The sequence below is a fragment of the Mustela nivalis genome, assembly GCF_964662115.1.
Source record: "Mustela nivalis genome assembly, chromosome: 1".
NCBI lineage: Eukaryota > Metazoa > Chordata > Mammalia > Carnivora > Mustelidae > Mustela > Mustela nivalis.
Window position 1 is genome coordinate 117,648,535 of NC_139020.1, and position 516,602 is coordinate 118,165,136.

The 516,602-nt window shown below is 43.6% G+C and overlaps 3 protein-coding genes and 2 long non-coding RNA genes across 19 annotated transcripts in view; 3 read left to right on the plus strand and 2 right to left on the minus strand.

Annotated features, from left to right (window-relative positions):
• Positions 1-42,388, plus strand: part of CCDC14 (coiled-coil domain containing 14) — a 43,152-nt gene extending 764 nt beyond the window's left edge. Inside the window, exons 1-13 of one of the 3 annotated variants that reach the window (XM_082744113.1) lie at positions 5,124-5,301; positions 5,433-5,488; positions 5,813-5,885; positions 6,125-6,194; positions 6,286-6,405; positions 7,645-7,881; positions 7,992-8,086; positions 9,567-10,065; positions 12,687-12,828; positions 24,119-24,201; positions 34,465-34,683; positions 34,759-34,891; positions 41,309-42,388. In XM_082744113.1, the coding sequence (XP_082600239.1) occupies positions 5,299-5,301; positions 5,433-5,488; positions 5,813-5,885; positions 6,125-6,194; positions 6,286-6,405; positions 7,645-7,881; positions 7,992-8,086; positions 9,567-10,065; positions 12,687-12,828; positions 24,119-24,201; positions 34,465-34,683; positions 34,759-34,891; positions 41,309-42,245 (2,667 nt within the window). In that variant the 5' untranslated portion in view covers positions 5,124-5,298 and the 3' untranslated portion in view covers positions 42,246-42,388. Of the gene's footprint in view, positions 1-5,123; positions 5,302-5,432; positions 5,489-5,812; positions 5,886-6,124; positions 6,195-6,285; positions 6,406-7,644; positions 7,882-7,991; positions 8,087-9,566; positions 10,066-12,686; positions 12,829-24,118; positions 24,202-34,464; positions 34,684-34,758; positions 34,892-41,308 lie in introns of those variants that run through there. The other 2 variants (XM_082744112.1, XM_082744114.1) reach the window with 2 other exon arrangements.
• A 28,398-nt stretch (positions 42,389-70,786) lies between these two features.
• On the plus strand, positions 70,787-336,035 carry MYLK (myosin light chain kinase). 11 transcript variants are annotated; one of them, XM_082744141.1, is made up of 33 exons: positions 70,787-71,042; positions 133,291-133,455; positions 160,481-160,648; positions 203,293-203,500; positions 217,565-217,613; positions 218,522-218,687; positions 219,664-219,829; positions 221,563-221,581; positions 222,596-223,131; positions 223,693-223,899; positions 228,593-228,727; positions 232,186-232,338; positions 244,060-244,197; positions 245,976-246,173; positions 247,152-247,401; positions 252,994-253,065; positions 253,510-254,639; positions 261,757-261,873; positions 271,542-271,628; positions 285,492-285,542; positions 286,532-286,659; positions 288,421-288,574; positions 293,305-293,607; positions 302,162-302,194; positions 302,297-302,390; positions 303,643-303,846; positions 309,798-310,015; positions 312,158-312,281; positions 321,014-321,166; positions 323,663-323,786; positions 329,379-329,508; positions 331,130-331,261; positions 334,000-336,035. In XM_082744141.1, exons 3-33 carry the CDS (start codon positions 160,484-160,486, stop codon positions 334,242-334,244), a joined length of 5,889 nt encoding a protein of 1,962 aa, XP_082600267.1. In that variant the 5' UTR covers positions 70,787-71,042; positions 133,291-133,455; positions 160,481-160,483; the 3' UTR covers positions 334,245-336,035. The 11 variants fall into 11 exon arrangements, with proteins under 11 accessions (XP_082600267.1, XP_082600266.1, XP_082600265.1 ...); XM_082744140.1 differs by lacking the exon at positions 133,291-133,455 and having other exon boundaries at positions 71,024-71,042; XM_082744139.1 differs by lacking the exons at positions 70,787-71,042; positions 133,291-133,455 and adding an exon at positions 155,820-155,941.
• A 1,698-nt stretch (positions 336,036-337,733) lies between these two features.
• LOC309871315 lies at positions 337,734-362,198 on the minus strand. 2 transcript variants are annotated; one of them, XR_014315206.1, is made up of 3 exons: positions 362,102-362,198; positions 340,832-340,882; positions 337,734-339,468 (listed from the first exon to the last, which is right to left on the minus strand). It is a non-coding gene; the product is annotated as an uncharacterized lncRNA (long non-coding RNA). The 2 variants fall into 2 exon arrangements; XR_014315207.1 differs by lacking the exon at positions 362,102-362,198 and adding an exon at positions 361,451-361,654.
• Positions 362,199-362,239: 41 nt separating this feature from the next.
• HACD2 (3-hydroxyacyl-CoA dehydratase 2) lies at positions 362,240-483,237 on the plus strand. Its single transcript, XM_082744270.1, has 7 exons — positions 362,240-362,472; positions 365,333-365,450; positions 395,631-395,649; positions 447,301-447,389; positions 471,883-472,004; positions 474,008-474,186; positions 480,166-483,237. The coding sequence occupies exons 1-7, from the start codon at positions 362,318-362,320 to the stop codon at positions 480,246-480,248; spliced, it is 765 nt and encodes a 254-aa protein (XP_082600396.1). The 5' UTR covers positions 362,240-362,317; the 3' UTR covers positions 480,249-483,237.
• Positions 449,470-471,876, minus strand: LOC309871340. 2 transcript variants are annotated; one of them, XR_014315219.1, is made up of 4 exons: positions 466,472-471,876; positions 462,820-462,985; positions 460,675-460,875; positions 449,470-456,583 (listed from the first exon to the last, which is right to left on the minus strand). It is a non-coding gene; the product is annotated as an uncharacterized lncRNA (long non-coding RNA). The 2 variants fall into 2 exon arrangements; XR_014315220.1 differs by having other exon boundaries at positions 462,820-471,876.
• Positions 483,238-516,602: the final 33,365 nt, after the last annotated feature.

Consider the following 516,602-nt stretch of genomic DNA (forward strand, 5'->3'; position numbering starts at 1 on the left):
CACTTCGGTTTCGAGGTAGAAAGATATGTTCTTCGACCTGTCAGCATAGCCGTTTTTTGATCCCGCCAGTGCATTCCTTACCAGACCCCGCCTCCATCCCCAAAGTATCCAGCACTGATCACCTGTTTGTTCTGCGACGTCCTGGATGCCCCGCGCTCCCTTATGCTTCCATGCCTTTGCACTTTCTTTTCTGTCCTGTCTCGAATGCCCTTCTGTTCCTGGTACTTCCACTCTCCATCTCCTCCTCAGTTCAAAGGCCGCTTATAGAAGGCTTGCCTAGCACTCGCAAATCCCCGTTGTTTGGGTTCTCGTTGCCGTCCCTTTCGTGCTTGGTGCTAACCATAATCAAACTGCTTTTCAGGCTAGTCCGCCTCCCTTGCTACACAATTGACCTCTATATCCTTAAGGCTTAGGACAGCACCTGACACATAGTAGATTTTCAGGTAATGAATCAACTATTTCTCACAGAGACTCACTCCCTAGAGTGATCTTACTCCTCTTTAAATATTATCCACCTCTCTGTTTTTTTTTTTAAATCTCCTTTCATTTATCAACTCGCCTATAATGCTGTCTTCCCCATTATGTGAATCTTAAACGCTTTTTTTCAAGACCTGACTCAAGACTTTCTTGAGGATCACCTTTATAGATCTTTCTCTTATACTGAGTGAACTCAGAGTATGGGAAGTCAGAAAGGGGGAGAAAACATGGTTTTTATAATCATGGTCACCTACAGATTTCAAGTTCCAATTCTGCCACTACTGTGGTAGTGATATTAAGCAAAGTACTTTTTACTTCTCTAAGCCTCCTTTCCTTTAGCTATAAAATAGGTGTAAATAGGTATCATTCTGTCTCAAAGAATTTGGGAGATTAAATGAGAGAAACTTGTAAAAGCATCTGTTTCACTCTTGGGACAAAATTTGGTCCCCTTAAAACATTTTGCAACCATATTAACAATAAAAATAGCTTACATTTAGGTAGCACTTGTGTGACAGATGCTACTGTTAAGTATTTTTACATAATACACATAATTCATAGTTCACAAAATTAATATTTGTAATAGCTTTATGAGGTAGATACTATCATCATCTCCACTTTATAGATGAGGAAATTGAGGGATGAAGAGTTAAAATAATTTTCCTACAGTTACAAAACTCTTTAGCTGTGCAGCAGGATTCAGACCCACAAAGCTGGTGTCAGAGTCCATTCTTTTATATATTACACTATATTTAATCAGATGTATGACTTTAAACAAGCCTCCTTTCTGAAATTTAGGTTCCTACTTCACAGAAATAATAAGTCATGAAAGACTTAGGGATATTCTAAATTATTCCACAAATGTAATTTTATCTTGTACTTATTGTAGGAGATACAACTTCTAAGAAATGCTTATATTTTTCTCAAATAGCAGAGACGAATAGCTTAATGATAATACCCAGTGGAATTAAATGTGAGATAAAGCAAAATGATTGTCTCATGCATTGTGATTTGGGGTACTCCTTTTGGAGAATATTTTTGTAATTTTTATCAAGGGCTATTAAATGAATAGTGGCCTTTCATCAAATAAATAAGCTTTTAATCCTGACTATGAAAAGGCTTTTTTTCTGTATATTTGAAGGTTTATCTCAGGCTTGTTTTCCAGCTGTGAAATTGTGAAAAATATGAAGCAAACCAAGGACATGTTATGTTACTTCCACTCAAGGAAATACTTGGTGCTTGGTGCTAACCATAATCAAACTGCTTTTCAGGTTAGAGGTGTTGCCAATCTGTCTACCCCCTTTACTACACAATTTATATCCTCAAGGCTTAGGACAGCCTTAAAAATTTTGAAGGGCTAATATGGAAACATTTAAAAATAAAACCATAAGATTTACTTTTTTGTAACTACCTAGTCATGACTAAGTTAATCATACATCATGAAAAAAGATTGGAAGTCCCAGGAGGAATACCTACTGCCTAGATCTTGGTTTCTAAATATCATCGTCCACTAAAGAACCACAACTTCATGGAGGAATGGTCAATTCCACAGCTGAAGCAGGAAAATTAAAAAGATGAGCCTGGATACATCATAATAAAAAGCATCTGCAGAGTAAAGGAAACAACAGAGTGAAAGGGCAACTTACATGGAGTGGGGAAAAAAGATTTGTAAACCCTCTGTCTACTAAAGGTTTAATATCCAATCTTTTTTTTTTTAATATTTTATTTATTTATTTGATAGAGATCACAAGTAGGCAGAGAGGCAGGCAGAGAGAGAGAGGGAAGCAGGCTCCCTGCTGAGCAGAGAGCCCGATGCGGGGCTCGATCCCAGGACCCTGAGATCATGACCTGAGCTGAAGGCAGCGGCTTAACCCACTGAGCCACCCAGGCGCCCCTAATATCCAATCTATATCAGGAACTCCTGCAACTCAGTAACAAAAAGCCAGATAACCTGATTAAAAAATGAGCAAAAGACTCAAATAGACTTTTCTCCAAAGAAGAAGTATAAAAGGCCAATAAGCACATGAAGAGATTTCAGCATTACTAGTCATTAGGAAAATGCAAATCAAAACCATAATGAGGTATCACTTCACACCTTTTAGGATGGCAGTTCTCATTGGCAACGATGTAGAGAAATTGGAACCCTTATAAACTGTTGATGAAAATATAAAATGGTGCAGCTGCTATAAAAAATAGCATGACGGTTCCTCAACAAGTTAAAAATACACCTCAAATGATCCAGAAATTCTACTCCAGGGTTTTTATACAAAAGAATATGATCTTAAAGAGATATTTGCACTTCTTTGTTCATTGCAGCATTATTCACAGTAGCCAAGATGTGAAGGCAACCTAAATGTCTATTGATGGATAAATGGATGAAAAAAATGTGCTATATACCTACAATGGAATATTATTCAGCATTAAAAAGAAAAATCCTGGGACGCCTGGGTGGCTCAGTTGGTTAAGCAGCTGCCTTTGGCTCAGGTCATGATCCCAGCGTCCTGGGATCGAGTCCCACATCGGGCTCCTTGCTCTGCAGGGAGCCTGCTTCTCCCTCTGCCTTGCCTTCCACTCTGTCTGCCTGTGCTCGCTCTCACTCTCTCTCTCTGACAAATAAATAAATAAAATCTTTAAAAAAATAAAAAAATAAAAAGAAAAATCCTGCCATATGCAAAATGGGTGAACCTTGAGGATATTATACTAAGTGAAATAAGCTGATCAAAAGGATAGATACTGCATTATTCCATTTATATAAGGGATCTAAGATAGTCATAATCATAGATGCAGAGAGCAGAATGGTAGATGCCAGAGGCTGGAGATGGGGGGAATTGGGGAGTTGCTATTCAACAGGTATAAAGTTTCAGTTATGCAAGCAAGATAAATAAGTTCTAGAGATCTGCTCTACAACATCATGCCTATAGTTAACTGTATGGTATCGTGCACTTAAAAATTTGTGAAGAAAATAGAGCTCATGTTAAGTGTTCTTACGACAGTGGAAAAAACAAAAAATCAAAGGATGAACCCAGAACACCTTGTTGCAGAAAATAAGGAATTACTCAAAAAATAATGGGAACATGTTAAAATGATAGAAGAGCCAGTTTGAAAAGACTACCACTGATGGAATCTGGGACAATTGGAACATCAAAATATTTTATTTTTTAAAGATTTTATTTATTTGACAGAGAGAGAGAGAGAGATCACAAGTAGGCAGAGAGGCAGGCAGAGAGAGAGGAGGAAGCAGGCTCCCTGCTGAGCAGAGAGCCCGATGTGGGACTCGATCCCAGGACTCTGAGATCATGACCTGAGCCGAAGGCAGCGGCTTAACCCACTGAGCCACCCAGGCGCCCCTCTATTCACCCAATTTTTAAAATGTGTTCTCAGTTGCATATAACTACAGATAGTTTAGTAGTTACTACTCAAAGCTTTCTTGGAATGAAATATTAAACATGTCAGGAAAAACCATAAATGTAACTGCCAACAGTAACTACTTTTGAAGGGTGAAATGAGGGAGTGAGTAGAGAATTTAACTCACCTTTTAAAAATTATATTTATGGACCCCTGGGTGGCTCAGTTGGTCAAGCGTCTGCCTTTGGCTCAGGTCATGATCCCGTTGAGTCCCACATTGTGCTCCTTGCTCAGCAGGGAGCCTGTGCTCCCCCTGCTTGTGCTCTCTCTCTCTCTCTCTCTCTGGCAAATAAATAAATAAAGTCTTTTGAAAATTATATTTTAAATAGAGACTATAGTTACCATGGAAAGTTTTCTTTCTTGCGCTGTCCCCTAGATTCTGTTTCCCTCCCCAGAGGCAGACACCATGAACTTTTACTTGCCTAACTTTCAAGAAATTGGATGCATGTTAAAGCAAGGGCATTTTTTTTCTTTCTCATACACAAAGGTAGCCCATTTATTTTACTTTTAATTATAATAATGATTTAAAATTATTAATATTTAAAAATAATAAAATTGTTTTTAAAAATACTATTATATGAGTTTGAAAAGAAAGTAACAGAATGAGTTGTAGATAAAGAGTTTTCATGGGCTGGTCTTGTCAGGAATTCTAAATAATGTGGATAAATAGAATCAGAGTTATGAACTCTGTGATACATGTTGAATTAACTTTATATTTTGAAGACTGGGGAATGTAGAACATGTTCAGAGATTGAGTATCGTCCAAACTTAGAGTAGTAGATACTTCTGGTTAAGATAATACCTCAGCTTCATTTTCAGCTTACACAGACTTGAGGAACAAATATATGTGCTGTTCTCTTGGCAAACAATTTATTACTCAATTTGTTAATAAGAGTTCAATTGTAATGGATTTATAGGATATAGTACATTTATAAAATTAATAACATACTATATACATGTGGAATATTGTTCAGTCTTAGAAAGAAAGGAAATTTTGACACTTGCTCTAAGACACTAGGTGAAGTGAAATAAGCTAGTCACAAAAGGAAAAATACTGTATGATTCCACTTATTTAAACTTCCTAGAGTAGTCAGATTCATAGAGACAGCAATTAGAAGAGTGGTTCTATGGGCCTAGGGGCAGGATGGAGTGTAATGTTGGTTGTACAGTGTGAATGTATTTAATGCCATGGAACTGTACATTAAAAAATGGCTACAATGGTAATTTTTTTTTTTTTTTTTTAGATTTTATTTATTTGGGAGAGAGAGTGAGAGAGAGGATGAGAGGGGAGAAGGTCAGAGGGAAAAGCAGACTCCATGGAGCTGGGAGCCCAGTGCAGGACTCGATCCTGGGACTCCAGGATCATGACCTGAGCTGAAGGCAGTTGCTTAACCAACTGAGCCACCCAGGCGCCCTATAATGGTAAATTTTATGTCACGTTTTTACCACAAAAAGAAAGGAAACAACATTTCAGGTTTTGTCAAGACAGTCTACTAAGAATATATTAGAACAATATTTGTATATTTACTATAATATAATGCATTATATCATAGGTGTTGTCTTCAGGAAAACACACTGGACCTGCTAAATTAACAAATGGAAAGAAAGGGTAAGTACTTAAAGAAGATTACAACTCCAGAAAATCTCAAGAAACTTTTCAGTCTTTGGACTGCACTAAATTTTGCCTATCCCAGAAAAATAGATGGGTCTCTACCATCACAAACTCTGGGGAGGAACCTTCCATATTTCTACTCATGTTGCTCATTTTAGTTAAACAATTCTTATAATCATTATAAAATCCTATATAAATCCATTTTATTTATATAGGATTTTATATCCAACTTTTGCTGGGAAGAAAATATACTACTTATTAATATATTTTGGAAAAAATTTTTGTAGTATTCGTGAAAATATTAATGAACTTATCTTCTAGGACCAATTTAAGAAAGATATCACGTTTTAATGCAGATTCTGGCTATGCTATCCATTCTGATTCAGAAAGTCAGGTAAGATTAAACTGAATAGATACAATATACATTATTTTAATTAATCTTCAGATAAAAGCTAAGAAGTGGGAATAAAAATTCAGAGGTAAATTATTGAAGGTTTTTTGCTTTAAAATATGTTTTCTGCCAATAATAAGTTGAATCTGAAAAAAGAAATTTTAAAACTACACGATTTGTTGTTTTTTTCCTCCTGTACTAAAATTTCATCTGTGCTTTTCTAAATGACTTTCTCCTTACAGACTGAAACTGTACAAGGGCTTGATGGTTGTGCTTCTTTGCTGCGGGACATTTTGAGAAATGAAGATTCAGGTTTTTAAATTTTTTAAATACCTATTTGCTAATCACTTTTTCTCAAATAATTCTCTTAATGCAAATGAATTTTTGTTTTAATTATTAATAGGTTCAGAAACAGCATGTTCAGAAAATAGATTTAATCCCAGATCCTTAGAAGGCAAAAGATTTGGAGCTAAAAAGAAAGGACATGAAAAACATATTCCTTCAGGAGTCCGGAAGGAAATTTGTAAGTATTTTTTCTCTTTTTTGTTTAAATATGATCTCTGGGGCTCCTGGCTGACTCAGTCAGTGGAGCGTGTGACTCTTGATCTTGGAGTCATGAATTTGAGCCTCATGTTGGGTATAGAGATTACTTTAAAAATAAACAAAATCTTAAAAATACATATGATCTTTAATTCTGAGGGTTTTGATAAATTATTGAGAGTATGCATTTGGTCTTTCATTTTAATAATATGTGGTTATTCAGGTTAGTATGTGTGTGTTATGCTTGTCTATCTCTAGTCCACTTCTTTTTTTTTTTTTTTTCCTTAAGATTTTATTTATTTATTTGACAGACAGAGATCACAAGTAGGCAGAGAGGCAGGCAAAGAGAGAGTAGGAAGCAGGCTCCCTGCTAAGCAGAGAGGCCGATGCGGGGCTTGATCCCAGGACCCTGGGATCCTGACCTGAGCCAAAGGCAGAGACTTTAACCCACTGAGCCACCCAGGCACCCCTCTAGTCCACTTCTAACTGCATACTTTGTTTACCATCACTTTCCCAAGAAGAAAAGTGGAAAAAGTGATTGACCGCGTTTTGTAGAATAAAGGGTTCAAACTCAGAATGACATTTAGAAGGTATATATAGAGTTATCTTTGTTTTCCTTGCCACTTAATTTGATAATTAATCACAAATTTGTTGTTTTGTGCATACTTAGAGATACTAATTGTTCTAAAGTCATTTTATGTGTATATATTGTAAGTAGTTTTATTACTCTACTTTAAATGCCAGGTTAAGATGTTGTCTGAGGGCCCAATGTGTAGATTAAGTACACTTTTATTCTTGCTCCCAAAGCTCTGCTTTTTGTTTAATGGTCCAAGTATCAAAATCATTACAGAGTATCCTGTCTCTCTTATTCTTTTTTCCCCTAAGAGCATGGTGAGAGGAGCAAGGTGAGTTTTATTGGATTGTAGAAATAACATCCTTAACGAGGGGTCTTGTAACTGAAGGAGAGATTTTACAAATACGATTTAATAGAGATTTTAAAGCCATGGTATAGATAATTTTTGACTGGAGAACATACACAATTCATTAACTACTTTTAAAAGAGAATTTGAGGTAATTTTCTTTAGGGGCTGAGAGCGGTAAAGCCCTTCTATAAAGTATACAATAAATTGAGCTACTTCTCAGAGTCTTTTCTTTCCTTAATAAGGTAAAAGTTTTTGAAGAATCATGTTTCAAGGATTTGTTTTCTCTTCTTCCATATTAGTATCTTCAAATAGTAAGAAACATATACCTAATGAAGCTTCTGCTGGAAGTGAGAAAGGCTCATCAGATATACCACAAAATTGGTCTTTGCAAGATCATTATAGAATGTATTCACCGATAATATACCAAGCCCTGTGTGAGCATGTGCAAACTCAAATGTCACTGATGAATAACTTGGCTTCAAAGAACAACCCTAATGGAATTCCTGCTGTACCTTGCCACACCATGTCTGATTCTGGTTAGTATGAATGATATTTTTAAAAGCATGAATATGAACTCTAATAAGTTGCCTACTTATTGTTAAAGTAGTATGAGATGTGATAACTTTTTCTCCCTCTTACTTTTTAGAGTCTCAGGCAACTCTACATTCTAGTTATGGCTTATCTACCTCCACCCCAGTCCAGTTACTTCAGCATCCATCCTGCCCTCCAGTGGTTCATTCTGTGGGTACAGTTTATGCATTATGCAAGTAATTATTTGCTTTAAGAAATCATCACCTTAAGAGAGAAAATTGAATTTATTGATTGGATCATAATGCATTATTTTTTCAATCTTTTTTATTTGAAGATTTTATTTATTTATTTGACAGACAGAGATCACAAGTAGGCAGAGAGGCAGGCGGGGAGGTAGGGGAGAGCAGGTTGCCTCCTGAGCAAAGAGCCCGATGTACCCTGGGATCATGACCTGAGCTGAAGGCAGAGGCTTAACCCACTGAGCCACTCAGGCGCCCCTCAAATCATTTTTTACCAGAAAAAATTTTACCCATTTATGAAGGATCATGGTAAGGGTGGGAAAGGGAGAAAGATCAGCAGGAAAAAGAAATCACGCATACTTACCACTTAAGCATATTTGCTGTTAACAAATTGATAGAGCACTTGCCAATCATTTAATTCTCTGGTTTTGTTTTCTTGTTTTTATTTAAGGTTTTTTTTTTTTTTAAGATTTTATTTATTTATTTGAGAGAGAGATCACAAGTAGGCAGAGAGGCAGGCAGAGAAAGAGGGGAAGCCAGGATCAGGATTCCTGCCAAGCAAAGAGCCTGATGCGGGGGGCTGATCCCAGGACTCTGAGACCATGACCTGAGCCAAAGGCAGAGGGTCAACCCACTGAGCCACCCAGGTGCCCCTAAGTTTGCTTTCTTTTAAAAATACAGTCATAAGGACACCTGGGTGGCTTAGTTGGTTAAGCGTCTGAGTTGGTTAAGTGTCCATGATCCCAGGGTCCTGGGGTTGTGCCCCATGTTGGGCTTCCTGCTCAATGGGGAGCCTGCTTCTCCCTCTCCCTCTGCAACTCCCCCTACTTGTACTCTATCTCTCTGTCAAATAAATAAATAAAATCTTTAAAAATGGTATATAGTCATAATTAAATTATACTGTTTCATGTGCTACCTTTTTTCCTTACATTTTATTGTAAACATGTTTCTCAATTAATATATACCTTTTGTAAATTTTTAATATGTTAATAGTCTAGTGGATATACTATAGTCCATGTAACTACTCCCCTATGGTAGGATGTTTAAGTAACAGTTTTTTACTACCATAACATTTCTGTAAACATGTTTGTGCAAAAGCTTTTTGTATGTTTGAACCTATTTTCTTGCAGTGCAATTTCCCAAAGTGGAAGTTTCTTTTAGTCCCAAGGTATTGATTTTTGATGTCTTTAAAACATGTGTGATATTTGCAAATAGTTTATTTTAGTCATGGCTTTATAATATTCTCGTATTGCAGAGTGAACTAGTTAACAAGCTTTAAAAAACTAGAATATTGTGTTCAGGGGAAATCCAGCTTACTCACTGGTAAGCTGTAACTCCCATCTTGCAAAAGTCATTTTCTAATATTTCTGGTTTGGGTTTATTGTAGTTAATGCCTACAAGTCGGTGCTCACCTATTTTGAAGGCTTGCCTTGTGTTTTTTCTGTCTGTAGGAGGTTCAGACTGATGGTGACAACCAGTTTGCATCACAAAGTAAAACATTTTCTGTGAACTGTACTGATGTCCTACCGAATTCCTTCAGTACTGGTCTTGAAGTTCCATGTAGCCTGCCCAAAACGGACAAACCAACTATTCCACCATTTCAGCAGCTGGGTCTTATTAATGGAATTCTGCCACAGCAAGGAGTTTCTAAGGAACCAGATCTACTGAAGTGCTTTCAAACATGCATGAATCTGTTGCATTCTCATTCAGACAGTCAGACTTGCTGTAGCTCCACTCTGTTGCCATCAACTTTCCTGTCCAATAATGAAGACAGATGTGCCAAAGAACAAATTGGAGAAGTCACAGGTGAAGGAAAGGATTTAAACATACACATGCGAGATTCAAGAATAAAGGATGTGCAGAAGTCAAAAAATGTGAACCAGAGTGCTGAAAAAGCCAGAACTATAAAGTATCTGTTGGGAGAACTCAAGGCCCTGCTTGCAGAGCAAGGTATGTGAGCACTTTTATTTTTTATTTATTTATTTTTTTTTTAGAAGATTTTATTTATTTGACAGGCAGAGATCACAAGTAGGCAGAGAGGCAGGCAGAGAGAGAGAGGGGAGGAAGCAGGCTCCCCTCTGAGCAGAGAGCCCGATGTGGGGCTCCATCCCAGGACCATGACATTATGACCCGAGTCGAAGGCAGAGGTTTTAACCACTGAGCCACCCAGGCGCCCCTGTGAACACTTTTAAAATAATTTTCTGTTGTGTGGTGTTAATGCTAAATAGCAGTGTCATATTATTTTGCCATCATTTGTATTTAGAATAGTCGACATGGAGTTTGTGGTATTTTCCATAGAAGTATTTCTTGAGCTAATAAGGAGTTGAGTTCTGCCGATTTTGTTGTTTTTTTCTAGGTTTTAATCCATCTTGTTTCCTATGGTTTTGAGATGTACAAGAGAGTTTCAAACAGTCTTTTACTTGCAAGTGTGTATTCGTTCTACTTGAGTCAAAAGGACCTTGAAAAGATTCAACCAAAGAGAATTTGTAGCCATTAATTTTTAGGGGTTAGAAGAGCCCTAAAAACAATTAACTCCCTAGAATAGACTGGTCATTTTTCCTATTCTAAACAGATGAAGGGATTTTCTTCCCTTCATTTCTTTAATAACCAGCTATTATACAGTTTAACAAATCTGACTTTGAGAAGTAATCCAAACCTTTTAATGCCATTTTCAGTTTACTTTTCTAAAATTTTATTTATTTTTTTTAAGGGTTTTTTTTTTTAAGATTTCATTTATTTGACAGAGAGACACACAGAGAGAGAGGGAACACAAGCAAGGGGAGTGGGAGAGGGAGAAGTAGACTCCCCGCTGAGCAGAGAGCCCAATGCAGGGCTTGATCCCAGGACCCTGGGGTCATGACCCAAGCTGAAGGCAGACGCTTAATGACTAAGCCACCCAGGCGCCCCTACTTTTTTTTTTTTTAATTAAATCAAGAACAATGTCTTAGGTAGAGTTATGAGATATTTGAGCCAAGTCATATTGATTTGTTTTCATTATGTGTATATGCTAAATAATAGCTTTCACTCGGAGTGAGTTACAGATTTGTCATCTTAGAAACCAAGGTAATTGATTGTGGAAGCACTGACTGATTACCTAATATTTGCAGACTGACAAAAAGAAATTTAAAATCTTAAAATGTGTTCTAGGAACATAGCACTATTAATCTGAAGATTTAATGTATTAAAAATCTCTGTGTTTTCAGATCTTCAATTTATTGCTATTCTCTTAAGCAAATACTTAATCATAATAATAATAACACTAACAATATTAAGTGTCATTTAGTGAGTATTTATCATGTGCCTGGCACTGTGTTGTTTTATGTGCATTATCTCATTTAATCCTTGCAACAATCCTGTGAGTTATTGTTATCTCCTTTTAATTATTTTTTTTAAAGATTTTATTTATTTATTTGACAGAGAGAGATCACAGTAGGAGAGAGGAAGGGAAGAGATCACAGAGAGAGAGGAAGGGAAGCAGGCCCCCTGCCGAGCAGAGAGCCCGATGTGGGACTCGATCCTAGGACCCTGAGATCATGACCTGAGCCGAAGGCAGCGGCTTAACCCATTGAGCCACCCAGGCGCCCCTCTCCTTTTAATTATTGAGAAATCTTGGCTTCAGGAAGTTAAGTAATTTGACTCAAGTTCCATTGCTAGAAAATGGTGGAGCCCAGATCTCTGCCTCCAATGCTTATGAGCTAAACTACTCTACAAAGGATTGATAGGGAACTTCTCAGTAGTTGGTCATAGATGTTTACTATATAAATAAAGATGTACTTTATTTACATCAGGGTGTTAAAATACCCATGGGATTGAGTAAAGTTTTATAATTTAGAATAAACTTTCTACCTCTTTTGGTTATAAGAGAGTGAATACTATAATTATTAAATGTTTTCAGTCCACAGAAAATTTGAATGGAATTGAAGGGCAATTACAAAAGGACAAAAGATTGCAAATCCACCTTCTCCCTGTGTCTGTTTACCACCTCCCAAACCATCCATTCCCTGCAATTAATAGCAGAAATGGCACTGCTTTGATGTGGCAACCAAATGAGGTGTGGCTGGTTGTTTTAAGTCTACGTTATAAAATTAAATAATAAAACCTTAACAGAGTAGATCCTTCTTTAATATTTTGTCAAATTGAATCACCTAAAGTGAATTATATGCTTATGCCAGGATCAAAGGTTGTGTTGTAAATGTTATTACTATAATCAGTTATAGGAAACCCTTCAGCAGTGATAGGAGTCTAATATTCCTTTGGGAATATGAGCCAGGAAACATGTCAGCTATCTTCCTACTATACTCTTAAACTGAAAAAAATCACTACTAGTCCTATGATAGAAGATTAATCTTTAGTTTATTGAATTAATTTCTTTAGAATTCTTTTGAATAAGCAAATGCAAGCAGCAGGAAAGAGGAAAATAGGATTTCTTTATCACATTTATAAGTAATTAAGTTGTCTTTTTATAGCAAATATGTACATATCTGCAGAATTTTCTTTTTTAGTAACACACATGAATAATCTTATCCCAAAACAATTTACAGTATTGTTATTATTTCTTCTCCCTTTTATAGAGGATTCAGAAATTCAGAGGTTGATTACAGAATTGGAGACGTGTATATCTCTGCTTCCCGCGCTAAGTGGAAACACAAATATTCAAGTTGAAATAGCACTGGCCATGCAGCCACTAAGAAGTGAGAATGCTCAGTTACGCAGGTATGAATCATTCTCTGAATATTTTTGTCATATGCAAAGATGTCCTATGGCCAGAACAAAGGTGCCAAATGAGCTCTCTAGGACTCTATAAGAAAAACAGATTTGCTGTTTTACTGTATTTCTACTTTCACTTCTCCATTTCTGAACATTGCCAGTGTTCTCTAACTTCTCTTCCATTACTTCTGTTTGCTAGTATTTTCTCCCACTTTGCTTCCACTGTCCCTTGGTAGGTTGGGCGTAGAGAGAAAAATGAAGTTCCTTGGGGCATTTGTCAGACTAGTCTGGGCTGTGCCACAGTAGCACTCCAGAATCTCAGTGGCATAGCATGGCCAAAGTTTCTTTCGCCCTCATGTCAAGACCAATGTGGGTTGTCAAAAGACCCTCTTTCATCCTATAACTCAGGGTTTAAGTTCCCTCCATCTCATGCGGCCACTGTCTCATAAGACATGTTTTTTAGGGAAAAGAGAACATGAATCTGGCACATCAACTCTACACACCCCAGCCCAGAAGCGATAGTCTTGCTTCTACTTCTGTTTTGTAGGCTAAAAAGAGGCATATGGCCCTGCCTAATGGAAAGATTTGGGGCATAAAATTTTCCTGTACTGCCCATGCAGTCCAGGAGGAAAGGAGAACCTGATAGGGATGAGCACCAGTAGCCCCACCACACTCAGACATAGGAAAAAACTCATTTAAATTCTTAGATATTTTTTCTTTTGGCTATTTTTGACTTATGTAGGAGATCATTTACCCATTATTCGCAAAATCCTAACTTTGAGTATTTTAGTGATGGCCACCAAGGCCATGACTCTAAGGTCTATACTTCGCAGAGAATTAGAATACAGTGTCTGTGCTTCTGCGGCCCTGCAGTGTGCATGCGCCCTGAGTGGGGATTATAGTTGTATGACCTGTAGATGTCATACCAGATAGGAACTGCAAGGACCTACCCAAACATTTTCAAGAAATTAGAAAACAATAAGATAGGATTCCAAGTTGGAGAGGAGCTCAAATTTATGGATCTGGCGATTGCAAAGGCATGACACCCAGTGAGATTTACTTGCTTAGGATTATTTCTCTAAAGGTCATTAGTCTCCAAGATCCTACAATATAAGATGGGATTGCTGGGTTTAAATTCTAATAATACCGTCTTCAGTTCTGACTTACAATAGCATTAGTTTTTCAACTAAAGAACAAGCATAAATATCTAATAGTAATGGTAATAGCTAATACTACCTCTAACATTTACTGAATGTTTCTAATGTGCCAGCCTATGTCCTTTATATATGTCATCTCTTTAAATTGTCAGAATGGCTTTATAAGGTAGGTAATATGTTACTCTCATTTATAGATGAGGATACCAAGGCACAGAGAGGTTATGTAACTTGTCCAAAGTCACATACATAACAAGATTCAAAACTGGGTCGTTTGATTTTAGAGAACAAATTATCTTAATTTCTACATTCTGCATTGCTTCTGCTAGGAAGTAGAATCCGACTTATTTATACTTCAATATTTAAGTGTAATTGTGGAATAACAGACTGTATACTGTATACTGTAAGCTATTTGAAAGAAGCATGTTTTTAAAGGTATGACTGTCAACTAATTGGTTTCTTTAAATAAGCATACCAGAACTTAGTCTCAGAATATTATCTGTTTTAACATGTGCCCATGGGAAGTATCAGTGGTTCTTGTTTATTTCCCTTCTTTAAAATATTTTAGAATTGTTTTGAGAGCTAATTTATAAGCTACTCAAGAAAATGAGACTTACTACTTTATTGGTCCACTGCTTGTTTTAATTTTTTAAAAAGGTATTAGTTTGACAATGATGCCTGGGTGGCTCAGTTGGTTGCACCACTGCCTTCGGCTCAGGTCGTCATCCCGGAGTCCCGGGATCAAGTCCTGCATCAGGCTCCCAGCTTTGCAGGGAGTCTGCTTCTCCCTCTGACCTTCTCCCCTCTCATCTCTCTCTCACTGTATCAAATAAATAAATGAAATCTTTAAAAAAAAAAAAAGTATTAGTTTGATGTTTAACCTTATTCTTCAGACTTGGCACCAGATCCTTTTGGCTCTATGACTATAGAGGACTCTATGTCCGTAGAAGAACATGCTATTCCCACTGTTTACTTGACCTTCTAAAACTGAAAAGTCTGAAAAACAAAGGATTTGTCAGTTTGTCTTTTTAGTAGAATGAATGAGCTTTCCAGCAGAGAGGTAGGAATTTTTGTACCTCTTTGATAATTTATAAAGAATCATCCATAATTTCCATTACAAATGGAAGTTGGAATACATAGGTTCATTCAAAAGTGTTTTTCAGTGTTTCCAATCAAAAAAAACATTTTTTCTTGTTTGGACATTTAGAAACTATGTGTTTCTATTTAGCCAGAAAAGTGATCTTTCAGGACTTCTTAGAGTTTATTGCCATCTTGTGGCTTTAAAAAAAAGCCAGGTGCAATGTTTCTAAGGCATTTGGGCATTTTTGGCGTTTGGGCTGCACAGTTTTTATTTGGGACTTCTGAGAAAAAGCTTAACATTTAGCCTTCCTGGTCTCTACCCCTGAAATGTCTCTAGTGCCCTATTCATTGTGCCCACCGAAAGCCCTGACACATTCCCAAATTCCCTGCATGACGGTTGGGAGGGGACTACTTCCAGTTGAGAACCACTGAGGTAGAGAGTTCCTTAATATTTATAGGGCAAGACAGAATTCACGACCACTTCCTGACTGTAGATTCCAATATGAGACCATTGTGACCTCACACAGAACAAAAAAATGAAATAGGAGTGAGAGGGAGGAGCCAGGGGAGGCATTCAGTCTTTTGGCTTGAACATTTGACAGATGGTAACATAATTCTCCCAGATGGAAGCTACTAAAGGAAGAATATATTGTTTATTTGTTTTTTTTTAATGTTATTTTTGAGATAGAAGATATAGGAGAGCCAGTGAGTTAAGATTTAGATATGCCAAATTTATCATTTAGACCATCTGGAGATAAATATGGTGTAAGTGGAACACAGAACAAGATCCAGGATAGAAATTCACTAAACACATTTTTATTGAGCTTTTACTATAGATTTGGCACTGTTGTAGGCACTGGAGACAATGGTGATTGAAAGCAAGTGATGTATTACCAGCGTTTAAGTGGTAAATTCAACAGGAAGGCATAGAGTATGCCGCAACCAAAGGTGAAGTACTGGGGAATAACAGTTTTTTAAGGAAAGAACACAGGAACAGGAAGCTCTGAGAGAAACCCAAAGAGGAGCAAGTCGGGAAGTGGCAGGAAAACCAGGAGAGAGGTCACAAAAGCCATGGGAAGAAAGAATTTATATGAGAGATCTTTGCATAGCATTCAGAATAAACAAACTGACAAAAGAGATAAAAAGGGGTCGAGAATAAACATCACCAGATGACTTTCTCAAAGAAAACCCAAGAAAACTTGAAAACAGAATTCCATAGTTTCCTTATGTTAAAGATAATACAATCCTTCTTAGAGGCAGGAAAAGAGAATGCTTAAAGGAAAAAAAGACTACAAAGGAGAAGGAAAGTGAATTAGATGAGCTCAGGAAAATAGAAGCAAAACATCTTACAAAAATGAAAACAAACATGAAGTCAGGGTTTTTATATTCCATTAGAACCTAAACAATATGAATGGTGAGTTTGCTGTTTGGGGGGTTTTGCTCCCCCCACCCCCCTCCCAATTTTTCTGTTCCATTTGCCACTAAATTCGTAGTTCAATGTTTCCTACCGACTTTAACTTATTCCTCTTACCAAACCCTTTTAAAAAAATTTTTCTTGATTTATTTTGTGATAAAATATAATGCACATATTTACCTTTTTAACCATTTTGTAAGTATACATTTGAGGGGCATTAAATACTCTTACAATGTTGAATTCCCATAACCACTATCTATTTCCCCAAACTTTTTCATTCCAGCATAAACTCTGTACCCTTTAAACAGTAATTCCCTCTCTTCCTTCCCCTTAGCTTCTGGGAACATTTGTTCTCTTTTCTGTCTATGTGAATTAGAGAAGGCTGAATTTTTGCCTCTTTTGTTTGCTGCTGTTATTTCCAGTGCTGAGAATTGGCCCTAACACTCACTCTGATAAATGTTTGTTAAATGACTGAAGGCATGGTGGGTAAAGTTGAAGAAAAAAAGCAAAACAAAATAGAAAGAGAATAATTAAAAATTATTGTAAAGAAGATACATATAGAAGAGAAACAAGGGATGCAAAATTTGACATAATGAGTGTTCATGGATCAAAGACAATGTTAAAAGATATGTAAATAAAGGGAAATTTACTAAAAATCTGTGTTAGCAGATCAATAGGACATTCAGGATCCCAGGAAAACTATTAAAATGATCAACACCAAGACATAAGCTAATAAAGTCACCACATCAAGCTAATAAAGTCAGCACATCCTAAGGACAAAATAAAATTAACTTTTATAGACATTCAGAATAAAAGCAAATAATGTGTAAAGAGAAAAATACCTCAGCCTTTTCACAGGAATATTCATTGCCCAAAGATCATAGAACATTATTTACAAGAATCTAAGGGAAAGAAAGTATGCCCCAAGGATCTCCTATGTGGCCCAGCAATCATTTTGGTGTAAAGACATACTCTCAAGTGTGCAAGAACTTAGAAAATACAGCACTCTTGGATTCCTTTAAAAACAACGAAAAAAATTGTTGAATGGCAAATTCTAATCAACCAAGAGAAGAATTCAAATAAAGAGATAAACATTGAATCTATACATAGAACTAAGACAACTGTGGGAATTAAGGTACAGAATAGAATTTGTTATCTTGAAAATAAAAATTCCAAAATTAATGTTTTTATATCCTATTTCCTTTATTTAAGGTTATTTAGGAATACTATTTTATGAAGTAGAGAAATATTTGTCTAAAGCTCATGAGTTCTGATTTCAGTTATTACTTTTCATTCAGATAAAATCACATAATCCTAAATTCCATACCTAATATTGTAAAGTGGCATTTGTAATAGTATAAAAAATAGTGCTTATAAAAATATTTATGATATTATAAAATAGTATTTGTAATAGTATTTGTAAATTTGTAATAATCAGTTTGGCTTATTTTTTTCTCTCTGTATAGGCTTAAAAAATGTCTGATTGATATTCAGCAAGTAGTGATTATTACTTATATTTAGTATTGTGCTGCAGGTTCTACCAGTGCAATAAAGCAAGGAAAGGGAATAAAGCCTTTTTAAATATAGGCTGTCTTATTCACAAATGATACGATAAGCTTTGTAGAAAATCCTACAGAATCTACAAAAAAGCAACTAGGATTAATAAATGAGCTTAGCCAGGTTGCAGGATATGAGATCAATATACAAAAAAGACAATTGTATTTCTATATATTGGAAATGAACAATTTGAAGTGAAGTTTAAAAACAATACTATTAATAGTAGCATCAAAGAATATGATCAATTTAGGGATAAATTTGATTTTAAATGTGTAAGACCTGTCTACTGAAAACTATAAAACATTGCTGAGAGAAATTAAAGGAGACCTGTATAAATGAGAATAAACTAGACACATAGATTATAAGACTTATTATTGTTAACATGTTAGTTCTCCCCAAATTGAGCTATAGATTCTGTGTAATTTTGGAGAAAACCCAGCATATTTTTTTTAGAAAGATGATTCTAAAATTTATATGGAAATTCAAAGAATCTAAAATAGCCAAACCAAAACAACTTTGGGAAAGGAGAACAAAATTGGTACTATTCTTTTTCAAGACATAAAGTTATAGTAATCAAGACAATGTGGCATTGGTGTAAAGATAGATAGATATATACTTGAAACAGAATAGAGTCCAGAAGTAAACTCACATGTAAAGGTAGTTGATTTTTTAGGAGGGTCTGTGTGACTCAGTAGTTTAAGCATCTGCCTTCAACTTGGGTCATAATCTCAGGGGTCCTGTGTCTGCAGGGAGCCTGCTTTTCCCTCTTCCTTGGCCTCACTCTCTCTCTAATAAAATCTTTAAGAAGCAATAATAATAAAATAAAGGTAACTGATTTTTTACAAAGATGCTAAGGAAATTCAATGGGGGAAAGAAGGATCTTTTCACTAAATAGTGCTGGAACAATTGGAGAGCCATACACAAAAAAGGAAAAAAGTAAAAGGAAGGAAGGGAGAGAGGGAAAGAACAACTACTTCAACCTTTATGCCACACCATATATAAAAATTAACTTGAATCACAAATCTTAATATATAAGTTAAATAAGTTAATATCTATGTTAAATATCTATTAAGTTAAAACTTAATAAATAAGTTAAATAGAACTTAGAGAAAACATGAGAAAAAAATCTTAGGGATCCTGGGTTGGGGAAGATTTCTTAAATATAACAAAAAACATAAGTAAAAAGAATTTTTAAGTTGGACTTCATCAAAATTTAAAATTGGCTCTTCAAAAGACACTATTACTAAAGATGAAGAGGCAAACAACAGAGAAAATATTTGCAGTACATGTATTTGATGGACTTGTACATACAGAATGTATAAGGAACTGTTACAACTCAAAAAACAAAGTGCTTTAATAGATGCTACATCAAAGAAGATAGATGGGTATCAAATAAGCATATGAAAATCTGCTCATCACTGCTAGTCATTAGTAAAATACAGACTAAAATCACAATGAAATAATACCACATACCCACTAGAATGACTAAAATTCAAAAGACTCTACCAAATGATGATGTGGAGGAACTGACACTTGCATAATTTACTGGTGGGTATATAAAATGGTACGCCCGCTTTGGAAAATAGTTTGGTAGTTTCTTAGAAATTAAACATAAACCATATGATCCAGTCATTTCACTCCTAGGTATGTACACAGAGAAGTAAAAGCATATGTCCAAACAAAAACTTACTTGTGAATGTTCATCAGAAACAATCCAGATGTCTGTTAACAGGTGAATGGATAAACACATGGTGGTGTATCCTCACAATGGAATATACCACCCAACAGTGGAAACGGAACTATTGATACGTGTAACATCAGAATTAGTGTGCTGAATGAAGGCAGGCAGGCTAAAGAATGCATTGTATGATATATAGTATAAAACTCCAGAAAATGCAAAGTAATCTATAAATCAGTGGTGGTTTGGGAAGAGGATGGTATGAAAATGGAGCATGTGGAAATTTGGAGGCGTGATGAATATCTTAATTATGGTGATGGTTTCATCACATCATATGTTAAAACTTACCAAATTATATACTTTCATTATAAAATGTGCAGTTTATTATATGTTTCATTTCAGTAGAGCCATATTTTAAAACAGTAAAGAAAAAAGATGTATTTGCCTAAATGTCAGCAGTTATTTTCCTTTGTTTAAATCAAGTACATAAAAATATAATACATAATATTTGTTAAAAGTGTGTGTGACTCTATCCATTTTTTTTTTAATTTTATTTATTTATTTGACAGAGAGAGATCACAAGTAGGCAGAGAGGCACGCAGAGAGAGAGGAGGAAGCAGGCTCCCTGCTGAGCAGAGGGCCCGATGTGGGACTCGATCCCAGGACCCTGAGATCATGACCTTAGCCGAAGGCAGCGGCTTAACCCACTGAGCCACCCAGGGGTCCCGACTCTATCCATTTTTAAAAGATTATCTTTTGTTATTTTTTATCATGTATCGTTTTTTAATAGAACAATCATGTTTTTTAAGTCATTTTTAAAAAGATTTTATTTATTATCATGAGAGACACATAGAGAGAGAGGCAGAGGCAGAGCAAGCAGGGATCCTGATACAGGACTCCATCCCAGCACCCTGGGATCATGACCAGCCAAAGGCAGATAGATGCTTAATCATCTGAGCCACCCAGGCACCCAGAACAATCATGTTTTAAAAGCCTGGCCCTGAAAGCTGGGAATGAGAAGGAAGGAGAGTAGCTAATGGTACAGTTTGGTTGGAGGGCATATTTTCCTAAATATGGGAGTGCTTTTATTATACTTTTTGGCTTCGGACATAAACAAGTAAAGAAGAAGCTGCAGGTAGAGAAGATAAAAGAAGTGGAATAGGAGCAGAGTCCTTAAGAGTAGACAGACAGTGGGATCCAGGAAGCTGATGAGGCTCCCTGTCTCTAAGACTAGAAGAAGGAAATGAGATTAGTGTATATGTATATATATGGGTAAATTTGTATGCCCTGGGGCAGAAGGGTAACCGTTTGTCCCCAAGCCATGTTATTTTTAGTGAAAATAGGAAAGTATCCTACTGAGAGGAGGAAGGTAGGAATGAGAGGCTTATAGTAAGGGTTGAAAGTTTAGGGCAGCCATAAAGGGGAAGAGAAGAGAAGAATCTGACTGGGGACATGTGTACAAGATTATTGTCAAGCAAAGCTTCTGTCACATACTTGGTGTGTAAGAGGACCTCAGTACTTTCTGTTTTCCTAGAAAATACCAAAATAAGCATTCCAGTTAGAGTTGTAGATTATCAGTCTATGCTGCCTTTTCTAGATCTGCACTCTTTGTTATAAAGGGGAAACTTTTCAGAAAAGCAGAATTGTTTTTGAAACAAACATGGGATTGTATTATACTGCTTTTTCTTCTGTAGCTTGCTTTTTTTCACTTCACAATGAGTCTTGAAGATGTTTCCTTGTCAGTACACTTAGATGTCTCTTTTTTATTTTTTTTTTAATTTTTCAAAAATTCTTTAATGATTTTATTTATTTATTTGACAGAAAGAGATCACAAGTAGGCAAGAGGCAGGTGGGTGGTGGGGGTAGCAGGCTCCCCGCTGAGCAGGGAGCCTTATGTGGGGCTCGATCCCAGGACCCTGGGATCACGACCCAAGCCAAAGGCAGATGCTTAACCCACTGAGCCACTCAGTTGCCCCAGATGTCTCTTTTTAAAAAACTACTTGTGTTTTTCTCATTATGGATATACCATAATTTATGTAGCACTGTAAGTCATTTCTAACTTATTACTATTAAATAGTGTTATTTTGAACATCTTTGTATATATCTAAAGATTGTAGATGCTTTTGCGCATGTACAACTACAGTTGGCTCTCAAGCAATGCAGGAGTTAGGGGCCCTTACACTCTATGAAGTCAAAAATCTGTGTGTAACTTTTGACTCCTCCAGAACTTAACTACTGAAAACCTACTGTTGACTGGAGCCTTACCAATAACATTGAATGTTTTTATTGATTAACATATATATTATATGGTACATAATACATATATACATGCTATATGTATTATAATTATATGTATTATATTATAATATTGTAATACATATGTTATATGTATTATGTACCGTATTCTTGCAATAAAGTAAGCTAGATAAAAGAAAATATTAAGAAAATCCTAAGGAAGAGAAAAATACATTTATAGTACTATATAGTATTTATCAAATATCTGTGCATAACTGGACCTGCACAGTTCAAACCTGTGTTGTTCAAGGCTCAATTATATTGCTGAGGCTAGATAACTCAGATTATTTTGTCAAAGATAATGAACATTTTACATTTCGTTGGATACTGTCAAGTTGCTGTTCAAATGGTTATATCAGTTGACTCCCACCAATTGAGATAATTCACTTGCCTCACCAAAAAATAGTATTATTTCCTTTTATTTTTGACAATCTTGTGGCCATAAAATATCTCCTGTTTTAACTTTGCATTTCTTCATATTAGTAGAGCCAAGCATTTTTTGTATCCTTATAGGCCATTTCTATTTCTTATGTGAATGATCCATTTTTATTGCCTTTCTAACTGATTTGCAGAGCTCTTTAAGTGTTGTGGATTTTTGGTCTCATATGTGTGGCAGGTATTTGCTTCCAGATTCCTAATTCTAGGACAAGTTTTAAATTTTGATATGTTTAAATCTTTCATTCTTTTCCTTGATGATTGGTGGATTTTGAGTCTTGCTTAGGAATGCCTTCCCCACTTCAAGATGATCTAGATTTCCACCTAAAACTTTTATACTTGGTCTTGTCTATTTTTTATTTCCTTAATCTGTCTGGAATTAATACATGTAAATGATATGAGGAAAGGCATTATCATTTTAAATTTAGTAACAAATAAATAATACAGAATATTTTCAGGTAATTAATTCTGGAAAGATAATAGAGACAACTTTCACTTTGTGAAAGTTATTTAAGCGTCAGCTTCTTAGAAGAAACATTTTTGTAATTCCTTTTGTATGTTCTAGTTTGTAAAGAGGCCACAAATTGTGAAGTTTATTGTAGGGTGAAATTGCTGCTAATTAGCGTTCACTTTTTTAAAATAAGGTCATTAACTTTTCCATCTAATAAAGAAATTATTAGAAGCATAGGTTTGCATTTCCCAATTTTTTCAATGTGTGACGAACCAAGCAGATGCATGTCTGATAGCAGTCAGTCCTTGCAGGTATTCTAGGTCATAATTATGGCAGATCTTTCAAAAAATAAGTTATTTGGGGGCACCTGGGTGGCTCAGTGGGTTAAGGCCTCTGCCTTCAGCTCAGGTCATGACCTCAGGGTCCTGGGATCGAGCCCGGCATCGGGCTGTCTGCTCAGCGGGGAGCCTGCTTCCTCCTCTCTCTCTCTGCCTGCCTCTCTGCCTACTTGCGATCTCTCTTTCTCTCTCTCTAATAAATTTTTTAAAAACCTTAAAAAAATAGACAAAATTTAAAAAAATAAGTTATTTGTACGGTAATGAAAATGCAGAGAAGGGAGACAGAAGGAGAAAATAGCAGGAGGAGATAGGAAATGAAAGAAATTTTTTTAAAAAGACAAGGAAATCATTGAGAGAACAAAAACAGAAAAGGGAAAACTAAGAGAAGTCATCTTTTTTCTTGTGAGAGGACAGTTTATGCTGTCCCAGGCAATCTTTCAAAAATTATCTCGGGCCTTATGAATAAGAGCAGCAATGTGGTTTTGTTGTTTTGTTTATTTTGTTTTTGTCTTTGCTTTGGGGACGAGATGGACTTCTGCAGTTCTGGTGAGTACCATCTTTTGTCTTTTTCATTTTTAATTTTTTAATCTTTTTCATCATGATAAGTGTTCTTTTTAATGCCCATCTCCCTTTTTCCCCATTCCCCCCACTCACCTGAGCAAAATAAGTCGGTCAGACAAATGCCATATGATCTCACTCATACGTGAAATTTAAGAAACAACAGATGAGCAAAGGGAAAAAAGAAAAACAAGTGAAGAAAAAGACTATTAATTATGGAGAACAAACTGATGGTTCCTGGAGAGGAGCTATTATCTTTTTTAATAGGCTATTGGATGTACACTGTTAAATGCATTTGGGTTTCTTGGAATCATGTTTCTTTATTATTTCCTTTAGGGAACTGAGAATTTTGAACCAGCAACTTAGAGAACAAGGAAAAACCCAAAAGGCAACTGGTGCTCTGGAATGCAACCTTGAATGTAGGTAAAAGAACTTTAAGACCTGATAGTAAATTCTTTGTTCTAGAAATACTGGTAAAGAATTGAGCTTTCTTAATTACTTTGTCTTAAGAAGACTTTTAATTTACATTTGAAAAAATAGGAATAATACATATTATTAAAAATTAAAATAGACCAGGAAAAAAAAATAAGAGATCTGTGGTATTAGTTATGTCCACAATAGCCAAAATATGAAAAAAGATGTGGTGTTAAAAAAAAAAAAAAGTGGTACACACACACACACACACACACACACACACACATATTACTCAGCCATCAAAAAGAATAAATCTTGCCATTTGCAATGACATGGATGGACCTAGTGGAAATTTTGCTAAGGAAAATAAGTTAGAGAAAGACAAATACCATATATAAAAAAGAGACAAATATTATATGATTCCACACATATGTGGAATTTAATAAACAAAACAGATGAACATAGGGGAAGAGAAGGAAAAATAAAATAAGATTAAAAACAGAGAGGGAAGGTGCCTGGGTGGCTCAGTCGGTTAAGTGTTTGCCTTTGGCTCTGGTCATAATCCCAGGGTCCTGGGATTGAGCCCAACATCAGGCCCCTTGCTCAGCAGGGAGCATACTTCCTTCTTTCCCTCTTGCTCTATCAAGTAAATTTTTAAAATCTTAAAAAAAAAAAAAACCCAACTAAAAAAGACCAGAGAGGGAGGCAAACCATAAGAGACTCTTATCTCTAGGAAACAAACTGAGGATTGCTGGAGAGGCAGTGAGTGGGGGGATGGGGTAGTTAATTAGGTGATGGGCATTAAGGAAGGCATGTGATATAATGAGCATGGGGTGTTATATGCAACTGATGAATCACTAAATTCTACACCTGAAACTAATAATACACTATAGGTTAACTAAATTGAATTTAAATAAAAGAATTTTTTATAAAGCTCTGTGCTATTATACCCAATAAGACATGTCTCCTGTTCATGTAGAATTGATCTGTTTCACAAATTCTGAGTTCCTACCATGTGCCCAGCACTAAAAGAACTAAAATATGTGTATTTTTTTCTTTTTTAAAAATGAGATTACACTGGATATGGTCTTCTGAAGCTTACATTTATTCATTTAATATGTAGTGGATAGTTTTTTTTTCCAGGTTTTTATTTAAATTCCAGTTAATTAACATGCAGTGTAATATTAGTTTCAAGTGTAGAATTTAGTGATTCATCACTTACATACAACACTCAGTGCTCAAGTGCCCTCCTTAATTCTCATCACCCATTTAACCCATCCCCATCCACCTGCCCTCCAGCAATTCTGTTTGTTCTCTATAGTTAAGATTCTATTTTATGGTTTGCCTCTCTTTTTTTTTTCCCCATGTTCATCTGTTTTGTTTCTTAAATTCCACTTATAAGTGAAATATGGTATTTGTCTTTCTCTGATTGACTTATTTTCACATAATACTCTCTAGCTCCATCCATGTTGTTGCAAATGACAAGATTTCATGCTTTTTGATGGCTGAGTCATATTCTGTGTGTGTGTGTATACACCATATTTTCTTTACCCATCCATGAGTTGATGGGCATTTGGGCTCTTTCCATAATCTGGATATTGATCATGCTGCAGTAAAAATTGGGGTGTATGTATCCCTTTGAATCTATATTTTATGTCCTTTGGGTAAATACCTAGTAGTGCAATTGCTGGGGTATAGGGTTGTTCTATTTTTAACTTTTTGAGGAATCTCCATGCTGTTCTCCAGAGTGGCTGCACTAGCTTGCATTCCCACCAACAGTGTAAGAGTGTCCCCCTTTTCTCTATATCCTCACTAACACCTCTTGTTGCCTGTGTTGTTAATTTTAGCCATTCTGACAAATGTGAGGATACATGTTGTTGTAGTTTTGATTTGGATTTCCCTGATGTTGAGTGATGAGGATTTTTTCATGGGTCTGTTAGCATCTGTATATCTTCATTGGAAAAATGTCTATTCGTGTCTTCTGCCCATTTTAATAAAACTGGATTATTTGCTTTGGGGGTATTCAGTTTGATAAGTTCTTTATGTATTTTGAATACTAACTCTTTATTAGATATGTCATTTGGAAATATCTTCTCCCATTCCAAAGGAAAACCTTTTAGTTTTGTTGATTTCCTTTGCTGTACAAAAGCTTTTACTTTGATAAGGTCCCAATAGTTTATTTTGCTTTCGTTTCCCTTGCCTTAGAAGACCTATCTAGTAAGAAGTTGCTACATCCAATGTCAAAGTGTTTGCTTCCTGTGTTCTTCTCTAGGATTTTGATAGTTTCCTGTCTCACATTTAGGTCTTTCTTCATTTTGAACTTATTTTTGTGTATGGGGTAAGAAGGTGGCCCAGTTTCATTCTTTTACATGTGGCTGTCCAGTTTTCCCAACCCATTTGTTGAAGAAACTGTCTTTTTTCCATTGCACATTCTTTCCTACTTTGTTGAAGACTAGTTGACCATATAGTTTTGGGTTCATTTCTTCATTTTCTGTTCTATTCCACTGATTTATGTGTCTTGTTTTTGTGCCAGTACCATTGTATCTTGATCACTATGGCTCTGTAGTATAACTTGAAGTCTGGGATTGTGATGCCTCTAGCTTTGCTTTTCTTTTTCAAGATTGTTTTGGCTATGCAGGGTCTTTCGTGGTTCTATACAAATTTTAGGATTGTTTTTTCAAGTTCTGTGAAAAATGCTGGTGGTATTAAGATAGGGACTGAATTAAAGGTGCAGATTGCTTTGGGAAGTATAGACAGTTTTTTTGAAGGTTTTATTTATATATTTGAGAGAGAGACAGAGAGAGCATGAGCAGGGCAAGGGGCAGAGGGAGAGGGAGAGAGATAAGCAGACTCCCCACAGAGTATGGAGCCTGACATGAAGCTCAATCCCAGGATGCTGAGATCACGACCTGAGCCTAAGTCAGATGCTCAATCAACTGAGCCACCCAGGTGCCCTGGAGTTTAGACATTTTAACAATAATTGTTTTTCCAGTGTATGAGCATAGAATATTTTCTATTTTTTTGTGTCACTTTTAATTTCTTCTATTAATATTGTATAGTTTTCAGAATACAAATCTTTTACCTCTTTGGTTAGGATTACTCTTAAGTATCTTATGGTTTCTGGTGCAGTTGTAAATGGAATCAATTCCTTGATTTCTCTTTCTGCTGCTTCATTGTTTGTATATAGAAGTGCAACAGATTTCTGTACATTGATTTTGTATCCTGCAACTTTACTGAATTTGTGTATCAGTTCTAGCAATTTTTTGGTGAGTCTTTTGGGTTTTCTAAATACAGTATTATGTCATCTGAAAACAGTGAAAGTTTGACTTTTTCTTTGCCCATTTGGATCAATTTTATTTCTTTGTGTTGTCTGATTCCTGAGGCTAGGACTTAAAATCCTGTGTTAAATAACAGTGGTAGCAGTGGACGTCCCTGTCTTGTTCCTGACTGTAGAAGAAAAGCTCTCGGTTTTTCCTCACTAAGGACTATATTAGCTGTGGGTTTTATAGGGCCTTTGTTATGTTCAGGTATGTTCCATCTAAACCTGCTTTATTGAAGGTTTTTATCATGAAAGGATGTTGTAGTTCTGTGCTTTTTCTGCATTCTATTGAGAGGATCATATGGTTCTTAGCCTTTCTTTTGTTAATGTGGTGTGTCACGTTAATTGATTTCTGAATATTGACCACCCTTGCAGCCCAGGAATAAATCCCACTTAATTGTGGTGAATGATTCTTTTAATATACTATTGGATACAATTTGGTAATATTTTGTTGAGAATTTTTGCATTCGTGTTCATCAGGGATATTAGCCTGCAGTTCTCTTTTTAAGTAGAGTCTTTGTCTGGTTTTGGAATCAGAGTAATGCTGGCTGCATAGGATGAGTTTGGAAGTTTTCCTTCCATTTCTATTTTTTGGAATTGTTTACGAAAAATAGGTATTAACTCTTTTTTAAATGTTTGGTAGAATTCCCCTGTGAAGCCATCTGACCCTGGACTTCTGTTTCTTGGGAGATTTTTGATTATTGCTTCAGTTTCTTTGCTGGTTATTGATATGCTCCAGTTTTCTATTTCTTCCTGTTTCAATTCTGATAGTTTATGTGTTTCCAGGAATTTATCCATTTCTTCCTGGTTGTCAAATTTGTTGGCATATAATTTTTCATTAAAATTCTCTTATAATTATTTGCATTTCTGTGGTGTTGGTTGTTATTTCTCCTCTTTAGTGATTTTATTTATTTTGGTCCTTTCTCTTTTCTTTTTGACAAGTTTGGCTTGGGGGTTATTAATTTTATTATTTTTTTTCAAAGAACCTCTCCTGGTTTCATTGATCTATTCTACTGGTTTATTAGCTTCTATATAATTTATTTTTACTCTAATCTTTATTATTTTCATTCTTCTGCTGGCTTTAGGCTTTGTTCATTGTTGTTTTTCTAGCTCCTTTAGATGTAAGGTTAAGTTGTTTGAGATTTTTCTTGCTTCTTGAGGAAGGCCTCTATTGCTATATACTTTCCTCTTAGGACTGCTTTTGCTACATCCCAAAGGTTTTAGACCATTGTGTTTTCATTTCATGTGTTTCCATGTATTTTTTAATTTCTTCTTTAATTTTCTTGTCGATCCATTCATTCTTTAGTAATATGTTGTTTAACCTCCATGTGTTTGTGGTCTTTCTAAAGTTTTTCATGTGGTTGACTTCAAATTTCATATCTTTCATGGTCAGAAAATAGGCATGGTGTGATCGCAAATCTTTTTCTGCTTTTTGAGGCCTGATTTGTGAACTAGTGTATGATCTGTTCTGGAAGATGTCCCTTGTGCACTCAAAAAGAATGGGTATTCGGGGGCACCTGGGTGGCTCAGTGGGTTAAAACCTCTGCCTTCGGCTCAGGTCATGATCCCAAGGGTCCTGGGATCGAGCCCCGAATCGGGCTCTCTGCTCCGCAGGGAGCCTGCTTCCTCCTCTCTCTCTCTCTCTGCCTGCCTCTCTGCCTACTTGTGATTTCTCTCTGTCAAATAAATAAAATCTTAAAAAAAAAAAAAAAAAGAATGGGTATTCAGCTGCTTTGGGATGAAATGTTCTGAATATATCTGTTAAATCCATCTGGTCCAGCGTGTCATTGAAAGCCATTGTTTCCTTATTGATTTTCTGCTTAGATGATCTGTCCATTGATGCAAGTAGGGTGTTAAAATCCCCCATTATTATATTATTATCAATGAGTTCCTTTATGTTTGTTATTAATTATTTTATGTTTTTGGATGCTCCCAAGTTGGGGGCATAAATATTTACCATTGTTGTATCTTCTTGTTGGATAGTCCCTTTATTATGATATAGTGTCCCTCATCTCTCTCTCTCTTTTTTTTTTTAATTTTATTTATTTATTTGTCAGAGAGGGAGAGCACAAGCAGAGGGAACAGCAGGCAGAGGGAGAGGCAGGCTCCCTGCTGTGCAAGGAGCCCTTTGTGGGATTTGATCCCAGGACCCGGGGATCATGACCTTAGCTGAAAGCAGATGCTTAACCTACTGAGCCACCATGGCTTCCCATCCTTCATCTCTTGTTACAGTCTTTGGTTTAAAGTCTAGTTTGGGGGTGCCTGGGTGGCTCACTTGGTTAAACATCTGACTTCAGCTCAGGTCATGATCTCAGGATCCTGGGATTAAGCCCCAAATGGGGCTCTGCACTCAGCAGGGAGTCTACTTCTTCCTCTCTCTCTGTCCCTCTCGCTACTTATGTGCTCATGTTCTCTCTCAAATAAAATCTTTTAAAAAAGTAAAACAAAAAAAATGCAGTCTAGTTTGTCCAATGTAGGTGTATTACTACTCTGGATTTCTTTTGACATCATTTGCATGATGTTTCTTCTTCCCCTCTCTTTCTTTCCTCTTCTTTTTTTTTTTTTTTTTTTTTTTTTTAAGATTTATTTATTTACCTTAGCATGCAGAAGTCAGGGGAGGGCAGAGGGAGAGAATCCTTAAGCAGACTCCCTGCTGAGTGCAGACCTAGACACAGGGCTTGAACCTGTGACCCATAAGATCATGACCTGAGTTGAAACCAAAAGTGGGATGCTCAACCATCTGAGCCACCCAGGCACCCCTCCATCCCCTCACTTTCTATCTGCAGGTGTCTTTAGGTCTAAATTGAGTCTCATTTTTTTTAATCCATTCTGATGCCCTACATCTTTTGATTGGAGCATTTACTCCATTTACATTTAGAGTAATTATTGACAGATATGTGCTTAGTGCCATTTTATTACTTGTTTTGACATTGTTTCTGGAGATTTTCTCTGTTCCTTGCTAGTCTTTGTCACTTTTGGTCTTTCCTTCTTGCTCAGAGTCCCCATTAATATTTCTTGCAGGGCTGGTTTAGTGTTCATGAACTCCTTTAGTTTTTATTTGTCTGGGAAACTCTTTGTCTTTCCTTCTATTCTGAATGTCTGAATGATACCTTTGCTGGATAGAGTATTGATTGTTGGTTGCAGATTTTTCCCATTCAGCACATTGAATATATCATGCCACTCCCTTTTGGCCTGGCAAGTTTCTGTGGGAGATCTGTAGCTAGTCTTATGGGTCTTCCCTTGTAAGTTAGGGACTTGTTTTTGTCTTGCTGATTTTAGAATCTTTTTCTTCATCACTAGATTTTGTAGATTTAACTAAAAATCTGGTGCTGGCCTGCTTTTGTTGATTTTGGTGAAAGTTCTCTCTGCCTACTGGATGTCTGTTTCCTTCCCCAAATTAGGGGAGTTTTCAGCTTTTATTTCCTTAAATAAATCTTCTGCCTCCTTTTCTCTCTCTTGTTCTGGTATTGCTATGATGCAAATGTTATTACATTTAATGGAGTCACTGAGCTCCCTAAGTCTACTCTTGTGATCCATCATTCTTCTTTCTCTCTTTTGTCTAGCTTCATTATTTTTCATAACTCTATCTTCCATATCAGAAATTCTGTATCAAAATTTATCTAAGAAAGGTAAATTTCTTATTTGTTCCTCTGCCTCTTCCATCTTTGTGGTCATTACATCCAGTTGGTTTCAAATCTCAGATATTGAATTTTTCATTTCTGCCTGATTGTTTTTTCACTCTTTTACCTCTGTGTGAAGACCTCCCTGAAGTCTTCCATGCTTTTCTCAAGTCTAGCAAGTATCCTTATGGCATATTACTTATATAAGTTTCTTTTTTTAATCTGTTTCAATTACATCTCTGGCCATGATCTTTTCTTGCTCTTTCTTTTGGGATGAATTCCTCTATCTTGGCATTTTATCTAGGTCTCTTCTACTGTGTGTTAGGAAAGCTTGTGATGTTTCCTGCTCCTGAGAGTAATCCTTTATGAAGAAGAGGTCATATAATGTTTAGTCCAGGACCTGGTGCTTCAGGGAGCATCTCTGATGTGTGCCACATGCACTCAGGTGCTGTGTTTGGTTGCTCTGTCCCTCAGGTCAGTTGTCTGCAAAGGTTCTCCTTACCTGCCATGAACAGTGCTTGAAAGTTGGCCAGAGTGTGGCGAGTTTTAGTTAGGGACTGCTTGTTAAATGAAACTTGATGCCACTTCCACTAGAACGAAGCCTTACAGAACCCTAAGTTGGTAGACATATACGTGCAGGGGTTTATGCTGATCTTCTGGGAAGATCTGCTGGATCTGATCCTTTAACACACTTGTCCAAGAAAAGCGGTACCAGTAGAGCACAGGAAAGGACTTGGTGTAAGCAGGTTAGGCAGCCAGTGTTGGTGCTGTGCTGTTTATGGAATTGGTTTATGCTGAGAGCTGGGGGAGGGAAATGGTGCTAGCCAGCCCCTTTGTTCTGAGAGAAGGGAGTCAGTGCTTGCTGCTCTCAGGGAGGCCCTCTCAGAAGAGTGAATACTTTCCCCTTATGTGTCCTATGCATTTTTCAGATTGCTGTTTTTACACTCTGGGTTGCTTGCCTGCCTTGCGCTGCTGGAACAGCACAGTGCACTTTGGGCTCTGTTCTAGCCAAGCCTGCTGACTTAAAACTCCAAACTTTGGGGACCTGGTGTGGTAGAGACCTCTGCTGGTCTTTGGGGGAGGGTCTCGGTGCACTGGGACTAATGCAGGTTTGACCCAGAAGGGCTGTTGTGCCAGAGGACAGGGGTGTGGGATTTGGAGCAATCTGGTTAAACAGCCAGTGTCCTGGTTAGCGGCCCTCAGCAGGTGTCCAGCAGGTGTCCAGCAGGTGTCGCTGCACCTTTGCTTAAGGGTGGGTGAGGAAAATGGTGCCTGCTGGCTCTTTTGTCTGTAGAGAGGCAATACCACCTCTCAGATGCACTCCAGAAAGTAAAAACAGCCTTTCCCTGGGCCCCTTAGGTGTTCTTTAGATTGTGCTGTGTGCCCTGGGATTGCTTGCCTGCCTTCTCTCCAGCAGTAGGGCAGCACCCTCAGATCTCTATCCCGGCCAAGCCCAGGGACCTTTAAAACTCCAGTCTTTGAGCCCCACTGGTTGCAAAAACTCATAAAAATCAGCCCCTCTTGTTTTCCCAGCCAATGGCTTTGGGGAACTGGTCTCCTTGTAGGTATCCCTGTGCACTCCAGTTTCCCACACCTTCCTCTGCAACCAGCGCTCCCTTCCCTCTGTAGTACCTGCCACCCTCTTCTCCCCCAAACCATGCCTCTCCACTTCCTCCCTTCCTCCATGTAGCCTCTTCTCTCCCTCTAGTTGCACAGTTTGTTCTATCGGTCCTCAGATAAATTTCTTGGGTGTTCAGAATGATTTGATAATTATATAGCTGTGTTCAAGGGATGAGGCAAGCCTAGGGTCCTCCTGCTATGCCACCGTCTTAGCTCCCTGCCCTAATGCCCTAATTAAACCTATAATGGGTATTTTTCTTTCTGTTTAAGAACTGCTTGGATATTCTGCTTATGTGGTTCCATCCTTCAAATACTCTATTGGTATTTGAAGTTCTCTGATGATCATTATCTAGGGTATCTTCCCAGTGCAAACCATGCTGCAGTAAAAATCTTATACATATGTCTTTGTGCACATTGTGAGCATTTTGTAGATTATAGTTGTAGAATTACTGAGTCAAAGCATATATACAGTTGCAATTTTGACAGATATTGCCAAATTATGTTTATGGATCATCGAGTTTAAAATAATAGAAAAAAGCGGGGGGGAACCTACAGCAGAGGAAAATATGAGAACTGTTTGTTTTTGTATTCTTGGGATCTTTTCCTAAGCCTGACAAAACTCAGTTGCCAGAAAGGAAAAGATGATAAAATTTGTCCTCTGAATTTTTTTTCATTTTTCTGAACAGCAAAATTATAAACGCATTTAAAACACATCAACAAAATGGGGAAAATGTTTTCATAATATATTATATGACAGAGGCTTAATTTTCTTTACATATAAATAGCTCTTGCAAAGTAATAAGAAAAATATGATCACCCAACAGAACACATACTTCATGAAACTGCTCATCTTCACTAGAGTAATTTTGGAAAAAGTCACTCTGGTTCCCCTATGAATAAACAGTGGGGGTGAGGATGGGTGGGAAAGGAGGCTAAGATAGGAAGTGGGGAGATTGGTGATTGCCGTTGTATTCTTTTTAGTCTCTGCTCATTTACCTTATTGTTCCCTTGAGAGCACTTACTGCTATTTATAATTACTTGTTTGTTATCAGCTCTTTGAGAACAGGGACCATGTCTCCTAATCACCACTGTACGTCCAGATTCTAACACCATGCCTCACACATAGGTCTTTATTCATTAAGTGAATTGTGCCATATACTTCTATAGCCATTAAAGAGAATGTGATAGATCTCTGTCCCTGTACATATCAGTCTTACGGGGAGGAAAAAGGCACTGTTAGAAACTATGGGTACAGTATGATTCATCTCTTTTTAAATATGTATATTATATGCATGAGTACTTTTCCAGAAAGATACCAAAGTTAATAGTGATTGCCTTTAGGAGGAGAGCAGAGGTAGGGTAGTGAGGAAGACTGTTCACTGAGAATCACTTGGTATCATTGGTATTTCATCATGTTTGAATTTTTTTTTACTCTGTGCATGTATTATGATTTCATTAATAAAGGTAAAAAAATGTTAATGCCCCAGATATCAACTAGAGAAAAAAGGTATGACTTCTGCATCAAATATTAAAAATATATTCAGTATTTACATAGAATTACTATGTAGTAGTACGTAGAACTACTCCAGCATATAATTCTTAAGCAAAACCAGTAAATTCCAGATCTTTTCTTTTTTAAAAGCAGATCTTTTTCAGGTTTGTGCTTTTTAAATTCAAGCAGCAATTCTTTGATCTGTTTTTTCTTGCAGTGTTTTCCCTTCAGTCATTGAACAAGTCCCTGCAAAACCAATTACAAGAGTCACTGAAGAGCCAGGAATTACTACAGAGTAAAAATGAGGAACTTTTAAAAGTGATTGAAAATCAGAAAGATGAAAACAAAAAATTTGCTGGTATATTTAAAGAGAAAGATCAGACTTTACTTGAAAATAAACAACAATTTGACATTGAGACAACAAGAATAAAAATTGGTATGTATTTGAATTGTAGTTTTGGTCACAGTTTTTAAAAAGAATGAAGAAACTGAAACTTTTTTGTGGTTTCAGAATTGGAGGAAGCCTTAGTCAATGTGAAAAGCTCTCGGTTTAAGTTAGAAGCTGCTGAAAAGGAAAATCAAATTTTGGGAATAACATTACGTCAGCGCAATGCTGAGGTGGCTCGCCTGAGAGAATTAACCAGGTAACGTTGACTTTTTTTGACTAACATACCTCTTGTCAGTTTATTTATAGAATAATCATTTTAGAAATGATTTTAGCCTGCTCTCTTTCCCCCTTTGCTCTTATTTTGTTAGTAATTTCTGATGATGTTTTCTTCGGCTCCAGTTAGATATGGAAATGCCAAACCTGGCTCAGTGCCTTTCTAAACCATGTGATTCCAGGAAAAGGGCTCTTGTAAGGAGCTTCAGCTTTGTAGGTAAGCTGAAGACTAATTTAGCAAATGGTGGGGAGCCCTCTGGCTCTGAAGCCAGAGAGAACTGAATGGAATCCCAATCTCTACCATGTACTGGCTGTGACTGTAAGCAAGTCATTGACCCTCTGTAAACCTCAGCTGTGAAGTGGGGCATGATTAGGGTTGATGGGAACACGAAGAAATCACTCACGTGATGCTCTGAACACAGAAACCCTCAGGCCAGGTGATCTCAGGAAAGTCATTTAGCCTTTTTGGGCCCCAGTCATTTCAACACGAAAGTGAGGGAGTTGGCAGCAACCCCTAAGAGCCCTTGCTTCCTTAATATGTCTTTTCTTTTCTTTCTTTCTTTTTTTTTTTTTTTAAGATTTTATTTATTTATTTGACAGAGAAAGATCACAAGTAGGCAGAGAGGCAGGCAGAGAGAGATAGGGAAGCAGGCTCCCCACTGAGCAGAGAGCCTGATACAGGGCTCAATCTCAGGACCCTGAGATCATGACCTGAGCTGAAGGCAGAAGCTTAACTCACTGAGCCACCCAGGCGCCCATAACACGTCTTTTCTTAAATCAATAAAATCACCCCAATTTTTATAAGATGTGTACTTTAAAAGTTCAGTTTTCTCTTGAGACATTTGTTAAGAATTGGATTTCCAACTACTTATTTAAATACTAGAGGAGAAGTCAGTGATTTTAGGCCTGAATATCATCAGATCTGACCATGCATCTGAATGATCCTGGAGGTTCATAGTTCCAAATACTAAATGATTTTGAATATAAAATGATCCCCTTATATTTCAAATGAGAAGATCTGTTTTGAATTACGAAGTTCTAGGAAAATAGATGAAACAGTGATGTGTATGTATATATATAATATATTAATTTAGTTTTATAAGCATATTTGAAATGATTATATATAAGCTATGTTAATATAGAAATAATGCTTTTTTCCACATTCATATTTCACTCAAACTCTTATTGAACAATGGGGACAAGCAAAAGACACTATATATCCATGTAGTGTTATAATTAATTGGGCTTTGGTCAGAGTTTCTAAAATGTTGACTTATACCACTCTTGTTCAAAGTAAAGTGAGAGAATGTCCCTTCTAATGAAAGCCTTTATAAAGTCACCAAAGGAAAGCATCTCCTCTTTTTGAAACTCTGTTTCAAAATGAAATGAAATGAAAACTCTGTTATTATCAAGTATTTATGGTAAAATAAATTTTATGGTAAAAAGAAGCTAGTCACAAAAGACCACATTTTATGATTCCATTTAATAGGAAATGTTCAGAAGAGGCAAACCCATGGAAACAAAAAATAGATTAGGGGTTGCCAGTGGCTGGGAGAAGAGGGGAAGAAGTGGGGAATGAGTGCTAGTGGGTATAGGGTTTCCTTTTAGGTGGTGAAAATGTTCTGAAATTGGATAGAGGTAACAATTACATAACTCTATGAATATACTAAAAATAACTCAGTCATACACCTTAAAAGGGTGACTTTTATAGGATATAAACTTTTTCTTGAAAATGCATTTGGTATATTGTCTATTTGGAAAAGAAAACTAGAACAGCAAGTCAGCATGGTCAGATTCCATGAGTGGTTGCGTAGGTGTCCCTGGGGGCTTCTCCTTATATAAAGGGCATGGTGTTCAGCTTCTAGCAGAAAATGCAACGGATGATCTAGTTGCCTGAGAATTTACTTTTAGTCTCACAGTCTTTACTTCATACTACTAAATCTAGCTCCTTTGTGAGCATGAAATCAGAAGCTGATGTAATCTTTTATTTATTATGTACTTTGATTTTTTTCCCCAATGTCTTCTCCCTCCCATATCTATTATTTTATTGATCCTCATCTATGATGAAAAGATTGTAATATCTGCATTTTCATGGATGAGAAAACTGGGACCATGTAAGTTCAATGTTGATAGAAAGTTAGTAGCAGAGCTGGGACTGAAACTCACATCTCTTAATCCCTAGTCAGATTTGCTCTCACTCTTGCACGTGACATGTCCTTAGCTAAAATAGTTTATTCCTGGTAACAACTCCATGCCTAATTTAGTCTAAGTGAAACTTAATGCATTTTTTTTTAACCTGAGAGATGGAGGAATAAAAAGGTGGATTAATTTGCTTATTCATTTATTCAACAAACATGTATTGTATATTATACTCCAGATACATACGTGTGAAATACAAAAATATTAAATCATTTTAGTTGCTGAATATCCATGTCATCAAGTTAAAAGCTTATTCTAGCACTTTGAGATGGATATAGGAAGATACATCCTTTTTAAAGAATAAACTTGACTGAATGCTATTTAACATGTGTGGTGCATTTGTGAAGAAAATTAATAATAAAAATGTAAGGGCAGTTTTCATAGTAGTAGTATAATTATTGTAGAAATTAGCATAAATGGAAGCCCAAGGAAATGAGGGGACCTGCCTGACTTTCATAGCTCATTGGTTCCCGAGCTGGTACCTGAGCCAAGATTTTATATTCCCTCTTCAGCCTCGCTCTCTGTTTTATTTTTTAATTTTAAAGATTTTTATTTATTTATTTGATAGAGAGAGATCACAAGTAGGCAGAGAGGCAGGCAGAGAGAATGGGGGGGAAGCAGGCTCCCTGCTGAGCAAAGAGCCCGATGTGGGGCTCGATCCGAGGACCCTGAGATCATGACCTGAGCCGAAGGCAGAGGCTTAACCCACTGAGCCACCCAGGCCCCCCTTGCTTTCTGTTTTAGAAAACATAGCTTCTTTCTGACAGAAGAGGAAGTGTTTTTTAGAGATTCTTCTATCTCTGTAAGAGATACCTTTGTACCTGCTCATTCTTTCAAAATAACAATCTGCCTTTTCTAGTGGTTTTTTTTTTTTTAGGAATGAAAAGGATTCACTTGCAACTAGAGCCTTTTCTTAACATTCACCCTAACATAGAAGCATAGGAAATGAAAAAGGTCGTTACTTCTTGTATATTATCTGCTTTTAGAAGAGACTGTGTCTAAAATATTAGGTGGAAATGTTTTGGTCTCCTTAAGACTCTGGAGATTTTCCTGTCATGTGTTTTCCATTGTTGTAAAGGACCTTTGCTTTTCACACTGGGCATAAATCCAGCACCAGGACTACTAACTCACCCATTAGATTAACTGGCCTCTTGAAATGATTATAGAAACACAGAACGTCTTACAGGGCTTAGTACTACCCTTACATTTTCTGAAGATTTCAGTAACAACTTCAAAATCTAAGTATACCCACAGATGGCAATTTTTGCTTTTGTCAAAACAAAACAGAGAGTTCGTATTTGAGCTAAATTCACCCATGTTGGTGATTTATAGTATGTTTGGTGTTACCCTGTGCAATTTAGTTAATTAGGAGCATCTCCAATACTATAGCTGGGCTACTGTGACCATGTTAACTTTACTTTTGACAGAGGGTAATGCAGCAGTATCTGACAATACAGCTAAATCTTCATGTTCAACTAGCCCATCCTTCTTCCCCATAGTCATATGCCTCGGTAAGATAGGTGTTTGTTTTTTGTATGTGTTTTAGATAGTCTCTTAAAGGTTTCACAGAATTTCTGAGTGCCTTTCTCAGGTTGTTGAGGAGGGATAAAGGGACTAGTAGGTACATATATGAATTCTAAATAAATATCCTAAACCAGTTCTTAAAAAATATCCTCAACCATCTCTCCCTTCTTCAACCTTCAGTAATTTTGAAATACATCCTTATCACTTTTTCAAAATTTTACTACATGTTCTAAAACCATTAAAATGTGAAGGAAAATAAATATATTTTCATTAAACAAGTGGTAAATATTCTTATAGCTTCTAAGAACACTCTTACCAGTGCTGATACTTATTTAAATTAGTATATTTTTATAAATAGCTGAGAAGAAACCTTGAATGTCTTATTATAAAGATGTGTCAGTTTTCTAAGCATTAAAAATCAGCGTGTTTAGGTATATCCCACATAATAGAAACAAATAAATCTACTTTTTAGCTATTCAGGTGTTTATATCTCTTCCTTTAAAATTTTGACGTACTGTCATTTCTTTACTTACGGAGATTTTTCTTTTAGTTTCAGAGACAATGGTCAGTGACGTTTTTGTTTAAATCAGAAGCTTAGTAATTACTGTTAATTTCCAGAGTCAAACTTACTTTTTTTAAAGATTTTATTTATTTATTTGACAGACAGAGATCACAAGTAGGCAGAGAGGCAGGAAGAGGGGAGGCGGCGGGGCGGGGGGGGGGCGGGGGGAGCAGGCTCCCTGATGAGCAGAGAGCCTGATTCAGGGCTCGATCCCAGTACCCTGGGATCATGCTCTGAGCTGAAGACAGAGGCTCTAACCCACTGAGTCACCCAGGCGCCCCGAGATGAAACTTATTAATGTCATGTCCATTTCTTCCCTTTTTTGTCACTGATTTTGTTCACAGCAAAGATAAAATTTTTATTTAATTCTGGAAAGAAACCTCAATATAAGTATTCTTTCTAAAAACAAATAAAATGAAAAGTCCAGTATATAGACAGATAGAATTAATTAGTGGGTGATTATTCACTACAGCATTTTTAAAAGGTTCGTTCATATAACATAGATTTTGTCTTTAATAATAGTTCATTAGCTTCTTGAGAGAGGTATGAGAAAAAGTGGTTAGGAGCCATTGCCATTTGAAGAGCAGTCAGAACTCAAATTATGTTTAAGATGATAGGGTAAGCCAGGTTAAGCCAGGTTGGAAAAAAATTTGTTTTTCCTTTTGTAGGAAAAAAAAAACAAAACCCACTCATTCTCTATACAGAGATATAACCACTGCTGTTTAATATAGAGATTTCCTTTTAGTATTTTGTTTAGATATGTGTGACTATTTTACAAAAATAGTATTCTATCCATATTATTTATTGTCTGCTCTTTTAAGTTTAATCTTATATAATGAACATTTCTCCATCAGTGAATATTCCTTACAACACAACTATAAATGGCTATGGTGTGATTACAGCATAATTCAATCATTCTACTGTATTTGAAGATAAAGATAATCCATCTCTTTTCTATTATAAATTCTGTCTTTGTAAGTATATCTTGGGGTGTAGCCTCCTGCTGTATATATGTAGGATAAATTCCTAGAAGTGCAAATTAATGATCCAAAAATGTGGGATGTAGAAATATTTAAGACTTTGGATGTATTGCCAGTTTGTTCCCTGGAAGGGTTATACCAGTATACACTCCCACTAGTAGTACCTGCCTCTTCAAACTTCTTTGATAGTGGGTATTAATCTCATTTTATCATGTTAATTTGATAATCCAAAAAAAAAAAATCACATTTTAAAAATTTGAACTCCTCCAGTTAGAATTTGAACTTTTAAAACATGCTTACTGGCTAGTTGTAATCTTTTAAAACTACCTGTTGATGTCCTCTGTATCCTTTCAAAATTTGATGTATTTCTTATTGATATATAAGAACTTATATATGATTCAATTCAAAAAGACCAAAAGCTTGGTATAAAATAGCTTTAATAGGACTACTAATAAAAGCTGCTTTCAAATGAACACCCAGAGATCCTGAAGCAGTGCTAAGAAGCACTTTACCCTCATAGTTTATTATTTGATCTTATCTGATTTTCATTGTAATTCTGAAGTAGATATTTTCATTTTGCAGTTAAGGAACTTGAGATTCAGAAAGGTTGAATGACTTGCCCAAGATCACAGCTAGCGATAGGATTAGATTCCATTCCTGTCTGACTTCAGACTCTAAGTGGTTTTTCTTATATCACACTTCTCCTGGTACCTAGCTGTTGCTCATGCCTAATTATATCCTATAACTATCTCTACCGACCCTTTTTCCCCCAGGATTGTTCCAGTGCCCTTTGCATATATATTTTGAATGGAGAAAAATAACTTCATTACTAACAGAATCCATACCATTTTGCAATGTTGCTCAAGAATAAAGCATTTCATACCCTAAGAGAAAAAGTTCCTAAACCTGTATTTTTAAATATCATTATATTCGATTTAATATAGACCAAGATCTTTTAATCATTTGTTATTGTAATTTACTAATTCCAGATGCATTCTGGGATTTTGTGCTTTTTGTTGCTTTTTTCCTTGTTACAAACCAGGTGCTTGCTTCAGATCCTTTCTTTTAAAGATGACTTATAAATAAACAAACAGGTAAAAAAAGAATAATTAGTGTACTAAATTCTTCTTAACAGAACTTTACAGAGCAGTATGGCAAGGCTTCTTTCAGATCTTAGTATGGACAGTGCTCGCTCCAAGTCCGGGAACAATCTTACAAAATCACTTCTGAACATTTATGAAAAACAACCTCAACATGTCCCAATCCCTGCTCATAGTTCCATAATGAGCTACCTAAATAAGTTAGAAACAGATCACACTTTTACACATTCGGAGCCACTTTCTGCCGTCAACGATGAGGAGAACATGGAGCCAAATAGACCTTATGAAAGCGTTCTGCCCTCCAAAGGCCCTCAGCATAGTCACCCAAGGAACGCGGAGGAAGAAGCAGCCCCTGGGATCGGGTCTCCCCTTTCAGAAGAGGATACTGTTGAGGAGAGTGAAATCACAACTCTAATAGACCATGAGTGTACTCTGGATAATACAATTTATATTCCATTTGCTAGAAGCACTTCTAAAAAGAAATCACCGCTATCTACGAGATTATCCCCCCAGCCACAGATCACTGTGGCTTCGCCACAGCTGGTCAGCAACAGCGGACTTGCCTCTGAAAAAGAAAACAAATTGCGTGCACCTAGAGTCTGTTCCTCTTCCAGAAAGGAAGCCGAAGATTCACCTGAGAAACTAAGCGGGACAGCTGATATGGAAGACAAGCAGCTCCTCAAGAAAATAAAGGAAGCCATCTGCAAGATCCCGGCTACCCCTGAGGAGCCGCCAGGGCTGGCTGTGTGTCCCTGCCCCGCCACCGGTCAGAGCAGCAGCTTTCAAGTGAGGGGGAGTGCTGTCTCCGACGGTAGCTTTTTAAATTCGGACTTGACGTCCGACTGGAGCATGTCTTCTTTTTCAACGTTCACTTCTCGCGATGAACAAGATTTCCGGAACGGCCTGGCAGCCCTGGATGCTAATATTGCCAGACTCCAGAAGTCCTTAAGGATGGGTGTCCTGGAGAAATGAACTCAGAAGAAAAAGGGATGGAGTGCTTCTTTTTAAGAATAGACGTTGGCTACATTGAATGTATATTTTAAATTCTGTAGAGAAATGATGTTTTATATTAATTATGTATGATAATTGTATGAATAATAAATTTATTATTGGAATATATTGACATTCTGGAGTTTATATAAACAAGTCATTTAAGAATTGTTAAGAGAGGAGAGTTGTAGATAACTGGGTAAGTATTCTAAGTAATATTTTATTTTAGTACTTTGCTCTTAGAGGTTTTTTCTTACCCTGCTGGACTAAGGATCCAGGTCAGAAGGACTCTCTGGTTGTCCTAACAGATGGTAGGAAGGGAGTCTCTGGGTATAATTTATTATATTCAAACTAGGCTTTCTTTTCTCTTTCAGGATTCCTGTTTGTTTGGGGGTTTGGGGGGGGTTGAAGGTTTTTTTTTTTTTTTTTAAGATTTTATTTATTTATTTGAGAGAGATCACAAGTAGGCAGAGAGGCAGGCAGAGAGAGAGAGAGAGAGAGGAGGAAGCAGGCTCCCTGCTGAGCAGACAGCCCGATGTGGGACTTGATCCCAGGATCCTGAGATCATGACCTGAGCCAAAGGCAGCGGCTTAACCCACTGAGCCACCCAGGCGCCCTCCTGTTTGTTTTTTAATGGCATTGTGTTTTTATACGGGATGCTCTGTGCTGCAGGCTAGTGTTGTTGGTGAGACATAAAAACATTTCTTTTAAGAGAAAAATGCCAGTATCTCCATCTCTTAAAAAACGTTGATTGGTCCAAGAGAATATAGATAACATCCTAAGTTAGCATATGGTTTCTTAAAACGTTGTCATTTTTATTTATTTTTATCCTTCATGGATGTTTAACGCCTATAAAAAGTAAAGTCCAACTGATAAGGAAATGCTAATAGATAAGTCTTAATTTGGGAAATTTGGTTTGTTTTAAATAAATGAGAAATATTTGGTTTTTGTCCTTATTATATTTGAACATAAAGGAGTTTGTACATCTTGCGCTGGTTATAATTCTGCCTTTCCAAACTAATTCCTTTTCAGCCCTTGAGCTGAGAATGTTCTCTGTTTTATGAATAATATGAACTAAGCTAGTCTCTGCTTCTCTCTACTAGCAACTCCTTAACTACTCAGTACCACCTCTGTCCGTGCAAGCAGCACACCGGAGCTGTTAGAAGCCCAAGCCCTGTGCTATCACTAATACTTCCTGGTCTCCGGCACATGTCTTCCCGCACACTGTTTGGGCAGGCCTCATCATTAAAGAGTTCTGCCGGCACCAGGACCACCACCTCCTCCTGGTTTTTAAGTGTTGGTGCTACAACTCTGAAAGACCCATATATAATCTCTTTGACATGTCGAGATTTTATAGGTAGGGATTTATTATGTCTAAAAATATTAAATGAACTTTTAGTTTTTGTCATAGAATTGTCCATTAATATTTTAACGTTTCTTCCAGTATTCATAAATTAATTCATTGGTGTATTCGGAGGTGACAGTCCACAATTCTTTAACAGCATAAGTTACAAAGTACAGCTCGGAAATTTAAAACACAACAAGGAAGAAAACATCGTTCTCCTAAATATTCAGTTGTTACTCATATGCAGAAGTAAATTCTTAAGATTATTATATGATAATACAAGAAGAGTATTGTATTTTGCCCTTAACATAGGACGAGCATGCCTTTGTGCAAAGGAAAGTATTGAATGTTTATGGATTCACTTAATTAGGGGTTAACAATGTGATTGAAAAACAAATGAGGGTGCCCCTGGGTGGCTCAGTCAGATAAGCAGCTGCCTTTAGCTCAAGTCCTGATCCCAGGGGAGTCCCTGGGAGTTGGAGTTGGGAGTCCCTACTCAGTGGGGAGTCTGCTTCTCCCTCTGTCCCTCCCCACCATTTGTGCTTTCTCTTTCTTGCTCTCTCACTCTCTCTCTGTCTGAAATAAATAAAATTTTTTGGGCACCTGGGTGGTTTAGTCAGTTAAGTGTCTGCCTTCAGCTCAGGTCATGATCTCGGGGTCATGGAATGCAGCCCTACTGCAGGCTTCTTGTTCAGTTGGGATCCTGCTTCTCCCTCTCCTTCTGCCCCTCCTCCCCATTCGTGCTCTCTCTCTTTCACTCAAAGTCTTTTAAAAAAAAAAGAAGAAAGAAAAGAAATGAGACTGGAAAAGTCCTCAGGATGCCTTACCAGGAGCTTACTATTTATTTAATATAAGACACACACATGGCATAGAAACATGAAATAATTTGATTAAATCTCAAGGTGAATATGATTCTAGCAAAAAGGATGGGATAGACAATGAGCTTTACAAAAGTTTAGACTAGAAGGAAGCCTACAAATGGTACAGAAAGACCTAGAAGAGAAGAAACTTCATTCTGATGTTTTAAGAACATGTAGGATTTGAATATCCTGCGAATATCCTCACAATATTTACCTGGTAAAGAAAGTATCACCAAAACGTGGGGCTTAAGTAGTATATTAAGAGAATGGTGGGGCGCCTGGGTGGCTCAGTGCATTGGGCCTCTGCCTTTAGCTCGGGTCATGATCTCAGGGTCCTGGGATCGAGCCTCGCATTGGGCTCTCTGCTGGGCAGAGAGCCTGCTTCCTCCCCTCTCTCTCTCTCTGCTTCCCTCTCTGCCTACTTGTGATCTCTCTCTGTGAAGTGAATAAATAAAATCTTTAAAAAAAAAAAAGAATAGTAAGTACACCAACCTGACTAACAGAGGGATCAAGGTTACTACAGTTGACTCTTGAACAACACAGGGGTTAGGGACACCCAACACCCCCTCTACAATCAAAAATCCATGTATAACTTGACTCCTGAGAAACTTAACTACTAATAGCCTGCTGTAATCTAGAATCCTTACTGAATATAAGGACCTATCTAGCAAGAGGCTTCCATTAAGGTTAAACAATAACCTTGTTGTTTAACCCTTAAACTGTCCCTGCTCCCCTTCCCCCAGGGGACTTACTTAAAAACAAGTCCTGGAAACCAAACCTAGGTAACAAAGCTCAAATACAAGGGTGGGTCAGGCCAGGTGGAAACATCCGATCAGTGGGGGGATGCATACTGTCTCCCTAGTTACCAAGGAGTATGGGCCCCTCTCTTTGGACACCTTTTGGGTGCCAATTCTGGCCAAGGTGATAGGCTGGTTCAAATGTCTACTAGGGTAAATTGTAATTCAGTTGGTCACCTAGCATCACTGGGCAGCTTTCTCTGTGTGTTACAATTTCATTGGCTACCTGTGCGTGGCCAGACCTAACCGCATGGCCTTTGCCCTTAAAAGCTAGTCTGGGAAACAGAAAGGTCGCCCTCTCTGTAAGAGGTGTGGCCCTGGCCGGTCAGTTTGATTCTTGATGCTTGCCGTGAAATAAAGCTTTGCTTGACCTTCGCTTTATATCAGTATCACTCCTTTAATCACGGACCCATTTTGGGGGGGCATAATACTGATAACATAAAGTTGATTAACATTTTTATGTTACATGCATTAATATACTGTATTCTTAGACTAAGCTAGAAAAAATGCAAAGAAAATCACATGGACTAGAAAATATATTCACAAAGCGATATTATATTTACCAGAAAATCATGTATAAGTTGATCTGCACAGTTTAAACCTGTATTCAAGGGTCAGCTGTATATGATAATGGCAACAGTAGATGATGAGCACAATTAGAAGAGTTAGGGTCAGACTAGAATGTCCTGAGCTCCAGGCTGAGGAATAATCATTAACCATGAAGTCTTAAGTGTTTGGGTATATTTGGTGGTAGTGGTTTGTTTTTAATTGAGGACCACCAGATAAAACTGGGTGTTCTCAAAGTTGCATAGAGTGATTGTACCTAAAGAGTAGACGTGGGGGAGGCTGGAAACCTCCTGGAAAGCTGTGGCAGTAGACCAGACAAATTGACAAGCCTTTGGCAATAAAGGTGAAAAAGGAGAAACAAACAAAATTTTTCAATAGGCTTGGTGACTTAACAGAAAATGAAAGAGAGAAATCAAAGATGACTCCAAGTTCTTCGATTTGATCAGTTTAAGTCACACTGAGCAACATCTCAAATGAAAAAGTTCGTGGTCAAGTTCCAAGTCTTGATAACAGTACTGATAATGGAAGAGTGGGATAAAAAGGAGAGAAAGTATGCCTGTTCTCAGTAGTCCTCTTTAGATCCTCACACAAGAAGTTAGTGTAGCTGCCTCTTCATAGTCTCAGAAGGGTCAGTCTGGCTCCAAATCCCAGCCCCTTCACAAAGCTGTTTCAGATGTTCCAGAGTGTGAAAAACAGAGTAGTGGAGTATCCCCCAGCCTCTTGACAGAGTGAACTTAGTGTCTCCTTGATAAATATTGGGTGTAAGATGGGAAAGAATTGTCCTCAAGCATTTTGTAACTGTTCTGTCCTCTCTTGGATTGGTGTAGGTAATGTACAGACGTCACAATGGATTTGGTATTTGTGATGAAAATACCGAAGATGAAAGAATCTGGTTCTGTGACCAAGTTTAGAGATCCTAAGGGATAAAGAAACTCAAGAAGTACTTCGTACACATTCTTCCTTTATTGTCCCTTGGAGTTGAGTAAATCTTGCAAAAATCTTTTCATTAATGACATTTATGTCAAGTGCCTTAAAATTCATAAAAGCTGCCTCAACACCTTGGAAAGGAGGGCAGAATTGCAATGCCCAGTTAGATAGAAAGGGCATGTGGCCAAGACACAATTTACCAAGTATGTACTCCTCACATTGTGGGGCGACCTCTTCAGCTAAGATTCCTTCATTCAATGAATAAATGAAATGAAAGCTCTAATATTTGCCAGGTACTGTTCTGGGCTCTGAGAATACAACAGTAAATACGATCTTCTCTGCCCTCAAGGAGCTTACATTATAGTGGGACACAAGAAAAGGAACATGAGTGTTTAATACTGTGAAGGAAAAAAATGGGAAGAAGCCAAAGATGACGGAATTGACTTAAGTGTCCATTATTTAATTAAGAAGCCCCTTCTCAAAAATTATGTTTAGCAATCTAGAATTTAAGCATGTCACCAGATAAAGCTGGATTTGATTTGTGAGCTAACACTCTCTTAATCATGTTTTAGATCTGTTAACTCTCAGTTTCCTTCTGCTCAGAATTGCTTAAATTTGCCTTATATCTTGATGTTGTAGTATACCACTTGTAGAGAACTGGGCACATTTTTTTTTTTTTAAAGCAGCTGGCCTGAACAGGACCTCCCTGAGAATTATCAGAGATGGTAAGAAGTTAGGGACTTCTTTTGCCTTTTTTTTTTTTTTTAATTTATTTACTTATTTGACAGAGATCACAAGTAGGCAGAGAGGCAGGCAGAGAGAGAGAGAGGGAAGCAGGCTCCCCGCTGAGCAGAGAACCCGATGTGGGGCTTGATCCCAGGACCCTGGGATCATGACAGGAGCAGAAGGCAGAGGCTATAACCTATTGAGCCACCCAGGTGCCCTGATGTTAGGTATTTATAAAGGGCTTAAGTTGAGTTTTTGAAGGGACTTTAATAAAAGTCATCTATCTCATTGTACCCAAAGAAGGAATCCATTCTACAGTGATACCTGCAACTGGTAGGATCTCAAGTGCACCGTATGTATTCCTTTTGCCTGGACCACCCTTTCATTCCTCTGGACCTATTACTCATTTTTCATACCCATGGTACTACTACTGTACTTTGTATATGTCTCTGTCGATGCATTTATCTGTTTTCATGTCAACCTCTCCCACCCTGTATGCTACTTGCTTTTTTACTTTTTTTAAGATTTTTATTTATTTGTCAGAGAGACCACACAAGCAGGGAGAGTGTCAGGCAGAGAGAGAAACAGGCTCCCTGCTGAGCAAGGAGCCCGACTCCACACTTGATCCCAGAACCCCGAGACCATGACCTGAGCCGATGGCAGACACTCAACTGACTGAGCCACCCAAACATTTGTTCATACTTGACACCTCTTATGGCATTTGGTGCCTATCATATAGTAGACAGTTCATAACAAGTGTTGGACTTTGCTAAGTCCCTGGCAAATGGTCATCTCGCCTTCACTTGATTTTCCATTGGTGTTGGTAAGTTCACGCAACAGTCTGTAGCTTTATTAGACATACCTAAGCTCCTGGCATTAGCTTCCCTGTATTTTTTTATTCTTTATTCCCATTGTTAACTTCTGAAGCAAAATCCAATTGTTTAGCAAATATCCACACACTACTGATATTGTGAAGAAGCCACAGATTTTTTTAATATTTGTGGGGGGTAGATATAGGGTGAAGCATTTATTTAATTCTGTCACCGTTGCAGGGATCATTTATCCTACCAACCTACCTTACCAGTTTATGGGAGGGATAAATGGAGGCAAAGCACTTTGAAAGCCAGGGCACTACATAATCGGTGACGTACAATACTGAAGGAGCTCTCACCGTCCTGCTTTCCTCGCTTGGTGTCCTCCAGTTTGTCAGTGTCTTAAAACTTAAACCCAGCCATGAGCAGAGGAACTCCAGATGTGATGTTATCAAGCAGAATTGTTATCAAGTTATCAAGCCCCTAGTGAGAGGGACACCTGGGTGGCTCAGTTAGTTAAACATCTGCATTCAGCTCAGGTCATGATCCCAGGGTCCTGGGACTGAGTCCCGCATCTGGCTCCCGGGTCAGCTGATCAGCTGATAGTCTGCTTCTCCCTCTGCCTATTACTGTCCCTGCTTGTGCGCTCTCTCTCTCTCTGACAAAAAAAAAAAAAAAAGATTATAGTTAGATTACCACTTCCTATGATTTTATTAACGTTTTGGCCATTATATTCCATTACAGATCATATTAGGGCTATAGTCCTTTCTAGATGGTATTCGCATTGTCATTCTTGGTGTTGAGTGGCATCATGTTAGGACAGCTCAGGGCAGCCCAGGTCCTTCCAGTCTGGTTAGAAATGAACCGTTCCTCAAAGCTCAGGTTCTGACCAAGCAAGTGGTCTCAGCTGCCCCAGAGGCAAAGTTCACACTTAATCACAAACTCACCTGTGAAGCCAGGTCTGCAAGAGGCTGCAAAGAAAGGTGAAAAGAGGCAGGCGGAACCAAGAGACTTAGGTTTAGGTTCTGCTACTGATTTTCTGTGTGAACCTTATTTTACAGTTATAAAATGTGAGGACTTGACTGAAAGTTCTTTGGTCACCTTATGATTTGACAACCCATTTAATAATTGCAGTCCAGCATTCTGACTAGGCATCTTTCAATTTCGACTACTGCTCAGGGTATTTAGAACTTTATATGAAGTAGACAGGTCATTTTTCCCTGCCAACAGAATGGTCTTGCCAATTCTAGAGAAGATTTATAGAAGGGAGGTCATTATTTGCCATCTATTGATTTTAAAAAGTTGCAATATTACTGGTATTTCTATTAATTCTTTCTCAGGACTAACTTTTGAACATCACCATTTCTATTAATATTCTCTACTCAGAAGTTTGAAGTACTCCTGGTATAGAAAAGATTGTGGATAATTTTTGCTTTATTTTTTACAGGACTTTTACAGGTAAAAGGGACCTTATGATTGATTCTCTAGTCCAATCTCATTTTTAGAATATGGAAACTAAAACCAAAAAATATTAAAAACACTTGCTCAAAACCACACAGCTAATTCTCTGAATAGATATGCTGATTTTTCAGCCTACTTTCTTTACTCTTTTGTCTCCCTGATAGCAGCTAACTCTTATGACCACTTGGGCCCTAGGGGTCCCAAATCTGCCACCAGAATCTAGCTGTGTGCCTTTCTTTCTCTACTAGTATAGTCTAATAAGGAATTTTCCTCTGGAATTTATAATGAGAATTAAATAAGATAAGTAAAAACTGCCTTGTGAATTGTGAACACTAAATAGAAGATAATATCACTATATATATAATTGATCCACATACATGTGTATGTACTGTACTAGATACTCAAGGTTTTACCTTTGCTTTATGTAAGGCACACAATGTTTGGTTTTTATTTAATTTTATTTATTTATTTGTCAGAGAGAGAGAGGAGTGAGAGCGAGCACAGGCAGTCAGAGTGGCAGGCAGAGGCAGAGGGGGAAGCAGGCTCCCTGACGGGCAAGGAGCCGGATGTGGGACTCAATCCCAGGATGCTGGGATCATGACCTGAGCCGAAGGCAGTCGCTTAGCCAACTGAGCCACCCAGGTGTCCCAAGGCACACAATGTTTTTTAAAATCTGTTTAGCATGTGGCATAATACTAGTAAAACAATCCTCCCACCTGTCACTTGGCCAATTCCATCAAAAATCACGATTTAAACCTATGTTTAGGGACACCTGGGTGGCTCAGTCGGTTAATCGTCTTCCTTCAGCTCAGGACATGATCTCAAGTCCCGCTCAGCAGGGACCCTGCTTCTCCCTCTCCCTCTGCCCTCTCCCACCCACTCATGCTCACTTGCTCTCTCACCCACACTTTCTCTCACTCAAATAAATAAAATCTTTAGGAAAAAAAAAAAAGCTTGTGTTTAAAGTAGATGGAGAAAATTCCATGAGTTTTTCTCCTATTGACACTGGCATTCACAGTGAGTTCTGACATTTCCAGGACCCCAGCACTATCATCTGCTCTGCCCAGAGGGTAAAAGTGTTCATTTCTCGATGGGCACTTCAAGAAGATACATAGAGGTATCACAAACTATATCCAGGGGGGACCTTTGGTCCCCTTTGGAGTTGTAGGCTTACACACTTGTTCAGATCTATAACAAGAAAGGTCCACTGCTCAGCAGGGAGCACACAGCCAAGGTACATATTTTTTTATCCTACCATCCTTTCCAGATTATTCTGCACTTGGCTGTGAGCTCTAGGCCCAGAATGGGGTAGGATACAAGAATCAAATATTTTCAAAGTCAGCAGCTCCAAAACAAGCAGAACAGACCCTCTTGGAGGGTAGTAGTTTGTTTGTGGTTTGGAGAGAAGAAAGGAGTAAAGGAAAAATAAGTTTTCAAAACCAGAACCTCAATGAATGGAGAGAAATTTTTTTTTTTTAGGTCAGTACCATCAGACTGGCTGTCTTAGGATAGGGAGATTGGTAGAAGATGAGACACAAACTAGAGCAAGTCAATAAATAAATATTTGAGTTAAGTAGGTCTTCACTATTTACAGCAATGACCTATATGCCACCCCTCCATCCTTCCCCCACCACAAGGCTAATGATCTTTTTTTTTTTTTCACTAGACAACTGAGCCTCTGTCATCACCTCTCCACCCCCATCCCCAATGGATTAAAAATCCATCTGATCAGATTTCTGTAATAATGGATGACTAACATATAAAACAACTCCTTCAACCCCTAAGTTACCCAGAAAGAGTATGAGAATTTAAATTGTAGTTTTGTATCTTTGGCCAAAGTTTGAGAAAAAGTCATGATAGATCATTGATGAGTATAAGACACTGAGGCAATAATATTTAAGTCTGTGGATAGGTTTATTTTAATAACGGTGCATTAGAAGAGCAAGAGCTCTGGATCACAAGTTAGTTGGTCAAGAGACTCTCTTCATATTCTATGGGACCTTCATTTACGATTTATCGTATCTCTGCTGTGTGCTCCACACTGAGCCTGTAAAGGTAAATTAGATAAAGTGTGCCTCTGAAGGACCCAAGGCCCCAGAAACTGCCAAATGTGGAGATATGATCTCAAATTCTCTCCAGCTCAAAATGCTGTTTTCCAAGGAGGAGTTTCCAATAACAAAGGAACTAGACCTGTAGGTCTGACAGACGCTCAAACCATGTTGGCGTCGTACAGAGTTTTAGCTTTGCATTGCTGTTGTTTCTTTCTTCTTTTAGTACTCAGATCTTAGGTGTCCTCCCTGCTTATTTTTCTCCTGGGTGATGTCATTTTCAAAGAGTAAATTTGTGTGCTGCCTGTATGAGGACTTGAATATTTTAATTTCACCCTTTTAAACAATATCTTATCACTTAAACAACAGTTTCCATTGGATGTCAATGTGAAAATGGTAGTGTACAGTTGCTCTTTTCCCTTTTGCAGTAATGAAAATGAACAAGAGGAGTACAGACTCCATCTGTGGGGGAAAGCGGGAGACAACTCTAAATCAAGCCTCAGATTAGGATTGCCAAAGCGGGGTGTTCAGGCAGGGTGCAGATGAGAGGGAAATATAGGGTAGATGCTAGGACTCTAGATACAGGAAGTGCTAGCAAAGCACACACTTTCTCAATGAGGAACAGCTCACCCAACGAGAGAAGTTTTAAATCCTTAGTTTATGATGTGGGAAAAAGATCCATTGGGGGGAAACCCACATATACCTATTACCATGTGGAGAAGAAACACTAAACAAATCAGGGCAGAGAACACTTGAGTATTAAGGAAAATTCCAACCCTTCTTACACACAAGCATTCTGCAGATAGGCAATCCAGGGAAACTTTCCTCATGTGCTTCAAAAACTAAGTCATCAAGAAGGACCAGCAGAGGATCTAAACTAAAATATTTTGAGGGGAAACATGAAAGAAATAGGAAAATGAAACTGTAAATTAAAAACACTTATCAGAAAAATGGTGCCAGAGGGTAAATAAAAGTTGTGGCTAAATATTTGGCCGAGAAAATTTTTTTTAAAGATTTTATTTGTTTATTAGAGATAGAAAGAGTGAGTGAGAGAGAGAGAGTGCACAAGCCAGGGGAGGGACAAAGCAGCAGACTCCCTGCGGAGCAAGGAGCCCCATGTGGGATTTGATCCCAAGACTCTGGTATTAACTAACTGAGCCACCCAGATACTTTTGACCATGAATTTTTAAAAGTGGATTATAAATAGCTGTTTACTCAAATCAACAGCATTGAGCAAAGAAGCAAGAGCTTAGGGACAACATGAGACAATAGGAGATGAAGCAGGAGCTAATAAAGCTTAGGGAAGGAATAAAAGGCAAAAATTAAGCCATCTCAGAAATGAAGGGAAAATCGATCAATTTAAAACATAGTTATGATATAAAACCCTAGCTTCAGGTTTATTTTACTTCAACACTTTGCATATGACACTACACTGTTGTCTTCTGACTCCCAATCTGGCCATCAAGAAGTCTGTCATAGGGTGCCTGGGTGGCTCAGTGGGTTAAACCGCTGCCTTCGGCTGGGCCATGATCTCAGGGTCCTGGGATCGAGTCCCATATCGGGCTCTCTGCTCAGCGGGGAGCCTGCTTCCCTCTCTCTCTCTCTCTGCCTGCCTCTCTACCTACTTGTGATCTCTCTCTGTCAAATAAATAAATAAAATCTTAAAAAAAAAAAAAAAAGAAGCCTGTCATAGAACAGATCCTTACTGCTTCAAGGTTGATATAACTTTTTATCTCTAGAAGCCTTTAGGATTTTCTCTGGCTTTGAGACAGTGTTGTATGTGTGTTTGTATGGTTTTTTAATGTCTCCAGTTAGTGCTCTATGAGCTCTTTAAATCAATAATCTTGCATATTTTTCTAATCCTTGAAAATTCTCAGTCAATATTTCTCCCAGTATTTCCTTGTAATTTGTTTTTCTCTCTCTTTCTGTGATCTCTACTAAGTTTTTACTTCAAACCTTCATGTCTCTTAACTTTTCTTTTATTTCTGCCTTCTCTTTGTCTAAATTTATGAAAAATTTCCCGATCTGGTCTTTCATCTCACTAATCTGTTCTTCACCTATATCTATTTTGCTGACAAATTCTTTTACTGAATTCTTAATGTCATTTGTTATATTAGAGGAACAGTTTGTTCTTCCTTATAATTGCTTATTCCTGTTTCATATTTCTAATACTCTCCCTTATCTTGTTCAATATATTTATTATGTCTCTTTTAAATCTTTGCCTGTCCAATCTATTAATTCTGTTCTCTTTAGCATGGACCATTAAGTATGTGCACCTTGTTTATCATTGCTTCCCCATATAATTTCACATTACCTTGGGAATAAATAGCTACCTAGACAAGGAATGCATACCTGGGAGAAAAGACTGAAATCCATACTCTAATCTAAAACCTCTCGAATTCATACAACGTATATGATGTTGTGAGGTGTCGTGAGGTGGTGGTCATAAGGGCAGGGAATAGTCCTTAAACTGATGACTTGTTTTCAGTCTAGATGTGATCACTCCCTATTTACCTACCCACAAGAATTGGCTTTCCCTGTGTCCTCCCTCAGCACTTTTTCAAGAGTTTCCTCTCTTAGGACTGGGAAAGGAGTAAGGACTGCTTAGGGGTCAAAAACAATGACCTGCACCTGTTGTTAGCCGCTCTCCACTAGCTAGATCCCAGCTCTGCCATAATATTGTTTTTTTTAAGATTTTATTTATTTATTTGACAGACAGAGATCACAAGTAGGCAGAGAGAGAGGAGGAGGAAGCAGTCTCGCCACTGAGCAGAGAGTCCCATGTGGAGCTCAATCCCAGGACAATGGGATCACGACCGGAGCCAAAGGCCAAGGCTTTAACCCACTAAGCCACCCAGGTGCCCCTTATTATTCTTATATCAAGTAGCACTGTGCTGGTGTTACTTCTGCCCCACAGAGGTGTTGAGGGGAGCAGTGACTCACCCAGAACAGTGTGGAGGAAGAAAGAAAGGACAATAAAAGTTTTCTTCTACAACCTGCCTTCTGCCTGACCTTCTTTTATTCTAAGCTACCATTTCCCATATACATATTGGAACAAAACCACTTCCGTTCTTCCTGAACTCTCTTATTCATTAATCCATCCATCACTTCTGTAGCAATTCTAAGGTAAATTCTGGAAAGGAACCAGCAACCTATGTTTGTTTGATCTCTTGTCTTTTGCACTGCTGTGTAACATCATCTGTCCCTCACCAAGCTCTGCAGTATTTGTGGGTCTATTGCTACTCTCTCAAGTCTATTTCATTTAGGCATTATCTGCCTCTGTGCAATTCGATGCTTTTAATTATTGCAGATTTATAACATCTTGATATCTGATAGGGTGATCTTTTCTCTTTATTCATCTTCTAAAGTGTCTTGGATATTTGGGGCCCTTTACTCTTCTGTGTCAATTCAGAGATCAGTTTGCCAAGCTCTGTGAAAATCCTCTTGAGATTTTATTGGAATTGCTTTGAATTTATAGCTTAATTTGGAGAAATGCCATCTTTATTATATTGAGAACTTTAATCCATTAATATTGTTCCTGCTCCATTTATTTGCCCCATAAAGATCTTGTTAAAATTTTGTGGGATTTATTCACAACTACCTTAGCTTTTGCTACTGTGATAAATCACTTTCTTTCTTTCTTTCTTTCTTTTTTTGCCTTTTTTTCCCCACAATGAAAATGCCTTTATTTTTTCAGATCATACAAAAAAAACAAATGAAGGGCACCTGGGTGGTTCAGTTAGTTAAGCTGCTGACTTCAGCTCAGGTGACAATCTCACGATCCTGGGATGGAGCCCTGCATTGGTGCTCCCCACTCAGTGGGGATTCTGCTTCTCCCTCTCCCTCTGCCCCTCCCTCCGCTCATGCTTGCTCTCTCAAATAAATAAGATCTTTAAAAAATTATTATTGTAGAAATTCGATGTAGATGTAGCAAGTAAATTCCACCAAAAATCCCATCAACCTGAGACTAATGTGTTATTCTTTCAAGCATTCATTATGAATATGATATACATACACATAAGTAAACATATATATAGGATCATATCATGCTTGCTATTTTTTTCATCAGCATCTTCCATTTCCACCTCCTCTTCCCATATCAATGCCTCTCCTATTCCCTAACCTGTAGCCTATGTTCATAACCCAGTATTTTCTCCATGCTCATAAAATCCTATATAGATCCTGCTGTCCCTGCTCTTCATAAAGATTTCAGGGAGTTGATCATTGTTTTACAAAAATGGGTCATGTTATACTCATTTTCCTGTATTTTTCCCCCTCACACTTAGAAGAACTTATGAAAATCCCTCTGGATGGCCGGAAAGTCATTAGTATGCATCCAATTTATTCTTTTCAATGGCTGCTTAATATTCCATGATATGGAAAAAAATACAATTTATTCAACAAATTGGTTCATTGTATATTATAAGAACTAGTTATCTTAAGTAGAAAAGGATTTAATGTGGGGAGCTCAGGACTTATAAATAAAAGTATTAGAGGGACCCACGTAGCTGGCTCTCGGCTGGGTCTCCAGGAATATCTCCCACTACAGGCCCACAGAACCTGTCCTCCAGGGGATCAGGTAGCTACTACCTGTGCCATACTGCGCTGGCACCAATGCCATACTGCGCTGGCACCAATGATTGGCGACATTACATCACACTCCAGAACCCTAGCTTGAAAGTAGTCTAGGAAACATGTGTTTAGCTTTCCAGCCTCTGCAAAATAGAAAGACACACAAGAAAAGGGGCACCTAGAAAGGAGAATGGACAAATCTACTAAATCTGCTGTGATTCACTTTGTTTCCAGTCTGGGGTCCCCATGAACACTCCCACAGTAATCATATTGTCATGCAGCCTTATGAGTTTCTACTTCTGTTTCTAAGGCATAGTATCCCTGGAGTAGGATCTCTGGGTCAAAGATGTATACATTTTTTCTAAAGATTTTATTTACTTATTTGACACAGAGAGACAGAGGGATCACAAGTAGGCAGAGATGCAGGCAGAGAGAGAGAGAGAGAGAGAAGGAAGCAGGCTCCCCTCTAACCAGAGAGCCCGATGCGGGGCTTGATCCCAGGACCCTGGGAACATGACCTGAGTCAAAGGCAGAGGCTTTAACCCACTGAGCTACCCAGGGGCCCCAAAGATGTATCCATTTTTAAAAACAGATCCTTCCAGGTATGCCGGGGTGGCTTAGTGGATTGAGCCACTGCCTTCTGCTCAGGTCATGATCCCAGGGTCCTGGGATCAAGGGCTGCATCAGGCTCCTTGCTCAGCGGGAAGCCGGCTTCTCTATCTGCCTCTGCCTGCCACTCTGCTTGCGTTTGCCCACTCTCTCTCTCTGATAAATAAATAAATAAATAAAATCTTAAAAACAGATCTTTCCAAATTGCCTTCTGAAAAGACTGTAGCACTTAACACTTCTGCCTGCAATGTATGAGGATTGCCTTCATACATACTACCAGCAAACTGCAGTAGATATTATGGCATTGTGTGTGTGAGTTTACTTTTTATTATGGGGAATTTCAAATATGCAAAAGAGTAGGCAAATGGCATAATGAATTCTCCTGTTCCCACCAGCCAACCTCAACCACCATCCATCCATGGGCAATCCTATCCCATCCACTTCCCCTGTTTCATAGATTTTAAAGCAAATTCTAGACACCATATTATTCCATCTATAAATATAATTAAAATGTATTTCTAAAAGATAAAATAAGTATGGTATTATCATATTTTAAAAAATTAATAATTTTTTAAAAATATTCAAACAGTATTTACATTTTGAGTAGGAATTCAAGTAAGGTCCACAAATTGCGATGGATTAAGATCTTTTATGACCTTTTTCCCCCAAGCCATGAAATCTTTTAATTTGCTCATGTTTTGTAATTTGCATGGTAAAATAAGAGGTTTTAAATGATAAAATGAGTTTTTAACTTGCTGAGATCACAACCTGAGCTGAAACCAAGAGTCAGACACTTAACTGACTGTACCATCCAGGCACCCCCATCTTACCTAAAAAAAACCACTCTTGGAATTCTAAATGAAACTACACTAAACATATATTAAATTTATTCAAATTAACAGTCTTATATTTTCTTTTTCTTCTAGAAACATAATATAACTTCATTTTATTCAAATCCTGTTTTGTGTGTTTTAAAAGATTCCCCCCAACTTTTCTTTATTATAGATCCTGAGTCTATTGTGTTAACTCTTTGAGTATTTAGAATTGTTGTCACTGTCTTAATTTGAGTGGATTTTATTAGCAGCATTAATGATTACAGAGACATAAGAAAATACTTTTTAGACAGAATCTCCAGTCGCTGGAACTCCTAACAGAATTGAAATCTGCTTCTCAAACTACCAGGAAGGAAAGGTGGATATGCCCTTAAGACCGTTTAGGTATGGTCTTGCTGGTGGTAGGGAGAGCAACTAGATGAGCCCTGAGAGACCAACAAAGAAGACGAATCTGGAATGCTGCTGTTTTACTTAAACTTCTACTGTCACGTTTCTGTTTATGTGAGGGCTCACTTAATTAACAGGGTTTTCCAGTGGGTACATGGACATGTTGGAGATATCATAAAACATGCAAGGGTAATCCTGAACAAAAATTTCACAAAAAAGGATTTCTTCTGTTGTTGTTTTTTCCCCCCTCTTAGAAATTCCATTTTGTTGTTATATATAGTTTGGTTGGCTTATCTTTGCAATGAAAACCTTTAAAAAACTTTTCACAGGTAAGTAATATAGTAAATGTACCCATTCACTCACTTTGTATATTCACAAATAATGGAAAAAACTTCATCTCACCAGAGGCCAGAGTGTTGAATTGAGCATGGCAGGATTGAATATCTAATGGATACTCCATAGAATAACAGTTCCCATCTGTGGAACAATTATTATGTATTAAGCACTCTGCTGGTATGCTTTGCAGAATATGTCTTCTCATTCTACCTTCAAAACAACCCTATAGAGCAGACACGGTTTATTTCACTTGTATCTCATTTTTAACAGTTAGGAGATTAAGGTCCAGAAGAATTTAAATTGTCCAAACAACTGTTTAATGACAAGGCTTCAGTAGAAACCAAGGTGCTGACTCGGATCTTACCACTATATTATATTCCCGCCACACAAAGAATTTGAGGTAGAAACATACAACTTACCCTCTCACCTCCATTTCCCTTGAAGAAATTTTAGTAGATGATATCATCTGGTTGTAAAGTCTCATAATGCAGAAAATTGAGTTTATGGAATTTATAAATCAAGGGACTTACATATAAAATGCCACCAAGTGGCCCCTGGGATCAAGCCCCACCTTGGGCTCCCTGCTCAATGGGGATCCTGCTTCTCCCTCTCCCTCTGCTGCTCCCTCTGTTTGTGCTCTCTCTCTCTGTCAAATAAATAATAAACAAAATCTTATAAACAAACAAACAAATAAATAGAATGCCCCCAAATTTGCTTTACACAGTAGATGGATTTTTCAACTATGATTTTCATGTGCTCATTTTGTCATTAAATGTGGTCTTTGCTGTGCTGGGTTTTTATAGCACTTCCTTCTGTGGTTTCTAAGATAAACCTTTACATTTTGTTTGGGGAGAAGGAGAAAATAGAAAGCCTATAGATTTAGCAGTTGAATATGAGTGAGAATGATAGAAAGTGAAATAATAAAAAGTGATCATTTAAGTCCATATTTGTCTTTATTTAAACTGTTGTTATTCTTTCTGACTATATAAAACAGAGGATTTAAGTGTTCTACAAAGTCATACATGAAAGCTTAGTACATAAAATCAAGAAAAACAGAGCTGCTCTGGACAAGGAGTGCATGGATGCTTGGGGGCCTGGCCTGAGTCCCCATTCCATCCACTCCGAACACCTCTTGGAATTCTGGTGCTTCTGCAGCTTGAAATCATTGATTTGGATTAAATTTTTTTTTTAATTAGTATGTTTCTAGTATACTAATCATAACATCTTGGACTGAATTTCAGAGTTGTTATTACTATAAGAAGTGATCTAAGGAAACAGCCCTTTCCTAAAAGATACCCAAGAAATTCTCAGTAGAGGATACTCAGGTGATTGCAGTGCACAGCTGTGGGCAAGAAGATGACTACCCTTTGCTTTCTACCTACTCTACTGTTCTTTCCTTTATTTCTTTTCCTAGCAATTAGGATTTTGGCTGTTATGGTTAAAAATTAAACATTTTTCTGAAATTAGGAATTATATTTTAATTACTGGCTTTGTATTTTCCCCCCAAAGAGTAACTTTTTCAATTACATAATGGTAATGCATGAAACAATAGGATGTAAAGTATAGTTGACCCTTGAGGCATCTGGGTGGCTCAGTCAGTTGAGCCTCTGACTCTTGGCTTCTGCTCAGGTCATGATTTCAGGGTCCCGAGATTGAACCTTATGTGGCGCTCCCACTCGATGTGGAGTCGGCCTAGGATTCCTTCCCTCCTCCTACCCATCTGACCCTCCCCATCTTGTGTGGCCCACTGTCTCTCTCTAAAATAAATAAGTAAGTAAGTAAATAAATAAATAAATAAAATCTTTTAAAAAACAAATAAAAGTAAAGTGCAGATGACCCTTGAACAATGTGGGGCGTGCTGCAGGTTAGAAGCACCAGCCCACTATACAGTTGAAAATCCATGTATAACTTTTGACTCCCCTCAAAACTTAACTATTAATAGTTGCTGTTGACTGGAAACCTTACCAAGAACATAAACAGTTGACTAACACATGTTTTTTGTGTTATATATACTATATGCTCTACTGTTACAGTAAAGTAGGCTAGGGGAAAGAAAATGATATTAACAAAGAAGAGAAATACATTTGCAGTATTGGACTGTAAAAAAAAATCCATATGTAAGTGGACCCACACAGTTGGAACCTTTTTCATTCAAGAGTAAACTGTGGGGCGCCTGGGTGGCTCAGTGGGTTAAAGCCTCTGCCTTCGGCTCAGGTCATGATCTCGGGGTCCTGGGATCGAGCCCCGCATCGGGCTCTCTGCTCATTGGGGAGCCTGCTTCCTCCTTTCTCTCTGCCTGCCTCTCTGCCTATATGTGATCTCTGTCTGTCAAATAAATAAATAAAATCTTTAAAAAAAAAAAAGAGTAAACTGTACAGAAAATCAATTTATAGATATTTATTACAGGAAAAGTTCACAAACACTTTCTGGAGTTCAGTATTCTATATTTTCATTTGTTAATTCCTCTGGTCAAGACATTGGTCTTTTAAAAATTAGCCTTAAGGATTGAAAAGCAAATAGAAGCACAGCAAGTTGATTTCTAAATTGTTTTTTCTGTTATGGATTTTACCTAAGCTTTAAGTATTTCTCAGCTCTGGTCTCATGTCAGAATTATGGGGAATGATTTAAAAAAAAAAAAAAAATCATTCCGCAGACTGCATCCCAGACCAAGTGAATCAATTTCTGGAGGAGGATACCCAGACATAAATATTTTTAAAAAGCTCTGCAGGTGAATCTAGCATGCAGCCAGACTTGAAAACCAGCAAGTCTTTTTAGCCTGAATCCACCAGTGCTGATGTAGGTGGATTTAATAAGTTGAGTTATTTATTATTCTATACTTGCGAGAGATTAATAAATTGTGACATTTTACCTTCTCTTCTTTCCTTTTCCTTCTCCTTTGGCTTTCCTAAGAAGGACCCAGCAGAGAAGGGGGCCAGGCCAGGGAAGGGATCCAGAGATAGGCAGGAAGTGCAGAGGGTATGCACAGACAGATGGAGACCAGGGCTTGAAGATTAAGCTTCCTGGGAAGGCAGTATAGATAAGCAGACACCCCTTCTCCACCAAGAAAAAGAATATATTCTACAACTAATTTCTTGCTTTGGGACAATGGAGCTAACTTGCATTATTATTTCAGGACATTTAAGGGAACTAAAAACATGTTTCTCTCTGGAGCAGATTTATTTCTTCTTGACAAACCAGGTATATGTACTAGGTTTGTGTGTTTGGGCCACAGCATTTTTCAGACTAAGTGATATATTTCCTAGAACCTTGAGTAAACCCTCTTCATCTTGTCACTAACCAGAGTTTAGGACTGGGGCAGTTTAGTTATCATTAACTCTTGAAAATGACCAGCCAGTTCTCTCTTTCAGGACAAGATGCTTTCTAAGAAGAACTTTTTAGAAGTGGAATAAAGTTGATATAACAGGGCAGGATACAAAATCAACAAACAAAAAAATCATCTGTATTTCTATACAGTAGCAATGAACAATCTGTAAAGAAAATTAAGAAAACACTTCCAGTTTTGATAGCACCAAAAAGAATGAAATGCTTAGGAATATATATAACCAAGAGGGTGAGACTTATATACTGTAAACTACAAAACACTGCTGAAAGAAATTAAAGAAGACCTAAATAAATAGGAAGACATCCCATGTTCATAGGTTGCAAGACAGTATTGTTAAGATAACATTACTACCAAAGCAATCTACGTAATCCCTATCAAAATCCTAACGTCAGTTTTTGTAGAAAAGAAAAAGAAAAAATCCTAAAATTTACATGAAATCTCAAGGAAGCCCCTAATAGTAAAAAACAATCTAAAAAAAAAAGATAACAATGTTGGAAGTCTCGCACATTATGATTTTAAAACTTAATACAAAGCTACAGTAATCAAAACAGCATGATCATGGTATAAGAACAGCCATACAAACCAATGGAATAGAATAGATAGTAGAGATAAACTCTTGCATATTTGGTCAACTGATTTTTGACAAGGGTGTCAAGGCCATTTGATGAAAAAAAAAACAGCCTTTTCAACAAATGGTGCTGAGAAAACCAGATAACCATATGTGAAAGAATGAAGTTGGACTCTTCCTTAATACCATATAAAAACTAACTCGGCATGGATTAAAGACCTAAGTATAAGAGATAAAACTATAAATTTTTTTAGAAGAATATATAGGAGAACATCTTTATGACCTTGGATTTTGCAGTGGTTTAAGTATGACATAAATAGCACAGGCAACAAAAGAGATATAGATGGGACCTCATCAAAATTTAAAATTCTTGTGCATCAAAGGATACAATCAACAGAATGAAAAGGCAACCCATAGAATGGGAGAAAATATTTATAATCACATATTTGACAAAGGAGTAATATCCAAAATATATAAAGAACCACTACAATTCAAAGACAACCCCCCAGCAATCCAATTAAAAAAAGGACAAAAGAATTCAAAGACATGTCTCCAAAGAATTTATGTTAGTGATCAGTAAGCACATGAAAAAATACTCAACATCCTTAGTCATCAGGGAAATGCAAATCAAAACCATAATGGAATATACTTCATACCCACTAAGATGGTCATTATAAAATTTTAAAATCCCAGAGAGTTAATAATGCTGATGAGAAACTTTTGGTTTCTGGTCTGTCATGTAAGAAGGTTGGAAATCATAACAAGTAGAGAGCTGAACAAACAAAAAATAATTCTTCTTAGGTCTGTGAGAGAAGTGATTTCACAGGGCAAACTGCTGTTTCCAATATTGGAGATAGATGAGTGGATACAGAGAATCATAACTTACCATAGCAGAAACCCAGAAGCAAAAGCACTAACCAGTGACAGCATAAGACAAATCAAACTGTAATTGACAAATTGATGGAAGCTCAGTATGGACAAGTCTGAGAATTAAATCCTTCAGAGGAACCCAGACATGGAGAGAGAGGGGTCCACATGTCTGAGCTCCAGTAGTTCAACTTCATTCTCATAGTGAAGATCAAAGTGGGAGGGGAACAAGTAGAAAATATGGTAGCTATTAATCCAACTATATCAATAATTACTTTCAATATCAGTGGTCTAACTGTGTCAAATTAAAACACAGATTTTCATAGTAAGTAAAAAACAAGACCCAACTCCATGTTACTTAGAGCGAGCACACTTTAGATATAAAGACACGCAGAAATTCAAAATAGATGGGTGGAGAAAGATATACTATGTTAACACTAATTTAAAGAGTAGCAGTAGATATATTAATTTCAGGAAGAACAGACTTCAGAACAAAGAACATCATGAGGGATAAAGGAGCATTACATAATGATGAAAGAGTCAATTCTCCAAGAAGACATAATTTTTTTTAAAGATTTTATTTATCTGTTTGACAGAGAGAGAGTGAGAGAGAGTGTGAGAGGGGAGAAGGTCAGAGGGAGAAGCAGACTCCCCGTGGAGCTGGGAGCCTGATGCGGGACTCTATCCTGGGACTCTGGGGTCATGACCTGAGCCAAAGACAGTGGCTTAAGCAACTGAGCCACCCAGGCAGCCATGACATAATAATTTTTAACATGTATGCCCCTAACAATAGAGCAAAAAAACACATGAGGCAAATACTGATAGAACTGCAAAGAGAAATAGATGAATCCATTACTACAGTAGGAGCCTTCATTACCCCTCTATCAGAAATGGGCAAATAGGCAAGCAGAAAATCACTAAGAGCACAGCTGAATTCAACAACACCATCAATCAAATTTGACATCTATAGACTAAAGATTTTTTTATTATTTTTTATTTATTTGACAGAGAGAGAAATCACAAGTAGATGGAGAGGCAGGCAGAGAGAGGGAAGCAGGCTCCCTGCTGAGCAGAGAGCCCAATGTGGGACTCAATCCCAGGACCCTGAGATCATGACCTGAGCCAAAGGCAGCGGCTTAACCCACTGAGCCACCCAGGCGCCCCTATAGACTACTTTAACAACAGAGGAATACACATCCTTCTCAAGCTCACATGGAACATTCACCAAAAGAAAATATTCTAGACCATAAACCACATCTTAACAAATTTAAAAGAATAGAAATCACACATCTGATCTCACACCACAGTGGAATTAAACTAGAAACCAGTAACAGAAAAATAACTGGAAAATTTTAAAATACTTGGAGATTAAACAACATACTTCTATATAACACAAGGGTCAAAAAAGAAATCTTAAAAATATTGGCGAAAATATGGAGAAGTTGAAACCTTTGTGCATTGCTGGTGAGAACGTAAATGGTGTAAACATTATGGAAACAGTTTGGTATTTCCTCTAAAAGTTTACGGTATGGTAATAATAGATTTTACCATATGACCCAGCAATTCCATTGCTAGATATAAACCCAACAGAGTTGAAAAAGGGACTTAAACAGATAACTGTATGCCAATATTCATAATGACATTGTTCACAATAGCCAAAATGTAGAATCAACCCGAGTGTCTATCAGTATGAATGAATGAATAGGTAAAGTGTGGTATGTGGTATATACATACAATGGAACATTATTCAGCCATTAAAAGCAAAGAAATTTTGGTGCATAGTATAACATGGATGGCCCTTGAAATCATTATGTTAAATGAAACACACACACACGACAAATATTGTATGATTCCACCCATATGAAGTGTCTAGAATATGTAAATTGATAGAAACAGAAAGTAGAATAGAGGTTATCAGGGACAGGAGGGTGATGGGGTACGGGGGAGTTGCTGCTTAACATGGATAGAGTTTCTATCGGGATGATGAAAAAGGTCCAGAAATAGTGGCAAGGGTTATCCAACACTGTGAATGTACTAAATACTACAAAATTGTACACTGAAAAATGGTTAAAATGATAGATTTAATGTTATGTATGTTTTCCCACAATAGAAAAGTGGGAAAAAAAATTGATACAATAGAGAAAATTAAAGTGGAAGAAAAAGGGAGGAAAAAGAAGAAAAAAGATTAATATGAGAGAAACAAACCAGGAAATCATAGAAATTTAACCACCATTGTTTTTTGTTGTTACTGTTTTGAGTGAGAGAAAGAGCACCAATGCCCCATGAGGTGGGGCAGAGGGAGAAGGAGAGAGAGAATCTTAAGCAGGCTCCACACCCAGCATGGAGTCTGATGTGGGGCTCAATCCCATGACTCTGAGATCATGACCTGAGCTGAAATCAAGAGTTGGTCACTTAACTGACTGAGCCACGAGGCACCCCACCAATTTTTTTTTTTAAATACTTCACAGAAATGACAAAATGGGGATCTCTGTGAAGTTAGAAAAGCTATCTGGATCAACCCTCCTTCTAAAAGTTCAGGAAAAAAAAATTCATGTCAAAATGAGCAACAGAAAATTATCAGGGTGAACTCTAATGAAAAGTCACTTTAAAAAGGGAGTAAGAAACAGAATAATAACCCCACAATGAAAACATGCCAGAAAGAAAGCTCAAAAACAGATCGAAGCTGTAATGTTCTAAATGTCCTTTCTAAAGGAGCTAAAAGACACTGAGAAAGTGATATAAGAATAACATGCATACACCAAAATTAGAGAAACTAAAAAACTGGATCAGAACTCAAAGAAGAATTAGAATTAAAAAAATTTTTTTTGAGAACTAAAGATCAAACTATAAAGAACAAAAGAACAACTAAACACAAATATAAGCCCTAAAAGAAAGAGAAAGTAAAAAGGGGGGAAAGTTTCCTTTTTTTTTTTTTAAGATTGTATTTATTTATTTGATAGACAGAGATCACAAGTAGGCAGAGGGGCAGGCAGAGAGAGAGGGGGAAGAAGGCCCCCTGCCAACAGGAAGCCTGATGTGGGTCTCCATGTGGGGCTCGATCCTAGGACCCTAGTATCATGACCTGAGCCGAAGGCAGAGGCTTTAACCCACTGAGCCACCCAGGCGCCCTAGGAGGGAAAATTTCAAAATAAGAAAGAAATGAAGAAAGAAATGAAAAGGACTTGAGGGAAGGTGAAAAATATTGAAGACAGGCCAAAGAGGTCCAATATACAGATAACAGAAGTTCCTAGGGAAGCAATCCAAAGCAAGGGAGCCAAGGGAACAGAACAAATATTAAAAACTATAATTAAGGAAAACTTTTCTGAAATTAAATGTATATATTTGAGGCTATATTTTGAAAGAACACACTTACTACCTGGGAAATATCAAACAAGAGTCACAGCAAACATAGTCTTGTAAAATTACTGGGTTTAAAAAAAAAAGATAAAGTTCTTTGGGTATCTATGCAAAAAGAATCTAACTGACAACTGAAAAACAAGTAGACTATATCAGACTTTTTGACAGCAATACTTTATGCCATAAATAAGTTACAAAATATATTTAAATTTTCAAGGAAAAAAATGCAAGCCGAGCATTTCTATCAGCAAAATGGACCTTCAAATGACACAGACAAATTGTAATTAACATGCAAAAACTCAGAGAATACTGTTTCCATAAGTCTTTCCTTTCCTAAGGAATCTACTAGAGAACAAACTTTCACACTATCAAAATGACTAGATAGAAATAGTGTATATTTACCCATAAAACTATGATCAAATGAGTTAAATGAAAAATATGATAGTATGCAATGGCTATAGCAGTTAGTAATTTAGAAAGAGTACAACTATAATAAAATGGATACTATATGCAAAAAACCAACTGTTTTCAAGAATAATGATCAGTGGTGGTAGTATTACTTTGAGATTATTGTATATTTAATGTAAAATAAAGCAAGTTAGTAAACATCAAATTAGTAAATATTCTAATTCCATTATCCTTGAGAACCAGAATTTTCCATGTGAAAGAAGGAAAGGGCAATGTAATACAGAGGACGTTAAGTAAAACCCTGTAGTCCTGAAATTGAATTTGAAATATTAGTAGGAACTCATGAAGTATTCTATCCTAGTTCTATCTTTTGAAGAGGCCTAGAAATAGTTACCAATCTGGTAGTAATGAACACCCCTAGTTCCCATATTATCATCTTAAAATGTCAAGAAAAGAGAATAGAACTTCTTGGAGAAATGGATGATTCCATGTTTAGGGCAAGAAATGTATCTGCTGAGCCTGGGATATCCTGCAGTATCAGGTAGCAAGGAAGCTATCTACCGGCCAAAGATGGGACAGTTTGAGCTTTAATAAGGATTAAAATTGCAATAGATTGAAATCTATCAAATATCTTTAAATCCATGAGTTTTTAATAATATTAAGAAAGAAATTTACAGATTAGTTTCTGGGGATGACAGAATATCTTGCCAGATTATCTTGAAAATGGGTAAATTAAAGAAAGAAAGAAGCAAATATGTATCCATTTCCTATATGAATTTATCTCATGGTAACCAAATACTAAATGAGAGGAAACATCTCCTTGTAAATATATTCAGCTAATTAAAAAGTGAACGGCAAAATTAAAATATCATTTTGTTACCCTCAGATTTCGTGGATGTAAGAATTGACCCTTAACAGCTGCTAACCTTAGAAAAGAGCAAAACCAAACATCATGTGCCTCTTGATCAAAGAACACCCCTACCTATGGTCTCGTAAAAGGGATGAAACCTGTTTGATGAAGCCTCTGGGTCAGCTCCCAATTTCCAGGAAGTGCAAAGGACAGGAATATGCTGAACTGCCCCAGAGAAGTGCAATTCCCAGACTGGGACAGTCCACAGGTCAAAAGGCCTAAATTCTTCAACTGATAATTTTAACAAAGACTTAAAGGCACAGTAAGCTAAGAACAAAAACAAACAAACGGCAAGATGCACTTGGGAGATAATATTGTAAAGAAACTAGCAAAAGTGATTCCATAAAAGCTGGGCTAGTGGTTGCTTTTGGGGAAAAAGGAGATTAGGGGGCATCTTTTTTTTTTTTTTTTTAATTTTATTTATTTATTTGAGAGAGAGAGAGAGCATGAGAGGAGGGAAGGTCAAAGAGAGAAGCAGACTCGATGCTGGGACCCCAGGATCATGACCTGAGCCAAAGGCAATCACTTAACCAACTGAGCCACCCAGAATAGGGGTTCTTATTGGGCTGCGGCAATGGAGAGTCTTCCAGGATGGCTGGCAGAATTCTCTCTGTTGACTTGGGTGGTGACTGCAAAGATATTTACCTCACAATCCAAGTGAACAGATCAGGAAATTCTACAATAGATTTTGTTTCAGGTGCAAACTAAGTATTAGGTGAGCCAAAAAAAAAAAGGGGGGGGGATTAAAAAAATTTTTTTCTAGGTATCCTACAAACTAAAACAGAACAAAGGGAAGCGGTCAGAGGAACCCTGGAGCTAAAGTTTCAGAGAAGATGCCCAGGGTGGGGAAAAAAAAAGTCCCATGGAACCTCCTCATTTCACAGATATAAAAACGGAGGCCCAGAAACAGTAAGGGTCTCTTGCAAGCTCCACAAAGCTAGTACCAGAAGCAAGTCTAACACCCAGGTCTGCCCATCTGGGGCTTTTCCCACCACAACACAGACTTTGCTTCCTTTACACTTCAATTATTTTCTTTCTCCTTTTCTTTTCTTTCTTTCTTTCTTTTTTTTTTTTTTAAGAAGTGGCTAGTTGAACTTTTTATGTTTCTCCAGAACATTCCCAAGAGGATGTTTCAAAGAATGCATTCAAAGTTGGATCTTCTGGGGAGAAAGAAGATGCAGAACTGCCTTCTCAGAGCTGGGGATAGTTAGCCTGACAGTGGAGTTGGGTGGGAAATCCCCGTCTGAACTTTCCAGACTATCTCTAACCTTAGGGGCACTTTCTCTTTGCCTTCTTTAGCTTCTTCCCCCTTCTCTCTCCCTCTTGCCTCTCTTTGATCTGATTGACTCCGGGTTTAGGAGACACGGATCATACTTGCATGTTTAAGCATTTATAGTGACTGGGGGCACCTGGGTGGCTCAGATGCTTAGGCTTCAGCTCTTTTTTTTTTTTTTTTAATGATTTTATTTATTTATTTGACAGAGATCCCATGTAGGCAGAGAGGCAGGCAGAGAGAGTGGAGGAAGCAGGCTCCCTGTTGAGCCTGATGCCTGCTCGATTCCAGGACCCTGGGGTCATTACCTGAGCAGAGGCTTAACCCACTGAGTCACCCAGGCACCCCAGGCTTCAGCTCTTGATTTCAGCTCAGTTCATGATCTCAGGGTCTTGGAGTAGAGCCCCAACTTCGGCTTCTTGCTGAGTGTGGAGTCGGCTTGAGTTTTTCTCTCTTTCCCTCTCCCTCTGCCCCTCCCTCTGCTTGTGCATGTGTTCTCTTTTTCTCTTTCTCTCAAATAAATAAATGAATAAAATCTTTAAAAAGAAGTTAACAGTAACTGTAGTTAGGTACTTTCCTAAGAGCTTTACCCGCTGTATCTGTATTGAAGTCTCACATTCCTGTGAGGCACTTACATTAACCCCATTTTAGAAGTAAGAAAACCAAGTTAACAGATCACTTGCTCAAAGTGGTGGGCAGCTATAAAGTGTAGGGTTCACAGCTCCAGAATCTGCATTTTTAAGAACTCGTTTATCCTAACCAATGCAACTTTTTATTTTTTTTTCTTTCCTTCCTTCCTTCCTTCTCTTTCTTTTCTTTATTCCTTTCCTTTTTCTTTTCTTTCCTTATTCTTTTCTCTTTTTCTTTCTCTCTTTATTTATTTTATTTATTTATTTGACACAGAGAGAGAGAGACCAAGCACAAGCAGGGGGAGCCGCAGAGGGAGAGGGAGAAGTAGGCTCCCCACTGAGCAGGGAGACCCATGCTGGGCCCAATCCCAGGACCCTGGGATCATGAAAGGAGCCCAAGGCAGACACTTAACCACCTGAGCCACCTGGGCACCCCTACAGTTTTGTATTTCTTCAACTATTGAACAAAACTGCACATAACTTGTTCAATTTTAAAAGTGAGCGAGTTAAGTTTTTCACGATACTTTATCCAAAAAACAAAACTGTACCCTTTTGAGGGATCTACTCTATTCATTGTTCTTGATCGCAACATCAGAGAGAAAGGGAATTAATTTTGAAGTCTACGCTGCGTTTTTCCAGTGAGTAGTCCTTTTTTGTCCTGTATCGAGTGATTTTACAGGCGAAAATACAAAACAAATCGAGACAACGCGTTGACCTCAGCCCAGAGAGCTGGGGCGGCGCGCCGTCTGGAGCTGGGTTGGCTGAGCGTACTGGACTCCCGGCTCCGAGGAGCAGCGACGGTGGGCGTGGCGGGAAAGACCTCAGGTCCATTCCCGGAGCGCTATGCAAAAGACATGCAAATCAGCGCGTGTGAGCCGCTGCCGGCCGTCCGAGTCCGACCCCAAGTGCCGCGCTCTCAGTGTCGGCACGCTCGCGCTTTTGCTCCTCGCTGTCGCACTCGCTGTGTCGCCGGCCGCTCACCCCTGTCCCCTCCGGCCCGCCCGGGACGTGCCTCACCGGCTCCCCGCACCGCCCGCTCTGCAGCCCGTGGCGGAGCGAGCCCGGGGCCCGCGCTGCGCGCCTGCGGCAGGGGCGCCCCGGCCGACCGCGGTGCCTTGGCTGCCCGGCCGCCTTCGCCGCGCGGGTGAGTGAGCCCGCCCCGCGCTTTTGTCCCGGCGCGGCCCCTGGGAGTCACTCTCCGAGGGTGGGGGTCGAGGGTAGGGACCCTTGCTCGGAAGCCTGCCCCGGGCTCCCCAGTTGGAGAGGGGCTCCTACGTGCGGCAAGAAGGATTTTTTCGGGGTTGGGGGAGGGTTGGCGTGGGGCGTAAGGGAAAGACCCCAGTGACTCCAGACAGTCAGGAGTTTTCTTTTGGGGAGGTGAGTTGCTGGGAAATGGTGATGCAGTTGTTTCGATAGGCGTTATTTGAAAGGGGGTGCGTTCGATTTGAGGGGTGCTTATCGCGGAAGGCCTCACGGAAGAAAGGTGGGCTCATCTCCCAGTTCCCTAGCTCTTTGCAGGAGGATTCAGGGTGCCACGTGAAGGTTCTCCCAGCCCAAAGTGAGTCTGGGAGGGTAAGGCAGTGGAGGCGGCCGTGGGGTCCCAGGCAAAACCAGGGCGTCGGGCTTTGCAGTCTTGCTCTCACTTACAGCCCCTTACTTAAGCCCCGCCCCTCCCTCTGCCTCCTTAGCTTCTACTGGGGTTCGGTGGCTGAGGGACCCTTGTTCACAGATTATTGTGGTTAGAGAATTTTGGAATAACGAGTTAGCTGTCAGGGGATGAGGCAGAACCCTTCCTTGGAACTTGTGGCTGCTAACACTCTTATAGACGCCAAAGGACTGAATGTTTAGCGGTGGTACTGCATTGGGGAAGGTGGACTGATGGGGAGAGGTTTTCCAGGACATTTTTGGTTAGGGGAAGCACCCTATATTTTATAACCTGAAGGAAAAAGACCCAGGTCTTTGGAGCCTAAAGAGGGTAAAAATAACCACTTGGAATTCCTGGAGCTGGGGTGAGGTGGGGTGGGATGGGGCGAGGGCTATGTCCCCTCCACCAGCTTTTAGGTGCCTGCCCTAGAGCTTAATCTAACTTCTAAGTGGGGCTATATGTTCTTTCCTGATTTAGTGGAATCCTTTATGTCAAAGTAAATAACTCGTCAATAAGTTGTCTTCAAATGGGGGGCTTGAAAGGACCCTCTCGGGAACCCCTGACACTTCAAAGCATCAGGTATCCACAGTGCGAGAGTCTGGGGGAACTGTAGGTGCTTCTGGTAAACTTATTGGGTTCCTAAAGGGCATTTTGAGTTCTAGTAAAATAAAATATTTTGCTTTTATCCTTTTCTTTACCTCTCTTTTCTTTTCCCTTACATGCTTGACTTTTCTTCCCTTCTCTCTTCTGCCAGCCTGTCTTTGTCTCTTCCTCACACTGCAGGGACTATGGTGGGTAATGCTACAGTGCCCTAGACCAGCACGGAATGTTCCCTTCCTGGTGTCCAGAGTGAGATTCCCTCTTTGTCTCCCATCCTCAGTGGGTCAAGGGCCTTGAAGCTGAGCAGCTGGGGGCCTGGGGAGTTGGTTCTAGGTGGGGAGTGACTGGACACTGGATGCTGGATTGGGTAGTGAAGACTTGGGGGGACTTGGCCAAGAACCTTTTCACTAGGGTGTGCATGTCTTTTCCTTTATTTACTGATAATACAAAACAATGCTGGTCCTCACACACCATGAGGCATGAGCCTGGAGAGCCACTCCATGGTGGTGGAGGGTTTGTGCTGGTCATCCTTTCTCATTTTTTTTTTTTTTTTTTTGGTGGGTCTGTTTGGTTTGGGGGGGGGGGGTGTATGTGTGTGCGCGCCACAAAAATGGCTAATCGAGGCGCGCCTGGGTGGCTCAGTGGGTTAAAGCCTCTGCCTTTCGCTCAGGTCATGATCTCAGGGTTCTGGGATCCAGCCCTGCATCAGCCTCTCTGCTCTGCAGGGAGCCTGCTTCCTCCTCTCTCTCTCTGCCTCTCTGCCTACTTGTGATCTCTGTCTGTCAAATAAATAAATAAAAATCTTAAAAAAAAAAAAACAAACAAACAAGAAAACCCGGCTAGCTGAGGAGGGGGCTGGCTGGGGCCTTGTGGTAGTTTTTCTTTGTGTGAGATTTGCAGACGCCCGCAGCAAGAGATAATTTTTCCAGGGGCCAGATCTCAGGGAGTATGTGCCAAGCAGGCTAGACCCTTGGAAAGTTCCTGGTCTAAGTGGTAAGGTCAGGGTCAGGTGGGTGCACCTCCTGCCTGGAGCTTAGCAGACACACAGGTCCATTCACTGCAAGGCAGGGACCCCACACTGGCAGTTGTACAGGAGTCTGCTGGGAAGACTTGTCAGAAAATGAGGCTGATGGCATTGCTGAGAAGAGAAGGGCTCTTGCAGTGCCGGAGATAAGGGAGGAGTCTAGATCCTTCCCCAGGGATCTTTACCAGCTTCAGAGGACTAGAAAGTGAACACTCTGGAGTCTTCGTGTACTCAGGGTCTATAAGAACAACCTCTTGCTGTTTCTCCCCAAAATATGAGTCTGTAGTAAAACTAGTTGTTTTTTTTGGCTCTTTGCCTTTTAAGAGGCTCAGAATGCAGGTAGGGGTCCAGAGTACCCATGAACATGTGGAGTTTTATTTAGTATCTTTCTGGAAACAACACTTCTTGGTATTCTGGAAATATACACCAAGCCCACTTGGAAGCCTAGCTGCCCTTACCCCAGGTCAAACCAACACATGCAGGTTGGAAAGTTGTTCATTCCAGAAGTTTCCTGCCTACCCTTTCTGTAAATGTAGTACAGTTTAGAGAGCAAGCCTTAGAAAGTAACTTCTCCCTGACCCCTGGAAGACATTGTCTTTGCCTATTGACTGCCGTGTTATTTTCCTCTGACTGGCAGAGGGTGCACCCAGAGAACCTTAGAGAGGACCATTGGCATGAGAAATGTACAAGAGGGCACTTGGGTTTCACATGGGCTTGGAATCAAGGAACCATCCAGCACTAATAGCACTAATCCAGAATGAGGACATTGCACATGTCACTGGATGGTTTACCTGCCATGTGACTTCTGCCCCTTTCCCTTCACTCCCCATTCTGTGCCCCACAGGCACAAGAAGGTGACTGTGCTGGGCTGGGGTCTGCTGGGCCAGCCACTCACCTCTCCCACTTGTGCCGTTCTGCAGATGAGCTTTGGCTTCCTATTTTTTTTTTTTTAATTGAGCTTTGACTTCCTATTTTTCTATTCATTTTAAGCCAGAGTATTGAGCAAATGCAATTCTCCTAGTCCAAGGTGGGCAGACCTTGGCATTTGTCACTACGCACCAGCAGGTGCGTCCTTCCTGCTGTGTATGTACCTGGTGTGCCAAGGTTATGGCTCGTGTGAAATGGACAGTGCCAGCCAGCCCAGTGGGGCTGGGGCAGCAAGAGGGCCAGTGAGCCTTGCTCCCTCTTTGCAGCTCATGGGGATAAGGCTGGATTTCCAGATGCTTACACCACCGTATTTTCATTGTCCTCCTTCTCACTGTCCCCCTGGGTGAAGGCTTAGTGGGTACCCCACTAGGGAGCCGTGGGGATTTTTTTTTTTAAAGATTTTTTGTTTGTTTGTTTGTTTGACAGAGATCACAGGTAGGCAGAGAGAGAGAGAGAGAAAAGGAAGCAGGTTCCCTGCTGAGCAGAGAGCCCCATGTGGGGCTCGATCCCAGGACCCTGGGACCATGACCTGAGCCGAAGGCAGAAGCCTTAACCCACTGAGCCACCCAGGCGCCCTGGAGCTGTGGGGATTTTTGTATAGATCCAGCTTCTCGGTTTTTCACACCATTGTCCCCATCCCCCCAGTGTTGGTACTTCCGTCCCCTTCCTCCCCTCTCATCTTCTCTTGGGTCCTTAGAGAGCCCTCTGGAGACAAAAGGAATGAGGAGAGATTTCCCTTTCTTTTTAGATCTGCCTCTTTACCCCTGCCTCTACTCTGGGGCAACAGATCTGATGCTAGTTTGTTAATCTAGGATCTTCTGAGCTATTGCTCATAATCTTTGGGGAACCAATCATCTGCAGTTACGGGTTTTCATAGTTGAGGATGCTTTTTGTAATTTTTGCCATTTGTTTTCGGAGACTGAGATTTCTTTTCTTTTCTTTTCTTTTTTTTTTTTTTTAAAGATTTATTTATTTGACAGCCAGAGATCACAGGTAGGCAGAGAGGCAGGCGGTGGGGGGGGGGGGGAGTTGGGAGCAGACTCCCCGCCAAGCAGAAAGCCCGAGGCAAGGGCTCAATGTGGGGCTTAATCCCGGGACCCTGGGATCATGACCTGAGTGGAAGGCAGAGGCTTAAACCCACTGAGCCACCCAGGCGCCCCTGGGGACTGAGATTTCTATTCAGAGTAGCTCTCCTTCAGATTTCTGGCAGGAGGAAGCAGCATGAGGGTATTGTGTGATCTTTGGTGTTAAACTTGGGTTCAGAGCTATTCACTCACTAGCTCTGGTTCTTGGGCATGGTACTTAACCTCTGTGAGTGACTTTGGTTTTCTTATCTGATGACGGGGGTGATTATGAAAATTAAATGAATATATGAACATAAGAGGCACAGAAGAAGAAATAACTATTACCATACATACTGAGTAGTGTTCTCTTTGTCTCTGGAATGACCTGGACCTCAGCCAACAAACATTAATTACAGACCTGTCCTCCCTCTGGCCCTGTGGAGGTTTATGAAACAAAGGTGGTATGTCCAAGAGACTTTGGGTCCACGTAGGGGGAAAGCTAACATTTATGAAGAAGAAAACAGAGACAAGTTCCAGGTACATACTGAGGGGAGTTTAAGGGCTGCTGGACTTTCAGGGCCAGGGTGGTCAGGGAAGGCCTCAAAGATGAGGGGGACGGAGGGTGGGCGTGAGCAGGACCCTGAAGGGAGACTGGGTACTGAGCGGCAGAGAGGAGGGTGGGAACACTTGGCTCGAGTGTCCAAAAGCTCCAGCTCCTCTTCTGTTGGAACCTGGAACGATACCTTTGACCCTGTGGTGAGCTCTCAAGCATGCAGGCCTGCTTGTTCTGAGATTTATTGGGGGGATGGTTTTCATTCCAGGCTTGTTTTTCCCTCTGCTGCCCAGAATATTCTTGAAAAAGTTTTAATTTTATACTGGATCAAAAATAATGAGAAGCAAATCTACAGCCAACATGAAAGCCCAGACCCATGGAAGACTTTTGGGTTCCCAGAGCTTTATGTCCTTTTCTGGTGCTTCATTTATGGTAGCTTATTTCCCAGTTCTGGAATGGCAGGCTTTAGGGCTGGAGGAGACCAGTCCAGCTGACACCTGCATCCCACTGAGGGGGGAACCCTAGTCTCAGGGGCCAAGCCATTGAGTGGCAGAACTGGAAGCAGCCAGAGTTTCAATCACCCCACCCTGATGGGAGGGGGTGATGGGATGCAAGGGCCTGACCTAGGCCAGAGGTCAGACTCAGTTTGGTTCCATCATCTGCACCTGGTTCTTCAGAGTCTGGAAGGCTGCCTTCTTTAGTCTAGGTCTTGCTAGTGGGGTGAACTGAAATGCTCCACAAAAGATTCTAAGGGATTTCCCATCTGCCGCTCTGTAAGAAGGCACTTCCTACTCATCCACCATCTTTGCAGGGGTTATAACCATTCTAATTTTTCTCCTGAACTTTATGCATTTTTCTAGCTGAGTGCTAAGCCTAGCCCTAGAACGTGCCCATGGTGGACCTCTTCCTACCCTTCCCCTTTTTCCACGTGAAGTTCCCATTCCATGCTTTCATATTAGTGTCCGTGGACTGACCCTTTGCTTAGCCACTTGGTTGCTGAGCTTGTGGAAATGAATGTGTAAATGAAGAGGCAGCAGGTTGTTTCAGAGTGCGGGGGTGGGGGGGGGTGGGGGGGTGGGGAGGTGGTGGAACACAGCCCTTACCCTGTGACTTGTCTGGGTCTGCTCCCAAAAACTTGTCTTCACAGTGGGGCCTCTTGTGGGCACGATGCAGTGAATGCACTTGCTATTGACTTTACCCCATGGCCTTTCAACCAATACTGTTTTAGGGAGTTCTTAGGCCTTTGCTTGTGATTGGACAACCATCTAGGGCTCCTGCTGGTCTTAGATGACCACAGCCCCTCAGTCCCTCCTCCTGGGGACCCTCTGGTTATCCCCTACAGAGAATCCCTTGGTTTTACTATTTTGGTATTGCTATTTTTTCTAACCAGACCTTGGAGTATTAACCAGAGCCTCTCTGTGGCACAGCTTTGTTAATCATTTTTTCTTTTAAAGGTTTTATTTATTTATTTGAGAGAGAGAGAGTGCACAAGAACGAGCTGGGGAGCTGGATCCCAGGACCCCAGGATCATGACCAGAGGTTTAACCAATTGAGCCACCCAGCCACCCCAGCTTTATTAATCTTAAAGCCCAGGCTGACTGCCTCACATCACCTTCAGAAACCTTCAGTGGCTCCCTGCTTCTCACAGGCCAATCTTAACCTGAAGCTCAAGAGCCTCCATAATCTGACCTCCAAACCAGAGAGATTGGTTCACTTATTGTCCTTGAACCCAAAGTACACACTTTCTTCTCTATATTTGACTACGAGTATATCCTCTTTTGGAATATTCTTCACTTGCCTCTTTCACTAACAAGCCCTTCTATCCTTAAATATTTGTTCAGGGAATTCATTAAGTTCCCAATACCTGTCAGGCACTGCCCCAACTCGGAGTCTGTCTCTAACCTCTTCAGCTTCAAATTCTTATCCTTATTCAGACTTCTGTAGCCATTAATCCCTGCAAAACTCTTTCGGTGGTGACAAATCTTTTATTATTATGGAATGTTTTTATCTTTTGTTTCATTTTTTTTTATGGCAAAATTTTAGATCTACAACTACACTGAAAAAACTTCAAAGGAAGGATGTGTCTCACGCCTCTATTTTCTCAGTCTGCCGGTTCCAGAACTAGCTGATAACAAAGTCCCTTTCGGAGCCTTGTTTGCAAAATAATGCATGCCTGCACAGTTGCCAGCCCAGATTACCTGGGTGGGGTCAGGGAATCTCTGTTTTGCCAGAGCTCCCCAGGTGTTTCTTGGGTCAACCAGATTTGGGAATCAATTTTGGTGGCTTTTTCATTATGCAATTATTTCTGTGATTTGTATGTTACGAAGGATTGTTAAAATTAACGAAACCAACTCAGGCTAGCTAATGAGGAAAAGGTAATTGTTGTGTGGTGAAAGGAGATAACACTGCTATTTTCTTGATTCCAAATCACCTTGGGCTATAAGATTCGTATCACTGTAGTTTCTCAGCAATAAAGCACTTCTTTTAATATACACAATTTTAGAACATTTTCTAAATGACAGCATGCCTTTATCCATAAAATTGTATGCCATTTTCCTCATCATTATCACAATCAAAATACAGAGACCCTTCTGAATTGTGTTTGTCTATTACAGTTAACATGTGATTTCAAGGTGAAAGGCTGTTTTTCATAATCTGTGTTCATGAGTTTTCAATGTTCACTCATTTTTTTTTAAGATTTTATTTATTTATTTGACAGACAGAGATCACAAGTAGGCTGAGAGGCAGGCAGAGAGAGAGAAGGGGAACCAGGTTCCCCGCTGAGCAGAGAGCCCGATGCGGGACTCCATCCCAGGACCCTGGGATGAGGACCTGAGCTAAAGGCGGAGGCCTTAACCCACTGAACCACCCAGGCACCCCCAATGTTAACTCCTTCTTGCATTCCTGGGGTAAGTTCTTGGGTAAATGCTTGGTCATGACGTATATGTATAGTTTTTTTTTTTTTTTAAATACCCTGTTGGCTTTGATTTTCTTTCTTTCTTTCTTGCTTTTTTTTTTTTTTAAAGATTTTATTTATTTATTTGACAGACAGAGATCACAAGTAGGCAGAGAGGCAGGCAGAGAGAGAGGGGGAAGCAGGCTCCCTGCTGAGCAGAGAGCCAGATGCGGGACTCGATCCCAGGACTCTGAGATCATGACCTGAGCCGAAGGCAGAGGCTTTAACCCACTGAGCCACGCAGGCGCCCCATGATTTTCTAATATTTTATTAGGTTTATTGCATTTATGGTCATAAGTGAGCCCCATAACTATTGTCTTTGCTGTCCTTAGCCAGTTTTGTATGTGACCATGATTTTGACATCTTTAGCCTTTTGAGGGTTAACAGAATAATTCTCAGGAAAGTTAAATTATACCAGAGCTTTATCTACATTTCCTTTAGGTCAGACTTACAGTTCAGGTTTTTCTAGAAGTAAATCATGTTGCTAAAAGTCAGATATCTTCTGAAAGTCAACTGGGAGCTTTGAAAAAATTATTGTTCAGTACCCAACTGATCATAGGTGGCACATGAGTCAGCAATACCAAATTTTCCTAGCTTTGAAAAAGTCTGTATTCTGGTAAATTGAGCAGGTCTTGCTGCTGTTTGATTCCCTTGCTTGACAAGAGACAGGTGTTGTTTTAGATACACAGTAACTTTTCAGTGCTGCCTCATGATGGAATCGTTTTAGAGACATTTTTTTCCTCAAGATTTTATTTATTTGAAAGAGAGAGAGAGAGAGAGCTCTGAGAGAGAGAGAGAGAGAGAGAGAGAGCGCTCCGAGGGAGAGGGAGAGGGAGAAGCAGACTCCCTGCTGAGCAGGGAGCCCAATGTGGTACTGGATCCCAGGACCCTGGGATCATGACCTGAGCTGAAGGCAGATGCTTAACTGACTGAGCCATCCAGGCGCCCCTTTCTTTCTCATTTTTAAAAACTTGTGGTATAATTTACATGCGATAAAATCCACTCATTTTAGGGCACTGTTCTGAGTTCTGACAGTATATATAGTCTCATAAGCACCATCACAATGGAGATGCAGGGTTGGTTTCCCAGAAGATTGCTTCCTGTGCTTTTGTAGTTAGTCCTTACCCTCCTGGAAGAGGGGCCACTGACCTAGTTTCTGTCCCTTTGGTTCTGTCTTTTCTGGAATGCCATATAATTGGATTCCTATGGTCTACAGCTTTTTTAGTCTGCCTTCTTCTACTTTGCACCCCGTGTTTGAGATTCATCCATTTTGTTGGGTGCTCAGTAGGTTGGCCCCTTTTTGCTGAGTTTTATTTCATTGTGTGGAAGTACCACCAGGTATTTATTCACAAGTGAAGGACATTTGGGTTGTTTCCAGTTTGGGGTGATAATGAATAATTCACTCATATTAGCATACATGTTTTTATGTGAACATAGATTTTCTTTAACCTGGGGTGAATACCTAGGAGTGGTATTACTGGTAGTAAAGTAAGTGTATTACAATAACATGTCAAACTAATTAAGTTTATTCCAAGTGGCTGTCCCTTTATACATTCCCATTAGCAACGTGTAAGGGTATAGTTTCCACATCCTTGTCAGCACTTAGTATTTGACAGATTTAAAAAATTTTAGATATTCTAATACATATAGCTTTATCCTTGGGGTTTTAATTTGGATTTCCTTAATGACACATGATAATGATGTTGAGCATCTTTGTTATTTGGCTTGTTTGCTATCTCTGTATCTTTGGTGAGGTATCTGTTTAAATCTCTTGCCTGGGTTTTAGTGGATTGTTTCCTTATGGTTGGGATTTGAGATATATATAATTCTTTTATATTCTGAGCATGAGTCCTCTATCGGGTACCTTTTAGGCAAATATTTTCTGACTGTCTGTGGCTCGTCTTTTCATTCTCTCAACCATGTTTATTATTGCAGAGCAGAAGATTTTAATTTTAATAAAGTGTGATTTATCAATTTTTAAAAAATGTATTCTTTTGGTGTTGTATCTGAGAACTATTTGCCTAATACAAGGTCATTAAGATTTTCTCCAATATGTTTTTTGATTTTAAGTTTTTATTTTAACTCCAGTTAGTTAATATTCAGTGTTATATTAGTTTCAAGTGTACATTGTAGTGATTCGACAATTCTCTACATCACTGGGTATTCATCATGAGTACCCAGAAGGAGGGACCCTCCTTCATCCCAGTCACCTGTTTCACCCATCCCCCCACCCACCTCCCTTCTGGTAACCATCAGTTTGTTCTCTTTAGTTACAAGCCTGTTTCTTAGTTTGTTTCTCCTTTTTCCTTTGCTTGTTTGTTTTGTTTTTTAAATTGACATATGAGTGAAATCATATGGTATTTGTCTTTCTCTAGTATTCTATTCTCTAGCTCCATCTATGTTGTTGCAAATGGCAAGATTTCATTCTTTTTTATGGCCAATAATATTCCATTATATTTATATACCACATCTTCTGTATCCATTCATCAATCGATTGGCACTTAGGCTGCTTCCATATCTTGACTATTGTAAACAATACTGCTGTAATCTTAGGGGTACATGTATCCCTTTAACTTAGTGTTTTTGTATTCTTTGGGTGAATCCCTAATAGTACAGTTGCTGGATTGTGAGGTAGTTCTATTTTTTGAGGAACCTCCATACTGTTTTCCAGAGTGATTGCACCGGTTTGCAGTCCCACCAGCTGTGCACAGGGGTTCCTTTTTCCTCACATCCTCACCAGTACCTATTGTTTCTTGTGTTGATTTTAGCCATTCTGACAGGTGTGAAGTGATACCTCATTGTAGTTTTGGTTTGCATTTTCCTGATGCCAGTGATGTTGAACATCTTTCCGTGTGTCGGCCATCTGTATGTCTTCTTTGGATAAATGTCTGTTCATGTCTTCTGTCCATTTTTAATCAGATTATATGGTTTCCGGATGTTGAGTTTGATAAATTCTTCACATACTTTGCATAATAACCCTTAGTGGATATGTCATTTGGAAATATCTTCTCCCATTTGGTAGGTTGCCTTTTTGTTTTGTTGATTGCTTCCTTTGCTGCGCGGAAGCTTTTTATTTTGATGTAGTTCCAATAGTTTATTTTTGCCTTTGTTTCCTTTGCCTCAGGAGACCTGTCTAGTAAGAAGTTGCTATGACTGATATCAAAGAGGTTACTGCCTGTATTCTGTTCTAGGATTTTTATGGTTTCAGGTCTAACATTTAGGTCTTTAATCCATTTTGAATTTATTTTTGTGTATGGAGAGAGGAAATGGTTGTTTCTCTCTTTTGCTTGCTGCTGTCCAGTTTCCCCAGTACCATTTGTTGTAGAGACTGTCCCTTTCCCTTTTGCTATTCTTTCCTGCTTTGTTGAAGATTAATTGACCATATAATTGTGGGCTTATTTCTGGGCTTTCTGTTCTGTTTCATTGATATATATGTCTGTTTTGGTGCCAGTAACATACTATTTTGATTACTACAGCTTTGTAATGTAACTTGAAGTTCAGAATTGTGATGCTTCCAGCTTTTTCTTTTTCAAGATTGCTTTGGCGATTCCTAGTCTTTTGTGGTTCCATACAAATTTTGGGTTTGTTTTTCTAGTGCAATGCTGTTGTTTAACAGCATTTTTTAGCAAACTAGAAAAAACAATCCTAAAATTTATATTTTGTATAGGGATTGCATTCAATGTATAGATTGCTTTGGGTAGTATAGACATTTTAACAATATTTGTTTTTCCAATCCATGAGCGTGGAATGTGTTTCCATTACTTTGTGTTGTCTAAAATTTCTTCATCAGTGTTTTATAGTTTTCAGAGTATAAGTCATTCATCTCTTTGATTAAGTTTATTTCTAGATATTTTATTGTTTTTAGTGCAATTGTAAATAGAGTTGTTTTCTTAATTTCTTTCTGCTGCTTCAATATTGGTATATAGAAATGCATCAGATTTCTGTACATTGATTTTGTATCCTGCAACTTTATTGAATTCGTTTATTAGTTCTAGAAATTTTTTGTTGGAGTCTTCAGGGTTTCCTTTTTTTTTTTTAATTATTTATTTATTTGACAGAGAGAAATCACAAGTAGTCGGAGAGGCAGGCAGAGAGAGAGAGAGGGAAGCAGGCTCCCTGCTGAGCAGAGAGCCCGATGCGGGACTCGATCCCAGGACCCTGAGATCATGACCTGAGCCGAAGGCAGCGGCTCAACCCACTGAGCCACCCAGGCGCCCCCAGGGTTTCCTTTTTATAGTATCCTGTCATCTGTAAATAGTGAAAGCTTTACTTCTTCCTTATTGATTTGTCTGTCTTTTATTTTTTTGTGTTATCTGATTGCTGTGGCCAGGTCTTCCAGTACTATGTTGAATAAACGTGGTGAGAGTGGACATCCTTGTCTTGTTCTTGACCTTAGGGGAAAAGCTCTGTTTTTCCCCGTTAAGGATGATGTTAGTTGTGGATTTTTCATATATAGCCTTTATTATGTTGAGGTATGTTCCCTCTAAGTCTACTTGTTGAGGGTTTTTACTGTGAATGGATGTTGTACTTTGTCAAAAACCTTTTCTGTGTCTGTTGAAACGATTGTATGTTTCTTATCTTTCTTTTATTGGTGTGATGTATCACATTGATTGATTTGTGAATATTGAACCACCCTTGTATCCCAGGAATAAATCCCACTTAATTGTGGTGAATGATTTTTTTAATGTATTGTTGAATTCAATTTGCTAGTATTTTGTTGAAAATTTTTGCATCTATGTTCACGAGAGGTATTGGCTTATAGTTCCCTTTTTTGGTGGTGTCTTTATCTGATTTTGATATCAGACTAATGCAGGCTTCATAGAATGAATTTGAAAGTTTTCCTTCCTTTTCTATTTTTTGGAATAGTTTGAGAAGAATAGATATTATTTCTTCTTTAAATGTCTGGTAGAATTCCTGCGTGAAACCATCTGGTCCTAGACTTTTGTTTGTTGGGAATTTTTTGATAACTGATTCAATTTCTTTGCTGGTTATCAGTCTGTTCAAATTTTCTATTTCTTCCTGTTTCAGTTTTGGTGGCTTATATGTTATTAGGAATTTTTCCATTTCTTATAGCTTATCCAATTTGTTGACATATAATTTTTCATAATATTCTCTTATAATTATTTGTATTTCAGTGGTGTTAGATGTTATTTTTCTTCTCTCATGTGTTAGTTTATTTATTTGAGTCCTTTATCTTTTTTTCTTGTTAAGTCTGGTTAGAGGTTTATCAGTTTAATTGTTTTTTTCCAAAGAACCATCTCCTGGTTTCACTGATCTGTTCTCTTGTTTTTGTAGTTTCTGTATCATTGATTTCTTTTCTAATCTTTATTATTTCCTTCCTTCTGCTGGTTTTAGATTTTGTTTGTTCTTCTTTTTCTAGGTCCTTTAGGTGCTAGATTACATTGTTTATTTGAGATTTTTCTTTTTGAGGAAGGCCTGTATTGCTATATACTTCTTTTAGAAACATTTTTGTTATTTCCTAAAAGTTTTGGACCATTGTTTTGGATCATTTCGTTTTCATGGTTTCTACGTACTTTTGAATTTCTTTTTTTATTTCCTGGTTGTCTCATTCATTGTTTAGTAGCTTCTTATTAAACTTCCATGTATTTGTGGTGTTTCCAAATTTTCTCTTGTGATTGACTTTAAGTCTCACAGCATTGTGGTTGGAAAAGATGCATGGTATGACTTCAATCTTCTTGAATTTTTGAGGCTTGTTTTGTGGGCTAATATGGGAGCTCTTCTAGGTAATGTTCTGTGTGCCCTTGAAAAGAATGTGTATTCTGCTGTTTTAGGATGGAATGTTCTGAATATATCTGTTAAATCCTTGTGTTTCAATGTGTCGTTAAATGCCATTGTTTCCTTGTTAATTTTCTCTTTATGTGATGTCCTTTGATGTAAGTAGGTTGTTAAAGTCCCTATTACTGTGTTATTATCAATGAGTTCTTTTATTTTTGTTACTGTTTTGTATATTTGGGTGCTTCCAAGTTGGGGGCATAAATATTTACAATTATTATATCTTCTTGTTAGATTGTTCCCTTTATGATTATACATTGTCCTTGTTTGTCTCTTATTACAGTCTTTGTTTTAAAGTCTGTTTTGTCCCATGTAAGTATTGCTATTCAGCTTTCTTTTGACATCAATTTGCATGATAAATGTTTCTCCGCCCCCACTTTCAATCTGCAGGCATCTTTAGGTCTGAAATTCATCTTTTGTAGGCAGCATATAAATGGGTCTTATTTTTAATCCATTCTGCCACCCTGTGTCTTTTGATTGAAGCATTTAGGTCATTTTACATTCAAAGTAATTATTGTTTTATGTACATACATTTATATATAAAATATATATACATATTCGTGTTATTTTATGATTGTTTCTGAAGATTTTCTTTGATCCTTTTTTGTCTTTCTGTCTTTCATGTCTTACTGATTTTCTTTACTGATATATTTGGATTTCTTTCTCTTTATTCTTTGTATATTTGTTAGTGGTTCTTGGTACCATTAGGTTAGTATAGAACATTTTCTGCATATACAAGTCTGTATAAGTTGATGGTTATTTAAGTTTGAACCCATCCTTAACCTCTTCCCTTCCCGTGTTTTAGGTATATGTTGTATTATTTTATGTCTTTTTATTTTGTGAGTTCTTTGACTGATTTTTTAAAGAAATAACCTTTTTTTTTTTTTTTTTTACTGGTTTTGTGTTTCCTACATTTACACTGTCAATTTTGGTTTCTCCTTTCTATTCAATGAGTGCCCTTTAATATTTCTTGCAGGCTGGTTTAATGGTTATAAACTCCTTTAGTTTTTGTTTGTTTGGAAAACCCTTTGTCTCTCCTTCTATCCTGAATGATAGCCTTTACGGGTGGAATATTTTTGGCTGCAGATTTTTCTTATTTGTCACACCGAATATATCTTGCCACTCCCCTCTGGCTTGCAAAGTTTCTGCTGAAAAATCTCCTACTAGCCTCATGGGTTTTCCCTTGTAAGTTAATATTTTTTGTGTTTTTGCTTAACTTTTTTTCTTTATTACTATATTTTGTCAATTTAATTACAATATGTCATGGTGTGGATCTGGTTTTGTCTATTTGGTGGGAGTTCTCTCTGCCCCCTGGATCTGAATATCTGTTTCCTTCCTGAAATTAGGTAAAATTCCAGCTATTATTTTTTCAAATGAATTTACTGCCTCCTTTCCCCTCTCTTCTTCTGAGACTTCTATAATACAAATGTTACTGTGTTTGGTGGAGTAACTGAGTTCCCCAAATCTACTCTTATTTTGCACAGTTCTTTTCTCTCTTTTTTGTTTGACCTGATTACCTTCCAGTACTCTTTTAGGTCAATAATTTGTTCCTCTGCTTTTTCCATCCCACTGTTCATTCCATCTGGTGTGTTTCTCATTTTATTTGTCAAGCCCTTTATCTCTGATATGTTATTCTTTATCTCTGTGTTAAGAGTCTCATTCCTGTCTGGTACTCTTTTCTCAAGCACATTGAGTATCTTTATGACCATTACTTTAAATTCTCTATCAGACATATTATATATATCTGTTTCCCTTAGATCTTGCCTATGGCCTTGCCCTAGAGTAAATTTCTCTGTCTTCTCATTTTATCTAAGTCTCTGTGCCTGATTCTATAAATTAGGAAAATCAACTATGTCTCAGGTTCCTGAGGGTAAGGCCTTATGAAGAAGAGGTCCTGTAGTGTCCTGCATATGGCATCCCCTGTTCCCCAGGGCCTGGCACTTTTGTCTCTAATGTGTGTGGCATAGGCTGTGCTCTTTTGTCCTTGCTGCTTCATCCTTCAGGCCGGTCATCTGCAGAGGCTCTCTTTGCCTGTTATGGGCAATATTTTAGTCCCTGGTTTGAATGGGTCACATTGAAGGTGTGCTCTGGTCTGTTTGAAATGAGACATGTCTCCACTGCTGCTGGAACCAAGGTTCTATAAAATTCCTGCATCACTTATTTGTGGAGCATAACAAATAGCATGGAGGACATGGGGAGTTAGAGAGGAGAAGGGAGTTGGGGGAAATTGGAAGGGGAGGTGAGCCATGAGAGACTATGGACTCTGAAAAACAATCTGAGGGTTTTGAAGGGGCGGGGGATAGGAGGTTGGGGTACCAGGTGATGGGTATTATAGAGGGCACAGATTGCATGAAGCACTAGGTGTGGTGCAAAAATAATGAATACTGTTATGCTGAAAATAAATAAAAAATAAATTAAAAAAAATAACAACAACAAAAAAATTTCCTGCATCACAAGACAGGTGTGGCAGGTGTTTGGGCAGGTCTTTTGGGGGAAGATGCCCACTCTGCTGGTACTGAGGCAAGAGTGACTGGAGAGGGTGGTTCTGGAGTGCAGGGGAGCAAGATAGGGCTTGGTGTAAGCAAGTTAGGTAGCGGGTGTCAGTGCTGTGCTGGTTCCTGCAGGTGGCTCTGTGTTTTTGCTGAGGAGCAGGGCAGGGAGATGTTGCCAGCCAGTTGCTTTGTTCCTAGAGGGGTCCCTCTGTGAATGCTGCCTCTCTGGGACTGTGCTCTGACATGACCAGATAACTTCCCCATTTTGTGCCCAAGGCTTCTTCAGATCCCAGTTTCCATGTTGTATGTCCTCCGGTTGTTTGCCTGCCTTTTCTCCAAATGCAGAATGCATTTGCCCTCTGGCTCTGTCCTAGCCACACCTGATGACTTCTAAATTCCCAGATTTAAGCCCTGCTGGTTGCAAGAACTCACAAAATTTGCCCCCTCTTACTTTCCAAGCCAACTTCTATGGGGGTTCATTTTCCTGTGTACTCCCTTCTGTGCAGGTCTTTCTCTCACCCTTTTCTGCAATCACAGCTCCCTCCTCACTGCAGTGGATAATCCATTTCTCTTTCAAACCATGTCTCTGCAGGTCTCACCTTTTTCAGTGTGGCCTCTTCTCTATCTTTGGTTGTGGCTTTTGTTCTGCCAGTCTTCAAGTTTTGGAGTATTGAAGTATACTTCAATTTTTGGAGTATTTAGGATTATTTGATAGCTGTCTAGTTGTATTTGTGGGATGAGGTGAGCCTAGGGTCCTCCTCTTCAGTTACCATCTTCCAACCTCTCCCTCCAATACTCTGTTTGCAATGTTTTATAGTTTCAGGTTTTATGTTTAAGTCTGATCCATTTTGAGTTAATTTTTGTGCATGGTGAATAGGTATAGACAGAGATTCTTTTTTACATATAAATGTCTAGCACCGTAGTGAAAAGACTATCTGTCCCCTATTGAGTTGCCTTTGTATTGTTGTTGAAAAATCAGTTGAGAATATAAGTATAGGTCTATTTCTGACAATTTGGTTTATGTGTTTATCCTTTCAGTAATACCACACTGCCTTGATTGCTATTGCTTTATTGTAAATTTTGAAATCATGTAGTATAGGTCCTTTGATTTAGTTCTTTTTCAAAGTTGTTTTGGCTATTCTAGATCTTTGTCTTTCAAATATATTTTGGAATCATCTTACTGGCATCTATATAAAATCCTGCTGGCAGTTTGATTGGTATTGTATTGAATCTACAAATCCGTTCGGGGAGAATTGACATCTTAACAATATTAGGCCTTCTGATACATAAATAAGCTATATCTCTCCCTTTATTTAGGTCTCTTCATCAATGTTTTATTGTTTCTCAAATATCAATATTGAACATATTTTGCTAGCCTTATAGCTGTACATTTTTCATATTTTTGGTGTTCCCTCCTCTTCTATTTTCTGGAAGAGTTTATATAAGATTGTTATTACCTATTCCTTAAATTTTTGGTAGAATTTGCCAGTGAAAGTAGTTGAACTTGGAATTTATTTGTGGGAGAGGTTTTTTTTTTTTTTTTTTTTTAATTTTTAAAAAATGGGGTACCTGGGTGGCTCAGTGGGTTAAAGCCTCTGCCTTCAGCTCAGGTCATGATCTCGGGATCTCAGCAGGGAACCTGCTTCCACCTCTCTCTCTATGCCTGCCTCTCTGCCTGCTTGTGATCTCTGCCTGTCAAATAAATAAGTAAATAAAAATCTTTTTTTAAAAAAAGTATTTATTTATTTGAGAGACACAGGTAGAGAGAGAGGGAGCACAAGCAGGAAGGAGGGGCAGAGGGAGAGGGAGAAGCAGGGAGAAGCAGACCCTCCTTACCAAGCTGAGCAGGGAGCCCGATGCAGGGTTTGATTCCAGGACACTGGGATCATGACCTGAGCTGAGGGCAGATACTTAACCAACGGAGCCACCCAGGCGCCCCTGTGGGAGAGTTGTTAACTACAAATTAAGTTCTTTAACAAATATAGGGGCTATCCAAGTTATCTGTTTCTTCTTGAGTGATTTTTTGATAGATTGTGATTTTGGGGTAGTTTATCTGTTTTATCTAAAATGTAGAATTTATGGGCAGCTATTGTTCATAGTATTTAATTATTGTCCTTTTAATGTCTTTACAGATTATAGTGTTGTCTCCTTTTTCATTCCAGATATTTAGTTTGTATCTTTTTGCTCTCTGTCTAGAGGTTTGTTCAACTTTATTGATTTTTTTTTTCTTCAAAGAACTGGGTTTTGGTTTCACTAATTTTTTTTCCTATTATTTTTTGTTTTCAATTTCATTGACTCCTTATCTTATCTTTATTATTTCTTTCCTCCTTGCTTTGGTTTAGTTGCTCTTCATTACTAGTTTGCTAAGGTGGATGCTTAGATCACTGATTTGAGACCTTTCTTTCTTTCTCTTAAGCCTCCAGCATTCTTCTTTTCTGGGGTGATTGGATTGGGAAAGTGAACGTGGAGGTGTAGAACAAGTTTTTCCACCTCCAAGCATTTAATATGAGATCTTTAGTAAAAGTATGTGCCAGATTCTTACTGAATACCCTGAGGCTTCAGCTTGTGGGTGGGACCAGTGGGAAGGAGGAGCAGAAGTCAGACCTTGGACTACTTCCCTCATGAAGGCAGTGGACCAGCTCTGATAGTCTGGGATCCTAATGCTTGTCTGCCTCCAGACCTGATGTGTATAGCAAGGGGTAGAGGCATTTGGAGTTGCTGCAGTTTTATGGGTGAGAAGGCCTTCTCTCAAGGATTTAGTCAAGGGTGGCAAATGTTCTCTGTAAAGAGCTGGTGATAACTATTTTGAACTCCGTAGGCCATCCCTCCTCCATTGCTAGTATTCAGTCAGGCCGTTGTTGTCACAGGAAAGCAGCCATAGATAATATGTAAATGAGTGGGCATGGCCGTGTTTCAATAAAACTATTTACAAAAATAGACAACAAACTGGATTTGGCCATAGTTTGCCTACCCCTGCCTGCTTTAGCTAATGGTGAATTAGGTGGACTGCTTTTCAGATGTTGAACCAGCCTTGCAACCTCTAGATAAATCCGCTTAGTGTAGCACCATCTGGTCTGTACCTGGTCCAGTCTTTGTTTCTTAGCTTGTGTTGTCACCGAGCTGGGAGCTTCCCAGGAAGAGGGCCTCAATAGTACCACCTCCCATGTCCCGTCAGGCACATACTGGAGGGCTGGATGGAAACAGCCATGCGTGTTCATGGTGCCTCTTCCAAATGCCCTTTATAGTGTCATCAGGGACCCAGAGGAAATGGAGGTGTGGTATGGAGGAGTTGCGCCCAAGCGCTGTCACAGCAGGCAAGGCTCGTCTCTCCTTTCGGAGGCCACTTTGGAAACATGACTTCAGTTTGGTCTGTGGGGCACTGCTTCCTAATTACTCTCCTTTTCCTGAGGGTTGTGGTTGGTAGAGTGGCTACCAGGTCCAGGATGCAGACATCTGGATGCTGGCGCTGTGCTGGTGTTCCAAAAGGGCTTGACTGACCCCTTTCCTGGGCCGTGGTCTCATACAGAAGGGTGTCTCTGTGTGTGTGAGAGGTGGAGCAGGAGGGCCTGGCCCATCTGGCTCCTGAAGGTGAACCCTTCAGACCTTTACGTGTGTCACGGGTCAGCTCTGTGTGGACCGCCTCATGCTGTGGCGGTGGGGTACGGCGGACAGATTTCGGGCCAGCGTATTGCAGAGTCCATCTCGGCTGCATTTCCTCATTGATTAGGAGAGCTGGATGTACGCTGGATGGGAAGGGACTAGGATCTACAACTAACAGACGCAGTTTTGAATCCCAGCTCAACAACTCATTAGATGGCTGACCCTGGGAAATTATTTAGCTACTTGGAACTTCCATTTCCTCACTTCTACTATGGAGATGCTCACAGTCTCCCAATGGTGTGAGGTTTACATGAAGCCTTTCACTCTCTCCCCTGGGCGGGGTAGATGAGGGGGTCCTTTGAAGGATATAAAGCTGGGAATGTGGGCCAGTCTATGGAGAAATGCCCAACAAATTGCAAACACACTGAGAAAGAAGTCCACTAGAAGGCTAGGGTGTGGAGAGCAAGTGTCCATCACTTTCTCTGTCCTCAGTTGTTTCTGAACTGGAGGATGAGTAGGGCTGACTCTTGATTTTGCTCTGGAACAAAGAGGAGCTAACTGCCAGCTCTGGGTGATGCTTTGGATTGCTTGGTCCTCGTGTCTTTATTCAGCCTGACTCACTGGGATGGCGGTGGGGTTGTGGGCCTGTCAGTGGAACCGATGGCATGATTGCATGGGATCTGATGGTGTCAGGTCCCTGGGACCTGGCGACAAAAACAACCCTCCTCTATACACATACAGGCTCTTACTGCTGGCAGAACATGTTCCCACCATCCTTCCGACCACCTAGTGAGGGAAGGGCCAGGAAAGTCCTCTCCAGAGGCCATCAGAACCTTTCCCCTGCCCCCACCTCTTTGGGTGCTCTGGGATCTTTGCCTTCTTCCTTTCTTGCAGAAAGGCAGTGAGTTGAGGAGAATGCTGTTTCCAGGTCAAGTCTGCACACCCTCAGGAGAAACAAGACCAGGACTGTTACTAGAGAGAACTCGTGAAACTTGTTTAGGGTCAGAAATAGATAAGGTTCCAGTTTTGTCACTCTGTGGTAACTTCATATCATTGTACCCTAAAACAGCATTAAAACATAGCTCTGCTTATAACACCTCTGGCTTAAAGCACAATGTTGATTCTCTTCTCTGTAAAAGATAAAACTTCATACTGTTCAGCTTGGCATGCAAAATAAGCCACAGTTTATACTCCTGCCATGTAAGGTATTTGGAGTTATTATTGAATGGCTGTAAGTCCCTTTCATTTGGATAAGGCTTTCAAGTTTATTTAGTGTTTTTGCCCATTTCACACTCAGTCTTTGTCAATCATTTGGTGTTATTCCTGTTCTCATTTTATAGCTGGTGGCCTGAAATTTAGGAAAATTAAAAAGAACTTGCCCAATTTCACATGACCAGCCATAGTCATGACTCTAAGAGGAGGACAAAAGATAGCAGTCCCTTGTCACTTTCTAGCTGTGTGACTCTTGAACATGTTTCTTTATCTCTAAATTGGAGATAATACAGATATGTCATAGTGTTTTTGTGAGGGTTATACCAGATGATCCAAGGGAAGTGCTTGGCACAATGCCTGCTGTATATTCAGGGTTTGGGAAATGTTAGGTGTTATTATAGGTATTCTCTTTTAACTGTTCTGCCATAAACCTTTCCAGTTTTTGTCCCACTATTGTGAGTAACATAGCTATAATTATCTTGTGCAAATGGTTTATTTTTTTCCATTGTGTCATTTCCTTGGACTGTATTCCAAGAAGAGTATTACCAGGTTGAAAGGTATGATCCTCTTTTTTTGTCTTTGGTCCATGTTGCCCAATAGCCTTTTAGTGGGATGGTTCCCATTTAACAGGCCACAATGGAATCCATGAGAGTGACCCATCTCCCATGGGTGGTACTTCCCTGAGACCTTTCAGAGGGCCCATCAGTCAGTCTTTTTTTTTTTTTTTTTTTTTAAGATTTTATTTATTTATTTGTTAGAGAGATAGAGAGAGTACAGGCAGGCAGAAGCAGAAGGAGAAACAGGCTCCCCGTGGAGCAAGAAGCCCGATGTGGGACTTGATCCTAGGATGCTGGGATCGTGACCTGAGCCGAAGGCAGCCGCTTAACCGATTGAGCCACCCAGGCGCCCCCATCAGTCAGTCTTCATGAAGGTTGCAAACAGATTCTAGACTGGTTGGAGCCAAACCCTATAAACTAGATTGCACCTACAGCAAGACCCAGAACCAACTGGTCAGCAAATTGTACTGAAAACACTGGGGATGGTGGCGCCCCTCACTGGCTTTCTCCGGGGCTCTGTGGGAGATCTTTGCATATGCACTGCAGGTAGGTCTGAAGGAGTGGGGGAGGCAGGACCTGCTCCCTAGCTGTGGACCTGGACATGCAGGGAGAAAGTGAGTCCGTGGACCATGGGTGGCTCCAGACTTTTTATATAGGAAGGTGTACTAGTTTGTTAGTGCTGCCATAACAAAAGCACCCCAAACTGGGAGGCTTAAAACAACAGAAAATTATTCTTTCATAGCTATGGAGGCCAGAAGCCTGGACCATGTTCTCTCTTAAAACTCTGGGGAAGAGCACTTCCTTGACTTCCAGCTTCTGACTGTGGGCTAGCAATCCTTGGCATTTCCAAGCATGCTTGGGCTTCTACCTGCATCATCTGATCTCCACCACCATCTTCATATGGCCTTCTCTCTGTGTCTGTGTTCAAATTTCACTCTTCTTGAAAGATACCAGGCATTGAACTAGGACCCACCCTAATCCAGTATGACCTCATCTTGACTTGATTACATCTGCAAAGACCCTAATTCCAAATAAGATCTCTCACAGGTGGGTGGTAGAGTTGAGAGCTCAGTATGACTTTTTGGAGGCTACAATTCAACCCACAACAGAGGAGTTAAGGAGAATACAGAAGATTTCCATTTCCCACATCATATACTGCACTGGGGAAGGGATGCTGCTGGAGACATTAAGGGCAATGGTAGTGCCACTAGTAGGAATGCTGGCGATTGTCCAGGACCAGTGCTGCTTCTGATCTCGGATCCCCCCAGCTCCACCCACCCTGAGCATTGGTTCCAGACTCGTCTAGAACTGCTTTGGAGAATCAGGTGCGTCTGGCAGAGTTGAAGCAGCCAACAGACCAAGAACTTAGTTACCAAGGGAAAGTGGTTTTGAGGAGCCAGTAGAGAGAAGGATGAAGAGCATGGAAATGGGCAGATATGCAGATCTCACATTAAGTCATAGACCAGCTGGAACACCATGGCTTCAGTGTCCCCAATGAAGGATGAGGTGGCTCTGAGGGACCTTCTCCCTTGGCATCACATCATTCTTATTTGAGAGTTGACGTTTTAGAGAAGCCCCACCTCCCTGACCCTAAAGATTATCGTGAGGTCTATCTAGGCACATGGTGTAAGCAGCTGATACAGGGAGGGGACAACAGAAGGGGCCCGGTAATTCCCAGCCCAGGCCTCCGACACGACTTCAGTCAAGTTACCTCCATGCGGTCTTTCCTGGACACTCTAAAATGTTACCCCCACCCCCAATAGTTCATGTTCCCTCTCCTGGTTTTCATTTTTCTCCTTGTAGTTAATCCCTGTCCAGCATGATTTCTATTTTACCTATTTGTCCCACTTATTGGCTCTTTTCTCTACCAGATGGTTAGCTCCTAGAGAGCAGGGATTTTTATGCAATGCTAGTACAGTGACTGTCACATTCCAGGCATTGAGTATGTACTTGTTGAATGTTGACTAAGTGGCGATATTGTCAAACTGATAAGTGGGATGACATTTTAAAAAGGATGTAATCTTGGAGGGGTGTCACTCTTTGTCTCCCTTAAGCCCCCAGCCTATACTGCCCAGGGCCCTGCCATGAGTAATTCCTGCTTTGGAAAGTGTTGTTCCAGTCATCCAAAGCCAGTTACAAAACACCCCGAATCTTAGCAGCATAGGAGAGCATTTGTTTTATTATGCTCAGGAGCTCTGTGGGTCAGGAATTTGAACAGAACGTGGTGGGATGGCTTGGGAAGATGTGAATGGGTCAGGTGCCTCAAATGGGTGGGAGCTGGAATCCTCTGGAAGCATCTTCACTTACATCCTGGATCCTGGCCTCAGTGGGGAGGCATGTAGCTAGAGCGCCCACATGTGGCCTCTCCTTGTGGCTTGGGCTTCCCCCTCCCCTTCCCTCAGTGACTGGGATCACGGAGGGACTGTCCCCAGAAGGAGATTTGGAGAATGAGCATTCCACGAGAGCCAGGTGGAAGCTGTCTGGTCTTTTATGACCTGACCTCAGAAGTCACAGAATGTCCCTCTCACCATACTCTCTTGGTGAAAGCAGTCACAAGCCTGCCCATGTTCTCAGGGGAGGGAACATTGGCTCTCCCTGACTGGATGAGGGGAGTGTCAGAGATTCTGAGGCCGGGTTTTAGAACTGATACAGAGACTGAACGACAGTCTCACCATCCTCAGCCTGGAGAGAACCTGGGGTGAGATTTCTGGTGCTGTCACCTTCAGGCCAGGACCTACCCTGAGTTAGGACTCTTCTTCCATCTCTCTCTTGGACTCACTGTGTTTCTTCAGGGTGGGAAGCTGTCATTTTACCTCTTTTAGAGCCCACAGGAGATTATCTGGCACATTATAAGTACTTAGCAAGTGATTTAGAGAGAGAGTGGATGAAGAAACAAGGGAATAGGTGCTTTCTTGTGCGGCGTAGCCCTGTTGTTGAGTGTCTGCAGGAACCTAGGATCTTGGTTGGATCTTCCAAGGCTGAAAGTTTTTTTTTCTTTTTTTCTTTTTTAAAGATTTGAGTTAAATTCCAGTTAGTGAACCTACAGTGTATTATTAGTTTCAGGTGTACAATTTAGTGATTCAACACTCACATATAACACCTAGTGCTCGCTATGACAAGTGCCTCCATAATCCCCATCACCCATCTCGCCCACCCCTGACCTCCCCTCTGGTAATCCTCAGTTTGTTCTCTATAGTTAAGAGTCTGTTTCTTGGTTTGCCTCTCTCTTTCCTTTCCCCCGTGATCATTTGTTTTGTTTCTTAAATTCTACATATGAGTGAAATCATATGGTGTTTGTCTTTCTCTGGCTGACTTCTTTCACTTAGCATAATACCTTCTAGTTCCATCCACCTCATTGCATTTTTTGATGGCTGAGTAATAATCCATTGTATATGTGTATACCACTTCTCCTTTTCCATTCATCAGTCAATGGACATTTGGGCTCTTTCCATAATTGGCTATTATAAATAATACTGCTATAAACATCAGGATGCAAGTATCTCTTCAAATTAGTATTTTTATATTCTTTGAGTAAATACCCAGTAATGCAATTGCTAGGTCATAGGGTAGCTATTTTTTTAACTTTTAGAAGAATCTCCGTACTGTTTTCCAGAGTGGCTGCCCCAGTTTGCAGTCCCACCAATGGTGTAAGAGGGTTCCCCTTTCTTCAAAGCCTCAGCAGCCCCTGGTGTTTCTTGTGTTGTTGATTTTAGCCATTCTGACAGGCATGAGGTGATAGCTCCTTGTGGTTTTGATTTGTATTTTCCTGATGATGAGTGATGTTGAACATCTTTTCATGTGTCTGTTGAGACCAAAAGTTTTCTGACCAGCTTCTGGTCATATGCAGAATGGTTCAGACCTGTGGCTTGAACTCTAGCCTTCTAGACTTCTGGAGAGGAGAAAAGGGTATGGAGACGAGAGGTCTCTGTTGTGTCTTGGGTTAAGCAAAGCATTTCCATAGGGCCATAATAGAATAAGGCTAGAAAACCAGGGCCTTATGCAGGCTGAGGGTTTAGAGGTTATAGGTTTTCATTTCTCTGGGTAAATAGTTAGCAGGAAAATATCCCTGGGCCATACAGTACGTCTAGGTTTAGTCTTGTAAGAAACTGCTGAAATGGTAATACTGTTTTTGCACTTCCAAAAACAATGTATGAGAATCTTGTTGCCCCAAATCCTCACCAATATTTGGTGTTGTCAGTCTTTCTAATTTTTCTGTTTGTTGGAATGCAGTGTCCCCAAATGGCTGTAATTTACATTTCCCTAATGAGTAATCATATTAATCACTTTCATGTGCTCATTGACAGCCTGTAGATCTTTCTTTATGAAGTATTATTCAGATATTTTGCCCACTTAAAAATCGTGTTGTCTTTTTATTATTGAATTGTAGGAATTCTTTCTTTATTCTGAATACCAGGTCTTTGTCAGATACATGATAAACAAATCTTTTTCCTACTTGTGGCTTCCTAGTTCCTATATCCTATTCATTTTCTTAATGGTGTTTTTGATTAACAGAAGGCATAAATTTTGGTGAAGTCTAATTTATCATTATTTTTGGCTGTTTTTTTTTCATGTCCTCAGAAAATTGGAAACCCTCTCATTATAAAGGGCATCTTCTACAAGCTTTATAGCTTTAGTTTTTAATGCTTAGTCTGTCATCAATCTCCAGTTAATCTTTGTGTGAGATGTGAGGTGGTGGGGAGGGGCTCAAGATTCTTTTCCTCTTATGTATATTCAGTTGTTTCTGCCCCATATGTTGGAAAAATACTTTCCTTTTTGTTCGGTATTGTTTTTTCCTTTCTTCCTTTCTTTTTTTAAAGATTTTATTTATTTATTTGTCAGAGAGAGAGAGTATGTGTCACACAAGCAAAGCAAGGGGAGCAGCAGGCAGAGGGAGAAGCAGACTCCCTACTGAGCAGGGAACCTGATGTGGGACTCGATCCCAGGACCCTGGGATTATGACCTGAACTGAAGGCAGACAATTGGCTGAGCCACCAAGGCGCCCCTATTAAGTACTGTTTTTATCCTCATTTTGCACACAGAGAAACCAAGGTAGAGGTAGATTAAGTAACATGTTCATAGGTCCTACAGTGGATAGAGACAGACTCAGGATTCGAACCCAGAATTTTTCATCACTGTACTCTATGACCTTCCCTCTCCAAAAACTCTGGAGCTTTTGATCTGAGGCAGCCCACTGTAAATCAAGACAGAGAACCAAGAAGAGGAGATTCAGTTTGGGGCTGAGTTGGGGAACCTGTGGGATACCTGACCAGGCACATGAGGGAGAAGGTAAAAAAAGAAGGGAGGCAGCAGCCAATCCAGGAAGGAGAGAGGCAGGTTGTGCTCAAAGGGCACAATATTAAGCCCAGCGTGAACTTCACTGTTCTTGTTAGACATCAGGGTTTGGTACCCTATCACATCCACACTGGTCCAGAAAACTCTTTGAAGCAGGCAAGATCCAGTTAGTCTAGATCCTTTGAATCTAGGTGGTAAGTGTGACTTGAGCAAGAGCCATAAAGCTGGAGAAGAGACAGTAAGTGAGGCAAGGGGAGTCCACAAGCATCTTGATTACAGTGCCTGCGCTGGGCCAGGCAAGGCTGGTCACAGGCCTGATCCCAGCCCTGTAGCCCCCTCACTGTGCGAGCTCAAGGCAGCCGCTGCATTTCTGTGCCTCCTTCTTGGTACCAGGAGTACAGCAGGCCCTCAGGGAATCCTGCTGACTGAACAGATGACCTCCAGAGATACAGAATTCTCTCCAGCTTATATTGCACAATTTGGTAGTTTTAGAACACATGGCCCTAAAGCCAGAGTTAGAAGGAAGGTTTATGACCTGGAGCTGATCTCTCAGTCCTGGTGGCACCAGAGGGAGTCCACATAACAGGCACTGAGTCAACATGGCCTCCAAAACTGCCCTGGGAAGGACACCAACAGAGGGCCCAGATTCTGCATGGGGTGCCCCGGGCTTGGAGCTCTGGTGCAGGCAGAGGGATGCCATGGCTCAGGGCGAGCAGAGAGCTCCCCGACAGTGAGTAAGAGAGCACCCCTGCCTGTGGGAGGGATGGCCCCTTCCTGGTGGTGTTGCCCAGTGAATCACAGGAACCCGTATCTGTCTCTGCTTTTGATGAACATGTCCTGCAGGATCTAGATGCACTTCTAGAGAATTCTGCCTGTTTAGGTGGAGTTTGTATGATCAATATTTTGAGTCCAGTCTGCTTTGCCTATGAACAGGAAGCAGGGTCCACCAAGTGTTCATGGAGTAGGTTGGAACACTGCCTCTGTCTCCAGGAAGGAGCTCATGATCTGCTTCAGGAGAAGACAAGCTCACAGAGAGTTATGTGGTGAATACCAGCTTTATAAATGGCCAAACACGTGGAATGGCCAGAAGACAGCTTGAGCAGAATAGATGAATGAATAAATGCCTCCTCGTGGGGCTGTCAAACAGTGACAGACACGTGGGCCCTTGTGCATTTCCAACCCCACCCCCTCCTTCCTTCCAGTAGTGCTAACTAAAATTTGAGTGCCTGCTGGGAGGGTAGCATGTTAAATGGATGAGCTCATTTGCCCCTGATGATGACCCCATGGGGTGAGCTCTATTGGTAACCCTATTTCAGATGAGGAAACCGAGGGATGGAGACAGCAGGAGACTTATACATGTTTGTGTAGCTGGAAGCGATGGTGCCAGGCTGTGGACCCGGCAGTCTTGCTCCAGAGCCTACCGTGTGAGGCCTGCAGGGCCCAGCTGGCTAGTAGTTTATAGCTTTCTTCTTGCAAATACAGAGCAAGAAAGAGGACACATCTTTCATGATCTTACCATGTAATCACATCACATCCAGCCAGTTTTTAACTAAATATGGCCTCCTGTACATTTTGCCCTGGCCCTTGTTCAGCTAAAATATTCTTCATTTCAGAAGTGGAGGCAGCAAGACCAACCCACTGTGTTTACTGACCAATTTAGACCGTCTCAGGGCACAGCTTTGAGGATCAGAGCATGCTGTGAGTGAATATTTTAACAATCTGTGGCAAGATTACAGCATCTTGGGCTCCGACACAAGAATTATTCTCAGACAGGGCTTTTTTCAGTGCCATAAATTTAACCAGCTGGAGTTCTTTTCCATCCTATTCAACCTCCTGAAGTCAAGAATTTTGCCTTTTATTGTGAAATCTGCATTTCATTGTATAGATAGAACATTATGTCCCTGGCTCAGTGGGTCTCCAAGAGAAGCTGAGTCTCTCTGTTTTATTGTAGGCGCTCGGTGTCCTAAAGGCGCAAATACCAGCAGGTCTGTTTCAAGCATGAGAGGCCAGAGACATAGCAGCGCTCTGATCAAGGAATGTGAGAGGCCCGCCATCTATCCCGGTGCAGACCAAGCCTTGCGCATGAGGCCACAAGTTGAGGAGAGAGTGGGGCTGTTGCTCAGTGTAATGGCTTCCATCAAGCCTCTCTCTGGTCAGGAGTCCTGTGCTGGGCATCCCAGGGGAAGAGTGCCACCATGCCCACTGAGAAGGGACTGTGGAGTTGGATGAGAGTATTTTGTCCCATATGCTGGAAGTCAGAGTCCAAATCACTCATGTCCTTCAAAATCATCCTCTTTGAAGAGCATGTATCGTCACCTCTCACTCCAGTAACGTTGCCATTGTTCAAATGTCTTTGGAAATTTAGTTTTAGAATTGCATTTAAGGCCTAGTGTCCTTCCTTCTGAGGGGGAGTTTTGTTTTTTATTGAGCTGCATCTGAAAATATTGGAAATCCCATGACTTAACTTATGTATGGCTATGAACTTATTGCTTCTCCTACCTACAGGAGGTGACTAGTAACAGTTTGATGCCTATCCTTGTCCAAAGCCCAATGATACCCCTCATTTAAACTTCTGTCAATCAAATGAGTAAGAAATGCTAACTTTAATTTTTACTTACCTCTAGTGAAATTGGGCCTATTTCTGTGATTTTTGGCTACTTGTGAATTGTCTGTTCTTGTCCTTAGCTAATTTTTCTCTCAAGCTATTTTTTTTCTAAGGTATGGAAGCTCTTTATATGATTAGTGATATTTGAATAGTCCTTTTTTTAAAAGGAGGGGAAGTAGTAGGCAGAGGGAGAGGGAGAAGCAGACTCCCTGCTGAGCAAGGAGCTCTATGTGGGACTTGATCCCTGGACCCTGCGATCATGACCTGAGCTGAAGACAGACACTTAACTGACTAAGCCACCCAGGCTCCCTGGGCCATCCTTTTAATGTCTTGCATTATGGCACAGCTTCATCTTTTGAACATGGGTTAGATTTTTGGAAATGGCTGACATGTGATGTGATTGATTCAGGCTGAATTGACTTCAGCGATGTTATTTTAGTAACCATATGTTTGGAAGAATTCAAGCCTGTCGTGGATTTGGAGTCTGCAAAATAATCAGGAATAGACTGTGTTGGAGGCATGTTGAGGATGAGTAATTGATGGACTGTTTGAAACAGCTGACGAAAACTTGAAGCATACATGCTTTAATCATTTTAACTTCAAACATGATATTAAACATGAAGTTGCCAAACTTTCACTGTGGGGTCAGTACCTTTTCTTTTCCAGTGAATCCCCCCAGTGGGAGTCTGTGTTATCTTTCTTGGATGTACCATGTCTATAACACATTATCTATACTTTCCAGTCGTAATTTTTTTAGTGTGGAATGGAACTTAGACACCCCCTTTTTATTTTTTTTGGAACGTAGATACTTTTGTAGCAATTGGAATGCAGAACCTTCTAGATATTTATAATTTTTCTCTCAAAATTTTACAGTTGTTTCATCCAGTTCAATAGTTTTGTTCTGTTTCACTTTGTTTTAGAGAGAGAGTACGTTTGTGCACCCCTTGTGAATGGGGGAGGGGAAGAGGGAGAGAGAGAATCTTAAGCAGGCGTCACACCCAGTGCAGAGCCCAATATGAGGCTCATCTCATGACCCTGAGATCATGATCAGAGCTGAAATCGAGAATCGGACATTTAACTGACTGAAACACCCAGGTATCCCTCAATAGTAGTTTTTTAAGTGGTTCATCTCTATCATTTAATTTTCACAGAAACTTATCTTTTATATTCATATTTTAATTACTTTATATAATACTTAAATTATATATAAATTTGGTTATAACATTTTAGTAATAAGTACAATCAGGACATAGGGTTTTGGGGACAAGCCAGCTCAATCTTGCAAAGAGCTTATCTGGAGAGGGCAGAAATGTGCAGGTAGACTAGAGAATTAGGGAATAGTCTACCAGCCCTGAGCATTCAGCATCATGTGGGCTTGGTTGGTATCTTTTTTTTTTTTTTTTTTAAGATTATTTATTTATTTCAGAGATCACAAGTAGGCAGAGAGAGGAAGGGAAGCAGGCTCCCCTCTGAGCAGAGGGCCAGATGTGGGGCTCGATCACTAGGATCCTGGGATCATGACCTGAGCTGAAGGCAGAGGCTTTAAACCACTCAGCCACCCAGGCGCCCCGGCCTTGGTCAGTATCTTATAGAGAGGAATGAAGAGTGTTGGTGATACAGGTGATTCTAGTTAAGGGCAAGTTATTTAGAAGGGCTTCTACTCTCGCAACCATTTAGTGAGTAACTTCAATGCCCAGTTTGCTAAGTGCTCTGAACTCATTATTTCATTTAATCCTTACAGCTTCCTATAAGGTGCAAATACTGTTATCTCCATTTTATAGATGAAAAAAATATCAAGGAAGAGAGGAGTTTTATAAGGTACACATAGTTATACAGCTAGCAAATGGAAGAGCTAGGATTTGAAACCAAGCAGAGGGTGTCCTCTAAACTACTATAGACCTAGCCTCAGAGTAAAGATCAGGAAAGACAGATATAGAATCTCTGTGCACACACAAATAATTAGTTAGAGGGATTTCAGGGGGTTGTTTTGACTGCTAAAAGGGCTGCGGTCTTTGACCTTTCCATACGTTGTCTTCTAAGAGATGCCTGTTGAACTGGAGGGGACAGTAGAGTTCATGGCACACAGTGGGTGATCATCACATACTGATTTAATCTGATTCTGGACTCTCCAGCCAGAGTTTCCAGTAAATAGGCTGGCAAGCTTCTCAGAAGGAGCTGGATCAGAGGTTGTTTTGGCTTCATCTGAAGACCTGCATCAAACACCTGAAGGTTTGGGAAACGCAAATCCAAAGCTTCATATTAAGGAAGGACACACAAAGGCTGAGGAGCCTAGGCCTCAGCCAGATGTCATTTATTAACCCACTACTGTGTAGTCCAGAGTTTCGTTTGCATTTTGGGGACCCAGATAAGGACAATATACAACCCTCAAGGAACTCCTGGAAGTGGATGAGATATGTAAGAAAGGTTCTATGAGCATTTCCTAAACAAGACAGGTGGAGGGCACTCTGTGAGAACTTACCGTAAGACAGATTCCACAGACAACAGATAAGGATGTTTCTGGAGGTCAGGTGGGAAGAATCCAGTCCAAATGATGGAGCAGCAGGTACAGAGGGGAGGGAATGTGTGAGGATGTGGGTGTGACTAGTGAAACCAAGTTGGGCTAATGTCACGTTACAACATTCTAGAGAATTTGGACTTCACCCTGCAAAACTGTAGAGAACCGTGGAAAGTTCTTACCTGGGGAAGTCCTGTGACCAGATTTGCTTTTCATAAAGATCTCTTGGTTGAAGAGGAAAACGATGGATAGATCTTCATGAGGATAGATGCTGGTGTGCTAGGATTAAGGTAGAGGCCCTAAGTACTTATTTGGGGTAATCCAAGTGAAAAATGAGGCCCCAATCCAAGGCAGTTGTAGAGGTAGGTGTTATGGAGGCTAAGATCAGATCAGAGGAAGGGCAATAAATAATGTCCCAGTTTGAGAAACAAAAAGCACTGGATTTAGGTCAAGAGGACAGAGTTTTTGTTCTGATTCTGCTGCTAATGAGCCAGTATATCAGCCTTTCTGAGTCTTACTATTTGGATGGGACTGATATCCTCTGCCCAGCCCACTTCCTAGGATCCAGTGAGGTCATTGAGAGAAGATTTAAAGGTTGCTTTTGGAAGCCAGCTTGGCTGGAAAAGAGATTTTGGTATGGGCTGGGGAGACGCATTTTGGTGAACTGAGGGCTAGGGCTATCTCAGGCTGTCTGGGGAATTACATAAGAGGCTGAAGGAGTGAGGGATGCCTGGGTGGCTCAGTTGTTAAGCATCTGCCCTCGGCTCGGGTCATGATCCCAGGGTCCTGCTCAGGGCTCCCTGCTCAGCAAGAAGCCTGCTTCTCCCTCTCCCACTCCCCCTGCTTGTGTTCCCTCTCTCACTGTGTCTCTCTGTCAAATAAATAAGATCTTAAAAAAAAAAAAAGGCTGAAGAAGTGAGTGAAAAGTCAGAGCCCATCCACATTTCTGGGGAACCAGCTCCAATTTTCTTTTCCTTAGTACTCTGAGGCCTCTCCTACTCTGGAGACCTCTTAGTTCTTCCAAGTTCCACTCTGCATTTTGCTATTTTGCCATCTTCAGGGCCAAGGCCAATACCACAGGATCTGGGCACCATTGCAAGAGATAAAAATAAGCTTTACAAGCAGATAGAAACCCAGAGCTCCAGCTGCAGCAATAAAACTACCAAGCATCAGGGCACTGACTGAGAAGGGCCCAGAATCCAATACCAGTAGGGACCCAGAAGTTCTTGGTGCCTCTGTCTGCATTCTGCCTATAGCTTAAGAGTTGCCAGGCTAAGGCTCCCCTTGCCCCCTGCCCTACCAAGGGGCACATGACAGACTTGATGTGGGAGGAGGAAACGAATATATACAGGCCAAGGTGGTGGCCCCAGCATAGGCTGTTTTAGCCTGGCCTTGCCTCAGTGTTGAAAACTTGGGGCCATAGCCCACAGCACACAGTTTCTATATACCGAAGGACAGGTATCAGAGGGCAATAACAAAAACAGTATTGGGGTTTTGGAGTCCTATCCAAATTCAAGCTCCAGCCTGTGTGATTTTGAGAAATTATTGACCTTCTCTAAGCCTGTTTCTGTTACTGAAAAATGACAATAACATGGCCTACTTTGCATGATAAACTGCTGGGAAGATTAAATGGGTATTTAAAATGTATTGTCGTGCATATAGAAGGTCCCCATTAAATAGGACCTGTTCTTACCACTCTCAACAGGTGCTATTTGAATGGGTAGTGTAGCTAAATGTAGCCAGGAAAACTGGCTGTGTTAGGGCAGACTAACAAAAGCAAAAGCAGAAACTTCTCACTCAGACAAAGTAAGTTTCTGGTGGTGGTTAGTACTGAGATTGAGTGCATCTTCTCCTACCTGGTGTTCTGGTGGGACTAGGACTGGGAAGATCCTAGTGGATACATAGGTGAGAGGGTCAAAGTCGTAGATGACAGAGGAAAACGTTCCAAATAGAAGCTAAATTTCTCCTTATGTTCTCACAGGCAAAGAAGAGTTCCTTTTTATTTTTTTTATTTTTATTTTTTAAAGATTTTATTTATTTATTTGACAGAGAGAGATCACAGAGGTAGAGAGGCTGGCAGAGAGAGAGAGAGGGAAGCAGGCTCCCTGCTGAGCAGAGAGCCCGATGTGGGACTCGATCCCAGGACTCTGAGATCATGACCTGAGCCGAAGGCAGCGGCTTAACCCACTGAGCCACCCAGGCGCCCCAAGAGTTCCTTTTTAGATCAAAGGGAAGGAAAGCTACTTCAGTGCTGTGAGTTTCTTCATTTATGAGTTCCAGACTAAGTTAAGTTTCTTTGTCTAATAACTGTATAAGAACAACATCACAGATGCTGGAAATTCAGGTGTCCATGCCCCGAAGTACTGAGTTCTGTCCTGAAAAGATGGACTTGTAGTTTGGAGATAGGATACATCACAGTAATTACTATTTCCTCTTCTCATCTGATTTTTCTACCTGAAATTTTTTTACCCTGGAATGAATGGGAAAGATTATATCGGTCTTTTGAGTTCTTGCCAAAGTCCTCCGTTTTCGTTGGTTTGATCTGTGAAAAACTTGATGTCAAAGGAGGAGTTTCCAAATCTCCAGGGTGGGTGGTGGCAGAGAGCAGGGTTGGGTCTGTTTGCCTTCATCATCATGCTTACCTTTCGGACAGAGAGCCTTTAGTGAGGTGATGGTGCTTCTGTAGGTCCAGAGAGAAACGATTGGCATTCATAAATGATCCCCTTCTCCCTTTTGAAAATTTCATTTTGGGGGGATGTGCAACTTTGGGAAGGAGGACCAGATTGGGAATTTACATTTGTTTACATTTTGAAAACCATTTCTACTCTAAATTCATATCTCTTATGGACAAAAGGAAAGCGAAAAAGAAAACTGGATATAAACAGCCTCAGATATGAAGTAATCATCTCTGTGGATCGTAAAAATGAGAATTGCAGAAAAGGTGATCAGGGATGCTTGCTGTGCTCTGAGTTGGAGAGAGGCAGTGGCTCAGAGTTCGGCAACTATGAAATAGAGGGACCAAAAGTGCTCTGGACTTGATTGGAGTTAAGCTTGAAGCCACAGGCTGAAGGAACGCTGACCACGTAATGTAGTGGGAAGGAAGAAAGGACCATCAGCCTGCTGGTTGAGACTACAATAGTCAGACGTAGGCACCTAGAAAAAAACAGATGTTGTTTTGGGCTGAGGAAAGCACGGAACAAGTAAATGGCATTGCTACCAGAAACTGACCCAGCTATTTGTTGGTTCAGTGACTGTGGCTGTCCTATTCCTGTGTAACCCCCAACCTGCTTCTACACTGAGCCCTGCAGGGTCAAGAAGAAGTAGGTGAGGAGCGAGGGGGACAAAAGAACAAAAGGGGAAGAACAAACTCAAAAGGAGCTTTTTTTGCAACTCCAGAATTGCAAATGACAACTCAAGCAATACAGGTCAGAGAATCAACTGTAAGAATAGGAAATTGTCCCAAATGAAATTCATTTTATAGAATAGTCTGAAAACAACTTTGTGGTGAGTAGGTAGAGGATGTACCCCTTCAAGAAAAAGGGCATTATTTAAAAAAGAAAAAGGAATTATGAAAAAAGCATAAATAACACAAGACTGGGTATTTTTAAAGAAAAATTAAAATGTAGAAATGAAAAATGTAGTTATTGAAATAAAGATGTAATAGGCAGTACTGATGCCTAGATACCACTGAAGCGTGAGTTAACAAATTGGAAAACAGTACAGAGATATTTACCCTGGCCACTGAACAGAAATGCAAATATGTAAAAAAAATTATGGAGGCACCTGTGTGGCTCCGTCTGTTGGGTGTCTGCCTTTGGCTGGGGTCATGATCTGAGGGTGCTGGGATCAAGACCTGCGTTGGGGGGGGGTGTCTCTACTTAGCAGGGAGTCTGCCTACCCCTTCCCCTCTGCCCCTCCTCCTGCTCATGCTCTCTCTTGTACTCTCTCTCAAATGAAATCTTTACAAAATATATATAGAAGAACAGTTTGGAGATATGGAAGGTGAACTGATAGGCTTTAATATTTTTCAGTAAAGTTAACGTAGAGAACAGAGGGAATGAAAGAGAAACAACATTAAATAAATGGCTAATAATTTTCCAGAGTCGAGTGACAGTATGAGTTCTTAGATCAAAGAGGCCTCCTTAAACTCTGAATGTTAAATCCAAGTGAATCCACAACTAGACATATTATAGTGAGATTATATCATCAAGGAGAGAAAAGACCAGTGTGTAAGTGTGCTCAGGCTGCCATAACACAACACCATAGACCGGGAGGCCCCAACGACAACACTTTATTTCTCACCCTTCTGGAGGCTGGAACACCCTAGCTCAAAATTGATTTGGTTTCTGGTGAGAGCTCCCTGCAGGTGGTCCTCGTACTGTGTCCTCAACACTAGGATGAGCTCTCTCTGGTCTCTTCCTTTAAGGACACTAATCCTATCTGGCCAGGGCCGGACTCTCATGGCCTCATTTACCTTAATTACTTCCACAAGATCCCTGTCTCCAAATATAGTCACTTTGAGGGTTTGGGCTTCAACATAGGAGTTTCAGAGGTATACAAACATGCTGTCCATAACAACCAATGATAAATCAGAGTTAAAGATGTAAGTTATCTGTAAATAGATGACACACTGCTACATGTTTCAGCAGCAGCAAGAATTATTAAGATATATTTTATTATTTAAAATTTTTTAATTCAAGTTTTTATTTTAATTTCAGTTAATATATACTGTTATATTAGTTTCAAGTATACAATATAGTGATTCCACAATTCCATGCAACACCTGGTGCTCATCACAAGTGCACTCCTTAATCCCCATCACCTATTTTACCTGTTCCCCACCTCACTGCCCTCTGGTAGCCATCAGTTTGTTCTCTATAACTAAAAATCTGTTTCTAGCTCTCTCTCTTTCATTTTTTTCTTTTTGCTGGTTTGCTTTTTCTTAAATGCCACATATAAGTGAAATTATATGGTATTTGTCTTTCCCTGACTTATTTCCCTTAACATTACACTCTCTAGCTCCAGCCATCTCATTGCAAATGGCAAGATTTCATTCTTTTTTCTGGCTGAATAATATTCCATTATCTTCTTTATCTGTTCATCTATCAATGGACAGTTGGCCTGCTTCCATATCTTGGCTATTGTAAATAATGCTGCCACAAACATGGGGGTGAACTTATTCCAAATTAGTGTTTTTGTATTCTTTGGGTAAATTCCAGTAGTGTGATTGCTGGACCATAAGGTAGTTTTATTTTTAACTTTTTGAGGAACCTCCATACTCTATCCGCAGTGACTACACCAGTTTGCGTTCCCACCAACAGTGCATGAGTGTTCCTTTCTCTTCACATCCTCACCAACACCTCTTGTTTCCTGTGTTGGTAATTTTAGCCATGCTGACAGGTGTGAGGTGGTAATCTCATTGTAGTTTTCACTTGCATTTCCCTATTGACAAGGAATGATGAACATCTTTTCATGTGTCTGTTGGTATATGTATGTATTTTTTTGAGAAAAGTCTGTTCATGTCTTCTGCCCATGTTTAAATTGGACCATTTACTTTTTGGGTATTGAGTTTTAGAAATTCTTACATATTTTGGATGCTAACCCTTTATCAGATATGTCATTAGCAAATATCTTCTCCCATTCAGTAGGTTGCCTTTTAGTTTCATTGATTGTTTCCTTTGCTGCGCAGAAGCTTTTTATTTTGATGTAGTTCCAATTGTTTATAAAAGATGTACTTTAGAAAGAAAAAAAATCAACAAAGGAAAAGATATATAATATAAGAAACAATGGTGAACACAGAAATTTATAAAATATATTTACATTTATTTAACAGTTAATGATGAAAAAAATTTCTAAGTGTGTGTGTGGTTTAAAAATGACAATTAAAATGAAAACTAGGGCTGCTTGGGTGGCTCAGTGGGTTAAGCCTCTGCCTTCAGCTCAGGTCATGATCTCAGAGTCCTGGGATCGAGTCCTGTATTGGGCTCTCTGCTAGGCAGGGAGCCTGCTTCCTCCTCTCTCTCTCTGCTTGCCTCTCTGCCTACTTGTGATCTCTCTCTGTCAAATAAATAAAATCTTAAAAAATAATAATAAAATGAAAACTAGTCAATAGTAGCAATACAGGGTTGGCTATTCAGTGGGCAGGAAGAGGGGAAGGGAACATCAAAACCATATTCAGAGTTGGAAAGATGATAATTTGTAGATTTTATAAGAAAAAAATATAGTTGTATCAGTTGACTTTTGCTACAATAAGAAAACACTATAAAACTTAAAAGAAACACCATCGTATTTAGTTCCTGATTATTTGGGTTAGCTTGACAGTTTTAAAAATCTGCACCAACTCAGCTGGATGCAGTGGTACATCTGTGATCAGCAGGTAGCTGGCTAGATTATCTAGGATAGTTTCACTCCCATTTCTGAAAGTTGACTGTCTTCTGGATGCCTTATTAGTTCTTTTTCAAATTGCCTTTCATCTGCTGTATTGTCTTCTGGGGCTGTTCACACAGTAGTCTAGGTTTCCAAATGCAGCCAGAAAGCAAGCCTCACTATGCAAACACTTTTCAAGCTTCTGCTTATGATGAATTTGCTAATGTCCTGTTAACCAAAGGGAGTCACCTGGCCAAGCCCAGATTCAAGGGGTGGAGAAATAGACTCCACTCTTCTGTAAGAGAAAAAGATTTGTGGCTGCTTTTCGAATCTGCTACAGCCTGCTTCTTGGCCACAAATTATTCACATTTCTCCCACATGCAAAATTTGCTAATCTTCATTCCAGGCTTTCTGTCTTATTGTACTTGTAGCATCAGCCTGGAAGCCTTTGACCTCAAGATTTTATCACATCAGGATGTGAATGAGGCTCTTCACCCTAGTTCTTAGGGTAAGGGTTCTCTTTTTTTTAAGATTTTATTTATTTATTTGACAGAGAGAGATCACAAGTAGGCAGAGAAGCAGGCAGAGAGAGAGAGGGAAGCAGGCTCCCTGTAGAGCAGAGAGCTCGATATGGGGCTCCATCCGAGGACCCTGAGATCATGACCTGAGCTGAAGACAGAGGCTTTAACGACTGAGCCACCCAGGGTAAGGCTCCTCTTGATCCAGAGATCTGTGAATTTAATGTGATAAGTCACCTGTGTGCTTCCTACACACCCAACATGCAGTGGTGAAACAGGGACTGGTTAACTGAATAGATAATTCCCTTAAAAAAATGGAGTAACAGGAGATACCTAGCAATCACTGATCTAGAATTCTCCCAGGGCTAACTCTTGCTTAGGGCTCTGTTCTGCTTCCTGGGAGAATTCTCTCAGGCAACTGTTCTCCAAAACTCTTTCTTTTTTTTTTTTTAAATAATTTTATTTTATTTATTTTTTTAAAGATTCTATTTATTGACTTGACAGAGAGAGAGAGAGAGGAAGAGAGAGCACGAGCACAAGTAGGCAGAGGGAGAGGGAGAAGCAGGCTCTCCCCTGAGCCAGGAGCCCGATGTGGGATTTGATCCCAGGACCCTGGGATCATGACCTGAGCTGAAGGCAGTTGCTTCACCGACTGAGCCACCCAGGCGCCCCTGTTCTCCCAAATTCTTGACTCCATTCTCCCTCCCCTTTGTTTCTCCACCCACTCCAGAAGTCTTTCCTTAATTTCTGTAAGAAATGGCCTTGTTCATCGTTCAGTTCAATAACTTTCTGCCTTGACTTCTTGCCCATAGATAGTTGAGAGCCCAAGATCTCTTTGAAGTTCAGTCAACCTGAGTCCCTCTAGTCCAAGCTGATGGTACTTTCACTAGTATAGTTTTCTTTAAAACATTTGGGTTTTCTCTATAACAAATTGTAGTCCACCTCATTCAACAAAAGCCACACCCACAGTTGTTTTTCTCTCTCAATTTATACACTGCAATTTGACATTAGGCTTTTGTCATGTTCTTTAGATTCCTTTTTTGCTAAGAAAGTATACTAGGCATTTCCTTAAATCCATCAGAGGTCTTAACAGATGACCACGTCCTCGATTTGCTCTTTGTCCTAAGGTCTCCTGTTACTTTGAGAACCTTTTACTTGAAGAGTATTTAAATATGAGGAGACTGGAGACAGGAGAGATTTTTATTTTCCAACACAGCAGGTCTTGGGCCTTCTGTATCCATCTAAATTCTGGCTGCAAACTGAACATTTCCTTCTTTAGCTCATCTCTGTCTTGCTATAATTTATCATACGCAGTTAAGAACACCTAACACTTTCCAAATTCTATCTGGAGATATAGTTAGCTGTAACTGAAAGTCCAGTGGGTTCATTTTTCCCCTTCTCAAGTTACTGTAGGCTTCAGTTTTACCAATTGTTCTGTCCCTATGTAACATGAGTCATCATTTCCAACCCTGCTCTCTTTTCTTTCCTTTTTTTTTCAGCCTTTGCACACAATTTCCTTACTGCTTTTCTAGCTACTGTCCTAGACACATTTTTTAGGTTTTGTTATGGCAGCTTCCCACTCTTCACTTCTGTATTAGTTCATTTTTGCTGCATAACAAACCACCCCAAAACTTAGAGACTTAAGCCATGGCGATTTTTATTTATATCAGTATTCTCTAGGTTGGCTAGATGGTCTTTCTGCTCTGGGTCAGCGCAGTTGAGCTCTTAGTTTAGTCCATAAAGGTATTCTTTAATGAAAATTTATGACCTTAAATGAATTTATTCAAAATTTGAAATATGAAAAATAAATCAAGTACTGTATAATTTAAAGTTGTATTGGGCTGTGTATCAAAGAGAAGTAACAAGAAGTTTGGTGTTGGACAGTCCAAGGCAGATGTGGGGGTTCCATAATGCCATCAGGGCCTCGGATCTTTTGACTTCTCATTCATCTCAACTTAGCTTTTATACTCATGCTGCTGCCTCATAGTTGAAAGATGACTGCTTTACTTCCAGCTTTGTATCCACATTCTAAGAATGATGGGGAAAAGGACAGGTTGTAAAAGAGGCATGCATCAGATGGGTGTGCTGTCTTTAATTAAAGAGATTTCTTGGAAGCTCTACCCTGTCACTTCCGCTTATATGTCAGTGGTGAGAACTGTGACATACACCAGTTCCTCGGTGCAGGGGAGTTTGGGAAGCATACTTTGCCTGTTTTATAGGTTGGCATGTTGCCTTCCTAAACTAAATGAGAGTTATGTTAGTAAGAACAAATGGAGAATAGATATTGTGTAGGCAACTATTATTGTCTATACATGTCCATCTCAAGAAGATAGGCAAGGAACAAAATAAACCTTTAGGAAAAGAGAAGGAAGGAAACAAAGGAGGACAAATGAAATGAAATAGAAAACAATTTGGGGGATCAAAAAAGTTATAAAATAGATAAATCCCTAGTAAGATCCCCCCAAATCCACAAATAATATTTTGAATGAAAGAAAAATATAACTACAGATAAGAAATAGACCATAAAAATCAGAAGACAATACTCTGAAGAAATTTATACCAAAATTTGGATTGGGAAAAGACATAGTTTTCTAGGTAAATATAATTTGCCATAACTACTTCAAAAGATATGGAAAATTCCAGTAAAGTAAAAACTGTTAAGGGACATAAACTGAAAATGAAAAAAACTTCCTCTCCACAATATATTAGGTTTAGATGGTTTATATCTCTACTTTATTCAACTTACAAAAAGTAGATTATCCTAATATTGACAAACTAAGAGAATAGAAAATTAAGACAAGCTATTTACTTTTACAATGATCATTTAACCTAAATACCCTAATCAGACAAGAGGAATACAAGAAAGGAAAATTGTAGATCAATCTCATTTATAAACATAGATGCTTATGAAATATTTGCAAATCTATTTCAAATATTTACATTTTGACTAAGAGTTTATGCAAGAAAATAAGGTGATTTAACACAAGAAAATATAGTCATGTAATAAAACATTAATAGGTCAATAATACCTATAAATTATAAAATACAGTAATAGCAGTTATCAGAATTTAGTGCTTATTCATGATGAAAAGAGACTTTTCAGGAAACTAAGAATAGAAGTGCATTTCCTTAATCTGATAAAAAGCAACTATCAAAATATTATAGCAAAAGCTATCCTTAACAATAAGACTATGGCTCCCTTTCAGTAAAGTCATGAAAAAGATAAAGATGCCCTTTCTCACCATTTATAGTCATCATTGTACAGGAAGTTCTAGCCAATGCAGTAAGACAAGAAAAATTATGTGACTATTAGAAAGGCAAAATATTCTTTTTGTATACAATATGATTTTCCTCTTGGTTCTTTTTTTTTTTTTTTTTTAGTTTTTACTTATTTATTTGAGAGAGAGAGAGAGAGAGAAAGCCAGAGAGGGAACACAAGTTCCCTCAGCAGAAACAGGCTTTCTGCTGAGCAGGGAGCCTGAAGCAGGGCTTGGTTCCAGGACCCTGAGATCATGATCTGAGCCAAAGACAGATGCTTAAGGACTGAGCCACCCAGATGTCCCTTCTCCTGTTTTTTGCTTTTTAAGATTTAACTTATTTATTTGACAGAGAGAGAGATCACAAATAGGCAGAGAGGCAGGTATAGAGAGAAGGGGAAATAGGCTCCTTGCTGAGCAGAGAGCTTGAAGCAGGGCTCAATCCCAGGACCCTGAGACCATCACCGAGCTGAAGGCAGAGGCCCAACCCACTGAGCCACCCAGGCACCCCTTTCCTGGGGTTTTTAAGTATAAAATATATAATAAGAGCTTGTCAGTTTCCGTAGCCTCAAAATCAACATATCAAAAATGTATCCATCGGTAATAACCAATTAGAAAAATCAGTAAAGGAGCTCATTTTCAATAGTAATGAAAGCCTCAAGATACTTAGAAGTACTCCTAACTAAAAAAATGTATGAGTTTTTTTGGTAGAAAATTGTAATTACTGAGAGGGGAAAAAAGAACCTTAATTGAAGAAGATGACTGTGTACATAAACTGGAAGACTTGTTAAAAGATGCGAATACTCCCCAGATTAATTTGTAACATGTAACGTGAATGCATTTCCAAGTATGGATGAGGATGTGGAGTTACAGGCTTATTCGCTCATGAAAGGGGTGTAAATCAGTACAACAGCTTTAGGAAACAATTTGGTTACACCTTTTGACCCAGAAATTCCAAACCTAGATGGAGAATCTTTCTTGTGTGCATCAGGAGACATGCATTAAAATGTTTATTACAACAGAAAAATAGGAAACAGACTGAATGTCCATCAGAAGGAGAATAATAGCGGTGTACTCTTAGAATGAAATACCGTACATATTATGCACGGGAGTAAAAGGAGCTATGGCTGTATTTCTTAACAGATTAATCCCAAAAACAATGTTGAATGAAAGAAACAATTATGGAAGGATATGAATAGTATTTATGTAAGTTTTAAAGCCTGGAAAACAATAATATATGGTATTTATGCTTATATTGTCTTTTATGAATCTATAGAAACATGCCTAAGAATGATCCCTGGGGAGGTTATGATGATGGTTATCTCTGGGGAAAAAGGAAAGGCCATGAAATGGGAAGAGAGGTTTGCAAAGAGCTATAAGTGTATCTAATGTTCTTTTTATTAAAGATCTGTTTGTTTCTATGTTAGAAATCTTTCACCATTAAATGATATTTTATCCTAAATGAAATGAGGTATCCTGGATTGGGTCCTGGAACAGAAGAAGAGCATTATTGGAAAAACTGGTGATATCCAAATGGAGTCCAGAGTTTAGTAAATAGTATGTGCCAGTGTTGGTTTTGTAGTTTTGACAGATGTATCATGGTAATGTAAGCTGTTAACATTAAGAATAATTAGTTAAAGGAATTCTGTATCATCTTAGCAACTTTTCTAAAAATCTAGTTGTTTCCAAATAGGTTTTTAAAAGCTCGCTTTCTCAAATATGTAAATAAAAATCTTTAAAAAAAAACATACTCTTAGAAGGCAAGACTAGTCTCTTTGTGAAGTTGGCTTTTTTCCCATTCATCGGGTTGTTTGGTAGTCACCCAAGGTTCAAAGATCTTACAGCCAGAAGGGGCCCTAAATGAGCACCCTATCCGGCCTCTTTCTGAGTAGAGGTAAGGCAGGGGAGTTACTTCAAAAGGAAAACCTGGAGGTCAGCAAGGCTGAGGAAATCAGTGAGCAGAGCTGACTGGAACCCAGAAGATTTTCCCTCCTAGGATGATCTTTGTTTTCAACCTCATTGCCTCTCATAATAAAGACAAAGGAGGTTGAACAGTCTACTTATTTGTTTTGAAAACCAGAGGGAAATTGTTATATATCACCCAGAAATGGTTTAGGTGACTGAAAACACCAAACCCAGAGAGGTCAAGTTCAGGTTGGTACATCTTTTCATCACTTTGCTATGAACTTTCCTTGGATTGGAGACTGCCTGTCCCTGACAGCAGAGCGGGCTGGGGTGGTGAGGAAACTAAGAGTTATAGAATGTCTCTGTGTCCCTTCATACTTTTTTTTTTTTTTTTAAGATTTCATTTATTTGACAGTGAGAGAGAGAGAGAGAGAGAAAATGAGAGCAAGTGAGTGCACAAGTGGGGGTAGTGGGAGGGGGAGAAGTGGGCTCCCGCTGAGCACGGATTCTGATGTGAGGCTTGACCTAGAATCGGCTGGGATCATGATCCAAATCAAACACTTAACTGACTGAGCCACCCAGGCACCCGTGTCCCTCCATCCTTATCACAACCCTCTGGATAGATGTACTTGCCCCCATTTTACAGATGAGGTAAGGCTTAGAAAGGGTATAGGGTTAGAACAGTTAAATGACTCTCCCAAGGTCACCAAACTAATAAGAGGTAGGTCTATTGTGATACTTTGTTGTAATAAATTTGTCCATGGTTCCTGGAAGTAACTTCTAAAAACTTTGTAATTTCTTAAGTGATAAGAGCTATAAGGGCATCTTTTGTTCTCAGCTCCTGAAATAGCTCTAGGCCATAAAGATGAAATGGGTTATGTTCTTGTTATTCACAACAAGCCCTTTTTAATCACACCTGAGACTGTTAATGAAGTGATTTTTGGAAAGCCTCTAGATAACCAGAGGAAGGGGGCTAGTTGCCAAAGGAACCAGCCAGGTGGTTAAGGGGTTAGAACTTGCAGTTCAACCTCCTGACCTCTGGGAATAAGGATTGGAGATAGACTTAAATTACCAGTAGTCTATGATGTAAATGACCAATCACCAATCATACCTAAGTAATGAAAACCCATAAGAGCTTTTATGAAAATTCATAAAAACCCAGAAGGATGGGGCTTGGGAAGTTTCCAGGATGGTGAACATCCGCATGCCAGGAGGGTGATGTATCCCAAACTTAATGGGTACAGAAGCTTCTGGGCTTGGAACCCTTCTAGACCTCACCTTATCTCTTCATCTGGCTATTCGTTCCTGTCTTTTAGTATCTCTTGTAATAAACCATCAATCCAGTAAGTAAACTGTTTTCTTGAGTTCTGTGAGCTTTCCTAGCAGATGATCAAACCCAAGGAGGGAGTTGTGGGGACTTCTGATTTATAGCCACAGTCAGAAGTATGGGTAACAACAACCTGAACTTGCACTTGGCATCTAAAATGGTGGCAGTCTCTGCGACCTGATGCATCTCCAGGTAGATAATGTCAGAATTGAGTTAAATTGTAGGACACCCAGCTAGTACCTGAGAATTGCTTGGTGAGGGAAAAACCTACACACATTTGGTGACCAGCAGTGAAATAGTGTTGTCATAGAGTAGAGAAAAACAAAGGAGAATTCTCTCTTTACACTTCCAGGAAGCCAGGAATGGCTCCAAGAACTCATAATTAAGGAAGACCCCTCTGAAGGCAGGATAAATTCCCCAGAGCTGACTGCCGCATTTGGAACAGCTGGGGCTAGGAATGATGTAGAACATGAGCCAAGGCATTACAGCAGCCCAGAACAGGCTGAGAAGAGCTTGGGGTGGTTGGTGAGAAAAGGAGATGAGCATCAGGCCTGCTGGGGCTGCAAGCCACTGGGAACTCTTCCCTCTGGAAAAGAAGAAGTCACAAGGGTCGGCTCACTCCTCCCACCCCTAATTCCTCCATCCCATCCCAGCTGCGGGGTCCATGTCTGCTGACCTGCCTGGGGAGGCCTCTCTAACACCAAGGGCCTCACTTTGTCTCTGTTTGGTTGCTGTAAAGAGGCTTGGGTGACTGAAGAGGACTCCTCAGGGCTTGATTGAGATGATGTGAGTGAAAGTAAACTATAAATCACTACATAAATGTGGTTGTAGGCTGAACAGAGGGTAAACCTGGGAGGTTTGTGGGGGCAAGGGAGGAAAAGTGCCTCTTGAGAGAGGTCTCCCAGAAGAATATGAGATTAGTTGAGGTTCAGTGGATTCCTTTGTTGCTAACTCAAGAAGCATATTTGAAGGGATAAGCTCCCTCACTTAGAGCAGAGCATCCCAGACTTGTCGCCATAGTGACAGTGCTCAAACAGAGGTTTAAATCCCAGAAAACACCAGGTCATAAGGATTCCTTTGGAGCCATGATTCTCCAGGAGAGGACTCAGCTATTGTGTACTATGGAGGCAAGGGGCAGGGAGTTTGAATAGCTTCCCTTCCTTCCTGTTTCTTACTGCGGGGCCTTTGTTTTGGTCATTCTCTCTGGATTGATGTGGCCTTTGGAAAGGGGTGCATCCCTGCAGATGGAACTGGTCTTCATTAAAACCTATGTCAGAAGCTGGAGGCACTAACAATGAACTATGCAAAAGAGAAATTAAAATCCCATTTACAATAGCATCAAAAAAGAATAAAATACTTAGGAATACATTTAACCAAAGAGGTAAGACTTGTACAATTCTAAGATATTGATGAAAGAAGTGGAAGAGGACACAAATAAATGGAAAGATAGCCTGTGTTCATGGATTGGAAGAATTACTGTTGTTAAAATGTCAGTACTACCCAAAGCAATCTATGGATTCAATGCAATCCCTGTCAAAATTCCAATGGCATTTTTTTCACAGAAATAGAAAAAAGAAAATAATTCTAAAATTTGTATGAAACCACAAAAGACCTCAACTAGCCAAAGCAATCTTGAGAAAGAAAACGAGAGCTGGAAGCATCCCATTTCATGATCTCAAACTGTGTTACAAAGGTATAGTGATCATAACGGTGTTGTTCTGACATAAAAACAGACACATAGACCAATAGAATAGAGGGTCCAGATATATCCCACGCATATATGGACAACTAGTCTTTGACAAGGTGTCCAGGAATACACAATGAGGAGAAGAGAGTCTTTTCAATAAATGGTGTTGGGAAAACTGAATATCCACATGCAAAAGAATGAAATTGGACCTTATCTTATACCTACACAAAAATCAAATCAAAATGGATTAAACACTGGGTGCCTGGGTGTCTCAGTGGGTTAAAGCCTCTGCCTTCAGCTCAGGTCATGGTCTCGGGGTCCTGGGATCGAGCCCCGTATCAGGCTCTCTGCTCAGTTGGAGCCTGCTTCCTCCTCTCTCTCTCTGCCTGCCTCTCTGCCTACTTGTGATCTCTGTCAAATAAATAAATAAATAAATAAATAAATAAATCTTTTTAAAAATGGATTAAACAGTTAAACTTAAGACCTGAAATGATAAAATTCCTAGAAGAAAACAGGAAAAAATCTTTTTGACTTTGGTCTTGGCAATGATTTTTGGATATGACACCCAAAACTCAGGGAAAAAAAGTAAAACAAGTGGAACTACATCAAACTAAAAAAATTTGTGCTGTAAAGGAAGCCATCACAAAATGTAAAGGCAACCTAGGGAATGGGAGAAAATATTTGCAAACCATATATCTAATACAGGATTAATAATCCAAAATGTATTAAGGAACTCATACAACTCAATAGCAAAACCCCTCTAAATAATCCAATTAAAAAATGAGCAAAGAACCTGAGTAGGTATTTTTCCAAAGAAGACATCCAGATGGCCAAGAGGTATATGAAATGGTGCTCAGGATCACTTTAATCATCAGAGAAGTGCAAATCAAAATGGCAGTAAGATAAGGCCTCTTACCTGTCAGGATAGTGATTATTAAAAAGACAAGTAACAGATGCTCGTGAGAACATGGAGGAAAAGGGACTCGTGTGCACTGTTGGAAGGAATGTAATTTGGTACAGCCATTATGGAAAACAGTATGGCAGTGCCTCAAAAAGTTAAACATAGAACGACCACGGGATCCAGCAATCCCGCTTCTGGATATAGATCCAAAGAAAATGGAATCAGTATCTGGAAGGGATACCTGCATTTCTCTGTTTATTACAACAGCATTCACAGCAGCTAAGATATGGGAACAACCAAAGTGTTGGTTGATGGATGAATGGTTAGAGCAAGTGGGACGCACATACACATACATACACCCGTGAATATTACTCCGCCATTAAAAATAAGGAAATCCTGCCATTTGACAACATGGGTCAGACTGGAGGTTATTATTCTAGGTGAAATAAGCCAGACAGAAAAAGACATGTGCTGTATGATCTCACTTATATGTGGAATCTTAAAAAATGAAACTTGTAGAGCCAGAGAGTAGAATGGTGGGTGCCAGTGGCTAGAGGTAGGGCCTAGGTAGGAAATTGGTCAAAGGGTACAAACTTTCAGTTTTGAGAGGAATTAGTTCTGGAGACCTAAAATGCCACCCAATAGATACCATATTGTATACTTGAAATTTGTTAAGAGGGTACATCTGAAGTGTTCTCACCACACATGCGTGTGCACGCACGCACACACACACATACACACACATTAAGTAATAGATGTGTTAGTTGATTTTGTCAATCCTTTCACAATGTATACATATAGCATACCATCACATTATACACTCTAAGGAGGAGGAAGTGAAGTTGGAGGAAGAGAAGGAGGAGGAAGGAAAAGAAGCAGCAGTAGCTAGAGGTAACTCTCTTTATCAGGCCCTTCTTGGGGGTACTGTGAACTTACCATTCTGGAATGGAGCAGAGAGTTCTCTGTAGAGCCAGTCTCCTTGTCCTTTGCCTCTTAGAACATGGATCTATTTGCAGTAAGCCATACATACTCTCCTTTTTGTCCTGCTAGCTCAGAAAGTCCAGCTGTCCTACCTCACAGGGGAAGGATAACAGAGCCTTACAACCAGGCTAACCCGTAGGCTATGGTCATGTGCCACTAGTCAGTGGGCTTGTTTGGCCTCTTTAAGCTATACCCCAATTTGCAAGGATTTATTAAGAGATATGATGTTATCTTTTTCTAATCTGTCTGGTTTCATTTGTCTGGCTGATCGTCCCTTCTAAACTTCATGGCTTTCCCCAACTTTGACATTTATTTGGCCTTCTGCAGCTCTACTTGGGTGATCTGGTTCCTAGACTTGGGTCTGCTTTGACCATGGAACACTGAGACTTAAGTTATTAGCAGTGCCAATATCGGGGTGGTGATGGGTGTCCAGATTCTGCCACTCATCCTGGTCCCAGCTCTCTCCCTGATGAGCCATGTTCCACTCCTACTGCAGTAGCCCAAGACCATATAGTAAGTCCCCAAGCTCTTTGTCTTCAATTGTCAGAGTCTGTACATCCTACCCGGACAGGACCAGCATAGTGTCTGGCCCGACAGCACCCTGGAGCCAGCCAGATCTATACTAGACATGGTCCTATGTCAGGGCAACTGTGGTCTGGTGACTGACTGACTCTAGACTGTAAGCTCCTTAAAGGGGGTGGGGAATATTTATTAGTGCTATTTATTATGCTAAGAACTGTGAAGGGTATTTAAGTGTTTAATAAAGATGTGTCATATAACTGAATGAGTAGATAAAACTTCCACATACAATATCAAAAGACATTGTACAACAATGAATAGGGGAGTTTCAGAGGGATGAGATATTGATAGTGAAAGCCGACAGACAAGTTGATCTTTTCTGTAAATATTGACTTTATGATCCTTAGTGAGACATGTCTTATGGTCTCTTGCAGGTTAATTTATGAAAATATTTCCCATAGGTTTGCAGAGAATAGGCATATCTCCAAGCTATTTCAGGTTTGGTTCCAGACCACTGCAATAAAGCAGGTCAAATGAATTTTTTGTTTTCTCAGTGCCTATAAACATTGTGTTTACACTATATTGTAGCCCATTAAGTGTGCAATAGCATTATGTCTCAAAGAAGCAACATACATACCTTAACTAAAAAACACTCTATTGCTAAAAAATGCTAACCATCATCTGAGCTTTCAGTGGGTTGTAATTCTTTTGCTAGTAGAGGATCTTGCCCCAAAGATGGGTGCTAAGCAGTCAGGGAGGTGGTTGCTGAAGATTGAGGTGGCTGTGGCCATTTCTTAATAGAAGGCAACAGTGAAGTTTGCTGCTTTGACTGACTCTTCTTCACAAATGATTTCCCTGTGGCACGTGATGCTGTTTGACAGCATTTTACCCACTATACAACTTCTTTCGAAATTGGAGTCAGTCTTCTGAAGCCCTGCTGCTGATTTTCAACTAAATATTCTTTAAAAAAAAAAAAAGATTTTATTTATTTATTTGACAGACAGAGATCACAAGTAGGCAGAGAGGCAGGCAGAGAGAGAGGAAGGGAAGCAGGCTCCCCGCTGAGCAGAGAGCCCGATGTGGGGCTCAATCCCAGGACCTGAGCCAAAGGCAGAAGCTTTAACCCACTGAGCCACCCAGGCACCCCTTCAACTAAATATTCTAATTCCTCTGTTGTCATTTCAACAAGAGTTGAAATCTCAAGAAACCACTTTCTTTGCTCAACCACAAGAAGCAATTCCTTATCCGTTAAAGTCTTATCACGAGATCGCAGCCATTCAGCCTCATCTTCAGGGTCCACTTGTAATTCTAGTTCTCTTCCTGTTTCCCCCACATCTGCACTTACTTCCTCCACTGAAGTCTTGAACCCCTCAAAGTAATTCTTGAGGGTTGGAGTCAGTCTCCTGTTAATGTTGCTATTTTGACTTCTTATGACTCACAAGTGTTCTCAATGGCACTTAGAATGGTGAAGGCTTTCCAGAAAGTTTTTAATTTACTTTGTCCAGATCCATCAGAGGAATCACTGTTTATGGCAGCAATAGCCTTATAAAATGTATTTCTTAAATAATAAGTCTTGAAAGTTGAAATTACTTCTTTTTTAAAAAGATTTGAAGATTGTCAACCAGTCTTTTATTTTTAAGTTTTTAAATTTTTTCCATATGCTTTTTACTCACACCATGATAGCTCATAATAGGGCTTAATCTAAAGTTTGGGGTGAATTTTTTTTTTTTTCCCATCATGGTAAAGGTATGCTTTAATTCCCATCACCTGTTTCACCCATCCTCTCCTCACCTCCCTCTGGTAACCATCAGTTTGTTCCCTATAGTTAAGAGTCTGTTTCTTGGTTGGTTTGTCTCTCTCTCTCTCTCTTTTTTTTTTTTTTGTCTTTGCTCCTTTGTTTTGTTTCTTAAATTCCACATATGAGTGAGATCATATGGTATTTATATTTCTCTGACTGATTTATTTCACTAGCATTGTACTCTCTAGCTCTATTTATACCGTTGCAAATGGCAAGATTTTAATAATTTTTTGACTGAATTATATTCCATTGTGTGTGATATATATTTTATATATACACCACATCTTCTTTACCCACTTATCAGTGGACACTTGGGTTGCATTCATTGTTTGTCTATTATGAATAATGCTACAATAAACACAGGGGTACATTTATCCATTTGGTTTTATGTTTTTGTGGGGTTTTTTTGGGCAAATACCCAGTAGTGTCATTAATGGATTGTAGGGTAGTTCTATTTTTAGTTTTTTGAGGAAACTCCATACGGTTTTCCACAGTGGCTTCATCAGTTTGCATTATTCTTGACAGTGCAAAAATTTTCCTTGTTCTCTACATCTTTGCCAACACCCGTTTCTTGTATTTTTTAGGTGTGAGGTGATATTTCATTCGAGTTTTGATTTACCTTCCCTTGATAATGAGTGATGATGAGCATCTTTTCATGTCTGTTGGCCATCTAGATGTCTTCTCTGGAGAAATGTCTTCTGCCCATTTTTTAAATTGTGTTCTTTATTTTTGGGGTGCTGAGATTGTAAGTTCTTTATGTATTTTGGATGCTAACCCTTTATTAGATATGTCATTTGCAAATATCTTCTTCCATTCCATAGGTTGCCTTTTAGTTTTGTTGTTTGTTTTCTTCATTGTGGAGAAATTTTTTATTTTGATATAGTTCCAAAAGTTTGTTTTTGCTTTTATGTCCATGTCTCAGGAGAAATACCTAGAAAAATGTTATAGCTGATGTCACAGAAATTACTGCCTGTGCTCTCTTCAAGGATTTTTATGGTTTCAGTCTCACATTTAGGTCTTTAATCCACTTTGAGTTTATTTTTGTGTATGGTGAAAGAAAGATGTCTGGTTTCACTCTTTTGCATGTAGCTGTCCAGTTGTCCCAACACCATTTGTTGAACTATCTTTTTCCCATTGTGTATTTATTCTTCCTTTGTCAAAGATTAATTGACCATATAATTATGAGTTTATTTCTGGGTTTTCTATTCTATTCCATTGATTTCTGTGTATTTTACAGTACCATACTGTTTTAATTAGAGTCACTTCTTAATATAACTTTAAGTCGGGAATTGTGACTAATTAAATTCCACATGAGTCACAATTCCAGACTTAAAGCTGTATTAAAAAGTGACTTTGTTAAATGGTTTTCCTGCATCTTTTGAAGTAATCATATGGTTTTTTATTCTTTTTCTTATTGATCAGACATATGACATTGATTGATTTGTGAATATTGAGCCACCCTTGCATCCGAGAAATAAATCCCTCCTGATTGTGGGGTGTGATTTTTTTAAATGTATTGTTGAATTGCTAGTATTTTGTTGAGGATTTTAGCATGTATGTTCATGAGAGATATTGGCCTATACCTCTCTTTTTTTGTGGTGTCTTTATTTGGTTTTGGTATCAGGGTGATACTGACTTCACAGAATGAATTTGAAAGCTTTCCTTTCTCTTTTGTTTTTTGGAATAGTTTGAGAAGAATACATATTAATTCCTCTTTAAATGTTTGGTAGAATTTGCCCCATCTGGTCCTGGACTTTGTTGGGAGTTTTTAAACTACTGATTCAATTTCATTGCCTGTAATTGGTCTATTCAAATTTTCTATTTCTTCCTGCTTTAGTTTTGGTAGGATATATGTTTCTAGAAATTTATCCATTTCTTCTAAGTTGTGTAGTTTGTTGGCATATAGGTTTCATAACATTCTGTTATAATTGTTTGTATTTCTGTGGAATTTGTTGTTTGAAAATAACTTCTCGCACCATGGACTACAGAGTGGATGTTGTGTTAGCAGCCATGAAAACAACATTAACCTTATTGTACCTCTTCCATCAGATCTTTTTTTTTCTGAGCAGTAGATCTCAATAGTGGGCTTAAAATATTCAGTAAACCATGTAGTAAACAGATGTGCTGTCATCCAGGCTTTGTTGTTCCATTTTTTGAGCACAGGCAGAGTAGTAGATTTAGCATAATTTTTGAAGGCCCTAGAATTTTCAGAATGGTAAACATTGGCTTCAACTTCAAGTCACTCACTGCATTAGTCCCTATCAACAGAGCATATCCTTTGAGGTTTCAAAGCTGGCATTGACTTTTCCTTTCTAGCTATGACAGTCACAGATGGCATCTTCTTCCACAGAAGGTTGTTTTGTTTATATTGAAAATCTGTTGTTTAGTGTGGACACTGTCATAGATTATGTGAGCTAGATCTTCTGGAGAACTCGCTGCAGCTTCTCCATAAGCGCCTTCTGCATCCCCTTGCACTTTCATGTTACGGAGACGGCTTCCTTCCTTAACCCTCATGAACCCACCTCTGCTAGCTTCTAACATTTCTTCTGCAGCTTCCTCACCTCTCTCAGCCTTCCTAGAATTGAAGAGAGTTAGGGCACTCCTCTGGATTAGGCTTTGGCTTAAGGAAATACTATGGTTGTTTTGATTTTTCCATACCACTCATACTTTCTTCTCATTGGCAATAAGGTTGTTTTACTTTCTTATCATTTGAGTATTCACTGGAATAGCGCTTTAAATTTCCTTCAAGAAGTTTTTCTTTATATTCATAATTTGGCTAACTGCTTGATATAAGAGGCCTAGCTTTTGGCCTGTCTCAGCTTTTGACATGCCTTCCTCATGAAGCTTAATCATTTCTACCTTTTGGTTTAAAGTGAGAGACATTGTGACTGTTCCTTTCACTTGGACACTTAGAGGCCGTAGTTGGATTATCAGCTGACCTCATTTATATTGTGACTCAGGGAATAGGGAGACCTGAAGAGAAGGAAAGAAGCAGGTGAATCGCTGGTCAATGGAACAGTCAGAATATGCACAACATTTATCAATTAAGTTTGCTGTCTTACATGGGTGTGGTTTGTGGCACCTTTTTAAACAATTACAATAGTGACATCAAAGATCACTGACCACAGATCTCTATAACAAATATAATAAGTTTGAAATATTGTGAGTTACCAAATGTGACACAGAGATGTAAGTGAGCAAATGCTGTTGAGAAGACAGTGTCCTCATATTTTCTCAATGCAGAGTGGTTACAAACCTTTAATTTGTAAAAAAGGCAGTATGTGTGAAAAGGCAGTAAAATGAGGTATGCTTGCAATGCACATTTTATAACTATTGGGTATAAAGTTCTACATATGTCTGTTAGATCAAGATTGTTGCTCATGGTAACAAACTTGAGAGCTTTTATGCAAATAATTGAAGGATTGAATTAAATTTTGTAGAATTCTGATTCTGAGCTGCTGTATTTACTGGACCCTTTTCCTAAGGCCAATGGTGGGAATATCTTCTATATTTTTATCTCATTCCTTTTATCATTTTATAGTGATTCTCTTGTCTAATTACATTAAAGTCAATTTTGTCTGACATTAATTTTACTATTCCAGCTCTCTTATGGTTAATTTTTGCCTGACGTATTTTCTTATTTTTTCCATTCATTTCTTTCAACTTCTTTGCGTGTTAGATTCATCTTGTAAAAGCATATAACTGTTACATCAGTGAGTGTATGTATCTTTTAACTAATGAATTTGGTCCAGTTACATTTATTGTTATTTCTGATACAGTTGGAGTTGGAGTGAAATGAGTGCACAGGAAAGGAGAAATTATTGATGGCCATTATGGGACACAATCTGACACCACAGTGTACTGAAGATACCTAATAAATGTCAGCTCTCTTTTCCAACTCCTTCCTTCAATCTTTGCCTAATGGATATTTGGAGCATTATTTTTATTTTTTCTGGGTAGCTCTTTGAGCGCAAATGCTGTGTCTTTCTGATGATACTCTTAGTCCCCCCTAATCCCCAGCATTTTGACCATGCATGTGGTGCATTTAAGAACTGGGGGATTGCAGAGGGTTAAAGAGAGAGTGGGTGGAAAGGAAATTGTGGCAGGAGGTGTTGATGACTCACCGAAAACATTTAAATGGAAAGGAAGTCTAGAAATAGGGTGGTAGCTGGAAAGAGCAGTAGGTCTAATTGTGGGTCTTTTTCAAGAAAGGATGTCTGGAGGCAGAGAGAAGGGAACTGACAGAATGTCAATGGTTGAAGATATTCATGGGCTCAAGACTAATCTATCACTTAGCCTTTTAGAGCAAGTACCAGGGAGAGAGAAATGTATGAAAAGAAATGTTTTTACATGGTGTACTATAGAAATATATATCTCTACTAAATTACTAGCATATAAGCAGAATGATTTTTAAAAAGTAGACTAATCTCATACTACTTTACCTGACTCTTAACGAACAGCAGTTAGGACAACTGGATTTTTCCCCTACTCTGTCTTAGCATTAGAAAGAAGTTTCAGTGTCATTGAGTCCATTTTACCATCTAAGGTAGACTTTACAGCATTCCTGACAGAAAGCTGTCTAGGACATTTGGAACACTTGTGGTTTTAGAATCTCACCATCTCAAATGGGAAGCATCTGCCATTGCCCAGAGGTCTGATGATAATGAAGCTCTTCCTTTATTCAGTAGGTATTTGCATAAATGTAACCAGCTCTTTCTGGAAAAACTATAAGCTAAATGTCATTCCATTACACGTTAAAGACTCTACATATATCTGTCCCTTCACACTCACCTTTTTTTTTTTTTAAGATTTTATTTACTTATTTGACAGAGATCACAAGTAGGCAGAGAGGCAGGCAAAGGGAGGGGGGAAACAGGCTCCCCACTGGGCAGAGAGCCCAATGTGGGGCTCGATCCCAGAACCCTGAGATCATGACCTGAGCTGAAAGCAGAGGCTTAACCCACTGAGCCACCCAGGTGCCCCTGTTACCACTATTTTTAAACAATTACCTTTTTTGAGCAATTCAGAAACATTTTAAATGTCTTTTATTTTTACCCTTATTTTATTTTTTAAAAATAAAATTTTTATTTTGCTTATGCTTACTAAAAGCCAAATAAGTTCATGATATTTCTGTTCCAAAATTTGCTAGGAAAAAAAGGAGAATAATGGTTGACTTTGTCTCATACCTCATGAAGTTTTGGGGAGTAGCCTAAGCATAATGATTAAGAACAAGTAAATTGAATAGATGTAAATAAAATAGGGTTGTAGGTAAACTTTTAAAAAAGTTTTTATTTAAATTTCAGTTAGTTAACATACAGTGTAATGTTAGCTTCAGGTGTACAATATAGTGATTCAACACTTCCATACAGCACCCAGCGCTTATCACAAGTGCACTCCTTAACCCCTACCACCTATTTCACCTATTCCCCCACCTGCCTCCCCTCTGGTAACCATTAGTTTGTTCTCTATAGTTAAGAGTCTGTTTCTTGAAATATCTTTTATATTTACCTTTTTAAAAATCATTTCTAGAGATCTTAGTTTATCTAGATCCTAGTTCAGTTCAGTGTATTCATTCTTCTTTAAGAGTTTCTTTTAATAGTTTTTTTTTTTTTTTGTAGTGCAAGTCTGCTAGTAATGAATTCTCTCAAGCTCATTTATTTTTAAACATTGCAATTTCTCCTTCATCTTTGAGAGATAGTTTCATGGATGTAACATTCTGGGTTGACAGTTTTCTTCTTTCAATACTTTTTTTTTTTAAGAATTTATTTATTTGACTGAGAGACACAGAGAGAGCATAAGCAGGGGGAGGGACAGAGGGCAAAGGAGAAGCAGACCCCACGCTGAGCAGGGAGTCTGATGTGGGGCTCCATCCCAGGACCCTGGGATCATGACCTGAGCCGAAGGCAGATTCTTAACCAACTGAGCCATCAAGGCGTCCCTCTTTCAGTATCTTTAAGATGCTATTTTATTATTTTCTGGTTGCATCATTTCAGATGAGAAATGTGCTTTAATATTAGTCTTTCTTATCCTGCTTGTAGTGTTTCCCCTCTCCGTCTGACTACATTTGAGATTTTCTTTTTGTCTTTGATTTTCAATAATTTGAATATGATGTGTCTAGGTGTATTTTATTGTTTTTGTTTGTTTTGTATTTATACTGATTGGAATCTCTGAGCTTACTGTATCTGTGATATGATATATTTTATTATTTGGGGGGCAATTATTGACCATTGTCTATTTCTTCTCTTACTAGGATACCAATTACACATATGTTAGACCATTTCATAGTATCCTGTGGCTTTTAGATGGTTTGTCTCTCCTCCCCCACCCCACCCCCAACACATACTCTTTTCTTTGTGTACCATTTTGGATCATTTCTGTTGACCTATCTTCAGGATCACTGATTTTGTTTCTTCAGTTGTGTTAAGCCTGCCAATGAGCCTATTGAGTTGTTCTTCATCTGCAGGAACAGAAAGGAGATTGGTTACTACCTAGGGCTTAGGGGATTATGGTTTGATGAAAATGTTCTAAAGTGCACTGAGGTGTGGCTGCACAACCCTGTGACCATACTAAGAAGCCATTGAATTATACACTTTATTTAAAAATTTTTAAAATTTTAAATGATGGAGAGAGAGTGAGAGAACATAAACAGGGGGAGTAGCAGAGGGAGAGGGAGAAGCAGGCTCCCCACTGAGCAGGGAAGCCGATGTGGGGCTCGATCCCACGTCCCTGGGATCATGACCTGAGCCGAAGGAAGATGCTTAACAGCTGAGCCACCCAGGCACCCCAGTATGTGGATTTTTAATAAAAATACACCTAGCATATTTGGAAAAGAATTTGAACTTTATGCATCCTCTCAGGTAAGAGAAGAATTCGGTTCCTATTTGTTTGCTTAACAGTTTAAGTTAGATCTAACCCAAATGTCACTGAATCTTAGACTTGAAGTGGGCGAATTATATGGTATGTGAATTATATCTCAGTAAAGCTGTTCTTAAAAAGAAATCATGTTTATGTTTAAAGGCTACATTGATAAAAATCAGAAGGGAATCAAGAGAAACAAGACATCTTACTGATGGTGAAAGAACAAAAAGTAATTCTGAAGGAAATGTTACCATAACTGGTAGAAGGATAGAGATATTATTTTATTCTGTGTTCTAGATCTCATCCTAAGTGTTAAGAACTGACTCTATAGATTCTTGTCTAGTTCCTATCTTTATCCTTTTATGCATTTTGTTAACTCCTATAGATAAAATGTGATTTATGGTTATTGGTCTTATAGATAAAAATGTTCCAAGTCTTCTTATCACTTTGGGTTCTCTCCAGGGTTCAACTTCCCCTCCACTGTGTACTCTAGGATGCCTAATCCACTAGGTGTTGCTGTTATCTGGCAGTGTCACTCTTGGACTTTAGTGACCTAAGAGTTTGCACATCACCTCCTTCTGTTATAAAACTTGGGGGAAGTTCTCCAAGCTGAGAATTTCAGGACAGTTTCCCTGTGTGTGTGTTGGGGGGCGGGGAGCGGGTTTCACCAAGAAATCCACAAGAATCCCATGATGTCCTAGCAGGTGGTCCTTCTCTGCAGTGAACACATGTGTGCCCAGGGACATTGTATGTTTCCAGGATCTCAGAATTCTCCTCAGTGGTTCTTATTTATCCAAAAAAAAAAAAAAAAAAATTAAATAAAAAAAGCAAAGTCTAGAATAGTGTGTATAATATGCTGTTACTTGTATTTTAAAAAAAAGTAGAGATAAAAATGTGTGTCTATTGGGGCACCTGGTGGCTCAGGTAGTTGAGCATCTGACTCTTGGTTTTGGCTCAGGTCATGATGTCAGGGCTGTGAGGTCCAGCCCAGGATTGTCACAGCCTACTTAAGATTCTCTCTTTCCTATTCCCTCTGCCCCTTCCCGTGACTCTTTCTCTCTCTCTCTCTTTCTCCCTCCATTCCTCCCTCTCAAAAAAAAAAAAAAAAATATATATATATATATATATATATGTGTGTGTGTGTGTGTGTGTGTGTGTGTGCGCGCGCGCGCACGCGCGTGCGCGTTTTCATAACATACCCCTAGAAGATATTGATGGCATTGCTGACTCTGAGCTTGGTACCTAGGAGAAGGGGCAGGTATAAGATTGTTCACTCCATACCTTTTTGTATCTTTTGAGTTTTGAACCATATAATTACATTGGCTCTTCAAGGAGGAATACAAGTTAGAGTAAAAGCAGAATCCTTCTGGGGGTGGTTAATCAAATTGGATACTTGGATTGGCCCTGCATAATTTACTCTTTTCCCTCATTTCTCCTCACTTAGATCTTCCCTCTTCATGCCTTCCATATCTAGTCATTTGCCGGTAACAGACATGTTCCAACATGCCCCTCCTTCTCAGAGTGTCATAGAAATGCTACACAGGGATGAAGTAGCATTTCTAACCTGTCTCTCATGACTGATTGGCATTTTTAGTCCCGAACTTTCTAGACCAGAGGTTCTCAGACTTGAGCCTGCAGCAGATTCACCTGGAGAGCTCACTAAAACATTGCTTCCGGGTCCCACCCTCAGAGTTTTGGACTCACAAGTCGGGGGTGTTTTGTTCCCAGGTGAGTTGAGTTGGAAACACATTTCGAGAACCAGTGCTCTGGACTAAAATAGTTTCTCCTGTGACGTGTTGTCCAATTTTGGTGTCTCTGCTGTGTCCTCATTTAGACGTAGGAAAAAAAAAAACAAACAGGAGAGGTTTGGCTTTTTCCACAGGCATGCCTCTTGCTTACCAGTGTCCAGCTGTCTGTCTAGCCAGTAGTGCCTGTCAGGCTCTAGCCCCTTTGTAGGATGATATGCGGGTCACCACCAGGAGGACTGAGTATCATAAACCTGCATCCCCTTCATCTGGACTCACCAGAGCAGACATCCCTGCTGCCATTGCTGTCAGCCCCCTGTGAAGACTTACTCCGTGTTTAAGAGTGGGTTTTACGGGGCGCCTGGGTGGCTCAGTGGGTTAAGCCGCTGCCTTCGGCTCAGGTCATGATCTCGGGGTCCTGGGATCGAGTCCCACATCGGGCTCTCTGCTCGGAAGGGAGCCTGCTTCCTCCTCTCTCTCTGTCTGCCTCTCTGCCTACTTGTGATCTCTGTCAAATAAATAAATAAAATCTTTAAAAAAAAAAAAAAAGAGTGGGTTTTACAAGAGTCATGCTAATTTCTGATTCACCTCCCAGGGCTTCTCAACAGAGGCATTATTAGCATTTTAGATGAGACCATTCTTTATAATGAGAACTGTTTCATGTGGGATACTCGGCATCTTTCCCCCCTTTCCCTGTCCTTGGTCATTGTGGCAATCAGCAATCCCACCACACATCCCAGTGCCCCCCTCCTGCAGCCGTCCCCTTTCCAGTTTCCCTGCAGAGTGGGATAAGAGCAGCACAGCTTTCCCCTGAAAAACACCATGTCTTGTGTTGTGATCAGACCCCTTACCAAGCCACATTGCCTTAGCAACCTGCGAAAATCCTCAGTCATGTTTTAATAGTTTCCTTGCTTTTATTAAATGTTGATATTAAAAAGTGACTGAATCATGAGTATTTCTTTCTGAAAACCCTATGGGTGGAATTGCCCATCATGATGTTCAGTCCCTTCTCTGTAGAGAAACACACCAGAGGGCCCCTGTTTCCTGATGAAGTGGCTTTGCCTCCTTGTCTGCCAAGGAGAATTCTGTGACCCATTCTGTTTCCTTCTTCTTCTCTCTCTCTCTCTCTTTTTTTTTTTTTTGTTTTTGTCATGAGGGTTAGGCATAGATATAATGCTTGATAGGATTGAAAAATTAGCACAGAAAACCATTTTGCATATATTATCAGTTTTTATACAGTTTTAACTTTTAAATAATCAGCAGCTTAATTTTGCATTTTCTGGTGAGTGACTTCAGTTCCCTTTAGAAGCCGTGCTTGGTACAGGTTGAGCAATGAAGGATTATAGGCGTGAGTGGCCCAGTCAGCCCAGTGAGCATCATACGGTGGAGCAGCTGGGCTCATGGGGACACGGGGCGGGTCGTGGGCCAGAGGCACAGGAGGAGCAGCAGGCGAGGGGGACCTCTCTTGCTGGCAGCAACTGAGAAGATCACTGGGGAGAACCAGGTGCCTGGTGTGCTCAAGCGGGAAGGGGAGTAAGGGTCAGGGAACAAAGAGCCACAGGTATCCCTGAGTGCTCACCAAGGTGGAAGGGTCATTGCAGCAGAGGGATGGAGCTTGCTGGGTCTAGAAAAGTTCTGCCTGGACTGACTGGCTTAGCCCACAAGAGGAGCAGAAACCATTACTTATAGGAACACTGTCCTGATTTGGCTCCCTCTTGGTTCTGTGGCCAGAGAGATCTCCAGGAGCAACTGGGTGCAGACGGGGCTCCACCCCTTCCCACCACTCCTCTGAGGGCCCAGTTATTCCCATTTCGTCTTCGGAGTATGCCTCCAAGTGTCTGGGGACCACCACGCTGGACTGAGGGTGCCCGCCCTCTAGATCTCCTGTGTAAGGAAGGGATGTGTCGGGACTTTTCAGTCTAGAAGTCTCTCTATTGACATTCCATGGTGAGAGGTTGATTCCCTTTGGGTTTACAAAGTATGCTTTACAAATCGGTACACCTTCTGGGAAGGTAGCAAATAATTAGAATAGATTTACCAGTTGAGGTATTTGAGGGGTGCTGCTGGAGGGAAACAGAAGTTTCTGAAGGGAGGAGATGGGGTGAAGTTTAGGAACCTTTGCAGGTTGAGGGGTGGGCCCTGTGGGTTGCCTGAGTGTGGGTTCTGGGGGAGAAGGGTGAGCCCTGGGCGGTATGGGAGAGTCGGAGTCACTCATTTCTGAGAACAGTCCTTTCCCAGGTTTGGGTACTTTCTCCCTCTTCTGTTAGCTCCTCCTTACCCTGGCTCTGTCCCCAGAGCCCAGCCCCTGATTGCCCAGGTGCCAGCTCCCTCTCACCTTCTCACTTTCTCTCTCAAGAGAGCCCAACAGCCATTACCTGCTCTGTGGCCTTGGCTCTCCTCCTTCACCCCTGCCAGGGCCTCTCCCTTGACCCTGTGACCTCACCACAGTCCCACTCTCAGATCTTCGGCATCTGCCCTGTGTGGAGGAAGGAAGCAGCTAGTTCTTGTTCTCCTGGTAACTATTATTCCTGAGCCCTAAACCCACAACCCCCCACACGTAGTAATAAAATCACCTGTGGTCCTTGGGACGTTTCCACCTTCCCACACAGCCTGAGTGATGTGCTCCCGCCAGCCGCTCCTGCTCCCTTGTGCATGTCTGCCCCTGACTTGGCTTTCCTTTCCTCCCTCCCACCAGGCACTGGCCAAGAGGCTCCCAGGCGGCCACCCCTGCTGCAGTCCTGAGCAACCTCAGGAGCTTCCTGGTCAGGGGCTCCCCAAGCCCACAGGGAGGCGCACCTGCAGGACATCCTGCCTTGTGCTCCCAGTCCAGTTGCCACAACAAATAGCAGAGGAGACGTTGGTGAGTAAGCAGGATTAAAACTGTGCTGTCGACCGTTCCTCCTCAGCCCACCCTGAGGAGATGGCGGGAGGGGTGGCCAGGAGAGACCAGTGTCCACAAGGTGAGATGACACCTGGCCAGGTGCCCAAACAGGTGGGAGTGAGATCAGCATGCTTTAGCGTTATCTGTTGACCTTGGCTTCGCTGGTCAAAATTCGAGAACTGGCGAAGGTGGTGGGAACTGTCATTGAGCCAGCTAGGAAATAAGATAAAGTGTCTTGCTGGGTGCCCTGGCCTCTGCCAGAAACTGTTCACCCTGCCAAACTGGTCCTCCATCCTTCCAGGCTGTCCCAGAACTTCTTTCTCCTGCTGCCCTAGGAGGCTGCTCTGGTTAACTGCATTTGGTTTTGGTTTTCCTTTTGAGTCTCTGGTTCCATGCAAGCAGCCATTGCTGGGGTGGGAGCACAGGTCTAATTCTGTGTTAACTGTGAGACCGAGTTATTCCAGGTCCTGGTCAAGAGCCCCCATTGGCCTTCCACAAACGTGATCATCAGCACTCTTGGGTGAGAAATCCCACTGAGAGTAAGCATAGAGTGAGTCTGCATCACAAAGACAGTGCCTTCTGTGGGTGGCTATACAGAGGTCAATATTCTCAATAATATTTCAAAAGTCTGGGTGGTCCTTTGGGATTTCCTGAGTGAAATTTGGGGGTGGGGATCCATTGTTTTCTGTACCTTTCGCTAGTGAGCACGATGGATTTCCTTCTGCTGCCCTCTACCCTCCCCTTAGGATCTCATGCTTATGGCACTGTGGGGGTCCTTGGCCTCCATCAGCCTGGGAGCAGTCTGTCTACTCTCACTGTGAAGGAGGCTGATGGAGCCCCAACTAGTTCAGTGAAGCTGAGAAAGTGAGAAGGAGGAAGGCGAATTGAGGAGGTCGTGCAAAGAAGCATAGCCTATGATCTTACAACACTGATTGTGTCCCCCATGGTTTTAAGGCTGCTTTGAAGCATGGCGCCATCACTAAAGTAGGAGAATACCTTCTTAGCTACTTTAGCAACAAAACTAAGTGCGTGGGTTCTGTCCTTCTGTGGGGGGGGGGGGGAAGATCCTGTAATTTTAAAAGAATTTGTAAAAAGTGACTATCAGTTTGGACTTCAGAGTGGCAGATAAAGGGGAAGGCAGTGTCCTACTACCACCGCCTGAAAGAAGATACAGAACATGTGGCTGGGGTGGGGGGTAATATGTTAGGATTCAGGGGAGTCTGGATCAAAGTGAACCCTGTGTATGCATGAGCCTGGCTCCCTCAAGAGGCAAAGCCTTAAGGCGCTCTGATATGGCGCAGCAGCAGAAGCGGAAGATCAAAGGATGTAAAAATTAATGCAAGTTTCTTTATTTTCAAGGCAGTGTTGCCTTGGCTAAAATCAGGATGAAGGCCAAGCGGCTGGTGCTGAGGAGTGGGCTATGCAAGGAGCCCTTTCGTGGAGTTTCCAATTTTATGCACATGACAGAGAAATTTGCAAGGAGAAAAAGAAGACAGTCCAAGTTGCATTGTAAAAACCTAGAGCAAACAGGACTGCAGGAATCAGCCAGCACGCCCTTCGCTGCACTGATGCGGAAAGGGGGCCTCGAGCAGAGCTGTGGAGACACCCCTGGTCAGTGCAGTGAGGCTGGGGCTCTGTGAGTCCCTGAAAGTCTAGGCTCATGGGCCGCTCATTCCGGCCTCTTTAGCAAGATACAAACGTTACTTGATAGGTTCTCAAAAGGGCAAGTAATCGTTAGTTATGTCCGTACATTTTTTTTTTTTTTCAGAGATATCTGTGGAATTATCTCTTTTCTGAATTCCATGCCCTTAATGAAGATGCTCTTTCTGCTTTTGGCAAAATTACTTTGAACCCTGATGCTGTATCACATCATATTACACATATAGAGGCTACATTGTGACTCTTCTAGCGAAAGCACATGTATTTTAGAAAGTTTTATGGTGCTTGATATATAACTTGTAATTAAATATTGGATTTGATCATATTTCTTTAAAAGTTGGGCATCAGGGAATTGATTCATATTATAACCATCCCTTATACCATTGTTTCTATGAGAAATTTGGTCCTCTTCCCAAGAAAAGTACATAATCCATGTCAATGTGGTGAACACTGATGTAATTAATGTATCAGACATGACATTTGTTCATTTATCAGAGAGTCCTTGGAGTGATAAGGGAGGCAAAGTCATTGTTCTGGGGTAGCTTTCTTTCTAGTGAGAGAGGGAAGACAATAATGTCTGGCATTGATTTTTATTTTTCTAATTTTTAAAAAAGATTTTATTTATTTATTTGAGAGAGAGAGCGGGGAGTGGTTGCGCAGAAGGCGAGGGAGAAGTAGGCTCATTGCTGGCAGGGAGCCCCACGCGGGACTCCGTCTCAGGACTCTAGGATCATGACCTGAGCTGAAGGCAGATGCTTAACCAGCTGAGCCACCCACGCACCCCTCTCTGGAATTGATTTTGAAGTGCAATGAAGAAAAGTAATGCAGGCTAAAGGGATGGAGGGATTAGGGCAGAGGGTTATTTTACATAGGATCACCAAGTAGTCAGGAGGGTCTCTTTGTGGAGGTGAGATGGAGCAGAGGACAGAATGAAGTAAGAGAGTGAATTTCCAGATTTGGAGGAAGAACTCTATTCAGGGCAGAGAAATTGGCCATTGTTAAGGTCTCACAGCAGGTATGGACTTGATGTGGTTGGAGGAACAGCAGGCAGGCCAGCCAGCTCTGGAGAGGAGGGTGAGACACAGCATGACAGCAGGTGAGTTTGGAGCAATAGGCAGGCCTGGGTCAGATAGGGCCTTATAGGCTGTGGTAGGGAGTTTGGATTTTAGTCCGTGGGTAATGGGTGGTCACTGGAGGGCGCTGTGTGGTGGAGTGTCCAGATCTAGCTGCTGAATGGAGAACTGACTATGGGGAAGCAGTGCGGCAATAGGCATGTAGTTGGTCTGCTGTAGGGGTTGAAGGATATGGTGCTGGTGGCTTGGATGGCTGGTGGCACGGGGTGACGAGCCATGATCAGAATGAAGGTAGAACTGGTGGAAGTTGCTGATGGATTGAATGGAGAGAGAGGGAGGGTGTAAGATGGCTCTTGGGCCTGAGGGTTCAGGTGGCTGATGAAGCCTTTGGTCTGGGGTTGGGGGGTATGCTGCAGGAGGAGCACATTTGGCTGGAGAACGTTGAGAGATCTTGTTACATCTTCTAAACCAGTGGGATGTGGAGTAGACATTTGGATATAAAATTCTGAAGGTTGGCAGGGAGGTTAGGATAGGAGATATGTTTGGGAATCTCTGGCCTCTCAAGACATATAAAACCATGGAACTTGAGTTGAACCCTGAGGAATGAGCAGGCCCATCACTTAGAGACCAGGAAGAGAGGGTAGGAGGAAAGAGAAGAGAGCACATCCCCTCTCCCCATCCAGAGAGAAGAGAGTCTCTCCAGATGGAGAGGTGACTGACTGTGCTGGTACAGCTGAGAGCATTAAGTGCATTGTCAGTTTGGAAGTAGTGTCCTCTGGATGACTGCCTGGGTTCTTATGTGCCTGTGAGCCTTTTCTTCTCCCCATTAGACTGGGAACTCACCAAAGCCAGAGGTTAGTTCAATGTTCTCCTACTTGCACTTGGAGCCACTTAAAGCTGTGGCTGAACCATCTAGTGAGGGACATTTCCTTGTAGAAGCTGCTTGTGAAGTTGTCCATCCCTGGGGCAGGCACATGAGCTTTCTGGCTATCAGGAGCCTGGGACATAGCAAAACCAGAGGACCCATAGGATCATAGAAAAGTGTAGGAATAGTTTGTGGTTGGGGCACAGAGCTTTAAAGAGATGGGAGGCCATCTTGAGGAGACGGGCCCAGAAGTTGAGAGCCCTCAACAACATAAAGGAGACCCTGCTTGTGAGTTGAGGGGAGATCCTTGGCCCTGCAGAATTTAAACTGGTAATAAGCCTGCAAGTCAAGGGTCTATCCCCTGGAACTATCCTGGAAACCTAATTACTCAGTTTTTCCAGGCGATCCTGATCATGGGGCCTGATAAAGTCCAAGTGTGCTGCTAAAATTATGTTAAGGTTAAAGCTCCTTTTATTCATTCAGTAGCCATTAAAACCATCACAGATGAATTATTTTTCAAAAGAAAGAAAACTATGCCACAGTTCTGCAACTAACGTATGACCAGATGTGGACATCTTGGGACACCCTGTCATGCTTAAAAATACTGTAAGGAATCTTTAGACAGTAATTTAAAAAGAAGAATAAGGGAAAAGCATTATAATTCAAGAGATTTATTGGTTTATTTTAGAAAAGAATACTAAGTTATACCTTAATATCAGATTCTGAGACCTATGTATACCCAGTTTTGTAGTGGAGAGGGACAATGTAATTACGAAATGCAAGAAAGTACCCAAGGGAGAAACCTGTAAAAATCACCAATAGCTTATGGGGCGCCTAGGTGATACAGTCCATTAAGCATCCGATTCCTGGTTTTGGCTCAAGTCATAATCTCAGGGTTGTGAGATCGAGCCCTACCTTGGGCTCCACACTCAGTACGGAGTCTGCTTGGGATTCTCTCTCCCTCTCCCTACCCCCACTCTCAAGTAAATAAATCTTAAAAAAAAAAAGATCACTGGTCGCTTAGCTGAATAGTGAAAAGCTGTCTACAAGCTAGAAAGCTCATGAATCCTTGATGTGAACAAGTGGTATGGGGAGCAGGGGTCACATCCCATGGTGTATGAGGAAGCTTTGGAACCACTGACAGCTTCCATATCTACCGGCCTTCCACTAAGCTGCCTGGGGTGAGTTGACATGGTATTTCATAATGTTATCCCCAACTGTGTTCTTTTTTGAGTGCCTGAGGTGAGTCTGGAACACACTGACAGTAGTATCTACCCTTCCTTGCCCCGTTCATCCAGCTGCCTGCCTAGACCTCAGCTTGCTCTCATAGCAACTACAGCAGCTCTAGGCCAGATTTCCCAGAATGAGATCAGTGGTGTTCTTAGCTCTTCTTCTGAACTACGCCAGCTGGCATCCTCCTGACCTTCAGCTGTGCCATGGCCCTCAGGCCAAGCATCCCCACCTTTTGTGGGGTGAGGTGGTTACTATGAGAGGCCCACTGAGTGTTCTCAGTGAAGGGTGAGGCAAGAGTGACAAGCATCCCAGGTTGCTTTCTTCAGTGCTTGGGGTCACGCCGGGGGAGTCCTGGTGAAACTAGTGTGTGCCCTGAGGATATCAGAAGGGTTTGGAAACCATACCTGGTTGGAAGGGTGGAAGGATCATGTGTGTCCTTCTGTGGAAGGATAAAGGATAAATGGTGACTGTCTTCAAATATTTGTAGATATGTCTTATAGCAGACTCCAGTTTACTTTGTGTGACCCTCAGGGGCAGAATGGGGTCCAGTTAGGGGGAGGCATGTCACAGCTCAACCCACGATGGAATGGGCTGCTTGCGAGTATGGGAAATTATTCTTGCAGGATTTTCTGGAAGATTGCCTTTTGGGATGCCCTGGCTAGGATCTGTCAGTGGCCCCTGGTAGACACCTCCATTTCTATTCTCGACAGGAGCTAGGTGGTAGAGGAGGAGGTTAATGAGGTGTTCTAGGCCTTTCCTAAGAGAGCAGACCCTCCTGAACACAGTGACCCAAACTCCTTCTCTTGCCATCCCTCCCTGTCCCCTTTCTGAGAATTCTCCACTGTCAGACATGCCCAAAGGGGATTTGTACATGGAAATAGCATGTCCTGACTGGGGAATCTGGTCCACTCTCAGGGACTGAAGGAGTCTGACTCGGCTGCAGGCCTGCTTTGTCTCATGGAGAGACCCGCCCGGATCTTGGCTCAGTCCTGCCTCTAACTCTGCTGGTTTGATTCCATCCATCTCCCAGCCTGTAATCACCAGCCTCCTGGTGTGACTAGGCCCTAGCAAGTGTCCACACCAGGCCTACTGTTGCCCAATTTGGGACAGAACAGTATTCCTATACTGGGTAGTAGGTTGAGTTAGAAGATCTCTGTGGTCTCTTAACTGCATCTGTGGCCCTGTGATTCACTGTTCCCTTGCCAATAGCCTGTGCTTTAAAAAGCAAGTGGGAACAAGTGTTTGGATCCAGTGCTGCTTCGTAAGGAGCTGGGCTCTGATCCCGTGGTCACTCCCTCGTCTTGGGCAGCTCCAATCCTAAGTGGAACAGGTCTGGTCCACATGCAGGTCCAGGGAGGAATTTGGGAAGATGGGGAGGAGTGAGTGGTGGCAAGTAGTTTAATGGCATCTGTTCCACTCAGCCAGAAATGTCTTCGTTTGGAAGCTGAAGACTTCCTCAGTATGGTCTCAATTAGCCTGTGTATGTCTTTAAAATAATTACATTTTCATCAAAGTGTTTTAGAGAGTGATGTTTAGCCCCGTGTAAAGGGCACAATCAGGTCCGATCCTGAAATAATGCCTCTGCTACCCCAGATGTCAGGAGGAACTAAAAATACACTCATAAATTGGAGGAATTCTTGGTTTATTGGACCCATCTCCTGTCTCTCTTATCCTCCCTCCAGAAAGTGAGAGGGCGAAGGAGTGAGCCAGAAATCTTTAATTATCCAGTCTGCTGACATTATTTTATCTGCAGCACTGATATTAAATCTCTACAGCATTCCATCTCAGTCCCAGAGTGAAGAGTAACCTCGGCAAACATGGGCCTTTGGCTTTCTGCTGGTTGTGGCCAACGCTCTGTTTTCTCCCCTAACCCTCCCTCCCTCAGACTTCTTAAATTCCAGAGCTTTCTGTGGCACCGGAAATGATCTGTCTGTGGAATGTCCATACTTTAGGAAAGTCCCTGAACTAGGTATCCGAGCTCTACTTCCCCCAACTCATCTCGGCCACTTGTGGTTAGGTTTTGGCATGCGTCCACCATTGGCGAGACCTGGGTTTGGCAGGAGCCTTTTCTCGTGTTTCTATTATTGACATAAATGAAATTTAATCAGTTCCTATCATTGACATCCATGGGGGAGGAAGAGCAAGTCTGGCTAGTTCTCTCCCCCCATTCTTTGTATATAAATTTAATTTTCTCTGTTATATCCTTAACTTTTCTGGCCAGTGAGGTGCATCTTGGATTTCAGTTTGGTTCTCTGGGCTGTGGCCTTTTCACCTGACTTAATGTCTAGACGATCAGCTGGTTGACTTAACCCCCAAAGGAGGCCACCGTTTCTGCCACAGGTAGGTTGTGTTTCTGCAGGGCTTCTGGTGTGCCCAGTGCTGGCTGGGGCCTTGAGTCCTCACAGCATCTTGAGGCAAGTACCATCACCATCCTCTCTCGATTTCACAAGCGAGGACCCAAAGATGAAAGAATTTGCTGAAGGTCCAGCAGCAGAGCCGGAGTTAGAAGGCTGGCAGCTGGCTGATTTCACACCAGCTCTGGCCTGCCTGTGGGTCCCCTGCTGTGCATGCGCCAGGATCCCCACTCACCCACCAGGAAGTGCTCCTATCTTTCTAAAGCCCTGTCCTCCGCAAATTTTTTGCGAGAACTTACTGTGCAGGAAGGACGCTCTATCATGGAGATACAGAGATACAAATGAGGTCACTCACCTTGGCCCATACTGCTTGTGGCGAGCCCCCACAGAGTTCCCCTGATTAGAGCCAGTGTTGTAGCCAGACCAACCCTCAGCAGCTACCCATCGGAGAACTTAGAAAAGACAAGGTTTGTTACTTATATCTTAGAGGGTACACGGCATGCCTGGGGCCACATAGCAAGGTCATGGGGGAGAGAGAGAGAGCTGGCTTGTGGCTTCCACTCTTCTTGGGGCCAAAGGTGGGGGCTTAAGGCTTCACAGGTTCACTCTTTATTGGTGCCTTTAAAACATAAGAGCAGGAATTCAAGTGTGGGAAGGGAGAAGCAAGCGGTCAAAGGGCCAGTTGTGTAAGTCAACCACAGCTCTCTAAAAAGGGAACCTCGTGGGCAGTGCGACTTGGCTCTTCATCTCATGCTGTAGCTGGCCATGCCTGTAGACATCCATCCGAGATGGATGTCTTTGAGGTGGATGCCTGGGCAATCAGAAGCTTAATGTCAGGCAGTTACTGTAGAGTCAGAAAAGCTGACTGTCCAGGTATTTTCGAGAAGGGTGCCTTCATTGTATTCACTGCCATCTCCAGAGTTAGGACTCACACCAGGCTGGTAGTGAGCTCTCAGAAAAGTATGTGGTGAATGAACGGAACTGCCAATGAAACAAAGCCATGGACATTTTTACAAAGAAGTGAGAGAATATGTTCGTGACCACAAAGTATGAAGGGCATGACCTGAGGATTGAAGGACCATCTCTTAAACTATGCACACTGAGTATGTGAAAAACCACACGCCCTCCTCGGTTTTGTATTTTGTCATAGATTTGTGGGGACTTGGTCCTGGATGGGTGCTCCTGAGCCCGTGTCCTAGGCCCTGCTGGCAAGGCCCCTGAGCAGTGGGGACTCTGAGATTAGAGCAGGATGCAGCTGCATGGGAAAGACTCCCCGTGGTGTTCCAGGGCTGCCCCACTGGCAACATCATGTAGGGGAGGGCAGAAGGCCTGGATGGTTTGCTCGATCACCGCAGTTTTGAACTTCATGACTCCTTGGACTTGGATCCTCTCCTGCCTTGCTCAACACTTGCCTTACTTCCCAAGCCTTGCCTAACTTGGTTGGGTGTCTAAGTGCCCATCCCTCCAAACTGTGCAGGAATCCCTGGGCCCGGCTCCTGCCCGAGCTTTGGCACCAGATCAAGGAGCTCAAGCTCAAACTGGAGCTGAGGAAGCAGAGAAGAATATTTGGGGGGGCCATGAGTCAGCCCAGGGAGCAGACTGACATGAATCAGGAGGATCCAGATTTAAGAGCCATAAAAATCTCATGCACTTTGACTCAGTAATTGAAATTCTTGAAGTCTGTCTTGGGGCAATAATCTCAAATGAAGGAAAAGTTATGTTCATGAAACTGTGACTTGTGATGTCATCTGTTTTAGTGAAATTGGAAGCAACCTAAATGGTAAACAACAGGGGCGTGATTGGGTAAATTATGGTTCATCCACTTGGCAGAGTACTGCACAGTCATTAAAAATGAGCCTCATAAAGAGTGTTCCATAACCAGGAAAAAGTCTGTGGCTTGGCCTGAAGAGAAGCACGAAAATGAAGGCAGTAATAACGCATAAATACGATTGTGTTTTGAAAGGCACCTACATAGGGAGTTCCTGGCTGCCTCAGTCGGTTAAGCATCTGCCTTCAGCTCAGGTTGTGATGCCAGGATCCTGGGATCGAGCCCCACATCGGGCTCTCTCTGCTTCTCCCTCTGCTCCTCCCCACTGTTCATGCTCTCTCTCATTCTCTTGCTCATGCGTCCGCGCTCTCTCTCAAATAAATAAATAAAATCTTCTTAAAAAAAGGTACCTACATAGAAATAGATTGGAAAAATGTTATTTGTGTCAGGAAAAAAGTCATCTGTAACCCTGTGCACGATCAGATCTTCAGCAGATGCTGCTTATGAACAAAGAAAAGCCTGGAATATGGGGCCCAGAGTGAGTTCAAAGTTCATGCAGAGAGTCAGCAATCAAGACCCTGTCTGGGAAGGAGGAAGGAGACCTATGAGAACATGTCCAGACATGACCCAGCATGTGACTAACATAACGGTTTCCTGGACTGAGGGCAGGTGAAGCATGGATAGGGTGAACATGGCCAGGGAAGACATCTGTGAAGACTTGTCTCACAGGTAGACTGGGAGGTCGTAGAAATACGAGAGCCATCCATCCATCCTGGTTCTTCTGGACCATCCCAGCGTATTAATAACATCCCTTGTCATCATCAAAAGAGTCCTGATTTGGCTAATGTGTTATGTGATCACCCTAGGTGTTGAAAAGGAAGAAGTCCATTCTAGGTTGATGATAATTGCTCAGCTAGTCCCCTTGAGCACTGAAGAGCGAGGGAATTAAGATTCCCTGAAGCCTAGGTAGGCCCAGCCTGATGGACATTATGGGATGGGGATGGAAGAGGCACAGGAGCTTCTTTCGGCAGCATGTCACCTCATCGAAGACGGTTTCAGTCCAGAGGCGTTCCTGACAACGGAGGAGCCAGAGGGATGTAGCTCATTTTGTACATGAACAAACAGATAAATGCCTTAGGAATTGCCTCAGTGAGGAGGTGTCTAGACCTTGGTCCTGCTGTTTGGTGGAGGGATACAAGTGGTGAGTGTGGGGACAAGTTCTTTGACTCGGACTTCAGCAAGAAGTTACGGTTTAGCACCTGGATACTTTTCACTCTTCAGGTAAGACATAGGGAAAATGAAAAGCATGGTCTCCCTTAAGAGAGAGAGAGACCTGGCTGTCCGTGCTTGACAGGAGCCTTCAGAGGTCCACCGAGAGAGGACGCCTGAGCAAGCAGGTGCTCATCTCAAAGCCCAGCTTCCCAGAGTGGTCTGGTAGCCTTCTCATGGGGGAGAAAGTACAGTAACACTTTGAAGTCTTAAATGGAAACCAGTACAAACAGAATAGTTCTGGTGTTTTCCATGCCAGTGCGTTTTACCTATGCCCCAGGGAGTAGGCGCCTTCAATAGAGAAGTTCTGCTTTTCACTTGAGCCCAGAAACCAAGAGGGAGGCTACTAGACAAACGGAACCCAGCCCGGCGGAGCAGAGTGGATGGCAAGCGTTCTTCATCGTCATGTCCCGCATCTCCCCGCATCAGACCTGGGGCTCAGGGAAGTCCCAGGATCTGCTTTCTCCAAGAAAAGTGTCATCTTGGGTAATGCTAAAACCCCAAACTAAGAGCCAAAACTGATTTTCTGCATTAAGCATTAGTGGTAAAAGCTCCAGATGACAGCATTTCGTTAAATGTTATAAAACTGTTAGGAATGCAGCTTAGTAATCAGAAGTACATTGTTAACTTAATAGCTGTATTTGGTACAGATAAGCACATGGGGAGCTCTGCTTTGGGCCTAACCAGCCCTGTCGAGCTGGTTGGCTGCTGTGCCCACTGGATAGAAGCTTACCTAAATTGCTCAGAAGAAAGTGTTGCCACAACTAGAATGGCCATTTGCAGTGATGGCAGACAGCTACTTCTCATCAGAGTCCTGTGCGATCTTGTTCCTAGGGAGGAGAGAACGTTTAACACCCAGTAGATGCTGGGGCTGTGTTCCCCTCTACGCTGATGCTGGGAACAAAGTGGTGCTTTTGTGTTGGCTGAGTGTCCCACACTGGGTGGAGAATTGTTGGGTTCGGGAGTCAAAACCATGGAGGGTTTTAGGGCCTGTGAACAGGCCAGTGCTCCACTACCTGTTTTGTTTCCAACCCCCTGTTCCTGGCCTTTGTGGTTCTATCGTTTTTTGCTAATCTGGCCTCTCCAAGAGGATCCCAAGATCCTGGTCCTCGAGCTCTGTGCTCCCGCAGCTAGTCCTTGGCGGTGGCCCACTAATCTTCCTACTGCTTGCACTTCCTCCTTTGGCAGCTGATGGGGCCTCCTGTGGGGAAGGGCTTTTCCCCCTGCATGTGAGTGTCTCATTTCTGAGACAGGGTTGGGAGGGGCACAGGCTCTCTTCCCCCCTTGGAGATCCTGTTGAATTGACACCTCTGAGCAGAGGTTCCTCTCTCCAGAAGGGCAGTGACAGCTGGCTGTGTTCCCGCTGACACACTGCCAGTCCAAACCTGAGACCGAGGTTCAGAGAGGCCAAGGCTAAGCCAACACCAGCTCCAGACCCACAGGATGCCCCATCAACCTGCAGTGCTCAGGGACTGGAGACTGAGCCCTTCACCCAGAGAGTGGCTGCTTCAGTGGGGAAGGAGAGGCAGGGCAGGGGTGGGGAGGGCGTGAGGGAGGGAGATCGTGGGAGCAAATGGAGGCCACTAGCAGAGTGAGGGCAGAAGGAAGGGTGTCTCCTCACTCTTCCTGCAGCATTTCTGTCATCGTATGGGGAGGACATAATGTCTAGAATGCTCTGTTTAACCTCTCACCTTATTTATGCTTGTAATGGCCATCATAGAAACACATAATGGTGGGTATGGAGAGGCTGTGCATTTTGACCCTGTCCTGGGGTTCTTCTCTGCTGGGAGCACGTTTGATTGGCCCAGATGATCAGCATGTGGCCCCGTTAATGTCGAGGTTCTAAGGAGTCAAGAGGGCATTGCATCGTGTCCACGTACTCTCATCCAGTTGTGGAATAGGCTTTGCAGGCAAACATCCGGGGCCTGAGAAGTTGGGATCTGGAAGAAGATTCTTATAGATGTGAACCACAGGAATGAATGAACTTCTGGAATTTCCTTACTTGAGAGGGGTGTGCATGCTTGTGGCTGTGGCTTTTGGCTACTGGGTATACGTTCTGCTGCCTTGTGTACAAGACTTACCTAATGACTAGCAGACTAGCTAATCGCTTCAGAACCCGAAGTGACTGGTGATTTTCACACAAGTTCCCTTCACACATGCATCTTGGTCCCCGAGAAGAGAGGTTAAGGGTAGCTGGCCTGAGCTGCTCTCTGCAGACCAAAGTGGGGGAGGACCCCGCAGGTGCATGGGCTCAGAGAGGGAGATGGGATGTGCACATCAGATTAGAAATTACGGACATCTGTGTAGACAGATAACATACAGCCAAGAGGGATGCTAGAGGTCTTCTAACCCCTGAGAGGTTAGGCTACTTTCCCAAGGGCCACTGTTAGCAGATCCTGTCCCTGAAGTCTGGTGGCTCTAGTCTGAAGCCAGCCCTTCTCTCGGGGCCTTGGTTTTCTTATCTATAGACTGCAAAAGTCAGCAAACGTCCCCTCGTGTCTGTGGCTGTGAGTAATCTAGTGGCAGAGCCAGGGCAAGACACCAGGACCTTGGACTCCAGCCTCCTCCCAGATCCTCCTGTGGCATCTCTCACATCCTGACACTGTTACCAAGGGTCTGAACCTTAGAGCCAGAGAGACCTGGGTTTAAAGCCCACTGATAAGAAGTAGCTGTTAAGTTAGTTAGTTGTTAGTTCTGTGACCTTGAACTTACTGTTCAACTTCTGAGTCTTCTCTTCAAAATGAAAAGAATGCCTGTCTTTAGAGTTGCCTTGGAAATGGAAGTAGGTAAACTCTTCACTACAATAGCTGGCTCCCGGCAAGCATTCAATGGATGAGTTATTTCTGTTTGTAACAATAGATATTGTACCTCACAGTCACCTCATGTGTCTGGACCTGAGGCTCCATTTCTGTGAAACAGGAGGGTCAGTTTGGACCCGTGCTTCTCCCACTTTGCCTTCTGCAAGGGAAGTGGAGAAAGAACACGTGCTCAGGGGTAGGGTCTTGGGGGCGTAGCCTGAAGCAGCTTGTGGAAAGCATAACATTTCTTTGAAGCCCTACGTTTATTTGTAAGTCGACTTATAGTTGTCCTTTTATACCATAATGTGAATACATTGGTTGTTTTTTTTTTTTTTTAAGATTTTATTTATTTGACACAGAGAGACACACAGTAAGAGAAGGAACACAAGCAGGGGGAGTGGGAGAGGGAGAAGCAGGCTTCCAGCCGAGCAGGACCCTGGGATCACGACCTGAGCCAAAGGCAGATGCCTAACGACTGAGCCTTATTTATTTATTTATTTATTTATTTATTTGAGAGAGAGTTGGGCACATGTCACGTGAGGAAGAGCATGGCAGAGGGGAGAGAGGGGCAGACGGGGAGGAGGGAGAGAATCCTAAGCAAACTCCCCACTGAATAAGGAGCCCCAACTGTGGGGCTCGATCCCATGATGCTGAGATCATGACCTGAGTCAAAACCAAGAGTCAGACATTTCACTAACTGAGCTACCCAGGTGCTCCAGAATACATTGGTTTTAATATAAACCCCCAAATCTTTGAGTATAGTTGATGCTCTGGGATAAGATGGCCTCAAGTGTCCCCAAAGGGCACACAGAGGCGCTCCTGTGGGGATGGAGGTGGGATTGCATCGTTTCTAAGATCCCTCCTGGCTCCACCTAGGGTACATGGTACCCAAGAACGTGAAGGACCCTTGGAGGGCAGTCTCCCCTGCGCCCCTGCCCCTAGTTGGAAGGGGGTGTGTTAGGTAGAGGTGGAAGCAGAAGGGAGGGAGAAGATGTAGCCCTTGCAAATGAGGACGAAGAAGGCTGGAGGAGCAGGGCTGTGTCTGAGCCTGACTTTTGGTCTGTGGGCTGATAGACCTGGCTGGTTTGGGTTGGCAGGCCTCCATCACCCCAGGTAAGTTCCAGGAAACACTAAGCCATTGTTTCTCTTCTGCACCTGGAAGCTGTGCTGGGGATGGGCCCTCCTATCACAGGAGGGCGGGTAAGGGCAAGGGGTGAGCTGCATGTGGAGACATGGGACTTGTCACACTGCCAAGGCATCCTTCTAGCAGTTCTGAGGCAGCACCCAAGGCCAAGGTCTGGGGTTGAGCCCAGCCAATGGGAGGAGAGAGGTGGAGATCCTGGAAAAGAGCAACAGGCTTTGCGGGGACAACACAGATTTCTGGCCTGTGAATGGGAAGAGAGAGCATCTGTGTGTGTGGAAGGGGCGGTGGGCGGCAGAGGGGGGAGGCAGATCTGCAGGTGCTGATCCAGGCCCTGCATAGATTTGCTAGAGATTAGCCAGTATGCCTGGACCCTCTCTCAGGCATGAGGGATTGAAATGAAGTCACCATTTGTTTAGGACAAATATAAAAGGGCTTTCCCTGGCCAAGGGATTGCCTACATTAGTCATATTTGTACCCATCAGATAGCATTCTGATAAATCTCAGAGAACATCATCAAAGTTGTTACAATGGCAATTTCCTGTTGGGCATGGTATTCATTATGATAATAAGATTTAACCTATTTTGACGAATTCCTCCTGAGCATGTTCCCACATAGAGCTAGGATTTGGAGTTAAGAAGGATTGGATTCTCCTCCTGTTTTATTAGCTATTTGACCTCAGACACATCACTTGGTCTTAGTCCCAGCAATAAATGGGGTTAGAACATACCTCAGCGTGTGGCGAAGTGGAGGTGGGGTGGGATTGGAAGAGCATTTTGTAAGTCGTCAGTAGCTTAATGTTAATTCTCAACAAAAACCCTTTTGGCAGCATCAGCGAAGAGCATTGCTATCCTCGACACGCCCGCGCAACCGAGTCTCCATCAGTTTAAAGACTGTAACTCTCTAAACTTCTCTTAACTCAAACCATCCTTTGTAACTCAAAAACGGCCCTTTTTCAGATGCATTTCATTGCTTTCAGGCATGCATGATCATCTCATCTCTCTACTTCTGGCACATCTCTATACTGTGGGGCTCAACTGCCCTGCAGGCCCTGGGCCGGGCCACGCAAACCTCGGAGATCCCCGTGCCCGTCTGTGCGGATACCTGTGTGGCCCCAGTTTCTTCATCTGTAAAATAAGAGGAAAGGGGGTTGGACTAGATGATTTAGGTCCCCTTCCAGCCCTCACGTTCGGCGATCAAGAATTTGGGAGGGTGAGAGCAATGCAATTGTCTACAGGGAACTGAAACACACAAGTCAACACTCGGAAACGTAAATTAGTAATCCACTGTTTGCAGCAGGGCAGTACTTACAGCAATATCTAAATGAATTAGAACATTGAAGTGAAATGTGATACCTCTTATTCTTCATAATAATTGACTATCAATTGATAAAGAATGGTTAACTATTTAATAATCATTACCGAGGGAGGGATTGTGTGTGCCTGATATCGTTAGAAGTTTCTTTGTGTGTTACAGTTACCATATATTGGGTATTCCAAGTATTTACTCTGGGTTAGATATTGGAAGTGGCTTCTAATCCCCACAGAGCCCCACAAAACAGATGTACAGACAGGGAAATTGAGGTTTAGAGAGCTTAAGTAAATCACCCAAGGTCATTCAGCTACTAAGTACCAGAGGCAGGTTCAAGTGCAGCCATTTTGGTCTGACTACAGAGCCTGCGATGGGCCCCCTCGCCGATGTCCTTTGGCTGGCTGTCACCCCTAACTTTCTCTTAAATTGCCAATTTGTTGTTATTCTCATCCTAGGACTGGCAATTACCCCAGCTGTGTTTTTTTTTTTTTTTTAAAGATTTTATTTATTTACTTGACAGAGAGAAATCACAAGTAGATGGAGAGGCAGGCAGAGAGAGAGAGAGGGAAGCGGGCTCTCAGCAGAGAGCCCGATGCGGGACTCGATCCCAGGACTCCGAGACCATGACCCGAGCCGAAGGCAGCGGCTTAACCCACCGAGCCACCCAGGCGCCCCCCCAGCTGTGTTTTTGATACAGGACTGGGCCTGACCCCAGAGGGGGAATTGGTCCTTTCTTTCTAGCCGCATCGGCCAGCCTGAAATCTTCACGGGGAAAACCCAGCTGGCTTTAGCACTGTCCCGCCTCCGGCGTGTTGGAGACACCCAGCCTTGGCTCCCTCCTCGTTCTGCCTCTCTCGCACCTGCCCTCTTGTCTCGGTGCTAGTCAAGGGTGGAAGGAACCCTAGAAATCTGTAACAGTTTGCCAGGCCTTTGGCTTCAGCCAGAGGAGACAGATTGTGTTGGTGGGAGTAATTAGAAACCAGCTGCAAACTTGGATTTCACATCGGGGCCCATGGGAGCTGACACATCAGGTTGGCCCGTGCCTCATTTTCCTGTGCTGTGTCACAAGGGAGAGGATTTGCAAGAGGAGCGTCCCCAGGCCTCTCAGTCAGGGAAGTCTGAGCCAAGGACGCACATGCCAGAGGCAGATGGACGACGGCCTTGCCCCCGGGGCCCCAGGAGTTCCTGCAGGGGCTGTGGACCGCTCAAGGCTGGAGAGAGTCTTCAGACTCTGCCTTGGTTCTCGTCAGCCCTCCGCATCTCCACAGCCCCACCTGTCGGTGGGCCTTCCTGCTGCCCTGCTCCTTGGAAGACTCCGTTCCAGCCCGATGCCTGAGGCTCGAGCGTGGAAAGGCAGGATCCCACAAAGGGGTCCTCCTCATTCTGTCTCCTTACATCAGTCTCTCCTCCACTCAGCCTGAAGTTGATCCAGCCACAGAGCTATTTTCCCAGGGGGAATGATTTAGGGGATGCTGGATCCCCGAAACTGTGTGCAGAGTGCAGGGGCCACGTTCAGCAGCCAGGCCTGGGTGAGCTCTGTTCATCCTTCGTGTGCATTCGTGTTTTTAGAACCTAAGTCCTTAGGCCTGTCCCTTTAGCTCATTGCCACACTCCAGCTCCCTGCAGAAAGCAGAGTGGGTAGCATGTGCTTCAGGCAGACGCAGAAAGAAGGGATGGGACATGCCAGTCTGGTGTTAGAGAAGCTGTTCAGAGCCCCCTCTGGGGCTGGGCGTGGTCAGCAGTGTCATGAGGCTCACTTCCTTCCTGGGCCTTCTTTTCCAGAGCTTTCGTAGGCTTCTCTGAAGAGCAGGAGAGGAGGGGCAGGCAGACTCATGGTACAGAGTGGTGACCTTTCCTTTACTCCTTGTACCTCTCCTTTCTAGATCTTCCCTCTTCCCTATGTCGTGAAGTTACTAAATGTCGGCTGGACTGAGGTGGGGGGCGGGGGAAGAATAAAGTAGTAGAAAGAAAAGGAATATGTTCCATTTACTTTATGAATGATACGCCCCCACACTCTGCCCATTAAATTTGCTGTTAATATTTGCCCTTCTAAGGCATTCAGTGAGCTAAGTCACCTTAAGTACGCCAGGAATACTGCTGACGCCTAGTGCACGCTCACTAAATAGTAGCTATTATTGGTTCCCTCTTTTTCCTCCTTATTCCCCTGGGGTTTCCTCTCAGAGTTTTCAGCCCCAGTTTCTCTCTGGACAGACTTCATGGAATCAAAGGCTCAGCTTGGGAGTCGGCCAAAGGCTGCTAAGCTGGAATGATCACTTAGTGCCCACGCTTAGCATTGGCTCTGTCTCTGTCTTCATGGCAGGGGCTGGTGTGCCTTGTTGACAGGTGTGTCTGTCTGATTCGGCCGCCCAGCCTATGAAGCCCCACACGGTGGGCTGGGAACAGAAGTTTCTTTCCTCCTCCCCCTGGTGTCTTGCATCGTGTTCCTGCTCTGGGCTTGGATCGCTCTGCTGAACCTTTCCCATCTGCCCAGATGTCCTATAGAGGCTAGAGACACAGGTGTCCCCAGGCAGGAAGTGTCCACAGAGACCCATCAGGCCCCACAGAAAGAGGACCGTAGAGAGAGAAGGGCAGTGACTTTCTTAAGATAGCATGGCTGGCCAGGACGCAGCCACAGTGAGTACCAGGGTTGCTGACTGTCTCTCTGATGCCATTTTACCCTCCGGTGGCCCCCACTGGGGCCACGGTTGCCTCTATCCTCTGAACTTCTGAGAGAGATCTTAAAACAACAGTGATGTTAAACACAGCAGCTGCTGCAGATTGAGTACTCACTCTTGCCAGAGAATGGGCTGGGCTGCCTTTCATACACATGGCCGACCCTCATGGCAGCCTCGTAGGTAGTGGGGTATTAGCAGGAGCCCCGTTTTACACCTACGTAAACTAAGACTTTCAGAGGTTTTTACGTGGCTCAGGCCACACAGTTTAGTGGGGGAGAATGTAACATCTGACTGTTGAGCGCTCTGTTCCTCTCTCTGAGACATCCTGGGGATGGGAACCCGGAGCATGGTTTCTGTTCCCTGAGGCAATTTTCGGCGCCCCCACAGACTGAAGGTGGTGGGGGCCACCCCTACAGGAGTATCATTCCTGGGGTTTAAAAAACTCGGCTCAGTTGGTGTGATTTAACAGAATGGAGAGAGGAGCCATGGTGTTTGAGAAGGGGATGGTTGTATTAACAGACTGGGGATCCCAGATTTACTTCTGTAGCAATAATTCCTAGTAACAAAATGAATGAACCTTAGGATTATTGCTAATTGTGATGGAAATGTGCTTTTTGCTAATTTAGTTATAATCAGGGTTTCTGGTTCTGGCTTTGATTTTTTTTTTTTTGCATGTGGCTTTTATTGCAAAAAGCTTCTCTCAGCCTGTACTCATTAAATCCCAAATTAAGCAAGAATCCCAACAGGAAGAGAGCAGCTCCAGGAGACCAGGCCTCTCTCATTCACACTGTGTGTGCGGTTGGGTGTGTTGATTTGATTTGATCTCTGTGTGTGTGAGTGTGTGTGTGTGTGCATATATGTCAGTGTCCTCTTTTAAGAAAATTTAAAAATAACTTTCTGCCAAAGCTGTGGGCACTTGGAGTAGGATTGCTGAGCCGGCATCCTCCTCCTGCCCGTGGTCTGCTGTTCTGCTGATGTGGCCGGGCTGACGTGGGCAGCTCATGTGCCTGCAGAAAACCCAGTCCCTCCTTTAATGTGCTTTTTCTAGAGGAAAGGCCCAGGAAGCCCAGGGGACAGCCACCTGGCTTGGGGCTCAGGGCAGAAATCAGCTGGAGGGGACAGAGGGGGCTGTCTTCGAGTGCTTTCACTTGGGAAGCCAGGGACCTGGACCCGAGTCACCTGGAAATGCCAGCAGGAAACTCAGTCCATCCAGGGCACCAAGACTGAAACATCCTCACGCCCATTTCGTACATTGGAAGACTGAGAAGCAGCGTTCAAAGGATGCATGAATCACATGCCTGGTTTATTTTTACTTTTATTTATTTATTTAAAGTGACATTTTATTCTTTTTTTTTTAAAGATTTTATTTATTATTTGACAGAGAGAGACACAGCGAGAGAGGGAGCACACGCAGGGGGAGTGGGAGAGGGAGAAGCAGGGTTCCCGTTGAGCAGGGAGCCCAATGTGGGGCTCGATCCCAGGACCTTGGGATCATGACCTGAGCCGAAGGCAGATGCTTAACGACTGAGCCACCCAGGTGCCCCTATTTTTATTCTGGTTTAAAGCCAGACTGGCACCCATGTGTCTGGAGCCAAATTCCTAGGCTGCAGAGGGGTGGATTTTTTTTTTTATTGGCAGGACCTGTTCACCTGCTTCTTGCCTTACATCCTCTCTCTAATGTTCTCAGAATTCCCGATATGATAAAGTTAAGTGGTGTCCTCATTCGGAAGAGATTTTTTTTCAATACCTTTTTAACCCAACTTTCTACTCATTCATGTATCCCCGCAAGTATTTGTTGAGAACTTATCATGTGTCCATTAGTATTGTCGGCACTGGGGATACAGCAGTTAGTGAAACATGCGGGAGTTTGTGTTCCAGTGGGGGAGACGGATGTTAATCATAGAACCACACAACTCCGTGACTTTCAGCTGTGAGCTGTGGGCCAAAGAGGGATAGGGGATTTGGTGTGTGCTGCTAACATGGAACTAGCCTAATCTTTGTGGGACCAGAGGTCTGTGTGCAGCATTTCCACTCAGCCGTTTTGGATTTGGGTAGATGTGTTGTTTTGTTTTGTTTTAGATTTATTTATGTATTTGAGAGAGAGAGAGGGTGGGGGAGGGAGGGGCAGAGGGAGAGGGTCTCAAGCTGGCTCATAGTGGAGCACAGAGCCTGATGCAAGGCTCCATCTCACATCCCTGAGATCCTGACCTGAGCTGGAACCAAGAGCCCAATGCTTAACTGACTGAGCCACCCAGGCACCCCTGTTTTTGCTCCTGAGCCCAAGTATTCAATTTAAAAATTGTTCTCAAGCTCTGGTCCATATTGCTGACCTTTCAGGGATGTATTTTAACACACTAGCTGTGTTTAGCATGTTAGCTGTTCCTACTTGCTTGGTGTAACCCACAGGTTTGATAGACATGCCTCCCATGTTTTTGATCACATGGTTGTCCTTAGTTCTATCCAATTCAGAAGGACTCTCCAGTCCTGTTCTGCCACCAGAGATCTCCGTCAAGAAGACTTAGATCCGAATTTAACTCCATTCCTCAGTGGTGAATAGAGTTGTTTTTTGGATTTATTTCTTCCTTTCTTAGCCATAAGATTTTCAATTATCTACCACGTCTTCCAGAGGTCTGGGTTTATATTCTGTCTTGGCCAAGGACTTAATTGACTTAAAGTCGTTCTCTTCATCAGTATCTGTTTCAGCTTCGTATCTCTCAGGTACACGTTTGTTTAACCGTTCTCTTTGGAAGAAAAGGTAGAACCAAATTAGATACCGATTCACCCTCCTTCTCACCCATTCCTCAAAGCCATACTCCATTACTCTTATAAAACCACTTTTCGCTTTCTAGTTGTAGATTGTTAGGAGGACAGACATGAGAGCAGATGGTGAAGGGATGAGAGGGGATGGGTTAAAGCAACAGTTCTCAAAGTGTGTCCCCAGGGAATCCTTGGAGTCTCTGAGACTCTTTTAAGAGCCCAGAGGTCCAAATCATCTTTGTAATAAGTTGACATTCACCTTTCTTTCTCCAGTGGAGTTTCCCAGCAGCTGCAAATGCAGTGATAATCACAGTAGACTGAATGTGGAAGCAGATATGAAAATCTAGCTGTCTTCTATTAGCCAGACATTAAAGAAATTTACAAAAGTGTACAATTCTTACTAAGCTTTCTTTTTTGTTTTGGAAAATACATTTTTTCTTTTAAAAGTGTTATTTATGTTAACAAACAATGGCTTATTATTGATGTTTTTGAATGAATTATTGGGTTTAATTTTGAGTACAGTAAATATTGTTAGCAATAACTCATAAACAAAAACTCTTTGATATCCTCACTAGTTTAGAGGAGCATAAAGGGGCTCTGCGACCAGAAATTTGAGAACTTCTAAGCTAGAGAGTAAAGGGTCCCCCAGGTCTTAGAAGAATGAATACCAGTTTCTCAAGGATCAGGCAGAGCCCCGTGGAAAAGCTTAAAGTCAAGTCATTCCTGATTCAGACATGTACAGTTTGTCCCATGGTGTGAGTTGCCACAGCAAGAGAGATCCCTTTGGAACTACAGAAATCCTTTTCTCCCCCGGAGGAGATGGACTGGGCTGGGCGTCACGGTGCTACCATACTTTAGAGGTATGCACCAAGGACCCTTCCTGAAGCTCCCCGGGGGTCAGAAGGAGCCCTTGCTGGGTCCTGTGCGCAACGTGAATGCTTGGAACCTGGTTCAGATCGTAGCCCAGATTCCTTAAGACAGTTGTGGCACGGGAGTTCCCCATCTTCTGCTCTCATCCCTCCCACTGCAGGGATCATAAGCTGGGCTTCTTTAGCTGAAGGAAAAAAGGGCAGGGTCTCAGGAGGCACATATCCCATGAGCCCTGTGTGGTAATCCCATGCCAGATGTGCCAAGGGGTGAGTGACGTTCCAGGCCAGATGTGGAGCTGGGGGTGTGGCCAGCCCCTCCAGGGGTTCAGCTCTCTGCTTGACAGCGTCCTCCCTTTGCTCCACACTGAGATTGGCCTCAGCAACCCCAAACGAGGAAAAACCTGTGAGCTTCCACTCCTGGTCTCGGCAGGACTCCATGGAGAGAGCCTCTACAGCTGGCAGCCAGGGGTTTCAAAGGTCACCCCAGCTGGGCGGATTAGAACAACAGAGCTCCCTGACTGAGTGAAATTGGCTGCCCGGCAGAAGGCAAGTTGCAACATCTGCGAGCAGAGTCAGGCAGACGCCCCTTAACTTTGCAGTCTAGCCCTGGGCTCCACCGCGTCCCTGGCTCTCCTTTGTGGTCTTCCTCCTCTGACGGACGGACGTTGGACAGGATTCTCTGCAGTCCAGTGGTAAAGCGTGGCTGCCCGGGTGTCCCGACTCATGGGAGAGCTGCCCGGGGAAGAGGCCAGGGTAAGGCACATCGGTTCTTGGGTGTATGGTTCTGCCCCACAGCTTGCCCCAGTGGGTCACAGCAAGGCCACCTGGCATAGCCCGCGGCCAAGGAGCTGCTCACTCGGGCAGTAGGCACTGTCAGGGAATGGGTCAGGATCTGAGCGCAGCACAGAGAGAAGATGAAGGTGGGAGAGCAGAGCTGTCATTGCCTGGGGCCCTTGCACCTGGGTGGTTTGCTGCGTCCTCGGCCTGTGGGGAGGTGGGAGGTGGGTTCATGGCTGGCTGCCAGTGGAGAGCCTGCTGGGAGCCCAGCCCTAGCGGGAAGGCGGGTGATTTCCAGGATGCCTTGCTTGCAGGGTCAGGTGCTTAAAGACTACGATCATTTTAAATGAGTGCACTTTGGGAAGGAAAGAGGACAGCTGGTTTCTCTAAACTTGTTCTGCCATCCCTAATTTTTAACATTTCTTTTGAGTCTTTTTGCCTCAGAGTTCACCGTCTTTTGGCCACAGTTGAAAATGTTCTTTTCTGGGTTCAAGAAACAATTTAAAATGCTTTTGATCAAATTAAGGTCAAGTTAACTTAGGGCTGCTTTGGATGATTAACAAATTATGTTACTTGCGAAAACCTTATTTGGAGGTGAGCTTTGGCCCGAGCATTGTCTGTAGGGGGCTGCCTCCAGCTCTCTTGGACCTCCGTCTTCCATTTTTTTCTCCTTTTAATTCTCCGTCCTTTGATCTGCATTTAACTGGTATTGATTGAATGAACCGCCAAGCTGCGTGTGTTTCCAGCCACTGAGCCCGGCTCTGCCAGTCGAGAAATTACGGCGAAAGATACCCAGCCCCTCTCGTGTTCTTGACTGGAATGTGGTCATCAGGCTGGACAAGAGATTAGAAGGGAATAAGGATGGTTTGGTTTGATTTATTGTTACTATTATTATTTTACAGATTTTATTTTTTAGTAATCTCTACACCCAATATGGGGGTTTGAACTCGTAACCCCAGCATCAAGAGTCACACGCTCCACTTACTGAGCCAGTCAGGCACCCCTAATTTATTATTATTTTTTGACAAACATCTCAGTTATGTCAGTAACCATTACTTGCCAGTGTGGATGGATTCTGTTTATGCTGCTGATGGCAGTGGGCGGGGCGATGGGCTGAGCGAAGCTGTTTGGTGTCTCTGGCCAGCCTGGGCCTGGGCTTTGGTCCTGCTTGCCTGATAGTTAACTTACTACCCCCGAAACCACCTTGTGGGGGACTGGATGTCTCCTGGCTGGATTGACTTGCCTGTTCCTTTTCTACCCATGAAGTCAGACCTCCCCTGAGGGTAGATGACTTCTGTCTTTTGTATTCTTGAAGCCAAGAACTTTCCCTTTGATGCTAGCTAGCATCCAGGACCTTTGGGAGATTTAGACAGACCTCAGATGATCTTGGATGGGGGTGGTATGCAGAGAGGGTCCTGAGGCTAATGTCACTACTTCTAGTTTTCGGCTCCCCAGAAAGCAGAGGGGGAAGAGTCTTGTGTCTTTCAAACCCAAGTCTAAGGGCAGAAGCGGAAGCCCATTGCCTCTCCCCCATCCTCTGTGAAACTCCTAAGCCTCCGCCTGTTTTATCTCCCTTGTCTGGGGACAGTAGGAAATGCCTCTAGGAGGCCTACAGGGTAGGGCAGGGGTCAGACTTGGTTTTGGTTTCTACTTCTTAGCTCTGTGACCTTGGACAGGTGTTATCTCTGAGCTTCAGTGTTGTCATTTGTGAGAGGAGCATAGTCAGAAATGCCTTGCAGGACTGTGGGGACTGCTCTCAGTCAGTTGTGCTGCTATGAAGGTGCTGAGGGAGGCTGCTGTGGGCCTCAGGCCTGCCTTCCCTGCCTCCTCACGGAGTTCGGCCATCTGCTTCTCACTGCTGGTCACAGTAATCCCGTTCAGATCCCCTTGCCCTGAAGGTGATGGGGCTGAACTGGGCTCCTTGCTGTCCTCGGTGAAGAGGGCCTGTGTCCTCCTGCAGGGTGGGGAGACCAGCTTCTCTTTGGGAATGGAATGATGACAATGTTGATTGGCTACTACTGATTGAACCCCTTTCACGCTGTGTTGTGTATTTTGTATGGGCTTTCACTCAGATCCTCCCTGCAGCCTTCTGAGGCTGAGGTTATCACCCCCATTTTACAGAAAAGGAAACCGAGGCCAAGAGACTGGAAGTACCTTGTGGCTCATGGCTGGATCTGTGGCAGGGTCTGAGCCTGTGGTGGGCCCTCACTCTGAGCCCACCCCGTGCTGAGTGTCTCTGTGGCACTGGAGGAGGCCAAAGGGAGCAGAGTTCCCTCGAGGGTATGGTCCTGGGCGTTCTGCAGGATTTGAGAACCCCATTCCTTCCCTACTACCAGGCTACCACACTTGCCACACACATATGATTATTCACTGCTGCATCTCAAACATCTAGCCTGGCATATGATCAGTGTTCAAGAAATCTATTTTAATTGAGTGAATGAGTGTATCCTGATTTTTTCCATTAAAATATCATGATGGGGACGCCTGGGTGGCTCTGTTGGTTGGATGACTGCCTTCGGCTCAGGTCACAATCCCGGAGATCGAGTCCCGCATCAGGCTCCCGGCTCCATGGGGAGTCTGCTTCTCCCTCTGACCTTCTCCTCGCTCATGCTCTCTCTGTGTCTCTCTCTCAAATAAATAAAATCTTCAAAAAAAAAAATATCATGATGACTTTAAAATGATTGTGCAAACATACACAAACACATACACATACACCAGTGATCGAAATATGGCAAGATGATAATTGTTGGAGTTGGGCAATGGATACTTGTTTTATCATTCTTTCTGTTTTTCTGTATGTTTGAAATTTTCCATAATAAGATTTATTTTGAATTTAAAATTTCTATATCAATTCCTATCATTATTCTCCTTGTAAACATACACTTGAATAGCTCCACTGTGTTCCACTAGTTCTCACTGTTAGACACTTGTCTGGGCCTTTCTTTCTGTTTCTACTTCCTAGGATTATTTTTCTATTTCTTATGCTATAAATAATGTGATTAGCCTCCTTAGATATAAATTTTATGCTGCACCTCTGATTTCTTCCCTAATAATACATTGCTGGGGCGCCTGGGTGGCTCAGTCAGTTGAGTGTCTGCCTTTGGCTCAGGTCATGATCCCAGGGTCCTGGGATCGAGTCCCACATCAGTCTCCTTGCTCAGCAGGGAGCTTACTTCTCCCTCTCCCTCCATGCTCCCCCCTGCTCATTCTCTTTCTCTTCCTCAAATTAAAAAAAAAAAATGCTAAATGTAGGATTTCTGGGAGGAGAGATGGATTTTTTTTTCCCAGAATCTCTTCCCCAAATTGCTTTCCAGAGAGATCACACCAACTGATATGCACCCAACCCCCAGGCAAGCATGCTACCTTACCACAGTCTTACTGACATTTTATGTTATCTTTTTAAATCAGTGTGGTCAGTTTTTTAAAAAAGATAATGGCTTGTTCTGACTTTGTACTCTTGGATTCTCACGAAGTCCCGGCCATGTCCCTTTGTTTAGAGGCCATTCGTCAGTCTTCAGTGAACTGCTCTAGTCATGGCCTCTGTGCATCTATCTGCGGGGCTGTTTCCTTCTTAGTTGTGAAGTATTCTCGTCCTTTGTTTTTGCTGCAAACGCTTTATCCCATCCATCTTTCAGTGCTGTTGATAGTATGTTTTGACCTGCAGAAAACCTCAGTTTTACATGTAAATGTGCAGGCTCCCTCGCTGGCTCCTCTGCCCTCACAACCCTTTGCCACCGGCCAGCTCTGACTGTTTACAGGAGGCAGGAGGGTCCCTGGTTAGGAATAGGAGCTCTGGCGCTGGCTGCCTGGGTTCAAGTGCCAGTTCTGGCCCCTACTAAATGTCATGACCTTGAGCAAATTTCTTAATCTTGCTGTGACTGATCCATAAAATGGGGATGATGAGATTAACTGTCTCCTAATGTTTATATGAGGAGCAAATGAGCTGTTGTTTACACGTGCTTAGAATAGTTCCTGGGGAATAGGAAGTTCTACAGAAGTTTTGCTTATATTGTTATCTACTGCTGTGAACCTGTGAGTCTTATCACTTGGAAAAGATTTTGCTTGCATGGCTAATACCTTACCAGCTAAAGAGAAATCTGGGTTTGTCAGACAGAGGCATACCCTGTTACAAAACAGACTAATTGCATGCCCCTGACACCACTGTTGCACTGTGAGTAAGACGTGGTCCCTAGTCTTGAGGTGGTCCAGCCTCCCAAGTGGTGGCTGTGGGTGTCCACTGACTGTCTGGGATCTGACCACCCGGCTTCTCTCATCTCTGCCTCTGTTCCCAGCCTTGACCTCCCTATGAGACTCTGGCTTTCATTAGCAGAGAAGGGATTTGTTGGAAAGTTGGGGAAGGAGGAGCTTCCCAAATGCACCGGGAATGCTGGCCATGCACAGGGATGAGGGCGGCACTTTGTCTCGTCTGACCTGGTCTTCCTTCCTGTTTGCAGACCATGGGGGATGTGAAGCTGGCTGCCTCAACACAGGTTTCTAAAGCTTCCATCAGTGTGGATCACTCGAGAGCCGGTTCTGTGCCCCTGACCGAGGCCCCTGCTTTCATTGTGCCCCCTCGGAACCTCTGCATCAGAGAAGGAGCCACCGCCAAGTTCGAAGGGAGGGTAAGAAGCATGGCCGGAGGGGAGGTCTGGAGAGGAGATGGGGCAGGGTCATCTCTGCTTTGGCACCCCTTTCCCTGGTCTTGTGGAAGCCTGGTTTTCTTCAGACCTACACATAGAGGGACTATCTATCAGTTTCCCTGACTTGTTTGGTTTATGGTGACTTTGGTCAGTGTTGGAGAACCTGGGGGTGGAACAGGGCTGTTAACATAGGTCATGTTCTGGGTAAGTGCTGTCTAATTGTAGAAGATGACACGGTCTGGTGGCAGCTTGGGTGGACATATGTGCCCTCCAATCTGGACAGCTGAGAACACACTGTCATTTTTCTTTCACTTCCACCCTCCAAGGAGCATATCATCAACTAGCCCTCTCGTGTATCCCCCTTGGCATATTCAGAGTAGTGCAGTGGGAGGTGGGACCCCTTGTCCACTCAGTCACTCTCTCTAACGAATACTAGTCTTGTGCTCTTACCCAGCCTCCATTTCTTCTTCTGCAAATTGGGCCTGGTGATCCCTTGTCTACCTCATGCTAGAAAGGAGGAGAGGAAGACAGGGACATGGAAGAACAGCTGTAAGAATACTGAGGTTAGGCCCACGTGGAGAGGCTTGTTGCGAGCTGCTGTTCAGGTTACCGGGAAGTCACGTCATCAGCTTGACGTGGAGAGGCACTTGGACGTGAAGGACATTTGCGAGTATTATTTGTCGGGGGGTATACATGGGGGACCTACCCCAGGAAGCACTATAGAGGCTAGGTGGTGTTATGAATCTACAGTTGAAGAGCAGGCCCCTGCCCGAGTACAGAAGCAAGGGCTCAAGCACACCCTCATCCAAGATGGCGCTGGGCCTTGCCTTTGTTGAAGCACCGGGTTTGGCCTTGTGTGGGATGGCCCTCGCCATCAGGAGAGTGCAGGGCCTCACTGTGGTACATGCTCCACATGGTCCTGTAGTGAGGGCTGTTGGCCAGCAGGGCTGACGTAACAGTCCTTGTCACACCTTCCCCCAGAAGAAGATGGTGGGGAATGTTGGTAACGCTGCTGAGGGGTCTCTGTCCTCTTTTAGGGCCCTGCCAGAATGAGGGCTCCTTTCTGTTGCCCTGACTATGGTCCCACATTCCTGCAGCTGGCAGGAAAGGAGCAGCAGAAAAATTCCTGAGGACTTAGAAATGGCTTACACCATGGGAAGGAGTGGCCTAGTGATACAGGCTGTGGTTTGGATGCACACTGAGAAGACTGCTGAGGGAGAGAAGCCAGCCCATAAGGTCACACACTGAATGCCTCCATGGGTATGAGATGTCCAGAGCAGGCAAAGCTATCGTAGATTTGTGGTTGCAGGGCCAGGGAGGAGGCATGGGGCCTGACCACTAATGGCTGGAGGGCTCCCCCTGGGGATGATGGAGATGTTCTGGAATGAGATGGTGACGGTGGCCGGACCACTCTGTGAAGGTGTGTTATACAACACTGACTTTATACTTAAAAGATAAAATATAAAAAATGAACTTGAAAAATGGCTTAGCAAAACTGATCTCATCTCCAGTACCTTCCCTCCTGCCCTACTGTCTTGGGGAGATGAACTCCATCTCGAATTCTGGCAGACATGGGGAGGAATAGAGGACTTAGCTTCCTCTGGTGCTTAGCATGGTGCTGCTTCTGCTTCCTTTGCTGCCTTTGGAGGTCACGAAGGGACCATGCCCTTGAGTTATTTGCTCTGGAATCTTGTAGAATGAGCGTTGGCCCAGGCATCAGCACACTGAGCTCTCTGTAGCTCGGCCACCCTCCCAGTGGCTTCACACCTTCCATGGACCTGGGTTTACTTCTCTGAGAAGACACAACTCATGGCTTCTGTATTTCTGGCCTTTGGGAATGTGAAAAGAATGTGAAAAGGAAGAGGCTGTTCTCGAAAGTGCTCTTAAACGAGCATGCCACAAGTGTGTGTGATCACCATAGCAAAGGGCACAGAAGGTTGTTTTGCATTAGGGAAGAGCCATCTCAGAAGATTCCAGAATGAGGACACTGGTTGTTTTGCTACCAGAGATGCGGTTGAACAGGAAGTGTTCCTGATCTGATGCCCTCAGAGGAGAGAGGAATAAGGTGGTGTTCACCTGGAGGGCTTTGAGTGGAAGTTGCTGTTATAAAAGACTGAGCTTTGAACCGGGTTACCCACTGACTCTAGCCAGCAGTTCTCTGCCTCCGGTGCTTGGTACCCTTCACTGCTGCAACACTTGACCCTGCCTGCAGCAGACCCATCCCTCCAGGTGCGGTCCTGTTCAGATGCTCGTTCTGCACCAAACCAGCCCTGGTTTTCTGTCACAGCCACCTCAGGCTCTCAGCTCTTCATTAACTGGGCTCCTGTAGAATCTCTTTTGAATGATTGGCTGCTTAGGCCCAGGCTGGTGGCCACTACAGTGGGCATAGCCCTCTCTTCTTTGTGGCGACCGCAGGGGCTCTGTCTACTCCCTTCTGTAAAGTTGCCACCACCAGCCCAAGTGCTAACACCTGGTGTGGTGGGTCCTGGGGTGTCCCACCTTCTTCTGAACAGGGCAGAAGGACCTGCCCATCACTACAGAGAAATGCAGTGGCTACCAGGATGTGAGAAAGTTAGAAAGGTTTGTTCCTTGCTGCCTTCTGAAGCCAGTAATCGGAAATGAGTTCAAATTTATGCTTTTTGTTTTTATTCCTAAAAGAGATAAAATGGTTGCTGCCCTGCCCTCACTTACTTATTTTACCTATATTTATAGGGTAAGGACTTAATGAACCTTTTCCTCCAATAAAGCCCCTCTTTCTATCAAGAAGACTTGGGAGACATTAAGGTGGGACCATAGGTCACCCTTGTGGTTCATGTCTTGTTCTGAGAAGCTCCACACTGAGATGTTCAGTCTCAGTACCTCCCATCCATCAGGGCTTTTCCACTTTATGGCAGACCTTTGGACAGCCAACACGTAACCCGTTACCACTTCCCTTTGCCCTTGACCTGTTCTCTAGAAGCCATTGTAGGGCTTCCCTTCCAGCTAGAGGTGGCTCAGTGACACATTCTGGCTGGTTTCCAGGAATGCTCTTACTTTTCTGATTAAAAAAAAAAAAAGAAGAAAAAAATCACTGGTACTCTCATGTTCCACCCCTCCTCTGCTTCTTGCCTCGAATGCAGGTATGATGTCTGGTGCTCAACAGCCATATTAAAACCATGAAGCAAACCAGAGCATTGAGGATTGGCTGGGGTGGGCATGGGTTGTGGGCACAGCAGTAGAGGGAACATAATCACTAGCAACTAAGAGACAAAAAAATCCTAGGACTTAAATACTTTTTTAGATAGGATCTTTGGTTGTGGTTATTCATACAGGAAATTTTACAAAAACGTATTCCTAACTGATAAACTCCCAATGAGATGCCTGTGGAGTTATTGTCTCTTTAATCGATGGAAATAAATAAGGAAGAAGACATAGCACAGAAATGAATGAAAAAACTTTCAGATCAGACAGAGAAAGATAAATCCTGTATGATCTCTCTTATATGTGGAATCTAAGTGAAAGAAAAAGAAACAACCAAACTCATAGATGCAGGGAATCAGATTGGTTGTTGCCAGAGGTAGGGGTGGGGTGTGGGCAAAACGGAGAAAGGCAGAAAGGTACAAACTTCCAGTTATAAAATAAATAAGTCATGGAGATGTCATGTACAACATGGGGACAGTAGTTAACAATACGCTGTTGTATGTTTAAAAGTTGCTAAGAGTAGATCTTAAAAGTTCTTATTACAAGAAAAAAATTTATCACTGTGTTTTGATGGTTGTTAGATTCAATGTAGTGATCATCTCACATCTCACAATATATACATAAATAGAATCATTTTATTATATACCCAAACCTAACATAATGTCATAGGTCAGTTATATTGCAATAAAAAAAGAAAAAGAAAAAAAAACTTCTTTCAGGCCCTTACCAAATCCACCAATAGTGATGAGAGTACCTTTCTCTGAGTTGAAGGTGGCTTGGCCCTTAAAGCATTCTAGAAGAATTCATTCCTCCCTGGCTCTGGCCATCTGGCCTGAACTGACAGAGTCTAGGATCTATGAGAGGAAGTCAACCATATGGGGTTAGGAGGTGAGTTAATATCATGTAACTGTTAATGACATTTTCTATAATGTCATTATAGAAAACCACTATTCAATCAGGGTCTATTGATGTAGCCAAAGCTGCCTACCTTTTAAAAATTTTTTTCTTGGGTCTGTCAACTGGAGATTATATTTTTAAGAACTCATAAAACTTTGGATCTGTATCTCATCAGTACTACCTCTAGACCCAGGCAACCTGAGCCCACATTCTAGAAACCCCTGTTCCTTCATCTGGCTGTATCTTTACCCCACAGCGGGGATCTATCTGCCTAAAGGTTGTGCCCGCTGGAGCCAAACTATCCCCCAGGTTCTGAGCACCTGGGATCCCAGAATTGTCTACCAAATGGCCCTGAACCCACTCCAACACCTGTGTGGGCCTCTTTGCATGAGAAGGCCTGCTAGGCCTGAGCAGGGTGGTCTGGGGGCAGCTGTTTGCTTGGGGGAGCAAGACAGTAGACATAACTCAGATGTGGGGTTCTGTTGTCTGCTCACATGCATAAGGGGACCCCCACAGTGCAGGACACCATGAGGGTGAGAAGAATAGTATGCCAGACTGTGCCACCACAGGTCAGCATTGCTGGGCCCCGGTTCTGGGGCCTCCTTGCGTGATAGCTGGGGCCACACCAATGCCAGGGGCTGATGGAAACTGTTCCACCTTCTGTTGCCTGTAGGGGCGGCTAAAGCACCCACTGGCTGCTTTTTTTTTTTTTAAAGATTTTATTTGTTTATTTGACAGAGAGAGACAGAGAGGTCACAAGTAGGCAGAGAGGCAGGCAGAGAGAGAGAGAGAGGGAGAAGCAGGCTCCCCGCCAAGGAGAGAGCCTGATGTGGGGCTCGATCCCAGGACCCTGGGATCATGACCTGGGCCGAAGGCAGAGGCTTAACCCACTGAGCCACCCAGGCGCCCCCATTGGCCGCTTCTTAAGACATCAAGTGAAATAGGAAAGGAGCAAGATGGTGGGGAAATATATTGACATGACTGGAGATTTCTTCCCCTCCACATTGGAATTCATTCTTACCAGAAAAAGCAAACATAGTGATAGGCCCTAGCTGTGCTATAAGTCAAATGAGCTGATACTTCAGTGTCTCTTGAGAAGTCCGGCCCAAATGGAGCTTCCCTCCAGACCGAGGGGCTTGGTGCCTACTGAAGTGGGCTTCACGATGAAGGGCCGGCCCACCTCCTCAGGGGGTCCCTGTTGAAGCCATGGACGGTGGAGGAAGGGAACGGAGAAGACCTGACCCACGAGAGCATGAGTACTTCCTCAGTTCCCATTTAACCAACAGTAGTATCCCTCCCACACTGACTTCTTCCCAGCTCGCTTCTAACTCGGAAGTGCTCAGCCACTGTGAGAAATTCGAGGGCAGTATCTGCTAACTTCGGTGCTTTCTGTCCTCAGGAATCTTGGTTTAGTTCTGGAGGAAAATGCGTGTATGTAAAACAGTAGGATATGACAGTGTATAATTAGAAGCTTGAAATAGTTGAACAAATTGCTTGTACTATAGGAATTTAGAGGAGATTAAGACAGGGTTTGCGGTGGCTTGGAAACCTGTTTCCTGCTTCCTGACTTCTGTCCTTGCAGTTTGTCCTTTCTGTAGTGCAGGTCTGACTGGGCCGCCCCCTGCTTCATGTCCCCGAGCCTTACACAGGAGTTCTTCAGTGCTGCCTACGAGGCCTTTGCAATCAGCTCCTAGCTGCCCAGCCCTGTCCTGCTCCCCTGCCTTCCTCCCTCTAGCACAGCCAGCCCTAGCCCTGCTCACCCAGCCCGCAGCCCACAAAACGGGGACTTTGTTCTGCTTTCACTTTTGAGGAGAAAGGGAAATAAGAAAAGTATTTTATCTTTCCTCTCCAGCTGGGGGTAGGAATGGGGACAGAGTGTGATAGAAGTAGCCTTTATTAGTGTCCTGTGTGACGTATAACTGTAGTCATTTCATCCTCATGGTAAGGTAGCCTTCTCTCCATTTTTTTTTTTTTAATAGAGGAAGAACTGGGGAGCTCAAAATGATTACAGATCATGTTAAGGTTTTGTCAGTAAGTGATAAAGGCAGTACTTTGGGGTCCAAATCTTGTATTTCTTACACTATAAGTTGCCATCTCTGTCTCATGTCTCATCTGGTTTCTGGAACTCTGTTTGTTACTCATCATTATGCCCTGGGAGTGGCCTGATGCCAGCCGCCTGATGTGTGCTCAGTACATGTTGAGTGCCCCCCAAGAACCAGGTTGGTAGGGTCTAAAGCTCCAGACCTCTTGCCAGTCAAGTTCATAGGGACTTGGTCTTATGCTTCTTATAGGATCTTAGCTCCCCTTATACCATCCAGTCTCTCTCTGGCCCTTCCAGAACCCTCACTGCTTACCCACATGCCTACATCCCTGCCCCCTTCCCTTCCTCAGGCTAGGAAGTTAGCAGATACTGCCCTCGAATTTCTCACAGTGGCTGAGCACTTCCGAGTTAGAAGCGAGCTGGGAAGAAGTCAGTGTGGGAGGGATACTACTGTTGGTTAAATGGGAACTGAGGAAGTACTCATGCTCTCGTGGGTCAGGTCTTCTCCGTTCCCTTCCTCCACCGTCCATGGCTTCAACAGGGACCCCCTTGCCTTTATCAAGAATGCCCTTTCTCCTCCTCTCCACCTCATCCAGCGTAGGGTCCAAATTCAATTCTGCCTCCTTCAGGCTACTCATCCTTAAGGATGCTTTCTTTCTAAAGCATCTTATTAGAGTACAGAAGAGCCATGGTCATAGGATGTGGAATATTTCCAATAATCATATAAGATCATTTGTGAGTAATAACTACAGGAAAGAGTTGTCTACTTTGGCCTTTTAAAAATATATTATTTGTTGATTATCTAAAATAATTTTGTTATAGAGAAAAAATGATTTAAATGTTAAACTATTTGTAAAACAAAAATTCAAACAACGTAAACAAGTTCCTTGCCTTGATCCATACTTCGCTCTCCAGAGGTGACCATTGTCTACACTTGGGGTATCCTTCCAGAAATGTTCACATGCACACAGAAGCATGTATCTGCATTTGCATATATATATATATATATATATATACACGCACACAAACAGGCCCATGTACGTATACTGGTCTGCAACTTGGCCTTTTTGCTTCACATCTTTTGGCATTTATTTTTCATATTGGCACATACATCTATGTCATAGATCTAAAGATTTTATTTATTTATCTGACAGGCAGAGATCACAAGTAGGCAGAGAGGCAAGCAGAGAGGGGGAAGCAGGCTCCCTGCTGAGCAGAGAGCCTGGATCCCAGGACCCTGGGATGCGGGGCTGAATCCCAGGACCCTGGGATCATGATCTGAGCTGAAGGCAGAGGCTTTAACCCACTGAGCCACCCAGGTGCCCCTACGTCACAGATCTAAACAGGAACTTTGTAACACTCTGTGCTTCCCTGCTCTGGATTCTTTTAATACTTCCATGTATGACTCATTTTTACTTTGATCAGATTACAGTTTTATCGGTTGTTGTTGATTGTCTTTTGCTTCTCTGTGAGAATGAGTAACCCAAGGTCAGGAGCTGTATTCTCCAGTAGGAAGGCTGGTAGCTACCCGTAGCTATTTCAGTTTAGGTTAAGATTAATTACAATTAGGGGCGCCTGGGTGGCTCAGTTGGTTGGACGACTGCCTTCGGCTCAGGTCATGATCCTGGAGTCCTAGGATCGAGTCCCACATCAGGCTCCCAGCTCCATGGGAAGTCTGCTTCTCCCTCTGACCTTCTCCTCACTCATGTTCTCTCTCACTGTCTCTCTTTCAAATAAATTAATAAAATCTTAAAAAAAAAAGATTAATTACAATTAAATAAAATTTAAGATTAGTTCTTCAGTCATGCCATCCCATTTTAAGTGTTCCTTATCCACATGGAGCTGGTAACTACCAGGTTGGGCCACACAGATTATTGAACATTTCTGTCATCACAGAAAGTGCTGTTGGACAAGGATGATCAGGACTACTCTTCTATTTAACTCAGTTCCCATAACCCAGAGACCCACAGCCAGAAGATACATTGAAAGTAGCATTCTATTTGCAATAGAAATAAGACATTAAATTCTTTTTTTAATATAAAAATACTTTTAATTCAAATGAAGTTTTACAAATTTATTTAATCCATCTTATAAATAAACACTTATAACACATAAATAAACGTGTAATCTTTCAGAGATATTTTTGTTGCATTAGTTACAAGGACATATTCAATGTCCCTTTTTTTTTTTTACAGCTGACTGATTTTCTTTTGCTTTTTTAATTGAAATCCAATTAATTAATATAAAGTATATTATTCATTTCAGAGGTAGAGGTCAGTGATTCATCAGTCTTATATAATACCCAGTACTCATCACATCATGTGCCCTCCTTAATGCCCATCACCCAGTTATCCCATCCCCCACCAACCTCCCCTCCAGCAACCCTCAGTTTGTTTCCTGTGATTAAGAGTCTCTTACGGTTTGTCTCCCTCTATGATTTCATCTTGTTTTATTTTTCCCTCCCTTCCCCTATGATCCTCTGTTATGTTTCTTAAATTCCACATATGAGTGAAATCATACGGTATTTGTGTTTTCCTGGCTGACTTATTTTGCTTAGCATAAATACTCTATTGTAATGACACATCCACGTCACTGCAAATGGCAAGATTTCATTTTTTTAAAAGATTTTATTTATTTATTTGACAGTCAGAGATCACAAGTAGGCAGAGAGGCAGGCAGAGAGAGAGAGAGAGGGAAGCAGGCTCCCTGCTGAGTAGAGAGCCTGATGCGGGGCTCGATCCCAGGACCCTGGGATCATGACCTGAGCCAAAGGCAGTGGTTTTAACCCACTGAGCCACCCAGGCACCCCAAGATTTCATTTTTGGGTGGCTGAGTATTATTCCATTGTGTGTGTGTGTGTGTGTACATATACCACATCTTCTTTAACCATTCATCAAAACATTAAATTCTTGAGCATTTACTTAGGGTATAAGATTCAATTCAAAGAAAAATGTAATCTCTTGATCAAAGTATCTTTGTCTTCCATTTTTGTTGAAGAGTGGTCATCTTGGTATCTGGGCCAAATTGAAGGGCTCCCAAAGTTTCCCTAGCTGTCCATTCCAGGTAGCTCAGACATTTGCATGGCAAGGAGTCTGGTGGTGGGCTGTAGGGTGTTAGAGAGTTCTGTAGTACTCACCAGGAAAGCAGTAGAATGGAGAATGACAGGACAAGCATTGCAGAAGCTACTACAATTGTTAGCAGGAGGCCACTTCTGGCTCAGGACGTCAGACTCAACAGACTTGCTGACTTATCCTCCCTCCAAGAATGCCACTGATATGCACATATAAGGTTACAAAGAGAATTGATTTAGAGCTGTACTGAGAACAGGGGAGGGGATGCGAATGGACGAGTGATTTTCTCCCAGCCCTGCCTGCCATCACATCTGAGGGGTGAGGCTTCAGCAGAAGCAAGAGCCTCATTTGTGAGGTAAAAGCTTGTGGAGACAAAGAGTGGCCTGTAGGACAGAGGTCAGGGTGGTTAAAGGACGTATACTTACTATCCATAAGGAGAAAACTAAAGCACATGGTATGGATATTCGGATTTCAGAAGAACGTCTTTTTACTTGGCCATCAGGTGAAATGGTTGGCTGTGCTGTCTGCCCAGACATTCTGAGTGAAGCCTGCAGTAGGTGTGTCCCACTCAGGTGCCCTGAGCTTGCATTCGGGTCCCTCATTTGGGGAGACAGGACTATAACCATGGAATGGCAAACTCTCACCCGCTTCCTACATTTGGAAATGAGTTCTTCAGTTACAGATTGTGAACAGTTCACTCACGGCTACCAGAAGTTTGAAGAAAATATTTATACAATATAATATGGCTATCCAGAAAATTGTCCTGTTTTTAAAATCATAGACGAAACTCAAAAGTGTTAGTCATGGTTACAGAACAGGAAGCAAACTCTGTAACCTCTGGAAAACCCAAAGTAAAAGAATGGTGACTGGTAAGGTAGAGGTGGGAAGAGAGAGGAAGAGAAAACTAAGGACGCTAATGTCCTCATCTTACCAGGTATGAGGTGAGGAGAAGCCATCTAAAAGAGATGGACCCAGTAATAAGTCTGAGTCCATGACTTAAAACCATAACGACAGAGGCCAAAAATGGTCAGCCAGACGGCCGTATTCAGCACAGAGATCTTTTGTGTTTGGCCAGCAGTGTTCTTCAAAAATTTGAGCGAAGATGTACAAATGAAAAGCCTACACATGAACACTTCATTTCTGAATGGCTTTGCTCACAAAGTAAGACTTGGTAGTGCTTCCATGTTGGGGACCACCACCTGCGTCTAAGGGAGTCTCTGCCCGCTTGCTATGGTCCTCCCCATTCCTAGTCCTCTCCCAACATACAGCCAAGACTCTGTTGCCAGTTGTGACTGTCTTTTCCCTAGCTATGTTGGTATTAAAAGGGGGAGTGAAAGGTGGGCAGAGAGGACCTCGTGACACTTCTTGTCCCCACCCATTTCTTGTACTTGTGTGTCCTGCCCAGACTCCATAGGCATTTGAATTTGTGATCTGGCCATCAACATCCAATGGAAGATTTAACAATCAAAATAGGACTGGTGGAGGGGTGGGGGGAGGCAGTGTAAGCAAAATTCCTCATCCTTCATAGTGGGAATCTGCTAAATGCTATCTCAATTCCTAAATCAAGAAATAGACACAGTGTTCTATCTAGAATTACAGATAAGAATGATAAGAATAGAAAGATGACTTCAGCAGTTCTATCTGGAGAGTGATACTGTTGCAGGGAGGGGAAAGAAACTTTTTGCCCTCAACTTTCACCTTCTACTTTAGACACATTTTTTTGCTTGAATTTTTAAACAATAGATGGAAATTACTTCTGCAGTTTGTAAAAAGCACAATAAAATTGGCTTGTTATATCTTTTTTTTAAGGTTTTATTTATTTGTCAGAGAGGGAGAGAGAGAGAGAGAGAGCACGAGCAGGGGAGGGCAGAGGGAGTGGGAGAGGGAGAAGAAGGCTCCCCATGGAACAGGGAGCCCAACTCAGGACCTGATCCCAGGACCCTAGGATCCTGACCTGAGCCGAAAGCAGACATTTAACCGACTGAACAACCCAGGTGTCCCTGGCTTGGTGTATCTATCTGAGCTTGTGTCCAGATTCCATCTGATAAATGGTCAAAGGTGAATACACAGTTTACTTGAAAAGAAACATAGTCTGGGTGTCAAAAAGTATATAGCTCTACATCAAAATACACTGCATGGCAGTGCAAGCAATTAAACAATAATGGAAGTTAAAATATGTGTGTGCCTGAAAACCAGCAACGTAAACAACACCGAGAGCTCACTGTTGGCCTAAGAGGAAACAAGTGGGAGCACCATTTGGCTCAGCCTTTCTGGGGCTCAGACTGGCAGAATGTTACAGGGACAACCAAACTATCGATGTTTTGCCAAGAATTCTGCTTTTAACACCATATTCTACCCGTAATGGAGAAGGAAAATTAATTGGTGCAAAGATGTTCAGAGCACTATTTAAACAAAAAAAGAATGGGTTTTTGCTCAAACGAAGATAATTAAATAAACATGTCAATATGGCAGATATCGCATAATCACATACTTGTCTTTTGGGGGAGCAATATCCATCAGTGGGAATGTGTATGAATGATGCAAAGTGGAAAGAGAAGTGGAGCAAAGACACCATGCACAGTCTGATCCTACCACATAAAAGCATCGACGTGCTCACTGCCTAAAACTGGGAGAGTGTTTGGAACCATGTAAATAGACATCTTTTTGTTGTAAGTTCTTTCAGCGTCTGGAGTTTTTATTTTAAAAATTTATTTATTGACTTATTTTTGAAGGTTTATTTATTCGAGGGAGAGAGAGCATGCGTGTGAGCGAGCATGAGCAGGAGAAGCAGAGGGAGAAGGAGAGAGAATCTCAAGTCAATTATGCACGGAACATGGAACCCCATGGGGACTCGATCTCATGACCCTGAGATCACCAATCTGAGCTGAAACCAACAGTTGGACACTTGCTGGACTGTGCCACCTAGGCGCCCCTAAGTGTCTATATTTTTTTAATTTTACAGTCATAGTTTACTTGTCAGGGAGCAAGAGAAAAGTCTGGTGCTGATGGATGCATCTGTCTCCTTCCTAAGAGGCTTCCTATTAGTTTAACATGGTTCCGATTATCTCGACTGTCTGTTTGAAATGGAAACAAAGGTCTGTGGCAAAATGAGCAATGAGAGATGGAGGGACCAGATCAGGCTCTTTTTACTCTGTGTGTCTATGGTAGCCCGAGGGAGGAGGTATGAAGTGAATGCCAGGCTTGGCATTCATCAGACCCGAGTCATGGGAAACATCAGTATGGCCAGGCGGAGACCGTTTCTGCAGGACCTGAGATGTTCACATTCCTTATAATACGCAGCCTCCTTCTAAATTTAATAGTGAAGATGCTGCTTTCTTAAAAATTGACGCACATGAGTCGAGTTCTCTCCGTGTAGCCCAGACACTGGGACTACACAGAAGAATAAAACGGGATCCCCACCAGCAGCAATCTTGCAACTAATGGATTATCAATTTGGTTACAGAAAATTAGACTTTTTCTCTTCTCTGAAGCTTCTTCCAACTCCCTGTGTTTTTTTCCATTGCCACATTCTAGAAGGGTTGTATTCTGCACTCTACAATTTAGAATTTAATTAGATGATTAACATAACATGTTTGGAAAGAACTCTGGACTTGGGTTCTCATTTTTCTGAAGTTGCCTTAAAACTTTAAGCAAACCACTCAGCCTCCCCAAGTCTCAGATTCCTTTGTATCAGATCACAAGTTAGATGTCCACTAAGGCCCTTTGCAGTCTGAAATTCTATGATCCATATACTGTTGGGTGTGTTTCTTACTTCATATGTCAGTTTGTTAAAAACACACTTAAGGGGCGCCTGGGTGGCTCAGTGGGTTAAGCCACTGCTCAGGTCATGATCTCAGGGTCCTGGGATCAAGCCCCGCATCGGGCTCTCTGCTCAGTGGGGAGCCTGCTTCCTCCTCTCTCTCTGCCTGCCTCTCTGCCTGCTTGTCATTTCTCTCTGTCAAATAAATAAATAAAATCTTAAAAAAAAAAAAAAAGAATTCTCATGTTTAAAAAAAAAAAAGAAGAAGAAGAAGAAAAAAATAAAAACACACTTAAGTCCTAGCTCCTGGTGGGTGCCTAGGAAAGAAAGATTATTTGTTCAGTTTATGAATTTTCTCAATTTTAATCTGTTACCTCATTAATGTTCTGCTTTTATTTACGGTAGACTTCAAGTGTTTGAGTTTGATTCATTTAACTCGTGTTTTCTTTTTTTTCCTTTTAACTCATGTTTATTGAGCACTTAACTCTGAGCCAGGCACTTTATCAGTTTAGAACAGGAAGTGTTCAAGGAGGCTAGACTCTCATTTGTGAGGTCTGTAGTATTTGTGATCTACAAATCAGGTTAGGAGTTGGACCAAATCATCTTGACAGTTGTTCCCATCTTTTGTTAATTTTTTTTCTAAAGATTTTATTTTTTTATTTGACAGAGAGAGAGATCACAAGTAGGCAAGAGAGGTAGGCAGAGAGAGAGAGAGAGAGGGAAGCATGCTCCCTACTGAGCAGAGAGCCCAGATTTGGGGCTTGATCCCAAGACCCTGGGATCATGACCGGAGCTGAAGGCAGAGGCTTAATCTACTGAGCCACCCAAGTACCCCACATTTTGTTATTTTATTCAGTTCCAAGATCTTGGTGTTGAAGTTTTCTTTGTAATTTGTTCTGATCATGTCTTATTAAAGATTTGGGTTTTTTTAGAAGTGGGGTGGGGGCAGAAGGAGAGGGAGAGAGAGTCTTAAGTGGATTCCGTGCTGAGAACAAAAGCCAACATGGAGCTCAGTCTCATGACCCTGAGATCAAGACCTGAGCCAAAATTAAGAGTCAGGCTCTTAACCGATTGAGCCACCCAAGTGCCCCATAATCACGTCTTACTTTTTAAGTTGCTATAGAAGGACATATCACATTATAGTAGTTGCAGGTACACATAATGATTCAACATTTAGATATATTATAAAATGATCACTATCATAAGATTAGTTAACATCCATGACCATATGTAGTTACAAGATTCTTTTTCCTTTTTTTTTTAATAAAGATTTCACTTCATTTATTTGACAGATAGAGATCACAAGTAGGCAGAGAGACAGGCAGAGAGAAAGGGAGGAGGAAGCAGGCTCCCTGCTGAGCAGAGAGCCTGATGTGGGGCTTGATCCCAGGACCCTGGGATCATGACCTGAGCCAGAGGCAGAGGCTTTAACCCACTGAGCCACCCAGTCGCCCCAAGATTATTTTTCTTGTGATGAGAACTTTTAAGATCTACTCTCTTAACTTTCAAATAAATAGTGGTATTGTTATTATTATTATTATCTTCAGTAGGATTCTTGCCCAGCGTGGAGCCCAGTGTGGGGCTTGAACTCATGACCCTGAGATCAAGACCTGAGTTGTGATGAAGAGTGGGATGCTTTACTGACTGAGCCATCCAATATGGTATTATTAACTGTGTTACCCTGCTGTACATTAATGTAAGACATTACTGTAAGGCAGACACTTAACTGACTGAGCCATCCAGGCACCCCGACTCTAACTTCTTCCAGGGAACCCTCTTGCTTCTCCTTGCCACTTATGGTCTTCCTTCTGAGTCACCTGAGCCTTTCATGTACATGTCTTATTTATTTTGTAACTGGAAGTTTGCACGTTTTGAATACCTTCACCCACTTCACCCACCTACCACCCCCCGCCTCTGACAACCACCAGTCTGTTTTCTGTATCTATGAGCTTGTTTTTAGATTCTACATATAAATGAGATCCAATGGTATTTGTCTTTCTCTGTCGGACTTACTTCACTTAGCATAATGCCCTCACGGTACACCTGTGTTTTCACAAATGACTGGATTTCCTTCTTTTTCATAGCTGAATAATATTTTCTGATATATTTGGGCCACATTTTCCTTATCCACTCCCCATCAGTGGAACTTCTTAGTTTCCATAATACGTTATACGTTTCTGTAGCATGTTACAGTGCACACTGCCCTTCTGGGTTTCTTAGAGGGTAGAAAGTACTAGTTACTTCAGCTCTCATTTCTAAGCAGCTGGGCAAAGGTAGGCAGAATTAAATGGAGTGACACATATGAACGGAGGCCCAGTGAATCCCAGAGCAGAATGTTCTTAGGGAGACCTACATGGAAGATTTGGCCAAGTTTCTAACTACCTCGCTTGGGTTAAATCAGCCCGTGCACTATTGGGCAGTAGACCTGAAGAATGCTCCTGCCCTCGGGGCTGGGGTCACCTGTCAGGGCTCCCAGGCCCTCCCCACCCAGCCCCTGCCAGACTTCATCGGCTGGGAGGTTCTTCTCTGAGCACTTCTCAGCCCAGAAGCCTCCCATGGGTTTGAGTCTGGACTCTCTTCCTGACATTCATTGTTCTCCACAGTGCGGGGTCTGTCCAGTGCTCTTCGTGACTGCCCTAGAACCTGGGTGCCACCATCCCTGAGCAGGTCCTGGGCGTTCGTTGCCTCTCTGACTTGTCATCTTTCTGCTGTAGTCTGGACCCTGAATCTATAAGAGTGCTCTCCAGACTCTACTCCACTTCTTTAAAAAAAAATTTTTTTTTTGAAGATATTATTTATTTTTTTGAGAGAGAATGAGAAAGAGGACAGTGGGAAAGGGAGGGGCACACTCCCCACTGAGCAGAGTCCATCTTGGGGCTTGATCCCAGGACCCATAGATCATGACCTGAGCTGAAGGCGGACACTTAACTGACTGAGCCATCCAGGCGCCCCGACTCTACTTCTTCCAGGGAACCCTCCTGCTTCTCCTTGCCACTTATGGTCTTCCTTCTGAGTCACCTGAGCCTTTCTTAGACTGTGTATCTTTGGCTTTATGTACTGGTTATTTCTGTGCTTATCACTAGAACGAGAGAGCCCCTTGAGAGTGATTTCTTACTCATGTTTGCATTCTTCACAGCATCTGGGATGGTGCCCTGCCCATGGTAGGTTTTCAGGAACACTTAGATAGATTATAGCTAATAAGGGTGGATTTAAATACACCAGGACACTGCAGTCAGCCTGGTGATGCTCAGATTTCATCCTTTGCAAATGTCTTCTCTTGGCAATTTGCTGGTTGTCATAGGGAACTGGCTTCTCTTAGAGCAAGAGTGATAGTAGGAGGGCTGGACAGTAGGAGGCAAGTGCTGGGGTCTTTGCTTTTAAATCTCTCTGGCCCTGGGCTTTCATTTTCTCATCTATGAACAAGGAGGTTAGACCAGAAGATTCTAAAGCCTCTTTCTGCTGTAAAAATAAAACTTAAATGAGGTTTTAGGGTACGATTCATGGCTTCATGAGTGTGCACCGTGCTCTGTGAAGCTGTGACACTTAGGAAGTCCCACTCCACTGACTGGTTAATTCAGTTGAGGAAACAGGAGTTACAGGTAGGCTGTCTGGTACACCTGGGATGAAAATATGACAGAGAGGACCAAGAGACTGTCCCTACATTCAAGGGATTCACATTCTCAAACAACCGAGGCTGTGCACGCACCCCTTCAAACCCACCCCACACGCCCTTGAACACTGGCGTACTGTCTGGGAAGGTAGGAAGTTAGTTCACCTGTTGCTTGTCACACCTCAGGGCTCCTTCACATTGGATCTGTGTGTCCTGCTGCTGCTAGAGCACTATGGATGGAAAAAGAAGCAGGGGCACAATGACAGGGAATGGACACCTGTGTCCTGACAGAGCTGTCTGAGTGGTGGTAAGGAGGAAACTGGCCCCTGGTGTTCTCTCATCTGCTGGTGCTGAGTCCCTGAGCAACTCCAGAGAGATGCGGGCCCACCCCTCCCCGAAGACTCCAGCAGGGTGTAGGGCAGGCCAGAGGCAGTGGGAGCAGGGTGGGGTGGTGGGGCAGTGTGGGGAGGGGGTGACTATTGAGGGCTGGTGTTTGATATGGCAGGCGCAGGCTTGGGAGGCAGGGTGGCCTGCGTAGTGTGAAGGACTTGGCTCACCCAGCCCCAAACCCTGGCACGCCTGACAGGGGAGTAAAAAAATGAGGCTGGAAGGGTTGGAGCCAGGAAGGCAAGGAAAAGCAAATCAAATCTGGATCCTGATTTAAAAGGCATTAGGCTGAGAGGAGCCAAGCACCTGAACATACTTTCCACAGCCTGTCATGCGGGACATGTGTCATCTGTGAGCAGCAAGGGGAAGTTGAGGCCGTGGGGTTGGTTGCGGCCCCCACAGCCCGGCTACTCCAGGACAGACGACACCGCACAGAACGCCAGAGGGCGGGGTGACCTGCTAAGGTTACGTCCAGGAAGGAGAGCGGAGACCTCGGTTTCTGGGAGGAGTGAGCGTAATGACCTCATGCCGGTCAGCCCCACACACGTCTGAGGAGCTCTGGCACTGGACTGGTGACTCGCCTGGGACAAAGCTCTTTTATAATAAAATCAAGTGAGTCACTGCCCCACTTTGACCTCTTCAGTTTCAGCAATCAGGGTGTGGCTGTTTCAACTGCGGGATGAAATCTGGACACCCAGGTGCTGAGGTCAGTGGACACTCCGTGTAGAATTGTTTCTTTCAAGGGGTCCTTCTGAACCCACTGGAGTAAGACCAAGAAATCTGCATCTGACTATACCCACGTCCTCTACAGGTTATTCTTTAAGCCACCAAGGGAGACCACTGCAATCAAAGGTTATGGCTGCAGGCTTCACGACATGTTGGGGAATACATGAGAATGGCCAGAGTCGTGGACAAGGAGGTAGAGTCTTTGGGAAGATGTATCTGATGATCAGGAAGGTGTTCTCTTCATTGATGGACTGCTCGAGCACATGGTTGACTCATATAGTTCAGTGATCTGCTGACAGAGATTTGCTCTGTGTTTGCTAAGGTGCCTATATGCACATTTAGTGCATAAGCAGATACAGAGCGTATAAGCATAGGGTTGGTGCATAAAAAGATTTTTGTCCCACTTCCCCTCCCTAACCCCAAATTCACCTGCCTGGAGTGATATTATCCCCACAGTAGATTAAGTTTTATGATGGTTAAAATCCTCTAGTGGGACAGGGGTGAGGAATCAGAAAAGAACAAAGGGGAAATATGGGCTAAGAATTACACACAGAAATGAGTGTCGTACATTCTGTATAGTTGCTAAAAATGGGCTGTCAGTTTGACTATAACCTTCCCAAAAATCGTGATCAGGTGCAAGGACCATTATGTCCTTAAAAAGGGAACCAGTTGCTCAGGAGATGGGCATGACAGGACATAAATAGTAGGAACTCTCCAGGTGGTGTGAACCAATGGATATGTACACATTCATCTGTGTGTAAAAAGGGGAGCGATCTAGATTTTAAAGGTGGTGAAAGATGCTATTGGGACAGAAGAGCAGAGGGTCCTGCCTCTGTCATGGTCCTCTGCCCTATGATCTTCTCCACCTCAGAACTCAAACTGGCTTTTCCCAAACTGTCTCAGGCCTTCACCTGTTTTTCTTCACATCTTCTCCTTTGTGGCCCTGAGATCTTTGTTTGATACTTGCTGATGGTCCCTGGACCTCTTAGAGCTCCCAGCCATGTGAGAGGAATGACCTGTCTCAGCTTTAAAGGGTAGAAGCCGGATAAGTAGACAGGACTCCAGTTGTGGCCAAAGATGCATTGGTGCCTCTGGGAGGCCCAGTTCACCTTGACTTCTTCTTCAGGGAGTGATGGATAACCCTGTGCTTATAAACATGAGCTTGCTAGGGCTCCAACGGTCATAAGACGTCCAGGCCTGTTACCAAAAACCTGTGTACAGACCTCTGTGCAGTGGGACTATGGAAGGAGTAGAAAGAACACAGGCTTTGCAGCCAGGAGAGCTGGCTTTGAATTGCTTCTACTAACTTCTCGAAGTTTCATAGATGAGCTGGGCATAGTAAGTCCTAAATCACAGCATGATTGGGAGGGAGGCCTAGCCCCATAGCAGAAGTGTACCAGCACATAGTAGCTGCCTGATAAAATGATAGAAATTATACTAGTCATATGATCAGTATCACTGGTCTGCCATAACACTAAAAGTCTTGCTTGAAGAATGTTTTCAAGAAAAAAATGCAATACACTATTTAAGAAAACTTAGAAAAACAAAAGTAGAAAAAAGATTCAGACTGCATATGGTTCTCCCTTGCTCCACAGTCACTATGGTGATTTTGTCTGATGGTTCTTGTGGTTTCTTTGCTAAGCTGGGGATTTCTTTTGTTGTCAATGTAGGAATAACTGTAGGATTTATGGGGGCAGGGATCAGACTTGAATCCAGGCCCCTCCTGTACTAGCTGTGACCTTGGGTAATTTGCCTAGTTACTTCAAAAGTCCCTGTCCTATCTATAAGATAAGGATACTACTACCCATATTGTGGCATTGTTTGAAGAAAGCATATTTGAGGCGCCTGGGTGGCTTCGTGGGTTAAAGCCTCTGCCTTCAGCTCAGGTCATGATCCCAGGGTCCTGGGATTGAGCCCCGCATCGTGCTCTCTGCTCGGCAAGGAGTCTGCTTCCTTTCCTCTCTCTCTGCCTGCCTCTCTGCCTACTTGTGATCTCTGTCTGTCAAATAAATAAATAAAATAAAATAAAGAAAACGTATTTGTTTCATTATCTTATAAATAAGTGCTTAATAACTTGTAATCACAATTAAAATCATTCATACTGTTTTGTATCCTGCCTTTTTCACCCAACATATCATTTTTCAAATCACTGTTAACATAATTTTAATGGTTAATATTCCATTAAATTTGATATACTACCATGTACTGAGTCATTCCAGCACTGGTGGTCATTTAGATGATTTGTAGTATTTCCTTTTATAAATTAAATAAATTTTAAATAGGAAGCCTTCAGTCTCCTATTTAATATTATTTTCTTGGGTTTGCTTAGTTTATAGTAGGGGTATTACTGGAATAAATAAAGGCTTTGGGTGTTTGTAAGTTCAAGTACTTTCTAAAAGGCTAGTCTTTGGCTCACCCTGCCGTCAATGAAGGATGAGACAGAGGCCCCCAGTTTCATGGTCTATGTGCTCCTGGGTCTGTGACACGCATACCCAGTTTGTCCACACAGCGTGCCCTCCCACCATCATCTTCCCGTCTTAGCTCACTGTCTGGTTCTCCTGAGATCAGCCCAACTGCTTTCAGAGCCAGACTCCTTCCCTGGGCCCTGGTGTGCCACGGTCCTCTGGTGTAAACCTCCTGGTGCTGGCCTCCTGGTCCTTGGGTCAGACTCTGACTAGAGAGGGTTGGCATAGCTGCTGTAGTTTCAAGCTCAGAGATTTCTCTAGCCACCCAGGGTCAAGTCTTGAATTCCAATTTGTTCTTCTTTTTCTCTTTTCTTCTTCACACATCAAATCCTGACCTACATATTCATTAATTTTAATCTTTCCGCTTGAATCACCTCTTTATTCAGAGTATCTGTCACTGTGTCTTCACTGGATCTCAGACAAGGAGCCCTTAGCGGTGGACACTGCCCCCTGCCCATGAGACAGAGTGCTTCCTAAGGGAGGGGCTGCGTCTACTGTGCTGACTCTGACATCGGTGTGCAGCAGGCATGGGCTAGGGCCTGTGGGGCAGGAAACGCTGAAGACTGGACTCTTGGTCTTCGCTTTGAGGCAGCCAGCCTGAGGTGATGCTGTGTGCGCACATGTAACTTTCATGTAAGACTTGCTATGTTGACTCCGTCTTCTCTGTTCCTCCCATAAATGTAGGCACCCTCTGAGTAGTGACTAGTCCTTCATTGTCTCTCTGTCTCCTACAAGTGTGGCACAGTACCTGGGAAGGCTGCTCCATAAGCTTTTGTCAAGTGAGTGAATGAGCAAACATCAGTTAATGAGCAAAACCCTAAGCTCTCTGGTCAGAGTATAAAATCCTATAAAATATGTGACAAAATCTAGAGGCAAGAAGCATTCCCCAGACCTCACAGAGGTGGACTCCATCTTAGGCTGTTTTGGAGGTCACTAATTTATTCAATCACAAAGTAAGATGTCGTGCTTAATTATGCTCTCAAGAGTATTCTCTGGGAGTGAGGGGGCAAAGGTGAAAAATCTTATCAAAAGACTAGGTGGTTTTGGAGTAGCTTTTTGATACCTGGAACTTTCTTGCCTGTGATCCTATTACTCTCGTGTGAAAAGGCATGGGTTTGGAGGACCCTGTACTAATGAATTGTTAACTGGCTTTGACTTTGATTTTTCTTACTTGTAAACTTAGCATAGTGATGCTGACTTTCCAGGGCTACTGGGAAGATCGAACGTAGTGATGTGCACAAATGAGGCTGAGTGTCCATCTCCTTTGTCCCATGTAGCAGGAACAGGAGTGGTTCACTGCCTCTGAAGGCCCCTCCTGTGGTCTCCAGCAACCCCGCAGAAGTATTGTAACCCCAGGGTGATGTGCTGGTAGGTTGCTTAGGAGAGGAGCTGAGAAGTGACAGGAAGAAGGTTTTGTGTGCAGTTCATGAGTTAAGAGAATATCACTTCATTGTGGGCTTGATGGAAAACATTATGTGAGGTTGGTTCAGATCTTTCCAGAGGTCTGCCAGCAACCTCAGAAGTGGAGCCTTATTGAAAACAGCTGGGAGGAGGCTGGCGCCCAGCCTCCCATTGCTTTTCCATGCCCCAGAGCTGTCTCGCTCTGTGGACAGAGCTCAGCCCCAGGACTCTGCCAAGGGCCCTGGCAGCCTCAGCAGGGGACGGGCGGTGGCTCTGCCTAGCTGCAGACTCCAGATCCAAGGTTGAAACCAGTTAAACCAGGGGGTTTGGCCGGGACTGCCTGTCAGTATTTCTTCCAGGACTTGGAGGTAACCGCTGACTCGAGTCCTCGCAGGATGAGTTAACTGTTATGAGGTTCTCTGGGCAGAGGCGCGGGCTGCCGGCCAGCCAAGTGGCAGATGGACTCTGTTGTCCTTTGAAGTCCTCTCAGCCATCCCACTGGGCTCCAGCTAGGGCTCGAGGACATGGTTCGAAGCACCCATGTGGAAGCCTCTCCCGTTCTCTGAGAAGGGCCTTCCGTTTAGCCTGCTGCCTGCTCTCCTATAGCCACAGCCCATTTGGTCTTACTCCAGCTGGTCAGCAGCCATGCCGACTTCAGCTGAATTTTCTTCAAGGATGGCGTGCCATTCTCTCAGCCTTCTTTTCTGAGGGGACTTCGAGGCACAGCGAGTGTCTTTTTTTATTTGTTTTCATGAAAATGTGCTCCTAGCAAATTTGCATAATTCAAACCTCACTAAGTTTTTTGACTGTTTTGGTGCTTTTCAAGAAAGTAAAATATATTCATTGTAAAAATAAAAATTGGAAATACAGAAAACATGGAAATGTTTTTCCCACCACTAGAGATAACAGCTTTTACATTTTTGTAGATTTCCTTCTGATTTTTTCTTTTTTTAAAACAACTTTTTTTTTTAAGATTTTATTTATTTATTTATATGAGAGAGAGTTTGAACAGGGGGAGGGACAGAGGGAGAAGGAGAGGTAGAAACAGACTCTCCACTGAGCCCTAATCCAGGGCTCCATCCCAGGATTTGAGACCATGCCCTTAGCTGAAGGCAGCCACTTAACCAAATGAGCCCCCTAGACTTTCCTCTAGAAAGTATATATCTATTAAATATCATATAATACGTACTAAAAAATTATGGTTTATAAGCTCCCTTTTTATTTATTATTTAATGAACATTTTCTTACCTGACTCAAGATTATAATTTTTAATAATGTTTAGTATTTTATCTTACTATTATATTGTATTTTGAATAGACTGTATTTGGCTTTGGATTTCTAGTTTTTAGTCTTTTAAATAACTTAAACTTATATCCATGATCTGGACATTTTTGATAATTCCTAAGACAGATATCTGACTTCATCAATCTTTTTAAGTCTTTTGATAGCTATTTCCAAATTGTTAAGATAGCCATAAGATCACCATTACTATGCTCATTTTTATAGGTAAGAAAACTGAAGCTCAGATTGTTACCCTCATGTCAGCAACATTTAAGAATTTAATTTTCTGGGGGTGCCCAATGATTCAGTCTGTTAAGTGTCTGCCTTCAGCTCAGGTCATGATCCCAGGGTCCTGGGACTGAACCCCAGAGTCATTCTCTCTGCTCAGAAGGGGTTTGCTTCTTCCTCCCGGTGCCCCTCCTCCCTGCTTGTGTTTTCTTTCTCTCTCTCTCAAATAAATAAATAAAATCTAAAAAAAAAAAAATTATTTTCCCCTACACTCATAAGTGCTAGTAATCACTTTAACTATTAACATACTTTAATGAAAGATATCGCATCTTATTTTACATTTGCTTGTCACTTTTTTTTTTTTAAAGATTTTATCCATTCATTTGACAGACAGAGATCACAAGTAGGCAGAGAGGCAGGCAGAGAGAGAGGAGGAAGCAGGCTCTCCGCTGAGCAGAGAGCCCGATGCGGGGCTCGATTCCAGGACCCTGGGATCATGACCTGAGCCGAAGGCAGAGGCTTTAACCCACTGAGCCACCCAGGTGCCCCTTGCTTGTCACTTTTAAACATTTTTTATGTATTTGTCTGCCTCATGACTTCTTGTTTATATCCTTTGCTTATTCATTTATGTGTTCTTTTTATTTAGTCATATAAACATTTTACATATTAAGAATCTCCATCTTTATATTCTATATATAATTTAGATTTTTTAGTGTGATTAACTTTTAATTTTGATCATAATTTTACTTTTGCACAAAGTTCCACATTTATGAGTTTACATATCTTTATGGCTTCTGCCATTGGTGTCAAGCTTGGAATCTCTAAGATTATATCTGTTTTTCTTTTAGCTTTTTAAAAAAATTTTTAATATTTAATCAAAATGGATGTTTCTGTGTATAGTATGAAGTAGTGATCCTAAATATGATTTTTTCCCAAATGATCCGTACTTAATAATACATTTTCCCCCATTCTTCTGAAGTCACTTTTATCATATACTGAAGTCTCATGTATATAATTTATTTTAGGATATTCTGGACTGTTTTATTAACATACACACACACACACACACACACACACACACACACACACACACTTGTAGCAGACCCAAAATGGTTTTAATTATTATAGCTTTTTAACATTTCTAATAGTATAATACCACTGTATCTAATAGTATATCTAATAGTATAATACCATATCTAATAGTATAATACCACTGATCACTTTTAATCCAGGGGCAGAGTACTTTTCATTATTTTTTCAAAACTTCTCATATGTGGTTTAGAAAGTTTTTAAACTTTCATTACAAGGGAACTTTGCACTTTGTAAGTTTATTCCTGGATGAAGTATGTATGTGTGTATACTTTTTCTTTTTTTTAAATTTTTTTTTTATTTTTTAAAGATTTTATTTATTTATTTGACAGAGTGAGATCACAAGTAGGCAGAGAGGCAGGCAGAGAGAGAGGAAGGGAAGCAGGCTCCCTGCGGGACTTGATCCCAGGACCCTGAGATCATGACCTGAGCCGAAGGCAGTGGCTTAACCCACAGAGCCACCCAGGTGCCCTGTGTATACTTTTTCTAACTGGTAATAGCTACTGGATATGAAAACAGTCTTACCTTTTGAGTGGTTAGTTTATAACAGGCTAAAGCCAATATTAGAGATACATGTGTAGCCTTTAATGCTTTTATTATTGAACAAAAAATACTAGAAATTAATGAACCAACTTTTCAATTCACAAAATCAAAGGATAAAACAAACCAAAGGAAAGCTGAAGTAAGATATTTATGTAAGAGCAGAAATAAGTTCATTACAAAGTAGGAAAATGATCTTAATTAATACATTTAAGGAATAGTTTTGGAAATAGGCAAACCCAACCTGGCCAGGCAAAGAAAAACATAAAATTTAGAAGTGAGACTCTAACCACTGATCTAGAGTTGACAAAAAATGAGATTTTTCATGTTCAACTTTGAGAATACATTTGAAAATCTTGAAAGAAAAAGATTTTTTTCTAAGAAAATAGGAGCTGCAAAAATTGAAAAACACAAAAAGACTAAAGAAGAAATTGGGAATGTGAAAAATTTAGTAGAAGAAACTAGAAAGGTTGAAGAAGTATCTCCTGGGGGCGCCTGGGTGGCTCAGTGGGTTAAGCCGCTGCCTTCGGCTTGGGTCATGATCTCAGGGTCCTAGGATCGAGTCCCGCATCGGTCTCTCTGCTCGGCGGGGAGCCTGCTTCTCTTTCTCTCTCTCTGCCTGCCTCTCCGTCTACTTGTGATTTCTCTCTGTCAAATAAATAAATAAAATCTTTAAAAAAAAAAAAAAAGTATCTCCTGAAAACACAGTAGATCCAGACAGTTTTGTGAGTAAATTTATAAAACTCTCCAAGAAACACATGATTCCAAGCTCAGTATTTGTAGCTCGAAGGTTATTTATAGTGTAAATGGAATATTTCTTTCATGTTCTCTCTCACCTTAATGTGTTCAGTTCTGTTAAATTCTTAGAAAACTGGGCTTGGGTTTGGAAGGTATCCCTTGACGACACCCCATCCAGATGATTCTCTAGCCTCCTTATGGACACTTCTGTGGATGGGGACCTGCCATGTTACACTTGGTCCCTTTCCAGATTATTCAGGCACTGTGATCCTTCCTTGTATGAGCCTAAATCTGCCTCCCTAGATGTTGGAACCATACATCCCTGTTCTGACTTCTGAAGCTTCACAACACAGAGTCTTCTATATAAGAACTCTCCTTGTGCTAAAGACAGATACGCCGTTTTCCTGGTGTGTTTTACGTCAGGCTAAGCAGACCTACTTCTATCCACTAATCTTTATGTTCAGTTCTGTTCTGTAAGGTGTCAGCTGGGCAGTGATCACCTCACAGATCTGTGAGCCCCTTCCTCAGTGTCCTGTTCACGTGTGGCACGTGTACCTAGAAGCATTCTGTCAGTGGTGGTGAGGCTGAACAGGATGGCCTTCTCCTCATCTGGACACTGTACTCTGATAATATGGCTTGGGAGTGAATAATGTTTCTGTAGGACATTCTTGCCCAGCTCTTTTTATATGTGAGCTGCCCGCACCTCAGACTTTGTCCCATTGAGAATTTAGAACCTTCACATGACTTGTCCTCTTTCTGTGTCTTTTTAGTTGGGCTTTTGTTCCTTCAGAATGTTGATTCTGTGAGCTAACACTTTATGCCCCGCGGCTCTAATGCCAACTCCATCAAGTCTCTTGAGCAGACTTGCCATCTTCATTCAAGTCATTAGTAAGAATGTCGAAGCGAAGGTGAAACATGGGGTCCTGGGCCCTCCCAGAGAGACTGTGTCATTAATTTAAAAATACCTGTTGCTCATTTACTGTGTACCATGCAGGGTGCCAAGCTGGTGATTCACTGGTGAGCCAACCCATTATAGTTCTTTCCATAGGCAAATGCTGGCTGGTGCTGAGACAGACAAGAGCAACCACGCATAGAATGAATTCCAAACTGTGAGGAGACTGTGAAGGAAGAAGACAGAGTGCCAGGAGAGGGTAACTCCATGACCTTGTTTGGGAAGCTGAGGAAGGTGTCTCTGAAATGACTATTGGGCCAGCCGTCCACTCCATAGTGGATTTAGTGGCCATGCTGGGCATGGAGGTGTGATATCTAGTTCCCCCTCTCGAATAACTCCAAGTCTCAAAGGGAGTTGTGCCAAACGTGCCTGGAATGGCCAGAAGTGTAGCCCGTGCTAGCAGTGTAGGTGCTGTCATCCCAGATTGTTGTGAGCCGTTCTGACTGAAAATAGTCTCATTTTTTCCAGTAGAGTCATCCAAATATCCTTGGAGTTCCAGTATTTTGATGTTGAAACTTTCAGAACACCAACTCCTTCTTGCACCTGGAGGCTGCCCATAAGTCTCCTGTCAGATAACGTGTCCTGGTTTTATGGAAAATATTGTCCCTGTGCTTGCTGTAGGGCCGAAGGAAATCTGAAGGGTGAGGTAATAGTGATGAGTTGCCCCAGATTTTCTGAGGCAGGCCTGATTTTAAACAGTCTGTATTGTGATCGGTTAAGTGTCTGCTCGTTTTAAAAATGTAGTCACTTTGGATAATAGTTTAAGTACAGGATATTGGGAGGCGGGGGAGATCAGAGGGGTTGGGTAGTTGGAGAGGATTTCTCCAGAGGGAGTGAGCAGTCCTGGGGGAGTGGCAGAGAAGGGGAAAGGATGGAGCGTCTTGGATTTGCATCTCTCTTGGTTCTCCTAGCCATGCTCATTCCTAGGGCATCTATCCTGTTCACCTAACTGTGTCTGGTGAGCATTTTTGAAAGGACAAAACTAGGATGATTAGGCAGTTGTATGACAAATAGAAATAGACAAATACAGGTCTGTCTATTTGTCTGTAGACAAATAGAGATAAAACTACAATCATCTCCTTTGATGAGAGGGAGATAACTGAGAATTGGTAGTATTGGCATTTAGCTCTGACTTTGGGATATTTTCTGGGCTCCTGCTTAGACCTGGAGCTCTGTCCCCAGTATCCAATCTGCAGCTATGTTTAGAGAACTAGGCCCTCTGGTGGCCAGGGGTCAGGAGCAGCAGTGCCTGAGCCCTGAGCCCTGAGTGCTATCAGGGGTCTTCGCCTAAGGACAGGCCTTGGTGAGTCATGCCGGGGTAGGGTTCCCTTTGTTCCATGGGTCTTCGCCTCAGATGACCTGAGAATTCTCTCTGCCATGGCCTGTGTTTGTGGCTTGCACCCCAGTGGCAAACCCTGCCAGGGGCAGCAAAATCAGTTCGAAAGGAGCTAAGGGCCAAAGAATATGGGTTTTTTCCACTTCTCCTTGTCCAGCAAGAGGAAGGAAAAAATACCAACCTTGGAAATGGGACCCTGGCCCTGGACCCAGCTGTGAGGCTCTTGAAACAGAAAGCAGCTCTGGAATAAACACTGCTCTTGCTCTTGCATCCTGCCGCTTGCCTGGGGCCAGGAGCGCTTGGGCCCCAGGCATGCCCGTTCCCTCTGGGCTGCAGCCTGACTTGGCTTCCCTCCTCCGCATCTGGGGCAAGAACCCCCAACTCGTTCAGGCTGTGGTGGGCACCAGGGTCAGCGGAGGGGCCGGGCGTGTTACAGGAATTGCCAGGGTCAGAGGCCTCCCTGAGAAAGTGAGTGGTAGCAGCAGAAAGAGCTAAGTTTTTCTAGGCTAAAGTGGACTTTCTAGGAGGATGACAAGTTTATGGATCCTTCCCAGACCCAACTGAAGATGACCTTTTTAAGCAAACAATGGAAAGTATGAACCAGACCATTGTTCAGGAGCCCCCAGGACCGCTCCCAAGAGCCTGCTTCCCCCAAAAGGATCCCACGGGCACATTCTCCCCTAGAAGTTGCTTCTCTTGCCACTTCCCACCACTCTCCATGGGACCGAGACCACCCATTCTTCCCTCTTCGCCTCAGGCCTGGAGGTGCCTAGAGCTGACGTGCTTCATTCGGTCAAGGCAAAACACTGAGGTGGGGGCAAGTGCTGCTTGGGGTCAAGGCTCCTTGACCCAGATTAGTAACAAGAACTTTTATCCAATGGCGGCCCCTTCATTCCTTCCAGCTCTCTATGACCAGAAAAGGAGAGCAGATGCCCAGGCTTTCTGTGGATGGCCTGTTCACCATCCTCCTTCAATTAGGGACATTCCAGGGGTTGGGGGGGCGGTGGAGGCCTATTTGGGCTGTAGAGCTCCCAGCACAGGAAACCCTTGAGCTTCTCTTATTATAGTTTGGAAGATGGACTGGCTTTGAAACCCCCTGCATCAGCCAGGGGATGGTCAGGCCAAAGCAGGTTCCCCTGAGCTTGTTCACAGGCACTGGGGAGTTGGAGGTACGCTAGCCTTCCAGTGGGAGACTATAGCTGCCATTTGTGGGGCGGGTCTCCTCTGGGGATGAACATGCTCGGCAGCAGCTCAGCTAGGCCCCAGTTCCTAGTGGGTCCCTGAGAATCACATAGTTGAAAGGGACATTGGCTGGGGGGTAGGAGGGGGTAGGGAGGAAAGTTTGAGTTTTGTTTGTACTAAATAATTGGGCAGATTTTCCCTCCATTTTTTCCAGATGCTTCTTCAGAAAAGAAACTTCAATGGCTTGCACTGAGAAGTCTAAATGTGCTTTAAATGTGTATTTTAAACCAGGACTCAAACCCCTTTGGTATTCCCCTGCCCCCCACAAGCCACCAGCAAACATCCAGAGAAGCACCACATGCATGGGCTTGCTCACAAGAGGACCTCATTTGAAAGTCTTGGCAATTGTTTCTCCTCTCTTTCCTGTGTCCCTTTGAGCCCTGCCCTAAAATCCCCGAACAATGGCTTAGGCAAGAACATCACTGCAGAATAGATCAAGTAGAAGTGGCTAAGGAGGGGTGCCCTGGTTACACTGGCACGGTCTGTGGGAAGAGATTCAGAGAATAGAGGGGACCCCAGGGCTCTGGCAGCCTGCACTTGCACCGCCCTGCCTGGCATCCTCCTGGGCTTGGGAGTCACCTCTCCTGGCCCATCCCAGCATGGGGTCCCTGCAGGGCTACCAAAAGGTAGGAGCCATCTTCTTTCTAAGCCTGAATGGCTGCTTCTCAGGAACCCAGCCCTCTCAGTCCCTGGGCTTAGCTCCTTTGGGTCAAAGTGCTGTCCTGGGAGGTGGCCCAGGAGTCCCACTCAGCTGGCAGCAACACAGCCACAGAGCTCCTCCCTCTCTGCCACCTTCCCACAGTCCTCCACGCAAGCCTTACTTGTGGTGCTGATCGTATGCTCTGGCAGAGTGCGTACCCCTGTCATCCAGGCAGCCGGGAGCCACTCCTGGGTGGAGAGCCTGCTACGTTCATCTTACTTTCTGGCCCAGAGAGAAAGCTGATGTGGCAGGAGTGCTGTGCACAGACATAGGCAGGGGTCAGGTCTCCCATGGTCTTGTGAGCCATGGTCATTGGATTGTATTCTTAGTGCAATGAAAAGCCACTGGAAATTTTTTAAATAGAGAAGTGACTTTGGTCTGAATTATATTTTTTCGAACTTTTATTTCTTGATTTTAATACTTAACATAAAGCCATCATGTGATAAGCAATGTAGTATTTGGTAAAGGGAAAAACTTACAGGTATTTGAAACAGAACAGAATTCAGAGATTAATCAGGAAAAAAAATGCATTGATTTCCTTTTTATGTGTAAAATATGTATAGTATAAATTTGACCATGATTCAGTGTCCAGTTCAAGGGCTTCAAGTACCTTCACACCACTGTCCAACCACAACCACCACCCGTTTTCCCAAATTTTTTTCACCTTGTGAAACTGAAACTCTTTACCATGGATAGTGATTCCACACTTCCCTCGACCAAAAGATGACCATTCTGTTTTCTATCTCCATGACTTTGACTACCCTGGGTACCTCCTAAAAAGTGTAATCAAACTGTATTTGTTCTTTTGTGCCTGACTTCCTCCATCCAGCATCATGTCTTCAGCTCATTCACTGTGTCATGGGTCGGGATTTCCTTCCCTTTTAAGGCTGACTCCTATTCCATTTGACGTACGTACTGCACTTCGTTTTCTGCGTTCATCTGCATGGACACTTGACTTGCTTCCCGCCTTTCTCCTGTTCTGAATAGTGCTGCTGTGAACGTGGGTGTCCAAATACCTGTTCCAGGCCTTGTTTTCAGTTCTTTGGGTTTAGAGCTAAACGTGGAATTGCTGGATTATAGGCGAGTTCTATTTTCCATTTTTTGAGAACCCTCCATACTGTTTTCTACAATAGCTGAACCAGTTTGCATTTGTGCCAACAGCAACTGGGGATTCCAGTTTCTCTTTGCCAAGACTTGTTATTTTCTGTTGTTGTTGTTTTTTTTTTCTTTCTAAATAATGATCATCCTTAAAATGTCTTTTTATAAAAAGAAGATGAAAATTATGAAATTATGACAACAGAAATAGCAGTAGATGAGAGATGTCAGGTGAGTGGCCAGTGGAAAGTTAAATAGATGACTGGCGGGCTTGGGTTTCAGCATCTTATGTGGTGCTAGATCTGTGGTTTGAGGAGTGGACAGCAAGAAAAAAAGAAGTCCGCTTGTGCCAGAGAGTTCCTTAATGGCAGACCAAGAGGAGGCATCAAGTACTTTCAAAGGCCTGGGTTGCAGAGTGGAGCTGAAAGCTGGAGGGTTGATTAAAAGTCTAATAAGGAGCCATTAGGCCCCAGGCCCCCTGCTTTGCCCCATGTGCCAGGCCGCTGCTCCTCCCCAACACCCTGTAAGACTGTACGTTTCTATGAAGAAACTGAACCTGACCAACTCTCAACTCCTGGACACAGCGTACAATGAAGGCAAAGGTGAGCAGTTGTAATTGAGAGGGAGAAGGCTAAGGGCAAGTCAGCATAAGAGCCTCATGGCCTCCCCTCACTCTGAACCCTAAATGCTCCTTGACAGATGTAATTACTGTGTTGCCATCACCACCACGAAAAGCAGCAAGCGTCTTCTTTTTGGAAATGGATCATCTCAAGAGAAAACATCCACCAATACTTGTCGCTGAGGGTTTTTACCCAGTCCCTTTGCTGGGAGGTCCCACAAGTTGACAAGGCCCTGCCTGTGTGCATCGAGCTTTTTTAGTTCTTCACATATGAAGAATCAGTGAAGGGTCATCACATGCTCACGGGAAGCCTCTGTTGTGAGAGAGACTAGAAGAATCAGAAAAGGAACAAAGTAGAAATAGAGACCACAGAAAACGGAAAACTTTGAAGAAATTTGATCTTGCCTTAGAGATAAGATGTTACTTCCATTAAACAAGAAGAGGATATTATTCAAAACAGCTTTGAAAAGCCAAAAAAGAGGTTTTTGAAGTTAATGAGAGCCAAAATAATAACTTCGGTAAACTGGAAGATAAAATGAGAGAAGCTCCTGGAGAGAACAAAAATAAGGGAGAGAAGAGTAAGTGAGAAAACAAATGCAGAAGCTCATCTAGTTGGGCTAATAGCCAATTCACAGGAGTTCTTTATAAAGAACATTAAAAAAAGAAAAAGTGGAGAGAAAATTGTCAAAACACACAAACTCCAAGAAATGAAAGACGTGTTACCAATAATGAGAAGACCTATAACCGAAGAGCCAATAAGATAAGGGAACAAAGAAGGCACTTACATGAAGGCAAATCATCATGACATTTTAGACTGTCAGAGAAAAAAGGAAGAGTCTGGAAGTTTAAAACTTACACACACACACACACACGCACGCACGCACGCACACTCAGCACGTGAGAGGTGAGGGATGCATCGGACATTAGATCTCTCAGTAGCAACATGGATCCCAGCAGCGTTGCCTTCAAATGCTATGAAACAATGCCTTTGAAATGCCAAAGGAAAACAGGATTTCTTTAGAATTCCATTCCTAGATGAACTGTATGTTGAGTATAAAGTTAGAATATTGACACTCAGAAATGCCAGGTTTAAAAATTATAATCTTCTATGCATTCATTCTTGAGAAACCACTAGAAAAGGCTGTGTTTATCCAAAATAGTGATAGACACTAGGAAATGCCCCAGATGGTGAAGGACCACTGTGCATCAAGCTGGGAAAGCATCCAGAGTAGACTGCAGGAGGAGGACAGAGTATCCCAGGAAGGATATCTCCAAAGGAGGAAAAAATAAAAGCGAGTGATGAATTAGTTATGGGATGTGTTTGACCATGGCTGAGAAGAAGTTTATAGTTCTCTTAAGATTGAGGTTCTTAAAGAACGAAGAAAAACCAAAGTATGGTAGTTATTAACTCCAGAAAAAAAGGAAAAGTTCAAGAAATTGAATTGTAACATATTTTGCAGTGAGCAAAGTTAAAGTGAAAAAACACTATACGTTGAAATAAAAATTGTGATGTAATGATAATGGCTTGGGAAAGAGCTTATGGAGGGAGAGGGATTGGAGAGCCAAAAGCTCAGGTTCCACACAGAGAAGTTAGGAAATGATGTCTAAAATTAAAAAGAATAAAGTAGTCATTGTGTAATAAGGGCTATTGTTTAGAAACACGGAAGAAAAGAAACACTTTGAGAAATGGCGGCAAGAGTTGAAGATGACATTCTCAAGGAAGTAGAATTTGGGGTGGGAGGGGTAGAGCAGAGGCTTTTTTTTTGTTGTTATGACTTATGGTACCAGTGGACATTTTGACCATGTGCATGTATTGTCTTGGTGAGAATAAAAACAGTTTTTAAAAAGCATGTTAGATTGTGTTTCTCGGCCTGGCAGGCAGTCAGATGCTGACATTGCACAAGAACAGCTGTTGACTCTGCATCTGGCATGATCCTCTCTGCAGATCAGGATGCTTTGGGACAGCTGGAGCCTGGAGACAACATCGTGCCATAAAGTAGCACACTCATATGGTCGCTCTCTGTCTCTTGCGCTAGGCATCATCTGACAGCATCCCAGAGACACTCTCCTGGCTCTGTTGATGCAGGCAGCAGGAAAGATCCCCACATTCCAAACCCCACGTGCTGCACCCCACCCCCTCGCAGCCAGCCAGGTGGGAGAATCCAGGCAGAATGTGTGCTTTGTGTGGTAGTGTGTGTGGGGAGCAGGTGTTGGGTCACAGGATCAGCCTGGAGAGACCAAAACTAAGAAATCAAGCCAAAGGGGCCAAGTCAAGAGATGTTGGGGGTTCAAGACCCTTGGCTCATTGTTGACCACTTCTGCTCTTAAACAGAACCACCTCCCTTTCTCAGAGAGTCCTCATCATATGATCTGTGGCCAGTTTCAGAGTCTCACAGGATCCAGGGTCTGCTGTTTAAGGGGTAAGGAGGCACTGCCAAGTAGCGTGTGTGTTCTTTGGGAAGCCGTCCTCTGCTGCTCCCGTTCTTCATACTGTGAAGTATGTCTGTCTGTCTCTCTCCAGGTCCAACTATGACCGGCGAGAGACTCCAGATGTGTTACCCCAGATTTATTTCCTTTCTGATACTCACCATGCCCTTGAAATTCCAGGGCTGCATTAGTCAGTGAGGCAGAAAGCCGGGGATCGTCTCGGCCTCAAAGGTGCACGTGGTATTACAGGAGGGGATGAATGGGGCAGTCAAAACCACACGCTGCGTGTTTGTTTCAAAATGTGCTTTGTGATGTTACATGATTCAGGGGCGCCTGGGTGGCTCAGTCATTAGGCGTCTGCCTTCGGCTCGGGTCATGATCCCAGGGTCCTGGGATTGAGCCCTGAGGCATCAGGCTCCCTGCTCAGTGGGAAGCCTTCTTCTCGCTCTCCCACTCCCCCCGCTTGTGTTCCCTCTCTTGTTGTGTCTCTCTCTGTCAAATGAAAAATAAAATCTTATAAAAAAAACAAACAGTGATCTCTTTTCAAGAAGGGTTCACCTCTCCAGTAAACATAATGAGCCAATTTGGCTAAAGCAAAGGTGTTCTCAGTTAGTGTCAGGTTTTTATCCAGTGGAGAGTGTAATACCTTGAGGTTGTCTTTAAGGATGTAAATCGTATAGGACGAGGACCGCCAAGGCCAGAAGTTTAAAGGACTAATATTTCTTAGGGCATTTTGGCACTGTTAATAAAGCTGGGAGCTGAGTGGTTTCTGGGGTACCTTATTATGAAGAATTACTTTGAGGAGGAGAGAGAAGCTCTGACCTTTAGTTGTTATTAATGGCTGTCATACCTGCGCTTATTTTATTGGGTCATAAACTTCCCGTGCAAGTGGTGACTGGTAGCATCCCTTCCTTGAGCTGTGTAAACTGAGGGCCAAAGACGTTAAATCACTCGCCCACAGTCAGGCAGCTGGTAACTGGGGCAGACACTATCCATACACAGGTATGTCTGATTCCAGAGGCCAGATTCATCAAGACTCTGGTCTGCAAGTGGCAGAAACCACCTCCAGCTGGGGTAAGCAAAAGTGTTGTGCTATCTTGTACAAAGGATCCTGGGTCCAGCACGGTTCTGGCAGGCAAAGTCTCCATCTCTTTTCTTCACTGTGTCTGTGACGTCTGATTCATCAGATGGCCTCCTCCTCTTGGGAGGGGCAAGAAGATGGGGGGCAGGGAAGGAAGAGGACGGCTCTAGGCAGCTTCAGGCTTTCATCTGCCCAGCTTGGCATCTCTGTGAAAAGAGCCAGCTTTGTTCTCCCTTTATTCTAACTGAAAACTGCAGGGAAGAGCTCTGATCGGCTAGCTCGGACCACATGTCCATTTTTGGGCCCATGCACGTCATCCAGGAAACAGCTGACTTGGCATTCCCACCTGACTCACATGTGGTGGGTAGAGGGGGATGGGTATGCAGCAGGAGACCTTGAGCGAATCAAAACCAAACCAGAGAACTCACTTGGTAAGCCTCTATGATGCCACAGGCCTCCTATTAATATTTGAATATACCTGAGAGCATGTCTCAACTCAGCAGCAGAAAGGGTGAGCTCCCAGGCCAGCCTCACCACTGGAGAGGCCATGTCCTTCAAAGCCATCATGAGAGCTAGTTAAGCCAGAACCCCAGGGCTTTGTGTAGAGAGGCTTCTGGTAAGGCTCGAATAATCCCCAGCCACCCCAGAAGAACTTTGAGTGCAAATAGGAGGATGCTTGTGTTATATGGAAACTATGAATTTGGAGGAACTAGGAAATCATCAGTGTGACAGGTGTCTGATGACACTTAGGACTCTGTTTCTTTGAGGGACGGCTTCCGAGGTTTTTAGGTGCTTGTATCATTAGAAGGGAATCAAATCAAAAAGGTGCATGCATTGATAAGCTTGATCTCAATAAAAGGAAACAGAATTTGCGGGGGAAAGATACGGGAGCACCTGGTGTGATCCAAGACTGCCACGACATCACCTACCTTGTGCTCTCAATGGAAGAAACATGGCGCTCTCAGACTTACAGATACAGGGGTGCGGAGGTGCCTCTGTCTTGGTCCACAGAAAAGAAAGCTTGCTGTAGAAAGTGATCACAGAGGGAGACTTTCAGCATCAGCCCCTGAGGACATGTGGGCGTTACTGAGCCAGTTTGAGGAATGGCTTTTGACATTCTGATTTCATTTCTCATGGCACTACTTGGGCTAGGGGCAGGCGGCATCCAGTAGCCTCAGCCTCTCACTAATTGCTGTTTTTGGCCAGGCTGATCTCTTCCTGATGGATTCTGTGTGTTCAGTTAAGGCCTTTGACTTTTGGCAACAGGATAATTCAAAGTGCCTGCCTGTCTACAGGGCCACGTGCCAGTTGCTGACACAGACTCAGGCCCCTAAGCATGGTCATGCCATGCCCGCGGCTCGCCCTTCAGTCTTCACCCTCATAATATACCCATGACGTCAGTTTTATAGACATTTTTTGTGGTCTGATTTGTTTTGGGTATTGGTGTTTTCATTCTCCTTTCTGGGCATCATATCCATTTATTATCGAGTGAGCTTGGACTTACAGTTGGGGCAGAGACTTCTTCTTCAACTACCTCCATGGCACCACTAGTCTATTTCCTATTCTTTTTTCAGTTTTCAAATCATCAGCCCCGATCTAGTCATCATTGATCATAAGGGAATTTATTTATTATATAGGAAGCTGCCTCAAAATGGGGTAAGAAGTTCAGAGTCATGTGCTGTAGGCAGTCAGAGAATCATAAGCAGGTAGACAGTCGTATGGCAGCATCGACGTTTCCAGCTCTGGGGAGACATCCACCTAACCGGTTTCTGTAATATCCATCTGCTATGCTCAGCCTTTCCCGCCATCAATTCAGGGACTTAACAAGATGCAAACAGATATCCCTTGGCAACACTTCAAGTCTGCTCTTTTCCGCTCTGAGGTTTTTTTCGCTCGTGGCTCACAGCTTCTCTGTGAGAAGCTCTCCAGTGTCCTCCCGGGATGCCTGTTTTCATCCTCGCCCTAGTGCCGGTTTCTCTTCTCCTGGTCTCCCTCCATCTCCAAGGGGGGCAGAGCTTCAGGACCATCTTGTGCCCCACCTGGCTGATTCATTGGCACTGCGGGACGCATACTGGGACAGGCCTGTCCCAAGGACTTGTAGGAGATCATCAAAAACAGCAACATTGGGGCGCCTGGGTGGCTCTGGGTTAAGCCTCTGCCTTCGGCTTAGGTCATGGTCTCAGGGTCCTGGTATCGAGCCCTGCGTTGGGCTCTCCGCTCAGCAGGGAACCTGCTTCCCCCTCTGCCAGCGCTGTGGAGACAGGGAATCTGTCACTGCTCTGGGCTCAGCCTGTGGTAGCCCGTCCCGGGCACCTTGGAGTAGACTGAAAGCCCTTCACACACGTCAGAGAAAAACCAAGAGACTTAGTGCCTTTAAGAATGTCTCACTTTCAGTCAGTAAATCTCAAAACCGCACCAGCTTCTGAAGAAAATGTCTCTCAAATATGACAGGCGGGTGTCATTGCAGCTGAGTCGGCTGCCCACTTTCTCCTCATTATTCAGCACATGCACAATGAGCCTCTGTTCCCTTTAAAGGCCTTTTGAGGACGTAAAGGTTTTTGAGGACATTTTATGGAGCCGGAGCACAGTTTTACTATTTTAAATTATTATAGGGGTTATGGTTACTGGATTTTTATTTTTATGACAAGTTATTGGTTATGCTCTTGATTTATTCGATCCCAGGCTTTTATTCAAGAACACAACCTCCAATTAAATGTGGTTACTGTGGCAAAAATACGATTCTCCTTAGAATGACCCTCTGTGGGGCTGTTTCCAAAAACTCATTATGGTGAGAAGTCAGGGCTGCCTGTTCATGTCCATGAGCATGTCTCCTTGTGGTCACTTGGTTTTCCTGTATGGAGGATTAGAGGGTACGAAGGCTGTGGGCTGGACCCAGAGGAGACTGGAGGGAAAAAGGGGAAGCTAAGTGGGTCACCATTCAGAGGCATGTTACCTCAGTATACTACCCAAGGCCCCCTTAGCTATCGGGAAGCTGTTTTCTCTTCAGTGAAAGAAGGAACTACAACCTGAAGGGGCTAGGAAGCCAAGCCACTCCTAGGACTCCAGCCCAGCCCTCAAGCTTCCCTCTCTTATCACACTGAACATCCCAGGAGTATCTTGGGCACACGTATGGCACTAATCATCTCATCTTAGACTATTCAGGTTGCCATAACAGAAATACCATGGACTGGGGGCTTAAACAACAGAAATTTATTTCTCATAGTTCTAGTGGCTAGGAGTCCAAGTTCAAGGCACCACTAGATTCAGTATCTGGTGAAGGCTTGCTTTCGGGTTCACAGACAGCTGTCTTGTGCTGTATCCTCACATGGTGGAAGAGGTAAGGGAGCTCTTTAGCATAGCTCTTGTAAGACCACTAATCCCATTCATGCAGGCCCCAATTTCACAACCTAATCACCTCCCAAAGGCCCTATCCTAATACCTCCCAATACCATTACCTGGGGAGTTAAATTGCAACTTAGGAATTTTGGAAGGACCCAAGTATTTAGTCTATAGCACTGCCCTATCGTTACTCTGGGGGAACGACCCAAGCCTTGAGTACGGCATGGCCATATCTTCTATGAACCCTTTGGCCTTTTCTCAAAGTGGGGAACAGATATTGCTTTAACCTAGAAGAGATTTAGTGTCACTTAGGGAATGACAATTATCACTGCTTTAGGTTCTCCAGTATTTGCTGCACCAAAAAAATGAATTTACAATGAGGAATAGACAATCAAGTCACTTTGGAGACCAAAACTGTGGTCCCAGATCTCCCCTTAATCTGCCATTTACTGGCTAATCATTGACTTCGTTGGGCCTCTTTCCTCAGCTCTCTGGGTTCAATACTATGATTGACTTCGAGTGCTGTCTCTGACACTGTTGGAGCCCCACCTAGACCCCCTTCACCAGGCCAGTAAACCCATTCCCAGCAACTGTGTTGGCTGAGGATTTGCAGATGGGGTTCACCAAACCCCTAATTCAGGTCCTGCATCAGGATACCCCAACCCAAGATACTTCCCTCATAGAGTTGTAAGAATCAAATAAAATTCTATATGTGAAAGTCCTCTAAAAACTAAATATCAGGGCGCCTGGGTGGCTCAGTGGGTTAGGCCGCTGCCTTCGGCTCGGGTCATGATCTCGGGGTCCTGGGATCGAGTCCCGCATCGGGCTCCCTGCTGAGTGGGGAGCCTGCTTCCCCCTCTCTCTCTCTGCCTGCTTCTCTATCTACTTGTGATTTCTCTCTGTCAAATAAATAAATAAAATCTTAAAAAAAAAAACTAAATATCAGTGGGATTTTCCAAGTACCCTTGGACTAGACCGTAAAAAGGCTCAAAAGGCTCTGCTGTGACTTCTTGGCTGAAGGCCTATAATGAAGGCAGATAACGCTCCCAGGAAATGCAGGGCTGTTGTCTTTCAAGCCATGGGTGTGAGCCCAGGCTTCTTTCTCTTCCCCACCCAGGAGCCCAGGATAGTGGGCAGATAGTAAAAATGGGTTTCTGTGAAGCTGATTGTCTTAGGTAATACTACGTAGTGGTTGAACAAGTTTTTCTCCTATTGGGAAGAGAAAAACTGGAGTTGCAAATCATTTCAGACCTGGGAACCCAAGCAAAGTCACAGAAATCCTTGCCTGTGCTTCAGCTACAAGGTGGTACAAAAGTCCTAGTAGAAACTGCAACTTTCTAAGAGGCACCAGTTTCAGGATCTTTACAAATCTTAAATTTATTTTAATAGGGCATCTCAGAGGTAAATTGGTGGGAGCAAGGGGGGTGGTGTAGAAAGCAAGAGGAAAATTAAAAGGAAGGAGGGAGCCCAGTTCCTGAGGACAGAAACACTTGCCATGTCCCCAGTTAATCATTTATGCCCCCAGGCCTGTGGGCCACCAGAGTCCACCCTGCTGCAGGGGGCCAGAGTACTTGCTAATGGAATGCTAACCATGCCTTTGGTGCAGTTAATGATTTCTTTCCTCCCATTACAATGCTCTACACTCCCTTTCTCTGAAGCTCACAGGAGGCTGTGTAATCATCTTCTGGAGGTTAGGCTGGTTGTGCCTAATGTGGTAGAGGAGAAGATCACAGTGATTCGCAAATTCAGGATAGCACCAGATTTCCGAGGGCTTCCTTTTGTAGGAAAGTATATCTTTCCTTAGTTGTTTTCTAAAAACATGCTTTAATGAAGTAGTTGTTGTCTGATGTTCCTCTCTATATGAACCTTTGCCAAGATAGCATCACAAGATGACATGATTTTATATGGGTACACAATGTTTGTCACCATCAAAGATACACCGTGTTTATTTGTAGAGTGCTTCTATTTCCATTGTGTGGAATGGAAGCCCTTGGGGACCTCAACAAATTAATGAATATGCTGTACATTCATTATACATGCTAATATAAAAGAAATGTGATGCCTCGGTGGCTCAGCTGGTTGGGTATCTGACTCGGTTTTGGCTCAGGTCATGATCTCATGGGTTGTGGGGTGGAGCCCCATCTCCAGCTCCACGCTCAGGGTGGAATCTGCTTGAGACTCTCTCTCCCTCTGCCCCTTCCCCGCCTCTTTCTCTCTCTCCCTCTCCCTCTCTCTCTCAAATAAATAAATCTTAAAAAAAAAAAAGGAAACACGTATCTTCATTTACATTTTTTTTAATTTCACAAAGGCCAGGTATGTTATTTGCAGAAATAACCAGAAGGTAATTGTTCAGTAAAGAAAAAGAGTAGAGACCCAGAGACAACCACCAATAACCCTTTGTTTCATATTGTAACAGATGTCAGAGCTTATCTGTCCAAGTGAAGGGGGACACCTCACCACCACCCACCTCAGAAAGGGTATGAGTGTGTTGGTGACAAACACTGTTGACTGCTTCCAGGGGATAGACTTCAGAATCTCAGCATTCCCTCACAGATACTCAATCTCTGTCATGAATATGGCTTAGATTTTAGTAGGAAAGGGATTTTTTTTTGTTTGTTTCCAGAATTTATAAATAAAATGGACAATATTGATTTGAAGTTTTGAATTTTGTTTTTTGGTTTTTATTTGTTTGTTTGTTCTTTTTTTAAATTGAAGCCAGACTACTAATTAGTGAGGATGGGGAGGCAGGCCTTGTGAGATTTATAAAGTTGTGCTGACGGGTGACTATGGAATAACCAAAGAGGGGATTGTTCACTTTGGGGACTTTCCCTGTGTTTCCTGTCTTCCTTCCCAAGGAAAACATCTGTACCTTGGCTACTGAGAAATGGGTTTGAGGTTGAGCTGGAAGCAGGATGCCTGGGAAGGGAGGCGAGCACAGTCCAACAATGACCCCTGAAATTGTTAGCACAGTTGTTTCTGCACTGGCGTGCTCAGGGAGCTCACTGTGTTTGGATGCCAAGTTTGGATGCTCTCCCCTGTGCTAATATAGCATCATCTTTGCTGACCTTACTGGGGTGGGAGGGGAGTCATTGAAGTCTTTCTTTGTGAATTCTGTTTGGGGTCATCCAGCAAATTTTGGTTTTGTTCCATCCATATTCACCGTCTCTTATCTTACAGTGATACACAGGTAAAAGCTATCGCTACCACCAATTTATAACACAAACAGCTTTTTTCTCTGGAGACTTCTGTGATGTCTGCTGTGCATTGTCCAGTGCTAAAATCTCTTTATTCTGGGTCCCAGGCTGCACATTGATGGGCCAGTCTGAACCCCACTCCTCTAAAGATCTGCCCATTCTCATGGGCCTGTTGAGTTTCAGGGCTTAAAGGAAACTTCTTTGTCTGAAACTCAAGGTGATGCCTTTTCTTGGAATTTATCTCTCTTAATTTTTCCTCATTGGGGAAATATCTTCTCTCCAAACAAGTCACTGTAAGGCTCACCTGTGTCAGGTACTTACAAGAGTGCTTAATACTTAGCACTCAACAGATGTTAGCTGCTGACTAGTATTGGAGACAGAGTGGTCTAAAGCCGCATTGCTCCCAAAAAACATCATGCAAATGCACAGTGTTTTTGTAACTTTTCTAATATCCCATTGAAAAAGTAAAAAAAACAGGTGAAATTAATTTTAACAACATATTCCACTTAACCCAACATGTCAAAAATACGATCTTTCAACAGGTAGTCTATATTTTCAAATTATCAAGAGAATTTTACATTCTTTTTTTCATTAAGTCTTCAAAACCCAGTGTGTCATTTATACTTACCATACAGCTCAGTTAGTGCCAGCCACATTTGGAGGGCTCCACGGCCACGTGTGGCTAGCATGGCTTCCCTCCTGGGCAACTCAAAGGTGAGTTCCGGAGACCAGAAACATCGGCATCGCCCGAGACCTTGTCTGAACTGAAGAATCTCAGGCCCCGCACCAGACCTAGAGAAGCAGAATCTGCATTTTAATAAGTGATTTATTGGCATGTCCGAATGGGAAGCACTGGTCTGGAATGCTCACGCTCAGTCCTCATCCTCGGGGATTCTGATTTAATTGGTCCAAGGTAGGCTCTGAGTGGTGGCATTTTTTTTTAAGCTTCCTCTGGGAATTCCAATATGCAACCAGGCTTGAATCACTTGTGTAGAGGGCTCTGGAGCCAGGATGCCTGGCTCTGCCACTCTCTACCTTGGAGACCTCGGGAATCTACCACAAGACGCTCTGTGCCTCCATTTCTTTATGTCGTGGAAGTCCTATCTGCTTCAAAGAATGTTATGAGTTAATGAGGAGTTAAGACGTGTAAAACACTCAGAACCACACCTGGCACATAGGAACCACTCCTGAAGTGTAAGCTCTTCTTACCCTTTCTTCTTCTTGAAGGTCCGGGGTTACCCAGAGCCCCACGTGACGTGGCACCGAAATGGGCAACCAATCAGCAGTGGGGGCCGCTTCCTGCTGGACTGCAGTATCCGGGGAGCTTTCAGCCTTGTGATTCGTGCTGTCCGGGAGGAGGACAAAGGAAAGTATACCTGTGAAGCCACCAATGATAGTGGTGCCCGCCAAGTGACTGTGGAGTTGACGGTGGAAGGTGAGTTTTAGGAAGCGAGAGCCGTGGTGGGAGATGAGCTATCCACTTGCCCAAGGCCTGCAGCTCCTGCTTCTGCCCTCTCTTGGGCAGAAGAGAAACACACAAGAGAAAGCACGCCCATCCTTGAACTCAGGACCATTTAATCTAATGGGAAAAACATTCCAGGGAATGAGGGAGACACCCTAGAAGTCATGTCAAACTCACGTCACCACACTTTGCTGTTCCAGCCTTCCCATGGCTTCCCCTCACACTGAGGCTGAGACCAGACTGCCCCACCTGGCACTCTAGACCCATCCACCACTCCCGGCCAGGCCCTCTGCCCTTCCTTGAGCTAGCCTCAGAGCCTTCCCCTGCCATTCCTTGTCAAAGCAAGAGCTCCGTCCACAGCCCTCACCTCTTTCCGGTCTCTGCTCACATGTCCCCTCCTTAGCCAACCCTTTCTGGCCTCCTCAACCCTAGGGTTCTCCATCCTCTCACTCTCCCTCAATAGTGTCTTCTAGCTCTCTTCCTGCTTCTCATTTCTTTATTCTCTCCTCCACCCTCACCTCTAACTAGAAACTAGGAGGTGAGGCTCTTGATATTGTTTATGTTGTATCTCTAGCATCTAGAAAACTTACCGGCACAGAATAGATCCTGAGATATTTGGAGAATGAACGAACAGTGTTTCTTATCCTCCTTATAAAGTAATACTTGCCTATTTATACAAATGTTGTAAAACTCAAAAAAATATATAGGAGATAAATATACCAATGTGTTAACACTAATTATTTTGCCCCCCCCCATGTACTGAAGAGATTCTATCAACTTTATTAACTTTAAAACTTCCAGGAAAAATTCTTGACCACCAGTAAAGCTGCTTCTTTTGCCGCTAGTGTAACCCCCACATACTGAAGACCAGCCCTCCACTGGAGGGACCATTTCCAGTTCAGGCCACTGGCTGCTGCTTAAAGGCCTGATGTCCAAAAGGACATGAGGGTTTGTCAGACCCTCAGAGGTATGACAAGGTTCCCTCAACCCTTCTAGGCCTTTCTAAAGGCTAATAAGCCAGAAGTCCTTTCTCACTTTCTTCCCTCTCAGGGGACAGTGTTCCCAGCCTGGTTTTGAGGGACACTGTATGTGAGGATTAAGGTAGCCAGGAAAGTTTCCAGAAGGGGTAAGACACACCTGGGCCAATGTTTTCCCTGCTTCTCTACATCATGGAAAGACAGACAGGCTGTTTCACGGAACAGAATGTACATAGTTTGGATGCTTTCCCCAAATTCTTTAACCGAGTGACTCATTCCTTTCAATGACCTTCAACTGCCTGTGGGCTGGAGCATTCCAGATGGAAAGTGGCCCCTGAGCAGAGTCTCTGAATGGTCTTCACCTAGGACAGTTCCAGTACTGTACTTTCCTCTGTACTTTTCAATATCCAAACTTTGAGTTGAGGCTCACAAAGAAAAATTACTTTCCCCCCTGTATTAATCAACTCAAGCTGTCATAACAAAATACTGTACACTACATGTCTTCAGTAACAGAAACTTATGTTCTCATAGTTCTAGAGGCTGGAAGTCTGAAGTCAAGGTGCAGCTGGGGTCTGGTTTCTGGTGCGAGATCCCTTCCTGGCTTGCAGATGGCCCCTGTGTCCTCAAAATGATACAGAGAGAATACTACAGTGTCTCTTCCACTTTTTACAAGGGTAACAGCTCTGCTAGAGTCGGGACCCACCTTTATGACCTCATTGAACTTTTATCACCTTCTCCCAGGCCCTGTCTCCAAATACAGTTACACTGAGGGTTAGGAATTTGGGTGCTGACACAAAAATTCAGTCTATAATACTTCTTTTCTGGCTTTCTATTTATTGCTGGGGGGATGGGGAATTATGAGTCAGGGGTCCAAGGGACTGGTCCCAACTTTTGCCAATCATATGTGTAACTTTAAACCTCTGGACCTCTGTTTCTGCAAGTCAAGGGTTTAAATTCAGTGGTGACTGTAGACTGTGCTAGCCTTTGTTTTCTGTGATCCGTTTTAAAGGAATGGAAAGGAGCTATATAAACCCCCAAGTAATATGAAATCTTTCTTTCAGTTGCCATTATTGAGGAAGTTAGGGCTGACAACCTACTAAAATTTTTCCTGCTTAGCTGAGGCGTGGGCAACAGGGAGGCAAGAAGGCAGGAGAGCTCTCAAGAAGGCTCCCAACCCTGTGCCCTCTCCTTTGGTTTTCATGTGGGGAGACTCAGGCCCAGACCACTGAAGATGTTGCATGTCTTCTAATCCTAGGACACAGAGAATGGCCTAAAGACTGCAGCATCTTTAAATGTGAGTGGGCTTGTATGCATTCTGCTTCCGTACCAAAGGCCAGTTTCAGCTGGTGTATGGCTTAAGACCACCCCATAGACCACAGGTCTGAAAGGAAGCCTGAATTCATACAAAGGGGCTCTAGCAGCCACCTGCCTGCTCACCAACTCTGTGCTATGCTCCTTGTTCAGAAAGAGCAGAGGCCCTAGAATGAAGAGTATCATTCATATGTGAAGACTTCCGATTCCCTGTGGTTTAGACTGGAAGGCACTATTGTTAAGTGGTCTTGGATTTTAGCTCCACTGATTTCTAACTCTGGGGAACTTTCACCTTTTGGAGCCTTATTTCCTTTTCTGTAAGCGGGAACCACAGCTGCCCCATAGGTTGTGTAAGGATCGGTGCAGCACTGGCAGATAGTAGGTACCTGGTAAATGAGGCCTTATAGTATTTGAACCTGCTCTTAATATCCTGAGAACTACGTCCAGAGGGAAACCTTTGCATGGAGAATAGAGGAATATATTCCTTCGTCTGATTTCCTGTCTGGTATCTGGGGCCAGGAAACATATAACATCCTTCATGAGCATGAGTGCCTCAATGACAGGACTGTTCATCGCCTTAGATGCTGTCGTGCAGCCCTACAGTGAGCCCTGGAAGGGCTCTCTGCGGCCAGTCCTGACACTCACCCGCCTCCAGGGGGCTGCTTGCAGAGATTGGGTATAGACCGAAAAAGAAACATGGCATCTGCCCTTTGGGAGCTTTCCTCTCTAATAGAGGGGCCACAGGCCTGTTCTCCAGCAGAGCACTGTCCATAGAAACACAATGTGAGCAACATACATAATCTTAAATTTTCTAGTAGCCACATTCAAAAGAACAGGTGAAGTCAGTTTTCATAAAATATCTTACTTAAACCGGGGGCACCTGGATGGCTCAGTGGGTTAAGCCTCTGCCTTCAGCTCAGGTCATGATCTCAGGGTCCTGCGATCGAGCCCCGAGTCGGGCTCTCTGCTCAGCAGGGAGCCTGCTTCTCCCCCTCTCTCTCTGCCTCTCTGCCTACTTGTGATCTTTCTCTGTCAAATAAATAAAGAAAATCTTTTTTTTTTTTTTATTTTATTTTTATTTTTTTTTAACTTTTTATTTTTTATAAAAAAGAATTAGACTAATCTCTTTAAAAAAATCTTACTTAACCCAGTATATCCAAGATAGAATCAACATAAAACTATTAAGGTAATATTTTACATTTTTTAGGCTTTGGGAAATATTTTGCACTTACAGCAACATCTCGATTCAGACTAGTCCCATCTTAAGAGCTCAGTGACCACATATGGCTAATGCCTATCGTGTTGGACAGCATAGCTCTAGAAGGTCCCACTGGAATAGGGATTAACAAGACTTACACAGAGAAAAAAGAAAATCCACGTATATGAAGAAGGTGGTGAGTGGTCCTGGGCAGTCACTTCCACAGAGTGAGCCTAGAACTTTAGGTGCAGTGAGGGACAGGGCTGAAGCGACAGGTGTGCCCCAGACTTGATGGTCTGAGTCTCAGAAGACCCTTTGTGTTCCAGGGACCAGGGAGCCACTTACGTCATTTTAAGTAATAGAGGGCTAATTTTAAGACTTGGGCTCAGGAGCCCAGGGTAAGCCAAACTTGCAGGCCCAGAAGAGGTCCAGGCCTCAGGATGGCTCATACTCACCTTACAAGATTGCTGAGTGCAAATGCAGGGACCCACAGATCCCCTGGGAATCTTGTTGAAAATGCAGATTCTGATTCCATGGGTCTGGAGTAGGGCCTGAGGGTCTGCGGTTCTAACCAGTACCAGGTGATGCCCATGCTGCTGGTCCCTGCATCACACTTTGAGAACAAGGAAGGAATCAATGACCCATGTGATATATTTAGCCCAATACAGTGATTATCAAATGTAAGCATATATTGAATCACCTGAGGGGCTTCCGGAACCACACACGCTAGGCCTTGCCCCAGAGTTTCTGATTTAGTAGGTTGGGATGCGCTCAAGAATTTTCATTCCTAACAAGTTTCTTGTTGCTGCTGCCTGTGGGTACCAGTGCTGCAAGAACCATGGGCTAGTACTTATACCGACTGTCAGAGGACTCCAGGAAACAGAATAGATCACACCTATATATGTAGAGAGAAATTCATTACAAGAAGTTGGCTCACACAGTCACGGAGGCTAACAGGTCCCAAGATCTGTAGTCCGGAAGCTGGAGACCCACGGGAGTCAATGGTGTAGTTCTAATCCGAGTCCGAAGGCCCAAGAGCCAAGAGAGTTGATAGGGTTGTTTCAGGGCAAAGACCGGCAAAGACCAGAAGAGCTGATGTTTCAGTTTAAGTCAACTGCAGAGGAAAAACCCATGTCCTGGCTTAGAGGCAGTCACATGGGAGGAATTCCTCACTTTTTCCTTCTATTTGGGTCTTCAACTGATTGGATGAGGCCCACTAACATTAGTGATGTCCATCTGTTTTACTCCATCTACTGATGTCAATGTTAATCTCATCCAAAAACACCCTCATGCAGGGGCTACTGGATGGCTCATTTGGTTAAGTATCTGACTCCTGCTTTCACCTTGCTTTCAGTAATGATCTCAGGGTCGTGGGATCCAGTCCCAGGTCAGTCTCCACACTCAGCGTGGAGTCTGCTTGTCAGTCTCATTCCACCCCTGCCCTCCCTGCTTGCGTGGGCTCTCTCTCTCTCTCTCTCTCAAATAAATAAAACCTTAAAAAAAAAAAACCACACCAAAGCACCCTTATACCAACATCCAAAATAATGTTTGACCAAATATCTAGGCACCTCACAGCTCAGTTAAATTGATGCATAGAATTAACCAGCGCTAAACACTTTATCAGAATATCCCCAAAGTATTTCATGCAATCTGACTGACATATTTCTCCTTTTGTAACTATCCATTTGGAATATCAGCTGAGTAACACAGAGCAGCTCTAAAAGTTAGCAGTGGTATGTGATACGGGCTGGAAAGGCAGAATGGGAACGTGCGCACACAAGTTGCGAGAAAGCAGCTACAAAACCGGAAGAAGATGTGTAGAGAACGGGTATAACACAACCAGAGCTAGCTTGTATCCAGTCCTTCCTCCATGTCACTGGCAAGATTGGGATTGATCATCCTGAGGACAGGTACAACCATGTTCCCATCTGCTCCTGTAAGGGGCATGGCGATGAGCATAAAACGTGATTGCCAGGTGCTTGCCCCTTTTGCAGCCCTGTGGGCATGGCGGGTATCATTAGGGTGACCGTTTATCTGAGTTATGCCTATTCTGCCAATGTCATGATAAACTGAGCCTCCTTTGACTTTCAGAAGGATCCCAATTTAGATAATAACTTACATGGTTATCCTGGCCGTGCTTGACACGTCCAGTGCCCTGAGCAGTGAGGAAGCTATAGGGGTGACGTATTCTAGGGGGAGAGGAGTAGCAAAAGCAATACTTTCAGAGGATGTGGATCAAGGTTATTTTCATCTCTGAAAAATAAATTTCAAGCCATTAACCACTCTGCATTAGAATGCAATGAATAATTTTTTTAAAGTAAAATTTAAAATAATGAATACGTATTCACTGGGGAGTAGATTTAGACAGGAGGTCCTCCTCTTAGGGAGTTTTCTTTGAAATAAATAGGAGGGAGAAAAATCTAGCCCCCCTCCCCCACCACACACACTCCTTTCTGGACCTGGCCTTGGCCATCATCACTCTTTCTTCTCTCTCTGCTACATACTCCAGCCTTCGAGCAGAATCCTCCTTCTCCGCCACTATGGACTTCTTTCCCCAGCTTCCCCCTACCACCGGAGGTGAAGGGTTCTGAGGCTGCCCACTTTTGTCTCTGCCACAAACCAAAGATATGCCCCCTCATCATAGAATGTCTCCAGTGAGTAAAGAGCAGATTCCTGTATCCATCACCCTATTCGTGGCTCTGTTCCTCTCTGGGTCAGGCCCTGGCGAAAGAGAAGAGTGGCTCACACAGGGTCCCTGCCCCCTGAGATCTACTTGCTGCTGAGAAAGAGAGACTATAACCAAGGAACAAGTATAACTTTTTTTTTTTTTAAGATTTTATTTATTTATTTGACAGAGAGAAATCACAAGTAGACAGAGAGGCAGGCAGAGAGAGAGAGAGGGAAGCAGGCTCCCTGCTGAGCAGAGAGCCCGATGCGGGACTCGATCCCAGGACCCTGAGATCATGACCTGAGCTGAAGGCAGCAGCTTAACCCACTGAGCCACCCAGGCACCCCACAAGTATAACTTCTGTAGTAAAATTAAGAGCTCCTTGACTATGCGTGAGAAAGACAGCCGGTAACCGACTGCCTGGAATGTGATAGCAAGAGGAAGGAGGATCTCACATCATGGAATTTAAGGGAGAAGAGTAGCCCTAGGAACTCGGATTTAACTGAAGGGGGGGGGAGTGTTTACCACTCCACCGTCCCAGATCTCCATCTGTCCTCACTTGAGGGCTCCTTCCTGAGACAGGAGCACTCCATCACCCTGGCTTGCCCTCTGGGTGAACTGAGTCTGCTCCTAAGACCAGAAATAAGGGCCCAGACAAAGAGTTATGGGTCTTTATGCAGACATCATTTAGGGTGAGAAATAATGAGAGAGTTAGTGGGGTCAGCAGAATAAGAATAGGTCTGGAGAGGCAGGCAGGGGATAGACGCTGGTAATGGAAAGCCATTGGAGGGGATCAAGGAAGAAAATGTGATGATTTTACTTAGGCAGAATATCTCACTAAAGTGTGTGGGGGGAGGGAGCTGCCATTGGTCTCCTGTCTTTAAGCATCCATTTCCTGGAAATTGACTGAGCAACGGTTGTTTCCTTCTCCTTGTAGAAGGCATGTCCCAGATCCAAACCAGAGGGATCAATGTGTCGTATCTTTTAACAACAGCATATTGGCCAGTGAAACAATAGAAAGCAACTCACCTCCGCCCCCTCACCTCTGCTTCCCTTGTTTTGCTTTTGTTCCTTTATCCCTTTATCCCAGAAAGATAGATTTTCCTCTGTTCCTCCTTTATCCATCACTAGATGGCAAGATCTATAGGTTTTATGCTTTGCCTTTTAGTTGCCCCTGTTCCAAACAAGGCCTGCGCTCCCACTAGGTCGGCCTGGCACTCCTCTTCCAGAAGGTCGGCCTCCTGCACATTGTCCACCTAAGCACACGTCCCCCAGGGCCTCTGTCCTGCAGCATCCACTCTCTACACCCCCATGAAACCCCTGTCCTACAAGCCAGGGCTCCCTGACTGTGTGGGAGAAAAAGGGTCAGCCGGCGAGCCTGGGGAGAGTGACCCCATGTCGTGGAACATAAGGGCTAAGAGTGGCCCTAGGGACCGCTATCCCGGCTATACTAGTGCCCCGGATTTGGGGGATTTGGGATTTGTTCTTGGGGGATTTGGGATTTGTAGGAAACTCTCCTGTGCCACCTTTCCCAGGGACAGATTGCTTAGATCCTTTTTATTTTCACATTGGATTAGATCAATGAGATTCTGGATTTTGAGCCCATGTCTGTTTAAAGTGGCTGAGTCTTCAATTATTGTCTACCTCGGGAAGGTCTGTTGTGATTCTCCATGTACTAGTGTGGGAGAATGGAGGTGTTATTTCTCTTGTAATGTCTTTTTAAAATCTACATTCTCCACTTTCCTACAGACCTGTAATTCTATCACCCATTGATATTTTGTATAAACTCTTCTCAGTTTCTAGCACTCTCCGATGCCCCTTCCTTTTGGTAGGGGCCTGCGCCCTATTAAACAATCCAGTCAGAATTGTAAAATGCTGAGTCATTGTCCTTTTCTGTCTCGTCAAAGTTAATAGTAAAAATGTGTTAGAAATGAACATCGTTCTTTGTGTCCCATGGGTTTCTTGCCCATGAAATATTTGCGTGTCAAGACCATCTCAGCAAAAGTCTCAAGTCTTCCTTGCTCTACAGAAGAGCCCGCTGTGTGTCCCTTGGTCCTGTTCGGCTCCTGGAGGGTGGCTCCCAAAGTCACCATACTCTACCGCATCTTCCAGTGCCCCTGGCCAGGGCCACTCTGATCGTCACTGTGGATGCTATGGCCTTTCACCCCCATTCTCCCTGGTCTCATTTCTTGGCCCCTCCCCTGGCCTTAACTAGTGGCGCCCAGTTCCAGCCTCTCCATTCATCAGAGGGTAGTGACTGTGCTATTTGCTGGGCTTGAAGGGCAGCAAGTGTTGGTTCTTGCCCTCAAGGGACTGACTCTCCTCACCTCACATTTCATTATTATATTGCTGTTAAGATTCAACATCCGGATGTATTTATGAGGTGGTAACTGTGTGGGATGTTGTGTGGGAGACACAGTACTTGGTCGAATCCTTTCTGCAGGAACCTGGTTGGTCAGATGGGACATCAGCGCATGAAAAGCTAAGAGAAAGCGCAACTCCAGCCAAGGGAGTGTGGGCTTGTTGGCCAACAAACCACACATGGGCTTGTAAACTCAGAGGAGAAGGAGACCTCTGGAGGCTGAGATGGTCTGTGATGTCTTCTTGGAGGAAGAACTTGGGCTAGTCCTGGAAGAACGAGTCAGATCTAAACGCGGATCAGGTTTTTGAAGAAAAACCTGAGGAAAGGGGAAAGAGTTAGTGACACCAACCCCATCCCCTCAACACACACACTCCACACGGTCTTCTGTTTTTCGTTTTCTGTATCCCAGTGCTCTATAACTTGTCTTGCTATATTATCTTACTTTAAGGTTATTTTGCACTTTTTTCAAAAATATTTTATTTATTTGAGAGAGAGAGAGAGCACAAGCAGGAGGGACAGGTGGAGGGAGAGGGAGAAGCAGACTCCCTGCTAAGCAGGGAGCCTGACTCGTAGTTCAATCCCAGGACTCTGAGATCAGGACCTGAGCGGAAAGGCAGACACCTAACCTAGTAAGGCACCCAGGTGCCCCTTGTACATTCTTTTTTATATCATATGTCCACTTTGCCATTGATCTTAACACTATCCCTTTTTAGGCTATCTTAATATTTTTCTTCTTTTTAGTTTCTTTCTCTCTTTATTGAGAAATAGTTCTTTTTTCAACTCTTTTTATTTTTAAGTGTCCAGATGAATACCTATCTCCTTTCATTTTCCTGGACTTCTAGTACCTTGCTTGATCACTTGCTTTTAAATCCAGATAATGGTCATGAGTCAGGACAAGTGTCATCATATCTTCTCGCTCACCTGAGCATTTACATCCTGAAACAGTCATGCTTGAACACTTACAGATTGAAATAAGTATTATTATAGTTTGCTTTCCTTTTATTTTTTGTAAATATTTTAGTTAAGGCGTTCATTTATTTTCTTTTTGAGATCATACATGGGTGGTTAGCAGTGAACTCCATGGATAGCACGGGGACATTACTATCTGTTATTTAAAAATGGGCATTTTTTCTGACTAAAACCACTGTTTTAAGAAATCCTTAAAATTCACTTTGAAGTTGGCTGTAAGCAGGGCGACTGCTCCCTGATTTGCCTGGAACAGCCCTGGTTTACTCCTGTTGTCCCTGGAGAATGATTAATTATGTCCCTTCCAGTGTCAAGAGTCCCTATTTGGATGATAAGTTATATCATCACGTATTTTGGAAGCATTCGGTCTCCTACCATCTTGATCCCATTATTCCCCTTGTCGGCAGCATTCTCTGTCCCAACCCAGTGTCTCTGTATGCTTTAACAAAAAGTGCTAGTTTCCCCCACTGTTGAACTTTTCACTCCTAAAACCTGCCAGCACTCTCTTTTACTCGTCCTTGAAAAACCTAAGAGAACTGTTTAAATACTTTCAGTGCCTTGGCCTTTCTTTCCCCCCTCACTAACTCGATCCTGTCTTCACCAATTCTCTTAACTTACTCTTCTATTTTTGGCATTTCCATCCTAATCCCCTTTCCACTTATTTTTCTCCATAGACTTACTGTTCTGCCAGATTTCATAGTTTCACAAAATTAATTTTGCCTTATCTGACAACTTGCAACTTCAAATTTTTGCCTATAAATAGACCTTGTTAGTTATCTTAGCCCAAATTCTCTTTTCGTTTTGATGTCAACTCGCTGGTGTTAACTCACATTAAAATAAGCACCCCATTTCATTGCTAGCTGACTGCTTGCTGTGTTACCTTCGGATCAGTCATAAACTGCTCTCGCCCTGATACAGAAGTACCTTCAAGCAGTGTTCTTTTGCTCTTCTTTTAGGCAATGCCATATTTTCCCTTTTTTTTTAAGGAATAAAAGAATTTTAGCATTTGGATTAAGATGTTCAGCTCCCAAGAATCTTAAAAATGCTTACTCTGTTTTTTATTGTAGTTCAAGCACACATAAATTTACCACTGCAGCCATTTTAAAGTATACAATTCAGTGACATTAAGGACAATTCACCAAGTCGTGTGACCATCCCCACCATCTAGTTCCAGAACTTTTCATCATCCTGAACAGAAGCCCATGCCCACTGAGCAGTCTTCCCCATCTGCCTCCTCCCCCTAGGCCCTGGCAACTACTGATGTACTTTGTCTCTCTCCACTTGCCTCTTCTGAACATTTCGTCAAAATGGAATCAGACGTTTTTCTGAGTCTGGCTTTCCTCACTTAGCAGATTTTCTCAGGGTTCTTGCATGTCGATACATGTGTCAGAATGTTATTCCTCTGTTTGGCTGAATAATATTTCATTGTATATATAGACCACATTTTGTTCATCCCTTCATCAGATGATCAGTCTAATTTTTATCAAATCTTTGCTCCGATGTGAAGTGAGTGATAAGGTAGCATGATAAGGGGTGCCTGGGTGGCTCAGTGGGTTAAAGCCTCTGCCTTTAGCTCAGGTCATGATCCCAGGGTCCTGGGATTGAGCCCACGCATCAGGCTCTCTGCTTGGCAGGGGGCCTGCCTCCCCGCACCGTCTCTCTCTCTGCCTGGCTCTCTGCCTATTTATGATCTCTGCCTGTCAAATGGGTAAAATATTTAAAAAAAAAAAAAAAAAGGTATCTTAAAAAAAAATGCTGTGAACGGTACGTAGATATTTTTCAGAGGGAGCCTCAGTGATTGGGTGTGTGGCTGACAGGTGCAAGAGGCCCTATTCACCTGCCCACCACTCCTTTTTTTTCTTTATTTTTGGTAACTAGACCTCTTGTTTTTGTCTTTACTGTCGTATTTATAGGTTTTAAAAAATACAGCTGAACCGATTCCTCACAGTCCCACCACCCCAAAACAATCACTACTAATAAATTTCGATGAAGGGGGCGCCTGGGTGGCTCAGTGGGTTAAGCCGCTGCCTTCGGCTCAGGTCATGATCTCAAGGTCCTGGGATCGAGTCCCACATCGGGCTCTCTGCTCAATGGGGAGCCTGCTTCCCTCTCTCTCTCTCTGCCTGCCTCTCCATCTACTTGTGATTTCTCTCTGTCAAATAAATAAATAAAATCTTTAAAAAAAAATAAAATAAAATAAATTTCGATGCATTTTCTTCTGGTTGCTTTCCTGTGTTTTGATACTTTATTTTACTTTTTCCTAGTTAAGATCACACTGAATAGATAATGTTGTAACCTGCTCTTCTTTTCATAAAAATCCCTTTATTTCTCAAGGATTTGAGTCCTGTAAGGATTTGGGCACTCTTCTGGATACTTCTGTTGAATGAACAGGAAGTTCTGGTGGGAACATGGTTTGAGAGCCATCAGTTTATAGGTGACATTTAAAGTGATTGGATGATGTAAGACCTCCTGGGGTTGTGTGGGGAGGAGGCAGGAATATGAAGTGCAAAGCAAGGACCCAGGTCTCAGCCCCGGGCACTTCCAAATGCAAAGGCGGAACAGTGAAGGTGATTGAAGAAGACTCGGCACCTGGTGAGAGCAGGAGAGTCTGGAGGAGAAGGCACTTGGGAGTGGAGTGGCCCCACGGCAAACACTGTTGAGCGCCTGAGTGCCGGGGGGACAGGATTGCCCCCTGGGTCTGGCAAGATGGCAGTCAGGACGAGCTCAGGGCAGTACAGAGGCTCACTGGCAAGTGAAACGTGCTGAAGAGAAACACTGTCATATCGTGACCTATTTCTGCCTGTCTCGTGGACTCTTCAACATGATTTGATAGCAGAATAAGATGTTTAATGGTATACCTTCCTGATTATTCTTCCTACTGTGTGATGTTTGCACTGTTTCTAATTTTTACTGTTACCAGCACGACTGAAATGAACAGCTTTGTAAACTTTCTTTTCTATTTTTAGCATCATTCCCTTTGATTTTGAGGCCCAGAAAGGAAGGTGCTGGTCTAAGACCAGAGCCTCTTCAGAGCTTGGGGTTCTCATTTGCTCCAATACTTTCATTTTTTAAAAAAATTTTATTTATTTATTTGACAGAGAGAGAGAGCACAAGTAGGCAGAGAGGCAGGCAGAGAGAGAGGAAGGGAAGCAGGCTCCCCGCTAAGCAGAGAGCTCGATGCAGGGCTCGATCCCAGGACCCTGGAACCATGACCTGAGCCGAAGGCGGAGGCTTTAACCCACTGAGCCACCCAGGTGCCCCAGCTCTAATACTTTCAAAAAGGACTGACTGGATGGTCCTTCCTCCAGCATCTGGAGGGCTGTTGTCTGAGGGGCCCCAGCATCTTGCTGGTGATGGTCAGTTGGGTCCTCCCGGCACAAGTTTCTCTTTTTATCTGCTTAGAAGTCCTTTTAACCTTGAATACACTATTGAGTGACAAGAACCAAACCCACATTATGGAATGAAAACCATACACAACTGGTGACAGAGTGATGTTAAATAGAGATACATGGATAATCATTGTCAGTGGCCTGGAACCCTAGCTTACATGTAATGCTGGTGTTTGCTATTAATCCTTTCTCACTAAGGTTCTTTAATCCTTGAGCCAGATACGCCAAAGGAAACACGCGGCACCCATTCCCATCTTCCTACGCATTCGTACAGATGTGATGGGTTCTGGAATTTAAGGAAGTTTACCCTTTCCAGTAAACACCCTGAAAATTTCCCATTGCAGTTGCCTGCTGATATTCAGGGAATGACTTCCATGCTTTCTGTGTGTGCCTTGGGTGGGGTTTTATAAACATTCCCAGCTTGTGGCAAAAAGAGAACAACTCCCAGGCTGATCACTATCTCAGAAATGTCCTCCTTTCCCCCTGCGCGTTATGGTCACTTCCTGTTCCTGGTCACATTAGGAATGGTCCCTCTCCATGCCCGCGTCTGACTGGGTTTGCTGTTTAGCCACATCCTGTCCGGCATGACAGCCCCTTACCCAGGACCCGCAGTGTCCACAGAGCTGCTGGTGTGGGTTCTGGTGAGCCCAGGACCAGGGGTCTGCTCCATGCCCGCAGGACAGATCTTGCTGTTTGCTGGGCCACACGTGGGAGGATGGAATGGTGATTGTATCCAGCGTGAATAGATCTGGTGAGAGAGATGTATGTGCATCTCCCTCCCTCACTCCGCCAGGGTCCTCTTCTAGAGAGGTTCTGGATCACCACCGATAATTCCCGGAGTAGAAGGTCCATTGGCTCAGCAGAATGGTTGAATGATCTAGAACAGGTGTGCATGGATACTTTTCTGCACTAATACTGGCTCTATGACTCCTTTTTCTCTTCTGTTTAAGAACTAGAAGGACAACTTAGTACCAGCCTTAAGTGATACATGTCAGGTGTCCACCCTGGTGTCCTGCCTGGCCCAGGATGGGCTCAGTCAAGGTGAACTATTTCCCGGCATTATCCTACCCTACTTCTGTGGTTGACTCTTCCTGACCTTCGTTGCTCCAAGTTGGTGGCTCAGACTCGACTCCTCAAGCCTCTCGCTTTCTGTTTCCTCCTCACAGGGGGCTTTATTAAGAAACATGGTCAGCCTGCTGTTTCTAAAACCTTGGGGTAAGTTGTGGGATGTTAAAACCAGGGTAAGGGGGGCATTAGCTTTTTCTGCTAACCTGACAGAACAGGTCTGGGGCATAAGTCTTCCTGGGCATCCTGGGTTGTAATAGCAAAAGCCCCCTGGGATATGATGTGGCTGTCGCACAGTGCCTCCTGGCCTGCTAGCCTGTGGGGATAGCCCCTTTGAGCGGTCTAGCTGCCACATACTGAGGGAGTGTACTGTGTGCCCAGAGTCTGCAGGGATCGCTGACAGTTAAGGCAATAGTCAGATTTAAGTAAGCAGACCTGGAAGAGGCCATTTATATGGGGCACTTCTTAGGGAAAGGAAACCTTTGCTGATAAAGATAAGTAACAGTAGTTGCTGTAACACGTCAGCCCCCAAATGGCAACAGTTTAACACAGGGAAAGTTTATTTCTTGCTCAAGCAGTCAACTTAGGTATTCTAGAACAGTCAGAGAACATTGCCATCATCGTTCAGGGACCGGGGCGCCTTCCCTTTTGCAGTTCCATCATCTCTTGGCCTTGGAGCCTTTCTTGGATCTTCTGCATCCAGCCAGAAGGATGGGCAAGAGAGAGCATGGAGAATCTCACAGGGGCTTTTTATGGGTTTAGCCTGGATGTGGCACACATCACTTTTGCTTATGGCCTGTTGGCCCAAACCCAGGCTTTGAGCCAGAGCTCAGTAGACTTCAGGTATACTTACCACAAAGGAGGCTAGTACATGAAGTTGCACTGCATGATCAGGGGGTAGAGAAAATAGGTTTTAGTCCCACAGACCTTTCCAGAAGGTGCATGAGGCACAGGATTGGGAAGGCTGCCTTTTGCTGGTAGCTGACCCAGCTCAAGTGACGTGGGTGGGGGCAGAGAGATCTGAATTGCAACTGGACTCTCTGCTCATTTCTTTCTAGGGACAGATTCACTGCCCCTGCCGTGGAGACTCGTCCTAGCATCTGGGGAGAGTGCCCACCAAAGTTTGCTACCAAGTTGGGCCGAGCCATAGTCCGAGAAGGACAGATGGGACGGTTTTCGTGCAAGATCACTGGCCGGCCCCAACCACAGGTCACCTGGCTCAAGGTGAGATTTGATCTGCCCCAACTCTGGCCCCGGCCCAGGGACCCTGATTGTAGAGGGCTAGGCCCTTGGACCAACGGGTGTCCATCTGTCTGATCAGTTCCTTCTGCTCAACCGTAGATGGTTCTCCAGGGTTCTCTGTATGCCCGATAGCCATGCTTGTCCCTGCCTCTATTTGCACACTCTGCCTCTGTAACTCAGCCTGCCATGTCCTAGAATCCACACACTCCCCAAACAGCATAACATTTCTGAGTCAGAACAGACCCGACCATCTCCAGAGAGTGGAATTTGAAGTCATGAGACTAGGTTTCAAGCCACAGCTCCCTCGTTTGTAAAACATGTGATGCTGGGCAAATCATTTGGTCTCTTGGAACATTCGTGTCCTTATCTATGAGACCAGAGATGATGCCAGCTCCCTCAAAATACTGTTGGGAGTATTTCATTCAGGGCCTAGTGGTGTGAAGACATAGCAGAAGGGCTGGAGGAGGGGGAGTGGCAGCAGCACGGGGCGTGAGGGGTGGGGTGGATGTTCAGCAGGGCAGGGAGGAACCTTGGGGAAAGCTTGGGGTAGAGGCCTATGAGACTAGCTTTCTCACAGGTGGGAGCCCCTGACCAAAATGAGCAAGGGGACACCTTTTCCCTATTTTGTGATTCTGCTGGACTGAGCCTGGGAAAAGAGTAAAGGAGAGGGTGGCCAAGCAGAGTTAACGTGAGGAATGTAGGCTCCCCACCTTGAACTAGGGCATCTCTAAAACAAGCTCACACACCTGATCTGAGCCGGACCTGATGCCGCCACACCGCACACACAGACCTCGAGTCAGGGCCCATGGATTGTCCAAAGACTGCTCTCTGAGCACACTGACAGAGCCCAGAGTGGAGGATTGTGCTACCCAGGCCTGGTGTCCATCCCAGCCAGGCTTGGAGGGTGCCATGAAGTAAGCAGGTTTCTCTGACCCAGCTGCCCTCTTGCCATCCACAGGGAGAGGTTCCCCTGCAGCCAAGTGCCCATGTGTCTATGTCTGAGAAGAATGGGGTACAAGTTCTGGAAATCCACGAGGTCAGCCGCGATGATGTGGGCGTGTACACATGCCTGGTGGTGAATGGGTCAGGGAAGGCCTCCATGTCGGCCGAACTTTCTATCCAAGGTATCAAGTGGTGGGGGGCTCTTACAGGATGCCCCTGCCTGGTTTCTATACCCTGCTGTTCGTTACAGGAACATGTTCCACTGATCCACCCCGCTCCCCGAGCGTTCCTCCAGGGCCAGGATCTCGAACTCATGTCCCGGCACAGTGCCCCACACCTGTGTCTTCATTGTCTTTTTTCTCACTCACATTCCTTTTTGTACCTCTGATTGCCACCAGAAGAGTGGACATTCCAAATACCTTGCCATGACCCCAAATTTAACCTGCCTAAAATTTAACTTATCATCCTCTCTGTCCTTCCCATCGGGCGTTCCCTCAACTTTAAACTCTTTCTACTGCAGGATTCTGCTTTTCCTCTGCATCTGGACCAGACTTTCAGCATCTCCTTTGACCTTTGCCTCCTCCTTCCTGTAGGCATCCAGCCCTGTCAGTTCTTCCCTGGAAATCTCTTTGAATCTGTCTCCTCTTTACATTCCCCTTGGTTCTGCCAAGTCCAGCCTGTGGAAGCAGCAGTATGGGTAGGGAAGGGGGTTGACATCGCTCTATCGAGCGGGAACCTTGAGCAAGGTGGGGTTTGGAGCAGCAGGGAGGAAAACAACCTTCACTCTCCTCCCCCTTTCTTACCTTTCTTTCTCCCATGATTTTTTTCTTCCACATTCCCTTCTCTTTTCAGAAACTGTTCCTCCTTACTCTCTTTACCACTGTTGCCTGGAGTGCTTTTGTTTTTCATAACCCAAAGCGTTTTGTTCTGTGTTGTGACACAGGCCATATATATGGATATAAACATATTGTTTCCGTTAAAACAGTCCTAAGTTGTACCACACACAGTACCCTGGTATTCTCTGTTTCATTCTACACCACCGAAAGTCCTGGTCTGGACCCAGGAATGAGACTTCACAGCTCACCGTGGGATCGGACCCGCTGTTAGGCATTAAGAAGAATGGTCAAGCCACACCCCTGACTTGCCCTAGCTCTGAATTAAAGAACTTCTCCCTTCCCAAGTACTTAATGACAAAATGATATGCTGCCTGGGATGTGTTTTAAAATAACTCCCAGAAGAAGCTGCTCTGAAATCCAAAACAAAAAGGAATAAAAAAGACAGGCTAAATGGTGCTATTTCCTTAGTCTGAGTGATGGCTTTCAGAGTTGGTTATATCCTCTCTACTATTGTACATTTTGAAATTTTCCATAATAAAATCTTTAAAAATGATGCATCAGGAAAAATATATGTATATAAAGTATTTTTTTTCTTTGAAGAACTGAATCCAATTACACTTTCTCTGTACATTTTTAAAGCAGGTATTTGTCAAAACAGATCGTTTGGGAAGGTTTGTTTTTGAGGGCCACAAGTAACTTAAACTGTTTGGGTTTGAAATTTTCAGATGTTTATTTTGGTTTGTCCCTCAATTGGTTTCCTTCTGTGGCCGGTGAATGGGACACGTCCCATGGCACAAGGGTATGGTCACCGAGACTTCCAGAGAAGGCCCAGGGCAGCCGTGGAGGCCTCGACGGTGTCTTAGAGCTGGAGATCTGACCAGCTCCCAGCTCATCCAGTTAATCCAAGCGGTTCAGCACCAGGGATGCAGAGGGAAGGTGGGAGGAGCGTAGATGGGGGCCAGGCAGAAGCTGGGGAGGTGAGTACTCCCTAAGAAATGAAAACCAGTGCTGTCTTATCATTGTCTCTTCTTGGTACATAAGATAGTCCACTAACAGTCTCTCCTTCTCCCTTCTTCCAGGTTTGGACAATGCCAATAGGTATGCCTAGGCTTTGTCATCACTGTTTCCATCTTGACATGCCCTGCAAGAAAAGAGAGGTTGTAACGGAGAAATGCCCTGAGTTTCTGAGTCCCTGCATAGGAGGGAGGGCTGACAGTCGGGCTCTTGTTGGGCTTGGTTTTGTTCTCCTGCCGTGGTAGGCCACACAGGCTTTGGTGCAGGCTCGCCAGCACAGCGAGACTCGAAGACATAGTTAAGTCCCGGTTAGCTGTCACTAGGGAGGGCGCTGGCTAGACGCCAGGTCCGAGGGGTGGGCAGATGCCTGGCAGAGGGAAAGGGCTTTTGGCAGAGCTGCCCGAAGCCAGAGTTACAAGCTGCGGCAGGTCCAAGGCAGAGGAAGGAGGTTAGAGGGTCGCAGAAACCCTTCCTGATTGCTTGATGTTTGAGTTCAGGCCCTTGCAGGGGAATATTAGCCAGGCGAGGAAAAGCTCAGGGAGGGTGTTCCCAGCAGGACAGTAGCATGTGTGAAAGTGGGGAGATGAGAGCCAGGGGGGCCCCAGAAGAACATCGGTGTGGCAGCAGCCTGGCAGGCCGTGGAGGTAGTCTGGTGAGGTCCTAGAGGCTCACTCAGGGCATCCTTGTGGGCTCCGTTGAGAAGCTCGGTCTTATTCTCACTGCAGCGAAGGTCAGCTGTGCTGCCATGCAGGCCGTGGATCAGCGGGCAGCCGGGACCAGGGTGAGGCGGTTGCATAGTGGAAACTGGGGTGGTGCTCAGGGGTTGGGGGGAGAATAAAGGCAGACTGGAGAAATGCAGATAGAACAGGCTCTGGAGTGAGCTGAGAGCCAAGGAAATGGCAGGAATGGTGGCTTGCCCTTTGCCTTGGGAAGCTGAGAAAGCTGCAGAGAGAGACTTTTGCTCCTGCTGTCTTCATTCATGGGCTTTTATGATCCCTGGAATCCATGCTTGTGATGGGTAATGCTTGTGAGTTACCAGATAACCATTCTCTTTCCCCTTACTCTTTCCCATTGCCCTTCCCAACCACCACCAAACAGGACACTGGTGAGAGGAACAAAGGCATCCAGTTCAGATATCAGGAAGGAAGTGACCAATGGAACCACACAGGGGACGAAAGTGGACAGCCTGGAGTCTGCCGCCGAAAGAAGGAACTGCTCCAGCGCCCAGAGGGGGAGCTCCCTGACCTGGGCCCCAAGTAGCCAGCCTCAGCCCCTGCAGGAGTCCCAGCCAGAGCTGTCCGAGGACTCATCCAGGAAGGCCCTGAGGAGCCCCATCTTACAGAAGACTTCTAGTACCATCACCCTGCAGGCTGCAAAAGTCCAGCCGGAACCCAGAGCACTGATCTCGAGCACCCTCTCGTCTTCTGGAGAAGAGAGGGAGTGGCCAGCTGCACCCCACCAAGCCACTCACCCTACCAGGCAGACTGGTCTGGGAAGCCAGGAGGTGGTGAGCAAGGTTGCTACCAGGAAAATCCCCGTAGAGAGCCAGAGGGACTCCACCTTCCCCAAATTTGAGAGCAAGCCCCAAAGCCAGGAAATCAGTGAAGATCAGACAGTCAAGTTCAGATGTGAGGGTGAGTAGAGCTAAGGAAGGTCAAGGTCCCCCCTTGCCCCACCAGTGTAGCCCCTGGGAGGTCACTCCCTCCATCAGCCTGCAGTGGTATCTGCCCAGCCCCTTGGACTAGAACCCAGCCCACCCAGAAGCCACCTTATAAGAAGGACTCAGTCTAGTAACATACCTTGTTCTGCAGGAACACCGAGCAGTAGCCCACTGTTCATTGTTGGATATGGCATCGGCCCTGTGTCCTAATTCTTAACCACCCTAGAGGGGAAAACTCATCATCACTGTCACCATCAAAAAACAAACCACAGGGGCTCCTGCTCTTTCCTCCCTTCTGCTGACTTTGGCTGATCTGGAGACCTGACTTGTCGCCCTACATCCCTCCTCCCCACAGACCCTGCCTCCTTCTTGAGACGTTTACTCATGCACAGTGCAGGGGGAGGGGTAAGAGAGCCTATTCAGGGGGAGGGCAGCTCACACCAGAATGAGCTTCTCCCTTGGGTCTAGCATCCCACCTACCCCACAAGCCCAGTGCACTCTCAGGGAGCCTCACGTGCTTCACTTCGCTCTGTAGTTTCAGGGACCCCAAAGCCTGAAGTGACCTGGTTCTTGGAAGGTGCCCCCGTGAGGAGACGAGAAGGCATGGTTGAGATGTATGAAGAAGGTGGATGCCATTACCTCTGCCTGCTGAGAGCACGGCCCAGGGACAGTGGGAGCTATAGCTGCACGGCCTCCAATGTCCGGGGCCAGGTGTCCTGTGGTTGGAACCTCCTGGTGAAACGTGAGTACAAGTCTCTAGTCACCCTGGGTTCTCTCTAGGGGGGCCATCCATGCAGGAGTGTCGCCTCTTTCTGCCCCCACACAGGGTGTACAAGCCCATAAAAAAGCATCATCCCCACCCACATGCTAAGCCCAAAGTCCTTGCTCCAGGACAGGTGACTCCTGACAGGGAGTTCACATCAGAGTCACCTCAGAATAAGCATGCGCAGCCCTGGCGACAGCTTCCTGTTCTGGGCCCTTCAGCTGTCCAGGGAGAGCCATGACTCACTTTTCTAACCACAGAGAATCAAACATTCACTAAATATACGCGTTGAGAGTCATATGAGATGATGTGGGATCCCGCATCTTTTATGTTTATTGTAATAGCTGTTTATGAAAGTTGTGCTGTTCCTTGTGGGGATTTAAACACAACACAGTTTTATGACTCAGAAATAAATGATGTTTTCATGTTTTTAAAACAAAATCGACATTGTGCTGTTTGTATACTGCTTTCTGTTCTACCTTGCTCATGTTACATGAGCATTGTTCTATAGATTTCTTTCTAGATCATTTAATATTATTCAAAAACATGATTTTCATGGCCATATAATGTTTCCTAAAATAGTGTATCTGATGCAGCCATCAAAAGAAATTAAATCTTGCCATTTGCGATGACGTGGATGGAACTGGAGGGTATCATGCTTAGCGAAATAAGTCAAGCGGAGAAAGACAACTATCATATGATCTCCCTGATATGAGGAAGTGGAGATGCAACATGGGGGGTTAAGGGGGTAGGAGAAGAATAAATGAAACAAGATGGGATTGGGAGGGAGACAAACCATAAGTGACACTTAATCTCACAAAACAAACTGAGGGTTGCTGGGGGGGTGCTGGGAGAAGGGGGGTGGGGTTATGGACATTGGGGAGGTATGTGCTATGGTGAGTGCTGTGAAGTGTGTAAACCTGGCGATTCACAGACCTGTACCCCTGGGGATAAAAATATATTATATGTTTATAAAAAAAAATTAAAAGATAATTTTAAAAAAAGAAAAAAGAAAAAAAAAAGAATATTGTATCTGATTACACTTGCTCTTACTACTAAAGATTTTGATTGTTTCCATTTTTTCACTATTGTAACAAAATTGTGATAAATATCTTTGTACCCATCTATCTCTCTACAAAATTTCCTTCTTATTTTAAATGCCATTCAGGGACCCTTGACCCATCGAGGAACATATTAAACTACAAGGAGAGAGTCAGCAAATTTCAGGCTTTTAGAAGTTCAACGGATAAATAACCCGTTGCCTGTTTTTTTAAACAAATAAATTGCAAGAAAAAGAGAAAAGGAGGGACAACCAACAGGAAACTTAGGTGAAAAGATACGTAAAAGATATCAGTAATCACAATCCATGGACTTTGTGTGGCTCCTGATAGAGACACTTTTTAAAACTTTGTTTAATGAGAACACCAGGAAAATTTGAGCATTCACAAGGTATTTGATAGAATGGAATTAGTGCCATTTTTAAGATAAGATTGCAGTCTTTTGTTTTTTTTTTTTAATGCCTGTGTATTTTAGAGATATAAAATGAGTTACTTACTAGTGGAAATGATAGATGATATTTGCTTCCAAAATAATCCGTGTGTAGTGGGAGCTGGTGGGAGTACAAATGAAATGAGAGGGGCCATGAGTTGATAATCATTACATTTGAGAAACAAGTATATGGTAATCCACAGTACTGCTGTCTTTCCTAGTGTATATATTTGAAATTTGCAATAATAGACTTTTCCGAAAAAAGGAAGGAGAAGAACTTAGTGGTTCATCCCTACAGTGGGATTCCATGCAGCCAGTAAAACGAATATTGCTGACCTACGGACTCTGATGGCGAAACATGTCCAAGATGCTAGGAAGGGAGAAGAGCCAAGCGCAGAGCTGTAGGTGTCATATGTATTTGCATAAAAGGAAGAGAATCTGTGTAGATATGTGCAAAGAGATGCCTATGCATACATTAAACATTTCTGGAAGGGTCCACATGTTGCCTCAAGGAAAGGAAACTGGGGATGCTTAGGAAGAGGTGGGGAGTAGTCTTACTTCTCACCACATGGGTATTGTTGATTTACTTCTTTTTTTTTTTTTTAAGATTTTATTTATTTATTTGACAGAGATCACAAATAGGCAGAGAGGCAGGCAGAGAGAGAGAGAGAGAGGAAGGGAAACAGGCTCCCTACTGAGCAGAGAACCTGATGTGGGGCTTGATCCATCGAGGTCTGGGATCACGACCTGAGCCGAAGGCAGAGGTTTTAACCCACTGAGCCACCCAGGTGCCCCGTTGATTTACTTCTTAATTGGCATTTTCATTCTGTCCATGAATTTCTTCTTAAGAAAGAGTCTCCATTCCATTTGGAGGTGGGAATGCCTGTAGGGTTCACAAGTCCAAGAGCCTGAGCCTCCTCAGCTGAGGCTCTGTGCAGGGGATGGACCTGTGGCATCATGTCCAGCAAAGGCTAAAAACCCACATGTTGGAGTGGCCGCTATGATTACGAAATGGAAGCTGTGCATTGAGACTATACTTGCAGCAAGTTTAGGGTGAAAGAGAATGTGGTCTTCAAAGCTCCCACAGAACCTGGGACGAACAGGGAGGGAATTACGCATGCCGCCAAGCCAGCTCTTCTTACCAACAGTCAGCTGTTGGTTTTTGAATGCATGCCCTTCAGAATGTTGTGAGCCTTTGGTTAATTTCCGGAGTTCTGAAAAAGTGGATTTTGACTGTTTTGGCCAGTGTTCTTGTTGCTTGTGTGGAGGAGCGGATTTTCGGGAGCCCTTACTCTGCCCTTGCAAGAAAGTGCTTCTGGACTCCCTCTCCCTTTGGAGACACTGAGTATTCTAAAACCTTTCTGGACAACTTCACCAAGAAGTCCCCTGATGTGTGTTCTTTCCGCTTCTCTGGCATTACCTTCTTTCTCTGTTTTCTCCTGTTACCACATAAAACTCTGTCTCCCTTACCAGGACTTCTCTGTCCATCCCTTCCCCGCTCCCCAGAAATCCTACTTAATGATGATTTACTCTCCCACCATTTCTTCCGTCTGTCCCCCTGCCCGCATGCAGCGGCCTCTCCCTTCTCCCTGCAAGCATGCTCTGGTAAAAAAGGAAAGAAAATCTGCTTTTTGCTCAGTGGCTCCTTAAGCTCCCACTCCATCTCTCCACTGTCTTCCACCCCCAGACTCGTGGCAGGTCTTGTCTCCATGTGTAGCTTCTCCTTGATGGTAACAGCCAACACTCCACAAAAGCCTGCTCAGTGTGGCAGGCTTTGTGCTAAACGCTTTACCTCTGTTGTTCCATTTAGTTATTATCCTAGCAGTCCGAGGAGCTAATTATAGTCACACCCATTTTCCAGATGGGACTACTGAGCCATGGTGAAGTTAAATGACTGGTCCAAGGTCACAGGCCTTGTAAAAGATAGCCTGTTTCTAATCCATGTTGGCTTGACATGAAGTCCATGTTTTTTTCAATGGCTCCCAAAGGCCGTTCCCTGTGAGGAATGTGACGCCGGCCGAGGAAAGGGATAGAGGTGGCCACACCTCTCGAGGTAGTCAGTCCATCCCTTCCCTTGGCACCAGACCCAATCAGATGCATCGTTATTCTGACTTAGTTGCTCTCCCACGGCCTACTTGCCCATAGGGGAGCTCTGGTGTGGAGGAGGGAGTCCAGAGACAGAGGTAGAGAGCCGGGTGTAAAACCTGCCTTTGCTGGCCCGACTATGACAAACTACTAACCAGGTCTATAGAATGAGCCGAAGAAAACAATCTCATGGCACTGTCACAGTCTCATGTGGGAAGGTGCCTGGCATGTAGTAAGCCCTCATGTGCCAGCTTTCGTCCTTAAACCCCTGCAATACAATATAGCTTACCACTCACCACTGCATGGAATAGCTTCTCCTGAGAGGCACAGGGGAGGCCTCTTCTAATTACCAAATCCCTTCCCCGTTCTCGGCTCCCAGCCACTTTGACATTTCTGCAGTATGTTCTGCTTGTGGAAGAAACCATCTATCCCTATTCCTCTTAGTTAAGCCCCCTCCCCCCAATCTACAAAATGCTTCCCCAGTCCACCTGTTGAGGGCTTCTGGAAAGTTCTGCTCAATGGTTCTCAATGAAAATATGCCTCAGAGTCCTGAGGGAACTTAGGAATGCATTGTCCCAGGCCCCAGCAGTCCTGAGCCATTGGCTCAGGTTGGAAAACTAGGACACGTGTGAGTCTTTGTTGTTTGATCCAGTCCTGGGATTGGAAAAAATAACACTTTAAAATTGAAATATCCTCCCCAGTGGGCATGTTTGTCTCTGCAGTTACAAAGAGATTCTCAAGATTGTGCAGGTCCAGTGGCATGTGGTAAAGGAGAGAAGGGACGCTGGGGAGTAATGGGGGACCAGGAAAACAGGGAAGAAGGAGCTCTGTGGGTGCTCCAGGACAGGCGAGGAGGAGCCTGAGTCCCAGAGGAGGGGGCAGGCCCATGTCCTGAGCGCTTGTGGACCTGGGCTGCTCTGTGGCCACGAATAAGCCACTGCTGGTTTCTCCGTCTCTGGCCCCAGGTCTCCACACCTGTGGTGCAGCCTGCCTCCGAGCATGCAGAGAGGTTAAGGCTAAGCCAGGCTCCTGAGAAAGCCCGGTGCCTGTGCCCGCCGGCTGTGGTCTGAGATGGCCCGTGTGTTCTCTGCCCTTGCAGGTCTGGCTGCACTGGAGGTAGCACCCTCGTTCTCCAGGGTCCTGAAGGACTGCACTGTCGTCGAGGGCCAGGACTTTGTGCTGCAGTGCTCAGTGCAGGGGACCCCGGTCCCCCAAATTACTTGGCTGCTCAATGGTGAGTTCCCCCTGCTCCAGCCCCCTGGGCCCTTTGGCCCTGCTTGCCTTCTCACTTGGCTTGGCATGAACCTGCAGGGTACAGGGAGCTCACGGGACCATGGAGTCTGCTATTGGCTGGCAGGGGACGCCGGGCAAGTTGCTATTCCTATCTGAGCCTTGAGCTCCTGCAGCATGGGAATAATGTCAACTGCCTCCCAGGGTGGGGGCTGTGAAGGTGAATTAGATCCTTTATATGAAACAGCTAATGTACGTGGGTGCACAACCAACTTGGCCAGACTCACAGTAGGTCCTCAATAAATATTTGTTGAGTCAATAAGTAAGCAAATTAACAAATAAATGAACCATACTAGAAGTTACTCGTGGAAACTCACCTTTTATTTATTTATTTATTTGTTTATATAAAATTTTATTTATTCCTTTGTCAGAGAGCGCACAAGCAGGGGCAGCTGCAGGCAGGGGGAGAAGCAGGCTCCCTGCTGAGCAAGGAGCCAGATATGGGACTCGATCCCAGGATCCTGGGATCATGACCTGAGCTAAAGGCAGCTCAAGGCAGCCTCCTCAACTGCCTGAGCCACCCAGACATCCCTGAACCTTACCTTCTATTTAGTGACAGTTGGTTTTGGGATTTGTAGACCAGCAATTCTTTTTAATGTTATAGTCCTAGAGACATTCCAACTTTTTTTTTTTTTTTTTTTTTTTGCCAAGTAAGGTCTTCTGAAAAAACTTGCAGTCATATATTATCACTCTTCTCTTGGTAAAAAAAGCCTTTTGATTCCAAAAGTATGGGAGAACTCTAATTTTAGAACTAAGAACAGGGGCGCCTGGGTGGCTCAGTCTGTTGGGCATCTGCCTTTAGCTCAGGTCATAATCCTGGGTTCCTGGGATCAAGCGCCGCATTGGGCTCCCCGCTTGGTGGGGAGCCTGCTTCTTCCTCTCCTTCTGCCTCTACTGCTCCCTCTGCTTGTGCTCTCTCGCTCTCTCTGTCAAATAAATAAATAAAATCTTAAAGGAAACAAAAACAAAACAAAACAAAACAAAAAAGAACTGAGAACAGTCCATCAAGTTGTTGATGTTGAATGGGGTCTGCTTTGGGAGCCCCTGCTTTGGGGATCCACAGGGAGGATGAAGGAAGAGCTCCCAGTCAGGAGACAAGGGCACTTAGCCTTCTCTGCCATCTAGGCTGGGGGACCTTGGACACCCCTCTTCACTCCCCGGACATCAGCCTCTTTATGGGTGAGGAGATGAGCTGAAACAGAATGTTTGGGACTCAGACCTCTCAGGGCTGATAGAACAGGACAGTGGCACCTGTCAGCTATGCACCAAATTGCCCCAGCTGTTTCTACACTATTGACGTGTTACTTGTGAACCTCCCTAGTTGGTATAGTTTGCTTAGGCTTTGCTAGTGATTATCTCTAGTCAGTGAGAAAAGGTGAATATAGTTTTCCCATGTGTCATATTCTTGGACAAATAAGTGACAATTGAAGTCACCCTTCCCTCCGCCCCTCGCTATGGACAGAGCTTCTATGGGATCCTGGAACTGACTACAAAGAGGCAGCCTCTTTGCAACTGGAACAGAACACGGACTTTAAGGACTAGTAATGCATCTGAGTAAGAGAGTTTCACTTCCCTCTGGCTCAGAATCCAGACCACGGGTCAAGAAACATTTTCCATAAAGCCAGATAGTAAGTATTTTCAGCTTTGCTGGCCATATTGTCTCTGTCACAACTACTCAGCTCTGCTGTTGTGGCAGCAGAAAAGCAGCCAGAAACAATATGTAGATGAATAAGTGTGACAGTGTTGCAATAAAACTTTATTTATGGACACTGAAATGTGAATTTCATACACTACTCACAGATCACGAAATATTTTCCTGTTGATTTTTTTTTCAACGATTTAAACTCTGTAACAACTATTCTTTGCTTTCAGGCTATACAGAAACAGGCTGCAGGTCAGATTTGACCCATGAGCAGTAGTTTGCGGACGCCTGGTCTGTACTCCTCAGGACCTGGAAAAGCCACCCTACCTTTTTATTTTTGGTCAATGTTGGCATTTCCACACCATTACCACTAGAGGGCGATCATGCTCAAGTTCTCTGGGCGGCTAACCAGTCTTCCCAGTCTCCTGGTGGGGAGAGTTCTGTGGCTCTCAATTCTGAGTGCCCCGAGCCCGCAACTCCTTTCTGGAGCCACCATCCTATCCCATGTGTGTAGAGCCAAAGTGAGTTATGCTCCAGTAACAAAAGAGATCTCAAACACTTTGTTGGCACATTTCGACAGCAGAGACGCTTTGATAGATGTCGTGGAATGTACTGATGTTCTCAAGGAAGACAGGTTGTAGAGTATCATTTCTTTTCACAAAAAGCCAAGAGCTTTGTGTGTTCAGTCCTCTCGGTCGCCCAGTCCTGGCCCCTGCCTTTCCCCAGCTCCCAGCCCCACCTTTATGAAGGGCAAACTCTCTTCTTTCCCACTCTATGGCATGCTTGCTTGGCAGTCTCTGCAGACTGTCATGGAGACGCGAGGTGTTGCTATGTGCAGAAGAAAACATTGGACTGCAGGGAGAGGACTTCTTTCTGCACTTTCTCCTCCCCCCCCCCACTACCCACCCCCAGTTTTATGAAGTGCAAACCAGGACCCTGGGGCCTGACAGGGGAAGCAACTGACAGTTGCTTCCTATATGGTGAGCAGACACATTCCTGTTCTGAGGCCAGAATCTTCAGTGACGAGATTTTTTTTTCCCCTGGAAATAAAAGCTCACATCCTGGAATGATAAAGTCCCAGGGACGTATAGCATTAAGGAAACCACTGACGTTCATAGCATGCACTTCTATCTCCATGCAGGACTTTATGTGTCCTGAATAAAGGGCCTCTCATGGCAGGGACTCTGGAAAGAAGGGGCCAGAGTCATTTTTAGTTTCCCATATTTATCTTTTCCATGAACCCTAAAATGTACCAAAATGCACCGAATTGCAGCATCAGATTGAGGTCACACACTTGCTTTCTGATGAATATCTGTAGTGGGAAATAGACTCATTATTTCTGGAGACGTCTAAAAGGAGCCAGGAGCCTCCTGTTGTGCCTGAGGCTGGGCTCTGGGCCAGATGACCCTGTGAGCTTCTTTCCAGGCTCAGACTTCTCTGAAGTCCAGGCTATGGATGTTGGGGCTGTTCCTTTAAACAAAATGCACAGAACTATGCCCCCTTCCCTCCTGCATTTGCAGTGCTTCCAGAATCTCTCCCCACAGTCCTTCCAGCCCCAGCCTTGCTCCTGCGCCCCAACAATCACTGTCTCCTTCATCTCTCTCCCTAACACCTGGCTTCCTCTATCCCCTCATAGGGGATGGCCAAACACGTCATCAACCCAGTGGGTCTGAGCAAACATGGTGACTTGACAGCTGCAGCCCCACATTGGGGAGCCTCTCCCACCCCCAGCCTGAGCCTTCCTGTGCTTCCCTCCACAGAGCAGCCCATCCAGTATGCTCACTCCTCCTGTGAGGCTGGCGTGGCCGAGCTCCACATCCAGGACGCCCTGCCGGAAGATGACGGCATCTACACCTGTCTGGCCAAGAACACCGTGGGGCAGGTGTCCTGCAGCGCCCGGGTCACTGTCCATGGTAGGAGCCTCTGGGCGCCTCTCTAGAAGCATCTTTGATGCAGACACCTGCTTTGGAGAAAGAGCACCCTGCACCTGAAGGCAGGCAGGTGGAGGCAATGGCCTCTAGAGGTCCACAGTCACAAGGCAAAGGCCCCCTCCCCACCCCCTTACCCCAGTGGGGCTGAGGGAGGATGCAGTGGAAAGAGGCAAGGGCTCCCTTGGCTCAAGATGCTTCCAGAGTGGTAAGAAGTCCCCTCACATGGAAAGGTACCCCAGGAGGAGTACTCGCATACCCCCTTAGGATTCAGGGGGTCTCACAAGTGCTGCCTCCCTCACTAGGGGCTTCAAGAGGGTCCCAGGATGTTCCCCTTTTCCTTGGCCCTGCTCCTTCCCACCAGCCTAGGCTGGTTTTCATACATCAGCAGCCTGGTGTCCAGTAATCTGATTACCACGCTCATCCATTGATCCGCACCCAGCCCTTAGTCCCAGGAAGTTCCAGGGGAGTCACTGCACTTGAAACAGAACTGTCTGGGCTGTGGGGTCGGCAGGCATGGTGATGGTACCGGGGGAATGCTCCCCGGGGCCGGGGTGTCCAGGTAAGCCTGCTTCCCTACCTTTCCCCCCTCCCAGGGCCTAGGCCCCTGCTCCCTAGCATACTGGCAGGAGACCATGTCTCTTCCCTCTGCCCCCCAGGGTTCAGCTCTTGGGGGGTGTGGGGTGGTGCTCCCTATAACGTGGGCAACTGCCTTCTGGGAGGACACACGACCTGGTTCCACCGAAAAGGGCAAGGAGGAAATCACGTGCTGGTTACTGCGTTAAATACTTTCTCATTTAGACCTCAGCAGGCCTGGGGAGGCCCACGCTCTCCCTTATTTTAGACCAAAGGGTCTGGAGGTCTCAAAAAGCTTATGCAGCTCCCCCAAGCACACAAGCTGGTAAAGTCAGACTGGGCTTCGAGACGCAGATCCTTGTGACTCCAAGCCTGTGCTCCATCCTATTCCCTTTTCCAGGGTGTGCATTCACTGGCCCATGGGGACAGCCTGGGCCCTGTAGGCTGGGCAGCGTCACCCTATAAGGATTAGGGGTTGGTGCTCTGTGGGGCTCTTTGCCGAAAAGGGGCCCATTCCCAGGACTCCCCAATTTCTCTGAAGGGCGCTAGCATGGAGCCATCACCAGGCCTCTCCTTCCTTCCAGGAAGCCGGTCACACCCAGGAGGCAGCCTGATTCTGGCTACCCCCACCCCTGGAATCTGTCAGCTGGAATTCTGGCTTTGTCCTTACAGGTCTCCCTCCTTTCATGGCTCATTGAAGGGCCTCAGGAAATTGTGATAATGAAACAAAAAGAGATCTGAGCTTCATCTCTTGGGCCAGAGGAGAGACCCTCCCCTTCCCAACAGGGGGGCTCTCTTTGCAAGTCCACATGGCCTGCTCCAAAGCCTAGTAAGGGGCAAGAGGGCCAGGGTGACATCTGACGGATCTATTGCCCAAGACTCTCCCCACTGACTTCAGCCAGTGGCCTTGCTAATCCTGTGCCTGTCCCCACTTGCCTGGGTTTAGTTTGGATTAAAGAGACCCAGCTGAGCTAATAGTTCTTCTGGAGGTGGGGGTCCTTAGATGAAGGATCAAGGAGCCTTTGGGGTCGTTCTCCTTGTCCCCAGGTCTGTGGGAGAAGTGGGGTCTGGGTGACTGCCCATGCACACATGTTTTAAAGCAGAAACAGGTCCCCAGCAAGAGCTCTGCCAAGAGTCTTTGGGGTTTGCTCTGAGAACAGCCCCGCGTGAGTGAGAACTCCCTCCCGGTGTGGGGATTTGCTGGCCTGTGAAGGCCAAACAGAGGCTCAGATACCATAAATGGTGAAGCAGGCTGAGAGACGTGGCCACGCGCGGGCCGCAGGGCTGGGCTGTCGGCACAGGAGCCAGGTTGGCTGAGCCTGGCACAGGGACACCCCTGGCTCCCTGCCCTGGGCGGTCAGGCAGCTCAAGGCCATGTCCTACCCCATCCTCAGCTGTGGAGTTTTTTCTTTACTGGCAGTTCCTGGAGCTCTAGGTCTCTGGGGGCATCTGAGGGGTTGGGGGACCACAGGAGAGACATTTGTTCCCACTGCACCGAGCGTGGTTCCAGCCTCTCCTTAGCTGCCCACGGCCTGACTTTTCTGTTAAGCCTCAGTGTGGCACAGCCACAGTCCCATCCTGGCTGGGGAGCTGACTGGCCTAGAGTGAATCCTGCTGCACCACTAGGTTGCCTGGTCATGGGGGCACCATTCGACCCTCAGGGCCTCTCTTTCCTCTTCCATGCAATGGGGACACTGATAGTCACAGTCCCCAGTACTGAGGATTGAGTTAATGAATACACGGAATGTCCTCAGAACAGAGGAAGGGCTCGATGTGTGCTGTTGCAATTTTGACCAACAGACTGCCCCCCAACCTTTACACACGGTAAAATCATTCAAAATGCCAAGTCTAAGCGGTTTTACAAAAGGACCAACTTTGCCACCGTGGGTGGGCGGCGGTTGTCTGTCCATCCGTGTGCCTGTTCGTTTGTTTTTAGGAAGGAGCAAGAATTCTAGAGGGAGGGAGGCACCTGGCAGAGACACTAGAGCCTGAGGAGGACCCCATTCTAGGGACTCTGGCCACGAGAGGGCGCCCTTGCGATCAGCTTTCCGGGGAGGAGGCGGTTTCCAGGGCGGCTGTGCTGCAGGCTCGCTCAGCCCAGAGCCCCGCATATGCTCCGCGGAACGCCAGGTGTGGGTGCTCTTTCTCACCTCGTTAGCCTTTTGCCAAGGTTTTGCAATCATCCAGAAATCGCTGGCCCAGCACTCTGATGTGATTTCTGCGGCCACTTTACCCAGCTTTCTCTGCCTCTTCTCTGCAACCCCTTTCTCCAAAATCTCCCTCTCTCCCCAGCAAATGTCCCTTCCTTTAGGAAGCCCTCCCCGGGAACCCCAGAATGAGTCCTCTCGCTGGCTAAACTTCCCCTATCATTGTGCTTATTTGCCAATAAATCTGTCCCTAAGTCCCTGCTTTGGGCCAGACATCATTCTAGGGAGGCCCCAGTGAGCAGGGCAGACACACTCTGCCTTCCAGGTGCATGCGTTCTGATGGGGAGACGCACCATAATCACCACCTAGTTTAGTCATGTACTGACGGAGAAAGGTGGAAGGGATCCTTCTGGAGGATGAGTGAGGAGCACATTGGGTGGTGAAGGAAGGCGCTAAGTGGAGGGGACTTTTGAGCATAAACTTCAGGGAGCTGGAGAAACAGGGCTCCAGGCAGGCGGGACAGCAGGTGCAAAGGGCCTAAAATTGGGAGCAAGGTCAGCCTATTCAAGGAACAGGCAGGTAAGCCAGGGTGGTGGGAGCAAAGTGAGAAGGAGTTCAGAAAGAGGGGCAGGGGCACCTCATGCAGGGCCTCTAGGGGTAAGGAGCCCACATTTTATTCTAACTGTGGGATTTCACTCTAATTGCTGGTTTGTCTTCCCTGCTAGACTGTAAGCTCCCTGCAGGCAGGGACCCTTTCTTAGTCATTATTGCCTGTGAATCGGGGCCTCCTCTGTGAGACGGTGTTCAGGGAATGCTTGAAAGCACACAGCAGTAGACGGCCTCTCTAGAAGTATGTCACTTTACCTCTTGACTTCCCTGGGGGCTCAGTGCTCATTGGAGTGTGCCAGAAACCCACCTGCTAGCTCTCAAGAGTCCCTCAACCAATATTCCTTCTCTCTTCCCTCCAGCCCAGGATTAAAAAAAAAAAAAAAAAAAAAAAAAAAATTCCCCAATAGTTAGCCAGGCAATGAAAGCCTTTCCCCACCAACCCAACCTAAGAAGAACACTAAAGGATGATTAATCTAAATTCCTACAGAGCCTAGGAAGATCCGAGAGGGGAGTAAATATTTCAGCGTATTTGGACTGAGTCATTGGGGTCAGGGGGAGACTTCCTCAGGCTAGAATACTTTAATTTATCTCCCCCTGGAGTATCTTTTTCAAGGCTAAAATTCTTAAGTGACTAGATTTACTAACTTGCTAACTGTGCCCATTTTGACTTTAGTGTTTCAGCTTAATGGTGTTTATTTAACTGAGGGCTTGCTGGACCTCTTAAAGGCACCTAAGGACATAAAATGTGGGGAAGGTTTTAAAGAAACTGCTATCTAGAGTAAAAAGATGAAACTTAGAGCATCAGTAGAAGCCCAGTTCACTCTCAGGTTATTAACAGGTGCTGAGTGGGGCAGCGCGGAGCCCTGACAGCCTCCCACGCCCACCTCTCTCCTAAATGAAGCTCGGGAATTTCAGATACTGTGTAATCTGTCCAGTGGTGTCTCCCCTCGATAAACTCTCAAGCACTGGAAACATTTCTGATACTTACCTTAGCTAAAGAGAAATGTATTGAAGGAGGATAAACTTTGGTTTTAATTTTTTTTGGTCTGTCTTCGAAGACCCTTAGCTCGTTCACACACATCTGTCCCAGAAATATTTTTTAAATTCTAGAAAGGCAAGCAGATAAATGTTAAATTATTTTATAACCAATGTTTTAGTTTAATGTAGTTTGAATACAGCAGAAACGGGGTCCTGCATCACAGGAAGATTTCTGAGTGTATGTGTGTCCATATCACAGAACTGAAGCCTTGGTTTACTAATTGGACAATAAGAGATGCAGAACTATCTAGTTGTCCAGCCCCCTGTTGGCCGAATCTGTCCTTTGCTTGCTTGGAGGCCTTGGTCAAGAACACCATCCAGAATAACAGCTTTGTGTCCCTAAAAGCAAAATGTGATCCACGCTATGACTGTATGATGGTATATGATGGTGGTTTCCAGGCCCTCCTTAGGAAGGAGCGCTGGGGGCTTTGGCTGCTGTACTTTTATGTTGAGCATTTGACTGTAACTTCTGAGTCACTCAGAAGGCTGTGGTGGCAGTGATTCCTGCTTCCCGTCCAGCACCCCTGCCATTACTGGTCAGAGATCTTTTGGGGACTGTCCTACGTCATTGTTTCTTTTTGTTCTCTCTTCGCACACTTCTATTCCCGTTTGCTTCTCAGGTTCTAGAGAAGTCAGTGGGAGGGGAGAAAAACCAACAGACCAAAGCTCTTTTTATGATATAGAAGTAGAAGTTTTGCCGAATCACCAAGTAGGTTTATTTGGTTAGGAGAGACTTTTGTTGGAAGAGAAGTTGAGTACTAGGGATTTACACCTTGCATAAATGCCCTGCTCATAGCAAGGGGCTGGGTGAAGGTAAGCTTCCTTTGCCGAGTCCTCTAGAGTCAATGGTCAACGTCATGGCATGTAGGGAAAGGAGGCTAGTCTCTGATCCCTGGACCGTGCTGGATTTTGAGCACCAAATAAAGAAGGGAGGATTGTGCTTCCAGAGCTCCCTTCAGATGGTGATTTACTGAATTTTCATACCCTAAGAGGGCTTGGAGTGAACCAGGTTGGCTGTTGGAATGGTATTTTGCATTGTAATGACTAAGCAAAAAAGCTCAGCAGTGGTTTCCAGCTGTGCCTTTGCAAGAGGTCTGCCTCTGTCCATGAGAGGTTTAAGGAGGGAGGGTGTTAGGAAGTAGGGGAGAGCCTTCCACAACCATTTTCATTTGGTGAATCCAGGGATGCAGGCAAGCTGCTAGAGGACAGGGTCTGAGGCTCTAAGAGTGGGACTTAGTAAATGGCCCTGATGACAATAGGCAGGGGTCCTTAGATAGGGGAGAGTCCTGGGAGCAGGGGGGGCTCCTGGATGGTAGGATGTTTCCCACCAACACCCTCTGTTTACCTCTGTTTATGTGTCTGTGTCATCTGTTTAAGCTCTTTCCCCCAATTTCTTGTTCTAATCTGAAATAAGTTGTGAATGAGCTGGAAGCCTGCAGAGGGCCATTTTCAAGGCAAGCTACTCAAAGTGTAAACATGTGTATTTAATGAAAGCTCGGATCCGATCAGGGTGGCTGATAAAAGGAGACAGGTGGAGAGAATGCTTCTAAGGAGAAACCCCGAAGTGTTTTTCCTGCTAAACCCGTGGAATGGGAAGGAAGCACCCAAAGGGAGGGTCACTGTAGTGTCGAAGGAGGGCTGAGATCACGGCCAGCCCCTGGGACAGAGACTGTAGATGCCTCTTAATTTCAAGCCCAAGAGAAGCTAAAGCCTTCATTCATATCTCCAGCTTTGAGAAATAGCTTATAAAAGTTACTGCATAGGAGCCAATGAGAATGGTAACAAAGTGTACCTGTTGGGTGGGTATTTAACTCTTTCTCTAATTAAGAACTTTTCAGAAATGAAATACTGAGTTAATACCAGTTCATGCGACTGTTCTAAACCATCAGTGTTTTTAATGAGGAACGTTGTTTTGACAGAAAACAACTAATGGTTTAGAAAAGCTGACTTGTCAATTATTTCATTCCCATCACAAGTCCCCTTGTGAATGACCTCCACTTCACAGGTGGAGAGCTGCCGTGGTCAGAGGTAAGGGGCTGCCCACCGCATCAGGCCTACAGCTACTCCGGCCCCGCTGGGTCTCAGGGACGCTGACAGGTTCTCTGTTTGCTGCTTCTGCCTCCCCAGAGCAAGAAGTTAATGTGGGGGTTTTCAGAAACCGTTTCTGATTATTTAAAACAGAGCAAAAGTGGCCAAGGAGAAAGACATCAGAGGGTCAGTGGGGGGCTGGGGAGGGCCCTTCCTTTTCCCTCCATCTGCCCCTCTCTGCCCCACCCTCTCTGCTGTTCCTCCCCCTTCTCCAGTCCCGTCACCAGCTTTACTGGATATGGCATCATTCTTGTTGTCGGCAAACTGCTTCTAAGTATTCTTGATCTCAGGTCTTGTCTTTCCTTGGAGGGCAGGCTTGGTCTGTTCCCTTTCTCTCCAGGTGGAACAGGGCATGTAGTAGCTAGCTACGCTGTTAAATGACAGAGTGAGTCTGTGAGTGACTACAGAGTCACTAGCCAGGGGACCTCGTACCGGCGCCCCAGGTGAGTTCACATTCCATCTTTATTTCTAGGCCGGTACATTAAGGGAGCTTGGCCCTTCCTGGATCCCAGACAGCAGGTTCTCTCCAGGCTTGGTCTCGGCAGAGTGGCAGGAAGCACAGCTGTGAGGAAACCTGGGGTATATTTAGTCTGGCCCCATTTGAGCAGAGACGTCTGTCTCTGGGTCCTGGGGACCCTTCCCTTGCCACCTGTGTGCCATGGCCAGTGCCTGCCCTCCCCAGATGAAGGCGGCTCCCAGTGGTAGTTCCCTGGGCCACTGGGGACCTCTTGCCTCAGACTCGCCCCCCACCCCCGGCTTCAGACCAGAACTATGCCAGACAACCTCCAAAGCTGAAGCCCAGAGGTGCAGCTCTCTAGGGGCACTGGCGAGTCTGGGCATGGACAAACAGTGAGTGAGAGCTCCCACAGGAATCTGGGTGGCTGCCCTTTGTTCTCAGGACAGCAGGGGAGTGTGTCCAGACCAAGCCCCTGGACGTCACATCAGCCCTGGGATCTTAGCACAGGCCTGCTCCCTTTTCTGAGCCTCAGAGAAGTGGGGATACAACCTGCCTTACCTCTGGGGATGTTGAGGATAACGCTGAATGGGCTGAGAGCATCCTTCAGAATCTTAAAGTGCCAGACCCTGCAAGGCATTGTTGTGATGATGTCCCCTTGTTGGCGTCTGCTCTATGTCCTTCCAGAGTTGTCTGGTTCAACAGCAATGTCCTGGTTTGGAGGATGGCTCTCATCGTAGGTACGGCCGCGTTGAGTGCACCCAACCAAAAAAGGTCAGTTGGGTCAGGAAAGGCAAAAAAAAACATGAATTTTTATACTTCTTATGTGTCAGACATTGTTCTAGCTGCCTTACATAGGTTGCTGCTTTGAATCATCTAACAACCCTCCGATATTTATCATGCATTATAGTGATGGTGTAGATAGACGTTACACTTATCAACATGGTAGCATCCAGACCTGATAGACTGTGGGTTGGAATGTTGCGTCATGTCAGACAGCCAGAGCTCCAAATTCAGAGCACCACCTTCTATCTGTCTTCTGGTTTCCTCCAAGTCTCTCCAAGAGTGAGCACGAGCGGACACCATAGTGCATAGGCTACAGATGAGACACAGTAATTTGTTTGGCTTTGAAATTCAGTGCAGTCCACACATCTTTCCCTTTCCACTGGCTAGGCCTCGCTCTGCGTTAGCTGTCCTCCCCTGACAAGAGTCTAGGTTGTGGGTCAGCAGATAAGATCTCTGCTCTTGTCGGGAGTTTGCCGCCGGAGAAGCATAGTTCCCATGCAAGAGATGGTCTCCAGGACATCTGGGCCTTCCCGTCAGAAGGCCTGGGTACGAGCTCTAGGTCTGCCTATGACGCCCTGTGACCTCATGCAGGTCACTTCACCTGCGCATGCTATGGCCTCTCAGGGGAGTGGGTGGTGGGAGCGGGACTAGGGTCTCGGGATGCTAGTGAGGGCTGTTTATCTCAGGCCACTTCCAGAAAACTGCTTTTCTCATGGCTCATGGCTCTGTAATCCCAGTGCAAAGTGTGTTTGTGGGAGGGCTGGTTGGTTTCTCACCCGGTGAAGAATTTGGGGTGGTTGAATGCTAGGCATGACTCAGCCATTCCCTAGCCAGGACTCTGTCACACTGATCCCACGTGACCCAGTCTGTAGGTCTGAGGTCAGATTCATTCTGCCCCCTTGCTTCCAATCATTTCCCTTTACCCTCCTTCCAGGCCTGGGGTGTGGGGAACACAGGGCAGGTCTGGGACCGTGGTGCCGTGGGACTACCATGTCTCCCAGGCCGGGCGCCCACGGAGCAGTCCTCCCATTCATCTGTCTCCTGGAGGGGTTGCCACCGGGTTGTTCTCAAATTATTTTACATATATCCCAGGAGAGTTTTAAGCTATGCATCTGTATTCCTAACAGTATTTACCTCGGGTCATGTAAAAACAAAACAAGTCTGCAGTCCTTGGGTGAGGGCCCCATCTCTGTTTGTTTGCAGCTTATAACCCACAATAATGCCGCCCGGGCAGGTAAGACTGAGTCACTGCCTGTGCCAGCTTCACACAGAAGGTCTCAGTGGTGTTGAGTAGACCCACAAAGTGTGTTCACATGTTCTCTCTTTAAAGCTCCCAAAGCCCAGGGATTATATTGTTATTACCCTAAACACAGGTGAGGCCCTTGAGTTTAAGACAGAGGCAGTGACTTGCCTGGGGCCAGATCTGAGAGATGGTAGGGGCCACGGAGGTGCGGAGGTGCGCCGGCAGCTCAAAGGAGTGTTTGATGTTCCTGCAGCACATAGGAACATAGGAATGCCCGTCTATGTGGACCTCTAAAACTGGGGACTGGCTGAGGTAACAGAGGAGCAGGAACAGGGCGGGGGAGGGGGTGGATCTAGAAGAGCAGAAACATTCTGTCCTCAAGTCTTAGTCCGTGCAGGACAGGAAATTTCTCAACTCTCCTGAGGCATCCTGCTTTCCTGGCCGCTGCAGCCTAGGCAGAGTAAGGAGATGTCTGCACTTCCGGTTCTGGGCCTCCCCGAGCCCACTCCCAGGGCCTCGGGTCAAGGGCATGTCTGTGTAGCTGTCCCTCTGACAGAGGCAGGGATGCTGGGGGCTGGGGCGGAGGCAGCACCAGGACCTGAGTGCACATCCCTGGTCTCGGACTCTGGGTTTACCCTGTCTCCGTGCCCTTCACAATGCACTTGCCTCTGGGGACAGTTCCCTCCAGCATTCTGAGCCTTCTCAGCATCTCCCATCCTCACTCCCGGAGGCTGCGCCCGGAGAGCTCTGCAGTGGGCCCTGTTTTGTTTTTTAGTGCCAAAAGACAGAAACTCAGTGGCAAATGTGAAGTTTGATTTTTCTCAGGTGTGTAAAGCACAGTGGAGATGTATCCCCATGGCTGCTGGCTTTCCAGAAATTTGGTCTATGTGGCCCTTGCTAATAAGAACCCAAAATACCAGAGTCCCTTTCCCCCAAAACTTAGAGTTTAAGTTAGAGATATCGTTAGAGGAGATGAAGAGGAAAGCCGTCTCCCTCCCTACCCCTGCCAAAACACAAAAACAAAAAAGCTCCAGAATGATTAAAGGTCAAAGCCACTCGGCTCGCAGGGCAAAGGGCAAGATCAGAGACTGGTCAGCCACGAGCTCGTCCTGCACCAGGGCCATCCTGCGTGGGTGACGCTAGCTCAGCCACTCTGCTGCCCCTTCCCCTCCGGCTCACAAAAGGCAGGTCCAGGCCCAGCCTGGAGGGCATTCCAAGAACAACAGAAAGCCTATTTGTAACCCCACCTCCCTGGAGAACTGAAACAGGTGAGTGGGTCAACACTGAACCCAGAGAATTGTTCTAGCTTTTGTCTCAGACTAGCTGGTTTACTTCCACCTTCCCTCTGAGATTTTCTTTCCCCAGTTTTCACTAAGATCCTGTTGATGTACAACAAACTGCGTATATTCATGGTGTTTAATTTGAAATCTTCACCCATGAAAACTTCACCCAATTTTAAGAAATGAACTTTTCCATCAACCTCAAATGCTTCCTGGTGCCCCTTTACAATCCTTCCCCATAAACCCCAGGCAACCGCAGATCTGCTTGCCCGGTTGCCCTCCCTAGGTTTTGCATTTTATAGAATTTTATATAAATGGAATCATCCAGTATGTGCTCTTCCTTTGGCTTCTTTTGTTCAGGGTCATTTTTGTGATTTCTCTGTTGTAGTGTCTCATGTTAGTCTGTTTCTTTTTATTGCCGAGTCCTATCCCACTGCATAAATATGGCTCAATCTCCTCACTCACTTGTCAATGGCCACTCAAGTTGTTTCCAGTTTGGGGCCATCAGAAATAAGGCTGCTATGAACGTTTGTGTACAAGTCTTTGTATGGATACATGCTTTCATTTCTTCTGTGCAAATACCCAGGGGTAGAAGGATTGGATCATATGGTAAATGCATGTTTAACTTTTTAAGGAAGTGCCATGCTGATTTGAGAAGGGTGTGTCCCGTGCGTGGGAGGGCAGCGTGGGAGAGGTCCTGGCGCTCCACATCCTCACCCACACCAGGGCTGGGGGTGGCCAGTCTTTTTAATTTGAGTCCCTCTCATGAGAGTGGTATCTTTTGGCTTTCTTGGGGACCTAAAATCTTATGGGAGGGTGTGTAGTCTCACACGGCCATAGGAAATGACAAGGAAGCTCTTCGCTCTGGTTTATGAGAGGCAACAAGGTACGCAGGTAAATGAAAAAATAAGATGACCATCCGTGCATAGAGCGCACTATTGTTTCTATAAGAGAAGAAAATGGAAGAGTATGCCTATTTGCTTGTGTGTATTATATCTGTAGGCCATCTCTGGCAAGACGAACCAGAAACTGAAAATAGGTTGCCTCTGGGGAGAGGAGCCTGATGGTCACAGGTCAGGGGTGGGTGGAAGGGAGACTACACACACTCTCTAGTACTTTTAAAACTTGGTGCCATGGGAGCGTAGCATGTATTTAAAAAGGTGAGTGAAGTTTAAAAAAAAAAATCTCGTAAGGTGGCAGGTATTGAAACTCTCCGGAGGAAGCAGAGCCTTGGCCAGGCTTGGCCCTGCAGAAGCCCCTCCTCTCCCTGTTCCCAGGCATGGGCACCGGCACACCAAGCAGAGAAAGGGGCTCACTGCCTTCCTATGACCTCCAGCCCCTCTCCACGTGTCCCACCTGTTAGCACCTTCCATCTCTGGTGGAAGCCCGAGCCTCGACATAATTGATTGCCCGGCAGTCATCAGGTCCGTGTTTGTCGAATGAATAAATGACTGTTCACCCCCCACTCTGTTGTCTGCTGCACAGAAAAGAAGAGTGACAGGAAGAGCGGGTCCCTCCTGCCCGCAGCTCCCAGCAAGCCTGTCGCACCGGTATTCCTGCAGGGCCTCTCTGACCTCAAAGTCATGGATGGAAGCCACGTCACCATGACAGTCCAGGTGTCAGGTCTGTCTTTGCATCTCTCTCCTTGGGGTTGATGTGAAAACGGGCATGGTTGCCGTATACACATTGCTCTCCCACATTCTGCTCAGATCATCCCCCCCACCAGAAAGTCAGCACAGGACTGTCAGTGGACCCAAAGAAGTGGAGCCTGCTGGTCCCTCTTTTTTGCTTCCTCTGGGCAGGATTTTCCGGATTCAAGGTTAATTCAAGGTGGTCCAGAGGAAGAAGATGACCATAGCTAGCGGGGTGGTGATTAGTGGGGAAACATAATGGGTTCACCTTAGCTGGAAGATTTTGAACACTGGCCCAAAACCAGCTGATGTAAGAACTTCCCAGATCTTAGAAGATACCCTATTGCTCTGCTCAAGTTTAAAGTGAGAAGATAGAGAAGAGGTCCTTCTAAAACCACCAGGTGACAAGAGCATGTTGACCAGCAGCTCAGTGTGAGCTGTCTCAGTTCCCGCTAGAGGCCAGCAAGAGAAGCCTGGGGACTCTGCTGGCACAGACTTACTAAACCAGCTTGTGCCCAAGCATATCCAGAGTGTCTAATCATTGCTGACTACTGATCAGTCTGGAGGCCGCTCTCCTGGGCTTTAGTTCATCCTGAGCTGCAGAAATAATAAAGATGAGCAGTGGGGAAACCAATGGGCTCCCCCTTTCAGGATCCGCATGCACCCCCCCCCCACACCTGCAGGCCTGAGGCACCCCCATGACAGTCCCAGGCTGAGGCCTGGCTGCCTCCCCTGTCCACACTCCTCAAACTGACAGAAAGCAGAGGCGCTCTGCTCCTGGGCTCCCTATCCATGCTGGCTACCCCATCAGAGGTGACCCCACTCTCTCTGTGCTCGAGAGAGAGCCCGACACCACACAGCCTCCATCCTCCTCAGGAAGCAGAGTGCAATGCTACCACAGGGGCAGCTCTCTCCGGTGGCCATTGTTTTATGTTCCCCACCCCAAACTGCTAGAATCTACCCAGGAGAGCAGACAGATAAAACCTGAAAACGCTCTCCACCCTGAGCTGTGTTTGCAAACTTGGGTGAGCTGGCGCCCATGACCGCCCTCAGACGCAACCTTTGTAAGGTGGCAAAATGAGATGCTAAGTGACTTTTCCTCCTGGTGACAATTGACAGAGAAGGGACAACGAGGTCGCCGTGGCATTGCCTGGAGGTGTGTGTGTGCTGTGTGGGGCGGGGTAGAGCAGGGAGCGTTTGCACTTCACACCCAGAGAGCCAGTTACCGTGTTCCCGAGCAGCTTGAGTTTTGATATTTTTTCACTTCTCATCCTTTCTGGTTTCTGCAAATCTGCTGTTAAATAATTATCATGAATATGCATTGAACACTTTCCTTGTGCCAGATGCTTTTCTGATCTGCTAAAGGTTTTTTTTATTTATTTATTTATTTATTTATTTATTTATGTTGGTGGAGCAGAGGGCGAGGGAGCAGACTCGCACTTAGCATAGAGCCTGATGTAGGGCTTGATCTCACGACCCTGAGATCCTGACCTGAGCCAAAAATCAAAAGTTGGACATTTAACCAACTGAGCCACCCAGGCATCCCTCCATTCTGCTATTCTAGTGGGCTATTCTGGGGGACTGTATTCTTTTACTCAATCCTCCCAACAAACCTATGAAGAAGATAGGGTTAGACTGTTTTGCGGATGGGGACACTGAGGCATAGAGAGATTTGTATTTCGTACAGCGTCACACTGTTAAGGGCAAAGTTGCTCCGTGTCCCAGGGAACTCACCTCCTGCTGGGTCTGCCTGCCCTGTCTCCCCTCCAGGGAACCCACCCCCTGAGGTCATCTGGCTTCACGATGGGAATGAGATCCAGGAGTCAGAAGACTTCCACTTTGAGCAGAGAGGCACTCAGCACAGCCTCTGTATCCAGGAAGTGTTCCCAGAGGACACAGGCACATATACCTGTGAAGCCTGGAACAGTGTCGGAGAGGTCCGCACCCAGGCGGTGCTCATGGTGCAAGGTGAGGCTGCGGGGCTGTCGGGGGTGGGGGCAGGTGGGGGCGGGAAAGCGGTGGTGCTGCCATAGCAGGCCAGGCCGTCCAAAAGCACCCTGGAGGTTAGGTAACCATGTGAGCTTACTTGGTTTCCCCCACGGCCCCTGTGCTCCTCTGGTCCCATTCCAGCTCCCAGGGCCAGCTCCCCAGCTCCATCTCAGGCCCCAGTTGAGTAGCACCGCTGTGTCCTGGAGCCTTCTGAAGTCCTTGCCCTCTCTGGGTCATTGGTGACGAGCTGCATAGAGTGCTAGGAGAGAAATCTTATGATATACTTAACAGTTAGGGAGTGAGAGTTTTTTTCCCCCTTTATTGAAATATCATTAACATACAATGTTACATTCGCACAGTGATAGCTTTTGAGGTGAGCTGTGGCCCCTTTGGGTCCTTGCCTTTAGAGAACCTGTATTTAAGAAGAGAGACCAGGAAAGGATACATAAAGCAAATGTCAACTCAAAATTATGCACGTCTGGGGCACCTGGGTGGCTCAGTGGGTTAAGCCTCTGCCTTCGGCTCAGGTCATGATCTCAGGGTCCTAGGATCAAGCCCTGCATCGGGCTCTCTGCTCAGCGGGGAGTCTGCCCCCCTCCATCTGCCTCTCTGCCTACTTGTAATCTCCATCTGTCAAATAAGTAAATAAAATCTTTAAAAAAAAAATGTATGCACATCTCATTGTAGATCAATTGCCCCTAGTCCGGTGAGCTAGGCTATCTCCCCTGGCTTCAGATATATAATACCGTCTTGTCAGCGTTATCCTCAGAGAACATACGCAAGATAGATTTGCCATGAGAACGATGTGCTGTAACTATATATCCAATAAAAGTGATTTCTGGACCAGCTGTTATTTGGGTAATGTGCAGTCTTTGACCCTTACCGGCTGGGAGAGTCCAGTGGACCCTGTCTGCTGAAAGGCCTTCCTCTCTAATTCAACCCTTTGCCGACTTCCAGAGCCTCAGGATGGTACCCAGCCCTGGTTCATCAGCAGGCCTCGCTCAGTGACAGCCTCCCTGGGCCAGAGTGTCCTCATCTCCTGTGCCATCGCTGGGGACCCCTTCCCTACTGTGCACTGGCTGCGAGACGGCAAAGCCCTCTCCAAAGACACTGGCCACTTCGAGGTGCTACAGAATGAGGGCGTGTTCACACTGGTTCTAAAGAATGTGCAGCCTTGGCATGCCGGCCAATATGAGATCCTGCTCAAGTGAGTCCGCGTGTCCGTCCTGCCTCCCCACTACCCCCCCACATTCCTCCCTCCTGTCAAAGTTCCCACCCGGGGTTAGGAAGCCCGTGGAAACCCAAAAGTAATGTGGGGCTGGGCTTCAAGGGAAAAGAAGGGCAAGCCCAGTGCTGCCAACAAGCTTTCATTTCTCCTGCTTCAACGCGAAGGTGTTGACTGAGATCCTGAGCTCCGTTCCCCAGAGTCCCCTGTCTTACTCCATCCTGACTTTTGTTCCCCTATATGGACAGTCTTCCTGCTGGCAGGTAGACTCTCTATATAGAGCCCAGCTGGGGATAGTCATAAAACATGAAACTCCCAACTGGTATGTGGAGAATATGAAAGAGGGAAGAATGGATTAAAATTTGGAAAGCTGTAGGATTGATGGAGTGTATTAGTTACCTATTGCTGTGTAACAAATTACCCCAAAACCAAGCAGCTTAAAATGACAGTTATTGTCTCGCAGTTTCAGTGGGTTGAATGATTTTTACAGGGAAGTTGTTGGTAGGGACTGTAGTCTCTGAACACTTGACTGAGGTGGGAGGGTCCACTTCTAAGATGGCTCCCTCATAGGACTTTTGGCTTGAGGCCGGAGCTCCTTGCCATGTGGACCTCTCCATAGAGCTGCTTGAATGACTTCATGACATGGCAACTGGCTTCCACAGAGCTCTTGATCCTGGGAGGGAATAAGCTACAATCTGCAGTGTCTTTTGTGATTTCCCCTTAGAGGTCACACATTATTACTCCTGTGTATTCTGTTTGCTAGAAGTAAGTCACTAAGCCGTATTAGGTGCCATCTCTTGGAGAGGCGAGTATCACAGAATTTGTAGACATTTAAAACTACTATAGGGAGGTTAACTATGCCCATTCCTCCCCCCAACCGCTTCCTGTTTAAGGTTTTCTAGATTATATGGGAAAGTAAGCTCCATGAAGATACAGTGCTTTGTTCCCAGTGCCTAGAACAGTGCCTGCCCAGAGTCAGCCTTCACTGTTTGTTAAATGAAAGTGATCCAGAAATGTTCTTCTACCTTGAAAATGCTCTCTTAAAATCCCATGCCAGCCCTGGGTTGACAGAGACAGAGCGCCAGCCCTTCGGGTTGCTGTAAGCACTGAGGAGTGCTCGTCTGACCTTGACCCTGCAAAGAGGATGTGGTGCCCCATGACACATCTGTCTGGAACTGCCCTGGCTCAGGTGCAACCCTCTTTGCAAGGGGCTTGCTCCCCTGGATAAATCATTTCCCTGTACTCAGAACATCGTGTTCGAGGCTCTGAGCTACATGCCATGTAAAAGCTACTGCCATGATTGAGCCCTGTTCCCATAATCATGACAAAACCCAGGGTGTGGCCCACCACTTGAGTTCTTTCTGGGTATGCGCTTTATGCTTGTTATCAGTTAGCTTTTGATGCATAACAAAATACTCAAATATTTAGTGGATTTATAAAAAAAAAAAAAAGTTGTCATTTATCATTTCTTTAGATGTACCAGGAAGTTCTGCCTAGCTGGGTAAGGTTTGGCAAATCTCAACTGAGCTAATGCCGTGTATATTGTCTGCTGTGGAGATGGTTTGTCGACTGGCTGGTCATCCTGCAGGACAGGACAGAACACACCAGCAGCCTTTGCCTTACACCCAAACCAGTTAGTATTGGGAAGGCACATCTGCCTTCAGAATAGAGAAGAGACACACTCTTCCTCCCCTAGGCCAGTACTAATGGTAGAAACGGGCGACACATGAGTCTGGAGCTAGTCTGCATAGAAGGAGTCGTGCTACGGGACAATATTCACATTACTTAAGCCAAACATCCTAGAAGAGAGAAGCTCCTTGTGGGATTTTGAGGACAATAGGCAGAGGTTCAGCAAATGAGTAAAGGCTTGGCTGTCGAGGGCACGTTGAAGCTCTGAGCTGGAAAGGGTAGGGAAGAGCAAAGCAAGGGCTGTGGGAAGTCTGCCAGGCCCGAGTGGAGGGTTGCACTGGGAGGTCGGCAGGCAGACTGTCTGGGCCCAGCTGGGGACAGTCATAAAACTTACGCTGTCCCAGCTGGAAGAGACTTCAGAAGTTATCTAGCCGACTCATCGTTTAATGATGGGGGGAAGCAAGGTCTCAGGGTCATGGATTTGCTCATGGCCGCCCAAAAGCAAGTCACAGAGCCCAGACTGGAACCCTCATCTGTTTTAATCAGATTCTCTCCCTTTCCTTTTTTCTCCCAAGTGCATGGGAACTTGGGGAACCCAGGAGGTTGCCCCGGAGTCTCCATTCACTCGGTCCTTGCCCCTCTCCTCTCCCCAACGTCCAGCCTCTTCGTTCCTTGGGGTTGCTGTTGCCGTGGCCTTGGCTCTGTCCTCAGCTGAGGAGCAAGTCAGGGAAAAGTTCTCCTGCGGAATATGTGCCAGGTCTTCCAGGAGGCCCATTCCCCTCCAGCTTTTCTCATCCTGACAGAAATCAGCCCTAGACCCAGGACAGAATGCCTTTCAAGGAGGGAGACCAGATAGCTGGGAGGAAAACGGGGTTGGTGGGGGGGGGGTCCTATCTGTCCCTGCTACAGCTATGGCTGGATGGCTTCTGCCTCCCCTGCCTTAACGCTTGTCTCCTGAACTAAAAGAGGAAATGTCAAAAAGTCAGTTCCAAATTCCAGCTGAAATATTTTAAAGATTGAGACTTGCCAGGAAATTAGTTCTTTAATTTTACATGTAAAACCCATTCCAGGGGAGGGTGATTCAGAGTGGGACAGGGTCCAAGGCTTTGTAACAAAAGAGTGGGCTTCTCATTCAGGATTTGGGAGGCAGGAGTAGAAAGGGTTTCGTTACTTTGTAAAAGGCGCAGCCTCTGGGGTCTTGGCCCCATATATTCTCTTTGGCAGCACCTGGGCTGGGTATGGGGCCGCATCCTCAGCCCTGGGCCTTCCTTGGTAACTGAATATGTTGATACAGATCCCAAAGATGGTCTCAAAAGGCTGTTTGGCTGGCTAGATTATCTGGTATGTAGGTCCCAGGTCAAAGGCCTTTCTGACCTGGGTAGACCTTGTTTGAACCCATGATTTGTCCAACAGAGATTTAAGTTTATGGCTGCAGAAATGGTGACCCTACCTTAGTGGGCCAGCCATGGTATCCCAAGTTCTTCATCTCTGTCTGCCTCTCAGACTTCCCCAGGTGCCAAAGGCTTAGGCCTGGAGATGGGTCAAACAGCAAGCCACCCGTGCTCCCTCCTTAAGGGCGGGCGGTGGACAGCAACAGAAGCTCTCTCCTGCTTCCCCATGGGGAGCTAGAGCTCACTCCAGCTCAGGGGACAGGCTGCCCCACCATTTAAAGCCTCTGGTAGGTTCGGCTGGGGTAAAGCGTGGCCTTCTGGTTGGCGTCTGCTCCTGATTTTTGCATCCAGCTGCGTCGTACCTGTGGCAGGAGGAAACTCAGCTGGGGCAATGTTGGAGAGCACAAGCGGGGAAAACGCGGCCGTTGGCCTCCTGGCCTTCTGCTTCTCACCAGTCGTGGGCCCCACACCCTGTGTTTGAAAGAAAAGCAGGGAATGAATGGCCTCATACTGGCCAGTGGCCTGGCAGAAGTGGGGTGCCAGGGAGCTTGGCCTCATCCACAAATGACCTCCTGTGTTTATTCTACAAGTTGACCCAAAGCCCTTCTGTGAGCCTTCTGTGCCAGGTGCTCAGGATGTCCTGAGGGCCTCTTAGCCTTCCCAGGGCCTGGAACCAAGGAGGCACCTGACTGCTGTTTGCTGAACAAAGGAACAGCCAAGGGCCCCTTTCAACTGTCCAGACCTTGAGGCTCCCTGAACCTTGAATCGATGCCCCTGAGAGCCTGAGCTTTGACAAAGGTGGCCAGGAGGGGACCCCAATGGATGAGAGAAGGGTTGGAGGACAGCACAGATCAACCTCTCCTTGTTTCAAATGGGTCTCCCTGCTTGGGAATGAGCGGCAACCCCCCCACCCCAGATCTCCTGCAAATCGTCCGCTATGCTGTGGTGTGGCAGTGGGTGATCTAGACCTCGCCCTCCACAGGGAGGGAGGCCAGGCAAGGTAGAGAGCCACATATATCAGCCAGGGCTGTGTAAACACATGCTTGGGGGGCCATCCGTGGAGGGATGACAGAGCCTGTGCACATGTTTCCAGATGCGTCCCTGCAGGTGCAGTTGGCGAGCAGGTAAGGGCCCGTATCTGCACGCATCCATGTGTGCTGTTGATGGCCGCGTCCACACAGAGGCATGTGCATGTGCATGCACGCACTCACATTACACACCCCACAGGAGACTGGTACTGATGAGCCCTGCAGGGCGGAGGGGGGAAGGTTACAGCTCCGGGATTCAGGGAGACCTGTGTGTCCATCCCTTTTCCTGCTGGTTGGCCTTGTGAACTGAGGCCAATGACTTAACCTTTAGAAGCCTTGTTTTCCTTATAAAACCAGTGCTGGCTTCCCAGAGATGTCATGAGATGCAATGAGATGGATTATGTAAGGCACCTGTTGCAGAACTTGGCTCGTCTGTGGTAGGATCTGAGGCATGTGCTGGGCCCCGCAGTGCCAGTAAGATGGTTACACAGTGGGGAATGAGTAGGAGAGCAGGAGAGCCTGCGATGCCCAGCACAGCCTCAGAGAAACTCCCGAGTCTCCTTCCTGAACCTTTCAAATGGACAGAATGGTGCTCCATACCTCACTGGTGCATTGTAGGCACAAAAATGAAAGGTGGAGGGCCCTGTCTCTAATGGGAGGTTCTCACCATGAAGAGTCGCCTCTGGCTCTCCGTCCTACCCACCCCACCCCCGACTTTCCCCCTGCCTGGACAACCTTGGCTGGTCAGAGCTCAGAACCGCCAGCAGATGGCAGCCATGCAGGGTGGGAGGGCTCTAAGTCCCCGCAGCGCCAGCAGGCCGTAGTACTCCCTGAGCAGGGGCAGAGGAGCTTCAGTTAGCCACACACCACAGGGACACTAACTTTTAACAGTGGGTTGAAGACTCCAGAGCCCTCCCCATCTGAAGGAAGGAGAGAAAGGGTCACTCCTGCAGGAAGACACCTGTTTGGTTTTTAGCTGATGGGGAGGGATGGAAGAGTGTTTTCACTTCTTGAGCAGGGGAAGGACCAGTTGGCGGAGGAGACCCTGTGCAGAGAGGACAGAACCACCTCTGTACTGAGGGAGCGTGGAGTCAGACTCAGGTCACCACACGGAGCTGCAGGGACTAGACCAGCAGCCCCATCACACCCTGGCAGGTGTAGACTTCAGTGTTGAGTGATTGTATTTAAATTGAGTGATTGGATTATTTTTGTAATATACTTAGAGAAAAGTATTCCTACTTCTGCATGTCCGTCTAAGCTGTTGTCCAGAAGGCTTTTTTTCCCCTTTTTATACAAAAGCTGGGGTGGGGAGGAGGGTGACCAAAGCAGGACAGAGCCTGCCCTAGATCGAGGTCTTGTGTGGGTATTTGGGGTCACAGCTAAGCCCATGGCCCCCTCTTTCCTGGAGTAAACCGGCCAGCCTCTGGCCGAGTTCCTGCCTGCCTCACCCTCCTCGAAGCCCTGGGCTGAGTAAGGCCCTTGGCCCCAGAGCCTCTTGATATGTATCCATCTCTCAAATCCTTCAGGAACCGGGTTGGCGAATGCAGTTGCCAGGTGTCACTGATGTTACAGAGCAACCCCACCAGAGCCCCCCTGCGGTGAGTGCCCCCAGGAGGTGCCCGGCCAGGCCCCCAGGCCATCTACCCCCTCCACTTTCCTCTTGGGCCCTGCAGGCCCAGCCCAGCAGCCCCAGATTATTTGTATCCTCCAGCAGAGGCTGCTGAGCCAAGAGGGAGAGATTGGAAAGGGAATGAGGGAGGGAGAGCAGGGGAGGAGAGGGGGGTGAATTATTATTTTATTTTATTTTTTTTGCACACACCCTTATAAGGCTACTGAAGTCATTACCGATGTAACAAACCAAGTAAGCAAGCAAGAGCCTCTCACCAATGTTCCCTTCTATAAACACAGCCTGGTCAGCCCCAACCTCCCCTTCCTCCTCCCCTCTACCCTCCCTCCCTCAGGGATTTGCTCTCCCCTGACGTTCTTTCTTACCCGGCCTCTTTTCCTCTTGCTACTTTCCTTTTTCCCTTCACTGGTTGCAGGGGGAGGGAGCCTGCCAGCTGTGAGGGCCTCTGCAGCCAGGGAGCCGGTGCTGATGGTGGTGGCCGTGACTGCTGTGGGACCCTGAGGCCCGGCTGGCCTGCGAGAGGGCAGGGTTGGCCGGAGGAGGAAGACGGCGAGGACGTTCGGGGGGTGCTAAAGAGGCGCGTGGAGACTCGGCAGCACACGGAGGAGGCCATCCGCCAGCAGGAGGTGGAACAGCTGGACTTCCGTGACCTCCTGGGGAAGAAGGTGAGTACCAAGACCGTGTCAGAAGAAGACCTCAAGGAGATCCCAGCTGAGCAGATGGATTTCCGCGCCAACCTGCAGCGGCAGGTGAAGCCGAAGACGGTGTCAGAGGAAGAGAGAAAGGTGCACAGCCCTCAGCAGGTCGACTTCCGCTCGGTCCTAGCCAAAAAGGGGACTCCTAAGACCCCGGTGCCTGAGAAGGCACCGCTTCCCAAACCTGCCACCCCAGATTTCCGCTCGGTGTTAGGCAGCAAGAAGAAATTACCAGCAGAGAACGGTAGCAACAACGCTGAGGCCTTGAATGCCAAGGCAGCAGAAAGTCCCAAGGCTGTGAGCAATGCCCAGCCTTTAGGGTCCCTGAAACCCTTGGGCAATGCCAAGCCTGCTGAAACCCTAAAACCTGTGGGCAACGCCAAGCCTGCCGAGCCCACGAAACCCGTGGGCAATGCCAAGCCTGCTGAGACCCCAAAACCCATGGGCAACGCCAAGCCTGCTGAGACCCCAAAACCCATGGGCAACGCCAAGCCTGCTGAGACTCCAAAACCCATGGGCAACGCCAAGCCTGCTGAGACCCCAAAACCCATGGGCAATGCCAAGCCTGCTGAGACCCCAAAACCAGCTGGGAAGGAAGAACTCAAGAAGGAGGTTAAGAATGATGTGAACTGTAGGAGGGGGCAAGCAGGAGCCACAGATAATGAAAACAGGTCAGAGAACCAAGGGACAGCCCCAACCTTCAAGGAGAAGCTACAAGATGTCCGTGTGACAGAAGGCGAGAAGCTGCTACTCCAGTGTCAGGTGTCCTCTGACCCCCCAGCCACCATCACCTGGACACTGAATGGAAAGACACTCAAGACCACCAAGTTCATCATCCTCTCCCAAGAAGGTAACAAGGGCGAGGGCTGGGGAGAAGTGGGCTCTGTACCAGGTCCACTGCAGGCTCCTGGAGCTTTGGGCTTGTGGACTGCTGCTCACAGCCCAGAGTCTGGGCTGGAATGCCAGCCTCTGTGCCCCCTTCCCTGACAGGAGAGGTGCCCTGCTCCGGGCCCTCGGGCACACACTCCATCACTGGGCAGTGAGAGGTGGGTGTCTGGTCCTATGGCACATGCCTGGGCCTTGGCATCTGTCCGGTGAGATGCTTCATGGCAGCCCCAGCTGTGGCTCCTCAGAGAAGCCCTAGGCCTGAGCTAGAGCTCCACGGCTCTGACATGGAGGGGTTCTGTTTGCAGGCACGAGGGGACTGGAGGGCCAGAGCCCTCCCAGGGCTCAGAGCTGAGAGTTGCTTTCGCAGTGGGATTTTAAGTTTGGGGAGGGTGTACAGTGACAGGTTGGCACAGGATTGTGATTTGGGGTCAACAACAATTTAAGTCTTGATAACATTGTGGGTTTGAAAGGATCTGTGGGGGAAAGCCAAAACCCCAAACAGCCCCTACGGCACACTCTCCTGGGCGGACAGAGCCACTCGCTTCCTAATTTGGATGAGACTTTTGTTTGCTGGTATTTCACATTCTTGGGTTGTGGGGAGAAGGGGGGCCACTAAATGCTGACATCTGGGGCCTTTGGGGGTCTGGAGTTGTCAGATGGGCCAGTTTATACCTAGAGAAGAGATGGGGGTAAGAGGGGCATTTTCCCTGGACCTTCAATTTGGTTTGAAATGTTTCAGCCAAGCATCCCAAGCCTGTATGGGAGCTCCCTTTCCGGCAGACTTCCCACACACCACTCTTGTGGCCAGTGCTGGAACAGAGCCTGGCCTGAGCTAGGGGCTGATACTGGTGGCTCTGGACAGGGCAGGGTACAAAGTTCCCCAGGAGGTGGCATTTTACCCTTAAGGGGTGGAGGGCGGCAGGCAAGAAGAGGCCCAAGTGGACAGGTCCTGTGCAATTGGGATCAGCGGAGCTGTCAGAAACTCCCCACACCATGCTGCTCCCCTTTCTGTCTGCTGACTGCACCCCCCACCACCCCTCCTTCATCAGGCTTCCTTCCTTCCTCCTGAAACCCAAAGGAAGCATTTGAAGAGAGCACTGTCCCTCTCAGCCCATGATGAAATTTCTGTCTTCATTCTGCAACTCAGACAGCAAATCAGGAAGAGCTGAGTATTTGAATCTAAGCGCTAGAAGATTCAGGGGAAATTGACCAGGAGAGAGAAGATGCTTTCTTTTCTGCTATTGTGCTTATAGGAGAACTTTTCTCGTGTGGCTATATCTCCAGATTGGTAGGGTCCTCCAGAAGGCATACCATGCTCCTCCCTGCCTCTGTTAGCTTAGCCTCCCTGTGGTCCACACACAGGTGGGCATGGGGGATTGCTACAGTGGGGTGAACTGTCTGGGCCCTTGGATGGCACACCTTCCCTGTCACCCCTGTGGGCTCCTCCCAGTTGGAAAGCCTTTGGTAGAACCAGTCTGAGACTTTGACTGGGAGCGTCTTCCAGGTTACCCCGTGGTACTCTCCAGGTAGGATGAATGGTGGGCAGGTGCCCGTCCCTGGGACATATGCACAGTGGGAGGGAGAACGGTGCTTACACCCTCTTCAGGGAAACTGATGTTGGGACAGCTGAGGACAGAGCCCTGAGCCACGCAGCTGCCGTGAGACCTGTGTCTCAGGGCCTGTAGAAGCACTCGTAGCTGCTTATAAACCATCCCCTCAGCAGAGCAACGGGAGCAGACCTCAGCCCTGGTCTCAAACACACGCCTGAGCCATGGCCTTGAGTCTGTGGCATCTGCTGTCACTGAGCATTCAAGGGCTATTCCAGTATCGCCTCCCACAGAAACCAGCTCAAAGGAGCAGTTTAGGTCCAAATCAGAGGAAGAAGACATGATTGAAAGAAGGCCAGCACAAGGAGAGGATATGGGAAGGACTAGGAGCAGAGAGACAGCCCCGAATTCAGTTCCTAAAACATACTCTAAATATTTGTAATTCTCCTTTGAAAACCAAGAATAGCTTGCATGAATTGAACACTGTGCGCCAGACTCTGTCTGAGGCTCTGACAGCCCGTTTCACAGAGAAGTACACTGTCTTGCCCAAGGCTGCTCAGCTAGGTGTCACAGAGCTGGGGTCTGAACGTAGGCAGTTGAGTTCTGACGTCCAGACCACTAAGCTCTATTACCTCTTAGCCCCTTCTTGTCAGATGTCCGCACACCAGTGCGGCTGAGAGAGCTTTCAGGACCCGCTCACCGGCAGCGTTGTCCAGCCAGGGAAACTACTCACGTCTGTCAACTCCTCAACCTTGCCTGCCAGTAGTTGTGAAGAGGCTGGGAGACTGGTGGGGCCCTCTGGGCCTGCCTAGTTTCTGGTATTTTCACTGTAGTGGAGGACGCAGGTCTTGACAGGGACCGGTCCGCCTTGCCACAGTAGGGAGAGTACCTCATCTGAAAATACCAGCCCTGTTTTCTGTCCGTCCCTTCTCCGGAGGCTCACCCTCCAAGTCTTCCAGAGCCTGGGTTAGACCCGGACCCCAGGGAAAAAGCCCATCTGGAAGCCTTATCCGTGACCTCTTCCGCAGGCCCCCTGCCAGAAGCCAGGCACGCGGAGAGGTGTGAGTAGATGTGCTCTCCACAGATCTGGAAAGAGGGGACACACACCCCCAGTGATAAACCTATTCCAGTCAAGTGGCCGAAGGTGAGCTGGGAGGCGTAGGAGAAGAGGGAGCTGAGTGCTGGGGCCGCAGGAAAGGCTGGTGCTGAGTGAGCCGGGCTGGGGCTCCAGGAGACCTATGGGCTTCCCAGGCAGGAGCTCCAGCAGCAGCAGAGGTGGGCCTGCTCACAGCACGGGAGGGCTGGAGAGGAAGGCAGGGCCCACAGTCTCCTAGGTCGTGCTAAGGAACTCGATTCTGGAGGCACTAGGCAGCCACGTAAAAGCTTGGAATGAGGAGCAGTGCACATAAAGCTGGGGGCTTAGGGGTTTTGATTGTGCCCAAAGACAAGTAAAGAGCCTATTGAAGAGGTGGAGGAGTAAAGGGGACTGGACTAAGAAGGTAGCCATGGCACAGATAGGAAACAACCAGTTCAAGAAGCAAGGACAGAGTTAGGAGAACCTGTTGCCTAGCTTGGGAGCAGGGGGCGGATAAAGAAGAGGAAGGAGCGGAGGACCCGTGTGCCAGGGTCTGGATGACTGGGGTCATGCTTCTAGGGGTATCCATGGCAGTCAGCTGGTGGTTTGAGGTGGTCTGGAGGGGAAGGTTGAGGGGATAGCTAAGGGGCCTCTCCGTCCTCACACTGCCCTCAGCACCCTCTCCACCAACCCCCACCCCTCAGCTGGGAATCCTTCTTGCTTCAGTGCACTGCCCTGTGCTGTCAGCTCGTCTAAGAACAAACCTGACTTCTTCCGCTCTCCTTGCCAGACTGTTGTCACTAGCCTTTGGCCATAAGAGACTCCTGCGCTCCCTTCCCCCACCCATGGGCATGTACAGCCACATACCTCCTGCTAGTGGATGCTGTTTACAGGTTCACGAGGCTTCTCGGAGCCCTGTAGCTTGGATAGGGCTCATAGCCTGCAGGTCCCCCAAAACATGGTCATGTCCACCCCATTTAGCATCAAGGAGAGCAGAAGAGGTGTGACAGGAGTCCGCTGGAGTGGACTGCTAATTTGAGGGGGCGGGGAGGGGGGCACGTGGAGATACCCTTCCCCTCTCTGCATTCCCAGAGCTGCAGGGTAGATGGTGTCCACTTACAGTGGCTGGGCCTGCCCTCTGGGCCTGCCTGGGGACTGCACCTGAGCTCCTCAGGCTTTGGCCTTGGCCTTGACTGAAGAGTGGGAGGGATGGCCAGTGAGCCAAGGGGAACTCTGTGCTGCTCCTGAGAAGCAGTTTCATCTTTATGCCCTATTTCCTGTCCCCAGGCCAGGCTTCTCTCGCTGGCAAACATCGCTCCCACTCTAATGAGAATTCACTTTTGTTGCTGTTGTCAACAGATGATTCATTTTTAATCACCTTTGGTGTGGGATCTGGCAAAGACTTTTTAAAAATCTATGGAAGTTCATTCTGTAGAACACTAGGATTTATGCAACCCCTACTGTGTGCAGGGCAGTATTGTGTATGCATAATCCGTTTGAAGAACTCTGAGGTCGGAATTGTTTCCTTTCAGAAACTCTATGGTCAGGGCTCCTGGGGGGGCTCAGCTGGTTAAACCTTTGGCTCAGGTCATGATCTCAGGGTCCTGGGATTAGGCTCCCTGCTCATTGGGGAGTCTGCTTCTCCCTCTCCCTCTGTTCCTCTCCCTAGCTTGTCCTCGCGCGCTCGCTCTCTCTCTCAAAAGAAAAAAAAAATCCTATATGGTCTTTTTCAGTGGTAGGTTATATGTGACTAAATGTTCCTTTCTCTTGCATAGATCCTCCCAGATCACCTGCTATAAAAAATGTGCCCTGGTTGTTCTCAGAATGGCAGATTTTTTTTTTCTTTTTTCTTTCTTTTTTTTTTTTTTTTACTGTGACTGCATTCCAGGCTCAGGAAGAACATTCATAATAGACACAGTCACTGCCCTCTGAGAACTAGTGGGGGAGACAGACATGCATTTCAGCAATGGCCTTGGGACACATGTTTGGAAAAAGGGAAACTCAGGGCACAGAAGAGGGCCGTCTGTGGCTGGGGATGCTTATGGGTGACAGGGAAGGCACCATCCCTGAGGAGGTGACCTGGAGCTGAGTTGTGCTGTCCAGACCTCCTAGGGGACCAGGTTAGGGAGGCACCGCTCACTGAGGGCCTCCTCAGAGCATAGCCTTCAGGACTTTGAGCCACCTTCACCCCCCTGGCCCCTCCCACACACCCCTCTTCCCACACACTTGGAGTGAGATGGGAGATCTTCAGACCCTATGCCCCCAAGAGGCTCTCTCAGGGACAGTTCAAGCTGAGGCATTTATTGGATCTCTGATTCTGTGCTGCCTGCTCCCATCCCCCTCACCTCCCTCTCAAAATTCCCCGCCAGGCTGAGGCTTCTCTAAAAAGAAAAAGAAAAAAAAAACCAACTCTGGGAAAGGGTTTTTTTCCTGGAGGTCAGGAATAAGCTGTCCCACAGGAAATACCAGATTTTTCAATCTGGGCTAGCCTGCCTGGGGGCCCCTCCCCCAGCCCACGCATGTGGCCAGGGGTCCCGGCTTTGGGCAGAGGGAAGAGCTCCCTGCTCTGCTGCGTTCCTGGCTGAGGGGCTGAGAGCTGTGGTCTAAATGCCCGACTTCTGGCAGGCTCACCACTGTCTCAGCAGTTGGTGCCATTTGGGCTTATGGCTGAACCCGGGGCCAGGGCGGGTCTGGGGGGGTGGACGTCGGTGCTGAAACTGAAGGTCCGGCAGGGATTCAAGCAGAATATTCACCAGGAGTGAAGTGTCTGCTCACAGAGCCTTAGCCTCAGACTGAAGGGCGGTGACAAAAGGGGGTACGTTTCCTCTAAGCCTCAAATTCGGGGACCAGAGGTCATCTTAGCATCTTCCTGTCCTCCCAGATGAGTAGAAGCATCTCTCTAGAGAGGACCGTTCCCTCCAACCCAGATTCCTGTGCTTCACAGTCTCACTCCCATGATGGATTTCCTAAAAATCCAGCCTGAGTCCTTTCTGGTTCAGCGTCGGCAAAGTCTGTCTCCTAAGGGCAGTGGGCAGAGATGGCGACTCGATGTCCCCCTGGGTGGGAGAACATAGGGAGGCCTTTCCTGAGAAATGGGCTCTGTGTAAGTAGGAGGGAGGTGGTGGTTAGCACGACATTTCCCTGTTGAGGATACTACCCAGGTGCCAAGAAGCAAAGGGAATTAGTATGCCTCTGCTGTCCCTTCTGGCCTTAGTGAGGTTCTCTGAGTATCCTTGTATCTGTTGGTCAAGTCTGGGGATCTGCCTAATGGGGGTGAGGGTACTTTTTGAGATCCGTGCTTTTTGGCCTCCCTTCTGGCCATGCTGCCCCGCATACACACCTGGGATTCACACTGCTCAGCCCACCCAAGGCCTAGAGTTTGTGCCAAGCCACTGGCTGGGGGAGTAGGAGATGGAGGAAGTGAGGTGGCCGAAGCCAGTAGCTCCAGGCAGCAGGCTGCAGCAGTCCTGGCTCTGTCCTCTTCCTTGTGTGATGACTGCTGCCCTGACAACAGGGGCAGCTTTGGGCAGAGAGCCATGCTGTTGGCTTGTTTGTGTGTCTGAAGGCAGGAGCTAGGGTGCCACTGCCCTCCTGCCTGGCCCAGCGGTCCTGGCCCTCAGCTGGACTTTCCTGCACCCTGAGGGAAATCCCCCCAGGGGGTATCCCACAGAAGTAGCCAGAACCCCGCTTCCTGTGCCTGCCCAGCCTGACTCGTCCTTCCCCCAACCAGGACAGAAGACAAGTGTGCTGGGCGTGGGGAGACCCATGAGGGAAGAAAGGCTTCGCTACCACTCTCTGAGGCAACCAAAAGACAGTGTCCTGAAGGGAGGCCACCCTAGAGTGCCCCTCTCTCAGACCAGTGCCCCTGGTTGGCCATGCTTCTCAGCTCACATACCATTCCTGAGAAGCCAACCCCAGGACGCCAGGCTATAGATACCCTCTCTTCCCAGCAGACCGCCCCCACCCTAGGTCAGTGCCCCTGCTGGACAGAACTCCCGTCTCTAAGATGCATTCCCAGAATAATTACTGTAACTGGGTGTCGCCTTTGCGCCTGCCACTCTTCCTGACACAGGTCTGTAAACGTGTGCCTGGGACCGCTCGTCTCTCTTGGTGGCATCGCAGTCTGAGGCTCGTGGTCCATCTGCTCCTTCCACTGTGTGGGAGGCTGTCCCAAGGCAGACACGATCCCACCGTCTTCTTCGGCACCTTTCCATGATGTCTCCTTAAGAGAGCTCTCTGGGAGGCAGGAAGAAGGTCCCGGGAAGGAATATATTGGACCTGGGTTATCAGCAAAAAGTACCCTACCTTTGGGAGGGAAAGAGGGTTTGTTCCCACAGGATCCCAGACTTCTGGACTTCCAGAGGTTGTCCATGTGAATAGCCCTCCCCTGCCACATTCCAGGTGCCATATCGGGCTTGTACCTGCTCCCATCAACCGTTCTCCCTCTTCCTTCCTAGGCTCACTGTGCTCTGTCTCCATCGAGAAGGCACTGCCCGAGGACAGAGGTTTATACAAGTGCATAGCCAAGAATGGCGCCGGCCAGGCTGAGTGCTCCTGCCAAGTCACCGTGGACGGTAGGTCATGCCCACCCCTCACTGCCACACACAGAGTCCCACTCCTCAGCTCTTCCCTTGACAGCCGTGCCTTGACAGAACTGCCTCCAAGACTGCAATCCCTCCCGTAGGCATTCGCTTTGTGGGGTCAAGCCATCATTTGCAAACAGTGAGACAGAAAGGACAATGGGGAGCACCAGTTGATGGCCCTTTGTGAACTTGCAGCCTGCCCTTGGCCGACAGGAGGGGCTACTCTCCTGTTTGTTCCCCCTACCCCGTCCCCAGTCCTGACCCCCACACGTAGAGCCTTGCTGAGCAAGGAAGCCAGGCACAGGGCAGGAGGACAAAAAGACACACCCACAGGAAAATGACATAGTATTTCACAAGCGGCAACAAGCCAGTGTCCGTGCTGGCAGGTCAGCCCTACGGTGAGGACGGAGTGGCGGGAGGTCCATGTGGGGACACTTCCTCGAGGAGGTGAGTTGAGGCCGCGTCTCTGGGGTAGAGGGGGCAGGCCCACCTCTGTGAGGAGAAAAAGTCACCGTAATTCAGCAGAGGGAGAGGAGGAGACATGTGGGGGTCAAGGGCTCCCAAGTCTGAATGGAGTTTCTGAGTGAGGAAAGGCTGAGGCCAGACTATGTTCGTGACTCTTTCTCTACTGGGTCTGGAGTTAAGCAGTTGAGCTTTGGAAGCGGAACCAGCCTTGGGATGATCGAGGCTACAGCCCTCATTTTAAAGGGGAGACCAAGGCCGTGGAGAAGGAAAGCATGCTGCTCCAAGTTCCCTGGTCCAGCCGAGGCCAAGCCAGGGCCAGAACCCCATCTTGGGCCTTCTGATCCCTTCCTTATTATCTCATTACTTGCCTGGAACTGTCGAAAAAGATAGTGTGGGGGAAATCATTTCTTACCCTTGAAATGCCTGGTTAGTAACTATGAGTGACACGTGAAAAACGAGCGTCCAAATAAGGCAACTCAAAGGCTTTGTTGTTCTTCTGACTCCGGAATATAATCACTTGGGTTATGAAGTTCCATCCTGTTTCCCTGCTATTCCCCAAGATGCGGACCCTGAGTCCCCATTCTCAGCTTTAGAATCAAATTTTGTGGCCATGAAAATCAAGATTTGTGATCGATTAGGAATGGGAGAAAAGAAAAAGAAACTGTATTTTTTTTTTTTTTAAGAAAAAAGAGCCTTGAAAAGAGACATTTAAAAAAAAATACAGTGGTAAAACAAATTCAGTAGTCAGTAGCCAGCCGCAAAGGTGAGATGGTAGAGGATTGTGTGGGTCTCCCTGGAGTTCTGTGCTGGGTTTGTCACCAGGGCTCTGAGTCTCCAGAGCAGATTTGGTAAACCCATGTATGGTCTGTTCAGAGTGGGGCTCAAAACCTATGCTTTGCGGCTTTTGGTAGGGGCTGCTGCTGTCCAGTACTCCCGTGTGTGCCCTGGCTGTCACCCTCCCAGGTCAGATTCCTGCTTCTTTTTTTTCTTTTTTTTTTTTTAAAGATTTTATTTATTTATTTGACAGACAGAGATCACAAGTAGGCAGAGAGAGGAGGAAGCAGGCTCCCCGCTGAGCAGAGAGCCCGATGCGGGGCTTGATTCCAGGACCCTGAGATCATGACCTGAGCTGAAGGCAGAGGCTTTAACCCACTGAGCCACCCAGGCGTCCCCGATTCCTGCTTCTTTTAAGACAGGTGCCACAGTTTAAAAAGTGTTTCTGGGAATGTGACCCCAAAAGCCTGTTTCTACCAGCCCGCACTTGGGACCCTTGCAGGATCCGACCAATCTAGAAGGAAGCCCAGGCTGCTCCTGAGGGTATCTGCTTTTGGAATCCTTGGACTCTTCGGGTCCTATTTACATGGCTGGCTAAAGGGAGGATAGTAATTCATTCTCCTTATCTGCGAAATGTCAGCACCTTTTTGAGAAACAGCAAACGTTTTATTTTTAAAAGCAAACTTTGTTTTCAAAATAAAATTCTCTTTTTCCCTATAGAATACATCTGGGGATTTTTTTTTTTTTTTCTAAGGTTTGGGGAATTCATTCTGTAACTTATGGGACTTTTCTTGCCCCTAGGCTGGTCTCCTTCTACCAGATTCCCTTATACTCTCCCTAATCTTGATCACCTTTATTTATCTCTAGTTTGGCCTAGGGCTGCGGACTAGGGGCTGGGTCTTAAGAGAAGAGCCAGCAAAGGGATTGGAGGGAGACCAGCTGAGATAACAGGATGGACTCTCAGTTAATTGGTTTTTGTTTTTCAAGGAGAAAAAGGGCAGCCTCCTTCACACCCACTCTTTTCCCTGTTGTTGGACTAGGAGATGTATTAGTGCCCCATGTGTAGGTGGTCTTCTTACCCTGTCCAGCTTTAGTTCTCCCTCACGAGCCACCTCTAGACAAAGGACTGTAGTTTCCCTGTTACCTTGCAGCACATTTTCCCCTCCTGGGCTCTCCTCAGCCAGGCTGAGGAGTCCTTCCATCCCCTGATCCTTCCAGCTCTCTCTGCTCCCCAAGGCCATTGTACCTCACTTAAAGATCCCGGCCAGGGGTGGGGGCGGTCCATGCACCCTTTGAAATGATATACAGAATTTTGTGCATTTGTAGATTAGAGCATTTTTCTGAAGAGAGAGCCCATAGTTTTAAATCAAATTCTCGAAAAAAGTCATACGTTAAAGTACATGGAAGAACTCTTTACCCTAGGGAGTAACTGAATTTGCAAGTTCGTTCGTGCTGTGGGGTCTTCCTGTCTCTCTCAAACTCCAGCTGCCTGCTCAGCCTCTGGATAGGACTGCATCCCTCTCAAGGGGCAGTGGGGTCCCTCTCATCTAGAGGAGGGGGCTGTAGCTCATGCTGATGTCACACCGGCCCTGCCCCCTGATGGTCACGAGCTATCACTCACATGGCACCAAACACCATTAAGACTATCCACCTGCGGCCAATGCAATGATACATTTCAGGGCCTCATAAAGAGGACTTTGGTTATATTAGCCGAAGTATTAGCCGTACTCCTGTTTTTCCCACTGATAGTACAGACAGAGGGCGGTAGCTTTTATAATTCATCATGTCCGGCTTTCTTTTTTTTTTTTTTTAAAGATTTTATTTATTTTATTTGACAGATAGAGATCCCAAGTAGGCAGAGAGGCAGGCAGAGAGAGAGAGGAGGAAGCAGACTCCCTGCCAAGCAGAGAGCCTGATGCGGGGCTGGATCCCAGGACTCTGGGATCATGACCCAAGCTGAAGGCAGAGGCTTTAACCCACTGAGCCACCCAGGTGCCCCCATGTCTGGCTTTCTTAATCGTGCTGTGGGGGTCTTTTACCCAAGGGAAAGGGTGTTCTTTTGCACTATCTGAATTCTGGTCCCACCCGTGCTCCTTCCAAGTGTAGCAGGAGGCAAGTGTCAACATACACCCAAAACCACCTGAGCCCAGAGTGGGGAAGGACTTGCCAGAAAACTCCCCCAAGAGCTGACCTTCCAGGTGTGCTGTGGCCAGAGACCCTCGTGCGTTTGGAGTTTATACAACAGTTGGGCAGGGTATCCCTAGGTGGGAAAACTGAGGCTCGGTGAGGGTTGGCAACTTTCCCAGGTCGCACTGACTTTCACAGGGCGGGAGGTCGGGGGACGACTCTGGGTGTCTCTGATCCCAAAGCCCGTGTGCTTGGAGCCATTGTATGCAGCGAGTTAGAACACAAGTTACCTCAGCAGGACTCACACCGGGGTGTGTCTGGGTCTGGAGCCTACCCTTTCCACCGCCCAGCATGGCCTCGCTGTCTAGTGAGTAACATGTCAGTGTACACGCTCTGAGACATGGGGTCTCCCTTAGTCACAGCCCTTCCCGCTGGGAAGTCCCTCCATCCTTCTTTGCAGCCTGCCCTTGGCCAACAGGAAGGCTGCTTGCCTGGTTGTCTCTCTGTCCCCAGTCCTGTCCCCACACACAGAACCTGGCCCATTCCCTCTCAGACCCAGGTGAGAGGTGGGGAAACAAAACTCTTCGTAGGCCAAAATCCCAGGACAGGGCAGCTTAGGTTGCCCTTCCTTAACCACCCTGGCTGAGGGCATCTGGCCTCGACTACTGTTGAGACTGAGGGCTTTGTGACCAGGGAGGGCTGTGCATATGTGTGGGAGGAGGTGACGTTCCAGTGGGCCATCATTCATCTCAGTGCCAGGCACTGCTTTAGGGGCTAGGTTAAAAGCAGAGAACAAAAAGGAGATTCCCATTTTCTAGGACTTTACATTCAGTAAGGGGGAGACAGTAATACAGATGAACAGGTCTATCAGCTAATCTCAGGCAGTAGCAGGTGCTACGAAGGAAGCTAAGGTCGGGTCGGGAATGCTCCTGTCGGAGAGGGTGGTTGGGAGGCCTCTCTGAAGAAGTGACAGTGGAACAGAGGTCTGAAGAAGCCAGAAGGAGTCTGGAAGGAAGAGGGAAGGGTGAGAGAGAAGCTCTGAGTGGAGACTCTGCCTGTCGCGTTCCCAGAAGCAGGAAGGGCTGTGGGGGGCTGAGCCGTGAGCAGCAGCTGAGAGGTGGGAAGTGAGGTGAGGGGGAGCAGCAGTGAGATCTGCCGGGCTGTGGGCTGTGACAGGAGACCGGACGTTATTCTAAGTGTGGTGGGCCAGCTCTGGACATTGTGACCAGAGGTGACCACGGTGACCGGACCCAGGATGGGTAAGAGGGAGAGCAGGGAGACCAGCTGGGTGGTTGCTGGGATGGCCCAGCAGGAGTTGATGTCGGCTTAGACTCCATGCAGGAGGCGGGAAGTGATCAGATTCAGAATCTCTTCTCAAGGTAAGAGCTGATAGGATTTGCTCATGAATTGGAAGTGGAGAAAGAAAAGGGAAGTGAGAGGCGACTTGGTTTTCATGCGGGAGCACCAATAACACTGGTACTACTCTCTGGATGGGCACATAAGGGGTGAGGCAATGAAGAATTTTGCCCCTGTGAAGATTAAGATGTCCCTCAGAGGTCCAGGTGGGCATGTCACATAGGCAGGCATTTAGATGAACCTGGAGTTGGGTAAGGAGGTCGGGGTGGGAGGCAGGAGATGGGGAGCCGTCCACACAAGAGGCCACTGAGTGTCCTGGGATTGCACAAGGTCTCTAGGGTGGATGTGGATGGAGGGGGCAGGAAGAGAAGGAGGGCAGGACAGAGGTCCGCCGAGGAGACCGAGAAGGAATAGGCATGGTGGGATAGGAAGAGATCCCGGAGGAAGTGGTGTCCCCGAAGCCAAACGGTGGCCACTTCCATAAGAAAGGAATGATGGGATCAGTGCATCAGATGTGGCTGCCAAGGAGAGTAAGGTGAGCCTGAGCACTGGCCATTGGGTTTGGCAACCCAGAGGTGATTCGTAACTGTGACAAGGGGGCTTGTGGGGTGAGAGTAGAGAAGCCTGAATCGAGGCATGAGGGACTGAGTGGCCTGCTGAAGTTCACGCAGCTAATGACTAGCTGGCTGGGCATTTAAACAGGAACCCTGCAGCCTCACTACTGCACCACCTGCAGCCGTAACCGTCAGGCACCTCTGATCTTGACCGAGCAGATTTTGATGCACCCTTCTTTCACTGGCCTGAGTCCTTGCCATAGTAACACGTTTGCTCTCACTTTCACATTTGTCCTTCCGGTGATCACCGGCAGCTAACATGCATTAGACTGAACTAAATAAAATTGCTGTTCCAGTGGGCTAAAGACACTTGAGTATTGCTGAAGCCGTGGTTCAACCTGAAGTAAGCAGTTAAAGCACGTAGCATCGTGCCAGGCACAACTAAGTAACCTGGCCCATTCACTCAGGTGGGGTGTGATTCCTGCGTTCCTTGTGAAGGTCGGGCTCAGAAAAGGTCAGGGAGCTTGCCCAAGGGCTCAGAGGCCCCGAACAGCAGAGCCAGAGAAGGGCTTGTCTCCCGCCTGGAGCACCCTCTCTTCTGTTGATGCCAGCTTGCTGCCTGCTGTCGGGCAGAGGAGGAGGTCTGCCCCTCTGCCCAGTCCCCTTGTGGAGCTCCTGGAAGCTGGGACCCCCTTCTAGAAGCCCCCTTCCTTGGGCTTGTATCTCAGGGAACCGGCCTGTTGCAGAAGACAGAAGGAGGGCTGGGTCTGGAGTTAGCCCAGGAGTGGAAGGGGTGAGCCGTTGCCCATATAAGGACACATTTTCCACTCCATGTCAAGGCCCCCCACCTCTCCATACTGCCATCTTCCTCCCCCATCCGTCTTTGGGGGCACAACCAGGCCAGCCATGGACTCCAGCCCTGGGGCCCCGATCTAGAAATGGACTCTGGTTTCATCACCAACTGATTAAAATAGAAAATACAAGCTGCTCTTAGACTTGTGTGACTATTATTTTTATCCCCTGGGCAGCCGTGCAATCATAAAGCTGGTTCTGATTAAGTGCACGGTCCCTCCAGCCTGCCCCTCGCTGCTGTTCTCACGGAGGGCTAGTGGCTTGTGGTGTTCGCACAGCCCCCGTGGGGCGGGAGGACTGCCAAGGGAAGAGGGGGCCAGGCCCAGCCCTGGTGAGGGGGTGCTCCAAGTCGAGGGGGTGTGCCTGGCTTGAAAGGGAAACTTGAGTCCCTTTCCTCATGGTCAGATGGAAAGATAGAGTGCACAGAACTTCTAAAAACAAAGCTTGGTGCACAGACAAGGTAGTGTACTCACACGTCAGTATCAGGCCAGCACTCAGAAGCTGAGGCCAGACACAGAGTCCGGAAATGGGCAACATGCGGGTGGGGGCTGGTCAGCCAGGGCGTTTGGAAGGTGGAGAATTTTAAAGCAGGGAGGGAGGTGAGGAAACGTGGTAAGCAGGAGGAATGAGTTAGTAGGTAAATGATCACTTTTCTCCTTTCCCGAGCACTACTGAATACATTCTGTCCTTTAAGTCTCTTAACACTGTGCGGTAGAGAAAATAGGTGTTACTTCCTTTGTACAGATGTAGGAATAGAGACCCAAAGTGGCTGAAATGATTTGCTTGTGATCCCAAGATTGCTGGTGACAGAACCAAAACCAGAACCCTCCTCTCTGGGTCTGTAATCTAAGGATGCTTGGAGGCGAAGGCCGACACAACCCCGTGAGGGGAGAAGGGAACTCAGTCTCTCATCCCTTCTTTAGGGACCCAGGAGCACTAGACCTCTCATCCTTTGCTGGCTTATGCCTCCAGTTATGCATCAGTTAAAACAACAACTACCCTGATCCTTCTTTATCTCCCTCCTGTGAGGTCCCAGAACTCACCAGAAGAAAGACTGGCAAAGGGAGTATTCAAACCAAGGGACATAGAACTCTGTGCACACTTGGCTCTCTCCTTCTCTTCCTTGAAAAAGGGGGAAACAAACACATTTTGGGGTGCAGCTCTCTGTAAATTGTCCTTGGTGCCTGTCAGGTCTTGATTGGAGGGCCCTAAACAAGGGAACCCTAGACCCACCCCATGATCTGCAGACATCAGGGGAAGCTCTGGTCGGCATTCCTGTGTCTTAGACTAGTCCCCGAGACCCTCCCTGGGCCCCACCCACACCTCTCGACATGCAGGCACATACACATACGTACGCACACATAGACACGTGTGCACACACATGGCCTGAAGAGAGAGACAAGTGCCCTATTAAAATCATCTGTGGAGCTTCTGGATCTTATTGACACCCAGGCCCCTAACTAGATCAATGAAACCAGGATCTGGGGAATGAGATACCTGGGCACAAGTGCTGCTAAAGGGCAGCCCACGGCTGAGGACCACAGAGGTTGACAAACGTGTACTGAGGATTTTTCTGTAGCTAGGAATGATGGTTAGGCCTGGGGAAAACACCCAGTGTGAGGAAGTGAAATCATCCCATCCCCTCCCTGTGGGACTTTCTGCCCCTCCATCCACTATGCACAGGGACCCAGGCATATGGGCCACCTGCTGAGGAGACCGGACACAGGCAGTGACAGTGGTGGAAGGCAGGACCCCTGACTCACCGTCTGGGGTTGCTCTTGCTCTAACAGAGGTGGCAGGAGGATAACAGTGAGGCGCGGAGGGAGGGAAGGGGGCCGGGTTAGCAAGTGCTCTTGAAAGGACTTCTTGCGGCTGTGTCCCCTCAGGACCATTCCCTGTCATACACCGGCTGCTAGGAAGCTCTTCTTAAGGCCTACGCTTCACCATTCCTGTAGTGACATGTGTACAGCTTTTGGCTGACTTCCGTGGAGATAGTCTCCCCAGCCCTGGAGGCCCGTGTGCCTCGGAGCTGCCGGCGCACTTGGACGGTGCCTGCACCAGGCCTCTGTCCCTGGATTACCCAGCTGTCGCCGGGAGTGGGCAGGTTTTTGGTTAGGAAGGAAGCTTGACTCTTTGTCGGGGGATTTACTTGGGCAGAAAAGAGACACAAATACCATCTAGAAGGAGTAATGCATCCAGATGGGAGTATCAGGAGTCCATGTGCTGGAAAGGGTTCGTCCCCAGGCCCTAGTTCCGTGCAACCTGTGTCCACCCCGCAAACCCCCAGGAGCCAGCCTGGGAGAGAGCACGTGTCAGCAGCTAGGACTGCCCCATCTAGGATGCAGGACAGCAAGATGGCCCTTCCTCCCCAGCCAAGCCACAGGAATGTGGCCCAAGCATGGTTGGAAAGTCCCACCTCCTTCTTCCTCCCTCTGAGCTTCCTCTGTCAGGAGCAGGAAAGGGAATGGCAGGAAGGGGCTCTGAGGGGGAGGCTCGCTCCCAGCCATCCCTGAAGAGTGTTCCCTTTGGGGGAAGTGCTCCTGGGGAAAATACTGGAACATAGTGATAGCTCTTTAACCAGCTGCTTCTTATCCAAGTTCCTGGGTGGTTTCCCCAAAACTTCCTGAAGCCCAGTCTCCTCGGGCCCAGTAAGGCCTTTTATGCCCAGCCCCGTGCCATGTTTTTCTGCTGCCCTGACAAGGGAGAGTTTCCCCTGGCCTTCTCCCCACTTGGCATGAATGTGGACGGAGAAGGTGAAGGAGAAGCTTAAAGAATCGTGCACCCATGCGTATCCCATTTCAGGTCTACCCTGACAGCTCCACAGGGTTTCGTGGGGTCTACTTTGACAAGGAGTATAGAAGCTCCCATAATGGGTCGAAGGCTCCACACGGGCCGGGGAGGCGTGCGGGCTGCCTGCTCCGAGGCCTCCGTGTGGTCTGGGGGGTCTGTCAGTGGCCACATGTAGAAGGTAGTCTGAGGAATCAGAAGGTGCAGGTGCCTCTCAGGCTGTGAGCCAAGGGCATGGGTCCCGTCCCCTCCTCCTCCTGTGTGAGGGACCTCTCTGTGCAGAGCAGGCTTTGGGAAATGCAGAGCGGTGAGCCCGAGTGAGTGAAGGCCCAGTGAAGGGAACAGAGGGGAGAGAGGTAAGCAGAGGGCACCGACTCTGCTCCAGCCCTGCCAGGGCGTGACTCCTGGCAGCACGTGCCTGCCACAGAAGGGAACGTGTGAACTAGCTCCCAGGAGAGCCTCTCCATCCGTCTTGCCTGGGCGACTGTGCTCTCTCCACCTGATTTATAAGGCGCAGTGGAGTGGACACTCCTTCTTTGGTGCTCCTGTGGAGGAAGGTGCCCCATGGCAGGCGCCGTCTGCCTGGCAGGCACTGAGGGCCCCCAGAGTGGAATGGGGAGCAGGATGCAGTTGGGGGGGGCTCTAATTTTAATCAGGGTGGGATTTTTTTTACTGACATGCCTCCTTGGCTCATTTCCTTGGGCAGCAGCCAACTGATGTTTGTGGTTACCTGTTCTGTTCCAGATGCTCCCACCAAGGAGAATGTCAAGGCCCCGGAGATGAAAGCTCGGAGGCCCAAGAGCTCTCTTCCCCCTGTGCTAGGAACAGAGAGTAAGTATTTGTTCAGCTCCTCAGTGGCCCAGCACTGCGGGCCAGCGTCAGAGCCCCAGCCTCCTTGCCTGCACCCCGGCGAGCCCCGTTAAGTCCTGGTGCCCAGGCCAGGGGCCACTTGGCACAGCCCACCTCTCCCAGCCTCCGCACGTCCACAACCACTCGCCACCTCCCTCAGGCCTTCATTACTTCTCACCAAGACTCCTTCTCCCAGTTCCTCCCAGGTGAGTTTTTCCTGCCAGGTAGACCTTTCCAAGCTATAGCTCTGACCTTACCACCCGTGGCCGCCGTCCCTACAAGTGAGCCTCACCGCTCATCACCATCCAATCATACCTGCCGCCTCCCCCATACACTCTGTGTTTTAAAAAAAAAAGAAGAAGAAGAAGAAGAAGGCAGTCTCTTAATTACCCATACTAATAGGGCAAAGTGATTAAGCTTGATTAATTCAAAGGCTGAGTCTCATTTTCCATGACAAGGCTGAGTTCTGTGACTTTGTTTTATTCTCTTCCTTTCTGAGCTACATATTTACGTTACTAATGATGAGCTTGGGTTCCCCATACATATACCAGCCAGCTGTCGGGGTGGGGGGCGGGAGCTCAGCCTTCTGCACATGGGGTAGCTGAACTGGAACTGTAATGTCCAGTGGATTTTTAACCAAAATGAGGAGCTCAGGTGATCGGGAGTGGACATTTAATGAGTTGCTGGAAATGCACGCCTAATTGTAAGAAAAACCTCGTAAGAATAGGTTGGTGATTGTGTTTTCCAAGAGGATGACTGGGGCCCGTGCTCTAGGAGTTATGAGAAAATGGGATCTTGGAAGAGCATGGGGTGCTTGTGACATAGGGGCCTGAGTCCATCTCCCTCCTGGGGGCAGAAGCAGGAACTCGGGAAGCTTGAGCCGGGTCACCAGCGGCCTCCTGTCCTCAGCTCCGGGACACCCTTTCCAGGCAGATCCTGGGGGAAGTGAGGTGTGTGTTAAGGGGAGAGTCGTGCAGGAGAATACAGGCTGGAGACGGGGAGCAGCTGGGCCCCGAGAGCTGGGCCTTTGTGCTGGAGGAGGGAAGTCTGCGGGGAAGGCTGATCAAGTTGTCATCATCCAGTTCTGGGATGGGGGCTCAACCCCGGCTATATATTAGATTCACCTGGGGAGCTTTTGAAACCTCTGCTGCTGGGGTACCCCGGCTCAGTTAAATCAGGATCTCTGGGGGTAGGGTCCAGGCTTCAGTATTTGTTCAAGCTCCTGGGCCATTCTGGCATGTGGTCAGTCAGGCAGGAAGCACGGCGTGCCTGCACTGTTGGGATTGTGAAGCAGAGGGCTTCTCCTTTCCTGCCTCTGTTAAGTGGGGCCCGTTATGCCCAGGTCCTCAGACCATCTCTGATACCGGCCCCCAGACTCCAGCCTTCAGGGAGGGAGCAAGATGCTGGAAGCTGAGCTGGAAGCCAAGGTTCTTACCCCCGTCTTGAGGGAGTGGGGGGTGGGGTTCAGTCAGTGGTACTGCTTAGAGGGAGGGGCAGGGCTGGCGGAAACTGCTTATCCTCCTTTTCATAGCAAATACACACGTTCATGACTGGACAAACTCCAGCAGACACTGCTTGTGTGTAGAAGGGGAATTTAACTCTAGCCTTGGTGTCACAGTTACGGACAGGACAGATGTCTAACCCCACAAAGGACTGGAAAAGTGTGTCTGTATGCACAGTAATGACCACTTTGAATGGTCCATCCTCAACAGCCTCTCATCACCCCCACCCATCACCCCCTTGGCATTGAAAGCTTTAGCAGAGTAGTTCTGGTTACCTCCACCCGCTTACACACTTGTGCTCAGAAACCTGTCGAGTTCTCTGGATGCTTCTAGAACACCATGGAGCTTCCTTCCCGAAGGCTCCTGAGAAGGCAGCTGCTCGGAGATAGGAAATGGAGATGGTGTCTTTTAGATCTTCACCTGCAATTATATTCTCACTTTTTGGGATAATTTATAGTATTTATTAATTACATATGTTAAATATGCATGCATTCTTCCTTAAACATGCTAAAAAATATAGAAATGTTCCAGGGACAACATGAAAGCCCTCTTTTGTCTATCCCTAGTTCTACTCACCTCCTCAATTATATTCATAATTGTTTTTTTTCTGAGCATTTACATATAAGATGTAAATACATCATGCATTCTGGACACCTCTGCAGCTTGCCTTTTTCTCTTAGCATAGCCGTCCCTCATTCCAGATGTCTCTGATCCCATGAAAAAGCCCAGATTCTCCTGTCCCCGAGAGCTCTGGCTGTATATGTGTGTTCATTTTTTTCAAGCACTGGGAAGTACCTAATCTAACTAGGAAATCCATCTCTGCTGCCAGTAACCAAGGGAAGGCCAAGTGTTTTTCTTGTCAAACAGATCATAGCCAGATCCCTCCCCACATGACCACCCCGCCCTCAGCTGTGTTGTTCAGTCCTGAGTGCGAGCTGTCAGGTATGAAGGTAGACGACCCATGTCCACGCAGTGGCCTGGGAGCTGCTAGGAGTCCTGCTGAGGACCGTGAGGGGAAAACCAAGTCCATTGGCCAACCCAGGAGGTGGGGTGGGAGGAAATGGACAGAAGTATAACTAACGTGCCAGACACCAAGTCCCAAGTCCAGGAGCACGGAGTGGCAGTTTGCGGTGATTTGGGACACGGGGAACTCTGGGCCAGGTTAGGAAGGAGAGAGGAATGTGGTGTGGTTGAAGTGCAGTGGTAACATTGTTGGAACGCTGGAGGGAGAAACTGCACAGATGCCAGAAGGAATGTTATGGGCACCCACCCCCAAACCCCCACTGACTCATGTGCTCACTTAGCACCTGCTCGGCACCCCTACCTAACGTGTGACAGGTGTCAGGTGAGGTGCCTAGGCTCTGTCACTTCAGGCAGGGCTCACTCAGCTGAGCTACGAGTAGTTGCTCCCATTTTACAGAGGAGCAAAACTGAGCCCTAAAGCACTAAATGGTTCCACCTGGGGTCTGATAGCTGATAAGATCTGGAACCTTGAGGCCAATCCTGATCCATGTTCCTGCTGCAGAGCCTTGTGCTTGCCGATCTCAGGGGCATACTTTGTGCTGTCCACACACACCTGGGCTGTGTTCCCCCCAGCCCACGAGGGCAGGGGTCTGCTGCCATGGGAGCTGAGGGGATGAAGAGGGGGACCCCTGCCATGATCGCTGGGATCCCCAGACCTGTCAGGGTGTTTGCCCCAAGCCTCCCCTTGGGAGGAATTTTTTTTATGACTTTATTTTGGTAGAATTTCAGATTTATTGAAAAGTTGTAAGAATAGTACAAGGAAATCTTGTATACCTGTTACTTAGATCCACCAATTATTTACGTTTTGTTCTGTTGTCCCTATGTATGTATTCATATGAATTTATTCACCATTCATCAGGTTTTCATGCAGATATAGATATGCTATGTTTATATTCACATATTCAGCATGTGTCATATAGATTAGATGTACATACACGATGTATGGATAAAGTAGAGGCATCATGCCCTTAATCTTCACACATGTCATCGTGTATCTCCTAAGAGCATAAGCACAATGCAGTTATTAAAATCAGGACTTTTAACATTAAACCCATACTACTATTTAATGCATGGTCTGTATTCAGTTTTTGTCAGTTGTCATGATTTCCTTTTAATGCTACTTTTCACCCCTCGATGGGAGCTTACTGTCACACTTCTAGAACACTCCCATCCACTCTTCCAATCCAGAGTGATTGCCTCCTACCTTTGGAGAAAGAACAAGAAGTGCATGGGCCGAGGGGAGATGAATCCAAGACTGCTTGAGTCGAGTAGGCACAGGGAGATGGAAGCATCCTTACTGGACCTCCAGGCTCCCCTTTACTATGCCCGGTTCTGCAGCAGTGCTCAGACACAAGACATAGCCAGAGAAGCCACTAGGTTAGAAAGCAAGGGACAAATGTCTTGGTTCTGCCTCTGATTGAACATGTGGCCTTGTCAAAGCCACTTGTCTCTGGGTCTGTCGGATGGGGACTGTCTCCAACTGAGCCCAGGCTTTTCCAGCTCTGACATCAGTCCATTCAATGAAATGCCTTTGTTGTTGTTGTTTTTGTCAAGTGACACAGTTCAGATGAGGTCCGCTGACCCCCCTTCAAATCATGTCCTGTGGGATGGGTTGAAGCTTCAGTGAGTATGGCTGGTGTTACACGGTAGCAGAAACTTCCCGATGGGGAGGGGGCTTGAAGCAGAAGGTCCAGGCCTCAGGTAGCCCAGCTGCATAGTGTTTTGTGTGAGGGAGGCATTGATGGGACTTTGGAGCTGGTTCTGGAGAATACGGACACGGCAGTGCCTGCTGGTAATGGACTCAGGGATTCCTCCTATCAGTTTGTAGAGCTGATGGTCTCTTAGAAAAGAGATAAATGAGCATAGGATACTTTGATAACTTAAGGACAGGAACTAGGGCTTCTTCATTTCTGAAATGTCCATGCCTAGCCTGTGGTAGAGAGATAATAAACATTTGATTTTTCAGATATATTCATGAGTTCCCAGGCTTTAAGGGTCCCTGCCTCTCTTTTACTTCTGGGATCTGGGGATGATGCAAACCGGACACCCCTTCATATTCCCTGCCTGGCACTGGCCTGACATTCGTCATTTTGGCTTCAATACAGTGATGGACCATCCCAGATTATGCTTTTAGATAGTTTTGCCTTGGCCTCCCGTGTGTGTGTCTCTCTGAAACCAAAAGTCAGGTCAACTTGGGGTGCCTGGGTGGCTCAGATGTTAAGCATCTGCCTTCGGCTCGGGTCATGATTCCAGGGTCCTGGGATTGAGCCCCACATTGGGCTCCCTGCTTGGCGGGAAGCCTGCTTTCTTCCTCTCCCACTCCCCCTGCTTGTCCTTCTCTCGCTCTGTCTCTCTCTGTCAAATCAATAAATAAAATCTTTAAAAAAAAAAAAAAGTCAAGTCAACTTGAAAGCATCTTTGGATATCCAGACTAGTGCCCCGTTTTCCTGAAAGATTCCCCCAGTATCCCAGCTTTCTTTTAAATATTGTCCCAAAGTCATGGGGAATGTTAAGCCACAATAGGATTCAAAGAGCTAGAAGGAAGTGCTGAACAGGTTGAGATCTGGCATCCAGATTTGCTTGATACTGGGTCTCCTGGAAGAAAATTTGGGGTATTTCCACAGCCTTTGAAAGCTGGCACCAACTCCTAGTGTCTCTCTACCAAAGTATTGTTCAGTGAGGAGGGATAGTGCCTAATATCACCCCCCCCCCACCTTGCCATGCATGGACCCTGTGACACCATGGACTCTCCCCCTACCCTGGGCCGCTGCCTCCAGCTCCTTCCCCAGTCTTCCCCTGTCTCCCGTGATCCCATGAAGTGGGAGGACTTTGGTGCTGCTGTCCTGGCCATGCTGGGTGCCGCTTGCACAACCATCCTGGCGTTCTGTGTCCTGGGGGATGAGTGTTTGCTATAACAAGAAGAGCAGTGTTCCTCTGGAATTTCTTGTGTGACAGCCTTTGCTACAAGGGGATGTGTTTAGGAAATTTGCCCAGATTCTGGGGAATTAATTCTGGGGAAGTGACCTACAATCCTCCATAGGTCTGTCTATAAGAACATCCTGGAAGAGGCCCCATGTGTGCCATTGGTGAGGAAGTTGGGGGATGTCCCAGAGCCTGCATCTGCCCGAGTGCAGGGCAGTGGGATTTGGCTTTCCCTCCTTGGGTCCCCACAGCCGCCCTCCTTCCCTGACATAGCCCTGAGCCTGAGTGCTCCCTCTGTCCTTCACCAGCCTGTGTCACCTTCAGGAGCCTGTGGTTGAAAAGTTAATGCTGATTTTGAGAACTGCAAAGGGTTTGATGTCTATTTTTAGTTAGCTACCTAAAAAGGGAAATGTCCCTAGAGAAGCAGACACCCAGGGACCTCCATGTACCCGAGGCTGTTGCTGCTACTTCCCTCACTCTCCTTTGCTTTCCATTGTCTCAGATCCTTTGACACAGAGACCCACACTTCAGGCCCTGTAAATATCTCCTAAGTTTTCCTCAGGGCTTCTGCCCCGCTGATTCATGGGAGAGGCCCTCCTGTACCTTCAAACAGAGCAGTCCGGAAACTTCTGTGGACGCCGACCTCCTCCCCTATGCCGGTGTGAAAGGAAGGCTCAGCAGGGCAGGAGTCGGTCAGGACTTGGGCAGGCTGGGGCAGAAGCAGTCTGTGGGTTCCTCAGTCAGGAGGCCGGCCTCCCCAGCACTGCCCCTGGTTTCCCAGCAGGCTTCCAGGCTCGGGCTTTGATTCACGATGCTTTCACTGGGCTGCTTCTCAACTTCCAGTCTCAGTCTCCTCTTTAGAGTGGAAGGCTCTGCACCCAACAGCTTTGATTTAGTTGGTGACAGCAAGGAGGCAGCTCCTTCTCATGGAAAGTTGCACAGGGACTCCAGCTCCACGGCTTTCTCTCCCAGGATCAGAGTTGCAGGGCTGGGGTGGAGCGTTCTTGGGAACTCCCAGGTTAACAGAGATCTCAGGAGCTGTGCTCATTCCTTTAATGACTTTCTAAGCATGTACCAGGTACCGTGCTAGGCACTGGGTGTACGAATGATGAACAAAATGGGCCCTGTTCCTGTCCCTGGGAAGCTTGCTGTGGGGTCTGCATGTTGCAGTCGTGATGCCTCTGATGAGTGCTGACACATGACTGCCTCAAAGGGGTGTGAAGCCCAGCATGGACCTAGTGATGCATGAGCTGAGGGCTTCCGGAAGAAGGTACCAGAGTCGGCAGTCAAGAGCTGAAGCCAGAAGGCTGGTGCTACAGAAATGGAAAGGCATTGGGTGTGGGGGATAGAACAGCCCCCTCCAAAGGGTGAGGCAGGGCCCCACAGCATCAGCATGCCCCAGACAGCCAAGAGCTGTCTAGGGGCAGCCAAGAGATTGTCTAGCCAATCTCCCAGGTGCTCACAATGCACATGTGATTTGGAAAACCACCAACATTGAGCATCGAGGGCCAGGATGACCAAGATCCCCAAGAGGGAAGAGTAAGAAAAAAGATGGGATGAGAGCTGGGGATGGATCTCGAAGGCCCTTGTGAGATGAGCTGGACTCGATCCTCAGTGGCAGGGGCTGGCATTGGAGAGGTTTAACAGTGAACTGATGGCCTCAGAATGATGGCTGTATTAGGGCGGGGACAGGGCCCCAGAGGCCGAAGAGGTGGTACTGTCGGGACTAGAATAGTGACAGTGGGGATGTGGAAAGTGGCAGACCAAGGAGGTATTTAGGGGAAGGAATGGAGAGATGTTAGTGACAGCAGATGGTATGGAGGGGCCCTTGGGAGGGGCAAGCAGCAGGTTTAGGGAAAAGATCCTGGATTCGCTTTTGGATGTTGGGTTTGAGCTATGTGTCGGGGGAGGGGAGAGTCAGGTAGTGGGATGTATAGGTGAGCTGAGGAGAGAGGCCTGGGCTCACGGTAAAATGAAGCCAGCAGAGAGAGGGATAGAAAGAGGCATTCTGAGAGCAGCAGTGAATAAAGTACCCCAAGGGCATCAGAGTTCGGGGAGCAGAGCTAGGCCAGGAGCAGTGGCTCCCTTGGGCTGACTCTCTGGAAGAGGGGACTGAGCTCCTTCCTCCTCAGAAGAATGGACTGGGGGCAGGCAGCTGGAGGATGTTAGCTGCTAGCCTGACCATGCAGCCAATAGCTGCCACAGGATTTGCAAAGATCATTGGATTTTATTTTCCTTCTAGGATATCCGTCTCTGACAATGGCTAGTGCAAAAGTGTAAGGTGTTGGAGAAGGGAATGAGACACGGGGCTGACATTAATAGTAAGATAATAAGATGGGTGACCGCAGAGGAGAGGAAGCTAGTTAGTAACCCAAGGAGAGCTGCGAGTGTAAGCATCTGGACCAGCAAGAGTGTTACCTCCACTGAGGACCCTGGGAGAAGGAGCTCCAGGAGCAGTGTGAGTGATTCCGTGTCGTTGCAGAGCTCAGCTGACGCAGTGTGGCATTTGAATAGGTGAAGGAATGAACGAGAAGTCCTCTGGGGGTCCATCTGGGGAAGAGGGGTATTGGGGTGGGGGGCTGGTATTCAAGCGTGCACTCTGTCCTGTAACTTCTTTACCACATAGCCTAATGCTTTACAATGAATTTTCCTTCTCCCCTTCATATCTTGGGAGTGGGGGAACCAAAGCCCTGAAAGGTTGAGGGACATGCTTTACGTCCCACAGCTCAGGGAATGACAGGGCAGTATTTAAACCCAAGCCCAGCTCCAGAGCCTCTGTGCACTGCCTTGCTGCAAGGGGACAGAGAAGGGTCTCAAGGGCCTGGATTTGGGGATGGAGCAGAGAGTGAGCTGGAATGGAAGCAACAGGGAGAATGTAGCCACACACTGGGCAGCAGGGGGCTCGGGTCCTGCTTCTACCTTGGCCACGTCTGGTTTTTATGAGCCTGACGAATCACCTGGGAATCTCCCTCTTTTCCCATGACCTGGAAACCGTGTGAGGTGCCCTGCTGGTGTTTGGCTGGCGAAAGAATCCAATGGGAGAAAGGACAGTGAGATCCTGGGTTAATGCTGCAAGCGCTGAGCCCCGCTCTCTGTGAGAAACCAGGTTTTCGAATCCGGGATTCTGCTTTCCGACCCAGGAAGTGTGTCCTTCTGAGCCCTGTGCCCAATTAATGGATTTCAGCAGATGCTTGTATAAAATATGTATGGCAGAGGATATAGAACTTCATTAACATTTAAAACTGTCTTTACTAATAGGAACCAAACCAGCTTCAAGTGCTAACTAATGCAAACAGCAGAAGATGCAAATGCGTAGAACAAACTGAAAATTTTGGCCTTCGATCCATTTACTGGTGACACAGGAAGGTGGAGACCAGTTCGGGCTCTACTTCTAGCCACGTAGATTTACCAGGGCTGCCAAGAATAGTGTGGAGCGGGACTTCGGGGTCTCGTGATCTCATGGTGTGCTGCCACCATCACCATCCTTGTTCGCTCTTGGCTGCCATGCCGGGGCCGGTGGCGCTCCCTTGCAGCCTCCAGAGCCTGTCCACAGCTGTTTTCGTCCCTATGGCTGCCACATCAAAGTTCCACACACCGGAGGCTTGCACAACCCAAGTGTATTGTCTGTCGGTTCGGGGGGCTGAAGTCCAAGTGCAGGGTGTTGGCAGATCTGGTTTCTTCTGAGGCCTCTTTGCTTGCCTTGCAGATGGGCTCTTTCTCACTGTGTCCTCATGTGGCCTTTTCTCTGTGCGTGTACCCCTGGCGTCTCTGTGTGTCCAAATTTTCTCTTAAAGTACACCAGTCTGTTTGGACTAGGACTCCCGCCCCTTGGCTTCACCATAACTGAGTTACCTCTTTAAACCCTGTATCTCCAAATAGGGTCATATTCTGAGGTACTGGGAGGCTCGAGTTTCAACATATAAATTTTGGGGGGATGCAGCTCAGCCCATAACAGCAGCTCCACACAGCTCCTCTGAACAGATGGCATTTGCTCTCCACAGGAGGTCAGATTCTGGCTGTGGTAGCAGCCCTTCGTCTTCCCTGGAGGGCCTCTCCCTTCCCAGCAGCCCTAGGTGAAGGGAAGGGCTGCCTGGCTCAGCCTGTCGTGGCTATTCCAGAGCCCATCTAGTACCCACTTCCAAGGGGTTTCTCATGCTGTTCCATCTTGGGGTTCTCCCTCCCCCGCCGAGCCCCAGCCTTCTGCTTTCAAACCTGTGCTCCTCTCTCACCTGGAAAGAAACCTTGCTTGACATCTCCCCGTTCATCACCCTGTTTCCCCTTGTCCCTTCAACTCTAGAACTCGTGCCAGGTTAGTTGACTCCCTGCCTGTTTCCTTGAGAATCTCCCCTGGAGTGATTTCTGACCCTACCGTCTCATGCCGCCTGCCCTCTCACACCTTACCCGTCACTCAGGGCTGGTCACACCTGAAGCCCACTTCCCAGGGACTGTTCTCCTCCACCCTGGCTTGCAGGGACAGTCCTCCTTCCATCTGTTGAGGTCCACAGCCCTCTCCTTCATCCCAGCTCCTCACCATGGGCATCACGTAGGTTCAGACCCTGGTCCCTTTCCATCTCTCATTGCATTTTTTCCCCCAAAGAACTGACCCATCCTCGCAGTTTCCATTATGACTGCATGTTTGATTCTGGAGTCTTTCACTTCCAGTCTCCACCACCCTCCCTCTAGAATTCTGATCCTGGGCTTCTAGCCTACAAGTGCATTAAATTCTATCATCTACCACATTCACTTGGACCAAATCAAATGCCTCAGCTTTCACTCCCAAAGTCTGTATTCTGTCACCACCATTTTCCCCATTTATCCAAGCCAGAAATCTCTAAGGAATCTTTGTACCTCCCTCTTGCTCAGCCCCTAAATGGTCTTAACTTCTCTTCTGCCTCATCTGCATTTTCTTTTCTGCTGCCTTTACCAAGCCTGGACCTTCATCACTTCCTCCCCAAAGGATGGCAGTAGCCTCTGAATTGGATAGCCTTGTCCCCCAGGAGATAGGGAGACTGCCAAGGGGTCCTCCAGCCCAGCTAGACTGCAATTTCTGTGAGGATGTCCCCGTTCACTCACAACAAATATCTAGCCCTCAACCCTGGGATTCTGGATCAGCCCTGTGAGGACAGCAATGTTCCGTGTCTGTGCAGCATGGTGGCCACGAGCCATGTGTGGCTATCCTCGAGCACTTGAAACCAGACTACTGTGACCAAGGAACTGAATTCTTTATTTTCTTTAATTTGAATTGTCCCACCGCCTTCACACCAGAGTTCTCTAACCCTAGCCCCGCACTCTGGACAGCTTCCACTGGACATCACCCTGATCCTCAACTTGAACCACTCTCTGCTCCTGAACCATGGGGCCCTTCTCCTGTCTCCAGTTCAGATATTTCATAGCCTTCAGGTCTGTCCTGTGTGCACACAGCCCACAATGCACGCTCTTTGTCCTTCATTTGAACAACTGCGTTGTGTTGGCTAGATAAAAGTTTTGGTGTGTGTGTGTGTTTTTTTTAAGTAGGTTCTACGCCCAGTGTAGGGCTTGAACTCGCCACCCTGAGATCAAGACTCTCATGCTCTATGGTCTGAGCCAGTTAGGTGCCCCCTGAATAAAACCTTTTGAAAAAAAAACTTTCTATCAACTTTTATTTTGAAATAACCTCAGACTCAAAGTTGCAAAAACAGTACAAATAATACTTGTATCCCTTCGCTCTGATTCCTTAAATGTCAGCATTTTACCGTCTTCGCTTTATCATGTGTTTTTCCCTTTCTCCTTCCTTCTACCTCTCCACACACGTATGCACATACGTACACATTCATACATAATGATTTTTATGAGTAATTGAAAGTAAGTTGTACACATGATAACCTCAACATCCAAATATTTTTTTAATTTTTTTTTAAATATTTTATTTATTTATTTGACAGAGAGAGAGAGATCACAAGTAGGCAGAGAGGCAGGCAGAGAGAGAGGGGGGAAGCAGGCTCCCTGGTGAGCAGAGAGCCCGATGTGGGGCTCGATCCCAGGACCCCGAGATCATGACCCGAGCCAAAGGCAGAGGGTTAACCCACTGAGCCATCCAGGTGCCCCTATTTTTTTAATTTTTAAAAAATATTTTATTTATTTATTTGATAGAGATCACAAGTGGGCAGGGAGGCAGGCAGAGAGAGAGGGGGAGGTAGGCTCCCCACTGAGCAGAGAGCTCGATGCAGGGCTCGATCCCAGGACCGTGGGACCATGACCTGAGCTGAAGGCAGAGGCTTTAACCCACTGAGCCACCTGGGTGCCCCCAACACCCAAACATTTGAGGGTATATTTCCTAAAAACAAAGAGAGTTTCTTATAAAAACAAATTTGATGATCAAAACATGAAATTAACACTGATACAATACTGTCATCTAATTTATTGACCTTATGCAAATTTTGCCAGTTGTCCCATCAATATCCTTTATGACAAAAGGAAAAAAAAAAAAGCAGCCTTTCTTCTGGGCCACACACCTTGACATTTAAGCCCTTGAGGACAAGCTCTGATTTCTCACATTTGTGTGGTTTTCCTCTCAGCTCCCAGGTTAGGAGTTTGTGCTGACAGGCATTTGCCTGGTAAGTTTCTGTGAGATGGACAGATGGGTGGATAACAGTGACAAGCCAGGGTGCGTTTGGTGGAAGCAGGCCTCACCCTGGACTTCAGCATATATCTATTTGTGGTCAGTTCTGTGATCTCAGAGATCGCCTCCTTACCCAGTCCTTGTGTGGCTCTCAGGTGGGTAGCCCCACTACTCTGTTTCCCACATGCACAGCTAATAATCTACAAAGTCAGCTGACCGGCCTGTGGGCACACAGCAGTGTCCAGGCGAGGACACGGGACTGCTTTTCCATAATCTGCAGGGGTGAGGCTTTGGGGGTGACTAATTGCTAATGTCACCACCACTCATTCCTTCAGTAAATACTTACCAAGTGCCTCCACTGTTCCAAGCACACTGAGTATACAGCAGTGAGCAAAAAAAGAAAGTCTCTGCCCCCGAAAGCCTTTTACTTCAGAGATAGGGGAAGGGCAGGTAGTAAATCTACAAGTAAATATATAGTTTTTTATATGGTGCTAAGTGCCACGGGGAGGGGGACTAATAAAGTGAGGTGAGGGAGAGGAGAAGTGTGGAGGGCAGGGGGTTGCTGTAGGACATGGAGTGCTTAGGGAAGATCTCATTGGTTAAGTAACTCTTTCCCATTTTTTTGTACTAAGGTCTAATTTACAGACAGTAACGTTTACCCTTTCTCAGGCACAGTTCTATGAATCTTGACAACTGCATATGGCCATATAATTATTGCCATAATTAAAGTATGGTTCCCCCACCCTAAGACATGTCTTTGTGCCCCTTAACGGTGGACCCCTCTCCCCACACCCTGCTAATCTATTCTCTGCCCCTATAGCTTTGCCTTATCTAGAGTGAGACATATCAATTGAATTATACTGTTTATAGCCTTTTGAGTCTGGCCTTTCTTAGAGATAGACGAATCATTGAGATTCATCTAAGTTCTGTATATCAGTAGTTTGTTCCTTTTTCTTGGTATTTCATTGTATACCTATACCACAGGTCACCCGTTCTCCAGTTGTGGGATAATTGGGTAAATTCTAGCTTTTGGCAATCACAAATACAACCAACATAACCATTCACGTATAGATACTTGTGTGTGCATAGATTCTCATTCCACTTGGATAAACAGGTTTTGATTAAAGACCTTCAAGAAAGATGAAGATAAGCCATGAAGATTGCTGAGGCTATTTTTGGCATTTATCATACTGTTATTTAGCCAAATGAGTAGGTTTGTGCTGTGAAATTGGTCTGTTTGGGTCATTTTTCTTATTTGAGTTACTTGGAGAGAGTGGAAGCAATGGAGTAGGAAGGGAAGAAACCATTTGGTGGGTTCATTCACTTGTTCATTCATTCATTGATCCATTCAGCCAACACTAAACAATGAAAGCCACTAGTCCACAGTCTGTGACCCTAAGGAAGCCTGAGACCCTTGGATCTATACCAAAGGCTAATTTTAGATGGTTTATCTGACATAATTTCCTTTCTGGGTTTCCTGAAGTTTGGATGAGAGAATAGTTAGCAAGTGTGGAGTCATCATTGTTGAAATGGATGACGGAGACTCAAGCATTTTTGAGTTCTTATCCCAATGGTGACTCTGAAGGCCCCTCCAGAGGCCCCCCGAGACCTGATATTCATTCAGTCATGAGGTTGTCTCTATGGGAGTGCAAGATCTCCTGAAAAAACATATTTAAGTGGAGACATATTTAAATGAAGGCTCTGCCTGGGGCAGGGGCAGTGGGCAAGTCTCCTAGGATTCAAGAACTTTATGAAAAGCCAGGATTTACAGAAAATAACTTGTGAACATCTTTGTTTCAGGTGATGCAACTGTGAAAAAGAAACCTGCCCCCAAGACGCCTCCGAAGGCAGGTAATTGGTCATAAGCAACATTTGGGGGCAAGGGTCATCTGCCATGAGGTGTTTTTCCTTTGCCCAGCTAGACTGAGCACAGGCATAAGGTCCCAGGAGACCACTGCTGCCCCTCCCTGATTCGAACCCTGTATTATTCAGGCCAGATTTTCCCCAAGAGCCTCTGCACAGCCTGGTCCCCTACCCTCTGTCACTACTTGTCTTTTCTCCTTCCGCTGTAGCGTCCCTAGTATAGGGACATTATATGGTATCATACAGTACTATGACTTTCCCATCCCTGCTATGAAATTCTGCCTAACTCTACCCTCCACATTGCCATTTAAGGAGGTGATCCACTGTGTGCTATCTTAGTGCTCTGGTCTGTATGCCTCTGTCATGTAGAGCCTTGTCTGTTTCCCAGTGAAAGGCATTTGAGGAGGTGGACCGTATTGAACCTGTCAGCCAGGGTAACCTGGCTTGAAGATAAGGTGCTGCTTAATTAATAGAGCTAGCAGGGGGCTCCTGGGTGGCTCAGTCAGTGAAGCATCTGTCTTCACCTCAGGTGGTGATCTCAGGGTCCTGGGATCAAGTCCCATGTCTGGCTCCTTGTCCAGTGGGGAGCCTGCTTCTCCTATGCCCTCTGCCATTTCCCCCTGCTTGTGCTCTCTCTCACTCTCTGTCAAATAAATACATAAAATCCTTTGAAAAAATTAAAGGAGCGAGCAGGTATATTAAGAATTTTAGGGTAAGATGCAAATTCCAGAGCAATTGACTATTGGAAAATTCTGCCATGTAGATTGTATGGGCCATTTCTGAAGAATAAATACAAGAACAAACCTAGCAGGCCCATCAGTTGGACATTCTGGAGCAGAGGCCACTGTTCTCAGTGTTACTCTGAAGGCTCTAGAAGGCGAGAGAGGAACAGACCAGTGTGGACAGCAGCACTGAATGAGATCAGTCTCTCTGAGGCTCCCTCCTCATCGCTCACCTCGTCCCTTGTCCTCTCCCAGCCATGCCCCCTCAGATCATCCAGTTTCCCGAGGACCAGAAGGTGCGCGCAGGAGAGTCTGTGGAGCTGTTTGGGAAAGTGGCAGGCACCCAGCCCATCACCTGTACTTGGATGAAGTTCCGAAAGCAGGTTAGTGAGGGAGGGGAGTGGCCAAAGAATGACGTGCCCAGCCCCTGCGCCGAAAGGGACCAGAAACGCCATCATGTCGGCAGCAGCATTTTGATCAGCGGGGCCTTGGAAATGGGAGGGCCCCTCTCCCACCTGTCCCCACCCACCATATCTGACTCTACTCAGAGTCAGGAGAATTGAACCACTGACTGAAAGGACCTCTCAGACCCTGTGAACCTTCTGTGATTCTGGGTTAGCCCACTGAGCCCTATCTGTGGTAACCTCTTCAGCTTACTAATGTTGAAGGGATAAAAGGGATTCCAACTATTTGAATAAATAAATTGTACATTAACTAGAACCTTGGCTTACTGGCCCAGAAATATACCGTTTCTCCTAAGGATCCTATGAAAGAAGGGTCTGAATTTCTGAACAACCAGCTTAAAAGGACATGGGGAGCCCTCCAGTTCCCCTGGGCCCATGTGGGTAGTGTGTGCCTCTTACTTACATGTGACCAACAAAGGTCCCAGGCGGTGGCTGACACTGAATCAGGAACTTTGCAGAGGATGTGAAGATTTCTTCTGAGTTCTCTGTTGCTCTATTCCAAACCATTCAAAGTGCCCTGAGGAGCAGAGATGGGAGGCTAGTACCAGGGAGGCATGGAGGACTGGTCTCAAAAGATGAAGCTGAGAAGCTTGCCTTATCGTCCCAACGGGTGCTTGCTCTGTGCTCTCTCTGGTGGTGTCTTAAGGAAGATGGACTCTCTCCTTTTGCAGAGACATTTGGCCAGGTCCCCACCGGGGACAAAGAATTTCTCTGGTGATGGATATGTTCTGTATCCATTATCCAATATGGTAGCCACCACTGTATGTAGTTACTGAGCATTTAAAATGTGACTAGTGCAACTGAGGAACAGACTTTGAAATTGTAATTAATTTAAAATCCTTATAACAGCTTTGTTATATACACCATAACATTCAGACACCATAAAATTTGACCTTTTCAAGTGTACCATTCAGTGGTTTTTCAACCATTTCAGTTGTGCAACCATAACAATGATCTAATGCTGGAACATTTCCATTATCTCAAAAAGAAACCCTGGACCCATTAGCAGCCATTCCTCCCTTTTCCCCAAGCCCTGGCAACCACTAACTTACTTTCTGTCTCTATGGATTTGCCTACTGGGGGCATTTCATATAAATGTATTCTTTCATGTCTGGCTTGTTACTTAGCATGACGTTTTCAGGGCCTATCCATGTTGTAGCATAAATCAGTACTTCATTCCTTTTTCTGGCCAAATAATATTCTATTGTCTGGATAGGCCACAGTTTGTTTATCCATTCATTAGTTGATGGACCTTCGGGCTATTTCTACTTAATTAAAACTTACATAGCCACATGTGGCCGGTGGCCCCAGTATTAGCATAGGAGAAGTCAGAACACACTGGGGTTAGGTGACTGCTCAGACAGCTCTTCCTGCCCTCCCTCCCAAACCCCTGAAGCAATGGGACCCTCCCCGGCTCTGGGTTGGGCAGCAAGGGCAGACACAATCCATCTGTCGGGCCATGCTCTGCACGCTTCCCCCTCACCCCAGAGCTGGAACCCCTCAGGGAGGCTTGGCTTTGGACGCAGAAGAGGAGGGGCCAAAGGGGAAGCCCAGGGTCTAGACAAGATGGAGCCCCATACAGCCTGTCCACAGCCTTCCCTAAGGGTGGGGAGTGGAGGTCAGAGCCCTCTCCCCTTCCTGGCCCAAGTCTCTAGCACCTGTCCCACTCTCTGCTCCCAGATCCAGGAGAGCGAGCACATCAAGGTGGAGAACAGCGAGAATGGCAGCAGGCTCACCATCGTGGCCGCACGCCAGGAACACTGCGGCTGCTACACTCTGCTGGTGGAGAACAAGCTGGGCAGCAGGCAGGCCCAGGTCAACCTCACTGTCGTGGGTGAGTCTGGGGACGGGTTGGCCTGGGGGTCAGAGGACAGTAGGATGATGGGCCTCTGGACTTCATGTCCCTGGGGCCCACTCCTTCGGTGCCCTGCCCACAGCCTCACATGCTCCTGTGCTCCCTCTCCCTGCCCCCTCTCTCTGGCTGGGCTTCGTGCTTCTGGAGAAGCCCAGACCTTACCGCACACCCACAGCATTTTCCTGTTCCTGTGAACCCCCTCCTGGCTTCTTTCTGTCTAGTCTTTGGGAAACCTGAGCTACACTACCCCAGACCCCAGCACCTTGCTCCCTGTCGCTGTGGTCCACCCCCTTCCCTCTCCCCGGCCACTCAGTCCCTTTGCCAGTCCTCAACTTCAGGCCGTGCTGCCTTCCACGTCCTCCTGTGCCTGCTTCTGAGGGCACTGCAGGAAGAGGATCACGAGCCACAGACTCATTGCTGCCCTCGCCGGTGTCAGCCGGCTGAGTGTCCTCCTTGCTTGTCTGGCTTCCCTGAGGAATTGGAGGTGGCAGGCATTTCACCACCTCGTGGCCCGCGCCTACAGGTGTCTGTATATCTGTGCCCCTTCCTTCGTCTTCACCTCCTCTGCTTCTCCCGGAAATGTTGCCAGGGCTCTCTCATCCCAGCCAAACATGCAGGCGCGTGTACACCTGCAGGATCCTGTCCCGCTGTGGCCACCCTGCCACGTCTCTGCCGCCTGCACAGCCACGCCCCTCACCAGGGCCAGTCTCCACTTTGATCCTGCTTCTTCGCCCCCCTGAGGCCTCCCTCCTACCCCCGTGAGTCTGCTGGGACCACCCTTCCGAGATCACCCTTCCGAGATCACCCTTCCGAGATCACGGTGACCTCCCAGTCCTACCTGCATTTCTTTTTCACCTCCTGCCGTATGGAGTGGAGTCTCTCTCTAGACTGATTTTTAAGTTCACTTTTTCCTCTCTTACCCAGTCACTGTCTTTCATGCCCTGGGGGACTGTCTCCTGAAATGTCCAAATACCTTGCTAACTGGTCCCACACTGTGGGTTGTGCTCAGGCCCTTGAGCCCTGACATGGCGGGCACTTGGGACAGCCAAGGAACAGCAGATGAAGAACTGGGCAGGTGGACAGCAGGCCGTGTGCCTGCGCACCTGTGGCCATCAGAGGCTGTGTGCGTAAAGGCCTTTGGCCTCACGGTGGCTGATCTGATCCCCTATTTCTGCTGCTGTAGATCAGGAGTTTTAACTCTGGGAAGGCCAGTGTGCTAAGGGGTCAGGAAATAGGTTTCTCATCTATAAAGACAGGAGACACATTTTTCTCACTCTTTCTCTCTTTGGTGACTCCGGATGTTCATTTCGATGATTGTCCCCCAGGAGGCAAGACTATTTGGGGGCTTGGGAAATCGGCCCTAGTGACCCAGATCTCCTACACATTGAGATGTGTACCTGAAGTATTGACTTGGCTCCCCTCTCCCCGCATCAGCAAGCACTGGTTTCCTGTTTTCCTTGGTGTTCTCTTCTCTGCCCAGCTTGGGGAACCTAGGGGATCACCTCCTTTGAACTGCTCTCCCATGACCAGCGCCCCTGCCCCACTCTGACTGGCTCTGCGGTGCCACACGCGCCCCTCCCCCAGGCCCACCACGGGGCTGTGCTTCTGGCCTTTTATGGTTTCGTTTCTCATTCTCCGCGGCCAGTGCTGACAGGGCCTTGGCGTGGCTGCCCGCCAGCTGGCGGGAGCAGCATGTTAAATGCCGTGCTGGGAGGGGAATGGAATGGAGGGGAACGGGCTTTCTGTCTGCCTCCCCCTCGGAGAGCTAAGAATAGAACGGCTCAATAAACGGAGAACTTGCATTGATGGACCCAGCAAAGCTGCATTCATTCAGAGCCTGTGGATTTAGCCTTAGTCCACAGTAAACCTGGCTTAGGGCCAGATTTCCCTGTGTGACTCTGGGGGCATCTGGGCATTATCTGATCAAGGCTTATTAAGTAGATGTCAGATAGAAATGGGACGATGAAACAGGAATTGTTTGGGCAACTCCAGACCCTTTTCAAGCACTCTGGAAGGCCGTCTGCAGGCCAGCTGACTGAGGCCGACTTAACTTCGACTGGTTAGCAGCAAACTTCTCTTCTTGTCTGTCCTTTAAAAATACCATTTTCTTTTCATCGAGGCTATGTATGACTCCTGTTTTTTTTTAATGGTAATAAAAAGTAGCCTTTCCCTGGGTTCCTTTGAATGAGTGATGTTTAACTATTTCGAAAGGCAGCACAGGAGTTGGTGACGTTCTGAGAGCCTCTGCCACAATGGCCCTTCCAGCTCTGCCACGGGGCAAGGGAGGGAGGGGCCCCAGAGAGCTGCTGGCCCAGATGCATTCCTTCCAGTAACTTGTCCAGCTAGGGGAAAAACAGGTCACTTTGCATATCTTTAAAGGAGAAAAACCAAGTCCAGAGAATCTCCAAATACCCAGTAATCCTCAACTACTCTGAGCTTGGAACTCACATGAATTTTAAGGGCAGGAGATTTCCCCTTGTGATGCTTGGCGTGGGTTTAAGCAAGATGCTTCTTGATCTTATTCTGCCCGATAGCTTGTAAAAAAGCAGGCCCTGGAACAGGGCTCTGGAAATGTCCTGGAGTCTCCTTTTCACTCTGCCACTCGCTAGCTGGTTATTCTTAGCAAGCAAAATGCCTTAGCTTTCAAGGGCCTGGATCGTCCAGGTAGGTGACCCTGGTGATAGGGTGGTCACTAGGAATGAAAGTGATTTTTCATCTTCTCTTGTATGACAGGGGGCAACACATATCATATGTCTGTCTTTCTGACCCTTTCAGCCAAGAGACATCTGGAACAGGGTAGGGTACAAGTAGTACCTCTTTTGCAATACCCATTTCTCAACATTGGCTTCACCAACACAGAGGGGAGAAAAATCAGTCAGTGGAGTGTATGTGCCTTTGTCTTATAAACCTACACGACTCTAAACGTGTCCAACAAGACACTTCCCAGGCAGTTTTCTTTGGGGGAAGCAGTGAGTCTGTCTTTCATCCCTCTTTGGGCTTTTTTAACTCCCTTAGCTGGGTCTTGAGAGGACTTGAAGCACTTGCCTCTACAAGAGTTTAGAGCAATAAACATCTTAGCCAACACCAGAAATATTTCTAAAAAGACCAATACATCTTTCAGAACAAATAGTTTTTCTAAGAGAACACTTTAAACAACCAGCGAAAGTGGTTCCATCCCAGGAGGCCTCCAGAGTGACTGCCAATGGTGGGAGGTAGTTCTACCACGATCCCAGAAACCCTCCACACAAGGGCGCTGTGCGGGGATGGGCGGTAGCCATAGGAAGAACAGAAAAGCCGTGGGGCCTGGGGAACCAGGGAGGATGAATACAGATATGTGTATGTACATGTGTGTCACACACACACACACACACACACACACACACGATGGAATGTTTGTTTTCTCCCCTGTCTGCGCAAAGCCATTTATAAGAATTCTCTTCCGCTTTCCACCCTTGCTGAAGGGAAGGTGAGTAGGAGTCAAGGTCTTTACCTGGATGTTTACAAAACCCCTACCAGGTAGATACACATTAGCACCATTGTCCAAATAAAAAAGAGGAACTAGAAGTCTGGAACCTTGGAAGTCAAGGAATTTGCTCGAGGTCACATAGCTTATAAGAATGACATAGCATGAAAAGCATGGTTTTAATTGCTGGTTTGGGAAACCCTACACCTCAGACTGCCTTGGCGGGGGTAGGTTGAGGGGCAGATAGAGGTTACTGAATACTGGTATCTATAGCTAAATCAGCCACCTATGAAAACAAAATCTGAAAAACAGGAGAATTTTGTTCAGAGGAGTGCCAGACAGAATCCACAAAACTCCGAGACCTGACCAAAGTCTAGGCTGGCATGATCTGCCTGGAAGTGGGTGGTGTCACTGGTCTGAGTGGGAAGGCAGCCTGCTCCTGTTTCCAGGCCTAGTCAGGGACGGTTGTGATTCACTACTGTGCTTTGCTTTTGAAAGTCCTTCTCATTTTATCTTGGTCCTAGGAGGATAAAAGAGGTGGGGTAGAAGTAATATTTTACATATTACAAAGCGAGAAATAAACTCCCCCCAAAATGAGAGTGATGACGGTACATGCCAGCCCCTTGTCCAGGAAGTTCTCACAGCTGCCTTGTGATCCAATCAATGTTATTTTCCACATTGCTTACAGACCAGGAAACTGAGGCACAGAGAGGTTAACAAGTAGTGAGTGGAGACAGAGCCATGTTCAGACCCAGATCTGTCCGACCTCAGAGCTCGCTGTGCTATTCCACCTCTCCGTGGGGCAGGCGTTTCCCAAGTCCCGGAGAAAGTGGAGACTGACCCTCATTATGTCACAGGCCACTGGCCTAGGGCCTGACAGACACACACACACACATTAAATTCTCTCTCAAAACATATTTGTGATGGGAAGCAGTCCACGCCTTCTGGGCAGCTTCCTAGATCTGTTTACTCAGAGAAATATGTTTAGGACTGAGGCAAAGTACAGGAAATCGTGACTTGTAGGCTGGAAAACTAGCCAGAAAAAGAGGGGGTTTTTCAAGCAAATAGGTATTTGTGGGCTTTGCGTGTTTGTAGACAGGTGTAACCATGTAGGTGAGGAGAGGAGAGCCAGGACCAGGGCTGTCAGCTCGGGTTCTCTGGGCTTTTCCTCCAAGACAACGCTAATCCAGAAACGTTCTTTCCCTACAATTCTGAAGACGTGGGTGATGTGCTTCTCTTTCCCCAGACAAGCCAGACCCCCCAGCTGGCACGCCTTGCGCCTCTGACATCCGGAGCTCCTCGTTGACCCTGTCCTGGTATGGCTCTTCATACGACGGGGGCAGTGCCGTGCAGTCCTACAGCGTCGAGATCTGGGACTCCGTGGACAAAACGTGGAAGGAGCTAGCCACATGCCGCAGCACCTCTTTTAACGTCCAGGACCTCCTGCCTGACCGAGAGTATAAATTCCGTGTGCGTGCCATCAATGTGTATGGAACCAGTGAGCCGAGCCAGGAGTCTGAACTCACAGCAGTGGGAGAGAAACCAGAGGGTAGGTTGCCTTTATTTTATCGCTGGCTTGAAATATGTGTGCATGGCTTTCCTTGTGTATGTAGAAACCTGTACTGAGAGGGGTACCGAGAACCGAGGAGATGTCAGTGATGGCTGGCAGAGTCTTTGGGGATCTTGGTTTCCAGGGTGGTGATGCTGATCCGTGCGTTAAAAGAGGTACCTGTGTGACTCTTCCAGACATTGGACCAGCAATTTTGGTACCCTGCCACCAGGGGGCAATGGTGTGTTAATCAGAAGCGCAGTCCTGGAAGGCAGGAGTTCGTGGGGGCCCGTTTTAACTTTCCCCTGCACCCACCTCACTCCTTCTCTTGCGGTCCAATTGCACTGTCTACTCGGTGTTGAGTTCTTGGAACACAAAGACAGATTAGACAATGGGCTTAAATCTTAAGGAGGAGGACAGCTGCCTAGACAGTCACTGTGATCAGATGGGATACATGCAATGATAGTGGTGTAAACAAAAAAGAGGAGTCACAGCAGAAAGCATGAGTAAGTTTGCCATGAAGGTGGAGGAAGGCTTCCTAGAGGAGGTAACACTTATGTGGAGTCTTGGGGAAAGGAACGGACTTCCAAGAGGCAGGGAAGATAAGGAGAGGCATTCCCCATGGAGGAAACAGCATGAGCAAAGGTGCAAAGTGTTGGAAAAACACGGCATTCTGAGAAGCTTGTGCCGGGGTATATGCTGTGTGAGTCAGAACAGGAGGAAGCAACCCGAAGGGCAGTTTAAGTTACATTGTGAAGTTCATCCAAGATTTCCAGGCAGGGGACTGATATGATCACATGAGGTTTTTTTTTTTTTTTAAGAAAGAGAATTAGAGGAAGAGTAGAGCTTTGCTACCCAAACTGCGGTCTGGACCAGCAGTCTTGGGATCTCAGCACTTACTGGAAATGCAAACTCTTGGCCCCTCCACACCCCTGGTCCCTTCTGAATCCTCATTTCAATATGATCTACCCCATGGATTCAGATGCATGCGGCAGTTGGGGAAGCACCCAGGGAGGGAAGGAATGACACTGGAGTTGGCAAAATACCAGTGGGACCTCTGTGGTGTAGTTCAGGTGGCGAATGGTCCGACCATGAATGAAGGCCTTAGCCGATAGAACCAACCATTCTCAGTGACTTTTTGGGTAGACTTGGAGGAAAAATTAGAAGAGTACAAGATGGGGACGCCTGGGTGGCTCAGTTCGTTGGACGACTGCCTTCGGCTCAGGTCATGATCCCGGAGTCCCGGGATCGAGTCCCTCATCGGGCTCCCAGCTCCATGGGGAGTCTGCTTCTTCCTCTGACCTTCTCCTCGCTCATGCTCTCTCTCTCACTGTGTCTCTCTCAAATGAATAAATAAAATCTTTAAAAAAAAAAAAAAAAAAGAAGAGTACAAGATGACTCCCAGCTCCTGGCTTAAGTAACTGAACACAAATTTTCTATTTTGTTGTTGTTGTTGTTGTTGTTTGTTTAAAAATCCACTGTTTTTTTTTTTTTTTAGATTTTAAAAATTTATTTATTTGAGAGAAAGAGAGCAAGAGGGAGAGAGCATGAGCAAGGATAGGGATAGAGAAAGAGGGAGAAGCAGGCTTCTCGCTGAGCAGGAAGCCCAATGCGGGGCTGGATCCCAGGACCCCAGGATCATGACCTGAGCAGAAGGCAGGCACTTAACTGATTGAGCCATCTAGGCACCCCGAACACAAATTTAAGAGCCATTTATTATTACAGTTCTTGGTGGCTAACATATATCAAGTACTTGCTATAGGCTAACAGTGTGGGCAGCCCTCTACATGCATCATTTCCTGCATCTATCTCAGTGAAGTAGCTGCCATTATTACCCCCATTTTACAGATAGGAGAAATGAGGTTTACAGGGCAAACCTACGTGCCCAAGATCACAGAGCCTGTAATGTAATTGAAGAGCTGTCTGACTTGAAGCCTGTGCTCCTTTGGGAGTAGTCAGGCTGCCTCTCAGGGACTGGAGGTTAGGCAGTGGGGAGTCCTGGAGAAGACACAAGTTCTGGTCTCAGTCCTGTGTGACTGAGGTGACTGAAGGCAATCCAAGTGTCCTCAGACTACTGACTTGAATCTAGAGCTCAGAAGAAGGCTTAGGTCAGAACTAAGGATTTGAGAGTCTCACTGCTTAACTAATAATTGAAGCCACGAGCATCAGTGAGGTCACCAAGAGGGTGGTAGGAAAGTCACCACAGATATACGGAGACGAAGGAGCCTGCAAGACCAGAAGGAAGGGCAAGAGGGAGAGCATCAGGAGAAGTTGGAGCCGAGCTGAAGAAATACAGATGTTGTGAGTCACTGAGAGGGCTCAGGGAACAGCCACCAGCGCTAAATACAGGAGATGAGGACTCCTGGATTTAGCCCTTCAAGACGCAGCCATCTTTGAGAGTGAAGAGCAGAGCGTTTCCACAGGGTGGAAAATTGTTACCCCAGGATAAGGAACAAGTGGGAGAAGGAAAGGCCAAGAGTGTGGAATATTTTTTCAGGAAGTTTGGTGTGAAGAGAAGCAAAAGGCTGCCATGAATTCAAGGTGGAGAAGAGGCTGTGGGTGGGGAGGAGGGACACCAAGGGAAGGAGCACCGGGAGAGGGAGAGCTTCCGGTTGTGAGGCAGGGAGGAGAAGGGAGAGTAAAGGACAGGGCCTGTCTGAAGTCCCCACGGGACCAGAGGCCTCATGAGTATGGGACGGCCGTTATGGTTTGATGTCCTTCTTTGGTGAGAAAATCGGATATAAAATAGATATTCAAACCTTGCTTTCATATGAAATGAGGGCTCCAGAAAGAAATCGGAGGATGCCAGTGGAAAACACACCAGATTTATAACGTTGCAGGTACAGCCCTGTCTTGGGGGCCTTTATCTGGGAATGTGGAGGCTGTGGAGGCATGGATCCCAGCCCCTGGAACAGGCCCACTGGGCCTCCCTGCAGCTGTCCTGGGCTCCTGGGCTCCTGCCCAACAGCTGCTTGCAAATGTCTGCTGGGGGAGCCGGGTAACAGAACGGCTATCTGCCGCCCTTTGACGCCCCCCTTCGAAATGAGCTGGCATAGGCAGGTTAGCTTGGGGGCAGTGGGGGCTCCAGATCAGGCACTCAGTTTTATGTTTTTAGCATATTGCTTTGTTCAAGAAGAGTACTCCCCACCTCTGGAAAAGTGAGAAGGAAAGAGATGACAGGGCAGTGAGATGTTCCTTAGCTGGAAAGGAGCTCTTCCAGGTCGTCTCTGGAGGAAACCCAGAGAAACTGTAGAGTTCCTGATAAATCCCAAAAGATGAAGGCCATGAGTGCTTAAGGCGTGACTCCCAGGAGGCCAGGACAGCAGCACCCAGGGCTGGAGGGAGAGTCTGTGGGGACCAGGGGCTAGGACTGCTGGGCTCTGGGCAGGTTGCCCTCCCCGTCCTCCCTGCAGCCGAGCCAAACCCCTGCTGTGGTCCTCAGACTCTCTTCCTAGGGCCCCTCCTGGCTGGGAGCAAATGAAAGGAAATGCAAAAATAGCCTGCAAGCCCAAGGAGGGGTCCAGGCCACCCAGAGCTTCCAGACTAGAAGCTGTTCCCACCTCCAGGCCCAGCTGGATTACTGGGGAGGAGGGGCGGCAGAAGAGTTGTGGAGCATTAGGACTGAGGGGCAGAGGACGGAGGGATTGGGAAGGTGGGCTGGAGGGAGGTGGGGGTTCTAAGTGAAGGCCCCCATGGACCGGTCAGATGCTTGTTAGTTATAACCTGGGTAGGTCATCTGTCTACTTTAAAAGCGAAATGCCTCACAGAGAAGTGGGGTGTGTTTGCACACGCGTGTGAACTGCATGTGTGCCTGGGTGGGTGTGAGGTAGAGGAGGGAGGTTTCGGTGGCTCCTCTCCATGGAGCCAGTGGTCTGTGGTGGTCATCGAAACAGCAGTGCCAACTCACTCTCCCTCCACTAAGCCCAGCTAACGTCGGCTGTCCTCTTCCCCACTGCCACCAGGACCCCTCCTGTCTGTGCCGTAGCAGCTTGGGTTTTCCTCTTCATCCTGATCTCCCCGTTCTAACCCTGCTAAGCACCCCAACCCCACCTTACATTCACTCCCCCAATGTATCCTGCACCCCTCCTCTGTTCAGGCACTGTTTGGCTGGCACAGGACAAAGCACGGTGTCCTTCCCCCAACCCCCGCTTTAGAGGCCGCCTTATGCGACAGCCGCCCCTCACACTAGGATCCCTAACCCAGTTAGCTCCCCTCCCTGTCTTCCCAAACCTGGGTAAACAGAGCCACTAGCCCAGTACACCCATCTCTCCCGTCCCAGCCAGGCCTTCCTGTCCATCACCCCCCCCCCACCCTGCTCTGACTCTTCAATCCACTCTATCCTTGCCCTCATCCTAATTTGTTCTAGAATATATCATTGCTAGTGAATCAACAGGGAGGAAGGCTCCTTGAGGAGCTAGGGATTCCTTGCAAGCCTGAGGGCAGTTAGAGCTGCAGACCGGCTGGCCCGGTCTGGGGCTGCAGAGGCCTCTCTGGGGCTGGGGTGCCCTCTAGTGCCCATTGGGCATGGAACAGCCCTTGGCCCTGGAGAGCTCTGTCCAGGGGGCTGCCTAAGTCATGCCCTGTGAAAGTCCCCAGGGCACATCTGGTTCTGTCCCAAACACTACTCCAGGGGCATGAGACTTACCTACTTGGTGATAGAGCTCAGAACCATCTTCCAAATAGTTCTTGTGCTTAGCTCGCGGATGTCCTAGCTCTTTCTGAATAGAAGGTTTTTGAAACCTCTTGTTGAAATCCCTCCTGCTGTGTAGTTCAGCTCCTTCTGTGGTGGAAAGATGGAAACTGAGTGGTCACCCCTCCCATTATTACAGCCCTTTATTCTTGAAGGCCTGGATAATCCAACTGTGGCCTTTCCCCAACTCCTACCCTGCTCCTCTCCTTAGAGCCACATCCCCCTCCAAGCAGAGTGGAGGCAGAAGGAGAAGGAAAGGGAAGAAGGGAAACCTCTCAGCCTGGAGTCTTGGTCTGTTTCAAACAGAGGAAAAGTGGTGGAACAGTGAGCCCGAAAGAGGGGCATGACTTCCCTGAAAAGGATCTAGGTCCCAACAACTATAGCACCAGGAGAGCTGTCTGCGTTTCAGTTGCCAAGGGAGAAAGGCAGAGGTGAAGGATGGATGTGGTATTTGCAGTGAGGGCCAGAAGGCCAGCCTTGTCATTTCTAACACTGGGAAGAGGCCAGTTCTAGAATGGCATGCCTTCTCCAGGACTCCCCGCAGGGTGCCCCCAGGTGCCAGGCCATTGGAAAGCCCCACGCACAGCTGCTGCCCCCTCACTAGGGAAGCACAGATAGTTCTTACTAAAGATGCCAGGCCTACACGGCCTGCCTTCTCCTTTATCTCTTGTCCCACTGCTCATTCCACACCAGGATGAGTGGCATGGGAATGAAAAGAAAAGGGGATGCCTTATTGGTGAACACTCTCTCAGAGGGGGTACTGTGGGCCAGGACGCTAGGCCTCCCCAACAGTAAAGGTCGCTGTTATTGTTAGTATTTTGTCTCCGGGCCAAGCCAGTGACAGCAGCCGTTGTGAAGGATTCAAACCCCTTGGTTCCCTTAAAGCCCCATCCGAAGTGCCCTAAACTCCTGCTGACCCTATTTATCATTCTCATGGTGCATCTGGAGATGTGAGTTCTTATACAGCGTTTCTCCTGTGTGAGGAATCACACGAGATCATTCTCTCAAGTTACGGCACTGATTAACTGATAAAAAGTGGTAACTTTGGGGCGCCTGGGTGGCTCAGTGGTTAAAGCCTCTGCCTTTGGCTCAGGTCATGGTCCCAGGGTCCTGGGATCGGGCCCTGCATCGGACTCTCTGCTCAGCATGGAGCTTTGCCCTCTCTCTCTGCCTGCTTTTCTGCCTACTTGTGATCTCTCTTTCTCTCTCTGTCAAATCAATCAATCAATCAATCAATCAGTCTTTAAAAAAAAATCAGTAACCTTAATCTCACCCTTGGCCATTGAAATTGTTAAAAAGTAAGGGTGTCTCATTCAGTTGGGTGTCTGACTCTTGATTTCGGCTCAGGTCATGATTTCAGGGTCCTGGGATCGAGCCCCACATGGGGCTCCACGCTGAACGTGGACCCTGCTTGAGATTCTCTCTCTCCCCTGCCCCCTCCTCTAAAAAAAAAAAATCTCTACTTTAGACTTTTTCCCCAACCAGGGAGGTCTAACCATGTCTGCTTATCTCCCCCACAGCAGCTCTTCCTTTCAGTGGCTTTGCATGCCTCCCCAGCCCTGCTGTGACTTTTTAAGTGCCTACGGCCCCAGTTTCAGTAGCAGACGACCCCAGGCTCTGCTGGGGGCAGAGTAAGAATACCTGCTTGTGGCCAGTGCACATTTACCCTCTACCTGCCTTGATGGCGTTCTGTTGGCCAGAGCAATAAGAAGGCTGAGAAACTGGGCTCCCCACGCTTGGGTTTTAACTAGACTCCCTAGGGCTTGTTACCCCTAAAGGTTGAATAATTAAATTCTCCCTGAAATGTGACTCCATTGCTGCCTTCCAGGTGTGGCTCCCCAGGCATTCTAATGGTCTATGAATTGACAAGGTCACTCTCCACTCTCAAGTGCAAGTGTTGCTCAGTTAGAGCAAGAAGACTTGCTCGGTTAGGCTGCTGTCCTGGAGCTCTCTGTGAAACCCCCACCACTAACCAGGGAGTTCCAGTCTCTCCTACCCTTTTTATGGTTCCAGAGCATTTGCCTTCCTGTGACAGAATATTCTTCCCTCTCCCAGTGATGTTTAATTTTTCATTTCCTCAGCAGTACTTTAAGGACTCTAAACAAGGGGCGCCTGGGTGGCTTGATCTGTTAAGCTCAGGTCATGATCTTGGGGTCCTGGGATAGACCCTCAAGTCAGGCTCCCCACTCGGCATGGAGTCTGCTTCTCCCTCTCCCTCTGCCCCTCTACCTGCTCATGATTTCCTCTCTCAAATAAATAAAATCTTTAAAAAATTTTTTTTTAAATTAAAAAAAAAAAAAGACTCTAAATAAATTGCAGCCTCTCTTGCTCCTGGAAGACTTATCCATAGGATGAGTGCTGTCCCTTATCACAACCTTTCCCCAAAGTCTGATTCTCTCACACAGACACACACACACACACACACGCACACACATACATGCACACACATGGCGCATGCGCTCTATAAAATCTCTGTCCTCCCTCACTGACTTCTCTCAGTTCTTTGTTCTATCTCCTCAGGAAACCTGCCTTGTCTCCATCTGTCTGTGAAACATAGCCCACATCCTAAGGAGCACAGAGCACATCACAAAATATGGCATCTAGAGCTAGCCAGTGACACTAGAAATCACCTAAAAATACACCTCCCTCCTTTTACTGAAGAGGAAACAGGGACCCAGAAAGGGAAAGGCTCTCAACCAAGGTCAAAAAACATAGTGGCTCCATAGGGACAAAGCTATGCCTAGGGAAGGGAAAGCCTGGAGGGGCGCCTGGGTGGCTCAGTCCATTAACTGTCTGCTTTCGGCTTGGGTCATCATCCCAGGGTCCCGGGATCCAGCCCCACTTTGGACTCCCTACTCTGCAGGAAGCCTGCTTCTCCCTCTCCCACTCCCCCTGCTTGTGTTCCCCCTCTCACTCTCTCTCTCTCTCTCTCTCTCTTTTCTCCGTCAAATAAATAAATAAAATATTTAAAAATAAATAAATAAGTAAGTAAGTAAAAATAAAAGGAAAGCCTGGAGCTCTGATGTGAATTTCTTCTGATGGACACGGACTGTCCCCTCATGCCTCCCCCCATTCACTTCTGACGCATCCATTCCATGTGAGCAGCCAGCGTGGGCTGCTTATGTCCCTTCTCGCCACACCTCTCAAACACCTGCTGCCTTCACTGTATGCCCTCACCCACCTTCCTGTTGTGTTCCAGCATATCCTTTAAGACCCAACTCAAGGGCTTTTTCTTCCCAGAATAATTCCTCTTACAGTTGCGCTATTTTGTATCAACATCCTGCCCTCTACGTTCAGTTTGTGCTGTGATGTCATGTGCTGGGATTTCAGGGGGATGTAGTTCTCCCTCCCCAACTCAACTGTAACCTCCAGGAAGGAGACATCATGCCTTCTGTGTATTTTGTTTGTATACCCACAGTAGCTTGTATGATACCTGGTACACGGCTAGAACTCCAGGTACCATTATCTAAGTAAATGGATAAATAGATTTGGTACTCAGAGCAATTTAAGTTGCTGACTTTCGAGCCGAGCAGAAAGGGGCTGTCACAGTTGTGTCGGTTCTGAACGTCAGCCTGGGAGCACTGTGAAGAAGGGTATGTCTAGAGGATCGTGAGGTTACAGAGCAAGGAATGGAGGTGAGCGCTTGTGAAGAAGCTGCTGGGTAGGTTGAGGAGGGCCTGTGGTGTGTTCATGCCCTGGTACAGTGGGGACTGACCCAACCCATGACCATTCCCAGTGCTCTGGGATTCATGATCTTGGGCCTGGGAAGCCTGAGGTCTGACAAGACCCCCAGCATGTTTCGTTCTTGATGGTCCTTCCCTAATGACCACTCTGTCCTCTGTGTTCCTCCCTGTCTCCCCCTAGAGCCAAAGGACGAAGTGGAGGCCTCAGATGATGGTGAGTGCAGGCCACCTGTCCTCAGGTAGACTCGAGGGACGGGTGGAGGGGGGGCGAGAGAGGAATCTGACGGCTCACACTCACCCCACCCCCACCCCGCAGATGAGAAGGAACCTGAGATCGACTACCGGAACGTGACTGTCAACACTGAACAAAAAGTGTCTGACTTCTATGACATCGAAGAGAGACTAGGCTCGTAAGTGGAACGGGAAGTGTCTTTCGGGCCCCCAGGGTGGGGTGGCGCAGATCCCATCATTAAGTTCCATGCCTCGTGTCCCCATCTTTTCCTGGGTTTTGCCAACCTCCCATGCCGAGACCCCCTGTAGAAAGAGGAGGTGCAGACCCAGTCAGCAACCCACAAGGGCATCCCCACCCAGGCCCTCTCAGCTACTGCTGGTGCAGCTGGCTCAGCTCCAGGAGAGTTCTTGAGCAAGGCCTCCCTTTCCTGTGCCTTCTCCCTCCCAACCCCCGCATGGGCTAACAAGGCACCACCAGGGTCTGGTCGGACTGTCTGAGGCTGCCGTCCGTGTCGTCGGCAGGAGGCAGGCAAGTCTGAGCCATCTCGCCGTTCTGCAGTCATAGCTTTTGTGCCTCTGTAAAGCCCACAGCCTTGAAAGGCACAGCTGCTCACCATTGCTCGCTTTAGGAACCTGGTCTGCGCTGTTTGCTCTGGTTGTCCCCTAGAGTGCGGACACCCCAGCCCTGAGCCTTCACACTGTCCCCTCCAGCAGCTGCCTGTCTCCCACTATCCCTGGAGAAGCCCAGTGGAGGCCAAGGGGATGGAGTTCAGGTTTGATTTCTAGGAGGTTTCTGGGAAATAAAAGGGTCACACCAACCTCAACAGAGTTGCCTACAAGGAGCCTGCCCTGTGCATAGGAGCTGGGTCAGAGGAACACCGAACTCCTTTCTCCCACCATGGACAGCATGGACCTCCCTGGGCTGTCTCCAGGGCCCCATGCTGGACACTGGAGCAGAAGGAAGTAGCCACTCAGAAATTCTCTGTATCTGGGGAGGAATTCTTCCACCTGAAGTCATGGGTCCCTCTTTTTGATGAAGGAGAGAGAAGTCCATCAGCCAGTATGGAGGCTTCAGCCCAGACAGAGGAGCGGGCCTGGGTGGGGATTGGATGGGGATGTGGGCTGGGCCTGGCCACAAGCTTGTAGATGAGGGAGAGGAGGGTTGTCTGAGCTAGAGGGGCACCCCATGATCAAGGGCAGGCACTGGCAAACTTTTCTGTAAAGGGCCAGATAATGGCTAGGTGAGGTTTTGACGAAGCAGAAAAGTGGCCATGGGCGAGATGCACACGCACGAGCGTGGCTGTGTGCCAATAACATCTTATTTCGAAAAAGAGGTGGACTAGATTTCTCCCACAGCATCACTTGTCAGCCCCAGTGTAGTGGAAAGCTTGGCTCAATTTGCCTTTTCTCTCCTCCTCCTTTCATTCGCAGTGGGAAATTTGGACAGGTCTTTCGACTTGTAGAGAAGAAAACTGGAAAAATCTGGGCAGGGAAATTCTTCAAGGCATATTCTGCAAAAGAGAAAGAGAATATCCGGCAGGAGATCAGCATCATGAACTGCCTCCACCACCCCAAGCTGGTCCAGTGTGTGGACGCTTTCGAAGAAAAAGCCAACATCGTCATGGTCCTGGAGATGTGAGTGGTGGGCTGCGGGCCCAGGAGCCCCTCGCGCATCTCCACCAACATTCACACCCAGGCCCCTCTGCCCCAAAGTGGGGAGCACTGCAGGTAGAGCTGTAGCCTGAAAGAGCCTCCCCACCCCCAGTGGCCGGGGGGCACACCCTAGAACAGCACATCTGTACACAGGAGTGGCCCTTACCCACTGACCTCCAGCCCATGCAGCCCTCCCTTTCCGTAACACACTGGCAGATCTTTGAGGACCCCTGCCCCCCTTTTGCCCCACCTCCCTGTGAACGTGCCAAGGTTACCCCTAGGCTCCGCATCTGCATTCAGGGGCTTTGACTTGGAGGTGGCTTTGGAGGAGAAAGGGAGGGACAGAGCCATTTCCTGACTGGCCTTCAAAAGTAGAGGTACCCAGGGTGTGGGGCTTGGGATGTGGGGGTGCAACCCTGTGCTCTGCAGTCCCCCATCGTGTGCTCATTTGTACTTTGACTTCTCACCAGAGGATAGGTAGTTCTTTCTGGGCTGGGCTGTCCACACACAGGGGACAGATCAGATGCCCTCCAGCCAAGGTTTTCCTGGAATCCACCCCCAAGCTGCAGGCATGCATAGGCACACTTGCACAGGTTCACACCCACCCACCCACCCACATACATAAACACATAACGCACATGCGCATTCTGCCCTTAGCCAGATGTCCTCTGCAGAGGGGTCTGTGTCTTTCAGTTTTCTTTCCTGTTTTTCATGAGAAGTTTTTTTCAGTGTGATACCATCAGATCAAAAATTGTGACTGTAAGAACATACACAATAATCCGTTCCCATTCTGACCCCTGTCCCTCATCCACCCCGTTTCTACCACTACCGCTCACACCGGTAACTATTTCCACTGGTTTTGTTTGTATCCTTCCAAACTTTCTTTATGAAAATACAAGCATATATGCTTTTTAAAAAAAATATTTCCCACCTTTTAGCACCAAGGTACCTCCTAGCCACTATTCTATATTTTTGCTTCCTTTCATTCCTTTCCTTCCTTTCGAACTTCAGCACCAAGTTCATATGGTGCGAAGGGCTCTGAATGTTTCCGTGGCTGGTGAGCTTCCCATCCGCCCTGTTCCGTGGGATTAGCTTAACGTGCAGAAACCACAGTCTCCTGGAGTGGTCTTCCTTGGTTTCCAGGCCTTTGCCCTTCCAAACAGTGTTTGTAACCTTGTCCATACATCTCTTCATTCACACCTGTTCACATCTGTAGGAGACATTCCCAGAAGTGTGGTTATGCAAGATCAAAGTGCATGTGCATTTGAAATATTTAGAAATCTTGTGAAACTGCCTTCAGCTTCCTTGCTTGCTCGTCCTGAGCTTCAGGATCTTAGTCCTTTCAACACCTTTGTTCCCAGGAAAGGTGAGGCCTTCCCGGGCTTAAGGTGTGATTTTCTCCCCTCACTCTGTGATCACTTTGGGGTGTTTCCTTCCGGCTTATGCACATCTGGAAAAGCTAGAGGGGCTTAAAAGCACGGACTTAGAACACAAATTGAGTCTGAGAAGTCTCATGTCAGTCCCAGCACTGCCTCTTACTTGTTGTGTGGCCTTGAATAAGTTACTCAGCTTTGCTAATTTCTTAGTGTTATTATCGGTAAAAGGAGGATATAAGCTGCCCCATGAATAACGTGAGGATTAAATGGAATCATGTAGTCAGGCCTAGTGCTCTCTAATTGGGACTTATTCTTAGTCGTATGATACATTGACTTTCTCCATGTTGGGGTCTCTTTCCCACTTAAAATTCTTCCGTGAGCATTTTAACACACACCGAGGTGTTGTGGAACAAAAACCTTCCTATTCAGGAAACCTGGAGTCAGGTCCTATTACTGCTGAGCTGTGATTTTGTCATTACTAAATCCTTCCAGTGAGGAGGCATATTGGGATTAGACTCCCTTTTTGGTTCTAAAATTCGACAATTCCGTGGAATTGTAAACTACTCCAAGAAAGTCTGCGTTCATGTCTTAGAATCTGTTTTCGGCCCCAATTCGAGCCCACCTGCCCACTTCCGGGAAAGGCCGGCCCATGTCTGTGGCCTCACTGATCACTCCCTCACATTAGCCCTTGGGCTCTGTGCTTCACGGTCATTCCAGAACAAGTCGCTTGGTGCAGCCAGTGCGGGCGTGTGGGGACATGGGAAGAAATGTCTTATGTTTAGAAGTTAAACCTTGGGCAAGTTGGGAGAGGGTGCGGGGAGGGGGTGAGAGGCAGCCAAGCCTGGGTACGGCCGGGCAGCAGCACCAGTGGGCAGAACACCATACTTAGCGTGGAATTGGGAGTTGGCAAGCTGGATGGAAAATGTTGAGAGAAAACATAAGAAGGCTTCAGCTGGCCTGGCTTTCGTCCCTCCTCCCCGTACCTCCCCCGTGGCCAGGAGCAAGTCTGGCAGTCACAGATGCCAGTCTTCTGCAATTGGGGTAAGGAGCTTGCCCCTTGATAGGAGCTCAACCAAAGAAGTGGGAGCACATTCACACTCCATCCATACTTCCCTTCCAGCTTAAACAGACTTGGCCTCGAGAGGGTAAAGCCTGGCATTCAGCGGTACAATTTGCCATTGCCCTTGTTTGATGGAGATACTAAAAGTAAGAGAAGGACAAGGCCTAGTGATGTAGAGAAGTGAAAATATCTTCCAGGGTCCCCTCCTTCAGTTCAGCCACCTCCGACACAGTGAGAAATCAGAAGCAATGTGTCTTCAGCCTCTCTGACCTCTGATGATGGGACGAGCCACAAGCCCCCACGTTTATTGGAGGTTGTTGCCCAGAGACAGGGGTTCCCTCGGGCTCCTGGCCTCAAATCTCGGCTTGTCCTTGGGGAATGCCCAGGCCCTTCCAAGTGGTGGTGAGACCCTCAGCACTGAAGCAGTACGATTTAGGCTGGGTCTTTCACTGTCCATCTCACTTCCGTGTTGCCATTGGCTAAATTTATCAAAGACTATTCAGTTGGCTGCCAGGAGACAAGGAGTAGAGGGTCTGGGTCTGGAGTCCACTGAAACATCATGCCTACTGGCTGCCAGGGAGGGCTCGCCAAGGTCTACACTTGAGGGGGAGGTGAATTTGATCCCTTGGGATTAAGTAGCCTTGCTAGATGGTATTTACTCACTCACTCACTGTTCATTTATTAAGCATACATTTCCTCTGGCCCAGTCTTGGCCCTTGGCTTGATCCCATCTCTGTGGGTGGCAGCTCCTTTCCACCCATAATCTTGAGTATTTTCAAGAGAAACCTAGGTAGAACCATTAATCCTGTTTCTGTAACCTCTTCCATCCTAGGAAACGGACCATAGGAACAGCTTTCAAAATACATTAACTATTTTTTAATAGATTGAACCTACTTCAACTACTTCTAGAAAGGCAGTAGTAATTACCTCTACAGCTCAGATTTCTACTACTCATTGCCTCAGACATTCCCAAGGGCACTGCAAATAATGGTTGCTTACTTTTCCAGAATATTTTGCATTTAGAAGCACACATTTTGAGACACCTTGTCAGTGCCACATTATTGCCAGGTATAAATAAAGTTCTAGAGATGAGCCAGACCTTTTCCACACATATTCATAAACAACTTTGAGACAAGGCAGATCTGATACAAAAAAAGTACAGATGAAACCCAGGACTGGAAAGTTAATTTCCTCTGGGGAAATCAGGAGTGATTTCTCAGAGGAGTTTCTCAGTTAAATTTCCCAAGCTTGTCCCAATCCTAAGGATGACCTGGGGGGCTTATGTAACATATGGATTCTCAGAGCCCTCCCAAGATTTTCTAAATTATAATCTGCAGAGAGGAAGACTCTGAGAGTCTGTATTTTCAACAAGAGCCCCAGTAGGCACTTTGAAAAAACAAAAAAGGGGCGCCTGGGTGGCTCAGTGGTTAAGCCTCTGCGTTCGGCTCAGGTCGTGATCTCAGTGTCCTGGGATCGAGCCCCGCATCGGGCTCTCTGCTCGGTGGGGAGCCTGCTTCCCCCCTTCTCTCTGCCTGCCTCTCTGTCTACTTGTGATCTCTGTCTGTCAAATAAATAAATAAAATCTTTGAAAAAAAATAAAAACAAAAAACAAAAAAACCCACAGGCTTTTAAAAAAATTTTCAATCTAATTTTTTTAAAAAGGTGATTATTGAGCACGTACTATGTCACAGGCACTCACCCCTTGAGGTGGTGCTGTTTTTATCTGCACCTTCCCGGTGAGGACATTGAGGCCCAGAGATGGGTAAGGGTCGAGGGAGACCTGAGAAGGATAATTCAAGTTTGACTTGGAGCAGAGCTGTGGAAACGGAGAGCTTAAGGACGCAGGCGCCACCTGCTGACCACCCAGGGAACCCCCCCTCCCCGCCCCGCCCCAGGTGCGAGAGCCTCCGTTCTAGCACCTCCAGCAGCCACTGGTGCCCTCCTGGAAAGTGCTGGTGATGGAGGCCCACACAGGCCGTGGTGTGCTGGACCCCATGCTGCACCCCTGTCTGTCCCTCCCTCAGGGTCACTGCCAAGATCCACGGACTCACCACAGATTGTGAAATGCTAATTAATATGTGGTGAGCACCTACTGCATGTCAGGCATAATGCTCTACAAAAGTTCCTTTGATCCTAACGACTCTATGAGGTAAGGACAGATAAAGAAAGCAGGGCTCAGAAAGGTTAAGTGCTGTGCCCAAGGTCACACAGCTATAAAAGGCAGAGACAGGATCCACATGCAGCTCTTCCCTTCTTCATGATGGCTCCCATTAGAAGAGAGAAGGCCCCTGGAAGAGGGTGGGCCCAGAACAAAACCTATCTAGCCTTGCTCAGCTGGTGGACATACAGGCCATTGCAGAACAGAGCTTACTGACATCTGCATGCTATAAAAGTCACCGGGGAAATGCTTTAAATTTTCTGAGCAGCAAGGAAGGGAGGTGGGTCAGAGGTCTGGGACAGGGGAACGGAAGGGACCCATGTCACTCAGGTGACAAGGCCATGTGTTTGTACTGAAGGGCAGTATGCTACTGGCTGTAGCCTCTGGGCCAGTTCTTAGTGGAAGATGCCTGCTGTGGGCCCCAGAAACACCTGGGTCAGGGTCCAGGGTCTATGTAGTCAGAGCAAGGGAGCAGGCCAGACAAGTTAGTTGTGGCTGGAAGGAGTAACTGATGCCACAGGCCTGGCTAGAGGAGGCAATTGTAATGGGTTGCAGCCGATAAATGTCAGAAAATGTGCTGGGGCTCCTTATTATTGAAGCTATTTTTCTTTTTTCTTTCTTTTTTTTTTTTAAGATTTTATTTATTTATTTGACAGACAGAGATCACATATAGGCAGAGAGGCAGACAGAGAGAGGGTAGGAAGCAGGCTCCCTGCTGAGCAGAGAGCCTGATGTGGGCCTCTATCTCAGGACCCTGGGATCATCCTGAGCCAAAGGCAGAGGCTTTAACCCACTAAGCCACCCAGGTGCCCCTGAAGCTATTTTTCTGTTTCTGGATGTGTGGAACAAATGCTATGGGTGTTGTGAGTCTTTCAAACATCAATTCTTCCTGACTAGAATACATAGCTGGGGTACAAGAATGAGCCCTTACACATCTGTGGTCATTCAGGGAAGGAAGCCGCCTGGTGGTTACCCCTTTTGTCAAGCCAAGGAGATTATGTCTGACTCACTCAGCTCATGATCACCTCTGAAACTGCCCAGCCCGATGCTTCCTTGAGTCCCCCAGCAGCTTAGTGGGCATGAACAGTGCCCCCCAACCATAGCAGGAAATCAGGAGGCCCGGGCCCTCCTCACTCATACAGGGGAAACCAGGATCAGCATAACAGAACAGGGGCCTAGAACTCACGAAGCTGCAGAAGTGCCCGGCCCCCCTCCTACCCTGGGCTTTGCTGCCTGTCCCCCATCCCCGCCACTCCTGCCCCAGACTGCCCTGGGCCAGACTCCCTGCCAGCCTGCTCGCCATGCTCCTGGGAGCTAACTGTTGTTCCCGCCCCTGCAGCGTGTCGGGGGGTGAGCTGTTCGAGCGCATCATCGACGAGGACTTCGAGCTGACGGAGCGGGAGTGCATTCAGTACATGAGGCAGATATCAGAAGGGGTGGAATACATCCACAAGCAGGGCATCGTCCACCTGGACCTCAAGCCCGAGAACATCATGTGTGTCAATAAAACCGGCACCAGAATCAAGCTCATTGACTTCGGTCTGGCCAGAAAGCTGGGTAAGGCTGCTCACCTGTCTTGTGCCCACCCACAGACGGTGACTGTGTTCCATGCACTGGGCGTTGGAGGGAATGCGCTGGGTTGGAGCTAACGTCAGAGGTCATGGGGGCTGCTGAGGCTCCCTTCCTGCCCTGGCCACCCACTAGGCTTGGCCTCGAGTCTCTATCCCTTATCTGTAAAATGGGTTAATGGTAGTCCCCCCCTGCTCGAGCAGTGGGGGAGGGTCGGGTCAGGGACATTCCTACAGGTGCGGTGATGGAAGTGGTGCCTGGCACACAGTGAGCCTTTGCTGTTGACTTTTGTTGCCGTCACTCTCCCCTCTTGCACTTTCACTCTGGGGCCTGCAGCAGCCACTCATTTTGGTGATGGTGCCTGCTCCCATTTGTGTCTTTCACAGCGACTTCCGGAGCACTTTCACACACTTGCACTGGGTTCTCACAGCAGCCCTGCAAGAGCGGCAGGGCAGATTTTCAGAGCCCTGGTTTATAGACCAAGAAGCGGTAGACCAGGTCCCACCACGAGGCAGGAGAAGTGCTGGGGCTTAACAAGGACCCCAGACCCGGCTCAGTGTTCCCTGAGGCTCCCCTGCTATTCCTGCCTCAGCTGGGGGACAGGTGCCAGGGGCCTTCGTGTCCAGCCCTGTAGCCGTCTCGGTCTGTGATGTCTGCCCCACGCCTGCCCACGTACCCCCTGCCTGCTTCACCCTTTGATGTCTCAGTAAGTGACAAAACAGCCTCACCCTCTATCCCCTGACCCCTGCCCTGTCACCAAGGAGCTGAGGGCTGGCACAGACTGATGTTTCACCCCATTACAAAGAGGACACTGAGGCAGTGAGGTTCTGCTAGGCTCTGACTTGCTGTGCTCCATCCGCTGAAGACGTGGTGTGGGGGCAGCAGCTGATGCACAGGGCCCCCCTTCAGGCAGGAACCACTCACGGTTTGAGCAGAGAGGGTGCTTCTGGCCCAAGGGGCTGGTAGCATTAGAGCCCCAGTGACACAACGTGCAGGCTCCCACGGTGAGAGATATATGGAGAGAGCGTGTCTCCCATGGCCTGGAGAGCGGGGAAGGACTAGCGTGTAGCTGGAAGGGTTCAGGTTGGAGTGGAACAGAGCTTTTGCATCTGAAGGCTCTTCAGTGGTCTGTCTTTGAGCATTTGCTGCAGGCTCTGTAGTGACACAGAGCAGATGTGGTCTACAGGCCAGACGTCTGCCACCCCCCACTATGGACGAGATTCTCCAGGAGATGTTACCATGCAGTGGACATCCTACTGGGCATCTCTGGTCCTTTCCAGCTGAGTGACAGCAACCTGGGGTTAAGGTCTTTCCTGGCTGTCCCCCTGGTAGCTCCTGGGAGGAGAGACAGGTGGGGGCAGGGGGGTATAGCTTAGGAGTGGGACTACCTGGGCTTAGGTCCTGACCCCCACTGTTAAATGTGGGTAAACCACTCGACTGCTCTGGGCCTCCCTTTCTTCCTCAGGAACAGGGATGTCATGCCGCCTTCAGGTCCCCGAGAATATTGAATAGGAAAGTCCTTACGAAACAGGCAGCAGGGTACAGAGGACATAGAGAATGTTAGGGATTATTGCCAAGCACAAGTCACAGCCCCTTCTGGGAATGCTTGGGAGAGACAGACATGTGAAAAACCATGCTGGGGGTGGGAGGTTGGTGCCACCTCGGTGGCTCAGTTAGTTAAGCCACTGCCTTTGGCTCGGGTCAGGATGCCAGAGTCCTGGGATCAAGTACCATATCAGGCTTCCCCTACTCTGCGGGGCTCCTGCTTCTCCTTCTGCCTGCCTCTCCCTCTGCTTGCCCACTTTCTCTCTCTCTCTGTGTCAAGTAAATAAATAAAGCATTAAAAAAAAAAGAAAGAAAGACTGTGTGAGGTGCAGGGGCTTCCGCAGCCTCCTCTCCCTGTTGGACCCCGCCCCTGATACTGACAGGGAGTGCATGGTCTGTCAGTTTCACCAGGGCATTGTCACACCAATTCCCAAGGAGGCCAGGTGTCTCCGTGCCATTCTCAAGGGGAGAGCATCCAAGAGCCAGGCACTGTCTGTGTCCCTCCCATGCACACGGATGGCGTTCACTTAGCATGGGTTCCTCCTGAATGTTCTGGTGATTTATCCCTCTCCATCCTGGTTACAGAGAATGCGGGGTCTCTGAAGGTCCTCTTTGGCACCCCGGAGTTTGTGGCTCCTGAAGTCATCAACTACGAGCCTATCGGCTATGCCACAGACATGTGGAGCATCGGAGTCATCTGCTACATCCTGTGAGTCTCGGGCACGTGAGGGAGGGGCAGAGAGCCCCACAGGAGGGTCCTGGGCTGCTCTGCCACTGAAGGGGCTAGTGTGGGTGTTGGTGGAGAGCCCACCTCAGAGTCAAGAGGGCAGCAGCTCCTTTCCCGCTCCCACCAGCCTGCCCCACTCCGGTTTGCCCAGTGGAGTCAGCAGACCCTGTTGCATTCCTGTCGGAGTGGCTAGCGCTGACCCTGACACCCCATCCTGGGCCCGTCACTGTCCCTCATGCTGACCAGGCTGGGGTCTTCAGTCAGGAGGGTGGTGTGGGGCTGGTGCTACGTAATTTACCCTTGCTTGTGTAGGTGGGTCCATGGAGAAGGAGGCAGGGAATGCAGGGGCACCTCGGTGGGCATCATCATTGTCTTCAGAAGACAGCACCCCACCCTCATGGCAGGGGGACTCCAGCGACCAGCCTCATTCCTGAGTCCAGTATATGAGCCCGTTATAAGCACTTCTGATGAGAGAGCCCTCAGCAGACAACAGAAAGCCACGCAGGAATCGAAATTGGGGAATCAGGTGGACAATATGAAGCCACTTTGATTAATGATGGCAGGAACGCCCACCAGAGCTTTGGGACCAGTCCTAGACACAAATCACTTGGGCCTCTCTGTAGACTGCAGATTCTGCTTTGGGAGGTCTAGGACAGCCTAGAATCCACGTTTCTAAGAGCTTCCAGGCTGCCGGTAGTGTTGTTCCAAGGACCACACTTTTCTGACTAGCAGGCTCTAGAACACATACCTTTGGGGGGCTCTCACTGATTTAGTCTCCAAAACCCCAGGCTGCAGATAGTCCTTAGCCTCAGAGGCAGCCCCTGGGTTTATGGGGCAACACACAGTGATGGGATGGTTTCCTGAAGATGCAGATAGGCAGGCGTTCATTTCGAAAAGTGAACATATTTCTGTTGTTAAAGTGAAAGGAAAAGTTCAATGTCCTCATAGAAAACTTGAGGAGGACCGAGGAAGCTTTCTTTGCCCCCTGGGGTCTTCCGAGCCAACTGACAAACAGCTCTAGGAGATTGTGCTGCACAGTCAGCTTCAGCAACAGCTGGTACAAAAGCTTGAGCAGAGATGGAGTGATTTTGTGTGTGTGCAGAGTGAACTGACCGAGATTACTTGGTGTCCCCCTTTCATACACCTCCTCCCCAGGGCCAGGAGTTTTCATTCTTTTCTACCTGCTCAGGAGTTTGATTCTCAGTGTGGCCTGTCAGGACAGCCTCCGTCAGTAACACCTGGGTTGTGGGCTCTGTAGCCCAGAGAGTCCGAGTCCTCTTCTTCCTTGCACGGGGTCCCCCCACTTCTCCCAAAGCAGCAGACAAGAAGCTCCCTAGCCAGGAGCACGTGTGCCTGTTTCCCCCTCCCCTCCCCTACCCCAGGAGAAAGGTTGCTGACGGCTAGTGGAAGCTGCAGTGACCCTGGCTCCCTTGGTAGATAGGGAATTAGAGCAGAGCTGTAGACCCAGCCACCCCTCTGAGGGCTGCCCCAGTCTGCACGGTGCTCACGTGCTCCCACGGCTGCTCTGGCCCTGGGGGAGACACCTGGCACTTGAGAAACAGGCTGGCTCAGTTCTTTCTGTTCAGACCCCTCTGTCCTGTGGCCTGGCTCTATCCCTGGGTCCCTCACAGATTTTCACAGGGGCTCCCATTTGATCCTCACTGCAAGCCTGGGAGGGAGTTGTGGCAGGGATCTGACCTTCATGTGGCTTGGAGGTGACCCGGGCTACAGGGGCCCTAGCCGTGTGGGCATTCTGCATCTGGGGACAGGTTACATGGGTATGTTCACTGTGAAAATTTAAGGGCAGTCCCTAACTGGTAGGGAGACCAGCTGTCCTAGTTTCCCAGACTATCCTCATTTTATACTTTTTTTAAGATTTTACTTATTTATATGTCAGAGAGAGAGAGAGAGAATGCATAAGTAGGGGGAGTGGCAGGCAGAGGGAGAAGCAGGCTCAATCCCATCATCCCAGGATCATGACCTGAGCTGAAGGCAGAAGCTTAACCGACTGAGCCACCCAGGAGCCCTTAGCCTCTCCCCAGTGTAGCACTGAGAGTTCTGTATCCTGGGCAGCCAATAGGCCTGGGTGAACCAGGAAAGCTGGTCACCCTCCAGGACTGTGGGAAGTGGGCAGCACGTGGACTTCCTTGGCCCTGATCACCTCCAAGCCAAATGAAGATCAGATCAACTGTCCCTCAGAGGTAATCATCGACCTCAGGTCTAACACCCTACCGCAGTTTTGCCTATCCCTGAACTTTGTATAAATGGAATCCTATGGGAAGATGTGTCCGGCTTCCTTTGCTCAGCACTGTTGGTGAAACCCACTGATGTCACTGTGCATGGTGCTAGGTTGTTCGTGCTCACGCTGTGTAGCGTTCTGCTGTATGACCCTCATCCGGTCTGTCATCTGCACTGCTGGGTTTTAATAGATGCCCGTGGTGGGTATTCCAAGTATTCTGGTGTGTGTTGGGTGTACATTCTAGAGCTAGAATCATTGAGCCATAAGAGCACTTTATTTTAAAATGCCAATTCTTTTGGGTGGAGGAACATCATAATCTGGATAATATGTTCTATTGCTTTACCAGATTACTTTTAAGGCTCAGACCAAGAAATAGGAAGACCTTTATGAAATGGGGAGAAAATAATTCTGATGAAAGGGGCATCATGTGGAAGGTGTTTGGCCAGCAGGGTGCACGGAGAGGGGAGAGCTGTGTGTTTGCCAAGGAGGCCAGTACGGGCCAGGCAGTCCAGTGTGGACCAGGCATAAGGGACACAGGTCATCTCCATCCCCCCAGTGTCTAGGCTCCTGCACACACCACGGCGGGCTGCTCTGCCCTCTGGAGCTTTTCCTGTTGGCTCTCACAAGGGAGAGAGGACTAGGAGCTCCCCTCCTGAGTAAGGGCTCTCAGCAGAGCACGCGGGACCCAAAACAAAAGTGGGAGCCAGCCAGGCCCTTCCTTTCAGACCCTGCTGTGCAAAATTCTAGAGTAGCAGAGGCTGGAAGTTCCTGGAAGAGATGCTGTGGCAGTCTTCATGTACCTTCTACCCCTCTCGTTGGAGCTTCATTGTCTGTCTGATAATCCTTGTCAAGGCCACCTTCCACATTTGTACCAGAGGAATCCCCCATCTCCTTTCTGGGGCCAGTGAGAGACGGAGAGGCCAGGGAGTTGGGGAAATACATAATAACTCATTTACTATTTAACACATAGTTGGTGAATACCTCCTAAGTGTCCAGCTCTGTCCCGTACGTTGTTATGAACTTCTTGGAGGAACTCCTCAAACCCCTCAGGGAGATCAGGGCTGATACTGTCCTGGCCTGGAGACCCCTGGCCTCGCTTCCAGGCACAGGAGAGATGCAGTGGGTGGGGTCATGAACCCCCTACCTTCTAATCCCTGATTCTGGAAGGAAATGGTAGATTGTGTGAATTTCCTGGAGATTTCCTGATTTTAGGCAGGAGGAGAGAGGACAGGAGTGATCTAGGCCACACATTAATGATGTCCTAAGCCTTTCTTCCTTTTCTAAGACCTCCTTTCCTTTCCCGCTTTCCTCTCCTCTGTTTTCTGAGGACTTAGTGTTGCCTTACCGCCTGGGGGGACACCAGAACCCTTCTCTGTGCCTTTCTCCCACCCCTACTCCAGAATTCCTTCTCTCCCTCCCCTGCTCCAAGGCAAGGTAAAGGGCACTTACTGCTCTGCCTTCTCCCTACCATCTTCCTACTGGGCTCAGCAACAATAGGAAGATGAGCTCATCACTTCAGTTCATTTGTCTTTTTTTGTCCTCAAGATTTTACTTATTTATTTGAAAGAGAGAGAAAGAGCATGAGTGGAGGGAGGGGCAAAGGGAGAGGAGAAAGGAGCCCTGATGTGGGGCTTGATCCCAGGACCAGAGATCATGGCCCAAGCTGAAGTCAGACGCTTAACTGACTGAGCCACCCAGGCATCCCTCAGCTCATTTCTTGAGCATCTATTACAGTCCAAAACACCACAGCCATCCCCATCCAGAGCCAACTTCTAGAGACATCAGCCCAGTGAGCTAGGGAGAGCGCCCAGTGCCCAAGTGTCAAGTGCCTACTCAGACTTGGGTTTTGGTACAGGGTTCTTCAGAGGGATCCAACAGCCCCACTAAAGGCCGCCCTTGCCCTCCCCACTGCTGAGCCCAGACATGCTGTCTGATTCCAGCTCCTGCAGCCTCCAGGAGCCCTGAGACCAGACCCAGATCCAGCTACTACCTAAAGGTTTCACTCTTCAGAGACTTAGGCTGCAGCTAGAGTGACTAACCCAGGCAGTCCACTTTCTCGGACACTGCACAAAACGATACCCAGTTCTTCCTCTGGAACCTAACCAGCCCTCTCAGACTTTTCCACCACCCTGAGGAATGTGTGTCTGAAGGCACAAATGGGATAAAAAAAAAAAAAAAAAACTAATGTCTTCCTAAGCATTCAGTAGCTTTGCTGAGTGATGTGTGGTCTCTTTCACCGGCCATTCCTGCAGGAGGTCATCTGCTACTCAAAAAACACCAGGAGGAGAGTACAATGCAAGAGGCATTTCTATGTCTTTCTCTTTTCTGACATTCTGCCCTGCATGCAGAATGGTCTTCTGCATAAGATTCCCTGCCTGAAGTTTTGCTTCAGTGAGAGATTAAGAATTAAGAACAGGGGGCACCTGGGTGGCTCAGTGGGTTAAGCCTCTGCCTTCAGCTCAGGTCATGATCTCAGGGTCCTGGGATCGAGCCTCCCATAGGGCTCTCTGCTCAGTGGAGAGCCTGCTTCCCCTGACCTCTCTCTGCCTGCCTCTCTGCCTATTTGTGATCTCTGTCAAATAAATAAATAAGAAAAAAAAGAATTAAGAACTGCCTGCTGTTATGACCTCTGTGACTCCTCAGCAACCATTAAAATTGAATGTGAAGACTTTGTATACACTTGTGAGAGACAATGTCAAGTGACAAAAAAGTGGAACACCCAAAAGTTTTCCCATAGTGATTACAGTTTTGTTAAAAATAAATAAATAAATGGGCGCCTGGGTGGCTCAGTGGGTTAGGCCGCTGCCTTCGGCTCAGGTCATGATCTCAGGGTCCTGGGATCGAGTCCCGCATCGGGCTCTCTGCTCAGCAGGGAGCCTGCTTCCTCCTCTCTCTCTCTGCTTGCCTCTCTGCCTACTTGTAATCTCTCTCTGTCAAATAAATAAATTAATTAAAATAAATAAATAAATAAGATAAGATAAGATTTAAAAAAAAAACAGATAAATTTGTTGTTTATGTTGGGGAGGAAGAAAAAAACTTTCCTTCACCCTCTTAGGTTCTTTTCTTGGAGGCCTGCAAATCAAACGGACAGAAGGCAGATTAACAAGAGAAAAAAAACAGATTTAATTATGTATATATGCATAGGAGTTCACAAAGAAATGATTCAAGAAGGTGTTTAGAATTGGGGGCTTACATACTATTTTAAAGAGAGCAAGCAAGTAATTGTAGAGAAATAACCAGACTAAGGAAAAGAGGTTTGGGGCTTCTGGAGGAGGAAAGTTGTGAGAAGGTGACTAGGAAATGTGTAGTAAGTAAGGGTTGTTTAGCAAGGTATGTTATGAAGATGAGTCTTGTCTTTCTGGGAAGGGAGAGAACATATTTACAAATGGAAATTTATGTTACCTTAATAAAGAGAAATGTATGTCCTGCTTTTAGATTGAAAGGGAGGGCAAAGAGCTAATTGCCTTCAGCTCAAAACATTCTTTATACCAAAGTGGCTTATTTTGGAGTGACGTACTCTGATCCCCTTCAATTAAAAAAATGAGATAAAACTAGGAAGAGGGGTGGGTAGTTGTGTTTTTAATGCTAATGTTATTATGTTTTTTGATTGGGTTGATCAACCCAACCGTATATGATCCTTATGCAAATTTTAGCAATAAAAAACCCAAATAAGAAAATTAAAAAAAAAAAAATCCTGCCAAATCCCACCACCAGGAAACATCACCGAAATTCCGACACTCTCTTTATCATCATGTTCTGCATATATGGCAAGTTTTATTTTAGAGACGTACTCTTTAACAGGAATTCTGTGGGAGCTCGGCAGGCAAGGAGACAGCCAGGGCTGGGGGTATTTCAGATGGATGGGCTGCCAGAAAGGAGGAGTGCCAGAGGCGAGGACACTCTCCCCAGCTGTGAACTTTACAGAGATTAAGCCCTATCTTTGCAGGATTATAGTCCCTAATTAGGAAAAGAGGTTTACAGAAGGGGCCGGTGCAGCATTCCGCAGCAGGGTTGTCTGCTCTTCTGGCAGTCTTTGGAATGCTGCAGGACTTTCCCCCTCTTTGTTTCAAATGGAAAATGTAAAGACGGGAAGGAGGCACCTAGCTGACAAGCAAGAATCAGGCTGCTTCTAGATGGGACTAGCTGGGGTCGCACTGAATTGCAGAGATGGGGAGAGCTGGAAGCCCCTAGGAATTCTAACCTAGCACCCTTGGTGGAAAAAGGGAAACTGGGGCCCAAAGAGTGTGTGTGTTTGTGTGTGTGTGGAGGCAGGGCAGAATGGCCTGTAGGTGTGCAGACTTGGGAGTGATTTGCTACCACACTACCTTCATTGTCATGTATAATGAGCCCCTTGCCTTCTTCAAACAGAAGGGAAATTGGTGTTTGGCTTTAAGACATCTTTTTTTTTTTTTTTTTAAGATTTTATTTATTTATTTGACAGACAGAGATCACAGGTAGGCAGAGAGGCAGGGAGAGAGAGAGGAGGAAGCAGGCTCCCTGCGGAGCAGAGATCCTGATGTGGGGCTTGATCCCAGGACCCTGGGATCACGGACCTGAGCCGAAGGCAGAGGCTTTAACCCACTGAGCCACCCAGGCGCCCCGGCTTTAAGACATTTTAATGCCATCTGCAAAACTCTGTTATTCTAAAATACAAATATATTGACTAGGATGAGATAACTCACATTGCAAAAGCTTTCTTCTTTTTACAAAAGGTATCGTCCAAGGTTTCCTTCCGTGGCAAGCTTTCCTCACAATATTTCAGTGGCTTTTGTTTTACAAAGCTGAGTTTGCAGGTGCTGTTGTATTTCATAAGCTGAGTCCGTTTGGCCTCCAGAAGGATTTGCATTACTGTTTATGATAATGGGTTCTTAAGGATTTGGGGGAAAGGGACATTAGTAAAGGCTTCATCTGGAAGGTTGATGGCAAGAGGCCCTATATCCATCTCGTGGGACTCAAGTGAGGTCAGGGCAGGACAAGCTACATAATTTGTGGGGCCCCATGCAAAATGAAATGGTAGAGTGACTTGTTCAAACGTTACTCTTTCAGCATGACAGGAGCAGATCATTAAATTAAGAACGAGACCTTCTAAGGGTGGGGCCCTGTGCACCTGTGTAGGCCTGACCCACCCATGAGGTCACCCTAGGTCAGGGTGAATGGCAGGGGGAGGGTTGGTATGAAGATGAGGTACACAGAAGTGAGAGATTAGGCCGGTAAGCTGTAAACCTGTCCTACTTGGCTTTGAGATACTTGGCCTGACATATTTCATTTGTTACTGGTAAATGTGTCATTCCCGAGGTCACAGATTGGTGAGGCAGTGGGGAAGAACTGTGTAATATCTGCAGTCTTGAACAGAGCTCCTTCCTACGGACCAGGCCTCGTGCCAGAGCTGTACGCCAGGATCGCTTCATCAGCATAGAAATACTGATTAAAGGAGCAGTTAAGATCTAGGCTCTAGAGACAGATGCCTGGGTTCAGATCTCACTGATCAAATCCTTGGGTGAGTTATTTAACCCCACTCTGTGCCTGTTTCCTCATCTGTTAAAGCCGTGAGTTACATGGGAGAGGGGTGGTATTAGGATTGAGTGAGTTCATCTACTTTAAGCTGTTTGCCCAGTGCCTGGCACATAGTAAATGTTTGCCACCATGGTGCTGTTGATGGAGGAGAAGGAGGAAGAGGAGAAGGATAAGTAAAAGTGGTGACCACTGTAGAGTGAAGTGGTAGGTTCTCCAATCATATAGAGGAGGAGAACATGGCACGGAGAGATGAGGAAATTGTCCCAGATCACCCAGAAAATGAACAGACTGTGCCATTTCCTCAGCCTCAGTTTCTCTTAGGGAAGCTTTTTGTTTTGACCTGAGTGCCTCAGGCTCACTGGTATAGGCGGATCACCAAACCCACGTTGCTGGTTTGAAGTCTCCTGTCATCCGTGCTTGCTAAGCACCTGGGGTGTGCTCGGCCCTGTCACTGCTGCTGACAGGGAGGAAGATGAGAGGTAGAAGGGAGCAGGGGCAGCCCGGTGTGTGATGAGTGCTATACCATGGGACTCGTCCCTGGTGAGGGGACAAGCACCAGCACAGAGGGGAAGGGACTCTTCTACCCAGGAACCTTGGTGAAGGTTCCGGGCTTTGGGCAAGAACAGAGGACAGGGGGGAGGTACCCTGCTATGTCCTGACAAAACAAAAACTGAAGTAAGTTCCTTCCCCTCAGCCTCACAAGGCAGGTGGTGATAAGAGGCATTGACACCCCAAAAGTGCAGTGAGCCCTGAAGAGAGTCAGGGCCACAAAAGCCTGGGGACCCACACTCTCTCCTTTTCTCTGGCAGGAGGAGAGGCAGGCACAAGGGTATTATGGGTGCACAGCTTTGCAGGCCCTCACTCTTGACCTCGGTGACACTCGCTTGGCGGGGATCGTCCCACCTGCCCTCCTTGCCAACACCCACGCCCATTCATCTGCTGTCCCGCTCTTCTCTTCCAGGGTTAGTGGACTTTCCCCCTTCATGGGTGACAACGATAATGAAACCCTAGCCAACGTTACCTCAGCCACCTGGGACTTCGATGATGAAGCGTTCGATGAGATCTCTGATGACGCCAAGGATTTTATCAGCAATTTACTGAAGAAAGATATGAAGTAATGAGTTGACATTTCCATCTTTTCTGCTTCCCTGGTCCCTGGACTGGGGTCTGGAAGCAGGGACTTCCTTTAACCCTCTCCCCTGAGGAGGCAGGGAGGGCAGGCACTGCAAGTAGTGGGGAGGGGGAGGGGTCTTCCTAGGCCCCCTATGCCAGTTCCAGGCACCCCACTAGTCTTTAGAAGCACAGAAACCTCACTCGAAAAGCAGCCCTTGATGGCTGTTGCAGGGAGAGAAAGAGCTTGCTGTGTGTCAATAATGACAGCCCTTTTCGTTTTCTCTGTGCGAGTGTAGCTGTAGCCTGGCTGAAACCTCAGCCCCTCTTCGGGGGTTACTTGGAAGTATCCTATTTGAGGCCCCTGATCATACTCCCCCGCTAATCTAGCTTGGTGTTTTTTCCATATCTCAATGACTTAAGAACCACAGGCCTGAACAAGGAAACTTCTCCCACCTGCCCAAGTGAGGCTGTGATTTCAGACCTCTGGCTCAGCCTTGTTCCCACGTGGCCTCTGGCCCCCCTCACTATGCAGACTGTGCAGTTCCTCATCTCTGCCCTGGGAGCTGCTGGGAGCTGCCCATGTGGTCAGTGGAGGGACACATAAAACCGTAGTGACCACTGGGAGGCCAGTGTGTTCGGTCACATGGATGGCCTAAGGCCATGAGAGCAGGTCAGACACACCAGGTGCTCTGTAGGTGTTTCCATGGGAGTAGAGCTGGGGAGGCTAGGGCAGAGGCCTCGGGTGTGGTTAGCAGAATCCGTGGGTGAGGACTCTCCAGGTGAAGAGACTGGTGAGATGACAGCAGGGAGGTGGGGAGGCAGTGCATGTGTGGGGAAAGCTGGCCTGCCCCAGGGAAGGGATCAGCGGCTGCCAGGTGAGAAGAACTGGCCCACTGGGTGCCTTGCCCACTCTGTAACAGGTGGCCAGATGAGGCAGGGCCTGGCTCCAGGAGCGCCACTCCCCACCACCACTAGCATCTGGCTTTGCCCTAGAAGGGTGGTGTTGAATAGTAGGGTACCAGAGGATGAGAAGGGGAAGGGTGGCCTGAGTCCACAGGCAGGTGACTGTAGGGTGCGGGTTCCTGCCTGTCTGCGTGGCCCACAGACCCCCTCTGAGCCTACCAGTTATCTTGTTACTCCCCCCCCCCCCCGGAAGAAATCCTGTTTGCAACCAAGATCACGGTTGCTAAAAGAGTAGAGTTGAGGGTCTCTCAGATGGCTCTGATTTTCTGGTTCTGTATCCACCTCTCAGTCCTTTTGAGCTACCTCAGGCCAAATTCCTCCAGAAGCTACATCCACTCCTTCTGTGAGATCATCATAGCATTTTGTTTCACAGCCTTTATAGCAGAAGTAGGCATGACCCAGGTAGAATCTGGATGTCATGGGGCCCTAGATTCCCTTTCAGTGGAAATGATCCTCATTCTCAGGTGCTTTGTGGAGATGCAGACCTCCTTCCTAGTAACACTAGTCCAGGATGGCCTTTGTCCATCAAGCTTCATTCACTGAAAATTTGGTAAATGAGGTTACACACACACACACACACACACACACACACACTCGTTTTCTCATCTGACCTCAGATTGATTCAGTAATGAGCTGTGCGGCCCTTTGGTGCTCATAAAATGGATTCACCAAAGAACTGATTTCAAATTATCAAGATACTCAAGTCCCATAAACTCTTAAATGTAGCATCTCTTTAACTAGAAATCTCCACCTATCCACGCTTTAAAAAAATATTTTTATATTATAAAATCAGTACATGTGAATTGTAGAAAATTTGAATATAGGAAAATTAAAATAATCCATAATACCTTTATCTAAAGATCACTGCATTTTGCTGTAATTAGCAAATCTAATTATACTCATTTTTCAATGTATGTTAACATTGGTTCTTTGGGCTTTATTAGTCCTATTACAATTAAGGTGATGGCCCTGAATTATTTCTAGAATCCCAGAGCTTTCAGAAAGATTAAATGAGTTTGAGTGCAGTTTCTAAGGTTGTCGTAAGTCATAGGTTGTATGTAGGACAAAACCTGACACTCAACCACACCGTAAGACATGAGAGCTCAGTGATTCTGAGAGATTTCAGCCTAACGTTTCACTCTTCCCTCCACCAGACAAGGAGACAGAAAGATTAGTCCACAGCCCCCGACCCCCTGTAACCAGTAGAATGGCCCTGCCCTAGAATATCATTCTCAGATGTGTCTGCCCTTACCCTTCCTAGACCCCAAGGGCAGGTCATGAGACTCCAGTTGCTTACTTGGTGGTTAGGCCTTAACACTTAACCTATTCTGGGTCTAGTCAGAGTAGCCCAGACCAAAAGAGTAAAAAGACCAGGAGCACAGTGACCCTGATCGTGGTGGATGAACTGGGAACAGAGAGAGCCCCGGACTCTGCCCAGTGTGACCAAGGACAGGTGACCTCCCATTTCTGATCTGACCAGCAGTCTCTGAGGTCCCCTCCTGCTCAGAAATCCTCTGATCTCTGCCTCCATCAGAAACCGCCTGGACTGCACCCAGTGCCTTCAGCATCCATGGCTAATGAAAGACACCAAGAACATGGAGGCCAAGAAACTCTCCAAGGACCGGATGAAGAAGTACATGGCAAGAAGGAAATGGCAGGTAATGAGGGTGCCGCTTTGGACTCGAATGTTGCCCCTCACATTTGCTTTATTGGAGCTTCCCTCAGTCCAAAGATATTTATATCTGTTTCTGAAATAGTCTGGGACCAAGAGTGACATTTCATGTCTTTGTGGCTAGGGTTGAGCAACATCACCTTGAAGCCTATTTGGCAAGCCTGGAGAATGTGACCTCCTTAAAGACAGTAGGATGGCCTTACATTTCTTTATAGTGAAGGAGGAGGGCAGCACAGGATCTACAAAGAGAGATAAGGTCCCCACCACCTAGGGAGATTGTGTGTTACTATGTGTCCTTGGGTGAGTGACAACCTTCCCATGTCTTCGTATTCTCACCTCAAAAATGGGGGATAATAGTGGTAGCAACATCACAGCATTGTTGGGAGAATTACATGAGGTAATCTTCATCTGGCCTTGGGAACATTGCATGGCACGTAGTTAAGTGTTCAAAAATGATACCGGTAGCTCATATGAAGGGCTGGCCATGTCAGGGAACATTCAGAACACTTTCTATACAGTCTTTTAATCCTGGGAGGCAGGTATGATTATTTTCCCCACTTTACAGACAAGCCGAGGCAGAGAAAGGTTAGGAAAGTCACCAGGGATCATGTGGCTAGTAAATGGGAGAGGATTCAAACACAGAACCTGGCTCCAAAGTACTGCCTTAGCAATGGCACAAAATTGCCTCTGATTAATAGCAGCTGGATGAAACTGTCATCCAAACCACAGAGAACTTGTCATCGGCTATGTTATTTTTATGATCACTATTAGTATTACAAAATTTCTGGGCTATGGTTTCTATACTCCAGTACACGGTTTCTATACTCAAGGAATGTTAGGGTAATGGGGCACTGAAGCAAATGGACATAAAAGGACATAATGCACATCAAGAATCATAAACTATCAGTATAGTCTTCCATGGCCATATATGTGAGTGTAGATGGGAGAAGGGAGCCAGTCACCCCAGCGTTGGATGTGGTTGTGAGGAAATGCTGCCAGGGGCAGGACTTTGAAAGTGGTCATGGAACTTGGGCTTGAACAAGAGAAGAGGGATACAGCATAGACGGGAGAGAAGGTGCGGAGGTCCTCACCCTGATAAGAGCAGTGTCCTTTAGCTGGGCAGCCGGGGGAATTGGGGCATTTAAAACTGGTCTGCGTGGCAGAGAAGGAAATCTCTGTTTTAGGGACAACTTGGAGACTGGTAATTTGCCATACAGCATGACTAAACTGTGGTCACTAAATCCTCAAAGAGCACAGCTTCACACACAGGTGGAAAGGAGCAGAGGCGAAGGGGGCGGCGCTTAGGGTTTGTGGGTTTAAGGGACCACTACCCCCTGAGTGGCTCAGCCAGGACTCCCCCCACAATGAAAGTCAGTTCCTGGTTAGCCCCCGGTAAAGGTTTAGGGGGACTTCTTGGCTCCCTCAAGTGCCAGGTGACTTGGAACACCTGTGTTGCTTAACTTACCTTCCGGTATCATTAGGATCCAGTGAAATCAGAGTAACTAATGTTCTTAAAACAAAAAGGCATCCACAAAATCAAAGTTGGCTTTATTAACGATCCTATGGCTGGTGTGGGAGTGGGGTGGTCCTACATGCAGGGAGTCCCATTGGGTTTCGCTTTGACAACAGTGTGGGGTTAAGAGGCAGCCTTATCACTTCAGGCTCTCTGGGAGCATCGACACATCTGTTGATGAACCAAAGCCAGGAAGGATCTGAACCCAGGGGACAGGGGCAGAGAAAAGGAAATGGGAGAGGAAATAAATGGAATTTTTTAGTCCGATGGGTCAGGGAACCATGATCTGTGTTGATATTTTAAATCACTTAAATTTTTTTCTACTTGTTAACAGTGTAACTAGCCATAAGGTTTTCTGGAAGTGAGAAGGGAGAGAAAAGGCTAGAATTCAGAGGAGGAATCTTAATTTCCTATCTTCATATAGGTAGCAGCGTTTGGAAATGGGTTTTCCACAAAAATAGCCGTTAGGTCTCACAAACATACACACGAAAGTAGGCTAGAAAATCCCATGCCATTCAAGATGCCCCTGAAGCATAAACTCTCTGATAATGGCTCAGCTGTATCTACCTATGCACATTTTTTTACCTCAGATACAAGGACCTTAGCACACTCCAAACAGGGCCTTCCCTCTCAGGGCAGCTGAGGTAGTGTTTGCGGGGGGCAAAGTGCAATGGAATAAAATGGGATAGACTATGGTGGAAAGGAAGGGCCAGGGCAGGCATGGATGGCCCAGAAATCTCTATGGCTGCACAAGAGAAGATTCCTTGCTATCGTTCTGGTGTGGTTTCCATAAAGGGCCCAGGAAGAAGGAAGTAACATGAAAGCAAATCCCTATAAGTAAGGCAACCTATAGATGACTACTTATGTCATTGATCTTAGAAGGAAGTTATTCTGAAAGAAGGTATATTTTTTATTTAAATGAAAAACAATCTTAGACATGGTGAGCAGTAGCACAGGGTGAGTTGAACAGGGTAACAGGGCTGCTGCTTGTAAAACTGGAAGTGAAGGACTGGGAATTAGAGGCCTGTGGGCAGCCATCTTTATTTTCTGAGACCCACAAAGACTCCATCAGTATGGTCCATAGGCCCATAGAGAAGAAAGTTTTGACCCTGGATAGCAGAGAGTACTCTTGGCCATCACATTTAGATATTATGTACTTGTCAGGGGACACTGGAGTCTCAGAATTGTTGGTATATATGTAGGGTCTGTGATGGCTGGCTGGCTCTAGGGTGACCAAATTGCTCCCACTGTACCAGGGGCCTCTCAGCTTTAGGCCCCTGAACGACTTTCATCGTGGGAAAGCCCTCAGTTCTAGGGAAACCCAGGAGGGTCAGTCACCCTCACTGGCTCTCCCAAGAAGGGAGTCTGTGCAGCATTAGGGAGACTAGTACAAACAGTGCCTGCCTGGAGCACAGGAATCCAGCCTTGGCAATTGCCCTCAGACAAGAAAAAGACTTCCTCAAAGCAAGGATGGAACTTAGGGAATTGAAACTTTATTTCTTGATGTTCCAAAAATTTCTAAAAGTCTTAGTAAAACAGCAAACAATTTTTAGCTCAAAGGCATGAAACCGGAAGACTTGAATGTACAGATATCTTTCTTTTTCAGTTGTGACAATTTCTCTGCTGATTTTTTTTTCATTAATCTGTTCCCAAAGATTGAATCTGATGTAGATTATTTTTAAGATTTTTCCCTATTAATCACTTCTTTTCTCCCTGTTTTAGAAATTATATGCTGTAATACTCTATCTGATGGAAAATTTACCCCTATGGGTAGCCTATATGTTTATTAATGTGTATTGGCTCCCTTCTCTGAAATACTCTTATATCTGCCTTGTTCCAGCAACTTCATATTAGTCATTTTGTTAATAGAAGAGGAAAGAGTTCCTTATTTGACACCACACAAGTGAAGATAGTCGTGATCAGTCACAGTCCAGGCATTCGGAATTAGGGAGCCCATGGGCTCACGGGGAGCATTTACTGCTACACAGTCACATGTATGAATCAGAGTCTCTCTGCAGAAGACTGGAGCTATAGGGAGACTCGAATCTTCTGGTTCAAGAACATGAGGTCCACAGAGGGGAACTGATTTACATAGTAACGTCCCTTTGTTGAGAACGAACTCTCTGAGTCCAGTGATTCCTGGCCCAGGCAAACCGATCTATGTTCGATAAAGGGAATCAAGAGCCAGAAGGACTGGGTCTGAGAGTTTGGCGGACCTGGGAATAGTCTGGTCTGACATTGACTCCATAGGGAGGGCTGCCGTGGCTGGTGCCTCCTCTTCCTGCCCATTCCTGAGGTCAGGATGACCTCCCATGGGATGAGCTGGGTCTCCCCAGCTAGCACAATAAACAGATCAATAATGTCACTAGGAATAGCCTTTCCCAGCAGAGCATGCAAGACTGCCACATGGGCTCAGTCTGCAGGTACATTGGAGCCTGCAGGGCCACGGGGCCTCTGCACGCAGCTACTGTCTTCTCTCACCTTCTTCCTCCACCCCCACTTCATCTCCACCTGGGGCTTCCAGAACTCTGTTCAGAGGGATGCAGCTTCACCATGGTGACAGAGGGCCAGAAATATAACCACACCACAGTGATGTATGCAAGAAGGCTGATGGCCAGGGGACAGAGCAGGATGGAATGTCTGTCCAAAGTGCATGAAGAGAACCACAAGGATGGCATGTGACAAACAGAAAAGTGGCGGTGGTCATAGCAGATCTCAGCTTAAACCACACACACACACACACACACCCTTATGAGTCCTTAGTGCCCTGTGATTCTTTTCTTTCCAAAGTGATCTTTTTATGAAAATATCTTGGCTTTCCAGATAGTCCAAAATTGTGAGGCTTTACTGAAATGCTTGAACACGTGAAGTTAGTTCAGGAGGAAATGGCTTTGCTGCTGCAGCTTATGGCCCAGTAGGTGAGTGCTAGCCACTGGCCTGTGTGCAGACTGTTTCTTTCCTTTCTTAGGAGCCAGTCTGCAGCGGTGTCTGCCCTCTGGGCACACAGCATCTGGATGCCTGAAAAGATGCTTTGGGTACAGAGATGGGAAGAGTTGCTTATGCCTTCATTTCTTACCTTGTCATTCCACTGACCTTAGAAAAAGGGCAAGAAACTTCACTTGGAGGTGAAACCTTCAAGGACCCGTGGAGTAGGAAGGTGAAGGAGTGGTATAGACACTATTGTATATTATAGGGGATTTCCTGACTTAAATCCTTAGGCTTGGTAGAATTTTTACAATGCAAAGGAAGTTTTCATCTCAAGTTCTGGCATCCTTTTCAACAGAAATTCTGTCCTCTCCCGGAGTCTCTCATCTCAGAAAAGCAAAGTGCTTCTGCCTTTCATTTCTTTGGGTCCTTCTTTTTGATGCCTGGGAGTACATCAGGGAGGAACAGCCCTCTAGAACCTCACTGTGCATTCGCAGACTCACAGGCCAGTCAGAGTGTTTCTCAAAATCTCTTAAGTATCTGAATCATAAACAGAACTAAAGAGACCTTGGAGATCATCTTGTCCAACCCCCTCCTTATACAGAGAAGGAAACTGAAGCCCAGAGAGGTTAAGGAACTTGCCCAAGGTCAATAGAAGGCTTTTTTTTTTCTTTTTCTCTTTTCCCCTTCACATCAGGACCTGTGGGATCTGTAGTAACTTTCTCTTGACCAATTAAATTCCTATCACTAGTATTGTTTTACGAGAAACAGCCCACTGGGCCCCATCAGCAATAAGTCTTTGGAGCTGTCTCAGCCTGCAGTTGCTTTATATAAACTATCCCTTTTATGGGAGTTGAAGCACAGTATGAAAAGGGTTTTTGTCTCATGTTGACCTTGTTTAGTCACATTAACACACACATTGGTTCCAGGCCCCATTCCATTCTCCGAACATCTTCTGACACGCTGATAGTGCTGAGCAGAGCAAGGTTGGGCTCACTCCTCCGGCAGATCCTCAGCACTTGGGAGGCCCTCGTTTCAGGGACAGCTGCCTCTCCTGGGCTAGTCTCTTCTCCCCAAACCCCGCTGCTCAGCTGGAACCGGGGACGCCGCCTGAGTCCAACCCCAGTGTCTGTTTTCCAGAAAACGGGCAATGCTGTGAGAGCCATTGGAAGACTGTCCTCTATGGCAATGATCTCAGGACTCAGTGGCAGGAAATCCTCAACAGGGTCACCAACCAGCCCACTCAATGCAGAAAAATTAGAATCTGAAGGTAAGCAGCTCCAGGAAGGTTTTTCTCCAGCCAGCTGGTGAGAAAGGAAGGGTTGGGGGATGGAGGGACATTTTAAGGTTTTGGTGGCGGGGGGGGGGGGGTTGGTTTGTTGTTTTTTTAATAATATAAACTACAAGGATTAAAGTCTGAACGAATTTTAGGTTGCTAAGTCTACTTGTTATTCTTTAATTGTTCAACCTTAAGTTTAACTATTTTCAGAGGGAAAGTTATTTGTCTAATAGAATGAGATGACCTCTGCTATTCTCCTCCCTATATTTTACATAAGAATTAGTGAAGACTTCATTAAAAGCTTTCTTTTTTCTCATTACAAAAGTGATATTTGTATATTGATAGGTAAACATAAAAAAACACATATAGTATCTTTTTTAAAAAATATTCTTCCATATTCTTACTTTGGGTTTTTCTTTTAACAAATGAACTATAGTCCACGTTCCTTTGGCATTTTTCAGGATGCTGAAACGTGTCATTTGAACGGGGTAGACTGTGCATGACGGGGCTCCTCCTGGAGACCAATAGGGTTAGTTATTTGCACACCATCTTTGAGACACTGCCCTGACCATCTTCTCAGTGAAGGGCTTGGCCTCTTCCTGCTCCAGAAGCATGTGGGGTCTGGCCCTTATCTTCTTGAGGTGCCTCATTTCGCCAAAGACACCCCCTACCTCCTGCTGCCTGGTGTTTTTGGTATCCAAAGTTGAGAAGCTAAGTCTAGATCCCTCCTGTGTGTAAAAGCAGGGTAACTGGTGAGGCTGCTTGCTGGGCTGCGCTGAGGGAATCGGGGATATAGTATGCAACTCATGGTCCTGGTTCCTCCTGACCCACGCTCCCCAGATGATCCAGAAATAGCCTGAAGGGAAGAGAGGATACAGGAGCCCCCTGCTCCCCAAGTACAGCTTTTCCCTGGACTAATCCTAAGTCTTGGTCCATGGTCATACAATAGGAAGGCAGTTTAAGTGTGGACAGAAATCCGGGCGAGTGGAAGATGCATCTAGGACCCAGCTCCTCCTTCCCAAGGAGCAGGCCTGCTGCTGCAGGAGGAGGGCAAAGGGGTGACAGAGAACGGGAAGGCTGGTGAGGTTTGTCCTTCTTAGACACCCTCCACTGAATCCTGAAACAGCATGGAATGCAGCCAAAAATCCTTTTTAAAGATTATTTCCTTTTTCAATGTGTCAGCATAAGGGAAGGGGGGAGTTCAAACATTTCCGCAGTTTGGTCACAGTTCTCTCTGCTGCCAAAAGCTTTTGGCAGCAGGCCAACCTGTCCCCAGGAGAAAGGTGTGTTTGATTCAGTCCCCTAAGCCACATTATTTGCTGAATTTTAGCAACTTTAAAAAAAAAAAAAAAAAGCTCTTTTTAAATTTTATTATTTTATTTATTTGACAGAGAGAGATTACAAGTAGACAGAGAGGCAGGCAGAGTGGGAGGAAGAAACAGGCTCCCCGCTGAGCAGCTGGATCCCAGGACCCCGAGATCATGATCTGAGCCAAAGGCAGAGGCTTAACCCACTGGGCCAGCCAGGCTCCCCACAAAAAGCTTTCATAAATGAGGGAAGAGGAGAGAATGGGAAATGAAGAACTGATTGCATTTCCTTCCCTGTCTCCTAGAAGATGTGTCTCAAGCTTTCCTTGAGGCTGTTGCTGAGGAAAAGCCCCATGTAAAACCCTATTTCTCTAAGACCATCCGGGATTTAGAAGTTGTGGAGGGAAGCGCTGCTAGATTTGACTGCAAGATTGAAGGTAAGTTGTAGCTTTTTCTTCCCTTGACTACAAAAGGGGTGTGGTGGACTGGTGAGCCCTGCTGCGTGCCCCAAGCAAAATGTCCATTCTGGGCAGCCGGGCTGTGAGGACAACTGGGCGAGGAGTTGGCCTACTGCTCCCAACTTCCCCTCCTGAAGGTTGGTGCCATTCAGTGACTCACCTAGGACACCTTTGCCATTTCACATCCTTACATCAGCCACTAAACTCAAGTTAAAAGTGGTTTATCACAGACCTATTTGGCTATGGAACACACTTAACGCAATGAGCTTTGCAAGCTTCTGGGAAGCGTGTGAACTGTCCACAAGAGTCTTCAAAGGAAGAGTATGGGATGGGGAGCCAGTGGCCCTGTTGCTCATCCTCGAGCTGTGTGACTTAGGGTGGTGATCTAACTCTTCTGAGCCTTACGCCTTTAACCTTAAGATGACATCTAATGCCTGCGTAGCTCTGGGGATGCAGTGAGAGAACGTATGTGAAAAGGGGGAATCTTTAAATACATTCAAGATTTCATGAAGTCAAGGGAAAAGCTGTGGGACTGGTAAGTGCAGAGAGTGAGAATACCATGTTATTCCAGATGGAGGGAAGCCGAGCTCCAGGTGCCTATGCCACCTTCCCCATGCTTCTCTGCCTGCCGAGAATAATGTGGCCGTAGAATTGTGAGTTGTTAGTGCTCAAGGGAACTTAAGGGATCTTAGCATAGCTCCTGAGAAGTGAGCAATGTTGGTGACACAAAGCATTTCAGCTTCCAGATGGCAACATTCCAGAAAGATAAGGACAAGAAAAGGCAGGGTTTTTTGTCTCAAGTCTGTAACTATTGTGTGCCAGCCCAAGTGGAGGGTTAGCTCCCATTTCAGTCTGACCAAATAAAGCACAAGAGTTCATTAAGCAACTTTCTCAAGGCTGCATAGCACAGGACAGCAGTCAGAACAAGTCATGCCTCCCATGTTCTAAGATTCTCCAGCAGTGTGACTAGATAATGCCTTTGAGGTAAAGTAACCCAAAGTGAGGAATGAAAAAAGGTTTTCTCCCGCCTCATTATATCTCGAATTGCCTTGTAAATGCAGTGCCTATAATCATCTTTCCCTTTTTATATTCAGTTAAAGAAAGGTAAATGTGTTGCCTTTGCTAGTGTGAAAGTGCACCACTTGGGAACACTGCTGAAAGGTCTGGGGTCAGTGCTCAGAACTGTCACCATCGCCACTGTCTTGGGGTCTTCTGAAGTTCTTTTTCCTTTTTAAAAATTATTACTGCGTACTGTTTATCATTTTTGTACTTTTCTCTTTGGGATTATTTCCTTCATTATTTGCATAACTGACTAAAGCACTAAGGAGGAATTAAGGCATATGACTGCAGTTTTGATAAAAACAAAATCTACTTGAAAAGAACGTTTGAATCCTTAAATTTTTATGTGTAATTTTTATTCAGGATGGGGTTGTAACTTTTTTTCCCTATAAAAATATATCCTGTACATAGTACATATGATATATATATATATATTTATATATATATTTATATTTATATTATATATATATATATATTATATATTTATTAAAAAATAAAATATATTTTTACATGTTGAACTTTCCAGAAACATGACTAATAACATAAAACGACGGTGACCAATGGGGTCAATTCCAGTTATTTACAGTTGGCAGATTATGCATCTTTGGATCAGACTAAGATAAATACTGCCTTTTTTTTTTAAGCAATATTATCAGCTCCTCTAACTTATGTATTATAGATCTTATCATCAGCTTTGAGTTATAATTTACATAAATTTTATCCATTTTAAGTGTATAATTCAGTGATCTTCAGTAAATTTACAGAATTGTACAATCACCACAATCCAATTTAGAGTATTTCCATCACCCCCAAAAGATCTCTTGTGCCTGGGGGTTCCTGGGTGGCTCAGTGGGTTAAAGCCTCTGCCTTCAGACCAGGTCATGATCTCAGTCAGGGTCCTGGGATTGAGCCCCACATCAGGCTCTCTGCTCAGCAGGGAGCCTGCTTCCTCCCTCTCTCTGCCTGCCTCTCTGCCTACTTGTGATCTCTGTGTCAAATAAATAACATCTTTTTTTTTTTTAAGATTTTATTTATTTATTTGAGAGAGAGACAGTGAGAGAGAGCATGAGCGGGGAGAAGGTCAGAGGGAGAAGCAGACTCCCCATGGAGCTGGGAGCCCGATGCGGGACTTGATCCCGGGACTCCGGGATCATGACCTGAGCCGAAGGCAGTCGTCCAACCAACTGAGCCACCCAGGCGTCCCATCAAATAAATAACATCTTAAAAAAAAAAAAAAGATCTCTTGTGCCCATTTGTTCTCTTATTTTTTACTTATACTTATTTAAGTTCAGCTTTTATACAAGATAAATTTTCTGTTCATCCAAGGAGAGGTTTAGCTGTAGGCGTGTGGCTGGAGTCAGTGCTGTGTTGCAGGTCGTACTCTAGATCAGTGTAAATGTGGGACACAGTACAGCCCCCGCAGGGATGGCAAATGGCATGCCTGTAAAGTACCTTTTGTCAGGGTTTCAGATATTACTATTTACAATATATGCCCATATCCAAATGTAAATCTCAAAAAGAGATGCCAAAAGCCAACATCATGACTTTTTCCCTGCCCCCCTTTAATCAACGGAGGCTGCTTAGGAGCTGCTTGCATGAGTTGATATGAAACTTTGAATAACGGTTTCTGCAACTTGTGTCCTCCCCCTGTGCTGCAGGATACCCAGACCCTGAAGTTGTCTGGTTCAAAGATGACCAGTCAATCCGGGAGTCTCGCCACTTCCAGATAGACTACGATGAGGATGGGAACTGCTCTTTAATCATTAGCGATGTTTGCGGGGACGATGATGCCAAGTACACCTGCAAGGCCGTCAACAGTCTGGGAGAAGCCACCTGCACAGCGGAGCTCATTGTGGAGACCATGGAGGAAGGAGAAGGGGAAGGGGAAGAAGAGGAAGAGTGAAACAAAGCCAGAAAGTAGCAGCTTCTAAGTCGTTTTACAAAGACTATTTCTCTAAAGCTCAAAAAATCCAAGATAGTAAAAGCACCTAGTGTGATAGATTCTCTAGTTAGGTCATTTGAGGGTTGACTGTTCAGCAACAGCAGTTGGTACCTAGCAGCAGCTAATGATGGGCATTAATGTGAATTAGCTGGCCCCTTAAGATACTAGCACAGCCAGATTTCATTTTGGGAAATTACCAGTAACTTGCCTGATCAGTTGATGTTAGAAAGTACCCAAAAGAAATCTTTATCTGGGCAAAGTCATAAATTCCCTAGCTGAAAGTGCTTGTGAAAAATAAGGCCCTGCGCTCACAGCTCGACCCAGAAGGTCCCTGGAGATGGAGATGTGTCTGTCCCAGCTCCTCACTCCAGGGAACGGTGTCTCCTCCGGTCTGGCAGCACTTCATCCTGAAAGCAGTTGAGCCATTTTAACTTACGAGGCCCATTTGATTCCAAAGTATACTGTAGACATGCAAACTTTTCATTTCTCTCCCCTATTCCACCTGCCAGTTTTGCTGGCTCTGAACCTGCCAGGAGTTTAAACCCTAAGGGTGTGATGCTTCTTAGGTGCTGAAGGACCGGTCCCTTGCTCCTGGATGGATGGCTTCCTTAGGCAAATAGAATCTCTTTTCTTCCAAAATCAGCAGGAAATCTAAACTTATCCCCTCTTTGCAGATGTCTAGCAGCTTCAGACATTTTTGTAAGAACCCGTGGAAAAAAAAAAAAATCCTTGCTCATGTGCTTCTCTTCTGAAACCAGGATTCGTATTTGTGCGGTTACAGAATATCAGCTCTGCATGTGTGGTAAGGATTCCTGTGTTTGAATGTATGAAAAACCAGTTTGTTGAAAAGTTAGTCTGAATTATTTATCGGCCACTATGAAACAGATTTCAACTGGTGAAGGGCTGTAGAACTGCGCGTACTTTGGAATCTTCCTTCAGGGTAGTCTGAGTTTAACACACCTTCCGTGCTACACAATCGCCAGAGAACTCTACCTACCTTATGGGTTCCACAATGTTTTCTTCTTGAACGTGCATCAGTCAGGCCTTGCCCCCAACCTTCAAATGTATCCTTAGACCTGATAAATGCACTCAGACTTGCATCTTTAGGAATTTTTCTTTCACTACATCGGCACTTAAATTTTTCTTTATAAACTTTTTGAAGGTCATAAACAAAGACTATAAGCCGATATGCCTAATACATTTCTCTGCGTGTGTGTGTAACATTCCAAATACTTTTTTCTTTTCCACTGTTTGTAAAGTGCAGCAATTTCATGTTTCAAGGGACTTTTTAATAGTTCCTCAAGAACCAGTCTGAAATGACTCCAGTGCAACCCTACACAGTATCAACTTTAGAACTTTGATATTAGTCTTATGTTACCTTCCATTCTATTTTTATCTGCTTTTTGCTGCTAGTTTCAAATTTGCCAGTATTTTTCTTTTTGCTTTTTAAGCAGTTAAACAATTTTTTTTCATAATAGCCACAGTATTGCCACAGTTTATAATAAAGGGTTTTAAAATTTGATTTAGAGCATTTGAAGCTTTTCTTCACTTAGCTGTGTTTAGACTATAATCTTTGTGTGCATGTGTGTTGTCATGTGTGCGTATGTGTGGTGTGTGTGTGTTTGCTACAGGTTTTTAATGTCTTGAAATTGTGTTAATGTTCTCCCAGTTTATTATGCCATCGGAATGGTAAATGAGAACACTACGACTGTAGTTAGCTCACAGTTTTTAAATAAAGGATACCACAGTGCATGCTGTTTGTTCAGTCTCTGCAGCCTTCTCTTTCTTTCTCTGCCACCAGCTGGAGACTACCCAGAGAGCTCCTGGCTATGACAAACAAAAGCTGTGCTGTATGAATGGCTGAGACGGTTGGGTTTCACTACAGAACAGAACAACTTACAGAGATCTTGTTCACACTGGGTAGCCTAATTTGCAAATTTTGTGCAAAATCTCTCTTGAGCATCAGTTTGGTTCAATTTTACAGATAACTTCCATACATTCGATATCTAACAAATCTTCATAATGCTAAGATCTATATGACATTTACGGCATGTGACAAAATCATCATCATCATTAATATTATTAACTAGGGCTTGGTTTGCATTTGTAATTTTGCTGCGGTTATTGGCAATCAAGTGCTATCTTTCTGTGTCTTGATATTGAAACATTTGTTAGGAGGAAATTCCTGATCGCCCTCCTGCTCTATTGGAAATCTGTTATCAGATGGTGAGTCCCGTATGTCTTGAGTATTCAAACGATATTATAGATACTCTAGAAAGGATCAAGGCATACTAATAAATGTTGGTTAGATGATTCTATGATTCTACAATGTAGTCTGGAGGGAAAAAATCCATTGTCCAATTAATAAATATTTAATTTTTTTCGTTTTTTTTAGGCAACCACAATCTACAAGTGTTCCTAGTGAGGAAATTACTATTTTTAAAGAAAAGGACTTTTTATTCCTTGCTAGGGAAAAACTGACTATAAATATTCTGCACCAGGAAAAAAAGACATTTTCTCCCATTCCATTTTCATCCCAAACACATAAAAATTCATTAGTTGCTGTTTACATTGCAGAACCTCATATTAAATGATATTTCCAAGTATAATTAAAAAGACACGATGACTATTGTCAGCTCTAACTTTATATAGTCTCTTTTACTTTTTAATCAAAGTGTTTTGAATTTTACTTTTCACATCTTACTGGTTATTAATAAATCAAAGCTAATAAGTATCAAGGAGATTAAGGATAACTGAATTCTAAAGAAACTCAATTCTCCAATTTTCAAGAAAATACAAGTAATACTACTGTCTTTACCCTGTAGGAACTCCTTCACTGTATTTTGAAAGGGAGGCAAATATCCTTGCTAGTCATTAAGGAGGCTCTTTTTCCCCTGGCACAGCATTGTGGGTCCTTGGCTCGATGGGGCTGTGACTTGTGCCAGGCAGTGAGCTGTGAGTAGAAGTGATGGGTGTCTCCTCTGGGCCAGAGCACTTAAGTGCTAGTGTAAGGCTCTCCCCTATGACTGGCAACATGTAAGATGGTGACTGCTTTATTGGCCTGGGCCCCCAGTCAACCCCCACTGGGTATATAACACAAGTAAGAAATAAGCCTTGGTTCTTATAAATCACCAAGATTTTAGGTTACTTTGTGACTGCAAAGTAATAGACTATCATGTTATAAGGTCATCATCAAATTCTACTTCCATTATGACTAATATGGTAGCCACGGTCACAAGTGGCTATTTAAGCTTAAGTTAATTAAAATAAATAAATTTTCAAATTCAGTTCCTCAATTGTGCTAACCACATTTCAAGCATTCAGTAGTCACATGTGACTAGTGGCTACCTGATCGGACAGCACAGGTTAAAACTTTCTGTAAAGTTCTATCAGCACTGTTCCAGATGGATTACAGAAAAACGAGAACTCCAAATTTTACCTGGAGGTATGGTCCATAGTTTCACCAAATTACATTGATAATATAGACTCAATACCTACATTATAGTTTGGGTTTAGCCATTTATATTCACACATATTTTCCACTTTTTAAGACATTTTAAAAGTACCAGTTCTATGCTCCTCACCACCAAATCTCAGTAGACCTGCATTTCAGAAGCAATTACCAGATTACTTGTGATATGAAACAACCAGCCAGGACAACAATCTCAGGTGTTTTCGGAACCTGGAGCTACCTGAGTTAGGAGAGAATCCAATGGGGCCATCTGAGATAGACGCAGAAGAGAGACAGGGTCACTAGGGTAGGATTTCCTTGACAGTGACCCAAAAGGGAAGTGGGAGGGGCCATTCTGACAGCTATAATCATTTACCTTCAGTGGCTTTGATCACTGGAACTGGAGACAGCCAGGAGACCTACAATGTTTGGAGACAACTTTAAAATTTCTAACTGCTGCTTGTTTGAAATCTTAGCCCGCAGGCCCTGCTGTGTTCCAAATGCTGATATTCTGCAGGGAGGGCTTCATGTCAGAGACTGTTTTTTCCCCAGTGGTGACCACGTGGAAGTGTGTATAAATCCTCACATTATTGGACTCTGGGACTAGAGTTTTTCTAGTTGGAGGTAACTAAGAAAGAAGAAAATTATAAAGTAACCTGTCGATTTGGTCATTCACACTTACTAGCTTCTTTTGGGCAGACGTTAGTAGCCTCCAGTAGTTAAGAGAGGTGGAGTTACAGGGCTCCTCCACAACCTTATTCCAGGTGCTATGTTAAAGTGAAAGAGAGCCTCAGGCCAGGTTCATCAAGTACTTTTTTTTTTTAATTTATTTATTTGACAGACAGAGATCACAAGTAGGCAGAGAGGCAGGCAGAGAGAGGGGGAGGAAGCAGGCTCCCTGCTGAGCAGAGAGCCTGATGTGGGGCTTGATCCCAGGACCCTGAGATCACAACCTAAGCCGAAGGCAGAGGCTTTAACCCACTAAGCCACCCATGCGCCCCCCGTCAAGTACTTATTAACAAGTAGACATACAACCTACTCTGTAAGGTCCATGAAGTCCCAGATCTCTCTCCAGAAAGCACCTGACCTGTTCACTGAAGACAAACACTACAGGAAACTAGGGTAGGGCTTAGCAAACCTGGTTAATCAGCCAAGGGGAGTCGGTTCCAGCTGCACCTCCTACTGGAGTTGTGTAGTTTGTGCTTCAGTTTTCTTGTCTATAAAATTAGAGTAATACCTCCTCCCCCCATGGTTATAAAAATTAAATGAGCGCAGGGTACTTGCGTGGCTCAGTCCGTTAGGCACGTGACTCTTGATTTCAGCTCAGATTATGATCTCACGGTCATGAGATCAAGCCCTCTGTTGGGCATGCTTGGAATTCTCTCTCTGCCTCTCCTCACCCCACTGCTCCTGCTAGCATGTGCACACATGCTTGCTTGCTCTCAAAAATAAAAGATGATGGATTTTTTTTTTTTTTTTTTTAATGCGGGCTCCATGCCTATGTGGAGCCCAATGCAGGGCTTGAACTCATGACCCCGATGTCAAGACCTGAGCTAAAATCAAGAGATGTTTAACTGACTGAGCCACCCAGGCACCCATAAAAAATAAAAATAAAAATAAAAATAAATGAGCTCATGCACATTACCTGCTCCTGAAACTAAGCCCCTATTCTTCTGGTAGTCAGAGATGCTAAGTTGTGTCAGAAATATCCTCTCTCAAGGAACTGATTATATCCTGCAGAAACAAAATACACATGTGAAAAAGTTATATACTAATGAAAGATGAAAAGAACTATTTAAGTTCACCTACGTCCCAGAGAAGGATCTTTGAATCTGAAAGTGCCCATGCAATTGTACAAAAAATAATTGCTGTGAGTTTAGGAAATGCTACAACTGCCCACTTGTTCTAAAGCAAAGTTTTAACTCCCAATACTACTCTCCTCTTCATAGTCACAAGAGAAAAGCTCATCTGACCTTATGAGACTTATTTTGCAATTAAGAGGAAATTTCTCGGACTTAGCTTGACTTTAATTGCACTATACTTTTATTCTAAAGAGATCCTCATTTTAAAAATAAAGATTTTATTTATTTATTTTGGCAGAGAGAGAGAGAGATCACAAGTAGGCAGAGAGGCAGGCAGAGAGAGAGAGGGAAGCAGGCGTCCCCCTGAGCAGAGAACCTGATGCAGGGCTCGATCCCAGGACACTGAGATCATGACCCGAGCAGAAGGCAGAGGCACCACCCAGGTGCCCTAGTTCCCCATTTTCTTTATCTTCGATCTATTTGCCATTTAAGTAACATTAACTCCCATGAAAAAAACATTGTGAAGATCAACAGTTCTATACACAGGTACAGTTGGAGGGGGCTAACATGTGGTAAATAACTAAAATCTAATTTACTAAATGAGGGGTGTATTATGGATATATACACACAGATTCATAATTACCAAAAAAATCTTAACTTCATTTTCTTTTTTTCATGTAATAATAATTTTTAGTTTGGGTGGTAACTTTCAGTTTATAAAGCATTCCTACAATAATAGCTCATTTGATTTTTTTTCATCATGGTAAGTGTACTCTAATCTCTATCCCCTATGTCCCTTATCCCTCCACCCACCTCCCCTCTGGTTACCATCAGTTTGTTCTCTATGGTTAATGGTCTGTTTCTTGGTTGTTTCTTTTTTTTTTTTTTCTTTGTTCATTTGTTTTGTTTCTTAAACTACATATGAGTGACATCATACGGTATTTGACTTTCTCTTATTTCGCTTAGTGTTATACTCTCTAGCTCTCTCCATGTTGTTGCAAATGGCAAGATTTCATTCTTTTTATGGCTGAGTAATACTCCATTGTGTGTGTGTCTATAAAATATCTTCTTTATCCATTCATCTGTCGATGGACACTTGGGCTGTTTCTATAGTTTGGCCATTGGAAATAATGCCGTAATATACATAGGTGCATGTATCCCTTTGAATTAGTGTTTTTATATTTTGGGTGTAAATATCCAGCAGTGTAATTCCTGGATTGTAGGGTAGTTCTATTAATTCTTTGAGGAACCTCTGTACTATTTTTCACAGTGGCTGTACCAATTTACATTCTCACCATCAGGGCAGGAGGGTTCCTTTTTCTCCACATTCTTGCCAATGCTTCATTCTAGGAAGGATAATACATAATAATAAAGGGGACAATCCAACAACAGGATATAATATTTGTAAATATTTATGCACCCAAGATAGGAGCACCTAAATACACAAAACAGTTAATAACAAACACAAGAGATTATATTAATATAATAATGGGGGACTTTAACACCCATATACATTGATGGATAGATAATCCAAACAGAAAATCAACAAGAAAATAGTGTCTTTGAATGACACTCTAGACCAGATGGACTTAACAGACATATTCAGAACATTCCATTCTAAAACAGCAGAATACACATTCTTTTCAAGTGCACAGGGAACATTCTCCAAAACAGATCACATATTAGGCCACAAAACAAGTCTCAGCAAATTAAAAAAAACTGAAGTCATTCCATGCATCTTTTCTGACCACACTCTATGAAACTAGAAATCAACCACAAGAAAAAAATCTCTAAGGAGCTTAAATACAAGGAGGTTAAATAATATGTTATTAAACAATGAATGGGTCAATCAAAAAATTAAAAAAGAAATTTTTAAAAATTACATGAAAACAAATGGAAATGAAAACACAATGGTCCAAAATCTTTGGGATGTACAAAAGTGGTTCTTAGAGCTAAGTTTATAGCAAAGCTTTGTACCTCAAGAAAAATATCAAATAAACAACCTAACTTTACATCTAAAGGAGCTAGAAAAAGAACAAACAAAATCCAAACACAGCAGAAGGAAGGAAATAAAGCTTAGAGCAGTAATAAATGATATAGAAAAAAAATGACATAGAAACTAAAAAAAAAAAAAAAAAAAAAAACCAACAGAACACATCAATGAAACCAGAAGCTGGTTCTTTGAAAAGATCAATGAAATTGATAAACCTCTAGCAAGATTCCTTAAAAAAAAAAAAAAAAAAAGCGAGAGAGAGAGAGCGAGAAACCAAATAAATTACTAGTGAAAGAGGAGAAATAACAACCAATACCAGAGGGGTGTTTGGGTGGCTCAGTCATTAAGCAGCTGCCTTTGGCTCAGGCCATGATCCCAGGGTCCTGGAATCCAGCCCCAGGTCAGGCTCCCTGCTCAGTGGGAAGCCTGCTTCTCCCACTCTCACTCCCCCTGCTTGTGTTCCCTTTCTTGCTGTCTCTCTGTCAAATAAATAAATAAAATCTTTTAAAAAAACAACAACAGAAATACAAACAATTGTAACTGTATATTATGAAGATCTATATGCCAACAAATTGGATAACTCAAAAGAGATGGATAAATTCCCAATTTTTAATTAATACTTACAAAAACTAATTCCCACTGACTTGTACCTGACTATATATTAGCCACAGAACAAAGAGTGCTTTGTGGGGCGCCTGGGTGGCTCAGTGGGTTAAGCCGCTGCCTTCGGCTCAGGTCATGATCTCAGGGTCCTGGGATCGAGTCCCGCATCGGGCTCTCTGCTCAGCAGGGAGCCTGCTTCCTTCTCTCTCTCTCTGCCTGCCTGCCTCTCAGTGTACTTGTAATTTCTGTCTGTCAAATAAATAAATAAAATCTTAAAAAAAAAAAAAAAGAGTGCTTTGTTAAGCAGTCCCGGGAAATGGCTGGGTAGGTATCTTTTCAAAAATTGTCTAGAGAGCTCAAAGCGGTGGGGTCTATTTTCTGGAGAAGCAGAATACCAAGGACTTCGAAAATGAGAAGCTATTATGGCAGGAGTGGAGGCCAAAGAGGACCTACTGAAAATAAGCGGTCACTCTGCTCTCTTTGAAACCCATGCTAAACTGAGAGTAAAGGAATAATAATTTTTTAAAAGCTGTAAACCCTTCAAAGATAAATATGGGAGAAAACAAAAGAAAAATACCAGATTTTTGGAAGAGAGAAAGCAAACAAATGAGTGGGTAACTGACTTAGAGCACAGAAGCTGAAACCTGACTTCCTGCAGAGAAGGAAGCTATAGGAGGCAGGTCAGCTTTGCCCTGAAGAATCCTTAAAAGGCTAGAGACTGGTAGAACCAGGTACGTATGAAGGGGATCCTTAAAGGGAATGTAAGGTATCAACTCACAGATGCCAACCAAGGTCATTTAGGTCAAAGCAGGTCAAAAGTCCAACTAGAAGATCAAGACAGAGGTAGGAATAGCTAGGAATTAGAACAGACCAAGGTCCAGAGTCCAGGAAGTCAGTCTGAACACATTCATAATACCCATAAAGTGCAGAAAACAGCCTGGTCCTAGAAAGGCATTTGCTTGCTCAAGCAGTTTTAAGATTTTTTTTTTTCCTTTTTTAATTTGACAGAGAGAAAGAGAGAGAGAGCACAAGCAGGCAGAGTGGCAGGCAGAGGGAGAAGGAGAAGCAGGCTCCCCACTGAGCAGGGAGCCTGACATGGGGCTCAACATGGGGCTTGATCCCAGGACCCTGGGGTCATGACCTGAGCCAAAGGTAGCCGCTTAACTGACTGAACCACACAGGTGACCCACCCAAGCAGTTTTAAAGACAGATAAGCTCCTTCACACTGGTTGTCCAAGAAGCCAAATTGTTTAGACTTTCAATAATGAACCTTTTTAATGGACGTCTTACATCTTTATTTAAAATAGAAGCTCAGTTAACTGTCCTGCTAATTTTGGCCATTCTAACTGGTGTAAGGTGGTATCTCAATGTGGTTTTAATTTTAATCTCCCTGATGGCTAAAAACAGACACATAGACCAGTAGAACAGAGTAGAGAGCCAAGATATGGACCCTCAACTCTATGGTCAAATAATCTTTGACAAAACAGGAAAAAATATACAGTGGAAATAAGATAGTCTCTTCAATAAACGGTGCTGGGGAAATTGGACAGCTATATGTAGAAGAATGAAACTCAACCATTCTCTCACACCGTACACAAAGATAAACTCAAAATGGATAAAAGATCTCAATGTGAGACAGGGATCCATCAGAATCCTAGAGGAGAACATAGGCAGTAACTTCTTCGATATCAGCCACAGCAACTTCTTTCAAGATATGTCTCCAAAGGCAAAGGAAACAAAAGCAAAAATGAACTTTTGGGACTTCATCAAGATCAAAAGCTTCTGCACAGCAAAGGAAACAGTCAACAAAACAAAGGCAACCCACGGAATGGGAGAAGATATTTGCAAATGACAGTACAGACAAAAGGTTGATATCCAGGATCTATAAAGAACTTCTCAAACTCAACACACACAAAATAGATAATCATATCCAAAAAATGGGCAGAAGATATGAACAGACACTTCTCCAATGAAGACATACAAATGGCTATCAGACACATGAAAAAATGTTCATCATCACTAGCCATCAGGGAGATTCAAATTAAAACCACATTGAGAATGGCCAGAATTAGCAAGATAGGAAACAACGTGTGTTGAAGAGGATGTGGAGAAAGGGGAACCCTCTTACACTGTTGGTGGGAATGCAAGTTGGTGCAGCCACTTTGGAGAACAGTGGGGAGATTCCTTAAGAAATTAAAAATAGAGCTTCCCTATAACCCTGTAATTGCACTACTGGGTATTTACCCCAAAGATACAGATGTAGTGAAAAGAAGGGCCATCTGTACCCCAGTGTTTATAGCAGCAATGGCCACGGTCGCCAAACTGTGGAAAGAACCAAGATGCCCTTCAACAGACAAATGGGTAAGGAAGATGTGGTCCATATACACTATGGAGTATTATGCCTCCATCAGAAAGGATGAATACGCAAATTTTGTATCAACATGGACGGGACTGGAAGAGATTATGCTGAGCGAAATAAGTCAAGCAGAGAGAGTCAATTATCATATGGTTTCACTTAATTGCAGAGCATAACAAATAACATGGAGGACATGGGGAGATGGAGAGGAGAAGGGAATTGAGGGAAATTGGAGGGGGAGATGAACCATAAGAGACTATGGACTCTGAAAAACAACCTGAGGGTTATGAAGAGGCGGGGGGTGGGAGGTTGGGGGAGCCAGGTGGTGGGTATTATGGAGAACATGCATTGCATGGAGCACTGGGTGTGGTGCAAATACAATGAATTCTGTTTTGCCGAAAAGAAATTATTAAAAAAAGAAGAAGTTCAGTTAACTAACTTTCATTTAATCCAACTTGCCCAACTTAACCACAATTTTCACTCCTTTGTAAAATAAATTAACTGATGCCCACATACTTCTGAGTGTAGTCAACTGAGTCTGTTCTTAAACTTATTTATTCCAGTTGTAACTGTAATAACATAATTTAATTATTATATAAGCCAATAAAAATTGGTTGATAAAGGGAAAAACAGTTGTTTCTATGGAAACTGAATGAAGACTAGTGGCTAATGGCAGATTGAACATTTAGCATTTATTTCCTGTCTCCCAAAACCTCACTGAAATGAAAGTAAAAGGACAATGGCATGAACCTACATGGACAAAAAATGAGAGAGGTGATATGGTAGATTTGAGTGTTGACAAAATTGGGGGATAGACTAACTGGTAATTAATTTTGTCCTTTTTTCCGCTCTGCAAGTGGATGCAGGAGAGAAAGCCTCGAAGAGCAAGCTGAGTCCTACCACAGAACTAGGCAAAAGTAGAGGGATTAGACCGACTTTCTCCTATCTCCTCTAGTCCATATGGCCTTCTGACAGTCCCTTTCCCAACTCTGGCAGAAAAGGGGATCTTCTGAACTTAGACTAGAGAGGCCACGGAATGGTGGACAACAGGTCCAACTGAGATGGGAGTGAAGCAGCTCGGAAAACACAAGGCTCAAGGAAAAGCTACACACTGAACCCCAGAGCTCCAGTCCTCTCCCCTGTGTGGCTGCCAGGCAGGACCAGCTACATCATCTGGAGGGCCCAGTGCAAAATGAAAATGCGAGGCCTTTGTTTGGGGGGAAAAAGAAGTATTAAGAATTTCAAGACAGTGACAGCAGGGCATTAAAACAAGCATGAGTTCCTTTAAGTGCAGGGCCCTGTGTGACTACACAAGTGTGCACCTATGAAGTCAGCCCTGCTGCGGGGTACTCCTGCACAAGGGAGAGGTTGGAGCATTTTTTTTGAAAAATTGGATAGCCCGGGGAAATAACCCACACATGCTGTCATGCAGGAATTTCTCAATAAAACAGTTCAATTTTCATCAGATTATCAGTGTTGGTATTTAATGACTCAGGGTGATTTTTGTGCACAAAAAAGATTACTTGGAAACCATTTTGGGTTTTTTGTTTTTGTTTCTTAAGTAAGCTCTATGACTAGTGTGGGACCTGAACTCTTGGACCCAAGATCAAGAGTTGCATGCTCCACCCACTGAACCAACCAGGCACCCCATTCTGGGTTGTTATTTTTTGTTTTTTTATTAATATTTGACCCATTCATGTGGCAAATTTTAAACCTAGTTCTTCCTTAAACTATTAAACTCAGTTTCCAGATCTGATTTGGTAGATTTATAAATTTACCAAGATGTAATACTCACTTTTTTATTTTTTATTTTTTTTAATTTATTTGACAGACAGAGATCACAAGTAGGCAGAGAGGCAGGCAGATAGAGAGTGAGAGAAGGAAGCAGGCTCCCTGCTCAGCAGAGAGCCCGATGTGGGACTCGATCCCAGGACCCTGAGATCATGACCTGAGCCGAAGGCAGCGGCTTAACCCACTGAGCCACCCAGGTGCCCCAATACTCACTTTTTTTTTAACCTTTGACCTCCTTCACCTATTTCCCCCATTCCCCACCCTCACCTCTGGCAACGACCAATCTGTTCTCCTTATGTATGAGGGTTTTTTTCTTCTTCTTCAAGATTCCACATATAAGAGAAATCATACAGTATTTGCCTTTCTCCATCTGACTTATTTTACTTAGCATAATGCCTTTGTGGTCCGTTTGTTGCAAATAGCAAGAATTCGTGCATTTTTATGACTGGATAATATTCTGTTATTTAACTATAAGATAATTTCTTCATCCATTCATCCATCAATGGACACTTAGGTTGTTTTCACAGCTTGGCTATCATAAACAGTATTGCAATGAACATAGAGTGCATAGATCTTTTCAAGTAAGTGTTTTTATTTTCTTCAGATTTAATACTGAGAATTGGAATTGCTAGATCATATAATTTAAATTTTTTGAGGAATCTCAAAAAACTCTTCCAAACTGGCTATACCTGTTTCCATTCCACCAGTAGTACACAAGCGTTCCCTTTTCTCCACACCCTTCCCAACATATACTTCTTGTCTTTTTGATAACAGCTATTCTAACAGTTATGAAGTGAAATCTCACCATGGTTTTGCTTTGCATTTACCTGATGATTCATGATGTTGAGCATCTTTTCATGTACTTATTGGCTATCTGTATGTCTTTTTTGGAAAAATGTCTATTTAGATTTTTTGCCCATTTTCTAATCAGATCATTTGGGTTTTTGCTATTGAGTTACATGAGTTCTTTATATTTTTTGAATATTAACCCCCTACCAGATATATGATTGGCAAATATTTTCTCTCATTTAGTAGATTGCCTTTTTATTTAATTGATACTTTCCTTGGTTGTGCAGAAGGTCTTTAGTTTAATGTAAACCCATTTATTTATTTTTTGCTTTTGTTTTGGTGTTGGATTCAAAATTATTGTTTTGGTAATACCTATGTCAAGAAGTTTACAGCCTATGTTTTCTTCTAGTTTTATGGTTTCAGGAGACAATGGTCTAATTTCATTCTTTGTCTGTGGCTGTCCAATTTTCCCGACACCATTTATTGACTTTTATTTCTTTTTCGTGCCTAACTGCTCTGACAAGAACGTTCAAAACTATGATGAATACAAATGGAGAGAGTGGGCATCCTTGTCTTGTTCTCAATCTTACAGAAAAAGCTTTCAGCTTTTCACTGTTGAGAATGATTTTAGCTGTGGCTTGTCATATTTGGCTTTATTATATTGAGGTAACTTCTCCTATACCCACTTCTTTGAGTTATCATCATAAAAGGATGTTGAAGTTCATTAAATGTTTTTTTCTGCATCCATTGAAATGATCATGAATTTTACCCTGCATTTTATTGATATGGTGTATTACATTGACTGATTTGTGGATATTGAACCAGGCTTACAGCCCTGAACAAAGCCGAGCTGAGGGAAACACTACCTTCTCAGTTGACTGAGTATTTTTTTTTTAATTCACAATATGCTATTTTCATTTTTTAATTAATTATTTTTATTAACATATAATGTATTACTTGCCTCAGGGGTACAGGTCCGTGAATCGTTAGGCTTACACATTTCATAGCACTCACCATATCACATACCTTCCCCAATATCCATAACCCAACCACTCTATCCTTATCTCTCCACCATCCAGCAAACCTCAGTTTGTTTTGTGAGATTAAGAGTCTATTATGGTTTGTCTCCCTCCCAATCCCATCTTGTTTCATTTTTTCCTTCCTTACTCCCCAAACCCCTGTCCTGCCTCTCGACTGAGTGCACTTTTTAACTAGACTTCAATGGGGCATAAGACCTGGAACTCTAAGACACCCTGGTGATATTTCTTGTGACTCTGATGATCAAGTTAAGTCCCTTTCTATAGTCACTATGTTTCCAACTCTAAAATCCAGTTCTTGGGCTTAAGTCCTAAATGTTCCTTTATTCCTGAAAGTCTGTACCACCTGAAAGAGTGTATCTTACTTCTTTCATGACTCCACTGGTTTACATTCTTTACTTTTCCTTAGATATCTAAATCTTTCCCATCTACCTATATGGATACTCAAAGTCAGTTTTTTTTTAATCCTTATGAGTCTTCATGGTATTGAAACCTTTCTTGATTTGGTAGAATCCCAAAATGCTTTCTTTCTGGTAGGGCCACATTGCTACAGATATTAAAACTATATCCTACTGAATTCTGCATATCATGGACTTGTCTGTTTATTCTCAGGTCATTTTAGTGACTAAGCACTTTACAGAAAGGCCCACAATAAACAGGCCCCACCGAGACACAAACTTGTTTTTAGTACCTCACTCTTAAATACAGACAAACGACTAAATACCAGCAACCATTTGAGGCAAGTCTCTAACACAAAAGACAGAGGACAACAAACATTAAAAAGGACTTAAAAAAAAAAAAGGCTATACAGGAAGAGAAAAATGTGTTAATTAATATCATCAAAGAAATAGAAGAAAACATTATATCCAAGGCACAAAGACAGGATGCTATTAATATTTTTAAAAAAATTAAGACATCTAGGTAAGATGATGGAGTAGGAAAATTCTGGCTTACCTTGTCCCATGGATACAACTAGGTAACACCAAAATCAGTGTAAATAACCCAGAAAATTACCCAAAGACTGACAGAACTGACTCTCCACAACTAAATGTAGGGAAAAGTTCACACTGAAGAGGGTAGGAAGGATGAAGACATGGTCAGGAGCTAAATAACCCTTGGCAGTATCCGTGGAAGGGAGGTATGCCACCAACTGGAGAGGGGAAAGAAACACCCTCACACCAAGAACCCAGGCATGGAGAAACTGCACAGGGAAGACAACTCCCCATAACCTTTGGCTTTGAAAATCAGAGGGGGCTAATTTTGCAAGTTCTTACAATCAGCTTTTAACACTTAGAACTATAAAAATCAGCAGGCTGGGCTTTGGGAAACCCTGGAGGGCTCTAGGAAACTGAGTCCTCATTTTTAATGAGATAGCATAACAAACAGCCCAAAGGAGATAGAGCAGAGAAAGAGCAGTTTGAAAGATGCCTGGGGTGTTTGGGGAGGAGACTTAATTAATAATCTCAGAGCACATGGTGGAGGGGCAGGGATCCTTAGGAGACTTCTCCAGGAACAAAATAGCTGGTGGGTGCCATTCCCCCCGCCACCCCCGCCGCCGCCCATCAACTCCCAGCCTAGACACAGAAACCTTCAGGAACCAATGCTCTCCACCTAACTGGCTCTCCACCTAACTGGCTCTCCACCTAACTGGCTAACAGTGGCCCTTCTCCCATATTCTCTGTGGACAGGTACCCCTATAGCCAGGTCTCAGCTCCAGGACTCCTCCCACAAGAGATCCAACAAACCTTGCTAACGCTGCACAGACACACAGCCCTGGCATTCTCATGCAGACCTGCCCCTTGCAATATGCCCTTGGCTGGAGCCCATCAAAAACAGTGCCACAAGCCCAGCATTATGCAAGCAGCTCTGATAGGGGCTAGCACCACTCCAAAGTGACTCCTGCCCCAGGGACAGGGGCAGATAACCACACAGAAAAGTCTGACTGTAGCCCCAACAGTGAGCTGAAGGAAGACATCTGGTCTGATTACAGGCCCTGCCCACCAAAGAAAGCTTCTCAAGAAACAATAAAGAGAAGGCACCCTGCAGTACATCGCTACCACATCTCTGGCAAACAAATGATCTGATTCAATTCAAGCCCAAGGCAGCCCTGTATTGGCCCACTAACAACACAGGGACCAAATCCTGCCTACAATAGGCAAAGAGAGACATCACTGAGGATGGGACTGAAGGCCAAAGTAGCTCAGCCACAAAAGCAGGGTGCACATAACATACATAGGAGACACCCCTGAAGCTCCAGGTTCTGTTGAACACAGGACATTGCACTGCAGGGTACTATAAGACCTCTTCTTCATAAGGCCACTACTTTCAAATGCAGGAAACATAGCTGACTTTCCTAACACATAGAAACAAAGTTGGAAAAAAAAAAAAAAGAGGATACAGAGGAATATGTTCCAAATGAAAGAAGAGAACAAAATCATGGCAAAAGAGCTAAACAAAATGGAGATAAGTAATATGTGTGATAGAGATTGTAAGGTAATGGTCATAAAGATATTCACTGGACTTAAGAAAAGAGTGGAGGACCTCATTGAGAACCTACACAAAGAGAGACTGTAAAGACCCAATCAGAGATGAAATTTAATTTAATTGAAATTAAAAAACACTAGATGGAATAAATATTAGACTAGAGGAAGCAGGACAGATTAGGAATCTGGAGGACACAGTAACGGAAAGCAATCAAGCTGAACAGGAGAGAGAAAAAATAATAATAAAAAATGAAATAGACTTAGGGAACTAAGTAACACCACCAGGTGTAATAACATTCGCATTATAGGGAGGGGGAAGAAATTTTTTTTTCATTTTTAATTTTTTACTAACATAGAATGTATTATTAGCTCCAGGGGTACAGGTTTGTGAATTGCCAGGTTTACATACTTCACAGCACTCACCATAGCACATACTTTTCCCAAAGTCCATAACCCAACCACCCTCTCGCTACCCCCCTCCCCCCAGCAACCCTCAGTTTGTTTTGTGAGATTAAGAGTCTCTTATGGTTTGTCTCCTTCCTGATCCCATCTTGTGTCATTTTTTCCTTCCCTAACCCCCAAACCCCCCACGTTGCCTCTCAACTTCCTCATATCAGGGAGCTCATATGATAATTGTCTTTCTCTGATTGACTTATTTTGCTCAGCATAATACCCTCTAGTTCCATCCATGTCGACACAAATGGCAAGATTTCATTTCTTTTGATGGCTGCATAGTATTCTATTGTATATATACACCACATCCTCTTTATCCATTCATCTGTTGGTGGACATCTAGGTTCTTTCCATAGTTTGCCTATTGTGGACATTGCTGCTATAAACATTTGGGTTCGTGTGCCTCTTCAGATCACTACCTTTGTATCTTTAGGATAAATACCCAGTAGTGTGATTGCTGGGTCATAGGGTAGCTCTCTTTTCAACTTTCTGAGGAACCTCTGTGCTGTTTTCCAGAGTGGCTGCACCAGCCTGCATTCCCACCAAGGGAAGAAAGTTTTTATGAAGAAATAATAGCTGAAAACTTCCTGAATCTAGTGGAAGGAAACAGGAAACCAGATCCAGGAGATACAGAGAGGCCCCAGCAAAATCAATCCAAAGAGGTCCACACCAAAACACACAATAATTAAAGTAGCAAAACAGTAGTGATAAAGAGAGAATTTTAAAAGCAAAACAAAACAGTTACATACAAGGGAAACCCCGCAAGGTTATCAGCTAATTTTTCAGCAGAAACCTCACAGGCCAAAAGGGAGTCACATGATATATTCAAAGAGCTGAAAGAAAAAAAAAAAAAACCCACATCCAAGAATACTCTACCCAGCAAGGCCATCACTCAGAATAGAAGTCAAGATAAAGAGTTTCCCAGACAAACAAAAGACCACTAAACTAGCCTTATATGCAATGTTAAATGGGATTTACTGAGTGGAAATAAGAGTAAAAAAGAGTAAAAAAAAAAAAAAAAGTAGGGGGAACAAAAGAAGTAAAATTAAGTATACCTATAAAACCAGTCAAGGGATTCACAAAATAAAAGGAGATAAAATATGACAGAATATACCTAAAACAGGGAAGAGAGAGGAGTAAAAATTTAGTGCTTTTAGCATGGGTTCAAACTTAAATGACCATCAACTTAATATAGACTGCTATACACATGAGAAGCTACATAACAACCTAATGGTAATCAATAAACAAAGACAAACAATATGTAAACAAACAAAACAAAAACAAAAGAGAGAAAGGAATCCAATAGAATATCACTAAAGAAATATCATTTATAATATCACATAAAGAAATTAGTGATATTTAGAATATCACTAAAGAAAGCCAGCAAGCCATGATAGAAGAGAGCAAGAGAAGAAAAATACAGAGAAAAACACAAAACAACCAAAAACCAAATAACAAATGACAATTAAGTACATACCTATCAATAATTACTTTGAATATAAATGGACTAAAAGTTCCAATCAAAAGACACAGGGTGACAAAATGGATTAAGAAAGCAAGACCCACTTATATTCTGCTTACAAAAGTCTCATTTGAGACCTAAAGACACATGAGGACTGAAAGAGAAGGGATGGAAAGGCATTTATTATGCAAATGGAATGAAAAGAAAGCTGGGATAGCAATGCTTATATCAGACAAAATACACTTTAATACAAAGACTGTAACAAGAGACAAAAAAAGACATTATATAATCACAAAGGGAACAATCCAATAAGAAAATATAACAATTTTAACTATTTAGGCACCCAACATAGGAGCATCCAAATACATAAAGCAGCTAATAACAAAAAGGAAGTAATTAGTAGTAATATAATAGGAGGGGAGTTTAACACCCCCACTTACATCAGTGGATAGATCACCCAAACAAAAAATCAGCAAGAAAACAGTGTCTTTGAATGACACACTGGACCAGATGGACTTAAAAGATATATTCAGAACACTCCGTCCTAAAAGAGCAGAAAACACTCTTTCCAAGTGCACATGTAACATTTTCCAGAATAGATCATATTAGACCACAGAACAAGTCTTAACAAAATCAAAAAGACTGCAGTCATATCATGCATCCTTTCTGATCACAACACTATGACACTGGAAATCAAACTTAAGGAAAAAAAATCTGGAAAGTCTACAAATGCATGGAAATTAAATTCATGCTAGTAAACAATGAATGGGTCAACCAAGAAATAAAAGAGGAAATAAAAAATATACATGGAGACAAATTAAAATGAAAACACAATAGTCTAAAATCTTTGGGATGCAGCAAAAGTGGTTCTAAGAGGGAAGTTTATAGCAATACAGGTCTACCTCAAGAAGCAAGAAAAATCCCAGATAAAAACCTAACCTCATACCTAGAAAAAGAACAAACAAAACCCAAAACCAGCAGAAGTAAGGAAATAATAAAGATTGGAGCAGAAATAACCAAAATAGAAACTACAGAAGAGATCAATGAAACCAGGAGTCAATTCTTCGAAAAAATAACAAAATTGGTAAACTTTTAAGCAGACTCATCCAAAGAAAAAAAAAGGCAAAAATTCCTAGAAACAGAGAAGCCTCCAAAAACTGAATTACCAGCAATGAAATTGAATCAATAATCAAAAAACTCCAGACAAATGAAAGTCCAGGACCAGATGGCTTCACAGGTGAATTGCACAAAATATTTTAAAATTCTTCTCAAACCATACCAAAAAATCGAAGAGGAAGGAAAGCATTCAAATCCATTCTATGAGGCCTGCTTTGCCCTGATATGAAAAGCAGATTAAGATGCTTTCAAAAAAGAGACTACAGGCCAGTATCTCTGATAAACATAGATGCAAAAATCCTCAACAATTTTATTCAACATATACCAAAAGTCTTAACTACATCAATCGGACAACAGAAAAAAATTAAAGGCCCCAATTTGGTAGGGAAGAAGTAAAACTTGCACTATTTGCAGTTGATATACTATATATAGAAATCTTTAAAGATTCCACCAAAAAACTGCTAGAAATGATAAATGAATTCAGTAAGGTTGCAGGATACAAAATCAAAGTATAGAAGCTGTTATATTTCTATACACTAATAAGGAAGCTACAGAAAGCAAAATTAAGAAATCAACCCCAATTACAACCACACCAAAAATAAGAAAATACCTAGGGCGCCTGGGTGGCTCAGTGGGTTAAGCTGCTGCCTTGGCTCAGGTCATGATCTCAGGGTCCTGGGATCGAGTCCCGCATCGGGCTCTCCGCTCAGCGGCGAGCCTGCTTCCTCCTCTCTCTCTCTGCCTGCCTCTCTGCCTACTTGTAATCTCTCTGTCAAATAAATAAATAAAATCTTTAAAAAAAAATAAAGAAAAGAAAATACCTAGAAACAAACATAGCTAAGGAGGTGAAAGTCCTGTACTCTGAAAACTATAAAACACTACTGAAAGATATTTAAGATGACATAAAGAAATGGAAAGGCATTTCATGCTCATAGATTAGTAGAACAAATGCTATTAAAATGGCTGCACTTTCCAAAACAATCTACAGATTTAAAGTAATCGCTATCAAAGTACCAACAGCATTTTTCAAAGAACTTTAAAAAACATCCTAAAACTTGTATAAAACCACAAAATAACCTGGAGAGCCAAAGCATCTCAAAACAAAACAAAACAAACAAAAAACCCAGGGGCTCCTGGATGGCTCAGTGGGTTAAAGCCTCTGCTTTCCGCTCCGTCATGATCCTGGGCTCCTGGGATTGAGCCTGGGTTCTCTGCTCAGCAGGGAGCCTGCTTCCCTCTCTCTCTCTCTGCCTGCCTCTCTGCCTGCTTGTGATCTCTGTCAAATAAATAAATAAATTCTTAAACCCCCTCCCCCCCAAACAAAGCTAGAAGTATCACAATTCCAGATTTCAAGTTATGTTACAAATGTGTCATAATAAAAACAGTGCGGTACTGGCACAAAAGTAGACACAGATCAATGAAACAGAATAGAAACCCCAGAAATAAACCCTCAGTGTTATGGTCTCTTGCTCTTTGACAAAGGGGGCAAGAATAGACAATATGAAAAAGTCTCTTCAACAAATGGTGGTGGGAAAACTGGACAGCTTCTAGCAAAATGAGACTGGACCACTTTCTTATACCAAACACAAAAATACATTCGAAATGAATTAAGTACCTGAAACCATAAAAACCTTACAAGAGAGAATAGGCAGTAATTTTTCTATAGCCCTAGCAAGATTTTTCTAGATATGTCTCCTGAGGCGGGGCAAACAAAAGCAATAATAAACTACTGGGACTACATCAAAATTAAAAGCTTCTGCATGCACAGCAAAGGAAATAATCAACTAAAAGATGACTTACTCATGGGAAAAGATATTTGTAAATGACATATCTGATAAAGTGTTAGTATGTAAAATACATCTACAGCTCTACACACATAGAGAGAAATCTAAAAAATGGGTAGAAGACATGTAGAGACATTTTCCTAAAGAAGACATACAGATGGCCAACAGACACAAGAAAAGATGCTCAACAGCACTAACATCAGGGAAATGCAAATCAAAACCACAATGAGATAACACCTTACATCTGTCAGAATGGCCAAAATCAATAACAGAAGAAACAAATGTTGGCAAGGATGTGAAACGAACCCTTGTGCACTGTTGGTGGGAATACAAACTGGTACAACCACTGTGGGAAACAGAATGGAGGTTCCCAAAAAAATCAAAAATAGAAATACTATATGATTCAGTAATTCTACTGCTGGCTATTTACCCAAGAATATGAAAACACTAATTCAAAAAATATATGCAGCCCAATGTGTACTGCAGCATTACTATGGATAAAGAAGATGGGGGTGGGGGTAATGGAATATTATTCATCCATAAAAAAGAACAAAATATTGCCACTTGCTAGAACATGGGTGAAGCTAACTAAAATAAGTCAGTCAGAGGAAAATTGCCATGTGATTTCACTCATATATGGAATTTAAGAAACAAAATAAAGGAACTAAGTAGGGGGAAAAAGTGATAAACCAAAAAAAGACTCTTAACTATGGAGAACAAACTCATGGTTCCCAAAGAGGAAAGCGGGGGCAGGTGAAATAAGTGATGGGTTTTAAGACTATATACTCACCATGATGAACACTGAGTAATGCATAGAATTGTTGAATTTCTATTTTGTACACCTGAAACTAATATAACACTCTATGTTAACTACACTGGAATTACAATTTTTAAAAAGAGAGAGAGAGAATGGTACACTACAGGCCAGAAGGAAGAAAAAGCCTGGCTGCCTTTCAATTCAATGACTGTGCATAATGTCCTGTCCCCCAGTAAAAACATGGCCCAGTGAATTTCACAAATCTTAACCACTCATATATCTTTTTCCTCCTTCCTGTGGGGACCATATGTGTTTTCTTCTCATATTCCTTTTGATAGATGTCTTTCATTTTTGACCATGCAGTTCTAACACACTATTTGGAAGGAATTTCAAGAAAGAAGCTCAAGTGTAGGCTAATAGCTCCTAATCCAACAACAAAGTCTCTAGAATTTGGGTATGTGACCTTCTAATCAGATGATCCTAAGACCCTGACCCCATAGTAACACAGAGAAGCAAATGGCAGTTTTGAATCTTTCAGGAGTAGTAGAAGAACCATTCAATGTCCAGAGGTACCCAGGCCAATGACAGAAGCTGCTGGATAATAACCAGATTCTTCCTGAGTATTGATCTGGTCTTTTGGTTGCCTAATTTCCATTGGCTTCCTGTCCATGTTCCAAACCTCATTCATTAACTTTTCCATTAATTTTGTGAGCTACCCACTGACCTTACAATGCATTCCTTTTCTCTCTAACTAACCTAAGCTGGTCTCCATTACATAGGAACCTGGAAATGATTAGTATATTCCCCTTTGGTGTAGAAGTCACCTTTTCTATGAAGATAAAAAGATGAGGGAGAGGGCTGCCTCCTAATCAATTGCCCCTATGTCAGGTGGCCAGCTCTAATCCAGAAGAATCCATTACTGTGACTTTAGTGGTGATCCCTTCTTTGCTTTTCTTTATAGTTTTTCCACCTACCTATGTATATATACCCCCAAAATGTAGTTTCATTTGGCCTGATTTTGAACTTTAGATGAATCAGGCTACATACATTCCTTTGTGCATTACTTCTTTCACTCAATTATATGTTTATGGGATTCATCGAAGTTGTCAAGTAGAGCATGGCTGTAAGGTAACCCAGTGTAACATTTCATGGCTTATTTATTTATTCCACTATATATAAGATGTTGTACTGTATTCAGTGTGGGGCTGTAATAAACAAAACTGCTTTGAATATTCTGATATATGTATTGTAGGGGCATTCAAGGGCATCTACTTGGCAGTAGGATATCAATCATGGGTTATGTGTACGTTTGACTTTCCTAGATAACGCCAAACCATTTTCTGAAGTGAATGCATCAACACCACCAGCAGGCTTCAGGAGTTTCTGCTGCACGATGTTCTCACCAAGAACTGGTATTTTCAAACTGTTTCATTTCACCCACCCTGGAAGATGGCTAAAATGTATCTCACTGTAAAGTATCTCACTATAGTTATAATTTTCATTTCCCTGATTACCAGTGAAGTTGAGGTTATTTGCATATGTTTATTGGTCATATTTTTTCTTTGATAAAATCCCTATTCAAGTCTTTTGCTCATTTTTTCAATGTGATTATCCCTTATTGATTTGAAGGAGTTTTCATTATGTTGTAAAGGCTAGTCCTATATTAATTATGTGTGTGTTAAGTATCTTCTCCCACTCTGTACTCTATGGGGTTTCCTCCTAATTTTATGCTGTCTTTTGATGAAAAGAAGTTTATTGTAATCTAGTCAAATGTATCAGTCTTTTCATTTACAGTTGGTACTTTCTATGTCTTCTCTTAAAATTCTTTATCTTTGAGATCATAAAGATACTCTCTTATATTACTTTCTAAAAACTTTTATTGTTGTCTTTCATATTTAAGCCTAGAAATGATTTTTGTGTGTGCTGTGAGGAAGGGAATTTTTTTTTCCCCATATGGATATCCAACTGTTCTAGTAGCTTTTATTGAAATGCCTGTCTTTTCTCTACAGCATCTCTGTCATACCCAAAGTGACTATATATGTTTGGGTCTGTTCCTAGGCTCTCTATTCTGGTCCATCAGCCTATTTGCCATTCCTATACTACTACTATACTGTCCTATTTACTATAAATTATAATAATTCTTGATCTATTATAGATCAAATTCTCCCAATATCTTTTTTCTTTTTTAAAGATTTTTATTTATTTGACAGACAGAGATCACAAGTAGGCAGAGAGGCAGGCAGAGAGGGGCAGGGGAAGCCCGCTCCCCGCTGAGCAGGGAGTCCGATGTGGGGCTTGATCCCAGGACCCTGGGATCACCACCTGAGCCGAAGGCAGAGGCTTTAACCCACTGAGCCACCCAGGCGCCCCAACCGCACACCCCAATATCTTGACAAAACGTTTACACTTCTTTGTAAAATTTTAATTTCCTTATCAAGTTCCACAAAAAAAAAAACCAAAATGAACAAACAACACTAATCACCTGAGGAAATTCTGATTTGAGATCTAATGTAATTTATAAATTAATTTAGGGAGAACAGTTACCTTTACCATATGGAGTCTTTCAATTTATGACTTGTAACAGCACTCCAACCAGTTTTAAGGGTTAACTTGCTTCAAGCTTATGCACTTCTTGCTTCCTGACCTAAATAAGTCCCTGTTCTTTGGCAGAACTAACTTACTTTCCTTGAGCTTTGTAGACCACTGGCCTTAAGGAGTGAAGGACCAAACTTTGCCAGAAGATAAGGCCTGATTACATTCTAATGCAGCGCTGCTGATGCCAGTAAGTCTGTTTAGGGTCATGTTGACATAGGACTAACTGCCTGGGCATCTGCTTCTCCTATAGATAGCCTCCCTCCCTTTTCTTCTGCCATCCACTTTAAATCCCTGCAGCTACACCTGGACAGTGATTTGATTCTGATTTGAGATCTGATTCTGATTTTAAATCCTGAAGCCAACATCTTCCCAGGCTGTCGGCTTCCTGAGTAAAGTCACCTTTCCTCTCCCACCATCACTTGTCTCAATTGTTGATTTTTAAGTGGCAAGTAGCTGAAACTGAGTTCAGAACCGGTTCTCTAGTAACAAACTCAGTATCCCTCCACTTACTTTAGGTCTTCCTTAATGTCACCCAATAATGTTTTATTATTCTCTACATAGAACTGGAACATTAGCCCAGAGGTTATGATTGTTATGTGTTCCTGATGAACAGAATCTTTCATCATGTTATCACTAGGAATGCTTTTTGATTGATAGTGATGGAGATGTATTAGCTGTATTTACGTTCCAATTTAGGTTCCAATTGCTGCTGCTGTTAAAATTTCCAAAAGCTTAGTGGCTTAAAACAATACAAATGTATTATTTTACAATTCCGTAGGTCAGAAGTCTGATACGGGTCTCACTGGACTAAAATCAGATGTTGGCGAGGCTGCATTTCTTGCTAGAGAGATAATCCATTTCCTTACATTTGAGGCTGCATTTCTTGCTAGAGAGATAATCCATTTCCTTACATTTTCCTGGTTCTGGAAGTCCTTTGCCTCCACCTTCAAAGCCAGAAACATTGCATCTCTCTTTGCCTTTCTTCTATAGTCACTTCCCCTTCTGACTGATTCTTTTTCTGCCTCCCTCTTTTGATTACATTGAGCCCACTCAGATAATCCGACTAATCTCTATACCTCAAACACCTTGATTTAATCACACCTGCAAAATCCCTTTTGCCAAGGCAAATAACACCTTAATCTAAGTATTTGTGTCCCCCCAAAATTCACATACGTATTGAAATCCTGATCCCCAACACCCTAGTACTTCGAGGTGAGGCCTTCGGGGTGTGATTAGGAATGGAATTAGCACCCTTATAAAAGGGGCCCTAGAAATCTCTCTTGGTTAGTCTCTCAGTCCTAGCCCTAGTCATAGCAGTTGCCCTCAGAGAAATCCTGGCTTTGGCTTTTGCTAACTGATCACTGTTGTAATTTCAATTTACTATTATTTATTTATTTATTTATTTATTTGAGAGAGAGACAGTGAGAGAGAACATGAGCGAGGAGAAGGTCAGAGGGAGAAGCAGACTCCCCATGGAGCTGGGAGCCCAATGTGGGACTCGATCCCTGGACTCCAGGATCATGACCTGAGCCGAAGGCAGTCGTCCAACCAACTGAGCCACCAGGCGCCCCTCAATTTACTATTCTTAACCATCACCAACAAAAGCCCTCTCCTCACTTCCAGTTCCCACTTTGGAGATTCCTTACTTTCCCTGCAAATCTAATAATGTTTTAAAAATAACATCATTTTTCTCAAGTCTTTGGGGTTTGCTTGTCTTTTTGGGGGGGCAATGGAATGTGGTAGGCTGTATAATGGCCCCCATATAGGTCGCTATTCTAGTCCTCAGAATATTACTTATATGGCAAAAGGCACTGGGCAGGTGTGATGGACGTTAAGGCTCTTGCTATGGGGAAATTATCCCAGAATATCTGGTTGAGCCCAGTGCAATCACAAAGATCAGTTGTTTTAAGAAAGCAGGTGGAAGTTCAGAGAAGGCAAATTGAAGTAACTTGTGAGCCAAGAATGCCAGCAACTTCTAGAAGCTGGAGGAAGTAAGGAATGGATGGATTCTCCCTTGGAACCTACAGAAGGAACAGTTTTGCCTGCACCTGGTCTAAATGTAATTGATTACTCAACATCTCCACTTGGATGTCTAATGTAAATTTCAAATTCGACACATAAAAAAGCAAAACTCCCCATTTATGCCTTCAAAATACTTTCTTCAATTCGGTTCTTCCAAGTTGCTCACAATGTCTCCTTTACCTCATACTCCACGTATACTATATCCACAAATCTTACCAGCTCTTTTAAAATATGTCCAGAATTCAATCAGGTTTCCATCATCTCAATCATGACCTCTCTGGCCTAAACCACTATCACTATAGCTCGGTTTACTGCAATAACTTCCTAACTGATAAGACCTTTCACCAGTTAATATAGATTTATTTTCCACCAGCTCTCTCTATATGGTCTCTATATGGACAGACAGAAGACTGTCTCTCATTTACTGCAAAGAACGCCACCCCTCCCACCCCCCGCCCCGTGCAACCTCACAGAAACTCTACTTGCTAGAATGGATAAATATTTTATACCACTATGTATACAGCAATTCATTTAAGATATCTGTGTGAAAATTAGCTGTAGGAGCCTTTTACAAATTAAAGGACAAAAAAAAAAAAAAAATCCAGAACAAAGCACTTAATGAGCAAGAGGGGTCAGCTGGCTGAAGCAGTTTGCATAAGCCTTCCCTGTTTACCTCAGCAGACAGGTTTTCCATTTTAGCCAACACTTCCGTTTTGGACCACTGTAGGTGGGAAGTCTCTTGCTCCACTCGGCACCTCACCCTTAGCGGACCACCTAAATACCTCGTCCTCGTCCCGCCTCGCTGACAGGTGATCCCACAGGGCTTCAGGCTGGAACATGCACTTGAACCTTCCAGACTTTCCCAAATGACACTGGAACCTAGACCACACGTACGACTTTAGTCAAAAAAAGGGGCAACTTCTCATTGACCTTCTCCACTGTACTAGTAACTTAAAATTTAAAAGCCAGGGAAGAAACTTTCGAAAACCGAACCTTCAACCTGGCTACTGGTGCAGGAGCAAAGAGAACCCGCCAAAAAGCGTATTCCTCCCCCACCTCTGGGGTTGATGGGAAGCGCTATCGTCGTCAATTACCCTGACCCAAAATGGCAGGTTGTTCGATCACCCACTGGAAGAAGATGAAAAGGGAGAAGGAAATCATCATTTTCTTGATCCATCATGGAGACAGAGTTTATACAGGGAGAAACAGGGACGACAAAGCATCCAGATGTTAGGAACTGCTGGACTACGGACGGAGGTGACTCTGACATAATCCAAGATGGCGCCAGAGAGTATAACCCGGAGCGCAAAGAGGCGGTGATTACCGTGATCCAACAGGGCACTGGCGTTTGAAGCGAGCTGAAAGGCGGAGAGCGTCAGGAGTGTCTTTGCCCTCTTTCAAGATGGCGGCCGCCGAGGGCGCTGTCTCTGGCTCCGCCCCGCGGACTCGACCCCGCCTCTCCCTCGTCCCTCCGCCCCCTCGCGGTGCCTTGTCCGGGCTGCTGTGCTCGCGCAAGGAGAGCGTGCTCGGGTGGCTTGACATGGCGGCAGCGGCGGCGACTGCAGCGACGAAGGGGAATGGGGGCGGGGGGGCCCGGGCCGGGGCCGGCGAAGCGGGCGGTGCGCGGAAAAAGAAGGGCCCAGGGCCTCTGGCCACGGCGTATCTGGTCATCTACAATGTGGTGATGACGGCCGGGTGAGGCCGGGGCTCGGGGAGGCGGGGAGTAAGCCGGGCCGGGGAGGGGGCTCTGCGGCCGGCGGAGCGGCCGGGCCAGCGCGCGGGGCAGCGGAGGCGGCGGGTGTCAGGGGCCGGGTTCCGGGGCATTGAGGGCAGCCGAATCGGACTAGGTGCCTGCCCGGGACAACATCCCCTCGGCGAGGGGCCGAGCAAGTTCTCAGGCACTGGGTGTGCCCGAGCTGGAGTTCCCCGGCTTCAGGGGGACACGGGGAAAGTCGCCCTGGCGCTGGTCCCGAGGGCCTTGGCAGGACGGGTGAGCTGGTCAGGGGTCAGTCTGGGCTGGGGTTGGGGGGGGGGGGGGGTTGCGGCGTGCCGGCTATCCTGCAGCGCCGAGGAGAGCCCGGGCGGCAAGTCACGAATACGAGCCGTTTCCCCCCAAGGGGAGTAGAGGGAGCTGTGGCTGCAGAGTGACCATTTATTTAGGCGGCTATTTTCAAAATCTAGACTGAGCTTTAATTCGAAAGGTAATGGAAAAGCGTTCAAAGTTTTGACCAGTGATATGAGCAAAGCTGTGCTTTAGTTGAGCTGAGACTTTTTAGGATGGATTGGGGTAGGGAAGGTGGAAGGCAGAGTTACTGGGGAGGAGGGAGATAGACGCTTTAAACAGGTTTTACCTCCTCTTGATTTTCCATTTTAGCCCATCCCATGTCACAGCAGGTTTTTAGTACTAGTTCTGACGCTATCTGTGTGACCTTGGATAAATCACTTTGCTTTTCTTGTCCTCAGTTTTTCATCCGTAAAACTAAAGAGTTTGGATTAGGTGATCTCCAGGGTTCCTCCAGTTATTTGATCCCTTAGTTTTGGTGCGGAGATCACAGGATCAATTTGTTATGTTTTTCTTTTTGATATTTTATTTTTAAGTAATATCTACACCCAGTGTGGGGCTCGAACATACAACCCAGAGATCAGTAGTCGCTTGGTGTACCGACTGAGCCAGCCAGCATTTGTAAAAGCTTTTCGCTAACATTTTATTATGAAAATTTTCAAAGATGCAGACAAGTTTAAAGAATTTTCGGGTGAACATCTAGTTTTATTTATTTTAAAAATGGGTACTACATTGGCAGGTGCATAATTCAAAAATATACCCAAGAGCATACAGTGAAACTCCCTCTCACCTTTCCCTTCCACCCAGATCCCCCTCCCAGGAGGTGCTAATTTTGTGATTCCTCCAGATGCTGATGAAAGCAAATCTGTACACACACATAGACACACGCCCTTTTAAACACAGATGCTAATGTCAGATTAGCATTTCAGCACCTTGCATTTTTCACACAGTTATATAGGAAGCATTGTAGACTTGATTGCTTCTTTAGAAATGGCTGGTGTTGAAACCTAGGTTCAGAGAGGTTGTGACTTTCTTGACTTGCTAGTAATAGATCTAGATCTAAAAACTATTTCCCTTGATTCCCAGTCCAGTGGAGAAATAATACAGATGCAAGTTTTCTTTATTGCATAAATGGTCAGAGAGTGATTTTTAAAAGAACCTCTCAGGAGTTAGTATTTGTATTTATATGTAAATTTTTGTAGGCAAGGCCATTAAGGAGAGCATTGGGCTGGAGAGAGATTTTAAGGTACACTGGGGAAGAAGGAAAGAAGCCTTTATTCCTGAGTGATGGAGGATGGGGAGTGGTGTTTTAAGCCAAGAAAAGAAATTGGGATTTTGAGAGAAAGTAGTCTATTTTTTTTTTTTTTTTTTTTTGGTAGGTTGCTAGTCCTGGGACAGTACCATTAAGGATTTCATTTCTTTTGCAAATTCTTATTTGATATCTTTGTATGATAGTTTCTGAAAATAACAAAGACCATGTAACCCATTGCCTAGTTAGGATTGTACATTTGTTTAGGTAAATCTGTTACTGCTTTTATGGAGACAGACCTTAATAATAAAGGTCCATTAGTTGCACTATGGTACTTAAAATTACAGGACTGGAGAAATTCATTTTGAGAAGGACAGAACAGAAATGTAACATTCACAGTGATATGCTTAAGTGTTCCCCCGTTTTGTATTTTGTATTTATCTGGCCCTTTTTTTTTACTGAATTGATTTTGGGAAACTCAGCTAAGAAAAAAAAATTTTTTTTAAACCAACCTTTTATTTTTACCTTTTTTCTTTTTTTGCTTTTAAATATTTTATTTATTTACTTGACAGAGAGAGAGAGTGAGAACAGGAACACAAGCAGGGGGAGTGGGAGAAAGAGATGCAGGCTTCCCGCCAAGCAGGGAACCGAATGCGGGGCTCCATCCCAGGACGCTGGCATCATGACCTGAGCCAAAGGCAGACACTTAATGACTGAGCCACCCAGGCACCCCTTTTATTCTTATCTCATTCGCAATTTTAAAAGAGTAGGGTATGGGTATGTTTCTGTGAGAATCTTGTGAAAACAGTTTAAAACATCTTTCCTCCACCCTATTATTATTACAGAGTCTTTGACTGCACAGGCCATTTAAAATTTTCCTTTAACAGCTTTTTTCTCTTGTCTTAGACTTTCTGGCACTTAATTTAGCTGCTCAAGGACCAATTTAGCTTATTCTCTTCATTTTGGCCTTGTTCTCAACAGGCAAGTTTGCCAAAAAGCTGAGCTCCAGATGGGTGAGGTGCCACTCTGCTTTTGCTGAGCACTCTTGCTTGGGTGCTGGTGGTGCAACATTTCTGTGCATTACATCTTGGCATTTGAGGGCCATAGTCGATAAATCTGGGTTACTGATTCTTGAGGGCACCTTTAACAGTATGTGTTGTCACCAAACTTTCTATTACCCCCAGTCCTATTGACCTACTTTTTTTTTTTAATATCCTGATTGCTATTTTTCCTCTTTCTCATAGGTGGCTGGTTATAGCAGTTGGTCTCGTCAGAGCATACCTGGCTAAGGGTAGCTATCATAGCCTTTATTATTCCATTGAAAAGCCTTTGAAATTCTTCCAAACTGGAGCCTTACTAGAGGTAGGTGCTGAGATTTGTTATTCTCATTGGTGTCTATTGTTAAAAATTTGAAAACTTTCCACATGGCATACTATAAGGTTGATGACTAGATTATCTTTTTGACAGTCTAGACGAGATAAAATCTCATTTAATCTATATTACCTAGAACATATCTTACATTCAGCTTCTTTTGAAAATCAAATGAAACAAGCATATAATAGGATTTTTTTTTTTTTTTTTAAATTCTAGGGAAATCCTTGGAAAGTGTTAGCAAAGTCACATACTTTCAGCAGCCAGGTTATAATGGAAACAGGGAAGCTGGTGAGTGTAGGATGTCAGACTTGGTAGGTACAAGAAACAGTAGAGCCTGACTACATGCATCAAAACGTTTTTCTTAAATAAACGTTCATTAGTTATCCTGTTTTAAGAGTAGCATATCTAGTTCTGTCTCCTGGGGTCAGTATATGTTAGCATTTTTGAGTTGCAAGTGACAGAAATTCAATTCAGAGTATTTTGAACTGGAAAAGGAATTTATTGGCTTTATAGTTGATAAAGAGTTAACTTACTGACTCAAAGGAACCAATTCAGGAATGAGACCCAAGGATTTGACGTTGCCAGACTCTTTACATCTCTCATCTCTGTTTATGTCTGTTTCTCTTTGAATGTTGCTCTTAACCTCTCCTGCTGCAGACTGCCTTCTCCACATGATAGGAAAGCGGGAGGAGTTATTTTTCTCCGCATCTGTATCACAGTTCTAGGAAAGGGTTCTTTATGGCCTTACTTAGACCTGTGACGTGAAATTGTTGATTAGCCAGGTCTAGGACATGTGCCCATCCTTCTGGTCAAGGGACTATAGGCTTTGTTCATGGAAAAGGAGGATTGGGGTAGCTTTGGGCACACAGAATCAATAGTTACTATAGTTCATAATGGTAAAAAATGGTAAGAACAAAACAAAAAACCTTCAGGTTGCAGCAAAAATCTGGTGTTTGGTTTCATTTCCCTTAGCCTCCAGGGCAAGCCCATCACAACATTTGGATGGATATTCCCTTTTACCTCCATCAATTGACATGTAACACTTTAATCTCTCAGCTTCCCGTTTGAAACAGAAAGTTGTAGTTTTCCCTGTTTTTGGTTTTTCTCTCAGAAAGCCGAGGTTTCAAAACTGTCCATTTTACACATTTTAGACAGATGGTAGGGGGAAGTGAGCTTCCAGCTGTGAATCGAGGACCCATACTCTAATTCTGCTGGTTTGATCAGTTCTGTGAATTTGAGCAAGTCATTTATCTCTTGTCTACCCCTTCTTCTCATTTGTGAAATAATTAGGTTAAAGTAGGTTTCCAAAATCTCTTCCTAACAGTTTGAGTCTCAGGGAACTTCAGCAAGTCCTTGTGTGGGCCATTTGTTAAACTTAGAGTTTAACATTTTTTTTTTGAAAGGGGCCAATAGTAAGTAAATAGTATTTTGCCTCTCAGAGCTTTGGCCAAGACAATTCTCTTCAGCTACAGAGAAGCTTTGGGGCCAAGGCCATGAGAAACTGCCCCAGTGCTTGACAAGGTACACAGTTGTACTCGATTGGAATTCTTCAGTAATTTAAAGGGGTTCTATCTCTGTAAGCCTTTGTAGTATTGGAAGTATAATTTTTTAAATTTCAGTATGTCTTAGAGAAGGTAGTGACATTAATGTGTTTTACAAAATCCACTCAGGAACCAAATCTTAGCACTTTGAAGGATTAGCCCCTTTATCCCTATAGAATTTTTAACAGGGATTTAAGAAAACATTTTGGATTTTTGGTTTTATCTCTGTTATCCCCACTGAGAACCAATTAGGTGACAAATCCTGGATTTGATTTTGGGAAAAGAACTTCGCAAAATGAAGTGAGGACTCCCAGGAAGAGCGGGGAATTAGGTTTGCAGTTTCAGTTACAGCAGCAGGCTCCTCAACCTGGGGCAAGAGAGCAGACTTAGGAAACTGTGTCTCCTGAGTTGTCAGTGAAGGAATGTTTCTTGCCTCCAAACCCTCTATCGTCTAATAATTACATGTGCACGGTGTCGTTGTATTACAGATTAGTTATCCTTCTGGGAATGATCCATGTTTGACAATATATCCTGTTTGCCGGAGGAGAAAAGGAGAGAATGATTCCAGGGAGGTCATTCATTTATACCTCTGTATGCTCGATATCGCTGTACTTTTTTTAACTGAAAAATAATTAACATACAGTATTAATAGTTTCAGGTGTGAAATATGATTCAGCAGTTCTATACATTACTCAGAGCTCATCAAGATAGGTGTACTCTTAATCTCCTCTATCTGTTCACTTATCTCCTGCCACCACCAGTTTGTTTTTGTATTTAAGAGTCTGTTGGGTTTTTTTTTAATTTCCCAACATTCTATATCTTTGATTTTTATCTTTTTGCCTTATTTTAAATTATAATTCTAATATAGTTAACATACGGTGTTGTATTAGTTTGAGGTGTACAATATAATAATTCAACAATTTTGTATAGTACTTAGTGCTTATCATGGCAAGTATGCTCTTAATCCCCATCATTTATTTCACCCATCCCCCACCCACCTTCCCTCTGGTAACCGCTGGTTTGTTCTCTAAAGATAAAAGTGTATTTTTTGATTGTCTTTTTTTTTTCTTTGTTTGGTTTCTTAAATCCCACATATGAATGAAATCATGCGGTACTTGTCTTTCTCTGACTTATGTCACTTAGCATAATACTCTCTAGAATCATCCATGTGGTTTCAGATGGCAAGCTCTTTCTTTTTTATGGCTGAGTAATATTGTGTGTGTGCACGTGTGCACGTGTGTGTGTGCGTGCACGCGCATCACATCATTGTACATGCACACCACTATAAATGAGGTTACTTACTTGTATTTCTGTACGCTGAATTTTTTTTAAATATTTTATTTATTTGAGAGAGAGCATGAGGACATGAGCTGGGGGAAAGGGGCAGGGAGAGAGACAAGCAGACTCCCTGCTGTGTGCAGAGCCCAAGTAGGAGCTTGATTCCAGGACCCTGAGATCATGACCAGAGCCAAAGTCAGACACAACAGACTGAGCCACCCAGCTGCCCCTGAAGATTATTTGTTAGTAGGTTTTGTGGGAGTTTGCTTAAAAAGCAAATAGAGATTACTTGTTATTTGTGAGAAGCTTCCAATTTTCTAAGGAAAATGTAACACTATGCTTTTCAAAAGATTTAAATATCAGGCAAGAGCAAATGGGATGGAGTAGTACAATAAAGTAGATGATTTCACTTCTGAAGAAATTAATGTTTTGCAAATTGGGTGCGAAGATATATTGAGTCAGTGATATAATAATATAGCATTTTTATGAAAAGACACCAATCCTAATTTTTTTTTACATACTCATTGGAGAATGTCTTGAGTGCATTTTATAGATAATTTTGCAAGGTACTCCATAGGTGATGATTTGATTAAGTATGCATTTGAATTGTTGTAATGTGTGCTATGGAGGTTGAGCCCTTACTGCTAAAGACCTTAAAATTTTATTGGGTAGATGATTATACTAGGGCTGTTGGCTGGAGCTTACTGAAACCTCTTTAACCAACTTAAATGTAAGGGGACTTAGGATAAGTTTATAGGCTATCCCATGGAATCCAAGGATAGGGATGCAGCCTGCCAGGAACTCAGGGATTCCTGCTCCATCTCTTATCTCTGCTATTCTCTCTTTGTCTCTGATTCTTCTTGCACACTGGTTTTCTTGATTTTTTAGCCTACATGGCAAAAAATGGTAGTAGCCAAAAACTCCTGAGATTTACTCTTGCAATGAAGAGATCAGCTAGTTGGAAGTGGAATCCTACACCCAATTCCGCTTTCCCAGTGAAAGGCCTAATTTGTCTATCTTGAATCAGGGTCTCATTCCTGGACCTGGTAGACAGGAACAAGATCACATTCACCATATAGAAGTTGGAGGAAAGGGGTAATTTCTAGAAAAAGCAGTGCTAGTTAGAAAGCCCAATAAGTATTTATCAAAGTACTGAAACACAATACAACCAACACCATAATGTACAAAATGATTTCTAAATTGACAGAAAATAAAATATACTGATAATCTTGTAAGCCAAGAGGTGAATGTGTGAATACATATGGTGTGTCTTGAGTTGAATCTTGGGTAATCCTGAGAGCTAATTAACATAGGTAGCAAAAAATAGATTTTTAAAATATTATTCATGGATGAACAAATTTCCATACCATAAAGTTAATGAATTACCGATACATGTTATGACACGGTTGACTCTTGAAAACATTGTGCTATGTGAAAGAAGCCAGATACAAAGCACTACACACCATATGATTTTGTTTATGTTACTGTCCAGAGAGGCAAATCCATAGAGACAGAAAGTAGATTAGTGGTTGTCAGGAACTATGGGGAGGAGAGAATGGGGAGTGACTGCTAATGGTTACAGGATTTCTTCTTAAGGTAATGATAGTATTCTGGAATTAGTGGTGATGATTGCACAACCTTGCAGACATACTAAAAACCACTGAACTGTACACTTCAAATGGGTGAATTTAGTGGTATCTAAATTACAACTCTTTTTTTTTTTTTAAGATTTTATTTATTTATTTGACATAGAAAGAGAGATAGCGAGAGAGGGAACACAAGCAGGGGGAGTGGGAGAGGTAGAAGCAGGCTTCCTGCTGAGCAGGGAGCCTGACTGTGGGGCTCAATCCTAGGATGCTGGGACCATGACCTGAGCCGGAGACAGACACTTAACCTAATGAACCACCCAGGTGCTCCTACAACTCAGTTTTTAAAAAAAATTCATCTCCAGCTGTGGATAAGTTTTCTTCATTTTTTAAAATCTGTGATATTTACTGATAAGGAAAAATAATCTTTCTAGCTTTATTAGAATTGAGTTAAAGATTATAATTTAGTAGGGATGCCTAAGTGGCTCAGCCGGATAAGCGTCTGCCTTCAGCTCAAGTTGTGATCCTAGGGCCCTGAGATCCAGTTCCACATCCGGCTTCTTGCTTGGTGGGGGGTCTGCTTCTCCCTCTGCTGGCTGCTCTCGATGCATGTGCTCTCTCTCTTTCATTCTCTCTTTTTGTCTCTGACAAATAATTAAAATCCTTAAAAGAAAAAAAGATTAAAATTTAGTAGATTGATGATATATTATGACATTTTAAAATTATTTCTGAGAGGGCACCTGGGTGGCTCAGTCAGTTGAAGGTCCGACTCTTGATCTTGGCTCAGATCATGATCTCAGGGTCAGGGATTGAGCCCTACATCAGACTCTATGCTCAGTGGGGAGTCTACTTGAGATTCTTTCCTTCCCTTTCCCTCTCATTCTGTCTCTCCTCCAACCCCCACTCGCTTGCTAACTCTCTAAAATAAATAAATCTTCAAAGAAAAAGAAAATTATTTCTGAGAGAATCTGGATTTAGTTAGCATAAAACTGTAATTATAGCAAAGACACTTTAAATACTTATGATTAGAGAAGCCTCAGTGAGTGGCAGTGTGATTCAGTGGTTTAAGGACTGCTCAGCAAAGACATTAATTGTCAAGACCGATACAGATCATCTTCAACATATGTACATCACTTTATATACCACGTAACTGACCAATGTCCAGCTGGGAATGCATATGGGACCACAGGCATTCTCTTTCCTTCCCATCCTCTTCCAGATCTTCTATCGTTTAGAACCCCCTCACCTATGAAAAGAAAGGGGGAAACACCCCAGGCTTTTTTGCAATCTTTTCCTAGAGTTGGTCTAGGAAAGTGGGTCTGCAGTGGCAGAACTGGTTCCGGAGAGGCAGTCAGGGAGAGTAGACAGCTTTTGTTGGATCTTCTTACCCCACTACCACTTTCCAAGCCCTATCACTATAATCTGGTCTGACTCATTTTTCCTCACCTCACAACTTTCTTCACTGTAATGACATATTCAGGAAGCTGATTCTGAGTATTTCTCTAAAATACAACAAAATGTTAAGAACTTGCAGTGTCCTTAAGGAGGGGGCTCCCATCTTGTCTCCCTGCCAGTTTTTCTTTCTGTTTACCTCAAATACTAGATGACTTTTTTGTATAGAGATACTACAAAGGTTAAGTTCATTATTAATACAATAACATGCTTCAGGCACAACTTGGTCAAGTTTACTTTTGTGTACTTGACTGGGGACATGACTACGTTCTGTAATATTTTCCTTCCTTGTGAAAACATGCTAACTTCCCAGTAATAATAGTCTTAAAAAGGAAATTTTGAAACAAAAGCTATATGAACATTTTAGATTACCTTTAGTATAAGACTTGTTTTAAGAAAACAGACCTCTAAAAGAGGCTTTTGAAGAGGTAGCAGAGCATAGGGGGATATCCAACACAAACAGAAAGGACAACAAACCTCAGACAAGCCACCTTCAGAAACAGTGTGAAAACCAGAGGTAAAATAGAACTTGGTGTAATTAATAAGTGTCACAACATTAGAAAGGAAGAGGGAGCCTGGAGAAACAGAGCCCACCCACACAGCCCTTACTGTTAGATAACTTAAGCAAATAGAAGAAAATTGAGACAGCATTCAAACAGGTAAGACAGCTAATGGCTATAGAAAGGAGTGGGCAGAAATTTTTTTTAATGAAATGAAAATATTGATGGTATCAGTACAAGGCAGGAAGGAGGCCATAGTGCAGATAAATAGGTGATAAAGAAAAAGAAAAGGTAAAAATTCCGAGTTATAGTCCAAAATTAAATAGATTACAGAGCAGCTGTTGGGAGTGTTCAGAGTTCACCATTTAAAATGTAGAAAAGAACATTACAAAATATGTAGTGCCAAATGGTTCAGAGATACTATGGTGTTGGTGGATTAGCTAATGTGTGAATGACTATCTGAACAACAGAAAAATGAATATATGGGAAAGTAATGAAATTCTACAGACTAATAATAATGTAATAGAACTAACATATCTAGAAGATGGATTTTGGCTGTACAGCTTGTGCAAAAGTAAGGATACCAGCAGTAGAAAAGGTTAGAACATATAACTCATAAACAATCAGAAAAAATACTAGAAAACTTTTCTGAACTGAAGGACCAACTTAGTATGGCTATTGAGAGTATATGGAGTTCCACACTGAAGCTGTTTTTCAAGGAAAAAAAATTCTTTCACTTCTTGGGCTCCTATTTGTTAAATTTCTAAACTCAAAGATAAGCAATTTCTTTTCTTTTTCTTTTCTTTTCTTTTTTTTTTTTTTTTAAGATTTTATTCATTTATTTGACAGAGATCACAAGTAGGCAGAGGCAGGTAGAGAGAGAGCAGGGAAGCAGACTCCCTGCTGAGCAGAGAGCCTGATGCAGGGCTCAATCCCAGGATCCTGAAATCATGACCTGAGCTGAAGGCAGAGACTTAACCCAGTGAACCACCCAGGCACCCCAAAGATAAGCAATTTCTGGCAGAAAAAGAGATCTTAAAATGTAGTAGTAAGACAGCCTAGGACTTTAGACTTTGAAGAATAAAAAAAATCCACATGAAGTTAGGAGAAAGCGTTAGGTGTCTAGATAATCTTGCAATTTCCTGCAGATGGAGACATTTTGAAATACCTACAAAAAGTAATGAAACCTTGAAAGAACCTTATCAAAGGGTATTTAACTCCTAGGTAAATAAACAAAATTAACCAAGCATTTAGATGAGCATTGTCTAGTAGAACATTCTGCAGTGATAGCGTTCTGAATCTGTACAGTTTGAGACAGGAGCTGCTAGTCACAAGTGGCTGTTGAGTCCTTGAAATGGGGCTGGTGGGACTGAGAAACTGAGTTGTTTTGTTTTTTTGTGTGTGAAGTAGAAGCATGGAGCTTCTACTTTCAACCCCGAGATCAAGACCTAGGGTGAGTTCAAGATTCGGATGCTTAACCAACTGAGCCACCCAAATGCCCCAAGGAACTGAGTTCTAAGTTTTATTTATTTTTAGTTTACATTTCAATAGGGACATGTGGGTAGTGGCCACTGCACTGGGCAGCATGGCTTGAGAGCCTGATACGGATTGCAGGGTGTCCATTTGGAATTTCATAAGATAATTCAGATCTTACACAAGTAGAATGAAGTGGGAAAGAGAGTGAGCAAAGGAAGGCACTGTAAATTCAGTCAATCCAGAGTTTAATTTCATAGTTCATAAGGTGAAAATAATGAGAATAATTATTAAAATATGTTGATGTTTTTAGATTAGGAAAAATTCCTAGGAAAAAAGCAAGTTGCAGATACTGGAAGAGTTGTGGAAGGATATATATTAAACTGCTACTGCTGCTTATCCCCACGGAGGGGTGTGGTATTTGGGGGAGAATAAAAGAGAAGTTCTCCTCTTTACTCTCTATTTTAGTGAGTGTCTATATATCACTTCTGTGAATCTTGAAATAAAAAGAAGATATAATAAATATAATATGTAATACATGATAGGAAATAAAAATGAGGAAAACAAGATTAAAATTTTTTTTTTAAAGGAAGAAAAATAGGCAGCTGAGATAGATTACCTCGTGATTTAAAGTGAACTACACACAAAACAAACATACAAAAATAAACTACAGGATTTTACATCTGTTAAAAGAAGAAAAAGGAGCAATAACAGTAAATCTACAAGGTGACTGAGTAGAGCATAAATGCATCATTTCTAATGTTTATACAAATAGACTCATTAATTTTTCCAAAATAAAAAGTTATAGTGATGGTTAACAGTTTATAAAAGCAAAATTCTGCAACCTGTTTCTATGAAAGACAAGTTTACTGGAACACAAACTAGTCTGCCATGACCAAGCATACAAGAAAAGCAGGACCGCCCAGTTATAGCTTAAGATAAAGTTGCTATCAGCAGGAGCCAAAGAGAAACTGTCAGAGTTCACAATCTGTCATGCAGGAGGAACATGGCAAACACGTGGGTGGAATTAGTTGATGGGTAAATGATTATCATAGAAAAGCTGGCAGAAATATTACAGAAGTAAAATTAGAATTGTACTTAAGTGTCACAGTATATGTAAAAGAACACTGGAGACAAGAAATCTGGGTACTGAGACTTGGTTTTGCCCCATGGTCTTAAACTCTCTGCAGTGAATACACAGATTAGATTACCTTAAGATTTTCCCAGGGGTGTGTGTGTGTGTTTTAAAAGATTTTATTTAGTTAGAGAGCAAGCTGTGTAAGGGGCAGAGGGAGAGAAAAAGAGAATCCCAAGCAGACTCTGTGCTCAGCAAAGCCAATGCAGGCCTCGATCCTACCATCCCAAGATTTTGACCTGAGACTAAATCTAGAGACACCCAACCAACTGAGCCACCCAGGTGCCCCTGGTTTTTTCCCAACTTTAAGTTCAGTAAGGGTTCAGCATTTTACTATCAGATTATGAAAATAAAGCAGGTAATGAATTAATGAATTACAGAGCTGAATATAGCAAGGAAGGTAAAATTAAATGAAAAAGAGAAAATAATGGTAATTAAGGGAATTTCACCTATTTTCTCCTTTAAAAATGGATGTAAAAGGAATTTTTTTTTTTTAAGATTTTATTTTATTTATTTATTTATTTCGGGGGGGAGAGAGAGAGAGAGAGCACGCGCGCGCACATGATATTGGAGAAGGTTAGAGGGAGAAGCAGAGTCCTCGCTGAGCTGGGAGTCTGATATGGGACTTGATCCTGGGACTCTGGGATCATGACCTGAGCTGAAGGCAGTTGCCCAACCAACTGAGCCACCCAGGCACCCATGTAAAAGGATTTTTTTTTTTTTTAAGATTTTATTTATTTATTTGAGAGAGATCACAAGCAAGCAGAGAGGCAGGCAGAGAGAGGAGGAAGCAGGCTCCCTGCTGAGCAGAGAGCCCGATGTGGGGCTCGATCCCAGGACTCCGAGTTCATGACCTGAGCCGAAGGCAGCGGCTTAACCCGCTGAGCCACCCAGGCGCCCCTGTGTAAAAGGATTTTAAAAATGAGTTTGGACTGGAGTCTTTGAGGGAGTCCAACAAATAACCCCCATTTTCTTGCTTTTGTCTGAACATTGAGAAATAACTCAAAGGAATTGCATCGGAGTCCTAAAAATCAACCGTATAGTGATAAAGGCCTAGCTGGAAGCTGTGTGTTTGTGTGCAAACTAAATGGGTTTGCTAACTGAACTCCAGAATTAGATCACCACCCACCCTGCCCTAGGCAGCAGCGACTAGGGTGGCATGGAGTAAATAGAGACCTTGGAGTTCTTTGTGAAAACCCCAGGGTAGGGCTGAGTTGAGCTCTCCCCATTTATTCTTCTCAAATTTACTGTTCAGATGACTCATCCTTTCCTGAGATGAAGTGATTAACAGAAAAAAGAATTATTTGGGAGAAAACTCTTTTCATAGAAGCCAGTAGAGTGGGGAAAGGTGTTTCTCTCTAATTGTAAGTGCTATATATTCATTACAGGGAGCAAAAAAATCCATAAGCGTAAAGAATAAAATGCAGAGTCAATGTTTTGAGAGAAAATGGAGCCATACATACATACATATGGTATGAGAATTTTTAAAAGTAGCCAGGTACTGGTAAACATAACTCAGGTTAGTTCTGGACTCCCATAACATGAGTGTGGTAGACATGTCTAGAGCTGCCCCGTTCAGGAGAGTTTGTCCTCCCTGGAAGTTCTCCCAGTTCCACAGCCAGACTTGTCTTTCCTGATAGCAAGGGCATTTCTACTCCCTAACTCCCTCTCAGGCCATAGCTGGCTGGACCCATACTGCACTGATCAGATATTTTTCTCCCAAGAATTTGGAATTTTGGGTTGAAAGAGATTGGGGCCCACTGTAGCCCAGTTATATTAAATTCATGAGGTACAACTGAGGTCTCCAGAGCTGCTTGGGTTCCAATTCCTTCCTCTTGAGATTTGCTAAACATTTTATGAGAGTGCTTTTATTGCCACAGTAGAGTTGCTGTGTCTAGATGTCTCACTGCACCTGAGAGAGTCCCAACTCAGTAAAAGTTTGTCCTGCATCTACTCTGACTTTTGTGTATCCCCCCCCCAAGCTAACTACCCTATAAATACAAATTGATAGTTTTGTAGTACATATTGATATTAAAATATCTTCATGAGAAATTAAACCAAAATCTTATTAAGTTAAGAGGAAGTTGTTAATGTTGTGTTCTGTTGCTGCCTAATAAATAAATCATAAACTTGGCTTGTTTTTAAAATAACATTAGTTTATTAGCCCAAGGCTGTGGAATTTAGAAACTGGGCTTCTATCGGTTATCCACATAGGGCCTCACAAGACTGAAATTAATGTGTCAGTCAAGCTGGCTCTTACCTGTGGGCTCTAGGGAAGAATCTGCTTCTATACTCATTTAGCTAGTTGACAGAATCCAAGTCTTATACTTGAAGGTGGGAGGTCCCACTTCCTTGCTAGTTGTCAGCTAGAGATCACTTCCTGTTTTTGCCACCAGTTCTGCTTTTATAGGGCTCACCTTGTTGGATCAGATCTACCCATATAATCTCCATACCTTGAAGTCAGTTGATTTGGGACTTTAATTACTTTTGTAACATCCCTACACTGCCATACCTAGAATAGTGTTGGATAACCAAGGGATGGGAATCATGGGGAATCATTTTTAGAATCACAGTTGATATGAAGAGGGAGCCCAAGTGAAATAAAGATACCATCTCAAAATAATTGAGTAATTTGTTCACTCTGCACATTATACTCTAAGAATTGCAGCATTTCCAATTTGCATATTTAGTTGAAAGGAATTTCAGTGCAATAGTGTTGTTACTGCCAATGCGATGAAACACACTGAAATTATGTAACAGGTGATTTGAAATTGCTGTTTAGACTTCAATTATTAAGTTAGTGGAGGTACATGAAATATAGGGATCTTTTTGGATTTTTTAAAATACAACTTCGAATAATATTTCCTGTTACTGCCTTCTTGGGGATCACCATAGCTCTTCCGTTTTATCCAATAACTGTCACCAGTCTATTACACAACTGCTTTATTGCCTCATGCAGTATGGGTTTGTTTTTATCTACTCTGTCTCTTCCTTGTTGCACCATTCAACAGAATATGGGCAGATGAGCTTTCTGTGATACTTTCTTCCTTCCCTATCTCATGAGTCCAATAAATATCCCCTTTTTCTTGCTTATGTTCTGAACGTAGCATAAAGGATTATTTTGACACCATGGTTAGAAATAAGTAAGACCAGGCTCATTCATGGTGATATTGAACTTGCTTATTATTATTATTATTATTTTTTACTTTGTTATTTACCTTGGCATATTATTCTGAGTTCAGTTAGGATTACTTTCCTGTGTCCATTACTATCTTAATACTGTTTTTCATTCTAGTGTTGGTCTGTACCTCTGCTCTTTCATTGTCCTATACTGCTTCAGAGTGCTTTCTGATACTCTTATTTTTAAATCCAAACTTATTTTTCATAAATTGTCACCTATATGACTACTTTATTATGTCTCCAAACATTTGTATAGTGAAATACATATTTTAAAAAAAATAAATTACTATTTCTTCTTCACATATCAGAACATTGTATTGTTAAAAACTTTTTGGGTAGGTAGATTCTAATCTCTATGAATTTCATTTCAGGATAGAAGAGGCATTATAAACTGTATACCATTAAAAGGGGGAGATTGGGTCTACTAGAACAGAGCCCTGTTACTCTGTCATACAAAGAAAAGAATGATAGCCCTCAAACATTATACAACTGACCCTTACACAACACAGAGGTTGGGGCACCAACCTCCCATGCAGTCAAAAATCCATGTATAACTTTTTAGTCCCTAAAAAGTCCTGATAGCCTACTCTTGACTAGAAACTTTACCAATAACAGGAACAATTGATAAACACATATTTTGTGTGTTACATGTATTCTTTGCTGCATTTTTACAGTAAAGCTAGAGAAAAGGAAATTTTATTAAGAAAATTATAAGGAAGAGAAAAATGCAGTTACTGTATAGTACAGTACAGTACACTAGTAGAGTGAGGCACCACACATCACCTCATCCTCACCCAAAGTTAGCAAAGCTGTTTCCGAGAGTGACACCTACTCTGTGCTCTTCCCAGGAGTGTAGGAAACCACATTGCAGACACAGTTTAGGGGAAGTCAAAGAACTGGTGAAGGCAGAGCAACTTTAAACCTTTTTGCTAGGTCACTCGCTTCCCCTGACCCCCTTTGCATGGTTCTATTACAGTTTCTGTTTGTGGGAAATGCTAGCAAGCTTCAAGAGGCCGCCCCTTGGGTGTTGGTTCTTAGCCTCAGAGAATTTTCAGCACTGCGGACAGCACCCCTCCCGGCTTTCCTCTCTAAAGGCTAGGTTTCTGCTTGATGCTATCCTGTCCCTAGAGTTCTCCTGGAACTTTTACTACAGGGAGGCAGGTTATCATTCTGTGGTCCTTGAACAACACTGGCCAGTGACTGGCCCTGCCACTTTGTAAAGAATCCCTCCCCAGAGCCTGTTCCTTTGCATCTCTCAGTTGAAGACCTCAATGAACTGAGCATCCCTGAGGTGGGTAGTATGATGAATGCCAGGAACAGGCTTGTTCCTTGTTCCTGTCCCAGACTTTTCCACAGCTTTCCCCCACCTTTCCCTTCCAGTCATTTGGCAACCTCTGTCTTACTTGTTAATCACAATATGAAATACATATTTGGGGCAACTGCCTCATGCAGTTGGTTAAGCATCTAGCTCTTGGTTTCAGCTCAGGTTATGATCTCTGGGGTCATGAGATTGAGCCCCATATTGGGCTCCTTGCTCAGCAAGGAGTCTGCTTAAGACCCTCTCTCCCTCTCCTGTGCCCCACCTCCATTGCTGTCTTTTTAAAATAAATAAAATTTTTTTAAAAAAGAAATATGTATCTATTGAAAAAAAATCTGAGTGTAAGTGGACCCATGCAGCTCATACCATTGTTATGTAAGGATCAACCTTACACCTTTTCTGTAATGTCCTATTACTAATCAGCCTCCTGGGTGGGCATCTTACCACATACTTGGATGGATTTTCTGTGTACTATTATCTGTCTTGTCTCAGCATGCTCTTTATTCATGTCTTTTGTTCCTCATTTAAATCTACAGACATCTTTTATTTTCCTCAACTTTACAGCAGGAGGTCCAGATTATCTTGTAATATTCACACAGTTGAGATTCTTAGCAGCATTTTCTTTTGAAAAACATAAGATTTGGAGTATAGTAATTCTTTTCTTAAATCAGTTATCAACAAATCTTTGAAGCTTTATTTTTTTAATCTAAGCCTCTTTCACTTACCCTTCCCCCAAAATTTAGAGAATTAATAATGTTTGAGTACATAGTCTTATCAGGCATATTTTAGATGAACCAAATCTTGTCAAGTGATGGTTTCACCAGATATCCTGTAACTAATGAACAATGAGATAATGATAAAAAAAATCAGTAGAGTAGAAAGAAAGCCTGATTATGGACATCACTTACTACCTTGGGGAACTCAAGCAGCTTTTCTAAGCCTTGGTTTTCTCATCTGTAAGTAAAGATATCTGCCCCGCCTATTTGCCAGGGTTGTTATTAGGACCAGACAACAGAATGACTTATACAGAAATGTAAATTCTAAAATGTACTACAATAGCTGATAACTCTTGTCATCCAGAAAAGCTTTGGTCATTAAATAATATTGTAGATGGCTTCAGATTACTCTTTTATTATCCTATAAGTTTCAAGTATGTGGCTTTATAGTTGGTTATCTGTATACACTACAGAGTGATCACCACAAGTCTAGTTCCCAACTATCGCCATACTGTTGTCCCCTCTTCACCCACCCCATAACTCCCTTCTACTTTGGTAACTGCTAGTCTGTTCTCTTTAAATTTGCTTTTGTTTCATTTTGTTCACTTGTTCTATTTTTTAGATTCCAAATATGAGTGAAATCATATGGTATTTGTCTTTATCCATATGACTTATTTTGTTGAGCATAATGTCTGCACAGTCCATCTGTGTTGTAGCAGATGGCAAGATCTCACTTCTTTTTTATGGCTGAGTAGTATTCCTTTTTATAAATATACTACAGCTTCTTTATCCATTCAGCTGTTAATGGACACTTAGGTTGTTTCCATATCTTGGCTGTTGTAAATAATACTACAGTGAGCATGGGGGTATATCTTTTCAAATTAGTATTTTTGTAGTCTTTAGATAAATATGAAGTGGAATAGCTGGGTCAAATGATAGATTTATTATTAATTTTTTGAGGAGTCTCCATACTATTTTCCATGGTGGCTACACTAATTTACAATGTCACCAGCAGTGTACTAGGGTTCCCTTTTCTCCACATCTTTGCCAACACTTGTTATTTCTTGTCTTTTTTAATAACAGCCATTCTAACATTAAGTGATACCTCATTGTGGTTTTGATTTATAATTCCTTGATGATTAGTGATGTGCTTCTTGGCCATCTGTAGGTCTTTGAGGAAGTGTCTGTTCAGATCCTCTTCCCATTTTTTAATAGGGCTGTTTGGTTTTTTGTTGCTGAATTGTAAAAGTTCTTTATATGTTTTGGATATTAAGTCTTTACTCCTTAACCATATGTATAGTTTGCAAATGACTTCTCCCATTTGGTAGGTTCCCTTTTCATTTTGGTGGTGGTTTCCTTTGCTATACAGAAGTTTTTTAGTTTGATGTAGTCCCATCTGCTCATTTTTGCTTTTTTTCCCCTTGCCTTTGAAGTCAGTTCCATAAAGATGTTGCTAAGACTGATGTCAGGACCTTACTGCCTCTTCCTTCTGGTAATTTTATGTTTCAGGTTACACTCAAGTTTTTAATCCATTTTGAGTTAATTTTTGTATATGGTTTCGTTCTTTTGCATGTGGCTATACAACACCATTTGTTGAAGAGACTGTATTTTATCTATATTATGTTCCTGGCTCCCTTATCATAGATTAATTGTTTATGTAAGTATGGGTTTATATTTAAGCTCTCAATTTTGTTCCGTTGATCTATGTATCTGTTTTTTTGTTTTGTTTTTACCAATACCATACTATTTTGATTACATAGCTTTGTAGTGTAGTTTGAAATCAAGCAGTGTGATACCTCCAACTCTGTTCTTCTTTCTCAAAATTGTTTTAGCTATTGATGATCTTTTGTTGTTTCATACATATTTTAAAGTTACTTGTTCTAGGTCTATGAAGTATGCCACTAGACTTTTGATAGCTATTACATTGAATTTGTAGAGTGCTTTAGGTAATATGGACTTTTTAACAATATTAATTTTTCTAAACCATGACCACAGAATATCTTTTCACTATTTGTGTCTTTTTAAATTTCTTTCATGAATGTCTTATAGTTTTCAGTGCACAAGTCCTTCACCTTCTTGGTTAAGTTATTCTTTGGTATTTTATTCTTTTTGATGCATTTATAAGTGAGATTATTTTCTTAATTTCTCTTTCTGTTGTTTTATCATTGGTGTATAGAACACCACAGATTTCTCTATATTGATTTTGTATCATGCAACTTTACTGAATCCATTTATTAGTTCTAACAGTTTTTTTGGTGGAATCTTTAGGATTTTCTATATATAGTATCATATCATCTGCAAGTAGTGACAGTTTTATTTCTTCCTTACCAATTTGGAGGCCTTTCATTTCTTTCTCTTGCCTAGTTGTTATGGCTAGGATTTTCAATACTATGTTGAATAAAAGTGGCAAGTGTGGTGAGTGTTCTTGTGTTTTTCCTGAATGCTTTTCACTGCTGAATATAATGTTAGCTATAGAATTGTCATTTAGGGCCTTTATTATGTTGAGGTATGTTCCCTCTTGTACCTACTTTGTTGAGAGTTTTTATCATAAATGGATGTTGAATTTTTTTTTTAAGATTTTATTTATTTATTTGTCAGAGAGAGAGCACAAGCAGGCAGAGTGGCAGGCAGAGTCAGAGAGGGAAGCAGGCTCCCTGCTGAACAAGGAGCTCGATGTGGGACACGATCCCAGGACTCTGGGATCATGACCTGAGCTGAAGGCAGCGGCTTAACCGACTGAGCCACCTAGACATCCCTGGATGTCAAATTTTGTTGAATGCTTCTTCTGCATCTAGTGAGATGATGATATGATTTTTATCTTTCATTCTATTGATGTAGTATATCACATCGATTTGCAGAACCATCCTTGCATCCCTGAAATAAATCCCACTGGATTGTGGTATATGATCCTTTTTAATGTATTGTTGAATTTAGTTTGCTAAACTTGTTGAGGATTTTACATCTATGTTTATCGAGGATATTAGCCTATAATTTCTTTTTTTTGGTGTCCTTGTCTAGTTTGGTATAGATGAAGCTGGCCTTATGAAACACTTGGAAGCCTTCCTTTGAAGAGTTTGAAAAGGATAGGTATTAAATCTTTAAATGTTTGGTAGAATTTGCCAGTGAAGCCATCTGGTTCTGGACTTTTGTTTGTTGGGAGGCTTTTGATTACTGTTTCAGTGTCCTTACTAGTTAATCAATCTATTCACATTTTCAGTTTTTCATGATTCATTCTTAGAAGATTATATGTTTCTAGGAATTTATTCATTTCTTCTAGGTTGTTAAGCTTGTTGACATGTAATTGTTCATAGTAGTCTGTTATGATCCTTTTTTTTCTGTGGTATCAGGTGTAATTTCTCTTTCATTTCTGATATTACGTCTTTGAATCCTCTCTTCTGTTTTACTTGGTTGGTTTACTGAAGGGTTTATTAAATTTCTGTTTTCAGAGATCCAGCTCTTACTTTCATTGATCTCTTTTTATCATGCTTTAAGTCTCTATTTCAGGGATGCATGGGTGTCTCAGTAGGTTAAGTGTCTGACTTTGGCTCAGGTCATGAGATCGAGCCTCCTCTCATCAGGCTCCCTGCTCAGTGGGGAGTCTGCTTGTCCCTCTGCCCCTCTCCCCACTTTCTCTCTCAAATGAATAAGTCCTTTTTTAAAAAAATCTCTATTTCATTTATTTCTACTCTGATCTCTATTATTTTCTCCTTTCTACTCATTTGGGCTCTTTTTTTTTTTTTTTTTTTTTTTTTGTTCTTTTTCTAGTTCCTTTAGGTGCAAAGTTAGATTTTTTTTTTTTTTTTGAGAATTTTTTTTGTTTCTTGAAGTAGGCATGTATTGCTATGAACTTCCCTTTCAGAACCTCATTTGCTGCATCTCATAGATTTTGGTATGTCTGATTTTTGTGCCCATATGTCTCTAGATTTTTTTTTTTTTAAATCTCTCCTTTGGTTTCTTCAATGAACCATTGATTGCTCAATAGCATGCTGTTTAATTTCCATGTTTTTGTGGGTTTTCCTGGTTTTTTCTTGTAATTAATTTCTAGTTTTGTACCATTGTGGTCAGAAAATATGACCTTTAATATGAGTTTAATATGAGCTAAATTAAATTTTTAATTTATTGAGATTGTTTTATGGCCCAACATGTGATCTGTCCTGAAGAATGTTCCATGTGCAATTGATAAGAATGTGTATTTTGCTACTTTTGGGTGGGATATTCTATATATATGTATAACTCCATCAGGTCTAATGTGTCATTAAGACCAGTGTTTCCTTATTGATTTTTTTGTCTGGATCATCTATCTGTTGATGAAAGTAAGGTATTGAAGCCTCCTACTATTGTATTGCTTTCAATTTCTCCCTTTAGGTCTGTTAATAATTGCTTTATATATTTTGGTGCTCCTGTGTTGGGGGCATATATATTTATAAATGTAGTATTTTCTTGCTGGGTTGACCCCTAAATCATTATATAATGCCTGTCTTTATTTTACTTACTTACTTACTTACTTATTTATTTTTAAGTAGGCTCTAAGCCTAGTGTAGAGCCCAGCATAGGGCTTGAACTCTTGACCCTGAGGTGAAGACCTGAACTGAGATCAAGAGTCAGACACTTAACCAACTGAGCCACACAAATGCCCCTCTTATAATCTTTGTTTTAAAGTCTATCTTCTCTGATAGTAGTATAGTTACTCCAGCTTTCTTTTCATTTCTATTTGTATGGAATATCTTTCTAACCCTTCACTTTCCCTCTGTGTGTTTTTACTTCTGAGTCTTGTAGGCACCATATAAATAGGTCTCATTTTTTAAAATTCATTCAGCCACCCTCTTTTGATTGGTGAATTTAGCCCATTTACATTTAAAGTAATTTTTAATAGGCGTATACTTATTGTCATTGTGTTGTTTTCTGGCTGTTTTTGTAGTTCCTCTCTGCTCCTTTCTTTTTCTCTTCCCTAGCGGTTTGCTTGTTTTCTTTAGTGTTACGTCTAATTCCTTTCTCATTTTATTTTGTGTATTTACTGTAAGTTTTTTTCCTTGTGGTTACTGTTAGGTTCACAAAAAATATTTATGCCAGTAGCAGTGTTTTAACTTGATATCAACTTAATGTTAAATGGAAGTCACAGCTTTGCCTTTTTACTCCCACCCCCCACATTTTTTATTTTTGGTGATTCTTTTTTATATCGTTTTATTTTATGCTTCCCTTAACTAATTATTGTAATTACAGCTAAGTTTACTACTTTTATCTTTTAACCTTCATGCTTGCTTTATAAGTGACTGGTCACTACCTTTATTATATAGTTCCCTTTTCCAATGAGATTTTTACTTTCCTATGTTTTCTTATTACTTAGCTTAAAGAAGTCCCTTTAACATTTATTGTAGGGCTGGTAGAGTGGTGGTGAATTCCTTTAGCTTTTGCTTATAGGGAAAGCTCTTAATCCTCCTTAAGTTCTGAATGATAACTTTGCTGGACAAGGAATTTAATTTGGGTTGGAAGTTTTTTCCTTTCAGCACTTTGTATATGTCATGCCACTGTCTTCTGGCATGTAAAGTTGCTACTGAAAAATCTGCTTATATAGCCTTCTAGAGTTTCCCTTGAGCATAACAAGTTGTTTTTCTCTTGTTGCTTTTAGGATTCTCTCTTAATCCTTGGGCGCCTGGGTGGCTCAGTGGGTTAAGCCACTGCCTTCAGCTCAGGTCATGATCTCAGGGTCCTGGGACTGAGTCCCGCATCGGGCTCTCTGCTCAGCGGGGAGCCTGCTTCCTCCTCTCTCTCTCTGCCTGCCTCTCTATCTACTTGTAATCTCTCTCTGTCAAATAAATAAATAAAATCTTTAAAAAAAGAAAAAAAAGGATTCTCTCTTAATCCTTAACTCTTAGAATTTTAATTATAATGTATCATGGTGTGGATCTCTTTGGGCTCATCTTATTTGAAACTCTGGGCTTCCAGGACTTGGATTTTAATTCCTTCCCCAGATTAGAGAAGTTTCAGCCATTACTTCTTCAAATAATTTTTCTTGCCCTTTCTCTCTCTCTCCTCCTTTTGAGAGCCCTACGATATGAATGTTATCCCACTTGATGTAGTCTTAAGGGTCTGTTAAGGTATCTTCACTTCTCTTAATTTTTTCCTTTTTTTAAAAACCACATTTGTAAAGGTGCTGTGTGAACTGGGAAAAGTGTTAATTATTACAAGATATTTTGGAAGTAGCCAGAACATAGAGACACATCTGCCAATTTTTTTTTCCTTGAACATTTTCAGAACTGTTTCTAAAATTAGAATCCTAATTAATTTCTTATCTTCTTCTTTTTTTTTTTTTTTCAAAAGACTGTTTGTTTTCAGGTTATATCATTCCTAAGCTTGTGTTCCTTAAAAAAAGTGAAGTGGGGGTGCCTGGGTGGTTCAGTTGGTTAAGCATCTGACTCTTGATTTTGGCTCAGGTCATGATCTCAGGATCATGGGATCGAGTCCCCTGTTGGGTTCCATGCTTAGCAGAGTGTCTGCTTGGGATTCTCTCTTTCCCTTTTCTTCTGCTTCTCCCTTCCTCACCCTCTCTCTTCTCTCTCTCTCAAATATATAAATAAATCTTTTAAATAAATGATTGTGATAGTATTTGGTATTTAGTTAAAAATGGACACTTGACAAAATAAACAACTATATCAACTCCCTCCCCTTTTAAAGTTGCGGATATTTTCTTAGCCCTTGAGATTAAGTTGCCCAGGAACCAATGCATTGTAATTACCTGACCCAGATTGGAGTTTGGGGAGTTTCTTCCCCGTTCTACTGTCTACTCCCATTACCAAGCCCTACCAGTTCTTTATCTGAGTGATTCTCAGCTGCACTCTTTCTTTTTTGTGTTCTTAGTTCATATACTGTGCAGGCCGTTGTCACACCACACTTAAATAATTGTTGGAGCCCCTTTGCTATTCTTCTTGACCTTGATTCCTTTGTGCCCAAAACTTCCAAAGCTTCATAACATTCATCAATTACATCACTTTTTTTCTTGTAATTTTTACTATTGAAATATACTTGATATACAGGGTTATATTAATTTCTGGTAAATAACACAGTTACTCAACAATTCTGTATATTATGCAGTGCTCACCACAATGAGTCTGGTTACCATCTGTCACCATACAACTTTTTTTTTTTTTTGGCTAACTACAAAGATGCCTTTGGGCTTCAGTTCTTTCTTTCATTCTTGAAATGTGTGAAGTAGGGGCACTTGAGTGGCTCAGTGGGTTAAAGCCTCTGCCTTCAGCTCAGGTCATGATCCCAGGGTCCTGGGATCAAGCCCCGCATCAGGCTCTCTGCTTGGCAGGGAGCCTGCTTCCTCCTCTCTCTCTCTGCCTGCCTCTGCCTACTTGTGATTTCTGTCAAATAAATAAATAAAATCTTTAAAAAAATAAATGTGTGAAGTAGTTTTATTCAAGTATTAATAATGTACAGTATTATGTTAATTTTAGGTATATAATATAATGCTTCAATAATTCTATTCATTATACTCAGTGCTCATAATTGTACTCTTAATCTCCTTCACTTGTTATACCCATCCCTCCATTCCCTCTCCTCTGGCAGCCACCAGTTTGTTCTGTATAGTTAAGAGTCTGTTTTTTTGTTTTTGCCTTTTTTTCTTTATTTTGTTTCTTAAATTCCACATATGAGTAAAATCATGGTATTTGTCTTTTCTGACTGACTTTTTTTGCTTAGCGTAATACTCTGGATCCATCAGTGTTGCAAATGGCAAGATGTCATTCTTTTTTGTGGCTGGGTAATATTCTACTGTGCATATGTAACATATCTTCTGTATCCATTCATCGGTCAGTGGACATTTAGGTTGCTTCCATATCTTGGCTGTTGTAAATAGTGCTGCAGTAAACACAGTGGGTGTATATATGTTCTCCAGTAAGTGTTTATTCTTTGAGTAAATACCCAGCAGGGGAATTACTGGATCCTATGCTGGTTCTGTTTTTAACTTTTTGAGGAACCTCCATACTATGTTCCACAGTGGCTGCATCAGCTTGCATTCCCACCAACAGTATAAGAGGGTTCTTTTTTCTCAACATCCTTGGCAACACTTGTTTTTTGTCTTTTTGATTGTAGTCATTCTGACAGGTATGAGGTGGTATCTCCTAGGTCTTCATTTGCATATCCCTGATACTTAGTGATGTTGAACACCTTTTTATGTGTCTGTTGGCCATCTGTATGTCTTCTCTGGAAAAATGTTTACTCCTGTCCTCTAGCCATATTTTAATTGGATTTTTGGTTTTTTGGTGTTAAGATATATAAGGTCTTTATATATTTTGGGTATTAATCTTATATATATAAAACCTTATTGGATACATCATTTGCACATATTTTCTCCTATTGAGTGAGTTGACCTTATTTTTTTATTGGTGGTTTTCTTTGCTGGACGAAAGTTTTTTATTTTGGTGTATTCCCAATAGTTTTAATTTTGCTTTTATTTCCCTTGCCAAAGAAGACACATCTAGAAAAATGTTTCTACCACAGAGAGATTACTGCCTGTGTTTTCTTCTAGTTTTATGGCTTCAGGTTTCACATTTAGGTCTTTAACCCATTTTGAGTTTATTTTTGTATATGGTATTAGAAAGTGGTCTGGTTTCATTTTTTGTATGTAGCTGTCCGGTTTTCCCAGCACCACTTTTTTAAAGATTTTATTTATTTATTTTACAGAGAGAGAGAGAGCAAGATAGGAAATACAGGTGGGGGCGGGTGGCAGAGGGAGAAGCAGGCTTCCCACTGAGCAGGAAGCCTGATGTGGGGCTTGATCCCAGGACCCTGAGATCGTGACCTGAGCCAAAGGCAGATGCATAACAACTGAGTCACTCAGGTATCCCTCCCAGCGTCATTTTTGAAGAGAATCTTCAGTGTATCTTGCCTGCTTAGTCATAGATTATACCATACAACATTATTACAATATTATTGACTATATTCCCTATGCTGTACTTTTCATCTCCTTGACTTAATTTATTTTTTAATATAATTTTTTATTTTTTAATTCACATATAATGTATTATTAGCCCCAGGGGTACAGGTCTGTGAAGTGCCAGGTTTACACACTTCATAGCACTCACCATAGCACATACCTTCTGCAACGTCCATAACCCAACCACCCTTTCCCTACCCCTTCCCCACCGGCAACCCTCAGTTTGTTTTGTGAGATTAAGAGTCTCTTATGGTTTGTCTCCCTCCCGATCCCATCTTGTTTCATTTTTTTCCTTCCCTACTCCCCCAGACACCCCACATTGCCTATCAGTTTCTTCATATCAGGGAGCTCATATGATAATTGTCTTTCTCTGGTTGACTTATTTCGCTGAGCATAATACCCTCTAGTTCCATCCACATCGATGCAAATGGCAAGATTTCATTTCTTTTGATGGCTGCATAGTATTCCATGGTATATATACACCACATCTTCTTTATCCCTTCATCTGTTGATGGACATCTAGGTTCTTTCCATAGTTTGGCTATTGTGGACATTGCTGCTATAAACATTTGGGTGCCTGTGCCCCTTTGGATCACTACGTTTGTATCGTTAGGGTAAATACCCAGTAGTGCAATTGCTGGGTTGTAGGGTAGCTCTATTTTCAACTTTCTGAGGAACCTCCATGCTGTTTTCCAGAGTGGCTGCACCAGCTTGCATTCCCACCAACAGTGTAGGAGGGTACCCCTTTCTCCGCATCCTCGCCAGCATCTGTCATTTCCTACACTTGTTAATTTTAGCCATTCTGACTGGCGTGAGGTGGTATCCCATTGTGGTTTTGATTTATATTTCCCTGATGCCCAGTGATGTGGAGCACTTTTTCATGTGTCTGTTGGCCATCTGGATGTCTTCTTTGCAGGAATCTCAGTTCCTGTCCTCTGCCCATTTCTTGATTGGATTATTCTTTGGGTGTTGAGTTTGATAAGCTCTTTATAGATTTTGGATATTAGCCCTTTATCTGATATGTCATTTGCAAATATCTTCTCCCATTCTGTTAGTTGTCTTTTGGTTTTGTTAATTCTTTCCTTTGCTGTGCAAAAGCTTTTGATCTTGATGAAGTCCCAGTAGTTCATTTTTGCCCTTGCTTCCCTTGTCTTTGGTGATATTCCTAGGGAGAAGTTGTTGTGGCTGAGGTCGAAGAGGTTGCTGCCTGTGTTCTCCTCAAGGATTTTGATGGGTTCCTTTTTCACATTGACGTCCTTCATCCATTTTGAGTCTATTTTCATGTGTGGTGTAGGGAAATGGTCCAGTTTCATTTTTCTGCATGTGGCTGTCCAATTTTCCCAACACCATTTGTTGAAGAGACTGTCTTTATTCCACTGGACGTTCTTTCCTGCTTTGTTGAAGGTTAGTTGACCATAGAGTTGAGGGTCTATTTCTGGGCTCTCTATTCTGTTCCATTGATCTATGTGTCTGTTTTTGTGCCAGTACCATGCTGTCTTGATGATGACAGCTTTGTAATAGAGCTTGAAGTCCAGAATTGTGATGCCACCAACTTTGGCTTTCTTTTTCAACATTCCTCTGACTATTCGAGGACCTTTCTGATTCCATATAAATTTTAGGATTATTTGTTCCATTTCTTTGAAGAAAATGGATGGGATTTTGATAGGGATTGCATTAAATGTGTAGGTTGCTTTAGGTAGCATAGACATTTTCACAATATTTGTTCTTCCAATCCATGAGCATGGAACATTTTTCCATTTCTTTGTGTCTTCTTCAATTTCTTTTATGAGTACTTTATAGTTTCTGAGTATAGATTCTTTGCCTCTTTGGTTAGGTTTATTTCTAGGTATCTTATGGTTTTGAGTGCAATTGTAAATGGGATTGACTCCTTAATTTCTCTTTCTTCTGTACTGTTGGTTTAAAGAAATGCAACTGATTTCCGTGCATTGATTTTATATCCTGACACTTTACTGAATTCCTGTACAAGTTCTAGCAGATTTGGAGTGGAATCTTTTGGGTTTTCCACATGTAGTATACTATCATCTGCAAATTATCATCTGATAATTTGATGACTTCTTTGCCGATATGGATGCCTTTAATTTAATTTTTATGGATGCTTTTAATTGCTGAGGTTAGGACTTCCAGTACTATGTTGAATAGTACTGGTGATAGTGGACATCCCTGCTGTGTTCCTGACCTTAGCGGAAAGCTCTGTTTTTCTCCATTGAGAATGATATTCGCCATGGTTTTTCATAGATGGCTTTGATGATATTGAGGTATGTACCCTCTATTCCTACACTTTGAAGAGTTTTGATTAGGAAAGGATGCTGTACTTTGTCAAATGCTTTTTCAGCATCTATTGAGAGTATCATATGGTTCTTGTCCTTTCTTTTATTAATGTATTGTATCACATTGATTGATTTGCAGATGTTGAACCAACCTTGCAGCCCTGGAATAAATCCCAGTTGGTCGTGGTGAATAATCATTTTAATATACTGTTGGGTCCTATTGTCTAGTATTTTGGTGAGAATTTTCACATTTGTGTTCATCAAGGATATTGGTCTGTAATTCTCTTTTTTGATGGGATCTTTGTCTGGTTTTGGGATCAAGTTAATGCTGGCCTTCATAAAATGAGTTTGGGAGATTTCCTTTCATTTCTATTTTTTGGAACAGATTCAGGAGAATAGGAATTAATTCTTCTTTAAATGTTTGGTAGAATTCCCCTGGGAAGCCATCTGGCCCAGGGCTTTTGTTTGTTTGGAGATTTTTGATGACTGTTTAAATCTCCTTACTGGTTATGGGTCTGTTCAGGTTTTCTGTTTCTTCCTGGTTCAGTTGTGGTAGTTTATATGTCTCTAGGAATGCACCCATTTTTTCCAGAGTGTCAAATTTGCTGGCGTATAGTTGCTCATAATATGTTCTTATCATTGTTTGTATTTCTTTGGTGTTGATTGTGATATCTCCTCTTTCATTCATGATTTTATTTATTTGGGTCCTTTCTCTTCTTTTTGAGAAGTCTGACCAGGGGTTTATCAATTTATTAATTCTTTCAAAGAACCAGCTCCTAGTCTCATTGATTTGTTCCATTGGTTTTTTTGGTTTTTATTTCATTGATTTTTGCTCTGATCTTTATGATTTTTCTTCTCCTGCTAGGCTTTCTTTGTGTTCTTTCTCCAGCTCCTTTAGGTGTAGGGTTAGGTTGTGTATTTGAGACCTTTCTTGTTTCTTGAGAAAGGCTTGTACCGCTATAAATTTTCCTCTCAGCACTGCCTTTGCTGTGTCCCACAGAGTTTGAACCGTTGTGTTTTTATTATCATTTGTTTCCATGAATTTTTTTCAATTCTTCTTTAATTTCCTGGTTACCCATTCATTCTTTAGAAGGATGCTCTTTAGTCTCCAAGTATTTGGGTTCTTTCCAAATTTCCACTTGTGATTGAGTTTTAGCTTTAGAGCGCTGTGGTCTGAAAATATCCCGGGAATGATCCCGATCTTTTGATACTGGTTGAGACCTGATTTATGACCCAGGATGTGATCTATTCTGAAGAATGTTCCATGTGTACTAGAGAAGAATGTTCAGGTAACTGTTGCTTTTGGATGGAATGTTCTGAATATATCTGTGATGTCCATCTGGTCCATTGTGTCATTTAAGGCCTTTATTTCCTTGTTGATCTTTTGCTTGGATGACCTGTCCATTTCAGTGAGGGGAGTGTTAAAGTCCCCTACTATTACTGTGTTATTGTTGATGTGTTTCTTTGATTTTGTTATTAATTGGTTTACATAGTTGGCTGCTCCCACATTGGGGGCATAGACATTTAAAATTGTTAGATCTTCTGGTTGGACAGACCCTTTGAGTATGATATAGTGTCTTTCCTCACTCTTATTATAGTCTTTGGCTTAAAATCTAATTGATCTGATATAAGGATTGCCACCCCTGCTTTCTTTTGATGTCCATTAACATGGTAAATTGTTTTCCGCCCCCTCACTTTAAATCTGGAGGTGTCTCTGGGTCTAAAATGAGTTTCTTATAGACAGCATATTGATGGGTCTTATCTTTTTTATCCATTCTGATACCTTGTGTCTTTTGATTGGGGCATTTAGCCCATTTACTTTCAGGCTAACTATTGAGAGATATGAATTTAGTGCCATTGTATTGCCTGTAGGTGACTGTTATTGTATATTGTCTCTGTTCCTTTCTGATCTACTTCTTTTGGGCTCTCTCTTTGCTTAGAGGACCCCTTTCAGTATTTCCCGTAGAGCTGGTTTGCTCTTTACAAATTCTTTTAGTTTTTGTTTGTCTCCATTTTCAATGATAGCCAAGTTGGATATAGTATTCTTTGCTGCATGTTTCTCTCATTTAGTTTTCTGAATAACTGGGGGTGGGGGGTCTCCCCAGATGTTGTGGGGTCCTTGTTCACAGAGCAGTGGTCTGACTGTGCCACGGATTATGGTTCAACTCCAAGTTGAGCATTCAGTCCTTGGCTGTGTCTCTGTAGCGAGCTTCCCCGCTCTAATACCTGTGAGCTCTGGGACACTCAGACACCCCCGATCCTTCTGTGACCCCTTGGGACCTGACCACCCTGTCCCCATCTGGGCTTCACCCCAGCTTAGCCTCTGGAGCGATGTCCCTCAGTGAATCAGACTTTTAAATGTTCTGATTTTGTGCTATGTTGCTCAGCTGCTTGCCAGCAGCCGGCCCCTCCCCCTGCAGTCTGTCTTCCTATCACTTTGGATTCACTTCTCGACCGTTTCTACCTTTCAAAATGTGGTTGATTTTCTGTTTCTAGAATTGCCGCTCTTCTTCTCTTTGATCTCCTATTGGTTTTGTAGGTGTTCGGAATCCTTAATTTATTTTATAACCTAAAGGTTGAACTTCTTCATCCCCTCTATGTGTTTGGTTCATCTCAATTTTTTAGTTTCATTTTGCTCTTCTTTCTGGGCAAATTCCCTTGCTTTGTCTTCCAGCTCACTGATGCATTCTACTTCATCCAGTCTGCTTTTGAAGCCTTCTAGTTTATTTTTCAAATTTCTGTTTGGTACTTTTGTAAATTTTCTATATCTTTGTTTAAGTTCTCATTGTGTTCAACCAGTTTTCTACTGAGTTTACTGAGCATTTATATGATAATTTCTTTGAACTTTTTAAATCAGGGTGATTGCTTATCTGTGATTCATTTGGTTCTTTTTCTAAGATTTTTGTTATGTTCTTTTCTTTGGAATATATTACTCTGTCTCCTCATCTTGCCTAAGTCTTTGTGTTTGTTTCTCTGGGTGAGATAAGTCAGCTACCTCTCCCAGTCTTGAATGAATGACCTTATAGAGGCAATGGTACTATTTGGCCCAGAAATACAGTCTCTTAGTCACCAAAACCAGGTGCTCAAGAGGTGTCTCCTCTGTGGGCGGTGCGTGCCCTCCTGCTGTGCCAGGGCCTGGGGCTGTGGTTGGTGGGCTACTCTGACACTTGGTTGGGCTGCAGGTATCTGCAGCTGCTGCAGGTTGTCTGTGGGCTGGGTGCTCTGCAGGGTATTTCCACTGTTACTAGAATTTTAGAGGAATTCCAAAATGGTGCCCACCACCACCTACATTAGTAAGGTAGACTTGAATTGCAAAAATTGCTCCCACTGGTGTCATTTTCCAGAGAGAGTCCCTGCTGTTTCCTTCCTTTTCAGGCAGATGCTTTTAAGGTTAACAAATGATTCTCCTTAATCTGTGCTCTATGTATTCTTCAAGTTGGTGTTTTACACTGGTTTCTGGGATGAGTGAGTCTGTGTATGGGCCCTTTAAGATCAGGTTTTCTGTTTCCTGCAGCTTTATAGACCTTGTAAAAGTGATTCCTATTGATTTTCAGAGCCTAGTGTTTTGGGGGCTCGTCTCTCCTGTGCAGGATCTAGAATTTGGGTGCCAGATATAGAATTCAGGTACCTTTGATCCTCTGGGAAAAATCTATACTTTTGATGCCCCTCCCAATTGTGACCCACCATCGCTGCGTTTGTTTTATTCCCTAGCCAGTCTGTGTTTCTGCCCCTCTTTCCCATTCTGCTGTTATCTTTTTATTCTTTGTTGTGAAGGCTCCTATTCATTGAACTTTCAGGTCCCTTTTAGGAAGGATTATTCTACAGTTAGCTGTAGATTTGTATCCACAGAGGAGGTGAGTTCAGGTCTTGCTACACCACCATCTCGAACCCAGCTCCTTAGATTACATCTTTACCGAAACCACCACTGGGTTAAAGCAATGCCATATACAGGATGGATTAGAATTTACAATAACCTAATTGGCCACTTGGATGACCACTGAGAAGGATAGGACATAGCAGTGGAAATAAAAAGGCACTGGAAATAAAAACAGGGAAGACTGATGCCAGAAGTATTGGTAGGACTTAGAAACAGTAGGACTTGTAGGTGAGGGAACAAGAGAACAGTTGAACTTGGAAGACTGGGAGATTGATTATCAAAAAGCATAGCAGGTATGAGGGAAGGAAAGGGGAGTTTCTTGAAGAGGCATGCCATGTTTGAGGTGCTGCTAGTATACCTAGATGAAGATGTCCAAACCCAGTTTGCAGTGTGGGCCTGGAGCATGAAGATCTAGGGTCACATATTGGACTGGGAAAATGCCTGTAATGAGGTCACCAAGTGAGACAAGATGGAGTCTCACTGTGAACTTTGTAGGTTGAATGAATATCTGCATTGAAGGGCCTGCCGGGTAAGAAGAGCCAACAAAGGCTCTTCTGACTCTGTGTTTCGTAGTCTGTGACCGTTCTGTTCTGTAGAATATGGGACATGGAAGAGAGACACCTACTGCTCTTACAAATTTATGTATTGTAAAAGAGATTCATGACGTCTGGTAGACTCCTGGGTAAGATTGATTCCTTAGAAAATCTTCCACAGATTCACAAACTAAAAAGGAACAAACAAAAATAAATAAGAATGTACATTTTGTTAAATCACCAAGTTTAAAAATGAAATGTGTGTTTTTCAAGTCTAATACTGAAAAGTTTATAAGAACTATATGTTGTTATTGATCTTTACTAATTCTCCCCCCCCACCTTTTTTTCTCTAGATTTTACATTGTGCAGTAGGTAAGTATGGAATTTTCCCCCTACTATATACAGTAGGCTCTGCTTTTTTAAAAAGTCAATTATAGGTCAATTTGATTATGACTGAATATTGAAAAAAACAAAACTATTTAATCATTGTATATAAAATTATTTACATTGGCATGGTTTTTGGTTTCTTAAATGACAGGTACTACTAGGGTTATCATTCGGCAGTTTATTAAATGTCACGGGTGTTTCACTCTGTCAATGTAAAGAGGCCCCTCTCACCTTGTTATAAGGATGACAGAAGCACTAGCATATTCATTAAAATGTGGCTTGGGGTCCTCGTTCTGGGCTATGTGGAAAGCCCTCTCTGTAATCACTTAAATATTATATGCTCTTTTCTTATGTTTAAAATGGAGTACTACATATATTGCCATCTCCCAAACGAATGCTGAATGAAGGTAAGAGGGATTGGAAAAATCAAAGTATAGTTATATAAGTGTTAGGAATTTCTACAAAAAGCAAATAAGTGTGTTTTCTTTGGGAGGGGAAGAGATAGGTCATCAAATTCTGCTTCAGAACTGAGGTATAGCTTCCTTGTCCGGGGTGGGCTAAACCCTTCTAATCAAATAGAAATCAATTCCTGAAATTTGACAGATTTTGTAGAATAAGCCCATGGTGGTTTCTGTGAGTTTAGACTTGTCTCTGAAAGGGATATTTGCAGTTGACCTCAGGAAGCACCAAATGTCTGAAAACTCCAGAACCATGTTTCAACTTAATTCACAAATTAAGTGGGTACTTACTACATTCAGGGCACAGCGCTTGGCACTGTGGAGTTTAGAGATGAGAAGGCTTGGTTCAGAAGGACACATAGGTGGACACGTAGCAAGCTATCCCCTGTAGGTCTTGCAGGGTCACTCTGATACCTGGTTCCATTAATTTTAAGGAAGAACAAGCATCTTCATTATAAACAGCTGACCTTGCCTTATTTCCTGCTAGGAAGAAGGTCTACAGTCAGGGGTTTCTCATGATTTGTGGAATTTTGTGTGCTTGTGTCTATATTTATGTGAGGGGTAGCTGGGTAAGAATATGTAGTTTTCATTAGGTTCCCACAAGAGTATGTGATCCCCAAAAGGCTAAGAAGCACTGCTTTAGAACCTTTGAGCAAGAGATTTGAAAAGGGCTTGGGATCTCATCTGCCACACGGTCTGCTTTCTCAGAGGTTATGGAACCTGGGCTGTGTCACATAACCAGTAAAGTGGTTTTAGCTGATGTATTATTTCACACACGTTTCCTTTTTAATCCTTTATCTGCAGTTTTGAGATGAACAGTTTTGTCCATTCTTAGATGGTTAAATAAATTTTAAGCATAAGCTTGCAATTACATTTGGCCAGAGAGAGTCCTAGAACCATTTCATGCCTTTTCCATGTGATTAAACCTTGTGCTCCATTCTCCCCATTCTCCTAACCTTCAGCTTTCTGTAGGTACATGTTTTCTGAGCATGTATGCTACATTTTAATTCATATTTTATTATATTTTAGTGCCCCAATTTCCTTTTTCTTAGAATGTGTTTTCATACCTCTTTGTAAAATTTCTGCCCCTAGAAATAAAGTTTCTGACCAGTCTATGTATTCATTCATATCAGGAACATTACCGAATGCCTGGCAGGTTGGTGCCAGGCACGGGGCTGGACAATGAGAGTAGAAAGGTGAGCAGACACAAGCTTGGGTTCAGGAAAGCCCCAGTCAGATGGGCCCCCTTCTGAGCTCCTCTGGATGGATGAGCTCCAGACTGGTGTTCATGCCATACTCTGCTCTGACAGTTTGTGGACAAGTGTCCCCAGGACCTAGCGTGGTGCCTGGACACATAGTGGATACTTAAAAATTCCTTTTTCATTCCTCAAGGACCTTGCTCTGTCAGTGATGCTCTCTCCTGCATCATCACTCTCTGTCATCCACCTTTTCCTTCTCACAAAATGCCCAGGGTACGCCATCCTAAAAATAATTTGTAACCTAATCTTTGACCCTACATTCCTCCCTTACCACTACTTAATTCCTCTCTTTCCCTTTTACCAGATTTGTGGTGGATGCTTTCCACTTCCTCACTCCCGTTAATACCTTAGACCAGCAGTTGGATCTCCTTGTCCTAGTAAAAGTGCCCTTTGGCCTAAAATCAGCAACAGTTTCTGCTAAATTCTGAGGATGTTTGGAACTTCCTGAACTTCTCGACTACGTGGGCACTACTGATGACTCCCTCTATTAGGTCCTGCTCCTTCAGTTTCCATTACACTGAGCTGTTCTGGCTTTTCTTGTACGTTGAGTTTCTCTTCTTTCTTTGGGGGCTTTTCTTTCTCTCCTTGACTCTTCACTGTGGGTTTTCCGAGAGCCTGGCCTAACTCTTTGCTCTTCTGACTGAATATGCCCTCTGTGGGTGATCTCTTCTCTTCTCATGCTGTGAGATACTTGTGACACCCCCTTTTTTAACTCCAGGCCTCCTCTGCACCCTAGACTCCAGATCATCCCTTTGCCTGCTGGCTATCTACTTCCTAACACACACTTCCTCCTCCATATGAGTCAGATTCTCAGGCTTGTTCTGCCTCCCTTACTCTCTTTGTCAGGGGCACCACCAGGCACTGGCCTTTAATCACCTAACCTAGACCTAGAGCTCACTGACTGCTCTTCCACCTCTCGCACCCTTACTCCCATAGCCAGGTGGACATCACATTTTATCATTTCTCTTTCCTGCGTCTGTTTGAGATTGTCCAGTTTTTTTTTTTTACCACTATTTAGGGCCTCAGTGTGCCTCATCTAGGCTCCCTTGGGGGTCTCCCTGAACTTCTAGTCTTTTAATATTATCAGCAATAATAAGAGCTCCCCTTTATGGAGCATTTACTGTGTTCCAGTGCTTTATATTCATTACCTCATTTACCCCCCCCCCCCCATTTTACTGGTGACAAGACTAAAGCTTAGAGGTTTAAATTTTTTTTTTTTTAAGATTTTATTTATTTGAGAGAGAGAACACAAGCACAAGCAGTGGGGAGAGGGAGAAGGAGAAGCAGACTCCCCAGTGAGCTCAGGACCCTGAGATCATGACCTGAGCTGAAGGCAGACGCTTAACCAACTGAGCCACCCAGGTGCCCCCTTAGAAGGTTTTGTATCTTGCCAAAGTTCACGGTTAATAAGCTGTAGAGCCAGGAGTTGAACCTTGGGCTATGTGACTCTAAGCCCATACTTCACATAGCCTGTGAGTGATTTAATTTAGTTAAAGGATAATTTTTTTTTCTTTTTCTTTTAAAGATTTTACTTATTCATTTGACAGAGAGAGAGAGATCACAAGTTGGTAGAGAGGCAGGCAGAGAGAGAGGGGTAAGAAGGCTCCCTGTGGAGTAGAAAGCCTGATGTGGAGCTTGATCCCAGGACCCTGAGATAATGTGAGCCGAAGGCAGAAGTTTAACCCACTGAGCCACCCAGGTGCCCCTAAAGGATAATTCTGAGCTTGTTTCCCTGCTTAAAACCCTTCACTCATTTCAAATTCTTCATGATTTGGACCCTGCCCGCCTCCCCAGCCTTACCTGTGCCTTGCCTCTCACTCCATGCTTCAACCGCCTGGACCTTTTTGCAAGTCTCCCCTGTTACCATACTACTACCCTACTTCTTGCCTCTAGTCCATGCCAGGCTCTGCTCTCTGTCTGGGATGAGCAGCCCACCCTCTTCGGCTGGCAACTCTTCACCATTCTTCCTCCAGTAAACTTCCTGCCACGCACTGGCTAGATTAAGTACCATTCCTCATCTTTCTGTAATATCCTGTATCTCCCTGTTAGACTTTCTGTCATGTATTATGGTCTGTCACTGTACCTGTGTCCCCCACCAACATCACTGAATTTTTTGAGAAATGAGAACTATTTCTTATTGATTTCTGTATCCCAGAATCTAGCAATACAGGGTGCCTAGTGGGAGCTCAGTGAACATTTGATCATAATCTTACCAAATCCTGGTGACATTTTCCAACACTTGTTTCAAAGTGTTTTCAGTTCTTTTAAAAAATAAGAATGGGGCGTCTAGGTGGCTCAGTCATTAAGCATCTGCCTTTGGCTCAGGTCATGATCCCAGGGTCCTAGGATCGAGCCCCCATTGGACTCTCTGTTCAGAGGGGAGCCTGTTTCCCCCTCTCCTCGCCCTGCTTGTGTCTCTGTCAAATAAATAACTAAAATCTTAAACAAAACAAAACAAAACAAAAAACTTGTTTTGGAGCCCGATTTTTTTTTTTTTTTTGGGAGCCCGATTTTACAGACTGTTTAGTTTATGTACTGTAGGTGAAAAGTCTGGACCTTCGTCAGACCTGGTTAATTATTAGTGGTATGACTTCAGGAAGTGACTCAGTTGCTCTGCACCTTGTTTCTTCATTAACTCGAGGGGGATGGTGCCCACCTCGTAGGGTCATTGTGCAAATGAAAGGGACATGCATGAGAAATACTTAGCATAGTGCCTAAAACATGGCAATGCTGAAAACTGCCCCCCCAAATGTGATTATTAACTAAAGCAACATTGAGTTACTGTCCATAATGTGATATTTAATATTTATATAAGCATAACTTTTCCATATTCTTAAGTTTCTTAAATTAAAATTTCTATGTAAGTGAGTGCTTCAGGACCACTTAGTCCTACTATAAGTTAGAGCTGCCTCTAGTTCATAGTTGTGACAGTGCAACTGGGTACTCATAGCTTCCAGAAACAATAAATAAAAATTCTGTATGAGGGGCTCATTTCTGTGAGAAGTCAAGCCTTCGGTCCATGCACAAGGTTTCCCATGCCCCAATTATTTCAAAGTTGGTGGTTTGTTCTCCATAGAGACAAGAGTTCTTTTTTGGGGTTGGGGGTGGTTTTGAACATGTATTGGGGATGTATTCTTTTTTTAAGTAGGATATAATTGATATCTAACACTGTGTTTGTTTTAGGTGTACAACATAATGATTTGATAAATGTATACATTGCCAAACGATGACCACAATAAATTTAGTTCATGCCCATAACCTCACATAGTTATAAGCTCTTTTTCTTGTGATGAGAACTTTTAAGATGACTCTCTTAGTAATTTTCTATAAAATACAGTACTAACTATAGTTACCATGGTATACATTACTTTTCCAGGACTTATCTTCTGACTGGAAGTTTGTGTCTCTTGACCACCTTCACCCATTTCCTCCACCCCCACCCTCTGGCCACCACCAGTCTGTCCTCTATCTGTGGGTTTGGTTTGGGGTTTCTTTTTTTCAGATTCCATGTATGAGTGAGATAATGCAGTATTTGCTTTTCTCTGAGACAAGTATTTCTTAAATGTTGTGGTTGCAGCCCTCAACCCAAGGTCTGTAGTGCTTTATGTTTATGCAACATTTTTCTTTTTAGAAATGAGAAATTAAAAACAACAACAACAAAAACAAACACTTGAGACCTGTCTTTTATAAGGCCATAGAGAATAGTTCTGGTTTCTTTATTCATGTGGGGCAGTTTGTGCTAAAGGAAGTCCTTACCTATTTTCCCATGTTGTGCTTCAGATTAGATGTGGAAGAGGTATATGGGACATGGGGTGGCTCTCAGCTAACTCTGGCAGGTGCTTCTCCTTTTTTGTTGGGGTGGAAAGTAGAGGTAGAGGGACTAGAGCTGAAGATACTCGTGGTGAGACATGGTGCACTGGTTTTTGTTTGTTTTTGTTTTTAAGATTTTATTTATTCATATGACAGAGAGATCACAAGTAGGCAGAGGCAGGTAGAGAGAGAAGCAGGCTCCCCACTGAGCAGAGCCTGATGTGGGGCTCTATCCCAGGACGCTGAGATCATAACCTGAGCTGAAGGCAGAGGCTTAACCCACTGAGCCACCCAGGTGCCCCTGGTGCACTGGTTTTAACCTTCATGTCAGAAATTATACTGTCAATATCACTAACTTTGGAAGTTGTCTTTTGATTGAAAAGTGTAAAACAAACTCAGTCATAGCCCAGAGGGTATTATGTTTAATGTTGAGTATTAGCATTTTGATAACCTCAACAGACAAGGACAGAGCCTTTTACTAAGATATTCTGGTTCTGTGATTTCAAATATTTACTGTATGGGCCAGCTTGCACTCCTCTCTCAAACTAATGACACCTTTTCTTGAATTTACTTACTTTTAAGAAGTGAATTTTAAGAAATGTGCAATTGTATTTATATTAGTAGGTAGGATGTGGCTTCATACCTGACTTTATTAGGTAACAAATGGTGCCAGGGAGGAAAAGGAGCAACTACTGGGGAGATGAGCACCAAAAACCACATCTCCTACCAGAAATCTTTTCCCTTCCACCAAATAAATCCTCATCAAACTATAACACTTCTACCCCCGCCCCCCGACTTTGACAAGGTCAAACTTTTAGCGGTTACTTATAGTGCAGTATTGTGAGGGGGAATTGTCACCACATATTATTAAAACCAGACCCAGAACCCTCCATATTATTATAGTGGAAGAGAATTCTGGAAAGAAAGCATCCTGGAGGGGAAGGATCGTTCCTCTGGATTCACATATCTAGAGTTTCCTTCCCATCCCTGTACCTGCCCAGTCCACAGGGCTATGCCTGGGAATAAAAGCTGCTTTCTTAGGTTCCACTTAGGTTAGTTGACATTTCTTTTTAAGATTTTACTTATTTATTTGACAGACAGAGATCACAAGCAGGCAGAGAGGCAGGCAGAGAGAGAGGGAAGCAGGCCACCTGCTGAGCAGAGAGCCCGATGTGGGGCTCGATCCCAGGACCCTGGGATCATGAACCAAGCCGAAAGCAGAGGCTTAACCCACTGAGCCACCCGGACGCTCCTAGTTGATTTTTTTTTTTTTTTTAAGATTTTATTTATTTATTTGACAGACAGAGATCACAAGGAGGCAGAGAGGCAGGCAGAGAGAGAGAGGAGGAAGCAGGCTCCCCGCCAAGCAGAGAGCCCGATGCGGGGCTTGATCCGAGGACCCTGAGATCATGACCTGAGCAGAAGGCAGAGGCTTAACCCACTGAGCCACCCAGGCGCCCCCTAGTGACATTTTTTAAATGAACTTCACCAAATAGCGAAGAAGAGAAGAAAGGGAATGCGTATCAAAATACAGACAATATAAAAATACCCAGATCCCCAAAGTACAAACTCTAGATCCTGTCATCTACCTCCCCTTTTGTTACTGAGAGGTGACACAATCACACAGTTGGCTGTCTTCTACCCTGTTCTTAGTGTGCTCAACCTTAGGAACCCCCATCCCTCTCCAGCCCATTTTTCTGATGCCCTCACAAAAGTGAATAAAAATGTTTCAGAATTAGATTCATGTTCAGATTCACTAAACTGCCTGAAGGCATGTTTCATGGTAGCAGTGACAAAGGGGAGAAGGAGCCTTTTAGAGGTGGGGAAAATAGACTTAACCTTTCCCAACAGGCTATCCTGTCTCACCCCCCTGGAGAGTTCTGGGGAGTAGCGGGAGGGTTAGAGACGGGGATAGGAGGTTACCGAAGTCAACCCTCACATCTTCGCAATTCTGCCTTTGTCACTTGTTAGGTACAGTCATTTCTCAATGTCCTGACAACCAGAGCCTATATGAAGATCATATGGCCATGGTCAAACCATAATCTTTCCCACATCAGTCAAGTCCTATACACCAGCCTAGCTTGGTCTCCTGCCTTGGCTCTTTATTCATTCTGTTGCCTCCTGATCAAATTTTGCCTCGTCCCCTCCAGAGAGGAAGTGAAGGAAGGACAGATAGTTTTAGCACCTGCAACTTCTGCTCCTGGTGCCCAAAGCTAAAACACTTGTTCTCTGAATAAACTTTGTGTTTTCACACCTCCATAATTTTGTATGTGCAGTCTCTCTGCCTGGAACACCCAGCTCCGTCTGTTGTTCCTTGCTCCGTGTGAATGTACCGAGATGAAGGGAAAGGAGAAATAGAGCATGTTCATTAGGAGCCCAAAGTGCCTGAGCAGGGCAGGTGGGAGACTTATTCCAGCACTCACGTGCACCACCTGGCACGTGGCCAGCACTCAATGAGCTGTAGCAGCTCCTGCCTTGATGATCGGTAGGCAAAATTTGATCTCTGAGGGCTTCTGTGCCCTGTCAGGGTTTATAAGGGAAAGCCATGAAGAGAGCCCTGATCAGGGAATTTTACCCTCTTGCCATCCTTGTAGGAACAACTAGGGATTAGGTTTGAATGAAGTCTGTTACTGAGATATTTAAAGTATCTTCTCTGGAAGATAATATTGTAGCATCCAGTCCTTCAGGAGCAAGGCAAACCAGGCCAACTGGAAACTCTACTAGTTTTGTGGCAAGTCAGGTGTCCTCTCTTTAGACTTTAGTTTTCACATCTGAAAACTAGGGGTTGAACTAGGTAACAGATTATTTCTAACATTCCCTGTAACTTGATGTTCTGACATTCCATGAAACTAATGTAGCTTCAGAGATGAATTTCAGTTATCTGAGTAGTGATAGAAAAGAAGGGTAGGCTAGATCTTTCAATGTACCTATGTATTAGTATTAGAAAACTATTTCAACAGTACTGTTTCAAGCACTGTAGTTTCAGGAATTTTTCTGCTTGATGCATTTTGAAAGCCACATCTCGAAGCAGACTTGAAATAGGAGATGAGCACACACACGTTTTCTATGGTATGCATTTACCCATAGTTATCACTAGATGGCAGCCTTGTATCAGTAAGGAAATTTTTCTCTTGGCAGATCTGGAGGACTTCTAATAAAAATAGATAGTAATGATAATGAATCAATAGCTAAAACTGAGGAATGATCAAGTACCAGAAAAAAAGAGAAATGGATGTTTCTCTGGATGTCAGAAGTAATGAAAAACTGGAAATTTTTCATTACCCTGAAGGAAATTATCATATAAATATATTTTTTAAGGCACCATAGTGTCTTTAAAATTAAAAATAAGCTTAATTTGCTTCATTAAAAGCCAGGCCAAAAGAAAAATTTTTTTCCTCAGAAGTTCTTCGGTGAGATGGCTTGAGACAGTCTAAAGTCGATAAACCTTTCATTTATGTTCTTAGCTTCAAAAGCAAGTTTAGTTCAAGGAAGCTGGAAACACCATCTAGTGACTGAGTTGAGTAAATTCCATTGAGCCAAAAGGGGAAAGTTTGAATTCTCTTTAGCAAAAGAATTATTTGATTTATGACTCTGTGGCAGGAGTTGAATGGTTAAATAAATAATAGATGGAGCAAGAATGCTTAGGAATATTTGTATGATAGTGGTATGTCTTTTTTTTTTTTTATATATAGCTCTGTACGGCTTTCCTGGGAGAGGATTGTTTTCTTCTCCATTCATGGCAAACGTCTTTCCAGTAATTTTTTTCTGTCAAGAATAGTTTCTATCTCACTATGTTCTTTTAACAGTCTGCATTTAAGATTTATCCATGTCTTTGTATGGCTTAATAGCTCATTCCTTTTGATCTCTGAATAGTATTCCGTTGTATGGATGTACGGGTTTGTTTATCTGTTCATTTATTGAAGGACATCTTGGTTGCTTCCAGTTTGGGATGATTATGAATAAAGATGCTGTAAATATTCATGTGCTGCTTTCATGTACACACAAAAAAATAATTTTTGCATTTTCAAATCAGTAGATTGTGTCATAGGACTGTGTTTAACTCTATAGGAATATGCCAAATTGTCTTCCAGAATGGCAGTACCACTTAACATTCCTATCAGTAATGAAAGTGCCCATTGCTCTGCATCATTGCCAGCAATTAGTATTGTGGGTTTTAGCTATTCCAATATGTATGTAATGGTATCTTTTGTTTTAATATTCATTTCTTGAATGACAGATGATATTGCATATCTTTTCATATTATTTATAATCTATGTATGATTTTTGATCTATTCAGATCTTTTGTCCCATTTTGTAATTGGGTCATCTGTTTTCTTGTTGAGATTTAAGAACTCTTATTATAGGGGTGCCTGGGTGACTTAGTTAGGTGTCTGCCTTCTGCTCAAGTCATGATCCTCTGGTCCTGGGATGTCAGGCTCTCCACTCAGCAGGAAGCCTGCTCCTCCCTCTCCCTCTGCCAGCTGCTCTGCTTGCTAGTGCTCTGCCAAGTGAATAAATAAAATCTTAAAAAAAAATAAAAGCATTATTATATTTTGGATACATATGTAGATATGTACTTAGCAAACATTTTCTCCCAGTCTGTGACATATTTCTTCATTCTCTTAATAGTGTCTTTCACAAAGCACAAGTTTTTAATCCTATTTATTTATTTATTAAATTTTAAAGATTTTTTTTTTAAGATTTTATTTATTTATTTGACAGAGATCACAAGTAGGCAGAGAGGCAGGCAGAGAGAGAGGAGAAAGCAGGCTCCCTGCTGAGGAGGAAGCCCGATGTGGAGCTTGATCCCAGGACGCTGGGATCATGACCTGAGCTGAAGGCAGCAGCCTTAACCCACTGAGTCACCCAGGCACCCTGAATTTTAAAGATTTTTATGCATTTATTCAACCGAGAGAAAAAGAGAGAGTGAGGAGGGGGAGCAGTAGGCAAAGGGAGAGGGAGAGGCAGGCTCTCCACTGAGCAGAGAGCCCAATGACTCCAGGACCATGACCTGAGCTGAAGGCAGATGCCAACCAACTGAGCCACCCAGGCACTCCACAAGTTTTTAATTTTAATAAAATCTAGCTTAACTACTGTTTTGTTTTCATAGATCTTGCTTTTGATGTTCTATCTAAAAATTCATCACCAAACCCAAGTTCATGTAGGTTTCTTTGAGACATTTTATAGTTTTGCATTTTACAGATAAGTCTATGATCCATTTTGAGTTAATTTTTGTAAAAGACACCTAGTCTGTGTCCACGTTTTTTTTTTTTTTTTGGTGTATGGATGTGCAGTTGTTTTAGCAAGATTATCCTTGCTCCACTGAATTATCTTTGTGCTCTTGTCAAATATTAGTTGATTGTATTTGTATTGGTCTATTCCTGGGCTCTCTGTTGTATTCTGTTGATCTGCATCTTATTATTTTGTCTATAGCACACTGTCTTGATTATAGTAAATCTTGAAATTCAGTAGTATAATTCCTCCAGCTTTGTTCTTTCTTCAGTATTGTATGGGTCTTTTACTTTTCTATGTAAACTTTAGAATCAGTATGTTAATTTCTACAAAATAGATTATTGAGAATTTGTATGAGATTGTGTTGAATCTGTAGATCAAGTTGGGAAGAACAGATATCTTAAGAAGATTGGATCTTTTGGTTCACAAATAAGGAATAGCTCTTCATTTATTTAGTTCTTCTTTGATTTCTTTCATCATTGTTTTGTAGCTTTCTGCATACAAACTGTTTTGTTAGATTTATACCTAAGTATTTCCCTTTTTTGATGTTATTATAAATGGCCCTTTAAAATTCAAATTACAGTTGTTCACTGCTAGTATGTATGAAAGCAGTGGACTTTTCTATATTAGTTTCTTACCCTGCAACCTCGCTATGTTTGTTTATTTGTTCCAGGAGTGATTTTATGGATTTTTTGGGACTTTTTGCATAGACAGTCATGTCATCTGTGAATGAAAACGATTTTATTTCTTCCATTTCCAATCTGTATACTTTAGAGGGTTTGTTGGATTTTCTTAACTGCAGTAGCTAGGACTTCCAGTTTGACATTCATAATGTTCTTTACTCAATAAAAAAATAAAATAAAATAATCGCCAGATCAGTTTTTCTCCACAACCAATTTTGAGAAATACACTCTTCCTACTTCATATTTACTATCAAGGTGTAAAATTCAGTATTTGTACATAAGGTCACTTGGGAATTTTTTCTTTTTAGATCTTCTGTATCGTTATTCTTTGTCTACATGATCTCTTTTGCTCTGAGATTGAGAATATTAAAACCTCTAATAATTAATGTGTTTCTGATTTTCCTTTTTTCTCCTATAGCTTCTGCTTTAGCAACTACCTTTGCTAAACTACCTTTGATGCATGTAACTGTTAAATCTTCATTAAGAATTGTGACCTTTAGCTAAAAAATGTCTTCTTTTGCAGCCTTTCTATATCATTTTGTATTAATCAGAGGTTGAGTCTTGTTTTGTGAGCTGGTCTGAAAATCTCTTTCCTTTGATAAGTGACTTAAGCCCCTTTACAGTTACTGTTATGACAGATATTTGGACTTACTCTGTCACACTGAAGTTATGATTGCCACATATCTCATGTAATATTTGCTGTGTTTACCTACATGATGTGTTTGCTTTGTTTTTATTCTTTTATTTGCTTTAGTATTTAGAAGGTTTTGTTGTAATGGTTACCTTTGCATTTATACCTTTTTTTTTTTTTTTTTAAAGATTTCTTTATTTGACAGAGAGAGAGCATATGAGCAGAAGGTAGAGGGAGAGAGAATCTTTTTTTTTTTTTAATATTTTATTTATTTATTTTGACAGAGAGAGATCACAAGTAGACAGAGAGGCAGGCAGAGAGAGAGAGAGAGAGGGAAGCAGGCTCCCTGCTGAGCAGAGAGCCCGATGTGGGACTCGATCCCAGGACCCTGAGATCATGACCCGAGCCGAAGGCAGCGGCTCAACCCACTGAGCCACCCAGGTGTCCCGAGGGAGAGAGAATCTTAAGCGGGCTCCATGCTCAGCACAGAGCCTGATGTAGGGCTCCATCTTACGACCCTGAGATCATGACCTGAGCTGAAATCAAGAGTCAGCTGCTTAACTGACGGAGTCACCTAGGTGCCCCTGTGTTTATACCTTTTTAAAAGCCCTTAGTTCTCTGTTTTCTTTCTTTCTTTCTTTCCTTTTTTTAAGATTTTATTTATTTGCCAGAAAGACAGAGAGAGAGCACAAGCAGGGGGAGTGGCAGGCAGAGCAGCAGAGGAAGAAGCAGGCTTCTTGCTCAGCAAGGAGCCTGGTGAGGGACTAGATCCCAGAATCATGACCTGAAATGAAGGCAGCTGTTTTACTGACTTAACTGACTGAGCCACCCACGTGCCGCTAGTTCTCTGTTTTCTTATTTGTACTTCTGTGACCTCATTTCTCAATTTTTAAAACTGTCTCCTGCCCCCGCCTCTGGCCTCTGTCTTTCCATCTTTCCCACTCCCTTCACCCAGCTTTTTAAATTACATTATTTTTGCTTTGTCTAAACATGGAATATATATCTGTATTTCTTCTGCCTTGTCTTCCCCTTTGTCTTGGTCTTATCTGTTCTTAAATATGCTAAATACTCATTGTCCTGTCACCTTTTAGTTGGAGGAAACTCACTTCTAGCAGTGTCAGGGACTGTGAGGGCTGTCTCAGTTAGCACCCCACTCGTAAGCCAGGAGGCTCGTTTGTGACCAGTGGGTATGAAGAGCACGCAGTGGAGGAACGTGGAGCGTGGGAATTTACTGGTTTCATAGTGAGCAGAAGCAGCTTGCTTTTTGCCTTTGAGTAGATGCTTCCTTACTCCTCACAGGTACTCCTTGCAGACAAGAACGTAAGAAGCGACCTGGGTAGAAAGCCTTCATTGCCTTTCCTTTTTGGCTTACCCAACAGGAATGCGCAGGAACCCTCAGGGCCAGTGTCAGATTACCCTTCCCAAAAAGTAGCTTCTCAAGAAAGGCTTGTGGGCACAGTATTCCTCTAGCTCATACATGCTTAAGACTTTTTCTGTAGCCTTAATATTTGGAGGACCGGTTTAGATGTAAAATCACCAGTTCACAATTTTCTTCTCTCGGATTTCTTAAAAATGCTGCTCCATTATTGCCTTGATGTATGTTTCTCTTGAGTGGTCTGATGCCAACCTAATTATTTTGCTCTTTTAAGTTATTTGGTCTTTTTCCCTGAAAGCCTTAAGAATTTTTTTCTCACTCTTATTAATGTATAATTGACAAATAAAAATGGTATATGTTTACGGTATACAGTATGAGGGTTTAATATATTCATATACTGTTAAATGATTACTACAATTAAGCTAATCAATCATTTCACGTAGTTTTTTTGGTAGTAAAATGTTTAAAATCTACTCAGATCTACTTAGAAAATTTCAGTCGTACAATATAGTATTATTAACTATAGGCACCATGCTGTACGTTAGTTCTCCAGAACTTATTCATCCTGCATATCTGAAACTTTGTACCTTTTCACCAACATCTCCCCATTTCCCCCATCTCCCCAGCTCTTGGCAATTGTCGTTCTATTATCCGCTTATATGAGTTCAACTCTTTTAGATTCCTCCTATAAGTGACATGATGCCTATTTTCTAATTGTGTACTTGTTTTCTTGGTATGAAATTGTTTGAGTTCCTTATATATTTTGGCTATTAACCCCTTATCAAATGTATGGTTTACAAATATATTGTCTTATTTCATAGGTTGTCTCATCATTTTGTTGATTGTTTCCTTTGTTGTGAAGAAGCTTTTTAGAACAGGTGACAAAATATAGACAAATGGGATTGCATAGAATTAAAAAGAATCCAAAAAATAATTGCCCATATCAATGTGAAGGAGCTTTTTCCTTATGTTTTCTTCTAGTAGCTTTATAGTTTTGGATCTTATATTTAAGTCTTTAATTAATTATGGGTTGATTTTTGTGTATAGTGTGAGATAGGGGTCCAGTTTCATTCTTCTGCATGTGGCTATCCAATTTTCTCAACACTGAATTCTTTCCCCATTGTGTGTTCTTGGCACCTTAGGAAAGAAAAAAAATAAAAGGCATCCAAGTCAGAAAGGAAGAAGCAAAATGGTCTATGTTTGCGACATGGTCTTATATATTAAAAAAAAAATTTTAAGACTCTACCAAAAACCTGTTAAAACTAATAAATGAATTCAGTAAGGATGTAAGATATAAATTCAACATACAAAAATCTGTTGCATTTCTATACACTAACAACAAACTTTCTGAAAAAGAAAAAAAAAGATCAGTTGACCATATTTATATAGCTTTATTTCTGGACTCACTCACTATTCTGTTACTTTGGTCTATGTGTCTATTTATATGACTATACCATGCTGGTGTTTTGTTTTTGTTTTCATACCATGATGTTTTGATTACTGTAGCTTTGAAGTACATTTTGAAATCAAAAACTCTAGCTTTGTTCGTTTTGCTCAGGATTGCTTTGGCTATTTGGGGTCTTTTTAAGGTTCCTTATAAGTTTTAGAATTTTTTTTTTTCTATTTCTGTAAAAAAAAATGCCATTGGAATTTTGGTAGGAGTTGCATTGAATCTTGTAGATTGCTTTGAGTAGTATGGACATTTTAACAGTATTCTTCCAATCCACAGACACAGGATATCTTTCCATTTATTTGTGTCTTTAATTTCTTTTATCAGTGTTTTATAATTTTTATAAATTATAGATTTATAATTTTAGATCTTTCATCCCCTTGGTTAAAATTATAGTGAGTATTTTTTTATGCTATTATAAATGGGATTTTGTAAAAAATTTCTTTTTCAGAAAGTTTGTTGTTAGTGTATAGAAATGCAACAGATTTTTGTATGTTGAATTTATATCTTACATCCTTACTGAATTCATTTATTAGTTTTAACAGGTTTTTGGTAGAGTCTTTAAATTTTTTTTTAAATATATAAGACCATGTCGCAAACATAGACCATTTTGCTTCTTCCTTTCTGACTTGGATGCCTTTTATTTTTTTTCTTTCCTAATTGCTCTGGCTAGGACTCCTAGTACTCTAGTAAATAGAAGTGGTAAGAAGGGGCATCTTTGCCTTCTTCCTCATATTAAAGGAAAAGCTTTCAGCTTTCTCCCATTGAGTATGATGTTAACTGTGGGCTTGTCATATATTGCCTTTATTATGAGATACATTTCTTCTATACCTAATTTGTTGAGAGTTTTTGTCATGAAAAGCTTTTGAATTTTGTCAAATGCTTTTCTGCATCTGTTGAGATTATCATAGAATTTTTATGCTTCATTTTGTTAATGTATATCACATTTATTGATTTGCATCTATTGTACCGTTCTTTCATCCTAGAGCTAAATCCCATTTTTGCTGTTGAATTTGCCTTGCTAGTATTTTGCTGAGTATTTATACATCTGTGTTCATGAGGGATTTTGGCCTGTAATTTTCTTTTATTGCAGTTTCCTTTCTTGGCTTTAGTGTCAGGATGACGCTGGCCTCATAAAATGAATTTGGAAGTATTCCCTCCTGTTCAGTTTTTTGGACAAATTTGAGAAGTATTGGTATTCTTTAAATGTTTGGTAGAATTTGCCAGCCAAGCCATCAAGTTCAGGTCTTTTCTTTTTTGGGAGGTTTTTGATTACTGATTCATTCTCTTTGCTCATTATTGGTCTGTTGAGATTTTTCTATTTCTATACAATTCAGTCCTGGTGAGTAGTATTCTAGGAATTTATCCATTATTTCTAGGTTATCAAATTTGCTGGCATATAAATGTTCATGGTTTCTTATGATGATCCTCTATATTTCTATTATACCAATTGTGCTTTCTCTTTGTTCATTTATGATATTATTTATTTGAGGTTTCCTTTTTTATTCCCTTAGTCTGTCTTAAAGCTTGTCAATTTTATCTTTGCAGAAAACAAACTCTTCATTTCATTGATCTTTTGTGTTACCTTTCTAGTCTCTATTTCATTTATTTCTGCTCTGATTTTTATTATTTCCTTCCTACTGCTTACTTTGGCCTTAGTTTATTCTTTTTCTGGTTCCATGAAGTTAGGTTGTTTATTCGTGATCTTCTTTTGTAATATAAGCATTATTGCTATAAACTTCTCTCTTAGAACTGGTTTTGCTGTGTCCCATAAGTTTGGGTATGTTGTGTTTCCATTGTCATTTGACTCAAGATATTTTTTTATTTCCATTTTGGTTTCTAATTTTCCAAGTTTGCTTTTGTAAAAGTTACTAGTTTCTAGTTTCATACCATTGTGGTCAAAAAAGATACTTAATATGATTGTAGTCTTCTTACATTTTTAAGACTTGTTTTGTGACCTAACTTATGATCTAATCTGGAGAATGTTCCATGTGCACTTTGCAAAGAATGTGTATTCTGCTGGATAGAATGCTCTGTATTCGTATATGTGGACCATTTGGTCTACGGTGTTGTAACTGTTCTCTGCTCTCTTACTGATATCTGTCACGATGATCTATCATTGTTGAAAGTGAGATATTGAAATTCTCTACTCTTACTGTATTACTATCTATTTCTCTTTCCAGTTCTGTTATTATTTGCTTTATATATTTAGATGTTCTAATGTTAGGTGTGCGTATATTTACAGTTGTTTTATCTTCTTGATGAATTTACTCCTTTATCATTATATGGTAGTCTTTGTCTCTTGTGACAGTTTTTTACTGTCTATTTGATACATTTTGGCACTCTTGGTTTCCATTTGCGTGGAATATCTTCCTTCACTCTCACTCTTAAAGCTAATGCAAGTCTCTTGTAGGCAGCAGATAGTTGAATCTTTCTTTCTATCCATGTAGTCTGTCTTTTCATTGTAGACTTTAATCCATTTATGTTTAAAGTTAATGATTATTTTGAGTTCTTTTTCAGTCAGTTCATAATTTTCCATTTCTTTAGGGCCAATTATTGGTACTTTATCTTGTTATTTTGATGGTGTGGTGTTTTCTGATTATTCAGGACCCTTGTGGCTTTGCATTGATGTTTGTGCATTTGAAGAATTAGTCATTTTTTCCTGTGTTTATAGACTGGCTTTGACAGGGAAAGCCCTCTACCAGTGTACTTGGTCAGAGATTCTGGGCAGGCTGACTAATGGGGGGCTGCATAGGAGCTTGCTGGAGTCGGGCATACTGGCCAGATGCCTAGGTTAGTGGGTAGGTGGGTCTGGTGCCTGGGCACACTAGGATGGGTCTGAATCTGGGTCTCCAGAATGGGCTTGGTGCCTGGGACTGCTGTGTCGGGCCTGGATCCTGGGTCCACAGGGGCCAGCCTGGAAGCTGGGGCTGCAGTGGCCTGTCTGGCCCTGGGATGGGCCTGAAGCCTGGGCCCAAGTTGATGGGCCTAGTCCAGTGCTGGGTTCTACAGGTGGGGCCACAGACACAGGTCTAGTGCTGTGATAAAGTTGAGTGTTTACTTCACTCACCCTACCCCACAACAAAGGGTATCTTTCTCCACACTGTATTGCCCAGGCTTGAGACTGGGGTGACATAGGTAATGTGAAACTGCCCTTCCTATTCTCTTCATTGAATGTTTTCTTTTGTCTCTGCTTCAGACAGATACTGTAATCCTTCATTTGGAATTCTCAGCTCTTGTGAAGGTATTTTTGTTCGTAGATTGTTGTTCAAATGTTTTTCTGAGGGGATAAGCACTGAATAATCCTATTCTTACCCTTGCTGACATCACTGAGAATTTTTTCATTATTTTTAAAGTCTAATACATTTAGTAGGATATGCCGTAGAGTTGACCATTATAGGGCAATATCCCTAGGTAATTAGTATGCCCTTTTGATATGTAAATTCAGGCCTTTTATTTCTGGAAAGCTTTATTGGATTATAGTTTTAAATTTTAGTTCTGTTCCATTTTTCTGTTTTTCTTTCTCAGGGACTCCAAATCTATGCACAGGCATACCTCAGAGGTATTGTGGGTTTGGTTCCAGACCACTGCACTGAAGTGAATATCACAATTTAGAAGAGTTAAATGAATTTTTGATTTCCCAGTGCATATAAAAGTTATGCTTACACTGTACTGAGTCAGTTAAGTGTGCACTAGCATTATGTCTAAAACAACAATATACATACCTTAATTTAAAAATACTTCATCGCTGTGGTGCCTGAGTGGCTTAGTCAGTTAAATGTCTGCCTGCAGCTCGGGTCATGATCCCAGGGTCCGAGAATCCAGCCCCATGGATTCTCCCTCTCTTTCTGCAGCTCCCCTCACCCCTCCACCCACCACTCCTGATTTCACATACTTAGCACACTCTCTCTCTCTCAAATAAATAAATTTTTTAAAAAACATTTTAAAAAAATAAGTAAAAATATTTTATTGATAAAATATGCTAGCCATCATTTGAATTGTAATCTTTTTTCTGGTGGAGGGTCTTGCCTCAGTGTTGATGGCTGCTGATTGATCTGGGTGGCGGCTGCTGAAGGTTGGGTGGCTGTGGTAGTTTCTTAAACAACAGTGAAATTTGCCACACTGATTGAATCTTCCCTTCACAAACAGCTCCTCTGTGGCATGTGATGCTGTTTGATAGCATTTTACCCTTAGAACTTCTTTCAGGATTGAAGTCAGTCCTCTCACACCGTGCCGCTATTTTATCAACTAAGTTTATGTCTTATGCTAAGCCTTTTGTTGTCATTTCAGCAATCTTCACAGCATTAGCACCAGGATTAGTTTCTATCTCAAGAAACCACATTCTTTGCTCATCCAAAAGAAGCAACCCTTACTTCATCCATTAAAGTTTTATCATGAGATCACAGCATCTTCAGGCTCAACTTCTAATTCTAGTTCTCTTGCTGTTCCCCCCACATCGTACCTACTTCCTCCCCTGGAGTCTTAGACCCTCAAAATCATCTATGAAGGCTGGAATCAACTTTCATCCAAACTCCTGTGAATGCTGTTCTTTTGACTTCTGCCTGTGAATCACGAATGTTCTCATGGCATCTAGAATGGTGAATCCTCCAAGGAGGCTTTTAATTTACTTTGTTCAGGTTTATCAGACACAGATCTACCTATGGCAGCAGTAGTCTTACAAAATGTATTTCCTAAAAAATAAGGCTTGAAAGTCAAAATTACTCCCTGATCCATGGGCAGCAGAATAGATGTTGTGTCAGCAGGCATGAAAACATTAATCTCATTGTCTATCTCCTTCATGGTTCTTGGATGACCAGGTACATTGTCATTGAGCAGTTACACTTTGAAAAAAAATATTTTTTCCTGAGAAGTAGGTCTCAACAGTGGGCTTGACATACTTAGTAAACCAAGCTGTAAACAAATGTTCTGTCATCCAAGCTTTGTTGTTCCATTTAGAGAACACAGGCAGAACAGATTTAGCATAATTCCTAAGGGCCCTAGGATCTTGGAATGGTAAATGAGCACTGGCTTCACCTTCAGGTCATTAGCTGCATTAGCCCCTAACAAGAGAATCACCCTGCCCTTTGAGGCTTTGAAGCCAGGCATTGACTTCTCTTTTCTAGCTGTGAAAGTCCTAAATGCTGTCTTCTTCCAACAGAAGACTGTATTACCTACATGGAAAAATCTGTTGTTTAGTGTGGCCACCGTCATGGGTTATCTGAGCTAGACCTTCTGGAGAACTCGTTGCAGCTTCTCCATCAACACCTGCTGCTTCCCCTTGCACTTTCATGTTACAGAGACGGCTTCCTTCCTTAAATCTCATGAACTCACCTCTGCTGGCTTCCAGCTTTTCTCTACAGCTTCCTCACCTCTCTCATCCTTTCTTGAATTGAAGAGAGTTAGGACTTTGCTCTTGATTAGGCTTTGGCTTAAGGGTGTGTTGTGTCTGGCTTGACCTTCTATCCAGACCACTTGGACTTTCTCTCTATCAGTGATAAGGTTGTTTTGCTTTCTTATCATTCATGTGTTCACTGGAGTAGCATTTTTAATTTCCTTCAATAACTCTTCCTTTACATTCACAACTTGGCTAAGTCTTAATGGCACAAGGGGTCTAGCTTTTGATCTGTCTTAGCTTTTGACATGCCTTCCTCGTGAAACTTAATCATTTCTAGCTTTTGATTTTTTTTTAAAGATTTTATTTATTTATTTGACAAACAGAGATCACAAGTAGGCAGAGAGGCAGGCAAAGAGAGAGAGAGAGGAGGAAGCAGGCTCCCTGCCGAGCAGAGAGCCCGACGCGGGGCTGGATCCCAGGACCCTGAGACCATGACCTGAGCCAAAAGCAGAGGCCTTAACCCACTGAGCCACCCAGGCGCCCCTCTAGCTTTTGATTTTAAAGTGAGAGAGAAACTCTTCCTTTCTCTTGAACACTTAGAGGTCATTGTAGGGTTTTTAGTTGGCCTAATTTCAATACTGTTGTATCTCGGGGAACAGGGAGGCCTGAGGACAGGGAGAGAGACGGGGTAACGGCCCAACAGTGGAGCATTTGGAACACATACAACATTTATCAGTTAAATTTGCCATGCCATATGGGCAACTGTTCATGTTGCCCCAAAATTATTATAGTGGTGACATCAAAGGTGACTGATCACAGATCACCATAACAAGTAAAATAATAATGAAAAAGTTGGAAATATTGCAAGAATTATCAGAAAATGACAGAGACACAATGATGAAATGCTGTTGAAAAAATGGCACCAATAGTCTTGCTTAAAGTAGAACTTACCATAAACCTTCAATTTGTGGAAAACCAACATCTGTGAAGTGAAGTAAAGTAGAACACAATAAAACGGGGTATGTCGCTATGTTGGATCTTCTTTCCCTCTGTTCCAACAACATTTTCTCTGATCCCTTTTACTTAAGCTCATTTTCATTCTCTTGGTGGCTTTGCTTCTTTTCGTCAGTGCCCTTTATTAAATTTTCATTTGAATCTATTCTTTGATCACCTTGAAATTAGTCTTCATTTCAGGTATGATTTTGTCTTTTTCTTTCATTCTGTCCTGAGTCAGTCAATTTTTGTTTTGCTTCTACCTGCTTTTGTCCATTTCTATTCTCTTAGGTTCTGAACTTCTTGTTAAAAATAATTTTTCATATCCCTCAAATGCTTGTTTAAGCATATTTAATTCAGTTTGGAGTGTTGTGTTTAAGTTTCCTTGTGATTGATTTTGTGGAGTGCATTTTCATTAGCTGAAATGTTTTGATCTTTTTTTGTTTTCTTCTGATAATAGCTTTGCATAGTTGTAAATTACTTTCATCTCTTCACTTTGTGAAACAGGTTGGAAGCTTGAGTTCGTTTTTGAGATTCCTAGTTGGAGAAAACTTTCATCAGTAAATGTAGTGAAGTGTAGCCCCTTCACTCAGGGGCTTCTTTATTTGAGGAGGTTATCAGAGGGAGAAATTGCATGCCCATCAACTGTTTTAGCTCTAATTTGTATTGTAGAAATCTGAATTTTCCCCTCTCTTTTCTTCTTCACCATCTGGTCACTAGAAGGTACCTTTCCCTTCCTTTTTTACCCATTTTTTCCCAGAAGCAGTGTTTTCTTGGGACTGCCCCTCAAGTCCCATGGACGTAAGCCCCTCCCCTCTAGCTGGTGTTCTCATTGACAGGGTGTTTTTTCAGTGTTTTTGTACTTAGCGTGGACTTCCTCTTTCTGTGGTGATTTTAGTTCAAGTTTAGGCCCTCTGTTCCTCTTTTCTCTTTTCCATGTGTTTTGTCCAAACTCCCCACTTTCCACAAAGGTTTGCAGTGGCAGTTCAAAAGATAGCTCAGCTGGAATTTGATGTTTGTTTTTCTACTTCCAGATGATTTGTGCCTGTAGTAGTCTATGTCTTTCAGTTATACTGAGGATGTATGTTCTGTATTGATCCGGTGTTGTTGCTCTGTGTAGCTATTTGGAGGATGCATAGTATGGTCGTAGAGATGTCTTGTGGTTTTTATTTAGTGCTCTGATTGTTGAATATGTAGGTAGTTTTAAAATGCACAAATTAAAACTATATGTGTAGCTAAATCTTTGCATAGCTCTGATTAGTCTCTATGGATAAATTCGTAGAAATAGGTTAAGAGTAATAGCACATTTTAATACTTTCACTAATGCATACTTCCCAGTTGCCCTTCAGAACACCTCCAAGCATTTATTGAGTTTCTGTTGGGTGCCAAGCCCTGTGCTGACTAAACATGGAGAATACAAATACCCAGTCCTCCTCTCAAGCCAAAGACACAGGCATGAAGCACAGTGTGATGAAAGTTTTGCCTGAAGGGTAAGATCAGAGCAGTATATGAGCACAGGGAGGTGAGAGTACATTTTGGAACCCTTTTCTATTATAAACAAACTCACCTCTGTATTCACAGAGTTCTTCCTTAGCTCTCTTAGCTTGATGGAACCCTGGCACTCCAACGACACGCTTCTCCTGCTGCCCCTCACAGTAGGGCAACTAACTCATCTACCCGCCCAGTCTCTCTCCCAGCTTTTGCTGGCCTTAGGCCACCTGCTCCTGTCCTTAGCCTCTTACACAGGCTCTTTCTCCCTCTGCCCCTCAAATGTGAGTGTTCCCTCAGCTTTGGCCCTGAGCCTTCTTTTTCTTCCCTTATACATTCTCTATGTATGACCTCCTCCTATCTTCTCTGGGTTTCAGTGGCCCCCACATACTCACTTCTGGACCACATCTATCTCCTCAGTTTCTGTCCCAGCTGTCTATTTGGCATATCTACTGAGTTACTCTGTAGAAACCTCAGACTCAACATGTATAAAGCTTAATTCATCACTGTATGCCAGGCGTGCTTTCTCCTGTCCTCTGCTGGACTGTTCATAGCATTACCAGTTTCCACAGGTTACGGAATCAGAAACCTGGGAGGTAAGCCTTGACTTTTTGCTCACTCTTTCTCTTTTCCTTTAGGGGACTTTTTTTTTCCTGCCTCTATATTTATCCCCTCTCTTTTTGCTCTCATGTCCTACCCCGAAACTCTCTTACCCTTCTTTCTCTTTTTCATGCTTTTCCCCCTCCCTTTATTTCTCCTACCACCTCATTGTTGCTCATTTTCTCCCATTTCTCTTTTCCCACTTCCTTCCCTGTTTGTTCCCTCTGTATTGCCTGTTCTCAGACTCTAGTCTGGCTCTAGTCTGGCCCTCACTGCCAGATGTGTGTCTTGGTCATGCCTCTGCTCTTCTTCCTTTGGAGAATTTGAGTTTGGTTGGGACAGCTTGAGGCCAGAGTGCCGTTTCTAAAGCCTGGACCAAAGGAGAATGGGGTAGCCAGAGTATCAAATTCTTATAAACTAGAAGCCAACTTGCTGCTCTCTCCCTTTCCCTTCTACCCCAAGAGTAGCCAGTATTTTGTCTTCTGAGCATACATGAGTTCCCAAATGATAGCTCTAGGGGGCCTTGAAAGCCACAAACAGCTAAAACTTGGGTGCAAGAAGTACCCCAGAAAGCTTTCAGCCTAATAAAAGACCTGAATGATCAGGAATGAAGGTTTTAAAGAAATATCAATCAGTGAACATCAGCTAATCTTGGTGTGTTTAATGGTAGCTCTTTTTCACAGGGTTCTTGAGACTTGGTTCATCATTCGCTTTTATCACAGTCATAGCTTTGAGGAGCATGACTAATAATTCCAGGAGGGAGTTGAGTTGAATAAAGTGTTTTGAACTTCTAAGTTGTCTGTTAGTGACAGCTGCTCAGAAAGGAATCAAGGGGCTATAAATAATGACAGATTAGCACCTTGAATAGACTGTCAGGAATCCCATAGACAGCTTGCTCTTATAGATAGATTTTTGGAGCTGGAGTATATTGTTTCCTTATTGACTTATGAGAAAATAGAAAAAGCAAAAGATATGTGACAATCTAAGGTGGGAATACTCTTTGTATATTATATATATGTTTAACATATATTAGTTTATTTTTGTGAAGTTAAGTTGAGTAGAATCTTAGAAAAAAGTTGGTTCAGTTCATTATGCCTTTGAAGGAACCCAAAGGATATGTCACTCCACCCTTCTGTGAAAATCAAAATGGCTATTGCTTCCAAAGCAGAAACAGACACTCAGAATCATTAAGTAGGGGTGACTGGCTGGCTCAGTTGATAGAGCATGTGATTCTTCATCTGGATTGTAAATTTGAGGCCCACATTGAGTGTAGAGATTACATAAAAATAAAATCTTTGAAAAGTAAATGAATATATAAAAATAAATAAATCATTAAGTAATTATGCAATTTATAGCTTACCTAAATACAATTCATACTGAAAATATGGTTCTGCTGAAATGTTCTGTATCTATTGATACATTAAAAATTACCCCAAAACCGAGTGGTTTAAAATCACAAACATTGTCCATCTTACAGTTTCTGTGGGTCTGGAATTCAGGAACAATTGGGGCAGGGGGAGGGCTCTTTCCTTATCGTAGTTACACTCAGATGTCAGCTAGGACTACAGTCAGCTAAAGACCTGACTGGAGCTGGAAGATCTGCTCCTGAGATGACTCATTCACATGGCTGTTGGCCAGAGGCCTCAGCCTCACTATTTGATCCTCTCCATATAGGGCTGCTGGAATGTCCCTCATAATGTGACAGCTGGATTCCCCCAGAGTGGATGATCCTAGAGAGAGGGCAAGGAGAAAGCCACGGTGCCTTTTATGATCCTAGTTCCTATTGTCAGCCACCACTACTTCTATTTTTTCTATTTGTTTGAAGCCAGTCACTAGGTCCAGCCCCACAGTCAAAGGCAAGAAAATTATGCTCTACCTCTTGAAAGGAGGACTATCAAATAAATTGGGAGAGTATTTAAAAATCATTCACTTTTTTTTTTTTTTTTTTTTTTTTTTTTTGCCTTATTTTCTCCTTCCCATGGTTGGAAGTAGTATAGTAGTTTAAGAGCAGGGATTCTGGAACCAGACTGCCTGGTCCGATTCTGGTTCTACCACTTACCATTGTGCAATTTCACATGAGTTACTTTCTCTGGATCTCACTTCCCTCTGTTACACATTAAGGAAAATAATAGTCCCTACCTCATTAGAGTATGTGAGAAGTAGATTAGCAAATATAAATGAAGGATGTTAGCACAATGACTGATGTAGAGAATACTCTCAATAAATAGTAGATTTTAGTATTGTAGTTTGGGCAACAATATAGCCTTATATGTTTCTCTCTTTACTTCTGAATAATCTAAAGTAATGCTTCGTCTAACACAGCACCTACTACAGAGTTTCTGGCCATCTTGACAAGTCCTTTAGGAATATGTGGCCATCATAGGAGTAGAGTGAGCTGGTGACTCTCAGGGTAGACTCCATCTACAGATGAGAAGCCAGTGAGGGCCTTAGCTTCCAGGACATACCATGAGGAAAGTATAACCCTCTGCACTCTGAAACTCTGACCTGGAGCAGACTTCCTCCTTAACTTTGCAGCAGCCTGCTTTGGGATATGGGTCCTGTGTTCATTATTCTTACAGTTCATTGACACATTCAGACCATAAATATTTATTACAATTTCTTTGGAGTTCAAAGAGAGATGATTCTTTTTTTTTTTTTTTTTTAAGATTTATTTATTTATTTGACAGACAGAGATCACAAGTAGGCAGAGAGGCAGGCAGAGAGAGGAGGAAGCAGGCTCCCTGCTGAGCAGAGAGCCCGATGCCAGCCTCGACCCCAGGACCCTGAGATCATGACCTGAGCCGAAGGCAGAGGCCTTAACCCCCTGAGCCACCCAGGCGCCCAAAGAGAGATGATTCTTAATAGTACATTATTTACCATAAAGAGTCAGGTAAAATAGATATTTCCTAGATCTCTGGAGTGTACACCTCTTTTCATGGAACATTTCCTCTTAGATCTGTGACTGATTTGTTTAGATAGAGCATGATGCTTATGCTAAAGTTTTCCCTTAAGATAATCTGTAGAGGGAGAGGGGTAATCACAGTTCCAACACTTTTAAAGAAAAATGGTTTATGAAAGAGCAACCAACTAATTATGATAGTTAAATACTTCAGTAAATACTGCATTTATATTGGTTAGATCTTGACCTGGCATTGAGTTGCCATATTTTTGGCTTCAGAAAGATGTTTTTAAAAGATGCTCATGAATATCATATGTCAAAATTGCAAAAGAAAGCAGATTTTTGTTTTGTTTTTGGACATAAAATACTAGTGATTTTTTTTGAGATAATGAACTTGGTTTTATAGATGATTTAAAAAACTGTTAACCAGAAGGAATTATGACACCAAATTTCCACCATCTTCTTTCTTATTGATGCCATTAGTCTTTGTGGCTGAAAAGTATCACTGAAATAGCTTCTTTTAAAAAAGTGTTACCTGGGGACACCTGGGTGGCTCAGGCGGTTTAGTGTCTGCCTTCCGCTCCGGTCATGATCTCAGGATCTTGGGATTGAATCCCGCATCGGGCTCTTTGCTCAGCAGGGAGCCAATTCTTCCTCTGCCTGCCATTCCCCCTGTTTATACCCTCTTTCTCTCTCTATCTCAGACAAATAAAGTCTTAAAAAAAAAAAAGAGTTTTACCTATTCCCACACTCTTTATATACTTTGATCTCTTAAGTTTCCCAAATTCTCCTTCAGATTTGGGGTTTGTTTTTTCAACTGTGAAAGAAATTATATAGGTAGGATTGCATTTGACTATATATGCCAGAATTCTCACTACTGTGCTTTAACCATGTAAGGGTTTCTTTTTCCATATAATCAGAAATCTGTCTTTCTGCTCTACCATCCCTAGTGGGACTTCTGTCTTGGTACATGTAATCCCATAGTTAGAAGGCCGCTCTGGTGAGTTACGTGGTATCTTGTCATATTCCAGGCAGAAAGTGCTGCACAGCAAGGCTCTTCAGAAACTCTCAGTCCTTCATTGGTCAGATTTGGGCCACTGGCTGCCTCCAGCTGCAGGGGATTCCAAGGAAGCTAGTGCTTAAGCAGGGTGCACTGCTACAGATCAGTGCTCTGTTAGTGAAGAGAAGGAAAATGCACAGTGAATAAGTGACTATTAGTGGCTGCCACAAAGGATTTGGATAGTTGAAGTCTCGAGCCAATATAGCAATCCACCAGTCCATCCTTGGCAACAGAATATGATAGTATTGTAGTACCTGTGTGAGTAAATAATCTGTTCTGTATTTCTCAAGTTGGATTTGAGAAGCAAAAACATAGATTAACCCCTAGGGAGAGTGTGTGTGTGTGTGTGTGTGTGTGTATGCATACATACATATATACATACATATACACACTCCTTAGAAGTTAGCCAATCTATATCTATCTATCTATTTCTAAATCTTAGTACTCCTAAGTAGTGTACATGGTCATAAACCTCAGTAATGACCTGAACATGATCTTCTCCTTTCAGCAGCCTTCATTAGAATAGAAGTTACTTCAATAAATACACATTTCCAAAAGCTTTTTGAAGTTAGATTTTTTATTTTATGTGATTTCTTTTTTTGCAAAAATGATTGTAACTCTGTTGTGCATGGCAATGATTATACACTGTGTTGATCGAAATTGTACCCACTTTTACTTTTAACAGAATTTCTAGTCTCGTGCCTATTGAAACAAGTTTTTTTTAACAGAAAGGCCTTATTTCTAAAGTTATCTTACTTCTTATAAATTTATAACTTATATTTCTTACATTCCTTATATAAAAGTAACACATGCACATTGTGAGAAAAATTCAGCTAATGCTGAAAGACACAAAGAAAAAAATAAAAATGACTTTACTTACCCTGAAATAATTGTTACCTTTTTGATATATATTCTTATACATATAAAGTATTTACATTTTAGGTATTTAGGTAATATATTTTGGAATTATCCGTGAAGGTAGTTCATGAATAACTATTAACTGAGATATCTCCTGACATAAAAATTTTGAGAAAACTTTGGATGAATAACTCCATTTCAACCTTTAAGGTAAATAAAAGTTACTATTTCATTTTCATTATTCATAGCTGAAAAACTCCTGTTACTGGAAAAGTTTGACATTATTAAATCCTTACTTTTGATTTATCTCGTAACAAAAAATAAAAGGGTTTTGCACTGAGCCTAGGATTTCCTTATTCCTCCCTGGGGCCGTTTATTTTTTGGGGGGGCTCACGGTTGAAATATTGTCAGAATAATAGCAGATGATTGATAGGAAAACAGGTTTTGTTTTTTTTTTTTCAACAGTGACCATTTAAAGATCTGTGTAGGTTGGGTCCTTTTATACCTGCACATTCATTTGCCTATCGTTTTCAAGCTGCAGATATATTCCACCTCTCCAGTTAAATTTAGCCGAGGAATTGTTAGGTTCAGGTTATAATTGCTCACTCTCTTCTCTTCACTTCCCCAGCCTCTGCAGTACTTTGACAAGCTTCACTCCTCCTGCAAGCAGTGTTTTCAGTGTGTGTCTTTTGTGCATTGTCGACAGGCTCTTTCCATGTTCCACTGGCCTCCTACTCAGTGAATACCACCACCGCCTCCACCCCCGTCCTGGTGCAGGGATGGGCAAACAGAGCTGGGCAGAGTCATTGTACTTTGAACAGCTACTGTATGAGCAGCCCTCAATAGACCTTTTCTTTTATCCTTCTGAGATCTCTTGCCTACAATAAGAGTCAAGTTACCCCCAAATGGTGCTTAGCTGCCTTGATTATGGGCTCAGGGTTCAAATAGCTAGGCTTTCGTCTTAAGTATGGGTAACAGAGTGAGTGAAAATACTATGTTTTCCACTTACATGCCACTTCAACATTATTTATTGGACAAATAACACAATAGATATAACAATGGAGTTCATTTTAATCAAGAGGGGGAAAAAATGCCCCAAATTCTGCAGTTCTAGTCAACAATTTTATTTTTCTTTGTTTTTTCGAGGTCTGGTCTATATGTATATGCAGTTTTTACATTGTTATAATTAATGTGGTTATCATTTGATTTCTGAGTTTTTTTTAATATAACCATTTTCTGTTTTGTTATATAATATCAGTGGTAGTGCTTTAATGAGTTTATTTTTCAAATGGTACAAAATGGTACAAAACTCATGTTAATTCACATGGTATAAAGTTGAAAAAGATATAAAAGGGTATGCAGTGAAAAGTAAATCCTTGTCCCACCTTGGTTCCTTGTAATCCAAGTTCCCTTCCCCTTTTCCTACAGGTAAAACTGCTTTCCCTAGTTTTTGTTATTAAGATTTTTTAAATTTTTATTTATTCATGTGAGACAGAGAAAGCATGCATGGAGCGGGGGAGGCAGAGGAAGAGGGAGAAAGAGACTCCCTGCTGAGCAGGGAGCCTGATGTGGAGCTCAATCCCAGGACCCAGAGATCATGACCTGAGCCGAAGGCAGACACTTAACCGTTTAAGCCACCCAGGCACCTCGCTTTCCCTGTTTTTTTGGTAACATAACTGTGTACATATACTTTTTTTTTTTTTTTTAGCTTGATTTTTTTCTTTTATATACCATACTGGTATATAACATACTGGTTTCCCCGAATCCTCTAAAGCATACCAGTAAAAGTTTTGGGTTTTTTCCCCCCACAGGAAGTATATTTTATTGTTCTTTAAAAAGTTCAGGGCTTGATTTTAAATCAGGCAGCAACACTTCTCTTCAATCTGACATTTCTCTCAGCATGTCATACTGGCTTGAGCTAGCAATACTTTATTAAATCCAAAAGAAAAAGCCATTTCAATTTTGAAGAAAAAATCCAGGTCTGAGAATATTTAACATTAGTCTGTAATTTAAAACAAAATGAAGGCTACTATTTTATGTTGCTTTATATACCCTTCTTCTCATACAGAGCCAGACATGTGATTTTCCTACCTCAGGCAGAGACTAACATTGATAGATAGCACGTACACACACACACACACACACACACACACACACACACCCTTCTCCCAAACAACAAAAATCAGATACGTCCAAGGGATAGTAAAGGTTTTGCTTCTTACTTTATCATCACGAACTTGTGAATTTTAACATAATTGATGTGATTCAGCCCATTGTGACTCTGTTTAATGCTCCAGTTGGCCATCTTTGGCCTATGGAAGCATCTTTTAGATTGTCTTCTAAGTCTTTTTTGACAGGACCAGTCAACTTTGGTAACTTCCTTGTTTTCTGATGTGAAAAGATGTTTCAGGCTCATCTTTGATTCACTGATATTTTAAATTTTTAAATTCACTACAAAATACTGAATTAGATGTACCATTATGCCTCCCTTAGTGGAGAATGTTTGGGTTGTTCCCATTTTTAAATACTGTTAATAATTTTTCAGCCAATATCTCTGTTGATAAATAGATTTTTAAGTCTTTGGTTTTTGCCCTTTGTATACATTTTCAGGTGTAATTACTAATTCAATGAGTACAAGTATCCTTTTAAAAATATTGCCCAATTGCTAAAGGATTGTGCCCATTTGCAAAGTGAGTATGGTGGTTTTAACACAGTATCAATATTTAGGTATTATGATTATTTTTAATATTCATTAGGTTAGTCATATAAGCTCAAAGGTACTCTTGTTTCCCATTATTTTTTGCTAATTGTGAAATATAATTCCATATTATTTATTATGTTTATTTTTATGTGGATTATTTATACCCTTTGCTCATTTGCCTAAAAGGATCTTGGTTTTTTTTAAAAGACAAAAACAATTTCTGTTTTGTATGATTTAAATGTTAACTTTTGGTCATATTGGTTGCAAATATTTTTTAATTAATTTATTTGGGAGGTGTGGTGAAGGGCAGAAGGACAGGGAGAGGGACTGTAAAGCAGATTCCTTAGTGAGCGCAGAGCCCGACTCAGGGTTCGATTCCCGGACCCTGAGATCATGACCTGGACCAAAATCAGGAGTTGGACACTTAACCAAGACTGAGCCACCCAGGGACTCCTTGGTTGCAAATATTTTAATTCTAGTTATATATTGACCAATAAGTAACCTTTGAGAGCAACCACCAAATTTTGGACATAAGCATTAATTTATTTATTCAAAACTATTTCTGTAAGCTTGGCAAGTCACTTTACTTCTCCAGCCCTTATTTGCTAATCTATCAGACATTGGGTTGAACTTGTTTTCATTGATCCTTTCAAGTTCTGACAGCCAAGATTCTCTTAGCTACAGGTCACCATATTAAATAATCCTTGTGGTTCCTTTCTCTTATAAATAGAGCATCTGTCCCATGGAAGCCTTCTTTCACCACCACCTGTGTGGTTAAATTTCATCTTCTTCGGTCTTCCTTCACTGCCCACATGGTTTGGCAGAACTCTGAGAAAGAACATGGTTTGGTAGAAGTATATTTCTTGGTTTGCTTAAATGAAATCCTGTGATTGTTGTTGTTTTTTTTCAAGTCATAAGGAAATGATTCTCCTTTCTCAACCTTGTCATTAGATCTTATATTATTTCAAGCCATGACCGTTGGATCAGGTTCAGCCTTTTGAGAAAGTTTTACATAAAAAGAATTTTCAAAGTATACTAAGACAAAATTTAATAAAATTTTAAAATAGAGATGCAAAGAAAATGTTTTCTTATCCCCAGTATGCAGGGTTCTTATGGATTGTTAGTGTAAGTTTAGCCAAAAGTGACTGTAAATCTAAGAGTTCAACTATCAGTTTTATTTGGTTTTGACAGTTTTATTGTATCTTAATCTTTTAAGAGAAACTTATGATGTAGTCTTGTTGTAAAATATATATAAAATATATATACTTCAAATATATATATTTGAAGGCTGCAATTAACAGTCTGGTCTCCACAGCACCTGGAGTGCTGTGGACAGTAAAAATAATAGGGTGACAGTTTGCTATTGAAATGCTAACTACAATACAGAGGTTTGAGAGTTTCCATGACTTAAAATTGGCTCATTGTGTTCTCTTAGAGAATGGCTTCTAATATTTTTATGTTTTCCTACTTTTCAAAAGTGACACTCTTCTGTTATCTTCAGAAAGGTGGGAAACATATCTCATTTTTCTTCATGTCTGTATTTTGTCCTCATTTGGAGATTTCGACTTTTGGTAACCTGATTCTTTTTTTTTTTTTTTTTAAAGATTTTATTTATTTATTTGACAGAGATCACAAGTAGGCAGAGAGGAGGAAGCAGGCTCCCTGCTGAGCAGAGAGCCTGATGCGGGACTCGATCCAGGGACCCCGAGATCATGACCTGAGCCGAAGGCAGCGGCTTAACCCACTGAGCCACCCAGGTGCCCCGGTAACCTGATTCTTAAAGAGTGGAGGCCCCAAAAGTAGACAAATGAAAGGCCTCTGGATATTTGATTCCTTCAAAGGCTCATTCCCTTCAAAGGCCTCTGGTTCCTCTCTTGGAGCCAATTTATTATTACTTTTTACATGTGAGAACCTCCATTAAGAAGAGCAACCTGCCAGTGGCAGATACTTTAACAGCTGGCCATCTGAAACAGTAAGCTGTGCAAAGGACATCAAACTGCTGCTATAGTCAAAGCCACTTAATATGTAGGGATATGGCTCAAAAGCAAGTACCTGGTTCTTTTTCCTTCATGTGCATTGAATTATACAACTGGATTGTACTTTTTTTCTCCTTGTATTCACCATAAAGCAGCACAGTGCCTAGTTCACGGTTTGCCCCAAACACAGGTACACAGGCCCTCTTCACATTTTTATAGGGGTTAATTTCTCCCATTGTTTCAAGATAATTTTCTTAGCCTTATTTTTCCTAAGCCTGGCTTCCTACCTTATATTTGTATTATGTATCATTGTCTTTTTTCCAGCTCTTTTCAAGTTTCCCTAATTTATCTGTGAGGGGCGTATAGGTACCTCAGGGATTTGGGAATAAAGGCAAAATGGCTTGCTTTAAATGTGAAAACTTTTGAAGTCTCTTTTTCTTATGTTTTTATGTAAAAATGGATACTCCCCAAAAAACTTTTCAGGGAAAATCAGTGAACCAGGGTGATATACTTTGACTATGTGCTGTGGCTTTTCTCATAAAATAGAATTGCTTCTGTGGGGATAAAATTCCAATGGAAAAATAGTTTGAATTGCTAAAATAACACAATGTAGCTTAGTATGGATTCTCAGTAAGTCCAGCACAGCCATGTTTCCCTCCAGTATTGAAAATGTCTACTCTTTCTTTATTTGAATGCTAGATTAAATAGTTGTTTCCCATTTGGGGTCTATGTTGGATGACTCTTATCTTTGAACAGTGGAACCACAGTCACAGTGAGTGACCAGGAGACCTAAGATTATCATTCACTCTGGTGCCCACATTCACACTGTGAGATACTAGGTGGAGTTGCTTACACTAGTTTTCTATCTTATTTTCTTTGAATTCTGCTCATATAGTTGACTTTGAGTAAGTTAACAGCTACTAGGATGTCACAGGATTGGACCCTGCTGCCCATCTTTGGGGTTTGTGTGCCCCAGCTTGAGAAGCTCCTCGGTGTTTAAAGTTTGATCACATGAAGGGAAAAGATTTAATTCTAGCTGCACCTTTCTTTCTAATGCTAGACACATGACATATCACTGTACTTCGTTTTCACGTGTGTCTCCCTTTTTATCCATTTCACGTTAGTCAAAAATAAGCATGAATACACCTAGTACCAACATCCTTTTAGCACAAAGAAATATAATCCCCTCTCACAGTTTAGTACATCTTTTAGAAATGCTAACCTCTAATAAATCCAGAGCTTATCATGTGAGTATTGTCATTTGGCTATTGATTTCAGTGTAAGACACTGATTTCTTTTGTCAGAGCTAAATAAAGCAAGTGTGGTTAAGTAAAATATATTGAGCATTGCTTTTAGGGGGGTCAGGTGCTGCAACCCCAAGAGAGGCAAGGCCAGTTTTTTATGTTCTGGGAAAATAGAGAAGAGAATTGTCCTTCTGTTTGTCTTTCTTTTAAAGAATTTTTTAAAAAGGCGGGGTGGAGTGTGCCACGGTGGCTCAGTTGGTTAAGCATCTGCCTTTGGCTCAGGTCATAGTCCCCGGGTCCTGGGATCGAGCCCCATGTCAGGCTACCTTCTCAGCGAGAATCTGCTTCTTCCTCTCCCTCTGTCCCTCTTTCCTGCTTCTGCTGCCTCTCGCTGGCTCTCTCTCTCTCTCTCTAAGTAAATAAATAAAATCTTTAAAGAAGAAAAAAAATTTAAAAAGCCAATCTTCTTCTCTACGTTCCACATTCCCACCCTTTCCTTCATTTTGGCCAGAAATATTTTACTTCCCTGAGATTAGCTTGAATGTAAAAGAAAATATTGAAGAAAATTCCTGTTTAAAATTGGATTAGCTCAGTGTCAGAATTATCTTTTTGTTGGTGCCAAATGTTTCATTTCTCATTAAGAGAATGATTTTATTAATTTTGAAATCTAATTCATGTGTTTTCAGGAGTTCAAGCAATGTGGAAAAGTACAAAGAACAAAGTTTACAAATGACTCCAAATTCTACCTTTTTAGAACTAATCTTCATTAGTATTAGATAAATACCATTGTGGAGAAGGTTTCCTTCACATATATATTAAGAAAAGAAAAAAGTAAATGGATAGAAGAATCAAGATAAGTTCATACTATACCTGCTATTTTTTGTTAAAATTGCTGTTCTTATTAAAATATATAAAATCTTTTTACCATGAGTTATACTATTAAAAGTCCCTTGAAGTTTAACAAAAAGTTACAAAATTTTAGTTCAGAATTACATTTGGCTATATATTAGTTTTAGGTAGTATCTCCTAATTCTGTTAAGAAAATTAGTATTCTCACTTCTCCTTCCATCTCTTTTTCTATGGCTCCCATTTTAAAATTATATTATTAATATATTATTATGGTTTGTGACCATTTCTAATATGTTCTGTGGCCATAGTTAGCATAATTGTTTACTTTTAGCTTTATATTTGAATGGACTCATTGCCTACTCTGGACCCTTTGACCATGACTTCTCCATTCCTGAATTCCTTATTTTGATTCATCTCTTGTTTGGCTGATTTTTTTTTTTTTTTCTTAAAGATTTTATTTATTTATTTGACCGAGAGAGATCACAAGTAGGCAGAGAGGGAGGCAGAGAGAGAGGAGGAAGCAGGCTCCCTGCTGAGCAGAGAGCCCGATGTGGGACTCGATCCCAGGACCCTGAGATCATGACCTGAGCCGAAGGCAGCGGCTTAACCCACTGAGCCACCCAGGCGCCCTGGCTGATTTTTTGATAGCATGTGTTTCTTGAGAACATTGTTTGCATGGGCATTATGTGGCAAGTTCTTTCATATTTAGTGATGTTTATCTTTTGCCCTTGTGCTAGGGTGAGATCTTGGCTGGGTATAATATTCTTGAACATACTTTCTTTCCCTCAGACCTTTGTAGTATTGTTTCATTGTCTTCTGACATTGGATGTTGCTGTGGGGAAGTCTGAAGCCAGGCTGCTGATTTTCTTACTGCTTTGTAGGTAACTTGCTTTTTTTTTTTGGTCTGGATCCCCCAAGAAATTTTTTGGTTTTACTCATTCACTATCAGGTTTTCTGTTTGCTTGCTTGTTTGTTTTATGGAACACAGTATGTTCTTTCAGTACAAATTTAGTTCTTATATTTCTTGGATTATACCCCTGAATAATCTGTTCCATATATTGGGTTCTCTACTTTGGGGATAAAATTATTCTTTTGTTGGCTTGCCTTTATTGTCCATAATTATTATCTTCTTTCCAGTTGTTTTAATTTTTTACTTTACCCTAGACATAATGCATACTTTATTATTTTCTTTTCTTATATTAGATTTGTATTGTTGCCATGCCTCTCTCTATTTCTTTCTCTTTTTTTAATCTTTTTTTTTTTAAGATTTTATTTATTTATTTGATAGAGATAACAAGTAGGCAGAGAGGCAGGCAGAGAGACAGGAGGAAGCAGGCTCTCCAAGGAGCAGATAGCCCGATGCGGGGCTCGATCCCAGGACCCTGGGATCGTGACCTGAGCCAAAGGCAGAGGATTTAACCCACTGAGCCACCCAGGCGCCCCGACTCTCTATATTTCTAAAGTGTGAGCAGACCTGTGCAGCCATTTTATTTGCTCTGATAGGGATGTTACTGAATTCTCCCTGGTTGCATTTCCACAATGTTTATTCAGTTATTTTCCCCACTGAGCTACAATTTAGGATTGGAGTTTTCCTGTTTTACATATTTTTCTGCATGCTAAGGACATAGAGGGATAGGGCTTAGGAGAGTGCATAGATATTAAGACAAAGTCTTGAATTAAAACAGTATATATATATGTATTGCTGAAGAAAGGTCTTCAGGGTATTTTTTAAGGGAAGGAAAGCAGAGTATAGAACAATGTGTATAAAATGCTACCATTACATAAAAAGTTGGAAAAAAGGCTGGGTATAAATATATATTTATGCATTCACTTACATATTTGCTGTTATATACCTAGAATATATCTCTGGAGTGATTGACAAGGAATTAATAATTAGTTTCCTGTGGAAAAGGCCCCTGAATGGTAGTGTGATGGGATTGGGAGGGAGACTTTTCTCTGTATATCTTTTTATACTTTTTAAATTTTGAGCAGTGCAAATGAATTACTTATTTAAAAACACATGAGCTCTTCCTTCCTTTCTCAGATTTAATTGCTCCATGTTGGGATTCTGCCACCTCATAAAACGTGTATCCCATTCCCATAGGGAACTCTGTGCCAGTCCTGTAGCTCAGTGTGGGACTGGAAGGGCTTGGCTTCCATGAGGGGCCCCTGGCCAGTCACATCTTCCACTTTGCCATCACATTCCAGCCTCCATGTCTGTCACACTCCACTCAGAAATTTGTGTTTCTCTCTAAATCTCAGCCTGTTGGTGAAAAGTCTCAAAATTATGTTGATTCACCACTATCACTTTTGGGAGATGGGGCTAGAGTAGGAGGTGCACAATAATCTTTCCTTTTTTGGCTAGAACTTTTAAAAATATATGGTGTACAGTTGTTACCCAATTCCTTTTTGGTTGCTGCTGGTGAGTGTTGTTTTTGTTAGTGAATATTGCTACTTTTAGATCTATGGATTTGGTATTTGGGTGGGGAGATTCTGGCTTCAATTGCCATCCTTTAGTTACTGGCACCAGCTTTGTGTCGCCTGCCTTGCTTTGGTCTGGCCTCCATTACGCATGTATTCCTTGATGATTGATGACTGACTCCTTTTCTGTTTGTGGGCTCTGCTCCCAACCTGCCTGACCATACCTGACTTGCAAACCAGTTTTGGTCATTAGTAGCTAATCTCCTAAGCCCACTAACCTGTTCCATCTGAGGGCTGTTCCGAACAGAGAGAATTTCCAGTGCTGCCAACTTCTGCCAGGCACAGGGAGTCCTCAGAGCACCCTGGTTCCGGAGAATCAAACTCTTTGCCAGATCCCCTTTATACAGCTTTTGCTGAGCGTGCATGTGTGCGTGTACATACCCCACACATATAAATGCCTGTTTCTTTTATCTGCCATGTTTTGCTTCAAAAGTTCATTGCTGTTTCAACATAAATTCCTGTAATTATTTCTCAAGTTATAACCTCATCTTGCCAAAGATGTGCCCTGCTGATAGAGAAATTTGTCTGAAACCAAGAAGTGATCATGCCATTCTGTTTACAGATGTTTAGTTGCCTCACATCGCCTTCAGGAAAAAGGCCTAAAAATAAGAGCTATCCCAAACCAAATCAATTAAAGCCTGAGAGTTTTAAGTTCATGAGGGCAGGGACGAATCTCATTTACCATTATATCCCCAGCATGGAAAATAGTACTTGGCACAGAGTAGGTACTCCAGAAACATTTGTTGAATTCAATTAATAAGTAATAGATGCCTATTAAGTCCTTTTTAAATGAATTTTGTTCTAGTGATGGCTTACTGATAAGATTGCAGAATCTCTCTTCTGAAAACAACCAACTTAAGTAATCAACAACCAAAAATCTGAGGTGTAGATAGTTTTAACATGTTGTGTCATTGTGTTCAAATAAGGGATAATGGTGTAATAAATGCAGTCACATTGAGACTGACTGCAAGAAGTCTAGAAAAGAAAGGATCCAGTCTGTCTGTACTCCTCATTCCACAAGGGTTTGTGAAAACTTCTACAAGAAATATAATAATGTAGTATGCTTCAGTTTTGACTTGGAACTTTCTGACTACCATATTGAAAAGGGCAACTGAGAATATAACACTGTATGTTAACTACATTAAAACTAAAGTAAAATAATAAAAGAAAAAAAGTAAAGGGGAAGTTACAGAAATCTCATCAGACTGGAGAGGTGTAAATATTTCTTAGCATTGATTTCTGAAGCAGACTTCCCACCTAGGGCTAATATAAGGGCATTGCGTGATAAAGTGGATATTATACTGCATGCATTTCCTATAGCAAATAATGATTTTTTAATAGTTCCTCATGAAATTCAACTGACAATTACAATACACCCAACTCAGTGATAGTTCTATTCAGAGCAAAGATGATGCTATCTATTTGGCCTTCTGTTGTTGGCCTGACTTACCTCCAAGAATAAACTTGAAGATACTGGCCTTCAGATGGTCTTCCTTATATAAACGGTACTTCTTCCTACTGGCCTTTTGACCGGTCCAGTAGAGCAGGCATTTTAAGATTGGGCTGTCAGGATAGAGCCAAAACTTCTGTTTGCTGGGTGATCAGTTGAAGTAGGTTCATATGCCATAGAAACCAAGTGAGCTTTGGTATGAATGACATCATTAGGAAATTCAGGTGCCTAAATGGGCAGTTTCCTGAATAGGGAATTTAGGGGAGCACCTGCAGGCAAAGCCAGGAACAACTCTGCATTTGCATCAAATTAGAAAGCATTGAGCAGTTTTTTATTCCTAGCTTATTAAGATTTAAATTTACTGGCTTTTTACTCCCTAACTTACTAAGATTTAAATTTACTCTGGAGGGGTAGGTTAAAGCAGCCAGGCTTGTATGCTCTTGGTGGGAGTGTATATTAATACAAATGTTTTGGAAAGCAATTTGGCAATGTATTTCAAGATCTTTAAAGGCATTCATAGCATTTGACCTAGTAGTTCTACTTCTGGGAACTATCCCAAGGAAATAATTCTTTAAAAAAATTATTTTTTTCTAAGCCTCAGAAATTTTTAAGTATTATTTTTAATACTTTATTACTTCATTTGTAATATCAAGAAATTTAAGCAATTTAAATGTTTCACAGAAGGAGAATAGATAAACAAATATATTCTACTCAAAGGAATATATTAACACTCAAGCTAAAATATTTTTAAGAATATGTTGTAAGAAAATTTCTCAAAATGTTAAGTGAAAAAAGCAAACTACAAAGAGTATAAACAATAGAAGTTGAACTGTATTTAAAAATATACTTAGAAGAGAGGACGCCTGGGTGGCTCAGTTGGTTAAGCATCTGCCTTCAGGCTCCAGTCATGATCCCAAGATCCTGGGATCAAGTCCCACATCAGGTTCCTTGCTCAGCAGAGAGCCTGCTTCTCCCTCTGCCTGCAGCTCCCCCTGCTTTTCTACATTCTGTCTCTGACATAACAAATTTTTTAAGTCTTTAAAAGTGACTACACACACACACACACATATACTTAGAAGAAAAGAATGGTGGGAAATACACCTAAGGAATAAATGTTCTTGGCTGTTAAATCTTACTTTAAAAAAATACATAATTTTTGATGAGCACTTTCAAAAGGAAGACATATAGAAATCTTCATATTCCCTAGGAAAGGGAGCTCTAGAGTAAAGAACTGAATCACAGTTTTCATCCCTCAGAGCAACCAGGTCCTTCATTGAAGTCATACTTCCTAATAAGCATTCTGATTTCCATAAGAGGAAAAAAGTGCCCCTAGATGAAGGTCTCTAAAATCCCAACTCTTCAGTTACTATTACAAAGGCTGTGCTTCTGTTCTAAGTGAATAAAATGACATTTTGGTTTATTAGCTAGACTCCTCTGGATCTGATTGGCCTGAACCAGTCTCCCAAGAACCTGATTTTTGCTCATGAGTGGAATTAAATTGATTTATTGAACTTGGAAATCTGAGGTCCAGATCCTGGACTTCTTGATTCCCACCAAAGTGTATCAGTAAGCCTGGAGCACTGATCACTCCATTAACAGTCTAACCCATTGTTTCAATGGCAAAAGAAGAAAGCAGAAATGAAAGGGAAAATAATATTTTTAAGTGATGAGCTAGTCTTTGAGTTAAAAAAAGAAGAAACTAGAAATACTGGTGGTCTTACCTTAAGCAGCAAATGCTTAAGAACTCATTTAGGAAAGCCTTTGATTATCTGTCTTTAGTTTTTCTGGTAATGTAATCTATAGTATAATCTGGCTAAGTATATTCACTTTGTATTTGACTCACTGATTGAGCTTCTTTAGCAGTATTACATATTATATCACCAGGCTTTGTGTTTAACTCATATATTTATTTTTTTATAAAAGCTTTATTCATATATTATTCACATATAAAACTCACCCATTTTGAGTATATAATTCAGTATTCACAGAGTTGTGCAACCATCACCCAATCAATTTTAGAACATTTTCATCAGCCCAAAAAGAAGCCCAAAACCCATTAGCAGTTGCTCCCAGTTTCCCTCCTAACCTTCTAGCCCAACTAATCTGCTTTCTGTCTTTTTAGTTTGTCTATTCTTGACTTTTCATATAAACCAAATCATGTAACATGTGGTCTTTTGTCACTAGGTTCTTCAGTCAGTATGTCAGTATGTTATACTATGTATCAATACTTCATTGCTTTTTTATTATTTATTTCTTTTTACTTTATTTCTAAGGTTCCATTGCGTTTCTTTCTAAAATACCATGTTCGATTGATCCATTCATGTGGGGTTTTTGTTTTTTTGTTTGTTTTAAAGATTTTATTTATTTATTTGACAGATCACAAGTAGACAGAGAGGCAGGCGGAGGGGTGGGGAGGGAGTTGGGAAGCAGGCTCCCTGCTGAGCAGAGAGCCCAATGCTGGACTTGATCCCAGGACCCTAAGACCATCACCCGAGCCGAAGGCAGCAGCCTAACCCACTGAGCCACCCAGGCGCCCCCATTCATCTGTTTTTTGGACATTTTGATAGTTTCCAGTTTGGGGCTGAGATAAATGCCACTATGAACATTCACTGCCAGTGTTTATGTGGGCATATGTTTTTATTTTTCTTGGATACATATGTACCTAGAGGAGAATTGCTGGGCCATATGGTAATTCCATATGTAACATTTTGAGGTACTCTCAGACAGTAGCTATACCATTTTATATTCCTAATGGCAATGTCTGAGGGCTCCAGTATCCTCACATCCCTGCCAGCACTTGTTATTCTCTGCAATAATGTATCTGATGATTGTAGCCATCCTAGTGAAGTATATCTCATTGTGGTTTTGATTTGCATTTCCCTGTTCACTGATGATTTGAGCATCTTTTCATGTCTTTATTATCCATTTACATATCTTCTTTGGAGAAATGTCTATTCTGATTCCCTGTCCATTTTTTAATTGGGTTGTCTTTTATTATTAAGTTGTAAGAATTCTTTATTTGGGGGCCACTTGGGTGGCTCATTCTTTGTAAGCACGTGACTCTTGATTTCAGCTCATATCATGATCTCAGGATTGTGAGATTAAGACTTGTGTCACACTTCTCCTTGGGCATGAAGGCTGATTAAAATTCTCTTGCTCTCTTACCCTCTGTACCTCTCTTCCTTCTCTTTTTCTCTCTCCCTCTCTGAAAAAAAAAAAAATTAAATATTAAAAAAAAATTTTAATTCTTTTTTTATATAAGGCCTTTATTGCATACAATTCATAGATATTTTCTCCTGTATGTTGTCTTTTCACTTTTTTGATAGTATCATTTGAAGCCCAGAAGTTTTTAATTTTGATGTCTATTTTTGTGTGTGTTTGCTTTTGGTGTCATAGCTAATAAACTGTTGCCTAATCCAAGGACACAAAGATTTACATTTATGTGTTCTTCCTCTCTTCTTTTAATCTTTAATACAATCTTTTAAAAGAAGGCGATCGTTTTTTATTAAAGACATCATTTGAATTTTATCTTTGCTAAAATGCTGGGGAAGAGGAGCAGAGTTTTTAATTAACATAATTTATTATTGGTTTCAGAGTTACAGGTCTGTGATGCATCACTATTATACAGTACCCAATGCTCATTACATCATATGCCCCCCTTAATGTCCACCACCCAGTTACCCCATCCATCCCTCTCCCACCCCTCCAGCAACCTTCAGTTTGTTTTTATGATTAAAAGTCTCTTATGGTTTGTCTCCCTCTCTGGTTTCATCTTTTTTATTTTTTTCTTCTCTTTCCCTATGATCCTCTGTTTTATTTCTTAAATTCCACATATCAGTGAGATCATGTAATAGTTAATCTTTCTCTGATTGACTTATTTTACTTAACATAATAACCTCTAGTTCCATCCACTTCATTGCATATGGCAAGATTTGGGGTGTTTTGGTGGTTGAGTAATATTCCATTGTGTATATATATATACACCACATCTTCTTTATCCATTCATCTGTCAGTGAACATCTGGGTTCTTTCCATAGTTTGGCTATTGTGGACACTGCTGCTATAAACATTGGGGTGCAAGTGCCCCTTTGGATCACTACATTTGTATCTGGTATAGTATACTGGGTAAATACCAAGTACTGCAATTGCTGGGTCAAGGGTAGCTCTGTTTTCAACTTTTTGAGGAACCTCCATACTGTTTTCTAGAGTGGCTGCACCAGCTTGCATTCCCACCAACAGTGTAGGAGGGTTCCTTTTCTCTGTATCCTCACCAACATCGGTCATTTCCTGACTCGTTAATTTTAGCCATTTTGACTGGTGTGAGGTGGTATCTCACTGTGGCTTCAATTTGTATTTCCCTGATGCCACGTGATGTGGAGCATTTTTTTCATGTGTCTATTGGCCATTTGTATGTCTTCTTTGAAGAAATGTCTCTTCATGTCTTCTGCCCATTTCTTGATTGGGTTATTTGTTCTTTTGTTGTTGAGTTTCATAAATTCTTTATAAATTTTGGATACTAGCTCTTTATCTGATAAGACTTTTGCAAATATCTTCTCCCATTCTATCAATTTTGGTTTTGTCCACTGTTTCCTTTGCTGTGCAAAAGCTTTTTATCTTAATGAAGTCCCAGTAGTTCATTTTTGCCTTTGTTTCCCTTGCTTTTGGAGACATTTCTAGCAAAGAAGTTGCTGCAGCCGAGGTTGAAGATGTTGCTGCCTGTGTTCCCTTTTAGGATTGTGATGGATGATTCCTGTTCCACATTAAGGTCTTTCATCCATTTTGAGTCTATTTTTGTGAGTGGCGTAAGGGAATGGTCCAGTTCCATTCTAATGCATGTGGCTGTTCAATTTTCCCAAACACCATTTGTTGAAGTACTATCTTTTTTCCATTGGATATTCTTTCCTGCTTTGTTGAAGATCAGTCGACCATAGAGTTGAGGGTCCATTCCTGGACCCTCCATTCTGTTCCGTTGATCTATGTGTCTGTTTTTGTGCCAATATCATACTATCTTGATGATTATAGCTTTGAAATAGAGTTTTGTTTTTCTTTTTCAACATTCCTTTGGCTATTTGGAGTATTTTCTGGTTCCATACAAATTTTAGGATTATTTGTTTCAGCTCCCTGAAAAACGTTGATGGTATTTTGATAGGGATTGCATTGAAACTATAGATTGCTCTAGGTAGCATAGACATTTTAACATTACTTGTTCTTCCAGTCCATGAACATGGAACATTTTTCCATTTCTTTGTGTCTTTCTCAATTTCTTTCATGAGCTTTCTATAGTTTTCAGAGTATAGATCCTTTGCCTCTTTGGTTAGGTTTATTCCTAGGTATACTACAGTTTTGGGTGCAATTGTAAATGGAATGACTCCTTAATTTTCTCTTTCTTCTGTCTCATTGTCAGTGTATAAAAATGCAACTGATTTCTGTGCAGTGATTTTATATCCTGCCACTTTGCTGAATTCCTGTATGAGTTCTACCAATTTCTGGGTGGAGTCTTCTGGGTTTCCTCATTTGTCATCTGCAGAGAGTGAGAGTTTGACTTCTTCTTTGACGATTTGGATGCCTTTAATGTCTTTTTGTTGTCTGATTGCTGAGGCTAGGACTTTCAGGACTATGTTGAACAGCAGTAGTGATAATGGACATCTCTGTCATGTTCCTGACCTTAGGGGGCAAAATCTCAGTTTTTGCCAAATAAGAATGATATTTGCTATAGGCTTTTCATGAATGGCTTTAATGATATTAAGGTATGTTCTCTCTGTCCCTCCACTGTGAAGAGTTTTAATCAAGAAAGGATGCTGTACTTTGTCAAATGCTTTTTCTGCATCTCTTGAGAGTATCATATGGTTCTTGTACTTTATTTATTTATGTATTGTATCACATTGATTTGTGGATGTTGAACCACCCTTGCAGCCCAGGAATAAATCCCACTTCCTTGTGGTGAATAATCCTTTTAATGTACTGTTGGATCCTATTGGCTAGTATTTTGGTGAGAATTTTTGCATCCGTCTTCATCAGGGATATTGGTCTGTAATTCTCCATTTTGGTGGGGTCTTTGTCTGGTTTTGGGATCAAGATAATGCTGGCCTCATAGAGTTTGGAAGTTTTCCTTCCATTTCTATTTTTTTAAACATCTTCAGAAGATTAGGTATTAATTATTCTTTAAATGTTTGGTGGAGGGGCGCTTGAGTGGGTTAATCACTGTGTCTGCCTTTGTCTTAGGTCATGATCCCAGCTCCCTGCTCGGCGGGAAGCCTGCTTCTCCCTCTCTCACTCTCACTGCTTGTGTTCCCTCTCTGTCTCTCTTTCTCAAATAAATGAATAAATCTTTAAAAATAAATAAGTGAATGAATGAATGAATGTTTGGTGGAATTCCCCCTGGGAAGCCATCCAGCCTTAGACTCTTGTTTATTGGGAGTTGTTTTTGTTTTTGTTTTAAGATTTTATTTATTTATTTGACAGAGAGACACAGCAAGAGAGGGAACACAAGCAGGCGGAGTGGGAGAGGGAGAAAAGCAGGCTCCCCGCTGAGCAGAACCCTCAGGGCTTGATCCCAGGACCCTGGGATCATGACCTGAGCTGAAGGCAGATGCTTAACAACTGAGCCACCCAGGTGTCCCTGTTGGGAGATTTTTTATTACTGCTTCAAATTCCATAGTTTGTAGTCCCTAGGAATGCATCCATTTCTTCCAGATTGTCTAGTTTGTTGCCATTTGTTGCTCATACTATGTGCTTACAATTATTTGTATTTCTTCATTGTTGGTTGTGATCTCTTCTCTTTCATTCATGAGTTTTATTTATTTGGGTCCTTTCTTTTTTTGTTAAGTCTGGCTAGGGGGTTATCAGTCTTAATAATTCTTTCAGAGAACCAGCTCCTACTTTTGTTGATCTCTTCTACTGTTCTTTTGGTTTCTATTTCATTGATTTCTTCTGCTGGATTTAGGCCTTACTTGCTGTTCTTTCTCCAGGTTTTTTTTTTAGTTGTAAGGTTAGTTTGTATAGCTGAGACCTTTCTTATTTCTTGAGAAAGGCTTGTATCACTATTTATTTTTCTCTTAGGACCACCTTTGCTGCATCCCAAAGATTTTGATGTTGTCTTTTCATTATCATTCATTTCTATGAATTTTTTAAAATTCTTCTTTAATTTCCTTGTTGACCTATTCTTTCTGTAGTGGGATGCTCTTTTGAGTCCTTTCCAACTTTCCTCTTGTGATTGAGTTCTAGTTTCAAAGCACTGTGATCTAAAAATATGCAGGGAATGATCCCAGTCTTTGGTACTGGTTGAGACCTGATTTGTGACCCAGGATGTTATCTATTCTGAAGAATGTTCCATGTACACTTGAGAAGAATATGTGTTCTGTTGCTTTAGGATGGAATGTTCTGAATATATCTGTGAAGTCCCTCTGGTCCAGTGTGTCATTCAAAGCCCTTATTTCTTTGTTGGTCTTCTGCTTAGATGATCTGTCCATTGTAGTTAAGGGGGTGTTCGAGTCCCCAACTATTGTATTATTATCGATGTGCTTCTTTAATTTTGTTATTAATTGGCTTATGTAATTGGCTTCTCCCATGTTAGGGGCATAAATACATATAATTGGTAATTTTCTTGTTGAATAGACCCTTTATTTATGATACAGTGTTTTTCCTCATCTCTTTTTACAGTCTTATATAAAACATATATAATGTTTTATTATGTTGTGTTAGTCACCATACAGTACATCATTAATTTTTGATGTAGTGTTCATGGTTTGCATATAACACCCCATGCTCCATGCAATACATGCCCTCCTTAATACCCATCACCAGGCTCACCCACCTCCCCACCCCTTCCCCTTTCTATTACCTGTAAAGTGACTGTTACTATATTTGTCTTTGTTCCTTTCTGATATATGTTAATTTGGGGCTCTTTCCTTAGAGGATCCCTTTTAATAGTTCTGGTAGGGCTGGTTTGCTGGTCACAAATTCTTTACGTTTCTGTTCGTCCTGGAAGATTTTTTTATCTGTCCTTCTATTTTGAATAACATCCTAGCTGGATAAAGTATTCTTGGCTGCATATTTTTCTCATTTAGCTCCCTGAATATATCATACCAGTCCTTTTTGGCCTCCTAGGTCTCTGTGGACAGGTCTGCTGCCAATCTCTGTTTCTCCCTTGTAGGTTACAAATCTCTTGCCCAGATCTGCTCTCAGGATTTTCTCTTTGTCTCTGAGGTTTGTAAGTTTCACTAGTATTTGTCAGGGTGTTGACCGTTTTTATTGATTTTGAGGGGCGTTCTCTCTGCCTCCTGGACTTTGATGCTTGCTCCCTTCCCGAGATTGGGAAGTTCTCCACTGGAATTTGCTTCAATATGCCTTGTGCTGTCTCTGTCTGTCTTTCCTCTTCTTGTGGGTTCCCAGTTATTCTAATACTGTTTCACTTTATGGCATCACTTATCTCTCGAATTCTCCCTTCTTGATCCAGTAGCAGTTTATCTCTCTTTTTCTCAGCTTCTTTATTCTCTATCATTTGGCCTTCTGTATCACTAATTCTCACTTTAACCTCATTTATCCTCGCAGTTAGAACCTCTATTTTTTATTGCATCTCATTAATAGCCTTTTTGATTTCGACTTGGTTAGATTTTAGTTCTTTTATTTCTCCAGAAAGGGATTCTCTAGTGATTTCTATTCTTTTCACTTTTTGCTTTTTTTCTGTCTTCTATGCTTTTTTCAAGTCTAGCTAGTATCTTTATAATCATTATATTATAATCAGAACTCTAGTTCTGACATATTACTTATGTCCATACTGATTAGGTCCCTGGCAGTCAGTACTGCCTCTAATTCTTTTTTTTTTTTTTTGAGGTGAATTTTTCTGTCTTGTCATTCTGTCCAGAGAAGAACAGATGAACAAGAGAACAGAATATTAAAATGGCAACAATAACCCCAGAAAAATATACACTAAACAAATCAGAAGAGACCCAAAACCAGGAGAAAAAAAAAAGAATATAATTAGACACATGAGCAGAATAGAGCAATACACTGGATTCTGTGTGTATCTTGGTCTCTTTTTTAGAAAGCTAGATCCCAAAATTGTAAAGAAGAAAATCTATGTGTACAAAAATAAAATCAACTACAGTGAAACGATAGAATGTAATGTAAAAATGGAAATTAAAAGACAAGAAAAAGCAAAAGAGGAAAAAAGACCCAAGAACAACAACAACAACAACAAAAAAAAAAAAAATGAAGGGATATAAACAAACAGGTGAACAGAACAGAGCAATACACTATCTCCTGAGTGTCTTTTGGTGAGTTTGTTAGAAGAAACCACATCTCAAAATTGTAAAGAAAGAAAAACTTATATATACAAAAATAAAACTAAGTACATTGAAAGGATAGAATGTAAAAAACAAAAATAATGGAAGAAAAAACAATAAAAAGGGAATGTGATCAGACAGGTGAATAGAACAGTCATATACAAGATTTTGGGTGTATTTTGGTCTGTTAGAAGAAACTGCATCCCAAAAATTGTAAAGAAAGAAAAAAAGTGTGTGTGTATATATATGTATATATGTATATGTATATATATGTGGATGATCAAATACAACGAAGGGATAGAATATAACTGTAAAAATGAAAATGAAGATGTAAAAAAAGAGTTGATAAAGTAAGAAATTGGTTGAAAAAGGAAAGGAAAGAAGTTAAAGTTGAAAGACTAAGAATCATGGGGAAAAAACATGCATTCTATATGCTGTATTCCCCTAGGGCTGGAGTTTTGCAATTCTCATTGATCTAGAAACTTGGTCTTGGCTGGATGTTCTTGCTGATCTTCTCGGGGAGGGGCCTATTGCATTGATTCTGAAGTGTCTTTTCCCCAGGCGAAATTGCACCATCCTTGCTGGGGGCCAGGCTAAGTTATCTGCTCCAGTTTGCTCTGAGTGCCTTTTATTCCCTAAAGGCTTTTGGTACACTTTTCAAAGATGAGAATGAAAATGACAACCTCCCAGTCCCTGGCCCCAGAGCCAGCCCTCTGGGCCCGACCTCTCAGGGAACCCTCAGATAAAACAATCAGTCACTCCTGTACCCCTGGCCTTCATTCGAAATCCCGGCCTGTGACCTAGTGTTTCTCTCTCAGGCACACAGCCCTGTTTGGAGTCTCCAAACCCTGTGGACTCCTTCCTCCTGGGTGAGGAAGATGGGGTCTTGCTAGTTCTGCTTGTTGGGCCCCTGCTCAGAGAGCAGTTGCTTGACTGTGCCGTAGATCAAGGTTATGGTAGCCCTGAGCTGAGAGCCCACAAGTGGGCTCACTCTGCAGCCACCTTCCCTATCCTGATCCCTGGGAGCTCTGCCACACTCAGGCACCCCCAGTCTCCCTGTGACCTTGAGGGATCCTGAGACCACACTGTCCCAGCTAGGTTCCACCCCCACTTAGCCACCTGAGCAGCATCCCTCACTGGAGCAAACTTCTAAAAGTTCCAATTTTGTGCTCTGCTGCTCTATCACTTGCTGGTCGCCAGCTGAGGTAGGCTCCCTTCCCTCCCCCTCCCCCCACAGTTAATCTTCCCACTATCGCCTGGGATTCACTTTTCCACACCTCCTGCCTTGCAGAAAGTGGTCGCTTTTCTTTTGTAGAGTTGCAGCTCTTCTTTTCTTAGATCTCTGGTTGAATTCGCAGGTGTTCAGAATGATTTGATAGCTATCTTGCTGAATTCCTGGGACCAGATGAAATTAAAGTCTCCTGCTCCTCCACCATCTTGGACTCCTGCCCCCATTTATCTTTTCTTCTAAGAGTTTTATAGTTTTAACTATTATATTTTGGGTTTTGATCCATTTTGAGTTAATTTTTTTTGTACTTGACATAAGGAAGTTTCTAACTCTATATTCTTTTTTTTTTTTTTTTTTTTTTGTCAGAGAGAGTGAGCACAGGCAGAGGCAGAGGGAGAAGCAGGCTTCCTGCCGAGCAAGGAGCCCGATGTGGGACTCGATCCCAGGACACTGGGATCATGACCTAAGCCGAAGGCAGCTGCTTAACCAACTGAGCCACCCAGGCATCCCCTAACTCTTTTGTATGCAACTATCCAGTTGTCCCAGCACCATTTATTGAAAAGACAGTTATTTTTCCATTGAATTGTCTTGACATCCTTTTTGAAAATCAAGTATCTATAAATGTAAGGATTTATTTCTAGAGTGAACTCTATTCCATTGGGCTACATGTCCATGCATTTATTTTTCTTAAAATCATTCTACAAAGATTTATTGAGTATCTTTATATGCCAAGCATTGCGTGACATGTGCATGTTACTTGCTTTTGGGAGCTTAGCTGTTCCTCTTTGAAGCCCAAGCCTTCTTGAAGAAACACATTCTAACAGGATCTTGCATCTCTTTCTCTTAATGAATATAAGGTGATTCCTTTCATAGCCATACCCATGGATGTCTCCATGTACATCTCTGATTTGTACACAGTCTTTTGGAAATTTGTTTCTCTGTTTCATAAATGTTCAGAAGTCTGAGTGTGGTTTAGGAGGCATGGAAGAATGAAAATTGGTCTGGGATAGTCCAGTGGACGTACTGAAGATGAGGTTAGTATTAGAGTGATAGGAAGATCTGCCACCATGATGAGGGCTCCTGGCAGGTATGGAATGGCCCACATGCAACTTGAAATGTCCAGGAAGTTGGTAAGTGTAATTGCTGCCAGCAGGAAGGCTGGAGAGAAACCACAGAGGAGTGAGGGTAAAGGAGCCTGCTGGTTTGGTACCCATAATTCTGCTTCCTGATTTTACTTTAGGAGTGGTTCCCTACAAGTATAAAGTTACAACAAGAAAATGACGCTTACAGATAATGGCTTATTGCTGGGTTTAAGATGACCTAAAGAAGGCAAGAGTTTTTTGTAATGGTGGTGGCTGGTTTCTTGTGATTGTGATTGTGGGAATTGAAAGGAGAAGCCAAAGAAATTTAAACTTAGCAGAATTTAATGATTTCCAAAAACTAAGGATTCCAGTGTTAAAACTTCTGCCAGTGCTTATTGTAATGCACAAGGTGAGAATGGTTTAATAAAGACCATAAGCTTTGATTATCATATGCTTATTGGCAAAATATTCGAGTGAATTTTAAAAGATAATTTAACCATTAGATAATACCTTGATATATATAGTACAGATAATACATATGATATGTAAGAGTTGCTAATGTTCATTGGATACAAATACAGTTGATTTCCCTTCTATAGGTGCCTATTCATTTTTGAAACCCATATTATAAAATGACCTTTCAGTGTCTAATTTTAGAGGTTAAGCAATGGTTTTGTTTTCTCTATATGATAAATGTTAAATATATTGCACTTGGCCAGTGATTTTGAAAGGCTTAAGAAAGGTACCTAGATCCATGTTATGCTGTTGCCATTAACAATATTGTTCTGGGGTGGAGGGAGGCAATATTAGTGTTTTGGAGGGGGAAAGTTGGGGTTTTGGGTTGTCTTTTATTTTTTTAGATTTTATTTATTTATTTATCAGAGAGAGAACACACACAAGCAGGAGGAGCAGCAGGCAGAGAGAGAAGCAGGCTCCCCACTGAGCAAGGAGCCTGATGCAGAACTCGATCCCAGGACCCTGGGATCATGACTAAGCCAAAGCTAGACACTTAACTGACTGAGCCATCCAGGCATCCCTGGAGGAAAAAAGTTTTTAATATTGACTGTACTGAAAGACATTTTATATAAAGTTTCAGTTGCTCAAGATGGTTTTATATCTTAACATTAAAATTAAATGTTTCAGAAAATGTATTACATGTTGAAACTTAGTACAATATACATTTATTTACCCACCCTAAAATTTCTTTCAGGAATCGTTCCATCTTCTGTTGTCCTGACTTCCTTCCAGGTGATGTCAAGAGTTTTTCTGATATGGGCAGTAACACATAGTGTCAAAGAGGTGAGTGTTTACATTGACTAAAATAAAGTAATACCAAGAATGCTAGTCAATGCTAGTCAACATTTCTGTTTCTTGTGTGTGTTAGGGCTACAGATTGGAACTCTAGGTCATCACTGTAGCCCAAATGAAATGCATATTCGCTATGAGAATTGGATTACTGGTGGGGAAACGTACCCCAAATATGCAGTGTTGTTAAAGAGAAGAGTGGTTAAATGATAACGTCCTGCAGGCTTAGTTCCCATAGAGAGATTTGGACAATATGGATGTGGTCTGCACTTCAGTTATATTTTTGGGGTATCTTGTTTGTTTCAGTATACTGAACTGGACATCTGCATCCTTATAGTGGAACTGTTGGGGGAGTAGGGGGTATTAATTCAGTCCAGAGCAGTCCTCTTTATAGGACCAGGAGAAACAAACTTGTTTCCACCCCACCCACCAGGATTAATGGAATTCTCAAACGTGCTGACTCTAGTGGTTCTGGAAGGGAAGTGCTCTGCTGAGGGGTGTGGGATAGTACGGACCCCCAGCAGGCCCAGGGATACTGGGAAAAAGCCAGCAGTACTGTCAGTGTGAATCGACAACCACGCTTCATTTCCCAGTATGGGAGAAGGAGATTGTTTTCCTGTATGTTTTTTGCTTTTTAAAAGTCATTTATTTCTTGTTAATGTCACCTTGAGGTAGAGTACCTGTAGCCACCAGGAGGATTCATTTTTCAGTTTTTCTATCCCAGACATCAGCAGTATTGGAATCTGTGGGGCTCATGAAATGTGCTTATCCATTAGCATTATTCTAGTGTTTTCTTTGTCTTCTATTCTCCCAAAACCTCTGTCAAAACATTTTGTTTTTCAGAATTTATTTTGACAGTTTGATTTGAATTTCAGTGAGGTTTTTTCTTTTAACTTTTTATTGGCATATGATATACAAACAGAAGAACGCATGTGGCTAATAAGTTTTTAACTTATTTTATTTTATTTTAATTCCAGTGTAGTATAGTTAACATACAGTATTATATTATTTTCAAGTATACAATAATCTAGTGATTCAACCATGCTGTACATTACTCAGTGCTCATCCTGATAAGTTGTTCTTAATCCCCTTCACCTCTTTCACCCATCCCTTCTCTGATAACCATCTGTTCATCCGTTTGCTACAGTTAAGACTCTGTTTTCTGGTTTGTCCCTTTTTCCTTTGTTCATGTAATCATATACTTTTTAAAAAGTGATCTCATTGCTTTAAAGAATAAAGTTTTTTAAAAAGACACATAAATCCTTTTTGAAATTTTTTTATTTAAATTCAATTTAGTTAATGTATGGCATATTATAAGTTTCAAAGGTAGAATTTAGTGATTCATCAGCTGCATATAAAGGGACTGCTCATTAAATCAAATGCCCTCCTTAATGCCCATCACCGAATTATCCCATATCCCCACCCACTGCCCCTCCAGCAATCCTCAGTATGTTTCCTACAGGTCTATATAGTCCTATAGTCCTACAGTCTATAGCCCTGTAGTCTCTTATGGATTCCTTCCTCTCTGGTTTTTGTCTTATTTTATTTTTTCTTCCCTTCCCCTATGTTCATCTGTTTTGTTTCTTTAATTCCACATATGAGTGAAATCATGTGGTATTTGTCTTCTCTGACATATTTTGCTTAGCATAATACTCTCTAGTTCCATCCATATTGTTGCCCATGGCAAGGTTTCTTTTTTTTTGGTGGCTGAGTAATATTCATATATATACATATATATGTGTGTATATATATATGTCATATCTTCTTTTTCCATTCATCTGTTGATAGATATCTGGTCTCTTTCCATAGTTTGGCTATTGTGGACATTGCTGCTATAAACACGGAGGTGTATGTGCTCCTTTGAATCACTATTTTTGTATCCTTTAGATAAATACCCAGTAGTGCAATTGCTGGGTCATAGGGTAGCCCTATTTTCAACTTTATGAGGAATCTCCACACTGTTTTCCAGGGTGACTGCACCCGTTTGCATTCCCAGCAGCAGTGTAAGAGGGTTTCCCCTTTCTCCACATCCTTGCCAACATCTGTCATTTCTGACTTGTTAATTTTAGCCATTCTTACTGTTGTGAGGTGGTATCTCATAGTGGTTTTGATTTGTGTTTCCCTGATGCTGAGTGATATGGAACATTTTCTCATGTGTCTGTTGGCCATTTGTATATCTTCTTTGAAGAAATGTCTATTTGTGTCTTCTAGGCATGTATCCTAATGGGGCGAATTGCCCTTTTCTCACTCTTGTTTGTTTACGGAGTAAGGAAAAGTTACTTATACCATGTAAGCTCTCCATTTCAAAGTTCTACAAATCATCATTTTTAACCAGTATTTCTTCCTCCCTTACTTATGTATTTACATTATTTCCTTTTTCAGTACCAACTCATTAACTTCCTGATAGTCTCAAGTGATCTGAACTATTTTTCTGGTAGGAGCTCATTCATAGTCTTAAACAGGTAATAATGTAGTTTCAGGAATTAAATGTTAGGTACATGAAGACAGTATTGTCAGCTACAGGCTATGTGATTGCTTTGCCTAAATAATTAGATATTAATTGTTCAGGTGCTAATGCTTTACTGATAGATTATTTATGGCTTCTGATTTTTTTTCTCCACTCTTCTGCCTTAATGATCACTCTTTTCCTTTTCTGCTTCTGGCAGAGGGGGTAACAGGTAACTCTAAAATGCTTATAATTCATTTCAAGCAGTTTTGTTTGCCATATTACCAACATTTGCCATATTAGCAACATTTGCCAGGATTTCCTGGTTCTGTTTGCCATATTAGCAACATTTGCCAGGATTTCCTGAGCGATCATTAAGACTGTTTGGCTTAAAAGCTATTAACTGTGTGAATTACAGACAGGTACGGGGACCTAGCTATTGTCCTCAGTAACCATACTACCTGATAGATGCAGATTTGACCATTTCAGATGGTTCATATATAGTGTCCTATTTGAGCTCTGCAGTAAGTTGTGCACTTGTTATATTTGCATATTCCAAATTGTTTCTCTGCAACCAAACATACCTAGTTTCCACTATCATTGACATATCATTTTCTTAAAAATGCGGTGCAGTTAATTGTGTTGTCTTTCTGCCATCTCTTGGGTCCTCTTCCTTTCACATACACCCTACTAATTAGTTGACTTGCTCCTTTCTCACGTAATTAGGATTTAGTGTTTCTGCTGTTCAGGGATCATTGTTCTCTTTTCCTCGTTCCCCTTTTCTTTCATTATTTTGTTTGCAGTGTAGATGCCCTCCCAGCTCACCCCAGGTCATCGATAGCTAATGTGAAGAGCCGGTTGCTGTGGCATTTCAGAGGCCAGTCTGCTTTCTGTCACCTGGTCCTCAGTCCCTGCTCTTGGTCAAATCCTATTTTTCCTGCCTTAGAGTCTCATATTAGCTATAATTCACTTTGTTCTATATAACAGTACTTATGGCTTCCCTGCTAAACTTCCATTCTTCTGTTTCCTGAAACATCATTGAACTATCCTTATTTCCCTTATATTCAACTCTGTTTACTTTAACAGTGGGAACCACACAACTAACACATAAAGAAATTGATGTCAGAAATAACTGCTTTATAAAATATATCTCACTTTCTCATAGTAATGCTCAAATTCTTTTTTTTTTTTTTTTTTTTATTTGACAGAGATCACAAGTAGGCAGAGAGGCGGACAGAGAGAGAGGAAGGGAAGCAGGCTCCCCACTGAGCAGAGAGCCCAATGTGGGGCTCGATCCCAGGACCCTGGGATCATGACCTGAGCCGAAGGCAGAGGCTTTAATCCACTGAGCCACCCAGGCGCCCCAGTAATTTTCAAAGTCTTATTCTACTTTCATTCTCAGTTTGTTTTTACATCCTATTCTCCTCTAACTTGGTAAGAATTCTTCACATTTATAGCATTATATTTGGATATGGACTCTTTCTACCCCCTTTCTTTGGACTTCTCATATTTTCCATGCTCATTCCTTTTGTTTTTCTGTAATTGTACGTGGTGTCCTAAGGTGGGGCTTATATACCTTTTAAGACTAGATTTTACCTTTTTATATGTGAGATATATTTCCTTTTAACAGGCTTTATAGGACATATAGGACATGCACCTCACTGGTCATTTTAATTCTCTACCCATGGAATGATGGTCACATAAGTGTTGCCATGTACATCATAGAACCAGAAGGTGGCCAGATGGTTTTCTATTATGATATAAAAGGACTCACCCAACAGTTAGTGTGATATCTTGATTGGCAGGATATTAAAGAAATAATTGTGGTCTCTTCAATGAAAAGCTTTTCTTAACTAAGTATAGCAAATAACCTCATTTTTTTCCTTCTAAAGAGTGCATATGAGCATAGTAAAGCTTCTGACAAAAATGACAAGCTCGGGGTGGGAGGTAGGATGTAGGAATCAGCAATTCTAGCTGACCTCTTTCCTTTCCACTTTTCCTACCTGTGTCCCAGGCTTGAACTGGCTCCTTCTCCATCTCTTAGCCAGGCTGGCCACTGCTGCTGCCACATCAGACCACTAGGGGCTTTTTTTCCCCTCACACTGTATTTGAGTCTGTCCATTCTCTCCTCATTGAGCTGAAACAAGACTGGCATTTTTCAAAGTGAACTGCAGTGGAAAATGCTACCTTCTATCCCTCACTATAAACCCCCCTTCAAAAACACATGTGTTCATAGAGCATATATTCTTCTTTTGTTCAAAAGTAGCTATGCTGGTCCCCAGTTTCCTAGATACATAAATGAGCCACTGTCCCTTTTTCTGACCCAGCCCTCTTAGAAAAAGTCATCCAAATCCTTGTTGGAGTTCTCAATTGAAGATCACGATGTTCTGAGGAGAAATCCCTGGGCAGTAGTTGAGAAAGAAGTTGCTGGACTCTCACTGTGACTTTAGCCCAAGTGCACTGAATACCATCTACAGTCTACTAGTAATAGCTTGCATAAAATAAAGCTATACCCTGCTTGAGTGCTGAGTGCTGAGCCTTGTCTCCTTTCTTCCTCACCCTCTGCCACCAATGGAGAAAGGGATGTTTTCCTGCATTCTTCCAGAATGTTCTGTGAGTTCTCCTCCTTTTACCAGTCATCTGTTTCCCATCTCTTTTTGGCATGCTACTGGGCTTTGTGATACTTAATCTGCCATTCTTGTCAACTTCTCAGTGAGATGCTTACAACAAGCTTGCAATCAGTGTTTAAGAAAGTAACCTCCAGTTTTTTATCATTCTACTCATCTCTGTTTGATGCATTGCAGTTTACAGAAGGCTTTATTAAGATATATTATGATCATTCACTCTTGATAACTGTCCCTTGAGGTAGGTTGTAGCCTTCAGTTAGAGTTCAGAAACTAGAGAAGCAATGTGATTGTCACACATCCAAATAAGCAGAATTGGGAATGGACTTCTGATTCCAAAGTTTTCCCTCTATATCAGAGCTTCCTTCTCACCGTTTAAGTTGTGGTATGAACACAACCTTATTTTTGGGTGCTGACCATGCTTTCTTTATCCCAAATGGAGTGGAAAACCCCTGTCTCAGATGCAGGAACACATGTGTCTGAAGCAGTTCTAGCATGCCGCACACATGCTGAGCTAGGATTCTCAGACTGATCATCTCTCTGTATATGAAGTGTACGTATGAGCTGTGGGCTCTGGGCGCTCGTCAGAGGCACATTGCCCACTTGCTCCTCTGTTGTTTCTGTGCCCAGTAGCTCTGTGATGAGTCCCTCCAATTAACTAGCCTTTCTCCTTGAAAGTTCCAAGACTTTTTTTCTGTTGGGGCTTATGGATTATTTGGAATAGAATTACCCAGAAAGCTTATTTAAAAATGCCCATTCCAAGTCCCACCCCACACTTGATACAGACTTTCTGGGAGTGGAGCCAGAGAAGATCATTGTGAATAAGCTCCTCAGATAATTGTATGATCTAAGACACCGTATGTTGTGATGTAATTTTATTATTTTTTATTTTTTTGTGATGTAATTTTAATTGACCTTCTCTTTTCTTGATAATCCTTCATATTTCTACTTAATTTACTTGAAGCCTAACCAGCTCTCACCATTCTTTTCGAGTCCAAGAACCATAGTTTCATTCTTGAAGAATGAAAGCTTTAGGGTTCCCTCATACCACTAGAATAAAGGCGCTGTGGAGTTTCTGGACCTTTTTCCAAAGTACAGCGTCTGCTGAGCTGAGACTCATGCTCCTGTCAGAGAAAGCCTGGGAGGCGCACCTTGAAGGCAGAGGATGATCAGAAACCACAGCATTAAAGAAGCAGCAGTAACTTTTATTTGTTTGTTTTTAAGATAAAGGATAAGGAATGCAGCTGCTTCACTTTGGTGTGGGTCCTGGGAAGGGCTCTGTCCTCGGGCATGTGCTTCACTGTGCCTGGCCATAACCAGCAGGCAGATTGTTTAGGACGTCATTCTCACCTGAGGAGACTGTACAGACACTTCTCTTCCTGGGATTTGTCAAAAACTGTCACCTTCCTTGGTCAGTTTTATGTTCTAGGTAATTAGAACTCAGTATTCTAGAACCTGGAGGTTTAGTGCACATAACTCGTGTGAGGAGTTAATGAGAATCAACTTTGACGCTTACCCTGTAGCTTAGGGCAAAATAGCTCAATGTTCTAGGCCTTGTTTTTCTCATCTATAATGCGAATATCTGTCCTGCTTATGTCGTGGAGTTTTTGTGAAGATGAAGTGAGAAGGCTTATAGAGACACGGCAGCCTTCTTCAGAAATCAAGGTCTCTAGGGTGCAGCTTTTGCCGAGTAGCTTCTGAAAGCTGTTGTAAAGCAGTTTCACCTCAGAAGGAATGTTCCTTCTTTCAGGGATGAACAGTTTGCTTTTTCTTCCTCTCCTTTTCTCTTCTTTTTCACTCTTGCGGAAACTAAAATACTAAGTGAAGTGACACCCTCACTCCCACACTCCTCATCCAATTCTGGTTGCATCACAGGCTTTTCTTTTCTGCTGGCCTCACAGCATGCACGTGCCCTGTCACCTCTCGAGGTTTGGCTTTTCCTTTAGTGTTTCCTGTGGTGGCACATGCTTCTCGTCCCTAATGGCCATCTGTGAGCACAGTGTTTTTCCCTGAGGCAGGAAGGACACCCTCTCTCCCCATCCATCAGATGAGGAGCTCAGTGCTGTGTCGGGGGCACCATGTCCCCCCTCGGGTTCTGTACTTGGACCTGAAGCCATGCCACTCTGTCTTCTGGCACACCCTTACCATGGTGTTACTTCATCTTAGCAAAGGCCCTCAGGATACATTCAGCCTCTTTTGCCCCCTGGAATGTCAAATGTCTCAGATTCTCCACACAATTCCATCTATTCCCATACTTTCTATTTTAAATATTTCTGGAGGTGGATTTGCATCACCTTCACTTTTAAAATTAGCACTTCTCCTAAAGGTAGAAAACCTCAATATTTGATCATTAATCAGACACTGTCAAACTTGAGACAAGTCCCAGACAAAGGTGGCATACTGTATTGCCAATTCCACAGCTGTTCCTAATGGACACTTGAAGATAGTGGTACTTTCCTCATAGCTAGGTGGTTCATTCTGCCGTTGCCTATATTTAGCATAGGGGATTTGGGCAAAATCAGATTGCCTATTTTCCCCGCAGTGTATTTCTGTATCTTCCCAACATTTTCTTGAGCTATGTATAAAGATTTTTATTTCAAAATACTGAAAGATATTTAGATTTTTTATAAGTTCACTTCTGCCATCTCATGTTGTTTCTTTCTCCCATTGTCTTAGTGCTTTTGTAGCCCTTGAGAAACTCCATTGGGACTCATTTGTTCAAAATATAGTCTGGTGGTCCTGTTCTTTGATAATTAAGTCAGTTGTGTTAAAGCAAGAAACAATCAAGTATCTTAAACCATGTAAGCCAGAATTACCACCACTTCCTACAGAACATAGCCCCCTTTGTCAGTTAATCATTGACTAGGTACCAAGTTCAACAAAGTCAGGAATTTGGTTTCATTTGTCTTTAATGTTAATCTTTTTCTCCTCTGGGCTCTCCTCCCTGGGGTGACCCTGCCCCACAGACACCCCTACACTTGAAGCTTCTCAGGGCCTTTTCTTCTGCTCTCTTACCCCAAGGGCTAACTCTGACATCCACCATCCCCAGTTGTCAACTCTGGCATGAGAAGCAATAGTTACATTAGGGAAATGCCCCAAAAGCCTGCATGGTTGTTTTCATATTTTCAATGGGCGGCAGGGGAGTGGGGCGGGGGGGGGGGGGGGGTGCGGCAGTCTCACTCAAGGGAGGAGGAGCAAGGGCCAAACCTGCCCCAGCCTGACTCATTGCAGATCCATTGCCCTGGAGACGCCCAGTCCTTTCAGGCTTGAGCACTGCTGGTTTCTTCTTTTTCCTCTGCCCCAGACCTTCCAGATCTTAGGTTTTCTAGTGCATTTTATACTTCAGTTAGTCTTTTTATATATTATGCTAAAGTCTCCATTCCTCTTGTAACTGATGTTCTGGATGCATCAGTGGGGTCGACTACATTGCTCCTATTTTTTGATAGTGAAATTTTCTGACAAAGAAACTTACTGTTGGAATGCATCATCTTCAAGCATTAGACATTTCTATACTATCAGGTAGTATCTTAATCTATGTATTGCTGCTATTTACAAATCTAAGGAAGCCTGTTTAGAGCCAAATCTGGTTCCTTGCAGTCCTGAGATTAACAAGGATGCTTGACTCTTGGCATTAGGAAACTATCATGGAGGGGCACCTGGGTGGCTCAGTGGGTTAAGCCACTGCCTTCGGCTCAGGTCATGATCTCAGGGTCCTGGGATCGAGCCCCGCATCGGGCTCTCTGCTCGGCTGGGAGCCTGCTTCCCTTCCTCTCTCTCTGCCTGCCTCTCTGCCTACTTGTGATCTGTCTGTCAGATAAATAAATAAAACCAAAAAAAAAGTAAAAAAAAAAAAAAACTATCATGGAGAAGGAATGAGCATGAAGGAAGGAAAAGATGGATACCTTGGGTGTGAAATAGTCGTTTTCCAAATAAGACCATGAGATTTACAGGCTGGAGCTTACATGGTTTCAGCCTTGGTTACATGGCATCAATTCGAATTAAAGAATCACATGGCAAAGCAAAGCTCTGTGTCACGGAACTGTGCTGCTGAGATGTATTGTCAGGGGACAGTCACCAGGAACTGAATTCTGGTGTTCAAAACCGTTCTCATCCATGGTCTGAAAATGAAATGCAGTAAGGTGCTTATATAAGATTGTTTATTCCAAGCCAAATAAGGGAACTTTTGGGTACCAACATTTGTCTTTGAGGTATGTGCTCTTCCCCAGCACTGTCTAGTAGAACTTTCTGCAATGGTAGCAATGTTCCTGTCAGCACCATTCAGTACAGTAGCTACTAGCTATATGTGAACACATTGAACCCTTGAAATAAGGTTATTATGACCGAAAAACTAAATTTTAATTTCGTGTAATGTAATTGGAAATAGCTGCATGTTACTGGAGGTTGCCATATTAGTGTAGCTGTAGATGTTCAGTGTGATGTTATTTTGCCATTCTCTTGATTTCAGTCAATTGGGTTTTCATATATTTGATCTCATATGTGCATGACTGTGTGATCTTTTTACTTTTTTAATTTTTTTTCAATAGCCTCCACACCCAATGTGTGGCTTGAACTCATAATCCTGAGATTGAGAGTCACACACTCCACTGACCAATCCAGCCAGGTATCCCCAAGTGTGTGATTTTTTAAAAAATAGTTGAAAGAGATTTATACAGTGTAATTGGTATGCTGTGTCCTTTAGACCCAGGGATTTTTTTTTTTTTTTTTAACAAGCTTGAATGTTTACAAAAACCCTACCTGCAGATGTGGGAAATGGCGTGGATGGTATTCTCTGTTGCACAGAGAGCAGTTGATTAGCTGGTGAGGTGGAAGACCATGAGGGCCCAACCTGTCAGAGGCCTGCAACTTGGCCCCCGCAACAATGGATTCATCGTGATAGCATGTCCCAGGCTTGCCCTTTTTGAAAAGCATTTCACAAGCCTTTTCTATCCTTTTTGAGGCAAAAGGTGCCATAAAAGTACAGTCAACATTATTATCCCAATGAGCTCGAAGATTCTCATTGCACACTGTAAAAGTGAGATGATTGACTTGCATCGTGAGCATTGCTAAAATATGTCATCAAAGTCAAGGAAAGTTAAAAATTATTACCTATAAATTGCTTTTAAACAGGTGTATTCCACAGTACAATGAGTGGCATTTCTAAAGCATTGGTTAATATTCATTTGAAAACTTTCAATATGTGGGAGGAGAAACTATCTCTTAAATTACCTTCTCCTCTGCCAGATCGGTCTTTTATATACTGTAGCTTTTTCAGTATAACTTTATTTTTAAGCACGAATATGGAGTATGAGACAGTTTAATTAAAAATATATAAATTGATAAGATGTACAGTCAGCCTTCTGACAACTGGCCTGCATGGTGAATGCAGCGATAACTGGTCTCGTTGGGAATCTCAACAATGTTGGGGCAGCCTGAAGAACTCATCCCCAACTCCCTGTTCCTCTGAAATATAGATAAAATGTATTTTAGTTTCTTCAGGGAAGAGGGTTCAGTAATGTTTTATAGTTACTCATCTCCGGAAACCCTCGTCAAGCACCTCTCCTGACAAGCTGTGATGCATCACGAATAAAATAAAGCATATTACTAAGTTGTCTGCATTTTCCAGAAAGAGGACCCCTTTTCAAGTCTGAAGTGAAACCCTGGTGCACTTCGGGAATTTGTAAGATGTGACTTGATGTACATGTGCGGCTGTGTGTGGGTGCATGCCGAGAGTATGCTTTGCATTTTAGAAGTGGGTTTGGGGGAGAACTAATTATCAGACTTGGCGCATTAAAGACTTAACTTTTGTTTTCTTCAGATTGCCACCATAAATGTTTAACAAGAGGAGTTTGGGCATCTTCTCTTTTTTACCTTATTTTGCACTGGCAAAAAATTTACCAGAATAACCAAAAACTTGAAAAGTGTGCATCTCGTCTGCGTTCTGCATTTGGTGCTGGACTGTTAGGTCAGGTTTAAGGAATCTTGTTGAGGTCATTGCCTAAAAATTATGTTGTAAAAGCTAATCAAGCTAACCAAGTTTTTAAGTAATACTGTATAGTTTTTAAAACTCGAGCTTCTCAAAATGTGACCTTTGGGTAGCACTTTGTGACCTGTGCAGAAGCTGTGAGCTGGCAGCAGATGATTATCCCACAGGTGAGTTAGAAGAGAAAGTTCAAGAAGAACCCAGCAGCTGGAGGGTGTACATCTCACAAGAACAGAGGTACTCATTTCAGCTACAGCTAGTGATTGCCAAGTGGGTCCAGTGATAGGCAGTATGAATTTTTAAAGAAAAGGTAGAAATTATTTTTTTATGTGGAATCTACCAGCTTTAAAAACTGGCTCCGATATCTTTAAAGCACCATACAAGCCCGAACAGAACATCTACAATCCAGGGGATGGTATTCATAGTCTTGATTTTTATTTTCTGTCTTATTGAAGATTTTGCAATCATTAGACTGTTAGAGAACCCGAAGAACCATGCCGTTTCACAATATCTGTGACCAACCTCGTGTTCTTTTGAATGTCTTTTTAGGTTTCTGACAATGATTGGTCCTCTCCCCCAACCCCAAAGTGTTGAGCAGGCACATGGCACTTGAAAGTTTAGGGACAGACTCTGTGGGGCGGGTATGCCGCAGCCCTCCCCATGGAATCACAGGAACCTACCGCTGTGGTTCTAGACTGGATTAGACGTACAGGTTCCAGGTTGGGACTGCCTGTGACCCCATTCTGATGAGCCTCCATGCTTGAGTTGGGGTGAAGAAAATAGTTGCATGAAATAACGTACTCCTTGGGGGTGAGAGAATCAAACAGAATTCAGGAAGAATGCTGGGAAAGCCAGCTAGTACCTGGAGGTCCTCAGACATCCCAGAGATGGTAGAAGCATGTTAACCTTCAAGTAGAGAGAGGGATGGCATCTCTTAAGCAGCACCAAACCAAACAATGAAAAGCAAAACAACAACAAACATTGTCTTGGTAATTAAGCCAAAGAGGCTGCCACTAGGGACTCAGAGTCAGCTAGCATGGATAGTAGGAACTTAGTAAATATTTGTTGAATTGAATTTTTCTTATTGTGCAATAATAACAGCTGCTGTTTATTAAGTCACTAGCACTCCATTAAGCACTTTATATGCTTTTCTGATCCTACAATGACCATGCAAAGACAGATATTCTCCCCAGTTTCTATATGAGGGAACAGAGGCTCAGAGTGGGAAGTAGCTTATCTCAGGACAGGTAGCTCAGAAGTCTGAAGGTCTCTGATTTCCAGAGCCGTACTGATTAGAGAAGAGCCTGGTTAAGGAAACTACCACCTTCCCATCATGTCTTCTAGGAAACGGGCTGACCACATGGTAGCATTAGAGTTGGGTTCGTGGGGACATGTTAGCTTTCAGATCTGCATGTCTGACCTTGCCCTAAGTATAGCATTGATTGAGAGCATTGTGTGTTGACTGCATGCTTCTACGTCTTATTCATTGCATGTTCAGAAAAGTTGATTTCATGACCAAGAGTTGTTTTGGTAAGCCAAAAATTAATTGACTAGGCCATCATGCACACCAAAAAAGAGTGCTTAGTTGTTGTGTTGTAATGGAAAGAATTTTTTAACCAGTCTCCTTGTAACTGTAGGTTTAAAAAAACCTATGTGGATGCACATTTTTCTCTCCTTTAAATGGGAAAGAATATTAATATTTCTTTATAATGTAACTCACATTTTCCATAAAAAAGAAATAGTATTTTCTGGTTTGTTTACTCTATACCCTATAAAGGATTTTTAACAGATGCTATGCATGAAGGACACTTTACACATGAATTGTCATGTGAATAAGGCTAATACTGATTCAAACTATTTTTTTAAACCACCACATGTCAATATTTATTACATTTCAATTTTTTTCTTATCAAGGACAAAATTCCTTTAAGTAGATAACTAAATGAGTTCTATTTTTGTTCAAAAACTTAATAAAATTATGAAAAAGACCAGGATTATTGTCAGAACTATCCTCTTCTCCAGCCCAAGTTCTCAGCTGACATCATCAATCAGGCAACAGCCCTGTGACCCTTGGCCTGACTCTCTCCTGCCCTCCTCATCCAAGGCTGTTCCAGCCAAGCCAGAGAACACGAAGGCCTGGACTACAGATGGGTTGCCATTCATTCTTAATCACTCAACAAATATTCAGTATCTTCTACACTTTGGCCATTGCATGAAGCACTAGTATACATGAGAGAAGGGAAATCATGGGTCCTGTCCTCACAGTGCTTCTAGCGTAGTCCATGAGCAGAACTGAGCCAACAGCAGTACCATAGAGTGGGATAGCCAGCTGGTAAGGCAGAGGAGGGTGCTGCTAGGATCACATGGTGACTTAGCTGTTCCAGTATCCTCAGCCCAGTTGTTTCTCTTTATGGGGTAGTCCTGGGGACTCTGGGAATGTATACATAGTGCTTAGAACAGTGTGTGGTACTTAGGAAGTACTCAATAAATATTAGCTATATATTCTGTATAATGTAATCTTATCAAAAAATTTTAGTGACAAAGTTCTGTGCGCTATTTTGAATTATTTTCCATGTCCTGAGGTTCAAAACAGATATAATTGACTTTTCACAAAAAATTTTTTTATACTTATTAAAATAGTTTTAGTTAGCTGATAAAAATATACACATAATTACTTTGATCATACTTAAGGAATAATTAGCCCTGCAAATGGGAGTTATCATTATCTTAATCATCATTATTATCCTAATCTAAAGCATTTCTTAGAAATTAGATTTTGGGGTCACCTGGGTGGTTCTGTCAGTTAAGCGCCCAACTCCTGGTTTCAGCTCAGGTCATGATCTCAGGGTCATGAGCTCGAGCCTCGAGTCGTGCTCTGTGCTTAGCGAGGGGTCTGCTTGAGATTCTCTCTCTCCCTCTCCCCTGCCCCCCTGCACACATGAACACATACTTTTTCTCTCTCAAGTCTTAAAAATTAGATTTTGCCTTTTAATTAAAGCTAACCCCTCTTCAAAGCAAGTTTGTGGACCTGCCCTCAGCGTATTTACTATCTAAGATAATATCAATTGAGAGGCAGCATTAAATCTATTATTCCTTCACAAGTTACCATCTGTCAGTGTGCTCTGATTTATATGCTTTATTGTAATTGTTCTTGTATCTTTTTTGTGGTTATACAGCCTGCCTCTCCAGCAGATTCAGAGGCTTCATATCAGAAACAGTGTATCTAGAAACTAAGTGATAATTGTATTTGCTCCTAATTATGGCCCCAGAAAAGTACAGAAACTCTCAGATTCCCCACTTACTGGCATTTTACTGCACTTGTTCCATTACCTTCTCTTCTATATTTATATACCCATTATCATCCATCCTTTTCTGAACCTTGAAAACAAGCTGTACTTGCTGTTACTCAAGTTCATGTTGCAGACATTCTCCTCCATCACCTGCCATTGAGGTGATGATTTCCTATAACCTCCCAGTCAAGAAACCAGCATTTGACACAATACTGCCACCTTGTCTACAGGGCCCATTCAGAGTTCACTAGTTGCCCAAACACTTTTTTTTTTCTATTCTGGGATGGCAAACATTTACTAAGTATATCTGTGCTCCAGGTATTGTGCTAAGGATTGTGCTAGGATACTCAGGAAAAGGAAGAAATATGTTGCTGTGTTATTCCTTCTACATACATGTTACATTTAGTTGTCAGGTCTGTTAAGACACATCAGTCTGGGAGAGCTTGATAGTCTTGTTCTGTCTCTAAATCCTTGACAGTTTTAAAGAGTATAGGCCTTAATTTCTGTAGGGTGACCCTCAACCCAAATCCATCTAGTGTTCCCCCATAACCAGCTCAAGTCATGTACGTTACTACAGAAACGGTGCCATGCTCACGCATCACGTGAGGTGGCAGTGCCATGACAGCCCATCCTATCCCAGTGATGTTGACCCCGATCACCTGCTCCTGGTGGTGTCTGACAACTTTCCCCACCTTCAAGTCACTGTCTTCCCTTTCTTGGTTAGTATTTTGTGGGCATGACTCCCACCTGTGTTAGCCACCTCTGTGGTTGTTACTAGATGATGACCCCTGTATTTCTGTTACCTACTTTACATATATTGGGTAGCTTCCTACTATAAGGAGTACCTTTCCTTTTCTCCCATTTATTTATTTATTTATTCATTCATTCATTCATTCATTTCATTTCTATAAGTTTGAACTCATGAGTTCCCATGCCATTCAGTGGATCGTAATCTGTTACTTACTTTGATGTGAAAATCGTCCAATTTGGCCTGGGGGAACCCTTTCCACTTGCTCTTCAGATGTGTCTCCCTCATTCACTGAGCATCCCTCTACTTTCTGACAAAAAAAATTTCCAGACTTACCTTAAACTTCCCCAGTCCCATTCCTGGAATCAGCCATTTTGCCATTTTGCCAAGGAGCTCTGGTTCTTTTTAGTTGGAGAAGGTATTTAGGAACCAAGAACTGGGTGGCTGAGGTGCTTTATGCTACTGGCATGTTAATGCTTCTAGGTCCTCTCAGTCGAGAAAGCTAGGAGATACATGCGCACACACACTTACATATTATACATGCATATATACTCATATACATGTACATCTAAAAGTATTTGTATAGCTCTGTGTGGATATGTCTGTATGTATGTTTAATTATGAGTTCATACCGGTTCCTCAAGTTATAGTCCAACACCTTAGTGTTCTTTCTCACATCCTCCTTCCATGTTTGTAAATATCTCTCCAGAAATAAGAAGCCCATTTTTCTTTTTAGCATACTGATTTCATTGCTCAGTGTACTCACTCATTTCATGTAAATGATTTCCCAACCACACTCATCGTCTCTTCTACCCATCACCTCTTATCTCTCCCTCACCTCCCGATCCTTGGTTGTCCAGACTCTGGTTCACCTGTCTGCAGCCCCTCAACCTTCCCTCTTTTGTCCATTTATTTGGCCTCCAGGCCCACTGGTCTTCATGTCCACGTCGCTTCCTATCCCAGCCTCCATGCTGACTCCTCCATTGAGGGGAAAGGAAAGAGACTCTTAACTGAATTTTAATGCCTATCCAGAGACAAACTTGAAATGATTGGGATGATTGCTTCTCTGGAAAACCAGAGGCTTGTCCCATTAGGTATTCCATTTTTTCTTTTTTCTCATTTTCTTTTTAATCTTTGTTTTAATGAGTTTGTTTTCATTTTGAATTCAAATCGTATTTTCTAGTTTTATTCCTGCAGAGAACAGAAAAGAGAAACAAACTTTTGAGATAGATTTTAGGGGTCTTGGCAATGTTAAACCCAGGAAGTAAAACAGGGCTAAAACAAAATAAGCAGTGAAGAATATTAGCAAAGCAAGGCTCAGGGAAGAAGATTCACACTAACTGTAGGGAATTCATTAGGGTTTGTTTCAAGTTCTTATGTTGGTTTCTGTCTTAAGTCAGCTGATTCATGACTGAGTTCCTTTCATAGAAATATTCAAGATCTCTCTGGACAGCAGTGATCTAGAATTTTTCACACTTTACTCAGTCCTTTTCAGTGGGCCCATTCCACTCAGTTCCTTCAGTGTCTCCTCTTCAGAGGTAAGCAACATTTTTTGGAAAATTTAGTAGCTTGCTTGATATTAGGAAATTTTCACATTCACCTTATCTGTTCTTGGCTCTGTATATGGGTTCCTTTGAAAAGCTCTCTTCATTTCATAAGAGAGGTGTTCTCCCCACAACAGTAGTGTGTGTGTGGGTGTGTATGTGTGTGTACTCTTCAGAATTTAGGGGCACAGACCTGGGTTCAATTTCTAGAAGTCTCATTTGCCTTCTCTGTAAAATGGAGATTTAATGAGGCAATATATGTAAAAACATGCTTGGTATACATTAGGAGTTCAGTAACTATTGAGTATAATTATTTTTACTGCTATTGTCACCAAAATTATTAAAAACTTATTATTCAGGGGTGCCTGGGTGGCTTAGCCGGTTAAGCATCTGCCTTCAGCTTAGGTCATGATCTTAAGGATATGAAATCAAGCCCCACATTGGTGTCCCTGCTCAGCAGGGAGTCTGCTTGTCCCTCTCCCTCTGCCCCTTACCTCCACTCATGCTGTCTCTCAAAAAAATCGATAAATTCTTTTTTTAAAAAGGATTATTTTTTTAAGCAGTTAAAAATGGTTCAAGGACCTGACTAGACATTAATGAAGAGAAGATATACAAATAACCCAATAAGCAGATGGAAAAAATGCTCAACACCAATAACCACTGAGGACTATGTTTCAAAGGCACAGTGAGATACCACTTCATACCAGGATGACTGCGATAACTTTCAAAAAAAAAAAAAAAAAAGGAAAGAAAGAAAGAAAATGACCAGTGTTGATAAAGATAGGGAGAATTGGAACTCCTATGCACTGTTGCTGGGAATATAAGACGGTGTAGCCACTGTGGAAAGTTTAGCAATTCCTCAAAAAGTTAAATACAGGATTACCATATGACCCAGCAGTTCCACTCCTAGGTACATGCCCAAAAGAACAAAAAACAAGGTACTCTGATGTACACCCATGTTCATAGCAACATTATTCACAGTAGCCAAAAAGTGGAAATAACCCAAATGTCCACCAGCAATTGAATGAATAAGTAAAGTATAATGTACATAAACAATGGAATATTATTCATCTTTTAAAAGGGAAGAAATTCTGTGGGGCCTCTGGGTGGCTCAGTCGGTTAAACAACCAACTCTTGATTTTAACTCAATCATGATCTTGGAGTCATGAGATGGAGCCCTGTGTTGGCCTCTGTGCTGGGTGTGATGCCTGCCCAAGAGTCTCACTCTCCCTCTGCCCCTCCCAACCCCATGCTCACTCACTCTCTCTTTCTCTCCCTCTCTAAAAAAGAATTTTAAGAAAATGGAAAAAATTCTGGTACATACCACAACATGGATGAAACTTGAAGTTATTATGTTAGATAAGCCAGACAAAGGAGGACACATATTGTATGAGTCCCCTTAAATGAGGTACCTAGAATAAGCAAATTCTTAAAGGCAGAAAGTAGACTAGTGGTTACCAGGGACTAGAGGGGGGAAATGGGATTAATACTTATTGGGTATGCTGTTTAGGATGATGAAAAGTGCTTGGAATGGATAGTGGCAATGGTCATACAACCTTGTAAGTGTACTTAATGCCACTGAATTATATAATCTAAAATGGTTAAAGTAGTAAGTTTTATGTTATATGTATTTTACCACCGATGAAAAAAAGAGATTACTGAGGTGTAAGATGGCATAACATGAAAAACGGGCTTATGTGTACTTTTTTCATAGTGTCCACTGGTTAGAGATATATTAATCCCCTCCCCTGACACCCACACACAGTCTGTCCAAAGAAAACTGAAGAATGACTTTTGTTGAGATAAATAGGTCACAGGAAGGGAAAGTTGGGAGGGTGGCAGTCAAAATGAACCTAGAACAGGTGTTGGCCTGTGGGCCAAATCTAGCCTGTAATTTGTAATGGTTCTTATGTTTTTAAAGGGTACAAATTATAAAACAACAAAGATGAATACATGACAAAGACTACATGTGACATCAGAGCCCGAGATATTTGTTACTTAGTCTTTTACAGAAAAAGTTTGTCAACACCTGGTTGGGAACTTTGCTGTGGCCTGAATTGTGCTCCCCCCAAAAATTCATGTGCTGAAGCCCTACCCCGTAGTGTTGCCGTATTTGGGGATGGGGCCTGTGGGAGGTACTTAGATTTAGATGAGGTCGTGAGGGTGGGATCCTCATGAGGAGACTGGTGTCCCTACAAGAAGAGAACCCCAGAGAGCTCTCCCCTCTCGTCCCTGCCTGGGAAAACTTGGTGCTCACATTTCTGTTGTTTAAGCCGCCAGTCTCCGCAGTCTCCCATTTTATTTCGGCAGTCAGAGCAGACTTAAGACAAACATACTCTTCAAGATCTGCCAAGAACCAACTCTACTCCTCAGCTCTTAAATTTTACCAAAATCTCCTCTCTTCACAAATGAAGGGGGTATTAAGAAGAGGAAGGAACACTTACCATAAAGCATGATAAGGGTATTTCTTTGAAATAACCAGAGTGGTGAGCAGTGGGTTCCAGAATGCTAAGAAGAATAGGGGTTCTACAATAGTGATTTTTCTCCGTGGCACCATCTGTTTTTCTTTGAGTGTAATAAAAGTGACAGCTTTTCATGTACTGATACTCCCTGAGCCTTTTAAAGTCAAACATATGATGCTATTTGTGTGTAAAGGTTTTTCTCTTGCACCCATTTGTTTCTCCAGCTTGAATTTCTATGTAAACTCGCTTGGCTAAATTACACAAGCCGCCCACACCCAGTGCTGCCTCCCTCGCTGTGGAGCCGGACGGAAACCCGCCTCCTGCAGCCTGGAGGGTCCAGTACTCTGCTCACTGACTGCACGGGGCAGAGGAAGGTTTCCAAACAGGCAGAGCTGCCCCATACCCACCTTTGAAACAGGGCCTGGGGACACTTTTGGCAACCCTTTGTCCCTCTCTTTTCTTTTGTAAACCTTGATAATCCCCTTTTATTTCTTTACTCCCCTCCCCACCACTTTTGCCCCAAATGCCCCCTTTTCTCTTAAAAGGCAATAATATAATTTAAGGTAAACATGGCGGGGGGCGGGGGACTGGCTGGCTCAGTTGGTAGATTGTGAAACTCTTGATTTCAGGGTCATGACTTTAAGACCCTGTTAGACATAGAGATTAAAGATTTTTAAATAAACATATTCTTTTAAACAACTTTATGGAGGTATAATTTACACACCATCAAATTCACTCTTTTAGGTGTACAATTCAATGCTGTTTAGTAAATTTACCAAGTTGTGTAACCGTCACACACACAAAAAAACTGTAATCCAGTTTTAGAGCATTTCTGTCACCTCAGTGTGGTCCTCATGCCTTTTAAAGTTCATTCCCACTCCCAGCCCCTGGCAACCAGTAATCTTTCTCTTTCTAGAGTTGCCTTCTCTGGACGTTTGACATGAATGAAATCATTTGCAGTTGGCATCTCTCAGTTGGCATCTTTCAGTATCACGTTTTTGAAGTTCATGTGTGCTGTGGCATGTATCAGTATCTCTTTCCTTTGTGTGGCCAAATAGTATTGCATTATATGGATTATGTTACTTTTTTTTTGTTTATCCATTTACCCGTTGCAGCACATTTGGTTGGTTTTTACTTTTCGGCTGTTCTGGGTAATGCTGTGTGACCATTTGTCAGCACATCTTTGTGCGGTCATATTAAACCTTCTAGTCTTGATAATGAAATTCTTTGTTTCTAGTTCCTAATTCAAAAAGTAGCTGGGTTGAACTTTTTTTAAGATTTTATTTATCCATCTGAGAGAGAGAGAGAAAACTCACACGGAGAGCGGGGAAAGGGCAAGGGAGAAACCGGCTTCCTGCTGAGCAGGAAGCTGGAGCAGGAAGCCCTGTGTGAGGGTTCAGCTCGGAGGAGGGGCGTGATCGCAGGACCCTGAGATCATGAGCTGAGCCAAACACTTAACTGTCTGAGCCACCTGGGTGCCCCTGGGTTGATTGAGCTTTTTATAATCTAGGCCTTAGCCCCTCCAAGGCTAAACTGGCTAGTTTTTCTTCATCTTTTTTTTTTTTTTTTTAAAGCCTCATTGATCCTTTTTCTCTGAGTCACTGGCCCTTAATAGAAAGGAAGCTCCCCACTTGTTAGAAAAATGGTTCCGACTCCTGCTTTCAAAAAAATAAAAAGGAAAGAAAGAAAAAGCAAATAGAAGGTATCATTCAAGTTAAGGGACACAGACCCCGCACTTGCCTTGTGTACAAACCTGTTTCAGGCCAAGAGAGCCAGCCAGCAGGAGCCCAGGAGCCCTGAAGACCTTACGGTCAGTGAGTGAAGCGCCAGGGAACTATGGCTGTGGTATACTGTCAGCAGGCAATAACAAAGGGAGGTCTTAAAGTTATTCTCTCTTCTCTCATCTTCTTTGATAAAGGAAAATTATTTTTAAGAAGTACTATTTAAAGGCTCTACCCATTTTTTTTTCCAACCAAAAAAATTTCCACTTATGCAAGGAAGTTCCTTTCAGCCAGAGTTTCGTGCCTTTCCCACGTACAAGTTATAAGCACACCCGTCTCCAAAGAGCAGCAGCTGAAAGCGCTCGGCAGCCACTGGCCAGGGCAGCCTTCTACCCTTCATAGCATTTTCTCCTGAGCAGTCTCACTTCGGCTGTGTCCAGGGTCTGAGAGCACACGGGTTCATGCAGTGGCCTATTTTGTTAGTCATTTGGTTTGTTGCCGGGTTCTTATTTCAGACCACGTATTCTACTCCTGTTAAGTCTGCCATTAGTCTTGTGTCTGTATGCCTCTTGCACACAACATTCATTTACATATTTTGAAATATTTACCCTCTTGTCCATAGTAAGCTCGCTAGTTCAGGGGTTCTTATAACCTGCTTCAGTCCCTGGATGGGATCTAATCCACTTGGAGTGGAATCATTGGGATGAGACTGTTAATGTGGCCAAATACTGGTAGGTTGCTTGGTCGGTCGGTCGGTCATCTGAACAACCACCTGCACGCTGTTGGCACGGATAAAGTTGTAGTTCACCAGAAACTCATCTCTAGGTGTCATAAGCTAGGTCTTCCCCATTCTTTACCAGAATCGTTTTGTTGTTGCTGAATCATATTATAATTTGCAGTTAACCTTGTTAAATTTTATCTTCCTGGTTTTTTTATTGTGGTAAAACACAGATAACAAAATTTACCATTGTAGCCATTTTTAAGTGTATGGTTCAAGGGCAGTAAGTACATTCCCATGGTTGTACAATCATCACCACTCTCTGTCTCCAGAGCATTTTTCATCTTCCCAAAGCAAAAGTCTATACCCATTAAACACTATTCCCTATTTCCTCCCACCCTCCACCCCCTGGCAACCTTCTGCTTCTGCTTCCTGTCTCCCTGAATTTGACTACTCTGGGTAATGTAGGAGTGATATTGTATAGTATTTATCCTTTTGTGACCAGCTTACTTCACTAAGCAGATTGTGTTCAAGGTTCATCCATGTTGTAGCATGTGTCAGAATTCCTTTACTGTTTAAGGCTAATACTCCTTTGCGCATATATATATATATATATATACACACACACACACATTTTGTTTATGGATTCATCTGATGATGTGCATTTGGTCTGTTTCCACCTTTAGGCTGTTGTGAATAACACTCCTGTGAACACAGGTGTACAAATATACATTTGAGTCTCATTGATCTTACTAGCTTCAGCTCATTACATTCTGCCCCTGTTTTGTGTCATTGGGTAATTATCTGCAAATCAGATGAGCTTGATCTCCAACTGTTACCCAAGTCCCTTGTTTTTGTCGTTGTTGTTTAAGGAGGCTCCACACCCAGTTTGGAACCCAGTGTGGGGCTTGAACTCATGACCCTGAGATTAAGACCTGAGCTGAAATCAAGAGTTGGACACTTAACTGACTGAGCTATCCAACCGCCCCTTTCCAAGTCCCTTAATAACAGTGTTTTATTTCCTATTGATCTGAAGATACCATTTATAAAATGGCCATTTCCCCCATTCTGTCTTTTTAAAATTGTAACTTGGTCTTCACAGCTGGGCTCTGGAAGCAGCTGCTTTCACAAATTCAGCCTGAGTCTGAGCTTTTATAGTTCTTTTGGTTCAAGTCTAACTTGGGTGTCAGGGGAAATGAGTCCGATTAGGCTGGATCAAAGTACGAGGTTTGAGGGGGGTTTGTTACTTGTCCTTCTGCAGGCCGCTTAAGACTACACAGAAACTAATATCAGGTATCAAAAGCAGGAACTTAGTCTTGGGGTGACCTGCTGCGAATTGAATTTGTTTGTTCCACAAACATTTATTGAGCTCCTACTTGTAAAAAACACAAAGTGCTTTTGGGAATCAGAAGATGAATAAAACCCACTCCCTGCTTTCAAGGTGATTAGAATGCAAAATATTGGAAGAACTTTCTATTGCAACCCAGAGATCTGTAAGCAAGGCTTCATCCCATAACTGTAAAACACACCTCCTTAAGATAAAGAGGATTATAAAATACATCAAAAAGCAAAATGTGCTCTGAAATTATGTTTTGATATAGATGGATTTTAAGCAAGGATTTGGGGACAGACTGAAAAATGAAACATAAAAGCTTCAGAGGTGTTTAGGTTTTACTTTGGCTAATATGAGAGCACCAGGAAAGCAAAAAGTACTCTTGCTCTTGACAGTGTAAAATTCTTATTATTTTTAGGGATTAGTAACTATGCATTTATGAAATTCTTTGTCAGAGCAATTTAGTTAATAGGTATGTAAATGACTAGTTATTTTATTGTGTAGGTGGATCGCTCCATGTACACTTTCTGAGGAAGAATGTAAGTGTTAAAAACTATTCACGTTGCAAATGCAAAGAAGAAAAGTTAAAGTTAGAATGCTGTATCTTTGTTGTATTAGGCATTAGGAATGAGACAGATCCATCTTGTCAATCTGTTCGGTTCACTCAGTAGAATTTCTCAGTCACATCCGGCTCTCTAACTGCCTGTTTCAGATACAAGAAAACATGAGTGAATTGGTTGCAAGGTAGTTTCTTGTTACTGGTCTTCAAGCCTGGACCCAGGATCATTATAAACCTGGTTGGGGGGCTGGTGGAGGCACTGAAAGCATATGCCAGGGCAGCCGAGGTACATTTCCATGTGAGATTTGCAGTCCAAGGCATCTAATGAGAATGGCCCCAAAAAACCACCGGGGGCGGGGGGGTGCTGTTTTAAAGTTCATTGCATTTTCAACATTAAAGGGATTCAGAGGAATTTGGAAAGTCCAGAGCCCTTCTGGCTTTAGCCACCTCTGGTGATCAGCATGGAAGATTCTATAATTTTTAGACTGCCTTTCAGGTGGTCTCTGGCTCTTTGCTCACTTGGAATTCGTCCTGCCTAGTGAATGAGCCTTGTCTTCAGTTGCGTTTCAATCACTACATTCCCCTTCTTTGAAATTTCCTTAGATTCTTAGTTGTCATGCAAATCAAATTAAAATTCTTCTTAATAGACCCCCAGCTTCCTACCAATTTGCCCTTCTACCTTCTTTAACTAGTCTTGGCTCCCACTAACATCAGTCCACATTCTCCACAGGAGGCCCAGAGACAAAACTCACACTCATCTGTGTTTTTTCCTGTGGCCTATAGCTCATGGAATTCCTGTTTCTTCCTCTCTGACTCATATGAGTAAGCTGAGTTCTTCTCACTTGCCCCTAATCACGTGGCTCTACACGATTGCTGTCATAGGCACGTGTTCCTGGCAAGCTCCCCCTGGCCTGTGGCCACAGGTGATCAGACCAGGGCTGTGTCCACTTGCTCAACTGCTCGGCTCTGCAAGGGAGCAGGGGGCTGGCGCTGCACTGGGAGTGCTTCTTTCTTAAAATGTTTTATGTGTTTGCTTTTGCTTTTGTTTTCCTTCTCCTTCAGGTGCAGAGTGAAGACAGTGTCCTTCTGTATGTTATTGCCTGGACAGTGACAGAAATTATCCGTTACTCCTTTTATACTTTCAGTCTATTAAACCATCTGCCTTACCTCATCAAATGGGCCAGGTAAAGTACATGGGATGAAGAATAACTTTTGAAAAGACCCATCACTGTATTTGTCCTTTATTGCTAAATATTGCCCTCCCAGCTCCTAAAAATAAAGTTGTATGATGTCAAATACATACATATATATATATATATATATATATATATATATATATATATATGTTTTTTTTTTAATTGTATGAGACAAGAGTTGGGATTGGTGATATGAGACTGGTCTGTGAATTTCATCAGGATAAGGGATGCTACTTAATTTTGATTAATAGAAACACTGTTTTAAGTTTGATATCCTTGTTATTTTTATTGGATCAATTATTTTCATTTAAATTATTCAGTAGAGATTTGATAAAAACATTCCTTTTTTGTTCATAGCAAATTTTATTGATGAGCTCCTGCCATTGTGTTTTTTGGACCAAGTCCAATTCTCCTAATCTCAGTTTTGCCAACAAGCTATGACTCTTAATTTTTAATTAATAACCAATGTTACATGCACTTTTATCTTGTTAGCAATTTTATTTGGCTTTGATAATTTTTACCAGTAATATTCGTTATTAATTGGGAAAAAGACTGACAGTTCATCTCTTTATCTGAGCTAATTCATAAAATAGTTGTGAGCAGTTTTCTGAGTTGGTGTGGACTATAGGGATAGTGACAAAGCAAAAGGATCAGAATTGTCCTTAGGCCCCAAATGTCTCATTTCCTAGAAGGAAAATGGTAGTTCCTAGACAACTTAGGAGTTTGATGATTTAGTTAGAGACATAAACCAATTGCTTCCAACATTTCAAGTGTGTAAACTCCTTTTTTTTTCTTTTCCCAGTGCATAGTTTTATTAGGAAAAGGAAGAATGGGAAGAGATGGCAGTTAGTAACTCACCAACCTGGGCAGGCATTGTGGGAGCTGTCTGCTCTGTTACAGGGAGAGTTTGCTGGCCAATCCCTGATCTTAACAGTGGAGAATGATTCTTTTTCCATGGTTGTCCACAGCCTATGGAAGACTCTTCCTCTTTAGCATAGTTGAAGTTGGCAGCGGGGAACATTGCAAACATGGCTTCCGCTTTTTGTCACTGATTTCTCAGCGCAACTTCTATGCCTAGAAATTTGCTCATTGTCAGCCACAAATAGCCAGAGCCCCTTTAAAATTTGAGCTGATGGTTTCTTCAGCAGTACTTACACCCCAGAATGATAGTTAGTTCCATAGGATGAACTCTTCTCTGCATTCTTTTTAAAACATAGAGAACTCCTTTTTGAAGTGAAAAAAAAAAAAATGATTTGGATTCTCCTATGTGATAGTTATTGTAAGGGTTTTTATTATTGAAAAATTACGTAATGACCAAAACCTATTGTGAATTTTTTAAGGTTTTAAAAATTGGCATGTATTTCCTTTTTTACAATGATATGTATAGACATTTGACTAATGGTAGCTGTAGAAGCACACTCGCTGTGCTCTCCTTCTCAGTCCACAGACCAGACGTGGTGTGCTTTGTAGGGGTTCGTGGACACATGCTTTAACACCTCCCCCACCAACTCCCTGCAAACCCCTCACCCCCACAGGGCAGGGCCCTTCTATAAACCATGACTCGGTGCCCCTCCTTTACCAATGATTGGCATCTTCTTTATTACCTTAGGGAGTTGTATTGGATGTTGTTTATTTAGTTGGACCAAATTTTGAGGCTGACCAAAGACATTTATTTTATTTTAGAACATTCAGAGACATACCTGCTATAGGCCCTTTTTAAAAACTGGCTTGTAAAACCTGAATTTAAACCATGGGTAAACAGGGGCATCTGGCTGGCTCAGTCGGTAGAGCTTACTTAGGTCATGAGTTCAAGCCCCATGTTGGACATGGAACATGCTTTAAAAAGAAAGAAACAAACAAACAGTGGTTAAACAGTAAAATGTAGCAACAGTAGCTTCCTGAAAGACCAGTATTGATCAGAGAGGTGTGAATGCATCTTTCTACTAATGCTGGCTTCGAGCCTCAGTCATGAATATTTTGTTTTGTTTTAGGTACACACTTTTCATTGTGCTGTACCCAATGGGAGTGTCGGGAGAACTGCTCACAATATATGCCGCTTTGCCCTTTGTCCGACAGGCTGGCCTGTACTCCATCAGTCTACCTAACAAATATAATTTTTCCTTTGACTATTATGCATTCCTAATTCTGATAATGATCTCCTACATTCCAAGTAAGTAAACAGTTACGCATATATTTATGTTTTTTAAAATTGGCGCTACAGTAATTAGAGCCAAATGTCTTTGAATGTTTTTATACCATATCCAAGTGTATATAAATCTAATTTATTAGGAACGCTTTGGTTTTTATTGAATGCTGTCAGAGGGAATTTTCTCTAGTAGTAATTGAATAAAGATGAACCCTTCTCAGTACAGCAATGCAGCCCTTCTGCGTGTGTGGGTTTGAAACACTGAACACCAGGAAAGGTGAACTATCTACTGGGGGAATGTACTGAGTAACAAACAAAAAAGGCCTTGACTTTTTCTGTCTCTGGAGAACTACTTCTTAAGGTATTTGGAAAACATTGTAAAGAGATTTTTGCATTTTCATGATATCAAAATAGATACTTCATTTTTAAGTAATCAGCAGCTAATTAGGAAGAAAGAATAAAAACAGGGTTTTTTTTTTTCTATATTTCTTATTTTCTTGTTTGGAAGTAAGCACTAAAATCATCTGACCAGGACATATGTTTTCTTCAGAACAGTTTCCAGTTATTTTAATAGTACTGCTAAAAGTTTAAATATGGATAATCAAAAGTGCCTATCAGTATACTCGGTACCAAGGAGAAATGGCCATGTCTGAGGCTTCTGTGAAGTGAGTCCTATTTGCTGAGGAAGAGCTGTTTAGTCCTTTTCTCGAATTCAGATATTAACTTAAAATCCTAGGATTGATTTTCATGTAAACAAAGGATTTTGTTTTACCCAAGGACGTATGAAGTTAGGGTTTCTTCTCATTTAGCTATTTCTGTAGCCATTGCGACTATGATTCTTATTTTAGTCTCTAAGATGCTATATTCTTCCATAAACCTCAGGTTAAATTCAGACAGGAAGGTTGGATTTTTCTTCAGCCCACAGCATGAGCTGAATGAATCATCCTAACAATCGTAAGCAACATGTTTGTGTCCCTCTGTGGAAAATTGCATTTCATGCATTGTGAGAAAAAAACTACATCCAGATTTCATGTGAGCATTTATCTTGGAGAAATTCTTGGACAGCAGTTCTGCTTAATGGTTCATTTTCCACTCTTTATTAATTATCAAGTTCTCCTCTTTGGTGTTGAAACCATGGTGGCCAAAGTCATTTTCTCTTCAAATTGAAGAAGGTAGTTGATTTTCACAGAAAACATAAATAGGGAAGAGTCTAAAAATTTTATAAAGATTAGCTTCCAGTTGTTCATCTTTTTAGTTTTGTTCCCTTAGAGTTTCACTTTCTAGTCTCTAGAGCAACAGTTCCTACTTGGAGTTTTGCCAAACCCAGAGTGACACATATTATCCCAGTGGGCACCACAGGATTTATTAAAAGTCAGCATAAGGGGGTGCCTGGGTGGCTCAGTCTTGACTTCACCTCAAGGTCATGAGCCCTGGTTCCTGGGATCGAATCCCACGGTGGGCTTCACACTCAGCGGGAAGCCGGTTTCTCTCTCTCCCCCTGCCCCCTCAAATAAAATCTTCTATAAAATAAAATAAAATCAGCATAAGATTTGAATGAATAAGAGATGCCAGATTGAGTAACTGGAAAAGGAGCAGGGAGGGTGTGATGAAATCAAACAAGAGCAGGATGCTGCCACGTTGACAGAAATCTGGGGCCCCTACCTCAGAGTTGCTCTAAGATCTTGGTGTGCCAAAGGAGGGTCCAGGAGCAGCTCTCTCAGCCTCTCTGTACTTCCTAGGTTTTTTGTTCTCTGGTGGCTCGCCAGTGCCCAGGCTGTTGTTGCCTCTTCCTTCCTGACCCCTTGATCTAGTTAAGGGGCCTGGTCAAGCACAACAGCCCTCCCTAGTGACAGGATTCCTGAAGGAAAATAAATCCCATTGTCTGGGATTTTCCTTCTGGGCATTCAGATGGAGGAAGGAAAGAAAACTCAGAGTAGGCGGGGCTCTCAACCAAAGTTGGCTTTCTTTACCTTGGTTCCTTCCCGTACTTTGGTTCCCAGACTCCTTTTGGTAAGAACTTGGCTTAGTTAAAGTCTATATTATTTCTTTCTTAAGGTAGTTTAACTCCTGAGTCCAAGAAAAAAGGTTGATTTCAAGTAAAGATGAACAGATTTTCTCCCAATCCCTGACCCGCACCCAGGCTCAGGATGACCCGCTGGGACCATATCTTCTGCTACAAATCGTTTGTGTCTGCTGGCACTCATTATGCCTTCGGCCTGAGCCAGTTGCCCTGCCTGTTTTTAGTTGCTTTGGTTGTTCATACTGAGACCAATTTATACAGTTCATTACAGCCAGCAGCACATTTCCAGCTTTCCAAAACTTTGTATTTGTAAGAAGAAAATGCAGAGTTAAGAGGGGTTGCTTTTGACATCCAGCTTTCTTTACCATATTTGCTTTTCTTTTTACAACTTAAGTTTCTTTTAGTCTTCTGTAATGCGAAGTTGGTGATATACTTGTATTATACGAAGTAACACCCTTTCTTTACAGTCCTGACCAGTTGTTGCACTGTTGCACATGTGGCCCAGACTGTGGCCCATGAGCCATGGCCCCGGGAGTTTTCTCATATCAGGGTGCTTTGGGATCCCTGCAAGGCGCTCCTTTCCCACTTTGCTGCAGCTGCAGTGTGTACAGTACCTATAGGACTTGGTAGACCTCTAAGTCCTGTCTACCTTTCCTGCCCCCCCCAAACTGGTAAAGGTTGGCTTTTACCACCCAACAGGAGTGGGAATTTAAAAAATAAGTAAATAAAAGCTGAGAAATGAGAAACAGTGGTGGAGGGTGAGGACACTGGGAAGCTGGGCGCTGTCCAGGTTGTCAGTAACCATAACCACACCTCAGATTTCTAGAGAGACCAAGAAAAAACTTGCCCAAGGCAGAGCATTTCCATTTGCTCTCAGCCTCCAAGTTTTCCTTTCCCTAGAGGAAACCCTTTCCCCACCGCAACACTTGCATGCACAGTGACCATCTCTATTCCATGTGTCCTGGACTAGGAAAGCAGAAGGTAGAATTCAGAATAGCCTGTTGTCAGGTTGAGATTGTCTTGGGGGTTTTCTTCATTATCATCTATGGTTAAAAAGAATAGCCATGCATTTGGAATTGTTTCAGCCATTACAGTTGAGTCCAGTCTAAATATGTGGATAATTTGGGGCACCTGAGTGGCTCAGTCGTTAAACAACTGCCTTCAGCTCAGGTCGAGATCCCAGGGTTCTGGGATCGAGCCCTGTGTCGGGACTTCCTGCTCTGTAGGAAGCTTACCTCTCCCGCTCCCACTCCCCCTGCTTGTGTTTCCTCCCTCGCTGTCTCTGTTAAATAAATAAATAAAATCTTTAAAAAAAAAAAAAGTGGGTAATTCAGATGGAGATAGTGTTACCCAAGTTCTGGTCACCAAGAAGTCATTATTAGTAGAACTGTAGAGAGAGAACCTCTGGCCCAACTGCCCCCATTCTCCTGGCCTCCCAAACACACATTCCTTTGCTTGGGCACTGAGAAACCTCTGAAACTGTAAAGAATTGAAAGGGCCAGGACACCTGAGTGGCTCAGTGGGTTAAAGCCTCTGCCTTCAGCTCAGGTCATGATCTCAGGGTCCTGGAATCTAGCCCTGCATCGGGCTCTCTGCTCAGTGGGGAGCCTACTTCCCCTCCTCTCTCTCTCTGTCTGCCTCTCTGCCTACTTGTGATCTCTCTCTGTCAAATAAATAAAAATAGGGGCGCCTGGGTGGCTCAGTGTGTTAAGCCGCTGCCTTCGGCTCAGGTCATGATCCCAGAGTCCTGGGATCGAGCCCCGCATCGGGCTCTCTGCTCAGCAGGGAGCCTACTTCCCCCCTCTCTCTCTCTGCGTGCCTCTCTGCCTGCTTGTGATTTCTCTCTCTGTCAAATAAATAAATAAATAAATAAATCTTTAAAAAAAAATAAAATAAAATAAAGTAAATAAATAAAAATAAAATCTTGGGGGGAAAAAAAAAAGAATTGAAAGGGCCATATCTGCCCTCCATTTCTGACCTCTGACTAACCAGCAGGCCCATGCCTATGGGGATGAGGATACTCCACCATCTTGCTTTAACTGCCAAAAGGTCTGGTGACCATCTTGCTTTAACTGCCAAAAGGTCTGGTGAATGTTTTCTAGGTCATCCTTCCTCAGACCTTCTGAACTAGCAGGCAAGCTTTAGCCACCCTTGCAACCGGTGGAAAAGTCCTTAGTGTATTTGGCCACAAATTTTCCCTTTAGTAAAGAATATCTACAGAAATATGACTGGCCCCATATTTTTAAATGATTGCAATTAGCATTCCTTATGGTTTAATTATATCTTTACTTCCAGTTTTTAGATTATAGAGCTTGTCAAATTTTCTGGCTTTCGTACCAGAATAGTTCTCTCCCCTGTTGAATTATATGCACAAGCTGGGTCTTTTCTCTGAATAACTTCCTGCCTACAGATAGCGAGTGGAGTGGATGGATGGCAGCCCTGTTCAGCGTCAGAGCCTCCCCTGCAGTTTATCAGATCTGTGTGTGCACGCCTACTGATGTCTTGGAGGACTTGGGGAAGATCATTGGAAATTTGGCCAACTTGGAACCCATTGAAAAAGGAAGAAACTGTTGGGGTGTCTGGGGGGCTCAGTCAGGCATCCAACTTCTGATTTCAGCTTAGTTCTTGATCTCAGGGTCATGGGTTTGGGTTAAAAAAAAAAAAAAAAAAGGAAGAAACTGTCAGGGGAATAGTAGAAATTACCTCCCCAGAAATACAGGTTACTTTCTACAAAATGGATATTGGAGCTGTGGAGAAGAGAAGGCAGAATAGTACACATTTAAGACCATCTCACTGGGGTTTTTTCCATGGGTGTTGAACCGCCAGTTCACAGTAACCTTGTGAAGGCCAGGTAGCTTCAGCTGGCATTTCCCAGCAGGAATCCTGTAGGCATTTGGGGTAGGACAGTTCTTAGTTGTGGGAGACTGTCACCCTCCGCAGATTTTGGCATTCCTGCTTCCTGTGCTAAATGCCAGTAACCTCCCTCCTCCAAATCTCCCCTCTCCCTAGCTTCCAAATCCTCCTAGGGAGGTGGTACCACCCCGTTTCTTTGGGAACCAGTACTTTTTAAAGTAACTTATGAAATGACCAAGAACAGGGGCATCTGGATGGCTCAGTCAGTTAAGCGTCTGACTCTTGGTTTTCGGCTCAGGTTCTGAGCTCGGGGTCAAGAAATGGAGTGACACTCAGGACCCATGCTGAAAGTAGAGCCTGCTTCACTTTCTTTCTCCCTCTCCGTTCCCCTTCTCCCCACTTGCTTGTGCCCACACTTGCTTTTTCTCTCTCTAAGATAAATAAAATCTTTAAGGATGGAAAAAAAGAAATGTTCAAGAACAGGACCTCTAGTGCCTAAGATATTAGCTTACTTTTCATAAGGACTTTCTCCATCCAAACTTGGCTTCTTCATGTTCAGTTAACATGTTATGGCCCTCTAACCCCTCCTCAGTCTTCCCACTCAAAGAGCAACCTTTCTCGGGAGTGCTTTCGGGAGAATCCCCTCAGGTGACAGAAGGGACTGGGGTTCTTAGGAGTGTCAAGAACCCAGAGCCTGGTCCTGATTGTCAGGAATTTGCTGGGAAACCTCAGGCAAGTTACCTTTCCTCTCTGGGGCTTAAATTCCTCCTCTGTAAACAGGAATAGTAAATCTGTCACTAGAATTCACCTACTGGTAAAATCAGAATAAATGTGAAGATACTGTGAGAGAGGGTGGAGTGTTATTTGACAACTCTGTGGCATCTCATTGGATAATGAGAGTGATGGTACTGTGGGTCAGTCCAGTCAGGACCACCCTTCCCCTTCAGCTAAAGCAGGGAAAGGTAAGTCCCTGTGCATTTTTCCTCCCCTTACCCAAGCCCACCGAATTCCCTTCTTTGGTTGCTGGATGAGAAAGTAGAGTCAAAGAAGACCCCAAGTCCATGTGCTTTAAACAGAGCACACAGTTTCAAGTGACCTGTCTCCTTAAACAGTTATTTCTTTTCTTTCAGTTTTTCCCCAGTTATACTTCCACATGATACATCAGAGAAGAAAGGTCCTTTCTCATACTGAAGAACACAAGAAATTTGACTAGCTCCTGCTTCCTGCGTACCCCCCCAAAACAAACTTTTCAATGACAAAAAATGCTGCAGACTTTTTGAGTTCCCAATACGTTTCATAGAAAATAAGTAAGAACTATTTTTAAAAATACTAAAAAAATAAAACCCAAAATCCAGTGTCACACAGGCCTGGGATTTTATTTAAAACAACAGCGACAACAACAACAACCACAACAACTCTCACGTAAAACATCCTGACCAGTCCATTCCAGCATGCTCTTTGAACCAGACATTCCCAGTATTTCTGAAGGCGCTGGAAGGGGATCTGGCCATTTTAGAGCTGCCTGTTTCCTCCATGTATGTGATTAGTAAAGATCTGTAACACTAACTCCCTGAGAGTTACAGTCGGAGTAAGGAAGTTGTACCCACCAAATGCCCACCTCACAGTAGAGTTCCGTTCCTGTCTGCAGTGTGTTTCGTATTCCCTTTCCAAAGTGCTTGACTGCATGCTGGAAACCGTATTTTTGAAGCGGCAAACTTTGTTCTCTGGAATGTTATGAAGTTCTGGCTGGGACCTATCCCCTCCTGCCTAGTGAATGAATTATACCACGTATATGTCTGTGAAGCTTTGGGGTAGTACCTGTAAACGGAAAACAACTAGAACACTTTTGTTTGTTTTCAGTTGAGTCATTACTGCCTGCCACTGAGGAACGTGCTTGAATTTATTAAGTATGCGTACTTCGTAGAGAACCTATCTTATATCTAGGGCTCAGTCTCGATCATATTTTAACCCAGTGACAGTTCTCAGAAAGGGAAGGCTCACTTGCTGGTAAATGACAAGTACCTTTCACTGTGTCCTTCTCAGAATGCCTCTGAGTAATGTATTTACCCAAAGCTCTTCTTCCTTAGGGACCCGAAGCCAGGCAAGTCACATAAGGGGTAGAGTGTCTGTAATTGAAAGCACATGGAAGGTGTTACTTTAGAAATACAGACCTGAAGAACATTTAGGAATAGGTTTCCACACCCTTATTACTTTATTTTTAGATTTCATTCAACTCTTCTGTTACGATACTTTGCCTAATTATGGTCCTGTGTAATTCCCACCAAACTGTAAGTCCGGAGCGGTGAAGTGTTCCAGTCAGGCAGACATGAGCTAAAAGCAGTATCATCTCCATGTGTAGGAGCTAAGAAATACTTGAGTCATGTGGACCTCGTCTAATTACTGTCATGTTTTCATACCATTGCATTTGCTCAATTGCTCAACTGTGCATTTAAGGCTCTTCAAGAGAGAGCTGATGAAAATGTAAAGCCCAAGTTCAGATGTGCATTAAATTTTAAACACAGAATGTTCTTTGTGGATTCTTTTCTCCCTTTTTCATAAGCCGTTGATCTTCAAATTTTTAAAAACCTAGCTTACTAGCTTACTGAGTAGTTATTTAAAATATAATTGCTAATATCTGAAGAGTGTCATAATGGAAAACTCATTTTTTCAATGTTATTTTCATAGAAGCCTGATAATTAAAAGGAAGATGAGAAGAAAGTATGGAGCCTAAAATTTAATGCAGGCAGATGTGTAATAAAATTATTTCTGAATTGAACATTAAAATTCTGCTTCTTTAAGTCAGCACTCTTAACTTGGGCATGGGGAGATTAGGATCTGTTCTTGTACTGCATAAACTAAATATAGAGAAAAGATTATTTTTCATGTTTTTTTCTTTTTCTCTTTCCAGAATGTATTTCTACTGTAAAATAGAAACAATTTGAGTTATATTAGTCTTATTGCTTAGTTTGGGTAAGATTTTTCTCAGTCATTTCTGGAATAGTTATAGAAGATGGGATGACAAATGTAGCTTTTCCAGGATCATTGGATTGGGGGTTGTATTTGGGCCTCTGTGCTATAAATTGTCACTATTTATGAAGAACAGTGTCGCAGACAGTGGTGTTGCATCAAATTGAACTTGGGCAGCGAGAGCACAGCAAGCAACTCCCTCCTCATGAAGGGTCTCCACCCCTCTGTGTATTTTTGTCCGGCAACATTTAAAATGCTCATGGCAGATAAGTAAGGCATGCACACGGCCGTGTCCTTCATCCACCTCTCTCGGTAACTGGCCGCTTTATCCCTGCCGTGAATTGATTTCGCCTTTGACGAACGGAGAACATCTAACCCCACCAACTGTCATATCTTATAAACTGTGAATAGGGAAGGCGGTGTCTGGTGGGTGTTTTGTCAGACTTGCTGTTTTCATTTCAAGACACGGTCAAAGACGTCCTTGGCCCCGCCACCCACCTTGGTGGGTGTTTCAGATCCCCCCACTTCGGGGACTGCCTTCCAGCAGAGAATTCTTTGAGTTACACAGTTGTGCTTTGTAGACACAAGCCACCAATCTGCATCTCGCTGCGTTCTGTTTGCTCAGGTTGGGATCACTCATTTAACACGTACTCACCATTATCAGAGGCACTGTGGAGAGTTGGTCATGGAGTAAAGCACTGTCCTTCCAGATAAAGTCCATTCCTTTGGAGCGAACTATCCACAGGAAGGGTTTAGAAAAAGTAGAGATAAAGAGGCCTATAAAGATGGTGCCCTTGTTTCTACTGGTTTGTTTGGATTATTCGTTTATAACAAATGATTGGCACTGATGTGGTACAACCTGCAAATTATTTTCAGTTCTGAGTTTCTAGATAAAACATTATAAAACATCAAAACCAGTACATACTGCTCCTTTGAAATTTGGGTAAGAAATTATACGACCATATATATAGTCCATTTTTGTATTTTTTCTATGTTGTGAAAACCAAAATTGTAATTTTATAAGTCTTTGATTCACTAAAATTATATAATTTAAATGTATTTTTTGTATATTTAGAAATAAGGAGTTCAAAGACTATGCCTAACTTTCTATGCATGCATTTGGAAGCTGTTTTTACCTGATAATGTTAAAGTAGTAATAAGTTGTATTCATAAAATACTGATCTGTGTTGCATTTCAAAATAAACTGTGTGCTCTGCCTGGATTTGAAATACTAACCAGTAAGCAGGTCTAGTGATTTTTCACATTAAGTTGGCCTGAATGTGGTATTGGAATATGGGAGAGTTTCAGTTTTGTCATGGATTCCAGTTCTTTCTTTGATAGGTTAAAATTTATCTCTGCTATTTATAATGTACTTACACAGGAGACATAGACAGAATATATTAAGAGGTTTCCAAAAAGTCATTCTTCCTGCCAGTCAGTCTTCAAGCTTACCAAGCCCCTCTCAGCCTGGCCACAGAGGGGACAAGTGGGATTACTCATGGAAGGCACGAGAAAGTCTAAGAAAATCAGTAAACGATTGAGGTCCTTCTCAACAATGTTTTGGGTTGTTGTTTTTTTACAATTTCTTTTAATCTAACTTTTCTAATTTAAGTTAAGAAGGAAAATACCGTTGCTTGGCAATGTTCATCTCATATTGAAACAAGATATAGTCAAATACCTCCTGAAAATACCTCCAAATATAAAGCAATTCTAGGAACTGCTTTACTCACTCTCAAGTTCACAGTAGGCAGTGGTGGAAGGGAGACGGACAGGATACAGCCCACCCAGCCACTTCCGTCCTACGAGTTCTAGACCCCAGATCTCTTCACCTCAAAATGAAAGCACCGATGGGTCCGTGGTGTGGGCATTGTCTAGCGGGTGATCCCTGAGTGATCTTTCTCATGTGCGGCCAGCAGTTAATACGCTTACTGTCAGGTTGGCTGAGGCTTTCTCAGAGCTAACCATCTCTGTTGTCCAAGGCTGTGAACCTCATTCCAAAGGGAGCTTTCTACCTGCTGTCTGATCGCGGCTTAGACATTACCAGCACAGTAATCGTAGAAGCACTCCTCTCATACAGTCTGGTCTGTTTCAGAGCTAAGCAGTTCATTTATGAAAAGAATCATTTCAACTAAAGCTGAGGAACAGATGGTAGAGTTAATAGTAGAGGCTCCCCAGAAAATACAACCTCTACAATTTCAGGGTGGTAGTGGGAAACCAGTGCTTTCTAATTTGTCATTGTCATATTTTGTGGCAATTATGTGTACTATGTTAATAAGCTCTAGCCTGAGGAATTACCATTGGTATAATTAAGAGACCTACTGTTAGACACAATGTTCCAAAAATACCGCTGTGTTGTTCCGTTTCCTTTAACAAGAATGAAAACTAGCTTTGCAATTCTTCATATTATTAAAAAAAAAAAAATCCCAGTCTTAGAAATGGACTGGCTCATTGTCATACAGTTTAGTGGTGAAGAAACTGTTCTAAGCAACTCCTACCAAAAATAGCCATACCTATGAACATTCCCCTTCCTGCAACTGAGAACCAGAGTTACAAGAGAGCTGCATGGGTCTTTGACCAACACTTCCTTTTAAATTTGAGCGACTATTTAGTCTTTTTTGTTTTCAAATTTAGAAAGCTACTCCTTAGTGTTACTGGCACAGATCTCATTACCAAAAGTCATCTTTTTTTCCCCCAGAAACGGTAGTTCACCCTAAGAAGTCCCATTTGATGAGTAAAAATAAAATGAGAAAGGCTGTGTATCTAAGCACCTAGTATCCATTTTATAAATCTCTTTATGTATTAAAGTTGTGTTTTCTGTTCACTAGTTCCAGAGCGTAGACTTAATAGCACAGTCGCACTTTCACATCTATCTTTGACCTTCGTGGATGCAGTCCAGATGGCACTTACAGATACGCGGTTGGCGCAAGGCCTCCGTTTCTGCGTTGTTGTAGCGTCGCGCCCCCGCTAGAGGGCAGGACCTCACAAGCGATCGGGTCTTTGGAAGCCGGGCATTTGGAACCGGCTTCATCCCCAGGACCGCGAAGGGGTTGAAAGGCACAGGAATGGAAATTAGTCCCGGGTCTCTATTGTCCATATAAAGCAAAGGCAGTCAGACCTTAAGGCATATTCTGGAGGGGTCCAGGAAATAACAGGTATTTTGGGCAAGGAAGGCTTGGATGTGTGTTTTGAAGCTCCATCTGTTTACTCTCCTCCCACTGCAGAACCCTCCCCAGCATGGACCCCGGAGGGCTTTCTGGAGCTGTTTACAAAGCAGGTGTTAGCGCTCCTGTTTAATGGAGAGCCTGCTTGTTAATCTTTGAAATGTTAGGGGAGGTCCGTTCCCACTCTTCTTATGTCTCTGGATATTTTTGGAGGGTGGCCTGGGCCATGAGAAAATGTCAGGCCACCTTATAAGGCTGCGTCTGGCCCCGAGAATGCGTGTCTGCACCATGTCTGCACAGAGTACACTCTGTGGGTGTGAGTTAACTTGACTCTTGGACTGTGGGTTTTCTCACAGATGTAAAATGCTTCTATTCATGCCATGGATTGTTTTCACTCTTTAATGGGCTTAAAGTCTTCCTCAAGAGAGAGCTATTTAAATGACACCAAGTTTGGACATACCCGCTAGATAACCCAGGGTACATGTAATCCTCAACAACCACCCGGGTTGACTGTGCTGGGTCCATACAGAGAGTCTGCTGCAGGTGGTTTCTTGAGCTGGTGTCATGTCACAGTGAAATACAGAGAATATTCATTCTGAGTAATGATGGGAGGAGGACTGTGGGGGGGGTGGATTCTGTGGTTGAAAAAGTTAAAAGGAAATTCAAGTTTCTCCTATGAAACTTTTCAGATCTCTTTGCATGTGAATGCAGTTTGTGAGTCTCCAAGAGAGGGGAGTGTTAATGCAGGATTTTCCAAAGCTCCTTTCAACGTTTGTCCTTGAAACATCTTCAAAGCTAAGGCTCCTTGAACACCTTGCAAAATACTAATCTGAGGGCGCCCTGGTGGCTCAGTCAGTTAAGCATCTGCCTTCAGTTCAGGTCATGATCCTGGGGTCCTGGGATTGAGCCCCGAGCAGGGCCCCATGCTCAGCAAGGGGTTTGCTTCTCCCTCTCCCACTCCCCTTGCTCATGCTCATCTCTCTCTCTCAAATAATGTCTTTTTTAAAAAAATACTAATCTCGGGGCACCTGGGTGGCTCAGTGCGGTTAAAGCCTCTGCCTTCGGCTCAGGCCCTGATCCCAGGGTCCTGGGATTGAGCCCCACATCAGGCTCTCTGCTCAGCAGGGAGCCTGCTTCCTCCTCTCTCTGCCTGCTTGTGATCTGTCTGTCAAATAAATAAATAAAAATCTTTTAAAAAATAAAATAAAGAATAAAAATTACTAATCTCTTGGTGGCAGCTTTCCCCAGGGGAGAATATTAACCAATGGGGGGCAATAAGAGATCAAGGCTTAGCCAGGGATCTGGGGAGATTTTCCTTGTTTTTGTTGTTAATAATCCACCATCATCAAGTAGATAAATAAATTGATTAAGAACCCAGATGTCAGCAGCCCTGGACGGAGTCTGCCGTTTGCTGCTTTCTAGTGTCTGCCGGTGGCTGTGAACTCATGTGTGGGAGAAGACCTGGCTGGGACCGCCAGACCTGAGAAGACCAGGGCCTCAGGGGCTGAACCCCCTGGCTGGGAGCAGTCCAACTGCCGCTCCTTCTGCGCCTACGCCCCAGTTTCTGAACACAGACTCAAGTGCCTGCTGTCAGAGCCTCTCACTCAAGCTCGTGTCCTCCTTGAGACTCCCAGTGTCAAGAGCCTGTCTTCCACGCTTCACCCACATTCCCGAGTGCTGCCAGGGGGGAGCTGCGCTGTCCTAGAGTGCCCTGTTACCTGACAAGGCCTTAGAGTTCCGTTTGTTCTGTGTTGTATCTTCCCCTGTTAACTCCCCATATAGACCCATATGAGCCAGAGAAGCCAAGCCTTGCACTGCACAGAGGAAGCCAGGCTGTACGGGAAAACAGGCCTGGGACTAGCCCTCAGCGCCCCCCTCTCCCCACACACATACACAGATACATGCATGCACGCTGGGGCACTTCCGGGGCTATGCCCTGCTCTTTTCTGCCCATACCCCTCCCATGGCTTGGCTGAAGCTTCTAGCTCTCTTACTCAGCCCCGGGTCTCTCTCCCTGCTCCCTGAGCCCCCCCACCATGACTTCTCTACCTTCCCTAGCAGCCCCCTCATGCCAGACTCCATCGTGCTCACCATCATCACGAGCCTCCATGCCCTCCTGCCCTCCCACTGCACCCTCGTGGCAAAACCCCAAGCTGAGATCAGCCCAGCTGCTACTCTTCCCTGTGCCTCTCCTGCCTGAGACTGCCTGCCTGGCACACTGGCCAAGATTCCCTTTAAACTCCATCTTCCTTAAAACTCTGACTCACTCTTAGCCCAGGAAAGCACCCCCAATGTCACAGAGAAAACAGCCATCAGACAGCAACTTCTGCAACTTTCTTTGCCAAATGTATAAACTTGCCTAGATAAGACTTCTCATCTTACCGTTAGAATGAAAGGGATGACTCTCTAACCAAAGCTAACCCCTCGCCTGTGCTCTGGGTGTTTCCAACTTCCTCCCCACCCCGCTCAGGGACATGACTCTAGCCCTCTCTGTGTTTCCTCTTTGCCAGCAATTCCCATCAACTGCCTCCCCATCTTGACCCCCATGCACTCCACTGCTACCCCCCTCTCTCCTCCTGTTCCTTGGAAGGGTTGGCTGCAAACGTTTCTCTATTTCTCACCTCCCATTCTCTTCCTTTCTCACTATTGCCTGGTGCTTCCTACCATGCCAGTGGAGCAGCTCTGTTCATGGTCACTCGTGACCTTGTTATGAAACCCAATGCACACTTTCTAATCCTTGTTGTTTCATTGAAATTGGGGTGCCATCATGCTGGTGTTAGAAGTGATGGTATGGTTTTGGAGAAGACTGGGGGTCCAGGAGTACCAAATCCTGGGCCTGAGCTCATTTCTCCCCCATGCATTCCTAATGAAGGTGTAGGCAAAAGAAACTGTGACAAAACAGCCAGCCAAAAATGTCATGGTTAACTGTGGCATGAGCCCCAGGGGAGCACTCTGGGAAGCTGGGCAAACCTCACAGAACACTCCTCCTTCCTAAACCAGCAAGAGTTGGTAAGTAGCTGGGACAGAAGGAATTTATGAGGCCTGCTCAACTCACCTCCCAGCCTGCTCATCTCACTTTTCTTCACCCCAGACTTCGATCTCCTCCCTGGGACAGGCAGAGAAGCTGACCCAACCCCCCACAAGCGCCAGGAAAGAAACACTCCAAGTTGCGCGTACTTGCCACCACGCCCGGCAGCAGGCTGGCTCAGGCTGGTGGAGGTCGAGGCTGGGAAGCACAGCTTCCCACTTAGAGCTTGAGGAGCCAGAGGAAGGACCCACACCCCCAGGACCCCATCAGTCCCCTAGGCCCACTGACTCATCCACTCTCAGTAGCCAGTGTAGCTTCCCCAGCATTCGTTGGGGAGGAGCCAAAACGTGCAGGGACAGGGGTGGTAGGGAGAAGGCATATGGACCTAGGAACCACTTTCAGGAAGCTACCATCATTCTTGAGACCATCTCTGCTCTGGACAGCCTCCTCTTCTGGTTTTCTCCCACACCTGTGAACAGCCTTGCTCTGTCCCTTCTGCTACTCCCTGCTCAGAGGTTCTCAAACTTGAGTGCATGAACAACCGCTTGGGGGGTTGACGAGATCAGATTTCTGGGCTCCTTCAGACCTATCAGCTCTGAATCACTGGAGACAGAGGGTAATGGTCCTCTGTCACACAAGTCCCAAGGGTGATGCAGCACTTCATTTGCAGAAGATTGCCTGAAGGGGCTCCCGATCTGGAGGGTTCTACCCTAACTCCTCACTTCAGCCCAAGGCCCGCGGAGCTGATCTGGCTTGGAGCAGATCTGTCTGGCCCACGTTGGGTTTTTTTATTTTGTTTTGTTTTGTTTTTTAATTGAATCAGTTGTCAGCATCTTAAAATGGATAGATGGCATGTGAGCCATCTACATAAAATTAGAAAATTAGGCACCAGGAGTCCACATTCCCATACATTGGGCATCACCAAGAAACAGAGAGGACTGCCCCATTGGTTGGAGCTCAGGCCCCAGTGCCCCCTGCCAGACACCAGTTCACCATCCCTGCCTCGCCATGCCCCACCAGCATGTGAAGCAAGAGCTAGAGAGGAGGTGCCTGGCCGCCATGGTTTCTAGCTCCCTCTGACGTGAGCCTGCACCCATTTCAGGGCCCTCCTGGGCATCTTTACTCCGATAGCCCACAGGCACCCTGAGCTCAATCTAGCCAAACAGAACTTATCAGCCTCTGCTCCCCCTGCCACCAGCCTCCTCCTCCTCCCACCTCCCAGTGGGCCCCACCTCTGTGAATGGCACCCCAAGCACCTGTGGCTCAAGCCAAGAACCCGAGAGTTGTCTTTCCTTTTCTGCCCCCTCACTGGCCTTCAGTTAATCGGCAATCAGTTGCTAAGTCCTCCTGATTCTGTCTCCTGAGGACCAGCCGAATCTATCAACTTCCCTTCTCCACCGCCTCGTGTCTTGTTCAAGCCACCAACCCCTCCTCTGAACGGAGGCCTCCTGTGTAGCTCTCCACTCCCACTCTCATCCTCCCCCAAGCCACTCTCCACACAGCAGCCTCTTTAGAACACAAATATTACTATGGTATTCCCTGTTGAGGCCTTCAGGAACCGTCTGTCACTCCTGGTGCAAAGTCCGGACCCCTGAGCATGACCCAGAGACCTTCTAGGACTCGTGTCTGCTGATGTGTCCAGCTTCTTCATGTCCCACATTCCTGGAGAGGCAACCAGGCCCTCAGGGCCCTTGGCTCTCACCTCGTGGCCTTTGTGCACCGAGTTCCCTGTGCCTGGCAGACCTGTTCCCTCTCTACATGACTGGTTCCTGCTGGTCCTCCAGGAAGCACCAGGCCCCAAGGTCCTGGCTCTGGGGCTCCTCCTGGCTGCTCCCACAGTGCCAGGGGGCCAGAAGAAAAATTCTAAATTAGAATTTCAGGGGCATCTGGGTGGCTCAGTCAGTTGAGTCTCCAGCTCTTGATTTCAGCTCAGGTCCTGATCTCAGGGTACTGGGATCAAGCCCCAAGTCTGGCTCTGCGCTCAGCAGGGAGTCTGCTTGGAACTTTCTCTCTCTCTCTCTCCCTCTGCCCCTCCCCCCAACTTATGCCTGCGCTTTCTCCCTCTAAATAAATCTTTAAAAAATAAAAATAAAACAATAAATTAGAATTCCAGATAACAGTGAAACTCTTATTAGTGTAAGTATGTCTCAGGCGACTTTTTTTTTTTTTGCCAAATCACTGTCATGGGGCCCAGATGTACCCCTCACAGTCTTATTGCCACCTTCTCCCACCTTCTCAAGACTATAAGCTCCACCAGGATAGGGACTCCTCCCAAGCCCATGTACCACTATCGTCTCAGTCCTAGCCTTCCACTGGCATTTAGGACATCATCAGCAGGAACCTTACAAACAAATGTTTGTTTGTTTTTTTAATATTTTATTTATGTATTTGACAGAGATCACAAGTTGGCGGGAGGCGGGGGGGGGGGGGGCGCAGGCTCCCTGCTGAGCAGAGAGCCCGATGCAGGGCTCGATTCCAGGACCCTGAGATCATGACCTGAGCCGAAGGCAGAGGCTTAACCCACTGAGCCACCCAGGTGCCCACAAACAAAATTTTTTTTTAAGTAAGTGCTGCACCCAGTGTGGTCTTGAACTCAAGACCTGGAGATCAAAGGTCCCACGGTCCACTGACAGGCACCCCACTTACAAACAAGATACTAAGTAGAGCTGTTTCAGAGACTGTTAAGTTTTTGCGCTCCTCCTTGTTTGGGGCGAGAGAACGCAAGTGCACATGCGCGAGTGGAGGGAGGCGGGGCAGAGGGCCAGAGAATCCTACGCAGACTCTAGGCTGAGCGCTGAGTCCAACGCAGCTCATGGGCCCTGAGATCACAACCTGAGCCAAAACCAAAAGCAGAACGCTTAACCAGCCGCATCCTCCGGGTCCCCACAGGTAGTTTAAATTCCCTGAAGAAACTTGGAAAGGCAATGTGTAGGCAGAGCTGGACCGGCTGCCCTGTCCGCAGGCATGACCTCTCTGAAGACCAACAGATGCAGGATTTGATCCTGAACCCACAGACCCCTGAAGCCCACAGTGCCGCCTCCCTAGTCCCTGGAACCCAGTGACATTGGTGGGGGGCAGGGTGTTCATCTAAGATGAATGTTATGTGGGGACCCCACCCAGACAGCTTCTCAAAGGGCGCAGGTGTCCCCTCAGCGCACCCTTGGACCGAGCTCTCTGAGCAGTCCAGTGGGCACACTGGGAAGCTGAGGTCTCAGGAGGGTTCCACCCCCTCAGTGTTGCAGTCAGAGCACTGTTGGTCTGCGCTCAGAACTTTTCTGGAGCCTCAGCCTCTTCCTCAGGCACTTCTCATTAGCAAAGCTGCTGACAGCTGAGAGTCTGGGAACAAGAAATTCCCACAGGCCGGATGGCTGCGGATCTGTAGCGGCCCAGGACCAGAGCCGCTCCCCGGTCTGGTCCAGTCCCGGCCAACACTGCGCCCACGTGTCATGGGCGTCTCTGACCACAGCCTCAAGCCTCCATTTCTTTGGTGGTCTCTGCGTCTTCTCCCCACCCTCAGGACTAATTAAGCCCCAGTTCTTGCTGAAAGCTGGGATGCTGATCACAGCCTGCTGGCAGCTTGGGGCCACTCCTCTCCCCATGCAAAGTTAGAAGGAGGTGAGCAGCCCCACCTGCCCCATGGAAGACTCTCAAGCCCACCTCATGCACCTGCGAACTATGACTTCTCAGATCTGCATGGGACCTCAGACCAGCGCTGCAACCTTCAGCCTCCGCTTGTCCAGCACTGGAAACTGGTGCCAAGAAGACAAAGGGACATGAGGTGGTCAGTGGCATCCCCTACCCCCCAGCCTGCAGGACAGCCCTGCTGGGTACTTCTAGGAGTGTGATCCATCTGAGGATTTCACACTCCTCCCCCAACCTGAGCTTCCTACCAAGGAAGGCCCACACTGGGATTTCAGGTATCGACTTTCCAAGAGATCAGAGACTAAGGGGAGACTGGCCCTACCTGGGGAGGGTGTCCTGGAGACTGCCTGTCCCTGGGAGCTTGTAAGACACAACCAGGTATCTCTGGGCCAGGTGAAGGGGGGAGGGAAGTCTGCAGTGGGGTCAAGTGGCCTCCTCTGGCCACAGAAGCCCTGTGGCTGTATGCCTTAACCTGGGCGGGTGAGGGTTTCCCAGAATCCCTACACGTAGTTACCCAGGAAAGGAAAGGACTCCTTCTGGAAGTCCCAGCTCCCAGCATCAGCCCCTCTCCCCCGCCTTGGAGGAGGACAGCCCGGGATGCAGCCCTAGCGAGTGGAATCCGAGGGCTCACCCAGCTCCTGTCAGGAATCTCAATTCAGAGCCAGGCGGCTGTTGGCTTACACGGTATATTTAGAAAAGTCAGGCTCCAGTTGCTCCCTGTTCCCTTACAAAGTGTGAACTGCACCCATCACATGGAAATGTGATTCACGTCTCAGCAACCAAGCCGAGCTGCTTCCAACGCCTCCAAGCAAGCCTCCCTCCCTGCCCCGCTCAGCCCTCCTGGGCCCATTGCCTCCGCGGCCCCACGTGGAGCTGTGGCTCTGGGGGTGCGGTGACTGGGAGGTCCAGGTGGAAGGCACCTCAGTGGTCACAGGCAGAATGATCCTCGGGTCCTTCACAACAGTGCATTGATCTTCGTCTGTTTATAGTCTTTTTGGAAATCGGGCTGCTTTCTTCCTTGTGACCTCACAGCCCTCAATTCTCAATCCTACCTCCATGGCACGCAGCCCCTCCTATGGTCTTTAGAAGCCCGGAAATTCTCGCAGCCCGGTGGCAAGCCCCTCATGTGGAAAAGCGCCATCAGGCTAGGCTTGTACCCTGGCAGCCCACAAGCCTAGCATGGTTCTGGTTTTGTTTTGGTTTTTTTCCCCTTTTCTTTCTTTTTCTAAAATGATATTCTAAATTGTTTTGGTTACTCACATTTTTAAATTAAGAGAGTTCACATTTTTTTAAAAAAACAATTTCTGTTTCTCTTAAAAAAGAGACCTGGAGTTCTGGCAGTCCTGGGCCCCAGTCCTGTAGGGCAGACCCATGGGGAGAGAAAGGGGAGGGGGCTGGCCCTCCAGCTGGAGCCTGGTCAGGGGGTCCTCGGGAAACCAGCAGAGGAGACCAGGGGTGATGGTCAGCACCTCTCCTCCTTCTGGGAGGCACCAGCATGGGGAAAGCGTGGGCTCTGGAACTTCTCAGCCATCCTCTGGCCCTGACGCCCTGTGACTTCATGGAGCAGAGAGGAGGAATGTGATGTTGGAGTGGTGCTCATGTGACAGCAAATCCGCAGAGCGGGAGTAGAAGCTGATGGGATGGAATCAAAGTATGACCCAGAAAGTCTGCTCTGAGGCTCTGAGGTGACAAGAAGAGGCCTGAGGCAGAAACTGTTTGGTCCATGCTCACCACGCCTCAGTCTCCCCATGATGTCATCTGCCTTCAGGCAATGCTACCTCAAGGGAGGTGTTTTTTTTTTTTTTTTAATTTTATTTATTTATTTGACAGAGAGAGATCACAAGTAGGCAGAGAGGCAGGCAGAGAGAGAGAGGAGGAAGCAGGCTCCCTGCTGAGCAGAGAGCCTGATGTGGGACTCGATCCCAGGACCCTGAGATCATGACCTGAGCCGAAGGCAGCGGCTTAACCCACTGAGCCACCCAGGCGCCCCTCAAGGGAGGTTTTTGATGGCATTCTGGGGGGGGGGGGGACCCAGGGATACGGAACAGGCCCACCCAGGGGACACAGGCCTATCCCCCAATGCAGAGTGACTCACCCACGTGCAAGCCCTTAAGGCAAGGCTGACCCCTGAAGAGTAACAGGAGCCCATAATGTACAGCAATTACTAGGTACCAAGCACTGTTTCTATTTTTTCACATAGATCAACTCATGTATTTCTCCCAACAAGTCTGTGAAGTGCATATCGTTAGAATCCCATTATATGGATGATGAAACTGAGGCCCAGAAAGGCTAAGTAAGTGGCCCAAGGTCACCTGGCAGGTGTTTGATCAGGGCTGCGTATAAACCCAGAGGGCGTTCCAGAACCCACTCTCTTTGTGACTACACTCACTATATTACTTTTGCTTTAGCTCCAAGGTCATAGGGGCCCCATGCTGAGCCCCCAGCCACTTGCCATCTGAAATCATGTCCAGCTACAACCACCCAGCCGGACTTCTGAGCTGGTGACCACGAGCATCGGACGGCACAAGCCAAGAACACCAAAGATAGGCAGGCGCCATGAAAAACCCTCTTTCAGGTTCAAGTCCATCTCTGCACCACACAGAGAAAGTAAGGGCCCAACACTGAAATCTCTTCCCTTTGCTGTCATGGCGAAACAAAACGACCCACTCAAGTCCCTATAAACGACATAGTCCCCACAATTCTCTTCCTCTGCTCAGCCCTAGCCAAAAGGATTTCACCCAAATGCCTGAGACAGCCCCATGTGGCCCCTGCAGACTGGGTCCTCTTCCCTGGAGAGTGGCAGGCTCCTTCAGCCCCCATGGGGCACTGACATCATCAGTCCCACACTCACGTAAAGAGCAGTTGCAGAACCCGACCAATGGAGCCCCACTGCTTAGACTCTAGTGGAAGTTCACTAGTTTACCAAAGTTGTGCCAGGCAGGAGCTAGTAGCTGGAGGCTATGAACAAAGACAAGAGAAAGTCTGCATGGTTTCTGCCTTGCTGGGAGTCCCACAATCCTCCTGAGTCCTGCAGAGCCCCCGCACTGGCCTGCCTCCTACCGAGGACTAATTCCCGCTGTGAGCTTGGTGGTACTGCCTGGGACACCCAGAGATTGCCTGAGCCCATTGTATCCCTGTGTTATCTCTCAAGCTTTCCCCCTCAGGGGCCCCAAGACAAGCCTCCCAATACCTTGCCCTCCGCTAATATCCCACGGGTTCCCCAGGCCTTGTCCTTTTTTTTTTTTTTTTTAAGATTTTAATTATTTATTTGACAGACAGAGATCACAAGTAGGCAGAGGGCAGGCACAGAGAGAAGGGAAGCAGGCTCCCTGCTGAGCAAAGAGTCCGATGTGGGGCTCAACCCCAGGACCCTGGGATCATGACCTGAGCCGAAGGCAGAGGCTTTAACCCACTGAGCCACCCAGGCAACCCACAAAGTCCCTTTCCTGCTCCAGTAAGACCTTATGCCCAAGAAGCTACTCAATCTGCCAGCCATCTCTGAGAAGCGGGACATAGGAAGGAACAAGAACACAGTGGCACCACAGAGCAACGCCCCTTGCTAGGCTTCCCAGAAGAAATGGCCTGCCCCACTAGAAGCTGTCTCTCTGCATGGCCCAGAGGTCTCCTACTCGCTGATGGTAGGGCCAGGCAAGGCTGCCCAGTGCATCCCCCTTCATCTCCACAGGACAGGCAGTCAGGTTTGCTGCTGTCAAGGAAAGCACCAAGACCCTCACCAAAGCAAGAGCCCGGACTCCACTTAGGGGCTCCGTTGGCCTCTGGGACCCCACACAGTGATCACAGGCCCTGCTCACTCTCAAAGCAAGGCTGTTGCTGGTGGGCTGGGCATACACCAGAGGTGACCAGTTTCCCTGCATAGTTGGCTGACAGCCACACCTTGATGTGGACATGACCACATCCGGGGGCTTCCAGGGGAAGAAAGGGACACCACCCCCATTGACTAAAGCCAATAGTTCTGCAGCAAAGAGCTTCTTCTAGTACGAGTAGAAACCAAGCCAGAGCCAGAGCCGAGCTCTCTCTGGAGGCCCTAGGAAAGAATCCTTACTTGCCTCTTCCAGCTTCCAGTGGCTCCAGGTTTCCCTGGTTTAAGGCAGCAGAGTTCCAAGCTCTACCTCTGTGTTCCCACGGTCTCCTGCTCTGTGCCCCTGCATCTCAAATCCTTCTCTCTTTTCCTGTCTCATAGGAACACCAGTCACTGGATTTAGGGTCCATCCTAAATCCAAAATGACTTCATCTTGAGATCTTTAATGCCTTAATGGTATTTGTAGGCCCTATTGCCAAATAAGGCCACATTCACAGGTTCTAGACATATCTTTTGGGGAGACATTATTGAAACCACTACACTTTGTTTCCTCTTCTATAAAATAGGGCTAACAGCAGCACCGTGCTCACAATGCTGTCAGGATCGCCTGGGTTAGTACAAATCCAGTGCTCAGAGCAGAGCCTGGCACGCCAGAACTGCTCAGGGAAGGTTAGCTCTTACCATCATTCCTCATCCTCCAAGATGCCACCCCATGAACTTGCCTGAACCAGGCCCATGTCCTTGCCCTCACCCAGACAAAAGCCCTTGCCCGCACAAATGCTTCCTCAGTGTTGGTAGACCCTCCATCTTTATCCCAGGGCTCGGTATGAGTGGGTGGAGGCTGGTTTCCTCTGCCAGCCCATTGGCTTCTTTTATAAAAAGCTGGATCTTATTCAGCTCCTTTAAAAAAAAAAAAAAAAAAACCGTTTTTGAGTCATACGAAAATAGCTTGATCACAAGCAATAATGTGTATATGGAGACATTATAGAGAGAACATATCTCATCACCATAAGCCCAAATGTTTCCCAGTTTCCTCCCGACCATTTGACTGGTCCCCATCTCCTCTGTCTCAGCTGCAGCCAGTACAGAGCTGTCCACGTGGGGCTGGGGCCCTTCTCTCAGCTGATAAAAGGAGGGACGATGGCAGCCTGAAGTCAGAGCAGAAATGAAGGAGCAACGGAATGTATTACCCAAGGACCCTTTGACTGGGGGGACGCGCGCTGGTTCCCGGGGGTGACAGGAGGTTGGAAGGAAAACCTGGAGCCTAGGGCGCCAGAGTCCTAATGAGAGTCAGCAATTGAGTCTGATGGAATGGTAGCTGGCATCCAGGGAAGCTCAGCCCTGAGAGCGAACCAGGAAAAGAGGCCCACTATGACCACTGGCTCAGCTGTGTGAAAGGCACAGCAGTTACCTTTGCTTTTGTGGACTATTTACTATGGATGACTAATTACCATGTAGCATAATAACAGTTTTGTGTATAATTATGTGGCAGATTAATTTGTTATAAGCCTTATTTAATTATACTGCTAAACTCTGCTAAGTCTCTACTACCCCCAAAACAAAAACAAAACAAAACCAACTTCAAAGCCCCATTGCTCACCTCTGCTTTCTCAGCTGGGACCGGGCCCAACATTCACAACGGAAGCCCATTCCCCAGCAAGAGTTACCCTCGTGGCTGTTGTTAAAACCTACGGTCTTGGGCGCCTGGGTGGCTCAGTTGGTTAAGCAACTGCTTTCGTCTCAGATCATGATCCTGGAGTCCCGGGTTCAAGTCCCACATCAGGCTCCCTGCTTGCCGGGGAGTCTGCTTCTCCCTCTGACCTCTCATACTCTCTCTCATTCTCTCTCTCTCAAATAAACAAACAAAATCTTTAAAAAAGAAAACAAAAACTATGGTCTTGCACTGGGCCATGCTGCCCTCGGCTAAGGGACTCATGCCCAGCATGCATACCTCATGGGTGTCTCTAAAGGCCTAGGATGGGCTCGGTCCCCTCTACTTACCCAGGATGGGAGAGGGGTCTTCAGGCTCCAGCATCGGGGGATGGCTGGAAGGGACTCATGGCTCCTGCTGGGTATGAGTTCACTCCAAGGGGGTCTCTCCTGCCCCTCCCCCCACAGCCCTGGCTCTGCCTGAGGCTTGGCCATTACCCCACATGTTCTTCACCCCGGCCTACCTCACATTCTCCTGTTCCTTTTCTGTCTCTCCTGTCCCTGGTTTCTACGGTGGTGGTGACAGCACAGAGCACCACAGAAATGCTGACAGACTCCTCAGGTTCTAGCCTTTGAGCTGAGTTGGGAGGAGGCCGGAAGCCACGGAGAAGAGCCAGGCAAGTTGTGCAGCAAACCTAGGACCCTGCCCTTTTCAGGAGACAGTGAAGACATGTGTGAGAGCCCCGCCAGAACTCTGTGGGGTCCGGCCAGCCCTCCAGTCCATTCCCACTAGGGAAGTTCTTTCTCTCACCTAGCTTCATTCTTCTTAGAGGGCAGTTTCCTTGGTCTCTCTCCTCACCACGGGCCAGCCTCCAGTCCTGCCCCCGGCCAGCACACACCAAGACGGCCTGGCCTCAGTCTACAACAACAGTAGGAGAAGGTAATTCCAGCTGACCACAGCAGCCACGGTCTACACTGACACCTTCAGACCTGGTCTCATGTGCTCTTCCAGAAGCCCCATGACGTGGGGGCTGCTGCCACCATCCGTGTTCTGCAGACGAAGAGGATGGGGCTCTGACACCCAGCTGGTAAGTTGAGAGGTGGGATCTGACCAGGTCTGTCCTGCTGGAAATCCCATTCTCCTAACCGCTGCATTAGCATGCCTTCTGTCCTAGTGTTCACTCAACAAGTATTACTGACCATCTTTTCAGGCAGAGCATGTGTTGGATGCGGAGGATGAACCCACGCACAGGGTAGAGATGGATGATGGTACCAGGGTTTTGAGAGGCCCGAAGTGGGCCAAGGGGAGGGACCAGTGGGCAGCAGTAGCGCTGACCACATTCCCAGCCCAAGAGGCACATTATTTGGGATGACCTGCGTGCGCGGAACAAACTTCCAGCAAGATGCTGATGCTGGACCTCATGGCTTCCCTGGGGATTCTCCCCTATCCTAGGCTTGCACATCAGCTGGGCCTTCCTCCTGCTGGGCTGGCCCTCCTAGGGGTGCCCTTCTCCCAACATTCTTCTCTTTGGTTCCTTCAAGCAGCCATTCGTTGCTCTAGCTGGAGAACAGGCCTGCAAGCCCAGCCAGCTCCCTACCTGATGTCATCGAACCGGAGGGAGACTCACTGGTCAACCAGACTGCATCTGTGAGCTAATGAAAGACAGGCAAAAATGCTGGGGGCCCTGGCCAGGCGGCCTGACTTTCACCTCTCTAGAGGAGCACAGCGGAGTCGGGTGGAGGGAAGGGATGCCACCTCCCTCTGAGAGCCACCTGGTGCATCCTGAATGGCTCCCATGGGAGGGCAGGAGGCTCTCTGCTGACCCCAGGCCTCTGCAGACTCAGCCTGAGGCCTCGCTGGGAAGGCGCGGGGGAAAGAATCACGAGGCTGGACATCCTCCCCCAAGAAGCCTTGACTCAGCCCTGATGAGGACTTAGCTAGAAAGGACTACCTGTCCCAGAGTAACTACTATACATCAAGCCCTTGACCTACCTTGGGAGAAGAGATGTTTTTATTCGGTTGATGAGGAAACTGAATCTCAGAGAGGTAAAGTGATTTTGCTGAGGTCACACAGAGAGCCAACAACAGTTCTAATAGGTCTAACTCCAAAATCAACACCTTTCTCCACCATGTCAGAGAGCCTCCTTTAGGGGCCAGGACTGGAGAGCACAGCTTCTGGAGGCCACCCTACTCCCGAGAGAAAAGGGAGGAAAACACAATAGGTATGGCGAAGCTGCTGTGTGCCTGGTCCCTACATAGCCGCATGCGTCAACCCCGCTGCCCCGCCCCCACCTTCCTCATAAGGATTCTCCTTGCGAGATGGGCCCCCAAACTAGAAGGTGCTGGTTCCTGCGTGGTCCCCACCCTGCATGATGGGGGTGCTGCTTCACTCCCAGGGCAATTCTCCCCCAGACCACAGTCCCAGGATCACAGAGACTTTGGGCCCAACCTCCCAGGCAGGCTACAGCCAGGCTCTGAACGGGAGTTTATCCCTGGAGCAGCCCAGGCTTCCCAAGGACGGCTGGAGGCCGCAGCATCCGCCTCACCACCACTGAATCTGGATCAGGGGCACTAATCCAGTCAGTGGGATAACCAAGAGAGCGAATTCATTAACTAGAACTTGGAAAGGAACTCAAAGCATACACTCACCACGTATGTGCATCAGAGGGAAAAGCTGTCACTGGGGCTCCCTCCCTGGGACGGGGTCCTCACTTGCATAGGCATCCTTCCCAACCCAACTGGTTAATTCTCACCTCTCAGGTTTTCTCTGAAACATCACTTCCCAGGGAAGCCCACCCCAGGAACTCTGGGGTGCCTGTCCCCCACGATCGCTCTTGCTCTGCATTTCTCTCTTGGGGCCCTGGGACTGGTGTCACTGCAAGACCGTGCTGCTCAGAGGTCAGCATCGGTCTCCACCTGTGGAATGTGGGTTCTGAGAGGGCAGGGAGTGGGGCCTTGTTGGCGCTGTATCCCCAGCACTCGCACTGTGTCTGCCGTGTGGTCGACACTTGGGGATATCTGTTGAGGGCACAACCCTGGGTGGAAAGCTGGGAGGAAGAAGCTCAGGTTGAAGGAGAGAAATGGGGAAAAGAGACTTTACTGTGTGATTTGCAGGCCTGTCCCCATGCAGGAATTGCGCGGCCCACATAGGAATTTCACAGGGCCGTGGAACCCTCCCACCCCAGCCCTGGGTAACGTGGTTTCTGCCTCATCGTGGCTCACCCACTGTTCTCAGAAAACCTGCAAATGCACGTTCCTTAGCTCTCCTCTCATGTTCCTCATGCCAGTGATGTTAAGCTCTTCTCTGAGTCTGACTCTTGTGTTTCCTCTGCAGTCTTTATCCCCCTTTCCCTGTCCTCTTGAACACAGACTCCAATGATATCAGAACTAGACAGGAGCTTAGAGATGATCTAAGAAAATAGCTCTCAAGTCATTTTCTTTTATCTAACAGGAAAATCCCTTTTGTAAAACATCAGAATCTGAGTCTGATTGATATAGAGGGTGGGAACCCTCCTGGGGCACCACAGAAACTCCCCGGAAACTAATTTGAAAACCAACGAGAGATCTAAGCCTGGCACTTTGTGGAAAAGAAACTCCAAAGAAGTGAAATGATCTGTCCCATCCAGGACCACAGCCCAGGTCTTTCCTGCCTGAAGTCCTCAGCCAACGTTGTCAGACCTTAGCAGAAATGGCAACATTCGGGGTACTCTGCAGTTGTGTGTTTTAAAAGTATTTTTCCAGGGGTGCCTGGGGGGCTCAGACAGAGGACAAGGTGACTCTCCATCTCGGGGTTGTGAGTTTGTGCCCCGTGTTGGGGGTAGAGATTACTTAAAAATAAAAGTGAACTTAAAAAAATAAAAATACATAAAAAATTAAAGTATGTTCCAGTATCATTTGGGGGCTTTGATTTTGTGTTTTCTCCTCTATGATATCTGGCACTTAAATATGCCAAAAACTCAACAAGAAATTGGCAAAGGAAGTTATACAAACATGTCTCACAAATCTCCAAATCTTTGAACAAAGATGGTCATCGTTTTTTTCTCAAGCATTTCCACATAGGGCTGCAGAGTGAAGCCCATCTTTTTTGTATTATTTACTTATTTATTTCTTTTGGACTGCGTCTTGAGCACAAACCATGCGATCACAAGCGAGATCCAATTGGAACGAGAATCAGTGGCGTGCTTTGTGCTGGGAATCATTAAGCCTCTCAGCCCCAGGGACCTGGGGATTTTCATGGAACCAATTTCCTCCTTGGGATTGTTAACATAATCCCCTAATTGGAGCACTGAGGGTTCTATTAGTGGCCAGAGAAGTGCTCTAAGGGAGCACATGCCTAAGGACCAGGGGGAAGATCTAGACCTCCTCTTGGATTTCCCCGTGACCCCCCGTGCTCGCTACCCCACACTCTCACCCTGCCGCCCCCCTCCAGCTGGCTCCCAGACCCCAGAGCAGGGGAGTATGAAGTACCTCAAGTGAGTAGGACTAACAGGGACTGGACGGTAACCCCACTTCCTCACCAGACATCTGCCACGTGCTGCCTTTAAAGCATTAGTCCATAGAGTCAAACTGTGGGTGCCATTTGTTAAGCTTCTAGTATGTTCCGGGCACTGTGCTAGTTCGTCTAATTCTGACAACAAGGAATCACGATATTGTTATCTCCATTTTGCAGATGAGAACACTGATTTGTCAGAGGAGCTTGGGCTGAGTCAAATACTAACCACCTCATTCAATATTTGCATTTGTTAGTTACTCTAATACTGATAATGGTTAACTCTTAATGGCTGTTCGCTATTTTTCTAAGAGCTTTACTTGTATAAACTTGCTTAATCCCCAAAACAACCCTGTGAAATTGGGTATTATTATCATCCCCATTTTTAAAAAAGATTTCTTCATTTATTTGAGAGAGAGAGAGTGGGGGAGGGCAGAGAGGGAGGGAGAGGGCCAGAATCTCAAGCAGACTCCCCACTGAGCACAGAGCCCTATTCAGGGCTCAATCCCATGACCCTGAGATCACGACCTGAGCCAAAACCAAGAGTCAGATGCTCAACCAACTGAGCCACCCAGGTGCCCCAATCATCCCCATTTTATATATGAGAAAACTCAGGCACAGAATGGTTGAGAATCCGGCCCAAGGGTATGCTGCTCTCAGCCTCATTATCAGCTCCAAGAAATCTCAGTTCAGCTCAAGCACAGGCTGTGCTCCCTGCTCAATTCAGGGGAAACAGCACAGGGAGTGGAATCAGATACACACGGGCGTCCAATTCCAGCTCTGTCACAGACAGGCTGTGTGGGCAAGGGCAGGCGGATTAACCATCTATTGCTACGTAACAAATTGCCCCACCACTTGGCTGCTTAAAACAAGAAACATTCGGTATCTCCCATTCTGATATATCTCCCATTCCGGGGGTTCGGGATGTGAGAGCTGCTTCACTGGACGGTTCTGGTCTGGGGTCTCTCATGAAGTTACTCTCAGGATGTCATCTGACATCTCAAGGCTTCTGACATCTGACATCTCGGTCATCTCAAGACCGAGCTGGGGCAGGAGCTGCTTGGAAGTTCACTGCCATGGACATCTGCACACCTCCACACATGTGGGGACTCCCTCGAGGCCTGAAGCTGGCTTCCCTAGGGTGAGTGCTCCAAGACAGGAGACACCCTACCCCAGATGGAGGCCACAGTCTTTCTGTAACTCAGTCTGAGAAGTGGCTTTTCATTACTTCTATCCTATCTTGTTTATTAGAGATGGGCAGTGAGTGCAGCCTGCACTCAGAGGGTAGGGGATTACACAGGAGCAGGAAGGTGAGGAGGCGAGCAAGACAGGGCCAGTGCAGAGGGCCTACCACACAAGTCACTCAGACTTCTGAGCCTCAGTCCCCTCATCCACAAAATGGGAATCCCAGAGTTCCTAGCTCAGAGAATTCTTTGAAGGCCTCAGTGAGACAATGCCCATAGAGACCAGAACAGTGGGGAGCCTGGGAGGCTCAGTGGGTTAAGTGTCTGACTTCTGCTCAGGTCAGGATCTCAGGGTCCTGGAATCAAGCCCCACATCAGGCTCCTGGCTTGTGCTCTCTCTCTCTCAAAGAAATAAATAAAATCTTTTTAAAAAAAGAGAGAGAGTGAGAGACACCAGAACAGTGCCCAGCGAATAGGGAGTGCTCCGTAATTATCAGCTGCTGTCACCACCAAGGCTGTAAACTACTTACAGGCGAAGACACTGCATTTTTCTTGATCACATCTGTCCCTTTAATGCCTTCCTAGCTCAGTACCTGGCACTTGCTTTTACTGTACAGACACCTGACGGTCAGCATGGGACGGGGGAAAGATGAGACAGCCCCTGCTCTCAGGGAGCACGCTGTTCACGGCACTCTCAGGGTCTCTGGGACAGAAATCAGGAGGGCATCAGGGATGGGAATCAGGAGGGCATCAGGAATGTCCCCTGTGAACCAGCCAGGGCGTGAGGTTTGAGAGTCTCCAAGAGCCCTGGCCCCCTAGCTCTCAGCCTACTCTACTCAGAGATGCTTGAGCAATGCAGATTACCACGGGGTAATCGGGCCTGGGCATGAATCTGTCAGCCCTGCTCCTGTGGGCTCTGGCTTGGCCGATGCCCAAACACTGACCAGCCGTTCCTAGGAAGGGCTGGCACAAGGTATAGGACAAGTTCCAGAAAGACCACCCACACGTGGCAACAGTAACTGTTTGTGGCTCCCTTAGGCCTGTCATCAAGGAGTGCCATGTTGCCCTCTGTGTGCCTTGGCAATGGTGACAGCTGCCCACCATAACCGGCCCGGGGCTCAGGGAAAACAGCAGATGAGAGAGGACAGTGGGGAGGAAGCCGAATCCTCAGCTAAGGACTGCATGGCCAGCCAGACTGCAGACCCCGCAAAGAGGTGGAGCCCCTCAGGGAAGTGGGGCTGTCCTGGGAGGGCACATGTCATTGAATCATGCCCTTGGTTGGTGGCTCTCTTGGCTGTCTGCTGGTTGACTCTGGACCAGCTGCTTCGCTCCCTTTCATCTCTGCTCCCCCAGCCACAAAATGATCTTCCACCTTGCACAGAGGCCATGAGAATGTGCAGGGCAGATGTGCCATGCCTGGCATACACTGGGCGCTCCATCAGCGGAGCCATTGTTATTCTCAGGGTGGGATGGGGTTTAGAGAAAGACAAAGGTTGAAAGCTGAGTCTGTTTCATTTTGTACATTTCCCTGAAGTGTATATATATATACACATTAAAAACTGTGGGGTGGGGTGCTTGGCTGGCTCAGCTGAAAGAACGTGTGGGTTGTGAGTTCACGCCCCACATATCATAAGTGCAGAGCGAGATAGAAATTGATGAAGGGAACACACATGTGTTATCAGCATCCCCATCAAGGAATGAAACATGACGGACACCTCAGAAGCCCGCTTCGCGTTCTTTCCGGATTCCGACCCCCCAGCTGGAAGAAACACTATGCTTCTAACTTCTAAGATCCTGATTTTGCACTTTATTAAATTTTTTTGAAAATTTTACTTATTTGTTTGAGGGAGAGAGAGACAGACCACAAGCAGGGGGAGAGAAGGGCCAAGGGAGAGGAAGAAGCAGGCTTCCCACTGAGCAGGGAGCCCAGTGCGGGACTCGATCCCAGGACCCTGATGTGGAACTAGATCCCAGGACCCTGGAATCATGACCTGAGCTGAAAGCAGGTGCTTAACCAACTGAGTCACCCAAGTGTCCTAGCACTTTATTGAAATAAAAGTAAATAGTGTGTCCTCTTGTGTCGGTCTTCTTTGGCTCCACACTGTGTGTGTGATACTCACTCATGTTGTATGTGACTGTAGTTTGTTGGTTCTTGCTGCTCTGTCCTGTTCCAGAGTGTGACTATGCCCCCGTTTATTTATTAATTCCACTGATGATGGACTTTCAGACTGTCTTTGGTTTGCAGCTCTTAAGGACAATGGTGCCATGCTCATTTGATGGGTTTCGGGGGAAATTCCTGGGTCAGACATGCCCCGAACTTAGCACTTCAGTTGGAACTGTTATACAGTCTTCCCAAGTGCACTAGTGTAAACTCCTGGCAGTGAACAAGCTCCCTCCTTGCTCTACATCCCTGTGCACACTTGTATTTTTACTTTCTCATCCTATTGGGTATGTAGCGGTGATTTTAACCACAACTGAACTTGACTGTACTGTGCATTCTCTTGATGGCTAATGGGGAGGGCCACCTCTTCCTACATTTATTGGCTATTTGGGTGTGAATCTACATAGTTTAATTTCAGCCCGTGATGGGGCAGCTCTGGGGACTGACCCCTCATCACTTCTGCAGGGGAATTCGGATTTCCATGGTTCGGCCACCGAATTGCCAATGGAAACAAAACAAGCTGTCATCAGTGACAGGTGTTGCCGATGCTCCAAGCAGGCTCTTCTCCCCTGTAGCAGGCTTTATGGCCTCCGGTCCCTCTATAACCCATCCTCTGCCCGGTAGACATGCTGGCGTGACATTGGGAAGGCAGAAGCGTGGCCGAGCATGTGCTTCCGTGGCTGCCACTGTTTCTCCCAGCTACCACAGGGTTGGAGACTGCCAAGGTGGTGGGGTCCTGGAGCTGGCAGATGGGGCCAGTGGCTTCCTACCCCCCACATTCCTGATGGTGACAAGGCTGGCCAAGCTCTTGTCAGGCCAGTTTTTCTGGGAATTCCTCCCAGAAGCCCAGCCTAACCTTGCTCCACCAGCCCTTCCAATGCTTTGTGAAGTCCTAAATCCCTGTATTAAATTATTTCTGCTTAAAATAGCTACAGTGAAGGGAGTCTGGGTGGCTCAGTCGGTTAAGCATCTGCCTTCTGCTCAGGTCATGATCCCAGGGTCCTGGAATCGACCCCTGTAGCAGGCTCATTGCTCTGCAGGAAGCCTGCTTCTCCCTCTCTCACTCTTTCTGCTTGTGTTCCCTGTCTTGATGTCTCTCTCTCTGTGTCAAATAAATAAATAAAAACTTCAAAAAAAAATAGCTAAAGTGATTGCTTTACCTGCCATTAAAGTCTGACTGACACATTGTGATGTCCTGATACAGCCATTCCTTGAAAGAAAAGACTTTTAAGACCTACATAGTAAGAAGAACCTAATCCTAAAATAAAAGAACAGTTTCTTATATTTCATTAAATCAGTCCCACGAAAAGCCCATTTTCCTTTTCTTGTTTCACTAGTGGGAATTTCAACACTAGTGTACTTCAAAGAAGGAAGTGAGATTAGAAGAGGAATTTAGAGGGAAAACATAAAGAGTGGCCCCTGAAATGGGACATGGGGAAGCTGAGAACTCCCGGGCTGTCATTTATTGATTGCTTACCCATAGCTCCAAGAGTAGCATGACCCTGGTTTCAAACTCAATTAGAATGCCGCAAATAGGGGTGCCTGGCTGGCTCCATCAATAAAGCATGCAACTCTTGATCTCAGGGTCGTGAGTTCGAACCCCACAGGCAGGTAGCGTATACTTCAAATAAATTAATAATAATAAAATAAAGTCACTTATTTAAAAAATGCCATAAATAACATTGTGTCTGTAGGTTCTTCTGCCTTGAACCGGATTTGAGGCTCAAGGAGGGCTTTTGATGAGGGGGTGTGTCCGTCAAGCAAGAGCCATGGTAGCTGTGTCCCAGAAAATAATGGGAGTGACCATTAGAAATATTTGAGTAGTTATTTGGTAACTTAAATGTTAATATCAGGATTTAGGAGAAACAACTCTGGAGAGGAGAGGGAGGAGCTGGAGTGAGGAGCTGTCGGCGGTGAGAGGTTTGCTGGGTATTTGGGATCTGGGAGGATCTGCCTGCCATCCTTGCTCAGCCGCAGCTGTCCACGGCAGCAAAGGCCTCAGTGCCGAAGCCTGGCTGGGGAAGCAAGTCTCAAAGCTGAGAGTTTCAGCTCAGGCTCTGGCTACAGTAGCAGGAGTTGGAGGTGGGGGAGGGGCAGCTCCTGATGTGGTCCAGTCCACAGAGTGGGGCTCTAGAGACAAGGAGAGGGGTCAATGTCCCCATGCAGGAACTCTAGGGATGGAAGAGTCTCAGTTATCTTTTGCCCCAGCGATGTGCAGTGATGCCTTTGCTCTCTGTTGTTTTTTTCCTTTTCTAATGGTTCACAGTGGAAATTTTCAAAGATACACAAAAGTAGAGAGAATAGTACAATGAACCCCCACGGACTCATCATCCAAAGACAACAGTCATCAACGCATCAATCCAGTGATTTTTAAGCTGTTTTTAGCCCCTGGTTCTCTGCTCTCTTATGTATGTGTAGCTGAATGGAATTATGAACTGTTTACTTACGTGTTTTCCCTATCCATTTCTCCCTTTCAAGCAGATGTTAAGAGAACTAGCAGTACCAAACCAAAAACAACAACAACAAAAACCACCACCACCACACACACACACACACACACACACACACGAGAGAGAGAGAGAGAGAGAGAGAGAGAGAGAGAGAGAGAGAACTCGCAGTACCTAGGAGAATGTAAAGGGCTCCCAAGGGAGGTAAAAGAGGGGGAAGGAGGGGCATGCCTGGCTGGCTCAGTCGATAGAGCATGGGACTCTTGATCTCTGCAAATCTTGATCTTGGGGTTGTAAGTCCAAGCCCCATGTTGGGTGTTGAGATGACTTAAAAATCAAATATTTGGGGCATCTGGGTGGCTCAGTCAGTTAAGTGTCTGCCTTTGGCTCAGGTCATGATCTCAGGGTGCTGGAATAGGGCCCCACATAGGGCCCCCTGCTCAGTGGGGAGTCTGCTTCTACCTCTGCACCTTTCCCTCCCCACTAGTGCTGTCTCAAATAAATAAATATAAATAAAAATCAAATCTTAAAAAAGAAAAGAAAGGGAAGGAATCTGCATTCATTTGCTAGGGCTGCTAATGAAATACCCTCCACTGAGCGGCTTGAACAATAAAAATGTACTTCTCACAGTTCCAGGGCTGGAAGTCTGAGGTCACCGTCGCAGGGATGGTTCTGTCTAAGGGCTGGGTAGTATCTGTCAGTTCCCCGCCTCTTTCCTGGGCTCACAGATGGCCATCTTCTCCATGTGTCTTCCTGTCATCTTCCTTCTAAGCCTGCCTGCTTCCAAATTTCCCCTTCTCCTATTGGATTAGGACATGCCCAAATGACCTAATTTTAACTCAATTACCTTTGTAAAAATGTTATTTGCAAATGAGGTCACATTCTGAGGTTTTGGGGAGTTAGGAACCCAACATATTTTTTTTTGGTGGGGGGGGCACAGTTCAACCTACAGCAGGACTCACTGGCATAGACTGAATGTCGTAAAAAACACACACAAAGAGGGAATTCTCTCTAGTCTCCAAAGTGTTTTCCTGGGATGGAGTGTGAGCTAGAGAGAAGGGTCTGTGGGATGAGGATGAGAAAGGCAGGCAGGGGACATTGGTCAGCTTCCAAAGGCACCCATGTCCCAGGGATAACACAGAATCAGCAGAGGCAGCTGGACCCACAGGGGACATGGACAGAGATGTGGCTTGTTAGCAGACACCCATGTCCCAGAAGTGAGCCACTGTCTGAGAGGAAAATTCCAAGAATAATTGGGGTGAAAATTTCATCCATTTCATTCCATTCTGGGAATGGGTCCTGGGAGTCAGAGATTAACTTAGAAATTTAGACAATAAAGGAATTGATATTTCCTGCATCTTCTGGGTTGGTCAACTGAGAATTATATCTGCCAAACATAAAACAGATGAAAGACTGTTCTAGGTGGAGCTCACCCCCGATCCTGGTTCCCCTTCTTATATCGATGGCAATCCAAGGAGTCTGAGGGTTCCAGGAAACTCAGTTTGAAAACTCTTAAGGTCCACCCCCATCTCCACCTCCCCAGTAAACACACAAGGGCACAGAAGCTCAGAAGAGGAAAAGGCCCAAGGCAAAAGGCAGATTAGTGGAAGAGCCAGACTAGAATTCAAGGCTCTTGATTTCTACCAGAGTACTCTCCTGGCGGTTATCCTCAAAGATTTCTCAGGGGGGCTGATACTGTGTCTCTGCTTCATATGCAGGTGCCCACAGCACAGCAGACAGCTGGGACCCTGAGCCATCCAGGACCATGGAATCACTTCTCAGGGCCTTGTCAGGTTCTCATTTTGTTCTAGCCGTTCTAATAGATGTGCAGTGTCCTATGTGCTTTTGACATGGCCCCACTCATCTTGGAGGCATTCCAGAGTCACCTTGTCCTTTCCCTATCCCCACGAAGTTCTCCCTGGAATAAGCCATTTATCCCTGGGTCTAAGTTGAGTTTTGGTAGCAGCTTCACAAGAAAAGGATTCGGGAAATTATGACATGTTGTCGGGGGAACACTGTTCAAAAGCTAGATCTCTGATGTAGATTTCATTATTCTACAGTCCGCTCATTCCCCACACACCAAGGAAACCCAATAGGCAGAAATGGCCGCCAACTTCCTCCTTGAACTTGTTTCCAGCATCTTTGAATACATCCCCTTCTGCTTCAGCGAGTCAGAGTGGATGCCGTTCTCTGAGATTAGATATCTGACCTGGTTGGATTCGAAGGGCCACGGTGATCCCACTAACATAAGGAGCTGGCATTCACTATGGCAATACAGTTAACCTCTGTGGTCACCTTTGATGAAGGCAGGGTTTCAGAGGACAGAGCCAGCACTGAGACAAACCGCTCAGATAAACCACCGTAGTGAGAAGAACGAATATATAACCTGGGGAGCAGACTGGTAACTTCAAACCACATAGAGCGTTTAAAGAAAATAACAACTTCAGGGTTCCCCCCCCCTTCCTCCTTTAAAAAAAAAGTTGTAAATACACTGTTATATGTAGGTTATACTTCAATTTAAAACATTGCTTTATTTCCTATAAATAGGTAATTTATTAAAGTGGCTATATATATTGACATAGAATAATCTGCATATATTTAAGGTGTACAATTTGATGTTTTGAGATTTACATGTACAAAGACACCCACACACACCCCTGTGAAACCATCACCACCATCAAGACAATTAAAATCCATTACCCCTTCAAGTTTCACCTGTGTCCCTTTGCAATCCATTCCTCCTGCACTTTGCCCCCTTGTCATTTCCTGGCAATCACTGGTTTGAATTCTATCACTATAGATTAGTTTGCATTTTCTAGAATTCTTCAATAAATTTAATAATACAGTATGCACTATTTTTTGTCTGGCTCCTCCCACTCAGGATAATTACAATCATTTTGAGGTTTATTCATGTTTTGGAAGTATCAATAGTTCATTCCTTCTTATTGCTGACTATAGTCCATTGCATGAATATACCAAATTTATCTATTCAGTTGTTGATGGGTTTGGGGTTGTCTCCAGTTATAAATAAACCCGCTATAAATATTAATGTACAGGTCATTGTGCAGACATATGCTTATATGTGTAAGGACCTATTTTATATTTTTATTTTAGCCAGAGGCTTCCATTGAGGTTAAACAATAACTTTGTTGTTTAACCCTTAAACTGTCCCTGTTCCCCTTCCCCCAGGGGACTTAAAAACAAGTCCCAGAAACCAGCTCCAGGTGTGGAGGCCAAGAAAAACAAGGCTGTACCCACCTCGAGTCTAGAGTCTAGCCCTGACGTAAGTACATCCATCTTGGCAAAGCAAAAGTCCGCACCTTGCACTGTAAGAGTGGGTTAGCATAAGAATGGCCATCCTGAAGGCCGGGAAGCCATTTTACCGAGCGTCCCTAACCAGCCCACAGGGCGCACGTAACTTGAGATAAGAGAACAACTTAATCATATACCACCAGGGCGGATCCAGATGTTAAAGAAAAACAAAGAGTTAACTTGCAGAGATCACAATCATGCAAGTCAGGAGTCTCCTTTGGTTTGCAAATGTCTTGGTGATTTACAACAAAAAGGCTATCTCTTCAATGACCCAATTTCCAGAGACAAACGGCTCAGTACCTCGAGGCCTAAGGTCGCCCTCCCCACCATAAAACTGAGGGAGGGTAAGGCAGAAGGAAATGTAAATAAAGTTAAATTTCTTCTAAACCTAAATCTCACTTAACCGCCAGGATGGCTCCAGGGTGATGCCGGGGTGGCAAAAAGTTAAACTGTCAAAGTGGGGCACAAGATATGTATGTAGCTATGAAGAAGTGCCTTGAAAATGCTATATAAACCCTTGGCTTTGAGTGCTCAGGGTCCTTGTTGAAACCTGCTGCACCAGGCAGATACTTGGACCCCAGCTAGCTGGAAATAAACCTCTCTGTGTGACTTGCATTATCGAGAGTGTTCTCCGTCTTATTGAGGGGTGGTCGACTCTGTACCCTAACAATATGCTTTCTTTTTTTTTTTGGGTAAACACCTAGGAATGAAATTGATAATTCTATGGTATGTGTATGCTTAGCTGTTTAAGAAACGGCCAAGAAGTTTCCCAGTAGCTGCACCATTTGACAACTGCAGGAGCCTTGTGTGAGGGAGTTCCAGTTGCTCCATATCCTGCCCCACACTTGGAACCTGATAGATGTGTAGTGTTATCTTGTTGTGATGTTAATTTGCTTTTCCCTGATGACTAAGCATCTTTTCATGTCCTTATGTGTTATCCACATATTTTCATCCATTTTTGGTGAAATATCTGTTCAGATCTTTTGCACATTTTTATTGGGTTGTTTTCTCATTGTTGAATTTAGAGTTCTTTACAAATACTGCATGCAAATTCGTTATCAGAAATGTGGTCTGCAAACAATTACCCGCCCCCTGCATTCATTTAACAATGTTTTTTGAAAGTGCTTTTTTTTTTTTTTGGAAGATTTCATTTATTTATTTGACAAAGAGAGAGACACAGGGAGAGAGGGAACACAAGCAGGGGAAGTGGGAGAGGAAGAAGCAGGCTTCCTGTGGATCAGGGAGCCCCATTCGAGGCTCAATCCTAGGACCCTAGGATCATGACCTGAGCCGAAGGCAGATGCTTAACAATTGAGCCACCCAGGTGCCCCTGAAAGTTCTTAATTTTAATGAAGTCTAACTTAAGAATACCTTTTTGAATAACATGAAAAAGAATGATCTTGACTTTTGGTATTATAGCAAAGAAATCTTTATAACCCAAAATTACAAATACTTTTTTCCTGTATACTCTTCTTTCAGTTTTAGGTTTTACCCTTAGGTCTATGATAAATGTTGTATGAATTTTTGTGTGTATAGCATAAGATTGAGGTTGGCAAACTTTTTGTGAAAGGACCAAATAGTAAATATTTTAGGCTTTGTGGTCCATCTGATCTCTGTCATAACTACTCAACTCTGTCACATAGTGTAAAACCAGGCTGGAACAATAAATACATGAATATGTCTATGTTTCAATAAAACTTTATTTATTTAAGTTTTTTTTGTTTGTTTTGTTTTGTGTTTGTTTTTTTGGTTTTTGTTTTGTTTTGTTTTTTGGTAAGTAATCTCTACATTCAAAGTGGGACTCGAACTTCCAGTCCCAAGATCAAGAGTCGCAGCCTCCACAGACTTGACTCAGCCAGGTGCCCTAAGACTGTATTTATAACAACAGGTACTGGCCATATTTGGCCCACTGGCCAGAGTTTGGGGATCCCTCTTCAAACACCACTGAAAGTCCTCGGCTACAGAAGCCGCTCCATCCATCCCTGCCTGTTGGCTCTGGTCCTGCCTTGCTCAACCATCCCCAGGGACCTCACCTCAGGCAAGAGAATGACAATTCTTTTCATGCCCCACCTCTACACTCCTCCGTAGCTTTCTGACCAATAACTAGGGGCATATTCCTGCAAGCCCCCTGAGGACCACGTCCAAAAATCTGACTCAGGAAGTGCTGTCCACATGCCAAACAAAACCAAACGGTAAGGTTATTCAGCTTCCTCGTCTCTGCCTGTTTTGGGTTAACAAAAAACGTCAAGAAGGTTGGGTCAAATTCTGCTCCTACGGCTGTGTGATACTGATCAAGTCTCCCCACTTGTCCTTCCTCTGTATCCCCAATTGTGTGGATTGGGGGTGGGGGAGGTTTCTCTGAACACTTCCAATGTTACTGAGTAGGTAAGAATAAGACAACACATTTCTTACCCACCTGGTTCATTCTTTACCAGACAATTCCAAAGCTGCCTTCTCCTTGAATAGTTTTCAAAGACTGCTTTCAGTCTTTTTAAAAGCACTATACAAATGCAAGGTATTGTTACTATTTTCTCTCTTTAAGTAATTCTAGAAAACCCAACCCCAGGATTTCGCAATCTGTCGCTGTCCCTTGGTGCCTCCGCCTGTTGCCAGGGAGAGAGATTATCCCAGCTTGGGGAAGGTCAGCCAGCCCCAGCAAGATTTCTAACACAGCCTGGTTTGCCATGCCATCCCCAGCCGCAGATGCAGTCGGTGACACCAAAGTCAGTGACACCGAGACTGGGCGAGACCACTCCAAGGCCAAACAGAGTGGCCACGGAGAGGAGAAGAAAGCACTCAGCACCACCAACTCCCCACAGGCCACTGTGATCGCCACCCACGCCTGCAAGAGGGCCCAGCTCTCCAGTCTGCCCGGCAGACAGGCTGCAGTCTGCAGAATCCTGAAAGAGGGAATGTCTTTGAGAACAGAGACCTCATCTGCATGGCCCTGGGGGCCCTGCTTTGAACACAGCAGAGATGAAAGCAGATCTCCCAGACTACTAGAGGAGATGGTACACACGCAGCACAGACATAAAAGTATTTATCACAGTCATCCATAAATGTATGCAAGAGCCCGAGACCTGGAGATGTACCTTACTCCGTGCTTACCTCTTAAATGAACATCTGGATTTATTAGGAATCAATTTATTCATTGGCTGTAACTAAGAATGACTCCAATTTTACCTAAGGATGAATCATTTGAGAAGGAATTTCTCATCATTGTCTCAGTCCTCCTAACAAGGGGTCAACGTGGGTAGGAGAGCATTTTCACTCTTCCTGGCTGGGAACTGCTGATCTGAGCGGTGAAGGGACTTGTGGGACACAACACAGCTAGAAGTTAGTCACGCTGGTGTGGGGCCTCTGGGTCTTCTGATTCCAAGCTTAGAGCTCTTCGCTTGTTGAATAGGCTCTGCCCACCAATAGGGAGACAGCTGTTAGGGCAGACTGGGGAGGGGGGTTCCCCCCCCAACCACCAGCTCCCCTCTTCTTACCTTGTAACATTGCCCCTGGCTTACAAAACAAACACATTAGGGAGTACTCAGCATAGTTGCTTTACAAAAGGATTTGCCATGTACAGTTTTGACTAGTATTCTCCCCAAGGGCATCTAAAAAAAAAAAAAAGGTTCTAACCATAAACATGGTATGTAAACACAGTTTGGGGAGATATCATCATATTGTATAAGGTTCATATACATGGTCAATTACATGTACAGAGAGCCACGGGGGTAATTAAGTCAATGTGGGACAAAATGACCTCTGTAGCGTATAGATCGGAGTGCTTGATGCTTTCTCTCTTATACTCGTAAAGTGGTGGCAGACTCGTGTGTGTGTGTGTGTGTGTGTGTGTGTGTGTGTGTGTATACTCATAGAAAAGGGTGTATACACAGTGGGGGAAAGCCTGATTTTGAACTACTAAGGCTGAAGTTCAGTGATGCTGCCTTCCAAGAAGGTAGCCCTTGACTTTTCTAATGAAAAATTAATAGGCACTTACTTGCTGCTGCCTTTAATTACATTTGCTAGAGACAAGTGTCTGCCAACCAGCATGGCTCTGACTGTCGTCTTTGCTGGATCTACTCTCAGCAAAGCCCACTGGTTTGGGAGAAGAAAGGGTGCCATTTTGGCTGAGCCCTTGAAGAGGCAGAAACATTGTTGGGTGAAGATTGTATCTGATTGATTGATTGATTGATTGCTAATGGGCCTTCACCCATTAACATTCACTGACAGAGAAGTTGGACCAAAAACACCTTGGTAGAGCATGGACCAGAATTCTAAACCTGTGGTCTGAGGACCTCAAATGACTGAGGAAATCTTGAAAGAGGGCCACAGAGCCCTGTCTATAGGCATAATAATCATGCTTCCCCTCCAGATACAGAACCATTTTTCTAACATGTAGATGCTATTGGGATTAATAAAGTATCAATCAATTGCAACTTCAAATAACCTTTTACCATTATGTATTTTCTTAACTAAAATTGGGGTCCTTGAACATCTTTTACCTTAAAAATGGGCTTTCAGAAGGAAAAAAAGTGACCTTCATACAGGAAAAAACTAGGAACTTAAAACTAGGATATTCTTTCTACAGTTATGAAGCAGGGTTCCTCATAATAGTAGGAATGACCATTGAGGGAATGGTCTTTCTGGACCTCACTTTTTCCCATTTTTTAAACTGCTTTATTGAGATATAATTTGCATTCCATAAGGTTCGTCCATTTAAAGTGTGTAACTTAATGGTTTTTAGTATCTTTACAGTGGAACCATTGCCAGATGTTTAGATAGTTTTCCCCACCCCGTTGTACTCATTAGCCATTGTCCCCACCTCTCCTCCAGCCCCTAGCTCTAGGCAGCCACTGATCTGCTCTCCTGTCCCCATGGATTTGCCTCTTTGGGGCATGTCATATAAATAGGATGGTGCAATAGGTGGTCTTTTGTGACTAGAGGAATGTTTTGGATCCTGGGAACTCCATCTAGTCTTTGTATACCCAATTTCTATGTATCCTTAAGGCCCTCCTGACCCCTCCCAAAGCCTTTCTTGCGCCCTCAGCCTATAGGAATATTTGCCTTCTATTAGTAAGTTGTTTATCGTGTTCAAGACGCACCACATAAGCTGTAGGATCTGCTCTGCTGAGGTGGGACTGCTGGGCAGCCCGTCTTGTGATTTGCTCCCCTGACTTCTTGAGGGGGCCATCTTGCCGACACATTTCTTGAGCTCCACCCCGCCCCCCAACTCAGTGCCCAACATAGTTTTCTGCTTGAAATGGATAATCGGTTTATGTGTGTTGAAAGAATAAATGACTCATGGGGATGCTTCCAGACTTTTAGGATAAAGTGCAAGAAGGTGAGCAAATCAAGGACCGGGGCCAAGACGAAGCATGGACTGCGGGCATTAGAGTCCAAAGGTTTGGCCGCTGCTGATCAGGCGTGATCTTGAATTGACCGGAGGGTATTAAAAGGCCCCCGGGCAGCAAAGGGTCTCTCACTTACCTTCTGTAGCAATTGAAAGAACGTATTAGTCACTCCTTCAGCTGAAGGCATTAACCGCCTCCATTAAAATGCAAATGTCAACACCTGGGAGAGTGGCAGATCGAGCTATTATCAGCCATTTCCACCTAAGCTACAATCTGAGCTCTTTGAATATTTCCTGCTCCCTGAGGCCCAGAGGTTTGGAAGAGTGTAGGTCTGGAAAAAATCTAGGGCCCGGTTCCCTA

Coding starts and splice junctions, on each gene's coding strand:
- MYLK (XM_082744135.1), top strand. CDS start 155,973: ATGGGAGAGCTGCCCGGGGAAGAGGCCAGG. Junction 254,640..261,756: donor CATCATCCTCTCCCAAGAAG/GTAACAAGGGCG, acceptor CTTCCTTCCTAG/GCTCACTGTGCTCTGTCTCC. Junction 323,787..329,378: donor TGGCAAGAAGGAAATGGCAG/GTAATGAGGGTG, acceptor TCTGTTTTCCAG/AAAACGGGCAATGCTGTGAG.
- HACD2 (XM_082744270.1), top strand. CDS start 362,318: ATGGCGGCAGCGGCGGCGACTGCAGCGACGAAGGGGAATGGGGGCGGG. Junction 362,473..365,332: donor AATGTGGTGATGACGGCCGG/GTGAGGCCGGGG, acceptor TCTTTCTCATAG/GTGGCTGGTTATAGCAGTTG. Junction 472,005..474,007: donor TACCTCATCAAATGGGCCAG/GTAAAGTACATG, acceptor GTTTTGTTTTAG/GTACACACTTTTCATTGTGC.